The sequence below is a fragment of the Schistocerca piceifrons genome, chromosome 2 (genome assembly GCF_021461385.2).
Source record: "Schistocerca piceifrons isolate TAMUIC-IGC-003096 chromosome 2, iqSchPice1.1, whole genome shotgun sequence".
NCBI lineage: Eukaryota > Metazoa > Arthropoda > Insecta > Orthoptera > Acrididae > Schistocerca > Schistocerca piceifrons.
Window position 1 is genome coordinate 480,052,313 of NC_060139.1, and position 568,120 is coordinate 480,620,432.

Here is a 568,120-nt window from a genome sequence, read left to right on the forward strand (position 1 = left end):
TACGGATCTTCCTGGCAGGCAAAAGTCCCGATTTCGAGTCTAGTTTCGACACACAGTTTTAATCTGCCAGGAAGTTTTAATAGCAGCGCACCCTCCGCTGCAGAGTGAAAATTTCATTCTGTAAACATCCCCGAGGCTGTGGCTAAGCCATGCCTTTGCATTATCCTTTCTTGCAGGCGTGCTAGTTCTGCAAGGTCTGCAGGACGGCTTCTGTGATGTTTGGAATGTAGGAGACGACGTACTGACAGAATTAAAGCTGTGAGGAAGGGTCGTGAGTCGTGCTTGGATAGCTCAGTTGGTAGAGCACTTACCTGTGAAAGGCAAAGGTCACAAGTTCGAGTCTTGGTGTGGTACACATTTTCAGTCCGACAGGAAGTTTCATATCAGTGCACACTCCATTGCAGAGTGAAAATTTCATTCTGGATGTGAAAAGGCACTTTTACGTTCATGTAAAAAGCCAAAAGACGCCAAATGAATTTTCAAAACTAAAAAGGATCTCCAAGAATACATTTTGAGATACAAAGCATGGCTTGTAGTTAAAGGCTGCAAACAAAGATTTTAAACTACAAAGAGACATATCTCAATTAATCATCTACATTTCATTAAGATACATGTTTGGTTTAGCTATTAAACATAACCTAGAAATAGATCACTTAGACAGTGTTACTGGTGATTTGAAAGAGGAGATTTATGTCACAATCCCAGAGACATGTACTGGCACTAGGAGTGCTAAGGACAATTTTATCATGAGACTTAAGAAAGCAGTTAATTGATCAAAACAAGATAATCACAACTGTAATATTGAGCTAAATGAAATACTCTTAAACTTTAACTTTAAAAGAAGTGCAACAGATCCATGCGTTTATCAGAAGAATGATGGAAATAACATATTATTGCAATTATAACATGTTGTTACAATTTATGTTGGTGATATATTAATTTTCAATAATAAGCTACAAGAAAGGAAAGCTTCAAAGTCTGTCAAAGGACAGTTTAAAATGAAAGAGCTAGGAGAAGTCTCATTATATAGAACAAATCTTAAACAAACACAAAGTGAAAGCTGACATCGACACCTTTGGACAACAGTCAAGTACTTGCACACATTGTAATTCCCAAGAAAGAGGAAGAGAAAGTACCCATGAGAAATATTCCCTGCAGAGAAGCTGTAGGCAGTTTTATGTATACAGAACTGGGAACAAGAACTGATCTCACAAATGCAATCACAGTTGTAATTCGCTTCAGTAGTGATCCAGGCATGCCTTAATGGCAGGTAATTAAGAGAATCCTGAGATACCGGAAAGAAATCCAGGATGTGAAGCTGATGTTTCCTAGGGGAGAGAACCACAATGTCACTAGATATGGTGATGCACACTGGACAGGGGACAAAGAGGACAGGAGGCCAGTCACTAGTTTTCTGTTTAAATCACAAGTAGCTGTAATTTACTAGTGCAGGGAGAAACAGCCCACAGTAGGTCTATCAACTACTGAATCAGAGTACACAACCATGACCTTAGCTTGTCAAAAGCACTCTCACCACAGAGGATAGAAAAAAATTCTCTCCAGGGCATGAAAGTGGCCCAATTAAACCTTAGTGTGATAACAAAGATGTTGCTCAAAAATTGTTCAGATTGCTCTGATCACTATGGGACTTAACTTCTGAGGTCATCAGTCCCCTAGAACTTAGAACTATTTAAACCTAACTAACTTAAGGATATCACACACATCCATGCCCGAGGCAAGAATCGAACGTGCGACCGTAGTGGTCGCGCGGTTCCAGACTGTAGCGCCTAGAAACCGCTCGGCCACCCCTGCCAGCAAAGATGTTGCTGACTTAACTAATGTTGCTGACTTAACTAAAACAATGTTACAAACATATCGAATCAGTCGCCATATTGTTAAAGAAAAGTAGGCCGCACTCAGGTTATAGTAAAACAAATCCCAGCAGAGGAGCTGCTCATTGATATGTTGACTAATTCACAAATAATTAAGAAATTTGACTGATAGTATCAATGTTCTATAGGCACTGACTCTAATGGGAATGTTATAAAAAAGAATACATGCCTAAGATGATATTTATAATCCTTATGGTTGATTCTACCAATGGTTCTTATTCTTGTTTCAGATGCGTATGTTGTGTATATTCTTGTATGTTACTGCAAACCGTGGTTGCTTTACAGAACTTAAAGTAACAAAAAGGTCCATGTATATGGAGTTGCACTCTAGCAGTGGGGATGTGTGTGCATCACTGGTCGTGTGTGCTACCTGAGCTTGACCAGAAGAGGAGCTGTGATGCTGTGCTCGAGCTGTGGCATGACGCAAAGCGAACTGTCGTGCGTTGTCATTACGACATAGCATGAGCAAAACGTCCAGAAGAAGAAAGCAGATACTAAGAAGAAGCTTTCGACATGGCACGCCACTAGGAATGTGGTATGGAAGTGCTACGATCCTCATGCGCCAGTCCCACCTCTGTATATCCAGTGCAGTAGAGTGTCGTGGACAGAACAGTATGATGTTATAGCCGACTGCTGCAGAGAAGAAGTCGGTGTGGAGTCTGTCGACTCAGACGTCATCGTTGAGCTGCAGGCAGCGAACGTGGCCGACCTCAGCACGCTGAAGAGCGCTGTGGCCGCCCACATCGTTGATCCACCTACTGGGAAGAAGACGACCCCGCCAAAACAACGCGAGAAGCCATCGAAGGCTCTGCTCACAGGGCTGCCTTGGATCTGCGACGAGAAGACGGTCCAAGAGGGGCTGTTGCGTGCCTGATTCCGGGATGCAACTGCAAAATTACACAATCGGACGAACAAAAAGCGACCGCCGCTATACGTCGTCGTCGTGCAAACTGCGACGTATGGCAGCGACATCTTTTGGTTAAGGAAACTCTTAGGCTTTCCTGTGACCATTGAAGCTCTCCTCGGCACGGACCCTGAGCGCCAGTGCTTTAGGTGCCAGGCTGAGGGGCACGTGGCTAAATACTGCTGCAACTCACCGCGGTGTGGCAAGTGGGACATCCGAGTCTGCGACACACGACGAGAAGCGATGCAAAGTTGTGCTCACTGCAGCAGGCCACATGTGGCCAAGTGGCGTGGCTGCCCGGCCTCTGCCAACGACAGCTGCACTGGGGACAAAACACAAGCCAAGATGAGACGACGATGGCGCCTTAAGCGCTGCCGAATGAAGACGAAACTGACAGGCGAAAAGACAGCTTCCAGTGCCCACAGGGGGTCGGAATACCGCGCAAGCGAGAGTAACGCTGGGGACTGGCCGCCGGCGGTAAAATAGGAGGCGCCACAAGTGCAGGAGGTGCGCGCCATGCTGGGGGCCACTACAGAGGAGACGATTGCGGCCTTCAAAGCCGCCATGGATACAGAGAGCTCTTAAGGCCACCCTGTCTGCAGAGAGGCAGGAGGCATGCAGCCAGCTACGACAACTGCACTTGCAGCTGGCATACGACCTCCATGCAGACGCCACAGGAGGAGAGACAACATCTGCCACCGCTACACCCACGGAGCAGCTAGTGAAGAAACACAGTGCGACAGACGGATCAAAAGAGAACACGTGTGCTGGCACAAAAGCACTGAAACCCATCGGCTCCAAGCAACTCTGCTCTGATGAGTGGGTTGCTGCAGCGATCAGGACTCTCAAGGGTGTCAGCTGCACCGTCCACTACACAGGGGAGACACAGCGGCGATCCTCATTGAGCCTGTCAATGCATCCGATAGAGGAGGAGTGGTGCCACTATATGGCCATACATATCTAGTCACTTGGCTACAAAGCACGTCCACCAGTCACCGATGGCCGCTCTGGGCCTTCCCCCATGCCCAGTTACTACTGATGTTGTGCAGCAGGGGGCCTACACAGCTCAAACAGCAGCACACTGTGCGACTGCACTGTAACTGATTGATCTCTTATGATGAACAGGTGACCCTGACACAGTATCCGCTTGCGTGATACCTGCTATTAACTTAACCTATCCTTGCTTGACATGTTGCAGTCAGCAAGATATCCACTACTGCTCTTACTACCCAACCCAACTATCGCAAAGGTTTTTTTCCCTTGGCACTTGCCTTGGCACTTCACTCCTTCTGCCCTTTAAACCACTATCCTTCTTTCAATTTTCGACCCAATCTATCTCCAGATGATCATGTATTAATGGTTAACCTTCACCAGGTGTACACAACCATCACAATACCCACATCCTGCGAAACAGCACTTTAGTGAAAACTAACCATTATGCAAAGATGACAGTAGACCTTTTGTGTTGGCCATTATGCCAGGGTGGACGTAGAGGGGTCCACCTCTTAAAAAGAAAGTATATGGACTTATTAGAAGTAAATCGAAATAGTTATCACAAGAAGAACTTCGACTACTTAACATCAAGAAATTCAAACTAGTTTCCAAAAATACTCTTCAGCTAGTTATCTCACATGGAAACTGCGATACACAGTTACGAATTCACGTGTGTATCTTGAGTAAACCAAAACATTTACCATAAAAATAACTTTAACGAAAAAAAGACTAAAGTATCTTGAAAAACACTACTTTGATCTTGGCCATACAAGGGGACTTCATAAACAGGCCCCCTTCACTTTACTTCACACTTACAAAATTCCGAGGTCAGTGTCCTGACATCTATTTTCTAAAGCAGTATAATGCAGTACCGAAAAAAAGTCGAAGAAATCAGCTTTGAAGTTTAGAGTTCCAAGTGCTGCTATGTACAAAGATTTGGAAAAATGTTAATAATTTGGTCAGTAGCTTATCGTCTAGCATAACTGAACTGTAGTCATGAAATCACTGGTCTGAATTTTGCTAGCAGCATACTTTTTAAATTACATATTTATTAACATGGAATCATAATTTGGTAATAACAATAACATCTTTTTTGTCATATGAAAATAAATTAAAATTGATCAAGACATGCAAAATGCCTTTCTGATAAATGAAAAAATGAGACACACCAGTAACACTAGAAATAAAAATTTATTTGGTTCTCTGTTTGATGTTTTGCATTTTTGTATCAAATTCCACTTTATTGTGAATACTCTCATACCAATAACAACTAAAAATAAACGATTTTTTAAAATGTTATTCCATATTTTGTTAATTATCATTTGCATTCAATAATAAATATGGAATTCTATAAATCCGATTTAACTACATGTTTGGCTTCCAATCATTTCTTTATGCACTTTCAATTTTTTTGTACTTAAAAGGCTCAGATATCATCTGAAGTTATTTTTTTCGATTTTCTATTTGAGAACTGTGTTGTACTGCTTTATGAAAATGTTATGTGGGCGCTAGCGTTCAAAGCCTGCAAGTGTCGTTGCATACTTGTGCTATATTAGGACTGTAGTACTCATAACGCTATGTATCCAGATATCATACAACCTTTATTATTGAAGATCAAGGAATAACTACTACAAATCTAAAGAGTAAACGTATATCACTGACCTTATCAATGAATATAAATACTTATGGCAGCATATGCTTCACAAAACTCACGATAATATGTGGACTAGACTTATTGTACTGGTGGAAGCTTTGTGGTTGAAAACACAGGAGGTGCCAAGACTGGTCTATTTGTTGCTGTAGTACAGCACATACCGCTACTGCTGACACATCATCAGCAAGGGGGACCTAAGCGACCAGGTTCACTAACATCAGCTTCAGCGATTTCGATTCTGTTTTGCGAAAGTTGGTACAGTCTGAATGGTCCACAAGATTTCATCCTTCAGTTTCGGAACACCTCTCAACAAGTCGTTTAATGGAGCTGCCAACTGTGTGTGGTTATATGTGAAATAGCAGTAGAAATATATAGTGCTTGAAACCAATTCTTGGACTGTGCCCAGATGGCATTTGAGTATGGCTTCCACTTCCTCATATCTGAGGAACTGTGCTTTCGTTGCTCCAAATACAGACTTTGAAGGGTTAATAAACAGTCCCTGTTAACGAAGGCGGTTAAAGACTTCGTACAAACCCTCCACATGCTCTGATTTCGAAACAGACATCACCAAAAGTGGTCAGCATAAACGTAGGAGAAATCAAGACCATATTTTATTTCATCCATGAAATGTTGGAATGTTGTGCAGTGTTGGATGGTCCAAATGGTATTTTTATAAACTCAAAGAGGCTGAACAGAGTAATATCAGTAATTTTGTCTACATCTCTGAGTATAATGTGTATGTAATGATACGCATACACTATATCATCAGTGGTAAAGATGCATTTGCCATGTATGCTGTGCAAAGTTCTCAGTGTGTGGTACTAAATTCCTCTCTGGAATTTTCCTCAAATTGAGTTGTCGTTAGTCACTGCATGGACGCCAGCCATTTTTCTTCTTTGCTACGGCGAGTAATGACATGGCCAAGCTACTGCTTGAGTGTCAACTAATTCCTCGTGCCAATATGGATGAAAACTCTTGGTTCGTTAACTTTAATTTCTCAGATGTTAATCGATGAGGCTGAGTTCTAGTCTTGGGGTAGTGATTACATAGTGCAACGTGTTACGTTGTACAAGCATTAGCATGGGCTTATGTCAAGTAAGTTCTGGGAACTGCTTGTGAAGCACTACATAAAGCTATTCACCTGTGGTAGCACGTACAGTCGGACTCGTGATACAGTATAATCTTCCATGGCTGGTTAAACTGGTAGTAGTGTCGAGGAGATAGTGATGCTTGAGGTCTTGTGAAAGACTATCAAATGACAAGAAAATGGACCTGAGAAATGCGTGTTCCATGTCTGCCGCTATGAACTGTCAATCGAACTTTTGTCATAGATCTAAAATGAAAATCAATGCATACTGTAATGTTTCCTGCACCTCAGGTGGTTGGCGCAAAACCGAGTGTTCCATAGTAGACCATCGCTAATGGCATTACTCGCAAGCATCTTCAGGCGACGAAGCCACTGCGAGAGTGTGCGATTTCGCAGCTCCTCTGTACACAACAATTTCTCAAGCCTTTTTGCCTTGGATTGTGGCAGGTGGGTGTCTAGAGCAGAAGACTGTCACATATCAAACAGTGCTCGGCGGCACAGTCAGAATGTCTCGCACCACCATAGCCATTTCCTCGATCAGTGCTGCAACGACATAGCTGTACTTAGTCTCGTCCACTGTGAGCTGCGCCGACACAAACTTACTTTTAAACAGCGTAAACCATAAAACAGGGCTTTGCTGCCAGAACTGTGGGGGTTTAATAGAGACTATGCTGATTATTGTGTCTGCAGACGGCTCCATGTTAGGTGGTATGTCCGTCATGGGGATATGACAATGGGACCTGTAACAGACATGTAGCATGATGCAGTTGGCATGGTTGGCATGGCGGTCGAAACGGCGTGATGTGGTTGCTTCCGATCATGTTACGTATTTCGATCACACTGGGGTTATTGGTGACCCCAAAGTGTATTTGTGAACTACTGCAGTCCCAAAGAGTAAACATATACTAGTGAACTTACCACTAACATAAAAACTTTGAGCACTGTATATTGTCAGTAATATCATTACTACAGTGCCTGATCACGACAGTATAAAGAAAATCGGAGGGAGCTACTCTAAAAGTTATATAGTTAGCCTCAAGTCAACGATTGTTAAGGAAGGTACTATACTCAAATAATCTAGTCATTTAGTAAATATAAAAATGTTATTTCATGACATCGGCATTTTCTCTCTCTGCAAATCTTCAAATACCTTCTCATTATGAATTCCTTTGTAAATATAAAAATGTTATTTCATGACATTGGCATCTTCTCACTCTGCAAATCTTCAAATACCTTCTCATTATGAATTCCTTTTACTTAGCTGCTGTGCAATTTTATTATTGTAGACTATGCAGTTGCATTCCTGCTAATTCATTAGATTTCAGCTGGTGGCATTTTCAAAGTTGTGCCAACAGAAATTTGACTTTAGTGTATCAAAGTCAATACATATGCAACATTCTGTCTGTGAATATATCTGCACAAATGTTTGTCCATAAAATAAATCACCGCAAATTTCGTGGATTTACGTCTGGTAGTTTCAGTCTGCATTTACCCACCATGCCTTGGACTATAAGCAGCTACATTCTAGTAAAGGACATTTCAGTTCGGTACACTGACCTGTAATGGATAAAACTGTTCTGTGACCAGTGTTTGCAATTTTTTTTAAATGTGAAAGATCTCACAGGCAGAAAGAATTACCTAAATGCTCAAAATAGTGGTTTCTTAATAGAAGCCAGTTTTTACATATTATTTTATTTTTGTATGTTGTTGGGCAAACCCAACGACTGGCAGAATCATTTGTTAATATACATGGAGATGGTCAAATATCTACTGACACTTGTAGCTACTCACACAATGCTGCAAAATATAATAGTAGATTCACCAACTGATTGGCTGCAAATGAACAGTTCCTGCCAATTGAATGAAATTTTAAAGCTTTTGACTATTTGATTGTAACGTGTATGTAAGCAGTGACGAAAATAACACCTAACATACGAAACTGTATACACTTTTCTGAAGAAGCATTTCATTATGTCAACTAAAGTAATTCATTTATATGATCTATCGAGTGTGACAAGTCACTGATAATATTTTTAAAATTTAGGAGTGTTTGGAACTCCAAATACTCAAATCAATTATTGGAATGGCCCGTGAGTCATATTTTACTTTGTTTATGAGTATCTGGATATTTTCAGTTCCCTGTCTCAAAATTTGCCACAAAATCTTTAAAGACTTCTAAAATTATAACAAGCCACCTCCTTGTGCTGATCAATATATTCACTTTTTCTTAACTTTCAACAAACATTTGTGATTTCAATATATCTTGATAAATTCAGCAATGAACTTTCTAGAGAACTCATGCACATCAATCATTTTAGGACTCAGTGTGCTTACAAAGAGGAGAAATATTAGACCAAGTAAACAGTTATATGTTTCACATTTCAAATTTTTGGTGTTTTCTGATCCACATGCAATAATGTGCCTAAGCAGATGCGATCTACACCTACAGATTTTATAATTTTGCTCAAACTCCAGCTCCAAGTTTTAAGCAAGTGGCTGCTCACGACACCATTGCAGTTTGTAGGTCTATTTATCCTTTACAGAACGAAATCTCAAAACATTCCAGAATGCATTTCAAATCGTGGCATTCACTCAGGCTCTCAAAGGAACAAAACGGCACGAGACCATCACAGTTTCTTGAGAAGAAAGTTTTGACGGTGGTGGAAGGGAGCAGTAGCTTTGTCTGCTAATATCCTATTAATGCCACGCTCGTTCATTTTATGGTAGTGAATTTCGTACTTAGTGGTCTTTTTAGGCTTTATTTTATGAAGATTCAGAAACGCACAATGGTACAAGAAGCTCGCTGAGCTGTGTACCATGTGCTCAGGTGTGTGGAACCCAGCTCAACACTTCATCGCGGACATACACTACACACCGACGCTATAAGAGCATGGACCTACCTGATCTACTAAGCAGAAGGCGAAAATAATGGCCAGAACACTAGCAGCGTTTTTCATGCTGATCCTTAATCCCTCAGATTCTGTATTCACATTTGAAATGGACCGTGATATGTCATGAATTCCAGCTCAGCCAGCGGACAACAAAATTGGATGTGCTACCATACACAAGAGAACATGGGCTATTGAGCTCACCTCACATATGAAAGCTCTTGGTCCAGATGGCATAAAAAACCCTGTCATCAAGGAGTCCACGAATAAAGCTGTCGAATACTTAACACATATTGCGAATATCATCCTCTGAAACCAACACTTGCCTGCCCTTTGGAAGGAGAGCAATGTCACTGTTGTTTAGGCAGCCAGAGGAAAACCACTACCCCCCACAAATTATCGACCATTAGCTTTCTCAGATTGCTGAGCTAAATTCTTGAGAAGGTGATTCTAAAATGACTAGGCATTGCACTAACAATGACACACTGATGCCAGAGCAATTCGGCTTCAGAAATCACAACTCGATAACACAACAACCCCTCAGTGTAGTTGAACGTATAACAGATGGCTACAACATTATCGAGACAATGGAGGCTGTGTTCCTGCACGTCGAAAAGGCCTTCAACCATTTCAGGTGGAATGGCCTCATCAGTAAACTGAGAGAGACTGGTTTCTAGTATGGACTCGTTTATTTCATCCACTGTTTGTCCTAAAAGTTACGAGACTGATTTTATTCATGATGTTTAAGCTGTTTCAGTGCAGTAACTATGCTGGCAGCTTGAACTACTAACTGCAAACAACAGATGTGCATTTGATTTGTTGGCTGTGGGTAGGCAGTGTTATGTAGTGACCTTGTGGCGATGACATGTCAATGTTGGGATGTCACAAATCTCAATGCAGTTGACAGGACCAGTGACCTCTTGTGGTGACCACACTGCCACCTGCTGGCTCAGCAGGTGTGTAAAACCTTCTGAGCTAAGTTTTACAACCTGATGAAGAGAGCTTTGTCTCTTTAAACGCACTGTTGAGCTGTGTTTAGGATTGCAATACAATGGAATGTTATGACCTACTACTGCAAAAACCTTATGGCTGTAGTCTGCTGGAGTGGCCCCTGTAATTTTGCTATGTAGGTCACCCACTTGACGCTGATGTATAACTGACTATTATGTAAAGAGGCGTACAGCCCCGACACAGGGAAGTATTTTGGTGTGTGGCTGGATCGGAAAATGGCTTGAATGGACCACATAAAATATGTTGCCAACAGAGCACTTGTAGGGCTTAACCAATTCTGTACAACGCTTAACAGCAAAAGTACACTAAACAGAAGGGTATCACGGGCCATGTACATTACCCCTATTAAACCAATGATGACATTCGCAGCTCCAGTCTGAAGTTATGCATCTCCAACACATCTGCGCCATCTAGAGGTCATATGGAACCAAGGTTCGACGAATCATAAACACTGCTTCTTCATACACACGCCATGGAAATGCACAATGACTTCTTACTTGAGACCCTGATGGAGATATTCAAGAAATTCGCCACACAATTGTACAGGAACTAGAGACATTCAAACAATCCCTTACTCACAGATGTGGGTAACTGTGGTCATAACCATAATTGGAAGCATAATTGCCCAAAACCACTATGCCTTAGTGATTCTTAACAACTGTAGCAGGTCAGGGTTAAGTGACACTAGATATTGAGCGTCAGTGACAGATGGGAACAAAGGTCATTATTTTGTCAGGGATGGCAGGTAGGAAAGCGACACATTGTGGGCGGCGGAGTGGGCTCGTTTGGTGAGGTGTGAGTAAAACATTGGTGGTTCCAATAACAGTCATTTATTGAGATATAAGTCCCTTTATACAAACAGACTAATACATTGTATTTTAACTCGCTCAGTTCCTCATGGTGGCCGAGCGGCGTGACATGCAGACTTTGGTAACAGCTGATGCTGTGACAGCTCGTGTTGCAGTGGCACGCCAACGGTGACAGTGTATTCCACCATTCAGTAGAGTGCCTATGACTCACAGCAGCGGTGGCTGCCTTCTTGTGAATTCGCTCGTTGCGTTATTAACAAGTGGCTACAGGATGGCGTGGGGTGCTCCAACCCGGTATCAAACCAGTGTCCCACAGGTTCGGCGTCTTCTGGCGGAGTTCATCAATCTTTAAGTTCACAGGTGACCCATTTGTTGAGGCCGCAGTCCCTTCGCCCTCACCACCTACCTGGGTAGGTACCACAGGAACTTATTTCTGGTAACATCTGGAATGGCATTATCTGCGTTGACTTATTGGTGCAGCATAGCAACTAAGTCGTTGTAGCGAAGTACGACGTTCGCTGACTAGCCATTTCTTTGAGTCTTCTTTCTCCCATCGAAGGACTTCTTCAAAGCACCACCTCAAGCCCATTTGTTGGAGGTATTTATTTGGTGTTTTTGCCAGTGTCGCCAAGTTTCTAGGGTGGCGACTGACTTTTTGGTCGTTGATCTACGCTTCTCACATTGGGCAGAAACATGATCGATGTCGACACACATGCTGGCTTTCCATTGTCTTACCTCTATGTCGGTGTGGTCGGGCATCGCCCTGTAATCTCCTCTGCATCGCCAGATATGTCATGCACGTGTGTTCATTAAGCTGGCAGTTCCTGGAGCATTGACCATCAATATGCAAACAGCGCTGGCCGTTGTTCTCCAAGGAAGCATTGCCCATCTGCTCGGTCTTTGATCTGTCGAAGTGCTGACAGCTGCTGTGCAAAATCCACTGGTTATCGGCCTTCTCACGCTGAGCAGAAACGTGACCAATGTCACACACATGTCGGCCTTCCTTGTTCGGCTGCTGCCGCTTCCGAATACTGTGGCTTAAAGTATTAAAGTCTCTAAAATGTTCACTTAACCTATTATAAGTCTTTCTCCTTTGAACAACAATAAATAACACCTAATTATTATACACCCTACAACACCTATGGCAAGCTTAAACTAAGCACACAGACAATACATCAGCGATCTCATATATCGCAGTAAATCTGAATGGCACGCCAGTTGTGCTCATGCAGCCCACAAACTGACAACAGCAAGGAAGCTGCACACACACACACACACACACACACACACACACACACACACACACACACATATATATATATATATATATATATATATATATATATATATATATATATATATATATATACACTTACTTATCGCGAATGGACCCCGAAGGATCACGCAAAGCTTTCTGACGTCGTTTCTTCCATACTTCTTTCATTCGTTCTCCATGTTTTCTTTTTCTTTCTTCTGTCCATTTTGTTCCTGGTCCCTTTAGTGCTTCCTTCTCCGACAATACAATCCACTTTTCCACCTTATTTCTAAAAGTTTTTCTATCTTTGACATCTTTAAGTTCAATATTTACTTTTTGTAAATCTAATTTTACTTGGCTAATCCATGGTGTTGTTGATTTGACTTTTTCTATGTAAGTGAGAATTCTGTTGGTGAGTCGTGTGGGGGGAAGTCTAGTGACATGTCCATAAAATTTTAATCTTCGCCTTCTTATGTCTGCTGCCAGGTTTGATATAGTTTCTGTGGTTCTTCTTGATTGTATCCGGTATCCTTCTTCTGTTAATTTTGGACCTAAAATCTTTCTCATAATTTTGCGTTCTTCTTTTAGTATTTTTTCTAAATCACATTTTGTGTGGAGTGTGAGCGTTTCACTAGCATATAGTGCTGCTGGCTTAATTACTGCGCAGTAGTGTCTGATTTTTGTGTTCGAGGAGATGCATTTTTTATTGTATATTTCATACCATATGCTCTCTTCATTTTCTGTTGTCTGATCTTCTGTGCAACTTTCTCTCCTCCGGTTGGCTCAAAAATTTCACCTAGGTATTTAAAATGTTTTACTCTATTTATTTTTCCATATTTTGTGTTCAAACTGTGTATATGGAATTTCGTACAGAAAAATTCTGTCTTTTGAAACGAAATTTGTAAACCTACTTTATCCGCACATTCCTTAAGGATCTCTATTTGTTTGGTGGCGATTTCTTTATCATCTGCAAGTATGGCCAAGTCGTCCGCGAATGCTAAACAAGATATCTCCACGTTGTCTTTGGTTCTACCAAGATGGATTGGTTTCCAGTAGGATTGATTTTTTAATTCTTTTTCCCATTCCTTAATGACTTTATCCAGGACTATATTAAACAGAAGTGGAGATAGCCCGTCACCTTGACGTACTCCAGTTTTTATGAGAAAAGGTTCAGAGCTTTCTCCCCTGAATTTAACTTTAGATACAGTGTCTGTCAGTGATTCTTTGATAAGCCTTAGTGTTTTGGAGTCAAGTCCAAGTTCCTCTAAAATGTTAAACAAAGATTGCCAGTCAATTGAGCCATAGGCTTTCTTAAAATCTACAAATGTACAAATTATGGGGGCATTTCTAATTGCTTTGTGTATTAATATTGTCTTTAAATTATATATTTGTTCTATGCATGAGCGACCGGGGCGGAAGCCTGCTTGATAATCACCAATTTGGCGTTCCAGCTGCTCTTGTGTTCTTTTCAGAAGGCATATTGAGAGAATTTTGTAGGTGACTTGTAAAAGTGAGATTCCCCTGTAGTTATTGACATTTGTTCTGTCTCCTTTTTTATGTAACGGGTGGATAAAGGCACATTTCCAATCCTCTGGTAATTTTTCTGTTTCCCATATTTTTGTTATTATTTTTGTGAGCTCTTGCAACGTCTTTGGTCCTAGGTTTTTTAATAGCTCTGCAACAATGCCATCTTCGCCAGATGTTCTATTATTTTTTAAGTTTTTAATGCGACATTTGATTTCTTCCTGTGTTGGTGGTAATGAATCCGGTTGAGCGTTGGCACTGATTTCTTTGGGAAACCTTAAACTAGGTTCTGGGCAATTTAGTAGGTTAGAAAAATATTGAGCCAATACTTGACAGTTTTCCTGGTTTGTTAGGGGTAATTTACCATCTGGTTTTCTGAAACATAAATTTTGAGGGATATATACTCGTATTTTATCTGCGAAAGTTCTGTAGAAGTCTCTTGTATTATAGTTTTGGAAATGTTCTTCTATGGCATCCAGTTGTGCCTTTGTGTACTTCCTTTTTGCTTGCCTAATAGATTTTGAAACCTGTTTTCTAACCTCGTTAAATAAATGTAGACTTTCTTGTGATTTTTTACTGTTATATTCTTGAAATGCCTTTTTTCTCCTTTCCAATGCATTTTCACAGTCTGAATCCCACCAAGGGTGTTTGAATATCTTTTTCAAGGGAATAGTTTCCTTAGCTATTCGCGTGATTTTAGAATGAAATTCTTCCCATGTGTTTGCCTTTTCCTTCTCCCATTCTTCTTTTACTTTAGATTCTTTAATCTTCTTGGTGTCATATTTCTGTATTTCTGTTTTCTTCTGATGACTTCTTCGTGCTGTAAACTTGATTTTAATTCTAGTTAGGTAATGGTCTGAATCAATGTTTGCTCCTCTGCGTACTTGGACGTCGTAAATTTCTTTTTGTACTGGGTATGAAATCGCCACATGATCTATTTGAAACTCGCCAATTTGTTGTATAGGAGATCTCCATGTCTTTTGTTTTCTTGGACATTTTCTTAGAGATGTTGACATTATCTTCAGGTTATTCTGCTTACATAGTTCGACGAGCCTTGTACCATTTTTATTGGTAAATTTATGTGCAGGATATTTGCCTACGGTTTTTTGGTGGATTTTCTCTCTACCAATTTGGGCATTAAAATCGCCGAGTAGAACTTTTGTATCATCTTTTGGAATCTTGGCCATTATATTCTCCAAATTTTCCCAGAACTTTTCTGTTTCTATGGGGTTTTTCTTGTTGTCTCCGTTTGTGGGAGCATGAACATTAACCATTGTGTATGTTTTGTTGGCACATTGTAAGCGCATCGTCATTATCCTATTATTTACGGGAGCAACTTCCTTGATGGAGCTGAGCACGCTCTTGTGTATGATAAACGCCATCCCGAGATGGGGGGCTCCTCTTCCGATTCGTTTATCCATCTTGCTCTTAAAGATGCGATAGTTGCCATAATCTGATGTTTCTTCATCTGTAAAACGTGTCTCCTGTAAAGCTAGTATTACTATCTTTTGCTTTTCAAGTTCTGTTGTAAGGTTTAGAAGTTTTCCTGGTTGGATTAATGTATTTATGTTAAAGGTTCCAATGTATGTAGGTGTTTTAAGTGGAAGTTTGCCAGAGAGCTCCGACTTTCTCTGATGTAATCGTGTAAGTCCAGGTTCCGCAGAATCCGAATTCCTGGTTGCCATCTGTTGATGGGTGGATTGGTTACCACCTGGGGTAATGTTGTTATTACTTGCACGAGTCATACTTGCTTGTAATCAAGTTGGTCCAGTGTTTCCACTGGGTTTTTAGAACCAGGGATTGTTAGTTCCTGGCGCATTATGACCAGCCGCACATTGTGTGAACAGACGCTGACCAGGATGCCGATGGTTCCCACTTCAGACGCGTCCTGGATTTGGGTGTTGACAGTGCTTATTGTAATGGCGGCACTTACTCGCCATGACACAGCAACGTCTTCGGGTTCTGTGGTTTTTGAATGAGTGTGACCCTTGCCAAAAGTCACCCTCCCACACCCTCGTGATGCTGCCGCCTCGGTCCGGGACAGCTTATTTGGGTTTCCCCTTATTCGCAGCTGTCCACCATATCTGATGGATCGTTCGCTATCCGCCACCTGCGACCCGCCCTGTACCTGAGGCTCGGCTATATATATATATATATATATATATATATATATATATATGTGTGTGTGTGTGTGTGTGTGTGTGTGTGTGTGTGTGTGTGTGTGTGTGTGTGTGTGTGTGTGCGTGCGTGTGTGTGTGTGTGTGTGTGTGTGTGTGTGTGTGCGTGCGTGTGTGTGTGTACAACTGGGGAATCAAACTCATCTTTCTATAACACTCTCTTTGTAGCACTTCTTCTGTCTGAAACACTAGCGTAAGGTGATTACATTCTGGCTTTCGTACTTAGATTAATATTATGAACTTGATGGAGATGATGTTTTTATTTACTAGTATCATAATTCCTTGTCCTAACATTGATTTTTAAATAATTTTGCAGCTTCTTGCGATAGTGAGCAACGAGTTAAGCTGGATGTTGCTGATATGGTGATGCTATTAACTGGCTGCCACTGCAGCAGCCTTAAGTATATATCACATCGTCAATAATAGAACCTGCATTTATCCTAAATTTATCACACAAAATCCGATGCCTTATAAAGGATCATTGCATTGCAAAGCCCATACATGCATGGAAATATCGATTCATAGTCATGCACGATCCTGTAAGCAACGAGTCGGTGGTCCTGATTGTGCCGATTTCTCCCTTTGCTCACATTATTATGATGATTCCGCTGTCTCTTCTTGCTACAAATGAAATATAATCAACCTTTAGTCCTCTAATGATAGAGAAAGATGAATTATACCCATGAGATATCGTCAGTGCCCAGCAACAACGGTAATCTGCCCAGTATGAACATACTCTTACACCCGTGCATGAACTATTGCTGCTGGGAGCATAAACCAGCCATTAGCTCTACATACTATCCGTACAGACTGTCGCAGAGGTTTTCTCCCCGACGATACTTGCAGTGCCGCTTTTTCCCTCTGACCAACAACCACTTTCTTTAATCGCTTTCTATTACCTTGGCGATGGAGCCACACTAGTTGGTGATCGCAACAAGACGTCCAGACAACACCGAAGTCCTGCATCTTGTGATATTCCTCGTTAGAGATACTAACCACCTCTCATAGGTGACAGTAGAACTCTCTGTAGTGTTCACAATGCAACAAGTATGGTGTATTGGCATGGAGGGTCTCTATTTCTTTCTTTTAATGCATATAAAAGAGAAGTGGCTGTGAAATAGCTGGTTGTCAGGACGAGGAATACATATTTAGAAGGAATCCAAAGTATGCCAGTAGCGTCTAAAAGCAGTTAGAATAAATCACCTCGCATAGGTGGCAGTTGAACTTTCTGTGATTTTCACCATGCAAGTGCGGCGTACAGGCATGGAGGGTCTCCTTTTTGTATGTGGATGTCAAGTCGTTAATTGTCAGGATGACGAGTACATATTTCAGAAAGAAGCCAAAGTATGTCAATTGCGCCTAAAAGCAATTAGAATAAATAAGCAGCACCGAGTATGTATCGACATTTATGATGCTCGTACAAGGTCACGTGTTACATCAGCGATTGTTTTTGCGTCTTTCAAAATACCCGCGCTACTGTAAGCAGCTGATTCAGTTGTCATGTGCCGTCAACTTGTAGGCAAGGTGGTGAGCTAGATGTAGACACCACAGTAAATTGTGGCAGTGGCTGGAAATACAATGGAACGAAGAAGGTTATTGTGTGACAATGGATCAGCGTCTTACGGTGCAGTCGCCGAAAGTAGCGAGGTTAGTTATGCGTGTGATATACGTTCATCAATGTCTGTACTCATTCATAACTTAACGTAAATATGTAAGACAATTTAAGAAGAAGAAATCGATTGTACGTAAACTTCATCAATTACAGTTATGAAAATCTGTTTTTCTCGTGACTTTCCCATTAATAATAGAAACGCAGTAGTTACATTGCCAGAATGCTTTTAATGTTACTAAGAGACAGACAATAATTCATTTATGGAAGATCTTAAAGAATAATACATATACTTCATTAACATTATGCGCTTTGCCGTTGTAACAAACAATCTGTTTGTGTACCAAATGAGCTCGAAATTTTAGATCTTAGTGTAGCTACTGTTATCTATCGAGCATTCCTTAGTTGCCATGTATGCAGGTTAAACATTAAAATGTTATACCTGTTGTAGCTCTCTGTGTGGTGTTATTTTTACCTGACTTGCTGGATTGGCCTCAGGCAATGTGAAGATGCTCATCCTCAAGCTGCTGCGCAGAAAATTGTCGCAGCAGGACTGGCCTGTGGTGATGTGAAGGCCAGTTTTCCTCAGGCTGCTGTGGGGAGAAACTATTCTCGCAGCAGGCCAGGACAAAGTAGTGTTGACTTGTGGTGTGGTTGGTGACTCAGTTCTGTGATGTGCTGATTGTGGAATTGACTAACTTTTCCTAGATGTCTTACAGTAGCAAATTATATGTACATATTAAACATCTACAGGACTTGTACAAATATATGAAAATACTGCAAGACATACATTCTTGAACATAAATGCAGTTGCTAGCCAAGCCTGTGGGTCACACTGTTGTATTTGACCACAAACACTAGCTGTGCAATGTTCCCAGTATGTTGCAAGTGTCAGTCATGGTTAGAGCAGTGTTATCTGTAGCAGTGAGTGCATTATTCCAGAGCTAAGTGAATTAGAACATGGGCAACTGTTTGGTACATGTATTGTAATCAAAGTATCCCAAGTGTTTGGTAATAACAGAGGCTGTATATAGAAGATATGAACTGTACACAGGGAAAGCAGGAAAACATCATCCACTGTGTTACAAGGTGAACTCAATGAAGAAAGTGTATTTGTGTTTGTGACCGCCATTGAAGAGGAAAAACTAAAATATTGACAGTTGGAAAAGTCATTGCATGAGTAAATATCAACTTGTGAACTCACTAGCAAAAAAAAAAAAAAAGGCTGTGTGTGCACGCAAAGGGTGTTCAGTAAGCAGAGAATTGCAGGTGAGCTGGAATTCCAGAACCACTGGTCAACAACGCATATTCCCGTAAAGGGAAATCGTAGTGCTGAAGCCATAAAATCAGGATTATGGGGGCAATGGAAGATTGTCACATGGTCAGATGAGTCTTGTCACACTGTTCTCAACTTCTGGTCAAGTTTACGTCCCAAGACTGAAGCGAGAGGACGGCGTTGGTGATTTGGGCAGCCATATCACCATGGCCCCCATGGTTACTCTGCAAGGACACTTTATTGTCAAGGATTGTGTGATCATTGTAACTGATCAGATCCATCCTGGGGTAAAATGTTTGTTTCACATATGTTCAAAGACGACAGGGCCCCTGTTCACACAGCTCACATCAAGGACTGGTTTTTTGAGCATGAGGATGAGTCACCATGACTATCACTAGATCTCAAGATTATTGAGCCTTTGTGGTCTCTGTGTAGAGAATAGTGCATGATCGCTTTAGACCTCCATCTTTGTTACCTGGAGTTGCCATTGTTTTTGCAGGAAGAATGGTATAAGATTCACTAGAGAACCATAAAGGATCTGTATTGTCCTGAGGTGACTGGAAGCTGTTTGATTTTCATTGCAACAGCGGAGTTTTCAAACCAGCTGTAGAACAGCAGTGCAGTAAAAATAAGCCTAAATTATTGTAACACAAGAAAAAAAGGTGCAACAAAGGAGAAACAAAAACTGACAGCACTTAGGCTGAAAGTTAGGAATGAAGGATGGGAAATGTAGAAAAAAAATTTTTTTTTCACTGGCTTATAAAATAACACATATATACCTTTTCTTACTACCTTCATATACTAGGACTAGTGACAAACACTAATACTAGAATCACCAAAAAATGTTGCACCATGGGTCTCAACAATGATTGTTTTGCCACAATAGACCAAGAGGACTAAGAGGAAAAATTCTAGATACAATAACACTTGGAAATCATTTACAAGTAATCATGTAAAAACTGTGACATTATTTCCAGTGACAAGAAGAAGAAATGCTACAGATAATAAAAACTTAAAACAAAATGTAATACTATATCTGGAAATTATGTATTTTATGCAGGAATTCAAGAAACCTCATATGCAACTAATCGAACATCATTCACAGAATCAGTACTTCCAGATTGCTTTAAGATAGCCCTCATGAAGCAAATATATAAAGAAGGAAAATTATAGACGCTCATAGCCATTCTATCAGTCACGTGATATATATTTAAATGAGATTATGCATTTCTGATGAAATATGAGGTAACTAATAGAGAGCAGTTTGGCTTCCAGGAAGATGAATATATGCTTACTATAGATGCAGTCATATATATGATTGAGAATGTAATAAACAACTTACTCTAAAAATAAATGTGTAAACATAAAGACTTTTGACTGTTGACACCATAACAGTTTCAATGTTAGATGTACATGATACAAGAGGGCAGGCAGGAGATTAGATCCAGTCATATACAAAAACAGAAGACTATGTGTAAAAGTTACAGAAATGATAGGAAAGAATAAAATCTGAAATAGAATTAAACTTTGTCCCACAGGGACCCATACTTGGCCCATTGGTCTTATTTTTATACCTATCCACATCCCAAACTTTCTCAGTTATGGCAATATAGTTAGTTACGCAGATGTGCAACCCAACTACTCAAGGACAATGACACAGGAAATCTAGAAATAAAAGCAGACTTGGGAGTAAATAAAACTATCTTAAGGTTTGCTGAAATTAATTTGTGTAACAACATTGTCAAAACACTTCATTCAAATTTCATACTAAATAACTAATGCAGTTTAACTATAAATGTGTACATAGATGGATTTATAGCAGAAACCTCCATATGCAAAAAAATTCTTGGGATTATAATAGTTGATGAAAACGTAAATTGAAATAGCCAGCTAGAATATATAAAATGGAAGACTAAAGTCTGTATGTCCTGCTCAGATTGAACTATCTGAAACACAGGGATATTGTCAGAATGATTTACCGTGCATTAATTCATTCCACATTAAGGTGTGCCATAATTCTGTGGGGAGACACTTCCAAATGAAAATACAGAAAAGAGGCATAAGAATGATAGGCAGCCTTAAATGTAGAGAATCATGTTGGCCCACATTTACAGCACTTAAAATATTAACACTTTGAAATGTATACCTAAATGAACTATGCCACACATAATTCAAATATGTACTCGATACTCAAGGTATCGAGACGAGGTTGAACCACAACATAAGGAAAGAGAACTTCTAATGTGAGTTCACACAACAGCATGAAATTCAAATAAATGCCATCATACATAGGGCCGTGACCTCTAGGAAAAACACTTTACAAACTTTACAGAGAAGCAATAAAAAGATTTTTAAAAAACCTTAAATTTTTGATTTAAAACTTTCTATAGTATAAATGATTTTATGTCTACTGCAGTGTAAGGCAAGTTGCAATGGAATACTGCGTACACAATGAGATTTAGCATATGTAAGCCACAAAGTATGTTCTTGAAGAAGAGAGAAATGAACTCTGAAATCGTAATTTAATGTGGCAAAGACCAACAATACTGAAATATAAAATTATAATTTGCTAAATTCTATTTGTTATACATAGGTATAGTTTTCCATGTTTGTGATATAAATTTGACTCCACTCATGTGCTGTACCATTGTCTATGGATCCAATAAACAGTATGTTACTTAGTGATGGGACACAATGTGACTTGGAAACAATAACAGTAATCAGTGTGTGCATGGAATCACAGAACTGGAATCACTGTTACTTTTAAGTATGGTTGGATTCATGAAATTTCAATACAAGAAAATGTCTTCGTATTCAATCTTCTTCTTATTCTTCTTCTCTCTTTTTTGTTTAAAGGTACATTAGCTTTATTGGCCACCAGGGGGGCCGGGGCCTCTAGTTTTTCTTGTCCCCGGCCGTGCTATAACATGGACATGATGTCAGCGATAAGGACTCGGGAGCGCCTGTGGCTCGGTGGAGGGGAGCGATAAGCGTCACACTTCCAGCCTGCCAGGAGTGACCTGCGCCGCAGCGCGGAGCGTCATTCATTCTGCGAATGTCGATGAGTGCGGATGCTGGGTGTTTGTTTGCTATGTTCACTTGTGTTAACATGCTTCTGCAATGCCTGTGTGATGTGCATATCGTCGCCATTTGTGGTGCAGTGTTCCTCTGTACAAGTCATTGAGAGCAATAGAGATTGACTTGGTTGGTCAGTTTAATAAGCAGCAGCTAATGGGTGGTCCAAATGTTTTTCGTGGACTACGAATGCAGTTCATGTGTGATGTACAAGCTGTGTTTGGAGGCAGTATGTGGCTGACCTTGGCTGTAATATGGGGGAACCATGCTGACTATGGTGGCCTTGAAGCTTTCCCTAATGGCAGAACCGACAAGGACCATGAAAAAATCTAGAAGGAAACAAGGTAGGTGGCTGTGGAAGCTCCACTTGTATAGAGTACGGAGGACACCAGTCCGGCAGGCTTTCTCCAGATCACAGGCTTTCTCCAAATCTAATAGCACAGCCTTAGTCTGGAATTTCTGCAGAAAATCATTCGTGACATGGGATAATAATTTGACAAGATGGTAAACTGCAGAATGGTGCTCTCTGAATCTTCATTGTGCAGCGGTTAGTAAATTGCGGAACTTGAGCCACCATACCAACCGGGCATGAATCATATGTTCCATCACCATGTAATTGCAGCTGTTGAGAGAAATGGGGCATTAGCTGGAAGTAAGGTGCTTGTCCTTACTGGGCTTACGTATGGGTATAACAGTGGCTTCTTGCCAGCATCTGGGAAACGTGCCATCTGCCCAGATAAGATTGTATGTATGAAGCAGAAAGTGCTTGCCTGCAAGAGAAATGTGCTGCAACATCTGAATGACATCATTGTCCAGCCCTGGGGTGGAAAATCAGAATGAAGTGAGAGCGTGACCTAGCTCCCTCATAGTAAATGCGACATTGTAGAATTCATGATTCTCAGGGGAGAAGGATGTCACCAAAGCCACCCCCACTTGTTTCCAATGGAGGAAGGCAGGGTGATAGTGGGTAGAGATCAAAATCTATGCAAAATAGTGGCCTAATGTGTTGGAGATTGCAATGAGCTCCACAGTGACACGTTGACATGGTCCACTACAGTCAGGCCAGAAATTGGAGAATGGACCTTGGTCCCAGAGAGTGCATCTGCCCATCTTGTGCTATCTAAATACAATCCACCAACATGGAATCCATTTGACAATTGGTGTTTTTTACGCCAGCCCGGTTGAGAGTGTCTAGGCAGAAGCTGCTGAACTACTGCTGTCATACTGGTGTGATATTCTACTCAGCAGATACGCATGCTGTTTGTCTGCTATGCCTGGCCAATCGTCCTATGCCTCCCTCTTCAGTGACTCCCTTGACCACCAATATAGGGCATGTCACTCTTCTCCGTTACCTTGTGGAGTTCACTTTCGGCTATTGCTCCGGCAAATTAACTTCATGCTATCTGCCACTTTCACAATTGGTGTGAACCCTTCACCACCTTGGCTTCGTGCAGTTGCCTGTGTTCACCTAGGACTTTATTCACTTCCTAAGGAACCTACTCCAGATAAGATCTATCACTGCAAGTTTCTCAACCTTTCCACAGAACATAGTGATAGTACCGTTGTGGGCACTGATGGCTCTCAGACTGTGGTAGTGGTATGCCTTCGCCATTGGCACAGATGATTTTTGGTATCAGCTTCTGGAACACTGCTCTATATTTACAGCAGAGCTCTTCACCCTGTATCAGGCCACGCAGTACAGCCAGTGACACAGGCTTTTCAGTTGTGTTATCGGCTCCAGCTCCGACTCTCTCAGTACCCTTCAGAGCCTCTGAGTGCTATACACATTCCATCCATTTGTGCAACGGCTCCAAGAAAGCTTCCACTTGCTCCATCTTAAGGGAATCACTGTGACATTTATGTGGGATCCTGGCTAGTTTGATCTGACAGGAAATGAGGCTGCTGATGGTGCTGTCAAGGTTGCTAGTTCTTCCATTGCTTCTGATATCTGTGTTGCTGTCTGTCAGCAGATGGTGTCACTTTGGCATAACCACTGGTCTTCCCCTCTCAGAAACAAGCTCCGGGGAATTAAACCTCTCCCAGCAGTTTGGCCATCCTCCTCTCGGCTCTCTCACTGCAAGAAGACCATTTTAGCTAGGTTGCATATTGGGCACTGTTTTAGCCATCACCATTTGTTAGGTGGTAACTCCCCACCACTTTGTGTTAATTGTCATCAACCTTTGACAGTTCACCATTTCCTGATCAAATGCCTCTTTTTTTTAACCATTTATGTTCTAATGTATGTTTGCTGTCTGAGGTATTGTACATTTTAGCAAACCTGTATTTTACTATTTATCTGTTGTAACAATATGGTGAAAGGAGTTTAATCTTTAGTTTGGAACCTCTGTTGTCTCCACGGCTTATTTTATGGACCTTTTTCCAAGAGGAAGTCCTTGTTCTTAGCTCTCTTTCCGCCCATTGATTAGGCTTAATATGTAGTCATTTTTTAACTCTTTTTTCATATTAGTGTTCTAAGATTCTGACATGGGTGCATACGACGTTAGTTATTTTTGTGTCCTAAAACAAAACAAAAAAAATTGGCTAAAGATGGAGGTAGGCCTTTAGAACTGTATTTTCTAATATTTATTTGTTGGTGCCGTGTGTGCCAAGGTTACTCAACCGTGGAACAAGTCAATACTGTTTACAAAATGCTGATTTAGAGAAGTTATGAACAAAAGAAAGTAAATAATCAATAAAACAGGAAAAATTGAGAGTATATGAATAAATAATATGTTACAGAGAGAAGTTCTCAACTATTGTGAGAAATTATCGTACTGGACAGAAGTGTACCACAAGGAAACCACTCAACTTACATTTGAAGACTTGGTGTTTATCAGTCTTCGTCTCCATCGTCTTCTTCTTCTTATTCTTCTCCTTTCCCAGTTTTGCTGAGAGCCTATTGAAAATGAAATCTGTTAACAGTGCACAGTTTCCTGTGCAATGGTTAGGGAAGTATTGTCAACATGTCAATTGTTTTTGCTGATGCATTGAAGTTTATAGAAACTTGCAGATTCCTCATCCAAAAGTAAGTTTTATACATACATAGTGAGAAATTAAACATTTGCAGGTACGTCAAAATGGAGATTGGATGTGTAACAGTCATTTGAAAGAGCGGAACTTATGAGTGATGCTGTACCACTGGCAGATTACTGTTTAATTTCCACAATCGTCTAAAACAGTCGTTGACAAACTTACGAAGCTTCTGAGCTATCCTACTGTGTTTAAACCCTACTGTGAATTTCCAAAAGAAACTAGGAAAGAAATAAGAACTTGTAGTGCTTCGAGAACTTGGGATAAGTTCTAGAAACACTAGGCTCTCCGTCTCGAACAACCGATATTTTAATGACGAAGGTGAGAGCGTTGTTTTACTGTGCCACACACATTTGTGTGCACAGGAGGGACAGCTGTCATGAGAAGCCAGGAGCTGCGCCAGATGAGCAGCGCCTTGGAATTTATATAAAAAAGTCAGAGACAGATGAAGCATATATTGAGATTCTTACTTCATGTCTTGGCTCTGCATGGGGCAACACATATGCAATTGTATGGGTGTTTTGTCGATTCTGACATTTATCTTGGAACCAGTTGTCTAGCTGGAGCTTGTATAGAATAATTGTTACTTTGGGGATGAGAGCTAAAAATATATTGTTGTTGAACTGAAAAGATTCGACGAGAACATGATTTATTTCAAGAATAGAGAGTTGGTTAATATTATTCCCTTTAACCTGATAAAGTATTCGGAGAAGAATTAAATGGTGAGAGCGACGTAGCTGATGACCCAAAGAAGAGAATCGGCTGCACGCACAACGTATGAGTCAACTGGAAGAGACATGCGAGACGTGCAACCCAACTCAGCACTGTCTCTTGTCGTCCAAGAAAGCGTTAGAATGTGGCAACCATGACAGGACTCAAAGAAAAAGGGAAATTGTAAGCCAAAAATGGGAAGAAGGTATTGGAGTTGCCATAGCAACCAGGCATAACAAGATTGAGAAACTGTTTCTAGTAATTGCATTGTATCTACTGAACCAAAGAAGAAAGTTGTGAACGCAACACAATGTAAGAGGGGAGAAGGTAATAACGTCAAAAGAACGTAGGGAAGATCTCAACTTTTCAATTAAGATGATTTATGTGTGAGGAGGAAGCAATTCTCACACACACAGTAACAAGCCGCCGATGCCGATGCAGTAACCCGCCACCATTGCTGACTGCAACGGCTGATGTTCACTGCTGCTGACTTCACGTCCGCATGCTGATGCCGCAACCAGTGTTCAATGCTGCTGGCACCTGTGCTATTCACCGGTGCTGATTCTACACTTGCTCACTGACACAGCATAAAACTCTACGCCGGGTGAGCGAACAACAATAATTGTTCGAGTAGAAAATAAAAAGAAAGAGGAAACTGTTCAAAGACTATAGTACTGTAGTTAGTACATTTAGAGGTGAAGTTGTATTAGACGATCACTAGGTCGAAAATCAATAGGGATAGCATTAAAAAATCAGGGGAAACTTCAGAACCAGCCATGGCTATGACAGTGTGTAAGGAGGTGTCAGACTGGTCTGAGGTAGTGAATTTACTTAAAGCCCAGAGAGCAGATTCAACGGCTTTAAGAAAAGAACTAAGTGATCAAAATGCTTCTTTAAGAAAAGAACTAAATGTTAAGTTAGATGCTCAAAGAACAGATTTAAACACTCGAAATGCCTCTTTAAGACAAGAACTAAGTGATGAAAGTCTTAAGTTAGATTCAGTAAATACACAATTGAACATCAAATTAAATGCTCAGAGTGAGGTTTTAAGTGGCCAAATCGAAACCTTGAACAGTCAAGCAGCTAATGTAGTTTTGTTAAAGACTGAATTTGACTCTTTAAGTAATAAGGTAGAAAATGTGAAATTAGATTTAAAGAGTGAACTCACCAGTTCTTTGAATATTCATGTTGGAACAACTATTTACTGAGTTTGACCAAAGACAGAATGAGCGATTTCAGGATTTAACTAAAAAATTAGAATTTGACATTGGAGATAAATGTACTAATGTAGAAATGGGACTTGTCGAAAAAGCCAACATAGAGAAACAGGATAAGATGATCCCTATTGTCCGATTGCAAATTGCAGACATCAACACTCGTGTGGATAACATAGAAAGAAATGTTAAAGAAAAACTAGACACATCAGATATAATAAATATCGGTGATCTGGAGGAATAGGTAGAGGAGATAATAGACAGAAAAGTTGCCGCGAAAGTAAACTCTGACAACGTGTCTACAAAGCTATCCTATGAACTTGATGACACTAAGAGAAATGTTGATGAGTTATGGAAAGAATTCAAACTTATGCAGGACCGAGTAGGGAACAGAGGTACTTCCGCTAATGTAGTGTTAACCTGTGAAGTCATGACTGATTTAGAGTGGGGAATGAATTCTGGGTTATCAAGGCAGTTCTCTAAGTTTAAGTCGGATGGGGAGGTACACCCATCTCACTTCCTGAAGTGATTTAACCAAGCATTACCCAAGTCTTGGGAAGACACAAAAAATATTGAATTTGCAGTGGGGTATCTTTTGGGGGAAGCCTCAGAGTGGGGTACCGTAAACATTGAAAACATTTCTTCTTGGGCAGACTTTCAGAAGTAGTTCAAAGAAAAGTATTGGTCAGCCAAGGCCCAGGAGAAACTACTATAGAATTTTTGGGACCCAAAATATTACAATAATTCCTGGGGTACAATGAGAAGATATTTTGATTGGCATTGAATGAGGGAAGAAGAAGGGTTGGTTAGGATTCTTAGAAGAAGTTTAACCATTTATGCCAGAAAGGATATATTGTGTAGTGGATGGAAAATGGTAGAAGAATTATTACCCTTTGCAGATGCACTTGATGCCATAAATAGGGTCTGAAATATATGTCTATACAGATCACCGAGCTCTGTCATTTTTAATGAATAGTAGATTACTACATAGTAGATGGGGTGGATGTTGTTTCTTCAAGAACATGACATTAAAATCCAGTATATAATGGGTTTGGAGAATATTGTACCCGACACTTTGCCTCTGCTACCAGTAGGCATGAAAGAACTAAAGCATATGGAAGGACCTGGCGTAATTTTTGCAACTAATTTTTTAACACTAGAATATCCACTTAACAAGGTTCAAGAATTGGCTCAGAAAATAACAAATAACATCCAACATGATCCTAATTTTACAGAAATATTCACTATATGTGTTAGGAAGTCGTTGCTCATAATCAAGATGGAAAGTGGAAGATTATAGGACATCATTTGTTCTGGAGAGATGGTAAGACAACCCAACATTGCCATTTATGCATACTGAATTTAGTAGAAGACGAGTTAGTGTGGTACATTCATAAGGGGTATGGACACTTCAGAATAAAGAAATGTATTGCTCACATGAATAAGTTCTATTGCTTTAAAAAGCTGGGACATAGAATAACATCTATCATTAAAACTTGTGAAATTTGTCAAAAGGTGAAAGAGAGTAACACTGACGTTAAGTACAAAATGTATCCAATTATTCCTGAAGTGTTACACGATCTAACAGCTGCAGATTTATTTGGATCAGTTCCAAAAGGAAAAGGAGGAGTGGCCCATATTTTTGTCCTCATAAAGTGTTGGTCTAAGTATGTTAAGTTATACCATATTAAGAAAGCAAATACACCAACTGTAACTCAGCGTATGCAACAATATTTTGTGGAAGTACAAAAACCGAGGCAGTTCTTCACCGATAATGATCCTCAATTTATTAATAAAGAGTTTAAGCAATTTTTAGTTTGGGAAGGTATTCGTCAAATATTAATATCGAACTATAACCTATCTTCAAATCTGTGTGAGAGGATTGTGAAAGAAACTGGAAAACTATGCTACACCTACTGCCACGAAAAACATATGTCATGGGCGACGAAAGTTAAACTTTGAATTTATTTTAAATGAATTACCACATCTATCAACTGGACTAACACCTTTGGAGGAAATAGGTAAACCCTTTTTAGGGAAACACCTTATTAGATGTTTCGTGTGGCTGGAGCAACCTATAGACAACTTCCTTCTTAAACAAGAAATGGTCTGCAAGAACATACTTAACAGAGCACAACAACAAGTGAGCAAATATAATGAGAAGGCTATCAAACCACAATATAAATTTGATGATCTAGTTATTGTAAAGCAGCATCTTCAGAGCTCGGCCCTGAAGAAAGAGTTACATAAATTTTTTCGGAAATATGATGGACCTTTCTGGGTACAAACAGTAATCCATCCCAAGACACTATTTTTAGTGGATCCTATAACTGGATCGGAAAAGGGAAAATAAGACATAAAGGACCTAAAGTTGTATATTCCCCAGGGACGTTAACATTCTGTGTTAACGGGTGAAGTGATGACCATTGGTTCCCGAGTTATTTTCAGTGTTACTTCCACATTAGTTTTTCTACACCAAATTCCCTTCAAATCTTCAGCTATTCTGTAATCTATTTGTAACCTCTTAAACTATCCTATCATGTTAGTATTTAAGTGGCTAAATATGACTAAAAGTTTGTGACTAATTTAAGAGAATCATGAATAAACAGTGATCTCTAAACATAAAATGGAACGTACAGAGTAATATTCTGATAGAAGGTATAATATGATGGTACTATGTAAACACACTGACTTTAAGATGGAATGAACAGAACAGAATAGAATATTATATTTAAGAATAATATAATATGGGGTGACTAATGAAATAATTATCTTATTGTAGTGTATAATTTTCTATTTTTAAAGAACGTTTATATCTTTTATGAGATGTGATGTAGTTGGGAGCATTTGTATTGATCTTGAAAGGGGTGGGTAGTGTAGGTAAAGACATGACTAACACTACACGTACACACACGCCTTTCAGACAATCCTCGCAAACAAGTGTGACTGATTCTTCACCATTTGCCGTTCCATACGTGTTGCTAAGATTTTTCTTCGGGGTCTTCAAAGGTGAAGGTGAGAATGTCTGTTCTGCAGGAGACGTTTAACATCATACGTCCTCTGGCTTCGCACTAAAGTACCGGCGAGGTAGGGATCCTGGGGAAGGGAGTTGGGAAGGGTTTTTCCGTCTTTGGGGCTGTCTTCTTTTTCTCTTTCAATCTTAGCAACCATCTCTATTTTTTTCCTTTCTTACTTCCCATCTGAGTACCAGTCTATCTTTCCCTCTTTCCATATGCATATACTTATATCGCTGAAGTCCTTCTCATTCTCCCTGGTTTCCTGTAACCTTCAACTTATTTCAAATAAGTAGGCCGAAGAATCAGGCTGCACGAACACACAGACATACACAAAAAATTACATTTAGACACAAACATGAAAATTATGTGCTAGAAACCTAAAGCGATGTCAGAACTGCCAAGGGTTGAAGGGAATAAAGACGTGTACATCTGGGTAGATGCACATATTGTATGGTTGGTATATGACAGTTCTGCATCGTCCCTTTTTTTTTCTTTTCTCGCTTCTTATATACACTCCTGGAAATTGAAATAAGAACGCCGTGAATTCATTGTCCCAGGAAGGGGAAACTTTATTGACACATTCCTGGGGTCAGATACATCACATGATCACACTGACAGAACCACAGGCACATAGACACAGGCAACAGAGCATGCACAATGTCGGCACTAGTACAGTGTATATCCACCTTTCGCAGCAATGCAGGCTGCTATTCTCCCATGGAGACGATCGTAGAGATGCTGGATGTAGTCCTGTGGAACGGCTTGCCATGCCATTTCCACCTGGCGCCTCAGTTGGACCAGCGTTCGTGCTGGACATGCAGACCGCATGAGACGACGCTTCATCCAGTCCCAAACATGCTCAATGGGGGACAGATCTGGAGATCTTGCTGGCCAGGGTAGTTGACTTACACCTTCTAGAGCACGTTGGGTGGCACGGGATACACGCGGACGTGCATTGTCCTGTTGGAACAGCAAGTTCCCTTGCCGGTCTAGGAATGGTAGAACGATGGGTTCGATGACGATTTGGATGTACCGTGCACTATTCAGTGTCCCCTCGACGATCACCAGTGGTGTACGGCCAGTGTAGGAGATCGCTCCCCACACCATGGTGCCGGGTGTTGGCCCTGTTTGCCTCGGTCATATGCAGTCCTGATTGTGGCACTCACCTGCACGGCGCCAAACACGCATACGACCATCATTGGCACCAAGGCAGAAGCAACTCTCATCACTGAAGGCGACACGTCTCCATTCGTCCCTCCATTCACGCCTGTCGCGACACCACTGGAGGCGGGCTGCACGATGTTGGGGCGTGAGCGGAAGACGGCCTAACGGTGTGCGGGACCGTAGCCCAGCTTCATGGAGACGGTTGCGAATGGTCCTCGCCGATACCCCAGGAGCAACAGTGTCCCTAATTTGCTGGGAAGTGGCGGTGCGGTCCCCTACGGCACTGCATAGGATCCTACGGTCTTGGCGTGCATCCGTGCGTCGCTGCGGTCCGGTCCCAGGTCGACGGGCACGTGCACCTTCCGCCGACCACTGGCGACAACATCGATGTACTGTGGAGACCTCACACCCCACGTGTTGAGCAATTCGGCGGTACGTCCACCCGGCCTCCCGCATGCCCACTATACGCCCTCGCTCAAAGTCCGTCAACTGCACATACGGTTCACGTCCACGCTGTCGCGGCATCCTACCAGTGTTAAAGACTGCAATGGAGCTCCATATGCCACGGCAAACTGGCTGACACTGACGGCGGCGGTGCATAAATGCTGCGCAGCTAGCGCCATTCGACGGCCAACACCGCGGTTCCTGGTGTGTCCGCTGTGCCGTGCGTGTGATCATTGCTTGTACAGCCCTCACGCAGTGTCCGGAGCAAGTATGGTGGGTCTGACACACCGGTGTCAATGTGTTCTTTTTTCCATTTCCAGGAGTGTATTTATACGTAGGTATAAGAACAGAGATGGTTCTATATCGCACAAGGAAGTGTGAGAAATGAAGGAGAGTAGAAACTATGGAAGAACTATTGAGCATAAGCCAGGGAGGAACTGTTGTTGTTGTTGTTGTTGTGGTCTTCAATCCTGACACTGGTTTGATGCAGCTCTCCATTCTACTCTATCCTGTGCAAGCTTCTTCATCTCCCAGTACTTACACCGAGCGAGGTGGCGCAGTGGTTAGCACACTGGACTCGCATTCGGGAGGACGACGGTTCAATCCCGTCTCCGGCCATCCTGATTTAGGTTTTCCGTGATTTCCCTAAATCGCTTCAGGCAAATGCCGGGATGGTTCCTTTGAAAGGGCACGGCCGATTTCCTTCCCCATCCTTCCCTCACCCGAGCTTGCGCTCCGTCTCTAATGACCTCGTTGTCGACGGGACGTTAAACACTAATATCCTCCTCCTCCTCCAGTACTTACTGCAACTGATGTCCTTCTGAATCTGCTTAGTGTATTCATTTCTTGGTCTCCCTCTATGATTTTTACCCTCCACACTTCCCTCCAATGCTAAATTTGTGATCCGTTGATGCCTCAGAACATGTCCTACCAACCGGTCCCTTCTTCTTGTCAGGTTATGCCACAAACTCGTCTTCTCCCCAATTCTATTCAATACCTCCTCATTAGTTATGTGATCTACCCATCTAATCTTCAACATTCTTCTGTAGCACCACATTTCGAAAGCTTCTATTCTCTTCTTGTCCAAACTATTTATTGTCCATGTTTCACTTCCATACATGGCTACACTGCATACAAATACTTTCAGAAACGACTTCCAGACACTTAAATTTATACTCAATGTTAACAAATTTCTCTTCTTCAGAAACACTTTCCTCGCCATAGCCAGTCTACATTTTATATCCTCTCTACTTCGACCATCATCACTTATGTTGCTCCCCAAATAGCAAAACTCCTTTACTACTTTGTGTCTCATTTCCTAATCTAATTCCCTCAGCATCACCCGACTTAATTCGACTACATTCCATTATCCTTGTTTTGCTTTTGTTGATGTTCATCTTATATCCTTCTTTCAAGACACTGACCATTCCGTTCAACTGCTCTTCCAAGTCCTTTGCTGTCTCTGACAGAATTACAGTGTCATCGGCGAACCTCGAAGTTTTTATTTTTTCTCCATGGATTTTAATACCTATTCCGAATTTTTCTTTCGTTTCCTTCACTGCTTGCTCAATATACAGATTGAATAACATCGGAGAGAAGCTACAGCCCTGTCTCACTCCCTTCCCAACCGCTGCTTCCCTTTCGTGTCACTCGACTCTTATAACTGCCATCTGGTTTCTGTACAAATTGTAAATAGCCTTTCGCTCCCTGTATTTTACCCCTGCCACCTTTAGAATTTGAAAGAGAGTATTCCAGTCAACATTGTCAAAAGCTTTCTCTAAGTCTACAAATGCTAGAAACATAGGTTTGCCTTTCCTTAATCTTTCTTCTAAGATACGTCGTAAGGTCAGTATTGCCTCACATGTTCCAACATTTCTACGGAATCCAAACTGATCTTCCCCAAGGTTGGCTTCTACTAGTTTTTCCATTCGTCTGTAAAAAATTCGCGTTAGTATTTTGCAGCTGTGGCTTATTAAACTGATTGTTCGGTAATTTTCACATCTGTCAACAGCTGCTTTCTTTGGGATTGGAATTATTATATTCTTTTTGAAGTCTGAGGGTATTTTGCCTGTCTCATACATCTTGCTCACCAGATGGTAGAGTTTTGTCAGGACTGGCTCTCCCAAGGCCGTCAGTAGTTCTAATGGAATGTTGTCTACTCCCGTGACCTTGTTTCGACTCAGGTCTTTCAGTGCTCTGTCAAACTCTTCACGCAGTATTGTATCTCCCATATCGTCTTCATCTACATTCTGTTCCATTTCCATAATATTGTATAGACCCTCTATATACTCCTTCCACCTTTCTGCTTTCCCTTCTTTGCTTAGAACTGGGTTTCCATCTGAGCTCTTGATATTCATACAAGTGGTTCTCTTTTCTCCAAAGGTCTCTCTAATTTTCCTGTAGGCAGTATCTATCTTACCCCTCTTGAGATAAGCGTCTACATCCTTACATTTGTCCTCTAGCCATCCCTGCTTAGCCATTTTGCACTTCCTGTCGATCTCATTTTTGAGAAGTTTGTATTCCTTTTTGCCTGCTTCATTTACTGCATTTTTATATTTTCTCCTTTCATCAATTAAATTCAATTATTCTTCTGTTACCCAAGAATTTCTTCTAGCCCTCGTCTTTTTACCTATTTGATCCTCTGCTGCCTTCACTATTTCATCCCTCATAGCTACCCATTCTTCTTCTACTGTATTTCTTTCCCCCATTTGTGACAATTGTTCCCTTATGCTCTCCATGGAACTCTGTACAACCTCTGGTTTAGTCAGTTTATCCAGGTCCCTCTCCTTAAATTCCCACCTTTTTGTAGTTTCTTCAGTTTTAATCCAAATTTCATAACCAATAGATTGTGGGCAGAGTCCACATCTGCCCCTGGAAATGTCTTACAATTTAGAACCTGGTTCCTGAATCTCTGTCTTGCCATTATACAATCTATCTGATACCTTTTAGTATCTTCAGGTTTCTTCCATGTATACAACCTTCTTTTATGATTCTTGAACCAAGTGTTAGCTATGATTAAGTTATGCTCTGTGCAAAATTCTACCAGACGGCTTCCCCTTTCATTTCTTACGCCCAATCCATATTCACCTACTACGTTTCCTTCTCTCCCTTTTCCTACTATCGAATTCCAGTCACCCATGACTATTAAATTTTCGTATCCCTTCACTACCTGAATAATTTCTTTTGTCTCATCATACATTTCATCAATTTCTTCATCATCTGCAGAGCTAATTGGCATATAAACTTGTACTATTGTAATAGGTATGGGCTTCGTGTCTATCTTGGCCACAATAATACGTTCACTATGCTGTTTGTAGTTGCTTACCCGCACTCCTATTTTTTTATTCATTATTAAACCTACTCCTGTATTACCCCTATTTGATTTCGTGTTTATAACCCTGTATTCACCTGACCAAAAGTCTTGTTCCTCCTGCCACCGAACTTCACTAATTCCCACTATATCTAACTGTAACCTATCCATTTCCCTTTTTAAATTTTCTAATCTACCTGCCTGATTAAGGGATCTGACATTTCACACTCCGATCCGCAGAATGCCAGTTTTCTTTCTCCTGATAACGACGTCCTCTTGAGTAGTCCCCACCCGGAGATCCGAATGGGGGACTATTTTACCTCCAGAGTATTTTACCCAAGAGGACGTCGTCATCTTTTGACCATACAGTAAAGCTGCATGCCCTCGGGAAAAATTACGGCTGTAGTTTCCCCTTGCTTTCAGCCGTTTGCAGTACCAGCACAGCAAGGCCGTTTTGGTTAGGGTTACAAGGCCAGATCAGTCAATCATCGAGACTGTTGCCCCTGCAACTACTGAAAAGGCTGCTGCCCCTCTTCAGGAACCGCACATTTGTCTGGCCTCTCAACAGATACCCCTCCGTTGTGGTTGCACCTACGGTACGGCCATCTGTATCGCTGAGGCATTCAAGCCTCCCCACCAACAGCAAGGTCCATGGTTCCTTGGGGGGGGGGCACTTGTCTTACTACCTTTAAGTGTTTTTGCGTCAAAGCCCATGCAGGTGCGTTGGAAACGCTTTGTCTCCTCCCTAGATTCTTCTGTCCTTTTGTCATGGGTGTGCGCTATTCCCCACTCTCCATCGTTGTTATCAGCAGTCCTCCATTTCCATCCATCCCCTACCAGGTGGCCTATGTATGGATCTGTCAGTTCTTGCAGAATGCCCCATGACCCATTTTGCTACGGCATCAGTGTCAGTCTCCTATCCAGCTGCTTTCCTCTTTCAGAAACAGCAGGCTGAAGCTTCTCACTCAAGTTTTACTCTTTTTTTAGGCGGAATCCTACAATGAATCATTTATTGAATGGAAACATTTTTGGCTCTTCCTCGTACCAAGATTATGCCCCTGGCCCTAATGTCATTCGTAACCAACTGTGTGGCCCCTAACTCCTCCATAACGACAAAATATACTTCAGGTGTTATGCTGTATTTGACTCAAAGGCATTTTCCCCTCTCACTGGTGATACACTATTGTGGTTCCTGTCCTTAAACCATTTGAGAATCTGTCATCCCTTGGTAGTTACTGGCCAATGAATCTGACCACTGTCCTCTGCAAGTTATTTGAAAGGATGGTGGCTCTTTGGCTCAGTTAGGTCCTTGAATCCCGGGATCTTGCATCTCCGTACCAAATAGGTTCCTCTTGGAACTGGTTCACCATCATGGTATTCTTTTAGCCACCCATGCCTTTCGCACTAGCCCTGTCAATAGACTCCTGGTTGATGTTGGGATCCGTCCACTTTTGGTTCAGAGGTCTCAGCTCCTGGTTTCCTCTGCTTTCACTATCTGCTGACCCTTCCTATTCTATTCTTTTTGTAGCCTCAGGACATTGCCCACCTGCTGCCCATCCCTGGGTGAGTGTACTGGTTGGGCTGTGTCTCACTTCTGTCCACCACGATCTGCATCTCCCCTCCTTGTCCTCTTCTCCATGTTCTCTCCTGATCACCTTCCCTCCCCCCTTCCCTTAGTTCCTCAGTTCTGGATTCAGATGGATTTTCTTCAGAAGTCTGATGCCTCCCTAACTCCAATGGTGTTCCATTGTTTGTTCTGCCTACTCTTAAGAGTGTTTCAGGATGCTGTTTTTTAACATTGCTGAGGCTAAATTCACTGTTCCTCTGGGATATGCTTTCATGTCTTCTGTTGACATGGAACACCATCTCTTGCGTGCCATGTGTGAGGTGCTCACTTTGGAACTGATGGCCATCTGTTGGTTCCTGTGCTTTATTAAACAGTCCTCCCTCACCCGAGTTTTATTATGTGTAGACTCTGGGTGGCTTTCAGGCTATCATTTAGCATTTCTGCCGCCACCCCTCTGTATCTGCCATTCACAACTTTCTTGTCAATCTTTGTGCTGCTGCTTGTTCGGTTGATTTCCTTTGGGTTCCTGGAACTTGCTGATCTGGCTGGGGAGGGGGGGCAGCCATCTAACCCCGTTCTACATGAATTCTCTGGGGTTGGATATGCGGCTTTACATCAAATCCCTTTTTGCTCGACCGTGGGCCAAATCTTGGGGGAGCTACCCCCACTGTCTAATAAACATTGTTCTTTCCTCCGCCTCTCCCGGTAGGAATCTACCATTCTCTGCCATCATTGTATTGGCCATACTAAGTTGACCCATGGGTTTGTACTCCTCGAGGAACTTCCTCCCCTCCCCCCCTCCCCCCCCCTCCTCTTGCAGTTGTGGGATTCCCCTCACAGTGTTCCATATTTTGCTGGACTGCCCCCACCCCCCCTTTTCATCCTGAGCACTAAATATGTCCTCCCACCTTTCGTGTTCCAGGTGTTTGTGGACAACACTTGCATAGTTACATCTGTCCTTGGTTTTCTTCATGAAAGTGGTCTGTCCTTCCTGGTTTAAGTACCTGAATTTCTCTCTAGGATTGTAGTCGCTCGGTTAGCGATGGTGCTGGTTAGGAGGTCTTGGCCTCACCTCCACACCAGCTAGATACTCCCCCCCCCTCCCCCCCTCAATCTTTCCCTACATTTTGTCTGGTCTTTTGTACCTTTGTGTCTTCTTCCTCTGGTGTTATTCCTGTTGTCTTGATCGTGGTGGCTGGGAAGGTTCAGTGACAATGCTGGTGCCCCAATGCACATAGTACAGGGCTATTATAAATGATTGAAGCGATTTCATAAATTCACTGTAGCTCCATTCATTGACATATGGTCATGACACACTACAGATACGTAGAAAAACTCATAAAGTTTTGTTCGGCTGAAGCCGCACTTCATGTTTCTGCTGCCAGAGCGCTCGAGAGCGCAGTGAGACAAAATGGCGACAGGAGCCGAGAAAGTGTATGTCGTGCTTGAAATGCACTCACATCAGTCAGTCATAAAAGTGCAACGACACTTCAGGACGAAGTTCAACAAAGATCCACCAACTGCTAACTCCATTCGGCGATGGTATGCGCAGTTTAAAGCTTCTGGATGCCTCTGTAAGGGGAAATCAATGGGTCAGCCTGCAGTGAGTGAAGAAAAGGTTGAACGCGTGCGGGCAAGTTTCACGCGTAGCCCACGGAAGTTGACGAATAAAGCAAGCAGGGAGCTAAACGTGCCACAGCCGACGGTTTGGAAAATCTTACGGAAAAGGCTAAAACAGAAGCCTCACCGTTTACAATTGCTACAAGCCCTGACACCCGATGACAAAGTCAAACGCTTTGAATTTGCGGCACGGTAGCAACAGCTCATGGAAGAGGATGCGTTCAGTGCGAAACTTGTTTTCAGTGATGAAGCAACATTTTTTCTTAATGGTGAAGTGAACAGACACAATGTGCGAATCTGGGCGGTAGAGAATCCTCACGCATTCGTGCAGCAAATTCGCAATTCACCAAAAGTTAATGTGTTTTGTGCAATCTCACGGTTTAAAGTTTACGGCCCCTTTTTCTTCTGCGAAAAAAACGTTACAGGACACGTGTATCTGGACATGCTGGAAAATTGGCTCATGCCACAACTGGAGACCGACAGCGCCGACTTCATCGTTCAACAGGATTGTGCTCCACTGCACTTCCATCATGATGTTCGGCATTTCTTAAACAGGAGATTGGAAAACCGATGGATCGGTCGTGGTGGAAATCATGATCAGCAATTCATGTCATGGCCTCCACACTGTCCCGACTTAACCCCATGTGATTTCTTTCTGTGGGGTTATGTGAAAGATTCAGTGTTTAAACCTCCTCTACCAAGAAACGTGCCAGAACTGCGATCTCGCATCAACGATGCTTTCGAACTCATTGATGGGGACATGCTGCGCCGAGTGTGGGAGGAACTTGATTATCGGCTTGATGTCTGCCGAATCACTAAACGGGCACATATCGAACATTTGTGAATGCCTAAAAAAACTTTTTGAGTTTTTGTATGTGTGTGCAAAGCATTGTGAAAATATCTCAAATAATAGAGTTATTGTAGAGCTGTGAAATCGCTTCAATCATTTGTAATAACCCTGTATGTCTGGGGCACCCATGCTCCTCCCCCCCCCCCTCCCCCCCCCCCCCCTCTCCCCCCTGTTCATTATTCTTCGTCCTGCCCCCAGTGTTCCTTTTCTCTCTTTGTTTGCCCATTCCCCCTTCTCCTTGACTGGACTGTGATGTTTGTGCAGTTTCTGCCACCTTAGATCATGGGACCAGTGCCCTCACTGTTCGGTCCCCTCCAACCAACCAACCATCTTTTTCAAGTTTGATTTTATAGCCCAGATAAATATATTCATTAAGGAACCAGCAGAGGAATAAATGTATTAATTGTTGAGAAAGGATAGGATTAAATACAGTTGGTGGTGGAGTATTTATAGCTGTCTGAGGTAGTTTGCCTTGTAGCGAAATTGAAGTAGGTAGTTCATGTGAAATAGTGTGGGTAGAGGTTATACCTGACAATCAGACTAAACTATTAATTGAATCGTTCTACCGTCCCCCTGACTCAGAAGAAATAGTTGCTGAGCAGTTCAAAGAAAACTTGAAGTCTTATTTCAAATAAGTACCCTGCTCATACAATTATAGTTGATGGTGACTTCAATTTACCCTCGATATGCTGGAAAAATTACACGTTTAAGGCTGACAGCAGGCATAAAATGTCATCTGAAATTGTACTAAATTCTTTCTCAGAAAATTATTTTGAACAATTAGTTCATGAGCCCACTCGAAGCGTAAATGGCTGCGAAAGCATACTTTACCTTTTAGCAACAAATAATCCTGGACAAATAGTGAGTGTTGTGACGAATACAGGGATCAGCGACCCACAAGACAGTTGCTGCTAGAGTTGAATACTGTAACACCTACAACCATAAAAAAGAAACACGAAGTATATCTAATTAAAAAAGCTGATAAAAAATGCTGGTAATGCCCTTTTAAGAGACAGTCTTCACTCCTTCCGATCTGATCATGTAAGTGTAGAAAAGTTGTGGAATGTTTTCAAAGAGATAGTATCGACAGCAATTGAGAGATATATACCACATAAATTAATAAGTGATGGTACTGATCCCCCATGGTACACAAAATGGGTCAGATAGTTGTTGCAGAAGCAAAGAAAAAAGCATGCCAAATTTAAAAGAACACAAAATCTCCAAGATTGGCAAAGTTTTACAGAAGTTTGAAATATAGTGGTGCTTCAATGCAAAATGATTTTAATAATTCCCACAGCGAAATTCTGTCTCGAAATCTGGCAGAAAACCCAAAGAGATTCTGGTCATACATAAAGCACACCAGTGGCAAGACGCAATCAATACCTTCACTGTGCGATAACAACGGTGAAGTCACTGATGACAGTGCCACTAAAGCAGAGTTATTAAACAGGGTTTCTCAAACTCCTTCACCAAAGAAGATGAAGTAAATATTCCTGAATTCCAATCAAGAACAGCTGCCAAGATGAGAAACATAGAAGTAGATATCCTCGGTGTAACAAAGCAGCTTAAATCACTTAATAAAGGCAAGGCCTCTGGTCCAGATTGTTTACCAGTCAGGTTCCTCTCAGTCTGGTGATAAAATAGCTCCATATTTAGCAATTATATACAACCACTCGCTCACAGAAAGATCCGTACCTAAAGACTGGATATACAGGTGCCATGTTGTGCATGCAGTCCACTACAGCTACAGCAAGTGTGTACATTTCTCTAGCCACATGGTGCACTAAAAATTTGGCAGTTTTCAATACTTAAAACTTGCAGTGTGCCTTTACAGCTAAAATTTTGACGCTGTTTCTTTGTGTGTATTCTTCCTACATAAAAAACCTCAGGGCAGGTTTTGACGTATCAGATTGGGTAGTTCCCTTGTTAGATCTGTAATTGGGTGTCTTGGAGACAAATCTATTACTTGCACTTCCAGTAACTATGGCAGATTTATCAGAGACCCTTCTAGGAGCTTAAATCAGTGGCATCATCCTTGGTTTTGTATTCAGAGTGCTAGTTATTCAACAATCACAGTGTGTAATTCTTTGAAACATTTCTTTACTGTGAGCAATACATATTATAATTATTATTGTTATTATTATTTATTATTATTATTTATTATTATTATTATTTTCATAGCTATTTCCTTCCTTTAACTTTAGTGTATGTGTAGCCCATTGGGAGTTGCGTTTGTGTGTTTGAAGTATGTTGGAACCTAGTCCACAATAGAATATTGAAGATAATAATTTTTATATCAGAAGAAGTTACATTTTAGAATGATTAAAAGAGTAATAACAACCACATGTTACAAGAATAAAATTTGTAACTTATTATTTTTTGAGAAAAAGATCAGCTGTCATTTAGAGATTATTTTTGCACCATGTACTTGCCATAAGAAACACTAACACTAAAACTGCATAGAGAGCTGTAATGTGCGTCCTGATAAATGTATTAAAATTTAAGAGGTACGAGACTTGAAGAGACTTAATATTGTCAGTATAAAAATTTATATCTTGGCAGATGACATGTAGTGTTTGTACAGAAACTTAAATGACAGTTTTAATTTGTATGCATATTGTGTGATGAGCTGCATTAAATTTGCAGTCTATACACAGGACAAGTGTGTAAAATAATTTTTTTTTTTTTTAAAGGAGCCTCTATCGATTAATGCTGATATTTCTGAATCACGTGAAACTGAAGGGCGGACATGTTGGAGGAAATGTCGTCCAACTGGGGGGCTGGAGATTGGAACATTGAAAGTGCTGTCAGCGAAATTTGAGGTGAGATACCTGATTGGTAATGCTTATTAATTTAGCAAATTGAATGTATCCTCATTAAATCAAAAATATTTGTTTTACTTTCTACTATTTCAGTGCTGTAAATTTGTAAACTTTCATGGTCAGTAGGATATTAGTGTCGGGGGGGGGGGGGGGGGGGGGGGGGGGGCAGCAAAATGTCTGAGGAACACAGACTGCTGAGGAGCAGAGATTAGATTAGATTCAGTTTTTGTTCCATAGACCCAAAAAATGAGAGGATTTTCGTAGGTGTGGAACAATGAATAAAGTGTGCAATCCTGTGATAGTGCCGATGCTACATTACTTTCGTTGCATAATGGATAATACAGTGCTACACCCAGCAGTGTTAGGTTACTAAGGTTCCCATTAGTGGCTCAGTCTTCTGACTGATTGCACTTCAGAGCTATGGACTTCAGTGATAAAAAAACAAGTTTTGCATCTTCATAGATAAAATTTTCCATTATTGTGCATCACATTGTGCTTAAGTTTGTGATATTCTCTACACAGTGACTGGAACCAGCACATTGTTGAAAGTATTTTACCACCTACTGTCTTAAAAGTTTAAACATCTTCTTCATATTTCTGTTCATCAGGCAACACAGAACACCCTGATAAACATGAAAAGTGTTATTTGTAATACAAACTCTTTGATGCACAAAGTAAGTGCTGTTATATGGGAACTGGTACCAGGTAAAAGGCTCCAATTGCTACCGGTACATATGTTGTGGTCTATTCATCTGAGAGTGGCTGACAGTGTATTAATTTTAGCATAACTCACACTGTTCAAAGACTTACAATGTACCAGTTGTGTATCAACTGACAAAACCCAATGTGAAAGAAAGCCTCATATTGCTGTTGTAGATGTGCTGGAGCTGGTGCTCTTGATGTTATACCGCATAAAATAATTGTAGGTACTTTAGTTGTTATTTCTCTGAGAAAAGGTTGCAGTGTATTGTTTTCATATGTCAGATCTCAGATTGGTTGAGAAAGTTGGCCCAGTAATTCATGTTGCACTAATTGCGCATCACACACCTGTTTCCATGCCGTGCATAGGCACTCATGACACTTCCCATAACTCCAGTGTTGATTGTTCTGCGAGTTCATAAATGCAGTTTTGCGTGATCGAGAAGAGCATTTCAGATCAAACTCTACATCTTGCACAGACTACAGAGCTGGGAAATTACTGATGTTGAGCAACAGCATCTGAATTAGATGATACACTAATGTTACTTTAAAGGTTTCAGTTGGAGTTTGTGTATAGCTCTGTCAACAAGTGTGACTGACACAATAGTTGCTAAATTTAGCAAGCGCAAGCATTTTCCTGCAGGGAAACTGTTATAAATTAAAGTAAGAGAGACACCACAAGTCCCATGTAACTTTCTCTTTATTTTACAGGTTTCATTTGACCAACACAAACATCTTCAGAAATTTCATACAGCTGAGGGCCACATGTTACAAATTTCAGGCTGTGAGTAGCGTCACAGCCATAAATGTGTGATGGCGATGCTATATACAGCCCCATATTTGTAATGTGTGGCCTCAGCTATGTAATATCTGAATGTACTCGCATTGGTCAAGTGAAACATGTGAAATAAAGAAAAAGTTACATGCAACTTGTGGCAGCTCTAGAATTTAAATTTAAAATTCTTTTATTTCCCTCTGATGACAAAACTGTTAGGTCCCTAGTCTACCAGTTTTGGTCAGCGAAGGCCTTCTTCAGATGACAGTAAAACATGATAGAAACCAAATACAACTAGTGGACCTCTAAATCTTAAAACAATAAAATAGGGCATAGTGAAAAATCTTACTGACATGCATGTGGAAAACAACTGCTTAGAGACATACCTCTTTTAAAACATGTCATAATATAATGAAGCCATAGTGGTATCATCAAAAGGTATACACAAATCGGCATAGCATTGTCACACACTTAAAATATTGTGTATACTAGGCCACAGTGCTGGCGGAGTCATCTTGTCAACAGTGCTATTGTTCATAACAAAATGCTCTACAATAACCACTATATGTTTGTGCCATAGGGTCACTAGATGTCGCTATTATAAGCCTACAAATACTCCTCAGTTATATAATTGGGCAAATGTATAAGGGCATTCAAATGAAACCTGGTCACTAGTGTAAAGTAATGGTGACGATTTTATTAACTGAAAAATGTAGTTATACACAATTAACATACTTGAAAATAGTTGTCAAAACTGTTGGCACATTTACCCCATTGCGACACTAGCTGGTAGATTCCATCCTTGAAGAAGCTAGTAGGTTGCTGCCAGATCCAGACCTGAACCCAGTCACAGACTTCGTCGTCCATTGTGAATTGATGTCTGTTAATAGCTTCTTTTAGAGGTACAAACACGTGAAAGTCACATGGTGAAAGGTCGGGACTGTATGGTGGATGTTCCAGCATTTCCCATCGAAACTGCTGCTATGTCGTGTTCACTGCATTGGCTGTGTGTGGGTGGGCATTATCATGCAGGAGGATACTGCCATTGGGCAACATGCCCCAGCGTGATGGCTCGTCTAAGGTTCTGTAAAGCAGCTTGATAACGCTGGGGGTTGATGGTGGTTCCCCATTCCAGGAACTCAACAAGCAGAGGGCCCTTGTGATCAAAAAAGGACATCATGACCTTACCAGAACTGGTGTGCATGGCCTTTGATTTCTTTAGAGGTGGTGAAGTTGCATGTTTCCAGTGATTGTTCTGATGCTTGCTTTCCGGTTCAAAATGGTGGCACTGTTTTGTCACCTCTGACAATATGCAACAAAAAGTCATATTCCTCCTCATGATAACACTTCAGATGACTAAAAGACAGTGCCGTTTAAGTATTGTGTTGTTCGGCGGTCAGTTGGTGGGGAACCCACTGCGCACAGATTTTTTGAAAGTTAAAGTGTTGTTGATGCATTATGGTGTGGGTGGTGCCCTCGCTAATACCCAGTAACCGACGGATCTCGTCTATGATGATTCTGCGGTTGTCCAAGACTAAAACATTCACTTCTGCAAACCATTTCCGGTGTGAAGACATGTTGAGCATGTCCAGGACGAGCATCATATTCCAGTGACTCACACCCCTCAAGGAATAATTTGTGCCATTACACAACACTTGATCGACTCAGACTGTATCCCCTTCAACTCCCTCCACTGTCAAAAATAGAATCACTTCTTGTTATTCCTGCTTACTTGTCTGCATGTTTGGTAGTGGCAATAACTTGTGAGACCACGTTCTCTTTGGCATGAAACCGCACTGGAGCTGCGCAACATCAAACTGTGTGCACGTGTCAGTCTCTCTGCCAATAGCTGTCGCCACCATACCCGCAGTTATGTGGTGCCACCTTATGTGTAAGGCAAAGCTACACACACTGACCAGGTTTTAATTGAATGAACCTCATAATAAAAGAAGAATACAGTAGTTGTAGTGTGTGTTGGTCTTACCAAGTGTTTGTCATTACAGTGATAAAATGCAATAAATAAATGACTCAAGATATGAATTTAGATTGTTAAAAGGCAATAGTGATATGACAGATACATAATTCTGAGCTTCTCTTGAGGAGATTTAGATAAAAATATGACAACAAACATAAGGACAAATTTGCAGAACTAACAGAACAATATAAAAATGGAAAAAAATAAGTAGAGGAAGAGGCCAAATGAATGAAATGACTCTGTAGCAAGCAGTCACTGCCCTTTGTTGGAGTTACTGCCAGAATACCGCATAGGCAAGAAATTGTCAGAGGTACTTAACGGTAGAGGTTTCTTAGTATCGTGATCAGCTACCCAAGCCATCTTCTCTATTGTTTTAACATCTGCTACCACTTTTTTTCCTTTTGGTTAATGTTTTCACTTTTGGCTTGGTACTTTCGTTTTGCACTTGTTTCGTTCCACATACAGTTTTATGCATTGTGTTCTTTCTCTGGATTTCGGGCGATAAGATTCTTTTGGTGTATGGTTTTAATCGGAGAGCTGCGAGACTAAGGGCAAAGGGACTGATAACCTTGCAATTTAGTCCTTTCAGTCTCCAAACCAACCAACTGCTACAGGACGTCTCATACCTTGCGACGTGCTGTTGCAGGAAAAGAATGATAAAACACTGTATCAGTCAATTAATAAGAATACCTAGTTAATGAAATGTGTTATAAAACTGAGAGGGGCCAGTCAACACGAGAGTAATATGCCTAACGTACATTAGGAGATGTTTTAAAACTGGTACATCTTGTCATGTTTCAAGCATGTTTTCCGCATGTATGTCAGTAGTAATTTTTATTGAGGCCTATTTTATTGTTTTAAGGAGGAGACAGTCCACCAGTTGCATTTAGTATCTTCTCGTATTTTACTGGAGATCTGAAGATGATCATTGCTGAGCGAAACTGGTGTCTAAGGGCCTATCAATCTAGTGACAATAGACGAAAATTAAGAGAAATTTATTCTACACTCTCTGGCTCACTAGTCTATTCATGACAATGTTGCTTTGTGTAAATATTAATTTAATTCAGCTAAATGCTGCAAGGATGATCAGTTGTAGCTTTCCAAGGCTACTTCTAATCCATTTAGTTAATTCTGAGACCAATATACCACCTGCCAGTGTCTAGGGAATGGATTGGGGTGTATGTGATGATTAGAGCTTGCCATCCTACTATTGATTCCTACAAAAGTCTGGACCAATGTTTGTGTCATGTGTGAAAGGCCTTGTATTTCCAACACAATTCGTCTTGCATAGCCACTAGTGATGCTTACTACTTTCTATTGGTGCCTCATATTGGCCAAGTAATGTGGCGGTTGCTGCACATAGCAGACATCTCTGCTATCATTACTAAGTGGTGTTTTCAGATACAAAGACGCACCACGTCATTTGCAGCAAATGATGAAAGCTATTCTATTTCCTTTCCAGACAGTTTTTGACTGTCGTTTGTTGGTGAATAGAGGTGCTTGCGTATAGCTAATTCATCATGAGGAACATATTGATACTTTGGACAATGATTGATAACTGTTTTGCAGCGATAATATGTGAAGATTTCTTAGAAGTTTCAGGAAGAAACTACAAAACAAATCTCTTTGGATGTCAATAAACTATTGGCATCTGGAAGAATCTGCAGTATCTGTCACTATTAAAGACAATGATGGAAAGTGTAATGGATTTTCTTGGATTATTAGTAGGGAATGAAACTGGAAAACAGTTTCTGAAAATTACACTGAAAATATCAAGCAGTTTCAGTTGTGTTGATATCTGTTATTGGAAACAAAATGTGTAACTAATATTGATTAAAATCACTACACTTTAACTGGTGACTGTACGTGTACGGCACACACATTGCACAGAATTTCTCCCTCTGTCCTCCTCCTCCTCCTCCTCCTCCTCCTCCTACCTCTTCCTCCTCCCCCTCCTCCTACCTCTTCCTCCTCCCCCTCTCTCTCTTCTTTTTCCTCCTCTTCTTCCGCTTCCTCCTCAAGCCTCTTCAGCTTCCTCCTCCTCCTCCGGCCTGTCTTCATCATCGTCGTCGTCGTCGTCCTCCTCCTCCTCCTCCTCCTCCTCCTCCTCCTCCTCCTGTGCCCCGTCGTCGTCCTCCCCCTCTTCCTTCTGCCCCCCCCTCCTTCTCTCTCTCTCTCTCTCTCTCTCTCTCTCTCTCTCTCTCTCTCCCCCCCCCCCAATCCCATCCCTCTCCCTTCCTCGCCCCCTCCCTCTCCCCTCCTGAATTGAAGCATTTGAGGTGTGAGTGGTTCTGAGTGTTGATGTGCTTCTGACTATTTTGGATGTGGGAACTGCCCTGTACCAGAGGGTGAGAGCAAGGGATTGCTGGGGGTATATGTTTCTGGAAAAGGACAGGATATCTGAGGTGGTTATGAGAGAGCAAAACCTGGGAGAAATTGTTGGTGTAGGCATCTAGAGATTCGGTGATTAAACAAATAAACTTACCTCGAATGTTCAGGCTGTAAATGGAGGAGTGTTTTATGTGGGAGTGGAGACAGCCATCTGGTGTGGAGGTTTTATCTATCATTTGGTTTTATGTGGACTAAATTTTGAATGTGAGCATCAATGATTTGGATGTCCGTATCAAGGAAGGTGTCTTCAGATTTGGAAAAGGACCAGGTCTTCTAGAATGTGGAAGAGAGTTTAGTTATTTTAAGTAGGGGACAATTTCTTTTTCATTATAAATCTCAACCATGAAAAGTCATTAGTAAATCTGTACCAGTGCAGGGAGCCAGGTTGTGCATTGATGAATGCCTCTTCCATGTGACTGGTGAAAAGGTTAGCTTAGGTTGGGGCCATCTTGGTTTCCAAATCAGTCCCCTGATTTTTTTGGAGGTCTGGTGTTCAAAAATAAACAGCTCTGCCTCTATTATGGAACAGAAGCCAATGTTATAGAGCTTCCATGAGACAATATTGTGCGTGATGGAGGTAGTTCTCTGTTAAATACTTTGTGTTATTTAAAATGAGGTTGATGTTTATATTGATATGTCCAATAACTATCTCAACACTCATTTTTGGAACAATACCGATCAGTATAACACAACAGTACACAACACAGCGATAGCACAGCTCAATGACAGTGCAAATAGTATCTGTACAGTTGACCTAGAACATCTGCAGACCACTAGGGCATGTCGTCTCCTGACTGCTGCCACGTGCTACCAATCAGAACTAGACAGTCAACATGCCAAGTTATAATTCTCACTTAGTAACATGTTTGTGAAAACTGAAAAATGAGTGCAGCTAAACACAGGAAAACATACTGGTTCCATGGTGAGTGGGAAGAACAGTTTTGTGTTTAATGCTTAAAGATAGGTGTATATTTTTGATGTGTAATGGTACTTTAGCCATATCTGAAAAGGGAAATATTGAATACCGTTTTAGAACAGTTACGAAGACTTTGAATTGGAAGAAACTGTAGTCTTTCATCAAACGTAGCATCGTTTCGTGTACCAGAAATACTGATGACGTGCAAAACCATTTGATGATAGCACTGTTATAGAGGAGTGCTTTCTGGCAGCTAGTGAGTCCTTATTTTCCATGTTTAGAAACAAGTCTGAGATAATACAGCCCTTAGAGACATGCCTCTGTCAAGACCTACAATAACAAGGAAATTGGAATTAATGGCAGAAAATATAAAAGGTCAACTGGTAATAGACTTGCAGTTCTACTTATGGTTCTCATTGCAGTTAGATGAGTCAGTAGATGTAGCTGATTCACCTCAAGTTATGATTTTTGAGAGATTGATATTTTCTGATTTCATTGTAAAAGATGACTTACTTAGAATTTTGACCTTAAAAGACACTAGATGAGGAGAAGATTTTTACAATGAATTTGAATCCCCCATTTCTGAATATGATTTGCCAATTCAGGAGCTTGTGTCTATTACTACTGATGGAGCACATTGCATGGTAGGTGAACACAAAGGGTTTATTATCTTGTGTGCGAGTGACAAATCTCTTTCCGCCTTCCTTTAAGTATCATTTTATTTATCATGAACAAATGCTTTGTGGCTGTATTTTCAAAATGACCCATGTTAAGAGTATTGTCACAAAAATGTGAATTCAGTTTGCTCACAGTCACAACAGAGAATAAAGTGTAGAGTGCTATTAGAATAATTGGATAGCCAATATGGATACTTGCTGTTCCACACCAAAGTTCAATGGCTCAGTAGGGGATGGTTATAAAAAGATTTAGGAAACTTCTGCAAGTGATAAAATTTTTTGTGTCAAAATGGAGGAAGATCACTCACAACTGTATGATTTGAGCTAGTTTTTGGATTTGGCATTTGTAATTGATGTGACAGTTAACTACATGAGTTGAACAAAAAAGTTGAAGGAAAAAATCAAACTGTCATAAGTCTTAAATCTTCTGTTAAGTGTTAATCAAAAAACTTGATCTTTGAATACCACAATAACAGAAATCCAACATGAAACACTTTCCTCAAATACAGTCAGAACTGTCAGATCAGCAAACATCATTGGATCAAGAAGCTGCAAGGAAGTATATGACCAACCTGACAGCACTGAAGACAATGTTTGAAAACCAGTTTTCAGATTTCAGTTCAGTGGAACCTGTTGTAGCTTTCGTAGCTCAGCCTTTCCATAAATTGAATGTGGAAGGTATTTAAAGTAAAATGAGTACTGTTTTCTCTTGTAGTGAGGCTGAACTTGAAATAATTAATATCAAAATGACATTTCAATAAGTCAGAAAACAATGAAGACAACTTTTGGAAATCAGTGTGTGTAAAAATTTACTCTAAAATTGTAAAAGTGTCATCATATGTTTTATCATCTGTGGATCACCTTATCTATTTTGAGACAGTGATTTCGATGGTGAAATCTAAGTGTAGAAATAGTTACGTGATCCTCGTCTTTGTCTTTGTATGGTTGGCTCTGACAAACTATTCACTAGATTATAAAAGCTTGTCAAAGATATGCAAAGCCATGTAGCTCACTAAACTTTTTTTAGTGTTTATGGTACTGTATATTTTAATTTTTTTCATGTTTGTAATATCCTAAAAATTGAATAGTACGCCTACAAGTCTTATGGAGAGAAAATTACATTTTATGTATTCTGTGTAATAAAAAAGATTAATTTTGGCTACAGTGTTGTTTTGTGATTAAAATTTTATGAATTTTTAAGTCTGTAGATCTGTAAATTGAATAAACTGCATATAATTGATCTCAAGCCTAAAAAGATTGAGCATCCCTGAATTGGGTTGTGGGGGGTTTTCTGCAGACCAGTCTGAATAGGATTGGGTCATTAAAGTAGTTTTGTGTGTTGATGTATAAAAGAACTGACGAAGTCCCTCTGCCACGTACCCTCTGTGGTAAAGCGCAACAGTAATAGAACATTTGTCCACAGAGAGGTTCATGATTGAGCAGCCTACCTTCAGGTCACAGGTAGATAGCGACTTAGTTTGAGTAAGGTTTGGAGTTTTGGTAGTGCTTCCAAGGGAGATTTGGTAAGGGTGCCATAAGTGAGGAATTCCTAATGGGCCTATTGTGTCCAGTCTTGGGGAAAGATAGAGGTTGAGATTTGTGTTAGAACAGTTCTAGGCTGGGTGTGATGCTTGCTCTGTTGGTTGTGATTTTCAGATGGGCAGCTAAATTGTATTTCGAATTTAGGTTACAGGTGAGTGAAAGATTTTTTATTATGGCATTGTGATTGAATTTGGATATAGGGACTGAAGGCTACGTCTTTTGAAGGAATGGCGGTCTCCGGATCAGTGAGGGAAGTGGATGAGAGATTTAGGACAGGATGGAGACTGGGATTGTGAGTTGCTGGAGTCTGATAGTGTCTACTGTTTGGTTTGAATAGGAAATATGCTGGAAGTGGGAAACAAAGTGTGAAAAACAGGTTCGTAGAGGTGGGTTTCTGGTTGTGTGACAGGATGTGAAGGACATCAGGTTTGAGGTCTTTAACCAGCAAGATGGATAATTTGCCCAGTTGGTGTGAAGTGTTTTGTTCAGTTTAATGTCTGGCAAGCAGAGAAAGGTGGTGGAGAGTGGGAGGGACTGTTGGGGAAGGGGGGGGGGGGGAGGGGGGGGGGAGGAGGAGGAGGAGGAGGAGGAGGAGGAGGAGTCAGTAGGTGTATGGGATAGGAATGCGATGCTGTTAACGTTTTATCAGGACTTTTCATTATTGAAGTTTGATCAGTGTATGTTCAACAATTAATTTGAAAATTAAATGACAGTTGGTTGATTTTTATGAATACGTTTCATAAGACATATTTGGTTTCACAATTAGATATAAAATCTGTGTGCACCATAATGTTTAAAACAGTTATTTCTCAGTCCTAGTAGCCATAAATGGCATTGTAAGATGCTCACTAGATCTTGTCTTGATATTTCATTTATCATATGATTAAAGAGATTCTAACATCCACAAATAATCCTAAATATTTTGACCTTCTGTCTGTCTGTGTGTAAACAATCCCTGATGTTTGTGTTCTAGTTACTTATGTTATTCATTTATTTTTAGAGTCTTGACTATGATATCTGTGAAAACTATCTGCTTCTTGATGAAGAAAGAAGAAAAGGATATAAGTTTGTTGTGAAAAAAAATGTGGCTAGATGGATAATATTCTTTCTAATTGGCATACTTACAGCTTTTATTGGTTGTTCAGTTGATGTTGCAGTTGAAGAACTTTCAGACATAAAATACAGCTACATGAAGTCCTGTATCCTTTTCTGATGCTAATTATATTCATTTGGAAAACTATTAAACTTTTGAGTAGGAATGTATTAATACACTGTGCTTTCCCTGTTGTTGGTGCACATGGTTTTGGATAAAACTGTTGGAGTTCATTGATTTATGAACAAATCTGATATGGGATAACTAATAAAATGATAAATCATTTTATTGCTTTAGATGGATCTTAGTTCATCACTAATATAGAAAACTGTTATGAGTAAAGTTAAACTGGAAGTAATTTTTCGTCATGCTGGTAGAGTTGTTAGCTCTGCTTTTTAAATTTCCACACAAATAATGGGAGGAGGGGGGGGGGGGGGGGTGGTAGAGGAGATCATTCACATACTCTCACTGTTATGATCTTGAGAGCTGCAGTGTACTGTGGTTCTCTCTCTTTTATTGAACATCAAAGTAACATTAGTAGGAGCCTAATATAGTATTGCTATCTTGTGTAGTTCTGATAGTTCCCTGCTTCGGTTACTGTTGCTGTTTAGACAAAATAAGAATATAAAGGGTGCTAATTGAGGAAGAACAGAATGATAAGCTAATGTATGTTAAGTTCAGGAGGATGATGGAGAGCGAACACAAATTAACCGGTAAAACACTTGAGTAGTTTTTGGAAAGCAACATACCATAAAGAGAGCCATAGCCACGCAGTGATCTTCCCTTTGCCCTTCTCAGTGGGAATACATCATGTTTGCTGATTATGTATCAGCCATAAGTGGTTGAATCATGGTCACATCCTCAGGCAAGAGATTGCACTCCATTGTCTAGTTACACTCCTCTATTGGTGGCCCATGTCCTGGTAGTCCCAATTTCACTGCTTGGCAGCAAACACTGAAGCTTGGCAACCCTTTCTACACTGTTACGCTGCAGAGTCCAAGTGGTAAATATGGTCTTAAGTTTTATTAGAGAGAGTGGTCTGTAGACAGTACTTTTAAACTTGTTACCATAGTCCTACCTCCTTTTTCCATATTCTGTGACATGCACCTTCAGCCAATATGTGTGCCGCACGTGACAAAAAACATAAAATCGGCAGGCCATTCTTTTTCTTTCCCTCTCTGGAAATGTTCAGGCTTTGATTATTAAAGGAAGAAAAAAGGATGATGGCCTCAATGGTTAGTCCCTTTCCCCACTCCAAAAATTCATCCATTTTTGCATTTAGCCATACCTTCAATACAGTATGAATTAGCAGAAGTTAGGTGGGGGTAGGTGGTCATAGGTGGTTACACTGGACAGAGATTACAACAAGAACTGTAGTTGATGTACAAACCTTGAGATTTGGAAATTTCATAGAGTTTGACTTTGGTTTAAATTTAAAAAATTATGTCAGGTTCCTAAGACTCATATTTGTTGAAAAATTATGCTGGTTGGAACACTGGAGGAATCCGATGTGTCTCTCAAAGCACTCAGTATTTTGAAAGTATAAGCCACCAAGCATGTGGAGAAGACAGTATGTCTGCTCCAATTTTATGGAGCATTTTTTCAACTGTAGCTTGCTTGTTAAATAGTGTGTGTCTGCTCGACCTCCATACTTACAGATTCTCGATGTGATTCACCATTAGAGAATCAGGCTGGGCAGTGGAGCCTTTAGGATCAGTCCATTCACAGAATCTGTGCTAAAGCTCGGGAACCGCTACTCTGTCAGATGGCAAATCCTCATGGTGTGGCAAGCATAAAAGACTTTACAGTTCCGCAGTTACTTGTACACCATACTACTGCTCACTCACCTATGGAACAAATCTCTAATTACTAATTGAGAGCAACGAGGCCCATTGTGATTTGTGTAAAGGGCTGTCTTTTAGAAACTGGTGTTGAAAATGTGGTGCTGGCCTTTAAAATGCATCACCATGAAGATGACAGTCAAATTGGCAAGAAATTTACTGCATGTTTGGATAGGCAGATTATCAGGATTTCAGTGCAACCATGTAAGTTAGGTAGGAAAGTTGGTTGTTTTTGAGAAGCTCATGTTAGATCTCGTGTAAGAAGGAGAAACATAAAAATGTTTCAGAACTATATTGCTGTAGGATTGTGACATCTTGAGAATGTTGTTTGACACTCAGTGATATTACTGCTTGGTATATTAAAAATCGTGTGTCTGTTATGTGAATATGGAATCAATGGGTTCAGGAGGGCCATACTCAGCATCATCTAGTATCTCGAAGACCCCATGCACCTAGCGCCCAGAGTGACAGACATATTGTGCACTCGGCTGAGCAGGAGTATACGGCCATGGCATATGCTTTGCTCGAATCACAAACTGGGCCTGTTTGGAGCAAGACAGACATCCACACGGACGGTGGTGAAGTCTGGAGTATTGTGGACTGTAAGCACAGCCACCATTTCACAGCTTCCCTTCAGACAACAGTAGTGTTAGGGGTGTAAACAGTGGCATACCCATAAGACAACAACAACAACGACAACAACAAAACTGGTCACAGCAATGGCACCATGTAGTCTTTTTAGAGGTGAGTTCAGATTCTGCGACCGAGCGAGGTGGGCGCAGTGGTTAGCACACTGGACTCGCATTCGGGAGGACGACGGCTCAATCCCGTCTCCGGCCATCCTGATTTAGGTTTTCCGTGATTTCCCTAAATCGTTTCAGGCAAATGCCGGATGGTTCCTTTGAGAGGGCACGGCTGCTTTCCTTCCCCATCCTTCCCTCACCCGAGCTTGCGCTCCGTCTCTAATGACCACGTTGTCGACGGGACGTTAAACACTAATCTCCTCCTCCTCCTCAGATTCTGCGTACAGCATCATGATGATGAATCAGTGTATAGAGGTTCTGAGGAGAACCTACATGTCAAGGTTACAGTTTATTGCTGTACATTGTACACCCAGGTACCTTTGAGGCTATTTTTGGTATTTGTGTTTCGGGCACATGTCTCCCTGTTGTACAATGTCCTGTGAATGTGGATGCCCAGTCCATGAGGTGAACCTCTGTGTTCTGCAGCCCATGTACATTAATCACCACCACCATCACTCCCCACACTTGCCGGATTGCCCAGTTTATACGAAGGAAAAGAGCACAAAGGAGTATAAGTCCCTTGATCATTTATCCTACATCGAGGCCTGTCAGAAATGACTGTCTTCACCCTGTGTCTATGATGTTTGACTTTGTCTCTATTATGTCCTTCCTCTCCTCCTTCCCTACAGTCCCACATCCTCTCCTCTGTGTGCCGCTCCCCCTACCTGGTCAGGAAGTGTCCTCCTCCTAAGCATTTGTCAATGATGGAACCCTCCTCCCACAGTCTGTGCCCCCCCCCCCCCCCCCCAAAGTCACCAGCTTTCTCTGTTCCAGATCTTGCTGAAGCCTGCTCTCTCTCTCTCTCTCTCTCTCTCTCTCTCTCTCTCTCTCTCTCTCTCTCTCTCTCTCTCTCTCTCTCTCTCTCTCTCTCTCTCTCCCTCCCCATCTCTCTCTCCCCCTCCCCCCCACCCCCTTCCACACATAACCTGATTTTGACCTCTCATTTTTGGGTGATGCTCTGACCTTGGCGATTGATAGTGACCTGCCGGCAGGACTGACTTTGGCCCATTCGCCTTCCATTTCGATCCCCATTCCGTGCTTATGCAATAGAATTGTAACAGATACTACCATTCTACCAGTACCTTCTGGAGTAGCAGTCTTTTGTTTCTGCAGCTTGTATCATTCTACAGGGATCTCGTTTTACTGATGCTCTCTCACTGACCCTTTGTGGGTTTAGAGCTTTCTGTCAGAACCTAGGGCTCCTGGTGGCATTTGCATGTTTGTCCATACAGATGTTGTTAGTGCATGGATCCCCCTTTTGTAACATGTTGAAGTGGTTGCTGTCAGAGTCCACTTGGACTCTGCAATCATGGTTTGCAATCTGTCTCCCTCCTGAGAAGCCACCTAAGCCCACTGCACCGACTGCCTTCTTTCAGGAACTCGCCGCTCCCTCCCTTCCTCCTCTTGCAGATTTTAATGCCCTTCACCCTATGTGGGTTGTATGCCATTAATCTTTCACTCACTTGCCCTCCCCTTCTCCATTCATTACACTGGTCACTGCATGATGAACTCTGCAATAGGGACCACTTCCCATCGTTTCTCTCATTCCCTACCCATCTCCCGATAGCCAAGTCGCCCCACTAGGCTTCCCATTGTGCCGATTGGCCCCTATATACCACTCAGTTCATGTTCACACCTTCTTTGTCAGGTTGTATTGAACTCATTTGTGATGGGTGCAATAAGATTGTTCATGCTGCTGGCATTGCTGTCTGCCACTCAGTTGGCCCCTTTCGCCCCCTCCCAGTTTCGTGGTAGTGCATGGAAATTGCCATCACCATCTGTGATGGCTGTCGAGCCTTGCAATGCCTTTAGTCTTACCTGTCCTTGGCTGGTCATATTACCTTTAACAGAGCAATGCTTTGTCTCCTCACTAAGTTTTTCTGTCCCCTTGTCATGGGCGTGAGCCATGCTGCATGCCCTCTGAGGTTGCCAGTGTCTGTCCTCCATCCTGGGCCCCCAGGTTGGCCTTTGTGCAGATCAATTGGTTCTCACAGAACACTTTGCAACCCATTTTGTGATGACATCTGTATCATCCTCTTTACTGGCCAGCTTCCTCCTCTGGAAACAGTGGGCTAAAGCTTCCATTTATGTTTTTACACTTGTTATGTGGAATCCTACAATAAACTTTCTACCGAATGTGAACTACCTCTGACCCTACCCTCTTCTCATAGTTCAACCCATGGCCCTGATCATATTCATAATCAGTTGCTTCAACATCACAATCCTCCATGACAACAGTACCTCCTCTGGGTGTTTAACTATGGCTCCTAGGTGTTTTTCCCTCTCAATGGAGAGTAAATATTGTGGTACCTGTCCGTAAGCCCGGTTAAAGTCTGTTGTCCCTTGATAATTATCGACCAGTTAGTCTGTTCAATGTGCCCTGCAAGTTATTTGAAGGGTTGGTGGCTTCAGGGCTCTTGTTCGGTCCTCAAATTACCGGACCTGTTGTCCTGCCAGTGTGGCTTTCCTGAAGGATGGTCTCTGATTGATCATCTGCTTCAGGTGGAAATCACTGTTCAGCAGGTCTTTATTTAGTGCAATCATCTCGTTGCAGCTTTCTTCGAGCTTTGTACAGCCGAAGACAGAGCTTAATGCCATCACGTCTTCCTTACACTCCACAAGTGACGTGTTTGGGGCCACCTCCCAATTTTCATTCCCCAGTTCCTGTATCCATGGTCATTACAAGTTCAGACTGGGACCATTGTGAGCTCTCCACAGACCAGGAGAATGGCATTCCACAGGGTTTCATATTAAGTGTCCTGTCGTTTTCCTCATCTCTATTGGTCACCCTGGCTCTGTATGTGGGTGATATGTGTCTAGGCTAGTCCCCACTTCGTGGCCTCTGCAGAGCAACAGCTCCAGGGTGCCATCCAGCTTGCTTCTGCATGGATTCGATCACACGGTTTTCAGTTCTCTCTTAAATTGCAGGTGGTGCATGTGTCGCTGCAGTATGGTTCATCCTGACCTGGAGCTCTATCTCTATGCCCAACACCTGACCATGGCCCCCCCAGTCTCATTTCTTGGGTCTCCTTTTTGACAACAAGCTTACTTGATTGCCCCATATCTGCTTTATGAAGAATGGCTGTTTGCATAAACTCTGTCCTTTACTTCCTTGACCACACCTCTTGGGACGCAGATCGTTCAACTCTTCTCTGCCTAGCCCTAGGACTGGACCACATCCCCAACCAAATGACCAAGCACCTACCGGTGGATTGTCAGTCCTATCCTTGCCATCTTTAACTGCATTTGGAGTGAGGGTGAGTTCCCATGGTAATGGTGATAAAGCATCATTGTCCCAGTACTGAAACCAGGTAAGCACTCTCTAGAGGTGGACAATTATCACTCAGTAAGTCACACCATTTTTCTCTGTTAACCCTAGGACACCTAAGGGGGGGGGGGGGGGGAGGTTCGTTGAACCCACAATTTTTTTATGTCCCCTGATTTTGCCCAAGTAACTTTCAAACTACATATTCCTTTTGAGTTGTTATCTGTAGGCTATTTTATGAAATGTTAGTGTCAATATATTTTATAGAAAATTCCTGCTTTGAAAGAAAAAATAAATAAACTTATTATGGGTCCAACACCCCCCCCCCCCCTCCCCTTAGGCTTCCAAGCTATACAAAATTTCCCTTGGTAGGATTTCGTATTTCTCATCTCTACAACAATGCAAGATTGTTTCTTGTTGGTTGGTACTCTTGATATTCACAACAACCAGTTTACTTTTGCAAGGAAGCTACCGTCCTTCGCCAGCTCCACATTGGTCATACCTGGCTGACTCATGGTCATCTGCTCTGTCACAAGGACTCACCCCATTGTCATTGGTAGATCACTTTTGTTGCATCCTCTGCCCAGATTGGACTGTAGCTGTCTGAGCTTGGTGGTCCAGCCCAGTCGTCACCTTATCTGTGCTTTTACTCTTCTTATTTTCTCTTGCATTATTTGTTAGTCTTCTTTATCTTCTCTCTCTCTGTGTGCTTCTCATGCCCAGTCTGTGTTGCTAGTCTACCCTATGCAATTTCTGAGTGGAATACCTCTGGTAAGCGGTGGGGTTAGGAGTGTATGTCCCCTCACTGCACCCTGCTTTCAGTGGCTCCCTCTTGCTTCCTAGATTGGGCACCTTGCCTGACTTTCATCCTCTGTCTCTTTTTCTTCTTTTTGTCCTGTATCTCAGCTTTGTTGACCTTTGATATAGACCTTGGGGTTTTCTTCTCCTGGTTTTCGTGTGGCAGACTATCTATATTATACAGTCATATAGACATGCCTGTCTGAGAAAAAAGGGACTGGTGATGTAGTAGTTAGGTCCCTTTAACCATCCAACCACCCATCCGTCTATTCCCCAAACCCCTTCCTCGGTTCTCTGTGACCCCTCCAGGTGTGGATTTGTGTCTGTTTCAAATTCCTTTTGCTGAGTCATCGGCTGACTCTTCAAAGGTGGGGTGTACAATGAATTTTGTGCAATTAAGGGGACTCTCAGCACATGGCATTCTTCCTTCCACCTCTACCAGTGGGAAACTGCCATCCTCTGCCGTCTTTGTATCAGCCATACCAGATTGGCCCATGGCTTTTTACTACAGAATGAGCTGCCCCCCACCCGCCTATGTATTTGCGAGGCCCCCACTCACAATGATCCATATTTTGTTGGACTGCCATTAAAACTAAATATGTGCTCTCACTCTCCTTGTCACTCTTCACGAAAGTGGTTTGTTCTCCCAGATTTAGGGGTTTTGGAGGCTTTCAGCCTTGCCTCCATGCTGGCCAGGTCCCCCCCGCCCCCCCCCCCCCTTCCTCTCTACATTTTGTCCTTTTTTGTGACATTTTATTTCCTCTTTCCTTGTGCCTTCTTCCTCCAGTGTTGTCCCTGTTGTGCCTGAGTAAGGTACAGTGTGGGCACTGGGATGGGTCGGGAACAGTGCTGGTGCCTTGTCAGCGTATGCTCTGAGAACCCCCCCCCCCCCCCCCACCTCCCACCCTTACTCTCATCTCTCCCCCACCCTTCGTCGTCGCATTGCAGTCCCACTCATTCTTCATCTGTTGTGTGAGGACATCTTCCTAGGTGCGATTTCCACCATGCACTGTGCAGTGCCGCTTTCTGCACCGATGATGACTGTGTGGTGGGGCCGTCATGTACCCAGTTGGTTGTAGGCCCCTGACAACACTGGGATTGCTCTGCTGATGCCTGCGACGTTGACGCCCCACATATGCCAAGGAGTAGATGCCCATCTCCCTGGGGCATCGGGACTCCCGGCAATGGCCATCCTGCCAGGTGGCCCTTGCTGAGGCTGGGTGGCGCCTGTGGGGAGTGCCCCTAGTCGGAGTGGGTGGTACCAGGGCGGATGACATGCCTTGAAGCATAGTACGTCATCTCTTGCTGGTGGTCTGTCCCCAGCACTCTAAGTGGGCAAAGTCTAACTTCAATGCTAAGAAATGACCCCAAATCATTCCCCTCCCTGGCCACACCATGGGAGGAATGCCAGGCTAAGGATGACAGTGAAGCTTATTCGCCCCGGTACCTTGTTTGTACGAGAGTTGATGGGGAATCTTTCATGTCCATGAAGTCTCAGTTTTTTGTGGAGCATGTGGAGGACAAGTTTGGGGAGGTGAAAGACTTTTCCAAAATGCGCTCTGGGTCAGTCTTGATAAAAACAGCATCCTCCGCCCAGTGATGGGCATCACTCACTTGTGACAAGTTGGGGGATGTTTGTTATCATCACGCCCCATAAGAGCTTAAATATGGTACAGGGTGTCATATTCCACAGGGACCTTCTTTTGCAGTCTGATGACGAGCTGCACGCCAGTTTAGAGTGATGAGGAGTTTATTTCGTCCGGCATGTCCATCGCAGTCAGAGGGATAATTAAGTTGCCACTGGTGCTTTCGTCTTGGCTTTCGAGGGTGACACATTACCCGACAAGGTCAAGGTGATGGTATACCGCTGTGATGTAAAGCCATATATCCGTCCCCTGATGCAGTGCTTTAAGTGCTGGAAGTTCGGCCATATGTCTTCCCGCTGTACTTCCAGTGTTACATGTCAAAATTGTGGACGTCCATCACATCCCAATACTCCATGTACTCTGCTTCCCATCTGTGTCAACTGCAGAGAGCACAATTAGCCTTGCTCGCCTGACTGTAGGATTCTCCAGAAAGAAAGGAAAATCATGGAGTACAAGACACTGGACCGACAGACCTATGCTGAGGCTAAGAGGAAATTTGAGCACTGACATCCTGTGGCTACGAGCTCTTATGCCGCAGCTACGAGAGCAGTTGTCGCCCCATCAGTTCCTCACATTCCTGTCACCTATCAGAACCAGAAGACTACAGCTGCCCTCTTGATGGTGGGGGGGGGGGGGCACTTCCCTCCATGTTGCTTCTGCATCACCTACTTCAGGAGCAACTCTCCCCCGAACCATTGGGGATATCAGTCCCCCCCCCCCCCCCCTTCTGAGCTGGAGAAACGTAAGTCTTCTTCAGCTCCTCTGTCTAGGAAGGGGTCCCTTGGATCACTCCCTTCTCTGTTTTCTGCTAGTGGGAAAGACGACACCCCGAGTGGCTGAAGAGCCCAAGAGCAGCTGGTCGTACAGCTTCACGCTCATTGTCAGTCCGAGAGACTGAATCAGTGAAGTCCTCCCATCCAGGGAAACCCAAGGACCAGTGAGAGAAATCCAAAAAGAAGGTTGCAAAGACCAAGGGAGTTGTGGTGGCCCCCACATTACCGCTACCTACAACCTCTGTCTCTGCAGATGAGGTGGAGATTCTGGCGTCCGCTGAGGACTTAGATCTCACTGGACCTTCAGACATAATGGATATATACTGCTCAGGCAAAAAGCCAGTGGCTGCAGGTGACCGTGCGGTGTAAACTGCCTCATTGAATGTTCCATGTCTTCCCAGTCTCATGATGACATCATCCTCCAGTGGATTTGCGGCAGTTTTTTCCACTGCGTGGCTGAGCTATGTCATGTGTTAAGCTGTACACCTGCTTTCTGCATTGCTCTCCAGGTAACCTGGTTCGTGGCAATGTGGGCCCTTGCCCTCCACGGCTATAGGTGATATTACAAGAACCGTAGTGACTATAATAGTGTGTCAGGTGGAGTTTGTATCTATGTTCTGAACTCAGTATGCAGTGTACCTGTGCCCCTTCAAACTCCTATTGAAGTTGTGGCTGTCGGAATAAGCCTGATGCAGGAAATAACTGTCTGCAATGTATATCTTCCTCCAGATGGTGCAGTACCTGTGATTGTATTAATTGCACTGATTGATCAACTCCCTAAACCTTTCCTACGTTTGGGAAATTTTAACTCCCATAACCCCTTGTGGGGTGGCACCGTGCTTGCTGGCAGAGGCAGAGATGTCGAAACCTTACTGTCTCAGTTGGACCTCTGCCTCTTAAATACTGGAGCCGCCACACATTTCAGTGTGGCTCATGGTAGTGACTTGGCCATTGATTTATTAATCTGCAGCTCAGGACTTCTCCCTCTATCTACTGCAGAGCACATGATGACCTGTGTGGGAGTGACCATCTTCCTGTCACTGCCCTGGCATCAGGTCCACGGACATCTGACCAGATGGGATATAAACAAGGCGGACAAGGGAACTTTCACCTCTTCTGTCACCACTGAATCTCCCCCACACGGTAACATCGATTGATGGTTGAGCAGGTTACCAGCACAATTGTTTCTGCAGCAGAAAATGCGATCCCTCACTATTTAGGGTGCCCAAGAGGTAAGGCAGTCCCTTGGTGGTCACTGGAAGTCGCTGAAGCAATTAAGGAGCGTCGGCGAGCTCTACAGTGGCATAAGCAGCACCCTTCCCTAGAGCACCTCATAGCCTTTAAACGGTTCTGTGCCCATGTTCGCCAGCTTATCAGACAATGGAAGAAGGCATGTTGGGAGAGATAATCTCCACCATTGGTTGCCACACGTCACCTTCCCAAGTCTGGGCAAAGGTTAAATGTCTTTTCGGGTACCAGGCCCCAACAGCTGTCCCCGGTGTTACCATAAATGGCGTGTTATCTACCGACGCAAACGCGATTGCCGAGCACTTCTGAGCACTATGTTCGAGCCTCTGTGTCGGAGAATTACCCCCCAGCCTTTCGCACTCTAAAACAGCGGATGGAAGGGAAAGTCCTCTAATTCACTACATGGCACAGTGAGCCCTATAACGCCCCATTCATAGAGTAGGACCTCCTCAGTGCCCTTGCACGTTGCCCCGACACGGCTCCTGGGCCAGATCGGATCCACAGTCAGATGATTAAACATCTCTCATCTGACTGCAAGCGATGTCTCCTCGTCATCTTCAACCAGATCTGCTGCGATGGCGTATTTACATCGCAGTGGCGGGAGAACACAGTCATTCCGGTGCTCAAACCCAGTAAAAACCCACTTAATGGGGATAGCTATCGGCCCGTCAGCTTCACCAACGTTGTTTGTAAGCTGCTGGAACATATGGTGTGTTGGTGGTTGGGTTGGATCCTGGAGTCACGTGGCCTACTGGCTCCATGTCAGGGCAGCTTTTGCCAGGGTCGCTCTACCACTGATAATATTTTGTCCCTAGTGTCTCATCTGAACAGCGTTTTCAAGACGCCAACACCTGGTTGTTGTCTTTTTTTATTTGCGAAAAACGTATGACATGACCTGGCGGCATCATATCCTTGCCACATTATATGAGTGGGGTCTCCACGGCCGACTCCTGATTTTTATCCAGCATTTCCTCTTGCTTCATACTTCGTGCATCTAAGTTGGTGCTTCCTATAGTTCCCCTATATCCAGGAGAATGGGGTCCCGCAGGCTCTGTATTGAGTGTGTCTCTACTTTTAGTGGCCATTAATGGTCTAACAGCAGCTGTAGGGCTGCCTGTCTCACCTTCTATGTATGCAGACGACTTCTGCATTTTGTACTGCTCCACCAGTACTGGTGTTGCTGAGCAGCACCTACAGGGTGCCATCCACAAGTTGCAGTCATGGGCTCTAGCCCACGTTTTCCAGTTTTTGGCCACAAATTGTGTGTTATGCACTTCCGTCAGCATCGTACCGTTCGTCCAGAACCATAACTTTACCTCAATGATGATCCACTCAAGACATACCGATTCTTAGTACTGGTTTTCAATGCCTAATTGACTTGGCTTCCTCACCTTCGTCAGCTTAAGTGGAAATGCTTGCAGCATCTCAATGCCCTCCACTGCCTGAGCAACACCACTGGGTTGCAGGTCACTCTACGCTGCTGTAATTCTACAGAGCCCTTGTTCAATCCCACCTTGACTATGGGAGTCTGGTTTATGGTTCGGCGGCACCCTCAGAGTTGCGTTTACTCGACCCAGTGCACCGCTGTGGTGTTCACCTAGCGACAGGAGCTTTTAGGAAGAGTCCAGTGACCAGCATCCTTGTGGAGGCTGGAGTTCCTCCACTGCATGTTAGGCATGCACAAGTGCTGGCCAGTTATGTTGCACACGTTCGTAGTTCTCCTACACATCCGAATCACCGTCTCCTTTTCCACCCATGGCGGTTCATCTTCCACATTGGCAGCCCCGGTCAGAGCTTCCAATTGCAATTCATGTCCGATCCCTTCTTTCCGAACTAGAGTCCTTGCCTTTACCACCCATACTAGAAGTCCATTCACATACACCTCCATGGTGTACACCCAGGCTGCAGCTTTGCCTGGACCTTTCACGTGGCCCTAAGGACTCAGTTAATCCCGTGGCTCTCTGCTGCCACTTCCTCTTGATTCTTGACATGTACCGAGGCCACGAAGTGGTTTACACCGACAGCTCGATGGCTGATGGTCATGTTGGCTTCTCATATGTTCACGGAGGATGTATTGAACAGCATTCCTTGTCTGATGGCTGCAGTTTTTTCACTGCAGAGCTGGTGGCTATATCTCGTGCTCTTGAGAACATCCATTCATGCCCTGGGGAGTCATTTCCTCTGTGTACTGACTCCATGAGCAGCCTACAAGCTATTGACCAGTGCTAACCTCATCGTTCTTTGGTAGCGACCATCCAGGAGTCCATCTATGCCCTGGAACAGTCCAGTCTTTCAGTGGTGTCTGTCTGGACCCCAGGTCATGTCAGAATCTCAGTCAACAAACTTGCCGACAGGCTGGCCAAACAGGCTATGCGGAAACCGCTTATGGAGATCAGCTTCTGTGCAGCTGACCTGCGTTCAGTACTACGCTGCAAGGTTTTGTGGTTTTGGGAGATGAAATGGCATTACTTCAGCTTGCACAACAAACTGCGTGCCATTAAGGAGACTATGAATGTGTGACAGTCCTCCATGCGGGCCTGTCGCAGGGACTCTGTGGTCCTCTGCCAGCTCTGCATCAGCGACACTTGGGTGTCACGTGGCTACCTCCTGCGCATTGATGACCCACCTCAGTGTCAGTGTGGCGCCCGGATGACGGTGGCCCATATCTTGGTGAGCTGTCCTTCTTTGACTGCCCTGCGATAGACTCTTGAGTTACCAGACTCGTTGCCATTAATTTTTAGCTGACAATGCCTCATCGGCTAATTTAGCTTTACATTTTATACGTGACTGTGGGTTTTATCATTCTGTATAAGTTTTAGTGCTTGTCCTTTGTCCCTTTGTGTTCTCCACTCTAATGTTTTTAGGGTGGGTGTTTTAATATGTCGCAGAGTGGCTGGCTTTTCCATTTTATTCTCGTGGTCAGCCAGCCATGATCATCAATCTGCTCTCTTGTTTTTACCCCTTCTACCTGTTTTTTACTTCTCTCTGTGGGTTTCTTTTTCTGTTTTGTCCATGGTAGTGTTGGTCGTCCTTCTGTCATTCTTCTGGTTCCTTCTTTCTCCTGTTGTTGTGCTGTATGTCTCCTTTCTTTTCTTCTTTCCCTTGTGTAATTATTTTACAGGGAACAAGGGACCGATGACCTCACAGTTTGGTCCCTTCTCCCCTCCCCTCCCCCCCCCCCTCTCATTTAAATCAATCAACCAACCAACCCATTTTCCTTTCCCAGTGACAGAGTTGTGCTGCTGCTGCTGCTGCTGCTGTTGTTGTTGTTGTTGTTGTTGTTGTTGTTGTTCCCTTAGTTTCTGCTACCTAGGATCATGGGACCAATGACCTCACTGTTTGGCCCCCCTCTCATCCCTCCCCTCCCCCCACTCACCCACCCACCCACCCACCCACCCACCCACCCACTGATATCCTTTTGAAACTGCTTATTGTATTCATCTCTTGATCTTCCTCTACAATTTTTACTCCAACACTCCCATGCAGTACTAAAGTTGTAATCCCTTGATGTCTCCGAATGTGCTCTATAAACAAAATACCTATTTTGGCCAGCTTGCACCACAAATTTCTTTGCTCCCCAATTATATTTGGCGTCTCCTCAATAGTTAAATTATCTACCATATGGTCTTCTCTGTACTACTACTACGTCTTGAAAGCTTCTGTTCTCTTCTGGTCTGAATCTTTTGTTGCCCACATTTCACTTGCATACAAAGCTATATTCCAGACAAATTCAGAAAAGACTTCCTAACACTTAAATCTATATTTGATGTCAGCAAATTTGTCTCGGAAATACTTTCCTTGACATTGTCAGTGCACATTTTATATCCTCTACTTCAGACATTGTCAGTTGTGCTGCTGCCCAATTAACAAAATTTTACTACTTTGTCTCATTTTCAAGCCTAATTCCCACAGCATCATCTGATGTAACTCTAGTCCACTTCATTATCCTTGCTTTCCTTTTGTTTATGTTAACCTTATAACCTTCTTACAAGGCACTGTCCATCCCGTTCAGGTGCTCTTCCAAATTGCTGTCTCTGATGGAGTTATGATGTCATCGACAAACCTCAAAATGTTTGTTTCTTCTCCTTGTACTGTAATTCCTACTCAGAATTTTCCTTTGCTTCTCTTTACTGCTTGATCAGTGTACAGATTGAGTAACATCAGGGATAGGCTATAACCATGTCTCACCCTCCTCTTAACCATTGCTTCCTTTTCATGTCTTTTTACTGTTATAACTACTGCCTGGTTTTTGTAAAAGTTATAATTAATCATGTGTTCCCTGCTACCTTCAACATTTCAAAGAGTGTATTGTAAAAAGGTTTCTCCAAATATACTAATGCATAAATGTAGGTATGCTTTCTCTTAACCTGTCTTCTAAGATAAGTCATAGGGTCAGTATTGCCTCATGTGATCCTACATTTCTCCGAAATCAAAACTGAACTTCTCGGAGATCAGCATGTACCATGCTTTCCATCCTTATGTAAGGAATTCGTATTAGTATTTTGCAAACATGACCTATTAAACTAATAGTTATTCACACCTGTCGGCAACTACTTTCTTTGGAATTACACTCTATTTGAAGTCTGAGGGTAGTTTGTCTGTCTCACACGGCTTGCGCACTAGATAGAATTGTTTTGTCATGGCTGGCTGTCCTAAGGACATCAATAGTTCTGAAGGAATATCGTCTACTCCAGGGGCCTCATTTTGAATTACTTCTTTCGATTCTGTCAAATTCTTCTCACATTATAATCTGTCATCTCAGCTTCATCTACTTCATATTTCCTTTCTATAGTTTTACCTTCAAATTTATTTCCCGTATATGGTTGCTCTACATCCTCCTTTCAGCTTTCTCTTCTTCGCTTGGTTCTGGTTTTTCATGTCACTGCTTCTCTTTTCTAGAAAGGCCTCTTTAATTTTGCTGTAGGTGGTATCTATCTTTTCCTTAGTTATGTGTGGTTCTACATCCTTCCATTTGTCCTTTAGTCATTCCTGCTAAGCTATTTTTCATTTTCTGTCAGTATCATTTTTAGATGCTTATATTTCCTTTCACCTGCTTCATTTGCTACATTTTTATATTTTCTCCTTTCACCAGTTAAATTCAGTGTCTCCTGTGTTGCTACCTAATCTTGGTTTTGTTTTTTTACCTATTTGATGCCTTCACTCTTTCATTTCTAAAAGCTACCCATTTGTCTTCTACTGTATTCCTTCCCTCTGTTTCAGTCAGCCGTTGCCTAATGTTCCCGCTAAAATTCTCAAACACCTCTGGTTCTTTCATCTTACCCAGGCTTTGTCTCTTAAATTTCTTACCTTTCTGCAATTTCTGTAGTTTTAATCTGCAGTTCATGACACAATAAATTGTGGTCCACATCTGCCCCTGAAAATGTCTTACAGCTTAAAATGTTTCCAAAATCTGTCTTACAATTATATAATCACGCAGAAACCTTCCAATGTCTCCAGGTCTTTTCCACCTCAAGAGTCATCCATAACAGGCTTTTACTGCTGGGTAGGAGTGGGTGAGTGGTTCTGTATGGAGGTTGGGGAGAGAATGGGCAAAGAAGGCAGTCAGGTAATAGAACATTTTTTTGATGAAAATGAACAGACATGGTTCAGCACATCTGAAACAGCCAGGCTGTAGGCCAGGACAGGAAGTGATACTCAGGCCCCATCACACTGATACGGCCATGCTGATGCAGGCGATTTCCACAGGTGGCAGCGGCAGCCCGGCTACCACAACACACAGGCAGCTTGTGGCTGTGTTGTGGTGGTGTGGCAGCGAGGCAGAGTTACGGTGCCCTGGTTGGACACTCAGGCAGCAGTCATTGGTTCACAGCCCAGTGGAGGCAGAGTCATAGATGAGACAATGATCAACTCAGATATGCATTACTGGATGGCCCAGCTGTGACAATTTACTGACGGGCTGGTCCTGCTGGTTTAAATCCTGTTTCCACTTGCTGACAGCTGCAGAAGGCCCCCTGTATCGAGGACTCATCGAAACGTCTGGAGCGCGGTGATGGTCTGGTGTGGCATAATAGGTAGGTCGGTCAGTCGGTCGCTCATGCAACAGAAGTCAATGTGATATTCCTAATGCGGAAGTGCCAGTTGTAAGAGCCATGTTTGCTGATGCTGCTGAGCTGGCAGGGCATTGGCCAGTAGTTGTGGTCTGATTTTGGTTGCAGGGCTGAAAAGTACATACAAATTTAATAATATATTCTTCTGATTGTACTGAATACACACAATAAATAAAATTTCATTGCTGTTCTTGCTGTGTGGAGGTGCTGGGGCAGATAAGGTAGAAGGAAGAATTTTCTCATCTATTCCAGTGCCCTCAATTATTTTACAGATGTAGCTATAAAATGATACAGATGCTTCAGGACCCCCTTTATGCATGTTGGTGACCAAGCCGAGGAAGTAGTATTCTGTAGGATACTAAGACGACAATGATTCCAGGGATAGGAGAAAGCTGTCTCTGCAGCCAAGGGAACATGTCGAGGACATATTGCCATAACATATGCTGTAACCCTGTGAGCCATTCTTTTGCTGTTTAACTGAGATGTAAATTATTGGGAGGACGAGTGGCTGGAAGTGTCAGGAAATAAGCTGTCATCTGTGAAACCAGCTGTTCGGTTGTGACACTCCTCTTTCCAGTCATGGAGAGAGGATGAAGTGGTATCACTGTACAAGCCATTGTCCTCTAAAACATGCTTTTTACTCCATTGAGAGGGCTTATCAGTATATGGAACTTGTGAAGTATGTATTTCAATACATCAAATTTTAACTGAGTGTGTGTTACATTCTGAGAGACAGACTGTTAATTTCAGTGGAGACCTGCCCTCTAGTAGCTGCTGACAAGTTTGGTATGCATTTTAAAAGTCTGCCAGTTGTCAAAACTCCATCTTAAACAAGTCATTGGAGGGTTTACAGTGTTTGAGAGAAGCTGGCACATCCATTTTTAGTTCTATTTTTCTAAGAGCTGATATGGGGCAAACTTTTATTGCACATCACTTCATGTGCATGCATGTGAATGTCTCCTTCACGTCTTTTATTTTAGTGCAATTTTTAATGTATTTACTCGACTGAACCACAATAATTTAACCAGGCTTCAGTATGACCCTAAAGTCATCTATGTTGTGTGCCCCAAATAATTCAGAGTTTCATAATAATCACAATCCCCACATGTAAGCACAATCTCCATACATGAGTGTCAAAGCTTCTCATCTTCACTAAAGTCAAATAGTTACATTACAAAAATACAGTTTAATGTCTCTTATCACTGGTTCATCATTATACAGGGTGAACCAGTAGCATTATAATGACTTGAGCCAGTTCCAACTTTAATGTAGTCTCTGGAAATTATCTCACGTCTCAGAATATTTTGTTGTTGTTTTAGTTATAGAATTTGACTAAGAAGAAATTTAAACATTTTTGTCTGAGCAGCCATCCTATTGGCTTACAACTCCATTTATTGCTGGGATCATGTAGTGTGTTCACAGCAGAGCTTCTAGCCATTCACAGAGCCCTCCTTTTTGTTGCTCAGGCCACCATCCACAGTGTTCTAATTTGTTCATACTTAATGAGCAGCCTGCAGGCTATCGACTATTGCTACTCTCGCCTTCCTTTGATCTCTGCTATCCATGGCCTTCTCGCTGCCCTTGGCCGTGCTACCTGTTCTGTTGTCTTTCTCTAGGTCCCAAGTGGGCATCCTAGGGAATGAACTGGCTGACCATTTCCCTTTCATGATTCCAGCTGCAGATATGAGAATCTTTGCCCAAAACTGGAATGACGTATGGTGTGCTACTGCTCATAATAATAAACTCCACACAATCAAGGAATCTACTGCAGTTTGCTGCTCTTCCTTCTGCTCCTCCCAGATGGAGTCCACTGTTCTATGCCATCCATGCATTGGTCATACCAGGCTTGCCCATGGTTTCCTCCTACATAACGACCGTCTCCCAGTGTGGTTGTGGAGCCAGACTGATGGTATCCCACATATTGGTGGAATGTCCCCTTCTTTGGCCCTTTATTCTAAGTATAGTCTCCCTGATTCTTTAAATTTACTATTAGTAGACAATTTAGGGATGCTTGAACTGGTCCTCAGTTTCCTCCGTGAAAGTGGTTTTTACTTCCAGATATGAGGCTTTGCTTTACTCTTGGAGCAGGGGCAGTGTGGTTGTGGTTGGGACCTCCTACATGTCTTCTCGGTCTGGGACCCCATGACCACTCCTCCATGGGAAGACTGCCCTTTATCCAGTTTTTAGACTTGGTCTCACCTTTTATGCCTTTTATTGTGTGTGTTTAATCATCATTATTTTATAATTTGACTCCTCTGGCTGGATCCGTCCATTTATAGCGGACCCTCTTTCTTTGGTGAGTAACTGTGGAATCACTGGAATGATGACCTCGCTGTTTGGTCCCATAACCCATCTCAATTACTTAATCAGTCAGTCAGAAAATCACATGTTTTTAAGAAAATGTGCTAAACACAGTTCAGAAATTCTCAAGTGAATTTGTTTCTCATCCTTTGTGAGCAAGCAATACAACAATCTTTCACAAAGCTTTCTGTTTGCAAATCTTCATGCAAATTGTAGTACACACATTCTTCTACAGTCTCACATGGAGCCTGTTGAAGCCAGGGGAAAAAAATTGTTTATGTGATGCTGCTGTCTTTGAGTGAAGCTGAGAAATTTTCAAGCCGTGCTTGTCAGTCGTAAGATGCATTTAAGCTCAGAAACGATCATGGAATGAGTTGCTGGACTTCATAAACAATTGTCTCAGCTTTAAAAAGGTCTGAGACGCACAAAGAGAATGTATGATAAGTGTTCGGTTGGGAAAGCTGCTGTACGGCTGCTGGGGCATCTCCAATCTACACTGGGGACACTGCCCACACATTGTGGGCGTACTATGCTTCAGTGAACAATGCCGATTATAAAGCTGTAGTCTTGGCACCAACAATTCAGATGTGAGTTTACTTTTGTCTACAATTGAGAGATGAAGATCCTTCACTGTGCCTCTCGTTAGGACCCTGTTCTATGATGTGAGAAAACAGGACTATTCAGTTTACAGCTGCTCTCTATTTTAGGCGACTATGAGACATATGTGGCATTGGTTACATCAGTTTGTTATATGATAAAATTATTTCAGTGCTCACACAACATCACATTTAAGTATAAACTGTCCTTTCAAAGATTTGCACCAACTTCAATGAGAGAGGTATCCATATGTAACTTATTTAGTGTTTTGTGGCTCACTACAGCACATTGATCTCCACAGTTACTCATCTGATTATGTGGTACAAGCTTTGAAAGGTTGAGTTTCTACCTAAATGTTGTACAGTGGAACACCAAGAGAATACTGTGAAACTATGCCTCTATGAAATCTTTGGGGCTATTTTGTTTGTGTATGTGAATGAGTATGGAATTGTAGAGATTAGAGTGAAAAGGTAATGATTGGTGGAGGCTTGAGGCTTGAACTTCCTCTTGGCACACAAGGACATACATTGCCACTCCATAAATGGCGTTTTGTTTTCTGTAGCGTAATGTTGCAACCAGGTTCAATTTCATGGAATAAAACACGGAAGATAACTGTACATTTCAATGTTATGTCATGCCTAAATGGATGTGCTAGTCTGTATGCACAACTTGTCATTGAGCTTACTAGACATCCGTCAGCCCCCATCCAAGTTGTTACTCTTGAGAACCTCTGGAACCATAGCGTAAGTGTATCTAATACTAACAAAAATTTTAAGAAATGTGCCAGTTGTCACAAGTCTTAATATCAGTTCTTATCAGTAACGTCTATTACTTTGGAAAATCCAGGATGGAATGTAACAATATTATGAGAAGGAAAGTTGCTACTCACCATATACCCCCCCCCCCCCCACCTACACACACACACACACACACACACACACACACACACACACACACACAGAGTCCCAGGCAACTGCAACCACTGGTTTCAATTGCCTGAGACTGTGTGCATGGGTGCACATGTCTATCTATTGTTAACGAAGGCCTCTTAATGGCTGAAAGCTACAGTTGTGAGAGTCTTTTTGTTGTGCCTATCTGCAACTCAGCATCTCTGCTGTAAGGTGAGTAGCAACTTTCCTTCTCATAATAATGTGTCTTACTTTTTTAAATGAATGTATTCACTTGTCCATTAGTCTTTCACTAATACAGCAACTATCATACATTTGAAATGTTTCAAAATAAATGTTCTTGAAGTGCTGTTTGTTAATATTTATTATATCTGTTGAAAGAATTTAGGTTTCTTGTTTTGTGATTTGAAATTCCTGGTATATTATTGTATCTTATTTATTTATTTTGTGTAATGTTATGGTTTTACTGCCACTTTCTGAAACTCTTGAATAATTTGTTCTTAGTTGGAGAATTGGTTAAATTAAAGTACTTTTCTTAACTTTTGTGTCAGATGTTGACAAATGTGTGTGGAACTATTGTCTCTACATACCATTCTTGATTTGGATAGCGTCAAACATAATACCAGTTGTTATTGGATCAATCTTAGTAGCGTATGTAGAGGTAAGTTAAGACATATCATTCTTAGATTCCTTTTATTATGAATAGGAGCTATTCTGCACATTTATAATAATTTCTCTAGATTCCAGTAAATGACTAAAATGTCTCAGGTGTCTCCTCAAGTGGACATTACCTTAGTCAGTTAAATCTTAATTTTTCTCTTCATTTGTACGTATCAATTGATAAGAGACAAGTTATGGTACTACACACACTTTAGATAAGGAGTCATGGTGCAGAGAAGAAATGATGTCCATTAGAGGCTTCACAGTTCCTGTATACTGAAATAAGAATACATAATTATTTTAGTTGTATTCATCTAGTGCATCTTCCAGTATTTAAATCTGTTTTTGGCCTATTGGTGAGGCTGTCTTCTCTAGTGACATATGTCAAATTTCTTTATTTACTGTGTTATAATATTCAGTGCTCTATGAATGCTCTGATTTATAGGTCACATTATTTATGCAAGGGATTTTTTTAAACATCTTGAATTCTGATGTTCATATAACTTTTACAGAGTATGGCTTGTCGCTTATTTTATGTGAGACTACAGAAAATGATACATACTGTAGCATCCTAGTTATCTGCCCCTCCAAGCAGCTTGTCAATGTACTAAAGCAGTGAAACATCCCTACTCGGGCATGTGGGAGGTATATTTGAGATGTTTCCTCAAAACATTCTGTAAATTAATCTTGAAGGGTTTTGTCACTAAATGCTTTAAAATGCCATTTCTCATCTAGTCATATTTTGCAACACACAGGAAATGTTTTCTTGGGTGTGTTAGTATGGATCTGGTGTTTCTAGATCCGAAATTATGCAAGTTTGTTGTTTTGTTTTCTTCTTCTTCTCTCTCTCTCTCTCTCTCTCTCTCTCTCTCTCTCTCTCTCTCTCTCTCTAAGGTCCTAATCTGATTCCCTCTGCATCAGCTGCTTTGCTTTTGTCCCTGTTAATCTTATGACCAATTTGCAAGTCTCTGTTCATTTTGTTTAACTGGTCTCCCAATTCATTGTCCATCTCTCACAAAACTAGAATGTCATTGTCATTTGTATTTCTTTCCCTTGAACATATATTGTTTCTTGATTTCTCCTTGTTTCTTTTACTACCTGCTGTACATGCATATGGAACGGGGAATAGGTTACAACCTGTTAGTTGTATAATAAACAAGGTGTGAAGGACACTAAGGACAAATTTGAAAAGAAAATTAAAGTTAAAGGGGAAGAAATAAAAACTGGGAGATTTGCTGATCTTATTGTGATTCTGTCAGAGATGACAATGGTCTTGAGATGAACAATATCTTGAAAGGAGGTTGTATGATGAATATCATCAAATCTAAAACAATGGTAGTGTATGTAATCCAATGAAATCAAGTACTGCCGAGGGAATTAAATTGGGAAATGAGACATTAAAAGTAGTAGAGAAGTTTTAGTATTTGGGCAGCAAAATAACTAACTATGTCCAAAATAAAGGGGATGGGAAATTGCAAACTAGCAATAGCAAAAAAGCATTTCTGAAAAAGAGAAAATAGGTCCCTGTGTTTTATCCTTGATAACCTCAGAATTTCAAAGAGGGAACTATCTCACAACATTTACAGTATCTTCAGTGCCTTCCTCTGACCTTCTGAACTGACGTACTCAGCCAATTATAGTGAGACGTATAGTTTGACATGGAATCTGAGCAATGATGCTGCTTGGTGCTCATACTGAAGGAATAGCAGATTGTAGAAACTGTGAATAATTGTATCAAGGTGTTAAGGAATGGTTGTTGAGACTTTGCCAGATATGATACGTGAATCGGGGTGTCAATGTTTAAAACAGAGGCATTTTTCATTTCATCAGGATCTCCTCATGAAATTTTGATCACAAACTTTCATAGTCATAATAAAATAAGAGAAATCAGAGGTTGCACAGAAAGATTTAAGTGTTCGTTTTTCCACTCCTTGTTCGAGGGTATAACGGTAGAGAAATAGCATGAAGTGGTTTGATGAACCCTGTCCCAGGTACTTGGTTGCAAATTGTAGGGTAGTCATGTAGATGCAGACAGTGAGGTGATTCATGGATGGATGGACAGTTGAGTAAACTACTTAAATTTTCAATGATCCATCACATTTGATAACCTGTCAAAGTAAGTGTACATTTACATTCCATGCTCAGTATTAGTATCACTGCTGATGTCATAAACTGTAAATGATAGATGCCATTGTGCTTAGTCAGATATGGCTAAATCTGAATGAGGACATGTGGAACATTTGAATTTTCACATATTTGCTGTCCATATCAGGAGATAATGAATGACACAGAATACTGTAATGTACATTTAAGTGCCCATTTAGTTCCAACAGTGTGAAAGGAAAGGCAGCTGAGTATTTATCAATTTACTTTGTTCAAGATTCCTATAATATTAACAAATAGACTAGTCTTTATTTTCCATTTTTTAACAAATAAACCACGTGTGCATCACATATTCAGTATTGCTACAGAATTATGAGAGACTCCAGACACATTAATATTGTGTAACTGCTAATACATGTGTCCTATATGTAGTTGTTAGCATACAGCAAAAACATTCTTCAGAGAACTAAAACACAATCTTTACCTGCCAATGGCTTTATCCACTTATGAGCTTGCATGATTGGTTCAGCTTGCAATGCCACATGTTTTTACTTTTCAGTAAGATATGAGATGCTTTAGTTGGGACTTAATACTACAATCAAAGCATTTCTTTTGGGCATTTATTGATGTGCAGAGCTTTGTTTTTCCATACGTACAATGAATTGAGAATGTGGACATCAGATCAATATCCTATGGTGTGGTGGCCCAAGTGGTGTTGCCCAGTAGATCTATGAGGCAGATTGTAAATGACATTCTTACTGCCTCGTGCATAGACACCCGTGAAATTACCTTCTGCACTGGTAGTTCTTGATTTGTGGTACTATTCTAGGGGAAAACAGTGTTTGGCTAAATAAATTGCTGGAGAAAAGTCAGCGACTCAAGAATTTTTAATTAAATTCTTTACTTCTGAGATACCACATATAAAGAATGCAGGTCCAGTTTCATGTAACTATTGTTTTCAGAATCAAAGCTCATTTCTGTCTTCATCAGACAGACAGGGAGGTGATTTTATTTTATTTTATTTTTTACTGGTGCTGTTGATTTGCAGATATTCCACATTTCCCCCTGTGGGTCCGGGGATAAGAATAGGCCCGAGGTATTCCTACCTGTCGTAAGAGGTGACGAACAGGAGTTTCATATGTCTCGGCCTTTGTGTTGGTCCCCTGTAGGGTTTGACCTATATTCTTCAAAATTTTTCCAAAGAGTGGGCCAATTGGGGTAGGGCACCTTACATAGTGCATTGTGTCCATCGTGCATTGAGATCAGCAGCCCACTTTCTCGTCGTTGCACTGCAGTCCCACTCATTCTCCATCTTTTGAGTGTTTTCCACCATGCACTATGCAGTGCCGCTTTCTGTGCCGACAATGACCATGAACTTCTTTGCACCTATCCAGCACGGTAGACAGTCCATTGTGGTGGGGCTGCAATGTACCCTGTTGGTTGTAGCCCTCTGAGAACACAGGGATCGCTTTGCTGATGCCTGCACCGTTAACTCACCACGTATGCCAAGGAGTAGCTGCCTGTCTCCCTGGGGCATCGGGACTCCCGGCAATGGCCATCCTGCCAGTTGGCTCTTGCTGAGGCTGGGTAGCGCCCGTGGGGAGGGCACCTGGTCGGAGTGGGTGGCATCAGGGCGGATGACATGCCTTGAAGCATAGTACGTCACCTCTTGCTGGTGGTCTGCCCCCAGCACTCTAAGTGGGCAAAGTCTAACTTCAATGCAAAGAAATGACCCCAAATCATTCCCCTCCCTGGCCACACCATGGGTGGAATGCCAGGCTAAGGATGGCAGTGAAGCTTATTCGCCCCGGTACCTCGTTTGTATGAGAGTTGATGGGGAATCTTTCATGTCCATGAAGTCTCAGTTTTTTGTGGAACATTTAGAGGACAAGTTTGGGGAGGTGGAGGTCTTTCCGAAGCTCGCACTGGGTCAGTCTTAATAAAAACAGCATCTTCTGCCCAGTCAAGGGCATTACTTGCCTGTGACAAGCTGGGGGATGTTTCTGTTTCCATCACACTCCGTAAGAGCTTAAATATGGTCCAGGGTATTATATTCCATAGGGACCTTCTTTTATAGTCTGATGATGAGCTGCACACCAATTTAGAACTGCGAGGTGTGTACTTTGTCCGGCGTGTCTATTGGGGTCAGAGGGATAATCAGGTTTCCACCAGTGCCTTCATCTTGGCCTTCGAGGGTGACACATTACCCAAGAAGGTCAAGGTGATAGTCTACTGCTGTGATGTCAAGCCATATATCCCTTCCCTGATGCGGTGCTTTAAGTGCTGGAAATTCGGTCATATGTCTTCCCACTGTACTTCCAGTGTTAAATCCCCCCTGCAGGTCCGGGGGTTAGAATAGGCCCGGGGTATTCCTGCCTGTCGTAAGAGGCGACTAAAAGGAGTCCCTCCCCCTCAAGGGGATAGTTTGCGCCTGCATCTGGAGACGGATGGTTCCACGACTTATATTTGTGGTCATTTTGGTTTTTCACTTATTCTGGTTTCTTCCTTCCTTTGTTTGGTTCCTTTCTTTGTCCTTCTCCCTCTCACTGTCTTCCTTACTTTTTACCTTGCCTTCTTCTCCTTGCCTTCTTCTCCTTGCCTTCTTCTCCTTGCCTTCTTCTCCTTGCCTTCTTCTCCTTGCCTTCTTGTCCACCCTCTGGTCTCGGCCTCGGCGTTTGAGACAGTCTGTCCTTTCTCTCCCTCTCTCCCTTTTTTTTCCTCTTCTTCTTTCCTCCCTGTGTGTGCCTGAAGGCCGACCCACGGGTTGGCATGCGTAGCCAGTGACGGGGCAACGCGTAATTCCCACGTAATTCCCTGCCCTGGGTAGACAAGTAAGGCACGCAAGTACCCCCTGCTAAAGGCCAGGCCCAGGGAGGGGTGACTGCCTGAGCTGACACCTTCCGATCATGCCGATTGGTCCTTCCGTCTGTTTCTTGGGAGGTGTGACCTGAGGTGTAAACATTCACCTAAGGCGGGAGTGCCCTCTGAGAGGGTCCCCACAAGGAAGGAGCGCACCATCGGAGCCGCTGGCAATCATGGGGGATTCCTCCGCAATGGATTTCTCTTTCGACTTCTGACCAAAAACAGAAACTTGACCAGTCACCAGTGACAAAAGTACTACCGCCTGCCCCAAAGTTCCTCGTAGTTTCTCGATTTGAGGACGGAAAGGATTTTTCATCTGTCAACCCTTTTGTTATCCAGAAGGGCGTAGATGCCATAGCCGGATCTGTCAAGTCTTGTACCAGGATGCGTAACGGTGCATTGTTAGTAACTGAGAACGCCTTTCAGGCAAAAAAACTGCTTCGGGCCACACTCCTGTACACATTCCCTGTCCGGGTGGAGGCTCACCGCACTTTGAATTCGTCGCGTGGTGTGGTATATACTAGATCACTCGATGGATGGACTGACGAGGAGATTCAGTCTTTCCTCGCTGAGCAGGGCGTGACGGCTGTCCATAGGGTCATGAAAAAGGTCAACAATGACCTTGTACCGTCCCGGACACTTTTCTTGACCTTTGATAGTTTTCAGCTGCTGTCGCACATCAAAGCGGGCAAAGAGTTTATTTCTGTTCGCCCCTATGTCCGGACACCTACGCGCTGCTACCAGTGTCAGCATTTTAATCACACTCGCCAGTCTTGTTCTAATGCGGCTAAATGTGTCACTTGTGGCAGGGACGCCCATGAGGGTGACTGTCCACCTCCGTCTCCTCGTTGCGTGAACTGTCAGGGTGACCATGCAACGTCCTCCCGCGACTGTCCCATCTACAAGGATGAACGCTGTATACAGGAAATTCAGGTCAAAGAGAAAGTGTCCGCCTCAGCTGCTCGCAAGCTATTTGCTAGTAGGAAGCCCATGCTGCTCCCAGCAGGGAAATACAGTACTGTCCTCGCCTCTTCTCGGACTACCAGGGAGGTGGCGACGCAGACATGCAATCTGACCTTCAGCACTACGGTCGTCCGTTCGGCCAGTGCAAAGATCGCCCGGTCAACGTCTCCTCTTCCTCCCGTCACGCCTAAGACACAAGCGCCTTCATCAGCTTCTGCCAAGACTAAGACCCAGAAGTCAGATGCATGGGCCTTCAAGAAGGAACCGTCCTGTGCAGACTTCCTACGTACCTCGAACTCCCAGCCATCGACCTGTAGTTCCACTAAACGACCTTCGAAGAAGGCTTATAAGAAGCAGTGTTCTCCTTCTCCGCCACGGCGTGTTTCTTCTCCTCTGCCACCCAGCGGTTGCCGCCCCAGGCCGTCATTCGTTTCGCCTGGCCGCACCCCTGGTAGCCGAACATCTGGCCGTTCATGGGTGGAGGAAGCTCCCTCTCCCGTCCCTCTTAACAAGATGGCCGACGAACCTATTGGACGATGACTCTCCGCCCATTGATAGCGGCGGCAGTGCTCACTCGAAGCCAGGCCCTCAGCGGCCTTCGAGGTGACCCCTTCTTGCTTCTCCTTTTTCTTTTTCTTCTCACGATGGCGCTTCTTCATTGGACTATTCGCGGCATTCGCTCGAACCGAGAGGACTTAAAGTTGCTGCTACGCTTGCACTGTCTGCTCGTCGTAGCTCTCCAGGAAATGAAGCTACGCCCATGCGATCGAATTGACTTGGCACACTACACCTCTGTGACCTATCCCCTGTGGCAGGTATTCTGGCTCATGGACGGGTTATGTTGCTGGTCCGGTATGATATTTACTACGATCCCATCACATTGCACACCGGCCTGCAGGCAGTTGCCGTCCGAATTACTCTCCCCACTTTTACATTTTACATTTGTACTGTTTACACTCCATTGTCGTCTGCCATTACCAGGGCAGACATGATGCAAATTATTGCTCAGCTACCTGCGCCATTTTTGTTAACTGGAGACTTCAATGCCCACCATCCCCTTTGGGGCTCTCCAGCATCCTGCCCGAGAGGCTCCCTGTTACCAGACCTTTTCAACCACCTCAATCTTGTCTGCCTCAATACTGGCGCCCCTACTTTTCTTTCGGTCAGAACTCACATCTATTCCCATTTAGACCTCTCTATATGTACTACCCAACTTGCACCCTGGTTTGAGTGGTTCGCACTTTCTGATACATATTCGAGCGACCACTTCCCTTGCGTTATCCATCTCCTGCATCACGCCCCCTCTCCGTGCTCAACTAGTTGGAACATCTCCAAAGCAGACTGGGGGCTCTTCTCTTCCAGGGCGACCTTTCAGGATCAAACCTTCGCAAGCTGCGATAGTCAGGTCGCACACCTCACGGAAGTGATTCTCACTGCTGCTGAATATTCCATCCCTCACACTACTTCTTCTCCACGTCGCGTACCGGTCCCCTGGTGGACCGCAGCATGTAGAGACGCTTTACGTACTCGTTGACGTGCTTTACCCGCTTTTAAACGCCACCCTGCGATGGCGAATTGTATCAATTATAAACGATTACGTGCTCAGTGTCGTCGTGTTATTAAAGAAAGCAAGAAAGCCAGCTGGGCTGCTTCAAAGCACCTTCAACAGTTTTACTCCTTCTGTTGTCTGGGGTAGCCTGCGCCGGCTATCTGGCACTAAGGTCCACTCACCAGTTTCTGGCTTGATGGTCGCGAATGACGTCCTTGTGGCCCCTGAGGATGTCTCCAATGCCTTCGGCCGCTTTTTTGCAGAGGTTTCGAGCTCCGCTCATTACCACCCTGCCTTCCTCCCCCGCAAACAGGCAGAGGAGGCAAGGCCACCTACCTTCTGCTCCTCGAATGGTGAAAGTTATAACTCGAAAATGCACTTGCCCGGTCACGGTCCTCCGCTCCAGGGCCTGATTCTATTCATATTCAGTTGCTGAAGAACCTTTCTCCTGCGGGTAAAGGTTTTCTTCTTCGTACTTATAATCGCATCTGGATTGAGGGTCTTGTTCCCATATGCTGGCATGAGTCTATTATTGTCCCGATTCCTAAGCCGGGGAAGGACAAGCACTTGCCTTCCAGTTATCGATCAGTCTCCCTTACCAGCTGTGTCTGTAAGGTGATGGAGCGAATGGTTAACTCTCGTTTGGTTTGGCTGCTCGAATCTCGACGCCTACTTACCAATGTACAATGTGGATTTCGTAGGCGCCGCTTTGCTGTTGAGCATCTGGTTACCTTGTCGACCTCCATTATGAATAACTTGTTGCGGAAGCGCCCGACCGCAGCTGTATTCTTTGATTTGGAGAAGGCTTAAGACACCTGTTGGAGGGCGGGCATTCTCCGCACCATTCATACATGGGGCCTTCGCGGTTGCCTCCCTCTTTTTATTCGTGCCTTTTTAATGGATCGACAGTTCAGGGTACGTGTGGATTCTGTCCTGTCAGACGCCTTTTGCCAGGAGAATGGGGTGCCACAGGGCTCAGTTTTGAGAGTCGCTCTCTTCGCCATAGTGATCAATCCAATAATGGATGGCCTCCCAGCTGATGTATCAGGCTCCCTTTTCGTGGACGATTTTACCACCTATTGCAGCGTGCAGCGTACTTGTTTCCTGGAGCGCTGTCTTCAGCGTTGTCTTGACCGTCTTTACTCCTGGAGTGTCGCCAATGGCTTCCGTTTTTCTGCCGAGAAGACGGTCTGTGTTAACTTCTGGCACTACAAAGAGTTTCTCCCACCGTCCTTACGACTCAGTCCCATTGCTCTCCCATTCGTGGAGACAACAAAATTTTTAGGTCATACATTTGACAGGAAACTTAGCTGGTCTCCACATGTGTCATATTTGGCTGCCCGTTGTACCCGTTCCCTAAATGTCCTCCGTGTTCTCAGCGGTATGTCGTGGAGAGCGGATCGAACCGTCCTACTTCGCCTATATCAGTCGATCGTCAGCTCAAAGCTGGATTATGGGAGCTTCGTATACTGCTCTGCATGGCCGTCCATCTTACGCCGCCTCAACTCTATACAACATCGGGGTTTACGTCTTGTGATTGGAGCGTTCTATACTAGTCCCGTGGAGAGTCTTCATGCTGAAGCCGATGAATTGCCACTAACTTACCGGCGCGATATACTGCTTTGTCGGTATGCCTGTCGGCTATTGTCAATGCCCGAACACCCGTCTTATCGTTCCTTTTTTGACGACTCTCTCTACCGTCAATACGGGTTGTATGTCTCTGCCCTGCTACCCCCTGGAGTTCGCTTTCGTCACCTCCTTCAGCACCTTAATTTTTCACTCCCTACAAGCTTTCGAGTGGGCAAGAGCCAAACGCCACCTTGGCTTCAGGCTCAGGTTCGCGTTCACCTTGACCTCCCATAGGAGGTTACCCCAGCTTCAGTATACCGCTCCTGTTTTGTCGAACTTCGTTCGAAGTCCATTAATGTGATCTTCATTTATACAGATGGCTCTAAGACCAATGACGGTGTCGGGTGTTCTTTTATTGTCGGGGCACACAGTTTCAAATACCGGTTCCATGGCCATAGTTCGGTCTTCACAGCTGAGCTATTTGCCCTCTAACAGGCTGTTCTTTACATCTGCTGCCACCGACATTCTGCTTATGTCATCTGCTCAGATTCCCTGAGTGCTATCCAGAGCCTCAGTGATCTGTATCCGGTTCACCCTTTCGTGCACGGGATCCAACGCTCTCTTCAGCAGCTGGCGGACGACTTGGTTCTCCGGTTACCTTTATGTGGGTTCCTGGCCATGTTGGTATCCCTGGGAACGAAGCTGCAGATGCCGCGGCCAAGGCTGCGGTCCTCCAGCCTCGGACAGCTTCTTGTTGTGTCCCTTCATCACATTGGAGCAGGGTCATTTGTCAGCACATTTTATCGCTGTGGCATGCCGATTGGGCTACACTTACGGACAACAAGCTTTGGGCCTTGAAACCTCTTCCCACAGCTTGGACGACCTCTTCATGCCCTTCTTGGAGGGAGGAGGTCGTTTTGGCCCGGTTACGAATTGGACACTTCCAGTTCAGCCATCGCCATCTGCTGATGGCTGCGCCGGTGCCGTTCTGCCCATGTGGGCAATTGCTGACAGTACGCCACATTTTAACGTCCTGTCCGAATTTTAATACACTGCGCGTTGATCTTCGCCTGCCATGTACTCTGGATGCCATTTTAGCGGATGACCCAGGAGCAGCTGCTCGTGTTCCTCGCTTTATCCACTTGACAAACCTGTCTAAGGACATTTAATTATGCTGTTTTTTAATCCTAAGCCTGTTAATGTCTTTTATAGTGTTGTCCCTTTTAGCTACTGTTTTAATCTTGTGCCTCGCAGTGCATTCTTAACTTAGTCTGGGTGCTAATGACCACTGTAGTTGTGCGCCCTAAAACCACAAAAAAAAAGCAACGTGTTACATGTCGAGATTGTGGGGAGAGCACCATTACCCTTGCTTGCTAGACTGTAGGATTCTACAGAAAGAACAGAAGATAATGGAATAAGACCATGGTCCGACTGACCTATGCTGAGGCTAAGCGAAAATACGAGAGGCTCCGTCCTGTGTGTATGACATCAACCTACGCCGCTGCTACGACAACGGTTCTACCATCTCCTGTTTCACAGTTGGCTCTCAGAGCCGTCAGACTTCACCTGTTCCCTTGATTTTGGGGGGCACTTCCCTCCCTGTTGCTCCTGCACCACCTACTTCGGGAGCAATACCACCCCCTCTTCCCCCCAAACCATCGGGGACATGAGTCCCCACTTCTCAGCCGGAGAAGCGTAAGTGTTCTTTGGCTCCTCTTGCCAGGAAGTGGTCCCTTGGGTCACTCCCTTCCCAGGTTCCGACCAGTGGAAAAGTAGATACCCGCCAGTAGCGGAAGCAACCACAGGTAGCCGGTCGTAGGGCTTCACGGTCCTCCTCAGTCTCTGAGACTGACCCACTGAAGCCCTCCCAGCCAGAAATACCAAAGGAACAGCGAGACAAACCAAAAAAGAAGGCGGCACCCAAGAATCCAGACCTTGCGGTGGCACCCGTACAACCACTTCCTACAAGCTCTGCATCTGAGGATGTGATGGAGATTTTGGCATCCGCTGAGGACCTAGATCTCGCCGGACCCTCAGACACAATGGGTGTCGATCGCACAGGTACTGAATCAGTGGCAGCAGGTGACCCTGAGGCATAAACCCTTGAGCGCTTCATGCCTACCTAGCCTAACAATGACGTCATCCTCCAGTGGAATTGTGGTGTTTTTTTCCACTACCTGGCTGAGCTATGGCAGTTGTTAGGCCGTATACCTGCTTTCTGCATTGCTCTCCAGAAAACCTGGTTCCTGGCAATGCGAACCCTTGTCCTCCGCAGCTATAGGGGATATTACAAGAACTGTAGTGAATATAATAGGGAGTCAGGTGGAGTTTGTGTCTATGTCCTGAACTCAGTGTGTAGTGAACCTGTATCCCTTCAAACTCCTCTTGAAGTTCTGGCTGTCAGTATAAGGACGATGCAGGAAATAACTGTCTGCAACCTATATCTTCCTCCAGATGGTGTGGTACCCCTGAACATCTTGGCTGCCCTGCTTGATCAACTCCCTAAACTTTTCCTATTTCTGGGAGATTTTAACGCCCATAACCCCTTGTGGGGTAGTCCCATGCTTACTTCCCGAGGCAGAGGAGTCAAAAATTTACTGTCCCAACTCGACCTCTGCCTCTTAAATACTAGGGCCGTAAAACATTTCAATATGGCCCATGGTAGTTACTCGGTCCTTGATTTATCAATCTCCAGCCCAGGACTCCTACCACATATATCCACAGGGGAGCACATGACAACCTGTGTGATAGTGACTGCTTACCCATCTTCCCGTTACTCCCCCGGCATCATGCCCATGGACGTCTACCCAGATGGGCTTGAGATAGGCAGATGGGGAAGCCTTCACCTCTGCCGTCACTGTAGAATCTTCCCCACATGGTGCCATTGATGTTGTAGCTGACCAGGTCACCACAATGGTCGTTTCTGTAGTGGAAAACGCAATCCCTCATTCTCAAGGGTGCCCCCAGCGAAAGACAGTCCCATGGTGATCGACAGTAGTCGCTGAGGCCATTAAAGTGCGTCAGAGAGCTCTAGAGTGACATAAACGGCACCCTTACCTACAGCAGCTCATAGTCATTAAACGGCTCCGTGCCTGGGTTTGCAAGCTTATACAAAGACAAAAGCAGGAGTGCTGGAAGAGAAATGTCTCAACCATTGGGTGCTATGCGTCACCTTCCCAAGTCTGGACCAAGATCAAATGTCTTTTAGGGTACAAGACCCCAAGGGTGTCCCTGGTGTTCACACCAATTGCGTGTTGTCTACCGACGCAAATGCAATTGCTGAGCACTTTGCTGTGCACTTTGCCCGTACCTCTGAGTCAGAGAATTATCTCCAAGCCTTTCACGTCCCCAAACGGCAGATGGAAGGGAGGATTCTCTCGTTAACTACACGCCACAGTGAACCCTATAATGCCACATTTACAGAGTGGAAGTTCCTCAGCGCCCTTGTATTTTGCCCCGACACAGCTCCTGGGCCATATCGGATCCACAGTCAGATAATTAAACCTCTCTTGACTGACTACAAGCGACATCTCCTCATCGCCTTCAACCGGATGTGGTGCGATGTCATCGTCTTTCCATCCCAGTGGCCTGAGAGCACCGTCATTCCGGTGCTCAAACCTGGTAACAACCCGCTTGACTTGGATAGCTATCAGCCCATTAGCCTCACCAACATTGTTTGTAAGCTTCTGAAACATATGGTGTGTCGGCGGTTGAGTTGGGTCCTGGAGTCAGGTAGCCTCCACTGATAATCTGGAATCCCTCGAGTCTGCCATCTGAACAGCCTTTTTGAGGTACCAACACCTGGTTGCCGTCTTTTTTGACTTACATAAAGCATGCAACACAACCTGGTGACATCATATCCTTGCTACACTGTACGAGCGGGGTCTCTGGGGACCGCTCCCAAATTTTATCCAAAACTTCCTGTCGCTTCATACTTTCCGTCTCCAAGTTGGTGCCTCCCATAGTCCTCCCACCCCCCCACCCCCCCACCCCCTCTCCTCCAAATAAGCAGGAGAATGGCATCCTGCAGGGCTCTGTATTGAGTGTCTATTTCTTTTTAGTGGCCATTAACGGTCTAGCAGCAGCTGTAGGGGCTTCAGTCTCACCATCTCTGTATGCAGACGATTTCTGCATTTCGTACTGGTGCTCCAGTACAGGTGTTGGTGAGCGGCACCTATAGGGAGCCATCCACAAGGTGCAGTCATGGGTTCTAGCCCATGGTTTACAGTTTTCAACCACAAAGTCGTATGTCGTGCACTTCTGTCAGCGTCATACCGTTCATCCGGACCCAGAACTTTACCTTCCTGACGATCCACTCACTGTAGTGGAGATATATCGATTCCTAGGACTCCATTGACTTTGCTTCCTCGTCTTCGTCAGCTTAATTGGAAGTGCTGGCAGCACCTCAATGCCCTCTGTTGCCTGAGCAACACCAATTGGGGTGTAGATCGCTCTACGCTTCTGCAGCTCTACAGAGCCCTGGTCCAATCCCGAATTGACTATGGGAGTGTGGTTTATTGTTCGGCAGTGCCCTCAGCATTGCGTTTACTCGACTTTGTGCACCACTGCAGGGTTCGACTAGAGACAGGAGGTTTTAGGACAAGTCCGGTGACCAGTGTACTGATGGAGGCTGGTGTCTCTCCACTGCAGATCAGACGTGCGCAACTGCTCGCCAGTTACGCAGCACACATTCATAGTTCCTCTGAGCATCTGAGTTACAGTCTCCGTTTCCCTGCCCGCAGAAGTCCATCTCCAGGATTGACGGCCCATGTCGGGGCTAACGACTGCAGTTCCTTCCCTCCGAACTGGAGTCCTTCCCTTTACCACCTCTACTTGCAGTCCGTTCATGTACGCCTTCATGGTGTACACCTCGGCTACAGCTTCGTCTCGACCTTTTGCATGGCCCTAAGGACTCTGTTAACCCCGCCGCTCTCCGCTGTCACTTCCTCTAGATTGTTGTCATGTTCCGGGTCTCTGACGTGGTTTACACAGACGGCTTGATGGCTTATGGTCACATAGGCTTTGCGTATGTTCATGGAGGACATACTGAACAGCACTCCTTACCAGATGGCTGCAGTGTTTTCACTGCAAAGCTGGCGGCCATATCTCATGCTCTTGAGCACATCCACTCGTGCTCTAGCATGTCATTCCTCCTGTGTACTGACTCATTGAGTAGTCTACAAGCTACCGACCAGTGCTACCCTCGCCATCCTCTGGTAGCGTCCATCCAGAAGTGCATCTATGCCCTGGAACAGTCTCGTCATTCAGTGGCGTTTGTGTGGACCCCAGGACACGTTGGAGTCCCAGGCTACAAACTTGCCGACAGGCTGTCCAAATAGGAGACGCGGAAACCGCTTCTGGAGATAGGCATGTCTGAAGCTGACCTGCTTCTTACGCCGCAGGGTTTTCTGGCTTTGGGAGACGAAATGTCGTAACAGTATGCACAACAAACTGTGTGTCATTAAGGAGACTATGAATGCGTGGAAGTCTTCCATGTGGTTCTCTTGCAGGGAATCAGTTGTCCTCTGCCGGCTCCGCATTGGCCATACATGGCTAACGCATGGTTACCTACTCTTTCGTGAGGACCAACCTGTGTGTCGCTGTGGCTCCCAAATGACAGTTGTTCACCTCTTGCTGGACTGCCCACTTTTAGCTCCTCTTCGTCGGACTTTTAATTTTCCCAGTTTCCTACCTTTGGTGTTGGGCTTCGATGCCTCAGCAGCATCTGTAGTTTTGCGTTTAATCGTGAGAGTGGGTTTTATACTTCTATATAGGTTTTAGTGAATGTACTTTGTCCCTCTGTGTCCTCCACCGTAGTGCTTTTAGGGTCTTTCTAGCATCTCTCTGTTGTTTTCTAGTCCTCTTGTTCCTTTTAGTGTTCGTTACCTTTCCTTTGTTTTGTGGTTTTTCCTCTCTTTCCGTTTTGTGTTATATGTCTCCTCCGTTTTTTTTTTCTTCCTCACACTTGTGACATTTTTTTAAATTAGGAACAAGGGAATGATGACCTCGTAGTTTGGTCCCTTCCACCCTCTTTTAAACCAACCAATCAATCCACGTTTGCATGAACATTGAGCATTGGGACTGTATGCGTTGTGAAACACCAAATAAGAGTCCGTGAACATTTCTCTTAAAAATCTCTAGAATTCTGATTTCAGCAATACGTATTGAAAATTAACATTTGTCATTTTAATGTCTATGATGTACAACTACGAGAACATTCCACTTGCTTTAGAAATTTCTTCTTAAATGTATAAAACTGACAATGTATCAAGTTTTATACAAGTGAGCCAAGTTGATATTTCCCTAAATAGAAACTACTAGATATCCATATATTCTATTAGATTTCATGTTCTTTATTTTGTACTGTCAAAACTTACATTAATATGGATTATTGGGTAGGAAAAGTAGTTCTAATTAAATTAATATGCAAAAAATAATAATTATGCATGCAATGATATGTGTGCAAGAGATGAATTCTAATGTGAAATGACTTGCAAGGAAATTGCTTTTCATTGTCATATGTACTGAAATATAAACTTATGCTTTGCAGCCCACAGCTGCAGGGAGTGGGATACCCCAAGTGAAATGTTATTTAAATGGCATAAAGATTCCTCGAGTGGTACGCATAAAGACACTACTAGTAAAGGTGATAGGTGTAGTGTGCTCTGTTGTTGGAGGCTTGGCTGCTGGTAAGGTATGTATGGCTCTCATGGTATTTTGAATTAGAATGGGACTAGTGCATGTGGTGTTCCTTACTGCTAAAAATGAAGTTATAACCTAGTGGATTACAAAATATACTTGGGTGAGCGAGGTAGAAATACAACAGAAATTTCTGTATTCCACACACACCTCACTCCCCCCCCCCACACACACACACCTCACTCCCCCCCCCCCCCCCCCACACACACACCTCACTCCCCCCCACACACACACACCTCACTCCCCCCCCCCCACACACACCTCACTCCCCCCCCCCACACACACCTCACTCCCCCCCCCCCACACACACACCTCCCCCCCCCCCCCCCCACACACACACACACACACACACACACCTCACTCCCCCCCCCACACACACACACACACCTCACTCCCCCCCACACACACACACACACCTCACTCCCCCCCCCCCCCCACACACACACCTCACTACCCCCCCACACACACACACCTCACTCCCCCCCCACACACACCTCACTCCCCCCCCCCACACACACACCTCACTCCCCCCCCACACACACACACCTCACTCCCCCCCCCACACACACACACACACACCTCACTCCCCCCCCACACACCCACCTCAATCCCCCCCTCCACACCCACCAACCCCCCCCCCCCCCCCACCTCACCCCACCCCCCCCCACACACACACACACCTCCCCCCCCACACACACACACACTCCTCACTCACCCTCCCTCCCCCCCCCCCCCACACACACACACACTCTCCTCACTCACCCTCCCCCCCCCCCCCACACACACACACACACTCGTAACTACCCCCACCCCACTCCCTTCATCCTCCCAACTCCCCCCCCCCCCCCCCCCACCACCACCACCACCACCACCACACTCCCTTCAATCCTCCCAACTTCCCCCACCCCCACCTACTCTCCCAAGGTGCTCTCACCCATCTTTTTGCAAGCGTCAGTACTTTCACACTGTATCCTTATAATAAAATACTCAGTCAATCCTTGTACATTTTCTATCTGTGAAGAAGTCAGTTGTTTTCATTTGTCTAATTTTACACATTAATTAGGAAGGTCCCATGATACACTCGGGAGCTGTTGTGGCTGCAGGCATTTCACAAGGAAAGAGCACAACATTGCGTCAAGACTTCAACATATTACAGTACTTCAGGGAGGACCATGAGAAACGAGACTTTGTCTGTGGAGGTGCAGCAGCAGGTGTTGCTGCAGCCTTTGGTGCACCTGTTGGTAAGTTTACACCTCTGATAATCTTTCACACTTTATTAGGTTGATGCTTTTTCCCCTTCTCATTTGGCCTCCTTGTAAGAGTCTCTTTCTGTGATCGAAAATAACTAAAAGTCCTATGGGGAGCAGAATGTCACCAGCTTTATGATGAAAAGATCGCCTGCTTTCATTTGTGCAGACAGTGCCCCCTATGGCAGTCCATCTCGTTGAAGACTACCATTGTATGCTACTTCAATTTGGTTTTGTTGTTACTTTCAATATAGTTTCCAACTTCTTGATTCATTAATTTTTGATATGTAACAAGCTGTAAATAATGTGTTGCTGTGATGAAGTTTTTTGTGACTTAAATTTAAATCATTCTACTTTCACGTAGTCATCTCGTGTGACTGAGTGTCCTGCAAAACGTTAGTGGTACGTTATGAGTATAATTATTTGAGTCTTCATCAGGTATGTGTAATACAGACATGAACAGTAAAAAGTTCACAACTTTTCAACAATTCTTGTTTATTGCATTCTATTGTCTTCTGTGTCCTGTGTTTTGTCCCTTCTGATGCTTCTTAAAAAAATTTCTTGTTGTCTAATGACAATTTTCTTCTTCTACTTTTTGTTGGATTTTCTCTCATCTATTTGTTCTTTTTCTTTACACTACATATGTATGTTAGTTTCATGTAATAGATCACTTCAAGGAGAACCTTCAGGGATGTGGAACGAGTCAAGGTATACACGAACATAACAGACAACACAGAGACATAATTTACATGCTGTATTAACTATAAATTATTATTGTCCTGCTTAATGCTATCTACCCTTGTTCTTATTGTTATCGTTGTTGTAGTTTTGTTGTTGTTGTGGTCATGGTCATCTTCAGTCCCAAGACTGGTTTGTTGCAGCTCACCATGCCAGTGTATTCTGTAAGTTTTCATCTCTGAATAAATACTGCTTGGTGCTTACATCTCTTGGTGTCCCTCTATAAGTTCTACCACCCTACACTTCCCTCCAATGCCAAATTGACAATTTCTTGTTGCTTCAGGATGTTTCCTATCAACTGAGACCTCTTTCAGTGGGCTGTGCCATAATTTTTTTTCTTTAAGTAGACTCATTGTCTTTCCTCATTAGTTCTTTGATCTACCCATCAAGTCTACAGTATTCTTCTGTAGCAATATGTTTCAAAAGCTTCACTTCTCTTCTTGTCTGAACTGTTTGGTGCCCATTTCACAACATAAAAGGCTGCATTCCAGACAATAATACCTTCAGAAAAGACTTATTAATGTTCAAATTTGTATTTGATGTTATTTCTTTTCAGAAATGGTTTTCTTGCTTTTGTCATTTGCATGTTCCTCCCCCAATAAGTGTGTGGTGTGCACTGGTGCCCGAGTTATTGCAGTCTTTCTTCTTTTCCAGGTTGCTTTATCTTCCACTTCCTTTTTCCTCCCAGTCATTATTCCTCTCCCATTACCCCTACCTTTCCCTCTCTTGGTGTTCTTATTTATGTAGGCCCAGGTATCCTACTGACTTAAATTTGTCTTGCTGTTTTGGTTTCTTTGCTTTTGCTCCTGATTTTTCGCTTTTCTTTTTTGGGGCCCCTTAGGGATTTGACCTCCATATCTAAATTTGACATCTGTAGTGTAAGCCAGATGCGGAAGAACTCCCTCCCTAGCATCTTTGGTGAGGGTTCTTCCCCCCCCTCCACCATTTTGTTGCATGGTGGAACTCTTGTGCACCCATTTGGCTGTGCCCCCTGACACTACAGGGATCTCACTGCTGGTACTTTCGCTGTGAACACCTTGAAAGCCTAAGAGTGGTTGCCCTGCAGGGATGGGTGATACCCTTGATGTGAACCTCTGATTGGAGTGGATGGTACCAGGGTGGATGATTGGCACATGGAACATGTTATATTCTCTGGCTGCTCTTCCGGTGGCCGTGTCTCTTCCTAGGAATAGTTCTGTCTCAGTTCCTGATTCTGCCTTCTCAGGCTTTCTCTCCTTGGCTTCCCTCTGGGAGGAGGGCCAAGCCTGCCAGTGTAGGTGAACCCTTTCCATGGTTCCTGGTCTGTTTCAGGAGTGACGGGGAGACTTCGGTGGCCACCAGACTCCCTTTCTTTTGTGGATCACAATGAGTACAAGTTTGGTGAAACAGAGTCCTTAATCAAGATGAGATCTGGTCCCCTCCGTATAAAGTCAACTTTTGCCAGCAAGTCGGCCTTCCTCCATGCCTGCAAACATTTTGGAGGCATCCCAGTGAATATCACTCCTCACGAATCTCTCAATATGACACAGGGTGTAATTTTTCACCTTCTCCTCCAGTCCAGGGATGAACTTAGGGCCAATCTGGAATGATGAAGCCTTCATTTCGTCCAGCATGTCCTGAGATGCTCTAAAGCCAATCATGTAGACACTAAACTGCTCTGGTCTACATTCTTCCCACTCACTGGAATGTCCAGTGTATACAAAGGAAAAAAGAATCCAGGAAATAAATATCCTTGACTGTCTCAGCTACTTTGAGGCCCAGAAGAAGTTTGACAGACTTCACCCTGTGAATCTCTAATCTATCCTTGCCTCAGTTACATCTTCGCCTCCTTCCCCCCTCCCCCCTCCCCCCCCACCTTATTCCCTCTCCTGGCCCTCTTCCCTGCCCCTCCCCCCCCCCCCCCCCCCTCACCCCATGGAATCTCCCGCACTTTCTCCTCAAGGAATTGCTGTTGCTCCTCTTCCTCTTCAGCCAGAGAAGAAATCCTCCTCTCTGGCTACTGCTGGGATGGAGCTCCCTCTCAGAACACGTTTCCACGACATTCTCAAGATAGGAAGTCTGCTACGTCGGGTCGGATGATGGCTCCACACTCCGAGGACCCCAAGGCCACTTGCTCTCTGTCCAATCTGGACATCGCTACCGTTTGTTCCCTTTCTGATAACACATCCTCTCTCCTTCCAAGGAAGAAGAAGCAGCAGCATAAGTCCAAGGACGAGGCTTCCCAGCCATCCTGGAGGGGCTTCACCCCTTCCTTCTCACTTTGAATCAGCTCCAGTTTTTATGGATGTCAATTCGTCCTCATCAGTTACGACCACTGTCCCAGTGACATGACCTGCTGTTGGTTTCTTTATGTCTAACCTGGAATCTCGCCACATGATAATCCAGTGGAATTGCAAAGGATATTACCATCACCTACCAGTGATAGAACAACTTACTTCCTCTTATTCTGCAGTCTGTCTTCCTCTTCAAGAAACACACTCTCTAATGCTTTAGATGACAAGAATTGATGTGGGGCTGATTTGCCAACTGCACACCTCTCTCACATCAGTTGACTTACTTGGTAAGCACTGCCAAGCTTCTTCTCTGGATAGTCGGCCACGTCGATCTCCTAAAACTTCTTCTCCGAAGAATACTGCTGGTTAACGGAATTTATCAAAGTCAGTCTCTCTCTCTCTCTCTCTCTCTCTCTCTCTCTCTCTCTCTCTCTCTCTCTCTCTCTCTCCCTCCTCCCGCCCCCCCCCTCCCAGAAATAAGTGGATACTTGCAGAACACTTTTAGTTTAGTCTTGGTATATTTCAACTTCCACAAAGAACAAATTCACGTTTCTCACATAAATATTCGGAAGTAAGTTGACCGATTTGTCTCACATTAGACTCGATTAAATACATTTACAATAGCGTTGGTCTAACAACCATATAATTTATGAAAATGTCTTGCGTCTAGCAAGTCCAACACATGAATTACTTGAAAGTCTAACCTCATTTCTTCCTTTGTCCTTAAAAATCATCACAGTCACTAAAAGCACAGAATAATGCATAAACACTCCTTGTTCTTCTCTACACATACACTGAAACTGTATGGATTGTACAACAGGTACTTGGTGTCCACCATTCGGCCGCTGCGTCTGAAATTCGCTCGTGACTGTTTTTAGACCTACACACACAAACATGCAATGCGCAGTAGGTCGGATTCATCTCTCTCACACTTATATTTAAAATATTGTGTGTTCGAGATGGAGGAAGGCCAAGTGGTTCTAGAATTCTTGAAGCACTACATATCCCCCCCCCAGATTGGACACGCAATATTTTATGTACATCTATATCACATATAACAATAATTCATATTTCAGCAGTATACCTTGTTCTTTTCATAACCGGGAATATTCTTTTTCTTATTATTTAGCTCTTATTTTTTTCATTTTACTTTAATTATAAAATGTGAATATTTCAATCAATGTTGGAGTTCGTTTTCGTATGTCTAGGAATTGTGAGGAATAAACCTTTAGTTTCCATTGTAAGCTCCAGGTGTTCATGACACTTGAGTACTTTATTCTTTATTCTAATTCCTTGTACTATTTTTCCCTTAGTACGTACTAGTATCATTATTTATAGTAATTTGTAGTCCGGAGGAACTCTGGGCAACTGAATTTTTCGACACTTGTAAACTCGCATAAAACATAATAAAGCTAGTGGTGTATAGAATTCAAACTTACCAGAATAATTCCTATTAAATGTGTGACTTCTGTCAGGATACTATCCTTTCCCCTAGGATCAGTGCCTATACCTTACATGTGTGTGGACCCTATGAGTTCACTTCCTCCTTCTGTTCTGGTAGGTACGCACCTTTATAAAACATTCCTATTCATGAGGCCACAGGTCGTCCTCTCTCTATGTAGGTACACCTGCCCTATATCCTTAGCAAATTCCGGGTACGCCCCCCTTATCCTCTGAGTAGGCCTCACTGTTCATTGCCCTAGTATACATCTTTAGGTACACTATAATTAAATATTTCCTGGTAAAATAAAAATCTATTTTACACTTCACTCTCTCTGCTTAGTACCTTATTTACCCTAGAGTTCTCCTCTACTTTTCAACTTCTATGGTCTTAGTAGATACTATGTCTACACACATTATTCGACTCATGGTAGATACTACGTCTACCTATTCTGTTCAAGCCGCACTAGCCTACTATTCATTAATTTATATGAGTATTCGCTACACTGACTTACATTACTCATGCTTCCTGCTTATGCATACTCGTTGTTAAGATCATCATAGTTTTTCTATACTTATGGACATATGCAATATGGAATCTTCGTTGTTCTTATATGATACCTTTTCATGTAAATAGGCAATGTAGAACCATCATAATAAAAACAATGTGTGCGTCTTTCTAGATGTACGTATATCTTCTCCCCTACAACCCTTGGCGGTTCTTACATCCTTCTAATCTGTAACTTCATTGTTTGTGTATTCGTATTTCTTTGTGGGTATGTGTAAGTTTGTTTGTGTGTTCTGATTCTTCAGCCTTCTTATGTGAAAATAAGTTGTAGGTTATAGGAAACCACGGAGACTATGGAGGACTTCTGCGATAGAAGTATATGAATATGGAAAGAGGGGAAAAAAGTTAGGTCCTTCAAAGACAAGTAAGAAAGGAAAAAATAGAAATGGTTGCTAAGATCGAAGAAGTGAAAGAAGATAGCCCCAAAGACAGGAAGAAACCCTTCCAAACACTCCCCTCCCCCCCCCCCCCTCCCATTCACCTTCCTCAGGATCCCTACCTTGCCAGTACTTGAGTGGGAAGCCAGAGGAGGTGTGGTGTTAAATCGTCTCCTACAGAACAGACATTCCCACCTTCACCCTTGAGGTCCCCGAAGAAAATCTTAGCAACCCTATGGAAATGGCAAATGGTGAAGAACCAGTTACACTTGTTTGTGAGGGTTGTTTGGAAAGTGTGATGTGTGTTCTGTTTTAGCCATGATTTATCTGTTGGTGTAAATCATGCTCTTATTTACACTGTCCACCCCTTTCAAAATCAATACAAATATTCCCATCTACATCACATCTCATAAAAGGCACAAAATATAAAATCCATACACTGCAGTATAACGATTGTTCAATTAGTTATATGATATTACCTTTTTCCACAAATATAATATTCTATTCTGTTCATTTCGTCTAGAGATCACTGTTTATGTGTGATTCTCTTAAATTGTTTTCTATTTTGTTGTCATATCCAGTTTTCTCAGTACTAAAATTATAGGCTAGTTTAAAAATTCAAGAATAGATTACAGAATAGTTCAAGATTTGAAGGGAATTCGGTGCAGTAAACTATTTTGGAAGAAACACCGAAAACCACTCTCGGGATCAGACGGTCGTCACTCCGCCCGTTAACACAGAACGTTAACGTCCCTGGGGGATATGTGACTTCGCCCGGGTCCCATGGATCTGATATTAACTTCACTTGAGCAAGTGCAGACCAGTACTTCTCATTAAATTTTGTTTGAAAGTATCTCCACTGTAAAACAATCACCACTTCCCTAGGTAACACAATCACCACTTCCCTAGGTAACACAATCACCACTTCCCTAGGTAACACAATCACCACTTCCGTAGGTAACACAATCACCACTTCCGTAGGTAACACAACATTAGGTGATGATACATTGTTTTTCTACTTTGTTTTGGATAAGCTTGAATTCTTTCCACATGTCATCTATAACCTTGCTAGTATAAGTTTGGAAGAAGCAATAATAAAAATGTTTCTGGAGGTTATACTCTTGGTAACTTTTCAATCTAAAATTTGTTCAAATGGTTCCTACAAACTACATACATTTATAATATCAAAGTTAGATATGGTCTCTTTGAAGTATTTATTGACATCATCCACTCGTGCACTGACAACTGTAATTTGCAATTGAATAATCGACATCAATTCCTTAGGCTGATCTACACTCCAAAGTATTCATTCCCTGTCTCACATTATTGTACTCACTATTGTACCCGTCTTCCAAAGATGCTAAGTTTTCAATAGGTTCTGATTCTACATTATTACATTTATCTTCAATATCAAACTCTAACTTCTTTACCAAAGCCTGAATTTGATCATTCTGTTTCTGATTAAAGTCAGTGAACATTTGATTTACATGGAAGCTTAAAGAGTTAGTTACTTCATTCTTTAAATCTAATTTCTAATCCTCTACCCAGTTCTAAGCAAAAAAGGGAAAGCAGAAAGGTGGAAGGAGTATATAGAGGGTCTATACAGGGGCTGTGTTTTTGAGGACAATATTATGGAAATGGAAGAGGAGGTAGATGATGATGATGAAATGGAGATATGATACTGCGTGAAGAGTTTCACAGAGCACTGGAAGACCTAAGTCGAAACAAGGCCCCGGGAGTAGACAACATTCCATTAGAACTACTGACAGCCTTGGGAGAGCCAGTCCTGACAAAACTCGACCATCTGGTGAGCAATTCCCTCAGACTTCAAGAAGAATATAATAATTCCAATCCCAAAGAAAGCAGGTGTTCACAGATGTGAAAATTACTGAACATCAGTTTAATAAATCACAGCTGCAAAATACTAACGCGTATTCTTTACAGACGAATGGAAAAGCTAGTAGAAGCCGACCTTGGGGAAGATCGGTTTGGATTCCGTAGAAATGTTGGAACACGTGAGGCAATACTGACCCTACGACTTATCTTAGAAGATAGATTAAGGAAAGGCAAACCTACATTTCTAGCATTTGTAGACTTACAGAAAGCTTTTGACGATATTGACTGAAATACTCTCTTTCAAATTCTGAAGGTGGCAGGGGTAAAATACAGGGATTGAAAGGCTATTTACAACTTGTCCAGAAACCAGGTGGCAGTTATAATAGTCGAGGGGTACGATAGGGAAGCAGTGGTTGGGAAGGGAGTGAGACAGGGTTGTAGCTTCTCTCCGATGTTATTCAATCTGTATATTGAGCAAGCAGTGAAGGAAACGAAAGAAAAATTCGGAGTAGGTATTAAAATCCATGGAGAAAAAATAAAAACTTCGAGGTTCGCCGATGACACTGTAATTCTGTCAGAGACAGCAAAGGACTTGGAAGAGCAGTTGAACGGAATGGACAGTATCTTGAAAGAAGGATATAAGATGAACATCAACAAAAGCAAAACAAGGATAATGGAATGTAGTCGAATTAAGTCGGGTGATGCTGAGGGAATTAGATTAGGAAATGAGACACAAAGTAGTAAAGGAGTTTTGATATTTGGGGAGCAACATAAGTGATAATGGTCAAAGTAGAGAGGATACAAAATGTAGACTGGCAATGGCGAGGAAAGCGTTTCTGAAGAAGAGAAATTTGTTAACATCGAGTATAGATTTAAGTGTCAGGAAGTCGTTTCTGAAAGTATTTGTATGGAGTTTAGCCATGTATGAAAGTGAAACATGGACGATAAATAGTTTAGACAAGAAGAGAATAGAAGCTTTCGAAATGTGGTGCTACAGAAGAATGCTGAAGATTAGATGGGTAGATCACATCACTAATGAGGAGGTATTGAATAGAATTGGGGAGAAGAGAAGTTTGTGGCACAGCTTGACTAGAAGAAGGGATCGGAAGCAGCTTGCAGAGGATAGAGTAGCATGGAGAGCTGCATCAAACCAGTCTCAGGACTGAAGACCACAGCAACAACAACACTTTATTATTTAAATCACCAAATCCAATCTTAAAAGCCCCCCACGATTTCGCATGCACTACCAAATTCTTTGCTTTGCGATTCTACTTTGGCATTTAACAAATTTAATTGAGAATTTACTGAGTGTAGTTCTTTACTTAAAGTAGCATTTTGAGCAGTTGAAGCTGCACTCAAGGCATTTTGAGCTTTTAAAGTTTCATTTAACTGTAAACCCTGGGCTTCTACCTTTCTTAAAGCCGCTGAATCTGCACTTTGGGCTTTGATTAAATTTACTAATTCGGATCATTCTGGTACTTCCTTACTCACTTTCGTAGCTATGGCTGGTTCTAATGTTTCCCCAATTCTCTGTGTATTATCCATATTCCTATTAGTTGTTGTTCTAGTAATCATTTAACGAATTAACTCTAAGTATAGTAACTATGCCAATAAAGGTCACTCTACTGTTTGTATCACTTCTTGCTAAGGTACTGAAGTTCTATTTTGCGCTCACCCGACGTAGAATTCTCGCAATGTGAGTAAGTGGATGTGACGGCAAGTCATCAGTGGTGAACAGCAACCTGGCGGTGTCAAATGTTTCTGTCGACGTCGGCATCAGTAGGCAGCTGTGGAAGCAGATCAGCACCGGCAAACCGCAACCGGTGCTGGTGGCATTGGGTGTTGTTTCCGCATCAGTGTCGCCATGATGTGTGCGAGAGCTGTATGCTCTCTCCACTGCACCTTCATAGTTGAATTATTCTCGTTATATCTGTTCTTAGTCTAATACATCGAGGTCTTCTTTCTGTTCTTTTAATGTTATTGTTATTACTTCCGTACATCTTCCCTTTTGTTGCATCTGCAAATTTTTCCATTTGATTTTTGGACTTAATCCAATTACACGAAACAGTTCTCTTGTCTTGTTATATCTGGTTGCTATGGCAACACATCATAACTACTTCTTCGATTTCTTCTCAAAATTCCAGTTTTTCGAGTCCTTTCCACTGGTTGCCATGCTCTAACGCTGTAGACGGTAGAACGTGTGGAGTAAATGTACAAACTTTATGGTTCCACTAATTCACAATGTATTGGATTATGCAGAATAACATTCTCGCATTTCACATGTAAATATCTCATGTATTTCACTCATATTTGGATCTTCAGAAATGCATTAAATTAACATTCGTAAGCGAGTTGGTTTAAGAACCACTCATAATTTATGAATATGTATTGCTTCTAGAAAGTCCAACACATGGATTACTTGAAAGTCTAACCTCATTTCTTCATCACAGTCACAGTCACTAAAAGCAAAGAATAATTCTTAAAAACTCTTTGTTCCTCTCTACACATACACTGAAACTGTATGGATTGTACAGAAGGTACTTGTCGGCTGCCGTTTGGCCGCCGCGTCCAACACGCGCGCGCGCGCGCGCGCGCCACACACACACACACACACACACACACACACACACACACACACACACACACACACACACAGTGCGCAGTAGGTCAGATTAGTCTCCCTCACACTTCTATTTAAAATATCGTGAGTTCGAGATGGAGGAAGGCAAAGTGGTTCTAGAATTTATGCAGAAATCTCGAAGCACTACAATTCCTATGATGAGCACTCTCTAATGATTCTTGGCTGTCGGGGAAACTGTAGGAACTATGCAGGCCCTGAGATAGCATCTACAGGGGTCTGCAGTTTAGTTCACACAGATGTCATTAGATGTCATTAGTGACTGGATCCCCCTTCATACCACCCTGGAAGCAATAGCAGTAAGAGTGCAAATGACCCCAGCAATCACCGTTTGCAATGTCCACCTCTCTCCAGGTAGGCCACTTCCTTATGCTGAACTGCCTACCTTAATAAAGTGAAGTTCTACCACTGTATTGACCAACTTTTTACGGACATTTATTTGTATGTTCTCAATCACGGGTCCCCTACCCACTTCAGTGCTGCTTATGGCACCTTTTCTGCTATTGATCTCATGACCTCCTCTCATGGCTTCACTACATTGGTCACCCCAGGATGATCTTTGTGACAGTGACAACTTTCCAGTGATGCTAGCCTTCCGCTGCCACAAACAAGCAGACAGCCCCCACAAAGGACAGTCTACATGGCCAGTTGGCCTTTATATACATCTGTTGTGCACTTCGACACCTCTCTCTCAGACCGCATTGATGCGGTTATGCAAGACATCTCTGACACTGTTCTTCATGCCGCTGGCACTGCTATCCCCCTATCCACAGGTTCTCCTAGTCGTTGACCAGTACTGTGGTGGACATAGCAGTCACTATGCAGGACTACAGACAAGCATTGCAGTGATGTAAACAACACCCTTCACAGATCAACCTTATCACTTTTAACCATCTCCATGCTAAGGCTCAAGGAGAGCAAAAAGGAATGCTGGGAGTGCTATGTTTCCTCCTTGGGGACATATGCCTCTTTATCTTAGGTTTGATCTAAGATTCCTAGCTTTCTGGGCTGTCAGTGACAATCAACTGTCCAGGGTCTTGTCCTACAGAGTGCTCTGTGTTGTCTACATCCATCCGTCCTTGCAGAACACTTCATGACACACTTTGCGACAGCATCGGTGTCATCTTTGTACCCTACTACCTTCCTCTGGCAGAAACGAGGAGTTGAAGAAATCCCCCATTTCAAGCCCCACCAAGCTGAAGCCTAAAATGAAACCTTCACTGAATGGGGTTTCTTGCAGACTCTTACCTCTTCATATGACAAGTCCCCAGGCCTGGATTCAATCCACAACCAGATGATTCAGCACCTAAACATTACCCAGAGGCAACATCTACTCAGGGTCTTCAACCACATTTTGCTCACAGCAATGGCGTGACAGCATAGTTATCCCCTCCTTAAACCCGAGAAGAACCAACATATCTTGACCAACATACTTTGTAAACTGCTCCGGAGGATGGTTATCTTCAGTTCATGCTGGTACTCAAATCTCAGGGCTTTTTCCCCCATAGTAGTGTGGCTTCTGGGAAGGGTGATCTAAAACTGATCATTTACTCAGATTGGAAACAACAGTCTTGACAGGCTTTTACTAACTGCCTGCACCTTGTCACTGTCTTCTTTGACCTACATTTGGCATACGACATAGTGTGGTGCATATGATTGGCACACCAGTGTCTTGGCAGTTGTCAGCTTGGGAGGCTGGAACTGCCCTTCTCAATCAAGTAGCTTATCAGTTGGCCTCACAAGGGCTGAGGGCACCCTTGCTTGCCAGCATCCCTTGGCAGACTTGGTCACCCATCCAAGTGCTAACCAAGCCCAACAGTGCTTAACTTTGGTGATCTGACGGGAACCAGAACCAGTGTTGCCATTTCCATTGCCATTGCCTCTAACCACTCCTACTTTAACCATTTCTGTAACTTCATTGATTTCAGGAAACCCTTTCAGTTGCCTGTTTACTGGAAAAATTAAAACTTGTTCTATGCGAACATTACTGTTAATTGGAAATTTTCATCTTCCAGTTTAAATAATCTGATCAGTCATAAAAGTAATGTTAAATAAAGTACTCTCTTCAATCTTTTTGAATATTTTGAGGTTTCCTGATTCTTCCAGAATGAAAAACAAATAGTCAAAATAATTGACTCACAACATTGATATCAAAAGGAAAATACGTAATAGCAGCAATACTGAATAACATCACTTGTCCGTAAATGGAAAAGTATTTTGCATTAGTCAGTAATAACCTCGTATGTATTTAGGTTATATGATTCTCATAATCATAATTACATCCCTGCACAAACTGGGTAGCATAGATCGAATGAGATGTCTACATGTCGATAGAGAGAAGTTGAAGAGATGACGTAGTGCAGAAGAGTGAAAACTGGGAAATAAACTATTTACATAGCTCACAGATAGTCATTGCCTTGAAGGTTATCATCTTTACTAATTCAAATTTATAATCCTACATATCAGTTCATTGTACTACAAAATCCTATGAAAATAAAACACCATATAACCACAAAAACTTGCTGGTGGTGTAACCCAAATTCAAGTGTAAGACTCAAAACAACATAATTAACAAATTATACGGTCGGAAAGTCTCTTACATAACAAAAGTTTACTTCATTTTTGTTATTAACTGCCTTAGTCTAATTTTTCACATGGTATTTTGACCTCTGGTCTAAAATGTGTTGTGGTACCTTTTCTTCTAAGCCTAGCACATAATGCAGTCTCTCTGGTCCTCTTTGTAATAGAAAAATTAAAATTAAGAATAATCATATAGAACATCGACCGGTCGCACACTTTCTTACTGTAAAATTGCTTTCACCTGTGAGATAAGAGTATAATCACATAATTATTGGACTGTTGGCATCATGTTAGAGGTTTAATAGTACTGTTCAGTTTAAAATTACCATTTACTACAACAGTAAAGCACAGTGGTATGTCACCAAGGCAACAATTATGTAATTTGAAGGCTGACTATGAGAAAACAAAGGAAGTGAATCAAGGAAGTTTGTGTTGTGTAAATGTTGGAGGAGAGAAGATAGACCATTTAGAAATGCTATCCACATTATTTTTCATGACTGTTATGGATGAGGTAACGGCAGAAGTGGTGGCATGAATAGAAGATGAAAATATTGAAGCAGTGGTATTTGAAAATGATTTAATGGTCTGGCAGAATTAAGGAGGAGAGACAAAAGAAGGGCTCAATGTATGGAAGTAAATGGTGGGACCATATGGATTGAAACTTAATGATTATGACAATGAGGAGTAAGAGGGGAGTAGCAATGGATCTACATCTGCATCTACAGAGATACTCCGCAAGCCACCGTAAGGTACGTGGTAGATGGTACCCTGTACCACTACTTGTCATTTCCTTTCCTGTTCCACTTGCAAATACAGTGAGGGAAAAACGACTGCCTGTATGCCTCCATATGAGCCCTAATTTCTCGTGTCTTATCTTTGTTGTCCTCAGCACAATGTATGGTGGCAGCAACAGAATCGCGTGGGAGTCAGCTGAAAATGCCAGTTCTCTAAATTTTCTCAATACTATTTCTCGAAAAGAATGTGTCCTTCACACCATGAGTCCCATTTGAGTTCCTAGAACATCTCCGTAAATCTTACATGTTGTTCGAAAATATCAGTAATGAATCTAGCAGCCTGCCTCTGAATTGCTTCGATGTCTTCCTTCAATCTGACCTGGTACGGATCCCAAACACTCGAGCAGTACTCAAGAATAAGTCACACCAGCACCCTACATGTGGTCTCCTTTACAGGCGAACCATTCTTTCTTAAAATTCTCCCAATAAACCAAAGTCGACCATTCGCCCTCCCTACACAGTTCTCACATGCTCGTTCCACCTCCTATCGCTTTGCAGCATTATGCCCATATATTTAAATGACTTGACCATGTCAAACAGGACATTACAGGTTTGACCATCCTACTCATCAGCATTACCTTACATTTTTCCACATTTAGGGCTAGCTGCCATTCATCACACCAACTGGAAATTTTGTTTAAGACGTCTTGTGTCTTTCAACTTTCACTCACATTACCATACACCATGGCATCATCAGCAAACCACCTCATATTGCTGTCCACTCTGTCTGCTAAATCATTTATTTATATAGAGAACAACAGTGGTTCTATCACACTTCCCTGGGGCACTGCTGATGATACCCTTGTATATGATGAAACAGGCCATAGAGGACAAGATACTGGGTTCTATTAGCTAAGAAGTCTTCAAGCCACTCACGCCCATGAACCACTCCATACACTCATACCTTCGTTAAAAGCGTGCAATGGGGCACCTTGTCAAATGATTCCTGGAAATCTAGAAATATGGAATCTGCGTGTTGCCCTTCATCCACTGTTTGCAATGTATTATGTGAAAAGGACAAGCTGAGTTTTGTGCGAGTGATGCTTTCTAAAACCATGCCGATTCATGCACATAAGCTTCTCAGTCTCAAGAAAGTTTGTTATTTCAAACTTGGAATATGTTCAGGGACTCTGCAGCGAACAGAAGTGAGGTATATAGGTCTGTAATTTTGTGGGTCCATTACTTTACCCTTCTTATATATTCAGTTGCTTGTGACTTCTTGCTGAGTGAGAGATTCATGTTAAATGCAAGCTAGGTAAGGGGCTGGTGCCGTAGAGTACTCTTTGTAAAACTGAACTAGGATTCCATTGGGACCTGGTGATTTATTTGCTTTCAAATCTTTCAGTTGTTTCCCTAAGCCAGGTATGCTTATTACTATGTTGTCCATACGGGAGTCTGTCTGATGGTCAAATGATGGTATGTTTGTACTATTCTTCTGGGTGAACGATTTCTTGAATGTGAAATTTAAAACTTTGGCTTTCATTTTGCTATCTTCAACTGCCACACCAGACTGGTCAATAAGTGACTGAATGAAAGCTTTAGACCCGCTTGGCAATTCTACGTAAGACCAGAATTTTCTTGGGTTCTTTGCCAGATCTTTTGATAAGGTGTGACAGTGATACTAATATGGTTCGTGCAGAGATCTTTTCACTGACACACAACGCACAAATCTCTACTAACCTTCAGTTGTTGTCATTTGTGCATTCCCTTTTGAACCTAGAGATCAACAGCCTGTGCTTCCGCAGCATCTGCCAAATTTGGTTATCAAACCATGGTGGGTCTTTTCCATTCTTTATCAACTTACTAGGCACATAACTCTCCAGACCACGATTAACAGTCTGCTTAAAATTTGCCCATAAGTAATGTACATCCATCTTACAGGAACTAAGTGATGCCGATTCACTGCCTAAGTGAGATAAAAGTTTATGGGGCAAGTACTGAAGAAAGTGAGAAATTTCAAGTAATTAGGTGCACAATGTAAGACAGCAGGAGGAATGATTGAGATTAATGAAAGGGAAAGCAAGCCTGTGGATTCCTGCAAAGTGTAAGAAGCCTGATATGGATTACGGATGTACCACCAAAAAGTAAGCAAATGTTGTATCAAGCATATTATGTTTTAGTACTTACATATATATCAGAAACTTGGGAAATGAAGAACAGGCAGGTGAGAAGGGCACAAGCGTGCAAGAAAAAATTTCAGGGAAGCAGGATGGGACTTATTGAATGGAATGAGAAGAAACAAGATGTTAGAGAAATTGTAAAAGACAAGCCCACACAAGAGACCATAGATAAGAAAAGATTAAAATGGTATGAGCAAGTTAAAAGAATGAGAGTTGTCTGGATACTGAGACAGGCTCGTGAAATTACAGTAGGAGGTAAGATACGTAGAGGAAGACAGATAGAGGATCGTTTGAGTGAAGGAACGTGTGAAGAAGAGAGGAAAATACTGGAACAGAGAGGGGAGAGAAATGTTGTGGGAGGACAGGAAAAGATGGGGAGACTTACATTCCAAACAGACCTAACCCAGGTATAAAATTAAGTCACGTGTGGCCTGTGGGTGTTTTATCTGGACAATATTTACAGGACTCTTGTGTATGGGGCAGCCGTGCTAAAATTTACAAATGTTAAGAATCTTTACAACAAAATCAAAGATTTTAGTTAATCAATAATCTTTAAATTGTTTACTGAATTTACTCATATACTTCTTCCACCACTCTATATATAGTTGTTTGCAAAATTTAGCTTATCTGTCACACTGATTCCTCTGATAAAACACATTTTCAGTTACTTTCAGACCTCCAGTTTGGAAACCCATTCACTTCTGACAGCTTCATATCATTATCTCCTTTTTATGACAAAACCTCTCTGCCAAATCAACAAACCATGTTACATCTATATAAAAATTCTGTACTTTAATCGTAGTTTCCTCTTTATAATTACACAATTTTTACCATAATTACTTGCTTCCTTTTTTTATTGTGTCCACATAGGAGACATCAAGGTTTCTGACATGAGATACTGTATTCAACTCACCTTTCCAACCAAATTGTACTTCGGTCACCTTCTGATCCAAATGGATTCTATGTTGGCCACTCTGTCATTTCTATCACTTACTTTATCTATTTAATTTTCTGGATTATTATTCTCCAAAGCAGTTTATCAACTTTACTCATTTTTCCATTTCTTCAATGTCAGCTCAGTTGTGTTACCTTGTCATTTAATTCTTCTTTGTTTCTGCTGTCTGACTAAACAGTTTACTTTTTGATTCTACTTTATATATCTCTAAACATTTGTTCCACTACAGAATTTCCTGCTGAATACAAATTAATTTTATCTTATCATGAATCATCACCAACTCCAATTGTTTATGGTCCCAGGTCAGATTTTAAATCAGTAGTTATCAGGTTAAAAAGTCAAAGTTCAATGTTTTGCCAAAACACCTTGTACTTGCCGATACTAAGTTGCAGTAATCTTGTCATTTGGATATGAATTGCCCTTTTAATATATACAAGATTGTATCCAAAAGTTTGTGAAATACATTGCTGGACAAAAAAGTGAAGCACCCAGAAGACAGTCAGATGTTAATGTAACGTCTTCTGCATCTACATACAAGCCATTGTACGGTGCCTCTGTACAAACCCTAATCTCCCTAATCTTATCTTCATGGTCCTTACAGGCAAAGTACTTGGCAGCTGTAGAATCATTCTACACTCAGCATCAAATTCCAGTTCTCTAAATTGTCTCAGTAATGCTCCTCGAAAAGAATGTCATCTCCCTCCACTGAGCCTCATTTGAGTTCCTGAAGCATCTCCATAATACTCACGTGTTGTTCGAATCTACCAGTAACAAATCGAGCAGCTTGTGTCTGAATTGCTTTGATGTCTTTCTTTAATCCGACCTGGTGCAGATCCCAAACACACTAACAGTACTCAACAATGGGTTGCGCTAGTGTCCTACATGCAGTCCCCTGTACTGATGAACAGCACTTTACTAAAAATTTTCCCAATAAACCAAAGTCTTCCCTGTTACAATCCTTACATGCTCATGCATACTCGTATGCACCATTGGCATGTTTGTAAAATTGTTGTTTGTTTTCAGTGTTTTACCAGGACTGGTAAGGGTATATAAGGGGTGTGAACTGCACCACATGTTGAATTATCACTGTGCGGCGTGTTCTTGTACTTGTCTAAGTCAATGTTATCAACATGTGTCAGAGTTTGAAAGGGGGCTTCATTGTGTGTCTCCATTTGGCCAGTGATCAAATCACACTATATCCAAATTTGTGGGGATCTTGTATGTGACAGTGCAGTGGTGTTGGACTTCATGGGAGCATGAGGGCAGGTTACTTGTTGTCAAGGTTTTGGTGCAGCGTGTTCTTGTACTTGTCTAAGTCAATGTTATCAACATGTGTCAGAGTTTGAAAGGGGGCTTCATTGTGTGTCTCCATTTGGCCAGTGATCAAATCACACTATATCCAAATTTGTGGGGATCTTGTATGTGACAGTGCAGTGGTGTTGGACTTCATGGGAGCATGAGGGCAGGTTACTTGTTGTCAAGGTTTTGGTGAACCATGTCTAAGGACCTCAAGGAAGGATCACACCAAGCACATCGTAACCACCTCACCTTTGTGCCAGCCACTGGAGACAAGTAATTGACTCCCTGCAACATTCTGTGCCATGCTGCACATTGATTGTTGACTGACAGCTGCCAGGCTATGGAATTACATCTGTTTAATGCTAAAACACAAATGGTTGAATTGGGAGTGTTGCCCTGACCGAGAAGAATTTACTGATTGTGTTCAGTGATGAATTGCAGTACTATGCTACCCGGATGACCATTGTTAGTGAGCATGATGACGACCTGGGGAGTGGTTCCACTCTTCCAATGCTTTGGAGAGTGTTTGGGTTGATTTGGGAGAAGAGAACAAACTGAGAGGTCAACAGTCACATCGGATTAGGGAAGGATGGGGAAGGAAGTCGTCCGTGCCCTTTCAAAGGAACCATCCCAGCATTTGCCTGAAATGATTTAGGGAAATCACGGAAAACCTAAATCAGGATGGCTGGACGCGGGATTGAACCATTGTCCTCCTGAATGTGGTTCCAGTGTGCTAACCACTGTGCCACCTCATTTGGTCTTTGGAGAGGTACAGCAATCTTACTCCTGTTGTCATGGTGTGAGAAGCCATTAGATATGACTTCGGGTCATGGCTGACAATGAGCAAGGAATCTCTGACGGCACAACAGGATGTCATGGACAACCTATGCCCTCGTGTGTTATATCTCTTATGACACTATCGTAGTGTCATTTTTCAGCAGAGCAGTGCTCATTCACATATGCTGCATGTGTGTGAGCTGTGTGTGTAATGTTGGGGTATCCTGTGGCCAGAAAGATCTCCAGATTTGTCCTGCTACACATGTAGGACCAGCTTAGAAGTCAACTGTGTCCCGGGGCCAGTATCCAGGATATCAAGGACCAGTTAAATCAGTTGTGGACCAACATATTTAAAGAGAGGACGCAATGGCTTTTGATGTCATTTCCAACTAAATTAGTGCATATGTCTAGGCCAGAGGGAGTGCAACGCCACTCGTATTAGAAAGTTCTTAGCAAGTTTCACTCATTGTAATTGCTGGAATAACATCACTTGTGCTCTCATTCTGTGAAGATTAATTTTGTTTGCTCTTCAGCTTCTGGGTGCTTAATTTGCTTGATTTTTATTGTCAGGCAGTGTCGTGTCTATTAATTAAAGATGTTGTACCTAGATCTTATTCTGTGCCATCGCCTCCATAGTAGTAGTCCATTTAGAAGCAGATACATTGTCCTCAGTATTTTCACAACTTTCTAAATGTGTCTTGAAACACTTTCTTTCTTAGGTTGTTTAGTAATCTCTGCGATTCTGATTGAATATCCTCCACTATGTCAATTCTTTACCCCAACAACTTGATTTTGAGTTTGGAAAAAAAGGAAGTCACACTCAGCTAAGTCTGGTGAGTGTGGTGGCTGGGGAATAAATGTCATGGTGGGAACACTGTCATGTTGTTTTTAGTAAAATCTCTTAATCATGTAGGCTGAATACTTTCATGCTTTTTCGTAGGTGAGTGTCAAATTGTTCATTCACCACTTTCGTGCACTTTTCTCATGTCCTTCTTCAAACACTGTAAAGTATTGCAATAGAATTGATTATCAACCCATCTTGTGAGGAGGAACAAATTCTTTCAATCAATAAGGAGTTAATGTTGTTTTTGGCTTCTTAAACTTTTTTGACTGAAGTGAAGGACTATTCCATTATTATAAATGTCTCTTGGTTTCGGGACCATGGCCATAAACCCAAGTTCATCTTCTGTCATCATTTACAACCTTTGAAACTAAATTTATATTGCCTCGAAGTAGTTAAGTTCCCTTCTGACTTCCATGTGAAGCTGCCTCTGACTTGAAGTAGTTGTGGCTAAATCTTTGCTGCAGTCCATCTCATGTTCAGTTCTTTTGACAAAATACAAGAGGTGTTCAGTAAGTAATGCAACACTTTGTTTATCCCATTTCGGTTAAAAGAATGCAGAATTTGTTGTGGAATGTGATAGAATATTCCCACTTCATTTCGTATAGTTTCATGAAGTTCAGACAGGTGATGGTACTATACATAGCCTTCAAAATGGTGTTTGTAACCGAGGTTGAATGAGACGGGACAAAACGATAATGTGTTTATCAATGTTAAGACTGATCATGTGTACATATTCTGTAAACTGACTCATTCCACATCATTTTGATAGAAGAAGCCTTCAAATGATCTTTGGAACATATAAATAATTAACTAACCAAGTTACATATCAACATACACTCTGCTACGGAGTGAAAATTTCATTGTGGAAGCAGAGAGTTGTCAATGAGTTTCTTTTGGCAGAAAACCAGGGCATCGCAGATATTCATAGGTGCTTGCAGAATGTCTATGGAGGCCTGGCAGTGAAAAAAAGCATGGTGAGTCATTTGGTGAGGCGTCTGTCATCATCGCAACAAAGTCAAACAAACCTGTCCAGGGTTCCTTTGAATAACTGCCATGGCTGATTTCCTTCCCTATCGTTTCGTGATAAGAGCTAGTGCTCCAATGAACTTGAATGACCTTGCTGTTGATGGAATACGTAACTCGACACTTCCTTACTTTTATTCCAAACATGTTCCAACGTTCTTGGATGGCCTTCTTACAATCTTGTAAAATCAGATTCCACTTTGCTGAAGATTTTATGGCGTGTTACCAGTTGACAGCTGACTGGAATGGTCAGAAGTTGAAGTTTGTCCATTTTGGAAATGCTTATATGAGTCATCTTTGTCTGACCTCAAGCTTAGTCTCCAAAATTTTACTTTTACATCTAAAGCGTGTCTAACAAGATGTTTCCAAATTTAAAACAAAATATATACAAACACACTGCTCTTTCAGCCAACCATTGCAAAATCATCAAATCATAGAAAAGCAGTAACTACTAACCAACCCACTCAACTCGCAGCCACTTGACACACTGATTCGGGAAGGATGTATGAGGAGACACCTTGGGATATTTCAGTGTACTTACAACAATTTACATGTAAAATCCAAATTTGGGAACTTTTGGATGCCACCCTCATATTATTTGTTCGCTAGTCAATAACTTCATTACAACAATGACTAATTTGAAAAATATTAAAACCAAAATCAGTGCTTGAAAATTATAAAAATATTCTGACTTACAGCACGCAGCTTGTAACTCCTCTGTTCTCTGAGTGTGTAAATAGCAAATTCATTGCATTATTGCAAACTTTAGCAGATTTGATGCAGTTTACGTAAAAAAATTTGTACTTTAGAATGGAAAGCAGAACAAAATTCATAAAACACGTACCTTGCATGATTGATTACGTCAAACTTCATTGTTCATGATCCATCACTGATTTCTCCTGGGTCCTTAATTTAGAGATTTAAATTTATGCAGCCACCCTCAATACAATCCTATTATTATGTTACAGCAAATTATTATTTTTAGTTAGTCTGTCTGGTTTTGCAAATTATTCATATTCCTTTATATAACATGTATGTGTTTACTCTGAAATTAAAATGGATTATTTGCAATTGAGCAAAGCTGAACAACAGTACCGATGTGAAGTTTTGTAGACAGATCCACATCCCGCCACCCATGGATCCTTTACTCAAATCGTCAGAACATCATTGCTACTTGATCAAGTGTGCTGCATCACAAATGGCACCATCTGCAGACCTGCTGCAGCATCTACTACTACTAATCATGATGTTGTTATAATAACTGCTTGTTTTTCTCGTAGTCCAGTGAGCATCTGAGAGACAAAATAAATCTTTTGCATTTTTCTGTTGACTCGCCAGTGTGCAGCTTCTGCCCAGTGGTGTATTTTTGTATTTTCAGAATTTGGAATACTATGGTATTTTTGTTTTCCCTTTGTATATTTGTTTACAATGTGTGGTCACCTCTCATCAGATGTTGTTTATGTATTGCTGTTTTATTTCCATGATAGGTCGTGTAAATTTATTGTGACTAACAAAAATACATTTGTCTTATGTAATAAATATGCTATAATTCATACTGAATTCAGCACAAAAACTACTAAAGTAGTGCAAAGTGTACAATGTTGTAATTGATTTGGTGGAAACACACTAAAATATTTTAAAAGAAGCATTCATCTTTTAAGTGTGGTAATTATTTTTTCTGATTTTTAATAAAGTTTCTGAGTAGTTTTTAAAAGTTGAAATATTTTATGTCACTAGTCTATATGCAATTTGATTTCCTAATTGAGATACTTTACAGGTGGTGTGCTCTTCAGTTTAGAGGAAGGAAGCAGTTTCTGGAATCAGAGCCTTACATGGAGAATTTTTTTTGCTTCAATGGTGTCTGCATTTACTCTCAATGTTGTGTTGAGTACATATCATGGGCACCCAGGTAAATAGTAGTGAAAATCTCTGGGAATGAATGTAATTAGTCTTTCATAAGCTTATTAAAAGTAAATAATAATAATAATAATAATAATAATAATAATAATAATAATAATAATAATAATAATAATAATAATCAAGGTCTGCGTCACTCCATTTTTAACCGGACTTAATGTCTGAGAAAGTGAAGATAATAATAATAATAATAATTCCCGTGGAGGCCCGGGAAAAGAATAGGCCTCCGGTATGTTCTGCCAGTCGTAAAAGGCGACGAAAAGAACAAACCACTAATAGGGCTAACCCCCCTTTTAGTGTGATTAGTTGGTTCAGGACAGAACTAAAGAAGCCTCGGACAAGCGCCATCATGGTCGGGGACGACGCTTGAACGCTATCCCCGCCCACAATGGTAACGACACTGCTAGCCAACTGGAAAATGATTCAAATCCAAATAGAGGTGTTTTGCAGGATATGCTTCCTGCAACCACCCTAGAAGGAAAACAAAGACAGAGGATGAGATGGTCAGATGAAGTTAATCGGCACCTCATGTTCTGTTATTACCAAGCAACAAACCTAGGAACCAACACAACTGGATATACAGATCACAAGTATACACAACATTTATTACCAGATACCCAGAATTAAAATTTTTAACAGAACAACGACTAGCTGATCAGATCCGTGTAATAATCAAAAATAACAGGATACCCCAGTCAGAATTAGAAAACATCAAACAACAAGTACAACAAATACTGGAACAAAATAATGTGCAATCAGAAGAAGAAGAAAATACAGTAATGGACTCAAACATCCCAGAGCAAACAAACAAAGAACAACACGCATCAATTAAACAGTCAGAGGAAAACAAAATCTTAAGACAGCCACCAGAACAAGCACAAATAGAACACGAAGTGACACGCATGTTAGATATAGAAGAAAAATTTCAACTGACATATATATAGAATACAAAGACACAAATACAGACATTAGACCATTCTTGCATAGACCACCAAATAACCCACAAGTCGAAACAACAACAACAACAACAACAACAACAACAACTATCAACACAATCATACACAACAAAATAAATGAAAATACAACTATGGAAGAGTTACAACTACTGGTTTATATAGGAGGACTCACTACACCAAATATACACACTAGGCAGAGATCAGAACAAACCAACACACAGAACAAACCCACAAAACCAGCATGGCAACACAGGCTACAGATCAGAATAGAAAAACTGAGAAAAGACATCGGACAGCTAACACAATTTATAACAAATGAAATATCAGACAAAAAACGAAAAAGGTTAGGTAAAATCTCACAAGAAGAAGCGATAGAGCAATTAGATGAAAAGAAGCAGAAATTACAAGCATTGGCCAAACGACTTAGAAGATGCAAAAAAAGTGAAAATAGAAGGAAACAAAACCAAACATTCAACACAAACCAAAAGAAATTTTATCAGACAATAGATAACACACACATTAAAATAGACAATACACCAAACATAACAGACATGGAACACTTATGGAGCAACATCTGGTCAAACCCGGTACAACATAACAGGCATGCACGGTGGATACAAGCAGAAACAGACCCATACAAGATGATACCACAAATGCTCGAAGTGATAATTTTGCAACATGAAGTCACCCAAGCAATTAATTCTACGCACAATTGGAAAGCCCCTGGTAAAGATAAAATAGCAAATTTCTGGCTAAAGAAGTTCACCTCAACACATTCACATCTAACTAAATTATTTAACAATTACATTGCAGACCCATACACATTCCCTGATACACTTACACATGGAAAACTTATTTGAAACCTAAAGATCAAGCAGACACAGCAAGCCCAGCAAAATATCGCCCCATAACATGCCTACCAACAATATACAAAATATTAACATCAGTCATTACACAGAAATTGACACATACAACACAGAACAAAATTATAAATGAAGAACAAAAAGGCTGTTGCAAAGGAGCACGAGGATGTAAAGAGCAACTGATAATAGATGCAGAGGTGACATATCAAGCTAAAACTAAACAAAGGTCACTACACTACGCATACATTGATTACCAAAAAGCTTTTGATAGTGTACCCCACTCATGGTTACTACAAATATTGGAAATATACAAAGTAGATCCTAAAGTGATACAGTTCCTAAACATAGTAATGAAAAACTGGAAAACCACACTTAATATCCAAGCAAATTCAAATAATATCACATCACAGCCAATACAGATTAAGCATGGAATATACCAAGGAGACTCATTAAGTCCTTTCTGGTTCTGTCTTGCTCTGAACCCACTGTCCAACATGCTAAATAATACAAATTATGGATATAATATTACTGGAACATACCCACACAAAATCACACATTTGCTATACATGGATGATCTAAAACTACTGGCAGCAACAAATCAACAACTCAACCAATTACTGAAGATAACAGAAGTATTCAGCAATGATATAAATATGGCTTTTGGAACAGACAAATGTAAGAAAAGTAGCATATTCAAGGGAAAAATAAACTAAACAAGAAGATTGCATATTGGATAACCACAGCAACTGCATAGAAGCGATGGAAAAAACAGATGCCTATAAATATCTAGGATACAGACAAAAAATAGGAATAGATAATACAAATATTAAAGAAGAACTAAAAGAAAAATATAGACAAAGACTAACAAAAATACTGAAAACAGAACTGACAGCAAGAAACAAGACAAAAGCTATAAATACTTATGCCTTACCAATATTGACCTACTCATTTGGAGTAGTGAAATGGAGTAACAAAGACCTAGAAGCACTCAATACACTTACACGATCACAATGCCACAAATATAGAATGCATCACATACATTCAGCAACAGAAAGATTCACATTAAGCAGAAAGGAAGGAGGAAGAGGATTTATCGACATAAAAAACCTACATTATGGACAGGTAGACAATTTAAGAAAATTCTTTCTAGAACGAGCAGAAACTAGCAAAATACACAAAGCAATCACTCATATAAATACATCGGCTACACCATTGCAATTTCATAACCACTTCTACAACCCTTTAGATCACACAACATCAACAGATACGAAGAAAGTAAATTCGAAAATGAAAACACTACATGGCAAGCACCCGTATCATCTAACACAGCCACACATCGATCAAGACGCATCCAACACATGGCTAAGAAAAGGCAAGATATACAGTGAGACGGAAGGATTCATGATTGCAATACAGGATCAAACAATAAACACCAGATATTACAGCAAGCATATTATTAAAGATCCCAATACCACAACAGATAAATGCAGACTTTGCAGACAACAAATAGAAACAGTAGATCACATCACAAGCGGATGTGCAATACTAACAAATGCAGAATACCCCAAAAGACATGACAATGTAGCAAAAATAATACATCAACAACTTGCCATACAACATAAACTAATAAAACAACACTTTCCCACATACAAGTATGCACCACAAAATGTACTGGAGAATAATGAATACAAATTATACTGGAACAGAACCATTATAACAGATAAAACAACACCACATAACAAACCTGACATCATACTCACCAATAAAAAGAAGAAATTAACACAACTAATCGAAATATCCATACCCAATACAACAAATATACAGAAGAAAACAGGAGAAAAAATTGAAAAATACATCCAACTGGCTGAGGAAGTCAAGGACATGTGGCATCAGGATAAAGTTGACATTATACTGATTATACTATCAACTACAGGAGTCATACCACACAATATCCACCAGTATATCAAAGCAATACAACTACATCCAAACTTATATATACAGCTACAGAAATCTGTAATCATTGATACTTGTCCAATTACCCGAAAGTTCCTAAATGTTGTAACATATACCATACAGTTAAAAGGAAGTCACGCTTGATCAAGGTCCGCGTCACTTTCCATTTTTAACCAGACATAACATCTGAGAAATAATAATAATAATAATAATGTACACTAAAATAGCTGGATCCCATTATGATGAAACTTAGTGAATATGATGGACTCAAGTTCTAATGATGACAAAAGATCAATTCTACCTTGGTCTTCAAGAAGGCTTCTCACTTCAAGTTACGGCATATCAGTACTTAACTGTCTAATAAACTGATGAATGTTGTTAAATACACCCATTAGTTTGACATTAATAGTGAGCACCAGATTGCAGTAATAGAACTAGAGATGAATAATTAATGATGTGAATATAATAGAGGGAAACATTCCACATAGGAGAATTATATCTAAAGTCACAGATGATGTGACTTACCGAACGAAAGTGCTGGCAGGTCGATAGACACACAAACAAACAGAAACATACACATGAAATTCAAGCTTTCGCAACAAACTGTTGCCTCATCAGGAAAGGGGGAAGGAGAGGGAAAGACGAAAGGATGTAGAGGGTAAGGAGTCATTCCAATCCCGGGAGCGGAAAGACTTACCTTAGGGGGAAAGAAGGGGTATACACTCGCGCGCACACACACACACATCCATCCGCACATGCACAGACACAAGCAGACATTTGTAAAGGCAAAGAGTTTGGGCAGAGATGTCAGTCAAGGCGGAAGTACAGAGGCAAAGATGTTGTTGAAAGACAGGTGAGGTATGAGCGGCGGCAAATTGAAATTAGCGGAGATTGAGGCCTGGCGGGTAACAAGAAGAGAGGATATACTGAAGGGCAAGTTCCCATCTCCGGAGTTCTGACAGGTTGGTGTTAGTGGGAAGTATCCAGATAACCCGGACGGTGTAACACTGTGCCAAGATGTGCTGGCCGTGCACCACGGCATGTTTAGCCACAGGGTGATCCTCATTACCAACAAACACTGTCTGCCTGTGTCCATTCTTGCGAATGGACAGTTTGTTGCTGGTCATTCCCACATAGAATGCGTCACAGTGTAGGCAGGTCAGTTGGTAAATCACGTGGGTGCTTTCACACGTGGCTCTGCCTTTGATTGTGTACACCTTCCAGGTTACAGGACTGGAGTAGGTGGTGGTGGGAGGGTGCATGGGACAGGTTTTACACCAGGGGCAGTTACAAGGGTAGGAGCCAGAGGGTAGGGAAGGTGGTTTGGGGATTTCATAGGGATGAACCAAGAGGTTACGAAGGTTAGGTGGACGGCGGAAAGACACTCTTGGTGGAATGGGGAGGATTTCATGAAGGATGGATCTCATTTCAGGGCAGGATTTGAGGAAGTTGTATCCCTGCTGGAGAGCCACATTCAGAGTCTGATCCAGTCCCGGAAAGTATCCTGTCACAAGTGGGGCACTTTTGTGGTTCTTCTGTGGGAGGTTCTGGGTTTGAGGAGATGAGGAAGTGGCTCTGGTTATTTGCTTCTGTACCAGGTCGGGAGGGTAGTTACGGGATGCGAAAGCTGTTTTCAGGTTGTTGGCGTAATGGTTCAGGGATTCCGGACTGGAGCAGATTCGTTTGCCACGAAGACCTAGGTTGTAGGGAAGGGACCGTTTGATGTGGAATGGGTGGCAGCTGTCATAATGGAGGTACTGTTGCTTGTTGGTGGGTTTGATGTGGACGGACATGTGAAGCTGGCCATTGGACAGGTGGAGGTCAACGTCAAGGAAAGTGGCATGGGATTTGGACTAGGACCAGGTGAATCTGATGGAACCAAAGGAGTTGAGGTTGGAGAGGAAATTCTGGAGTTCTTCTCCACTGTGAGTCCAGATCATGGAGATGTCATCAATAAATCTGTACCAAATTTTCTCAGGCTTGTCTGACATTTGGCATTACCCCCAAAGGCCTCACACTTAAAGTTCCCATCTCTGGTTGTAATCCTTCTTTCCATCAGTCCCTATACCAGTTCCAAACTGAACAATCCATTGCCCTCACCCACCTAATCCTTCACCTACACATCAACTCAGCCAATGAACACACCCGTCAACTCCTGTCCTTATTAAAAGTCCTCAATCTTTTCTCTCCCACATCCACACCAGCTGTTCAGAGCATCCTCCTACAGGCCAATCGCAAATTAGAACAGCATGCCACCCTCCACCTCAAAAAACTATCCAATCTCCTGGTTTCCCACCTCCGGAAAGGCAACTCACTCACCCTTCGCAACCTTTCCAGCAAACCTCAACCTCCTCCTCATTGCACACCGACCCAGTCTCTCCCATCTACTCAATCTCCCACTTCCAGTTCCACTTCCCCCAAAACCTCAAAATTCCAATCAACACAATCTGGAACCACAACACCCTAATTCAGTAGTTAACCTTTCCTCCAAACCTCTTTCCCAATCCGAAACCTCTGTCCTATCCAAAGGCCTCACCTTCAGCCCCACTCCCAGATTCAACCAAACAGCCCTTGTCAAAGATTTACTGTCCTACACCCGTACTCTCTGCTGGAAATATCACTTTGCCGCGAAGAAAAATGATCCTAATCCTACTCCTAATGGTCCAACTCCCCAAGACACTATCCAGATTGAACCCTGTCTAGAACAGTTCCGTCCTCTGTCACAGCGGGACCCACCTCCTCTTCCTCAAAATCACCCTCTCCAAACTTTCCAGGAATTTCTGACTTCCAGCCTTGCCTCTCAATCCTTCTTAAAAAACCTTAATCCTACTCCCAACGTCACCACTGCTGAAGCCCAGGCTATCTGTGATCTGAAGGCTGACCGATCCATTGTCATTCTTCCGGCGGACAAGGGTTCCACAACCGTGGTACTTGATCGTCGGGAGTATGTGGCTGAGGGACTGCGTCAGCTTTCAGACAACACTACATACAAAGTTTGCCAAGGTAATCCCATTCCTGATGTCCAGGCGGAGCTTCAAGGAATCCTCAGAACCTTAGGCCCCCTACAAAACCTTTCACCTGACTCCATCAACCTCCTGACCCCACCAACACCCCGCACCCCTACCTTCTTCCTAAAATTCACAAACCCAATCATCCCGGCCGTCCCATTGTAGCTGGCTACCAAGCCCCCACAGAACGTATCTCTGCCTACGTAGATCAACACCTTCAACCCATTACATGCAGTCTCCCATCCTTCATCAAAGACACCAACCACTTTCTCGAATGCATGGAATCCCTACCCAGTCTGTTACCCCCCGGAAACCATCCTTGTAACCATTGATGCCACTTCCTTATACACAAATATTCCGCACGTACAGGGCCTCACTGCGATGGAGCACTTCCTTTCACGCCGATCACCTGCCACCCTACCTAAAACCCCTTTCCTCATTACCCTAGCCAGCTTCATCCTGACCCACAACTTCTTCACTTTTGAAGGCCAGACATACCAACAATTAAAGGGAACAGCCATGGGTACCAGGATGGCCCCCTCGTACGCCAACCTATTCGTGGGTCGCTTAGGGGAAGCCTTCTTGGTTACCCAGGCCTGCCAACCCAAAGTTTGGTACAGGTTTATAGATGACATCTCACAGTGAAGAACAACTCCAGAATTTCCTCTCCAACCTCAACTCCTTTGGTTCCATCAGATTCACCTGGTCCTAATCCAAATCCCATGCCACTTTCCTTGACGTTGAACTCCATCTGTCCAATGGCCAGCTTCACACGTCCGTCCACATCAAACCCACCAACAAGCAACAGTACCTCCATTATGACAGCTGCCACCCATTCCACATCAAACGGTCCATTCCCTACAACCTAGGTCTTCGTGGCAAACGAATCTGCTCCAGTCCAGAATCCCTGAACCATTACACCAACAACCTGAAAACAGCTTTCGCATCCCGTAACTACCCTCCCGACCTGGTACAGAAGCAAATAACAAGAGCCACTTCCTCATCTCCTCAAACCCAGAACCTCCCACAGAAGAACCACAAAAGTGCCCCACTTGTGACAGTATACTTTCCGGGACTGGATCAGACTCTGAATGTGGCTCTCCAGCAGGGATACAACTTCCTCAAATCCTGCCCTGAAATGAGATCCATCCTTCATGAAATCCTCCCCACTCCATCACAGGTGTCTTTCCGCCGTCCACCTAACCTTCGTAACTTCTTAGTTCATCCCTATGAAATCCCCAAACCACCTTCCCTACCCTCTGGCTCCTACCCTTGTGACCGCCCCCGGTGTAAAACCTGTCCTATGCACCCTCCCACCACCACCTACTCCAGTCCTGTAACCCAGAAGGTGTACACGATCAAAGGCAGAGCCACGTGTGAAAGCACCCACGTGATTTACCAACTGACCTGCCTACACTGTGATGCATTCTATGTGGGAATGACCAGCAACAAACTGTCCATTCGCATGAATTGGCACAGGCAGACAGTGTTTGTTGGTAATGAGGATCACCCTGTGGCTAAACATGCCGTGGTGCACGGCCAGCACATCTTGGCACAGTGTTACACCGTCCGGGTTATCTGGATACTTCCCACTAACACCAACCTGTCATAACTCCGGAGATGGGAACTTGGCCTTCATTATATCCTCTCTTCTCATTACCCGCCAGGCCTCAATCTCCACTAATTTCAATTTGCCGCCGCTCATACCTCACCTGTCTTTCAACGACATCTTTGCCTCTGTGCTTCCGCCTCGACTGACGTCTCTGCCCAAACTCTTTGCCTTTACAAATGTCTGCTTGTGTCTGTGTCTGTGTGTGTGTGTGTGTGTGTGTGTGTGCGTGTGTGTGCGCGCGTGCGCGCGTGCGAGTGTATACCCCTTCTTTCCCCCTAAGGTAAGTCTTTTCGCTCCCGGGATTGGAATGACTCCTTACCCTCTACACCCTTTCGTCTTTCCCTCTCCTTCCCTCTTTCCTGATGAGGCAACAGTTTGTTGCGAAAGCTTGAATTTCATGTGTATGTTTCTGTCTGTTTGTGTGTCTATCGATCTGCCAGCACTTTCGTTCGGTAAGTCACATCATCTGTGTTTTTAGATGAATAATTAAGTTATTTTCAGAGTAAGTCCATGAATACTCAGTGTATGGTGTCATTATGTAATAGCTCCTAAAACAAGTGTTCAGCCCCCTTTTACAAAGCAACAAATGTAAGCAAACACAAGCGAATGCACATTTGCAGACAATTTACGTGTTCACTACCATTTACTTGTATCTGTGAGCTAGCGGTTACACTTGAGGAAATGAAAGAGAACAACAGGTAACAAACGCAGCCTATGAATGCTACTTTATTGTTGTTTGGTGCTAATGATCGGCACATGGGATGCAACACTATATCCTTAGAGCAACGATACAAAGCTCTGAGATTCAGAGAGGATTATTTTGCAAAGTGAGACACTGTTTTTGACATAGTAAGCAAAACAACATAGGAAAGAAAGAATTTAGCTGCTTCAATCTGTAATAAATGTGAAATGCATGGAGGTTGTGCATTTGACACTGAATTGTGGCTACAATGTTCCTTAGCATTAGTCCAAAACTTTCCACATATGTAGGCTGATGCTTTTCACTGCCTTCTCATGACAACTGAGGAGGGAATTTAAAAGCCCAACATTAATTACTGACAACCAACATAACCTGAAAAAAGACCAGCAATTACACTCCGGCTTTTAGTAACTGGTGGCATTTATGTTGGTGATTGTTTAATTTTAAATAGTTGCTATATAACAGATAGTTTATGATGTCTGCAGTGACATATCCAAAGCACTTCCAGAATATTATTGAAGTATGCAGAAGGAAGATAATGCTAGTAAAATATGGCTGATATATGAACTACACATACTACCTGTAACTTGCACTATTGATAAAATCTGCCATTTAATTTCTTAGAGGACAACTAATGTACTCTCAGGTAAATCATTTTTATTTATCATCAGAAATCTCTAACATAACCGTGGTGTATCAGCTATGTCATTACAGATGCTGTCAATGCAGGCAACAAGAATGGTCAGGTCTTTTGTATAGTTTTAATTTTTATCAGCGTAATAGGTACATATATGCACGAAGACAAAGGAATTACTGACATTGGGTGTGAGAGGGCATTGGTTGAAATCAATGGGGAAGTTGAAAATTTGTGTTGGACTGGTATTCGAACCTGGGCCTGCTGCTTACTAGGCAGATACTCTGACCATTTAGCCACCCCAACACAGTGGTCATTGCAACTGCAAGGATTATCCTAGCACGCCTCCTGTCAGACAAAAGTTCTCAACCTATTCACACACCACTAATGTAATGCCGTTTACCCATTATCCTCATTACTCATGGCATTTTGCGCATTCCTGTAACAGTTCTAGCCTGTTGTGCATCTGCACTGAAGAGATCATTGTTCGTCTCACCTTATATATTCATTCTCTGTATTAGTAGAGAATGGATAAGTTGGGAATTTGCATCTGACTAGAGGTGTGCTAGGGTAGTCCATGCAGTAGCAATGACCACTGTATCTGGATCACTCAGTGGTCAGGGCATCAGCCTAGTAAGCACGATTCTGGGGTTCGAATCCCAGTCCAGCACAGATTTTCACCTTTCCCCAATGGTTTCAATCAATGCTCACTTGCAGCCAATATCTGTAATTCCTGTGTGTCTTAATTCCTAATGACTACTGGATGAAAATGGTGGCTGCCCTTTATGACATGTCCAAAAGAACAGGACATCACATATATGCGCTGTTTACTTTAGGGGAAATCAGTTGTGCTTTTTCTTTTTTAATAAAAGGAATTACAAAGCCCGTGCTTATTCACTCTTTTCCCACCTTATGCAAGCATAAAATGAATTCGTCTTTCTCGTGTCACCAATAGGACCTTTGAGTGCTTCAACCATTTTCTGCCAGTCATATTTATTTTCCTTCAGCATTTGTGCTATGGATCTCTTGGATCCTAGAAGCACAATCGTATCTATTTTTTTCTTCAGCTACATTAAATTCTCTTTGGACCATCCATCATCACACAACTTGATGACAATGACAACGAAAGTAGGCAAGATAGCAGACTAAAGCTTTCTGTACTACTAGCACTGAAGTGGAGAAGAGTCAAACTTTTTCAGTGTTTGATTGGTTTACTGAAAGACAGACAACCAGCAGAGCATGAGCAAACACAAGCAAATACGAACCGAATATAATGAATGTTATTCACTCATGAGCATCTAGCTTTACACCAGAGAGAATTCTCATTTGCTGTTGCATATATGCTATTGTCCTCTTCATTGTAAAGGGGGTTTAAAGTGATCATTAAAATCAGGAAGAAAGTAGCTTCAAAGAAACCTCTCCGATATTTGGTATTACTACTGCTCTTTCACCCCAATCCCCTCCCCCCTGCAAATCTTTAAGCAGTAGTACCTTATATACATTTAATATCAGTATAACAAGGTTCAAGATGAAAATCAAACAATCAAAAATCCAGGATAGAATGTAACAATATTATGAAAAGGGAAGTTGCTACTCACCATATAGCAGAGATGCTGAGTTGCAGATAGGCACAATGAAGAGAAATTCACACTTAAAGCTTTCGGCTAATGGCCTTCGTCAACAATAAACACACATATGCGTGCGCACACACTCACTCACTTACCCACACAAATGCAACTCACACACACAACTGCAACTCACACACACAACTGCAACTCACACACACAACTGCAGTCTCAGGCATCTGAAACCCCACTGGTCAGATGTGTATAATGATCAGAAAGAGATAAGCGGGTATGAAACTGAATGACCTTACACTTGACAGGACAAGTGTAGAATATGGTTTATTGCTTGTTTCTCTGTAGCTCTCGGGGGAAAAGACAACTCATTTATGTCGTTCATCCCTGGTTATGAAACTACAGATACCATATGATGCGATGCAGTACTCTTGTTTCACTGCAATTAAAAATTAATTTGAGAAAATGAATATTTATGTTCTGATTTGACATTGTTTTTAACTTACCCAAAGGACACTATCATTACTGAAAATGATTTTGGGTATTACAAGAGAGTTTGCTAATATGAGAAAGCTAGACTCTGACTAAAGTAAATGCTCAGTTCTGTTGGCAAGTCTAAGAACTTTGTTCTCGCATTGTCTAAGCCATAGAGCAGCAACAATAAGACCATTACAGTGCTGGATTAGGTCCAGAATCCTTGATTCATTTAAAAGTGTTGAATTTAAAGTTTTTGGAGTGTATGTGCTTGTAGGGCTTTAATGTTGATTTTCATGTAATCTCCCCCCCCCCCCCCCCCCCCCTGCCCTCTCTCTCTCTCTCTCTCTCTCTCTCTCTCTCTCTCTCTCTCTCTCTCTCTCTCTCTCTCCCTCTGAACCGCGTAACTATGAGGTTGGTTAGTATTTTAGAGTAAGATGGTTTGTTCCTGTTTTGCGACAACCATGGGTATCCTAATAAGTGACAATTCTGAACTTTGGGACACTGTATCTCATATTGGAGGGAGGGGGTCATTTCATATTTCCACACTAACTGCTGGATTCAGGCTCATATTTTTACTAAGTGGTTTGACAATTTTGTGAAGCCATCTGGTGGTGATCTTGTTGTGCTAACACTTGATGAGCATGATATTACATTTGTGCAACACAGAAAGCAAGAGATACCCCTGTCCACACATCACATCTTTATCGACCCATCCCATGCATAAAATACAGCCTTTTGTGTGGAGTTCATGAGACATTTAAAACACATTATCTCAAAGAAATGGAAACCTGGTGGGCAAATAAACCAGGGCGGCAAATAATCCAGGTCAAGTATCAACCTCATTTTTTATTATGAGGTTATTTAGAGTGCCTATTTGAGAGCAATAACAGTGCAAAATGTTATAAGTGGCCTCCAGGAAATGACTTCCTATTTAACAGGCATTTACTTAGATTCAATGAATTTGCAATACACCAGGAGTTTGACATGCAAGATGCAAACAATGCAGTAAATGTAAGCCCTGATGGTATATGACCAGCTGTCAAAATCAGCAAGCCACATAAAAAGCCACTAGATCTAGTAAAATCAGCATGTTTTGAATCTGTTAAGTAGGTAACATTGTCTCCATACAGGGAACATTTGAAGCAATTGAAAGAGGAGAAAACTGCAGCAGAATCAAAGGAAACAGAAGCGGAAGTTTTGTTCTTGAAAAAGACAAGACATAAGAACACTCTTCCAGTTATGCAAATTTAATTGAGGACAGAGCTTCAGATGTGCAGTCTGAAGAAGAAGAAGAAGAAGAAGAAGAAGAAGAAGAAGAAGAAGAAGAAGAAGAAGAAGAAGAAGAAGAAGAAGAAGAAGATGATGATGATGATGATGATGATGATAATGGATACATATTCTACAGGGGTCGTTTACGTGAAGACTAACATAGAAAAATAGAGTGCACAGAATGCTATTCTTGAAGAATTTGAACCTCCCCCCCTTCCCCCCCTTCTCTCTCTCTCTCTCTCTCTCTCTCTCTCTCTCTCTCCATCTTTTGTGTGCTCTGACTGCATTTATTTTGCACAATGAATATGGGAAATGTTGGAGAGGTAGTAAGGAAATGAATAATCTTATTTTGGGGTTTACCTGTGTGATTTTGGTTGATATCAAGTGTTTCCTCTTACTATCGCCTATTAAGACACCATTCCTATTTCAATTCAAAATTATTTGTTTATGATTTTTTTTTCAGATTTGCACATGTTAAGTAGCATGAATTTAATAAATAAAATTGTTAAGTACAGTGATGATATGAAGATTTACAATTAACAAACGTACAGTATTACCAAATGTTGTAACGTAAAATGGATTAGTGAGATGAAAGTTTCACATCATGGATGAGACTATTATGAGGTCTATGCACCACTAGCATCAGTTACCTGCCTCATCCAATGAGACGTGGAGGAGGTCAGCCTCTGAAAATGTGCTTCATCATTTGTGAGACCCTCCCATGTATCAAACAATAGGACCAGGGCCACTATAAGCTCAAGGGACACTTCATTTTGGTCCACAGATTTTCAATGGGATAAAGTCTGACACTTGATCAGGTAAATGTCAGACTGTTGATTACTGTTGCTGAATGATTAGACTTGTGTGAACCGGTGAGTGGTCCTGCTGGAACTTGATCATTTCACTGGGACAGTGCACTGAAACCATTATGCTGGACAAGTGCCAGGACGCTCTCTCTTGGGACCTTTGTATGATGAAACATACATTTTGGCATACCTCGGCTATCTTCATGTTATTCTTGCAGCTGATCAACAGTGCAGTGTAAAAAATAAAATGGTATTGAGATGACACAAACCTTAATTGTGTCCAAGGAAATCCAGATCTTCAAACACTGGCACCCGACCACAACATAACTGTAAAGCTCTGCTCTTATTTGTATATTCAAGGCAGAAATGTCTTGGCATTTCAAACAGTTTACAGTGTGATGGTGTAGGTATAAAAATGTGGTAATTATATTACAGTACAGAAAATAAAAAAAAGTCTATAAGCCAAATCATTGCAGTAAGAAGGGAACAAATACTGTGAAATGCTGCTGCTGTTGCCAGTGTGCATTGCATTCCCACTGGTGCAAGCTGTACACAGCTGAAGGACCCGAGCATATTTAGATGTGCCGAACAGTTTTGTTTTGTCAACTGCACCTTTTTAGAAGTGAAAAGGCTTATCCAGTAAGTGAACCCTCTTCGTCCTTAGATACCTTCAGTGTCTGTCAGATCTGTCATTTATAAGGAACTGTTATATTACTGTGACAGAATCTGAGATTGCACTGTAGTATACTAATATTAAGAATCACATTGAACCGTGCACACATTTTCAAGCATAAACCAAACTTGACATATAACCCCCCCCCCCCCCCCCCCACACACACACACACACACACACACACACACACACACACACACACACAAAGATGATGATGATGATGATGATGATGTCTCATACTCCGAGGAGTGTAGGAGATGATGCTGGAAACGCGCACCGCCGTCTAGGCGAGGTGCTAGTGGAGGTGGTTTGCCATTGCCTTATTGGGCATTCAGGAATTTTGTAGCTCCAGCACAATTTTCAAATGCCTTGAACAATTATCCAATTACCCATTGCTAAATCAATGGTTCTTTACTCTATCATTATCCTCCCAACAAAGGTGGGTCCTCTTCTGTAGGACTTGACTGGCAGGAGTAAGTGAAAGGAGTCTCTCAGCTCTTGGACATATCTGCTCATGCCTGTCACCATCACTACATCTCCACCATTCAAAGAAATGAGAAAAAAGTTGAAAATATTAGTCGCCTTCAAAGGTATTACACATGCAGCTCTACAATGTTTTTACTCCATCCAAACAGTAAGCATCACAAATATGTAGGGCTCCATTGCTGTTGACAGTCCCGATTCCTCGACTGCTTACCTCTATCACTTTTTTGTACGTGTGTGTGTCTTATGGGGCATATTGTAGTTTCATTCAGAGAATAGTTTCATTCTAAGTAAATAAGTAACTGTAATTTGTATGAGAGGAGGGAGGTAAAAATATAGCAGTCAAGATTTAGATTTTTTTGTGATTTGCATAAATATTTTACAGCAAATGTTAGAATGATTCCTGACAGAGAATAGTTCCTTCCACATTGTTAATGGATAATTCAGTCTTTTTCTTCTAATCTGGAAATTCATATTTATGCCAAAATTGTTGAAGTTTTGCTTATTGACACAGCTTAATATGACAGAGACTCAGAAAATGTAAAATTCTTGTGCTGTTACTAATTGTAAACTTTGTTACAGGTGAACTGACATATTCTGGTCTTCTGAATTTTGGGAAGTTTGAAAATATTTCGTATGAAATGACTGAACTACTGATTTTTGTTGTTATGGGAATTATTGGTGGTTTGCTGGGATCTCTCTTCAACCACATCAATTACAAACTCACAGTTTTTCGCATGAGGTAAATGTGTCTGTAATCAGTTGTGTAGAGCTTGTTATCTATTACGAACTAACTGGGAGAAAGGCAACCACTGACGTAGTGATGATTGATATATGGTGCTTATTAACAAATATCACCACACACACACACACACACACACACACACACACACACACACACACACACACTACTTGCTTTCTAGCTACTGCTGTGTGTGTGTGTGTGTGTGTGTGTGTGTGTGTGTGTGTGTGTGTGTGTGTGTGTGTGTGTATTTTCCAATCACTGAAATAGTTTTACGTATCCTCTGAACGCAGGGAATCCCCAACAATCAGTCTTTCCTTCTCATCCCGTATGGTAAGTACGGTAAGTCTCCCCTGACCTGCAGTTCCGGGTGACTTTATCAACATCTACCTCTTTTCGTAGACCTCTCCAGTCCTTTTGCTTCACCCTTCTTCCTTCCTCTTCAGCCCTTCTGCCTGAAGGAGGAGCCACTTGGTGAGGACGTGTAGGTGAAGGGTAGATAATAATTACCAGGATGGTTTGAGCGGGGGACTGGTGATATGGAAAATGACAGGAGAGCAACAAAAGTGAGAGTAAGTCTACAGAAGTGGGAAAGGGTCTAGTGGAGGTTTCGGCAAGGACAATTGCAGGAATAGATTATCTGCTGGAGAACTCCTGCAGCATATATAGAGGATTCATCTGGAAATCTTTCACCTCTGAAAGATTCGTTCATATACAAAAAAACACAGACTGACAAAAAGAATAGAGCACTGAGTAGGGAAGGAGGAAACAAAATTAAAACGTCCGGGGTTGAGAGGATATGTAACATTATTTCAGTGATTGGAAAATTGAGTGAAATTTACAAAGAACTTACCAGTATGTGCCCACTTATCAGTATAATGTTACCTCACCTCTGGCCTGAACACTTGCACTGATTCAGTTGGAGAGGTTATCATAAATCCATTGTATCCACTCCTGAAGCAAGTCTGTTGTAACTGGTGCTGGATATCCAAGATACTGACACTGAGACAGAGTTGACACTGAGCTGGTCTCACACATGTTCTGTCGGGACAGATCTGCAGATATTGCTAACTGTGGAAGTATCTCAGTATCATATACACAGTTTGTAGAGATATGGGTCATATGTGGACAGGCACTGTCCATATGATAAGTGGTACCATTATATTGTTGTATGATGGGTAACATATGAGGACACAGTACCTCTGTAACATAGAAACCTACCATTGTGCCATCAGCGCTCCCTCTGTAACTACCAGTTGCCACCTGAAGTTGTATCTGATGGCTCCTCATACCATGATGCCAGCAGTAACACCACTATGCCTCTCAAAAACATTAGAAGAGGGGGATTTCTCCCTAGGTCATTGCCATACTCGTTGCTATGGTCATCTGAGGTAATGCAAAACTCTGATTCATCGCTGAATACAGTGCAACACCACTCAGCAGTATGTGTGTCCTAGTCATGGCACTGTTCCAGATGCAGCCATCTGTGTTGTGTTAATGGCAGGCTATGCATAGGACGGTAGTCTGACTGCTGCTAGTGTGAGGTGACTCAGAATATTGCATGGAGCTCATTGGTTGTTTTCAGATGGCAGGTGCAGATGTGAAGATGTTACAGTGTGCTTTCTGCCCAATATAGTAGTCAGACATGATCGACCAAAACATTGATGGCAAGTATGCCTGCCCTGACATTCCCAAGCAGTCCAACATGGGGCCACTGTTACTTACTAATGCCCAACAACTCTGGATATTGCATGATTTGACCAACCAGGCAAATGAAGACCCTTTTCAAGAGGCCAACTTCAAACTCTGTAAGCTGTTGATGACACTATCTCACAAGAGTACACAGCACCTCCGTGTTCTTCAGTGATCACTCATCTGACACTGTTCACACCCCTTATATACCCTACCAGACCTAGCAACAGTATTGAACACGAACACCTTCGGTGCACTCGTTGACTGTTCCACCTGTTAAAGAGAATTGCAACTCAACTGGCTATATATTCACTAATGGTGTGGGTACCTGCATGAAATTACACTGATCAACAGTGGAACAAGGGTAACTAAAACTACAGCATTGATAATGGCTGTGTAGCAACAAAGACAGAGATAAACTTAACAGTAAAAAAATCTTGGACCTGTAGATCATTTATGCCAAACAACAGTAAAATTAGACATGGAAAATAAATCCCCAAACTACAGACCTGAAAATGGCTTTTATTAAAAGTCAGATGCAAAATTTAAGTAATTCCAACATTGTGTTAGTATCAGGGGCAGCAACTCAATATATTTGAAATTTATTAATTAGGATTTCCATCAGAGTTGCATATAATATTTTTATTTGTGACTAGTTTCAAACACTTTCTTTCATTTTCAAACCCTTACCTATATTTGTAAAGTTCACCCTTCAGATTACATATTTTTCTACATCAGATCAATATAACAAAAGTTATTTGTGTGTCTTGCGATTGTCTTGGTACATTAAAAATTCAGTAGGCATGTTTAATTGTTTGTCTATGAAATAACTTACTTGGAAGACTGTGTAAAGAAAGTAATATTGTACACTATGGATAAATAATGAGGTTGAACTGTTTTAAGGAGACTGACTGCGGGAGCATCTGTCATCCTGATGTTTTATGTGGTTTCCCCAAATTACCTTGGGCAAATACTGGACAAATACTGGTATTGTTCCTATTGTAAGGCTATAGCTTACTACCTATTTCACTCATTTCATACTGGACATGTAAGAGTGCAGGTAAATTAAAATAATTGTTTCTCTTTTCTTGAAGTGCAATACCACAATATGTCCAATATCCTTGTAAAGGTAACCAACAGATGAATACTGCTCTTACTACTACCCCTCACTGAAGTAGTGGATGATGCAAATATTTATGATAACATAATTCTAGCTTATATAACAGCATATTTTCTACTGAATTTAAACTGCATAGGAAATGGTAAAGACTGAATGAAGGAATGTAATGTTCCAATAATCTTTATAGCTCTAGCTAAAGTGGATCAATATTTTCATTCTGCAATAACAATTTTTGAATATGAAATGTATTTAAAAAACAATTTTTAAAAATTATTTGTGTTTATTTGTTATGTTCCAAATGTCCTCATTAAAACAAAACCTGCAAAAATTTACAGGTACTTACCATACAGATCACTGAAGGTCGTAGAAGCAGCAATAGTTGCCATGTTCACTGCAACTGTGGGCTTCTTAATGATTTATCTTATAAATGATTGCAAACCATTGGGTCAAGATCCTACAAAACATCCAATGACGGTATGTAACTGATAAAGTGGATAAGTGACTGGATAAACTTGGTTTCATTACATAGTAGTTGTCTGCAAATGATACCATTACCAGAAGATGAAAATGTTAACTGGCATATTGTGAATCAGGAATATTGGAAACAATTGTTCAGCTAATGAGCTTGGCCTCTGTTCTGCCTGTGGGTGAGTTGCTTCTCACATCTAGAGAATAGTCACTGAATTTCTATTGCCCCCCTGTTAGTTTCTCCATCCAGTTCTCTTGCACATCCCCCCGTCAGGCACACATCACACCAGTAGAAACACATTCCTTTTTGATTTAGAGGCTTCACACCTTCCCGATTTCAATTATTGCTTTGTGATAACTGCTAGAAAATTTGAGCAAATTCTCCAAGTTAAATAATGCCAGCAGTTTTCTTAAAAAATGTATCAGTTTGTCATTCACACTTACTGCCAAAGAATAGACCACTCCTGAATTTTATTGTATATCAATGCAAATAAACGTGTAGTTTTGAGAATTTTCAGAAGTTGTCATTGTTCTGTGCATAATCTAATTTTTAGCAAATTCATATTTGTAATTTAGTTACTGTAGCAGATATTACATCTAGCTTTCCCTTAAAGAGGGGTATATAATGTTTACATTTATCATAAATTAAATCTATTTTCGAGTTTGCTAATAACTATAATTAACCTCTAGCTTTCCGGTAAAGAGGGGTATATAATGTTTACATTTATCATAAATTAAATCTATTTTCGAGTTTGCTAATAACTATAATTAACCTCTCCCCCAGGGGGCTCACGGTTCTTTTGTGAGTTTGTGTATGGCACACAAGGGGCCTCCAAGCGATTGCAGCACATTCATTGCTCCTGGGCTGCATTTCCTTCCCTGTGCCTCTCCCTCTTTGTCCTCATTCCTCCCCCTCCGACACCTCCTTTCCCTCTCTTGGTGTTCCTTGGCTATCTGCCTCGTTTCCTTTATTCCTTATGGATTTGTTCCCCTTGCTTTTTCTCTGGCATCCTTCCTTTTTGGCATTTTTGGTCCCCCTGGGGATTTGACCTTCACTTCTAAATTCTCTCACTGTAGTGTGAGACACTTCGGAAAGAATTCCCTCCCTAGCATCTAGGCATGGCTTCCTCATCCCCCTTCCTTCGCCTCTTCCTTGCCTGCCATAGCCCCCTCTGCCCTGCTAAGTCACCAGCACATGGAGCCAGTCCGTTTGGTGAGGCCATTATATACCCATCTGGCTGAGCCCTCTGACAGCACAGGGATCACCCTTCTGATACGTGAGCTGTTGCCTCCCCCTGTATACCTAGGAGAGGTTGCTTGTGATTCTGGAGCATTGGAACTACCCTCTGTTACCTGTGACCCCTCTGGGGACAGGTTTGAGGTTTTACGTCAATCCCTTTTTGCTCAATTGTGGGCTGACTCATGGAAGGCTACCCCCTGTCTAATGAAGCTATCAAGGAGACTCTTGCCATTCTTCTCTCTGTTTCTCCTGATGGGAATCTACCATCCTGTGCCATTTTAGTATTGACCATACTAGGTTGACCAAAGGGGTTATAAGCTGCAATGAGCCAAGCCTCGTCACCCCCTCCCACCCCTCACCCCCCTTCATCACTCAAGGTGATCTTTATTTTGCTGGACTGCCCCTGCGTTTTGGTTCTTCACACTACACAATTAATATGCCCTCACACCTTCCCTGTCTTGAGTGGTATTGGACGACTCTCACATGGTTACACCTCTCCTCAGTTTTCTTCTTGAAAGTGGTTTGTACTCTCAGGAATTTTCCTCTGGCATTTGAGATCCTCAGTTAGTGTAGGTGTTGGTTATTGAGGCCTTGATCCTGCCTTCACACCGGCCAGGTTCTCCCCATCTTTCCCCTACATTTTGTTTATTCTGCTGTGCTATTTTGTTTCCCCTTTCCTTGTAGCTTCTTCCTCTGTTGTTGTCCCCATTGTATCTTAATAATGGTATGGCATAATGTGGGTGTTACGACAGTTTGGTAGCTGTGCTGGTGCCCCACTGCACCTCTGCTCTCCCTGTTTCCAACCACTCCTCTCCTGTTCTCTCTCCTCTTCCTTCTACACTGATGTCCTGTTTTCTCTCTCTGTTTGCACATTATCTTTTGTGGTGGCGTTCATAGCGACAAACAATTCGCTGTAGAAACGGCTTACGAAGTCACCGCCACACTTTTAATAGCGGGCCGACCGGTCCGCTGGAACAGTGAACAGAAAGATGAAAACCCAAACACTCTGATTAAATAAAAGTTGGTACTTATCTTTATTAACGAAGATACAGAAACAGTAGTGAACTCCGTGTCTACAGAATTCTGTCTCGTTCGAGTCGGAGCGGCTAGGTCAGCGTCGGTTGACGACAAACAACAACTCTGCTGCGATGAACACACAACTGACTAGCAAGTACACAATTCGGTGGCGAGTATACAACTGAGCGGCGCATACAGAACTGTCCTAGCGCTCGCGACTGCAGCGCTTAAGAACCCAGAAGCCAGCGGTGGCGCGCGCAGACTTGCGGCGATTTCCTGTCTCGCTGGCGCTGCTTATGCGGACGGCGTCCGGACTTTGATGCTGCCAACCTTTTGGCAGCGGGCTCGGGTGGCATTACTGGCTAGGATATAACACTCCTCCCCCCCAAATTGCTGCACCGTCGTTGAATAATGACGTGGCGAGCGTCGACGGCGGGGGAGGGGTCTGGCCGCTGGCGTAGCAGACGAGAGCGGGGCGGAGATTGTTGTCGGTGGCAGTCCCCGGTCCGCACCCCAGCATTGGCTGCGCGGGGCCTCGGGAAACACCGACTGAAAACCGAGGTCAGGGTGCACACCTGTGACCACGGGCGCAGCTTCTGGTACTGGACGCGACGGGGCGTCGGGACCCACGAAGAGAGGCAGTGTCTCCTGACGCTGCGTCGACGGCTGCTGAGTGGGCGCCGGACAAGGCGCTGCGGTGTCAGACTCCTTGGGGGAGCCCAAGGAAAGCGGCGGCAGGACAGGCTGCACAGCCACCGCTTGGGAAGGCGGCCCGGCTGAGGGGTCGACGTCCATCAGCTCCGAAGGCGGTGGCGACTGAAGAGGGACCGCAGGCGCCGGAGCGACCACCTGGGGCGCTCCCGGATGAAGCTGCGCGGGAGGCATCAACGGGACGGGCTGTCGGCGTGGTAGCGGCGACGGCTGCTGCTGCTGCCCTGGGGGCGGCAGCGAAGTCGGAAGGCGCAGCTGGAACCCACCGCGGACCAAATCTGTGGACAAAGAACGAGCGGCAGAATCCGGGCGGCCAGCGCGTCGCAACTGGTTCTGATGCCTCCTGTGCACCCCAGTAGCACCTTGAACAGTATAAAAACCGCGACCCTGGACACTTATCACGGTACCACGTTCCCAACGACGGCGACCGTGATAAACTCTGAAAAAAAACGGCGTCGTTGCACTGAAAACGCGTGCGATGCTCAGAAGCGGCGGGTCGATCCGGGGGGTGCAACAACCGTAGGAGGGTGCGATGACGACGGCCGTGGAGAAGCTCCGCAGGCGAAGGGCCGTCGCGTGGCGTGGTCCGGTAAGATGACAGGAACGTGATGAGGGCCTGCTGACGAGAGTGCGTAGCACGAAGGCGGTCCGTATGATCCTTGAATGTGCGTACAAAACGTTCCGCTGCACCATTCGATTGAGGGTGGAACGGCGGAGTAAGAACATGGCGAATGCCATTGGCAGAACAAAAACTTTCAAATTCAGCAGAGGTAAATTGTGGACCATTGACAGACACTAAAACTTCTGGAAGACCCTCAATACAAAAAATGGAAGTCAACGCCTGTATAGTTCGTGCAGACATTGTAGACTGCATGGGCACAACAAACGGAAAATTACTAAATGCATCTATCACGATGAGCCAACGAGAATTCCAATATGGACCAGCGAAATCAATATGTACTCGCTGCCAGGGACTGGCAGGGCGTGCCCACTCAAAATAGCGTTGAGGCGGAGCAGCTTGGTGTTCGGTACACGTCGAACAATCTGTAGACATCTGCGTAATCTGCTTATCAATGCCGATCCATGTACAATGACGGCGGGCAAGCTGCTTGGTGCGGACCACTCCCCAATGACCTTGATGCAACAAGTCGAGGACCTTGGATTGGAGCACTTGGGGAACCACTACACGAAGCTGGTCATTCTCGGTGCGTAACAGCAAAACTCCGTGCGAAACAGACAACAGATGACGTTGCGGATAATAGCGACGAACCACAGGATCCGATATGTCCTTTGCCTTGGACGGCCAACCACGTTGAACAAAACGTAATAGTAAACTCAGATGAGGATCCGTAGCTGTCTCACGTGCCACCTGACGATAATCAATCAGAAAATCCCGGAGGGATTGATGCTCATCGGCGTCAATCTGATGGCAAGAGTCGTCAGAGGAATCGAAGACATCATCCGCAGCAATCGGCAATCTAGAAAGCGCGTCAGCGTTTGCATGCTGAGCTGTAGGGCGATACAGTATCTCATACTGGTATTGTGATAACAAAAGAGCCCAACGTTGTAGTCTCTGAGCTGTCCGCTGAGGAACTGGTTTAGACGGATGAAACAGTGACGTCAGGGGCTTGTGATCTGTTACTAAATAGAATGGTCTACCATAGAGGTAGTGATGGAATTTTGTGACACCGAACACAATAGCCAACGCTTCCTTGTCCAATTGGCTATAATTACACTGAGCTTTGTTTAGCAATTTAGATGCGAACGCAATAGGACGTTCGGTGTTACCGACTCGGTGAGACAACACAGCACCGAGGCCGAAAGAAGAGGCATCACAAGCTAACACCAGAGGCTTGTTAGGGTCGTAATGGACCAGACAACGATAATTCAATAAAGCCTCTTTAAGCTGCTGAAAGGCTGATTGGCAATCAGCTGACCACACAAACGGAACATTCTTACGGCGGAGACGATGCAACGGTGCAGCAATCTGTGATGCATTAGGTATAAACCTAATATAATATGTCAATTTGCCAAGAACTGCTTGCAATTCATGCAGATTGCGAGGGGCGGGCAAATCACGAATAGCTGCTAAATGTGACTGGGAGGGATGAATGCCTTGAGCATTAATAACATGTCCCAGATACTCCAGCTCCGTAAGGAAAAATGAACATTTATCAATGTTGCAACGTAGGCCTGCCTGAGACAACACTGTAAACAAACACTCCAAATTACGGAAATGTTCAGCAGGCGTCCGACCGGACACAACAATATCGTCTAAATAGTTGCAACACGATGGCACATTAGCCAGAAGTTGTGACAAAAAACGCTGAAAAACAGCTGGAGCTGACGCACAACCAAAAGGCAAACGCAGAAAACGGAACAACCCCAACGACGTGTTTATGACAAAATACTGTTGTGATTGCTCGTCGAGGGGCAATTGCAAATATGCTTCACGGAGATCAATTTTGGAGAAGAAACGAGCTTCCCCTAACTTATCCATCAGCTCGTCCGGTCTAGGCAAAGGAAAAGAATCAATGACAGTCTGAGGATTAACTGTCGACTCAAAATCAGCACACAAATGTAACTTGCCAGACGGTTTCTTTATAATAACTAAGGGAGAAGCCCACTGGCTCGCTGAAACGGGTTGAATAACACCGTTGTTTTGCCAATGACGAAGTTCAGCTGCTACAAGTGCCCAGAGGGCGTGAGGCACTGGACGAGCACGAAAAAATCAAATCGAGGCTGAGCATTATCTTTTAACGTAATATGAGCGGCAAAGTTCGCAGCACAACCTAGTTCGTCTTTAAATATGTCACTGTATTGTTTACACAAATCGGTTTTGCTGTCTTGAGGAACAACAACAGAATTAATTTGCAACACATTGTCTTGGATAGACAGGCCAAACAAGTCAAAACAGTCTAATCCGAAAATGTTTACACTGTCTGTAGCGCGGAGCACTGTGAATGAAACTGTTTTTGTATTGCCACGGAATGTGGCTGGCACGCTACATACACCTAACACAGGAATTTGTTCTCCACTATAAGTAGCCAAAGAATGTTTTGCCGCTGAAAGTGTAGGGCGGCCGATAGCCGCATACGTAGCACTATTTATGAGAGTCACAGACGCACCAGTGTCTAATTGAAAATTGAAGGTCTTATCCTGGATGCGTAGCTTCACAAATAGTTTATTACACTGTCTCTGGATCGGTGCAGTGGAGGGGGAAGACACAAAATCAGCGCGTTTAGCGCGTGTTCGCTGCTTACGACAACTCGTGGGTTGGGCGGGTGGAACAACAACTCCCGCTTCACTTGCAGTCTGTACATTACTTTTTACAGCGTTTGAATTACGCCTGGGTCGCATAGCAGAGGGCTGGGTGGGTGGCTTATTGTGAACAAGTTTATTACCCACACGAACCCTGGAAGAGTCTTTAAACGCGACCTTCTGGGCGGGCTGGCTTTGAAGAACATGAATATCCACGGGCTGGGCAGCACTAGAATTGTTCTTGCGTTTACGCAAACAAACAGTATGGATGTGTCCTTTCCTTTGACAAAAGTGACAAACCGCGTTTCTCAACGGGCAACGTTCACGAGGATGAGCAAGAACACACTTAGGGCAAGACTTAACTCTATCATTTTGCACACGCAGCTGACGAATGTGTTTAACATGACGCGGCCAGCTAGTGTTTACAGTCTGACTCTGCCGGTGGGGCCGCGGGCGTGACATAACTTGCTTAGCACAGGCAATTTGAGAAATACATGGCTGATCTAACTCACACTCAGCATAGTCAAAAGTACCTTGGGCTTCAATGATGTTCATCAGTCTCTAATGACGGGTCAGGCAACTTTAAGATAGCAGCACGAATACGAGAATCTCCAATGTTTTGAGTAATAGCGTCTCGTAACATGACATCACTGTAGGAAGCTCCACACACACAATTAAATCGGCACTGACGGGTGAGGCCCCATAAATCTGTTAACCACTGTTTATTAGATTGATGTGGCAGTTTCTTTAATCTGAAGAACTTGAATCTGGGTGCTGCCACATGAACTCGCGACTCGAAATACTCAGCGAGCTTGTTAACAACAACGTCATAGTCTAAAGCTTCTGGCTTGGATTCCGGGAACAACTTACAAAGTAGTCGATAGACTTCCACGCCTGCAGTGGAAATTAAATAAAGCTGCCGCTCAGTACCTGTGAGTTTGTAGACTGTCATGTGCGCCTGCAACTGCGCGAAATATTCTCGCCATTCTTCTCGTGATACATCAAAAGCACGGAAAGGTGGTGCTGCCTGTGCTTGTTCCTTTTGTGTTGGAGGATTAGCCGCTTGTTTGGCGATTGCTTCCACCAGACTTTGTATTTGCTGACTCTGTAACAAGATCAACTGTTGTAATTCGGCAGACATAGTGAACACAAATTAAACCAGCCCCCAAAATTTTATCTCTATAATTAGTATAACCAGAAACAAGTTGAACCAGCCCTGCACACGAGTTCGGAAGTCCTCGTCGCCAGGTTTTGTGGCGGCGTTCGTAGCGACAAACAATTCGCTGTAGAAACGGCTTACGAAGTCACCGCCACACTTTTAATAGCGGGCCGACCGGTCCGCTGGAACAGTGAACAGAAAGATGAAAACCCAAACACTCTGATTAAATAAAAGTCGGTACTTATCTTTATTAACGAAGATACAGAAACAGTAGTGAACTCCGTGTCTACAGAATTCTGTCTAGTTTGAGTCGGAGCGGCTAGGTCAGCGTCGGCTGACGACAAACAACAACTCTGCTGCGATGAACACACAACTGACTAGCAAGTACACAATTCGGTGGCGAGTATACAACTGAGCGGCGAATACAGATCTGTCCTAGCACTCGCGACTGCAGCGCTTAAGAACCCAGAAGCCAGCGGTGGCGCGCGCAGACTTGCGGCGATTTCCTGTCTCGCTGGCGCTGCTTATGCGGACGGCGTCCGGACTTTGATGCTGCCAACCTTTTGGCAGCGGGCTCGGGTGGCATTACTGGCTAGGATATAACATTATCCCTTCCCCTTCACTGGACTGTGCTGTTTGTATTGTTCTTCCCTTGATTTCTGCCAGCCTGGATCATGGGAACGATGGCCTTGCTGTTTGGTCCCCTCCTCCAAATTAATTAACCAACGAACTATAATTAACCTCAAAAAGTTTTAGGAAATTAGTAGTTTTTACTACAGGTTTTTCTGTTGCTTTGATATAAATCTCATTTTGTGTATTTGCATCAATTCTTGTAGGAAATTAACAACTTCAAACCCTCTGAAATTGTACGATAATCAGAGGACTTAACTTAAAGTAGTTTGTTCACTGTGCTGCAATACCTCACACAATCTAAAATGCAGCCACACTGAATGCTCTTCTTGAATACGAAATGAATTGGTTGACATTTGTAAGCAGCTGTAAATCGCCTTGTCTACTGTCAAACAGTTGGCAGCTGCTGTGAGTTGTTGTGTTGGAAGTACTCCTGATAGCTGCGTACCTGTGGTACCGATACCAGAGGTAAAGTACCTCAAGTATTATCCACTCCTGTGGAACATTGGTCCTCTGCAAAAAGTAAGGGATATGTCACTGCTTCTCCACTTGACTGCAAGTGTCATGTCAGTGGTAAATGGTGGCTGGGGATCAGGGAGGACTCATAGAAGACTAGGTGTTGTACTGATCCCCCTAACCAACAAGTTTGAGGTACTGTCATCCAATGAAACTGAAACTGAGCCAATGGGGCTCATTTTGCTTGTTTTGGGGAAACCTGTTTTAGCAGTGTTGAGAGGAGGCAAACTCAAAAGGGTAGGGGTCTATTAATCATCAGCAATTCAAACATACAGCACATGATAGTACCCCTTAGGGAAATGTCCGCAAGGGACATGAAAGGACACCAGGTGCACTCAATGTGTATGACTGGGAGGCTCACTCAGCATGTTGAAGAGGCTATTTCAGCAGCCATCGAGGCCCATTGAGGGAACAGGTTCAACCAACTGCATTTTGTGGCACATGTTGTAACAAATGATGCCTGTGATCTGGGATCAGAGATCATAGTTGGGTCATTCCAGTGACAGGCAGAGAAGGTTGAGGAGATCGGCCTTGTGCATGGAGTCTCAACGAAGCTTACAATTGCAGCAGCATTGCCAGAATTGCTCGTGGCCCTTCGGTTCTGAGTTGAGTGGAAGGACTGAACCAGAGACTTAAGATTCTGTGAGAAACTAGGTGCAACTTCCTGAACTTGCACCCTAGGGCTGAAAATTGTAGGGTTCCACTAAATGGGTCAGGTGTGCGCTACACATCAGAGGCTGCTACTTTGGTAGCTGACTGTGTGGAGTGCGCACAAGGGCTTTATAGAGTAGACAACTCTTCCTCCAATGCTGATAATGATAGCTGTAGGAAATCCAGAAGTATCACTGTAAGAGGGAAAGAAATGCCTCCCATAAGTGGTAGGATTAAAACCCTAATTGTTAGCTGTTGGAGCATAAGCAACAGAGTGCCATATTTAGAAGTACTTCTGAGAAGCAATGAAACACCCTGAAATTGATAGCAGTGGGATTTTTGGGGAAAATTTAAGTGTATATAGTAAGAATAGGTGAATGGGAAATGAAAGTGGTGTATTTGTCACAGTAGACAAGAAACTCAAATCCACAGAGAGGATTATTTTGGCAAGAATTAGTATCAGGGGTGGGCATAAAATTATAATTTGATCCTTCTGTTTCCCACCAGACTCATCTCCTAATGTAACTGAAAACTTAAGAGAAAACCTCAGTTCACTTGTACACAAGTTCCCAAGTCATACTGTAATCATTGGTGGAGACTTTAATCATCCAACGATCAATTGGGAAAATTACAGTTTTGTCAGTCAAGGCCATGATAAGACATTCTGTGAAATAGTACTAAATGCCTTCCCTGAAAACTACCTAGAACAAATAGTTCGGAACCCCACTCATGATGGAAATAATTGGATCTAATGGCTACAAATAGGCCTGACCTATTTGATTGTGTCTGCATCAAAACTGGTATCAGTGAACATGATGCGGTTGTGGCAAGGAAATAAAAAAAAAGTCCGCAGGGGTCGGGTCTGGAGAGTACAGAGGATGAGCTAGCACAGAGATTTCATTTTTTGAGCAATGGTCATGCACCAACAGGGATGAATGTGTGAGTGCACTTTTGTAATGCAAGAGCCATATTTCAGTCCATTTCTTCCTCACGAGATCCAGCTGAAATGTTACACTCTTTTGCAATCTCCCTGACAGTCAGTCTTTGATTGGCATGCATAACTTCATTGATGTTCCTGACATGAGTGTCATTGGTAGACAAAGGGCATCTTTAACTTCAGTCCAGCCATTTTTAAACCATGTGAAGCATTCATAACACTGAGTACAGCTAAAGCACTCATCAGCATAGGCTTCCTACACATTTGTAAGATATTCTTTTGTTTCACACACAATTTAATGCAGACGCATTGCTCCTCTAACTCTGTCATCTCAAAATTCGCAACCTGAGTGACACAATATTCTACTTAGTAAAGCCTAGCAACGACTAACACACATACAACAATGAAACTTCTGGCAGTTACACATTAAACCCAGGCATCTGCAGGAATGCCAAACTCATTTTCATCCAACACACTACTGATGCAAAATTATGAATGTTCCGGAATTTTTTGAAGAAACCTCGCAAGTCTTCAGTAAACTAGATAAAAAAATTGGTAGTGTCATATCTCAATAAGGAACTGCAAGTTTCAGCACAGGGCAAGAGTAGTTGTCCATGCACTGGATAGACATATACCCAGTAGAATAGCTCATAATGGGAGGAACCCCTCCATGGTATAGAGTCACTATAAAGAATGAAATGCGTTGGCTGTCAAGAGAATAATGCACGAAGCCTTCATTGACTATCACAGCAAAATATTATTCAATGACCTTCCATAATACCCAGAGTTAGTGTCGAGTCCCTAGTGAATGAGATAGGACTTGAAATTGAGGTTAGCATAGCAAAAGTTGAGACACTTAACTCAGTTTTCAAATGTTTCTTTAAAAAGGAACACCTGGGATACTTGCCTCAATTTAAGCCTTGTATCACCAAAGAGATGAATAAAATTAGTGTTAATGTCAGTGTTGTTGAGAAATAGCTGAAATTGTTAAAAGTGAAGGTACAGACCCCACTAGAATCCCTATCAGATTCTATAGTGTATTTGTGGCTTAGGTAGTCCCTCCTCTAACTATAATATATCATAAATCCATTGAACAAAAATCTGTGCCCAGTTGGAAAACAGCACAAGTCAGACCCATCTACAAGAAGGGTAGTACAAGTGATCTGCAAAACTATTGATTTGTTGTAAGATCTTAGAGCTTATTCTGAGCTCAAAGATAATGAGATGTCTTGAACAGAATGACCTCCTCCATGCCAACCAATATGGATTCCAGAAACATCGATCATGTGAAACGTAACTCCAGATGTGCCCTGGGGAAGTGTTGGAAACCTTGTTGTTCATGTTGTATATGGAGGACCTTGCAGACAATATTAATAGTAACCTCAGGCTTTTTGCATCTGATACATGTATCTATAATGAAGTACTATCTGAAAGAAGCTGCATAAATATTCAGTCAGATCTTGATAAGATTTCAAAGTGGTACAAAGATTGGCAGCTTGCTTTAATTGTTCAGAAATGTAAAATTGTGCACTTCACAAAATAGAAAAAATAGTATTCTATGACCATAACATAGAAACTATGCATTATGTGACTTGAGCTTGATAGGAGAATATCTAACATTCATTTCTGACACAGCCACTGCTTTAATTTGCATTCCCTGGATGGAATAAGAAATATAACAGGCACCATTACGGTACTTTGTCTTCTAATTTAATTCTGTTCAACAGTGGTCAGGTGTGGTCATTTCTGAAATATGAGTAAATCAAGTAAACACATTCTACTGCTAATGAATTTCCAGAATCGTGTTTCTTCAGTGATCCAGGATGGTGCCGGTAAAAATAGCCCATGCATAAAGGCGATGCAGTGAAATTACGGAAATGAAGAGCTGAAATTGACTTACCATTTATTTACAATAAAAAAAAAGAAAAATATATTTATAGATGATGCCAAAAGTGACCTCTTGTCACAGCAGTACACACTGTGCACGTCTAAGCATGTTCAAATACAATCGGTGTAAAGTTTTGATATCAATGGTGGTAACTTCATGGATGATGCTGTCTTTCAGTTCCTGTATTGTGTGTGAATTTTTCATAGACCTTGTTCTTAGTGTGTCCCCACAGGAATAAATTGCATATTGTTAGAGCTGGTGAAAGTGGCCATTACTGTTCGCTGACAGGTCGTTCCTCGGTGAAGACTTCATGGACACATTCCATGAATACTTAAGGTGTGTGGCATGTTGCTCCATCTTGCTGAAAGAAGTAATATTGTGTTTCATATTCAATGAGTTGAGCTCAAAATATATCAGAAATTTACATATACTGAAACCGTATTGAGGGTAGTGTCAAAAAATATCGATCCAAGATGCACACTGCGGTAACACTGCAGCAAGTGCTCATGTTTTGCTCATGTTTACATCATGGAGTGGTTGCTGGCACAATGTTAGGGTTCTCCATTGTCCAGTACCTGGTGTTCTCTGAATTAACATGACCGGAAAGATGAAACCATGCTTCATCTTTCATGATGTAATGGAAAGGTCCTAACAGACCATCATTTCATGTTATTCAGAAGCAATGTGCAGTAACCTACATGTTACTGTCCGTCATCCTCCTGTAATTCTGCACAGATTACACACGAATAGCTTCCACTGGCAACTTCTCTTCCTTACATATGCTTGTTGGGCCATTTTACATGTAGACTTTTTTGGGCTCTGAATAATTCTTTGGCGAATGTCGGCAATAACTTCTGGTGTGCAAACTGAAGGAATTCATTGTTGTTTTACATTTTGCACAGATCCGTTGGTGCACCAGTTTTTATACAATCTCTGTATTGCTCTTTTTGCTGATAGTCCCCTATCTGGATGCTTGACTTCAAAAATTTCCTGAGTAGTTTCCTTAATTGAATGTGTTTTCATGTATACTTCCACAATTTAAATTCTTTCTTCCATCGAGAAAGTCGTTTTGCAGAGCGAAAACAGAAGTGTCTAACTTCACTGATGAAATAAACTGAAATGCTGACAGAAGAATGCTAACAATTGATTATTGCACAAAACTGTCCATTGTTGTAGCTGTTTACTCTTTCAGAAGTTGAAATATTGCATTTGCATTTAAAAGGGAGGCAGACTACTTTTATCTGTGCCACCTTGTACTATCATAATAGTTTTTCTCTTCACAAGTATATAATTTGTATGTGGGCTTGGAACCAACTTGTCAATGTATAAACTGATGCAGCCAAACAGCGTGACTGCTCTCATGTGACACCCCACAGTTAATTTCTCACGTAGAAACTGACTAGTTCAGCAATGCCCTACATCAAATGAACATTCACCTCTCTTAAAGCCATAGCAGTACAGGCTAAGGAATTATTTTTAATTATTTCGTTGTAGCTTCCTCCCTATAGTTCAATCTCAATATGTATTCATTATTACTAAAAATTACTGTTCTCAAGTCCAAGTCAGTTTATTTTTTTCCCTATACATTAGCAACTAATGATGAAACTAAAAAACTTTAATGTAACAGATATTGCTCTCTTACATCCCCTGATAGTTTCTTCTTTGAAGATGAGATGATGGAAAAAAAGAACCCTGCACCACATCACTTTTACTAGCAAAATACAAATTCAACACTCTGCATTACCAGCACTATAAGCACTATGGCATACCCATGTTGTTAATTGCTGGTACTTTTATAGGGTTGTAAAACCTGGGTGACATAAACAACAACTAAAGAAGCAATATTTACCTTCATGGGAAAGTTACTTCAAAAGATCTATGGACCTGTCTACAGAAGTGTGGGAGGTAAATGGGAATGAAGAATGAAAGAAAACCTATACCAACAGTCTGGAAAGCTAAATATTAGGCAAATGTTAGGGCAGGACAAGCAAGAGTGGTTTGGACATGTCTTTCAAGCTGATGAATCCTTCCCGGACAGTTCCCCAGTTTCAACCTACTGTAAAATGTCCAAGGAAGTGATATGAAATTGAATGAGCATGTCAGGATGGCATTGAGAGGACAAATGGTCGACTTTGGTTTATTGGGAGAATTTTAGAGAATTGTAGTTAATTGGTAAAGGAGACAGCGTATATAACACCACTGTGACCCACTGCTGCTGAGTACTGCTAGATTGTGTAATTCAAAGGCATGCTCCAAGGTTTGTTAGCAGAATGTTCAGTAAGTACACAAGTATTATGGAGATCATTGGTAAACTCAAATGGGGATCCCTGTAAGGAAGATGACATTCATTTTGCAAGATACTATTGGGAAAATTTAGAGAACCAGCATTTAAAGCTGGCTGCAGAACAGTTCTACTGCCATCAAGATGCATCTTGCATAAGGACCTTGAAAATAAGAGGCAGTAGGGCTTGCACGGAGTCAAATAAATAGTAATTTTTCCCTCGCTTCATTAGTGAATGGAACATAAAAGGAAATGGCTAGTAGTGGCCAAGATACCCTCCGCCATGACCATATGGTGGCTTCCGGAGTATGTATCTAGATATAGGACATAGTACTAACAACACTTAAACTAGTAGAGCCAACAGCAGTGGAAGATGAAGCCAGAGACTGGCAAGGATGGATTACCATCTGCAGTAGACCATTGTAACTGATTAACTTCTCTTTCTTATTGTGATTTTTGTATTGTGTTCCTTATTAATTTTTTTATTGTCTGCAATTTTTTACTTTCTTCTTGTAGCATTGTTTTCTGCTATGGGCCCAAAAGGCCTGTTAATGTGGTGGTGGTGGAGAATATTTTGTTACAAAGGTAGTTGAATTATAAGTATTTGAAATGTATTCACATTTGCAAGTATGGACAACCATCAGTTATATAATGGAATGACAACAATGAAAATTCGTGCCGCACGTGGATGTCCTGCTTATCACGAGCAATCGCCGTACCATTACTCTATCACAGCACGACTCATAGCGAGAGCCAAAGTTCCATATGTTGTCAATCATGTGTTTACAGCCTGCACTCGTACGTTCATTGTATATATTTCCATACAGGGGAGACATTTTAATTGAAAATCACTTGCCCAGTGTCAGCAGATAAATACAATATGGCATACCTAATGGATTTCTAAAGTTTCTTTGGTTTGGTGTTGTACCTGAGAGCACTTGTACCAATGCATAATGCGGATGGTGCATGTGGCTAGGGCTCCAAACATTCAGGCAAGAAACAGCTAGCAAGCAATTTGATTCCTCCTACTCAGAGCTTATTTGTTCGGATTCTGATCTGGCTGTTACCTGCTACCATAAACCTGGATACAGCATGTATTCTAGGAAACTGGCATTGTTTGTAGTGTTAAGCATCAGTGCCCATAACAGGCGCATATTTACCAGGCTGGGCTTGCAGACTCGAGTCGCTAACCACTGACTTGGTAGACATAGTTTTGTGTTCACTTTCATTCTTGTTTCTTACTCTGACTTTCATTATAATTTTCATCCAAATTGCACCTCTTGATGTTTCTAACATGCTTGTTCTGTATACTGTGTCTGCAAACTGAAGAGCAAGCAGGTGCGCAGTCTCCCTCTCGCCCCCGCCCTCTCCCTCTCGCCCCCGCCCTCTCCCTCTCGCCCCCGCCCTCTCCCTCTCGCCCCCGCCCTCTCCCTCTCGCCCCCGCCCTCTCCCTCTCGCCCTCGCCCTCTCCCTCTCGCCCCCGCCCTCTCCCTCTCGCCCCCGCCCTCTCCCTCTCGCCCCCGCCCTCTCCCTCTCGCCCCCGCCCTCTCCCTCTCGCCCCCGCCCTCTCCCTCTCGCCCCCGCCCTCTCCCTCTCGCCCCCGCCCTCTCCCTCTCGCCCCCGCCCTCTCCCTCTCCCTCTCGCCCCCGCCCTCTCCCTCTCCCTCTTGCCCCCGCCCTCTCCCTCTCCCTCTCGCCCCCGCCCTCTCCCTCTCCCTCTCGCCCCCGCCCTCTCCCTCTCCCTCTCGCCCCCGCCCTCTCCCTCTCCCTCTCGCCCCCGCCCTCTCCCTCTCGCCCCCGCCCTCTCCCTCTCCCTCTCCCTCTCGCCCCCGCCCTCTCCCTCTCCCTCTCCCTCTCGCCCCCGCCCTCTCCCTCTCCCTCTCGCCCCCGCCCTCTCCCTCTCCCTCTCCCTCTCGCCCCCGCCCTCTCCCTCTCCCTCTCCCTCTCGCCCCCGCCCTCTCCCTCTCCCTCTCCCTCTCGCCCCCGCCCTCTCCCTCTCCCTCTCCCTCTCGCCCCCGCCCTCTCCCTCTCCCTCTCCCTCTCCCTCTCGCCCCCGCCCTCTCCCTCTCCCTCTCCCTCTCCCTCTCGCCCCCGCCCTCTCCCTCTCCCTCTCCCTCTCCCTCTCGCCCCCGCCCTCTCCCTCTCCCTCTCCCTCTCCCTCTCGCCCCCGCCCTCTCCCTCTCCCTCTCGCCCCCGCCCTCTCCCTCTCCCTCTCGCCCCCGCCCTCTCCCTCTCCCTCTCGCCCCCGCCCTCTCCCTCTCCCTCTCGCCCCCGCCCTCTCCCTCTCCCTCTCGCCCCCGCCCTCTCCCTCTCCCTCTCGCCCCCGCCCTCTCCCTCTCCCTCTCCCTCTCGCCCCCGCCCTCTCCCTCTCCCTCTCCCTCTCGCCCCCGCCCTCTCCCTCTCCCTCTCCCTCTCGCCCCCGCCCTCTCCCTCTCCCTCTCGCCCCCGCCCTCTCCCTCTCCCTCTCGCCCCCGCCCTCTCCCTCTCCCTCTCGCCCCCGCCCTCTCCCTCTCCCTCTCGCCCCCGCCCTCTCCCTCTCCCTCTCGCCCCCGCCCTCTCCCTCTCCCTCTCGCCCCCGCCCTCTCCCTCTCCCTCTCGCCCCCGCCCTCTCCCTCTCCCTCTCGCCCCCGCCCTCTCCCTCTCCCTCTCGCCCCCGCCCTCTCCCTCTCCCTCTCGCCCCCGCCCTCTCCCTCTCCCTCTCGCCCCCGCCCTCTCCCTCTCCCTCTCGCCCCCGCCCTCTCCCTCTCCCTCTCGCCCCCGCCCTCTCCCTCTCCCTCTCGCCCCCGCCCTCTCCCTCTCCCTCTCGCCCCCGCCCTCTCCCTCTCCCTCTCGCCCCCGCCCTCTCCCTCTCCCTCTCGCCCCCGCCCTCTCCCTCTCCCTCTCGCCCCCGCCCTCTCCCTCTCCTTCTAGCCCCCGCCCTCTCCCTCTCCCTCTAGCCCCCGCCCTCTCCCTCTCCCTCTAGCCCCCGCCCTCTCCCTCTCCCTCTCGCCCCCGCCCTCTCCCTCTCGCCCCCGCCCCCGCCCCCTCGCTCTCGCCGCCGCCCCCGCCCCCTCGCTCTCGCCGCCGCCCCCGCCCCCTCGCTCTCGCCGCCGCCCCCGCCCCCTCGCTCTCGCCGCCGCCCCCGCCCCCTCGCTCTCGCCGCCGCCCCCGCCCCTCGCTCTCGCCGCCGCCCCCGCCCCCTCGCTCTCGCCGCCGCCCCCGCCCCCTCGCTCTCGCCGCCGCCCCCGCCCCCACCCCCTCGCTCTCGCCGCCGCCCCCGCCCCCACCCCCTCGCTCTCGCCGCCGCCCCCGCCCCCACCCCCTCGCTCTCGCGCGCTTTCTACGTCATAAGTGACTCCTGCAGGTTGTTAATAAGATAATACCAGCCCTTCTACTATGTGCATTTTAAATCAGTAGTAACACAGTGTGCAGAGATGGTTCGGAGTGTGTATGTTTCGCAAAATATATGAATGCTGTATGGAATACATAAAACAGTATTTCATGTAAAAAAAAAAAAAAAAAAAAAAAAAGAATAAAAAAAAAATACAAGGACACATCAACAGTCTCCATAGACCACCACACTTTGCTCTTCTGTACTTTGCTAGATGGGAAACAAATTTTTAGTCATCCTGTATGTCAGTTGCCATATTCTCCCAGGAAAGGCCTATTTCCCTGCCACAAATGCTGCTCATTCTTCAGTTTACAGACACATGCACTGTCTTCACCATTGTTGATTTTTGTCTTGGATACCTCTTCTCCTCATAGTAAATATACAGTTTGTCTTCCCCTTGTAGTCACCCTTTATTCTCTTGTAATTGTTAATCTACTTCCTACAATTAGCGTAGAGTCTTCTGTTTCTTTTCCGTCTGCTGTCCTTTAGTCGCACGTTTTGGTAAAGCTCCTTTCCAAAAAACTGTGACTCCAATACAATTTTTTTCATATGCTAGCCATGGCTTTAAAAAATTAATTCTGCTGGCCTTGGACTAATATGTACTAATGAATGCTGTTTCAAACTCCAAACAGCTCATATTGCTTCTCAGTAAATTGTTACACCATCTGTCCATGTTGTCCTCCATCCATCCATCCAACCATCTATTCAGCCATCTACAAATGATAATTGTATCTAGACCTGGCCACACATTTGGCAATAGGCCCTTAAAACTTACTGAGTGCAATTTTTCACCGGGACTGTACTTATTAAATAGTATCTGTTAATGAATTCTACTTCCACAACAAGCTGCATTGTGTGTTGTTCCATCTGCTATACCACTTGTTTCTTTCTTCGAACATTTGTGCATGACAGTCTTCACATTTTCTTGGGTAATCACTATTCATTTGTGTCGTATGAAAGCTCAGTGCCAATACGGTTATGTGGTTTTAGAAGTTTTGTGCAGTGTATCTATTGCTCAAAAGATCAGAAAGACAACTTGTGGAGTCTATAGTTGCCGCCCCCCCCTGCGCCCCTCCCCAAAGGAAGCTTTTGTTAGAATTTCTCTCAAGCTTTTAAGATATTCATGGTCTCCAAGAAATTTATGTGCACTGTATCCAGCAGCTATTGGGTGTAGGACTCCAAGTTTTTGTATACATACTGTGACGGACAGGAGAAAGCCACACACCCCAGCCCATGAGCACAGGACACTGCAAATGTTAGGCTGCCGATTGAAACATGAGATGAACTAGGAGAGTGAGTAAACAAGTGGAAGGGCTACTTTGAAGCTACCCCCTCAGAACATAATGTATAGAATGGGCACTGAGAGTGAGTTGGCACAGCTGAGGATCCCTGTTTAATGTTCAAATAGCCGTTAATTCCTATTTCCTTGGGCCCCTGCATCTTTGCAGGTTGGAATCAGTTTTAATCAGCTGCCAATCTCTGTTCGCAAACCACCAGGAGACTAGTCACATATTTAGCTTTTTTCTGTGTATTTTCGTAGTTTAGTTTTCTAGTAGTAGTAGTACAGGGTGGCGCACGATTTAAGTCACCCGATAGAATTTTGATCCTACAAGTATACTATTGGGGCAATAGCTTTCAAATTGTGCGCTCAGCTTCATGCTGTTCATGGCAGTTACACCAGATATTGTTGAGAGTTCATTGCTTCCGTTGAGTCTGCTATTTCAGTTTGCTGCAATGGCAGACAAAGGGCAGTTAACCATCGCACAAAAGGCAAAGATTGTGTTACTGTTTGCGGTGACGAACAGTGTTACATTGAGACAGTGAAGGCTTCAAGCTCATTTTGGCAGCCCACAGACAATACGCAGATTACAGCAAAAATTTGAAGGTACTGGACCTGTTTTGGAGTGTCAACGGCCACATGCACATACTGTATATTCGCCGCTAAACACTGAACCAGTTAGAAGCACTGGTAGTCTGAGTAAATCAACAAGAAGAGCCAGTACCAAGTTGGGAATTTCACGCCGATCTGTACAAGGAATTATTCAATCCAACCTTCGCTTGTGTCCATACAAGATGACAGTAGTGCGTAAGCTTACTGCGAGAGATAAGGAGCGGAGACTGCAGTTTGGAAGGTGGGCAACTGAGCAAGACAAAGAGGCAGTGCTGCACAACACATGGTTTTCTGATGAAGCTTATTTTTATGTGATTGGTGCTATGAACAAACAGAACATTTGACTCTGGGCACGTGAACCTCCGCGTATAATCCCCACGAAAGACACCTACAGGGAGAAAGTGTGTGTGGGGGGTCGCGATGTCAAGCCATGGAATCATCGGTCCATTCTCTGTTTTTAGTGGCCATTAACGGTCTAGCAGCAGCTGTAGGGCCATCCACTGCACCTTCTCTGTTTGCAGACGACTTCTGTATTTCGTACTGCTCCATCAGTACTGTGGTTGCTGAGTGGCACCCACAGGGAGCCATCCACAAGGTACAGTCATGGGCTCTAGCCCACAGTTTCCAGTTTTCAGCCGCAAAGTCGTGCGTTATGCACTTCTGTCGGCATCGTACTGTTCATCCAGAACCAGAACTTTACCTTAATGATGATCCACTCACTGTAGTGGAGACATATAGATTCTTAGGACTTGTTTTTGATGCCCGATTGACTGGGCTTCCTCACCTTTGTCAGCTTAAGCGGAAGTGTTGGCAGCACTTAAATGCTCTCTGCTGCCTGATCAACACCAACTGGGGTGGAGATCACTCTACGTTACTGCAGTTCTACAGAGCCCTTGTTCAGTTCCACCTTGACTATGGGAGTGTGGTATATGGTTTGGCGGTGCCCTCAGCATTGCATTTACTCGACCCAGTGCACCACTGTGGCGTTAGACTAGCAACAGGAGTTTTTAGGACGAGTCCGGTGACCAGTGTCCTGGTGGAGGCTGGGGTCCCTCCATTGAAGGTTAGGCATGCACAACTGCTCGCCAGTTACGTTGCGCATGTTCGTAGTTCTCCTGCGCATCTGAATTGCAATCTCCTTTTCCCACCCACGGTGGTTCATCTTCCACATCAGTGGCCCAGGTCAAAGCTTAAAATTGCAGTTCACATCCGATCCCTTCTATTCGAACTGGAGTCTTTGCCTTTACCACCAGTCATATTGAACATGTGATTCAGTAGGTTGTATTTCCAAGCTATATTCTTTACTTCTACATCAATAAATTTCAAATCTTGTCAACAACAAATGTGTTATTCATAAAACAAATCAGGAGACTTATTGTGCACCACTCTGTAGTAGTATGATGGATCCAAGAGGAGCTTGTGGCAGTTTGAAAACAGCTGAAGATGCTTATGGCCGTGGTCAGCCATCTGCAGGCTGCTGCCTGATGGTGTGGTGGTAGTGGAATAATTGGGGTGTCACATGCAACACCTCAGGTGTTGCTTGTTTTGTCCAAAGGTTCTGCTTTCGAGGCACCTTCCACCACACCTGATGCGGGTGATTCATGCTCACTGTAAGGTGAGTGGCAAGTTTTTACATAGTCATGGCCTCAAGGTGGGGAGTCAGTCTGGAGGCTGGCCATTTGACCTTACCCATTCACTTCGTGAATGGACAGATGGCTGCTCCTTTAGCAGGGTCTGAACAGGCCCATGAAAGGGTGGGCTTATTAGTTATTGGGAGCACCAGTGTTAGGCACTATTTGTAGCTCTTTACAGAAAAAGCATCCAGGTCTGAAAATAACTCCAATGTGCACCCAGTGTGTCTGCCATGGGGGCCTTATCAGGGATGTGGATGCAGCACTGCATGCAGCTATTGAGGGTGAGTGTGCTGTAGTCTGCAAGTTGTTGCTCATGTTGGCACCAGTGACACCTGTTGCTTGGGTTCTGAGGACATCCTCAGCTCCTTTGGGTGGCTGGTGGAAGTGGTGAAGACTGACCTCCCTTGTGGGATGCAATCAGGGCTCACAATTTTCAGTATTGTACCCTAAGTCGATCAGGATCCTTTGGTAGGAAGTCAAGTGAAGGGTCTTAGCCAGAGGCTCCATCGATTCTGTGACAGTCAAGGTTGCAGATTTCTGGACCTGTATTATACGGTGGAGATTTGTAGGTCGGCCCTAGATAGGTGGTAGTGTGGAGTACTTGTAGAGTGAGCATGGGTTTTTGTTTTTTTACACTAGGTGGTAGTTTGACGTCACCTGAATGATCTCTCGATACGCAGTGTGTGAAATCAGATTGCCTGCAAAGTAAAGACATTTTGACTGTCGAAATTTTAACAGTGAATTGTTGAAGTATTCAAAACAATATTCTGAATTTACCACCCTCCAGGAAAGTTATTGCACTCAACCTATTCTCAGAAAGCGCCAAAGGATTTAGCGAGGCATGGACTGTATATCAAAAAAGACTTATTTAGATGCCATGGGAGGGGGTGTGTTCATCGCCGTCAACAAAAAATTTTGTCTGTATCAAGGTCAAAATTGTGTCAGACTTGAAGTTTTACGTGACATTTTATGATGGCACGTCTCACTTCCAAGCAAGCTCCTGTGATGATGAAAAATGCTGTGATATTTAATAGTGAGTGAGGATCGGGCCATCCCACTGCAGGAGATATTATTAAGATATATCTGGATTGGAGAACTGCTTGAACCTATCACTTCTGCAAAGGAAGATGGTGAGTGAGCGTCTCCACCTGCTGTGTGGGGCTGCTGGGTGCCTTGGCATCAGGCTTTGAAATTTTTTTAGAAGACAATGATAAAAAGAAAAAGATCCTGACAAAAAATGGATTACATGACAAGTGACAGTAGAATTGGTTTACGTTAAAATATACTTCTCGTCTTTATCTAACACAAGCTCCACCTGTTTAAGGTGATCTGTCAACCCGCCTAGTATACAAGGTTATTTTGAAAGATGCTACTGTTGTAAAAACGTGTTTAAAGTGCAGTTGCGTACATATTCAAGTAGCTTGGAAGAAAATCAATGCTCTTTCAGCATCCATCCATGCGTAAGGTGAAGTATTTCTGTGAAGACTGCAGAAACATGGTTAGGTGGCACTGAATAGCAGGACCACATCAGTGAACATCGAGAAAGGCGACCTAAAGAAACTTTATTAAATAAATCTACTGGCACCAGACATGAATTGCGCAGAGTGGCCGCGCGATTTGAGTCACCATGTCACGGATTGCGCGGCCCCTCCCATCAGAGATCTGAGTCCTCCTTCGGGCATGGGTGTGTGTGTTGTTCTTAGCATAAGTTAGTTTAAGTAGTGTTTAAGTTTAGGGACGATGACCTGCACAGTTTAGCCCCTTAGGAATTCACACACATTTGAACCAAACATAAGAGAGTTACAGATTGCACACAGAAAGTGTAACACTGATGCCATACAAAAAACCATTGCAGTTCCATTACAGACAGAGAAGTTATCTGGACATGAGTAGCAGGCCTAGGTGAACTCGAGTTAATTATTGTATGATTTTGCTGGTCACCTGTTTCTGCTGAAACAGTTGTAGACTCATTCAAGGAACTTCTCTGATCAGTAGTGCAGAAATACCCAGATCATGCAGTATTAATTGGAGCCAACTTCAATCTACTGAGTATGGGCTGGCACATCAATGGATTCACTGCAGGTGGTACAGACAGTCAGTCTTTTCCGAAAACTGCCTTGAGCAACTAGTTAACCAATGCACACACATTAGAAATATTGTAGACTTTGCAGCTAAAAACAGGCCTGGCCATATTGACATTGACATGATGATGTCATAGTGACAGTGGTCACTAAAGCAAATAAATTGGTCATGACGGCTAGGAGAGTATTTGTGTTGGAAAAAGCAGAGAAGCAGTTGTTAATATCCCACATAGACAACGAATAGATATCATTTAGCCCCAATATGAATTATGGGCATAGTTTAAACTGATTGCAGATCATGCTCTGGAGATGTATGTGCCAAGTAAGTGTATTAGGAATGAAAAGGATCTACCATGGTTTAACAGTCAAATTTGGAAAATGCTGAGGAAACAAATTAAAATGCAAATGTTGACAGGCAAAAGCAAGTAGAAATTTGTGTGTCCATAAGAAGATCAGTGCATGAAACAAACAACTACTCCCACCATCATATGCTAGTAAAAGTTCTCGAGAACCCAAGAAAATTCTGGTCATGTGTAAAATCACAAAGCATTTCAAAGGTTTCGATCCAGTCATTCGTCGACCAGTCTCGGGTGGCAACAGAAGATAGCAGAAGTAAAGCTGAGGTTTTTAAATGTCACGTTTAAGAAATCATTCAAACATGAGGATCATAAAGAGCTTTGTTTAACTGTCGTACAGACTCCTGCAAAGAGGATGTAGAAATATGCATACATGCCATAGAAAAGCAACTGAGAGAGTTGAAAATAAGTCGCCAGGTCTAGACAAAATTCCAGTTCGGTTTTATAGTGTGTACTCTGCAGCACTGGTCCCTTACTTTAGCTTGCATTTCTCGTAAATCTCTTACCCAGCACGAAGTTCCAAGCAACTCGAAAAGTTCGCAGATGACTCCTGTGTACAAGAAATTCCTGTATATAAGAAAAGTAAAAGAATGGACCCACATAATAACAGATCAGTATCTGGGAACTTCTTTAATGGATGCCGAGTTCTCTGAGACAGAAAAGCTTACGTCTACAAATCGGCACTGATTTAGAAAGTGTATCTTGTGTGAAAATCAGCTTGCTCTTTTCTTACATGATATTCTACACATCATGGATGAAAGGCAACAGGCAGATTCCATATTCCTTGATTTACGGAAAGCAGTTGACGAAGTGCCTTGATGCAGACCGCTGACGAAGATCTGAGCATATGATTGAGTTTCACGATGTGTGTGCAGCTTGAAGACATCTTAAGTAATAGAACCCAGTATTTTGTCCTCCATGGTGAGTTCAGAGTATCCCAGGGAAGTGTGATAGGACCACTCTTATTCTCTATATGCATAAATGTTCTGATGGACAGAGTGAGCACCAATTTATAGCTGTTTGGCGATGACACTGTAGTGTATGGGAAGATGTTGTCGTCAAGTGACAGTAGGATGATACAGGATGGCTTTGACAGAATATATATTTGGTATGATGAATAGCAACTGGTTCTAAATGTAGAAATAATTTTAAGTTAATATGGATGGGTAGTGCAAAAATAATGTAACATTCAAGTACAGTATTTGAAGGGCGCTGCTTGACAGTCATATTGATTAAATATCCAGGCATAATGTTGCAAGTGATATGAAATCAAATGAGCACATCAGATTGGTAGTATGGAACGCAAATGCTAGACTTTGTTTTATTGGGAGAATTTTTGGAAAATGCAGATCATCCATAAAGGAGACAGCATATAGAATGCTAGGGCAACTCATTCTTGAGTACTGTTAGGTTGTGGGATCCCCATGAGGTAAATTAAAGGAAGACATCGAAGCAATTCAGAGGTGTGCAGTCAGATTTGTTACTAGTAGATTCAATCAGCATGCAAATATTGCAGAGATTCTTTGTGAACTCAAATGGGAATCAGTGTAGGGAAGATGACATTATTTTCACAAGGCACTATTGCAAAACTATAGAGAACCGGCATTTGAGGCTGACTGCAGATAGATTCTACTGCCATCAATGTACATTTCATGTAAGGACCACGAGGATAATATGAGAGAAATGTGGGCTCTTACAGAGGATTAAGGATGGCTTTTTTTCTCTCTGGGAAAGAGCTGTATAAAGCGACATTATAGTGAATGCCAATAAAATGTTGCTTTATTTTCATTATTGTAGGCTATTTCCCGTAAGTGTGTTGCATCCATTATTTAACAGGCATGGTATACAAATTATGGGGGAGGATTGGAAAATAATCCACAATAATTTTTTCTCCCCTGATATTGCAGTTGGAATGTTGAAATTTTATGACAGTATATTATGAAGTTTGCACTACAGAGGGTATTTTGTTTTCATGAGCAGCTCTGGCGAGAGACGTCTGAACTAAAAAACAAGCATGGCACGCTTGTTACTGTCATTGGCTTTGAAGAGCAGCAAAGTCTAGTTCAGTATCTGTGGGCCAAGGGGCATAAACTGAGTGAAATACACAAGGACATGCATGGCATGTATGGGCCATAGCAACATCTCTAGATGGTGTGCATTCTTCTATGTGAATCCACAGCCATGCTCCGGGCAGCTGGTAACAGCTGCAACACCGTACAACGTTGGAGCCATTGAGGCAGCAACTTTGAATGACGGGGTGTGCGACTCGAAACCTCATCGCAGCAGTTCAACATTTCCTATGGTGCAGTGGACAATATTTTTCATGAAACATAGAAATTTCGTAAAGTTAGTGCTCGCTGAGTGCCTAAGAATCTGACAGACAGCCACAAAAGCCAGCAAATGATGATAAGCATGGATCACTTGATACATTACACTGCAGAAATGCGTGACTTCCTGACAGGGATGTCACTGGTGATAAGTTGTGGGCATACCACTACATGCCCTAAACAAACCAGGCCCTATGGAATGGAAACATGCTGGTTTCCCAGTACAAACAAAACTCAAGGTGACTCAGTCTGCTAGGAAAGGGCTTGTGACAGTGTTCTGGGATACGCGTGGTGTATTACCGGTGGACTTTGCTGAACACTGGACCACTGTGAAGGCTGCAGCCGAAATTAAAACTTTGGATAAGTTGTATCGTGCCCTTCATGACAAATCATCATCATCATCATCATCATCATCATCAATTATCTGCTATATTAGCAGGTCCTTTGCCTCTCCATTTTCTGTGATCCATTGCTTCCTTCTTAAGGCTGCTGTATGTTGTACCGTCCATCATGTCATCCAGTATCTGGAATCTCCTCCTTCCTCGCTTCCTTTTCCCTTCTACATAACCTAAAACTGTTTTTATCAGTCCATCATTCTTTCTTAATATATGCCCAATCCAATTGGCAGTAGCTACAAGCAAAAGCCATGGACACTTAAAGGTTGTTGGAATGTGAAGAGTCAAAGCTAATGCTTCCTATGGGCCTCCTAGTAAATTGTGACTCATTTCAAATGCCACAACATTAATGCTGATGGTATCAAACTTCATGACAATGCTCACCTCATCTTGCTGTTCCTGTTCGTGAGAAAATTGTCAAATTTGGGTGGGAGGTACTCCAGCATTCACCATACGGTCCAGACATTGCACCATTGGACTTTCATCTATTTGTTCACATGAAGAAACTTCTGGCTGGCCAATGCTTTGTGGCAGACGCAGAAGTGAAATCAGCAGTCCGCAAATGGCTATACTCCAGCCAAACAGATTTCTTCGAACAAGGCATATAGAAACTGGTACCGCGATAGGAGAAGTGTGTTGAGAACAATGGTAGCTCTATAGAAAAGTAGGTAAAAGATGTAAGCTCATTGTGATTTCTTTTTGTTTTGTTACCTATTAAACTTTTCGGTAATAAAATTATTGTGCATTACTTTCCACTCTTCCCTTGTACTATACTCTACAAAGGCTCGAACAACCAGCAACTGCCACAGTTTTCTTGCTAGCAGTGCCCACACTTTCTCTCAAAGATACAAACTACTTTCAAAATATGAAAATGTGCTACAATAAATAAAATGCCTATAAAATGTCATACTGTACAACATACTTACCATGAGATACAGTCACAACTCCTGAAATCTATCATCCATGGCCTCTGGCCTGTTGTGCATGCATGGCAATCCTGGGTCCATGACAAGTCGTGAAAACCCACTGATTTGCCCCAACACATGAATGGACGTGGCCTGTGGGCAGAGCAGAGTGCTAGATCTGACAGTAGGATCTGTTAGTAGGAAATAATGGACCTCAGATTGGAAGGCCAGCTCCATCAGAGATACCTGCAGAGCTGACCCATGGTTCTGGCTCATTACAGAAATCCACTCATGTAAGGCCAGCTTACAACAGTCTCTGAATTATTAAACAAACTCCTGGACAAGAAATCTACATAAATTCTGGTACATTTTCTGACTTGTAATTTGTACTATACTGTCTTCAGTGCATTTCCCTGTATTGGTGGACATAGGTCTTGCTGCTTTCAAACTCACCACAAATTTACTTAAAATGGCTTACAATAAGCTTCTTATGTAGATTTACAATAATTAGAATTGAATTTAGCTATTGTTGTGTTGCTGGAGTTTTGTAAATTGCAATTAAAGATTTATGTTTCCAAGTAACTTAATAGTTAAGTGACATTCGTTTTGAAAAGGACTTTTAGATGCAATGTTAATTTCTATTGAGCACCACTGACTAGTTTGCCAAAATATCGTATTCTGTTTCTGTAACTATGTTTTAAATAATGATCTTAATTACTCCAGAATTAAATGAGTACAAATGACTGACATCATTTTGTCATTAGCTGTAGGGATACTTCTCTTATTTATATATATTTTTCATCTATTGTCTACTTTATCAGGAGGTCAGTAATTAGATATGTGCTTACAAGTGAACAGTGACAACGAAATATGATATTACTGGTGTTTGTAATTAGCATGGTTTTTAGGTAAGCTAATTATACTAAATAACCAAGACTAATAGATATTAAATTTAGGTTGGCTAAGTCCTGAGTTAAGAGTCAAGATTTTGGGTACTGTGTATATCATGTAAATGATATTGAAGATATCTGAAAAAAATAATAATTTTGGGAAGGAAAGAAACATAATGGGTGTCGAAGGATGCTGCTTGCTTTGTTACAGTGGCATCAGGTTACAAATATCCTGTGTAAGAAGAAAATGTCTCTATATGAATCCTAAATACTACCTAACAGCAATAACATACTTTATTAACAGAAGCATAATCCATTTCTGTAGAAATTACATTTACTAGACATTCTGTTTTTGTATCTTTTGATTAATGGATTGACACTTTAATCATTTGGAAAAAGGATTTCTTTCTTCGTCAGTTTATAGTATTAATAGAAAAATACAATTTGTATAATAAGAGTAGCAGTGGTCCTTGTGCAGTGCTGGTGACATGTTTTCCATGTTGTAAGATGTTCCCTTGTGTAAACTAATGACCACACTTGTGTTTTTTCTGATAGCACATTTTGTTTTTGGTGGGAACAAACTCTGTGTTCTTCTTGTGTTGTTTTACACATTTGCTTTGTACTGAAATACTGAAAGCAGTAGCTACAAGCAAAAGCCATGGACATTTAAAGGTTTTTGGAATGTGAAGAGTCAAAGCCAATGCTTCCTATGGGCCTCCTAGTAAATTGTGACTCATTTCAAAACCAGCACGCTGACAGCATAAATTGGTATCCACTATGTAATGGCTTCTACAATGGTGCTAGTAATGTTAGCTACCTAACTACTGACTCAGAAAACCAGTGCTCAAAGAAAATTATGAGGATAAGACAATTATTATCCACAAATTAGTTATAAAATTTTTTTGTAATCAAATAGGAAACTTACAAGAACATCATTTTTTGATGTAGTCTCCTTGTGTTTCAACACACTTGGTCCATCATTGTACAAGTTTCCTGATGCCCTCACAAAAGGAGGTTCTCGGTTGAGCTGCGAGCCAGGAATGTACCGCTTCTTTCACTCCTTCATGTGAAGCAAATTGACGGCCCCTTAATGCGTGTTTGAGTGGACCAAACAAGTAATAGTCAGAAGGGGCAAGATTGGGACTATATGGAGGATGATCCAGTACTTCAAATTTGAGTTTCTGGAGCATTTCAGCAGTGTGGGCAGCAGTATGTGGACGGGCATTGTCGTGTAACAGCACAACACCTTTTGACAGCATTCCTCGGTGTTTTCTTCGAATTGCAGGCTTTAGCCTGGCAGTAAGCATCTCACATAATGCACACTGTTTATTGTTGTGCCCTTTCCCCATAGTGTTTCAGTACTGGACCTCGTGCGTCTCAAAAAAACTGTAAGCATCAGTTTTCCTGCGGACAGTTGGGTCTTGAACTTTTTCTGGCACGGTGAATTTGAATGTTTCCGTTCCATGCTCTGCCATTTACTCTCCGGCTCGTAATGGTGGATCCATGTTTCGTCACCAGTAATGATCCTGTCTAAGAAGTCCCCTTCATTACCATAGCGATCCAAATATTTTTTGCATATGTCCAAGTGTGTTTGTTTATGCAACTGTGTGAGTTGTTTTGGGACCCATCTTGCACAAACTTTATGAAATCAAAGTCTGTTGTGGGTGATTTTTGTAGGCAGAACCATGACTAATTTGCCAACGATTGCCACTTCGTCAATAGTAAATTGTCTTTCTAAGAGAATCATTACATGTGAATGCTCAGTGGTTTCTTCATTTGTGGTGGTTAACGGTCGTCTGGCTCCTTCATCATGCATAACACTTCTGCGACCATTTCAGAATTTTTCAATCCATTTGTAGATACTCTGTTGTGGCAAAACAGTGTTCCCGTACTGTACCAAAAGTCTTCAATGAATTTCAGCCCCTGATACGCCTTCCGACCACAAAAAAACGGATCATTGGAAGTTGCTCTTCTTTGGTGCAAATAGTCAGCGGAGCAACCATGATTAACAGCATGGCAGCGATAATGAAACTAACCTAGCAGCTTGAAAATTGCAAAGATATAACAACAAATAAACAAAGCCTGTGTCATCAACGTAAAATGATAGTGCTACGAAAATAAACAAAAATATAACTAAATCGTGGATAATAATTGCCTTACCCTTATATAGTGGCTGCAATAAAGAATAAAGAAAACTGGTGAGTAATCTCATTGGAAGATTTATCATGTATATTACTGCTATTGAAGTAACAGGTTAAAATTTTATTTCAGGTTGAAGATTAATGGTAACATATCTTAAAAACTTTTTTGACAAATTAATATTTTAGTTTTGCTTACAGATGTACTGTGGAGATGGAGAATACAATGCACTAGCAGCCATCTGGTTTCAAACTCCAGAAGCAAGTGTACGTTCATTTTTTCATGATCCACCAGGTGAGATAATGTCCCAGAACTAGTGATCATATGTAATTGCACAATGAATTTCTACACTGCTCTTCATTATCAACAATTCATAGTATGTTATGAGGTCTTGCATTTTTCTAAAACAGATACGTAACTGTTTCTGTTGGATTTATAAAAAAATGTATAAAATGAGCAGAAGTATTTAAATATAAACGATCAGAATTCAATAATATTGCAACACATGGTATAAAACAGATACTAAACAAGAATACTCATACTGCTGTGAAATAAATACTAACAAAGAGATAGAGGGGCTGGCCAGTACTTACCTCAGCTCAGTACAGCCGATAGATACACAAAACAGAACAGAAACTTTACATTCCTAGCTTTCGGAACTTTGTTCCTTCATCAGGGAGGAGGGGGGGGGGGGGGGGGGGGAGAAGGGAAGAAGGGAGAGTGGGATTCAGTTACTCACAACCCAGGTTATGAAGCAATAGGGAAAGGTAAACAGTCAGGGTAGTAAGGATGGAGGCATGGTCATTAGAGGGAGGCCAAAGATATTCTACTGTAAGTACTGTGCCAGCTTCAAACCAAAGAGGATGCATACAGAAGTAAAGAGGTATATAATGTAAAGATAAACACAACTATGTAGGAGAAAAGATGCGTGAATGGCTAAAGAGGAGAGGGAAAATGGAGAAGACTGAAGAGTAAATGGGAGTGAGGTTGGTTAACGAGGGTTCAGTCCAGGGGGATGGCGGGATGAAAGGATGCGTTGGAGTGCAAGTTCCCATCTCCGCAGTTCCGAGGGACTGGTGTTGAGTGGGAGAAGCCAAATGGCACGTACGGTGTAGCTGGTTCCTAGGTCCCTAGAATTATGCTGTGGAGCATGCTCTGTTACTGGGTATTGGACACCTCCTAGGCAGACAGTTCATCTGTGCCCGTTCATGCACTCAGCCGGTTTAGTTGTCGTCATACCGATGTAAAAGGCTGTGCAGTGCAGGCATGTCAGCTGATAAATGACATGTGTTGTTTCACATGTGGCCCTGCCTTGAATTGTGTATGTTTTACCAGTAGCGGGGCTGGAGTAGGTGGTTGTGGGGGGGGGGGGGGGGGGGATGCATGGGGCAGGTTTTGCAGTGGGGTCGGTTACAGGGGTAGGAACCGCTGGGTAGAGAAGGTGGTCTGGGAATATTGTAGGGTTTGACAAGGATGTTACGGAGGTTAGGGTGGCGACAAATGGCAACTCTGGGTGGTGTGAGGAGAGTATTGTTATGGGATGATCTCATTTCAGGGCTTGACTTGAGAAAGTCATATCCCTGGTGGAGTAATTTGTTGATGTATTCGAGGCCAGGATAATATTGGGTGACAAGGGGGATGCTTCTGTGTGGTCTGGGTGTAGGAACATTGTTGTTGGACGGGGAGGAATGTATTGCTGAGGAGATCTGTTTGTGGACAAGGTCTGCAGGATAGTTGCAAGGGGGGGGGGGGGGGGGGAAGCACTGGTCAGGTTACTGGTGTAATTGTTCAGGGATTTGTCACTGGAGCAGATACGTTTGCCACGAATACCTAGGCTGTAGGGAATGGAGTGTTTGATGTGGAATGGATGGCTGCTGTCAAAGTGAAGGTACTGTTGTTTGTTCGTGGGTTTGATGTGGACAGAGGTGTGGATGTGAGCTTCAACAAGATGAAGGTCAACATCCGGGAAGGTGGCTTGGGTTTTGGAGAAGGACCAGGTGAAATTCAGATTCACAAAGTCCCTGTTTACCTTTCCCTATTGCTTCAGAACCTGGGTTGTGAGTAACTGAATCCACTCTCCCTTCTTCCCTTTTTTCCCCCCTCTCTCCTCCCTGATGGAGGAACAAAGTTCCGAAAGCTAGGAATGTAAATTTTCTGTTCTGTTTTGTGTATCTATCGGCTGTACTGAGCTGAGGTAAGTACTGGCCAGCCCCTCTTTCTCTTTGTTAGTATTTGTTTCACATCTTTATATGAGATTTTCCATTAATCAATACTCATACTGCATCACTCCTGTTGTTGAATGTAACTATGTGACACCTAATATATAAATGAATCTGTATGTTTAATATTGCAGAACCGAACAAGAATGAAATTAAAATCCTTGTAAGCAATGATCACCATGTTTTGTGGCTACACTGCATATCAAAAGTCGTTCACTCTCTCGTCATTCATTAATTTTCCCATTAACACTTTTGTAATAATTTATATTGCTCACTAGGAAGTATGATGTAAACTGATAACTTTTAGTTGGACATCATCAGCATTGAGGTTTTCTATATCACTTTACATCCCTCACAGATGATTTCCCCAAAAATAACTAAGAATAATAAGCTTAAATGCACACAAACTGTGAATTGTGCCACAGATGTAATTATTTTCATCGTCTAAGGCATGAACCATGGACCTTGCCGTTGGTGGGGAGGCTTGCATGCCTCAGTGATACAGATGGCCGTACCGTAGGTGCAACCACAATGGAGGGGTATCTGTTGAGAGGCCAGACAAACATGTGGTTCCTGAAGAGGGGCAGCAGCCTTTTCAGTAGTTGCAGGGGCAACAGTCTGGATGATTGACTGATCTTGCCTTGTAACACTAACCAAAACGGCCTTGCTGTGCTGGTACTGCAAATGGCTGAAAGCAAGGGGAAACTACAGCTGTAATTTTTCCCGAGGGCATGCAGCTTTACTGTATGTTTAAATGATGATGGCGTCCTCTTGGGTAAAATATTCCGGAGGTAAAATAGTCCCCCATTCGGATCTCCGGGCGGGGACTACTCAAGAGGACGTTGTTATCAGGAAAAAGAAAACTGGCGTTCTACGGATCGGAGCGTGGAATGTCAGATCCCTTAACCGGGCAGGTAGATTAGAAAATTTAAAAAGGGAAATGGATAGGTTAAAGTTAGATGTAGTGGGAATTAGTGAAGTTCGATGGCAGGAGGAACAGGACTTTTGGTCTGGTGAATACAGGATTATAAAACAAAATCAAATAGGGGTAATGCAGGAGTGGGTTTAATAATGAATAAAAAAATAGGAGTGTGGGTTAGCTACTACAAACAGCATAGTGAACGCATTATTGTGGCCAAGATAGACACGAAGCCCACACCTACTACAATAGTACAAGTTTATATCCCAACTAGCTCTGCAGATGATGAAGAAATTGATGAAATGTATGATGAGATAAGAAATTATTCAGGTAGTGGAGGGAGATGAAAATTTAATAGTCATGGGTGACTGGAATTCGAGAGTAGGAAAAGAGAGAGAAGGAAACATAGTAGGTGAACATGGATTGGAGCTAGGAAATGAAAGAGGAAGCTGCCTGGAAGAGTTTTGCACAGAGCATAACTTAATCATAGCTAACACTTGGTTCTAGAATCGTGAAAGAAGTTTGTATACATGGAAGAATCCTGGAGATACTAGAAGGTATCAGATAGATTATATAATGGTAAGACAGAGATTTAGGAACCAGGTTTTAAATTGTAAGACATTTCCAGGGGCAGATGTGGACCCTGACCGCAATCTATTGGTTATGAACTGTAGATTAAAACTGAAGAAACTGCAAAAAGGTGGGAATTTAAGAAGATGGGACCTGGATAAACTGAAAGAACCAGAGGTTGTACAGAGTTTCAGAGAGAGCATAAGGGAACAATTGACAGGAATGGGGGGAAAGAAGTACAGTGGAAGAAGAATGGGTAGCTCTGAGGGATGAAGTAGTGAAGGCAGCAGAGGATCAAGTAGGTAAAAAGATGAGGGCTAGTAGAACTCCTTGGGTAACAGAAGAAATATTGAACTTTAGTGATGAAAGGAGAAAATATAAATATGCAGTAAATGAAGCAGGCAAAAAGGAATACAGACGTCTCAAAAATGAGATCGACAGGAAGTGCAAAATGGCTAAGCAGGGATGGCTAGAGGACAAATGTAAGGATGTAGAGGCTTATCTCACTAGGGGCAAGATAGATACTGCCTACAGGAAAATTAAAGAGACCTTAGGAGACAAGAGAACCACTTGTATGAATATCAAGAGCTCAGATGGAAACCCAGTTCTAAGCAAAGAAGGGAAAGCAGAAAGGTGGAAGGGGTATATAGAGGGTCTATACAAGGGCGATGTACTTGAGGACAATATTATGGAAATGGAAGAGGATGTAGATGAAGATGAAATGAGAGATAAGATACTGCATGAAGAGTTTGACAGAGCACTGAAAGACCTGAGTCGAAACAAGGCCCCAGGAGTAGACAACATTCCATTAGAACTACTGATGGCCTTGGGAGAGCCAGTCCTAACAAAACTCTACCATCTGGTGAGCAAGATGTATGAGACAGGCGAAATACCCTCAGACTTAAAGAAGAATACAATAATTCCAATCCCAAAGAAAGCAGGTGTTGACAGATGTGAAAATTACCGAACTATCAGTTTAATTATTCACGGCTGCAAAATACTAACGCGAATACTTTAGTGACGAATGGAAAAACTGGTAGAAGCTGACCTTGGGGAAGATCAGTTTGGATTCCATAGAAATATTGGAACACATGAGGCAATACTGACCTTACGACTTATCTTAGAAGAAAGATTAAGGAAAGGCAAACCTACATTTCCAGCATTTGTAGACTTAGAGAAAGCTTTTGACAATGTTGACTGGAATACTCTCTTTCAAATTCTAAAGGTGGCAGGGGTAAAAAACAGGGAGCAAAAGGCTATTTACCATTTGTACAGAAACCAGACGGCAGTTATAAGAGTCGAGGGGCATGAAAGGGAAGCAGTGGTTGGGAAGAGAGTGAGACAGGGTTGTAGCCTCTCCCCGATGTTTTTCAATCTGTATATTGAGCAAGCAGTAAAGGAAACAAAAGAAAAATTTGGAGTAGGTATTAAAATCCATGGAGAAGAAATAAAAACTTTGAGGTTCGCCGATGACATTGTAATTCTATCAGAGACAGCAAAGGACTTGGAAGAGCAGTTGAACGGAATGGACAGTGTCTTGAAAGGAGGATATAAGATGAACATCAACAAAAGCAAAACGAGGATAATGGAATGTAGTCGAATTAAGTCGGGTGATGCTGAGGGAATTATATTAGGAAATGAGGCACTTAAAGTAGTAAAGGAGTTTTGCTATTTGGGGAGCAAAATAACTGATGATGGTCGAAGTATAGAAGATATAAAATGTAGACTGGCAACGGCAAGGAAAGCGTTTCTGAAGAAGAGAAATTTGTTAACATCGAGTATAGATTTAAGTGTCAGGAAGTCGTTTCTGAAAGTATTTGTATGGAGTGTAGCCATGTATGGAAGTGAAACATGGACGATAAATAGTTCAGACAACAAGAGAATAGAAGCTTTCAAAATGTGGTGCTACAGAAGAATGCTGAAGATTAGATGGGTAGATCACATCACTAATGAGGAGGTATTGAATAGAATTGGGGAGAAGAGGAGTAAGTGGCACAACTTGACAAAAAGAAGGGACCAGTTAGTAGGACATGTTCTGAGGCATCAAGGGATCACAAATTTAGCATTGGAGGGCAGCGTGGAGGGTAAAAATCGTAGAGGGAGACCAAGAGATGAATACACTAAGCAGATTCAGATGGATATGGGTTGCTGTAAGTACTGGGAGATGAAGCTTGCACAGGATAGAGTAGCATGGAGAGCTGCATCAAACCAGTCTCAGGACTGAAGACCACAACAACAACGAGGCGTGAAAAATTTATTTTTGCAATAGTATTAAAGTTTTTTACCAGACCAACTTTAGAATTGGATCTGTCTCGTAATTTTAATGGCACACACCATACAAAAGGGAGGCTTTGTGATCTACAGTAATTCTTATTGCCAGCTGGCTTTTGTCTCAGGATCTTTGCAACTGGTAGAGGAGGGTGAACCTTTGACTAGCAGGCGCTCATGCTGATGAAATGTCAGGAAAAGCATTAACCAAACATGTGCTACAGACGCCGATAAAAAAGCCAGCAAGCAATACATCAGTAAATGATTGGGGGTGGAAGCCTAAACAGTTTTGTAGTGATGTGTGTCCTTCGTAAGTCTGTAATGAGCTGGCTTCTTCACAATGTAACCGTATCGCAGAGCTTAAGAACCAGAACAGAAATAGCCTGTTTACCCACACGTTCTTCTCCATGTATGCCTTCCACATCCATACACGTTTTTGTAGCAATATTGCTGTGAAAACAATGCAAACAACTGTGATGCAAAGTGGCAGTCATAATCAGACCTACACAATTTAAACTGAGATGCTTAGGTACAAAATGCAGCTAAAATGTAGTTGAAATTTGTGTATAGATTCACAGTGGGATGTGCTGGTAGTTACTTTTATTGGTTTTTCTGGACTAGTACATTCAGTATTACTACCTGATCCAACTGAGAAGAAATTGAATGATGTACTATATGTACCCAGACAGTTTTAAAATTCACTGGGGTAGCTGCACAATCAAAATCCTGTATTTATACATCTGAGCAGCACCTAGGAATGGGTATATTATACAGACAACCTTTAAGGACATTGTTTCACAAGTGAGGAATGCGACCCAGCAACCAGGGGCAGATATGTTGCCCTGCAGCGTCAAATGGTGACCATCTGCTGAGAACCCCCATGTATTTCAAATATCAGGGATCACACATTGCTGTCATGAAGGAGAGTAATAAGGGTACAAGAAACAAATCTGTGACATCTGTAACTCATTCCACAAAATCTGCAATAGTGTTGTAAGCCATCAAATGAATGTGTGTGACAGGAACTACTCAGTTTGTGGTGTAATGTGTTGGGGTTGTATTCGGATTTACATACACAGTAAAGGCAATGATGGGACATATCACTGTAGTTTGTCACCACCAACCAGGGATCTAGTCTTCTGGTACCTCAGAGCCATTGCTCAGAGGATCAGCTGGATTATAGTTCACACACTAAGTGGTTATTGTTTTGTGGCCCTTGCCAACTGCTTAGATATTGGAGAAATTGATAAAGCACTGTTCCTTCCATTTTCTCTAATTCGTGTAACTCCTAAATAACTTTCCTGTAATGGACCACAAGGTATCATTTCACAATTGATAATCTGGTTCTGCTTGAGTGGTTAAGGCTTTCTTGCGTAAGTAAGACCTCAATGGTACCATTTTAAAATAACAAGAACTTTTATTCCATGTTGAGGCATAAATGCTACTGGACAGGTTCACCATTGGGCCTATGAGTACATACTCTTATCTTCATAATGCCCCATTTTTCTTACTGACTCTTTCTAACAGTTCTGAGTAGGAGGCAGTCTCCTTCAAGGAACCGTGCTAAGTATTCCCACTTTCGGTGTCAAAGTATCATGTTCATTAACAAGGTCAGATTAAGCCTTTCTGTTTGTGGACCGTTTTGATCTACCAATGTTTTGCTCTTTCTTCAATACTACATCTATAACAATGTGCAACCTGGAGGTAGTTTTTTCCCTTCTTTGGAAAGAGAAATAATTCATATGAATTGGATATACATTGTAATCTGAATGTAGCAGCTTTAGGAATTGTAATTTCATTGAGTTAGGTACCACAGTGGTTAAGCAATTAAACTCGGATTCAGAGTAGGATTTAAATCCTACCATCCATATGTAGCTTATTTGTGGTTACCTTAAACCACTTTAACAGAAAACTGAGCTGGTTCCTTTAACATCTACAGCTACATAAATTGTTTTGAGACCACTGAAATGCATGTGCCAATCACATGTGGAGCCCCAGGCACCTTTTGGTCCCCTTGTCCAGGCAGAGACACTAATCTGCTGCTGATAACTGTAATGCCATTAAGGTATTGATCTACACCTTTGGGGTGGAGCCAGTTCTCAATTAATCCAGAGAATAAACACTTCTTTCAATTATTTTTTTAAAACTTTATTTTGCGAAATTTAAGAAGTTGTTCTCAATCAAACTAATCTATGATGCCTGCCCATATTTGAGATGTCCCCTCACAATGCAGCATCATGTATGTAAGTGTAGCCTTTCATCTCATTACACTTCTCTTGTCTGAGGGTAACTTTAACTAATACCCACTTCCTAAAGTAGAATTACGTACAGAAAGTTATCATTGTTTCAAGTAAAAGTCTTTTCCATTCCTATCTCCTCTGTAAATTGTGACCGTTACTCACAGCCTGACTTTCCACTTCAGAAATTAAAGCATGCAGTTTTAACCTTCCCACAAGACTGACAACAACAATCCCTTAGCTTTTCAACCTTCTTTCCTTTATTAGCGTCATCCAGATCTACTTAATCATGGACGTCATTGTAGCAGCATTAATTTTGCTTTAATCCTGTGTTGCTCTTGTTCTTATAATTACAGTTTGATTAAATATGGCTCACAGGTGAACAAACTGATATTTGTTCTTGATCATCTTCAGTTCGCTTCCTCTCATATCCCTCCTGTGGTTCAGTGTCTATCTCCTTGAGAAATTTTCTCAGCCTTCAAGATTTTTACAATATAAGTTATATATTGCTGCTGACAGCTGTTCCTCATATGGGTAGTGAAATAAGAAATAACATATGCTGTGTAATGTAATAAACCGTGAGAAAAATGGGCAAAACTTGTAGCATCCTTCCCTCCCACAATAAGTTTCGTTAAAATGTGATTCTGTCTTTCACCTTCGCCCTTTTACCATCCTGTTCAGCAATGTATGTTTCAGGTTCCCACAAGCCACTTTCCGTTGCAGTGTTCTTCACATGCTACTTTTTCCTGTCATGCTGGACATATGGGCTGAGCGTTTCCAGTGGCCTGTTTATTCCCTCTCTCCTGACAGGAGCAGCATGGGGTCGACTAATGGGCATGGCTTTAGAAGCTATGTGGCCAGAATGGGTGAGTCTGTCTTCATTTCTTCCCCCGCTACTCCTCCTCCTCCTCCACTCTTTTTAACAATTTATAGTTCATTCTCTTCATGATCTGTAGAACATTTGTGTAATTTTTATCACAATGATACAGAATGAGTCAGTTTACAGGTTACATGTACATGATTTGTTTGTGAATTTGGCTGCTTGCTAGACATTTACAGATTACTAAATAGCACACTGGTCACCTGTGATAAGAATTACCATACCAATCTCTGACACAGATCTTGTAACTAGTAATACATTATGGGACAGTAGTAGTTTCCCAGGAGAAGTTGGGTCAGTCTAGGTTTAAAATTTGCTTTCTTACTTGGCAGACATTTTACGTCACCTGGTAAAAGATCAAAGATTTTTGTGGCTGCTTCTTGAACTCCTTTCAGAGCCACTGACAGGTTTAGTAACAAGTAATAGTCATATTTTCTTCTACTGTTGTAGCTGCGGACATCTAATCATCTTCAGTTGTGAATTTATTTATGGTGAATGTCATTAGAGCATGTGTGGATGTACTTTTTAATAAATTCTTCTGGTGCTGTCTAAAAATTAAAAAAAAAGCTAGTAGTTAAGGAAAGAAGTAATCGTATGCAAAATAACAAATTTGACATTTTTTTCCCCTGGATATGATCTAACCAGATATCTGAACCTCTATATGGATCTTGTCATCCGTCCACATTTGCTGCTGAATGTTCAATTGTTGTAAACACTGCTTTCAGTATAACTAAAATTGACAAATTCTCTGGTCAAAAAATAGAACTAATTATCCAGTGAGAGACAGTTCATAAAAAAAATGAAACAAATTGTGTGTGGCTGAGCAGAAAAGAAGTAAAAGACAGCTCTTCATCTGATATAAGAGAATGGTCTTGAAAATTAGATGCAAATGCAAAATAATATTTGATCGCAAAATGAAGTAATCACTTAGAATAATAACTGTGAGTTAACTAACTGTACCTCCAGAAGGTACTGGATAAATGAAAATAAAACGGGCATTGTAACAAATCTTACTTTACCAAGAGTAACAAACAGGTACAGAGTTGGCTCTGATATTCGCAAAGTAAGTCATCTAATTTCGATCTTGAATACCAGAGTATTTTTGGAGCACGTTTCAACAACTGTAAGAATAGTAAATTGGTTTAACTTGATGATAGTATTGAGAGAAGAAAAACGAGTTTGTATTGTCATCTCTGAACAAGAAAGGTGGACAAATCATTCTAAAATTGTCAGATAGGTGGATAGAAAAAACAACACCAGTAAAAAGTTCTTGAGTGTCTAGTAGAAGTTATTAAATTTATGCTAGGACATTGTCTTCTTTGAATAGAAGAGATGAAACTTGTTATCTATAAAATAGTAAGGAACTTGTACTTCTAGAACTATTTACAAATTTGATCCTTTATTAGTGGATGATATAAGCATTCATAGGGACCCATCCAGATAGCTGTGCATGTTAGCAATCTGCTTCTGTGGTTGTGATGGTGACCAGTCCTGGATCAAATCTGCCTGGTGGAGTAGCAAAGAGGGCTGGTGTGCTAGCCATCCTAGATTTTTTTAGATGGTTTCAATTGAGTGAGTACTGAGCTGGTACTCATGTTCCATCTCAGTTAAGTGTTTCACAAGCACTTGAAAAATGTTCTCACACTTTCACATGGGATAACACTAGCTGTAGACAGAAGAGACACAAATTCGGTCCCAGGGAAGAAAGGGAGATAACAAGAATGGTGTCCAGCTACCCTCTACCAATAACATTGCCAGCTCCCAATTAGTACGCTAACCGCGTGCAGATACTGGATAAGGCCAAGAAAAAGAAGACATAAATAAGCATTTACAGAAACAAAGGAGAAAAGTTTCATTTCAAATCTGTCCACAAGTGTGCACTTGAATTTATCCCACTTATTGGGGCCAACATGAGTAACAGAATAATGGATTAAATTGAAAAGTGTAAATATTTTTAAATCCCATTAAACTCAGCACTGGGTATAACAACTAACTTTGAATGTGCAACATGTTTTACTTCTTTCTTAGACATGGAAGAACACATTCTGTCCAATTTGCCCACTGGGTGCTAGAGTTTTAAAAAAGAAAGTGTGTCATCATAATAGATTGTAGAGGTAAGAATGATGATAATGCCAGTAAAATTGGTGGTGAATATAATGTTTGGGCCGTAATCCAAGACAAATGATAATGTACTGAATCATACCCTCCCTTTGCACTTTCTTTGAATTTGATGAGAAAATGCATAGTCAAATATATGCTGTCTGCTTTTTTTTATGTATAGTCTTTATACAGTTTTCTGTTTCCACCCACTAGTGAGTAAGCAAACTGTCAAATTGTGAATATCACCTTTGTGTGGCCAAAAAATTCTCACATGCAGGATGTTACAAAAATGTCCAGTAAACATGATCTCTAAAATGAATACCTTAAGAGCTGTGAGTGTCTGTTCATCTTCACTACTGTGTAACACTTCTCATGTACTGCAAGCTCTTTGTTGTTACGAATGACGTACACAGTGTGTTAAACAAATGACGCATTCATCTGTTATTGCCTATGGATACAGCATTAAGTAAACATCTGTAAGTGTTTGTACTGTAAATATTAATCACAGTTCAGTTCTGTTCAGTGCAGTGCACACATTAGTGCTAATTGAACCAATTTATGTTTTGAATAGTTTCTGGAATGCTTTCGCATCGTTTTATTTTTGCATTTACCAGCATAATAGAAGCCTATTATTCCACACTGAAAATGAAGATGATATCTTCTGTTATGGTCTGGTAAATGCAAGCAGCCTTCAAGCCCATTTCCTGTATGCTGAAGAATACCCAGCCATTTGCACAATTATTCAGCAGTTATAAGCATTTTACCCTCATTTAACTTTCTTCTATCACTATAACCAACCTGCCCAAAACTTCCTGTTTACCAAAATAGCATCCATATTACAAATTGTTTCTTCCCTCTGCTCTTTACTGTTGTCTCTATAAAACAGCAGTTATTATTCCCATTAATATAGCATATCATGGTCCTATTCATTTCATAATTCACTGTTTCAAATCAAACCCATCTTTGTTTCCTAAATTACAGAAGGAAGCTCTTCTGTTTCATAGTGACAGAATAGTGTTTTCGTCTATTTGCTGCATTCTGCAAGCCATTCTTAATAGCAAAGAGCATGCAGTAGGAGAGATGGGTTTCACAGTAGTGAAGATGAAAGTGTTCATAGCTCTTAAGGCATGCATTTGAGAGCCCATGTTTACTGGACACTTTTTGCTGTTTTGGACCATTCCATCACGTCTCAAAATATGGTACTTTTTTTAACACCGTGTAGATGGAGTGCTCAAGGGGAAGTGTCTTCAGCCTCAGCAAGAGATATTCTGTCAAGATCAATTTTTGGAAGAAATTTCCATGAACACTGATTTTATAGCAAAGATCAGACAACAGACTAAATGACCTTTCCACTTATTGAAAACATTATGCTGGAACTTACAATATTACAGTTGGATAAGATAGTAAACAGATATAAGGCCACCAGTGTTTCATTACAGTTTGTAAAGAAAGACCTGAATTGTGAAAGTTTATTATATGAATGTTTGCATGGAGACACTGAAGCACTCAGACCAAAGTTTCTTAATTTTCAGGATAAGGTGAAAGACATTACTTACTATCATCACTGTCATGAGGAGTTTTTAAGCCAGAAGCATAAAAATTGGAAACATGATAATTCTTAAGAGATTACTGCCTGTCTGATGGTTGCTAATGGTGGTGGTAAATGTTCTTTTTTGAATTTAATGAAAAAAGTGAACATCACAGTGTGTCACACACGTTACTTTAACAGTCTGTTTTAAAAAGGGCTGTACAACTAATTTAGTATGACATGTGCAAATGTCGTACATATTTTAGAATCAAGTGAATGCAAATTACTTTAGTGTTCCTACATTCTTGGGATTATGTACTAATTTTCCTTCGTGGTACCTGTACTCATGGTATGGTATTGTCAGTGTCTTATTTGAGTTAATGATGATGACGATTATGATGATGGCATAAGAGAAACATGGAAGAAAAGTCGATACTGAAAACATTTAAAAATATGGTTCTACCTCTCAAATTTGGCAAACTGGATAATGATGGTAACAGTAAGAAAATTGTATGCATAGATGATGGAAAAGTTGCTCTAACCCAGGATCAGTAGGCACACACAGTACAGAAAAAAATAGCAAGTAACAAATGACAGCTTTATATAGACACCCTTTGTCACATAAAGATTGCACAATATTCTACAGTGTCTACCAGTCATTTACTTGGTTTAAATTTACATCCAACATTTGATAGATGATCCATGTCATGTAACTGTATGCAGTCACTTGGCCAACATTTCTCAGTATATATGGGAAAACAGAAAAGCAAAGCCAAAGGCAGAAGTGATGAAGTCCACATACCATCACATACTTCTTTGGTCATGGTCACTGGTAACTTTGCCCTGGAGCAAGCCAGTACTAGTGTCAGTGGAGGAAGGGGTCTTTATCAGCAAATAGAGAGAACAAAGAAGAGAATGTGGGCATTATACAAGCACTGTACACCACATAATGCACCAGTTTCCCGAATTAAATTTCAAACTTCAGAACAGTGTCTTGTGAAGAGGCAGCATAAGATATTATTACAGGGTCCCATCAATCAGACTGAAAAATGCACAATGCCCTCATTAGAGCTTTCCAAGAGCTGTCAGTTAATTTCACTAAAAGGGAAGGTTGCATATTACCACACTCATGAGAAGGCAGTTGAGTTATGACTCCTAGAAGCAATGGAGTTTTTATGTAACCATTGATTCCATTTTTCTGGCAAGAACTCCTCCAATTGTTAATTAATTGAAACCAGTTATGCTAATAAAGTTACAACAATAAAGTTAAAATTTAAGTTATGAATCATTCTCAAGTGTGGTAAATAGTTATACAAAGGGCAGAACAATCACATAGTAGAAGGCACAAAACTGGATGACATGGGCCAATGTGTGTCATTCGATTTTATATATTATATTATGTGATCATGCTGCCCTCAGTATAAACCCTTAACATGCCTGAGAACTATTACTAACTGAATTGAAACTAGATGGTGAGCTATCCTGTGGATACCACAGCCTCAACTAGTTCCTGTGGAGTGTCAGGTGTGCATGTGGAGTGTCAGGTATGCATTTTGAGCTGTGACTGAGAACATTTGCCATCCTTGATGACCTATAATTGTGCCCAGTATGCAGCCGGGGGTACACATGAATATGTGGGCCCACAGTCGAGCCCTACGAAGTACAGATGCTGCCCTTGTGCTGCTGCTGAAGGTGACCAATTAGGATCATGGTTTGGCTGTGTCTGTTGACTGATCTGGACAAATATGTAATCAGGACATTTGTTCAAGCATTATCCCATGATGTGGTGTAGAGTGCCTTCTGTATCTGCAGTGACAGTGACTGTTGTTCCCGGCAGGTGCAGCATTGCCAGATGATGATCTTTATTTCCATTTAGATACTGTCCTTGGTGTAGCAGTTTGGTCAGCAGATGAAGTGCTTTTGGAAATATAACCCTCAACTGCAATGGCTCAGTGGCCAGCAGCAGAATGTGTTGCAGAGTGTTGAGGTCCTTGGGCACTGTATAAAAAGTGCATAATGCAGAAGAGGTGTCTGCAAGCAGTCAGTGTGACCACCCCTGTTGTGACAGAGGACAGTGCCAACTACTGGTATTGGTATTGCTGCTGCTGCTGCTGCTACTGCTACTACTACTACTACTACTGTATTGTTTTCTGCTAACTATGATCTTGTTGGGAAAAAAAGTTTCTTTTAAGTCAAACTTCACATCCAGGGCCAATGAAAGATGTGGAAGAGCATCACTGTTCCTGTGCTGTGCCATGGGGCTGTAATGTATTGAAAATTGCTAAGGTGTAGTGCCCCTCTCTGCAGTTGCTGAGCTGTTTTGTCAGGGGAGACAAGTGCAAAGACCGAGGAGTGAGGTCTGTAACCGGATAAAACTTATTTTTTCTATACATGGAGACTAAATTTTTGATCTCTGTAAATATCATACAATGCTTCCTTCTTTATATGTAAATAGCTTCTATGGGCTGACTTTAAGGTATTTGATGCAAAAGTGGTGGGTTGCTGTGAACCATAATTGTTTATGGGATAGCATTGCTCCTATGCCAATAAATGGTTATTTAGATTGAATATAGCCAAGCAGATGGGGCAGATTCTAGACAGGCTCTTAAGATTAAAAAGGGTTAAAAAAGTAGAACTCAAACCAAACTAACTTCACACATTTTCTTTTTAATTAGTTTACCAGATGCCAACTATTTCTGGAATAAATCTTCCATAATACAGTGCTGACCATTAAAAATTGAAACACTGGAAAGAATTAAAATACAACAAAATTTTGCTTACTGTGTGTACACAGTATAGTTGGGATAATACGTGATTCAAGTTATACACTATCTTAACAAAAGTATCCAAACACCTATTAGTCAACTGTAAAATTTGGTGTGGGCACACTTTGCCTTTATGATGGCTTGAACTTTGCTGGGGAGACTTTCAGTGGTGTGTCTGAAAGTCTGTGGAGGAATAGTGACCCATTCTTCAAGAGCTGAAACCAGACAAGGTAATGATGTTGGATGCTGGACTAAAGTCGACATTCCAGCTCATCCCAAAGGTGTTAACATTGGGTTCAGTTTGTGACTCTGGGCAGACCAGTCCATTTCAAGAATGTCACTGGCCATAAACCTTTGCCTTACATATTTTGCTTTGTGGCAGGGTTCATTGTCATGCTGATTAGCATCAGCTCTGAACTGTTTCTCTAGTGTATTCCGTACACAATGCTGCAAAATGTGCTCATATCCTCGCACATTTAGCATTTTCCTAATTGCAGTAAGGAACCATGCCCTAACCAGGAAAAACACCCCATATCTTAACACAATCTCCTCTGTACTTCAGTGTTAACAATACACGTGATGGCAGGTAATGTTTTGGCATTCACCAAATTCACTGATCAATCTAGTTGTCACAATGTGTAACATGATCAATCACTCCAAACCACTCATTTCCAGTTACCCACTGTGCAGTGGCATTGCTGTTTACATCATCTTGTGCATCATGTACCACTGTCTACTGAAATGGATGCCTCATGTAGAGCTACACAACCATTGTACCCCATTCTTTTTAACTCACCGTGCACAGTCACTGTGAAGCTGGACAACAGGTAGCACTCTGGAACTCATGAGTGACTCCTTTTTCTTATTTCATGCTGTTTTCTGCAACCACCATCTGCAGTGCTAAATAGTCCATGTCCGTGATTACAGGACTGCCTGGTCTTGGTTTAGCTGTGGTTGTTCCTTTGCATTTCCACTTCATAATCACATCATCAACAGCTTTAGAAGGGTTGAAATGTCCCTGATGGATTGATTACTGGGGTGACATCCAATGTCTAGTCTACATTCGAAGTCACTGAGCTGCTCTCCGACTAACCCGTCCTGTTACTGCTGCTTTTTTAGTCACCTCCTCCTACACTGGTGGGTTTGCTTCTGTCACTATCTAGTGATCAATTTTGTATTACACAAGGTGCTCCGATACTTTTAATTACATAGCATAGGTTATCTGTGGGTATACTGCATGTGAAATTTAGTACACAGAGCTGCCACATCAGGCAGAAATAACAGCTCTAACCTGGCTGGACATCAATTCAAATAGAGTTTAAATGACAGATGCGAGTATTCCCTCCTCAGCTGCCTCAGGTCTATATCATAGTTCATTAGTTGTAGTGGCTGGTGAGTGATGGCAAGCCATTAACTTGACAAGATGTAGCTAGATGTTTCCAGTAGTTGAGAGATCTGGATAAAGTATTAGCATGGCATCAGTTGAACATTCTGTGCATTGAGGTAGGTCAGGATAGCATAGGAAATGTTTGATCAAAACCACTGGCTTTAACGTGTCAGAAATGCAACAGCTGCTACTCAAATTACTGGTTATGTGATCAGACTTGTCTTACTGAAAACAAGCCCATTTATTGACTCATGGTATGTTGCACAGCTGTACAACCCTGCATAGCTGAGTGAACAATTTCTGTCCTCTCTGACACTAATTGCATCCGACAGTTGATATCTGGCATGGCATTTAGCATGCTCATCTTGAAGACAGCATATTCACGTGACAGTCATGGGATCCCAACTGATGTGCCCAGCAATATTGCAAAACAATAAATCAAAGTCTTGATAAGCCACGATCCTGCTGTTGTCAAATTCTGAGACATGCTAACGGATGTTTTTCCTTCCTACAAGAAGCATAACCCGATCTCTCTAAAAAAACTAAAATTCGAATGTGATATCTGTATATGCCACTACTACTTGATTTTTATGGCTGTGCTGAAATGCTAATCATTTGATTATTCAAGCATGAATTACACTTCATGCCAATCTGATCTTTGTTCCATGTCACCCTTACAGAGGGTTTTAACCCTTTTAGTGCCAAATACGATCTGATCGTGATCCAGATTTTCGGCGAAAAATGCCAGTAACGATCTGATCGTGATGCCTTTCTCATTCATTTTTTCCGCGCTTGAAGGCAAAGTTGTTAGTATTTCCTAGCGAATGAGAAAGGCATCACGATCAGATCTTTACTGGCATTTTTCGCCGAAAATCTGGATCACGATCAGATCGTATTTGGCACTAAAAGGGTTAAGAGCCAACAGTGTAGTTCACTTTCTCAAAATGATTACAGCTATTTGTGTTTTTATGGAGGAGTGAGTTTAATTTCTGCCAAAACATGCTTTTGAGTTGGATTAAGCCTACGTTTGCTCAGGATGTGGCCTTGAGTATTCCAGCATTGGTAGAAAGATTGTACATCTGTAGATCACTTTAAAGACTGATCTATTGTTGGGTGCTGAATGATTTTCATAGGGTAGCCATGTGATATTCACAAGTTATCCATAATGTGACAATCTTATCCAGATAGTCTTCTGTATTAACTGTTCCAAACATCATTAAAAATTGTTAGTTTTGCAGTTGTTACACCAACAGAAGTCCTAAAACATTTGCTGTTGCAATGGACTTTCCTGCCATAATTTCCATGCTGAATTTTGACCTGTCTGTGAATGCAACCCACATATCACAGTTTGTGCATAGTAGTCCTTGTTGCTACTTTGAGTTCACACAGACCCTACTTTATTACAGTGAACAGACAGAGACTCTACCTAGTGAATATTTATTCACAAAGCCACTCCCAAGTTTTGTGTCTATAACTGAAAATGGAACACACAATATCATAAGCAGTCTGTAGTGCAAGCCGAACAGAAGCTGTGATCTGATAAGCAGAAGCCGATGTGTGTGGAAACAAAATGATGATCAGAAATGAAAAGTAAACACTACATTGATGCAATTAGATGATGGTGGCCCCTGTTATTTTGACTGCCCACCAAACATGTCACTTGCAGTGCTGGTGGCAATTGGTGGAGTTAGGTGCAAGTACAGCCTCAACCTTGAGACTCAACGTTCAAAGTCAATTTGACCCATCTCCTCTTCCCTTTAAATGCTATGTATTTCTGCTATATTTACAATGACTAATACGTGAATATTATTGGGCTATCGGTTTACTAAGTCATTATTGCAAAATACTGACATGAATAATGTACAGAAGAATGGAAAAGTTGGTAGCTAACATCAGGTGAGATCAGATTGAGTTCGATAGAAATGTAGGAACACGAGGCAGCACTGACCTTACCATTTATCTTAAAAGATATACTAAACAATCTGTGGATATATAACATTTGTTCATTCAGAGAAAGCTTTCAGCAATGTTGAACAGATTTCACTCTCTGAAATTCTGAAGGTAACAGAGATTAAATACAGGGAGCAAAATGTTACTTACAACTTGTACAGAAGCTAGACTGCAGTTAAGAATGAACAGACATGAAAGGGAGCAGTAGTTGAGAAAGTTGAGAGACAGGGCTGCGGCCTATCCCTGATGTTATTCGATCTGTACATTGAGCAAGCAGTAAAGGAAACAAAGGAGAAATTTGAGAAGATAATTAAATGGAAAGGAGAAGAAGTAAAAACTCTTCGTGGTTTGCCCGTGACATTTTAATTCTGTAACAAACAGAAATGGGCTTGGAGGAGCAGTTGAATGGAATGGATAGTGTCTTGAAAAGAAGTTATAAAATGAATACCTTCTAAAGTGAATAAATGTTGTCAAATTGCATTGATTAATGCGAAGGAATTACTTTAGGAAATGATACACTGCTAGTAGTAAATGGAGTTTTGCAATGGGGCACAACATAATTGGCAATGGCTGAAATAGAGAGGATATAAAAGACAGTCACGCTATAACAGGAAAAGTGTTTCTGAAAAACAAACATTTTAATAGCTGATATAAATTTAAGTCATAGGAAGTCTTTTATGAAGGTCTCGGAAGGAGTGCAGCCTTGTACAGACATGAAATGTGGACGATAATCGGTTAATACAGGAAGAGAGAAGAAACTTTTGAAACGAAATGTGGCACTACAGTAGAATGCTGAAAGTTAGTTAGGTAGATTAACTAATGAGGTGGAATTGTATTGAATTGGAGAAAAAGAAAATTGTGGCACAACTTAGTTATAAGAATAGATGGTTTGAGGAAACACAAGAGCACAAGAGCGAACCAGTTCGTGGGCCGAAGAAGAAGAAGAAGAAGAAGAAGAAGAAGGAGAAGAAGAAGAAGGTGGTGGTGATGGTGATGATGCAATTATCTAAACCAGGGTGGTGACAATGAGGACATCTAGCCACCCATTAAATGAACCATGCTAATGCTGTGTATATGCAGCACAAAGACACAAGAAAAAGAAGAGGTCCAGCATAAAACTGTACCTGCTGTTTGATCATAGTTGAATGTCAGTCTTTTACCTGGAAACCATGAGCTAATGTTGTCCACTACACTATTTGCCAAATAATGCCCATCTGCAAATAGGAAAAAAATTTCTGACACTTGCCATGTTTAGTGGCAGGTCATCATTATACATTAAAAATTCAATGTATGTAGAACAGAATCCCTATTCCTCTTGCACTTTACAGCACTCCAGGCAAACCAGATGTGTTACTTGTTTTGAGGCACAGGGGACAACCTTCTGTTTGCTGTTTTCTAGGTATAAAGCGAACTATCGTTCAGCTTTTTCTCAAATTCTGTAATTTTGCAACTTGTGCAGAAGCAGAGCATGGTTCACATGATCAAAACCTTTTTTTCAATCAAAGGAGCTACCTGATATCATTTAGCACTGCAAGTACCTCTCACATAAAAAATAAACTGCTTTCTCTGTTGATGCTCCTTTCCTGAAGCCAGACTGCAAGTCTGAAAACAAGTTCCGTGTACTGAGATGTGTTACTCAAAAACTTTCGAAAATACTGACAGCAAGGGTACTGGCCTCTAATTTTCTACATTTGTCTTCCTTTTGATAAAATTGTTTTATAAATATTATAATCTGTTTGGTAACCTACTGCACTTGCCTCGCCAGTGATTTAATTTTTTTCCTTCCTTGTCTCCTGTAGTTGCAATGCTTTTCATACTGAATAACTAGGGCTTTGGTAATATGAAAAGCAGTTTCAACTTCAAAATACTGTTAGACTTTTGTTTGAAATCATACATATTCCATTCATCTAGCAATATTCTGATCTCACCACTGTTTCTAAGGATGCCATGCTACAGCTTACATGATGTAATTTCTTCTTTATCGATCTACTTTTTTGCACATTACTGAACACCCAATCAGGAGGTATATAGCTGTGTTCCCATACTGGAAAGTAATGGTCAGTACTCATAAAAACTTTGGACTTTTCCAAGCATCTCTATAAAGTTGCCATTAAAATACTTTTCTTGTTTTGCGAAATGCATAAATCAGAGAAAATTCATGGAGCTCTAATTGAAAATAGCATTATTAAAATCAAAAGACTATTCACCCAACAAAAATCAAGTGCAGAAAGTGAATGTTGCTGAATCAGTTTTGTGGCAGAAAGAGTGTTTTGGAATAACAGAGGACATTTTGGTAGCTTCTAACCATTGAAGTAATTGGTTTTTGAAAAAAACATTTGCCTTTCTTACTCAGAAAACAATGTCAAATAGTATATGCCACAAAAAACTTGTTTTGGCCATTTTTACAGAAATCAAGTTTTGGAAAAAAGACCATCTTTTATTGGAAATTACACTGTCTGCATCAGGTTGTATCAGAATCACTCAAAAAGTAAATATTGATATTCCCACTCAAAACTGACTTCCTTTCTTAAGGACAGAGAGCTTCGTAGAGTGTGAAGCCTGGAGAAGAAAAGTTTTAATATGTAATCTGTGGAAAATTATAATTAAAAGTGAATTTGAGGAAAACCACTGCTTCACAACCTAGAAATATGTATTCTATTCAGTGGTTTGATATGGCAGCACTTTTGACTGAAACATTACATTAGATATTAGTGCTCACTTCTCATATAGCCATCAGACAAGATTTACCCCTTGAAAAGAAACCACATAACTTCTCAGTGTAAATGATTCAGAGAGATAAAATTATGTCATAGTTAAGATGTATTTGCAGTTCATTTACTTTTCTGTTAATTCCCCTCATTTGACATAACAAGATCACCAAACTTTCTGATCTGTATTCCCCATTTGTTAATGAACTGCAGTTCTGGGTGACTTTTCCAAAATCTACCCTTCGTCCTAGACGTCTTCAGTGTTTTTCCTTCACCCGTCTTCCTTCCCCTTTGACCCTTCTGCCTGGAGTAGGAGCCACTGGCTCCGAAAAGTTGCCTACTTATAACATTCTTTTATGTGAGTGTTCTGCCACCTCTTGGTGAGTAGATTTCTTATCTGTGCAACTACATTATATTGTCAAAAATTGATTTTCATTGTCATTTAATTTTAAGATTTACCATACTTAGGCCCTTTATAAATGCTTATTGGTATGTCTATTTATCATTACTCATATTATCACTGTTCTCTCACTGCTAGATTCTCAGAGTTGAGGGAGAGTGATGTGGAATGACCCAAACTTTCAGCAGTGTTTGACAAGTCCACTATGCCTGTAAATGCAGCTCATAGGAGGAGCGATGATAACTTTCCTGTCAGCATTAAGTTTTCTGAAATAAATACTGCAACATGAAAGCTGTTTCATATTATGGTAGCTTGCACTGTTCTTCTCTCTTTGTCATTAACCCATCACTGTGGACACTGTAGTGGGAATGTATTATGTTCTCAAACTGAGACAACTTTAGCACATGCACGTTTAGAGTATTTACAATGGCAGGGCATTCTAAGGAAAGAAAGCAAAAGATTCTTTGTTTATTTCACTAAATGCACCTGCTGTTATGTAGGACTCTTGCTGATGACCAAGCTTTTGAGAAACTTAATATAATTTTTTTCAATCTCTTGTACTAATACTGCCCATCACCTGTAGAATTTCTTCATTTATTGCTCCAGTTTTCTCTTTTAAATCTGTCATTGTCATCTCTCCCTCATAATTTTTAATTTATTGCAGGTTTTTGTAAATTATTTGGCAAGATGTTTGCTCTATTATGTTTTTTGTTCTAATCTTGAAATATACTGTCACAGTGTTTCAGATCTTTATGAGCAGTCAGTGACTTATTTTAGACTTATTTATTAAAGAACATTTCTGTTCATCCCCCGTGTTTATCATTCAGTTGTTCTCCAGTGCAGAACATGTGTTTTTTCAGCTTACCAAATGCTTGTTACTGGACTTCACATGATCCTAGATCAGGAGTTGCCAACCTTGTAGCTTACTTGGACCAAAATGGAAGAAGACAAATATTTTTGGGCCGCACAGAGTTTACTTAATGCTAACAATCTAACAATAACCATTCAGGAGGGAAGGAAAAACGGAATGGTCCAATTAGAGAAAAGTGTCATGTGGCAAGAGTTTCAAATAATAACTTCACATAAACGGAATTTCATGGATTTTTTTTAACCTTTCTTGTAAAATATGCTCTCTTCTTAGGCCACATTGATACTTTCTTTGGACTTCATGTGGTGCGTGGGCTTGGTTTGACATCCCTGCCCTACATCTTCCTTTTTTCCACTTGTCTAAATTTGATAGGATTATGCAGTGTCCTTACACTAAAAGAAATGACAAATCATTAAGATTTCTAAAAGTAGAGATACACACAATTATAACAACTGGAAATGTGCCACAGTGTTTTTTAGGTCCATGTAAAGAACCAGCAATAGCCCTTAGTTTGACTGGACTCCGTGAAGCAGAAAATTCACAAACAAGTGATGTAAATGTTCTGTAGACCCCAGAAGCAGAGGCATTTTGTTCACGTAGCACAAGATACAGGTTGTGTAGCTACACTTCTAGGTTATCAGGATAAAATTAATGGTTAGCCATTCTCAGTCAAAAATTATAATGAAACGGCATTTCATTATCATCTAAAAATGATGATGATTCTAGACATGGCATAATTATCCAGAGACTATCAATTCAAAAAACGTATTAATTAATCATATATAGCAATGGCGAGACACACATATTGTATTTCTTATATGAACAAGAATAGAAACAGTTTTTCATCCTATATAGGAAAATGACTTTCATAATGAAATTAAAATGCTAAACATTATTGGATTGTGAAAGAAAGTTGTGACAGTCAGAACATTAATAATGAATTCATTTCCAGCAAAATGTACTACAAAAATGAAAATCAAACAGGTTCAGCGTCAGAATTCCTATTTTATTAAGCCTAATTGAATTTACAAATGCGAAACAGGAAAGTAGTTGGCTTTGGTATTCACAAAATAAAGATCATGTACTAATCTATGCTTCCTTGCAAAGTTATGGGTCTATAAGAGACATGTGTCTTTGTCAAAGAAAGTTTGAAGGGCTCAGAGACCAATAATGTTTGTCTGCATTGTAAAGGCTTAAGTAACGGTAATGTCAGTAATATAAGTGAATATAATAGGGTTTAGATGGTTGTTAAAAAGAAGTGTCGGTTTGCTGAATATGCACCTAACTTTGTAGATGCACTTTCAAATACTGCTGAGAAATCTGTGGAAAATCTTCATACATTCTTCTCTGCTTCCATCCATCAATGAGGGCTTCCCCCAAACAAACTGTCATAGTGTGAATATTACCTACCTCTGCTGAAAAGATTGTCTGATAGTAGCTGGAGCACTCGCACAGAAGTGTCTTCAGCCTTAGACAAGGAATATCATGCCATAATAAATGTTTTGGAAGATATTTCTGTGGATACTGGTTTAAGTATTAGAAGTGGCCATATAATTCCCTGAGACAGCAAGGAGTGAAAACATGCAAAATTATCCCACACTCTTGTCTGCAGACCAACAAAATTAGAGATTTTTCTAAGGACAAAACATGAATTGAGCTTCATGATTAGATTATCAGTGTTGACTCATTCTAACTTGTTATCCAGCTGGATCACAAGGCATTTTACGTACAGTCTTTCTTAACATATGACCATTAATGCCAGGCCATTTCTGCTTGTTTGAAACAGCATAATACGAGTCTTAACCTAAGACTTAAACTGTTTGGTGTCAGCCAATTATAGGCTACTGCCTGATCTATCTCTGCTTTAATTGAGTTTGGACCATTGATATGCCATAATCAAGCATTAGCTTTTCAACCACCCTTTAAAGTCTAAGGGAGGTCATCTATGTGGTTGAATCAAATTAAATCCTTTTATATGTCTGAGGACAACGATGCTATTGCATGAGACATTGTCTGGTACAAGTTATTTCTTTACACAATATAATGTTACAACATAATATAGTATTACATATTTAATTCATATAAATGTCAGTACACACTTTTATATTACACAGAATATAATGTACAGCGTTAAGCTCACATTATAATTAAATTGTTTAGACTATCACCTATGAATTCCTCAACATTATAGAAGGCCTTTCATTTTACCCATGATTCTATAACCTTTTAAAATTTATTGTGTGGCAGTTCCTTAACACTTTGAGGTATCTTATTCAGGAACATCATGCCAATGTGTGCATGATTATTTTCAGCCTTGGATAATTTAGTCCAGGGAACTTTTATCAGGTTTCTGTTCCTGGTTTAGTAAGTATGGACATTAGCCCTGGTTTTATGGATATATGTGCATACACAAGAACTTGTAGTATGTACAAACTGGGAACAGTGTTTTGCATACGGTGAAGTATCTTTTTGCAAGAAGTTGTTTCATTCACCAAAAATGCGTCTTATTGCTTTCTTCTGCCACAGGAAGACATTTTTAGCCCCATCAGTGCTTCCCCTGAGCATTAGCCCATAGTTAAAGTGTGCATGGAAAAATTCATAATAGGTCCATCAGGAGATTGTCTTGATTGACACAGCTTTTTAATTTTCTTATCAGGTACACTACCCTAGATAACTCTTTGAAAACTTTTGCTTTCTGGATATTCCAGCATAACTTACAGTCAAGATGGATGCCTCACAATTTCACTGACCTTTCCTTGTCATTGTTTCATTTAACTGTATTCTGTTATCCTTCAACCACTGAATTGTCTCTTTCATCAAGAAGTAATTTATTTTTACTGTAATATTTTCATCTGCATGAGATGCGATGAAAGTGGTGTCATCTGCTTTACATGGTGAAAGACTTGGCAAGTCATTTACACATAACAAACAAGGTAGGTCCCAGCACAGTGTGTTGTGGAGCTTCATAACTTACATTCAGTCTTTGCTTGGATTTATGATCTTGAAAATGCTAATTCATTGCCTTTTATTCCACAACACTCTATTTTGTTTGTTAAGCTATTATGTGAAACAGTGTCGAAGGTCTTGCTAAGCTCCATTAGAGTGACATTGTGTGTTGTCTATTTTAAAAGCCATGTAAGGCACAGAACACATCATCTTGAACTGCCTTAATTGGATGCAGTCCATTTAGACTCCTTTAACAGATGTTTAATTTCAAATCAATCATTCAGTTGGCTTTTACTATTGCTTCAGTAATTTTGGTACTATTGGCATTATTGTGATAGGCTTATAATTTTCAAGTGAATTTGTCTCCTTTTTTTTTATAAAGAGGCAAACTGATCAAACAGTAGTGTACAGGAATACAAGAATCACTTGGGGACAAAAAGTGGAAACCGGCAGGGCTCAGGAGACTATTTAAAGACACGTACTGGAAGAATGGAGTCAGTCTATAAAAGAGATCATTTAAAAAAAAACTCATATGCTCCATCCGAGAATATGTTAGTTTGGGATACACCAGATAATACTAACAGTTGACACTGAACATGTACTAAATAGGACAGCGTAAATGGTCACAGACTTCTTTGATCCACCAGGACCCACAAAAGCCCACTTGCAGAGTTTAAAGGAAGAGTATTAAGTCAGGAAAATAGAAATATACAACCATCCAGTAAGTATTACTCCTAAGCGATCATAAAGATAAGATTACACTAATTACAGCATGCAAAGAGACATTTAAGTAGTTACCCTTCTCACATTAAATACTCGGATCTAAGAAAGAGAAACTGTAACATGGTACTAAAGGTAAGTACCCTGTGCCATCACTTCATAATGGTTTCTAGCATATACATGGTGAATTGCCTAAAACTTGTACCACAAATATATTGTGGAAATGGAATGTGCTATTGATGTATGGTTTTCACATAATGGATTGATAGTCAGCGTCTCATATTTTTAGCAAATAAACATATTGTAATAATACTTACAAAATGTATTTTTATGTGCAAACAAGCACTTTTTAAATGGAACAATGCTTATTGACATTGACAGACTAAAAGTAGGGTAAATTGGAATGTCAGTGATGTTTGTTGCAGGATTCTAGTGCGAGTTGTTTAAGAGTTATAGTATTTTGAAAAGTTCTCACACTGACACTTGTTTGCACCATTCAGCCTGCTTAGTTGTTAGGTACCATGTAGTTATGTGTGCTTACAGTGTGCTTGTGTGTTCCTTGAGTCCATTGCAACTTGCTAGTCATTCAGTGTTTGACAGTCCAAGCAGCAGTTGTCAATGGACAGTAGGTTTTTTACCACTGCAGAAAAACCCAATATGCTCATGCAGGGTGTATACATGGACAAGGAAAAGAAATCCCCGGATTGCCCAGTTGAAAATACACTTTCTCCCGGGTGAAAATACTGTTTTTCCGTGTTAAGCGACAGTATACTTTTCCTCAGCACTGTAAAACTTATCAATCCTTTGAATGTTTATGGTTTTATACACCGACATGGAATTACCGAGCACTTTAGAAAACTAAACTCAGGGGGGATAAAACACGCCTTGGAAAGATCTTTGATGTGCAGCAGCATGTGTGCTGCTTATTTTCGGTTTCGAAGGTATAAATTCGAATTCCACTAAACGCCGCATGTTACATAGAAATTGAGATTGCAATGAGCTTTTGTAAGCCAGTCAAAGCTCATGTCACGTGATCTCGCCAGCTCATGACAGCATAGGACACATGGTGTAGTCAGCCAATAGTAAGATCACTCTTAAGAAGCGCGAACACACAAATAAGAAAAGTTAATGGTTTAAATTAATATACATAGTGTTGCTACAAGAAAAACAAAGCTTTCACATATAATATTGGTCTCTAAGATTAATACGCTGCAAAAGAAGCTAAGCTTCCATATGTAATGTTGATCTTTTTTGCGCGTGTTACACTTTAAGGTACATCACACAAATGTGCCAGTAAAATTTTTAATAGCGACGTAAATGTCTAATCTTCTGGGCTCGAAACTCTTCTAGATGGTCGTCCTCAAAGAGTTATTTTTAAATGAGAGTCAAACGCTCTGTGATTTAAGAAATTGATCGTACATTCTCGCACATGGTTCATCTTGCGTAAAAGGAAATTTACTTTGAAAGTAACGCTTTTCAAACAACCATTCGCAATATTTTCCCCGTAACCTTTTAGAAATAGGTTCATTTCAGCAGTTGCCAGAGAGCATCAGGTAACAGGCGTCACCGTGCTTACGCAGGTACAATGACACAGGAAGCCCGCATGTTCATACTTGTACAACATTAAAAGATCTTGCATTATGTCATAAAAGAAACAAGACTGAGAGGATATTTCAAGAGCATCGGAATTTCATGAACCATACTAAAATGCATAATTCGGCTTAAAGTGCACATTCGTATATCCAGAATCGGGTGTACATTTTCTCGAGTACCAGTACTGTATTATCTCATGATTGGTTCTTTATTATGGCATAATGCCATATGAGCTAGAAGATGGAAAACGTGCAATTGAAATGCAGCAAACAGTTGAAACTAGCCAACAGTGTGAAATTAAACACTTCATTTCAGATAAATTAACTGCCTCAGCCCAAAAAGATTGATAAAAGCCAAATCTTTTTAGCAAATCGACAAAAATAACTTCATTGTTTTGCAAGGTGATTAATGCTTGACTGTCAGAAAGGTGGAAATAAAACCTGAAACTAATAACATATTTTAGCCTTCTGTAATTATGTGAAAGTATTTTAATTCATTTGATGGCTCCCGGCCACAGAAATCCGTTTTGTTTTCATTTAATGTGAGAGCAATAAATTAAGAGGAAACAGCAAAATCACTAAACGTAAACACAGGTCACGTGGAGACTACCCACCTTCCCACTAAAACTCTGACTGCTCTGTGGATCACCCCCAGATCTCCGATATTTCCGAACGGGGGCAATACTAGCCCAGCCACACATCTGTAGCCAGAAGCGGGAGAAGGTCCTAGTCATATGCGACTCAACTGCACATGCTCAAGAGCCCGCCAGCAACTGCTCAAACTAATCTAATATAAACAGCTATCACGTCAGGATCATCGGAGGCAATTTGTTGTTAGGAAGTATTGCATAGTCTTCCTAAAGCCTTTGACACACTTTGCTGTTGGCAGACGCTGTTTTGTTGCTGCAGCATTATTCTGCAGAAGTGGGATACAGTAATATCCTTTGTTAGAGTATTGGTTCTTACCAGCCAAAATCACAAAAATTTAACTGAAAACTAAAACAATGAAAAATTCCCAGAATTCTAAAAAAATCCTGGGTTTTTCCCGGTTTTCTCCCAGATGAAAAAATTCCCGGATCTCCCGGTTGTCCCGGGTCGTATACACCCTGTCATGATGTAGGGAGAGAGTAGGAAGAATGGAGTTCATTCATGTATCTTGTATGTGGCAAGATATCCTAATAGATGTCAACCATCTCAGCAATTATTTATCAATCTGTTCAACTAGTTACACAAAAGTAGTAGTGTAACACACAGACAATGTAACAGAAACAAACAAGTGATGACAGAAGAGGGAAAAATTAATGTTCCTGCTGTTGTTGCAGTGGATCTACACGTCAGATCATGCACAGTTGCACGAGGAAGTGGCATGAGTCAAGTAAGTGACCTGCACATTCTCAGTTGACAAAAGTTCCATCCCTGTCACATCGCTCTCCATCAAAAGCTGTATGGAAATGATTGAGAATTGTGTTAACTTCTCTACATGGGCATTAAGACAGAACACTCCAGGTGTATCATGTATCTTGTTTAGTGATAAAGCCACATTTATTAATTGTGGCCAGGCAAACCACGGAAATGTGCCCATTGACAATCCACATTGGCTTCGTCGAGTGGAAGGTCAGTGTCCAAGGAGTGTAAATGTGTGGTGTAGGATAGCGAACTATCAGCTCATATGCCCATTTTTCATAGACTGAACACTGAACACGCACAACTATCACAGTCTCCTGGAAAACTGTTAAAAATAACTGGAGCAGATGGCCATTGTTAATGATGGATGCATTTTTGAACTGGAGCAGATGGCCATTGTTAATGATGGATGCATTTTTGTTAGTGGCCAAATTGACTCCTAGAGAAATGCTGTAAATTTAAAGAAGATTACACCTTATAATACCACCGTCAATTTTGCAGGGCCAATATCTGTTATTTAGGGCAAAATGGAATCGTAGCTTGGAGACGGTGGCCAGATCATTTAAGGTTCCGTGCTTGCATTCAAGTTTGCAAAATGCTTCGTGATGATCAGCAGTTAATCTCAGGGACACTGTAGGGAGTTGCAGATGAGAAAGTGGCAGAATATTGGATCTGTCTATATGAAAGAAAGATTAGATGCTGGTATGCAAGGAATGCGGTTATAGTGCATTCTATCAGTACAAAGGTTAACAGACAAGAGAGAGAGATCTGAGCAGGAACGCTCTTTGCTTATTTTCTAAAACAAAAACAAGTGTCATAATCAGTTGCAATCAGCCACAAACTGACTGCTGCTCTCTCTCTGAAATGTTAATTGCAGAATTATAATTAAATTTCACAAGATTAATTGACATAAGTTATTTAGATTTGAAGTTATTTAACAAATAAATGCACTTTTTTGTGCTTTCCTTGGGTTTTGTGATGTTAAATTTACATAAAATTGAGTGAGTTGTCCATGTAATGTTTCACACGGGTGCTAGAAGACGTTCCTCTGCAGACTAGGAGGAACCCGTGGTACCAACATAATGAATGTCCAGTGTACAAAGTACTACAGCATGTGTTCATGAATTGTTTCCAAATCATTGGATAGGACACGGGACCTGTATCTTGGCCAGCCCATTCCCAGATTTGACTCCTGTGGACTTTGATTCTGTGCGGAAAGCTGAAAGATGCTGTCTACAAGGACACACCAACTGCACCCAATGATATGCGGCCTGCTGAAATGCTAACACATGTGCAGCAATTGTTCCATACCAGATTGGAAGTCTGTATTGCCGGTGCCGGTAGTCATTTTGAACACAACCTGCGATGGTCAATAGTACCATCACTGGTTAGAATCCACATAACTAGTGTATGCACTTGTGTTGTTCTTTAGTGTGTAGTACCATAGGTACTGTGCAAGTGTTGGTGTGGGAACTTTCCAAAATACGGTATCTCGTAACTTGCACTAGAATCCTGTAATAAACGTCACTGACATCCTAATTTTCTCCGCTTTTAGTTTGATGATGTCAATTAGTGTTGCTCCATTTTAAAAAGTGTATATTTGCACAGAAAATACACTTTCTAAACATTAGTACAACCTGTTTATTGGCTAACAATATGAGCCCCTGACTACCAATGCATACAGTGGAAACCACACAGCAATAGCATTTTCTATTTGTGTAATATTTGTGGTGCAAATTTTAGGTGAGACCCTCTGTAGATGCAGATGTAGAATCAATCTTTACATTCATTTTCATCATCATTATTCAGAACGAGATCCTACCACTAGTTAACGCAAGATTACCTGCCACTGAGCAGTTTGTAGTTGTGCACAGCTAGTTAGTTAAATGTTGAATGGATCTCTCTCTGTGGTGTGGTACACGCCAGTTTACAGTTATCATAATACACTTTGACAATGAAAAACTTGACAATATGCTGACCATTTACCTGGCTGTATTTTCCACTCTAGAGAATAATTTTTAAATGTGTAAGAGTTGTCAAAATTGTGTGTTTTCAGTTTGTGTTTGAGATTAATTTTATTTTCTATTAGATTCTGGACATTTGTGGGTAAATCTAAAGACAAGTTTCCAAGAGTGGGTATCCATACATTTATACTTGTAAAATTATTTTTTAGTCAATTGATTACAATAAAAATCCCCAACTGAAACAACATTGTCATACTGAAAGTATGTGTAAATGCAGTTTCCCTTCAAAGCTTCTGCAAGTCAGTAACAGTCACAAGTTCAGAAATGCCGCTGCACTAATCATTTAATTTTGCTTTCTTATGAATTTCATATGTTTAAACTTTCTACCATTCACTAGCTGTGATTTATCTTCTGAAGGGCACCATTGACCCTGGAAAGTATGCTGTAATAGGGGCTGCAGCTCAGCTTGGTGGAGTTGTGCGAATGACAATCAGCTTGACAGTCATATTAATCGAAGCTACAGGAAATATCACATTTGGCCTACCTCTGATGCTGACATTAATTACTGCAAAATGGTTTGGAGACTTCTTCAATGAGGTAATAGACGAGAAGTACTGTATTTCTAACACTTTTGTGTAGGTTATCTATATAGGAAATAATCTGCCTAGCCTTTAGTAAACTTTTAATCATTAATACTGTGCTGCATCTATATATATTTTTAGGGAATTTATGACATACATATTCAGATCTGTGGAGTGCCTATTTTGCCTTGGGAACCACCTCCTTTATCTAACAACATTTATGCCAGTGAAGTTATGAGTCACCCTGTTGTAACACTCAAGACCATTGAAAATGTGGGTCATATAGTTGATGTATTAAAATTGGAAGAACATAATGGTTTTCCTGTTGTGGATCCAGAGTTCAGCAAAGAAGTTAGTAAACATAATGCTTTCCATATATCTTAATGACATTTACTCACTTGATTATACTAGTTAAAAATCTGTATTTTTCAACTTTAATGAGAATTTTTTTCACAGGGAAACTCAAGATCGTGTGGCACACTCAGAGGGATGATCCTGAGGTCTCAGTTAATAGTCATTTTAAAAAATAAGCTTTTTAATGAATCTAGTGAAATATGGAATTTTAAAGAGCTTCCAATTAAACTATTTAGAGATGCTTATCCACGTTATGAAAGTATTGATGTAAGTCAGAGCTCCACATCATATTTATACACATATAATGCCTCATGCAATAATTTATTAAACAAATAAATCTTTTATGAATTGCAGGAGGTTTCGTTATCAGAAACAGAAAGGACATACAGTGTGGATTTGCGGCCATTTATGAATCAGTCACCTTACACTGTTCAGCATGTAAGTGATAAACACTTCTTATACTCTGTTTGAATTATTGTAAACTACATAAAATGGCTTCCACTGAGAGTGTGCAGAGCTGGAGCAGTGTGTTGAGTAAAGAAAGCAGCTAACTGCTTCCAAGTTAAAGTCTTGGAAATAAGTTTTTTATACTTTGGTTTACGTAAATAGTGCACTGCTGTGAAAGTCTGAGTCACATTAACACAACCTAGAGCACAATATTGTTTGTTTTCAATGACCAATGTCAGCCAGTTTAGGTTGTCTTCAGATGTGGTTACCTAAAAAAGTTAATGTGCAACAGTTGCAGTAAAGAGCTTTTAGGCAACTAGATCTGAAGATGGCCTATACAGCTAAAACTGATCTTCGAAAATAAATAACATTAATATTACTTAAATGCTATCCCAGAACCTGATGCCAGATGCAGTGTAGGGGCAACGAAAATTCAATATTCAGAATTTCACACAATTATTGACCACATTTAAAATGCTGTCACAGTGTACTCACATTAAGAGGTATGTTAAAAGTATAACACAATAAGAAAGGTATTACGGTCAGAGAATGTGAGTTTGTCTCGAGGCAGCATAAGTTACGGTACACAAATAAATGGACTTCATTAATCCAGTATTTGAGAAAATGAGAGCAACATAGTTTACACACAGCCACAAAAAGTTTCATAAAAGGTTTGAAACTAACACTCTACACAAAATGATGAAAGGAAAAAGTTTAACGCTTACTACATTTTCATTGTTCATGCTGTCAAATGTCAGCATCAGGTGTGACAATTTATTTGTTCTTTACTACTAACTCTATTTGCAAAACTTCTCACAAATAGTTTCCACATATATCACTGAAGGTACATACAAAATTCTGTCACTTTATGATGAATAGTTGAGGACATATGATGTCATAAATGTTGAGATGCATGAAAAACTAGGTTTTGCTTAAACTGGAGTACAAATTACCCAGTTTATATTCATCCACTGTTTCACAATGAAAGCACTTTGTGGCTTCCAACATACCTTAAGCATTATTCTAAATCTTTCCTGAAGTTTTTCTCATTTAACATTCTTAAAGGCAAATATTTAAGAAAGTAACTCATTTGTAATCAGAGATTTGAGGTTATTTTATACATGGGAGTTAGAATCTTTAAATGATCTGGGGTTGTCTGATTGTGATCTAGACAGTATTTACTCAGACCATTTGAATATACAGATCACTGCACTTTTACTGAAAACACTTTTACTAAAAACAAATGTGAATACCCACACACCATGTAATGCAATACCATGATGGGAGTTAGTCGTGTGGAGTCAAGATAACTGAGCCATCAGGAATCTAGGGAACATTGTCATGCCAAACAAGTCACCTCTCTGATAATAGTCTATACTTTACACACATGACTACATGTAAAAGCATGTTATTTAATCACACAGCAGAAGTGAGACTGTTCGTATGTTGCTTCAGTTATACATGTATAATAGAAGGCAAAGTGTGGGTCAAACTGTAAAACATAAACAACCAGTCTTTGTTGACTGGAATACCTGCAATTTTAAACAAAGGTCTTAACAATGATATTTTCAATGTAGCCAAATTACTGGTGACACATTATGCTGGAATGCTGGCCTCAAATAATTTTTTCTCTGATTGTATTCAGCACCAAACTTTAAAATGTTGTATCCTATGTCCCTTTTACAGATTCATAATTCAACATTGCACTAGTGCAATGCTAAGATAATTCCCCAGGAACAGATGTCGCGCACAGTCAAATGCTGAATCACCTTACTGGGAATACCAAACAGAGTATCCTGATGATTAACAGGATCTGGCAAAAGGAGTCTCTTCAATACAAAAGACAGAAAGTATCATATTACCATTTCTGAAACCTGGTAAAAACCCCAGGCAGCAGACTGACATGTTTAACAATGAACCTAAACAAATTCTTGGAACAGATAGCCTATAAGAGTTTCCAGGTTCTGGAAACATGAAATGTGCTTCCACTGTTTAACTGCAGATTTTAAAAGCCTACATTGACAAGAAAGCACCCTCTGCTATTGGAGTCACTGTCAAGAACCTTTACACATTGACATAGAAAGAGCATGTGATGCAATGTGGCAACACCACACCTCCTTGGGGCAGATTGACAGGTTCCAACTAAGTTTTTCCATTCACTGGTTTTAACTCTATTAGAATACCAATGCATCAGTCCATCTGTTACAGGCCTACTGGACTCTGGCCTGCCTTTTGGCTAGAGCTTTCCGCACTAGTAGCACAGTTGATAGTCTCCTTGTGTAAGCAGAAGGTATTCATCTTTTAAAATAAATTAGCTGAACAGCAGATCAGGGTCCAATTATGCCTAGGTAACATTTTCAAATATTTATGTGCGGCGGGGTTGGAAAGTTTCTAGCCTAACAAATAAAGAGTGACAGAAATTTCATAATACCAATTGTATTTTTCAATATAATACCCGTGTACTTGCGGGCACACTCGGATAACTTCTACAAACCATTCAAATAAAAGGTCTTAGATTTCGAGTCCAACCAAGCATTTACGGCATCAATCACTGTATCATCATCGCTCTTTGAGGTCATTTTTTTAATTTTTTTTTTTAGAAAAGAAAAAAGTCTGATGGAGCCAAATCTGGATCATACGGCAGATGACATTACAATTCGAACCCACGGCCAGACAGTGTTTTCAGTGCTGTGAGGGCTTTGTGCACCAGTGTGTTGCTCTGATGCAAAAGAACTCTGTGTACCAGTTTTCCGCACCTTTTTTTCTTTATCTCTTCTCTCAAACAGTGCAGGAAGGTGCAAAGTGTAATGCATTGATAGTTATGCCCTTTTGCAAGTAATCCCCCATCATTACCCCTTCTGCATCCCAGAAGACTAATGCCATCACCTTAGCGGCTGATTTTTTGCACCCAAAATTTTTTTTGGGGTAGGGGATGAAGGATGTTTCCATTGTTGTGACTTGTTTTGTCTCACGATCAAAGTGGTGAACCCACATATCGTCCATTGTAACATACCTTGCAAGAAAGCCATTTTCATGTGCTTCAAATTGGCAGATGATTTCTTCACAACACTGTACACGCTCCTATTTCTGATCTGCAGTCAAAACTTTTGAGACCCACTGAGATTAAACTTTTCGCATTCCCAAAATATCTACAACACTGTGATGAGCACGTCCATTGGAGATTCCAAATGTGGTTTCAATACAACATTGTTCGACGATCCTGCAAAATCATATCATGAATTGCAGTCACTGTTTCATCAATGGGGACAGGCCTTCTGCTCCTTGCCACATCTTCCACACTCCTTCCACGTTTGAAGTTGGATACCCAGTTTTTCACTGTTGCATACGACAGACCAGTGTCCTTAAGTGTATTCTGCATGTCCTCTGCAATTTTCGTGGCCGTAATTCCCTCCAATTGAAGATATTTAATCACAGCACGGTTCCTGGTTCTCTCGATATACACCATTTTGCGTACACTATGGTATACAATGCATCTTAGCAGCAAAATTAATGAAGCTGGAGCCACGAAATTTGATTCGCACACCCACAAAGGGTCACTATAAAAGTAGGTGGTGGCGTTTGTGCGAGACATTACGGTAATTGTCTCAGGTAAGAAACTTTACGACTGCCCCTCATACATACCACATATGATAACTGTATCAAGGTACACTAAAGATCAGAGAAAGAGAAAAAAGTTATCAGGAGTTTTAATCATAGCAGATGGAGTAATTCCAGCTTGCTGTATTTTACACTCTACTGGTATAACCTTGTTAAGAGTTATATTTTGGGGCAACTCTGTGCATGTGCAAGAATATTCTTAGCTTAGAAAATGGTGGCCAGATTGATATGGGTGTCTGTCTGAGAACTTTGCGTAGGCCATTGTCGAGGTGCCTTGGAATTCTGACTCTGCTGTCCTTGTACATATAATTCATGATGGGATTTGTTGACAGTATTGACTCCTCCTCACAGTGAACATTTGATGGAAAAAAGATCTGCACTCAGTAACTCTTCCTTGAGCATTGTCCAGAAATGTGTGAATTGTTCACCAAGTTTCAGTTTTAATAGGCTTCCAGCAAAGGGGGAGGGGTGGGAAGAGAGACCTGAGTGATAAACCCTATGTATTTAAATCCAAGTTGCAAAGTTTCCTTGTGGCACACCACTCCTACTCTGCAAAAAAAATTCCTTTCAGTGTTGAGAATGTTTCTCTGTATTGTATTATTTATTTGTATACTTCTCAAATTTGTGTTTTTATTAATTCTTTTATTTTACAAATTTTCTAATTGGCATTCTGTATACTGTCTACTAACTTGTTCCATGACCAAGTAGCTCTGCCATAGGTAGACAGACAGACAGACAGAAAGCAGATAATAAATAACTGAAAAAGAGTAAATTCAGAGATACGACAGATAACCATGTTCAGAATCACATTCCACATTCAGATGAGGCTGTATTCTGCTTGCTTCTGAAAAGTTCCACAGTGATAGTAGCATTCTTCAAGTCCTGGAGCTGTAACAAAGCAGACAAGAATCTAGAACTTCAACGAGGAACAGTTACAATTAAGTGTCTCAAGAGCCAATTATTAAATACAGAAGTATGATCTTTAAGTTAAATTTTTCAGTCTCACAGAAAAACCAAAATGGGTTTGTTTTTCCATCCAGTATCAGTGGTATATGCATTCTTTACTTTGTTATAAAATTTCTCAAAGATATGAAATAGAGAGTATGACATGAAAGGAGAGAGAGGGACTGGGATGAGTGAACAAGAAGGTTGAAATACTTTATAAAACAGAAAAACCATTTAGTTGAAGCACTGAGCAGCCACACTACTCATAAAACTGCAGGGGATACTTGGTCAGTCAGTTTTCACAAATCCCATTTACATTGTTCAGATAAAACTTGTAACTTGATTTTATGACCTCCAATTCCTCATTCACAAAATCTGCATTGTACCAAGTCTGGGTTAACATTTCTTGTAGGACTTTTTTTGTGACTATTACTCCCATTTTTGACTAACATTGATGAATACTCTATACAATTAATATCTACATATAAGGACCAGTCAAGTAAAAGACAAACAGAAAAAAGTAAACTAGTTATTATTTCAAAATTAATTGCCACAGCTGTTAATGCATTTATCCCACTGAGACAAGACACCCAGCACCTTCATGGAAAAAGTTTGCCATTGCCTATGAAACAAAGATTGTACCCATGCATACACCTCTTTGTCCGAAGCAAACCAGTGGCCATGAACGTCTTTCTCCAGAGCTCAGTAAATACAAAATTGCATGGGGAAAATCAGGACTGTATGGAGGATGTGTAATGGCTTCCCAGCGAAACTTCTGCAGCATACTTTAAACAAACTTGCATCATTCATTTTGTTGCAGGATAATGCCCACCCACATGTTGCCAAGGTAGTTTAGAGTTTGCTGAAAACAGCGCGACCGCTACGGTCGCAGGTTCGAATCCTGCCTCGGGCATGGATGTGTGTGATGTCCTTAGGTTAGTTAGGTTTAAGTAGTTCTAAGTTCTAGGGGACTCATGACCTTAGAAGTTAAGTCCCATAGTGCTCAGAGCCAGTTCACTGGAAAGCCCATACAGTCAGATCTCTCCCCACATGATTCTCATATTTTTGGAGGCCTGAGGAAAGATACTGATGGCCACCAATTTGCTGTGGACGAAGTAGTGCATGCCTGGGTACAATTATGGTCCCATAGGCGACTGCAAACATTTTTCCATGAAGGCAATAACAGTCTTGCCTCACTGTGGGATAAATGTAAGAACAATAATGGTGATTACTTTTGAAACAAATAATTTACTTACTTCCCCCCCCCCAATCTGTCTTTTTCATTTGATTGCCCCCTTATACAACAATGGTTACAGTTTGACTTCCTGGCACATTGAAGCTTGCACATCACAAAATCCTAGGCATCTATCTGTTTTTAACATACCATTTTCATCATCATTCTTGCAGATTAAAGCATATTTTGGAAAAGAAAATTTCTTCTTCACCCTGATAGCAAAATAACACACTTGACTGCACATACCTGGACAAAACTGAAATTGTTACTAGTATTTCATTATAAAACTTCCTTGCAGTTAGAATGTCCTGTTGATTCATATACCAGCTTGTCAAAGCTTTTAACATATTCAAATAAACTTAATTACTAGGCACCATAGTCGTGCTCTTCGCTTCGAAGAATGGTGTGATGCAGCTCCCCCGTTACTCTATCCTGTACAAGTCACCTTATCTCTGAATAGCTGCTGCAACCTGCATCCATTTGAAGTTGCTTGTTGTTGTCATCCCTCTACAATTTTACCTCCCCCCCCCCCCCCCCCCCCCCAACCAGACTGTTACCTCAGGGTTTATCTTAACAGTCAATCGCTTCTTTTAGTCAAGTTGTGCCATAAATTTCTTTTTCCCTAGTTCAATACAGTACCTCTTCATCAGTTTCTCAATGTACCAATTTAATCTTCAGTATTTTTCTGTAGCACCACATTTCAAAAGCTTTTCTATCTTCTGACCTGTCTGTTGTCCACATTTTATATCCATACAAATCTACGCCCCCTGACAAATACCTTCAGAAAAAACTTTCCAACAATTTATATTGGATGTTAACAAACTCCTGTTTTTCAAGACAGCTTTTTGTGCCATAGCCGATTTGTGGAGACATAATTAGAAACAATAAAACTAGTTTAGCTGCAGGATTTTTAAACATTTGTTCTTTGTTAGTAGTTCATATAGTTAATAACAATGGGAGAGCTAGGATAACTAAAGTATACAGTATGGGTCAAATGAATGTAAAATGAGTTGAGCTTTCTTGTAGGTCACAGGCAGTGCTGTGATTGCCTGAGCCCAGCTTGAAATGGTTAAAACACATTTTCCTGTATTTGGCTCTGCTCCACAGTTCATTGTTTAGTCGAGTGGTGTACAGTTTCAAATCACCTGCTGTTCGTGCTTAAGCACTATGCATTAACTGTCTGGAACAACGAGAATTAAAAAAGGAAGCCTGGTGTAAATTCTGTTACTGATAATTCTGTCAACCTGGTTGGCTCATCATCGTTTATATAACCATATATTACTGCTATGTTGTGTGCAACAGTACAGCAACTCTTAAAATGTGTGCATCTCATACTACATAATAAAATAATGACAAATATGAACAGTTGCTACAAATTGTATAACTCAGAATTTCTACCTCTTGCAGTCAGCTTCACTCCCTCGCGTCTTCAGACTCTTTCGTGCTCTGGGGCTCAGACATTTGCCTGTTGTTAATGATGCCAATGAAGTAAGTTGTTGTTTTAAGTTGGATCTATCTCTCTCTCTCTCTCTCTCTCTCTCTCTCTCTCTCTCTGTCACATGCTACTCTACTACAGTAATACACTTCATATAATATAAAACTGCATCTTCTAGGGTCACAAGTGAAACTTTTGTTTGCACATTAGTTGTATCTGTTCATAAATCTAAGTTGAAAAATTATCTGTATTTGATACTATAATGAGTAGGATCATTATCTGGACTTAATATGGAATGATTTCAGGTGGTTGGTATGGTTACACGGAAAGACTTGGCGCGATACAGAGTCTGGAAGCACAGAGGAAATATGGGACTTGATGAACTAGTAATATCGGAAAAAATTTGAATGGCATGATAGTTTTATTTCAATGTAGCCCTAATTATTTTTAAAAAGCTCCCATCCAAGCCAAGCCCACAGACAGAAAAACAAATTGACAGGAAGTGTAATCAGCAGTACCAGGAAGTAATATTCTCCATCTGTTAATGTTTGCTCCATCGCTTTCCATCACCTATATGTCTGTGTGAATACTGCACCTGTAAAACAAAAATAAGATACCAGTATGAAGCATTTTTATAGTAACAACTTTGTAAAACAATGGAAGCAAAATTTGCTGTTGCTGCATGAAACTAAAAGACAATAACAATTCTTACCAGCCACGTTCTCAACCTGAGTGTGGTCTTTTATCTATACCATTTAATGCACTATACTGTATGTTTCGATGCACAAGTATTTTTATGGCGTTTATGCTACGTACAATGATGCATTGACATATTGTGAATTTCTTAATCTTTGAGTGGTAATGTGTGTTTATGGCTGTGAAGTATATTTAAATATATTTTATATACTTTTTTAAACAAGCATTGTATGACCAATAAATTATCTAATATTAAAATAAATATGCAATTTTTCACTAAAACCCTGTCATGCAAACACCCCAGCTGTGTAGCAGTCTTATTAGATATACAAAACCCTAGTGTGTAAGTGTCACACTAGGTGACTTACTCTACATCAAAAAGTATTATGACAAGGCAGCCAGCCTTATTCCTTTCAGGTATATGTGTGGTCTCGGCATGACACTACATGAAAGGGAAGTACAAAAATTGTATCACATATATTGCTTTGAATAATCTTCATAAAATTTCTTTTTGCCATGTTAACTGTGAAAAATATTCATAAAATGTGGCACCACACTAAACTTGAGCCTTAATGGCCACACTATTTACTGTCTGTCTGTCGTACATACATTCCATACTGGCTTATGCCATCTGTAAGCAGCCACAAATGACAAACGTCAAGTGACAGTTTAAATTCCTGGAATCTGGATATGGGTCAGAAAATATGAGAACAATTCAGTTCTTCCAGCGTAGAATGTTTGAAGGTGGATGTTATAATCTCCGTGTGTTGTTGTTTAAGAAAGTAATTGGTCTTCAAATAGGTTAATGTGTTTGGCACACAAGACACCACTAAAAAAGCTGTCAATTCCCTGAAATTTCGACTAAAGAGTATCATGGGATCAGGCAACAGCCAAATAAAAAAGTTTTCATTTGTATTTCCTGGATATCTTGATAATAGGAAACAGCTTATCTGTAAGGAAAACCATCTGTAAGTCTAAAATAACTCCAGCAGCAAAATTCTAATGATTGCCAACAAACTATGATCATTTTAAAGGCAGTGAAGACGTATAAGAATTAACATTTGCAATGCTGTGAACTCCACATGAGTTAATAAGGCTACAGTACTCTTACATACGAGGGTAGTATTATGGCTGAAGCCAACAATGCTTTTTGGAGGGCTTGAAAAACGAAGGGGGCCAAACGGCCACTTCTGTATGTGTGTCACAGACCAGTTAGGACGCAAAGACAGCTCCACTTTTACAGAGGGGGGGGGGGGGGGGGATGAGATAGTCTGAAATGTTGGTACGGTAGACAATTAAGTTATATTAATAAAGCAGTAACCTCTTGATTCTTTTGATTCTTTAAGGAATCAAACTCTGCGAATGAAACAGCTTCAAATGTCTGGTTTCTTTATAAATGAGTTAATGTCTTAAATATTTGACAGTAAGCATGTAAGTGACAAAAGTTTCAAATAGGTTTGAAATTATGTTTAAAATTTTTGGAAGTTACTAATTGCTCTCATTCTCAAATACTGGATAATTTGTGTACCATGAGCTATACTCCCTCAAGAGACACAATTTCTAACTCTAATATTAGACTTACTGTGTTGGACCTTAAACATAATATTAAACTTCTTAATGATTAGCATTTTTAAATCTAGCAATTAAATGAAATATTGAAATTCAAATTTGTTGCCACTGAAAGCCATTAGATAGGTGACCTGTAGCCAGGACTGTGCATCGTGAACTGGATTAGCCTTATCTTTTGTCGAACAAACAACATGCCGCTGATCTGGTTTAAATTTTGCCCGATGTCAGTGTTAACGCCAGAAGTGGTCGACAACAATGAAAACGATGTCACATTTTCAGCACTGTCTGAAATGATTGTCGCACTTCGAGTGACTTCTTTCCACCTAGGAACAAAGCCTGTACGCACAAGCTGAGTAGGCTTTGTTCCTAGGTGGCGTTGCTTCCTTCAATAGTCGGCGGAACACCCTTTGTCTCCTGTGCAGTGCAAAGTTTGGCTCATGTATCTCAAAGCACCCTTATAGTGGCGACTATAATTATAGTCTATAATAATAAGACTTTGCGAGGAAGACTTGACTGCAGTATGAAGCAGTTCCTGATTAGTGACAAACATCAAGACAGCAGTGGTCTGTCAACTGGCGGAAGAGAGGGAGATACCCCAAAGGCGACAATGAGGAGGTATAATGAGAACTATTTATTGCTAGATTTTACTAAAACTACAATCAATGAAGAAGAGCGTTGGCAGTGTACAGTTGTTTAACTATTTTAACTGCTGATAGCATGAAACCTGACAAGTTAAAGAGACATCTTGAAGCCAAACATCCTGAATTAACAGAAAAACCAAAACATTTTTTGTCTGGAAACTAAATGTTTTATTATCTACCCAGAAGAACTTTGTCATAACGACGAATGTAACATCTAAAGCCCTTCTAACCTCTTACCAAATTTCTCGTAGAATTGCTAAATGCAAGAAACCATATACAGTTGCAGAAACTCGGGTTTTACCAGCAGCAATTGATATAGTATCAACAATTTTTGGCAACTCATTTGCTCAACAGTTGGAAACTATTCCTGTCTCAAATGGCACAGTGCATAGAAGAATTTTAGGCATTTCTGACGATTTACTCAAGCAGTTAATCTGTAAATTGCACAAAACTATTTGAACTTCAAGTGGGCGAAGCAACTGGCATTTATAAAGATGCTCATTTGACTACTTATGTTTGTTTCGTTCATGAATTTAACATTAGAGTGGAATTTATTTTCTGTGAGCTGTTACTGAAAACAGCTACAGCTGAAACCTTTTTGACATGCTCAATACTTTCTTAAATCAAAACAGTATATCATGAAATAGGTGCATTGGAGTATGCACATATGGAGTTCGCTCAATGTCCGGAATTCATGGTGGATTGCCAGCAAAGTTAAAGCTGTAGCTCCTGCTGCTATATGGACTCACTGCATGATACATTGGGAGGCTGTGGCCACTAAAAAACTTAGTCCAAATCTTCATGAAGTCCTCAAAACCATTATACAAACAGTTAATATTATTAAGGCAAAATCTGTAAATGTGAGGAGATGGGTGCTGAACAAATTCAGTTGCTCTTTTTTTAGTAATGCTCGATGGCTTTCAAGGGCCAAAGTACTGAAAAGAAGGTTTGAACTGAGGAACGAGGTATTCTGTTTTTTATAGGAGAGAAGCCACTCTTTGGCCGACTGTTTCAACAATGGAGATTCTTTATGTAAAATGGCTTACCTCACTGATATTTTTGAGAAACCAAATATTCTTAACACTTCACTTCCAGGTAATCAGGCAACTGTACTGTCTTGGAATGAAAAGGTGAAGGCATTCAAATAGAAATTAGAGCTGTCGCAAAAACCGAATGGAGATTAGCGTACTACATATGTTCCCTACTAAGTCACTGGTAGAGGATACAGATAATCCGATACTTCCAATGGCGATAAAAGCTTGCTTTCATCATCATCATCTTGCAACATTAAAAGTTCACTTCGAGAAATATTTCAGCAACAATTTCGATAAATTTAATTGGATTAAAAACCCATTCATAAATGCTCCTGGGTCATCATTTCTAAACACAGAAGAGCAAGAACAATTATTGAACTCATTTGTGATACTTCACTGAAGAGTAAATTTAATTAAATGGCTTTGTTGGTGTTTTGGATACATGTTAGAAAGAACTTCCCAACGCTAAACCAAAATGCAATAAAGATTCTGATTCCTTTTGCAGCAATGTACTTGTGCAAGACTGGATTTTCAGTTTTGTCAGCTATGAATTCGAACTACCAATCAAAGCTAAATGCAAACAAAGAACTTCCAGTGGCTCTTTCTGCTAATCCTCCACATCTTGAGAAAGCTTATTCTCAAAAGCAAGCTCATCCATCACTATGAACTTTTTAATTTAAATTTTTATTTCTCTTGTAATTCTTGTTTGCTGAAGTGTCAATAATATTCATTTCATAGTTTATGAATAAATGAAAATGTGGTAGATAAAAAATTGTTCCATATTTTTGTTATAATGAGTCATTTTTGGTTTCTGCTGCATAATATCCTTTTAAATTGAGTTTAGTAAACAGAATAAGGAAAAAATATAACATGACTATTTTTCTTAATAACAATAGGCTGGGGGGGGGGGGGGGGGGGCTGATACTGTTTTTCCTAGTGAAAAGGGGGGGGGGAGGAAAAACGTTGTGAGAACCACGGATATAGATAGCATTCAAAATTTACTTCAAGTTTGATTGACGTAAACTATCAGTGGAAGAAACCTCACTCACCTCTCATTTCACCTTCATTTGTGGACAAGCCAAAATACAACACTCAGAGAGATGCAATTTTCTGCATTAGGAAAATGAAAGAAAAGTGTGACATTTTACAGACAAAGAGATGTCGCCTCCACATACATTTTTCAATCTCTACAGGCTGTGACACAGTCCAACATGCAGTCAAAGAGATGTAAATTCACTGATCATGGCTTCATAATATGGTGTAAAGCAGGGAGGCAAATACAGTTTTCGCTCAGTCCTAAGCTTTTATAACCTGATTCTACATGCCCATGTGAAAGTGATTTTGGAAGGTTTACCACTTTCTTCTAATTGTATGTTGGGCCTGGCATGCAGTTCTACATCTACATCAATGTCTAAACATTCTTGTTAACCACTGTGAGATGCGGGGGAAGATGGTACCTCCTATTGTACCAGTCATTAGGGTTTCTTCCCGTTCCATTCATGTATGGAGCGTGGAATGAATGTGTCTGTGCATGCTGTAATTATTCTAATCTTGTCCTCACAGTGTGAGTGATACAAAGGGGATTGTAGTACACTCCTAGAGTGACCACTTAAAGCCTGTTCTGAAAGCTTGTTAGTAGACTATCTCAGGATAGTTTACATCTATCTTCAAAGAGTCTGCCAATGCAATTTCTTTAGCATCCCAGTGACACACTCCTATGGGTCAAGCAACTCAAAAAATACTGTTTCCAAGACACATTTGTTTAAGCTTTAATGAAGTCAGACCATTAAGAAACAGAATACATCAAAATAAGCAAAAACCCAACTAACTTGATCAGATGAGAAGTTATGTAAACAAACGGTGTTGTAGATAGCATCAGAATTAAATCAGTTTTTTTTTTTTTTTTTTTTATTTATTTATTTCTGTATCTCCATTTTGAGGAATATTGCTCAATGGTAGCTTTTGTTAGTAATACCTGTTAATATTCAACATAAATTTCTCAGTCTCCCCCCCCCCCCCTCCTTTCAAAAATATCTTTTTTAAATGTTCAGTGTCAACTTAATGTTACTAGTAAATAAAGGTAATATCTTTTGTGACTGCCTTCTAGCTTTATTTCCTAACTCGTTGGATATTTTTTATTTAGTCATGAATAGATGTCATTCAGGATCAGCATTTTCAAAAAAGTGGCAACCAGAATCTATAATGAAATATGTTCACCATTAGGTATCAAAGTAACCTACCTCCAAAAAAATATTGACTAGACGTCTGTCACTCCTTGGAAATACAATAAGTTTAGTTTCTTGCTGATTTTAGTTGTTAGGTCATGGTCTAAGGGATGTTTCTGTGCCTAATATTTAGTCTCCCAATGATTGCCACACTTTCAGAGGCCGCATGAGTTGTTACTGAAACTCAAGTAGGCTTAGCATTACGAGACAAAACATTAGACACAGACACATACCTTAGACCATGGCCTAATCCTGTACAACTAAACTCACCAATAATGTAAATACTGGCTGTGAAGGCCTTCATTGTATGAATAAGTTTAGTATTTCTCTTGTACTATTTAGTTCCTGGGATAGGACATGTCTTCAGACTCACCAAATCAACTATAACAATAATCACAGTTTTAGAATCTTGCCCCCTCTTAGTTTAATTTCTGTGGTTGCCCACATTTGAAATGATTTCACTCATGGCAAGGGTAAACATGAACAGTAATTCTGTTGGCACACAACTTTGCCTCAGCATTTAATTATATACCTGTATGTAATATGATCTTACTAGGAGGAACTGCAGTGCTGTTGTGATACATAAATCAAGGATTCAAAGTTAATCATTGCACAGACAGTGAAGACAACAAATGAACAGTTACACTTTTCAACTCCAAACCATTTAATTATTTATTTTGCAAAACCGTTTTCATGATATATTGCTTTTAAAAATATATATCAAAACAACATGCTTTATATACAGTGCACGCAAATTTAGAATTACAAATAATCAACTATTCAACAAGTCAGCTGGCAACTATGGACAAGTGGGAGGATGTATGGGATAGCTTTTGCATCTAGGTCCATTGCAGGGATACGAGTTACAAGGCAAGGGGTGTTTCGAGTAATGGTGGAATAGGGATACACAAGGATATTGTGTAGATTCGGTGGGCAGCAGAATACTCCTTTGGGATGGGTGGGAAGGAAAAAGTTCTCATTTCCAGGCATGAGAAGTAGTAGTCGAAACCCTGGCAGAGAATGTGATTCAGCTGCTTCAGTCATAGGTGGAACTGTGTGGTATGTGATGAGAGAGAAGGCACGGGTGATCTGTTTCTGGACAAGGTTGTGAAGGTAATTTCACTCTTTCGAGACCCCAGTGAAATCCTTGCTATATTTTTAGTGTGACTGCTCATCACTGCAGATGCAAAAGACTTTTTGATATGGAATGTGTGGCAGTTGTCAAAGTGGAAATATTGTTGGTGGTTAGTACATTTGATGTGGACATGGCTTGTTGCATTGAGGAAGACCAGCTGAAGCAAATGGGGAAGATGATGATGACCTGGAGAAATGTTAATAGGGTGTCCTCATTCTCAGACCAGATCAGAAAGATGTCATGTTTTTCCACACACAACAGATAGCTAGCATGGATTGCTGGTGCAGTGTCTCATGCCATATATTCTTCCTGCTGATAGAATTATTGTGGACCTACAAACTGATCACACTTCCTCCCTCTTCCTCATATATTTTCATGTGTTTTTTCTGTACCTTCCTGTGCCACATGTATTTCATTGAACCCCATACCTAACAAACACCCCCCTCCCCCCTTTTTCCCTTATTCGAACACGCATGTACTGATGTCACGGAAGCCAGTTACACTGCCTCCTCTCTTCATCCACCCACTGACCTGCATCTCACTATTATTGTCTTCTTATTTATTTTTCTCCTTGATATTGTGCCGTCACATTGATTTTAGTTCACTTTAATCTTTCAGTATAGGCCCTACTCCCTCAGTTCTCAGCTCTTTCCCTTCACTTCATGTGTTTTGTCATTTCCGTTTCTTTCCCACATATTTTTATGCATCTTTTTACTCTTCACTATGGTCCTTGCCCCTTTCATCTGTGCTAGTACAGGGAAGTTTTCCTATCCTTGGCCAGAATCCAGTCCCACATACTGTTTCTCCTGTGTTGCCTGTCTCCTAGAATCTCTCAAAATGGATTCATCAAATTATGCATCTCCAACTGATCTCCTACAATGACCTCTGTCCATTCAGATTTTGTCAGTACATAGCCCTCACCATCTTAGCCCTGGAAACCCCTAAAAATCAGGACCAAACCACCGTGCAATACATTATCTCCATCCATAAAATTCTCCTCTCTGCAATCCCAAATTTCTGCATCCAATTTCCCAGATTGAAACTCTTTCCTCCAGGATCTAGAGCAGCATGCACAACACAACCTCAAAAGCTCTACTACCTGTTTACCTTCTACTCCCACCTTGACCACCACTATCCACAATCACTACAAGAACTTCCATCAAACCTCTCTTGTATTCTCTAATAGCTGCCAAACCCTGCCTTGCAGATCTACTACATTTGCCATCTCAGAAACTCCCTACCAAAACCATACACTATCCAGAACTTAAACAGACCGGAAACACAGTCCTGAAACTGTCATCCAAAAGCCTCAGTTCCACAGAAGTGTCAGTTCTTTCCAAAGGCCTTACCTTTTGCCCCAGCCCAAATTCAATCACACTGAGCTAAATAGGCACATTCTCTCCTCCTCCTTTCTTGCCACCAATCGTACCAATCACTGACTCAGTTCATTCCTCCCTCGCTGCCCCTAAATCACTCCTTGTTAATCCAGCAGGACTTCCTGTCACTTCCCAAATCCTTAGGCCCATCCCAGAACATAGAACATCTGCTGCAATAAGCATCTCCCCCCCCCCCCCCTCTCTCTCTCTCTCTCTCTCTCTCTCTCTCTCTCCCCCCCCCCTCCCCCCCACCCATTATCTTCACATTCCCTGCTCTCCTACCTTCAGCATGCTTCCTAAGTCCATAAACCCAACCATCCAGACACCCCATTGTGGTTGGTTACTGTGCCCGCACAGTGAAAATCACTGTTCTCATGGTCCAACACATTCAGCCTATTACCCTTACCCTACCCTCGAATATAAATTAACACTAACCATTCCCTCCAATGACTCTCCACTGCCCCTGTTGGTTTACCACCCAGCACCCTGTTCACTACTGTCGATACCACCTCCCTCTACATTAAAATCCCCAATGCCCATGGCCTTGTTGCTTTCTTCCAATGCTCAACTTACTCCAAACCTTTATGCTTGTTCCTGGTCACCAAGACTAACTATATCCTCACCCACAGTTACTTCTGCTTCGAAATCATCACATACAAACAAATCCATGATAAAACAAAGGACACCCACATGGTACCCTTCAATGTCAATCTACTCACGGGCCATCTAGAAGAATACTTCATAATCACTCAGAATCCCAAACCTCTCACATGGTCCAGATTCACTGTTGACACCTTCATGATCTGAACCTAGGATTGCGGAGACTCAATCCACATTCCTCCAGAACATCAACATCTGACCCATTCATTTCAAATGGTCTTCCTCAACCAACAAACCATTTTCTTTGATGTTGACCTCCATGTCTAGAATGGCTACAGCATTACCTCCATCCACATCACACCTACCAACCATCAACAATACCCATAATTCAACTGCTGCCATCCCTTTGGTACAGACCAGCCACCTGTGGTCATTGCATCTTGGTGATGAGCAATCCTCTCCAAATTGGCCAAGTATCTCACTGAGACCCTCACAGGCCTCCCAACCTTGTCCAGAAATAGATCCCCATTGCTTTGTCTCTCCAGTAACTTATTACATACCCAATGTCCACCCATAATGGAGCGTTCCTCTGATGATTCAGTACCACTCAAGACTGGAGCAACTGAATTATCTTCTCTGTTGGGGTTTTGATACCTCTCATGCCCCGAAATGAGGAATATCCTTCCCACTATTCTCCCCACCACTCCAAAAGTGCTATTTCACCAACCACGAAACCTACATGATATCCTTGTCCATTCCTACTCCACCATTTCTCCCAACCCCCTTGCCTTATGGCTCATGTAATATCTCTCTATATTTGATGAATTATTCTGATACACTTCTACCTTCGAATGACATTTACTAATTTTCTATCTTCATACTCGCAGAATCCATGCCCAAAGTAGTTTCATGCAATAGCTATGCCATGAGCGCATAATTATTTTTTGTAGTCCTCTCTCTGATGGTTGTTAGAAAAAAGCTTCCGAGATTGTCTTTGTGCCGATTAGCCTGAGCATTGTTTGAAGAACTGTAATCTGAATATTGAGATTTATGACAAAATATAACTGATACGAAATTGTACGATTAAAAGGGAAAAATATATATATATATATATATATATATATATATATATATATATATATATATAGCTCCTTCATACAAAAGGTGTGTAACAATTTACATTATTTGACATTTGAGAATTAGTGCTATTCATCGATTATATTGCGTAGTTGTTAATCAGAAGGGAACTTCCGAAAGACTGGATACGAACCTGGATTTAATAATCCAAGACCTCCATTACATCTTCGGAAGGTTAAACTTCATCAAAGCCAAATATCCACTGGATCTGAGGTTTCCCGACTGATTGTACAATGCTCCCAAAATACGAGCCATTTTATTTGTACAGATTAGCAGACTGCTGCACAGCACGAGCCTGCAGAGAAGAAGAATCATTGCCTGATTTCATTCTAACAAGTAAAATTTCTGAATCATTTTGACTGACTGAGTTATGACTGTGTTTCCTATTATGAATGATTGAGAACTACATAATTACATAGATAGGAGGAAAACTTACACTCATCAGGGTATATAAAACGACAAAAAAGAAATACTCCTGGGTGGAAGAACCTTTTTTTTCCCCATGTTAAGTGACAATATACTTTCCATTAGAGCAGTAAAACTTAGCCACCTTTCGAATGGTAAATTCAAACAATGGAAAATCCTAAATGGAATGTAATAACATAATGAAAAGGATAGTTGCTACTCACCATATAGCAGAGATGCTCAGTCACAGATAGGCACAACAAAAAGACTGTCACAAAATAAGCTTTTAGCCAACAACGTAGTGTGGCTTCAGCTGCCACAGACTGTGGTCATTGGTCATATATGTGTGAGTTGCACTTGGTTGGTTGGTTGGTTTAAAGGCGGGAAAAGGGACCAAACCACGAGGTCATCGGTTCCTTGTTCCTAATAAAACAATGCCACAAGTCTGAGAATAAAACAGACAAAACATATAACACAAAACAGAAAGAAAGGAAAAGCCACAACAATGAAGGGAAGACAAAGAACAGTAAAAGGAACAAAAGAGTACAAGAAAACAACAGAGATGCTAGAAAGAGAAGAGAGTTAAACATGAAAGCAGATTACAGTGGCTGGCCAACCACAAGACTCTGCAACACTTTAAAACCTCCACCCTAAAAGCACTAGGGTGGAGAACACAGAGGGACAAAGGACATGCGCTAAAACCTACATAGAAGTATACAACCCACTCTCACGGATAAAACGTAAAACTAAAGCTGTTGTGGAGGTATTGTCGCCCAACGCTGAAGGCAGGGTGCTAGGAAAGTTTGTTGCAGAGCAGCAAAAAGTGGGCAGTCCAGCAAGAGATGGACGACTGTCATTTGGGAGCCACAGCGACACTGAGGTGGATCCTTGCAATGGAGTAGGTAATCATGCATTAGCCACGTATGGCCAATGTGGAGCCGGCAGAGGACAACTGATTCCCTGCGAGAGGCCTGCATGGAAGACTTCCACACATACATAGTCTCCTTAATGGCACACATTTTGTTGTGCGTGCTGTTATGCCATTCTGTCTCCCAAAGCCGGAAAACCTTGTGGTGTAAGACAGAACGCAGGTCAGCTTCGGAGATGCCTACCTCCAGAAGTGGTTTCCGCGTCACCTGTTTGGCCAGCTTATCGGCAAGTTCGTTGCCGGGGATTCCGATGTGTCTTGGGTTCCACACAAACACCACGGAATGGCGGGACTGTTCCAGCGCATAGGTGGACTCCTAAATGGACGCTACCATAGGGTGGCGAGGGTAGCACTAGTCAATAGCTTGTAGGCTGCTCGATGAGTCAGTACACAGGAGAAATAGCTCCCCAGGGCATGAGCGGATGTACTCGAGAGCACGAAATATGGCCACCAGCTCTGCAGTGAAAACACTGCGGCTGACTGCCAAGGAGTGCTGCTCAATGTGTCCTCCATGAACATATGCAAAGCCTATGTGACCATCAGCCATTGAGCCGTCAGCGTAAACCACTTCAGAGCCCCAGAACACGACAAGAATCGAGAGGAAGTGACAGCAGACAGCAGCGGGGCTAACGGAGTCCTTAAGGCCATGCAAGAGGTCCAGACAAAGCTGTGGCCGAGGCGTACACCATGGAGGCGTACGTGAATGGACTGCAAGTAGAGGTGGTAAAGGCAAGGACTACAGTTTGGAGAGAAGGGACCTCATGCGAACTGCAATCGTTAGCCCCGATCTGCGAACTGCAATCGTTAGCCCCGATCTGGGCCGCAGATGCAGAGATGGACTGCCGCGGGCGGGAAAAGGAGACTGTAATTCGAATGCTCAGGGGAACTATGAATGTGTGCTGCGTAGCGGGCGAGTAATTGCGCACGTCTGATATGCAGTGGAGGGACACCACCCTCCACCAGTATGCTGGTCACCGGACTCATCCTAAAAGCTCCTGTCGACAATCAAGCCCCACAGTGGTGCGCAGGGTCGAGTAAATGCAATGCTGAAGGTGCTGCCGAAACATAAACCACACTCCCGTAGGCAATTAGGGTTTGCACAAGGGCTCTGTAGAGCTGCAGCAGGATAGAGCGATTTGAACCCCAATTGGTGTTACTCAGAGAAAGGAGGGAATTGAGGTGCTGCCAGCACTTCTGCTTAAGCTGACGAAGATGAGGGAGCCAACTCAATTGTGTGTCGAAAACCAGCCCTAGAAACTGACATGTCTCCACTACAGTGAATGGATCGTTATTAAGGTAAAGTGCGGGTTGCGGATGAATGGTATGATGTCAACAGAAGTGCACGACACATGACTTTGTGGCTGAAAACTGGAAGCAGTGGGCTAGAGCCCATGACTGTGCCTTGTGGATGGCTCCCTCTAGGTGCTGCTCAGCAACAACAGTACTGGAGCAGCAGTATGAAATGCAGAAGTCGTCTGCATACAGAGAAGGTGAGACGGAGGGCCCGACAGCTGCTGCTAGACCGTCAATGGCCACTAAAAACAGAAATACCCTCAATACAGAGCCCTGCGGGACTCCATTCTCCTAGATATGGATGGAAGTATGGGAATCACCAACTTGGACATGGAAAGTACGGAGTTTTGGATAAAAATTGGGAGTGGTCCCCGGAGACACCACTCATACAATGTGGCAAGGATATGATGTCACTAAGTGGTGTCGTATGCTTTACATAAGACAAAAAAGACAGCAGTCAGGTGTTGCTGTCTGTAAGCGGCTGTTCAGATGGCAGACTCGATGGACACAAGAATGTCAGTGGTAGAGTGACCCTGGCGGAAGCTGCCCTGACATGGAGCCAGCAAGCCTTGTGACTCCAGGACACAACCCAACTGCCGACATACTATACGTTCCAGCAGCTTACAAAGAATGTTGGTGAGGCTGATGGGCTGACAGGTATCCAAATCAAGCAGGTTTTTACCAGGTTTGAGCACTGGAATGATGGTGCTCTTCCGTCATTGCGATGGAAAGACGCCATCGCACCAAATCTGGTTGAAGATGACGAGAAGATGTCACTTGTAGTCAGATGAGAGATGTTTAATCATTTGGCTGTGGATGTGATCAAGCCCCGGAGCCGTGTCGGGGCAATGTACAAGGGCACTGAGGAGCTCCCACTCTGTAAATGGGGCATTATATGATTCATTGCAGTGTGTAGTGAATAAGAGGATGTTCCCTTCCAGCCGCTGTTTGAATGTGTGAAAGGCTTGGGGGGTAATTCTCCGACGCAGAGGCTCGAGCAAAGTGCTCAGCAAAGGGACCAGCAGTCGCGTTTGCGTCGGTACATAACTCACCATTTATGGTAACACCGGGGACAGCTGTTGGGACTTGGTACCCAAAAAGAAGTTTAATCTTTGCCCAGGCTTGGGAAGGTGACGTTTCGCAACCAATGGTGGAGATTTATCTCTCCCAACACGCCTTCTTCCGTTGTCTGATAAGCTAGTGAACACGGACACAGAGCCATTTAAAGGCTATGAGGTGCTCCAGGGAAGGGTGCCGCTTATGCTACTGTAGAGCTCGCCGATGCTCCTTAATTGCTTCAGCGACTTCCGGCGACCACCAAGGGACTGCCTTACCTCTCTGGCACCATAAAGAGCGTGGGATAGTATTTTATGCTGCAGAAACATTTGTGCTAGTCACCTGCTCAACCATCAATCGATATTACTGCGTGGGGGAGATTCAGTGGTGACAGCAAAGGTGAAAGTTCCCTAGTCTGCCTTGTTCAAAGCCCATCTGGCCAGGCGTCCGTGTGCCTGACGCTGGGGCAGTGACAGGAAGATGGGGAAGTGGTCACTACCACACAGGTCATCAGGTGCTCTCCAGTGGATAGATGGGAGAAGTCCTGGGCTGCAAACCAATAAATCAATGGCCGAGTAACTACCATGAGCCACACTGAAATGTGTGGCGGTCCCAGTATTTAAGAGGCAGAGGACGAATTGCAACAGTAAAGTTCTGACATGGGTGTCACTGGCCAGTAAGCATGGTACCACCCCACAAGGGGCTATGCACATTAAAACCTCCCAGAAGTAGGAAAGTTTTAGGGAGTTGATCAATCGGTGCAGCTAATAACATTCAGGGGTACTGCACCATTTGGAGGAAAATATACATTGCAGGCAGTTACTTCCTGTGTCATCCTTATTCTGACAGCCACAGCTTCAAGAGGGGTTTGAAGGGCCACATGTTCACTACAGACCGATTTTAGGACATATATGCAAACTTCATCTGACACTCGATTATAGTCACTATGGTTCCTGTAATATCCCTTACAGCCGTGGAGGACAGCATTCTGCATTGTTGGGAAGCAGGTTTCCTGGAGGGCAATGCAGATGGTAAGTGTAATGCTTAACAGTTGCCGTAGCTCAGCCAGGCGGTGGAAAAAACCGCCACAAATTCCACAGGAGGATGACATCATGAGACTGCGAAGGCATGGAACATTCAATGAGGCAGTTTACACCTAAGAGTCACATGTTGCCACCAAATTATTGCCTGAGCACTCTATATCCATTGTGTGTGAGGGTCTTGCGAGATTTTGGTCCTTAGTGGACGCCAAAATCTCCACCCCATCCTCAGCTGCAGAGTTTGTAGGTAGCAGCTGTGTGGGTGTCACCACAATTTCCTTGGTCTTAGGGTTTTCTTTTTGGATTTCTCTCACTGCTCCTTGAGTTTCCCTGGCCGGGAGGACTTCACTGGCTCAGGCTCCGGGACTGAGGATGAGTGTTAAGCCCTACGACCAGCTGCTTTTGGGCTCTTCAGCCACTGGCGGGTGTCATCTTTCACACTAGAAAGAAACTGGCAGGTGTCGTCTTTCCCAGTAGAAGAAACCTGAGAAGGGAGTGACCCAAGCGATCCCTTCCTATCAAGAGAGGCTGAAGAAGACCTTACAGGTGGGGACGGACATCCCCGATGGGGGTGGGGGGCGTGTCGCTCCCGAAGCAGGTGGTGCAGGAGTAACAGGGAGGGAAATTCCCCACTGTCAAAGGGGCATGTGTAGTCTTCCAGCTCAGAGGTGACCTGGGTTGGCGGAGTTGACGGCGCTATAACTGTTGTAGCAGCGGCATAAGACGATGCCATGCGCACAGGATGCCGGCGTTCAAATTTTCTCTTAGCCTCCGTGTAGGTCAGTCGGTCCAGGATCTTGTACTCCATGATTTTCCTTTCTTTCTGGAGAATCCTGCAGTCAGGCTAGCAAGGCGAATGGTGCTCTCCGCAGTTGACACAGATGGGAGGCTGGGCACATGGAGTATTGGGATGTGATAGGTGTCCGCAGTCTCGGCATGTGCCGGTGGAAGTACAGCGGGAAGACATATGGCTGAACTTCCAGCACTTTAAGCACCGCATCGGGGGAGGGATATAGGGCTTTACATCACACCGGTAGACCATCACCTTCACATTCTTGAGCAATGTATCACTCTTGAAGGCACCGGTAGCAACCTGATTATCCTTTGGACCCCGGTGCATACCAGGCCATATGAGAATTAGGGGAAATAAACTGGCAGATGCAGCAACCAGACACGATTGCTGTTGAGCAAACATGTCAAAAATATTCAGCTGCTGCAATTTAAGCTGTGCTGTTAGGATCCGGTGTAACCACATGCCGAGAGAAACAGCAAAAAATTTTTGAAGACCAATATTATATGCAAAAGCTTCACTTTTTTGCAACTATAGGGTGTGCATATTAATTGAAAACATTAACTTTTTGTATTTGTGAGTTTGTGCTACTGAACAGTGTTACTGTTGGCTGACTATATCACATGTCTTCTGCTCCACTTATCTGCTGCCATTGGCTGGTGAGATCACGTGGCATGAGTTATGATCGATTCACAAAAGTGCATTGCGCAATGTAACTTCGACTTCAGTGCTTCAGAAGCTGTATTTGATGGAATTCGTATTTATACTTTTATATAATGAAAATATGCAGTTAACTAAGTGAACATTGGGCAGTCTGGGGCAGCTCGACTCCATAAAGGATGGCTCTCAGAGCAGCTGATGCATACAGCTGGAGATGGGCAGTTAGTGCTAAGTTGAGGGGTACCATTCTGCTTGTTGCTTCTCCTTTACAACTAATTGTTCATAGGGCCAAAACAGCACTTAAAACACCTCAAAGAGTTAGGGATGAAAAACATAATCTTGATGCTCCAGGAAGCCTGTCGTGATGTATTCAGGTAGCAATAGACTACTGAAAGTCACAATGAGGTGGCAGTTTTTGCCAGCTTTCTGTTATTTTATTGTGTTATTTGTTTCACACGAACTATTCCCTTTGATGTCAATTCTTGTTTAATAAGCAAGATATCTATTTCCATTACATCACAGCCTGTTTCTACACAGCTGCACGAGTTGAGAAAGTTGTGCATTTCAATTAATACGTGAAATTCATATTATTTTACTGATTTTCTAAGTAATTCCACCAGCCCTGATCCATAAGCTCCAATTTGGAAGGTAGCATTTTGAAGTCAGTTGACAGATTTTGGGGTACCAGAAAGCCTCTGTGAATTTAACTTGGGGACCAGGCCAGTATTCACCTAGCGGGATGTGGAAAACCGCCTAAAAACCACATCCAAACTCGGCGGCACACCATCCCTCGTTAATCCACTGGGTGGATTCGATCCGAGGCTGGTGCACCTCCCTGAATCCACGAAGCAGCGCATTAGCGTTCTCAGCTACCCTGGTGGGTTGAATCTGCTATGCTTCAAACTAGGATATTCATGAACCTTCAAAATTGCTCGTTATAGGTCAATAAACTATTGTATAAAATGAACCACGAGACCCTTGCACCTTGCTACTTTGTTGGATCTGATGGAGGTGACTGTCATAAGTCTTACCATTCCTCTATGGCAAAAGTCAACTACAATCAGTTACAGGAATGTCACCAGTGAACAAGGAGCTTCTCTGATGTAGGTCTGTGCTTGGTTTTACTGAAGATGCCCAAATTTGTTCATACCATAATGCCTTGTTGATGACACAATTTCAATTCCTGCAGAAGACTTGCTGCAACCCCTTTTAGTAAAGAAAAAAAAGTAATCAGTAAGGCTTTAACACCAGTAACCATTGCAATATTTGAGAGGTTGAATTTACTGACTAATGAAGTTTTTAAACCTGGTCAGAAAATTTGTACCAAATGTAGACGTGAAGCGGCCCATAAAGAATCATTGCACCTTGATAAGCAAGAATTACCACCTACTGAAGACACTGATGTTGCTGATGCTTACTGCTAATACTTCATTATCATCATTTGGAGAGTCACCATTAAAGCTTCAACAGATCAGCAAAAGGGATTCAATGGGATGCATAAAGTGCAAAGTTCTAAGAGCCCAAGGCAGTATTACTAAGGTAACTCCCACAGCTGCTGGAACGCGCCAAGTAGATATTACTGAAACACAAACAGAAGAGTGCCAAAAATGTAAAGATAAGGACATATTAATTGAAGAACTTCAGATTAAGATTCAGACTTCAAGCAACTGCAGTAAAATTTAAATTTTGACCCTAGCCCAAAACAGTTGGACTACTGAAAAAACAGATAAAGAATTTGCTGTTTCAGCTAAAATGGTGAAGAAGGCTAGGAAACTAAAGAACTGTAAACTGAAAAGGGGAAAAGCTCAATGATGTTAATTAAAACAAAATGTCCTCACATTTTTGAAGATGGTGAGTTTTCTTGTTTATGCCCAGGTAAAAAGGATTGTGTTACAGTAAGAACAAAAGGGAAAAAAATCACAAGCAAAAAATGCCTGCTACTTTGTAACCTGAAAGAGCGTTCATTGCTTATTGTAAGCAATAGGGAAATCAACTGTGCTTGTGAGTTCAGGCTGAAATAGTGTACTACAGTTGATGCTTCTGGATCACATTCAGTATGTGTATGTGCAATTCATCAAAATGACAAATTAATGCTGGCTTCAGCAACATCCATCCAAGATGACTACAAGGTTTTGATGGGAAAAAAAAAACCGCATGCAGTTTGAAAACAATAGATTGTATACTGCAACATTGTGAGGAACATCCAGGAAAAATGCAACAACAGGCTTTTCTTGGAGAGGCTTTTAAAGACTATGACCCCAAAGAAACAATGGAATACAAGCAATGGGTCCATACTGACAGACACATTAGAGACATGTCAGACAACTGTTGAAAATTTCATGGACACACTGATGCTGAAAATTACATGTTTAAGAAGCCATCACATTCTGTCAGAACACCAAAGTTTATACCCTAAGCAGCTAAAAAGAAACCTTGCATAAAATGAATTAATTATATTTATGGACTTTGCTGAGAATTATTCATTTGATGTTCATGATGCTGTGCAAGGATTTGAGTGGAGGAATAGTCGGGTCACATTACATCCATTTGTTGTTTATTCTGGTCGCAAAGAATGTCAAAGTATTAGCATTTGTACGATAGCAACTGTCTCTGTCACGATACCATTGCTGTCCATGCTTTTCAAATAAATTTAATAGCTTATTTAAAGACAAAGATTGAAAACAGTATGAACATTTCTTACTTTAATAATGGTACAGCTACTCAATATAAGAATTTCCAAAATTTCATCGATTTGTCTGCTCGAAAAGGATTTTGGCATCACTGCCGTATGGAATTTTTTTTGGAACAAGCCACAGTAAATCGCCTTGTGATAGCATTGGGGAACAGCAAAAAGACTAGCAGCCCATGCTAGTCTGCTGAGGCACTAAGATAACCAAATAGTGACTCCATATGATTTGTTCAAATTCTGTGATGATAGTATTCCAGGCATAAAGTTCTTTTATGTAGCAATAGAAGAAATTGAACAAATTCAGCCTGATCATGAAACAAGGTTTGCCATGGGACATACAATATCCGCAACAAGAGAAAATCATCAATTCAAGCCAATTAATTGTAATCAGCTCAGAGTAAGCAGATTTTACAATGATGCTACAGTTTACAATCAGGACAATATGTTGCATGTATATATGACAATTTTTGGTGGGCTGCAAACGTGTGATGTTTCACATGAAAAACTAGATGTCCTCTTCAGCTGTATGCACCTACACGTTTCTGCTCGTTCCTTCCACTGGCCAACTGCTAAAGATACCTGCTGGACTCCTGAGCAACATATTTTCACGACTTCAGAAGAACCATCAACATCATCATCAGGAAGACAATACAGCTATCCACAATCTGCCTTCATAAATTTGTAGAACTGTTTAATCAAAACTGGAACTGACAATTTAGTATTTTTGTTTTGTAAATTTGCTGTGTCATGTATTATACTTGTTTTTATGGCATGTGTTAAATTAATGCTTGAAACTGATTTATATACTTAAATAAAAAATTAATTATGTGATTTAATGAGTAAAATATTTCACTTTTCAATCTTCTCGAAGTGCTAAAATAATAACTTTTGAAACGTATTCCTGCTCATCAAAATGCGAGATACAGATATTAAATAGGTCTAATATAGCTCTGAAAATCTTAAAGCATGTTCTTCCTAGCTGTGGCAAGAAAAAAGGATTGAACAAGACACAGTTGAGATACTGCCCCCTAAAAATTGCACATAGGAAGTTTTGGCCAACTTTGCAGATGTATATCTTTTCATCTAGGCATCCAGTGTTAATTAAATTTGAACCATATGTAGGCATCACAGGTAGGAAGCATCCTCTGAAGTTTTGGTGTGATTGGTTCATATGAAAAGTAGCAGTAGTCGGTCACCCTTTGGCTCTCAGAATAGTGCAATGAATTTTTTAGCTTTGGCATGGTGTGATTCAGCTTAAAAAGTTGTCTATATATATTACAGCAAATGACAAAATGTATTCTAGAACTTTTAAGACAGACTAGCAAATTTGGCATATATGCACCTTTGTATGTGATGCAAAGATGAAAAGCCTCTCTTTAAAAGCCCCTAAAAATTCAACCACAGAAGATACTGGACTGAAATTTCATATTTAACCATCAGAGACCATGTAGATTCACACTAAATTTCATTGCGTTTGGGGGTGGTCAACTGGGGACACCTAGTTCCCCTGACATGGTTGGTTTAAAAGAGGGGGGGGGGGGGGGGGGGGAATGGACCAAACTGCTAGGTCATCGGTCCCTTGTTCCAAATAAAACAATGCCACAAGGATGAGAAAAAAAAAAAAAAAAAAAAAAAAAAAAAAAAAAGTTAGACTGAAGACACAAAACGGAAGGAAAGAAAAAACCACAAGAATGACGAAAAGGCAACATACACTTAAATGAACAAAAGGGAAGAAGAAACGCAAGAAACAGGTAGAAGAGATTAAAGTGACAAAACAGATTACCATGGCTGGCTGACCATGAGAATAAAAGGGAGAAGCCAGCCACTCTCCAACACATTAAAACCTCCACCCTACCGAGCGGGGTGGCGCAGTGGTTAGACACTGGACTCGCATTCGGGAGGACGACGGTTCAATCCCGCGTCCGGCCATCCTGATTTAGGTTTTCCGTGATTTCCCTAAATCGCTCCAGGCAAATGCCGGGATGGTTCCTCTGAAAGGGCACGGCCGACTTCCTTCCCCATCCTTCCCTAATCCGATGAGACCGATGACCACGCTGTCTGGTCTCCTTCCCCAAACCAACCAACCAACCAACCTCCACCCTAAAAGCACTAGGGTGGCGGACACTGTGGGACATAGGACATGTGCTAAAACCTAGATCAAATGATAAAACCCACCCTCACGAACAAAACGTAAAACTAAATCAGCCGATGAGGTGTTGTCAGATAAAACAGTGGCAACGAAACCAGTCCAGTAATCGAAGATTTCATCACAGGGCAGTCAAAGTGGGACAGTGCATCAGAATATGGGCCACTGTCAACCAGGGGGGGGGGGGGGGGGGGGGGAAAAACCACGCAGGTCAGTTATTGGAATGCCAATCTTCATAAGTGGTTTCAATGTAGCCTGTTTGGACAGCCTGTCAGCAAGTTCATTGGCTGGGATTCTGACGTATCCTAGGGTCCACAGAAACACCACTTAATGACCGGACCGTTCCAGGGCATAGATGGACTCCTGGACGGTCGCTACCAAAGGATGAAAAGGGTAGCACTGATTGATAGCTTGTAGGCTGCTCCCCATGGCATGAACGGATGTGCTCAAGGGCATGAGATACAGCCATCAGACAAGGAATGGTGTTCAATATGTACTCCATGGACATCTGAGAAGCCAATGTGAGCATCAGCCATAGAGCCGTCGGTGTAAACCACTTCATGGCCTCAGTACATGTCACGGATTGAGAGGAAGTGGCAGCGGAGAGCCACAGCGTTAACTGAGTCCTTTGGGCCATGTGGAAGGTCCAGGCGAAGCCGTAGCATAGGTGCACACCATGAAGTTGTATGCAAATGGACTTAGAGGATAGGTAGTAAAGGCAAGGTCTCCAGTTCAGATAGAAGGGATCGGACGCAAACTGCAACTGTAAGCCCTGACCTGGGCCACCGATGCGGGAGATGAGCTGCCATGGGTGAGAAAAGGAGACGGTAGCTTGGATGTGCAGGAGAACTACGAACATGTGCAACGTAACTGGCGAGCAGTTGCGCATGCCTGACCTGCAATGGAGGGACTCCAGCCTCTGCCAGGACGCTAGTCAACGCACTCGTCCTAAAAGCTCTCGTCGCTAGTCAAAGGCCACAGTGGTGTGCTGGGTCGAGTAAATGCAACACTGAGGGTGCCGCCGAACCATAAACCAGACTCCCATAGCCAAGGCAGGATTGAACAAGGGCTATGTAGAGCTGCAGCAGCGTATAGCGATCTACACCCCAGTTGGTGTTGATCAGGCAGCGGAGGGCATTGAGGTGCTGCCAGCACTTCCGCTTAAGCTGGTGAAGGTGAGGAAGCCAAGTCAATTGGGCTTCAAAAACCAGTCCTAAAAATGGATATGTCTCCACTACAGTGAGGGGATCGACAGTAAGGTAAAGTTCTGGTTCCGGATGAACAGTACGATGCCGACAAAAGTGCACGACACACGACTGAGGGCGAAAACAGGAAGCAGTGGGCTAGAGCCCATGACTGCGCCTTGTGTATGGCTCCCTGTACGTGCCGCTCAGCAATATCAGTACTGCTGGGGCAGTACAAAATGCAGATGTGTCTGCATACAGAGAGGATGAGATGGACGGCCCAACAGCTGCTGCTAGACAGTTAACGGCCTCTAAAAACAGAGATACACTCAATACAGAGCCCTGTGGGACCCCATTCTCCTGGATATGGGGGAACTATGAGAAGCAACAAGAAATGCTAGATAAAAATCTGGAGCGAGCCTCTGAGACCCCACTCGTACAATGTGGCAAGGATATGATGTGGCCAGGTGGTGTCACACGCTTTTCGTCAGTCAAAAAAGACAGCAGCAAGGTGTTGGCATCTGGAAAAAGCTGTTCAGATGCCAGACTCGAGGGACACAAGATTATCTGCGGTAGAGCAACCCAGGCGGAAATCGCCCAGGCACAGAGCCTGTAGGCCACGACTCCATGACCCAACCCTACAGCCGACAGACCATACGTTCCAGCAGCTTACAAAGAATGTTGGTGAGGCTGATGGGCCGATAGGTATCCACATCAAGTGGGTTTTTGGCAGGTTTGAGCACAGGTACGACGGTGCTCTTCCATCACTGCGATGGAAAGAAGCCATTGTACCATATCCGATTGAAGATCATGAGGAGATGTCGCTTGTAGTCAGATGAAAGATGTTTTATCATCTGACTGTGGATCCGATCTGGCCCAGGTGCTGTGTTGGGGCAATGTGCAAGGGCACTGAGGAGCTTCCACTCTGTGAATGGGGCGTTAAAGGATTCACTGTGGTATGTAGTGAGCATGAACAAGAAGACTTTCCCTTCCATCCGATTTGTGAGAGTGTGAAAGACTGGGGGGGGGGGGGGGGGGTTAATTGTCCGATGCAGAGGCACGAGCATAGTGCTCAGCAAACTGCTCGGCAATCGTGTTTGCGGCAGTAGATAACACGCCATTTATGTTAACACCGGGAACACCTGTCGGGGTCTGGTACCTAAAAACTCATTTGAGCTTTGCCCAGACTTGCGAAGGTGACATATGGCACCCAATGGTCGAGACTTATCTCTTCCAACACTCCTGTTTCAGTCTTTTGGTAAGCTGGCGAACGCAGGCACAGAGCTGTTTAAAAGATATGAGGTGCTCTACGGAAGGGTGCCACTGTAGAGCTCAACGACAATCCTTAATTGCCTCAGCAACTTCCGGCGACCACGAAGAGACTATTGCCGGGGGCAGCGTAAAGAACGAGGGATCGCGTTTTCCACTGCAGATATGATCGTTGTAGTTACCTGCTCAGCCACCACATTGATGTAACCATGTGGGGGGGATTCAACAGTGACGGCATAGGTGGAGGCTTCCCAGTCTGCCTTGTTTAAAGCCCGTCTGGACAAGCGTCCATGGGACAGATACCGGGGCAGTGGCAGGAAGATGGAGAAGGGGTCACTACCACACAGGTCGTCATGTATTCTCCAGTGGATAGATGGGAGAAGGCCAGGACTGCAAACTGAGAGATCAATGGCCAAATATGTGCCATGTGCCACACTGAAATGTTTGGGGGCACCTGTATTTAAGACGCAGAGGTAGAGTTGTGACAGTAAATTTTCAACATCTCTGCCTCGACCAGTAAGCACGGTGTCACCCCCCAAGGGGTTATGAGCATTAAAATCTCACAAAAGTAGGAAAGGTTTAGGCTATTGATCAATCAGTGCAGCCAATGTGTTCAGGGGTACTGCACCATCTGGAGGAAGATATACGTTGCAGACAGATATTTCCTGGATCGTCCTTATTCTGCCAGTCACAACTTCAATAGGGGATTGAAGGGGCACAGGTTCAGGACATAGACACTAACTCCACCTGACACTCTATTATAGTCACTATGATTCTTGTAATATCCCCTATAACCCCGGAGGGCAGGGGTCCGCATATCCGCGAACCAGGTTTCCTGAAGGCCAATGCAGAAAGCAGTTGCTGTAGCTCAGCCAAGTGGTGGAAAAATTCACCGCAACTCCACTGGAGGATGACATTATCATGAGGCTGCGAATGCATGAAGCGCGCAAAGAGGCAAGTTATGTCTCCGGGTCACCTGCTGCCACCGATTAAGTATTTGTAGCCATTTCTATGGTGGATGAGGCATCAGTAAGATCCAGGTCCACAGGGGATGCTAAGATCTCCACCACATCCTCAGATGCAGAATTGATAGGGAGTGGTGGTGTTGGGGCCACCAGAGGGTCCTGTTTCTTAGCAGACTACTTCTTAGTTTGCTTGCTCGCTCGCTTCACTTGGGGGCTTGCTCGGAAGACTACTCCGAAGCAGCTTCAGGCACAGACGAAGACCATAAAGCTCTTCATCCAGCAGCTTTTGGCTCTATGAGCCACTGGTGAGTGTCCGCCATGGCATCAGTGGAGACCTTGGGAGAGAGGACCTCAAGGGACCCCTTCCGCAAGAGAGGAGCTGGAGGAGGCAGTTGCTTCTCCAGCAGTGGGGAGGGGACCGATGTGCCCTATGTTTGGGGGCGCCTTGCTCCCAAAGTAGGTGCTTTGGGAACAACGGAGGAAGATTTGCCCCCTACCACCAAGGAAGCGATTGTATTCTGGTGGCTTGGAGGGCCCACTATCCGTGGCACAGAGTGAGGAACCACTGGCAGTTGGGACGGAGATGGTGATGTAGCTGCAGCATATGTCGACCTCAACCAAATGGGGTGTAATCTTTCAAATTTACGTTTAGCCTCTGTGTAAGTCAACCGGTCCAGGGTCTTGTACTCCATGACATTCCACTCCTTTTGGAATACTGGGCATTCTGACGAGAAGGGGGAGTGGTTGGTTGGTTTAAAGGTGGAAGAAGGGACCAATCTACAAGGTCATCGATCCCTTGTTCCTAATAAAACAATGCCACAAGTGTGAGAATAAAACGGAAAGAAAGAAAAAGCCACAACAACGAAGGGAAGGCAAAGAACACTAAAACAAACAAGAGAGGACAAGACAACAAGAGAGAGACGCAAGAAACAGAAGAGAGTAAAACATGAAAGCAGATTACAGCGGCTGGCCAACCACGAGAATAAAAAGGGAAAGCCAGCCACTCTGCTACACATTAAAACCTCCACCCTAAAAGCACTAGGGTGGAGGACACAGAGGGACAAAGAACATGCGCTAAAACCTGCATAGAAGTATAAAATCCACTCTCGCGGATAAAACATAAAACTAAAGATGCTGTGAGGGTATTGCTGCGCAACGCCGAAGGCAGGGTGCTGGGAAAGTTAAAAGTCTGCCGCAGAGCGGCTAAAAGTAGGCAGTCCAGCAAGAGGTGGAAGACTGTCATTTGGAAGCTACAGAAACACGGAGGTGGTACTCGCGACGGAGTAGGTAACCATGCGTTAGCCACGTATGACCTATGCCGAACCCGCAGAGGACAACTGATTCCCTGCGAGAGGCCTGCATGGAAGACTTCCACACATTCATAGTCTCCTTAATGACACGCATGCTCAGAGCCATTTGAACCTTAATGACACGCAGCTTGTTGTGTGTGCTGTTATGCCATTCTGTCTCCCAAAGCCGGAAAACCATGCGTTGCAAGACAGAATACAGGTCACCTTCGGAGATGCCTATCTCCAGAAGCAGTTTCCGCGTCACCTGTTTGTCCAGCTTATCGGCAAGTTCGTTGCTGGGGACTCTGACGTATCCTGGGGTCCTTGTAAGCTGCTCAATGAGTCAGTACACAGGAGAAATAACTCGCCAGGGCAGGAGCGGATGTACACAAGAGCACGAGATACGGCCACCAGCTCTGCAGTGAAAACACTGTGGCCAACTGCCAAGGAGTGCTGCTCAGTATGCCCTCCATGAACATATGCAAAGCCTATGTGACCATAAGCCATTGAGCCATTGGTGTAAACAACTAAAGATCCCCAGAACACGTCAAGAATCGAGAGGAAGTGACAGCGGAGAGTAGGGGGGTTAATGGAGTCCTTAAGGCCATGCAAAAGGTCCAGATGAAGCTGCGGCCGAAGCGTTCACCATGGAGGCGTATGTGAATGCACCGCAAATAGAGATGATAAAGGGAAGGACTGCAGTTCGGAGAGAAGGGACCGCACGTGAACCGCAATCGTTAGCCCCAATCTGGGCTGCCAATGCGGGAGACGGTAATTTGGATGCTCAGGGGAACTACAAAAGTGTGCTGCGTAACTGGCGAGCAGTTGCTCACATCTGATCTGCAGTGGAGGTACACCAGCCCCCACCAGTACGCTGGTCACTGGACTCGTCCTAAAAGCTCCTGTCGCTAATCAGACACCACAGTGGAGCACAGGGTTGAGTAAATGCAATGCTGAAGGTGCTGCCGAACCATAAACCACACTCCCGTAGGCAATTAGGGTTTGCACAAGGGCTCTGTAGAGCTGCAGCAGCATAGAGCAATTTGCACCCCAATTGGTGTTACTCAGGGAATGGAGGGAATTGAGGTGCCGCCAGCACTTCTGCTTAAGCTGACGAAGATGAGGGAGCCAACTCAATTGTGTGTCGAAAACCAGCCCTAGGAACTGACATGTCTCCACTACAGTGAATGGATCGTTATTAAGGTAAAGTGCGGGTTGCGGATGAATGGTATGATGTCAACAGAAGTGCACAACACATGACTTTGTGGCTGAAAACTGGAAGCCGTGGGCTAGAGCCCATGACTGTGCCTTGTGGATGGCTCCCTCTAGGTGCTGCTCAGCAACAACAGTACTGGAGCAGCAGTATGAAATGCAGAAGTTGTCTGCATACAGAGAAGGTGAGACGGAGGGCCCGACAGCTGCTACTAGACCGTTAATGGCCATTAAAAATAAGAGCGACACTCAATACAGAGCCCTGTGGGACTCCATTCTCCTGGATATGAATGGAACTATGGGAGCGACCAACTTGGACACGGAAAGTACGGAGTGACTGGAAGTTTTGGATCAAAATCGGGAGTGATTCCCAGCTCATACAATGTGGCAAGGATACGAAGTCGCCAAGTTGTGTCGTATGCTTTACATAAGTCAAAAAAGATGGCAATCCAGTGTCGCCGTATGGAAACAGCTGTTCAGATGGCAGACTCGATGGACACAAGGTTATCAGTGGTAGAGCGACCCTGGTGGAAGCCGCCCTGACATGAAGCCAGCAAGCCTTGTGACTCCAGGACACAACCCAACCGTCAACATACTATATGTTCCAGCAGCTTACAAAGAATGTTGGTGAGGCTGATGGGCTGACAGGTATCCAAATCAAGCAGGTTTTTACCAGGTTTGAGCACTGGAATGATGGTGCTCTTCCGCCATTGCGATGGAAAGACGCCATCGCACCAGATCCGGCTGAAGACGACGAGAATATGTCGCTTGTAGTCAGATGAGAGATGTTTAATCATTTGGCTGTGGATGCGATCAAGCCCAGGAGCTGTGCCGGGGCAATGTACAAGGGCAATGAGGAGCTCCCACTCTGTAAATGGGGTGTTATAGGATTCATTGCAGCATGTAGTGAATGAGAGGACGTTCCCTTCCAGCCGCCGTTTGAGTGTGCGAAAGGCGGGGGGTAATTCTCTGACGCAGAGGCTCGAGCAAAGTGCTCAGCAAAGGGCTCGGCAATGGCATTTGCCTCGGTATATAACTCGCCATTTATGGTAACACCGGGGACACCTGTTGGGGCCTGGTACCAGAAAACATGTTTAATCTTTGCCCAGACTTGGGAAGGTGACGTGTGGCAAACAATGGTGAAGATGTATCTCTCCCAACACGTCTCCTTCCATTGGCTGACATGCTAGCGAACACGGGCACGGAGCCATTTAAAGGCTATGAGGTACTCCAGGAAGGGTGCTGCTTATGCCACTGTAGAGCTTGCCAACACTCTTTAATTGCTTCAGTGACTTCCGGCGACCACCAAGGGACTGCCTTACCCCTCGGGCACCCTAAAGAGCGAGGGATCGTGTATTCTGCTGCAGAAACGATTGTGCTGGTCACCTGCTCAACCATCAATCGATGTTACTGCGTGAGGGAAATTCCGCGGTGACAGCAAAGGTGAAAGTTCCCCAGTCTGTCTTGTTCAAAGCCCATCTGAGCAGGCGTCCATGTGCCTGATGCTGGGGCAGTGACAGGAAGATGGGGAAGTGGTCACTACCACACAGGTCATCAGGTGCTCTCCAGTGGATAGATGAGAGAAGTCCTGGGCTGCAAATTGATAAATCAATGGCCGAGTAACTACCATGAGCCACGCTGAAATGTGTGGCGGCCCCAGTATTTAAGAGGCAGAGGTCGAATTGCGACAGTAAAGTTCTGACGTCTCTGCCTCGGCCAGTAAGCATGGTACCACCCCACAAGGGGTTAGGCACATTAAAACCTCCCAGAAGTAGGAAAGTTTTAGGGAGTTGATCAATCGGTGCAGCTAATACATTCAGGGGTACTGCACAATCTGGAGGAAAATATTCATTGCAGACAAATATTTCCTGTGTCATCCTTATTCTGACAGCCACATCTTCAAGAGGGGTATGAAGGGGCACATGTTCACTACAGACTGCATTTAGGACATAAATGCAAACTTCATCTGACACTCGATTATAGTCACTACGGTTCCTGTGATATCTCTTATAGCTGTGGTGGGCAGCTTTCTGCATTGCTGGGAACCAGGTTTCCTGGAGGGCAATGCAGATAGTAGTTGTAAAGCTTAGCAGTTGCCGTAGCTCAGCCAGGTGGTGGAAAAAACCGCCGCAACTGCACTGCAGGACGACGTTGAGAGACTGGGAAGCCGTGGAACATTAAATGAGGCAGTTTACACCTTGGAGTCACATGTTGCCACCAGTTTATTGCCTGAGCACTCTATATCCATTATGTCTGAGGGTTTGGCAAGATCTTGGTCCTCAGCGGACGCCAAAATCTCCACACCATCCTCAGCTGCAGAGCTTGTAAGTAGCAGTGGTGTGGGTGCCACCACAATTTCCTTGGCCTTGAGGTTTTCTTTTTGGATTTCTCTCGCTGCTCCTTGAGTTTCCCTGGCCTGGGGGACTTCATTGGCTCAGGCTCCGAGACTGAGAATAACCGTGAAGCCCTACGACCAGCTGCTTTTGGGCTCTTCAGCCACTGGCGGGTGTGTCGTCTTTCCCACTAGAAAGAACCTGGGAAGGGAGTGACCCAAGGGACCCCTTTCTAGCAAGAGAAGCCGATGAAGACTTAAGAGGGGACGGACATCTACGATGGTTGAAGGGGGCGCGGGGGCGGGGGGGGGCGGGGGGGGGGGGGGGAGGTGCTTCCGAAGTAGGTGGCTCAGGAGCAACAGGGAGGGAAATGCCCCCCCTTTGTCAAAGGAGCAAGTGTTGTCTTCCGGCTCTGAGAGGTGACCTGGGTTGGCAGAGCTGATGGTGCCAGAACTGTAGTAGTGACGGCGTAAGACAATATCACACACACAGGATGCAGGTGTCCATATTTTCTCTTAGCCTCCGTGTATGTCAGTTGGTCCAGGGTCTTGGGCTCCATGACTTTCCTTTCTTTCTGGAGAATCCTGCAATCAGGCGAGCAAGGCGAATGGTGCTCTCTGCAGTTGACACAGATGGGAGTCGGGGCACATTGAGTATTGGGATGTGATGGGTGTCTGCAATCTCAGCATGTGACGCTGGAAGTACAGCGCGAAGACATATGGCCGAACTTCCACCACTTAAAGCACCGTATCGGGGGAGAGATATAGGGCTTTACATCAGACCAGTAGACCATCACCTTGATCTTCTCAGGCAATTTATCACCCTCAAAGGCCAAGATGAAGGCACTGGTGGCAACCTGATTACCCTCGGACCCTGGTGGACACCCCAAACGATATGTAAACCTCCCCGCTCTAAACTGGCACACAGTTCATCGTCGGACTGCAAAAGAAGGTCTCTGTGAAATATGATACCCTGGACCATATTTAAGCTCTTATAGGGCATGGTGGTTACAGAAACATTCCCCAGCTTGTCACAAGCGAGTGACTCCCATGACTGGGCAGAGGATGCTGTTTTGATCAAGACTGACACAGATCTCATTTTGGACAAGCCCTCCATCTCCCCGAACTTTTCCTCTAAATGCTCAAAAAAAAAAAAACTGAGGCTTCATCATCATGAAAGATTCCCCATCAGCTCTCAAACATACAAGGTACTGGGGCGAATAAGATCCGCTGGCATTCTTAGCCTGATGTTCCGCCCATGGTGTGGCCAGGGAGGGGATCGATTTGGGGTTGTACTTCTGTACGTTGAATTGAGCTCGTGATCACTTAGAGACTGCTGGTGTTTCACCACCAGCAAGAATGATGGACTATGCTTCATCGCGTGTCATCCACCCTGATGCCACCCACTCCGACCAGGGGCCCTCCCCACGGGCACCACCTAGCCACAGCAAAGGCCACCTGGCAGGATGGCCACTGCCAGGAGTCCCGATGTCCCAGGGGGATGGGCATCTACCCCTTGGCATACGTCGGGAGTTAATGGCGCAGGCATCAGCAGAGCGATCCCTGTGTGGTCAGGGGGCTAAAACCAACAGGGTACATGGTGGCTCCACCACAACAGACTGGCTACCGTGCTGGATATCAGGTGCAAAGAAGTCCATGGTCATTGTCGACGCAGAAATCGACACTGCATAGTGCATGGTGGAAAACACACCCAGGAAGGTGTCCTCGCCCAAGAGATGGAGAATGGGCAGTACTGCAATGCGACAACGAGAAAGTAGGCATAAGATCTCAATGCACAATGGACATGACACACCTTGTAATGCACTCTTCCCCAATTGGCTCGCTCTTGGGGAAAATTTTGAAGAATGGAAGTCAAACCCTACAGGGGACCATCAAATAAAGGCCAAAACGTGTAAAACTCGTTTTAGTCGCCTTGTATGACAGGCAGGAATACCTTGGGCCTATTATAACCCCTAGACCCGCAGGGGGGAAGGAGGAGTGGTGCTCTCCACAGTTGATGCAAGTCAGAGAAGGTGCACATGGAGTATATGGGTGCAGTGAACATTCGCAGTCTCAACATGCGGCGTTGGAAGTGCCAGCACTTACAGCATGTATGGTTTAACGTTACAGTGGTAAACCATCATCTTGACTTTTCTGGCAATGAATCTCCCTCAAAGGCCAAGATGAAGGCAGCGGTAGCAACCCTGTTGTCTTTGGGTCCACTGTAAATGCGCCAGACGAAATGAACAGCCCGCCATTCTAAGTTGACACAAAGCTCGTCATCAGACTGCAAGAGGAGCTTGCGATGGAAAATGACGCCCCAGAACATGTTGAGGCTTTTATGGGGAGTGACGGAAACAGGAGTATCACCCAGCTTGTCACAGGCAAGTAACACTTGGTATTGGGCTGCGAATGCTGTCTGAATCATGACTGCGCCATTTAGCATCTTGGACAGTGCTGTCACTTCTCCAAACTTATCCTCAAGGTGTTCAACAAAAAACTGAGGCTTCATAGGTAGAAAGGAGTCACCATCAGTTCTGCTACATTCTAAAAACTGAGGCAAATATGTTCTCTAGACTACAGTTGGGTGTTTTGTCAATCATAATGGTTGTGTCATCAGCAAACAGGATGAAGTGCATTTTTGTGTCATACAGCATGGAAGATCATTACTAAAGATGCGGAAAAGTAAGGGACCAAGCACCAAGCTCTGTGGCACCCCACGTTTTCTTGTGCCTCTGACAGAGCAGGCAGATGCCATTGCAGAATAGTTCAGTACTACCTTCTGCCTTCTAGATATGACTCGAGTCACATCCTTACCATTTAATCCGCAGTGCTCAGCCTTCGTAAGTAGAATTTTGTGATCTACACAGCTGAATGCTTTAGACAGGCCAAAGAAGATTCCAGCTGCAGACATTTTATTGTTTAGATTCAAGGAGCTGGTTAACAAATGAGAAAATGGCAAGTTCAGTTGAAGTACCGTTTTTGGAATCCAAACTGATTTTTATTACGGATTATATTTTTATTCAGATGGTCCATGATTCTCTTGAACAGTAGTTTCTGAGGGCTTTAGAGATACTTATTAACAATGGAATTGGCCAGTAGTTGCAAAAATCAGCTTTATCACCTTTTTGAACAGTGGTTTCGCAATTACATATTTGAGTCTATTAGGGCCAGTTCCGGTACCTTGATTTATGGACTCGTTAAATATGTGACAGAGAACTTCAAGAATAAATTTGCAGCAGTGCTATACTACTTTGATAGATATATTATCCACACCTGTAGAATTTTTATTTTTCATTTGCCTTATTACCTTCACAATCTCTTCAGTTGTAATACAGGGTACAGGCATCTGACTAATTTTGTTCTGCATTGCTTTTTGTAGAAGATTCGTGGCTTGAACTCTACACCCTTTACAACCAATTTGATCTGCTATTGTCAAAAAATTGTTGTTGAAGATATTGGCAACTATAATGCCTTCACCTACCAAGCTTCCATTACGACACACATCGATACTGTCTGTATCTTCTGCAGTTTTTCCTGTCTCCCTTTTGACCACCTTCCAAATATTTTTATTGTTAACTTCAGAATTAATAAACATGCTCTTGGATTTTTATTAGGCTACACTTTTTAGGATGCTACAGTATAATTTGTAGTGCTCCCTATCCTGAGGTTTGTTACAATTTCTGAGTGAGACATATAAAGCATTCTCTTTGTTTTACTGGCTGTTTTGATTCCCTTAGCGATGCATTGTCTCCTGTAAACACTCAGATTGGTGCTTTCTGAAATTCTCTTGGGAAATACAGCTTCAATAATGGTAACAAATTCATTCAGGAATATGTTAAATTTATCACTGGCGTCTTTAGCCTGATATAGTGTGTCTCATTCCAACTGCTGCCAATGTCTGCTGAAGGTTTCCAGGTTCTCACTATTGATTAGTATAAAAGCTCAATTGGTAAAACTACTCTTGTCTGCCGGAGTATTGCATCATGCATTTTTAACAAGTGCCCATCATGGTTGAAAAGGTCATTTCAGATTTTTGTTACACATATGTTATCAAGTGTGTTATTGTCTACAAAAATATTGTCAATCAGATTTGTGCAGTACTTGTGGGAAAGCCAACAACTGCCCTCAGACAAACAACTCACTACATTCTCAAAATCTGTTCTATCATTATTACAAGTAAAAAAATGTACATTAAAATCGCCAATCATTATTATTTCTTTGTTTTCTGAGAACAGGCGAGTTAAAAGTGATTCTATTTGCTTGAGGAATAGACTAAGCTCTCCTGAGGGTGCTCTGTAAACAGTAATCACATAACAGGCAGATTTTTTTACACCTACAGACTTGTACATTATATTATTTTTAACATGCATTATTACTCCACCTTTATCTATTGTATTTCTAGTAAAATAAATCGCTGGCTGGGTTGTACGTATATAGTTGCACCATTTCAATCCTTTCCGTCAAATGATGTTCAGTCAAACATAATATATGGGCATTGTATATTGCATCAGTGTCATTAATGCAGACAGACAACTGGTCCAGTTTGTTACTTAGATCCATTACATACATTCTGATGAAAAATATAAAGTTTGTCATTGCCTAAACTATTTGGTCTGATGTCACTGTTTGTTGTAAATTGAAGTTAGAGATCATAGTCAATGTACCTGCAGATTTTTCACTCAAGTCAGTCCTGCAACTGAAACTGTGTACCAAAAATCCTGTGCAGCTGTGCATTTCCTGGTTCTTAATCTTCAATTGTTCTGTCATTAATCACATTCGCTGATTCCTTTTAATGTTTCTGAACCATACAGTGAACTAAGTTATTTAATGTAGCTGTGCATCTTGATTAACAGGAGAGGCATGGGGTTCCTTAACTTCCTCTTGTTATATAAATATAAGGGTACTATCTTGAGCAACTTTGCTAGAAAAATTCACGAATACGTCAGACTCCTTTACGAAATTTACACTAAAATCGACAAAAATTAATAATTCCTTCCTTCTGTGAGGTAGACATCACAATCACCCACCGAAAGTTTTCATGACAATTTTCCAATTACCTGTATATTGTTAAAAATCAACTATTACTGTACGGTTGTCACTATTAACTCAAAACTACATACTCGTACATCCTTACGTGTAAATGTGTCTCATGAATCACGTGCGTAATACTACTGTTAAGATGGTCCAAGAGAAAATTAAATGTTTTCTGTAGTGAACCAAAAGCCCTTCGCAAACTAACCACTTGACGGTTTGTCGCAAGAGTGGATGTGCAGCTACTAATAATTCACTGCCAGTTATTCAATAAAGGCTCTTTCAGCGACTGTCTTAGTTGTTTTTTTTTAAAAAAAAAAAAAAAAAAAAAAAAAAAAAAAAAAAAAAAAAAAAAACCGAGAGAGAGAAAGTATTTCATTGGATTAGACAAAAGATTTGAGGGCATTACATAGCTGAACCGATGCAAAAACGAGCGCGCGCAGGTATTACCTGAGACTATAGAACAGCACGTTTTGTCAATCTGAAGTGTTGTCGGACGCTTAATTTCCTAAGTGCGGTACATCACTTACGTAATCAAACATACACCTGGCTACAGCTCTTTACAACGACAAGTCTTTCCCCTGTCATTGTTTCTTCTTAGCCTTTGCAGATTGCAGAACTTATCCATTCACAGTTTCGAACTGTTGTTATTTTGTTTGAACGCCAAGAGCCTCCCATCGAGAGAGAGAGAGATTTATGATTGTAGTACAAAATAATATCTTATTACTTCGATCATACACGGCAGTTAAAATGCTTCAATGCAATCTATGGCGCAGTACCAAAATATGACAAATCAAGTATACCGACCTAATAGATTTCTGTCTAAAAATATTATATATTACTCACAGCATTGCTAAATTAATTAATTCTAAATATTAATAAAAACTATGGTTCATGCAATTTCAGTTTACAAAAGTAATCCAGAAAAATAGAAACAACTAAAAAGGATGTGCTTACACGACGACCGTAGTCTTACGACGCTGTACATCACCATAGCAACTGACGTCATACGTATTCTAACGGAGGCCATTTTGTAAAGCGAGTGATTATCTACTGCGTTTGAGACAATATCTGTGTGTTTAAGTTGATATCAATGTTGTTAGCACCCACGCGAATAAGAAACAGGTAATATTTGTTTCCTGAAACGGCTGTTGTTACGATTAAGCATCAAAATGAGTTACGGGAGGCCGCCACCAAGAATAGATGGCATGATTTCGTTGAAAGTGGGCAATTTAACCTATAGAACGACACCTGAAGATTTAAGGCGAGTTTTTGAAAAATTTGGAACGCTCGGGGATATTTATATCCCAAAAGACAGATTTTCTAGAGAAAGTCGAGGTTTTGCATTTGTGAGGTGAGTAAATTTTATTTTCGTTTTGACTATCGTAGTGTCTCAAGACATGCAATCGTAGTTGTAAAAAGTAAATAAAATGTTGAGAGTACTTCTTACATTTAAAGTTTTTTTTTCGTATATTAATCATAAGGAAACGGCTTTTCTTGCTTTCAATTTTTAAATATTGTGTCTCAGGCGACCTCTTCTAATGGAAACAACATAGTAAGTTGTTGTGTTGACTAGTCGCCATATTTGTTACTTCCGGTATCTGGATCTTGCTAGAGGGTTCGCCATTGTGGAGATTGATCTGTTGCGGGCAGTAGGGCTGGTAGGAGGAAAAGGCTTGTAGCCGTTGTTGCTGCAGGAGTTTGCTGTGAGGTAGACTTGTCAGTAATAGTGATTGCTCTTTGCAAGAGAAAAATAAAATGAGTTACGGTAGGCCGCCCCCTCGTATAGAGGGAATGGTTTCTTTGAAAGTAGACAATCTCACTTACCGAACAACACCTGAAGATTTGCGTCGCGTATTTGAAAGATGTGGAGAAGTGGGTGATATTTACATACCGCGTGATAGATTTTCAAGAGAGAGCAGAGGTTTCGCATTTGTAAGGTAAGAGAGATGAAATTGAATACTAATCAAAGTGTGATATTCCTGAAAGCAATATGGCGTCAGAAGGACCCCTTTTGTGCACTTCGGCCATCTTGCAGATAACACATTTCATTTACAAGTTTATGATACTTTTGAAGAGTTATACTGTTCATCACTGTTGAATCTATGTTTTATCGTCTGGCGGTTGAAATTGAAACATTAAACAGTCGTGAGCTATTTGACATAAATACTACGCAGTTTCTCTCGTTTTCACTGAGTTGGTCGTGGAAAGTCCTTTGCATGTACCTTAGCCACGCATATAAAATGTTATCAAATTCCCTTTCTTATATAAACGTTATATGAATTTTATGTGGATTTATGAGTAGTTTTAAGTATTTTCCTCAGTTGTATAATTACATCATTCAGCTGAATTCTTGATTCTAGGACTAGTACAGTTACGCGAAGGTAATATTTTGAAGTGTTGTGAATTTCAGTTTTTTCCCCTTGGGAAATTCTCGATGTTAGTAATGTAATCAGGGTATATAACGTTCTAGAATTTCCAGACCTCCTTTTCAACGTTTTGTTTTTATGGGAATAATCTATTTGCCTTTGGATTAAATTTTTGTAAAAATTGTTGTTCGGCCTTTAGTTCATGGCTTATCCGGAAATGATGTATTAAATACCTGGGAGTAAGCTCAATTGCTAGCTATTAAGTGTGATATGGAAATACGCTAAGTTACGGCCTTCCTCCTATTGTGTGTTGTTGAGTTGATTTGACATGTGGAGGTACACTTTCTTGTGAAAAGCCTTCTTAACAGAAGTCTTAAATTACCATTTCCAGAATGTCAGCTAAATCTGATTGCGATTGTGAGGAAAGAAGTACATTTGATTTTTTGTTGTTTTTTGTATTCCTTTTTTAGTTCTGCGTCGTTCTGAACTTATAGAGCACTGCAGTATAAATTTTTCGTATTGGCACACATTTTCAGTGTAAGTTTATTCAGAGATTCCAGAATATCTGCTGTAACTTTGTCGGTAGGCCGTGCATGTGACTGAACTTCTAATGTACTCAGCATTTTAACTACACCAATGTTTGTAAAATAGATCACTTGGTGTGATTGCACCTTCTAGCTTATGGTGACAATGCCATTGCAATTTGTCAGTTACATTTTGTCCAAATGTATAAAAAAAATCGATACAAACTTTAATGCTATCCTTGTGAGATGAAGTCATTAGAATTGTGTTCTAGACTCTAGAAGTATCAAATTTCTTAGTTAATTGTGGTTTCATTACCCTTAGATTAATTCTGACTTCACCTTCCTCTTGCCTGTTCAGTTTTTGGGCTTTGTGCAGTATCCAGCAGCAGTGTGTTTTCAGTTAACACATTGCTGCTGGAAACACAGGCTTAGATGTTAATTGCAGCCCTGAGGGTTCTTGACGTGTGTGGTGTACCTCTTTATTTCAAACATGGTGCAATAATAAGCAGCGTTTTAGTGGCAGTGTAACTTAACTTTTGAAGTTATAAGTGTGCCTATTGCTAACTGAAGTTTTTGCTTTCTCAGATTCTATGACAAGAGAGATGCAGAGGATGCACTTGATGCCATGGATGGACGTCTCTTGGATGGTAGGGAGCTCAGAGTGCAGATGGCACGTTATGGAAGACCATCATCGCCATATCGTCGGCATAGTCGCCGTAGCAGGAGGTAAGTATAGATCAGTACACCACTTGCTGATTTATTCCAAAACTGTTTCATTGTTGACACATGGCTATCACTTTCCTTAACTGCTTTCTGTGATAAATCAGGAAGTGATTCATTTCATGTGGGCATTGGTTATAGCTCACATATGAGATCTTTATGATTCGTTTATGCTTTTTATTTTGTTTGTGCCCTTCTTCCGTATTATGCAGGTCGAGATCACGCTCCAGGCGCCGATCCCGCTCAAGGAGCCGTTCGCGCTCACGATCACGTTACTCTCGCTCAAGATCCCGCCGTCGTTCATACACAAGATCTCGATCACGCTCCAGATCACGTTCTGATAGCAAGAGTTCACGTGGCAAATCACGCTCACGTAGCAAATCTGCTCGCGACAGCAGGAGCAAATCTCGATCAAGATCAAAGTGAATAATAGGTAAGTTTTGATGAACCTTGCATTTTTTACTTTCCCGCTTCCCTGTTGCAAATTGTATTTCATATTTTCCTTCACTGCTTCTGCTTCCAGGTTACTTGCTGCAGTTGGATTGTTTCTGCACATTTTAGTGGATTAGTGGTGGAAGCAGTCTTCTGCAAGGAAAGGTATTGATGATTTGTCATGATGAAAGCGTTAAGTGTTTGTAACTGAAACTTTGAGTTTTCATCTTCAAAAGAACTACATAGATATAAAAAAGTTGACTGGACATGACTTTCTTTTTCTGGCTGAAGTTGTGGTGGTTATTTGCTTGTCATGGACAGAAATGCTACATATGCATTGATTGTTGAGGCCCCCTTCAATATTTTATATGCCAGAGCTGAAACTTTTGTTTTTATCAATTGGGAAACAGTTAAATCACGAGAAGTTTTTCTGGTTAAATCACAAGAAAAGTTTTTCTTATAGGTTTCATACATATTGTTAAAATTTTTTATTGTTCTGAGTAGGAATGAAATCTGAATTGCCTGTAGTAATGTATCTCCTGTAGCATTTTTAAAAATGTTTTGAATTTCTTATTTGTAACAATCTCACAGGAATTGTGAATTTATTTGTGTAACTGGTAAATGTTTGTGCATTAAACATTAAGCTACTTTGATCAGTTAACAAATTTTCCACTATTGTCCCACCCTTTGTGTAAATTATAGGAAGTGAGTGTTGTTGTGTAAAAGTGCTTCATTTCGTAAATTTTCAGATGGTAGGTGCTTAAGGAAAATTCATATTTCCAAGGAAACATTAAGGAATATCTTATTTTTCAGATTACTTCTAGTGCTTTTAGGAATTGCAAAACATTTGTGTTCAGTGTAACAAAACATGCTATTTAAATGTAGGTCTGAGTGACAGTATATATATACATACAGTAGTTTTCTCAAGTTTTTCATTTTTCATTATACAGCGTACTATTCTGTAATTTTTGTAACGTCCTGTAATAACAGCATAAGAGTTTTCAATATCACATAATCTGGAATGTCAGTGTTAGTCTGATTGTCACCTCTGTGTATCACATAACTTGAATTTTTGTTTAAGGCAAGAGCATGGATTTGGAGGTTAATACCTTACTGCATTAATACACTCATTGTATAAGAAGTGTAGTTCCATATGCTTCATAATGACTCCTTGTCTCCCTTTCTACTTAACCTCACAGTATTTCATCTTGTGTACTCCTTCCAGTATTTATAAACATTAATTTGAGTTTTATCATGAGGGAGTTTATTAGTTACGAGACTAAATTTTGGACATATCACTGATGAAATACTGTTTGGTGACTAAAAGTTGCCACAGAGCTCAGATATGAGATCTAACGATGTTTTTCCGCTACCGCAGGGCGGGTGGCTGAGAGTGCTGCCAAGCCAGTGAGAGTGGCAGAGGCTGTGTTGGGGTCGTTCGGTGGCTGAGTAAGCGGTGTTGCGGGTTAGCTGTTGCGGGTAGCTGATGGCAGTGTTGCAGTTAAACCTTCCATCCTTTTTTTCCTCTCCGGACTTGAACCATTCCTACACTGATGCTGATTTATTACTCCACCAAATTACACTGGCGACAAGCTGAAATATTTGGTGGAATGTTGTTGCCAGACTTTCACTTTGCTGGATCTCAAATTTTTTAAGAAGCATCACTCCTAACTGCCCCATTTACCTGACACCTGGAGCGTGCTGTACTGGGATTGGCAGCTGCAGCCGCCGCACGTGTTGTCTGCAGAAGCTGAGCCATGTGGTACACTTGCTGCTGATACAGCAATTTTGGCGAGCATCGAAAGTATGGTATATACTATTTTTGTTCAGAAAATATTTCTTACTTAAGGAGATGAGCGTAAATTTATGTTAGTCTGTTGAGGAGGGTGGGTGTGAAATGAATTTTTCTGCTTATCGGGAATAAAGTTAACATTTAAGAAAATAAGTTTGAAAAGGTAGGTTTCCAAACTGCTGGTTTTTATACAATATTTTGATTTGTCTGCAGAGATCAGTTACATTACGAAGCTGTTTACTATATTATTAAGTAAGAAACATGTATGTCTCGATAGAGAATTTGTTATGCGTAGGTAGTTAAACTTACAGGTTATGTAGTTAATGATTCGAGTTAATATGTTCGTAAAGGTGTTGATCTAATGGCAGGAGATTAGGACTTCCTGTGGTTTCTCATAGTTCAATTGTTCTGTGTAGGATTTCATAGAAATGTGCAAATTTTTGCAGGTGGGCAATGAAGGACCAAACCTTTTACTGGTGTTGTGAAGTATTGAAAATGTGACCAGTTTCACTTGTTGTACCATTTTATTCTGTTAAAGTGCAAGACATGAAACTGTGTTTTGTTCATTCTGGTTTCATTTAGAGGTGAGGTTCTGCTGCACAGCTCTTTCATGTGAAGTTCTGGATGCTGCAGTTACTAAAATAATTTTCAAAGCGAAAATTCTCTGTATTGCCACTTATAAACTATTGAACGTGCCGAATGTGTAATAGTAGTGGTGATAGTGCCTTCCTCCATTTCTAACTGTTCATTTCACTCTCTTCTTTTGAAGTATTGTCCAGTGGATTTTGCTTCATTTGTACTTTCTACTCAAGAGTTCTAGTTCAAAATCACTGCTAACAAGTGATACATTTAATTCAGCTGCATAACTCCAGTTACTGATTTCATACGTATTACATTTATTTTTTAATAATGATCCAGTACGTGCAAGTAGTGGTTCATTGGTGTATACCAGAAGTACTATATTCCAGGTGTACCACTTCCTTTCACACAAATCAATAGCGAACTCAGTGGTGTTGAATGTGTAAAATATTTTTCTGTTTTGAAATTAGGTGTTCACTTGATATTTGGGATGCCATTATTACCCTGATAGATTCTATATAATTAGTATGTGTATTAGTTCGTATGGTGGTCTAATGTGACATGGGGATGTTAATAACAATTACTGCAATTTTTATCAGAGGGATATTATAGCATCGATAAGTAATTGATCTGTGAATTTTTGGGCATGTGAGCCACGAACGCATTTATTACTTCAGTAGCGAAATATGTTATGGAACTCTTCAGGCTTTCATCCTGTTGGTTGTGAAATGGAAGAAAGTTGTAGTAGAAACAATTTTACGTGTAGCGTGTGTTACATGTTGCAAATTAGGGTCCATCACTTGGACTGCTACATTTTTTCCCTAGTACATGTTATTTATTTAGTTAGTGGAAGGTAAGTTTCTTTCGCCAATCTACAATTGCTAGTTCTTTATACCACCACTTAATACTGGCAGGTTGTTCATACGGCTATTCACCGTTGAATCTGCGTGATGACACTTTTTGAAGATGAAGTGTAATGCAAGTTCCTTGGTGCCACTGCCAGTATGGGATCAGTTTATATCAAGTGAAGTCTCTGGTTTCTGAGAAATACAAGATATCGAAATTTTGATTTACTTAGACGGCATAAGTAGGTAGCAAATACCAATAAATGGTGTCTCATTGTTGAACGAGTTCAAAATGTTACAGATTGTCCTGCCGTATTGTGACAGATACTATCCGTAGGAGTGTAAAATTGCTCTGGTAGCTCCACAGAATCTTTAAATAAGGTATTGTGTTAATTAAAAGTAGGTAAGATATTCTACACTGCTTACTAGCTTTCAAAAGGTTTGTTAAGCAACATGAACAGATACTAACATTGTTATTATCCATGTGTCCTGAATATATAATGGGAAGTTTTCAGGTAAGTTTAATCTCTCTCTCTCTCTCTCTCTCTCTCTCTCTCTCTCTCTCTCTCTCTCTCTCTCTCTCTCTCTCTGCCTTCCTGTGTGGTATTCTGGTGGCAGGTAAGTAAAGTTCCGTTATTAGTGTAATACTTTAGGGTTAAAATGTTGAGTACTAGTAACAGAATTTTTGGCAAACTCTGTAACTTGGTTTAACCCTCTCTGGGGTGAATTTATTGGAACAATGAAAAATTTTTCTTACATTATAATTACTTCAAATCACATCAAAGAATTGTAAATATATTTTTGAAAAATGCTGTAGTGTATGCTAATTAGAATCATGGGAATACCAGTGTGGCAGGTTTAAACAAAAATAAAAATTTTGTCTTAATTTTATTTAAATCAAGAGCATATTTTACTGAATACACATTAAATTGCGGAAATTTTTTGTAGTTAACACATGGTAATAGGCATTTTATATGAACGTAAAAATCCTGAACAGTTTTACCATAAATTCAACACATTAACCTGCCAAAATAGTAACCAATAATAAAGATTTTATCCACGTGATCATTTTGTAATAATGTGGATAAGTAAACTTGATGATAGAAACACATTCTTTCATACACTTCATTCTAGAACAACTTTCTATCCACAATTAGTATCTCGCAATGTCAGAGGTGTGTTCTAGGCAATGGCCTGTACCATTGTAGTGTAAATCAGCAACTGAACAAGAGTTTTCCCCCTCTTCAAAGTACATCCTGCAATGGACAAAATCAAGTAGTGGTCTGTATTTTTGCATTATGTTTTTCTGGAAGTCTTCCTATACAGTAGCCAGGTGTTGATACACAAGGCATGTTGGCTGAATGAAGTATTGTTCTGAGATACAACTGACGCCTTTAAATGCAAACATTTGATATTTGTTCCATAGGTGGACTACCATGTCATGCACATCTCGTAAGTGTTGCACCCCTTTGCTATGCAGGCTAAGGGACTTCATTTATTGCCTAGCAGCAGATGACCCTTGTCTGATTTTCAATAAGCTTTTGACTTTTAAGAAATTAGATGCAGTCCTGTATTGTCAAACAAATTTAACACCATGATAGATCCTTCATCACTTTAAATGGACCATATGTCTGCAAAGAGCACTGTGTCAGTCAGGTGTTTCTCAGGGTTCCCATCATATATATCAACTTTTTAGGTCTGGAACCAGATTGTAGAAGCAAACCAAATTTCAACAAATATCTTATTCTGATGTCAGGCAAATCTGCAAGCCTCGAGATGACATTGCCACTCATATTTAAAGGGCCATCGTTTTCATCGCTTTATACACACAAATTTTGATATCATACTTAACAGCAGATGCTCAGTGTTGTGTAAATACCTTCACTCTAAATTGATAGGGCGTACTCTAGATACTGCAAAAACAAAAAATTCTTTGAGGATCAAAAATATTTGATTTTGAGCAGTGGTTGTAGTCTATAGGAACCATGTTATTGTTTGGCTACGAATAAATCCCTGTGTAAAATCACTTGTGTAACATAGTTCATTTTGTAGCCTCACAGTGGCATTGGAGCAGCTATCTTCAAAGTCAGATATGTCACCTAAAATTGTAACAATTTGTCAGTGGCCATGACTTCTATAAATAAATAAAATCAAACTAATTCTTATATTGTGACCGATAAGCTGCAAATTTTAATCCATTACCTTACAAAAAAAAAAGCAGTATCTATTCAAATGATACATACTTTATATTACACTTATGATTGTTACTGCATTTGAAAGTGAAATGTGGATATTAGGAACTAATTATGCACATGGAAAAGAACTACAGAGAGACTCACTGTTTGATAATGATGAAAATTCTAATTTAGGAAATATATTCTAAAAATATGTAAGTCTTTCTCCACTCCTGTAAACAGTGGAAACAAGTTAAAGCAATTTTCTTGTTTATAATAAAGTTGAAGGTGTTCAAAATAGGAACAGAACAACCACCCTAACAGTCAATCACTATTGACCAGTGAGGTGCTGTTGCAATCCATTAGCAGAAGACAGAATACATTGTAAGATTCCATTTGAGAATACTCACCATCTGATATTGGCTGCTAAAGCCACATTGGAATCATACGGTTAGAAAGTTTTAATGTTACTTGTCAATCTAAGTATGTTCAAACGTAGTGGGTGTTACGGGATTTTACTCTTCAGTTAATTTGTGGTGTTTGGCTACTTTAAATGAAATTTGAACTACATGTAACACCTGGTGTTCGCAATAGTCGTCCAACTCTGAACTTGCATCTTAGCAATTTTTTAATCATTGTGAATGATAACAATTTTACAGTCACTGGAATTGTATTTTGGAGGACAAAGGTACAAGTCCATGGGAACATCCTTCAGTTCAAAGTGTGTATCTAGCAAGGGGCAAGAGAGGCGAAGTATGTCCCTTCATCTTCTAACAAGAGTTTTGAGACTTCTGCAGAATGTGCACACAACCATTATTATGAAATCCATTGTGTATCTATTGCAAATTGTGCCTCGTATCCTGGTTGTGGGAGTGCTCTTGATCATTTGTAGTTCAGAGTTTAATGGTGGTATTGAAAAAACATTTTTATAGTACAATCAGCAAAGGAGAATTATGAGGAAAGATTGTGTATTTGCATATTTTTGCAGTTATGGGGGAGTGTCATTAACAACATATAAAGCCTGACGTGTGCATGTTTGCATTCAAGTAGGGAGAGGGTAAGGTAATTTTTCAGTTTTTAGCGAATAACTCTAAAAATTGCTTTTCTTAATGAAAATGTTTACCCAGTCCAAACATTAACATAAATTTTCTGCAAAAAAGTCCTTTTCATGTAGAACTAATAGTTTGTGTTCAGGAGGTGGAAAAATCAGATTATTAAAAATTGTGGTGATGGCATAAAATTGTTTATTTTTGAATGAATTGGGTTAAAACTAATTAGTACCTCATTGAAGTGCAGTAGAGCCATATTGAGTAATAAATTGTTCCAGAGATGTAACAGGGTGAAGGGGAGATGCATATGGTAGTGACGGACATTCAGTTAATGCCTTGGGCCCTGAGCCATAGCGCCTTATGCTCTATCACAAGGCTTAGCTGTTTTTTAGTGTTTCTTAATTTACAACAACTCTAAATGATTTTTGTTATAGTAATGAGATTACCCTTATTGAAAAGCCTGAACTTTCTAGTTTGAGGCTGTGTATAATACTTTCTTTTAATTAATATTTGCTTTCATGAACCTTTTGATCATAGCATTGTTTTTGAAAAGAAGAAAAATTGGTCAAGGATATATGCACTTCATGCTCAGAAGGAATACTAGATTATTTTAAACAAGAATTTTAATAATCTGTACTGCTTGTTTTATATACAGTAACCTCCTTTAGCTTTATTTTAAGAGCCAGGTTTGGTCTTTGTATGACAAATTTTGAAACAGTAGTTTGCACAGTGCCACTTTGCATTCACTACACCGGTAGCTTGTCTTTGGCCACACTTTCCCAGTAAGCTTTTTGCCCTTCAGAGAACACACTACACATTGTTTTTCCTTCTGTTTCTTGCCTATTTCTGTCTCAATCTTTTCCAGAAAATGGTTTCCAGTTGATAGTCTGGGGAGTCCCAGTGTACCAGGTTGTGGTTCGGATCTCAGCTGTCTGAAAGACCTGCACAGATAGTTGTCATAACCTGTGATGTTTTGAGGCATTTTCCGATTACCTTGTTGTACAACATACTTAAATTTATCACCACCATTAGTATTATGTGGAATGACAACTTTCTCCACCACTTCACAGTTCGATGCTCCAAAGCCTCGTATGATAGTTGTTGGTCTGAAAGTCAACACCCAACTTGTTTTTATTATAGCCCACCACACAGGCTGGTTTTGATTTCTGCCTGACTCTCTTACCAATATACATCACAATCTCAGCAGTTTGCCTTGTACTTATCATGTGCACATTTCTTTTGTCCTTCCAACAGAATGCCAAGATATCTTCTTTACACCTGAAAGTTAGTTCACCTCGCTGAAGTTTCAGACGTTTTATAGCAAAGGTAATCCCTGTCTAGATTTTCTTGTTGTTCCCATAAGAGCAGTTTTTGCAGCTTCCAGTTCTGAAGCAAGGACTGGACTGGTGTAGAAACTGTCTGTAAACAAAGTGTAACCTTTTCCTGACAGATTTCCAAGCAATGTCTTTGAGTGTCACTGTGTCAGACTTCTCACCTGCATAGACAGAAAAATTCCAGACATAACCTGCCTCTGATATGTACAGTTTTATACCATATTTATTTGGCTTCTGTGGCATGTACTGCTTGAAATACAAATTGCCACGAAATTTGCGCCTTCATTAATTGTTTTGAGAGGGTGTATATGCTCGCTAGAAATTAGCAGACACTATCTAGGAGGGGTCTCATCTTGTGCAGTGGGTCATAGCCAGCTTTTCCTTTTTTCTTAGCAACTGAATTATCACTGATGTGAAAGTTTCTCAAAATAGAAAGAAACCTGTCGTGGCTCAGGATGTATGGACAGAAATTACATGACACAACAGGATTCTAGGACCAGTGCTCCTGTATATGGGGCCTCACACTTAACACACACATGGACTACAATTGCCAGAAACTTTCTTATTTCTATGAGAGTTACTCCTTTCCACTTTTGATAGTGAGCAGGTAGGGGAAAGGGAATTTGTGCTTCGTAGTTTCCTTATGCTTTGTTGTGCACACTGATTTGTTTGTTTGCTTGTTTATATGATTCACCGTACTGTCTGTAAGTAAACACACAAAGTCTAGAGGTGTGCTATTCTAGTCTAAACTGGTAAGGTTGCGCTTTCCAGAGTGTCCTGAGAATGGATAGATATTTGTCAGATGATCAGCAATCGTCCAGCCTTCCTCAGAATCGGTACGGTGCGAAGCTCTTGGTCTCGCACTCTCTCTTGGTCGCCCACGCACTTAAAGTGTGGTATCAACAGGAACAACGGCAATACATGCTTCTGAAGAACTTGGACACTCGCTCTCCTCGTCTGAATCTACCATAAAAGTAATATTTGCAAATAAAATCTCTTACTACAGTAGTTACGTATTGAAAGCTCTTTCAGTTGAAACCTGAATGAAAATATTGTGTATTGTATCTGCATTCCTTTCCTGAAGACTCGAAATCTTCTTGAATATAGTCTGCATCAACAGAATCAAGCAACTCATCATTCTCAGAAAAGTAAACATCACTTCTTTCAAATTTGCGCGATAAGTCGAGCGATTTCATCATCTGTCAAACCACGCTTTACCATGATGATGCACTTGAGCTAGTGCGTGGCAGAATATTCCTTCTTGCAAAGCCTCACAAAGAGTGGTTCTCCCTTGTCCAGCATGCCGCACCATGTAGTGTCCGATACTTCAACTATAGCCTCTGCCGTGGTTCCCAGACCATTGGGAGCCCTTTGGACACACAAAGGAACGAAATGGAAGATCAAGCGCGCACACCAATAAAATTACGGGTGTTGGATTTTCGGGCTGGTCTGGTGCTCCTGTATTTTTCCAGGCTTCGAGAGTTCTTGCACTTGCTATCAAAGGTCTGCAGACTGAAGGTCAGGCAGGTGATTTCTTTACATATGCCCCACTGTGTTGTGAGAAGCAGCAACAGGTTGTCCCACGAAGTTGAGAGATGTCCACTGGTGATGCACTGTGTAAACATGCCAGGGAAGTGCTCATTTTGCACAAAATGCTTATCATTGTATTGAATGCAGATAAAAGTTGTTAACACACACAGGTTATACATGTAGGCACAATTTATGTAAATTTCAATAATGTTCTACACTGTTAGAGGGAAAATTGTTTCTTAGTCATTTTGTATTACAAATTTAGTATTCTTCTGGGAAATAAAACTTCCTCCACCATATGTTGCTTATCAGTTCTCAAGTTGTACATCCCCAGCATTTTTTGAACAGTTCTCTTCCTGTGAGCAGATAACTTAACTTCACTGAGGTGTGTGTGTGTGTGTGTGTGTGTTATTAAATGAACTATTGGAATGTAACTTGCTGTTATTATGTATTGAATAATTTCGTTCCATTGTCTCCACTACAGCTGTCTAGAATACTTTCCACAGCATAAGGATAGAACAAATGCAGCACCTCAGCTCTCCCATAATCTGAAAACGAATTGGGTCATCAAGGTGTTAAAGAACTTTCAACATTAATCAAACAATGCATTACAACAGATTACTGTTCATGTCTTGAACGTGATCAGTCCCATTGCATTAGATATATTCACTGCCATCTTGGAAAATGTATTACTAACATTGCCAGCAATTCCTGAATAGGAGAGGTTTGTGCAGTTTCCTTTTAACAATATTTAGAAGTTCAGTGTCTTTCTGAGCAATCATTATTTTATGAGCCAAAGGACAAAAACAATTACACAGCTTTAGACTATGGTGTCAACATTAGGAAGCAGCAAAGTGCCACCACAATATCAATATTTTTCCCAACAGCACTATAAGTAGATCACTGACAATGCCACACAGACATACAGGAACAAATTTTACCTAAACATTCACGTAACAACTGCAAGTCATCATTTAATGAACAGAAAATAACTCCCCCAATATGAACATGCACTGTGAAATTACTTTTCTATTTGTGTTAGAGAACTGGACAGGAAATGCTGTGGGAGCTATGGTTTGTACACTGAAAATTTAGTGGTGCACATGGAGGAAGCCATCTACCCCCACACATCTGCCTCCACGCTGGGAACTTACTTCATCCCTTAAAACAATTCTACTGCACTTAAATGTGGTAACAGATTTAGTATTTGAGATACCTTAGTTTCTATTGACGTATACAGTGTTCAAATAACGTACAGGAATGCAGCTGGGTGGTAATGTCGACAACTGTCAATCTTTCAGGAGCAGCACACTCCACCATTTTCAAGGCAACACTGCAGCAACTAAGCTTAATTTTCCCTTGAAAATGGCAGGGTTTGCTCCTGCCAAAATATTTGGTGCAATTGTTGGCAATGTAAATCAGCTGGATTCCCTGCAAGTTATTTGAACATTTAATATTGTTTCTAATCCACTTCATTTAAAGGTAAACAATAATTTTACGCTGTTAGAACAATAATTTTAATAATCTGCAATTTTTAGTATGTTTAGGCCACTCCCTGGCACAATGCAAAAATTTGAGAGCACATTCTTGTGTTTCACTACTAACATATTGGATTTTCTGAATAATGTTTAAATTCTGTTTTAAGGACTGCTATTTGCTTTGCATTTTTGACATTGCATGGAGTGAGATGGAAGGTGATGTAGTATCCACACTTGCTGTTACTGTAGAACTACTACTTTGTGATTAGTGGCAATAATGATTTCCATTTAAATTGATGACAGTCCAATATTTTCAAAAAAAAAAGTAAAAGTTCTGGTGCATCACCTAATTGTTTAAATTCATTAGTATTTTATTGTAGAATCTATAAATTTCTATGAATGACGAGTCACCATACATCCACTTTGTTTCATGCTTTAGGAAAGTTACATTTAAGTGTTGAGGGTATGAGTGAAAAAAACTGTCATTGTGTACTTGGAAAGCATTACAGGTCCAGTAATTTAATGTCTGTGCACCAACAGACTTCTCCCTGTTCTGTATTTTAACTTTGGATGTAGTTTCAGGTTTAAGAACCATTTTCCTTTTTAAATTTATGGAGAAAAATTGTGAAATTATCATTTGATGGCTCCATAGAGGCTCAACACACTTTTAAGAACTAACACTTAACTGGGATTTTGAACAACTATTTTCCCATCCAAACTGCATGTTTGTTCCACACTTTTCATTATGGTTTGAACGCATTTAAAAACAAATTTCTTACAACTGACCAAAGTTACTCAGTTTGTGAAAAGTGGTATTAAATTTCTTGTGTTGTGGCATGTCTGTTAAGTTTGAGATTCATTTATTTGGAATAATATCAACATGAACACAGTATTCCAGTCCATTGAAGTTTAACTTTGGCCCATTACGGGAATTGTGTAGATGGGTGAAACAGAAAAAGTCTAATGTTGCAAGGTCTGTATTGCACAATTAATTGTACTCCTGGCAGCAATATTTGTAAGATAAGCTTTGCACTTCTGCAAGTGTGCTAACAATGTGATTTAACAAGACGTTGACACATTTTCTAACTTTCAGTTAAACAACAGTTTCGATCCTTTTTCACGAAACTTTGACTTGACAATACACTGTACTGATTTTAAACTATTTCATTATGTACAGAAACAGGGTGTCTAAGCACCTAGACAATGGGGAAAACTGGGAATTTTTTCATCTGGGAGAAAACGGGATTTTTGTAATTTCGGGAATTTTTCTAATTTTGAATGGTATGGACTGATATGCTAAAAAAGAATTTTACTTTGTCCTGCGTAATAATACTGGAGCAATAAAACATAAGTGAAAGAATAACAGTAAGATATAAATTTAATTGCCAAGAAAATGTGCCATTTACAACAAAGGATCTGCCAACAGCAAAGTGTATCAGAGGCTTTAAGATGGACACTACGCAGTACTTCATACCTACAAACTACTTTTGATAAGCTTGACAACACAACTGTTTACATCGGGTATGTTTGAGCAATTGGCAGTGGGCTCTTGGACAGAGCTGAAGTTAATGAGTGTTTGGCACCTTTTCCCTCTTTCGGCTGCTTGAAGTGTGTGTGTGTTAGCTGTATAAGTAGCCAGATGCTCCCTAGAAAATTTTTTCTTGTGTCGAAGCAGCTAGACTCGCGTATGTGCAGAACATTCTCAATTGGAGGAGGAGGGGTAGTGAGGTTAGTGTCCACATGTCCGTAGTTTCAATTTCATGATTCTGCTGTCCTAGTTTATAGCTCTCATGCCAAATGAAAACTAAACTGATTTCTGTGGTGGGTGGGAGCTATCAAGTGAATCGGAATGTATTCAGATGAATACACATCCGTCCCTCTGTGAACCTTGCCAGTGGTGGGGTGGCTGAGACAGTGATACAGATAGCCATACCACAAGTGCAATCACATTGGAGGGGTGCCTGTTGAGAAGCAAGACAAATGTGGTTACTGAGGAGAGGCAGCAGCCTTCTCAGTAGTTTCAGAGCCAACAGTGTGTGTGATTGATCTGATCTGATCCTGTAATGTCAAGCAGAATGGCCTTGCTGTGCTGGTACTGCAAATGGCCGAAATCAAGAGGAAACTACAGCTGACATTTTTCCCGAGGGCTTGCAGCTCTGTTACATGCTTAAATCTATGGTGTCCCATTGCGTAAAATAGTGCCGCATTCGGATCTCTGGGTGTGGACTACGTAGGAGGATGTTGTCTTTGAGAGAAACAAAAATGGCATTCCCATAATATGGTGGAAAGGTTAGAAATTTTGAAAAGGGAAATGGATCAGTTGAAGTTAGATATAGTGGAAATTAGTGAAGTGGCAGGAGGAATAAGACTTCTGTTGGCAAATGCAAGCTTATAAATATAAAGTCAAATAGGGGTTATGCAGGAGGAGATTTAATAACTAATCAGAAAATAGGAATGCAAGGTAATTACTATGAACAACAAGTGAACACATTACCATAGCCAAGGAGTCCTCTCTCTCCACAATAGTAAAAGTTTTTATAACAATTTGCTCCGCAGTTGAGGTGGTAGAAGAAATGTATGATCAGATAATATAAATTATTCAGGTAGTTACGGAAGATGAAAATTTGTGATGGACTGGAATTTGATTGAAAGTAGAGAAGGAAAAATATGAACTGGGGGGGAAAGGAATGAAAGGAGAAGAGAATTTTGCACAGAGCACAATTTAAATTGCTGACACTTGGTTCAGCAATCGTGAAAGAAAGTTTTATTTGTTCCGTGTCCTGGTGACAGTGGATGATTCTGCATGGATTATATGAGGGTAATATATTAAAATTTAAAACAGTTCCAGGAGCACATGAAAACAGTTCATTGGTTATGAATTGTAGATCAGAACTAAAGAAACTGCACAAAGATTGGAAATTAAGGAGATGGAACCTAGATAATTTGAAAGAACCGGAGGTTGTTTAGAGTTTCAGAGGGAGCATTAGGGAACAACTGACTAGGAATGAATGGGAAAGGAATACAGTAGTAGACGAATGGGTAGCTTTGAGAGATGAAATAGAAGGCAGCAGAACAAGTAGGTAAAAAGATGATGGGTAGTAAAAATTCATGGGTAATACAATATACGTTGAATTTCAGTTAAAGGAGAAAATATAATAAATTAATGAAGCAGCTGAAAGGGAATACAAATTTATAAATGAGACTGATAGGAATTGCAAAATGGCCAAGAGGGAATGGCTAGATCGCAAATGTTATGACGCTAAATACGGTTTAAAAATAATTTCCTTGTGTGATGCAAGGACCAGTTGCATTTGTAATGGGTGTATGTACACTGGAAAGGGCTCTGATGGCGATACTTTTCCAGATAATGATAAGAAACTGATATAGCAACATTACTGCTGACAGTTGGTTCAGCTCAATACAGGCTGTAGAAGAGTTAAGGAAAACAGGATTTTTTTTGTTGGAACTCGTAAAAAGAATGAGATTCCTCAAGCCTTCCAACCAAATAAGCATAGTCCAGTTGGTTAGTCTTTGTACGGTTTTGCGCAAGGCACCACTCTGTTGCCACAAGTGGCAGACAGACAGACAAACAAAGCAGTTCTCTCTTCCCTGCTTCATAGCCCCACTGAGTACTTGACTTCTCAGAAACCAGAAATAATATCATACTACAACGGCACTAAAGGAGGTGTTGAACTGGACAAAAAGTGCTCCATATACTCCTGCAGTCAAAGAACTCGACTTTGGTCGATGTGTTTATTCTACTGTTTATTGGACACCAGCACAGTAAATGCATATGTTCTTCAGAAGAGTGGATCAGATGAAGCTCCTGTCGACAGAGGTATTATCCTGAAAGAGCTGGCCCGTAGTCTTGTGCGGAAACATACGCAAAAACGAGCTCAGAACCCACAACTTCCACAGGAGTTAAGACTAATGACCCGTTGGATTTTAGGCCCTGATGCTCCAACAGAAGAAGCAGAATGACCTAGGAATAGGAAAACTTGCAGAATCTGCCCAGCCAGCAAGAAAAGGAAGACTTCACATATTTGCTACATCTATTCCCAGCCCTGCAAGCACTGTTGTGATATGGAAGGCTCTGATTTTTCATGAGGTATTTTTTCAGGTAAAAAAGTTACTTTTTTTGTTCCATTAGTTCAAGGAATACAAAATCTATTGAAGCATTAATTTCATTAATAGCTTATGAAAATCACATAAATGTATTAGTTTACGAGATGTGGAGTAAACATATCTGAATGCCAGTTTATCAATAATTATTTGATGTTAATGTATTGTATTTTCATGTTTATTTACATTGTATTAAAGACTCTGCCATATGCAAAACAGAATTTCAAAGAGATTCAAATTGTTAACATTACACCCACCTATAATAAAGAGGTCAGATGGACTGCACTATGGTGTTATAGTGTCCCATGTTTGTCACTATGTTAGGTAAAGGTTAAGAAGCAAATATCACTTGGGAAAGATAGATAAAGCCTATAGGAAAATTAGAGGCATTTAGAGAAAAAAAGAAGTGGTGTCGTGAATATCAAGAGCTAAGATAGAAAACCAATCCTGTGCAAAGAGGGGGAAAGGGAAGGAATATATAGAAGGATCTGAAGAAGGGGGAGGTGAACTCGCAGTCAGTGTTACAGAAATGGAACAGTATGTAGATGAGACGGGAGAGACACTGAGAGAATAATTTGTCAGAGCATTGAGACATATGTTGAAACAAGGCCCTGGGAGTAGATGACATTCTGCCAGAACTACTGATAGCTTTGGGAGAGCCAGCCATAACAAAACCTGTCCATCTGGTGCTCAAGATGTATGAGGCAGACAAAATACCCTAAGACTTCGACGAATGTAGTAATTCCAGTTCCAAAGAAAGTAGTTGCTGGCAGGTGCAAATATCGCTGAACTATCGGTTTACATCATGGTTCCAAAAATGCTCCCAAGTTCTTTACAGAAGAATGCAAACACTGATAGCTGACTGCAGGGAAGATAAATTTGGAATCTGGAGAGATGTGGGAACACACGAAGCATTGCTTACCGTACGACTTATAGTAGATATGTAAAGGAAAGGTAAACTTCACATTTAAAGTACTTGCAGACTTAGAGAAAGCTTTTGATATTGTTGACTTGCATAATCTCTGAAGTTTTGGAGGTAGCAGGGGTAAAATACTGTGAGGGAAAGGTTATTTACAACTTGTACAGAAGCCAGATGACAATTGCAAGAGTAGATGAACATGAAAGGGAAGTGGGGGTTGACAAGGGGTTGAAGCCTATCCCCAATGTTAAATTTATGCATTGAGCAATCAATAAAGAAACCAAAGAAAAATTTTTGAGAAGGAAACTTGAGGGAGAAGAATTAAAAGCTTTGGGGTATGCCAGTGACATTGTAATTCTGTCAGATAGCAAAGCACTTGGAAAAGCAGTGGCAATGGAATGGGTAGGTGCTGAAAGGTAATATAAGATTTAACATAAACAAAAGCTAAACAAGGCTAATGGAATGTAGTTGAATCAAATCAAATGAAGCTGAGGGAATTAGATTAGGAAATGACACTTAAAGCAGTAGATGAATTTTGCTATTTGGCTGGTAAAATAAGGATGATGGTCAAATTAGAGAGGATATAAAATATAGATTGGCAAAGGCAAGAAAAGCATTTGAGAGGAGAGAAAGTTAACATCAAGTACAGATTTAAGTGTCAGGAAGTCTTTCCTGAAGGTATTTGTATGGAATGTAGCCATGTGTGGAAGTGAGGCATGGGCGATAAACAGTTTAGACAAGAAGAGAATAGCAAGTTTGAAATGTGGTCCCGCAGATGAATGCTGAAGATTAGATAGGTAGATAATGTAACTATTGAGGAGGTACTGAACGGAATTGGAGTGATGGGGGTTGGGGGAGAGAAATTGTGGCAAAACCTGAATAAGGGTTCAGTTGATAAGACACACTGAGACATCACAGGATTGCCAATTTAGTGTTGAAGGGAAGTGTGGGAGATCAAAAACAACTACTACTATTACTAAAGACAAATGTTGCTAGTTTGTTTTCTTGTTTTATTTCCACATTATTGGCAATCGAGCATTAATTGTGTTGCAGAAAAGTTATTTTATTTTAGCCAGTCGCTAAAGAAATATGGCTTTTATTAATCTTTTCTGCTGAGGCTGTCAATGTATGGTTTATGAAATTCCATTGCTTTTGGGGAGTATTCATTGATGACCTGGTTTGTCTCTTTTAATGCCGTATATTTACAAACTAGTAAATTTTCACTTGAAGATGACAAAGCTGGCAAATTTGGTCAGTAGTATGGAATAAGATGTTTCATTTCAAATATACTAACAGTTTCAGCAGAATTTTACAAAAGTGTCGTACCTGAAACACAATGTTTTTGTTCTCAAGACATGTTTCAACACTAGTTAGATACTTCCATTAGGCTTGACACTGTCATAATTTCTGTTGTTTGCCCCCATATATTTACAGAATGCCATTTTTCAGTAAATTATAAGCTGGCAGCATACCATGTTTTATTATTGTATCTGCCCACAAGGCGTTGTATTTACTTGTCAAGTCGAATAAGAGCTGTCAGTTTCTTGGCTCCACAGATAACCTTGTTAATTCTTTATACTGTTTGAACAAGTCATGAAAAACTTACTGTTTTTAGTTCTGGTTTATACAAATGTCTGTCTTTATTTTTGCAAAAGTTTTGTATTACTTATTACTAGCTTTCTGCAACGCTTTGTGGATGTAAACCTGATTGGAAAAGCTACATAAGAGTATTGCATGAATTTAAAAAAAAAAAAAAAAAAAATCTATGATAAAGGCACCACTTGGCAAAATATTAGGGTACTTGTGAGTCGTAGAGTCTAGTTTTGAAATGAATGTTATGCCAAGGACTCTTCTTATTTTGCATTCCTTATCTGAGTAGGATATGATAAATTCCCCAAGTAAAAACAATTGCCATTCAATACAATGACTGTGTGTATGTCCCCTCAGAACAACATGAGACAGTGCTGCACACAACATGACGACACACGAAATTCCAAACAGGAACGCAACAAAAGGTGTTAGGAGCAGAGGACATCGTTATAGATGCCATTATGCAGTAACACTTGTTTTCTGGTGCTCTCTAGTAGCTGCTCAAATGAACCTATATTGCGAGTGGTGGTTTGGAGTGTTACTTTAAAAGTAAATTTTCTTTCATGCAAGATTAATTATGATACATGTGAGAATGTGTGATGGATTTCTTACATCACAGAATGTTTTAACTCAACATAGCACTTTGAGGACCAGCCACTTGGAACAATTTTGGACCGAGGAGACCAGCCATATGTCATTAAAATTTTACTGGCACGTTTGTGTTTGACATATCTTAAAGGACAACACACAAAGAAGACCAATATTACATGTGAAACATTAGCCTTTCTTGTAGCTGTACTATTTGTATATTGATTTAAAGCATGAATTTTTCCTATTGTTGTTCATGTTACTTAAGTGATGTTGCTATTGGCTGACTACAACACGTGCCCTATGCTCTGAATATCTGCTCTCATGGGCTGGCAAGGTCATGTGATCCGCTATGATTGACAAACGTGCATCACAAGTGCATGAAACTTTTACCATTTAAAGGATTGATAAATTTTACAGCTCCGAGGAAAATATAGTGTTATTTAACAAGGAAGAAGTGTGTGTTTAACTGGAAAGTCTGGGAACTTTTATTTCTTCTCTATGTATACACCCTGACGTAGAATAGGAGGGTCAGTTGACCCCCGACGGCTCCCTCCCCGTCCGTCCATCCATCCATCCATCCCTCCCTCCCTCCCTCCCTCCCTCCCTCCCCTCCCTCCCCCCCTCCCTCCCTCCCTCCCTCCCTCCCCTCCCTCCCCTCCCTCCCCCCCTCCCTCCCCCCCCTCCCTCCCTCCCTCCCTCCCCCCATCCCTCCCTCCCCCCATCCCTCCCTCCCTCCCCCCATCCCTCCCTCCCTCCCCCCATCCCTCCCTCCCTCCCCCCCATCCCTCCCTCCCTCCCCCCCCATCCATCCCTCCCTCCCTCCCCCCCATCCATCCCTCCCTCCCTCCCACCCCATCCATCCCTCCCTCCCTCCCACCCCATCCATCCCTCCCTCCCTCCCTCCCCATCCATCCCTCCCTCCCTCCCTCCCCATCCATCCCTCCCTCCCTCCCCATCCATCCCTCCCTCCCCATCCATCCCTCCATCCATCCCCCATCCATCCCTCCATCCATCCCCCCCTCCCTCCCTCCCTCCAAGTATTGTTCTCAGAATTAGAGGTGCTTGCACTACATTTTGCTAAGGTTAGGTCTGTGCCTCAAATGATAGGCACTTTGTTGGAAAGGTGTCCACACTGGACTGCATGGTGTTTAATGAAGGGATTTTGTGTACTCTGAAGAAGAATGGAAATTAAATTAAAAAGTGGTTTCCTGAATTCAGATGATTGTACTTGTCAACTGACAGTAAAAGTAGTGAGGCTGAAGAGCAGTTACTGTGTGTAGGGTTCTCTCCATCTCAGCTATCATATGGAAGGAGGGCGACTTAATTTCTGGAAGGGGGAGCAGGCCAATAGTGTATGCCTGCAACTGTGTGGATGACTCGCCAACACCTGACTTTAATGAACATATGTTCTGTAAAGTATGAGCACACAGAATCAAAGGCTTGGAATGAAATTAATGCTAGTTGGACTTCAATTTTGATAGATTTGCTAAAGGTTTTTCTTTTTGTTGCCTTAGTTTCTTTCTTTGGGGCCTAATTTTACGAGGGATGAAATTAAACAGTTGAAATGAACAGAAAAGATTCCTCCACTTTGATGAGCAGTCATCCTGAGCTCTGTATGCACTCTAGCTAACAAGTTCCACTTATTTCTGAGACATGCATCCAATTTGTTCAAAATTTCCCCTGCTGGTACACCCTGGTGAAAATATTGCTGTTCATGGGCAGTTACTTGAAAGAAAAACAAGGCATAGGTTTACTCAGTTTATACCAAACCAACCTGATGCACTCTAAAGTTTTGGATAGCTGCAGACATATATTTGTAATACTTCCTGTAACTTCTTGAGGAGGAAGGCTGAGCAGTCATTGGGATAGTTATTCATCACCTCGTGGAACCATTTCTAAACCAAGGACAGAATGTGGAGATAATCATCTTCACATTCCTTCAGCTTGCCAAGGAACTTAAGTAGAGGAAAATGTTGGTTGTGAGAACAGTGAACAAAATCTCACAAATTCCATCTGCACAAACAAAAATTCTGATATTCCATCTTGAAAAAGACTGGGAACCCATCATTGGATAATGTACCAAGGGACTAAGCATAAGTCATTCTCAGCACACTACTACTCAGTGTAACAGTGAAGAAGAAATTAGAAATTCTTACCTTCTACAAAGTCCCAAAGTGTGATATAGACATTGATCAAATTATTTGTTAATATGCAACTATGGACGCTTGCAGGAGGTGGCTGATGCATGTCGTTTACAGTATCCTAGACGTGACAGCAATAAATGACTGGCTCATCTATAATCAGCCTGATGAGGAAAGCATTCATTCTTCAGGTGATTAAGTGGACTGACGAACAGGTAACAACAAGAGTTACATTCCATCCTGGATTTTCCATTGTTTGAAAGTGGCTGCTTTGGTTTGATTTGGTGAGGAGAGAAGCACATTATTGGATACCATAAGTTTTTAAATGCTTCAGATACAACTTCTAATCCATGTGTTGGTAATGGTGTGGAAATATTCCATATAGTTTTCAGGAACACAAACACACACAGGCAGAATTTTTCATTGATCATTAATAAACCAAAATTGTTGCTAGTATTTTGATTATGGTGGTGCAAATGGGCAGGTGGAACGGCACATGTGCAGGAAAGCTGTTTTCTACTTTGTTCATTCATTCATGTTCCATAGATCCAGTATACAAGATAACTATGGATCTGGTGCGAGTCATAATTATACTACCCCAGCATTTAGTGAGAATATTTTTCTGCTACTGGCTTGAAAAATTTATGCACTCTAAAAGCTACAGCTGTTGCTTACTAATGTAATGCTTATCCTTTTCTTTACACTATGAGCACTTCAATTGCTGAACACCGTACCTACAGTAAAATGGAAATAAACCCCTAGTGCACTTTGCCCCCCACCCTCACCCACCCAAGTGTGTGCTGTAGGTAACACTTGCATTGGAGTGTGACTTGGTACACTGCCCCATGCGCTAAAAGCCATTACCCCAAGTCCTGTCTTGTGTGCATTACTCATAGAATACATCTTGGTGGGAACATAATGTATGTAGTAGAATTTGAGGTGGGGGCACCTGTTAAGTGTTGCTTTAAACTTGAGTGATTGTGACATCAAGCAAGGTGTCAAGTCATGTTGTGGAAGATCAACACAGATGTATGTCCAGAGAATATTGGATTGTCCTGCACTATTGTGCTAATGCCAGACACTGACATGCAATGCACCTTCCCTGCTCATGACGTACTGTCAGTAGGTGGTTCCATGACATACCAACATTTTGAGTGACTGTGCCTACTACTACCATCATATGTTGTAACGGTATCACATTCTGGAGTTGTGCTGTAAGCAAGATGACTTATTAGTGATTAATATCAAGTGAAATCTTCTAGAAAATTATAACTTTTAATCATGTCATAATTTCGCAGCGGTGTCTAGTGTCTTGTGTAATGAAGTGGTTTGTTTACAATGGAATGAGTCCTCACAGAACGCCATCACTTACGACATGGACCCACAAATAATTTGGATTATTCTATTACAAATATCAGTAATTATTTAGAAATTGGGTAGTCTTCAAAATAGTGCCAATTGAGCCCAGTGAACTTGGCTGAAAATGGTCGAAAATGAGCAGTGCATCACCCTTTTATCCTCTCCCCCCCCCCCCCCCCCCCCCCCATGTGCCTCTGTTTTGTTATATGGAACAAGAAATCTGTTCATTTCCACTGGCCAAAAGATGCTGCTGGTCAGTATTTACTAACTGGGAGTGTTACTGGTTTCTGGGTCATAACCAAGTCGGAGCTTGTTGCCTGTATTTATTGCTAGTTCTTTAAGCCAATTATCAATGGAGCTCTGTTCTATTGTAAACTCGTGCAGAACAAATGGTATCGTTTCTTGTTTCGTCTTTACATCTAAATACTTGTTTGATGTTTTGCCATTGATAGTAACAAGTATTTCAGCTGCAAAACAATAGACAAATATATAGTGTAGAGGATCAGTTACTCAAAAAATGCTGTATTTAACTTATTAAATATTGTTAATATAGTAGGATTAGGGTAAGTTGAAGTCGGGGATTGACAGTTGCGGTAGGCAGGTTGTGACAAATGCGCACGCCGACCACAACCAATCAGGTAACTTGATTTTTTAAAAGTTTGTACGGTAGTGCATCAGTACTGGGACAGCTCTACAGAGAGCTATGGTATTTCCCTGCAGCTGCTTCCATTTAGCAGTTGCAAGCTGGCAGCATTACTGCCAGCTATTTGAGATAATCTTACACTGACTAGACTAGGTGGAAAATATGGTGACGAATTTCACTTCGCAGTTACATTTGATTTCGGAGGAGATTTGTATTCTGCTGGTCACTGATTGTTGTTTTGAGAAAAATTTGTTGATAACTGATTCTCTGACGTTTTACACAATGCATCTGTAGAGGATATCAGGACATATCCGTGAGATTGAGCCATATGGTATGATTTTTGGCCTCAAAACATGCTGGCAGTATTGTTGGCTCACTGCAGTGCTCATTCTCAAGTTGTGTTCAGTGCATTGAACAACGTAAATGAGAGGCAGATTGCACTATATTCTTTGTGTTTCCAAATGAACTATTTTTATTGGAGGAAAATAGCAACAAGCTGTTTTGGACTTACACACTTGTCAAATCCTCTCACTAAAACAGCTAACCTATTTGTAGCAAGAGTACAAGCTTGTACTCTTACTACAAATAGGTTAGCTGTTTTAGTGAGAGGATTTGGTTAAAAAAGGGAAAAAATGTTTGCTTTTGTAAATAACTAACCTTACTTCTTGACAGTCTTCTTTGAGGGATATACACTTGGTCCAGTGCTCCTCCGGCATCCCATCGAAAAATAGGGTCTGTCCAACTTTGCAAAATACTCATTGACTGCAACTATCACTTCATCTCCCAGCAATCTTAAGTTTCAAGTTCAGGAACCGCGACAAGACACTTGGGGCTAAATTTGATGAATAGTATGGATGAGTAACCAATTCATGTACTTTTGTTATTGTTATCGCGGATGTGCAGAATGGTGCATTGTCCTTTTGAAAGAGCACTTTTTCCGTGCCAACCTTCGTCTTTTTCCAGCTAATGCAAGTTCCAAACAATTCAGCAATGAAGCATAATAAAAAAAAGAAACATGTGCAGACAGGCCTTGAAGGCCCAACAGTACTAACCGGCCACTGTGTCATCATAAGCTCTAAGGCATCACTGGAAATGGATATGGAAGGGCATGTGGTCAGCACACCACTGATCCCACAGTGGTCAGATATCGTGACCGGCAATGAAGCATAGTACAGTCAAGTTGTGGTTGTGTGTTTTTCGAAGTGGTCTGTGAGGATTGTTCCTTGGGAATCCCAAAAAACATTGGCCATCATGTCACCATCTGACAAAATGGTCTTTACCTTCCTCAGTGTACTTTCACCAGCCTTTGACTATCATTTTTTCCTCTGGTGTGTAATGATGGATCCATGTTTTATCAACAGTCACAAATTGGTGCAAAAAGTCTCATGTATTGTATTTGAACATTGCCAGATAGTTTGTTGAAGTGTTGTTCTGGATGTGCTTTTGGTCAACTGAGCAATTGCAGCACCCACCTTATACACACCTTCATAGCCAATTCTCCACGCTGGATATTACGCACTCACTAATAGAGATACCTAAAGTCTCTGCAATTTCTGAAATTTTTATTTGGCCGCGTTGCATTACCGAAGCATGGTGGTTTCTTTTGTGATGATCACAGTTGGTCGACCACGTCTGACCATGTTTAGATTTGTTAATCCAAGAGTAAGTGGTCTTCAATGATGGTGCAGACACCCTGTGAACTTTATCCAATTGTGTGCGGATTTGTGTGGCAGTCCAGCCTCAAATGAAAATGTATAATATCAGTACGAAACTCGGTTCTCTCAATTTTCAATCACAATCGATACACTGACCAATTCAGGTGCCTGTCAACAGTGATTGTAAGTTGTACATTGTTGCAATTCTTTATACAGGCATTGCAATAATCAAGCCTACCACCCATGAAGGTGCAATTTCTATTCTTTCACTGCTTGTCAAGTATTTTTATACATTGAAGGAGTTATTTGTATACCAAATTTGGATGAAAATGCTGCAGGTTGTGCTTTTGTATATAGCTTTCATCGCTCGTTGTCCCCACAAACCCTCAGTCGTAGGGATGTTTTACTGTCAGTAAATGTTTCCAGGCAGCAAGTAATAACATGTGCTAATGGTTGTAGAAATTCCTTTCAAGTTTGTGGTATTCCACTGTCTTTGCAGCACCACCCCATTTCTATGTGATGAAATGGTGTCTGGTCTGTCACGCAGAAGTTTTAATCACCCCAAAAACGGCGGATTCGATATTATCGGTATTTATCGAATTTATTTATTTAATTTTTTTTTTAAATATCACGTCTTCTCATCCTTAATACTAATGCTGGGTGGGATATATTACACTCCAAAAAAAAATTTATACAAATGTCGTATGTGAAAAATGTGATTGAAATTGCTGCAGATGTTCCTGAGTTAAAGTTCGTATTCACTCCATTTTTTACCCGCACCCCTATGGGAGTTCGGCAGTGCTTGATTTCTTGATTTGTAAGAAAAAGTTCTGGTACTGTAACTTTCTTAGGAGCGGGGGGGGGGGGGGGGGGGGGGGGGGGGGGAGAAACGTTATGCTTCTTAAAACATTTTAACACTTTCGTCGTTGAAATATGTTTTCGTCAGAGGTACTGGTACATAGAAATTAACATACAATCACAAATAAAGCGCTGGTGGGTAGGTGGTTCTTATATCCACAGAAAACTTCATGTCTGTATTCACATCTCACACCAAAGTTTCGTCGCAATTTGGTTAGTGGTATAGGAATGCATTGAAGGCGAATACACAAATACAAATTTTTATCATTAATATTCAGTACATGAAAATAGGCGGCATTAAATTTACATACTTGTGACTGAAAATTCTGAAGTGTTCGTCAGATTTCATTTTAAGGGTGTCAGTTATATGTTTAACATCATCTACATTTAGTTAATTTATCATCAACATCTTTGGGAAGTAAAAACCTTTCACTGTAACTTTGAAGATGTGTTGGCATGAACTCTGTCTCCGTAGAGCTGAAAAGATTGAGTCTCATGTCGTCATTGCTCAGTGTAGTCTGGCAACTTGGTGGCTTTGAAGGGAGGCATTTTTATTTGCAAAGGTTCTTAAGTGGAATATTATGCCTTTCAGGTGCTTGCTCCCCCCCCCCCCCCCACACACACACACACACACACACACACACACACACACACACACACACACTCACTCTCTGACCACAGCAGAACAGTATTGCAGTAATTTTGTTACATGTTGTTTCCCAGCTTGGCCCTAGGGTGTTTTGGCATTTATAACATTTGAACACAATTCTATAAAGATGAGAAGATTCAATAAGTTTGACGCTGGAAAAGTGTCCTGTTTTGATAGTTTACGCGACATTTCCAAGTGGTGATAAACGTAAATGCAATAATATTTAAATCTGAAAGTATATGCTATTAATACGAGGGTTGGAACTTTAATAGTGACGACTATTTATTTACAGCTTGTACAAAATAGATGCGTTTTTCCAAGTTTTATTGACCTTCAAAGTAGTCACAAGCATTGTTTATGCTTTTCATTTTTGGAACACAATGAGTGTGTTTGGAACACAACCTACGACCAGCTTAGAGACAGAAGTGATGACACTTTCTGCAGGACTTGACCATCATTTTGCAGGACAGTGCTCAAACACATACAGTGCAAGCTGTTACTGATTTGTTTGACTGATTGGGCTGCTAAGTGCTATGCCACCTACAAAACAACTCAGTTTCTAAACTGAAGAAAACACTTCACAGCATTCGCTTCAGAACTGCTATAATTTTGTCAAGCAATAGGCTGCACCACTCGAACTGTCAACACAACTGGCACTGCTAAGAGTGCCCTACGACTTCCTCATCGCTGGCAACGGGTTATACACAATGCTGCCGGCCGGCGGGGCCAAACGGTTCTAGGCACTACAGTCTGGAACCACGCGACTGCTACGGTCGCAGGTTCAAATCCTGCCTCGGGCATGGATGTGTGTGATGTCCTTAGGTTAGTTAGGTTTAAGTCACATAGTGCTCAGAACCATTTGAACCACTTTTGTGGTCAGCAATCGGAGACATTACGGAAGGAATGTATAGAAATCATTAAACGAAGTGTGTCAGATTCTATAATCATTGGGGTGTGCAACCAGACGTGTTATTTCTTAAGACATTTCAGCAGATAATCATGCGACAGTCAAGGTTAGACAGGCGACAGAATTAAAACAGTTTGCTACAATACTATGAAGTAAATGTGTGTACATCGCACATAACACAGTCAGCGTAAACAGCGTCAGTCATAGATTAAACTTTGCGTCTGTGGATCAGTTGACTGCTTGCTATGTTTTATTCTTAGATGCTTAAAGTTCTCTGATGCGTATGCATTTACGTCACTGATGATAATGACAACACCCAGTCACATGGGATAAAATCTCCAGCCTAGCCAGAAACTGGACCCAATTCTCTCTTCCCCCCCCCCCCCCCCCCCCATGAAGTAATTGGCTGTGCTTATGATTCAGCTGAGAAAGAGAGAATGTATTATTAAACAAGTGCTATATATTATTTTGTAAATAGCATTTGATGAGATTGTATGTTTATAGAGGGTGGTATGAAAAACCTTGTACTAGGGTTGTAGGGTAATTTGTGCTGAGAAAAATTCTGTATGTTGCACCATTTCCAAGTTAATTAGCATTGAAATTAACCAATCTGGCTGTTGCGTCTACAAATTAAAGTGGCTCAGCAAATATGATGTCAAGTGTTTCTCATAGTGTAAATAATAGCACATTAGAACTGCCAAGCCTTTGGCTCGGGTACCATCATTACTACTGTCTCAATTTTTGTATCGATTTTAGGAAGCCGAACTAAGAACATGTTTGGCAATGCATCTATGGTGGTAATGGCCTGATTGGTTAACAGAAATGCTAATTAAGTCTGAAACCACTGCAACATATCTATTTTTTTTTTTCTTATTAGTTATTTCTTAGCACATCCTTACAAGCTTTTCAAGTTGTTTCTGACCACCTTGCATATTGCGTTGAGCAGATCAGTACTTGGATGACACTTTTCCTTCTATAGTGTGGAAAATTAAACATTCTGACTTTTTGTGTCATGGATGATGTGCCATAACCTCACTTCCATTGTGTTGACTATCTAGTGCCGGCCGCGGTGGTCTAGCGGTTCTAGGCACTCAGTCCGGAACCCGCGCAACTGCTACAGTCGCAGGTTGGAATCCTGCCTCGGGCATGGATGTGTGTGATGTCCTTAGGTTTAAGTAGTTCTAAGTTCTAGGGGAGTGATGACCAGAGATGTTAAGTCCCATAGTGCTCAGAGCCTTTTGAACCATTTTTGACTATGTAGTGTGAACACACCTGTGTTTGACATTGTGTTCTGTTGATGTGCAGTATTAGTCTGCCATAATTGTTTTTCCATATGAAAGCTTGTATAATGCAAAAAATTGTAGAAATGAACATAATGGTGATCATTTTTGTGTTTCCTAAAGTGGTCACCAGCTTTAGGGTGGTACGTAATCATTATCAGCAGAACCCAATAGCTGCATATACATAAAAATCCATTATGATGTGCAAAAACAAAGTTGCAACTGTTTATCCAGGAATACAGACCTGCTATTCATACTGGCATAAAAACAAACAACTCTGTCCATTTGTCAACACTTTCAGTTTTAATTTAGCAGGGCATGTAGAGCTAGTTACATTCACCATAGGTTCCAGGCGACGTTTAGAAGCACAGTAAGAACACAAATCTTATAACAGTACTTTGTTTACTCTTATGGTAATAATCTGTCATTTGTTGTACTTATTTATCGCAAAAACTAGATATTGTCATTTTATAGATCTCGTTTTGGCCTAACCCCATACTTCATTGACAACTGCTGAATAACCTTATCTTGTATTTTAATTTAATATTTTTGTTATTGTGATCACAATGGCATCTGTCTTTAACTGGTTTCAGCTTTCACATACATTCTTCTTGTCCCCAACAGCTGATTTATATATCTTGAAATTGGTTCGCTTTTAGGAATGGACACTACTAATGCATATAAATGTCTATTGATAGATTTTGGTTTACTAATTTGATTATATTGCTTGGTACATTTTCAGTGACATAGTAATTGTTGAGAATCTTTGTCATGTGCAGTTAAGTGAAATGTAATGTAATCTGCATACTATAATAAAATTTTACAATCACATTTCTACCATTAATTTGAAGCACCTCACACCTCAATAATGTACTAATAAAGATGAAAGTTGTAGTTCTGTAATAATGAAACAGAACAAAATCAGTATGGTGTCATTATTTATTACACACGGAGGGGCATGTCAATGCTTGCTGCATATAAAGTATTGTGTTTATATTCTTTTTGTTCGAACAGAGTATCTCACAGTTACTGTGGATTTTGTGTTTTTTCCCTAAGGAATATAAAGTCATTTGCTTCCAGAGCTTTTGCTCTATGTACAGTTATCTACAATCATTCGGGGTGCCTAAAATGTAAGACAGGTGCCTTAGAGGTAAAAATATAACAGCTGTTTTGTAAATTGCTCAGGAATAGAACAAGAAACCAACACTTATCACAGTGGTACTTCAACACACTGCTCGGAGTGCTGCACCAGCTGTCTGAGACATACCCAGTGGCTGTCAGGAAAGTGAATTTAATAGTCCTTAGTTTAAAATACAATACATAACAATATAGTTTATTTTCAATTGTATAAACATTTTAAAACTTTGGGAAACAAGGTAGTGTTTTAGTTTAACTGATGTACGACCTTTCACCGCATATTAACCAATTAAAATATAATAGTATAATCAATTAAAACACGCCTCACAGCATGCTGGGTTCTCGTTTGAGAGTCATAAACAAAAACGTCGGAATTCTGCGTGACGCTCGACGGCATTAAAAAGAGCAGAATTTCATTGACTGGTTAAGGGTATAATGGATAGGGCAAGACCTTCACGTTCAAAAGTCCGTGAGTTCATATTCAATTAATTGGTGTAAAAGATATTTTTTTTATTTCTGTTCCTTTGTCACATCATTTTAATCACCATATAAACTTCATTTGCTCTCGTTTTTCATCCTGTCAGTCTTTTACGCTTGAAATCTTTGTTCATGTGATTTTAATTTTGATTTAATTTCTTTCGTTTCATCGTGCTGTTTTTTTCGTCCATGTTACTGTATTCGCTATTTGTATTCATTTTGCTTGAATTTCGTTTTAATTATAGCCCCCACCTTTTGTTTACATCTCACAACGTTACTTTGTTAATAGTACAGTTGGATTTTAGGATATGTTTGAAGTGTTTGTAGTGCGATTGTAGTAAAAAATGCGCATTTTGTATTGAAAAAGAAGTTTCTGGCGCCATTATACAGTTAATGTAAATAGATTATTTCGTCTTTAAAACGATAGTGAGACCTCATTTAAGTATTGTAATAGATAAATATTATTAAGTTCATTCACAAAAATTCCGAGTAAGAAAAGAATTATATAAAGAAGGAATGAGAACAAATGAAGATGTTCATACGGTAATTAAAACAGGGTGCATACGACCCGAGGATTTTTTCATCCGGGAAAAGCGCGGGAATTTTTCATTGTTTTAGTTTTCATTAAATTTTTGTAATTTTGACTGGTAAGAACAGTTATTCTAACAATTAATTCTGCTAATTAATACTTCAACAATTAAACATAAACGAGAGGAAAAAAAGTAAAATAAATTAAGTTGTAAAGGAAATGTGGCATATACAACGACACACAGTCCTCATGCAAGTGTCTGCCAACAGCAAATGTGTCAAAGGCTTTAGGAAGACTATGCAATACTTCATAACAACAAATTCCCTCCGATTAGCGTGAAGTGAGGTCACAGCTGTTTACATTTGAATCGTGTTAGCAGTTACGAGCGGGCTCACGCGCATGCAGTGTTCAGTCGCGTTTGAGTAGTAGATTCTTCCGCTTCTGGCTGCTACAGGAATGTGGCTGTTGGCTGTGCAAGCAGTCGCAGCTAGATGCTACCGGGAAAAGGGGGCGCCAAATTCATATTCTCGAGGGAAAAAAACTTGTTTCACAAAGTGCCTAGCACAGTCTAATATAACAGTCGCGACACTTCGCCTCGATTTTGTTGCCTACAGCGCCAGCATCGCCCCAAGCGACTGGTAGGTTACACTGTGAGTTCGGCGCGATCGTGAAGGAGAATAGTGGTTGTTTATTTTGATTTTTACAATGGCTTTTGCTGGCGGGAGCGTTTGTAGCGCAATAAATTGCACCAACAACAGAAAGAAGACACCAAAGCTGTCTTTTTTTAGGTTTCCTAAGGATCCTGAGAGGTATAACCATCATGTTACTAAACTGTATCGTCAGGATTCACTTGCAAACTATATGTGTATAAATGATGAATGTTTCGTTTTAGGAGCAGAAAATGGCTTGTTAATAGCAGGCGAGAAGACCTCATGAAGAAAGACCCAGTGTACCTGTATAGTAATATTAGGTTTTGTTCGCTACGAACAAAACCAGTTCATGAACGCAGACAACAACAAACTCGTGTGGAATGCAGTACCCACCCTGTTTGACATTCCAAATAAGCCACCTCAGCTGACGATGAAGAGGAAACTGCCACAAAGATTCGACAGTCAATCTAAAGCAGTAAAACAGTCCTATGACACAGAAGCAGCTGGTTCAGCTCACCATGTATCAGTGCCAGATTCGTGTGAATCGTCAACACAGACCTGCTTTGACGATGAAGTGGTTAGATTAAGTGCAGCTGTTCGTGTCTTGCAAAAGCGTGTGAAGTGTCAGAATGTGCAAATCGCTAGACTTCGAGCGAAACTGCTGTTAATCAAGTTATTTGTTAAAGTGAGACTCGTTTACAGGCTGAAATATTGGAATCAAGACGTAGTTTCTAACAACAAGAAAGCAAATAAGAAACTGAAGAAGTTGGCTCATTTGGGCTGCTGATTTCTTTGGTATGTATTTCGTTCACTTCTGTTGTTAGTCACTTAATTTCCCTTGCTTCTTTCGTGTGATGACATTATTTTGTCAGCACCTTCTTCACTGACAGATTGTTTGAAAATTATACAAATATTTGGTTTTTCGTGAAATGTAGTGTAATCAGCTCATTATAGTGTTTTCAGCATATTCTTCCCACTATTTGGCAGTTGCTTGTCCCACTTAGAATAATAAAAAGATGAAGGTCGTACTTGTGGCAACAGGCGAAAATGACAAACAAACGCAGTAGGCCTACAGAACGATAAACGAGCTGTCGATCGTTTTTGCAAGTAGAGGTACATGTCTGTGCTTCTGACATGTGAATCTGTGTGTTTATATTCTTTTGATATGAACGTGGTAAGCTGCAATTCTGTCCAATGTCACAAGTGTTTCTTCACGAATGTGTTGTAGCTTGCCACTCTATTCATGATTTTTGTCCGTGCTGGCGCTTATTTTAGAATCATTTTTAGAAACATATATGCCTTCTGATACCACACAAACCCTTGGAGGCAAGAAAATAACTCAAATAATGCGGAAATTACGTAGGAAATGGATGTAAACAAACATTATGCTTACGACGCGTCTGACGTTCACCTTACCTACCGCTTGGAGCGCTAGTGTCGCTCCATCTGTCAAACGGCAACAACTTTTACAGCAGTGAGTGTCGCGACTGTTATATTAGACTGTGGTGCCTAGCATCCAGCGCACTTTGATCTATCGATCATTTATATGATTTTGAAACGCATCCCTGTTGGTTCTTGAACACGTTTTAAGTTCACTTTTGAATGAATTAAAGTTGATTTTTGAATGCGTGCATAGTGTACGTGATATCTCTGTCAGGAGAATCCTCGTCGCATCTAGAAATAAATTTTCCGCAGACAAAAGGGGATGGGGCTATACGAGCTGAGCGGAGTAAAGCCAAACGGATGAATGGTGATCGCTGTCGTATTATGTGGTTGATTGGGTTTCCGAATGATCAGCGTTGTTATAATTACTAGCAAAATCCATAGGTTCAGTCTACCAGAATGGAAATAAACGACTACAGGAATAACAAGTGAGAAAGATTACTATTATCGTCTCGTTGTATCCAAGAAAATGAAATTTTGACAGAATTTTTGGCCAGATCGCTACACTAGTTAAGGACCAGTTGTATAGTCCCCCGACCAGCAGCCGCTTAAGTTCTATTTCGGAAGTAACGCAGAAAACGTTTTGTACGAATATGTAACAACGCCTAACTGCAGAATAATCGCGGCGTAACTAAACCGAAGCTTCTGGCGGGTTAGTGTAGTTAATCGGCGAACAAATTTTGACAATGGCAGGAATAGCTACAGAACATCACCAGATGACAAGATTGTTAGAACGAGGAAGCAGTAGAAACGGGGACATCACACAAATTATGGAAGAATAAGACGATTCCAAATTTATATAAAAAATTCTTAATACTACTTTTCGATCTCATGCTTGAGAAACTCGTGCGTATGAATGAAATGTGAAACTGCTTGTAGTAGGCCTAATAGGCATTTGGTATTGGTAGTTCGTGTTATAAAAATGACCATTTGTGCCAAAACAGTCTCGCTTATTTGGTGTGTGTTACAAAATTGCTGCAATATTAGAAAGGCCTATTTTGTTTTATCTAGCATACAGTGACGAAATAGACTTAATCAGATCGAGAAACCACACCAGTCTTGGGTAGTATTTGTATTAACAGCTTTTCCAATATTAGATAACGAAATTTCGATTATTCATGTGGCAAAACGTTTGACGAAATTTGGTGGGGTAATAGATTCTTGCGCAGAAAGGAAAGCACGCCATGTAAAGCTGTAGCAAGATTAGAGAGGAAAAGGTTAGGAGGTATTATATCTCTTTAAAAAAATGATGTAACTATTTATTTAGAGGAAACACTCTTCTAGTAAATTTGTTTGTCCTTTGATTTATCGTGATCTGTTACTGATTTTTAGTTAAGTTAGTTTTTACGTTTAGCTTTCAAAAAAAAAATTACAAAAGAGATATAATAAGCAAAATAATGAATTTCGTAGGTTGCCAATTACGTATTGTATCTGGTTTTACCGAGCGCCAGGCTCCCTACAAATCACTGCAAATGCAGTAGCGTAGTATTACTCAGCTGTGAAATTATTACTATCACAGAAAATAGACATGTTATAATAAAATTATTTCACTGGATTCCTTCAATTAATCTCACTGAATATTTTAACATAATTTCTTCCGCTCCGGCTATCAGACATTGTGCTGGTGAAAAAATATTTTTAAATGTACCGCGTAATGGCGGCTAATTGTTAAGTCGGAGATCACTGTTACTCGCTCTGCAGCAGCTGGAAACATGCTAAATAATTTTCATTAAATATTCTTTTTCATAAGATAAATGTGGCGTAGGTTCTTGACATAACACACGGAGATCACTTTATACTAATATATTCTTACTAGGACACAGTTTACACCATTAAATATTTGCAATTACGTTACGACAAAAAGAAATGCTAGCGCAGCACAATAGCTTGCGTAGCTTATTCCAGTTAACACCAGAATGAACAAAACAAAACAGACTAGACAGAAGAATGAATATTGCATTGTGTTTTATACTCTTACAAAGATGATAACACTTCTTTTAATTAGTTACACATTACAATCTCATACAATACAAATAATGTATTTTCTGCATCTATCGATCTATATTGTATATTTTTACAGTTAGTGTTATTACCTTTCGCAGATAAATCGATGTTTGCAGTTCATTTTGAGTCACATACAGTCATTTTTATTTATGTTTCACCTCGATAATGGTGAATATTGCAAAAGGGACACTACACGGCCCCCTGGGCCTACTTAATGTTTGTTCCTTGTAGACCACGAGTGTCACTTTCCTTTCGTTCGTTGGTCACTTTCCGTTCACTTTACCATCTATTAGGTCATGGGTACAGATTCATTTTGAGTCTTTTTACATAACATGGCTGGGGACAGTTACAATATAACAAGCTCTTCCATTTGGACGAGGGCCGCAGGAAAACCCCAGAAATACCTCGGCAGAGCTGATAGATTTAATCCTTTGTGTTACTTACATAAGTTGGTTCTACATGTTTTGGTATTACAAGTATTTACATAAAATATAAAATTTTCTGAAAAAGAAACAAACATATAGTTTTTATATGAAAGTGTTCATCAAATTTTTTATATTGTGTTGGTAATATTTTGAGTTTTTTTTTTTAATTTTTGTCGGCGCATTTCTCGTTGTGTGGTGTGGATGACGCTGTATGTCGCTACCTCGATGCCTTGTGCCCGTTGCCATGGAGCGTCGGCTGGAAACTGTTCTCTTCTTTCTTGTCCGTAGCCGGCCGTCAGGATGTGGATCACGGATCGACGTTATTTTGTCTGCTTGGTGCGTCTGCATTGTTGCGTACCGCTCGTTAAAGTTTTCAGCACGGGAGAGGATGTTGACTCGTGCAAATCATGAAACAAATGCACATATGCTATAGACGGATATTGTAAGATCTTAGGCCTTTGGGTAAGAATTGATTAGTGAACATTATTGCATCATTGAGGCACAGGCTCAGTTACTTGGTATTTTCGTGTTCGTTTGCACTTACTGGTGCTGAATGATGCAGGAGATATGATGCTGAAGTAAGCACTGCACATCCCTGTTGTCATCACTTCGTATGGAATATTTATGTTTCACAGTTTTTGTTTTACAGCGTTCCACCGTAGTTGCCGTTGCAGTAACGTCCTACTACGTGGTCCGTGACGTTATATTAATTGTTAGCGCACAGGAGGTAGCGTCCAAACTAAAAACGTTGTCTGTACAGTTTCGAACACACACTGATCACAGTTTTGTGTTTTCGGTCACTGCACACAGATATGTTTTGTTAATGTTTGTACCTCGCGTTTTTTCAGTTGTACAGCACATAAGTGTTCACTGTCCAAGTTTATCACTAATACAGTTCTCAAAGTTCACACTTCCTCCACGAATACCAACACACTATTATAGTTCCTGTTAGTATTGCTTACAGCATGACTTTCATACAATTGTATTACACGATTAGTGGTTTTTTATATTGCATAGTGACACAGAAGTCTGTTCGTTTACACAATATGTTACAATAAAATTTCACAGATCAAAAGCACTTTTGTTCTGTTATTGCATACAATTGTTACATCATACATGCAACGGATTCTGGCCTGACTTGCAATACTTTTATATTTGTGCATTAATAAATTTGTCATAGGGTATATTCATTCGGGGATTAGGACCGCTGCGCATGTGCTTGCTCCATAAGCTGTTAGCGTAATCGCGTATCCTATAAAAGGTTTGCAATTGTCAAAAACAGGCTCTAAAGTGGAGCTCTCATTTAATCTCAAATATTGTGGCTAGATGCTTATACTTTCTCATTTATGGTCAAAGCACAGCATCACAGATGTCACATGGTATGTGCACAGTATTTTGCATACACCTTTCTGTTCATTTTTCATGTGACAGATTAGAATATTTAGTGCATTCTTTAAATAAACATTTATCACACAGCATAATAAAATTTATAGTTACTAACTCCAATAACCACTGAAAAACATCTTACACTTACTGATTATGTTTCTAAACAAATTCTATCATTGGACTGATGGTCCTTTAGCTTCTTTTTACTCATTTTTGAAGGCTGATGTGTAAATCATTCCTTGACATAAAGACAAAACATCTTACATACTAAGCACAAAAAAACGTCAGATTCTTACAACTACACAAAAATATATATTGAAGTCTGCGCAAAACCTACATATTACACAAAAATACGGTAAACCATTCACATCCTATTGTCAGGTACCACAAATTTCTTCAAGTCCTTATAGGGCTACAATCCTTTTATCTTCCCGCTTATCACCTCAGCTATAAGGTAGCTACAACCATGTGGTATTTGTACAATTTTAAAAGGTCCATTATACAGCATTTGCCATTTCTTGTTCTTCTTTGTTATGAGTGATGATTTAGGATGGTTTCTTATCAAAACTAAGTCGTTTATCTGATATGGAACTGTCCGTTTTATTGACTTGTCATATCGACTCTTTCGCTGACTAGCGCAGCTCGTCATGTTGCTGATGGCGTCCTTCATTTTATCCTCTTGCCTTTTATCTGTGCGTGGCAATTTTGGTAGCTGCATGATCCATTCATTTAGTTCTGCAGTACTATATAATAACTCATTGGGTGTGTATCCGGTAGCTGGATGAGGTGGATTGTTGTGTATATTTTCAAAGATGGGTAACAATTCCGGCCACTTTGTATGTTGCTGATGAGTATATGTTCGGATAAATCTGTTGAGTTCCCAAAAAATTCTCTCTACGGGACTTGCTTCCGGATGGAAATGTGCAACTAATATATGCTTTATGTTTTGGTTACGTAGAAACTCCTTCCACAGTTGACCAGTGAATTATCAAGCATTGTCTGTTAGAACGTTTAGTGGTTTTCCTGTTTTCGGTATGAATTCTTTTGATATGCGTTGTATCATCTGTTTGGCAGTAGTGGTTTTCATTGGAAACAATTTCACATACTTAGTAAAGGTATCGTAAACAGCTAATATATATTTCATTCCACTGCGAGCCGTAGGTAACGGTCCTGCGATGTCCATTGACACAATTTGAAGTGGCTGTATCGGAATAATTGGATGCAGTTCTGTTTTGTTGCTTCTATTGTTGGCTTTAGCTTTCTGACAAACGTCACACGTTCGTAATATCTTGTGGACCACACGTTTACTATTCGGGATGTAACAATACCTTTGTATTATTGCTACACACTTCTGTATTCCTACATGTCCCCACGCGTAATGCGTGTACCAGATAAAATTTTGTATGTATTTGTACGGGATACACACGCACCAGTTTTCTGAGGCAGTGTCATTTCTGTGGTTCAATATGTTGTTCTCCACTTTGTACCGCGAATTTTCGCTGTTAGCTTGCTCTAATATTAGTGATCGTTTCACTTTCATCCAGGTATGATCTTCGTCTTGCAGCTGTCCTACATTCTTGCACAGGTGCAAATATTCGCGACGGCATGGTTGCGACGTCATTAATAAAACTTTATATTCTGATGCTCGCTCGATCATTTCATCTAGCTGTGACATGCCTACTGGTAGACGTGATAAAGCGTCTGCAATGACATTATCTTTCCCCTTTTATGTACATAATTTTTAAATTATATTCCTATAGTGCTAATGCCCAACGGGCTAGTCTGGCATGTAATAGTTTTCAGGTTAATAGGAAGCTTAAGGCTTGGTGATCATAGAACAATTTAATTGATTTGCCATAAACATAATAATTAAATTTTTGCAGAGCCCATACAACACTGAGTGCTTCCATTTCGGTCACCGAATATGCTCTTTCACATTGAGTAAGCACTCGGCTGGCAAAAGCTATTCCCATTGGTTTCTTCTACTTGAAACAGACATGCTCCTAAACCATAGGATGAAGAGTCGGTGGCTATACAAAAATACCGGGTCATATCCGGATGATAGAGCATTTGTGCGTTCACTAAGGCTCCTTTGATCTCTTCATAAGCTTGCTGACACTCTGCAGACCAGTTCCATGTGACATTTTTTCGCAATAAGGTGAGCAAGGCTTCATTGTTGAGCAGCTGATTCGGCACATAACGTCGGAAAAAGGAGACTAGTCCGATAAATGATTTTAACTGTTTTTTGTTTGTGGGCTGTGGGAATTCTTTGATCGCTTGTATCTTCTTGGTATGAGGCATTATTCCGGAAGGTGATGTGTTCAAGGAATTTAAGCTGAGCCCTCCCAAATTTTGATTTTTCAAGATTTGCAGTTATTCCTGCTTCTGCTAGCTTTTTTTAACACTCTTTCCAGGATTTCTATATGTTGTTCCCATGTGCTTGTGGCGACTAGGTCATCCACGTAAAGAGTAACTTTTTCTAATAAGTCTGCACCTAGCGCTTGGTCCAATGCCGTAATGAATACGCCTGCGCTTACGTTGAGTCCAAAAGGTAACACTTTGAATTGATAACTCCTTCTATTGAAAATGAAGGCGGTGAATTTTCTAGGTTCCTTGGTTAGCGGGATTTGCCAGTAACCACTTCGCATATCTATCGAGGTGAGATATTTGACTCCATAGAATTTCTGTATTTGTTCTTCTAAATTCACCGGTCTCGTCCTAACGGGTACTATAAATTTATTAATGTTCCTGGCGTCTAGGACAAGTCTGGTTTTTCCATCTGGCTTGGCAACAACTACCAGCGGACTGCTGTACGGCGAAAAGGATGGTTCTATTACACCCCATTGCAGCATTTTTTATATTTCTTTGTTAACTGCCTCCCTTTGTCCACGGTACTGAATATGATGCTTGGCAGAATATCGCATGGGTAAACACATCTATATTGTACATATACCCTTTGATGATTCCAGGTTTTTCAGAGAAAACATCACTGTAGTTATTCAATAACTGTGTGAGCTGCTTTCGTTGGGATTCAGTTAGATAACATGATTCTTGTGCTTTGTTGTTAAGGGTTTCGGTCCAGCGAAGCGTTTCGTTGTGAGCTACGTCCGAATAATATTCTCCCTGGCCCCTTAAATTGCTGCTTAATTGAAATATGGGCATCTCTTCGCTTTTTACTCGTACACTCAGGTAATCTTTACCGGGTGTACTTACTGTTCATATTAAATCCAGTAAAATCTGCTTATTTTCATTCAGTAGGAAGATCTTCCCGCTGGAGAACTCAATTTTTGCTTTCTTCTCGCTCAGGAAACCTCCCCCCAGGATGCAGGTTACTCTCAAACCTTTGACTACGAGAAAGATACATTTTACGTTATCTTCCCCTAGGCATAAATCTACCAGCACCTGATACTGAACGTTTTGTGCTTATGCTGCCATGGCTCCAATGACACAGCAGTTTTGTACAGGAAATGTCGGTAAGTTGTGGTTTTGGCTCAAGGTTTTGAATAGATCATAGCTCATAACATTAGTAGTGGCACCTGTATCTATGTATATTTCTACTGGCAATTCATTAATTCTAGCTTTTATGATGGTTTGTACTTCAGTTATTTCTTTTTTGTAACATTGTTTTGGTTCCATAAGTAAACCATGTTGTGTACTGTTTCCATCTTGGTACCTCAGTAATAATATATTATCGTGGGTATTGTTTATAAGTGTGCCCCCCGTTTTTTCGCCGACCATCAATTGGGAGCTTATTGTGGCCGTTGTTCATTTGACAGTCTTGCACTATGGTGGTTTCCATCAGTGGGCATTTCTACTATCCTTAAGCTGCTATTAGAGTCTGTCCATGTTTGTGGTATTGCATTAGTATTCTGCATAGAATTCCTATAGTCACACTGGTACTGGTTACCGTTAGGAGGCGGTGGTGGTGGCATAGAAGTTTGCATCCACTGCACCGGGTAAGTGCGGTTGGCACTTCTGCTTTCTTGCGGCCATTGACCTTCATTTCGACGTTTGTTATTGTAGTTATTATTACTGTTACTGTAGCCGGGATGTCCTCTATCTTCCCACCTACGTTTTTGATTGTAAGATGGTTGACGTTTCCGTTCTTCCTGTTTTGTTCTGCGGATTGATCTTCCTTTCCATTTCCGTGACTTCCAAAATTGGAATTGTTGTTGCCATTTTTAAACTTGCGTGGTGAACCATTACTGTTCTCCCGATCTTCATTTATCCTATTTTCTTCCTGGGAGAGATCGATTTCGTCCAGCACAGACAAGTACCGTTCCAGATCATTTTCGGGTACATTTATTAATTTGTCTCGTATATAACAGGGCAATCGTAATTTTAAGATTCTGATCACATCACGGGCTGATATAGGGTCATCCCAATATCTAGTTTTGTTGATATATTTTTCATAATATTTACGGAGTGTACCTTGTTTGTGATTGTACATTTGCGGGCTGTATACTTCAGTCCTCAGGCGTTCTTGAATAGCCTTAGACCAGTATCTGTCTACAAAAGATTTTTCAAATTGTGCCAGGCTATGGCAATTTTCTATGACTGCATTTGCCCATAAGGCAGCGTCGCCTTGTATGTGTACGATTATGAACTGAATTTTTTGGCGTTCATTCCAGGCACTCGGTAATACATTTCGGAATCCTTTTATGAAGATTACCGGATGTACTGTCTTCTTTTCCGCATTAAATACTTGGAATTGTCTGTGTTTTATTAAGCTTTCATCAATGTTATTGCTTGTGGAAGTAGGAGCTGCCCCCACGGGGTTATGAATAGGAATGCTTCCCGTAAATTGTATGTTTTCTCTTTCCGAATCGCTGTTTTGTTGGTATGAACTAAACGTAATGTTCTCATTACCGTACACGTTCCTAACAGGCGTGCCACAGTTGTTGTGAAGCATTTGCAAATGTGCACGCTCGAGTTCCGCAATTCTGTGTGTCATTTCTTGCTGCTACAGCGATACCACAGTCTAACATAACAGTCGCGACACTCACTGCTGTAAAAGTTGTTGCCGTATGACAGATGGAGCGACACTAGCGCTCCAAGCGGCAGGTAACGTGAACGTCAGACGCGTCGTAAGCATAATATTTGTTTGCATCCATTTCCTACGTAATTTCCGAATTATTTGAGTTATTTTCTTCCCTCCAAGGGTTTGTGTAGTATCAGCAGGCATATATGTTTCTAAAAATGATTCTAAAATAAGCGCAAGTGTGGATAAAAACCATGAATGGAGTGGCAAGCTACAACACATTCGTGAAGAAACACTTGTGACATTGGACAGAATTGCAGCTTACCACGTTGATATCAAAAGAATATAAACACACAGATTCACATGTAAGAAGCACAGACATGCACCTCTACATGCAAAAGCTATCGACAGCTCGTTTATCGTTCTGTGGACCTACTGTGTTTGTCATTGTCGCCTGTTCCACAAGTACGAGCTTCATCTTTATATTATTCTATGTGGGACAAGCAGCTGCCAAATAGTGGGAGAAATATGCTGAAAAATTAATGAGCTGATTACATTAAATTTCATGAAAAACCAAATATTTGAATAATTTTCAAACAAGCTGTCAGCGAACAAGATGCTAACAAAATAGTGTCATCAGACGAAAGAAGCAAGGACAATTAAGTGACTAACAAGAGAAGTGAATGAAATACATACCAAAGAAATCAGCAGCCCAAATGAGCCAACTTCTTCAGTTTCTTATTTGCTTTCTTGTTGTTAGAAAAAAAGTCTTGATTCCAATATTTGAGCCGGTAAACGAGTCTCACTTTAACCAATATCTTGATCAACAGCAGCTTAGTTTCTTTAGAACATCCAGGAGGAAGACTTGGGATAGCCATCAACAAGTCCACATATAATTCATCATAGTTTTTCTTGTGAGAATGTTCATCAAAATCTGAAGCCAACTGATTTTCACAATCCCTTTAAATAAACAAACATTTTCACGGCAAATAACCAAGCTTCCAAATTTTTCTTCATAACTTTTGAAATGGCAATAAAAACTGTCGAATCTTTGTGGCAGTTTCCTCTTCATCGTCGGTTGAGGTGGCTTATTTGGAATGCCAATCAGTGTGGGTGCTGCATTCCACATGAGTTTGTTGTTGTCTGCGTTCATGTTTGTTCGAAATGTAGCGAACAAAACCTGATATTATTATACAGGTAATCTGGGTCTTTCTTCATAAGGTCTGCTCGTCTGCTATTAACATGTCATTTTCTGCTCCTAAAACGAAACATTCATCATTTATACACATATAGTTTGCAAGTGAACCCTGACGATACAGTTTAGTAACATCATGGTATGTGCCTCTCAGGATCCTTAGGAAACCTAAAAAAAAAGACAGTTGTGGTGTCGTCTTCCTGTTGTTGCTGCAATTTATTGCGCTATAAACGCTCCTGATGGTAAAAACCATTGTATAAATCAAAATAAACAATCACTATTCGCTTTCACGATCGCTCTGAACTCAAAGTTTAACCTACCGGCCGCTTGGGGCGCTGCTGGCGCTGTAGGCAACAAAATCGAGGCGAAATCTCGCGACTGTAATGTTCGGCCGCTTGGGGCGCTGCTGGCGCTGTAGGCAACAAAATTGAGGCGAAATCTCGCGACTGTAATGTTAGACTGTGGCGATACTGGCAATTTGTATGTCGCTTCGCTTTTTTCACCTGCGAGTGGTAGCGTGTCTACTGTGGGTTGTTTACATACAGCTGCTCTGTTAGTTACTTTTTGCAGAGCAGACTGTATTTTGCTTCCTACACGTTCTGTGATCTGGCTTTCTTTTTCAGTGAGCCAGTCATGGAACTCTTTTTCTACTTTCTGGGCTTGATCATTTAAAGCGTTTCTATGGTTTCTTTTTGTATCATTTCTAAATTGTCCATTCGGTTTGCAAGCTGTTCTACTTCCTCCCGGATGACTGTGTGTGCCGTCTGAAGCGTTTGCACATCTTGTGCTATGTTGCTTAGAATGTTAGGCAGTTCGGCATGTGCTTTCTTTATTTCTGTCATTTCTGAATGTATCTTTTCGAACATTGTACCCATACTTTCTATTAAGACCTTTTCTCTTTCTTCATTTTGTTCCCTTATCTGATTGACTAGCTGTTCGTTCTTTTTCTCTAATTTCCGTAAAAATTCAGCAAATGGATCCAATATTGGTGAGGCTACCGGTGTGGTAGTTGTTCTAATCATTGGAAAATTATCACTAGCCCTACTAGTAGCACCTATCGGTTTTACTGTTATCGTCTGCTGGCTACTTCCTGGCATATCACCGGAAACTACATTGTTTACATTTTCTCCCCCCCCCCCCAATCACTATTAATATTTAGTAAGTCAGTGTCACTATCCATATTGCTCAATAATTGCACATTATTTGTAACATTGGACACATTATCTGGTTGCAAATCTAACACATGTCCAACTTTTCCCATAATGACGATAACTTTCACCGGGCTAACTACAAATGCGGACTAAGATCACAAGTCAAACTGCTTATTGTTTCCAAAATCACAAAATATTAATATCTACACCACTGTGTAACATCTATGATACTATACTTTGATGATACGGGCCTATGTAGCAAGCTTTTATGCATAGTGGTCCTTACCTTGATTTCTTTTTTCTTTTCTTTTCTTTTCTTTTTGCTATCTCGTCCTCTCAGGGTCTATACAGCTCTTCTCCTCTTTCCTCGTTCAAGTTTATACATGAAATGTAATTTGATAGACATTAGAATACATACAATAGATGTTAACAATTACATAATACGAACCCTAAAAAAAAAATTTATCTCTTCGGGCCCCACGTAACAGGGTGCTATTTATTATATCTCTTAAAAAAAATAATGTAACTATTTATTTAGAGAAAACACTCTTTTAGTAAATTTGTTTGTCCTTTGATTTATCGTGATCTGTTACTGATTTTTAGTTAAGTTAGTTTTTACGTTTAGCTTTCAAAAAAAAAAAATTACAAAAGAGATATAATAAGCAAAATAATGAATTTCGTAGGTTGCCAATTACGTATTGTATCTGGTTTTACAGAGTGCCAGGCTCCCTACAAATCACTGCAAATGCAGTAGCGTAGTATTACTCAGCTCTGAAATTATTACTATCACAGAAAATAGACATGTTATAATAAAATTATTTCACTGGATTCCTTCAATTAATCTCACTGAATATTTTAACATAATTTCTTCCGCTCCGGCTATCAGACATTGTGCTATGAAAAAATATTTATAAATGTACCACGTAATGGCGGCTAATTGTTATCAGTCAGAGATCACTGTTACTCGTTCCACAGCAGCTGGAAACATGCTAAATAATTTTCATTAAATATTCTTTCCATGTTGAAAGGAAAGTGCGAGTATTAGTTGAGGACCAATTGGATGAAAATCAGTGTGGGTTTAGGCCTCTTAGAGGCTGTCAGGACCAGATCTTTAGCTTACGGCAAATAATGGAGAAGTGTTATGAGTGGAACAGGGAATTGTATCTATGCTTTATAGATCTAGAAAAGGCATATGACCGGGTTCCTAGGAGGAAGTTATTGTCTGTTCTACAAGATTATGGAATAGGAGGCAAACTTTTGCAAGCAATTAAAGGTCTTTACATGGATAGTCAGGCAGCAGTTAGAGTTGACGGTAAATTGAGTTCATGGTTCAGAGTAGTTTCAGGGGTTAGACAAGGCTGCAACCTGTCTCCACTGTTGTTCATATTATTTATGGATCATATGTTGAAAACAATAGACTGGCTGGGTGAGATTAAGATATGTGAACACAAAATAAGCAGTCTTGCATATGCGGATGACTTAGTTGTGATGGCAGATTCGATTGAAAGTTTGCAAAGTAATATTTCAGAGCTAGATCAGAAATGTAAGGACTATGGTATGAAGATTAGCATCTCCAAAACGAAAGTAATGTCAGTGGGAAAGAAATATAAACGGATTGAGTGCCAAATAGGAGGAACAAAGTTAGAACAGGTGGACGGTTTCAAGTACTTAGGATGCATATTCTCACAGGATGGCAACATAGTGAAGGAAGTGGAAGCGAGGTGTAGCAAAGCTAATGCAGTGAGCGCTCAGCTACGATCTACTCTCTTCTGCAAGAAGGAAGTCAGTACCAAGACTAAGTTATCTGTGCACCGTTCAATCTTTCGACCAACTTTGTTGTATGGGAGCGAAAGCTGGGTGGATTCAGGTTACCTTATCAACAAGGTTGAGGTTACGGATATGAAAGTAGCTAGGATGATTGCAGGTACTAGTAGATGGGAACAATGGCAGGAGGGTGTCCACATTGAGGAAATCAAAGAAAAACTGGGAATGAACTCTATAGGTGTAGCAGTCAGGGCGAACAGACTTAGATGGTGGAGTCATGTGACATGCATGGGAGAAGCAAGGTTACCCAAGAGACTCATGGGTTCAGCAGTAGAGGGTTGGAGGAGTCAGGGTAGACCAAGGAGAAGGTACCTGGATTCGTTTAAGAACGATTTTGAAGTAATAGGCTTAACATCAGAAGAGGCACCAATGTTAGCACTGAATAGGGGATCATGGAGGAATTTTATAAGGGTGACTATGCTCCAGACTGAACGCTGAAAGGCATAATCAGTCTTAAATGATGATGATGATGATGATTCTTTCCATAAGATAAATGTGGCGTGGGTTCTTGAAATAACACACGGAGATCACTTTATACTAATATATTCTTACTGGGACACAGTTTACACCATTAAATATTAGCAATTACATTACGAGAGAAACAAATGCTAGCGCAGTACAATAGCTTGCGTAGCTTATTCCAGTTAACACCAGAATGAACAAAACAAAAGAGACTAGACAGAAGAATGAACATTGCATTGTGTTTTATACTCTTACAAAGATGATAATACTTCTTTTAATTAGTTACACATTATAATCTCATACAATAAAAATAATGTATTTTCTGCATCTATTGATCTATATTGTATATTTTTACAGTTAGTGTTATTACCTTTCGCAGATAAATCGATGTTTGCAGTTCATTTTGAGTCACATACAGTCATTTTTATTTATGTTTCACCTCGATAATGGTGAATATTGCAGAAGGGACACTACAGAGGTAAAGATTGAAGAAATGTGTATTTTCTTGCTTGTCTCTTGTCTATATTGGTTTTATGTATCCTATATTTAATTTTATGTCACACAAAATGGCAAGTTATTAGCTAATAGACAGTAAAGAGTGCAACTTTTCTGAAGCGTTCTTGTTCTCCCAATTACAAATAATCCCATCCGCTATTAATGGCGAGTTTTTTAAAAAAAATAAAAATGAGTGCCAGGGTCATTCTATGTCAGATCAACAAATGAAACCATCGTTTTCAACCTTACCCACTTGGATTTAAATGGAATTAAGTAAGCCTATAATATTCATAAATACTACCACAAATTAATTTTTTCACATTTTTCTGATAAAAAGTTACCGAGTAATGGACTTTCAAAAATTGAAAAAATGGCAAATTTTAAACTCGTGGAACAATGTTCTTTTCTTTATAACTCGTGTTCTAATTAAGCTAGAACAATAAATTTTACTTCATTGGAAATCTCTTTTAAAGGCCTTTTATATGATACCAAACATCATTAGTTTAATATAATATACACATTGTTTATAAAAACAACATTGTTCAATTTATCGAATTTGGAAAAACTGTATTTTTAAAATTCTCAAAAAAATATAGGTGAAAGATACACTTTACATCTACATATTCTGAAAGTTTCAACTTGGGATGAGCATGAGATCACTTTCAAAAGCAATTTTATGTTTACCACAATTCTCCAAAATCACAATCAGATAGGTGACTATTTTGCTACACATAAAAATATTACAGTGTTAGATTTTGTTACATGGTCCACAAATTGTACTTTTGAAATGAATAACTGCTTATTACACTTTAGTGCTAACTATTTATTAATAGCTGTAATACCACGGGAAAAAAGGAATAAAGGAAGCTATCTCTCATTATATATAAAATGATTCTTTGGTGTTACTATCTGCAATCTAATCAGTATTTTATCTCTGGTTAATATTGTCATCAATTTTCACCTATTGTTGAAAGTGACCCACACATTCTTTTGTTGTGAGGCAGCTGTAGTGAAAGTATGTGATTAACTCTGAAATGTGCTTTGAATTCAGCTTAAAGGTACTTTTGTACAAACATCACAAGAGTGTGTAAGTTTGTATGCTTACAACCAGTTAATGTTTGCATACTGTTAACATAGTGAAATATTTTTTTACAGGAAGTAAAAGAATAGAGAAGTAATATTGTGTAGTACTGAATATAGAAAGCTGGAGCATTCAACTTCAAAAACATTTTTTTAAATTAGTTTGTTCACTTGAGAAATATAAAAAGCCTAAAATTTTAGCTTTGTGCTGTAATCCATTTGATGAAAAGGGCCACAATAAACACAAGAAAAACTTACGACCTGTTTCACAATGGATGATACCAAAAAGTGTGTGACAACTGCCGTAAAAAAATTCCACTAGTAGAAATTTGTGATACGTCTAGCACAGAAAATGATGATGATCTACTGTATTCTGTGGTGAAACAAGTAAGTGAAAAGGTTTCATGTAGTAGTGACGTACAATACATTGCAGCAAGTGAGGCCTCAGAAAGGTTGAATGCTTCTTTGCAGTCCATTGGTGAATCGTCAATTAAGAAGAAACGACTGTGTGAAGCAAAATATCCTAAGGAAAAACTAATTAAATTAACTTCAACAATTCAAACAATGGTATTACAGCTTCCTTCCGAAATAGAAGAAGAGGTACATGATCATGCAGAATCTGAGATGATCGGTCAGCTAAAAGATAAATTTCATACATGTACATCTCAAAGTAAACAGATGGAAATTCTTACCATTTTACCTAAAAGCTGGAGTGTTAAGAAGCTTCAAGATGGCTCTAAGAGTAAAAGGTTTGGTGAAGGCCAAGGGAATTTTGTCTTCACCTAACTCAAAACCTGGCAAAATTCTTGATCAAACAACTGCTGATTTTGTTAGAAACTTTTATTGACCTGATGAGATAAGCAGTACAATGCCTCAGAAAAAAAAGATTTTGTGCTTGTGAAAGATAACAGAGGAAAACTGCATTTACAAAAACGGCTTGTTTTAAGTAATTTGAAAGAAATTTACCTGAACTTTAAAGACAACCATCCAGAGCTCCACATTGGATTTTCGAAGTTTGCAGACCTACGTCCCAAAAATTGTGTTTTAGCTGGAAGTAGTGGTACACATAGTGTCTGTGTGTGTACTACCCATCAAAACTTCAAACTCATGCTGACTGGATGTAACATTCCACAGCTGACAAAGGATGAAGATAATCCAATAAAAACTTACAAAGACTGCATTGCAAGAGTTGTACGTAATCTGTCATTACCTGCTTGTCATTTTGGTGAATGTAAATTTTGCCCTGGCCCAGAAACATTTAAGACATATTTACAAGATTTGTTGAATACTAATGATATTGATAATATAACTTATCAGCAATGGGTTTCTGTTGATCACACATCTCTAGAAACAATCATAAAATCATCTGACAACTTTATTGATGGATTTTTGATAAATTAAAATTCCTTACACGAGATTCATTTGTTGCTAGTCAACAATCAACCTTCCAAAAGAGACTAAGAAATGAACTTAAAGAAGGCGAGGTCTTAGTGATCTGTGACTTTTCTGAGAATTACTCCTTTGTCATCCAGGAGGAAGTTCAAGGCTATCACTGGACAAACATGCAAGCAACGATTCATCCCATTGTTGCTTATTACAAGGATGGGAACAAACTCGAGCACAAAAGTCTTGTAATCATATCAGAATGCTAACACATGACACTGTTGCTGTGCATTTGTTCCAATCGTACTTTATGGACTTCCTGACTGTTAAATTCTGTAAAAAAAACAAGAAAAATATATTATTTCTCTGATGGAGCAGCAGCTCATTATAAAAATAGGAAGAACTTCATCAACCTGTGTCATCATGAATATGATTTCCAAACTGAAGCTGAATGGCATTTTTCAGCCATCTCACATGGGAAGGGAGCTAGTGATGGTGTTGGTGGAACAGTTAAACGACTTGCAGCTCGAGCAAGTCTGCAACGGCCATACAGTGATCAAATAATGACATCAAAACAACTTTATATGTTTGTCAAGGATGACATAGAAGGGATGAACTTCAAGGATGCTACTAAAGAAGATCACAAAAATGAAGAAATGAAACTTATGGAGAGATTTGAGAAATGCCGCAAAATTTTAGGGACACAAAAACTTAACACTTTTATTCCTTTTAACAAGGACAAAATAATAACAAAAGTGTATTCAAACTCTGATGATAGTAAAATTGAACTGGTGACAGTTTCTGACAGTGATACAATACCGTTCAAAGACATAAAAGGATATGTTGCTTGTGATTATAATGGACACTGGTGGTTAACCTGTGTACTTGAAAAAAATCAGGAGAAGGATGAAATCACAGTTAGTTTCTTACATCCACATGGACCATGATGGTCTTTCCATAAGCAGTAGGGAAGTAGTGGCAATCGTGAACCCTCAAACTGCTATTTGGTGAACATATAACTTCTCCAGTGCAAAAATGTTGATGTGCAACAGACTGATCAGTTCGAAGCATGAAGAAGTGCACTAATAGGACGCCTATTTGTAAATAATAGTAATTACTAACTGAATTTAGGTCTGATCTCAGGTATTCATCTTTCTGTGTTTTTTTTTTTAAGTTTTCATTTTGTATTTATTAATTACAGAAGCATAAAAAAACGTTGTTTTGTCAATTATAAGTTATTTATAATTTCCACATTTTACAACAACATACAGCTGGTGAGAAGTAGGCCTAATATCTAAAATAAATTAGTTTTTACGAATTTTTAAAGCACCACCCTTATCGTAAAATTGCTTTTGATTGTGATCCCATGCTCATCCCAAGTTGAAACTTTCAGAATATGTAGATGTAAAGTGTATCTTTCACATATATTTTTTTGAGAATTTTAAAAATACAGTTTTTCAAAATTCGGGAAATTTCAAGAACGTTTTTTTTAACATTTTGTGTATATGTATTAAACTAATGATATTTGGTATCATACAAAAGCTCTTTAAAAGAACTTTCCAATGAAGTAAATTTTATTGTTCTAGCTTATTTAGAACACGAGTTGTAAAGAAAACAACAACAAAAATTTGTCATCTTTTCAATTTTTGAAGGTCCATTACTCAGGAACTTTTCGTCAGAAAAATGTGAAAAAATTAATTTGTGTCATGATTTATGAGTAATATATGCATACTTAATTTCAAAAATATCTGAGAGGATCCGGTTTTAGCAATCGTTGATTTGACATGGAATTGCCCGCCAGGCTGTCAAACCGGCCGACTGGAAGCAGGAGAGGCACCAAAGAACATTTCAATTTCCACTGTCCTGAATATAGTTTGATGGCATCGCTTACAAAATATACACGTTTCAATTCAACAGAGCAAAATATGGTGACGTGCGATAGAATAATACTGCGTGAAGAGGTGTGGCACTGCACTTTGGCACACTTAAGACCAAATAACATGTCTTACATTTTCTCTAACACATATGTTTTATGTTTCAAACCTTTCAGAATGATGTGCCCTACAAGGTGGACATAGTTTTTTGAAAATTCGACTTTGTTTAGTATTGACCCGGTTTGCAAATATCGTAGATCCGGGGCTGATGTGCAGAGCAGCCTGAGTATAACTCAGGGTAGTTTCCACGTGACCCATTTTTCGTTTAGTGATTTTGCTGTTTCCCCATCGTTTACTTTCACGCAAATGAAAACAAAATGGATATCTGTGGCCGAGAGGTACAAGTGAATTAAAATACATCCACATAATTACGGAAGGCTAAAATACATTATTAGTTTCAGATTTTATTTTATTTCCACTTTTCTGACAGTCAAGCATTAATCGCCTTCCAGAACAATGAAGTTATTTTTGTCTGTTTGCTAAACAAATTTGGCTTTTATTAACCTTTTTCACAGAGGCAGTCAATGTCTTTGAAACGAAATTTTAAATTCCACAGTACTGGCTAGTTTCAGCTGTTCGCTGCGTTTTATGTGACGTTTTCATCTTCTAACACGTATTGCATTATGCCATAATAAAGAACCAAACATGATGTAATACAGTACTGGTGCTCCATGAAAATGTACACCCCGAAAACCACACCAAAAAGCTTAATATCAGGTCGAGGTCTACTTCATTGGAAATCTGGACATACGAATGTGTACCTTAAGTTGCAGTTTAAATGTGCATATTTTAGTATGGTTCACGAAATTCTGATGCTCTTAGAGTACTTTATGATGTCTTCCTTCTTTTACAACATAATGTAAGATCTTTTAATGTTTTACATGTACATACATACGGGCTTCCTACGTCATGGTAGCTGCGCAAGTGTTGTGTTGCCTGTTACCTGGCGCTCTCTGGCAACTGCTGAAACGAACCTATTCCTAACAGGTCGTGGAAAAATATTGCGAATGCTGGTGTGAAAAGCCTTACTTTGAAAGTAAATATCCTTTAACTTAAGTTAGACTATGTGCGAGAATGTACCATGAATTTCTCTCATTTAAAAATCAACTCTTGATGACGAGCCATTTAGAAGAATTTTGAACCCTGAAGATCAGACATTTATGTCATTATTAAAAATTTTACTGGCACATTTGTGTGATATATATTAGTGTAACACACGCAAAAAAATCAACATCATATGTGAAAGATTAGCTTCTCTTGAAGCTTATTAACCTTAGAGGACAATATTATATGTGAAAGCTTTGCCTTTCTTGTAGCAACACTGTGTATATTTAAACCATTAACTTGTATGTTTCTGCTACTTAACAATGATGTTGCTATTGGCTGACTCATCACGCGTCCTATGCTCTAAATATTCACTGTCATCGGCTGACGAGATCACGTGACATGAGCTATGGCTGGCTTACAAAAGCGCATCGCAATCTCGATTTCAGTGATTTGAAAAGTAACATGCAGTGTTTGGTGGAATTCCAATGTGTACTTTCGTAATATGAAAATACGCAGCGTACATGTTGCTGCATATCAAAGATATTTCCAAAACGTTTTTTCCCCTGAGTTACGTTTTCTAAAGTGCCGGGAAATTCTACACCCATGTCCAAAACCATAACCATTCAAAGGAGTGATAAGTTTTGCAGTTCCGGGGAAAAATATACTGCCACTTAAGATGGAAGAAGTGTGTTTTCAGCCGGGAGAAAGTTATTTTTAACCAGGAAAAACCCGGGAATTTTTTTTACTTGTCCGCTTATACACCCTGTAAAACGATGTGAAAGGAATAGAAATAGAACATTACATTTAAGCCAGTCAATCGAATAGAATTAATGATCAAACCCATTTCGGTACACTTTAAAAAATTAATGCACCTGACAAGATCCGAACCCACAAGCTAATGCACGGGAAGGTCTTACTGTATCTCTTGCAACACGCAAACAGTCTAGAAAATTCTACTTCCTTAAAGCTATTGAGCATCACGTAAAATACCGAATTTTGTTGGTCTATTACTCGCAAACAAGGGACCAATGGGATGAATGGCTGCAAGGTATCTTAACCAATATCACCTATATATAGGTGGGTTTCAAATGTCGAACCCATCGCTGGGGACCTCTCCTTGAAAGCACCAAGATTAATCAAGAGTGGAACACCACCATAGTTTACCGGGTCCACCTAGAAAACTTTGAAACGAATTTCTTCACAGCTTAGGAACTCAAACTGAGTCCAATAATGCCTTTACCACATAATTTCTGGCCTACCAAGGATCCGTTAGGTTGTAGTCAGAGTGGCTCTGATATCGGTGTATTCCGGAGATGGCCGATCTTTTTAAATCCCACTAAGTGTGCGATCACACTCTAGCTGATCGTATCTCCCAAGTGTGCAAACATCGGCCAACAGTCGATGAAATTCAGATCAGTTTGTTTTCTTCAGTCAAATCGACCGACGTTCTCGAACACAAAATATTTAGCGTGAGAAACTGGTAAGTATAGTCCAAGAAAGGGAGCTCGTGGCATCCTGAGTGTGAAAATATAGTTTGGGATCCATGGACTGATATCGCAGGTTTATTCGAAGCTTCAAATAGACAAAATCTTTATTGGAAATTTTAGGCATAAATTATAATGTCAAAAATAAATTTGTTCAAGTGAAACAGGTGGCCTATCTTATAGGCTTATAGCTACTGTACTGGAGCTTTTATGTGGTAGGTTGTTATTAGTTGTCTACAAATTATTATTACTGCATAAAGGCGTTTTAGGCCAGTAGGGTTGTAATTCTGTCAATATGAAGTGGTGTACAAATGTGGCATACGGTATGTACGAGAGTCGACTGAAAAGTAATGCCTCCACCTTCGTTAACTCTTCAACAATTGGTATGCAGCAGGTATTGGCTTGTTCTGTAGCCTCTTCTCTACAACTCCAGTTGGTGGGAACCCTTAGCATTGAACGGTTGTGTTGTTATTGTGTAAAGTATGGAACCCTGCACAGACGGTCGGTCAGTGCGATTTAAGCAACGTGGGGTCATTGAATTCTTGGCAGTAGAAGGTGTCACCCCAAAGGAGATTCATCAAAGAGTGAAAGCAGAATGGAGAAAGGCGTCACCTTAGTTCTCGGCACGCGAGAACAATTCCAAATTTCAAGTCTGTGCGCTTTCATTTCAGGAGTCAACAAAAAAAAATGGTTCAAATTGCTCTGAGCACTATGGAACTTAACTTCTGAGGTCATCAGTCCCCTAGAACTTAGAACTACTTAAACCTAACTAACCTAAGGACATCTCACACATCCATGCCCGAGGCAGGATTCGAACCTGCGACTGTAGCAGTCGCGCGGTTCCAGACTGAAGCGCCTAGAACCGCTCAGTCACCCCGGCCGGCCAGGAGTCAACATCTGGGATACCCATCGTGCACAGATCTTCCGATAGGCAAGCAAAGCAATAATGTGACCCAAACGTTCTTGTGAAATGCTCGAGTGTGCTTTCAGTTTCTCTCTGAGTGATATGACGATCGTCCTGAATCAATCTGTCAACATTTTGCTTGTGAAAGTTGGTGGTTGCTGTCACAGGACGTCCAATTCTTTGTTTGTCACGCAGGTCAGATGTTCCCGCCTCAACACCTTTAAACTTACTCTCCCAACGACGCACAGTCTCAGATCAACACAATCACCATACACTGCTTTCATTCCTGGATGAATCTTCTTTGGGGTGACACCTTCTGCTGTCAAGTATTCAATAACTGCACGTTGCTCAAAACGCACTGACTGACGGTTAGCACAGGGTTCCGTACTTTACACTGTAACGACGCAACCGTTCGATGCTAAGGCTTCTCGCCAACTGTAGAGGTGGCAAAAAATAACGTAACTGATATAAATAACCGGTTACTGAGAAGTAACGGTTACTGCGATAACCGTTCCTCTGATACAGGCAGTTATTTCAATAACTGTCTAATGTCAACAGTGCCTCGCGCCATCTGTTGACCGAAGATCGTACTACGCTTTCCCGTCAACTCATCGGAGATCTGGCTAGGAACTAGGGAGAGGGTAGACCATTTGGAAGGCGTTCTATAGGCCATGGGAATAACTGTGAGGCTGGGCGCCATCTGTTGATAAGAACTGTGTACTATATAGTGCGTCTTCGTTATTTTTAGCACAAACAATTAAATAAAGTTAATGACCGAGCGGTGGCTGATAGGAGCTGCAGTACAGGCATTAACAAGTGCGGTCGTTCCCTTAAGCCACCGCCTCATATGTCAATTTAGCTTGGACGGGTAGTATAAAGAGAGGTACCATAAGGAATTCGAGCGACTATGGAAATAACTGTCAGAGATTGGTATTTTCCTCTGGCAGTTACCGTTATTGGCTCACAGTTCTCGCTCTCTGGCAGTTATCGGGCTACCATTATAGGTAACCTGGAAGTTGGTAACGGAAGAACTGTGTGGTTGTGTTCCTGACACAGTGACTCCAGTCTTAGACCCCGGTGATATTTCAGAGACGATAGTTACTGGAGCGAACAAATATTTACGTACTTCTTCGGAAATAGCCGCTGGTCATTGCGAATGACAAATAACATGTCAGGAAGAATAACATAATACAGCTGAATATAATAATTGTTATCCTCATGATTTGTCAGGAGATTGTCAAAATATGTGAATATATTACAGTAACTGCTAATATTTACAGAATTGATACACTGTCAGAATAAAACACAGTTACGTACTTTTAATAAATTATCATACACAGAATACCCGATCTTGACTGTTGCAACCAAGTGCTGTCAAAACTGAAATATAGCAAAATTTTTTACCTAAGCTGGTCTATCAGTCTGTGTTACGATATTCATCTACAGAGTAGAAGGAGGGGTCAGTGGAAGCGTCCGATTCCACCCGTCTGCTTTGAAGTAAAAACGTGTTGTGGTGTGTGAATGTCATTACGGCACGGTGTTTATGAGTTGGTTTTTGTGTGTGTGTGTGTGGGGGGGGGGGGGGGAGGGAGGGGGGGCTGGCCGATCTAGTTTGCAGTGCCGGAATTTGCTGGTGGTAATTAATTTTTTTTTTTTTTTTAGCTGTGATGTTTTGTGTATTTATGGAGTATTGAATGTGATTTAATTTATGTAGGGATGATTGATTTGTGGACTTTTGGGATTGTGGATTTATTTTTCGCAGTTGTAGGTGTTGGTTTTTTGGCACCAGTAGCTGTGGTGGACCTATATAGGTCACCGGAAATGACCGATTCCCATTTTCATAGTTGTACATGTTGATGTTTTGCTATCGTCATCTGGGGTTTACCTATGTAGGTCAAGGGAAATGTCAGATTCCAATTTTCGTTCTTTTAGTTGTGGGCATTGGTGTTTTGGTATGGTCACCTATGGTTGACCTATAGTGTTCAAGGGAAGTGTCTGATTCCTGCAAATTTTTGTTGGTGTAGCAGAATGCTGTATTTTTTTTCTTCATTTTGTGTTTTGGGATCATGGTTTTTTTTTTTTTTTTTTTTTTTTTTTTTTTTTTTTTTTTTTTTTTTTTTTTTTTTTTTTTTTGCTAGCCTGTCCTCACCCTAAAACCCCCAACTTCCCGCAGTTGTCCCGTTGGTTTGATTGTATCTTTGTTGGTTGATGTTATTGTATTATTTATATGTATCTTCGTGTTTGTTGCCATGTGTGTGTGTGTGTGTGTGTGTAGTGACGTCATGGACACACTTAAAATAGCCATTTCCGGCATATTGATGATGGGTGGAATCAGACACTTGTGTATCAAAAAGTCTTTCAAACACACTAAAACCGTGCTTTATCTGAAACCAAGTTTTTAATGGTTGCTGACTCTGGCAGTTTATTGAAAATGCATGTTCCTGAATATTGGACCCCTTTTGGACCAAGGTAAGTGATTTTAGGTCTTTATGTAGATTGCTGTTCCTATTTCTAGTACTGACATTATGTATTGAGCTATTGGTTGGAAATACTTGCAACAAATTTCATTAAGGAATAAATATACTAGGAAGCAGTGGTTAGAATACAAAGTTCCTTGAACAGGTTCCTACATGATGTTCTTGAATTTATACCACAAACGATTTTTACATGCAAAATACTTTTGCTACGTTTGATGAGTTACCACAGAATATGCTGCATTATGAAATAATAGAGTGAAAAAATGTGGTATGCCCTTTCCAACTGAATTTATTATCGAGTTGTAGTCCCAGAAATGTAACACTGTAAACCTTTTCGATCTGCATGTCTTCATATGTTATAAACGTGCTGTAGCTGGAGAAATCGAGCAGTTTCCAAATCTCACATAAAACTTGGATTAGCGTACTCACACTTTCTCCAATAGGACTATCTTTTACATCACAGGAGTAAACGAATCTGTCACATTACGTAGATTTTTTGTTGTATTACAAGGCTGTACACTTTATTCTATTATGTGAGCAGCACAAGAAATTAAGCTTCGAATTTAACCCACAGTACTCAGTTTACATATTACTTCATACTTAGAAACGCACGTTGTTAACATTTTACTTAAACAGTGCTGTGGCGAAGTTCCGCGTACCTTCTGATGCAGCTGCGAAGATAATATTTCTAATAGCGACCGATAACCTACAAACATATAACATGAAACACTAATAATCGTTCTAACACCAACTAAAATGTACCCGGAGTTAATAAGCTAACGTTATGACACGATTCATACGACATTCCTGCCATTTCACACTACTCGCAGTTATACTGATAACTAAACTGATGGATTCCAACTATGTCGTTATTTAACTCTCGGAGTATTCGGTATTCGCTAGCGTAAAATAACTTGGCAGTTATTAATAACCGTTAACAATAACGGTTATCAGAGAATAACTGGAACTGTGATAACGGTTACTCCAGAATAACCGTTTGGCCCACCTCTAGCCAACTGGAGCTGTAGAGAAGAGGCTACGGAACACTCCACTACCTGCCGCATACCAATGCTGCCAACTGTTGAAAAGGTACGAAGGTGGAGGCATTACTTATCAGTCAACGCTCGTATTTTCACTTTTAAGTGATTGCGTTTTCAGAATTCTTATGCTACACTTCATGCTTGTCTTTCACTCGTGTGCTAAAGGACAGTCATTGAAGGTTAACTGACCACATCTGCACAACTTTAAATAAATACGCCGAAACAGTGTGCTTATAACTTGCTTTTCAGAGTCACCACGAATTATCCCAAGTATATAACAGAACGTTTCTGCCGTCATATCATATATTCGTAAGACTTGTCTAGTTAATCCGATAACTGAGGACAGTGTATGTAATACTCGCCACGTTCTTTATGAGACAGGAAAGCTCACTCACATGCATACGGCTTCTCTTTAATAACAGAAGACGCTTTGCTGCACTCGTATCCAAGCACAGAGGCGTTCTGGTATCCACCCCACCCTAAGAGGTTAAAATCTAACCTGCTTCATATATGGAATAGATTCTGACCTAACCTCCTTGACCCTACCAAACTGACGAGAGAGATCAGACGCTCTATGACCAAACTGACGGCCGATGTTATTGGGCGATTCTGGCGATGGTGTCAGCCGACCGTTGTCGGTGCCACCGTGGGTCACCAACCAATATATTGGCACAATTGTCTAAGAAATTACAACACATTTTAGGAAAGACCCACTCTTGAAGGACTGTGCACAATTTATGGAACTTTTCCAAATATAATAATTTCTTCAACAGATCTATTGGCGACTTTTGATATCTTATTATTTCGCTATACAGAAATTGCGGCTCTAGAATAGCAGTTACCACCAGACAGCAGAGTTGTGAGACAATTTCAACAGCTGAATTTGTTTCAATTGAAAGAAAGCTATGGTAAAGAGGCGGAGTAAATGGATTATTCTTTGGCTTCAAATATCTTAATGGAGGCTTGCGAAAGGTCTCAGAGGAATGTTTTGCAGAATTGTCAAATAGCCTTCGTGGTGTGGGTAATACTCACATTGTCTGGCAACATGAGGAGAGCTGTTGGATTTCCCCTTGTATCTCAACTGTCGTCCTAAAATATTCGCTGTGGAAGGAGTGAATACTTGATGTTTGACTTTCCTCAGTGTCCTGATTTATAGACAAACGATGTACACAGGTAACCTACTGATTCCAGAAGATACCTAAATGCGGATTTCCACCATCATCCTGCACAAAGCAGGCAGTTTTTAGTGTGCTGGCAACAAGTGTAACAAATGAGTGATAATTTATAAGAAGAGCGAGATAGTTATGTGGAATGGCTATGATGTCAATCTATAGTCAGACCTCTGATACATGATAGATCAGCAAAAAAAAAAAAAAACTGGATGTGGGATGGACACAACTTACAGGGGATAGGCAAAATAATGTTAATGCCTTTACTTAGTTGGGATTGGAGTAAGGGGTTGGACTCTCATTTGCCCATAATAGAGCTGTGATTCTTCTTGGAATACTGGCATGTAGCGATTGTATAGTCTCCAGTGGAATGTTATGCCACTCTTCGATCAGAACCTCTACTAACTCCTGTAGTGACAGGGGGGGGGGGGGGGGGCGGAAATCTGTTCCAGTGTCTGCACTCCAATACTGCCCAAAGGGTTCGATAATGTTCAAGTCCGGTGACTATGCTGGCCAGCGAAGATGCTGAACTTCAATTGGATGCTCCTCATTCCATGATTGTACTGTCCTGGCTGTATGAATGGTTGCATTATCGTCCTGAAATATGGCATCATTGCTGGGAGACAACATTTGAATCATGGGGTGCACGTGATCACCTCAAATGTTCACATAATTGTGGGCTATAACACGGCCCTTGAGAGTAATGATGTGATCAGTTGAATACCGTGATATGGCTGCCCACACCGTCACACATCCACGTCTTTGCTTAACCGCTGGAATCAAGCAATCAGGATTGTAGGCTTCTTTTGGCGTTCTCCAGACTAAACCCGGCTCGACGTTAGAAATAATGAAAACGTTGACTCGTCGGTCGAAATGACGTGTTTCCACTGAACAGCGTTCCACGATTTATGCTTCTGACACCATGATTTACTCTTCTTTGCGTTGTTTGTCGTTACTAATGGTTTCGGTGTAGCAGTTCGACTATGAGTATTCGCTTTATGAAGTTCTCAGCAGACAGTGTCGATGGATACAGGGTCTCGAAGATGGCTATTGAGCTCTGCAGTCATTTTAGCCGCCATTGTTTTGTGTTAGTTTGACACAATTCGTGTTAGTGTACAATGACGTCCGTCATTTAGTTTTGATTTGTGCCCGCCATTGCGTTTACACAATGATGTCTTTCCATGTTTTGTGTAGGCTGTCATGACAGTTGAAACAGTTGCTCTTGAAACATTCAATAAGTTGGCTGTCTCGGTTACTGGTGCCCCAACTACTCGGGCCCCCACAATCTCCCCTCTTTGGAACTATGTTGATCTTTCAATGCACGTTGACCTCGGCCACCGAATGCAAATACAAAGTGTGCCTTACTCGTAAACAACCTGCACTGATGCCTGGTCCATACTAAACATGCACAGTCCAACGGGACACGTGCCTTACCTGCATTGTTGACCGTCAAACACAACCATCCCATTACTACCACTGTCCAAATTATTTGCCTATCCCTTGTATGTTCCTACCATAACTGCTGACAGCAGCGGCAAAATTCTGCATCGCGAAAGTATAAATGTTTGTTTATCAAACATTCAGAAAATAAGATCACCGGAAAACCAATCGTATTTCTGAAGTTTGCGAAATTGGATCTAGTGGTCGTCAGACTTCATTGCTCAAGAACCAATATTGATATTGTGGGAGTCACTTCCGGCAGCGTATGTAACGATCTTATGATTAATTGGTAACCTACGTAAATTAGTATGTTATGAGCCCTAATAGACTAACTACAGTAAAGGCGCGAAAAGTTGGCGCCGGCCCCGAAGTACTTGTTGAATATTGGCACCATTCGGAATACTTCGTGTCGAGTGTTCTCTGCTTGATATTGCTGCCACACTCAGTTTTTTCTGTTCATAAATTATACCTTAGCACTTGATCGCTAAGAGTCGCGCATGCCCTAGAATTGTCAAAAGTGTAAGACAATAAAACATTCCACTGCACATCTCTAATGCCGCAGTGGCCGTGCTACTTCTCCCTCTGCGCCTGAGGTAAACAGCCAACTTGCTCATGGCCGAATTCGCCGACGTCAATTAAAATTAAGCGCATCTTAAAATATTACTGTCGCTATAATAAGGGAATGACCCAACCCAACAAGACATGTCGAAACCTACACTGAAATTTTTTATACAGGAAGAAGACATTGAAAGAAATGCACTGTCAAAATTTTAGCTATTAAGAGGCACTACAAGTGTTACAAAGAAAAATAGCTGAAAATTGCCAAATTCGTAGCGCACCAGGCGGCTGTAGAAATGTACACCCCTAGTGGCGGTTTAGCAACTGCGCATGCGCATCAAGGCGCGCGCGCGGGCGCATGTTTCACCGTTCGTTGATAGTATCTGAGACTACAGGACACATTAGTATTCTCTCGAATTAGCCACTCAAGTACCATATATTACAAATTATCAGTTGCTTTTTGCAGAACTGGTAAGTACTGACAATACAGATAAAGCTGAATTAATATTTATTGTGCTCTCGTAAGGCATGCCTGTAAGTAGCACCTTTTTTTTCTTCCAGTTTCACAGTAATGTGGAATCCAATTAACGTTCTCAATTTAGCAATGATGAAATATGAAGAGCGTGGTTTCCTGCCGAAGTCACCTACTTATCCTGAGAACATACATATGTGTCAATTGTTAGTTGATTTGCTTTACATTCATTCGAATGATATCGACATTTCGTTTAAAATTGTGAATACATTAGAAGGAATAGGAAATAACTGTGAGGATTCCATGAGTTGTGGTTAGAAGAAAAGAAAATCACGCACTGCAACAGCTTTCAGCGACAAAGAAGAGGCAGTGAAATATTGGTTAAACGAAGGCAGGAAAAATCGCTTGACGTTGCGCAGTGTGCAAAGGCGTTTTTGTTTCGTAAAATCGGAGCGTGAACTATACTAATGGAAAAATGAGATACACAAACTAAGAATATGCGCCAAACGGAAACTCGAAACCATCTGAATGAAAAACTGTTCGAAAGATTTAAAACTGCTTGTGAGAGGCTATGCACCGTTACCGAGATCTACGAGAGGGGCCCCTCTGAATTGCATCTGACATGAACATTGGCAGTTTCCAAGCATCGTCAACCTGACTATATAGGTTCAAGAAATCGTACAGAATAGGAAGTCGCAAAATTACCACGTTTACGTCACGTAAACTTGTAGAGCAGCTGCCAGTGATACACAATGCTATAGAGAAGTTCATAGCTGACATAAAGACGAAACTTCTTGCTGTTATACCCGCAACTGCTGTTTATAATGCTGATCAGTCAGGTTTCTTGAAAGAACTGCATGCACACCGCACTTTATCAATGCGGGGTGAAAAATGACGGAGTCGGTTGCCCAATCAATGAATGGAATGACACATTCATAGACGAGAATGCCGTCCGCTCCGATAGTTGAGTGGTCAGCGCGACGGAATGCGTGCAAAATGGCCCGATTCCCGGCTGGGTCGTAGATTTTCTCCGCTCCGGAGCTGGGTGCTGTGTTGTCCTCCTCATCCGACATCACATCCACATCGACACGCAAGTCACCGACGTGGCGTCAACTAGAGGCTTACCCCAGGCGACCAGTCTACACGACGGGAGGCCCTAGTCACACGACATTTCAATTTTACGAGAATGCTAGTGATTAGTGGTTCACTTTTTCAGCAGCTGTATATCTGTCTTCAAGATCCGCAAGGCAGATTAGGCCCAAAAATAAAAATAATGGGGAGCTTAGTTGCAAAAGTCTTGTAATTGAAATATCAAAATCTGGAAAAATGGGAAAGAATAATAACGTTTCGTTCGAAACGTTTTCCTACCAGCTGCAGAAACTAATTCATTGCTTCTGCTGGATTCATGGTCCGGGCATAGAGACGTCTTTGTTTTTGTGGAGGACGACAAAAAGTCTGTAGATGTAATGTGGATTCCGCCTGGAACCTCTCGATAAAGAATTTTTTCGATAGTGGATAGCATGTTTCAGGAAATTATCAGGTTTATCAGCGGAACAGTATTCTTAAGCTCAAGTCATTTGTGCGTTACTAGTTTTCTTCGCCACATTTCACGAATTTGATCAAGTATGCCTGGTATGCTGGACAACGGCCGGGGTCATTTCTGACTCCATCCCAGTTCTGCCTAAATAAAACTAATGGTTACTGTGAAGTGCCTAGCGGCATCGATTTTTCCTTTGCCCAGTGTGCCTGGTACAAGAAAAATGTTAGCTTTTGTCCTTCAATAGCCACTTCGCATTTTTGTGACGATTATAGGGAATAAACAAAGACCGATAGTCAAATGTACGACATTAAAATATTACTATAAAGAATGGCTTGCAGGAATTGTTAGTAAGTCTAGTGCTCCAAGACACATTTCATTTCAACAAATTACAAGTCCTCATTGATGGAAGTCGTCTGTGACATCAAACACTAGCATGATTTTATTCTCTCTGCTAGCCACTTTTATTAGAATTACATGTGCAAGGATTGAACTGTCGATATGAAGTTATTCAAAAACATGTTTGTATAGTTCAAGCAAGGTTTTCACTGGAGAAAGCAGGCCAACAAGCAAGAGCAAAAGAGAATTCTGTCTGATGTACCTGGTAGGCCTCTTGCAGGTCTTTCAATTGGATGCCACTGCAGCTACTTACATGCCACTAACCTTTCCCAATTGCCTAATCGGGAAACGGAGACCTGCAGTTTAATGCAGAATCCGAAGCACAGGTTTTTCGTCCCCACTCCAACATCTGTGAGAAGTGAATGCTTGGTTAAAAACCATAGTGAAAAAGTTATGGTCTGAACAGGATATGGTCCTGCACTCTCTGTATCATTAAGTGCGCGATTTGCCATTAGACCTTACACGAGTAGTTGGTAATTAGTGTTCTGTTTATAAATTTCCCCTCAGTGGTAATGAGAAGCCAGGAAAAAATGGCAGCCAACATACAAGGAAAATTTTGCACCAGTACTAAGGAGAGATGGAGATCCAATTCCATGGAAAGTGCACGATTTCCGCATGTGTCACACTTCTATACAAATTGAGACACTTAAATTCTTCCGTCCCTGCGCCATTTTGCATACTCTGTCAAGTACAGTGCACTCGCCATGAAAAATAATCCTCACTGAATAGCAAAGTTCCACACTGTGGCTCTAACAAGATAGAGCTGTATATCAAATATTAGCTCCAAAAGCTAAAAACTAATAACACTGTGCTCATAGGCAATGTTTGCTACCTCATGTTCTTTTCTGTTCCCTCTAGTATAAACGATTCTACCCATATGCAAGTGAATGGTAGTGAATTTTCTGCAAATGCTCATTCGCACATGTTCCCTTCCATTCGCTCCATTGTAAACCAGGCTTTAGGTGCTTAAAAATGGTATCTGTGAACTCTGGATAATTCCACTACGGGGCGCTGCGTGAGTGATTCGTTGTGTCGCGCTCGGCGGGCAGGGCTGTGCAAACCGCTATTATAAGCTCTTCTTTGTGCTGCAAAAAGTGTTAACTTCAACATTTTTTACAAAATACTTGCAGTGCCTATTAGCAGCTAAAATTTTGGCAGTGCATTTCTTTCGTTGTGCTCTTCCTGTGTAGGCTTCGACATGTCGTATTGGACCATTCTCTTGTAAGTACTGGTATATTTTTTTGTTGGTGAGCAGGAAAACTACACTCTTAAGAAGCTCCTGACTTTAGTTCACGTTTTTTTTAATTCGGTTATTACTTGCTAAATACACATTATTATAAAATAACACCGAGAGAACTGCAGCCTGCATAATACTTCATTCCTCTCCAAAAGGAAATAAGCTAAATGTGTGCACAAACAGAGATGAAATCAAATGTGGTACTATTTTGCGATAATAATACTCTGTACGGTATTTAAGGAGAAGGTCGTATACGAAAATGCAGCAAGGTACAATTGTTACACAACTCCAACTGTATCAAGAACAAGTTGATCAAATTTTATAAAGCCAAAATATAATCTACCCTGACATTATATTGATGGAATTCTATTTTTACGTTGGAATCAAGTCCTCAAGAAATAATTTTCTCAGATTTACTCACATCAGCATTGTTATTCAGTTTAAGACAACTTCAGTAAATAATTCTTCCATAGGATTTTGCATCATAAGTGCACACTCAGCGTTTCAATTTAATGGATTTAGTAACTGGAGAGAAAATGTAAGTAGTAAGGCAACAAGAACGCCAGCACATTTTGTTAGTGTGGGTTGTCTACATCAAGGGGTAGGTATGCACTCGGGGCAAACTTACTGTTCTCCTTTTATTGACAGGTCCTTAACCTATTGTTCTGCTGAAAGGATCCTTCCTTTTGATTGACAGGTCCTTAATCTATTGTTCCCCCTCCCACCCTCCTCCCCTCACGAAAACTCCCCCTCGCTGCTACTGGTACACTTTCAGGTCTGAGTTATAGGAATAGCCCCTCTCACTCTTATCAATGTGATTGACTGTTGATTAAATTGAGCAATTATTTAACACCTCCCAGACTGGTAAACACCCTCCCACCCGGAAATTGGCGGGAAAAAGACTCAGGGTGATTGGTCATTTGGAGGGAATTCGATTGCAATGTGTGGAATATTGTGTAATCAATTTAGACAATTTATGGGATATTGTTAAATTATTTATGGCAGTATATGGAATATAGTTTATTTATTTAGTTAAAGAATTTGTCCAGAAATCGATTGCAGTGTATGGAATATTCTTTAAACAATTTAGACAATGTGTGGAATAATGTTTCTTTAAACGATTTACAGGATTCAAGGTAGTGTATGGAATATAGTTTATTTATTTATTTTTAAAAAATTTCAGAAAATCGACAACCCTCCCCTCTCCCCCTCTCTTCTCAACCTGGAGATTGGGGGCTCTGCTGTTGTGAGGATGGATCTCACAAAGGGAAATTCAAAGGTATATTGTTTATTAGTAAAAAGTCAGTTTTCGGCGGTTGGATTTCTCTTGCTCATCATTCTCTGCTGTTTGGAAAGATGCAAGACTTGTAAGAAGTAATTAAATCGATCGCCTTTCTTTTTTTTTCAATCATGCAAGGAATACTGTCATGAAACACATATCACACATAATTACACAGTTAAAAATCTTTCGGTCAGAAAGCACGCACCACGCACTGTCCCCTGCCCACTGGACCACAGAGAAAGCCACCGCACATGCTGCCAGAAGTTGGGATGTACCAGCGGCCCGAGTGAAGTAACGACGCGGCAGTCAGCTGCCGAACCATGCACAAGTGTCAGTTCACTTCCCGCAAGGATGAGATGGCTGCATCCCTTTCATACTTGACACCTGAGAAATATCAGTCGAAACACGTGTTCACCTAGGCACCGTTGCTGGTGTGATGACGCATAGCCTTTGTACGTGCAGTCCACTGAGATGTTTGGATAACGGATCACTCTCAGTGAGATGTTTGCATAGTGGCTGACACTCGCAGGTGCAGCCAAAAGGTTGTCAGTGTTGTACTGATGTCACACCTCTATGTAAATAACAGTGAAGACTCCCTGTGGATGCACTATAAAAACCTTTTGCAATGCTCCCCAGAGTAATACAGGATGCCTTCTTCCTGGTGACTCTAATAGGACAGCCAGTCCATTACATATCAGTCCCTTCCAGAAATTTTAAAGTGTTATAGAAATACACTCCTGGAAATTGAAATAAGAACACCGTGAATTCATTGTCCCAGGAAGGGGAAACTTTATTGACACATTCCTGGGGTCAGATACATCACATGATCACACTGACAGAACCACAGGCACATAGACACAGGCAACAGAGCATGCACAATGTCGGCACTAGTACAGTGTATATCCACCTTTCGCAGCAATGCAGGCTGCTATTCTCCCATGGAGACGATCGTAGAGATGCTGGATGTAGTCCTGTGGAACGGCTTGCCATGCCATTTCCACCTGGCGCCTCAGTTGGACCAGCGTTCGTGCTGGACGTGCAGACCGCGTGAGACGACGCTTCATCCAGTCCCAAACATGCTCAATGGGGGACAGATCCGGAGATCTTGCTGCCCAGGGTAGTTGACTTACACCTTCTAGAGCACGTTGGGTGGCATGGGATACATGCGGACGTGCATTGTCCTGTTGGAACAGCAAGTTCCCTTGCCGGTCTAGGAATGGTAGAACGATGGGTTCGATGACGGTTTGGATGTACCGTGCACTATTCAGTGTCCCCTCGACGATCACCAGTGGTGTACGGCCAGTGTAGGAGATCGCTCCCCACACCATGATGCCGGGTGTTGGCCCTGTGTGCCTCGGTCGTATGCAGTCCTGATTGTGGCGCTCACCTGCACGGCGCCAAACACGCATACGACCATCATTGGCACCAAGGCAGAAGCGACTCTCATCGCTGAAGACGACACGTCTCCATTCGTCCCTCCATTCACGCCTGTCGCGACACCACTGGAGGCGGGCTGCACGATGTTGGGGCGTGAGCGGAAGACGGCCTAACAGTGTGCGGGACCGTAGCCCAGCTTCATGGAGACGGTTGCGAATGGTCCTCGCCGATACCCCAGGAGCAACAGTGTCCCTAATTTGCTGGGAAGTGGCGGTGCGGTCCCCTATGGCACTGCGTAGGATCCTACGGTCTTGGCGTGCATCCGTGCGTCGCTGCGGTCCGGTCCCTGGTCGACGGGCACGTGCACCTTCCTCCGACCACTGGCGGCAACATCGATGTACTGTGGAGACCTCACGCCCCACGTGTTGAGCAATTCGGCGGTACGTCCACCCGGCCTCCCGCATGCCCACTATACCCTCTCGCTCAAAGTCCGTCAACTGCACATACGGTTCACGTCCACGCTGTCGCGGCATGCTACCAGTGTTAAAGACTGCGATGGAGCTCCGTATGCCACGGCAAACTGGCTGACACTGACGGCGGCGGTGCACAAATGCTGCGCAGCTAGCGCCATTCGACGGCCAACACCGCGGTTCCTGGTGTGTCCGCTGTGCCGTGCGTGTGATCATTGCTTGTACAGCCCTCTCGCAGTGTCCGGAGCAAGTATGGTGGGTCTGACACACCGGTGTCAATGTGTCCTTTTTTCCATTTCCAGGAGTGTAGTTAACGGTCGTTTTTGTTGTTGTTCTAGGAGCTTTCGTGATGTCTCAGCTTGTCTGCATGGAAATTATTCTCTTAACAGGATCTGTTTACGAAAATAGCCCAGAATAACACCAATTGCAATATTCCAGATGGTCCTAACGAGACATCACGTGTTCCCTTCGTGGAAATCTTGACGTCTTTCTTTCAACAAATGCCTCAGAAACGGTAAACATTCTCACAGCTAAAAGCCTCCATCATGTCGGTGCACGCTCGTGAAAACACTGTCAACCATAAAAGCATTCTGCTGTTTGGATAGAGAGCATGTCTAAGCACAGATGGGGGAAATCACAACAATTACACAAACAGAATTCGAAGCACTGTCCTACAGAAGAGAAAAATGGCGGGAATTTTCGATATCCTACAATTACTGTTCTGGAAATGTCCTAATGCCACAGGGGGCGGGGGGGGGGGGGGGGATGGATGAGTGACAGCATCCCAGAACTTTCCATAGAGAAAAATGGCGGGAAGGACACACTGTAGCGACCACCTGACACTTGTACATACACTGCGAAGACTGTTCTACAAAGGCTGGGTCGGTTCCCCTCAGCAAAAAGGTGTCACTGTTTCTGGCTACCGTGAGAACACACAGGATCACGAAGGATATCCAACACATACTGAGTATTAGTTTGCTATTCAGCCTTCTGGAGGGTGACACGGTTAGATCAGCTACATTCCTGTGCCCCAATCAGTGTTTCCATTAGGATGGCTCCTGCCGTTATCGAGAAACGTGAATCATTGCTCCCACAGGCCACTGCCACTGCCAATAACTTATTTCTGGCGAAACGAAATAATCCTGAGCGAAAATGAGCGACTGGTGGACATGTGTCATAAGTTTTTCCTGCAAGTGGTACCACTGTGTCTTAGAAAGAGAGGCGTAATCCCGAATGAGATTTTCACTCTGCAGCGGAGTGTGCGCTGATATGAAACTTCCTGGCAGATTAAAAATGCGTGCCTGACCGAGACTCGAACTCGGGACCTTTGCCTTTCGCGGGCAAGTGCTCTACCGTCTGAGCTACCGAAGCACGACTCACGGCCGGTCCTCACAGCTTTACTTCTGCTAGTATCTCGTCTCCTACCTTCCAAACCTTACAGAAGCTCTCCTGGCAGAAGTAAAGCTGTGAGGACCGGCCGTGAGTCGTGCTTCGGTAGCTCAGATGGTAGAGCACTTGCTTGCGAAAGGCAAAGGTCCCGAGTTCGAGTCTCGGTCGGGCACACAGTTTTAATCTGCCAGGAAGTTTCATATCAGCGCACACTCCACTGCAGAGTGAAAATCTCATTCTGGAAACATCCCCCAGCCTGTGGCTAAGCCATGTCTCCGCAGTATCCTTTCTTTCAGGAGTGCTAGTTCTGCAAGGTTCGCAGGAGAGCTTCTGTAAGGTTTGGAAGGTAGGAGACGAGATACTGGCAGAAGTAAAGCTGCGAGGACCGGCTGTGAGTCGTGCTACGGTAGCTCAGATGGTAGAGCACTTGCTCGCGAAAGGCAAAGGTCCCGAGTTCGAGTCTCGGTCGGGCACGCAGTTTTAATCTGCCAGGAAGTTTCAGAGGCGTAATCGTCTTACAAGCCGCCAGATGTTAAAAACATAATTGTCAGGTCCTTAACTTATTGTTCTGTTAAGTGGTTTTCCATGTCACTGCACTTAATCCAGTGTTCTCCCACCGCCTCTCACTCCCTTCCCCCTCAGGAAACCCCCCCTCCTCACTGCTACAGGTACACTTTCAGGTCTGAGTTAACCTATTGTTCTGTTAAGTGCTTTTCCATGTCACCCCCATTTCCCTTTGATTGACAGGCACTTAACCTATTGTTCCCCCTCCCCCCACCCTCACCCCTCCTCAGTGCTACAGGTTACACTTTCAGGTGTGAGTTATGGGAATAGCCACTGTCACTATTATTAATCTGATTGACTACTTAAATAACCTCTCCCCCTCTGGTAAACCCCTCCCCTCCCACCTTCTCCTCCTCCCCCAGAAAATGGCGGGGAAATTACTCAATTGATTGGTTATTTGGAGGGAAATCGATTGCTGTGTATGGAATATTGTTTTAGGGGATTCAAGGCTTTTCAGGTCTGAGTTATTGGAATACATCCTGCCACTACTATCAGTTGATTGACTACTTAATTAAAATGATCAATTAAATAACCTCTCCCCCTCCAGTAAACACACCTCCCCTCTAGATTTATCCTCAGACTGCGAGAATGCCCTGCGACTCCCATCTCCATAGAGACTGACCATACATTATGCACTATGCTCGAGTTGCTAGAAATATGTAGATCACTGTCTGGTATACTTTGATGATGTATATATTCGAGAATTAACAATGAATGGACATACTGCACAGTTATCTATCTACATTTGCAATGACAATCGCAAAGTAGAGAAGGAGGATTTCCAATGATACTGAAATTGGGAAGCATGCTGTCGCATCATTGGTCGGTCTTGAAATTACTGTAAAATTGCTAAAATTTTACTCACTATCAACTGTGATGCTTTTTATTACAGTACATCAATGGTGTCCTTTCCATCCCATCCGTCCACTGGTACGCTGTTGGTTACCTCATAATGATTGACTGACATCACTTATTTGAGATGGAGAAGGAGTTTTGGTGGAGGGGCAACACCTTCCAGGGATGGCTAGCACAAAGGGAGTGATTGTGTACATGACTACAAATGGCTCTGAGCACTATGGGACTCAACTTCTGAGGCCATTAGTCCCCTAGAACTTAGAACTAGTTAAACCTAACTAACCTAAGGACATCACAAACATCCATGCCCGAGGCAGGATTCGAACCTGCGACCGTAGCGGTCTTGCGGTTCCAGACTGCAGCGCCTTTAACCGCACAGCCACTTCGGCCGGCTACATGACTGCAATATGAGGAATCAATCGAAATGGAACACTGAGTCATCAGCTATACCATCACTGTGACAGATGAGTTTAAATGTAGAGGTCATCAATCACCTTCGGACAGCAGTTTGGGAACGCTCCAGAACCCCACCATACTTTTCGTGTTTGCTTATGTTGTACTGTCTTTTATTTAAAATCATCCAGTGTGTGTGGTGTGTTATGGTAACAGCAACAACAACATGATTTATGCCGACTGATGTCTAGTTTTCTGTGAGAGGCAATGTTAATGTCAGTTTAGAACCTGACACAGACCTCAAGGTCATGGCAGTAAAAACAAAATGTATGGCAGTGTACAAAGCGTGTTACAGCAGAAAAAAACAATGTTTCAAACAATAACACAGGTTTGCAGGGAGCATCTCTTGCGATTTATGGTACAGTTTGTGGGATATGGTCATCCTCCTACAGTACAGGCAATGCAACTTTACTCTGGTCTGTGCAATAGGTCAAGACCTGCATATTTAATAGGATCATCACTTGTGCTCGATGCTGGCACACAGACGGTATTTGTTTTTGATACATGGGAGGAGAGAGATCCAGTAAAAATCTTACTGAATCTTCTGTCAGATGAAGTTAGTGGAGCTCTTATATTTTGTAATTTTTCTCTGTTCGATGGTACAGAATAATGATGATAACATGTTGGGGTGATAGAAGTGAATGGGCCCTGAGGGACGTGGATCTGCTTTGGACTGCGGAACCTGTATGTAGTTTGGGAGTGCACCATGATGCAGTAGCAAAGTACTCATACTTCACTCAGTTCCGTACTGTCTTTTACACTACCTCGTGTTGCAGAAGTGGACTTTGTTTGGTGCTGACCTTACACATCGTGCACTGTTGGCAGTGCTACGACAACATGTTCGCATTTCCAACGAATGGTCAAAATACGGTCCTGTCACACTAACCCAGGTCACTCTGTTTCTACACAGTTTGCAGAAGGTGGTAGATATAGCTCTCTCTGACTTCTGAGTTCTGACTTAAATTGGAACGATCACATGTGCAAAGGTGCAGAAATAGCAGCAGTTGCAAGAGGCATAGGGGCCGTCTAAAACTTTACTGTAGCAGATAGGTACGAAAAGGGTGACTAGTTTCGAGACATGAGAGTGCCAGAACTATGATATACTAGTGGCTGTAATCATTAAAAGACTTCTCCATTGGATATAATGTAGATATGTGGTTGAATGGAAAGACTTGATTCCAAATCACAGATATCATTTCTACAAGAAAATGTAGCACTAGAGATCTGAAAAGCTAGTGTACATTTCTTACGACCTCAATCAGCACACCATTTACTGCTTGTGATCCTTCTCAGCCAACCATCGCCTATAATCCAGTGGATATCTCACTGAACCTCTGATGTGGCATAGAGACAGAATACATTACAAATAGCCGGCTGGTGTGGCAGAGCAGTTCTAGGCGCTTCAGTCTGGAATCGCGTAAGCGCTATGGTCGTAGGTTCGAATCCTGCCTCGGGCATGGATGTGTGTGATGTCCTTAGGTTAGTTAGGCTTAAGTAGTTCTAAGTTCTAGTGGACTGATGACCTCAGATGCTAAGTCCCATAGTGCTCAGATCCATTTGAACCATTTTTTTCGTTACAAAAAAAAATGGTTCAAATGGCTCTGAGCACTATGGGACTTAACATCTGTGGTCATCAGTCCCCTAGAACTTAGAACTACTTAAACCTAACTAACCTAAGGACATCACACACATCCATGCCCGAGGCAGGATTCGAACCTGCGACTGTAGCAGTTTTCGTTACAAATACTGGAGAAATATCCAGTGGTAGCATGAGGAAGTTGCAAATACCGGCTTCATACAACATTCCTTAGCCAAATTACTTTCTACATTCGGTAATTTTATTATGAAGTTGCACCGTTGGTCTGATAATATATACTCCGGCGCTCACTGTCTGTGTTCAGTGTCTCGGTATTTGTCTGCAAACACCACTTCATTTGGAGGTATTGCAATACCTCCATTTATGAAGCAAGTACAGCTTTTAACATGGATAATGGTGAGCAGCTGTAGATTAAGGACCACTTGTGACAGTAACATGGTCGTCGCGATCGTGTTTTTAACATCTGGCGGCTTGTAAGACGATTACACCTCACTTTGTAAGACACAGTGGTACCACTTGCAGGAAAAACTTATGAGACATGTCCACCCATCGCTGATTTTCTCTCAGCATTGTTTCGTATCGCCAGCAATCAATTATTGGCGAAGTGTTATAATTAGTAGTATTTGTTTATTTATTTATTTTATTTAGCTTATGGCATATAACACATCATATAGAAAAGACATAAAAATCATAAGACACAGAAATAAAGAGTAGTCACAGTGTGTAACATATAGTTGTAGATATAAAAGTGTTTAAAAATAGTGTATATAACAAACAAAAGCTCACAAACAAACATCCAGATTTGTGACATAGTCTATTGCACTTTCAGTCGCGGCCAGAAACTCATTGGGGTCTCCTGCAAAACGTCTCAGAGGGCAATCTTCCATGATGTGACGAATCGTCTGCCGGTCCGCACTGCAGTCACATCTCGGGATAGTGATTTTACCCCACCTGTGGAGGCTGTCTGCACATCTGCCGTTATTTGTCCGAATTCGATTCAGGGTCGTCCAAGTTTTCCTTGGCAAATTGAATCCTGGTGGTTGGACATTGATGCATGGCATATTCTGCAGGTTTTGGGGCACAGATTCTCTCCACCGCATTTTCCAGAGGTTGCCATAATCCGGGTTGAGAGGATGCATATTTTTTTCCTTTTTTAAAGAGGGGTGTCTTGAGCGCAATCTGTTCATCTCCAGGGCAGGAACATCCTTATGGATTGGCAGTTTCTCGTTGTTCAGCACTTTTCCATACTCGCGTAAGAGAGCATTCTCTCTGCGCAGGTCCGGTGGGGGAATGTTGCTCAGTATAGGTAGCCAGTGTAAAGGCGTTGGCTTTATTGTTCCTGATATCATCCTCATTGTGTAGTTTAGTTGAGCATCGATCAAGCCTGTGTGTTTACTGTTTAGCCATACCGGTGTGGCGTATTCTGCTGTTGTGTAGACAAGTCCCAGAGCCGAAGATCTCAGTACAGCCGCGGAAGAGCCCCACGTGGTCCCACATAGCTTCTGTATGATATTATTTCGAGTTTTAAGTTTTGCGGCTGTATTACGTAGGTGTTCCTTGAATGTTAGGGTTCTGTCAAAGGTGACGCCTAGATATCTGGGGTAATTATTATGGTTTAGCTGCCTGTTTTCGAAATGAACGTTGAACTTTCTTTTTGCTTGGGCATTGTCGAGGTGAAAGCATGTCACCTCCGTTTTTGTCGCGTTTGGCTGTAATCTCCACCTTCGGAAGTAATCTCCCAGCTTTGTTAGATCCGCAGTTAATGTGTTTTCCGTTGCCTCCATTGATCTGCCTCTTGCAGCTATTGCCCAGTCGTCGACATATCCGAATTTTTGAAAAGTGGTTTCAGGTAAGTCAGATATGTAGAGGTTAAACATCAATGGCGCCAGAACGGAGCCCTGTGGTAAACCATTGTTGAGCTTCATTTGGTCACTTTTTAAGTCGCCCATTATGACTCTGAAACTTCTATCTGTGAGCATGTTATCAATGAGGTTGGCCAGCTTATTACATGGTATGACCCGCAGCAACTTAAATATCAGGCCTTGTCGCCAAACGGTATCATAAGCGGCTGATAGGTCAATAAAGGCTACTGATGTTTTGAGTTTTTTCTGAAAGCTCGCCTCTATATGAGTTGCTAGGGAGAGGATCTGGTCGGTGCAACTGCAGTTGGGTCGAAAACCTGCCTGTTCAATCGGTACCACTTCAAGAATTTTTCCGCTTATTCTATTGTAGATGATACGTTCCAACAGCTTATAGACACAGTTCAGCAGAGCGATAGGGCGGTAGTTTTGGGGCATGTCATTAGGTTTGCCTGGCTTTAGTATCGCTATAATCTTTGCTCGTTTAAGCTGGTGTGGGATATTACCCAATTCTAAAATATCTGTTAAGAAGTTTGCGAGCCATGTTCTAGTATATTTTCCACAGTGAAGTAGGAATTCCGGGTGGATGCCATCGAAGCCGGGAGCCTTGCCACTTTTGATTTTTGACAAGGCTGCTGCAACTTCTTCCGCTGTGATAGGCTGGCAAAATTCGGAGGTAGGCGATGCCCTTTGTTTTAAGGATCTTAATTCACATTTGACGGTCGTGGTGTGTGTTCTGTCCCTTGGTGCTCTTGAGGTTCTAACTATGTGTGCGGCCACATTGTTAGGGGTTATCGGGTGGGTGTCTTTTATTTTACGTTTACTGCCTCCCAGGTTACGGAGTAGGGTCCATGCTTGCCTACTGGATTTAGTGAAATCTAGATTCTCCATGGTGTCCATCCATTTTTCCCGTCGAGCTGCGTCTAAGCTGTGCAACAGTTCGTCCACGATTTCTTGGTTGTTGGTTTCGGTAAATTCCTGGTACAGGTCTTCGCATCTCTCATTCCAGCCAGGGATGTACTCTTTCCGGTAGCCTCTCGGTACATTCCTCTTAGCCGTGGCGATGACTGCTCCCACAAATCTGTCATAGTTGTCCCTAGTTGGGGGTATCCAACCTAGACACTTGTCAAGGTTTTCTGCAAAGGTGGCCCAGTCTGCTCTCTGGAAATTCCATTGTGGGCGAGGAAAGGATTTCATGATTGGGATGTTAATTCCGACTTTTAAGATAACAGGGCGATGCTGGCTATGTGGGAAATCAGACAGGACTTCACGAGTTACGGCTAGCGGTTGGTTGTTTTTGTTTTTAGTGACAAAACATAAATCCCTGATGAGCTGGAGTGAGGAGACTAACACCCACCTGATTTTCGATGCCAAGGACCGCGGAACATTTCGATCAGCAGCATGGAGATGAGATTATAATTAGTAGTAGGGGATGCATGATAGGTTCGCCTTGAGCATCAGGATGTGTGTTCGGACATGTGCAAAGGAAATGACTATGTCCAGTTATAAGGAAGGTTTGGATGTGATATGGTATAGTGTGATAGCAAAGGGAATGAAAGATTTTTTTTTTTTAGTTGGAAAAGTATGACAAGCCACAACAGTAGCACAGATATCTCTGTCTCCAGAGCCACTGCCAGCAGCAGGGGGTATTTCTGATACTTTGCTCATTGTCAAATGTAATATAAGAGACTGGGATCGTAATATTTAATTGTAAGTACAGTGTTCAAATATATACGTAGCCAGTTTCCTTGGACGATTCTGTCTGGGGGTGCATGGTGTGCGGAGTTGGTGGCCTGTGGTGGGAAGAATTCACCTTTCCCACTAACAGCAGGAGCCATCCTAATGGAAAGACCGGATGGGGTACGGTAATGTAGCTGACCTAACCGTGTCGCCCTCCAGGCGGCGAACTAATACTCAGTATCCTTCGTGATCGCGTGTGTTCTCCATGGATATTTGAGAAGATTCAGTACGGATGTTTGTTTGCGCTGGACCATTATTCCCTCTCATGTAAATTGTCTGACTAACTGCTTCTGCACATTTCCTGCCTTTATTTGGTTGAAAAAACGTCGATTGTGGTGTGTGCATCTAACAGGGAAAGACAGGTGGAAGACACGTTTGCTGGTTCTCTAGACATGAGGAACATCTTAGTTAACTTTGTAAATTATAAGGATGATTTGGAATCTGCTATATCACTGACACCGATATTTGCTAGTGGAAAAATCAGTTCGCTCTATTGCTTTCGAGTTTTCACAAGATCTTCGCAGATGGGATAAGTTTCCAAATACTCAGTTGTTTACAGCATGCAGCACCTTGATAAAGTTTCGGATTTCTAGATAAATAATTTCCAGTCTATATCTTACGGCGGCAGTTTCCTCCGTCGGCGCTGGACAGCAGGATGGTGAGTATGTGAGATGTATTTAACAATCTCTAGACCACTTTTGCGAGGTTTAACTGTCAGTGCAATATGGCTATCTGTACAAAATAGTTTTGTCGCTGAAAGTATCGTCTGCAGAAAAAAGTGGCGGACAGTGCTCCCACACAAGCAGCATCAGTAAATTCAGTAAGAGCCAATCAGAATACTCCAGTGATTCACAAGACGTCCTTTGTGCTGGGGCATAGCAGCCTCTACAAACTGGTTCGAACAAGATGGAGGCAAGGTATCTATGGAAAGTTCTGGGATGACGTAACTCATCCGCCACTGTGATATTAGGACATCTCCAGAACAGTAGCTGTAGGACATCGAAAATTCCCGCCATTTTTCTCTTCTGTAGGACAGTGCTTCGAATTATTTTTGTGTAATCGTTTTGATTTCCCCCGACTGTGCTTACACAGTGCTCTCTTTCCAAACAACAAGACTGCTTTTATGATTAACAGTGTTTTTATGAGTGTGCACAAACATGATGAAGGCTTTTAGTGGTAAGAACGTTTACCGTTTCTGAAACGTATGTTGAAAGTATGGATGTCACGATTTCCACGAAGGGAACACGTGAGGTTCATTAGGACCATCAGGAAGAAAGTAATTGGTGTTATTCTGGGCTATTTTCGTAAACAGGTCCTGTTAGAACAAGAATTTCCACACAGGCAAGCTGAGACGTACAAAAGCTCCTAAAACAACAACAAAAGCGATCATTAACTATTTCTGTGACACTTTAAGACTTCCAGGAAGTGACTGATATGTAATGGATTGGCTGTCCCGTTAGGATTGCTAGGAAGAATGCATCCTGTTTTATTCTAGGGAGCTAGGGAGCATTGTAAAAGGTTTCTACAGTACAGCCAGAGGGAGACTTAGCTATTAGTTACATAGACGTGTGGTGTCAGTACAACAGTGATGGCCTTTTAGCTGCACCTGCAAGGGTCAGCTGCTATGCAGACATTTCGCTGAGAGTAATCCGCTATGCAAACATTTCGATGGACTGCAGGTACAAAGGCTATGCGTCATCGCGCCAGCAACGGTGCCTAGGTGAACACGTGTTACAACAGGTATTTCGAGGTGTCAAGTATGAAACGGATGCAGCTGTCTCATCCTTGCGAGACCCGAACTGACGGCTATGCGTGATTCGGCAGCTGATGGCCGCGCCGTCACTTCGTGGGGGCCATCGGTGCATTCTGACTCCTGGCAGCGTGTGCGGTGGCATTCTGTGCAGTTCAGTGAACAGGGGATGACGGGTGGCGCGTGCTTCGTGTACGAAATGTTTTTAACTGTGTAATTACGTGTGATGTGTGTTTCATGATTGTATTCCTTGTGAGGTCGGAATAAAAAGAAAGGCGATCGATTTTATTACTTCTTACAAGACCTGCATCTTTCCAAACTGCAGTGAATGACGAGTATGAGAAATCCAACCCCCACAAACTAATTCGAATCCCATAAATCGTTTAAATAAACTATATTCCATACACTGCAACCGATTTCCAGACAAATTCTTTAACTAAATAAACTGTATTCCATACACTGCCATAAATAATTAAACAATATTCCATAAATTGTTTAAACAATATTCCATACACTGTAATCGAATTCCCTCCAAATGTCCGATCAACTGAGTCTTTTTCCCGCCAATTTCCGGGTGGGAAGGTGGGAGGAATCTTACAAGAGGGGGAGGGGTTAATTAATTGATCAGTTTAATTAAGCAGTCAATCAAATTGATAAGAGTGAGAGGGGCTGTTTCAATAACTCAGAACTGAAAGTGTACCAGTAGCAGCGAGGGGGAGGGGTTGGTTTGGAGGTTTCCTGAGGTGGGAGTGGGAGGGGGCAGGGGCACAATAGATTAAGGACCTATCAATCAAAAGGAAGGATCCTTTTAGCAGAACAATATTTTAAAGACCTGTCAATCAAAGATAAACAGTAGGTTACTAACCTGTCAATCAAAGGAGAATAATAGGTTTGCCCCTGGGTGCACACCTGCCCCTGATGTAGGCAACCCACAGTAACAAAACGCGCTGGCCTCCTCGTTGCCTTATGGCTAATGTACAGATATTTAAAAACGCAGTGCTTTTGGAAAGCACAAAAGAATAAAAATTCACCTGTGTGCCTTGTGCATCTCACTAGAGAAAGGATTTCTGGATGAAAATGGAGATATAACATTCTGACATTTTATTTCTATATGCATTAAAAATATTATCCTATTTTTAAAACCTTACGAATTTTGATGCAAAAATGTGTTTAAATAAACACAGTCATACTGGTTTCTTTCATATAGCTTTTTTCTCACAGTAAAAATGCAAATAATGCTTCTGCTAGGGACTTACAGGACAAACTTCATAATATCTGCACTGTAATATTAGATTATTTCATGCACTTATCTAACTATATTGCACTGAATAGAAGTTCAATATTCTTCTCCAGTTCAGTCGCTAGAACATCGTTTATTGTAGCTGTGAAGAGTGTAGAGGCTCCTAGACCTGCAGTAATAATGTGCAATTATATTGCTGAATGTTATTAAAATTCTCTCTAGAGTGCACAGTAATGTTGTACAATAACATTGAGTCTGTGCAGCACCGATTTATAGAGCTCTATGCATTCTAATAAAAATGTTCTCCCCCCTTGTTTTGCAGTCATTTTAAATTTCCCACACTCAGCGCCAAAGACTAGCACGCAAGACAGTGTCAAGGACATTGTCAATGCTGTCCACAGACAGCACAATATCTCTGGGTTGCGCAGAGTCTTTCTAAAGTTTTTGATGTTGTCAATATTATGGCACAATCTTTCAATTTTTTCCCCAGACACTCAATATTAGGGTTACTACGCTTCAGGAAAAATTGTGCAATATTATTAACGGTCTAGGGGGTTCCTTATCACTTCTGATTCATTCTGTATAAATCAAATTCTACTTTGCTTAGAACAACTTATTTCATTATTGTGAAGTTGGGAAATTTTGCTAACGACATTAGTAGTGCAACAGCATTTCCAAAATGGCTATCAGATGTTTGTATTTCATAGTTACGTGTCTGGTCTTATGTATGTGTATGCTGACATGCCCACAACACATATCAACACAGTCTTAGTTTGCTTTGTTATGCTTTTTAATTCAACATCGTAATAAATTTTCATGAGATACTGAAGCATATTTTGAAATCTCAGTTCAGTGCCAATAAATTTTCTTTAATCAATATGAATTTCAGTGCTTTCCTATAGTCAAAGAAGAGAAAGCTAGAAAATTGATTGTGAAAAACGCCAATTTTCTGGACCCCAGATAAATCACTCACTTGCCTGCTGAAGAAATAAAGAGCCACAATTAGCACCGAAAATTGATTTAGCAGCACTGCTACCATCTAAATGGCGCCAGTACATGGTTTTGTCGGGAGGTACATTGTATGAGACATTTCAGTCTTGCCTGGTGCCGGCTAAATGGCACACAGTTGCCGTGCTGCTGCTACAGAGCATTATTGGCGTTCGCAACCGTTGAAGTTTGTTGTCGTAGTCTTCACAATCTGAGTGTACTTTCGTGTGAAGTTATACTTGTTACACGGTTTTGACGTAATGGATCTAGATACATTTAAGAAATCAAAATTACTTAAAACGAAAGGAAGCAAACTCGACCCAGTTGAACTTGAATTAATTAAGATGTTGATGAAAAATCCAGATCGGCATACTTTTTTCAGCGAGATTATTCCGTCATTAGACGGCTCTGCCGACGATGAAGTAGTAACATTCCACCTGATGGTGTTACAAATCGTTCCCGACATTAAACACAAAGCCAGTAAATGCACATCGCATGGACACCACCAGCACAGGGAGGCCACCGCCATACACTACAGTCCATTACAATGTCCTCGCAGGAACATTTTACATGTCGTCTGCTGTTTCATACCACTCAGAAACCTCATCACTTAATTCATTCAATACCTAAAAAGTTATTTCAAGTTTTTTCTTCAAAGTTGTTTTGTATTTACTAATTTTGGCTATTACAATATTAGTCTATATTTTAATGCATATGTCTTTCATTCTTAAATATCTTTGAGCTACATGATCCTTTCTAATATAATAAAGTCCTTTGGAATGTGAATAGAAATTACAATAAAATTTAAAATGATTCGTTTTCTCTGATTGTGACTGCCAAAATGTGTATAGATAACATTTTCTGAATGTGTTGTGCCTTTGGATTGAATCCTTTAATTTTACGCGCAGAGATTGAACAGTTTCCATAGTCTTCTTAAGATAGTTGAAAAATTTATCACCACATTTTCTCATGTCCTCAAAAAGAATAAAGAATGTCCCAGTATCGTGTTGGGTGAAGCCTCTGCATTATATTTCTTCTTTTCTTCGGGCGTCTATAAAGGAATACCCACGCAACTAATTTGTTTAGCACTGTCAAATTTGGGGATGTCTGCTGCTGTCGGTACACCCTGTCATGTTGCGTTGGGACATGCTACGGCGCGTTGATGTGAACACTGGCTACTTGGTAGCTGGACCATGTGAAATGACCTTACGAGCGTGTCGGAGCAGGTGCTCATCGAGGGTACGGTTGGAGTTGCAGTTTCTCCCATTTTTAAAGTGTCACAGAGGCCTGTGATTTTAATAACAATAAAATACCTAATAGTTTAGACATTTAGACCATTGCTTAGTATATGGCATTAATCCCAAGAAATTACACTACAGGGAGACAATTTGAAAAGCAATTGTACGAAAAATTTAAGTGTACATGTGTCATGCAATTGATTTACGAATTCTAACAAGAAAAAACATAACATTGATGGTGTCATAACTTTATGCTACTGCAGAATAATATAGTAGGCTTTGGACAAGTAATCTGCCTCCAGTGATATCCTACACACTTTCCACAATATATGTACTGGCATGTGTGTAACATTAATCACTGCAGCCGTTAGAACTCTGTGTAGTCTCCCACAATGCTATCACAGATGTAGTCTGTCAACATTGATTTATAAAAATCACCTAAAACTCTGCAAATATTGTACCGAAACTCAACAGAAGTATAAACAGGTTTTTGAGCGTGCTTAGCTGGGTGGTAACGTCATGGTCTCCCATGGAAGCGGCCCCGGGTCAGATTCCCGTCCGTGTTAGAGATTTTCTCCGCTCGGCGACTGGGTGTTCTGTTGTTCTCATCATCATTGCATCCTCATCACTGGCGCGCAAGTCACCCAATGTGGCGTCGAATGAAGCAAGACTTGCACTTGGCAACCGAACTTCCCAGAATGGGGCCTCCTGGCCAACGATGCCATACGCTCATTTCCATTTTTTGAGCTGTCAATCGATGCTAGCGTTCGTAAATGGCACCGATTTTCTGACGCTAGTAGAAAATTTATTTTCCACTCTTTTAATAAAACGCCTCCAGTTCGAACGACACTACGAAAGCACTCAACATAAAATTTTCTTTCCTGAAGTTAAAAATCTTTGACCTTGTCAGGGAGAAGTCAGTTTTGTAAATATGGATTGTTCAGATTATAACTGAAACCAAACCTTACACAGCAAATGACAAAGGACGGTCAGCTGTCGATGCAGAAGTAAATATTGGATCAAGGTCTTACGTAGTGAATGGCTCTTTCCTCAGTAGTTGAAGTGGAGGTGAATAGAAAAACAAAAGGAAAAAGTAGATCCAACTGATAATGCCTTAAAGCGCAAAAAATGCGAAACGTGTCTGGGAAAATAAAATACAGTGCAGCAAGAGAAGGCGTTTTTCGTTTACAAAACAAACGCCTTGCTATTGTCGTGAGTAATTGGGTAGAGTGGTAAACCTGCTGATATGTGTACTCCAACAGAGCAAGTCAATAGGAAAACTGCTTGTCTCTACCCATTATTATTAAACTAAAAGGTACGAAATTATTTTAATGGGGCTGTACTTATGTTTATATCTTGATATACACACGGGTATATTGTTCTTTCCACCGTTAAAGAAATCAGTTTTCCTATAGTAGATCACAAGAAAATAGGCCCCTCAGGTTTATATCCTCTCATTTGGCGAACACTCCTAGCGACAGGGCTGAACTAACTACCATTTGACAGAGATCTGTTGTCTGGGGCAGTGTTGATTCATCAGACCATCTGCTTATCACGGTGCATTCTCACTTTAGTGACATCTTACTACTAATATAAAATACATTTTAAGAAAACGCTGGAATGAGTTACTGCACAGACAGAAGGAAAAAAAAAAATCGCGGCAGCAAGACACTGCGCCATAAACGAAAGTCGGTAGGCATGTTTCTAAATCTGAAAGATGTTGTCTATTCCAATTTTATACCAGTCACACATGACTAGCGTCACTATGAAGATGCAACTCAGGTTTGCTTCAAGTACACGCTGTAACGGTCGTGAGCGCATCAGTCAGGTTGTAGTCCTGCCAGCACATAGAGCAGCACATACAGCACAACTGTCGTGATTCTACTTTTACGACGTGTTGTAGAACGTTAGGATGTGACAAACGAGAGATTTTTCCTGATTAGCTAGAAATTAGTCACGTAGTTACGGGGAAAGCTCAGGTCCAGGGCCCCTGCTATGGCGGGGTTAGTCCGTGGCCTGTAGGTGAAACTATGTCAAAGACCATTAGGGACTAACACCTACACAAGGAAAAAAACAAACCTGAAGCAGAAGAAGCGAGAAGGCGACGAATAAAAACTGCCTTAGAAGAAATTAGAAGAATCCAATAAGACCTTCTACAGGACAAAAGCAGTTCAGGGGAAAGCAGCGAAAGAAAGTTGAGCGACGTTTCACACTCACATGAATAAATGGAAGAGCAAGAAGATGCCAACCAAATTCATCAAAGTTTCTCCTCGGAGAGCCATATATCGCAAGACAGCACGAAGGACACAAAAATCGGAAAAAAGGAAGATAAACAGCGAATCAACGAACAAATACGACGCCTTGGCAACAGTCTCAAACGAGCCAACTGCACCACAGAGCCACAAGACAGCGCTGAGAAGAAACAATGCGTACCGCCACTGGTCATCCACTACGACGCAAACCATACAAAACTTTCAAAGGCCATCAAAAACGTGATGGAAGGGAACCACAGAGCGATGTTCAGAGGAGACAACATATCGTACAATTTCGATAGCATGGAAGACTATGCAGGAGGATTCAATTTTTGCCGAGTCAATAAAATACCATTCTGTACCCATCAACAACCATACAAAAGGGAATTGAAAGTGGTCATTAAATAACTGCTACCAGATACAGAAGAAACATGAACCCTACAGGAAGTAGTAAACAAAGGTTACATGGTTCTAGAAGTGCACCAGTATCACAAAAAGGATTCCAAAGCTGGACAACTGGTTCCGCAACCTGTATTTACGGCTATTCTACAAAAATGTCAGAAACTAGATGTCACGCACGATGTCAAATACGTAAGTTGCATGAAAGTCACAATAGAGAGATCCTCTTTCAGTGTAAAAATTGCCAGAGATAGACGGACGCAGGAAACTACTGCTGAGGATCACATAATAGTGAATCTTGTACCCAACCAATGGATAAACAAGCCAAATGCGCAAAGTGCAAAGAGGATGGTCATCTAAGAAATTGGAAAGGATGGAAGAAAGCTCAGGAAGGCATCCGAGGCGACAAGGCATGACCCAATTTAAACCAAAAGCTATAACTTCGCCTGCAGTGAAAATAATGATACCAACAAAGGCGACAGAACCTACTGTGACAACACACGCCAGCACATCGATAATGAGTGAAACCGAACACCAAGATACATCAAGGAGAAAGCTCTCTAGAGGAAGATTGTATTCAAGTGTACTTAGCAACTGGGAAGACGAGATGGCAACAGCTCCAGACAACAACACAGAAAAAATGGAAGTTGGTGAAGCCCTATCAGAGGTAAACTGTTAAGCTCGCTTAAAAAAGGCATCTTGTTCCAAAAATCGATCAACAGGAGGCTGAGGAAAGCAGCTGCCACTATTATCTTAGTTGAAGAACTAGTGAACATTGGTGACTAAAAGTACCACACGCCACGGAATGAAGATGAATGGAGGATTTAAGATCTGCATCTGGAATGCGAGTGGAGCTAGAAACGAGAAAGGAGAACTACAGGGCTTGCTCTCCACTAACAATGTTGACGCTCTGTTATTAACAGAAACACATCTCTGCATGTATGAAACTTCCCGACTACCGAAAATGACAGTTATAGAACGGTAAACAAAATGCAAGAGGAAGTGGAACGGCAGTTTTACTTTGCAACAACATAAAGCATCAGGAAAAAAGGCTGCAACCATTGCAACAACTTGAGGTAATGGCAACAACCACATGGACAACAACAGGACAAGTAACATTGGTAGTAGCTTCTTTAAGACAAAATGCCCAGCTAATCAGAAGGAAAAACCTTGACGCCATTGTATGGGGACCTCTCAAGCCTATCAATAGTCCAATGCAACCAGTCATCGACCTGATGTACTGGACTAGCGATACTTAAAGGCTTAGACGGTGACCTCGAGTGATGACAGTGGTGGACATTATTTCTGATCACCACACAGCAATTGGGAGAATCCAATGACCTCTAAATCACCCAGAGCGCTGGAAGGCGACTGATAGTGATTCGAATAGACTCAGCAGATACATGAACAACAACTTCAGACCATCTGTAAACGTTGCATCTAAAGAAGATATAGGTATGGCTATCGACTACCTCACCAAAAAGACATTAAAGGCGACCAAGGAGGCCAATACTACGATTATACGCGAGAGATTGCGAGAAGAGGCTTGCTTCCATTACTACAAGAATTCAGATACTGGGAAAATAGAATCAGGAAGAGGTGACAATAATTTCGAGACCCGGGTGTCAGATGGAACATCAGTAGATTACAACATGAACTACAGGAGGGACTGTTGGAATTGAAAACTGAGAAATAGGAAGACAAGATGTCGAACTATCTGCCACAAACCAGATGTGAGTGGCAGCTTGTCAGAAGACTGACGGAGAAAAAACCCAAAACATCCGCTGGAGACTGGAAACAGACTCACGAATGGCCCATTCAAAAAAGCACAAACCTTTGCTAACGCTTTTGCAACACAAAATCGACTGATACAGGAAGACCTGGACATCCGGGAAAGAGAGTACGAAACAATAACTAACCGAACAGCACAATCGAAAGCCATACAATAGACCAGGAACGCACCTCGACTAACAACATCCAGCAACCAAATTAAAGAATCTTGCGAAAAACAAAGCATTTGGTCTGGAGGCAATATCAAATGAACAAATGAAGAGACTGCCGGGGACAGCTGCTGGCTCAACTGCACCTTTTCGGAAAAAAGGGGGCTGGCACACGTCATTCCTATTCCAAATCTAATGATAGACTTAACTCAACCTACCAATCACAGACTGCCAGTTTACTGACCAGCTCTGGAAAAACTTTCGAAAGAATCATTAAGGACAGACTACAGGACACTTTAACAGAAGATGAGACGATCTGACAAGAGCAACATGCGTTCCAGCGAAGGATTTCAGCGGAGCTCCAACTGTTAAGAATTATGGAACATGTCATGCTGAATTTCAATACGACAAGCTCGACCAATTCTGTTTTTCTAGACGTGGCACAGACCTATTATAAGGTATGGCTTGAGAACTTGTTACGTAAGATGAGACCAAACAACGTTCCTAGACAACTATATTAAACTTATAGCGAGATTTCTCCCCAACAAAAAAATGCGAGTGCAAACTGAAGGCATCAGATCGAACGTCGGACTCGTAGAGTCCAGGATCCCACAAGGCTCGGTCTTACGACCACTCGTTTACAATCTACGTCAACGACATGCCAACGACTGCAAACGTTCGACTGGTAAGTTCGCTGATGACGTTGCGTACTACATGAGTGGAAACCCACATAATGTCAATAACAAGAGACTACAGACACAGTTAAACTTCAATGCAGAGTGCTGCAGACAAGAACAAAATTAACCCAATCAAAACAATGGCAATATACTTCAGCGAACTAGACAGAAACCTTACTATCCAGGAACATGAGGTGCCATGGAACTCAGTTGCCAAGTATCTGGGAGTCACAATGGACTGGGAGGCACAATGGACCTAAAGCTTAAAGCTTCTGGCACGGCGAGGTAACTAATGCCACTGTTCCGCAGCAGGTAGCTCAACATCTTAACGAAAGTTATGCTCTGTAAGGCAATGTACTATCAAAAATCCCATATGGGAGCAAGTCATGGGGCCTCGCTAGCAAGAACCAAATACAACAATCCAGATACTACAAAATAAAGTCCCTTAGTGGATACTTAGGGCTTCACAGTACAAGCGTTTTCAGACACTGCATGATTAGCTCAATGTGGATCCTCCTGTAGAAATAAACTCAGGTCTAAAAAAAATTATGAAAAATTAGACCAACTCCAACATGTCACGTGTCATGTGCGAGAAGTAGGTACTACCAGAGCAAAACCCCAGCATGGATGAGGGGTCCCTAGGGGATTAGCTGAACAGGAAATTAGAAATGAAACACTACAAACAAAGAAACAAACTCTTGCAGGAGAGACTTGCGGACCTGTAGCACTCACAAGTGTGATAAAGTGGTGAAAACTAACCTTACCCCACCACCGAGATGTGGAGATCCTGCAGATGCAATGAGTGTTCAAAAAAACTTTGAGATAGGAATTGCTGAGTTGATGTTAGTCAATGACTTTAAGGCGACAAAGGTGCCATTGTCAACACCTCACTGAGTTTCAACAAGGTCTTTAGGACTGCAAGAAGGTGGCTGTTCCTCCTGCAACGTTGCAGAAAGACTTGGGAGGAATGTAGCCACTGCACATGATTGCTGGCAGTGGTGGTCACAAGGATGTACATTCGCAAGAAGACTGGGCTCCATATAGGCATATGGTACTATTGAGAGGGAAGACCATCGTGTTCGGTGTGTGGCTCCAGTGCAGCTTACTGCATCTGCAGCAGCAATTTTAGCAGCAGTTGGCACCACAGTGACACAACGAACTGTTACAAATCGATTACTTCAAGGACAGATCCAAGCCTGACGCTCTGTAGCTTGCATATCACTGGCTCCAAACAACCGCCATTTTCGACATCAATAGTGTCAAATGAAAGCTTATTGGACGTCAGGGTGGATGTCTGTTGTGTTTTCTGATCAGGAACTTTTAGTGCGGAATATTTTTCCAGTAGCGTTCGAAGTGCTACATTATTTAATTTATTCAAAGGGATGTTGGCTGAAACTATGCTTTTCAGACATCTTTCGAGAAATTATCATTGCCGTCATTTCCACTTCCGCTTACAGAGAATGCTAATAGAGAAGTTGTTTCTATCTTTGAGACACTTTTAGACACTTTTATATTTCTAGGAGCAAATGCTTGTAAATGTTGTGTGATCTGAACTTTTTGTTGCAGGCACCTATAACAGTGGAATAAAAATAGCCTGACATTATTTTAGTTAAATAAAAATAACACTTGCTAAGTCGAAAATCACATTATTTTCTAAAATACTATGAAAATAAATAATAAAACTACGTGTTTTTCACACCCTTACTCACTGTCATATTTCCATTTGTTGTTAGAGTAGGATTTCATCATCCTACTGTCGAAGCAAATAAGCTTCGTTGTTCTTCTCCTTACAAGGCGTTAAACTTACAACACAAATCTGCTCTAAATGAAAGTTACGTAAGAAGCACCTCACCTTGCACATGTGTGAAGCCTGTTCCATCCTCCTCTTCTCAAACACAGTGGCGAATTTGCAAATAGGCCCACTAGGCATAGGCCTAGGGCCAACACCTTAAGGGGGCGGCATTTTTTGCTTTGTACTCATTTTAACCTATTACGTTTTAAAATAACTGAGCTTACAAACGACAAAAATTTTTAATATTGTTAAACAACTTGCTAGTTTAAATAAGTCTTTTGAACGAAATTCCACAATACAAACTTGGAAATATACATAGTTCATTTGGTGACTGAATTGAAATTTAATACTGGGTTTCTGTCTGGTATCATCTTCATGATTGTTCAAAGTATTTTGAAGTAAGCTGTCAGGATGGTAATCTGCGATACAATGTTTGAAAAGTTATTATTCCGAGAATGTTGTTGGCTTCTACTTAACCCTACCATATTTTCCCCATGAAAATATCAGGACCCCTGAAAAGCTGTGATAAACTAATCAGCAGTTTCTTTAATACTATAACATGTGTGGGCCTCTGTAAGTAAACCCCAACTGTACTTAAATTTCTTGTAGAAATTACAGGGAAGTATCAAGTCAACCCTCCATTATTGTAATTAATGTGAAAGCTCTGTGGTCTTCAGTATCTGAGCTTTGATTTAATAACATCCGTTTAAAAAAACATGTTGGTACTGGGAATGTTTTATATTTTTAAACACATGTTTATACAGAAAGAACATAAGCAGAATGTCTAATAATGTGTCAAATACACTTCACAACAGTTTAAAAATTTTATTTATTTATTTACTTAGTTTGCTTTTTTTGGCGAAAAAGGAAGAAGAAACCAACTTTCGTATGTCTCATTTATTGTGCTGCAGCCTGCACAGTACCTCCATTCTTTCACTTTTGACATGTGTCATTAATTTTCCTACTCGGGTATTAAAGGACAGCAGCACATCGATAGATAACACTTTTATAGACCAAGATAAGTTTAAAAACATAAATTCTTGTCCTGTTGAGAAAGGCCTTTCTGATCATGGTGCTGAACTAGTTGTAGTATGTGACATAGCTCCATTCAGTAATTCAAAACTACCCTCCAAAGTCGTGCATTCTATTCATGACTCAACAATTAGAAATTTCAGGGAAAATCTTCAGCAGTTAGACTGGGATGAGGTGTACAAGGAACCCAATGCTAATTTAAAATATAACTTATTTCATGATACACTTGTAAGAGAATTTGAAAACTGTTTCCCCAGGAAAGTAGTTAAATCTAATTATAAGAAACCATGCAAAAAGCCTTGGCTTACTAAAGGAATAAAAATATCTTGTAACTACGAAAGGGAACTGTATCTAACAAAAAGAAAGAGTAATGACTCAGAAACAGCCAAATATTATAAAAACTACTGCACTACATTAAGAAAGGTTATTAAAAAGTCCAGAAACATGTGCATCATGTCTGAGATTAATACCTCTGATAAGAAAATCAAAATAATTTGGAATATTATTACAAGGGAGACAGGGCAACCAAGAGTACAGGATGACAGCATTACCATCAAAACGAATGGAAAGCTGACAAACTACAAACCGGAAGTCGAAAACATTTTGAATAATCATTTTTTAAACATTGTAGAGAAAATAGGATCTAAATGTTCATTAGAAGAAGCAAGGCAGTTAATGGAAGTGGCCTTATCCACACAATTTGATACAATTGAAATTCCACCTACCTCTCCTTCTGAAATTAGGAAGATAATAAACTCTCTCAAGAATATAAGCTCACATGGAATTGATGGCATTTCCACCAGGATAATAAAAGCTTGTTCCGAAGAGATAAGTGGGATTCTTAGCAACATATGTAATAGATCAGATTAGATTAGATTAGATTAATACTAGTTCCATGGATCACGAATACGATATTTCGTAATGATGTGAAGTGAGTCAAATTTTCCAACACATGACATAATTAAGTTAATTTAACAACATAATTAAGTTAATATAACAACTTTTTTATTTTTTTAAATGTTCTTTCTTAATTTATATCTAAAAATTCCTCTATGGAGTAGAAGGAGGTTTCATTCAGAAATTCTTTTAATTTCTTCTTAAATACTTGTTGGTTATCTGTCAGACTTTTGATACTGTTTGGTAAGTGACCAAAGACTTTAGTGGCAGTATAATTCACCCCTTTCTGTGCCAAAGTTAGGTTTAATCTTGAATAGTGAAGATCATCCTTTCTCCTAGTATTGTAGTTATGCACACTGCTATTATTTTTGAATTGGGTTTGGTTGTTAATAACAAATTTCATAAGAGAGTATATATACTGAGAAGCTACTGTGAATATCCCTAGATCCTTAAATAAATGTCTGCAGGATGATCTTGGGTGGACCCCAGCTATTATTCTGATTACACGCTTTTGTGCAATAAATACTTTATTCCTCAGTGATGAATTACCCAAAAATATGATGCCATATGCAAGCAATGAGTGAAAACAGGCGTAGTAAGCTAATTTACTAAGATGTTTATCACCAAAAATTTGCAATGATCCTTTTTGCATAAGTAGCTGAACTCAGATTAAGGTCTATATTTATTAATGGCGTCATACCATTTACTGTACAGAACTGTATGTACTGTGTCTTATCAAAATTCAGTGAGAGTCCGTTTACAAGGAACCACTTAGTAATTTTCTGAAAGACATTATTGACAATTACATCAGTTAATTCTTGTTTGTCAGGTGTGATTACTATACTTGTATCATCAGCAAAGAGAACTAACTTTGCCTCTTCATGAGTATAGAATGGCAAGTCATTAATGTATATAAAGAACAACAAAGGACCCAAGACAAACCCTTGTGGAACCGCATTCTTGATAGTTCCCCAGTTTGACGAATGTGCTGATCTTTGCATATTATGAGAACTGCTTATTTCAACTTTCTGCACTCTTCCGGCTAGGTGCGAATTACACCATTTGTGCACTGTCCCACTGATGCCACAATACTTGAGCTTGTCTAACAGAATTTCATGATTTACACAATCAAAAGCCTTTGAGAGATCACAAAAAATCCCAATGGGTGGTGTTCGGTTATTCAGATCATTCAAAATTTGATTGGTGAAAGCATATATGGCATTTTCTGTTGAAAAACCTTTCTGGAAAGCAAACTGACATTTTGTTAGTACTTCATTTTTACAGATATGCGAAGCTACTCTTGAATACAGTACTTTCTCAAAAATTTTGGATAAAGCTATTAGAAGGGAGATTGGACGGTAATTGTCGACATCAGATCTATCCCCTTTTTTATGCAAAGGTACAACAATAGCATATTTCAGTCTATCAGGGAAAATGCCCTGTTCCAGAGAGCTATTACACATGAAGCTGAGAATCTTACTTATCTGTTGAGAACAAGCTTTTAGTATTTTGCTGGAAATGCCATCAATTCCATGTGAGTTTTTGCTTTTAAGCAAGTTTATTATTTTCCTAATTTCAGAGGGAGAAGTGGGTGAGATTTCAATTGTATCAAATTGCATAGGTATGGCCTCTTCCATTAACAGCCTAGCATCTTCTAAGGAATACCTGGATCCTACTATATCCACAACATTTAGAAAATGATTATTAAAAATATTTTCAACTTCTGACTGTTTGTTCTTAAAGTTTTCATTCAATTTGATGGTAATACTGTCTTCCTGTGCTCTTGGTTGACCTGTTTCTCTTTTAATAATATTCCAAATTGTTTTAATTTTATTATCAGAGTTGCTGATTTCAGACATGGTACACATACTTCTGGATTTTTTAATAACTTTTCTTAATATAGCACAGTAGTTTTTACACTCCTGGAAATTGAAATAAGAACACCGTGAATTCATTATCCCAGGAAGGGGAAACTTTATTGACACATTCCTGGGGTCAGATACATCACATGATCACACTGACAGAACCACAGGCACATAGACACAGGCAACAGAGCATGCACAATGTCGGCACTAGTACAGTGTATATCCACCTTTCGCAGCAATGCAGGCTGCTATTCTCCCATGGAGACGATCGTAGAGATGCTGGATGTAGTCCTGTGGAACGGCTTGCCATGCCATTTCCACCTGGCGCCTCACTTGGACCAGCGTTCGTGCTGGACGTGCAGACCGCGTGAGACGACGCTTCATCCAGTCCCAAACATGCTCAATGGGGGACAGATCCGGAGATATTGCTGGCCAGGGTAGTTGACTTACACCTTCTAGAGCACGTTGGGTGGCACGGGATACATGCGGACGTGCATTGTCCTGTTGGAACAGCAAGTTCCCTTGCCGGTCTAGGAATGGTAGAACGATGGGTTCGATGACGGTTTGGATGTACCGTGCACTATTCAGTGTCCCCTCGACGATCACCAGTGGTGTACGGCCAGTGTAGGAGATCGCTCCCCACACCATGATGCCGGGTGTTGGCCCTGTGTGCCTCAGTCGTATGCAGTCCTGATTGTGGCGCTCACCTGCACGGCGCCAAACACGCATACGACCATCATTGGCACCAAGGCAGAAGCGACTCTCATCGCTGAAGACGACACGTCTCCATTCGTCCCTCCATTCACGCCTGTCGCGACACCACTGGAGGCGGGCTTCACGATGTTGGGGCGTGAGCGGAAGACGGCCTAACGGTGTGCGGGACCGTAGCCCAGCTTCATGGAGACGGTTGCGAATGGTCCTCGCCGATACCCCAGGAGCAACAGTGTCCCTAATTTGCTGGGAAGTGGCGGTGCGGTCCCCTACGGCACTGCGTAGGATCCTACGGTCTTGGCGTGCATCCGTGCGTCGCTGTGGTCCGGTCCCAGGTCGACGGGCACGTGCACCTTCCGCCGACCACTGGCGACAACATCGATGTACTGTGGAGACCTCACGCCCCATGTGTTGAGCAATTCGGCGGTACGTCCACCCGGCCTCCCGCATGCCCACTGTACGCCCTCGCTCAAAGTCCGTCAACTGCACATACGGTTCACGTCCACGCTGTCGCGGCATGCTACCAGTGTTAAAGACTGCGATGGAGCTCCGTACGCCACGGCAAACTGGCTGACATTGACGGCGGCGGTGCACAAATGCTGCGCAGCTAGCGCCATTTGACGGCCAACACCGCGGTTCCTGGTGTGTCCGCTGTGCCGTGCGTGTGATCATTGCTTGTACAGCCCTCTCGCAGTGTCCGGAGCAAGTATGGTGGGTCTGACACACCGGTGTCAATGTGTTCTTTTTTCCATTTCCAGGAGTGTATTATGTTTGATAGTTTCTGGGTCACTACTCCTTCTTGCTGTCAGATACATTTCCCTTTTCTGGTTACAAGATATTTTTATACCCTTAGTAAGCCATGGTTTGTTACATGGTTTGTTACAAGTATATTTAACTATTTTCTTGGGGAAGCAGTTTTCAAATGCATTTACAAAAGTGTCATGAAATAAATTATATTTTAAATTGGCATCAGGTTCACGGTACACCTCATCCCAGTCTAACTGCTGTAGGCTTTCCCTGAAATTTACAACTGTTAAATCGTTGACTGAACGTACTACTTTGGAGGACTGTTTGGTACTGCTGAATGGAGCTATGTCATATATTGTAACTAGCTGTGCACCATGATCAGAAAGACCATTCTCAATGGGCTGAGCATTTATCTGGTTAATCTTATCTTGGTCTATAAGGAAGTTATCTATCAGTGAGCTGCTATCCTTTACCACCCGAGTAGGAAAATCAATAACAGGTGTCAAATTGAAAGAACCGAGTAATACTTCAAGGTCATTTTTCCTATTACCCTCTTTCAGAGAATCTACGTTGAAGTTCCCACAAATAATAATTTGCTTCCCCCTGTCTGACAGATAGCACAACAAGGAGTCCAAATTTTTCAGAAATAGATAAAAATTTCCTGATGGGGACCTATATACAGTTACAATTATAAATGCGCTTTTATTTAATTTAAGCTCACAGGAACATGCTTCTATATGTTTTTTACAGCTTTCTTTGTTAACTTAGACACTAACCTGAAATTGCATCTACTGTCACTGTCATACAGCAAAAGTATGTCTTCCCAAAAAACTGTACCAAGGTTGCCATTATCCATTTCATGGAAAATATTGTACTCAAATAAGTTATTTCTGCCACTCATCAAGAAACGAGGAGTGTCATAACAGAATTAAATATTTTCTGCCTCGTAAGTAACAAAGGTCACACCCAGACATTTTCTCCACTCAATGAAATTTGACTCTTGGGTCAGTCACACAGCTTTTAACTGTAATACCAACCTCTCTTAAACTAGATACAATTGTAAAAAATATTTTACTTAATACATCAGCTGTCACACATTCATTAAAAAATAATATGACAGCGGCTGCCTAAATTTAGAAAACAAACCATTTATCACGACAACTAAAACAATGTTGGCAATTTGTGGGGTTTGTGTGTCACCAAAGTCTTCAAACTAAGTGACAACATTTGATGAAATGTTGTATGATAAATTTGACATTAATGTCATTTTGTACATACATAGATTTACAAGTTTTTCACTTTCAGAAAAGTGCTTAACTTTCTCCTTTAATAAACGAAAAATTTTTTCATTACTTCCACATTTTAGTTTTATACTTTCCACGTATTTCTGCAGAGATCTAACTGATAGAAGATGAAAATATCCTGACACCTTAATAGGCACCCTAACTTGGTTTAAAACAAGATGAAGGCTTTCTTTGTGAGATATCGATAGCCTATGGTTTCAAGTATCTCCCTGTCTTTACCCACATTTGCTGCTTTCACATTTCTTCTTGTTGTTCTTGGGTGGTACATGTACTTTTTAAACTGTGTGCATGATCAGTCTCAGCAGCTTTAATTTGCTTCTTCAGCTGATCAATTGTTGCATTTAATTTATCTACTGCTTCTTCTCATGAACTTACTGGCATACTTGAAACAACTAGTGCAGCCTCTCTATTGTAGTCTGACGCCACTCGCGATGCAATTGATTCACCTTCGTTACTGGCATCTGCAGAGCATGTGGCTTTTTGCTCTTTCTGCACTGACACAGTAAATCTATTTGGCAATTTACACTTGAGTGAAACAGCTGGGGGCTGGTTTGGAACATCAAACAATGTTGGTACTGCATTCCACACTAATTTCTTCTTGTGTGAATTCATGAACTGGCTTGCCTCAAAATGAAGAGCACAAGTCTAATGTTCTTGTACAGATATTGTGTATCCTTCTTCATAAGATCGGCCTTTCTCGTATTAATTAGCCACCTCTTGCTCCTGTGCAGTGAAAATAAAAGATTACTTTATGAAATAAAATACAGGGTTATTACAAATGATTGAAGTGATTTCACAGCTCTACAATAACTTTATTATTTGAGATATTTTCACAATGCTTTGCACACACATACAAAAACTCAAAATGTTTTTTTAGGCATTCACAAATGTTCGATATGTGCCCCTTTAGTGATTCGGCAGACATCAAGCCGATAATGAAGTTCCTCCTACACTCGGCGCAGCATGTCCCCATCAATGAGTTCGAAAGACCACAGAAAGAAATCGCATGGGGTTAAGTCAGGAGAGCGTGGAGGCCATGACATGAATTGCTGATCATGATCTCCACCACGACCGATCCATCGGTTTTCCAGTCTCATGTTTAAGAAATGCCGAACATCATGATGGAAGTGCGGTGGAGCACCATCCTGTTGAAAGATGAAGTCGGCGCTGTCGGTCTCCAGTTGTGGCATGAGCCAATTTTCCAGCATTTCCAGATACACGTGTCCTGTAACGTTTTTTTCGCAGAAGAAAAAGGGGTCGTAAAGTTTAAACCGTGAGATTGCATAAAACACGTTAACTTTTGGTGAATTGCGAATTTGCTGCACGAATGCGTGAGGATTCTCTACCGCCCAGATTCGCACATTGTGTCTGTTCACTTCACCATTAAGAAAAAATGTTGCTTCATCACTGAAAACAAGTTTCGCACTGAACGCATCCTCTTCCATGAGCTGTTGCAACCGCGCCGAAAATTCAAAGCGTTTGACTTTGTCATCGGGTGTCAGGGCTTCTAGCAATTGTAAACGGTAAGGCTTCTGCTTTAGCCTTTTCCGTAAGATTTTCCAAACCGTCGGCTGTGGTACGTTTAGCTCCCTGCTTGCTTTATTCGTCGACTTCCGCGCGCTACGCGTGAAACTTGCCCGCACGCGTTCAAACGTTTCTTCGCTCACTGCAGGCTGACCCGTTGATTTCCCCTTACAGAGGCATCCAGAAGCTTTAAACTGCGCATACCATCGCCGAATGGAGTTAGCAGTTGGTGGATCTTTGTTGAACTTCGTCCTGAAGTGTCGTTGCACTGTTATGACTGATTGTTGTGAGTGCATTTCAAGCACGATATACGCTTTCTCGTCTCCTGTCGCCATTTTGTCTCACTGCGCTCTCGAGCGCTCTGACGGCAGAAACCTGATGTGCGGCTTCAGCCGAACAAAACTTTATGAGTTTTTCTACGTATCTGTAGTGTGTCGTGACCATATGTCATGAATGGAGCTACAGTGAATTTATGAAATCGCTTCAATCATTTGTAATAGCCCTGTATACCACTTACATTAATTACTTGCAACGAAACGTTTCCGTACTTAACCTGATATATAACCTGAAAATAGACCGATATGTAGGCCTAAAAATTTTGTCTAAAATTGAAGTACGAAACTAAGCAGGCTCTACTGAAAAGTTGCCAATTGCTTACCTCTAATGGGAAAACTTACAGGTATTATTTTTATACCATAATGACATCACGTAGCGGCGGTAAAGATTTCCCAATTCTTATAAGAGCCGAAGTTCTGATTATGAGTGAATGGAAATGTTAAACATTTTCTCCCATGCTTAAAAGTATAACTCATCATCATCAGTTATCTGCTATATTAGCAGGTCCTTTGCCTCTCCATTTTCTGCGATCCATTGCTTCCTTCTTAAGGCTGCTGTATGTTGTACCGTCCATCATGTCATCCAGTATCTGGAATCTCTTCCTTCCTCGCTTCCTTTTCCCTTCTACATAACCTTCTAAAACTGTTTTTATCAGTCCGTCATTCTTTCTTAATATATGCCCAATCCAATTTCTTTTTCTTCTCTTTATTACATCTAGTAACTGCCTTTTCTCTCCCACTCTTCTCAGTACCTCTTCATTTTTTACTCTGTCCATCCAACTTATTCCTTCCATCTTCCGCCATGTCCAGATCTCAAAAGCCTCCAGCATTTCTCTGTCTTTTTTCCTCATAGTCCATGTTTCAGCGCCGTATAGAAGAACACTCCATACAAGACATTTTATGAGTCTCTTTCTGAGTTCTCTGTCCATACCGCTGCAGAAGATTCTCCTTTTCATATAAAACGCCTCTTTTGCCATTGCTATCCTTGTTTTAATTTCTGTGGTGCACTTCCAGTCGGTGTCTGTCCTGCTTCCAAGATACTTAAAATTTTGCACCTGTTCTAGTTTTTCTCCATTCAGCACAATTTTTAGTTCCTTATTTCCTCCTATTGCCAATACTTTTGTTTTATTTGTGTTAATTTTCATTCCATATTTTTTTCCGTTAGTTGCAGTGGTGTCCACCAAATCCTGTAATTCTTTTTCCCCTGTGGCTAGAAGGACCATGTCATCAGCAAATCTCAAGCACCCTACTCTTCTTCCTCCAATTTCTGCTCCTTTGTCATCTAATGAGCATTGGTCAATCATATTTTCCAAGTACAGGTTGAAAAGAGTAGGTGATAAACAGCATCCTTGTCTTACTCCTTTCCCTAGTCTGATCCAGTTTGTACTTTCTCCTCTCACTTTAACTGAAACTTTTTGATTAAGGTACAATGAGTTTATAAGTCTTCTGGTTTTCCAGTCCACTCTCTTTTCCCCCATAATAGTCGCCAGCTTGTCCCAAACCACATTGTCAAATGCCTTTTCTAAATCGATGAAGCACATATATAGGTCTCTTCCTTTTTCAATAAACCTTTCTCCTAAGATTCGTAGGAGCCCTATTGCATCTCTGGTGCCCATATTCCGTCTAAAGCCAAACTGCTCCTCGCCGAGATTCTCCTCTATTACTTTTTCAAGTCTTTTATTAATTATTCTTAACATCACTTTGGCTGCATGTGAAATGAGGCTGATTGTCCTGTGCTCACTGCATTTCTTGGTTCCTTGTTTTTTCGGCAATGGAATCATTACTGTTGTCAAAAAGGCCTCAGGCCATTCACCACTGTCATATATTTTATTACATAACCTCAATATTTCTCTTATTCCATTGTGGTTCAAGCATTTTAGTATTTCTCCCGGTATTGTATCTGTACCTACTGCTTTGCCATTTTTCACTGCAGCAATAGCAGACTTTACTTCTTCCATTATGATGGTCGGTCCTTCCTCTTCATCACTTACACTGTTGTGTGATTCAAGTTCCAGAGTTTCTGGTTTGCTATTTGTGTCATATAGCTCTTTTATATATTCTTCCCATCTCTGGAGGACATCGTCACGATCTTTATACACTACCTCTTCGTCTTTACTCAAAATTTCCATAGTAGCACTTCCTGCTCTGTTTTGTTCCCATGTCATAGTCTTTACTCTGTTGTATAGTAAGTCGTATCTTCCTTTCCTGTCCAGTTGTTCAATTTCATCACATTCCTCTTTTAGCCATTTTTTCCTAGTCTGCTCTGTTTCTCTTCGCAGTTCGTTATTTAACCTTCGGTATATCTTTCTTGCATCTTCAGTGTTCTTGTTTTTCAATTTTCTTCTCTCCTCCACCTTGGAAATCATTTCTTGTGTGACCCATGGTTTTTTTGACCTTTTCCCTTTTACATATCCTATATTTTGCTGTCCTGCTTTAATGATTCCTTCTTTCAGCATATTCCAGTACTCGTTGGCATTATCAGGTGCTTCTTTGTCTCGTAATGTGTTTAGAAAGTCCCGAGACAGCATTTCTGTAATTTGTTCTTTGTTGGACCTTATCTTCTCTAGATCCCATTTCTTCACCATTGTCGCCTTTTTCAGCTTTTTCATTCTTATTTCTATTTCTGCCATAAGTAAGTTGTGGTCACTATTAATATCTGCACCTGGTAATGTGTGCACCTTCTTGATTCCATTCCTGTATCTTTCTTCTACCAGTATAAAATCGATTTGGTTTCTATATTTATCCCCTGGTGATTTCCAAGTGTAGAGCCTCCTCTTATGGTTCTTGAACCATGTGTTTGCCACTATCAGCTGCCTTTCCCTGCAGAAGTCAATTAACCATTCACCTCTGTCATTTCTCTTTCCAAGACCATGACTGCCTACTATGTTTCCCTCTTTCCCTTCTCCCACAATGGTGTTCCAGTCTCCCATTACTATTTTGCAGCATTTTTTATTTTCGTCCATTATTCTCTCTATTACATTGTACGTTTCCTCTAAAATTTGGTCATCATGTTCTGAAGTTGGCATATACACCTGGACAATCAGTAAATCTTTTTGTGCTCCTTTCAGCCTTACACCAATAACCCGGTCATTTGCATAGTCTACATATTCCACACATTTAGCCAATTCCTTTGTCATAATCATTCCTACTCCATTAATTCCTTTTACTTCTCCTCCTGAGTAGTAGAATACATATTCATCTGACTGCAACTCTCCATGTCCATTCCATCTTACTTCAGCAACTCCTACGAGGTCCATATGATTCTTTTCCATCTCTCTTTTAAGGTTTTCTAGTTTTCCTGCTTGTAGCAGAGTTCTGACATTCCAGGTACCAATTCTCGTTTTGATTTTTTGCCTCCTTTCAAGTTGTCCCCCCCGGAGATCCGAATGGGGGACTATTTTATCTCCGGACACTGATTTAACATGAGAGGAAGCCATTTTTTGTGCATAAAATGGAGACTGCATTATGCAGGGAAGATAATCTGCGGTGGTATTCCGTTGTCTTCCGCAGTTCTGGAGGCCGCCCCTAACATGGGATACAGACGCCTTTTGCAGCCGCCCACTCCGGGTCAGACGCTGCATGAGAAGTATAGGTTGGAAAATGAAAGACCCCTAGCCCTCGAAACCTAATAGCGTCAGGGTCGGAAAAGAACAAGAGCTGGCCGAGGGTGGCCAGATAGGAAAGATAAGAGTGAGGAGCCTGGCATAAGTAAGTGGAAGCAATGCCAGGACTCAGCTCGGGGCCCCGTGGTCGCCAGCCACTTATCACTAGGTGTGACTCCCTGAGGTGAAAAGTATAACTAGCCATCCTAAAATGAGTATATTATTCGTAACATTATTTACTTACCTCTCAGCATCCTCTAGAAATAGGAAGAGAGAGAGATATTCGCATTATATTTTTTGTTGATGTTACAATATACGACCGCATTTTGAACACCCTTTTTAAGTCCATATACACACAAAATACACAAATCATTTCGCAGTACCAGAGCCTAAGACTGTGACCTGTGCTAGAATGCTATACTCTGCTGTGGCAATACTTTGTTTATACAGCTTTGCCACTTGGAGGCACTGCAGTAGTGAAGTTGCAGAAAATCTCTCCGAGTTTCGTGACCCATACGTTAGACTCTGTCTGTAGTCTGTCTTCTCTGTCCACAGAAACCACTAAAATGTTATAAGAATAAGTGGGATAAGAGTCGATCCAGAACACCGCACTGTAAGAAACTGCAAAAATTACTTGCTTTTTAAATTAGAAAGACAGTATCAAGAATATTCAGAACATATTTGCGTCCCTGCTAACGTTCCGGCGACGCCGGAAACAGAAGTCAAAAGAGGGACTGTCCTGTTTTCTTTACAGGACGAATTCCAGCCAACAGGTGTGCTTGTACTGTTAACTGACAAGAGAGAAACAGGCGACAATGAAAATAAATAATTCTGCATTGCCGTTCTTTCATAGCACAGTTATGTCGAGTGATCTGAGTTGTTCATTTCATCGCTGTGTGTTTACAGGAAAAGTCTTTGTGCTTGTGTGCCGTGTTTAAAGTAAAAAGCTTTGTGTTCATGTGTGGTGTAGTACGATTGGAACTGGATACAGTCTTTCTTTCTTGCCTTTTACAGTTTTTTTCCTTTGTTTTGACTGTTGGTTTACAATTTTGTAAGTACATGAATAACAATGAAAAAAGCAAACATTCAAAATTAAGTGGGGCGGCATTTCAGAGTTTAGCGAAGGAAAGGCTGGAACGAGAAGCCAACGTTCTAAAAACGCTTAGCTGAGCAGATAAATTTTTCGCAAAAAATGTTGCTAGTTCGACGTCGAGTTCAAGTAATATGAATGATGCATCTGGCACTGCAGCTGTTGCAAAAGAAAAAAAAAACAGACGAAACAAAAGTTAAAAATAAAGAAAAGCAAACCGTTCCCGAAAAACTAAGTGCCGAGTCATATATCACAAACAGAAATAACCTCGTTGATGGCGATCGTGCAGAATGGTGTGTCAATGAATCAAAAATCGACATTCTCTTAAAACGTGGCATTAATCAAAATTGTAACACTGATTTTATTAATTCAAGAAGTTCAATAGGAGATAAAACCGGTTACTTGAACAAAAATGTATTTTACCATAAACTTTTAAATGGTGAATCAACTTTGGATGGTTTTCCAGGACACACCTTCAGCACTGGTGCTATTTTTTTTTTTTTTGTACCATGTAAATTGCGTGGAGGTAAGGCCGCAATTGCTACTAATGTTATAGCAAATTGGACAAATATTTCTAGTATTTATCTCATTATGAGAATTCGCTTGAAGACAAAAAAACTGTTTTATCACTCTTAACGAGAAAAAATCACTTGGGACAATAGATAACCATTTCGAGTAATCTATTGAGACATAAGAAAATGTACTGGCGCAGTGTGTTGAAAAGTGTGCTTGCAGTAGTGAAGAAGCGAACAAGTCATGGAGTTCCCCTACATGGACACACTGAAAAATTACAATAATTACATATTGGTCAATTTATGATGTGTCTTGAACTTATAGCCGAGTTTGATCCTTTTCTCGCAGAGCACATTGAATGATGTGGAAATCAAGGGCAGAGACATACAAGTTATCTTTCTTCAACAATCTGTGATGAAATAATGGAGCTTCTTTCTGAACGAATAAAAAAAATTATCATAAGTGAAATAAAACAGGCCAAATATTTCTCTATAATAATACATTCTACTGCAGGCATTTCACATCTTGATCAATTCTCTTTCATATTAAGATATGTGAACGAGAATGGTGAACCTGTTGAACGTTTTCTTCTGTTTTTACCAAACCCATGACACAAGTCCAAAAACTTAGCTGAGGCCGTACTAAAAGTCCTGTCTACAAATTCCATTGATATTACTGACTGTAGAGGCTAGTCATATGACACGCAAGTAATATGTAAGGCACCTACACTGGTTTTGTAGGCACACATTAAAGAACGAAATCCGAAAGCATATTTTGTGGCTTGTGCAGCACATTCTTTGAATTTAGTCGGCACTAGTGCTGCAAGCTGTTGTCAGGAAGCATGTTAATTTGTCAATTTATGAAAAACTTTCATAATTCTTTCTCTGCTTCTATACAGTGCTGGGATAAACTTCTTTCTTTCATAAAACCAGGAAGCAAAACGGTAAAAAGTTTATCAAAAACACGTTGGTCAGCAAGAGAGGAAACGTGTGTAAGTCTGTATGAAAACTGGGAGGGCGTTATCGATGCCCTTACACATATTGCCAATAATGCGTTTTAAAAACCACTTGAGTGAAATGAGGCTTCAGCTTTATTGACTCAACTCAGCAGACTAGAAACAGTATTCATGATGACAGTTTGGAAGAACATGCTCCAGAGATTTAATAGTGTAAATTTTGATGCTAAAATAGTGCACAAATTATATCAATCACTTGTAGAATTTATTGCATCTATTCACGGCATATTCGACTATAGTGAAAATAAATCCATGGAGATTGTGGCTGATATAGAGTATGAATGCACATATAAAAGATCACGAAAACGCAAATTTCATGATGATGAAGAAGCGGACTCTGAAGATGTTTTTCTGACTGGAAGGGAAAAATTTCGATTCGAAACATTTCTCCCAGTACTCGACAACTTGTACACTGAATTAGTGAGTAGGAAGGAAAGCTATAGATCACTGTTGGACTCCTTCACAGTTTTTAGTAACCTTAAGAACGGTTCACCTGACGATTTTGCTGAACGTGCAGCAAAACTCCAAGCGTCATATGACACAAATTTAGAGCCTTCCTTACCTAGCGAATATGTACATTTCGTGGAACTTTTGAAATCTTCTGAGGTTACTGATATACTTGTCGAAATGAGCAAAACTTTTTGCGGAGAGAGAGGTTACAGTCCGTGTTTCCGAATGTTGACATTGTTCTCAGAATATTTCTATGAAAGGCTCTTACAAATTGTTCAACAGAACGCTCATTTTCGGCTCTTAAAAGACTGAAATCGTACTTACCTACGTTGTCTGAGGAGAGATGGAGCGCCTTGTCCATTCCACACATTGAAGCCGACCTCCTAACTGAAGCCATCGAAAATATGAAGATATGATCAATGAGTTTTCTGCCCTCGAAGCCAGGAGCAAACATTGCTGACTGATGAGTCTGTTTATTTATTAATATTAGATATTAGTTTAAAAAATTTAAGATTACAATGTGATTTTTATTATAACTTAGAGCACATTCATTGGATTTACAAACTGCGTATTACCTGTTTATTTTACAACTGCTGATGGCAAAATGTGGAACTAAACCTCGTTTACATGGACACGTAACCGAAGGCGTCCGACAATACTAAACAATACCCAAGTGGCGCTGTACAGTCAAGTCATACTGATATTGCAGTGTATTACAACAGATGTGTATTCTCGGAGTCTGCTGAAATGTATAGTTATCGTGGAAGTATACTTTAACGGAGAGAATGCTCAGATGAAAAAGTGTTAATGTGTAACGTAGTTCAGTTCTGTCGATAAATACGTAAAGATTTTGCTAATGACATTAGAAAGAGCTATGGTGAGAGCAGTAGCTGCGGTACAAAATTGTTCAGCCCTTACATGGATTAAATGTGTTGTGTTTACATAAGTCATCCAGTTTCTTACACTTTGCATTTGGCTATGAAACTGAACAAAAAACTGGAGTGGTACATTTGAAAAATTTCTCCACGGTCTAAAATTTATAGTACAGGTACTGGTACCTCGAACAGAAAAAACAGAGGTGGCTTATCTATTATATCCAATGGTCATGTTTATCTGTGCAAAATGGGCCAGAAAGTATTAGACAAATGTCCATTCTAAACGTAAAAAATCCTTTTTAAGAAATTAGTTACATCAGTTTTACAGAACATAAGGGTTGATGTTTACCTTGAGCTGAATAAACACGTGTCAAACAGTCCTCCACTTTATAATCATGTACTCAACTGAACAAAAATGTACTGATTGAGTATTGTAAAATAAAGCTACACGATGAAGTGAGACTCCACAGCAAGAAGCTTCGTCATGCTCTGGTTAGAAATATCCATGAAAAATTGTTTTGTTTAATAATCAATGTTTTTGTGGTTGTTTTAAAAATAGAATTACATACACATGTGGCAGCACTTACAACTGCAGAAATAGTCACCTCCAGTCGAACTGTAAGTTTTGAGTTTGTTCATGTGAAATACATTAATGAATTGGAGTCCCATTCTGTAAAGGTTCTATGTATTTGTTTTAAATTCTGTTGCAGACTGGTGAGAAAATAATGCCCTATATTTGTTCCAGTGTGTAGTTAAGAATATCAGTTTCCAATTTTCTATGCCTTAAAACCGTGCTATCATCCTAATTTTGAAGATGACTGACTGTTTTTCTGCTCCTTTCCCTCCATACAGAGTTTCCAATGCAGCAAAAACTGGATTAAATAAAGTTGTTCTGAAAGACATGTGTTAAGTGATACAGTAACAAATTTTCACAGTACAAGGATATAAATTCTGCATAAGCGCTGTTTTTCTCTAATAAATTAAGAATTTGTACTATTACCATCAGTACCATCATTTTTATTTTGTGTTAACTGCTGATTTTAGACTTCTGTTGAAATTTTTGACGCCAGGTCAGGAAGTGAAACTGTTGTCATTATAAATTACTGCTCCCTGTTAAAAAAGGCTTTTTACCTCATTCTTCTGAGAGAGCTGTTCATGTAAAAGAAATATGGAATAATATCAATACAAATAGTGGCATCAAGCTTGATTAATATCTGTGTACAGTGTTTAGGGTGTATGTTGCTGATCATGTAAATAATGTTCTCTTTGGGGGGGGGGGGGGGAGAGAGTATGTTGAACATTGGTGTTGGCATATTTTCACTCAGCTGTAAATGAATCCTTTGGGGCAGGGCGCTTTAAGTAAATACAGTGATTTGGCATATGTAGTAAATAGTGTCTATTCACCAGAAGTGTATTTATTGTGTAAAGCAGACAACCCCAAATTCTGCAGAATGCTTTTTAAGGCTCTTGGAATTCTTACTAACCAATACTTGTACTCCTTAATGGTTTTTCTTACTAACAAAAACTGAACTATGATATACTTTACACAATACAAGGCAATCAAAATCATTTTCATGTGCACTTTCCATTCTTGCCCAGTGATCTTAGAGGAGTAATGGATTCTGCCATAAAGATAAGGTATTCACCAAGCTCCCATTTAACAAAGCAAGAAATTGGGAATTTCTAGTAACTGAAAAGAAAACTATATTTAAATTAGCCACTTTTTTATTATTTGAAGATCTAGAGTTTTGTTGATTACTTGGAGGTACAAATGTGTATTGTAAAGCTATGTGTTAAATAGTAATGCACTACATGCAAGACTCAGTTTTTGCAGATGTAAGTGACTATTTTGTTTGAAAAATTCAAGTGCAACCAAGTTAGTATTAAGCTACCAGTGGGTGGCAAACAGCAAGTATTTAGTGTAACTGTGGATGCAGCATATTTTTTCAAAGTAGTAACTTCCTTTTTGCTTTATTAATTAACTGCTCTAGTTAAGAATATAACTAAGCAGATGAGATAGATTAATGTTAATATAGATTGCCTACAATTTGCTTGTTACTGTAGATCTTGACCTATTCCACGTCCATGAGGGTTCTCCATCGACAGTGTAATTTTGTTGCAGATCAGATTTTCTGATTTATATCAGCAGCATAAGTAATGACCTTCATATATGCCCAGAGAAGTCTTCTTTTGGCCCTACACACTTCACAATCGGATAGAAATCTCAATTGTGAAAGAGAACGGTTTCAAAATCCATACAGAGGAATTTTCATGAGTTGAAAGTTAGGATGGATATTGGTCCGTGTATGTAAAACTTGATAAGTGATTAAGATTTTGAGATGACATACTGTTAGCACCTAGCTTACTACACAAGTATAATCAATATACACTGCTGGCCACCGTAAATGCAACACTCTGAAGGAAGCATCCGAATCAAGTGAAATTTACACCATGGGTTTGCAGCGATGAGATATGCAACTGATTAGAATTTCAGCGCAGACGCACATCACGCGCGACTGTGGCGCCACCTCATAGCGCCATTTAAGGCTTGGCGATTTCGACGAGTGTACGTTCGGCACGTGTGTTTACCTTGTGGTTGTTTCACAAGACGATCAGTTATGCCTCGTAGACAACAGCGAACATCGTTTGATCACGTATCCGAGTTCGACAGAGGAAGGATAGTGGCTTACCGAGATTGTGGATTATCATACAGAGAAATCGCTAGTCGTGTTGGACGAAACCAAACAACTGTAATGCGGATATGTGACCGTTGGATGCAGGAGGGTACGACGGAACGACGTGGTCGATCGCATTCACCTCGGTGCACCACTGCACGTGCTGATAGGCAGATTGTGCGCATGGCAGTGACGGATCGCTCAGTGACATCCCGAACCATAGCACAGCACATTGCGTCTGTAACGCATCATCCAGTTTCTGCGCGTACCATTCGACTCCATTTACAGCAGAGTGGTCTGTCCGCAAGACGTCCATTGCTTCGTCTACCATTGACGCAGAACCACAGACGTCTCCGTCGCCAATGGTGTGATGACAGACGGATGTGGACGGCAGAATGGAATGACGTTGTCTTTACTGACGAGGCACGCTTCTGTCTGCAGCACCACGATGGTCGGATTCGAGTGTGGAGACATCGTGGAGAGAGGATGCTGGACAGCTGCATTATGCACCGCCACACTGGTCTTGCACCGGGTATTATGGTATGGGGCGGTATTGGATATTACTCTCGCACGCTTCTAGTACGCATTGCCGGCACTTTAAATAGCTGGCGCTACATATCCGAGGCGCTGGAGCCAGTTGTCCTTCCTTACCTTCAGGGCTCGGCCACAGCCATATTTCAACAGGATAATGGGCGACCACATGTGGCACGTATTGTCCAAAAGTTCTTCGTCAATAACCAGATTGAAGTGCTTCCCTGGCCGGCTCGCTCTCCGGATCTTTCGCCGATAGAAAACATGTGGTCCATGGTTGCTCAACAAGTGGCCCAGATTACATCCCCAGCTGCCACACCAGGTGATCTTTGGCAACGTGTGGAAGCTGCTTGGGCTGCTGTACCCCAGGAACACATCCAACGTCTCTTTGACTCAATGCCGAGACGTGTGGCAGCGGTGATCTCCAACAATGGCGGCTACTCTGGCTTCTGATTCTGGCAGGAACCACATGTCACAGACGTCTGTAAACGTAATCATTTGATACTTGGTCAACATGTTATCTACAAAATAAATTTTGTTGTGCTACCTCTTGTCTTTCTTGGTGTTGCATTTATGGTGGCCAGCAGTGTATTATGCTTCCTGTCTTGATATCGGTTTGGTATTTGTACTGCATGAAGCAAAAGGCAGAAAATACGTGCACTTATTTTGTGCAAATTCCTGACATTAGGCACAAAAATGAATTTCCTTTCTTACAGAACCATACTAAAACATTTCACACATATTCTTGTTGAATCATCCGAAAACTAATACTGCATGCAAAATTATTATCTTGTCTTCCACTCCTGTGGAAGCAGTGAACTACAAGAACTCACAGTATTCCCTAAAGAACAGTGATTCAGTCGCTTGTTAAAAAGAACTGCCAGAATGTTTCAACTTGATCACACGTTGCTTTATTATCCAGAATTTAGGAGAAACTAGGTTAACTACACGACTACAGCAACACTAGAGTTCATTCAGTTGTCAAAATCATTGCCTAATTTCAGAAAAAAAGTTAAATGAGAGAAACTGTAACTGCCAGCACCATTTCGGCCATAGACAGAGACTCAGCTTTCTGCCCCAAGTCACGTGACTTAGATTTTGGTTTCAAGCCTTCCACTGCAGAGGTAGTGACACGTGCTGTCTATGTTATAGATCAGTGGTCGTCAAACTTGTTTGCTCAAGGGCCAAAACTAACAATATGATGTGACACCTTGGGCCGCAGATTTCCAGGTCTTTTCATTAACTGGCAAAGCACGTAAATGGCGTGATATAAATCTCCAATAGACTAGCTATAGTAAAGAGGCGAGGGGTTTACCACTGACGTTCTAGCACTTATCGTTAAAGTCGATGCCATTCTGACCACTATGTGTAAAATTTTCTCTGTTTCATATTGTTGCCATCCTCAATACCCGTAAATTGTAACAATGTAATTGCCCAACGAAATGTTGCTACATTGTCTTTGTGAACAGATGGTTAATAACACCAAATGGACTTAAATGCATTATGTAACATGAGACACGATCACAGCTGTTTTCTACATGTTTTGAAAGGCATTTTTTTTCAACTCACTTGACTGAACTGTTGTTGTTGTTGTGGTCTTCAGTCCAGAGACTGGTTTGATGCAATCTCCATGCTACTCTATCCTGTGCAAGCTTCTTCATCTCCCAGTACTTACTGCAACCTACATCCTTCTGAATCTGCTTAGTGTATGCATCTCTTGGTCTCCCTCTACGATTTTTACCCTCCACACTGCCCTCCAATACTAAACTAGTGATTCCTTGATGCCTCAGAACATGTCATACCAACCGATCCCTTCTTCTGTCAAGTTGTGTCACAAATTTCTCTTCTCCCTAGTTCAATTCAATACATCCTCATTAGTTATGTGATCTACCCATCTAATCTTCAGCATTCTTCTGTAGCACCACATTTCGAAAGCTTCTATTCTCTTCTTGTCTAAACTATTTATCGTCCATGTTTCACTTCCATACATGGCAACACTCCATACAAATACTTTCAGAAACGATTTCCTGACACTTAAATCAATACTCGATGTTAACAAATTTCTGTTGTTCAGAAACACTTTCCTTGCCAGTGCCAGTCTACATTTTATACCCTCTCTACTTCGACCATCATCGGTTATTTTGCTTCCCAAATAGCAAAACTCCTTTACTACTTTAAGCATCTCATTTCCTAATCTAATTACCTCAGCATGAACCGGCTTAATTCGACTACATTCCATTATCCTCGTTCTGTTTTTGTTGGTGTTCATCTTATACCCTCCTTTCAAAACATTGTCTATTCCGTTCAACTGCTCTTCCAAGTCCTTTGCTGTCTCTGACAGAATTACAATGTCATCGGCAAACCTCAAAGTTTTTATTTCTTCTCCATGGATTTTAATACCTACTCGAAACTTTTCTTTTGTTTCCTTTACTGCTTGCTCAATATACAGATTGAATAACAACGGGGAGAGGCTACAACCCTGTCTCACTCCCTTCCCAATCACTGCTTCCCTTTCATGTCCCTCGACTCTTATAACTGCCATCTGGTTTCTGTACAAGTTGTAAATAGCCTTTCGGTCCCTGTATTTTACCCCTGCCACCTTTAGAATTTGAAAGAGAGTATTCCAGTCAACATTGTCAAAAGCTTTCTCTAAGTCTACAAATGCTAGAAACGTAGGTTTGCCTTTCCTTAATCTTTCTTCTAAGATAGGTCATAGGGTCAGTACTGCCTTACATGTTCCAACATTTCTACGGAATTCAAACTGATCTTCCCTGAGATCAGGTTCTACCAGTTTTTCCATTCGTCTGTAACGAATTCACATTAGTATTTTGCAGCTGTAACGTATTAAACTGATAGATCGGTAATTTACAAATCTGTCAGCACCTGCATTCTTTGGGATTGGAATTATTGTAGTCTTCTTGAAGTCTGAGGGAATTTCGCCCGCCTCATACATCTTGCTCACCAGATGGTAGAGTTTTGTCAGGACTGGCTCTCTCAAGGCTGTCTGTAGTTCTAATGGAATGTTGTCTACTCCTGGGGCCTTGTTTCAACTTAGGTCTTTCAGTGCTCTGTCTAACTCTTCACGCAGTATCATATCTCCCATTTCATCTTCATCTACCTCCTCTTCCATATCCATAATATTGTCCTCAAGAACATCGCCCCTGTATAGGCCCTCTATATACTCCTTCCACCTTTCTACTTTTCCTTCTTTGCTTATAACTGGGTTTCCATCTGAGCTCTTGATATTCATACAAGTGGTTCTCTTTTCTCCAAAGGTCTCTTTAATTTTCCTGTACAGAGTATCTATCTTACCCCTCGTGAGATAAGCCTCTACATCCTTACATTTGTTCTCTAGCCATCCTTGCTTAGCCATTTTGCACTTCCTGTCGATCTCATTTTTGAGACGTTTGTATTCCTTTTTGCCTGTTTCACTTACTGCATTTTTATATTTTCTCCTTTCATCAATTAAATTCAATATTTCTTCTGTTACCCAAGGTTTTCTACTAGCCCTCGTCTTTTTACCTACTTTATCCTCTGCTGCCTTCACAACTTCATCCCTCAAAGCTACCGATTCTTCTTCTACTGTATTTCTTTCCCCATTCTTGTCAATTGTTCCCTTATGCTCTCCCTGAAACTCTGTACAACCTCTGGTTTAGTCAGTATATCCAGGTCCCATCTCCTTAAATTGCCACCTTTTTGCAGTTTCTTCAGTTTTAATCTACAGTTCATAACGAATAGATTGTGGTCGGAGTCCACATCTGCCCCTGGAAATGTCTGACAATTTAAAATCTGGTTCCTAAATCTCTGTCTTACCGTTATAAAATCTATCTGAAACCTTCTAGTATCTTCAGGGTTCTTCCATGTATACCACCTTCTTTCATGATTCTTGAACCAAGTGTTAGCTGTGATTAAGTTATGCTCTGTGCAAAATTCTATCAGGTGGCTTCTTCCTTCATTTCTTAGCCCCAATCCATATTCACCTACTACGTTTCCTTCTCTTCCTTTTCCCACTGTCGAATTCCAGTCACCCATGACTATTAAATTTTCGTCTCCCTTCACTACCTGAATAATTTCTTTTATATCATCATACATTTCATCAATTTCTTCATCATCTGCAGAGCTAGTTGGCATATAAACTTGTACTACTGTAGTCAGTGTGGGCTTCGTGTCTAACTTGGCCACAATAATGCTTTCACTATGCTGTTTGCAGTAGCTTACCTGCACTCCTATTTTTTATTCATTATTAAACCTACTCCTGCATTACCCCTATTTGATTTTGTATTTATAACCCTGTATTCACCTGACCAAAAGTCTTGTTCCTCCTGCCACCGAACTTCACTAATTTCCACTGTATCTAACTTTAACCTATCCATTTCCCTTCTTAAATTTTCTAACCTACATGCCCGATTAAGGGATATGACATTCCACGCTCTGATCCATAGAACGCCAGGTTTCTTTCTCCTGATAACGACGTCCTCTTGAGTAGTCCCCGCCTGGAGATCCGAATGGGGGACTATTTTACCTCCGGAATATTTTACCCAAGAGGACGCCATCATCATTTAATCATATAGTAAAGCTGCATGCCCTCGGGAAAAATTATGGCTGTAGTTTCCCCTTGCTTTCAGCCGTTCACAGTACCACAACAGCAAGGCCGTTTTGGTTAATGTTACAGGGCCAGATCAGTCAATCATCCAGACTGTTGCCCCTGCAACTAATGAAAAGGCTGCTGCCCCTCTTCAGGAACTACACGTTTGTCTGGCCTCTCAACAGATACCACTCCATTGTGGTTGCACCTGTATCATTGAGGCATGCAAGCCTCCCCTCCAATGGCAAGGTCCATGGTTCATGGGGGGGGGGGGGATTTGTTCTGAATGAAAATATATGAATGATAAGTGGGAATGACACGTTGGCTGACCCTGGAACATATATGTACTTAGTTTATAAATTAATATTAAGTATTTTACAGGGAACAATGCACAGATACGTTCCAGTAATGAGAAGAAAGAGAGTTTAGGTAGCTGCTACCTAAAAGAAATGGGCCACAGGTGCAATATTGGTAATTATTTATGTGTAACTTATTTATGGATGTGATAGTGTGAATGGCCATATGGGAATATAAAGAAGTTACAGTAAGTAAAACGTTTGAAAATAAGTTGAGGACCTGTACTACCAAAGGATTTAAAAAAGAAGGGTGTCAGATCATACATTGAAGAATGCAAGTAACAGATATGAACGCCAAATTCAAGTGTTAAAGACACAGTTACACATGATCAGAGCTTATCTGAATGTCCTAGCTTGAAGATACCTTTTGACAACTTTTGCAGCAAATTATTTACATATATATATATATATATATATATATTAAATTGTAAGCCCACAGTGAACAGTATAAATTAAGTAAACTGAAGTATAATCATTACAGGTATTTTTAAGCAAATAACATTAATAAACTTCTATGACACAATCATGTTAGAACTTTACCTATAGTGCTGCAAACACTGAGTAAATAATTTGTTGGAAAACCAAAGGAAGCATTCAAAAAAGAATTTGCGCAATTATTGTATGATGTGTAGAAGTAAAATATAACTTACTATTTATATTTTATAACTTACTATTTATATTTTACTTGAAAGAACGTTAAATCCTGTTTAATAGAGAGAATATTTTACAGTTGAGACGACTTGTATTGAGAGTAAATAGTAACTTTTATAAGTTAAGTTGGTAACACGAAATTTACCTTTTGTAGTTCCGGTAGCGAAGTTCTGGAAGAAGTCATTCAGTGGTAAATATATTGTTTTTTTGGCTGGTATACCGGCTAGCTTTTAAAGAGTAGGGTAAAACTTTACTAAGAAAAATATGTTTTCTTATTAGTGTCCAGAAGTGGGGTCGACTAACGATGAAATATAGAATATCTGAGACTCTGGAAATCTAACTAATAAATAATTTTGTGAAAACCATCCCATTTTTATTCTACAATAAAACAGATTATTATTTAGAAAAACTGTTTTGTACATTTACAAGTTTCATGGCAGACATCTTCTGCAAAGAAAACACAATGGAATTTACCAACTTATGGGGAAAATTAGTTATCGTTTACAAAGTTTAGTCCTGTTTAGAAATTAGAATGCTCATTAGCAGAGGAAATCATTGTGGAAAATAATAATGTCACAGTAATTGCGATGCATGATATGTTATAAGACACAAGGAATGATTACAATATTAAGAAATAGAACTCACTAGTACTAGAATGTCTGACAAGATAGAATCTGATGGTTTGAGAGGCTAACAGAAAGGCGCTAGAACAATAGACAGCGCAAAATAGGTCACACATCGTAATTTATAGTAGTAACAGAGATGTTAATGCCGCACCGATCATAGTAAGTTTGGGATTAACACTCAGACAATCAGCGTTACATGATCACTGCAGTTAACGCAAAATATATGTTTTCTTAGACATAAATAATTAATTATTTCTACCAGGTCATGGGACGCGTTATTTCACATTGCTCCCCGGACTGGTATTTTAAAATTATATTTGTAATTGAAATTTTAAAATAACATTTCCTAGTGTAGACGATTACAAATCCTTTTCGGGTTTACATGTCTTTAGTCAGTTATTCGTAGAAGCCTTCATTGGCTGCTCATTCCTACTATGTGCGTCCTCATATTAACTTGCCGATTTTGTTATCAGGATGGGCTCACTCATTTTGCAGAGGGGGAACCGGGAAAAACAAAACCGAATATGAGAGAAAAAAACCGTCCCTGTGAGCTGAGGAACACACATCTCACAAAGATAGTTTACATATTTTATTATGGATTCCATCTTGGTTAAAAATTATATAAACCAATAATTTACTTAGTTATTTCAAAGAAAATCAACAGGTTCTCTAGTACAGTAGTTATAATAGTTACATAATATTTTGGAAGCATAGGTGTCATATACAACATTATTCTTTCTCAACAAATTTAAACATTTTCCCATCGCTTAATGATACAACATTCTTAGTTTGGTTATAGCTGTAAATGCGAGTGAGTTAAATAATTCAAGTATTTTGTATCTTATAGATGAATCATATACACTTCACATTAGGATAATCGAATTGTTATTGCAAAAGAGAAAATCTTTATAGTAAATATTTCATTACGATAAAACTGTATAAGATGTGAAATACATTTTTGCCCTCGAAACATATCTCGGTTAAATTTGAAGATAACTTAGGTAAACTCCTTAAGTATTTCAATTTAGTACTGTGAAATAGTAATATATGTGATAGTTTATTATGGCTCAAGAAAGAAAATTTAAATATTTCAGGTATTTTATACAATGCAAAAACATTATTAGAAGCGATGTTACTGTTACACAAGATACTTGCTACAGAATATTTTTTTGTCAAATAAATGCGTTCGTGAATTTTACTGCGAGTGTACTGCATAATTTGAGTTAGGTGTTAGTTTACTTTATAGACAGATTTTTGGTCAGATGTAGTCTGATTTTTAGAATGACTCTATATAGTGCAAAGCATACTCGATGTCTTCATGTCGTTGCTTAATTGTAGGATGTTGATTGCAGTGCTGATACAAAGGTTATGAAGTGTAGAATCGTCGTCCAGATGCCTACATATAAAGGTACTAAAGATGCTGAGTATGTGGTGATGAATCGGCTGCAATCTACCCTTGGCCCCCGGCTGCAACTTTCCTTCCTTCCTTCCTTCGGAATGGACTGGAACTCTTGCACTTCCCTGCGTCGCGGCCCATTAAGGAGGGATGTCAGCTCGGTGGCGATGTACATGAAATAGGTCGGGTACATATTATAAAAACTGTATTTTCAGATGTTTGTGTCCTGTAAGGTAAGTCAGGTGGTTAAACAAATCCAGAATCCTAAAGTTTGCCATCCTTGCGGTGCATTTTAAGTTATGCGGGGCGCGACAGACTACCGTTAACGCACGGAGCTGCACTATAAGTGGTTCGGCGAATATTGGGTTGCTCCGCCCACCGGTGAGGTAAGTTGTCAATAATGGTTATCCCGACGCAGACCGCGGCTGATATTTGAACGTTCATGCCGAAGCAAAAAAGTCGACTCAGTGTTCCGATGCACTTACGAAGCAGTCTTTCACAAGTAGATCGAAATTGCAGTTCCGGTACGGATTCTGTCCAATGATCATACTTGTCTTCGGTTCACCAGACTAACGTACATGATTCAGAGATGAATATCTGGTTTTCACGCAGTCCTTGCTCGCTGAAACAAGCACTTCATACAGTTTACACGTAGCAAAGTATGGAGAAATGTCACCACACAAATCCAAACATGATTACACTGTTTGCAAGTCCTAAACTTTTATAACACAACACACAGTTAGTTGTGATACACTATGCCTTATTGTAAAGTTCTCATGGAATTACAACATTTGTCCATAGGAAAATACACCAACATGCTTTATGGTGGAAGTCTCTATTGACGCATTCATCGTGAATTGTCCCATATAAGTTCCACTGAAAGTTTAGTTAACACAGTCCATGTGGAAGTCCCTTGCTGTGCACAATATTTACCCACACGATGGAGGTCTCATCGTTAAGTTTCACAATAACAAATGCTGATCATTAGACCATCATTACCGTCCAGAACTAACACGAATTTCACACAAGAGGTTTACAACATTCAGTCATTTGAGGATTACACTCATTTTCATATTTACGCAAAAAGCATAACTGTACTCACACAAAGGAGGCCTTGCTCAGCCAAGAGATAAAAAACTCGCTGCTTTATACCTACTGGTGGAAAGCAAAAGCAAAGAAAGGAAAAGCCAATTGGCTATCGCTTACACATATGAAGAATGTATATTCTGATAGGTAAAAAAAAGGAAGTCATTTCCTTTGATTCTCCTTAGAGACTTTCCTACGCTAAGACAAATATAAAACATACGTAGAACTATACATCATCATAAATTGAGAATCTACTGTTAAATGACTATAGAAAATGAAAACGTTCATCAGAACCATCAAAACTCTTTAAGTACTAATAATTGATTTTAAAAGAAGAGCAGAAGATCTATGTATTTCTTTCTGTAATTTCTAAGTTTATCTTATTGAAAAACAAACAAGTAATGCCTACGCAAATCTCGCCAAGAAATTGAATAAAATGACTTGGCTTGTTAAATGATTAATCACTTCTCTAAGTAGTACATATTTCACTCTATTCAAAAAATACAAACTTAAAACTAAGTACTGAGAAATAGAATGCATTAGTAACATACTGTTCGTTAGCTATGTACACTATATACACATCAAAACTGAATCACATTTCAGTATTGAAGTTCACTTCAAGAAGTGTAGGACGTGTTTGTTTTCCTATGTACACCTCATCAGTGCGTCTAGTGCTAATCTTATTTTGCTCCCCGGTATAGAAACCGCTAAAATGGGACTGCTGTATGGTGAGTATGAGGGTTTATGATTCCCCATTCTAACATTTGACGAATTTCCGTCTTTACAGTCTACTATATTCTGCAAAATGTCTGATGTGGGGCAACTTCCTTGTCATACTAAAAGTTTTTTTATTACACCGGGTATCTCCGCAAAAATACTAGCGTACTCCTGAATTGAGATTGGCCAACTCTTCCTTCTGTAGGTTTTCCAGATAGGATGATTCTGATACTTTCGCTTTGATAGTGGCAAGATTACTGCGTATGGCTGCTTCTGAATCATTCGAGTGCAGGAATTCTGTCTTCTCAAATTCTTCCGCAAAATGTAGTATGCGTGGACCTACTAATTTTACAGCAAAGTTACGGCAGTATCTGTCGTCCACGCTCGGAGTTTTGATGAGCTTCAGTGCAATTCTTTTACCATTATTTGTAACTACACATTTTCCCGCCCGTAGGTGGATCATTGCGTCCCTACTGCGCAGAAAATCCCAGCCAAGAATGCAGGAAACCGACAAATTTTTTAATGAGTGTGGCATTGTATGTGCTCGTCTTCTACTACCAAATCGGCCTGCACCTGTTGCTTCACACACTGTATAGATGCGCCTAATGCCCCCGAAACGCGGCAGTATTGCACAGGCAGAACGGGAAGTCTCCTTATGCGATTTACTCCGTTGTATAATGCGTAATTCATGACACTGGTTGTTGCTCATGTGTCTATTATAGCTTCCACACTGATGCCATTTATTGAAACTTCCGCTGCAGCTTGCACAGCATAATCTTCCGTATGTTTGCATGCGTTCGGCTCGTGTAAAAGTTTTCCCCTGATATCCACACCGTCGTTGTGCCTCAATGTGTTCAGGTCAGATTTGAAGTTGCCTCCACATTAGAATACGACCACACTAGGAAGGCTGTTTAGAACGGTCGGTTATAGTTTAACTGTTGTGGATTGGTATCCTGCTCTACGACTTCGCATACGCGATTCGTTGTAGGGCAGCTGTTGTCACGGTTATTGCAGCTATTCGGGTTCGGAATAACAGGCATGGGTTGCATCACGTTTTGCGTTGGATTCCCAAACCATAAAATTGGCTGTTAGTTAGGCCAACCATTTCCATGATTAGGATTTCGCTGACTACGTTTGTTCCTGTCATCTGCCCCTTGCTGGAGCGGTACATTACTGCTGTTATTACAGGAATTTCCCGATTGTTTTGTCCATGGTGTTTTCCTTTTGTGGTTGGGATCATTGTAACCGATTCCGTTACCATTCTTCCGTTTGCCGGATTACCGTTGTTATGATTCCAATTATTATTTTCGTAATTTGTGTTTGGTTCATTTGCTTGGTGGTTATTTTAATTATAGGCAGCTGCGTTCACTTTTGCGTACTGGTTCTTTCCACTCTGGTGTTGCTTGTTACCGCCATTGACGTTAGTGTTATCACTATTGTGATAGCTATTGCAGTTGTTGGTATAAGCCTGATACGACTTAACGTCTTCTTGGATGAGATCGAGCGAGTCGATCACGGGCAGAAACTGTTCCAAGTCCTCATTCGGTACATTAAACAACTTTTCCCTTAGGTGGATAGGGAGTTTTGCCTTTAGTATGCTGAGCACTTCTTTGTGAGAAATTGGCTCCGACCAATACCTCGCCTTCGCAATATATCTTTCAAAGTATTTCCGCAAACTTCCCTTCCGCGGCTTGTATAATTCGGGCGAATACACTTCTTTGTGCAATCGCTCCTGAATATCTGCGGACCAGTATTTAGAAAGAAACGCTCTTTCAGAGTCTGCTAATGTGTGACATACTTCTGACGTTTCGCTCGCCCACAGAGTTGCATCACGTGTGATGTGCGACATAACGAACTGTATCTTCTGATACTCCGTCCAACATCGGGGTAAAATGTTCTTGAACGCTCGTATGAAGACAATGGGGTGGACTGACTTCTTGTCTTCGGAAAAAGTTTGGAAATGACGATGTTTCAACAAACTTTGTTCTATCTTGGTGATTCTAGCAGACGGTTTATCTTCGTTTTTAGCTTGGACGGGCGTTATATCGGGTGATTGAAATACTTTTTATTCCCATAAGTGGGTTTAATGTTAATGATAGGATTTTCACAATGTGATGGAAAATTATTTTCCGATCTGGTATCATTTGACATAACCCTTTCCAGGATCCTTTTGCGGGTGTTTATCTCTTGCTTCCACGTAGGATTTTCTTCGTTGGTGTCTTTTTTATCGGAATGTACATTACGTACTTCATCGTAATTTGCTTCCGCGCCGGAACACATCTCTGCGCGTACACGCTGCACAGCATTGTTGACTGCTACAGTTATTTTAGAATCAATTTCAGATTCCTTGTCCGCTATCCAACTGGATATACCTCTATTTACTTGTTTTCTGTGACTATCTAATTGTTCGTCCAGGATTTTCTGGTTGTTGAGCTTAATGTTGACGACTGTAGAAGTTAAGTTTCCACATTCGTCTTCACTTCATTGTGAGAGGTTTTCAACTCGCTAACATCAGTTTCAAGTTTCTTGACTTGATTTAAAATTGGAGCGTAAGATGCCTTCATTGTAATTAGCTCGCATTTAATTGTGCCTAGTTCGACTCTAATTTCGCGAACGCATTTTTCCTGCTTGCGATCGCGCTCCTCCTGCTTGCGATCACGCTGTCGATCGCGTATTTCAGGTTTCTGTAAGAAAGCGGTAAGCGGGTCTAGCGAAATGCTTGCATCCGTTACGGCTGAGATTGCGTCTTTTCTGTCTCTCGTTCGCTCTGCTCGGCGCCTATATTAGCGTCGGCATTTGGCTGTGCGTTTTCTAAATTCGCTGCCACGTTCGAATCAAGTAGTGGGTTTTCTAATGGGTCAAAGATCATATCTATTAAAGAATCATTATTATTTTCTGCTTCGCTATCAATATTAACCGACGGAAAGTTATCTGTCTTTCCTACTTTTACCATGACTAAAAATTGTTCAAAGTCAAAAAAATCTTCACGCGGAAATTTGCTCTTAAAATTAACACAAAATAATCACAGCAATAATAATTCACAAGAATGAATAAATCAATTTTCCTGGATGCGACGTTCATTTATCAGTGCTCGGCCAAGTCGGCCATTTTGCGTTCCCTTTTGCACACGAAAAAACAATCTTGTGTCGCTTTTGACAATTTTGATTTTCCGTAGCACTCCCTTCCAAAATTCACTGATTAATACTACTTCTAACTACGATTTCACTTCTGAGAATGAGAAGAAATTTTTTCTGGAGAAAAAACTACGAACTTGACAGAGCAAAAAATAAAAAATTCATTTGTGTGACTTTACCTTATTAGTTGCTTTTTGGTTTCGAATACATGGAGTTGATGATTGCAGCAGCTCATAATGGAGTACATCAAATTGTAGTATGGAAAAGAATAAAATTTTCATATGAGATCTAGAGAAATCTGGTTTTCACAAAATTGCAAGATATACTAAATCATGGCCACTCAGTTGTGCACCAATAAAATATAACTTGCTATTTATATTTTACTTAAAAGAATGTTAAATCTTGTTAAATAGAGAGAATATTTTACAATTGAGACGACTTGTATTGAGAGTAAATAGTAACTTTTATAAGTTAAGTTAGTAACATATAATTTACCTTTTGTAATTTCTGTAGCGAAGTTCTGGAAGAAGTCATTCAGCGGTAAATATATTGTTTTTTGGCTGGTATACCGGCTAGCTTTTAAAGAGCAGGGTAGAACTTTGCTAAGAAAAATATTTTTTCTTATTAGTGTCCAGAAGTGGGGTCGACTAACGATGAAATATAGAATATCTGAAACTCTGGAAATCTAACTAATAAATAATTTTGTGAAAACCATCCCTGTTTTATTATACAAGAATTCAGATTATTATTTAGAAAAACTGTTTCGTACATTTACAAGTTTCATGGGAGACATTTTCTGTAAAGAAAACACAATGGAATTTAACAACTTATGGCGAAAATTAGTTATCGTTTACAAAGTTTAGTCCTGTTTAGAAATTAGAATGCTCATCAGCAGAGGAAATCATCGTGGAAAATAATAATATCGCAGTAATTGCGATGCACGATATGTCATAAGACACAAGGAATAATTACAATATTAAGAAATAGAACCCACCAGAACTAAAATGTCTGACAAGATAGAATCTGATAGTTCGAGAGGCTAACAGAAAGGCGCTAGAACAATAGAGAGCACAAAATTGGTCACGCATCGTAATTTATAGTAGTAACAGAGATGTTAATACCGCGCCGATCACAGCAAGCTTGGCATTAACACTAAGACAATCAGCGTTACACGATCACTGCAGTTAATGCAAAATATATTTTTCCTTTAGACATAAGTAATTAATTATTTCTACCGGGTCACGGGAGGCGTTATTTGACAAACGAAGGATTTCGACAGATGTTAAATGCTTCTTTCCATTCCTTTTCACAACTCCCTGTAGATTTGTAGACCACCATCAGGTAAATTTGTTAGAGGTGTAGCTAACAGTTATGTTTCTTCTGCTGGAAACATGAGAGTGAAGTTCTCTATTTCATTTGTTAGCAATCTGGAATTACAAACGGTTGAGTTAATTGAGGTTACGATAGTAGTTCATGGATAGCATCAGATTGCATATCTCTATATTGTTTTTTCAGTCCTGACATGTAACATGTTTTGCAAATTAGTTGTGTAAACAAATATTACATCATGAGCTTAAGAGTTAAAGGGAGTACTAGCTCATCATAAAACTCATAAAAGTAAATGGGTAATTAATTAATTAATCTGAAATAGCTAGTCACAGAAATATTGCCTCAGTAATTTTGAAGGCGAAAACGACTTCTTAAATGTTATGCAGTTGTATTTTAGTATTTTTGTGCAAACATCGAAAATGATGTGACAGATGCATGTGTAAACCTGTATAGAAGAAAATGTATTGGATCCTGCATGTCAGCTAATATTAAAATGACATTTGTGTAGTTATAAGAAGCAGATTTAAGTCATGTTTTAATTTCTTTATGTCAGTCAAAAAAATGTTACAGACTTGGCCAAATACATATAAAGAAAACTGTATAAGAAAGGTTGTTTAACATATGTGAACTGAAAAGGGACTTCAAGAAAAACTGTCCATATATCATATGTTTAGCATGTGTTGAATGAGGGATACGCTCTCGCCTGAAGTAGCGATCAAACTTGCGTGTGCCTACAATGTCAAAAACGTTCTAAGTCCCTTTGTAGTGGCGTTGGATGCCCAACTTCACTATGTAGGAGGCGTTAAAGCAGGTACTTTATGGAATTTACCTGGAATATGTTGAGCTTTCGACTTGATGCCAAAGATATGGGATGGTCTTTTGGACACTGAAATACGTAATGGACCATGTAGTCTACATAACCATGGTCAGAACCTTATGGCTTCTCCACTGTGGCATCGAACTTTTCAGCCAAACACACATCAATGTGTACTTATCCTACTCGGCAACCCCTCTGCACTCTGTAATGATGTGCAGTTTGTCATCATCTACAAAGTTATAGACCCAAAACTGAACTGTTATCCATAGTTGCACCTATGATACCACAAGGCACATACACAATGAACACCGCTTAACATGTGGAGATTTAGCCATACAAACTAGGGTTGGCGATTAAACCTTAATAACAGAGCAAAGAGGACTAATTCAGTCATGCCCTTAGTCGAGACATGATCTCTCAGAATCTGAATAATGTAAATTTCATGTAAATGAATTCTAATATAATAAAGCCGACGGATTCAAAGAATAAGTAAGATATAAACTTGGCCACATAAAGAAATTTGATTCCCAACTATGCCAAATAGTGGTTTAGGTGGTACTTCCATGTCAAATTTGATTATTTATGTTATGTATATTTGTAAAATGCATCATTACTATATACTATTGTCCACTAATCATGGACAATGCCAGTAAACAGTGGAGAGCAGTAGTGATAAATCTTATTTTGGTTTAACATAGTATTTGTCATTCAATAAGTATTGGAACACTGTGTGAGGCAAAAATGCAATATAAACATGCATGCACCAAAAAGAGATATGTACAAAAAGAAGGATGAACATATATCTGTATTCTACTGTTTCCCTAAGCTGATATCAGATTTTCCATTCCTGAACTATCTGTCTTTTCCCGTCCTTGATTTTGGATGGACATATTGCATGTATGTCATACAACAACACATAATTGTTTAAAATGTTTACAATATGACTTCTGTGAAGAGAGGCTGTTTCTTTCATTTCTTAATTGCTTCATCCAGAAAATGATAACCCACTAATTTTGGAACAAACAGTGACATTATTTATGATTATATTTATACTGCATTCTTTATCACAGAACTGGATGCTGCATCTTCTCTTTGAAGAAAGAAGAGTTAAATATCACTCTGTTCAAAGGAGAGTTAATACATCAATCAATTAATATAGATACAGTGGTAATTATAGTGAGAGACTGCAGGGACGAACTTAGATGAGCGAATCGCTGCTGGTTAAAGTATCCACCGCCACTCATCTTGAAATAATCCACATGATTCGCATCTCCTTACGGCACCAGCACTCATAATACCAGCATAGTGTCCTTGGTACAATGCTGTACACTAGGTCACGACTATTTTGCTGCTAAATCGTCAGGGACATCCAGATACTGCTCCTGCTGTCAGTTCTCTGCTACCAGAGGCGTCGCCCGGCCCCCACACTGGATCCACAGGTAGCACCAATGAGAGCACCGCAACTGTGCAGCACTCACAAGCAGGGCTGCTCTTGATGGCTCATGATATGTCAGCGGATTGAATTTTGATCATACAAGTATACTATTGGGGCAATAGCTTTCCAATTGTGCGTTCAACTTCTTGCAGTTCATGGAAATTACGCCAGAAGTCGTTGCTAGTTCATCACTTCAGTTGTTAATCCGCCATTTCAGTATGCCGCGATGGTGGACGAAGGACGATTTACCCTTGCACAAAAGATGAAGATTGTGTTACTGTTCACAGCAACGAACAGCTTCACATTGACACAGAGAAGGTTTCATGCTCATTTTGGCACACAGTGGGCTCCCAGCCCACAGACAATACGCAGATTACACCAAAAATTTGAAGGTACTGGATCTGTTTTGGAGTGTCAGTGGCCACATGCAAGTACCATACATTAGCCGTGAAACACTGAAGCAGTTCGAATGGCTCTGACTCGTAGTCCGAGTAAATAAACAAGAAGAGCCAGTGCCGAGTTGGGAATTTCACGCCGATCTGTACAAAAAAATTATTCAATCCAACCTTCGCTTGTAGAGCAAAGTGGGGAAAGATTGCGCAGTTAAGGTTTAAATAGCGATATACTGAAGGAAACGTCACAAATTACAATTATATTTTAACTGGCATTTCACCTGAAGTTTTCTTGTTATATGACAGAGTCCGAAAGTCATAGAAACAATTTAAACTGCAATTCGCACTTAGTAAAAAAAGTAATGCAAATGCGCAATCTTACCCGACCGTGGGGTAAAAGTGCGTTTCTAGTGGGGTAAATTTGCGCATTATTATCAAATGAGAAAAACATATGTGTCATGTAGTTCTTCGTCTTTTATTTAATTTATAGCGTACATAAACGTAATATACCTTGTTTCTCAGCATATAACAGTTACTGTTGATACAATATTTGACCTATTGAACAAATCTAGGCCTGTCATCAAAAACAGGCAAAAATATTCCCATCGGACGAAAACCTTTTTAACAGAGATCACAAATGAAGTGTCCAGAATCTTCATAACAAGAGCAGGATTCATACCACCACTCCTCGCACTTGAGACATTGAATGCAGTCTTCTGTTGGTGGATTATTGTATTTTTCAGTACAGCCTGGACAGTGAAAAGTTTGTGAATTTTCCCTAGACGTATTTAAGTTTTGCTTTGCTTTCTTTTTGTTTGCTTGATCAGAAGCAAACAGTTTCCTCTTTGGTTCCTTTATTTCTTGTTCTGTTGACTGGGATTCCAGTTGCTTCTTGAATGGGGTCCCAGATACTATTTCTGACTTCTTTCCTTACTTCTGTCTTTTTTGGCACTCTTTTCTTCTTGGCAAAGGAATTGTTTCTTTCGGGGGAACGTAGGTACTTGGTCCTGGTTGTGGTTCATTTGTAGATGTCTCTGAACTTTGGCTCTGGAGAGATGCAGTTTCAACTGTGGATGCATCATTAAACTTGTCACTTTGGTCTGTAACAGTCGAAGGCAGGAAATCTTCCTCGGTGAATATGTAACGATCGATTGGATAAATGCCACATATCTTGAACGCCTTTGTTGCCTTCGTCATTGTGGCCGTCCTTTGATAAGCGTTTCCAAACAATTCAGTGATACATTCTTGCGTCATTACATATCCAGGGTGGTTAATGAGCCACTGGTCGCAGTCCTGTGAATAAAAGTCCTTCAGTGGCTTGAAAAAGCAGCGTTCCAGTGGCTGCATTTTGTGGCTGCTGTGTGCAGGAATGGTAAGCACGTGAATGTCATGGTCCCTACGGTAAAGAACGGCGTTCAGACTCAAATGTGACGAGTGATTGTCCAAAATTAACAAGACTGGATTATCTTCTGTTGGCTGTGTGTGTTTTTCAAAATGTTGTAGCCATGTGAGATACAAATAAGAGTTGATGTTTCCAGTGTCCGAATACATCATTAGTGACCCAGGAAGGGCACCGTTCTTCGAACTCTCCTTCATCCTTTTCCGAGGAAATATTATTTCTGGAGGGATGTAACTCCCCCCAGCTCCCATACAACATACAATCGTTATCAGCTGACCTCCTTCTGCAGATGCTATTTTGCCTATGTGCTTCTTGCCGCATGTTGCAATCACTTTCGGAACTTCGTTAGGAACAGTTGTAATTCCTGACTCATCCATGTTATATATGCGACGAGGTTCAAATTTATATCTCCCCATCAGCGACGAAAGATTATCAAAGAAGATGCTCGTTTGCTGTTTGTTGAACCCCATCACACGTCCGAGACTAATTTTCTGTGGGATCCGAAGGCTAAGCCCAGTCTTTCCGGCCATCTTAGTGTTTTTGTCAAATTTTGTTTTTATGTTATTCCTCTCAGAGTAGTCATGAACTAATCTTCTGAAATCTTTCAGAGTCATACCATAATAACATTTGTCCAAAGATCTGCAGTGTTCGGCAAGTTCCAGTTCCTGTTCATAATTAAAAGTTCTTCTGAATCTTCCCAGTTTATTTACCCCAAAACCCTGAAAAAGGTGAGGGTGGGAGTATTAATTTTAAGCTTATCCCTACGTAGGCAAAAGTTTCCAAAATAAAAAAACATAGAGATAAAAGTATATTTGCAAGGGCCTCGTCCCTCTTTAAGGCGATTTCTGGGGGCAGCTTCACTTATTCCAAGTTTCCTCGCTATTTGTCGTATAGACTTGTCATTTTTCAAGCCCTCTTTTGCAGTTTCCAGCATTTCTGGAGAGCATAGTTTCCATTCGGTTTTCCTTTTGTAGACGCTAAAATATAAAAAAGGATTCTTAGAGGACTACTTTCGATGTACAATATGCACCTCAACGTGCATAAATATTTCTAGGTCTATGAAAAAGCTGATAATTATAATGCATGGGGTAAGATTACGCACTGCGCAGTTTTGCCCCACCTGTAACGCGTAAACTTGCCCCGCACTGCGACACTGCAGCTTTTGACTGCACATGGAAACGCTTTGTAGGAATATAGATGTGTTAATATACCACAAGACTGACAATGCATCGTAGTACACAATGGAATAAAGTTAAAATTGATAATCCCATTATTGCCTGAGTTATAGCTTATTTCCGGAACATGAAATGTTATATGAAAATAACGTAAAACAGTTCTTACCGCATTGCGCAGCCGTTAACACCAGGACAAAAATCAAACTACGGCAATAAAGGGTCAGCCACAGAGGCTATTTCGTGCCCTGCATAGTAGCTAACTGCTGCATTACTAAAACTGAGATACAAGCCTTGCGCAATCTTACCCGCAGCACAATCTTACCCCACTCTACTCTATCCATACAAGTTGACCATGGCGCGTAAGCTAACTGTGAGAGATAAGGAGCAGAGATTGCAGTTTGCAAGGTGGGCAATCGAGCAAGCCCTAGAGGCATTGTTACACAACACATAGTTTTCTGACGAAGCTTATTTTTACGTGAATGGTGTTGTGAACAAACAGAACGTTAGATTCTGGGCAGGTGAACCTCCGCGAGTAATGCATACAGAAGACACCTATGGGGAGAAAGTGTGCGTGTGGTTCACGATATCAAGCCATGGAATCATCGGTCCATTCTTCTTTGATGCTAAAGTAACTGGTGAAGCTATTTACACATGCGCCGGAACCAGTTCACTCCCCAACTCATGGCCTCATGTCTTCCATTGGACACACAATAGTTCATGCAAGATGGAGCACGTCCCCATACTGTCAACGTTGTGCTTGATTTCCTACATGGAAGACTTGGCCTTAGGGTATTGTAAAACAGATTTCCAGAACGTTATGCAAGAGGAGGAATGTGGCCGCTCCACAGCCCAGACATTTACCCTCTAACGTCTTCCCTTGGGGGTTCCTTAAAGAGAAGGTGTACCACAGAGAACCCGAAAATGCAGTGCACCTTAGGGCCATCTTTGTGGAGTTATGCCGCGCCATTCCAGAAGATCTGTGTCAGGGAGTCGTCGCAGATGCACTTGTATGACTTGAAGAAGTTGTAAACCAAAATGGCAGTCATGCTGAACATGTGATTCATTAGGTTGTATTTCCAAGCTGTATTCTTTACTTCTTCATCAATAAAATACAAATGCTGCCAACAACAAGTGTGGTATTCATGAAACGAATCAGGTGACTTATCATGCGCCACCCTGTAGTTATATCTGCCTGCCTGCAAACTTTTGTACCCATCTGCTGTTATGTATTTTACTGTCATATATTATTATTTAAAACTTTCGGCAATTATTCTGTTGCTATAAATGGTAAAGTGTCTTTTAATGGTATTCCTTCCATTAGCAAGCTCTCATCCGTGCAGAAAATAAAATTGCATCCACACTACCACTGGTATTGTGCTGTTCACATAAAAGGCTGTAATAGCAACCACACTTAGAGGTTATGACCGAAAGTGCGGTCATCTGGAGTGTTTAATCACATGTTTTTGTTATCAATATGGATAATCAACTGATGGTGTTCTACGTCTACATCTACATACATACTCCGCAATCCACCATACGGCGTGTGGCGGTGGGTACCACAACTAGCATCTTCTCTCCCTGTTCCACTCCCAAACAGAACGAGGGAAAAATGACTGCCTATATGCCTCTGTACTAGGCCTAACCTCTCTTATCTTATCTTTGTGGTCTTTCCGCGAAATATAAGTTGGCGGCAGTAAAACTGTACTGCAGTTAGCCACAAATGCTGGTTCTCTAAATTTCCTCAGTAGCGATTCACGAAAAGAACGCCTCCTTTCCTACAGAGACTCCCATCCGAGTTCCTGAAGCATTTCCGTTAACACTGGCGTGATGATCAAACCTAACAGTAACAAATCTAGCAGCCCGCCTCTGAATTGCTTCTATGTCCTCCCTCAATCCGACCTGATAGGGATCCCAAATGCTCGAGCAGTTCTCAAGAATGGGTCCTATTAGTGTTTTATAAGCGGTCCCCTTTACAGATGAACCACACTTCCCAAAATTCTACTAATGAACCGAAGACGACTATCCGCCATCCCCACAACTGCCATTAGATGCTTGTCCCACTTCATATCGCTCTGCAATGTTACGCCCAAATATTTAATCGGCGTGACTGTGTCAAGCGCTACACTACTAATGGAGTATTCAAACATTAGGGGATTCTTTTCCCTATTCATCTGCATTAAGTTACATTTATCTATATTTAGAGTTAGCTGCCATTCTTTACACCAATCACAAATCCTGTCCAAGTCATCTTGTATCCTCTTACAGTCACTCAACGACGACACCTTCCTGTACACCACAGCAACACCAGCAAACAGCCGCACATTGCTATCCATCCTATCCAAAAGATCATTTATGTAGATAGAAAACAACAGCGGACCTACCACACTCCCCTGGGGCACTCCAGATGATACCCTCACCTCCGATGAACACTCACCATCGAGGACAACGTACTGGGTTCTATTGCTTAAGAAGTCTTCGAGCCACTCACATATTTGGGAACCAATCCCATATGCTCTTACCTTAGTTAGGAGTCTGCAGTGGGGCACCGAGTCAAACGCTTTCCAGAAGTCAAGGAATATGGCATCCGTCTGATACCCTTCATCCATGGTTCGCAAGATATCATGTGAAAAAAGGGCGAGTTGCGTTTCGCAGGAACAATGCTTTCTAAAGCCGTGCTGATGCATGGACAGCAACTTCTCTGTCTCAAGGAAATTCATTATATTCGAACCTGCAACAAACCGATGTTAAGGATATTGGTCTGTAATTTTGAAGATCCGTCCTTCTACCCTTCTTATATACAGGCGTCAACTGCGCTTTTTTCCAGTCGCTCGGGACTTTACGTTGGGCAAGAGATTCGCGATAAATGCAAGCTAAGTAAGGAGCCAATGCAGTAGAGTACTCTCTGTAAAATCGAATTGGAATCCCATCAGGACCTGGTGATTTATTTATTTTCAACTCATTCAGCTGCTTCACAACCCCAGGGATGTCTATCACTATGTCCTCCATACGGGAATCTGTACGAGACTCAAACGGCGGTATGTTTGTACGATCCTCCTGCGTGAAAGATTTCTCAAATGCTAAATTTAAAATTTCAGCTTTCGTTTTGCTGTCTTCCGTTGCCAGGCCAGACTGATCAGTGAGTGACTGGATGGAAGCCTTCGACCCGCTTACCGATTTTACGTAAGACCAGGATTTCCTTGGGTTTTCAGCAGGATCTTTCGCTAAGGTATGACGGTGGTAGTGGTTATATGCCTCGCGCATCGCTTTTTCTACACCAGCACGAATCTCTACTAACTTTTCCCTGCCCTCATTCTCCCGATCTTTCTTGTACCGCGAGTGCAACTGTCTTTGCTTCCTGAGCATTCTCCGAATTGCGCTGTTAAACCACGGTGGGTCTTTTCCGTCCGCAACCCACTTTTTCGGCACATACTTCTCCAATGCGTGATTTACAATGTGTTTAAAATTTGCCCATAATTTTTTCACGTCCATCGTACCGGAAGTAAATGAAGTCGATTCACTTACTAAGTGGGATGCAAACAACTGCTTATCTGCTCTTTCTAGTAAGAATACTCTCCTAGCCTTCTTCACCGACTTTTTAACTTTCGTAACCATAGTCGTCATGACAACATCATGATCACTAATCCCTGTATCAACACTGACACTGTCGATGAGGTCTGGTCTGTTCGTGGCTACCAGGTCTACAATATTTCCATTACGCGTTGGCTGTCGATTTAGCTGCTCAAGACAGTTTTCGGATAATGTGTTCAAAAGTAATTCACACGACAGCTTGTCTGTACCACCTGTAATGAATCCATAGACATCCCAGTCTATACTAGGTAAGTTGAAGTCGCCTCCGACTAATATAGCATGCGATACGCAGTGTAGACTCCCTTTGAATGATTCTAGAACTGTCGTGGTGGAACCTGGTGGCCGGTAATAACACCCAACAATTAACTTTATTTCTCCTAACCCTGTTAAACGTGTCCAGATAACTTCACAATCACACTCTACTTCGACCTCAGTAGACACAATATTTTAGTCAACTGCAATGAAGACACCATCTCCTCCGGTGTCTAATCTGTCTTTCCGATACACGTTCCAACCCTCACTAAATATTTCAGAACTTTGTATCTCAGGGTTCAGCCAGGTCTCAGTCCCGAGAATAATTTGCGCGCCACACGCTTCCTGGAGGGCAGTAAATTCAGGAACATTATTGCGAACACTCTGAAAATTTACTGCTAATATCTTGATAGCTGAAGTGTCATTACACTGAGCGTGTCCTGATTTCCCTCCCTGCACGTCGACTGATGAGTGTTCATCGGGACACCTCGTACTACTGGCTATCCTAAAAAAAAACTCATGTGCACGCCACAAGTACTCTGCTACTCGAGTAGCTGCTTCCTTTGTGTAGTGCACCCCTGACCTATCTAGGGGCGTCCTACAATTCCCCACCCAATAGTGCAAGTCTAGAAATCTGCAGCCAAGACCGTCACAGAGTCGACGAAGCCTCTGGTTGAGACCCTCCACTCGGCTCCAAACCAAAGGACCCCGATCCACTCTGGGAACGATGCCGCAAATAGAGAGCTCTGCTTGCACCCCGCATGCGAGGCCAACCGTCTTCACCAAATCAGCCAGCCACCCATACGAACTGAGGATCGCCTCAGAACCCAAGCGACAAGCATCACTGGCACCGACGTGAGCAACTACTTGCAGACGACTGCACCCCATACACTCGATAGCCGCAGGCAAGGCCACCTCCACATCGTGGATGAGGCCCCCCGGCAGACATACTGAGTGCACATTGGAATTCTTTCGAGTCTTGTACACTATTTCCCTTAGGGGCTCCATCACCCACCTAACGTTGGAGCTCCCAATAACCAGCAAACCTTTGCCCCCGTGTGCCTGCTCGGGCCCTACTGAAGGAGCAGCCACCTGCCCACTGACAGGATGAACGCGCGGGGCCAGCTGGCCAGCCTCCACATCGACCCTCCGCCTCGAGTGTCGTGAACGCGTTGCAATCCGCCACTCACCTTGAGGTGAGGGCGGCCCCAACGCGCCGGGTACACTGGAAGGTGCCTCGGCGGCTGAGTCAGCGGACGCAGAAAGCCACACCTGGGGTGTCTCAAGTGACGCGCCAGACCCTCCGCCGTCGCTGCACCTCGAGGCAGCAGCCTGAAGGCCGCTGACCGTGGCCAACATCACGCTCAGCTGCTCGCGAACCGCGGCCAGTTCCTCCTGCGCCCGCACACAGCACGCACACACCCTATCCATCCTACTGCTAATATCTGGACGTATAGTTGTGACAAATAAAACAACAATATGCGACTGCACAGTTGCGTCACCAGCGCCAGATTGAGCTGCAATATATGAACAATTACTTACGAACTAAGCAATCGAATGACCATGACTACGCCACTATACAGATATTACAATGCGATCCTACCCTTGTCTTAGTACAAATGACAACCGCCTACGCTATGTTACACTACCGTTATTAAAATTTCATACTACCCCTTTCTAATTCGGAAATACGCAAAGATCCGAAAAATTTCACCACGCAAGCACACAAACACACACAGTAATTTGAATTAAACCTGCGGAACTAATAGGAAAAACTGAATATACGACTAGTTTCTGCTACTGCTGCTCGCACACGTCACTCTGCAAGCACAGATGAAACTGCACGGCCGGCCGAAGTGGCCGTGCGGTTAAAGGCGCTGCAGTCTGGAACCGCAAGACCGCTACGGTCGCAGGTTCGAATCCTGCCTCGGGCATGGATGTTTGTGATGTCCTTAGGTTAGTTAGGTTTAACTAGTTCTAAGTTCTAGGGGACTAATGACCTCAGCAGTTGAGTCCCATAGTGCTCAGAGCCATTTTTTTTGAAACTGCACTGGCCTCTGTCTGCTGCTAACTGACCCTACGAAATAAACAGAAAGCACTGGCTGTCCAAAACAATCAACTGACTAACGACTCCGCGAATTTATACTTTACAGCTATCAATAAGCAATATTACTCTTCTCAAATACGAGAATACGCAAGGATTTTATGTAATTAAATATGCAAGCCCATAAACACTCGGAAAGAAATTAAGAATCAAACTACAAAACAAATATGAAAGCTAAATATGCGACTCCCTACTGCACTGCAGCTGCATTACTGCTGCACTGATACTTCACCACTGGCTGCTCAAGGCAATTATGTTTGACATATCTAGAATATTATCCACCTGTCTATAATTTCAGTTGTTTAATATTGGAATCAATTATCTAAACTCGCACTGTTGGTGAGTGCTCACATAAATAATAATGTATTCTGAGCTATTTACTACTGTTACAATGGATGCATAAGAGTGGCAGTGAGGACTTAGGTGTTGATTACATGTATTAATTTATCAACACACACATTTTAGTTCCACTTAAAATGGTATCAAAGTCTTTCATTTATTACGATGCCCCTCCATTCGAGGATGCAAGGCCTCAATCTTCCATATCAGCTTTGGGAGCTGCATCTCACATCAGGGTTGATACGTTAACAAACATACACGGCTAAGTATGGTTTTTTGGCGTGCAGTCTAACACTATGCATGTTGCTTGTCATTTCTGGAACGCACCCCCCGCCCTCCTCCTACCCCATGAAGCTTTGGCATCCACATCACAGGGCACACAACGTGGTGCAATACCTATCACACTTCAAAGATCACGTGAATGGAAGTATTGCCATCATGGTCTTTGTCTGATGGTTTTTTGCTACTACACTGAGGGAGTAATACTAGTGCAGTTGTTGCTGATCATGATGTCTTTTCTGGTTGGCTCCAAAAATTCGAATACTAAGATATATTTTTTAGCTAGATGTGTACATGTTGTGAAAGACGGAAGTTTTAATGGATTATTTAGTAATGGTAGGATGCAAGGAAATGTGCCATATACAACAACAAAACACAGTACTCATATAAGCTGTTTGCCAACAGCAAAATGTGTCAAAGGCTTTAGGAAGACTATGCAATGCTTCCTAACAACAAATTGCTTCTGATGAGCGTGACTTCACAACTGTTTACATTAGATGCATTTTAGCAGTTACAAGTGGGCTTATGCGCATGTGCAGTTGAGTGCATATGAGGTTCAGTTGTACCTTCTCCCCCTTCTGGCTACAGAAATGTGGCTGTTGGCTGTGTAAGCAGTCGCAGCAGGCAGCTAGATGCAACTGGGAAAAATTTTACTGCCGTGCCCAAGCTGTCAGATTCACATATGCGCATCAGGCACGGATCTATGAGAGGACAGAAGGGGGGGCGGCGGCGGCGGTGGCTAACCAATGTCTCTGACCCGTGAGACAATTGCGGGGTGGGGGAGCCCCAGGTTCATATTCTTCGGGAGAAATAACCTTGTTTCACAAAGCGCCTAGCATCCAGCCCACGTTGGACTATTGATTACTCATATGATTTTGAAACGCATTCCTGTTGGTTTCTGAACACACTCTGTACGTTGATTACTGAATGAATCATAAGTTGATTTTTTAATGTGTGCATAGTGTACGTGATGTCTGCCAGGGAAATCCTCGTCGCATCTAGAAATAAACTTTCCTGCAGGCAAAAGGGGACCGGGCTATACGAGCCGAGCGGAGTAAAGCCGAACGAGTGAAGGCCAATCGCTGTCTGATTATGTTGTTGATTGGGTTTGCGAATGATAAGCGTTGTTATAATTACTAGCGAAATCCATAGAGTCAGACTACCAGAGTGGAAATAAACGACTAACAGGAATAACAGGTAAGAAAGTTTACATACTATCTTCTCGGTGTATCCAAGAAAATGTAATTTTGTCAGAAAAATTTTGTCCAGATCGCTACACTAGTAAAGGCCAGTTGTACAGTCCCCGTCTAGCAGCCGCTTAAGTTCTATTCTGGAAGTAGGTCTGTACGATTCTGTCAGGGTTAGTGGAGTTAATCGGCATATAAGTTTTGACAAAGGCAAGAATAGTTCCAGAATTAGACATGACAAAATTGTTTGTTAGAAAGAGGAAGGAGAAGAAACAGGGACGCCACACAAATTAGGGAAGATAATGACGATTCCAAATTTACATAAAAATGTCATACTACTGCTTTTTGATCTCATGCTTGAGAAACTGGGGCGTATGCATGAAATGTGTAACTATTTTCTAATATAAAGCTTTTTGCATGTAGTAGGCCTAATAGGCATTTTATGCTGGTCTTCATGAATTACAGTCTGTCGTGTTATAAAAATGACCGTTTGCGCAAAAACAGTCTCATTTATTTGGTGTGTGATACAATTTCTGCAGTCTTAGAAAGGCCGATTTTGTTTTATCAAGCAGACACTGACAAAATAGACTTAATCAGATAGAGAAACCACACGAGTCTTGGATACTACTTGTATTAATAGCTTACTCAGTATTAGAGAACGATATTTCAATTTTTCATGTAGCTAAACGTTGCTGAACTTTGATGAGGTAATAGATTCTTTCAATATTAGAGAGAAAACAATGCTAGAAGCTAAGGATTGAAGAAATGTGAACTGTCTTGTGCGTCCCTTGTCTTTACTGGTTTTATGTATCCTATATTTAATTTTATGTCACTTAAAACAGAAAGTTCTTAGCTAACAGGCAATAAAGACTGCAAATTTTCTGAAGAGTTCTTGTTCTCCCGATTACAAACAATTCCATCCAGTATTAATTGCGATTTTTTTTTTTTTAAATAAGAGGGCAGGATGTCAAACTGCACGACTGGGAGCAGGAGAGGCACCGCAGGACATTTTCATTTCTGCTGTCCTGATTATAGTTTGATGGCATCAGTACAAAAAATACATGCTTCAATTCCAGGGAGCGAAATACAGTGATGTGCAATAGAAGAATGCTGTATAAAGAGAGGTGGCACTGTGCTCTGGCACATTTAAGACCAAATAACGTGTCTTACATTTCCTCGGACATATGTATCAGACTCTTCAGAAAGATGTCCGCTACAAAATGAACATATTTTTTGAAAATTCAATTTTTTTAAAGTTTCGACGTGGTATCTCAAGCGCTTGAGGGAGGGGGCAGGGGTCTCAGTAATGCCCTGGTTCGGAAATATCGTAGATCGGGGGCTGGTGCGCTGAGCAGATGGAGTTACAGTGAGGAATTGTGTAGTCTCCATGTGACCCGTGTTTACATTTAGTGATTTTGCTGTTTCCTCTTCGTTTACTACTCTTACATCAAATGAAAACAAAACGGATTTCTGTGGCCAGGAGCTATCAAGTGAATTAAAATACGTTCACATAATTACGGAAGGCAAATATATGTTATTAGTTTCAGATTTTATTTTTATCCACTTTTCTGACAGTCATGCATTAATCGCCGTGTAGAACAATGTAGTTATTTTTGTCGGTTTGCTATAGAAATTTAGTTTTTATCAACCTTTTACGTTGAAGCAGTCAATGTGTTTGAAACGAAGTGTTTGGTTCCACACTATTGGCTAATATCAACTGCTCGCTCCATTTCAAGTGCACATTTTCATCTTCTAGCACGTGTGGCATTACGCCATAACAAAGAATCAAAAATGAGTTAATACAGTATTGGTACTCCAAGAACATTTACATGACGGAACCCACTCTGAAAAGCTTAATATCAGGTCGAGGCCTACTTCATTGAGAATCTGGATATACGAATGTGCACCTTAAGTATGCACTTTAAATGTGCCATTTTAGTATGGTTCACGAAATTCCAATGCTTTTGGAGTATTCTCTGATGTCTTTTTTCTTTTATGACATAATGTAACCTCTTTTAATGATTTACACGTAAGAACATATGGGCTTCCTGCGTCATAGCAGCTGCCAAAGCGCGGTGGCGCCTGTCATCGGCCGCTCTCAGACAACTACTGAAACGGACCTATTTCTAACAGGTCGCGGGAAAATACTGCGAATGATGGTTTGAAAAAAGTAAATTTCCTTTTACGCAAGATGAACTATGTGTGAGAATGTACGATGAATTTCTTAAATCATAGAGCGTTTGATGACGAACCATTTAGAAGTATTTCGAGCCCAGAAGATCAGACATTCATGTCGTTATTATGAGCAAATTGATGTAGTGGTATGGGAATCTCTCTCTCCTCTGCGGTAGCAAATTTATTTGTGGAAAACTTTAAGGACAATTCACTGGACTCTGTTAAAAATGTTACTGGCACATTTGTGTGATATATCTTAAACTGTAACATGCGCAAAAAAGATCAATATTGTATGTGAAAGCTTAGCTTCTCTTGCAGCTTATTAACCTTAGAGACCAATGTTATGTGTGAAAGCTTTGCTTTTCTTGTAGCAACACTATGCATATTAATTTAAAACATTAACTTTTCCTGTTTCAACACGCTATTTAACAATGTTGTTATTATTAGCTGACTACATCACGTGTGCTGGAGTCTGAATATCTGCTGCATGGGCTGGCGAGATCACGTGACATGAGCTATGACTGGCTTACAAAAGCGATTACAATGGTTCGGAAAGTAACATGCGGTGTTTGGTGGAATTCGAATTTATACTTTCGTAATATGAAAATATGCAGCGTACATGTTGCTGCACATCAAAAATCTTACCAAAAGGGGTTTTCTTCCCTGAGTTTCATTTTCTAAAGTGCCGGAAAATTCTTTGCCTGTGTATAAAAACATAACCATTCAAAGGGATTGATAAGTTTTACAGTTCCGAAGGAAAATATACTGTCAATAACACGGAAAAAGTGTGTTTTCATCCAGGAGAAACTGTGTTTTTAGATGGGGAATCTGGGAATTTTTTTTCCTTGTTAGCGTAGGCACCCTGTGTATGTTTATCACTACTTATCTGCTGGGGAAGTAATACTAACTTAGATGTTGTTGATCATGACGTCCTTTTACTGTCACAACTCCTAAAAATTAAAATACTTCAGTGTTATATTTTTAGCTCGATGTGTACATGTTATGGAAGATTCGTTTTAATCAATTATTTGGCAATGTCAGGACAAAATATGTCGTTACTTTTCTATTTACACAATGTAAAAAGTTTTGATTTTTTATATATTGATTGTTCTTCAAGAGTTAATGGTTTAATTTCTTCAATTTCAGAATAAATCCTTCCAATTTCTTGAACCCCTTTTTTATACATTCAATAAAATTTTTATGACATTTTGGCCCCTTATAAACAACAGGATATTAATCTGGATCTGTCCATTTACATATTTAATATAATAAGAGAATCCGCTTGGTTCATGTTTTTGATATTTCATTACAAATGAATTTTCAGGATTCGGTTGACAGTTATCCACCTTCAATAGTAAACTTTCAAAATCAGCATAAATAACGAATGAAAGTTTCTGTGTATGTCGATAATTTTTAAAACTTACATAGGAACCTTTCCTTGGTATTTTTCCTTTTAACAGTTCGTTAACTAAGCAGCTTGATGTGTGATTATCTAATTTTTATTTGCTAGTGAATATCACAAATTTTACTTACTTCTTCATGATTGTTAATTTGACTCAAAAGAAGCCTACATAAATTTTTTATACCACAGTAGTATGAGTTATGTACTTTCTTGAAATAAAGAAAGTTATTTGTATCCCACCCTTACATTTCCTAATTTTTAATGAATACATTTGATATTTTTCATCAAACAAACAGACATTTATATATAAGTTAATTTTATTTTCAATGTTTGCAATATGATGAACCACTACAGGAAACTCAAAATTTTCATGTTTCTGATCAAGATCAAGACCAACATTTTATGTTTCGTGACTTTCTGAATTTTTATTTACAGGATGCAATGCACATTTCATACCACACAGAAAAAATTTTTTGGTCTGTATATTTTTTTCTTTTTACTTTTTTATGTTTTATTTTGCTGATAATTTGATGCACAATAATCCTCTCAGTGGAACATATCTGTTAATGCCTAGTTGTAAATCAATAGTTCTATTTAATGTCCAGCCTGATCCACCTGCTTGAAAATCGTCCGTTTTTGATAAAATATTTTGTTTACCAATCATAAATTTTGTATTTAACTCTCTTTTATTTGTAATCCTATAGTTTTCTGTCAGGAACTGAAATTCCATAGTATTTCTGCATTTGGTACTCACAAAAAAGCTTTAAAAATATTTTCAATCCATGATGTATTTTAGATTGTCCATTACAACTTTCATAATTTCTGCTAATTTACTGAAGTCAAGAAATGATTAGTTTCAATAGAGTTTATATTATTTTCAAAATTTACAGTTTGTAATCTGTTTGCACATTCAGTATAAACTACATAATATCGAACTTTATTTCTGTCTCTCAAATAAATTAGTATAAAAAGGAAACAATATTTCATTAGTAGTTTCAATTTTTGTTTCTCAAAGATGTCATTAAATGCAAATATTTGTTAATGCTTTATCTTCATTGTTAGTTCTAATTTTTTTCTCAAAGCTGTCATAAGAAAGTGAAAATTTTTTTTTCAGTACTTTACCTTCATTATTTTTGAAAATAACATTATCATTTTTAATGTTACAATAAGGTGACTTGAAGTCTTTTAATAAATCTAATTAGATAGGCTTTATTTAATTTGCTATATCCATTCAAATTATTTCTTCTACAATAATCACAAAGTTGAACAACCATGTATTGCTCCATTTTGGTCCTCCTATTTATAGAAAACAAAAATTAATTGGTTTGCAAAAAATAAGAGATCAAATTTTTTATAGTTCTGAAATTTCCTATTTAATATATATTCAAATATTACATACAAGATGAATGTCCTGTCTCATTTTTAATATATTCTTAAGTACATTTTTATATTTATTATTATACTTATCTTTATGTGGAGGGTTTACATAAAAACTACTTAAATTTCAAATTTCTTGAAAATCATTACATTTTTCATTGGCAACCATACTTTTGAATGTTTTTCACTTGGAATTTGTTGAAAATGATTTTTATAATTATATTTAGAAATATTATTTTCACATTCACGAGAAATTCGATTATTGTTGCAATTTTTTACATGGTATTCATTTACAAAATGTCTACACATCGTTCTATATCCATCGTTTGTGTATTTCTGTGAAGTAAAATTATTAATTGATTTCTCAGCAGTAAAATATTTAAAAAAACTTTGATTTGAACATGCTCCAGTTATATAGAAGAAATTTATTAGATTTCTGAGAAAGTAAAATGTTATAAGACTAATTTAATCCCAAATATCATCATCACCATCTCCATAAACATCAACAACATTTAATAAATCTTCATCAATTTGAATTTTAATAAACTTTTCATTATCTCTTTTAATAAAATTTCTACACATTGGAGTTTAATTTGTTCTTTTAACTATTCATCAATAGACTCTTTATGAAAAAACTGATTGCAGCCTGTTTTTACAAATTGATGATTTTCATTACTTGAGCATATAGAACACTTGTAATCTTCGGATTGTTCCATCGGCCTTTAATATGATTTCAATATTTTTTGTTTAAAAGATTCAGATAGTCTTTGATATTTTAAAATATATACCCGGTTAACTTTATCTTTAAATTCAATTATAAAATCGTCTGATAAATTTAGTAAATGTGATATATCATCCCAATTTAATCTGTTTGAAATTCTCTCATAAAAACATCAGATAATATTTGACTCACTGGTACATAATCCCCATCTACATTATCTTGAAAATCTCAAATAAAATCTTCAGAAAATTTTTGTTTACATGATATTTCATCCCTATTTAATCTTGAAAATGTGTCATAAATTTGTCAGATAATTTTTGTCAGCTTGATATTTCTTCTCAGTTTACATTATTCTGGTATTCTTTTATAAATTTTTAAGATAAGTTTTCTTTTCTTTATGTAATAGTCCAATCAAATTTATTTTGAAATACTCTGGTAAAATTTTTAATCAATTTACATTATGATATTACCTCCCAATCTATTCTATCTCGAAATACTCTTACAAAATCTAGAGACAGTTTTTGTTTATCTGAGATAACTACACAAACTAATTTGTCTTGAAATTTTCTCATGAAATAAATGTGTAAACTACAATATGATATTAAAGTCCAGTTTAATCTGTCTTTAAATAATCTCATAAATTTTCAAATAATGTTGTATATCTTGATAATAGATCCTAATTAACCCTTTGAGTACTGCAGACGTGATATGCCGCTGTACTCCACCTTGCCGTGGGGCCTGCGGACGTTGTTTGCAGCTGAAGTGGGCTTTCTCGTGGGCCCTGCAGATGGCATTCGCTGCGCGGCCTGGCCCTTACTTGAGTCCTAATGTGGCTTATACCACAGCCAGTTCCACTGCCTGTGGACCTGTGGACGTCAATAGCCGCTCATGGCTGCATTCCAGCCTGTTGCAAGTTCTTTTTCCCGTGCACTACCTGGGATGGATGTACCCTATTTATTGTTCTCTGCCACTGTCCCTGCTATCTGGGAAACACTCTGCTACGGATTTTGCAGTTGCTGTTAGACATTTGTGCTAGGTGGTTCGTGTGATCTTCTGTAGTCTGCTTGTGTGGTGTCATTTAGCTATCTGCTGTTTCATCAGGATTTTTAGAGTGCTGTCACTTTTGAGTTCCACAGACAAATGGCACATCGGCGTCGTTGCACTGACGAAGAGATACTGGAGATACTGACAAGGAGTGACAGTTTCAGTGTGTGTGGTATCTTCAATGAATGTAGTGACGACAAAGATTCATCAGAAGAATGTCGTAGTAGAACACCTCTATGTACTTCACCTAGTAGAGCTCGCCAGGACAGTTCTTCTTCAGATTCTGAAAGTGAAGACAAATCGATTCGTAAAAGGCCACGCCATAGTGAGAATGAGAAATCTGATGGGCAAAGACGTGATTTCAGTCCAGCACTACATGCATTTGATGACTCATATTCAGGACATAATTGCCAACTAGCGCCTGATTCAAGCTTTCTGTCTTTTTTCATGCTACCTCTATCAGAAGATCTGTTGAAATTTATAGCACTTGAAACAAACCGATGTTTTATTTTCACCATGGCAAATACGTCGCAATCAGTTCGTTCTCGACTATCCACCTGGAAAGATACAGGTTTTGAGGAAATGTATAGCTTCATTGGTATTTGGCTTCTCATGGCTTGTGTTCAAAAGTTGAGAATAAAGAACTATTGGTCCATCGATGTACTTCTGAGTACTCCAATTTTTGGCGAAGTTATGTCCTGTGACCGTTTTATGTTACTTTTGAGAATGTTCCATGTTAGTGACAACTCAGCCAATTGTGGAGATGACATTTTGTTTAGAATTAGGAAAATAATTGATACAGTTCGTGTGGCGTTCCACAGTGCATTTAATCCATACAGAAAGCTCTGTGTCGATGAGAGACTATTATTGTTCAAACGTCGCTTATCTTTTAAACAATACATTCCTTCGAAACGAAGTAGATTTGGAATCAAAACATTCGTGTTGTGTAACTGTAAAACTGCGTACGTTTTGGGTTTCATTATATACACAGGCACAACAACAGAAATTGAAGTCCATAATTTGGGGAAATCTGGTGATATTGTGGCAACACTAATGAAGCCATACCTTGAACGTGGACATACTCTGTATGTCGACAATTGGTATACAAGTCCAGCCTTTTTCCTCTGACTTCACAACCAGAGAACAGCAGCATGCGGTACTGTATGTAGGAACAGGTGCAATTTTCCGAAGCTACAAAAGAAACTGAAACAGGGAGAAGTTGAGTTCATGTCAACTGATACAACGCTTGCCATCAAGTGGTGCGACAGAAGAGAAGTGTTCATGCTGACTACCTGCAACACTTCAGAAATGCGTGACATGGGAAAGACAAACAGAACGACTGGCAAAAAAGTAATGAAGCCGCAATGTGTTGTTGATTACAATGCAAATATGGAAGCAGTAGACCGCTCCGATATGCTATTAAGCTCTGTTGCGTCTGTGCATAAATATGTTAAATGTTACAAAAAAAATTTGTTCATGTTGTGGACCTTTGTATTTTGAATGCTCACACTCTTCACAGATCGGTGACAGGGAGCAAAACATCATTAGCAGATTTTCATTTATGTCTGGTACGCGAACTTGTGGAAAAATTTGCTACAGAACGGAGAAGAGGTAGGAAAGGAATATCCTCTGATGACGAGAATCCTCTTCACTTTGCTGGGAAGCACTTTCCACATGTCATTCCAAGTGACCAGCCCAAGAAACGCGGGCTATGGCGTATATGTGCAGTCTGCTCGAAACACAATGTACGCTGAGAATCGAAATATGATTGCAAAACATGCAACATTGACCCATGTGTTGAAAGATGCCACACAAAGATGAACTTTTAGCCAAGTTCCTACAGCTGGAAGATGAAATGAAGCCCTTACTTCTGAAAAAATTACTTAAAAATTAAAAAAATAAAAAAGTAACAAAAATTAAAAAAAGTATTTTTAACTGCGCCATTGCCGGTCCAAAGCCCAGATGAGAAAGGAGGATGGGAAATATAAGTGTGCAAAAAAAAAGTCAGCGAATTATCTGAGCTTGAAGAGCCTCTCCAGATGAAATACCTTGCTGACAAACAACTTATGTACGAACATGTGAAACATTCAGTCTGTGCTGACAAACACAGACTGGATGCTTCAAACGTTCACACAGAAGGTGCAAAAATAAAAACTAAGTACAAATTTATGGATTCTTTCATAACTCCTAGGTAGAAGTTAAACCTTAAACTTACTGCAAATATCATTGATTAAACAAAAACTTCTATCATTATTATTACTACAAAATTGTAGCCTGGGTTGTGGTAAAAGATATTTATTTAAGCAGCGACTAGTTTCGAGTGAATCCCATTTTCAAACCACCATCTGAAACAAAGACTGTGACAACCACATTGTAGCTGATAATAAAACCATAGAAGATGGATAGCTATCGATATTATATGGTTTTATTAACAGCTATAATGAAGAAATTGCAAAAAGGTGGGAATTTAAGGAGATGGGACCTGGATAAACTGACTAAACCAGAGGTTGTACAGAGTTTCACGGACAGCATAAGGGAACAATTGACAGGAATGGGGGAAAGAAATACAGTAGAAGCGAATGGGTAGCTCTGAGGGATGAGGTAGTGAAGGCAGCAGAGGATCAAGCAGGTAAAAAGACGAGGGCTAGTAGAAATCCTTGGGTAACACAAGAAATATTGAATTTAATTGATGAAAGGAGAAAACATAAAAATGCAGTAAATGGAGCACGGAAAAAGGAATACAAATGTCTCAAAAATGAGATCTACAGGAAGTGCAAAATGGCTAAGCAGGGATGGCTAGAGGACAAATGCAAGGATGTAGAGGCTTATTTCACTAGGAGTAAGATAGATACAGCCTACAGGAAAATTAAGGAGACCTTTGGAGAAAAGAGAGCCACTTGTATGAATATCAAGAGCTCAGATGGAAACCCAGTTCTAAGCAAAGAGAGGAAAGCAGAAAGGTGGAAGGAGTATATAGAGGGTCTATACAAGGGCGATGTACTTGAGGACAATATTATGGAAATGGAAGAGGAGGTAGATGACGATGAAATGGGAGATACGATTCTGCGCGAAGAGTTTGACAGAGCACTGAAAGACCTAAGTTGAAACAAGGCCCTGGGAGCAGACATCATTCCATTAGAACTACTGACAGCCTTGGGAGGACCAGTCCTGACAAACCTCTACCATCTGGTGAGCAAGATGTATGAGACAGGCGAAATTCCCTCAGACTTCAAGAAGAATATAATAATTCCAATCCCAAAGAAAGCAGGTGTTCACAGATGTGAAAATTACCGATCTATCAGTTTAATAAGTCACAGCTGCAAAATACTAACGCGAATTATTTACAGACGAATAGAAAAACTGGTAGAAGCCGACCATGGGGAAGATCAGTTTGGATTCCGTAGAAATATTGGAACACATGAGGCAATACTGACCCTACCACTTATCTTAGAAAATAGATTAAGGAAAGGCAAAACTACGTTTCTTGCATTTGTAGACTTAGAGAAACCTTTTGACAATGTTGACTGGAATACTCTCTTTCAAATTCTGAAGGGTCCAGGGGTAAGATACAGGGAGCGAAAGGCTATTTACAATTTGTACAGAAACCAGATGGTAGCTATAAGAGTCGAGGGGCGTGAAAGGGAAGCAGTGGTTGGGAAGGGAGTGAGACAGGGTTGTAGCCTCTCCCCAATGTTATTCAATCTGTATATTGAACAAGCAGTAAAGGAAACAAAAGAGAAATTTGGAGTAGGTTTTAAAATCCAGGGAGAAGAAATAAAAACTTTGAGATTCGCCAATGACATTGTAATTCTGTCAGAGACAGCAAAGGACTTGGAAGAGCAGTTGAACGGAATGGACAGTGTCTTGAAAGGAGGATATAAGATGAACATCAACAAAAGCAAAATGAGGATAATGGAATGTAGTCGAATTAAGTCGGGTGATGCTGAGGGAATTAGATTAGGAAATAAGTCACTTAAAGTAGTAAAGGAGTTTTGCTATTTGGGGACCAAAATAACTGATGACGGTCGAAGTAGAGAGGATGTAAAATGTAGACAGGCACTGGCAACGAAAGCGTTACTGAAGAACACAAATTTGTTAACATCGAGTATAGATTTAAGTGTCAGGAAGTCGTTTCTGAAAGTATTTGTATGGAGTGTAGCCATGTATGGAAGTGAAACATGGACAGTAAATAGTTTGGACAAGAAGAGAGTAGAAGCTTTCGAAATGTGGCGCTACAGAAGAATGTTGAAGATTAGGTGGGTAGATCTCATAACTAATGAGGAGGTATTGAATAGGATTGGGGAGAAGAGAAGTTTGTGGCACAACTTGACTAGAAGAAGGGATCGGTTGGTAGGACATATCCTGAGGCATCAAGGGATCACAAATTTAGTACTGGAGGGCAATGTGGAGGGTAAAAATCGTAGAGGGAGACCAAGAGATGAATACACTAAGCAGATTCAGAAGGGTGTAGGTTGCAGTAGGTACTGGGAGATGAAGGAGCTTGCACAGCATAGATTAGTATGGAGAGCTGCATCAAACCAGTCTCAGGACTGAAGATCACAACAGCAACAACATAATGTGTTTATCACATTCGTTTTTGACATGGTTGTTCGAAAATGGGCTTCACCCAAAACTAGTCGCCAGTTAAATGAATGTCTTTTATCGTAACCCAGTCTACAATTTTCTAGTAATATTCAGTAACAGATTGCTGTCCTATTTTTCCAGGAGACTGGATATGTGAAAAAATTCTAGGCCTACACTTGGAAAGGCCATCTCAGCACATGTTGATCAGTTGCACACACTCACCTGTTTCTGAAGCACAAAAGGTCATTAGGAATTAAAGGTAACATTTAATTAGGTAGTTTAGGAATTTGAGTATTTCCTTATCTAATTTCTAAACAAAAGTTATAAATCATTGTTTATTTCTACTGTACGATAACAATTGCGACCCATATAAAAAGAATTCAGAATTGAATTTTTGATTTTGAAGTTTCCTTGGGGATAATTTATTTGGTTAATGCTCTCAGAATATAGTGATTAGCTTCAAAAGTATGTCTCGGCATCCAGACACTTCACTCAAAGGTTGTTTGTAGGCGAATTATTGCGCTAGTACAAAAAATGGTTCAAATGGCTCTGAGCACTATGGGACTCAACATCTGAGGTCATAAGTCCCCTAGAACTTAGAACTACTTAAACCTAACTAACCTAAGGACATCACACACATCCATGCCCGAGGCAGGATTCGAACCTGCGACCGTAGCAGTCACACGGTTCCGGACTGAAATGCGCTAGTACAGAAGAATGTCAATGTTAGGTCGTTACAGATTCTACAGCGTTTACATCGTAAGTTGCGTACAAAAATCCGATAATTAAGTATCAATATGCCAAATAAAACACAGATGTGTAGTGAGACCTTATAACGATTCTCAAGAACTAATTGCAAAGGAAAGAAAGCCCCTGATGTGGAGTTACATGTTAGCAGCATAAGCAGTTTCAGTGTACATTATGTCTGTCAAGCAATTCATATCCAGATTCAAAGCTATGGAATAAGTATCGAGATATCCTGCATTTATTTGTTATGTCGGTTATCACACTAACTGCAAGACTGTCACGACCGCTGTGGTTTCGGAAATACTCAGGCCAGAGCGAAGACAGCCGAGTAAAGAGCTCAGGCAGACACAGTAGTATGTGTAAGTGGCTACCAGTGCAGGTACACAAATTAGAGGGCCCCAAGGGCAGGCTTGACACGGCCAACCACACACGCCGGTGCAGCACTCAAAGGGTTAATTTTATCTCGAATTTCACTAGTAAAATCTTCAAGTAAATTATGTTGTAGTGCTAATATAAGGTTCAAATCTAATTTATCTTGAAATTCTCTCATAAAATCTACAGATAATTCATAATGTCCTGATATATACTTTGATCCAAATTCACCAAATGGATCATATATTTTAATAAACTCATCAAATTTACTTTTATATCTTTCAGTTGTTGTTGAATGCATTTCATACAATTCCTTAAGATGTAAATTTTCAAAATTATAATTAATCAATGCAATACTTTTTCATTTCACATATTAGAATATCTTTTAATTTCTTATTCTTTTGCTTTATCTTTTAATTCTTTTACAGTATCATTTTTCACTTCACTGCTATTGTTATATATTTCAATAAGATCATGCACCAAAGTTGCATTAGTCTCAGAGAGGCGATCAATAAGTTGTTGTTTCCTCGTTTGTGAATAAGCTTACAATACTAATTGATCCGCTTGAGCTTTAAATTCGTATACTTTAAGACCATTTAGACTCAAGATTCATTAGAAATAATTTTTATTCATCTTCCCATGATGTAGATTTTATAATACATCAGATGCGCATAAACTCCAGGCCTATAATTATATAAAACTTAACATAGTGTTTTTTAAATTTTCACAGGGAAAATTATTGACCTGTCGGAAGTTGGATAAAATACGTTAACTACAAATAATATTTTGATTTTTCTGTATGGAATTCCAGGTTCTAAACATTTAGCCCCTGAAAAATTTAAACAAATTGAAAAACATTATATTGTTTACTAATGTTATTTTATCTCGTCTGTATGGAATTCAAGGTGGTAAATATTTACCATGTGTAAATTTTGAACATATGATATTTTATATTTCATTAAACGAAAATAAAAAAGATTATATTAAATACAAATGTCATTTTATATTTTCTGTATGTAATTCCAAATAGGAAAAATTTCCTGCCAGATTGTGATTATGTTGATTACTTAGCCAGCAACTATACTTACATTCAGATATGAGTTTTATTAATGAACCACAATTGTATTCATTAATTTGTAAATCTAAAAAATTAAAAATTTAATACAAAATTTTTCTCTTAAATTGAGTGGATTGTAGATCAAATCAGCAACAAGCTTACATATAATAATAAGCAAGTGTTTATGATTACTGATGAATACAGTAATCTATGGTTTTATGCCAGTCAAGTTGCTGATCCTTTAGGATATAATCGACCTCGAAAAGCAATTAAAACAATTAAAGAAAAGTATTGTAAAAAATAAAAAATTCAGTCGTGGTGAAACAACGCTACCTAAATATTTACAAATTCTACAAAATTTATCACTGAGCCAGGTCTATATTCTTTAGTTACGAAATCCAAGATGCTCTTTGCAGATAATTTCCAGGATACAAAAAGCCAAACTCCGAAAAATCGAGAAATACAGGACTAATTTCATATAATCCTTATTGTATGGTAGTCTGGAGGGGGAAAATTTCCCCTCTCGAAATTTTAAACATTATTTATAAAGATTTTCAGTATGTAAAGATTTACAGCCCAGGAAGGATATTGATTCCCAGTTTGTCAAAAGTTTGACAATCTAAAAAAAAATAACACAAAATAATTTACATAAAATGTGAAGTATCGAATATTATGACAACTTAAAGAAGAATGAGAAAAACCAAAATTTGTATTAGAAAAAATTAAAAAGCTTATAAATATTATTTTTCTTAAATGACTGCTGTTCCAAGTACATGTAATGCAGCTGTCACTAGTTCAGGAAGATATATAATGAATGTATTTGAATTTATTCAGAAAGAGAATTATGAGTGAAATTCAGGTAGTTGGTTTAAATATATTTAGGTTCCATTGTTAGAGAAAAAGAATCTGTTAATAACTAATGATACTGTGTGTTTTATTTATTATGGAATTGCAGCCAGGATGAGCATCCTTGCTGAAAATTATAGGAGTTTTGGAAGATATTTCGTAAAAAATACTTAAAAATTATAATATTGATTATACTGAAATAAAATATAATGCCCAATTAGCTTTGGAGTTTGAATATATTCAAAACGAAGCTAAACAAAAAAAATCAAATAATTTACACAAAAACTCTGGATTTTGTTACCTGTTAAAAACTTCAAGACTCTTATAATGAGTTTAAGAACTAAAGTAGCCAAGGAAATTAGTTATCATCACCATCTTCCTGAGGAAATATTTCTTGATTATTCTAACTATACAAAAAAATATAAAGTCTTTCAATCTTAACAACTAGCTACAGAATTTGAAAATAAATAAAAAAAGAAGAACAACAAAATTAACAACTAAAACTGCAAATTAATGAGGAAAATTAAATAATTAGAGAAATACAACCACATGTAGTTACACCAACTCAAGATATTAATTTGTGACATTTGTTTGTTCCTCTAAAATTATTCAACAGTTATAGTGAATATGATTATTATGTCATTAGAATAGAAAGGAGAAGACAGTTACATAGAACTGGAGACAAACATCTATACTGTGAAGAATTGTTAAGACTTGAATATTATCTTAACTCAATAAATTTATACCAAAGAATGAAAGAAAATTTGAGGATTATTTACCGTCTGAAATATTTTAGTATTATGGATGAATATACGCAAAAAGAATTGGTCAATGACACTAGAAATCTTCATCAAATTGAGTTGTACTTTTAAACCTGTCTATTTGTCTACCTCACAAAATTCAACTTTTTAATAAATAAGAATAGTGGTACCCCAATTCAGTACTCCCACTTAAATTCAATTTTTAATTAAAATTTATTAATATAAATGGGCAACAATTTAACAGAATTAGCAGATAGTTATAACAAATTCTCCAAGACACATAAACAATACGAAGTACAGAATAAAGAACTTTTAAAGATATAATGTTTATTATTATGTGAAATAGCAATAGATTTAAACATAAGAGGTTATTCTTACTCTAGATTTAATAGAATGTATTGGTAAAATATAAAACAATCATATCGATTTGAAGAAACTCGTGTATCCCAAACATTCGGAAATAGAATCGTAAAATGTAAAACATCTGGCTATCACAAAGACTTTAAAGATAGAAAAATACTATAACTATCATAGAGAGGAAGTAATAGATTTAATAAAAAACTATAAACTGGCATTACGAAAACTATTTCCGAAAGATTTAGAGTAAGACAAAGTTGTTGAATTAAAACAAATAGCAAAATGATATAAAATTCGTGCATATTCTTATATTAATGATAGTAAGAGTTTTCGATATATAGAATTAACAAAATTAATATTGCAACAAGAGGAAAGGCTTAAGAGATTACGGTACTTTAACTTCGTTAATGCATCATTTAAGAAACAAACACCTTCTGTTTGTGCCCTTTACAAAAAGTCAAATTTTTTGTAGTTGTTATTATAAGGAATGACAGAACTGAATTTTTAAATAATTTTAATGATTGATAATTAGCACCAGCTAAAGCAGGCTTCAGCCTGCTATTAGTTTTCTAAAGCATTCATGTTCAATAAAATTTCATTACCTTTCATATAATATAAATAATACAAGTTCTGAACAGCTAAATGATTCATAAATATTGTTGTATCTGCATTAGGATAACATATAGTGAGAAACAATGAAAGTGCACCTTTTGTCATTCTTAGTGTAGCCATTTATACAAAAATTTTTATAAGATAATACTGCTTTTATTTGCTCAGCTATTAGTCAACCATCAAAACACGCCCATTTAACATATACTTTGTGTGCTTTCTTTTTCAATACTTATTCAACAAGAGATAAATTAGGATATTTCGTTTCCTGTAATTCATATACATAAAAATTTCCTTTTACTTCTTAAGCATTCAAATCTCTTAATTTATATATTACAGGATTAGAATGAAAAACATATTCAGTTTCAAAAATCTCTCTTCACCAATTCGCTGTATATTTTATTCAAAAAGTCCTTTAAGTTTATGGGTTCTAACTTTATCTTCTTTTTTAAATTTAATTTTATCTTTTGCTACAACAACAGTTGTATTATAATTCTTTTCATTAACTTCTGTTGGTTTCATTTTTATAGTTGAATGTTTTGTGTTTTTGTATTGATTAAGTAATTTCGAAACTAGTTCAATCCTAGGAAGTCAAAATTTTTCCACATCTCTTTATGTGTTCTGTTAAGTCTTTCAAGAACAGATGCTTATATTTCCATAAAAGTTGAATACTGATAATTATTTTATTTTTTCATCACTCCTTTAAAATCTTTGTTATAAAAATTCTTTACCATTACCTGTTTGTAAATTTTTTAGTTTCCTAGACATCAATATTTTTCCAAAAGCATCAAAAACATTCTGACCAGTTGTATCTGTAACTGGAATAGCGCAAACAAATTCTGAAAAAAAAAATCTGTAACAGTTAATAAATATTTATATCGTTTATTTATTTTTGGAATTCCTTTCCAATTATCTGAATCCATTTCGACTAGACCTACTCACTATAAATTGTCTATAACGGATACATTACGTTTCTCCTTTCAAGATATTTTCTCCATCTGTTATGTAATTCATTAATAATTTCTTCACAAATACCTGAATGGGCCGTCTCAGAGAAAACTACTTCATCTACTAATTTTTTAATGAATGTACTCTCTTTAATTTTACACACTGTACTAAGACTTTCGATTCTTTATCTTCCATTTTTAGTTGTAACTCTGTGAGGATTATGTGTTTCACTAAATCTTTTACACTTTGAACAGTGGATATCGTTTTCCGTTTATACAGAAGAAAAATTTAATTAAATGTAAAATAATTCACCAAATACAATTAACATTACATCAACTGCAACAGTGTCTACTTTATACTTAAATATTACAGCTAGATAGTGTACCATTAATGACTAATAATTACTACTTATTTGACATAGTTTATCAGATTCACTTACTGTAATATTAAAATCATCAAATTCCGAATGTCTGGTTGTAGTCTTACCAATAACACTAATTCTTTTAAGCATGAAATCATATTAAAAATTGTGTATGGCTTGTAAATTTCTAGTCATAAAAGTAAATTCAGTTATTTATCTAACATATACTTTATTTTCTATTCTATTACACCTATCTAAATCAAATGTAACATCTGTATGCGTGTATTACATTTTTTCATCAATGATTCGAATATTGGTAAAATTATCTTGATGAATCTGGGTAATTTTTGATTAATATGTGTTTAAGTGACATATTTTTCGAAATGCGTTAGAATACATATATATTCAGCTTCTATAACATGTTCTGTTTCTAAGCATTATTCAGCAACAGCATTCTAACCATTTACTGGAAATTTTATACCTACAATTCCACTACCTTTAGAATCAATAAAACCTTTAGTTGCTCTAAAAACGTTACGTTAAACATCATGACATTGTTCCATTAAATTTTCAATTTTTGGTTCTAATTCATTGTTTATGTTCTTTTAATATAAGTGACAATTAATCATGTTACCCTTAGGCTGTGCCTTATTTAAAAAAATGTCCATTTATTAAATTTAAATACCATTAAACTTATAATTACTGGACAGCAATTTTAAGACAACTAGACGCAAATGACCACATATTACTTCATCAAAATTTAGAATTCATTGTCCATTCCAGCACAGCTTACTTGTATCGAAATATTTAATCAATTCTTTCAGAATATTTCCACAAAATGAATCAAATAAAATTTTTTTATAATTATTTTTACAGTAACAAATAACTATTCCGCATTCTAAATTTTTTGCTTTATTAGGAAATTCATCAATCATAATAAAACCTCTTCAATATTTAATTTTTAATTCCTTAGCAAATATTCTTATATAGAAATTAGATAAAGAATTATTATATTTTTTTGAAATTTTTTTCTACATCCAACACCTTTGTTTTCCACTGCAAGATTATGCCTTTATTCTTCTAATTCTTCACCAGCTTGTATTTATTTATTACCTGCATTTGCGTTTGCTGCAGAACCATTACCAAGTGAACCAAATGTTGCTAGTATGGTAATGCAGCTAATAGTAATGGAAGAAATCCTCCTCCATGTTGTGTTAGTCCAGAACACTCGTTCTTTTTTGTTAGATATTAGATAATCTTTTTCACAACAGGAATTCCTAATGTAACACATTAATTTCCAACAGTTTTTTTCTCTTTCTTTCTTTATTGAACATCAGGTAAAAATGGTTCAATACTATTTCATCGTTCATTATTCAGTTTAAATTTAATTGACTTTGGTTTAGTTTTGTCATTTGCTAGCAGAGTATAATGACTGAAAACTTATTCATTTATGTGGATAAACAATTTATAAGGATGAACAATTTTTGTACTTTTATTCTACATAGCTGAAGAAAAAGTTCTTTCAGTAGGTTTACTTAGTACAGTATATTCTCATTCTCAGTTATTTTTATTTTCTTCATTTTCATACCATTCTGAATCTTGCATATGTCTATGATGATAATCTCTTCTAAATTTACGACTTTTCTCTAGGTCTTGTTTCTTCTGACAGTTGTAAGAATATGCCAAAAGTACATTCAATAAAGTTGAATTATCATACTTTTCCATCTCATTATGATCTTTAGTTCTAAGTTCTTTCCTTGATGAAACAACAACATACCTTAGGGATTCATTTATAGAATTCTCAATTCTCAAATTTCTCCTACGGGCGAAAATAGGTTATCTATTCCTTGTCTCGATAAATAGCCTTTCTTCTGTATAACATCGTAGCTGTACTTCCAATATATATTTTATTGTCAATGTTAATGTAATTGTGCCATTTATTACATTCATTTAAAATACAATAAATTTTATTACAAGAAATAAATATTAATTTTATAATCCTCAACCATTTTCATCGACACCTAAGCCCATACCTAATTTTCTCTTACCATAAATTATTCCTCTAATTGCAGTTGCAGCTATTTTTTCTCCTACTGACACATTGCTTGCATGCATTCTTTCTTTTGCAGCTAACTGAAGTTCTTCATATGCTTGAATTCTTTTTTCTAAATCTTTATTATCTCTATAGGCAATATAATGTTTTTACAAGTGTTGTCATCTAATAGATTAATTCGTGGATCCCCACTTGCTAGTCTTTCTTTTAATTTGGTCTCAGGTCCACAGTATGAGTAGCCTGGAAGATGAAAAATCTAATCAAATATAAAATTCCTTTTGCATTATTAATAATAAAATCTGTGTTATTCCAATTTTTTCTTTATGATAATTTTTATTACCAGGTAATTCTTCTTCATGAATTACTGTTAATCTAACGATTAAATGTCTAACCTTATTCTTTGAAACATATATGATGGGTTCTTCTGAAAAATTTTTTACTAGTCATTTACCCTTTTTGTCAGGTGAACTAATTTCTGAATAATCTGAAGAATTAATAGTTGATCTTCTTTAGTTTGACATAAAGCCATCAACAATTCTTTTTATCAAATATTTGTATTTATTACTGCTACTCGATTTTATTTTATTTGGGTTACTGTCAGAATATAATGCCTCTGAATATTATATCTGCATAGTTAGCCAAATCTAATTTTTCACCTTATCATCTTATCATCTGTTTTTCAGTTAAAAGATTCAATGATATGTCTGTTCCTTCATATATGTTTTTGGCAATAATTAATTTATCTCCATTGAATTCAACTGGTAATTTACCAACATATTTAAATATACCAACAGGTTTCAATCTGGAATCTTCATCTTTACTACAATTTATATAATTTAATATTCTTCAACAAACATTTATTTTTATAGTATCATTATCCATTATTATTTTAACAGTACCTGTCTTTCTTGTACTTTTAGTCTCTTCTTCATATTTCTCCAACAGTTCCTGTATTTCAGATTCACTTAGTGTATAATCATCTCGTGAACTTTCATAAGATATAATTTCTGGTATGTTTCCAAAATCTTCTATATGATGATGGTATGGATTCTGTTCCTCAGCTTGTCTGTTTTCTTCAATAGCTCTTAACATATTATCACCTAGTCCTTCGATTCCTTGTTTTACTTTTCAATAGCATCAATAACTGATTGATCTTCTTTCTTACATTTTTCATACTCTGTTGATGGTTTTTTTCTCCAAAGTTTCTTTCAGTTCTTCAGCATTCTTTATCTTTCGTTTAGATTTTCTAACAAATTCTGTGTCGTATTTTGCATACATTTAATACAGATGAAAAAACATTAATTCAACATTTTAAATGTTTAAGTTTATTTTTAATTTTCGTACACCAGCAAGAGCTGGCTTTAGCCAATGGCTTTTTTTGTTTATATTGTTATGAAATTCTGTATCTTATTTCTTAACTTAACTTCATTCGGTTTGATAGTCATGTCAATCATAAAAAATATGAATTGATCATTCTAACATTTACTACATATTTCTTTAAAATCATCAAATTTTAAATCACCTCCAATGAACTCATGACAAGTATGGTTTAAATTTGTGTCATCTACTAAAATTATGACATCTACTAGGAGTATCTCTAATTGCTTTGGTATTGTTGAATATGTTTGGGCTAAATGATGACAATCACTTCCTTTATGCCTTCCTCTAGTAAAATATTCTCTAACTATATCCTAAGTTTCAAGAATGAATTCATCAAATTCTGCTACTGAATTATGAAGACATTGATCTAAAGGAATACTTTCATCATTATAGTAGTAATTTTTTCATTAATTTTATTTTCAAATTTTTCACATCTGTTTATAAATTCTTGGTATTTTCACTGATCCACTGATCTAAACTTTTTTGAATAAATATACAAGTGATAAATTTTATTTCTGTTCAACCATCCTGGAGCTAGAATATAGCTGTGGATAAATAATGTATTTTTTCAACAACCACTTGGTCCTATGACTGCACATCGAATAGAATTTGGTAAAATTTTACCATGTTCATTTTTCAATTTCTTCTCTGAAATTCTTATTTTTGGTTCCCAATCTGTCATTTATTTAAGTAAATTTTTATTGTTAAAAATTAGTAAATTATTTCAATAAAGTGGTAAGTCATCAATTCTCAAAAAAAGATTAACCACTCCAAGAAGAGAAACATATAAAATGTTACATTGGTTGGCTTTTATTCAACTTTCTTAGCTCCAAATATTACACTGAAAAATAATACAATGAAAAAGACAGAAATTCCTATAGGCAGTATAGTTTAAAAAAGTTTAGAAAAATTTATTCATTCGAAAAATCCCAATATTCATATTAAAGCAGATGAAATTTTAAATGGAACTGTTATCGAAAATGATGTAAAATTATACATGGATATCAAAGATAGTATTGGTAGAATAGTAGGATTTAGTTATCAGGTTGTTGAAGCTAAGAAAACACTGTTGCTGAAGATGTTGCTAAAATTATTCCATTTGAACTAATTAACATAATTTTAATTTTGCTAATGGATTGTCTATTAAACAAACTGATCATTTTCTTAGAGAAACTAATATTGTTGTTTCTTTTAAACCACATGCTGAATGTGGAAGACCAATAATTTATGAACCACATTATCCCATAGATATTTCTATTTTTTATCCTATTCAGTATTTAGAGATTACTATAACTGCTGAAAATGACAATCTGGTTGACTCTAATGGTGCTTGTGTAAGAAATGTTTTATAAATGTTTTAATAAATTTAATAAATTTATCTTTCATAAATAATGACCAAAATCGAGAGTTATCAATTTTACTCATTCCCTATGCATGAGACACCAAAAAATAATTTAAATGATCACAATAAGGACAGAGAGATTGAAATAAATATTTGTGATAGATGGCTTAGAATTATTGTAGCTAATCCAAATGGATCAGAATCAGATTATTCAATGTATGAGTTAAAATCCAACAAAAACATTAGTCAGTAATAATGTTTCAAAGTGTTTTGTTTTCTGACTATAAAGATAGGAAATAATATTTTATCTGGGATCGAACATTCTTGCATTTCATCAAGAGCTATGTCATATTTGACTTCATCTCTTACTGGTAAAATAAGCTTGGAAGGGCATATTCTTAGTAATGGAAAAATTAGGAGTAAGAAAAACGAAGTACTTTATGCACTTTGACTACTTGGCGGATTTTTAGAGGTTATGAAGCAATTATATGGGAAGCAGATTTTTGCTAGGTCTTCTAGTTCTGGAGATGCAATGCTGGTGTTGAAATTGAAGATACATTTCCTAGGGAAGGAAAACTTGTAATAGAATAGATGGAAATTTATGTACAAGATGTTCAATATGGATCACCTTACGAGTTAAAAAAACGAGAAAATATTATAAATAATTCAAACGTCCGATATCTTTTTATGAACTACAAACTGTGGAAGTTGCAGGATTGAATGGGAAGACTAATTTCGAACTTGATATCAAACAAATTATATAACTCTGCAGAATTTGATATACCAATTTCATATTTGTCACATTTCAGAAAAATCTTAAAAATAGAAGTTACTTGAGTCATCATTATTCGACTAAGTTAATCTACATAATATATATTTGAAAACTGGAAGAAATGAAATTTTCCCATTAGAGATGTGGAATATTAATCCACCAAATAATTTTTTCAAATCATACTATGCATTTCTCGATTTTAAACGAGAGCCACTACTCAAATCAGACACTTACATAACTTTACATAATTTCATAACGAAATAGCCTATCTATTTGAATAACATAACTCGTAGAAAGAATATTGTATCTTCATAAAAAAGACTATGAAATTTTGTGGAACTTTTAATGAAACAATTCCCACAGATACTTTAGCGTATGTAACAATGTATGGTAAGGAAAATTTAACTTACAATGCACAACACAGAACACTTATTGAAAATTTTTAACTATATAAATGACTAAAAAATTGGAAAAAGTTATAGAAATCTTAACTTCATGTTTGCAATTCATTTTGCAATATTTTCATAAAGATAGAAAAAATACAAACTGAAAAAATATAGCACATCAATTAGAGTATGTTAGCATTCTGAATTTTCAAAAAGGGTTAATATTTGCATGAGATCGATGCTTGTCCTCCATGCAACCATACAAAACAATATACGTCTTGCCTGTGTGAGTCTTCTCAGGCAACTGACAGCTCTGAGAGTTTAGAGCACATTTTTGACTGGTAGTAAGGTAATACAGACCTAGTGCAATGCTTCCATCAGTGCTGGCATCAGAGATAAGGCCGCTTGCTAACTGACTTGTCTTAATCTTGCATACACATTGTCTCGCACTGTTACCTAAGCAGTTCATAACTTCATTCAGAGCACTCGCCCTTTAAAAAAATATGGGAATATATTTCAATTTTAACATATAATATTCTTTTTAGATCTTATTTTGAGGAGCTTTACATATTATTTCAATTTCACCACTTCAAATAAAATACGAAAGTGTAAAGAAAATAATTTATTTACATCTGCAGTAAACTGATGAAAGTAGCGTTTATTCGAATGTACTTTGTCACTCGAATCTTCAAGCTTCTATACTCTGTCAAACCTCTTAACCAAGTATGTAGACTGAAGGATTTTGGACATTATCTCACGAAGTAATCAGTGTGTCAGTGGTGTGGGGCGAACTAGTCATATGACAAAACGTTTTCCATTCTTGCTTCTTTATGATTCATCACCATCCCATGGGCTGGTTTAAGGTATGTCCTAAAGAGTGGATGGTGTGTTTCAGCCCAGGATAAAGGAGCACTCTGTTAACACAGAGTCAGGTCTCCATGATGGGCTGACGTGCAGAAGGTCAGAGACTGGACGCTCGGTCTATAGGAATAACCAAGTGAAAGGTGTTCAACAGAAAACGTTTTGCACTTTTTGAGAATGAATTTTTTAATGAATTTCATGATCTGGAATTCCTTCTGTGAAAATTTTGGTCCTTTTGATAATGAATTTATTTATTTGTTTACTTATTTACATTCACCAAAATTCGTTTTATTTATTTTCTTATGCTTACATTTTATAAAAATAATATTATAATTTGTGAATGTGATATGAAAAAATATAAATTGTTACTAATTTTTCTAGGTAATTTAATATAAAATAGGCTTTTTTAAATGAAATTATGTGAGTTAGACCTGAAGATTGAATTATAGTAGATAAATTCAGTAGGTTCTGGGTAAGCTTTTGTTAGCTAGTGAAGGAGTGAGTGAAATGTGTGAGTGAGCTAGTTTATGCAAAACTGAGCTAGTACCTACTGAATTTATCTACTAGTTTCCATGTTCACCATGGGCAGAACAGTATTGAGGGAGCCACTTGGTGGTGTCGTCCCTCTGCCTGTTGAGTTTTTTGGAAGTCTTAGACTCTCAAAAGAATTTTAGACTGGAATGTAACATTTATGGTGGCTATGAGATGGTCTGTGTTAGGATACAAAAGCACTTCACTTAGTTTAACTGAGGACTTGTATTCAGTGTTACATAATTTCAGATTGCGTTATCCATATTTTGCGCCAGAGTAAATAGTTTAATCAGGAAAACCTTAGTCTTTGTCAACCAATCACCACCCAATGGAGTGTTAACTATTTGTTGCAACCACACTGAAGTGTCAAGGAAACTGGTATAAGTATGCATGTTCAAATTCAGAGATATGTAAGCAGGCAGAATACAGCACTGTGATCAGCAATACCTATATAAGACAACAAGTGTCTGGTGCAGTTGTTAGAATGGGTCTGCTGCTACAGTGGTAGGTTATCAAGATTTAAGTGAGTTTGAATGTGGTGTTATAGTCGGTGTATGAGCGATGGGGACAGCTTCTCCAATGTAGCGATGAAGTGGGGATTTTCCCACATGACCTGTTCACAAGTGTACCGTGAATATAAGGAATCTGGCAAAACATCAAATCTCCGATTTTGCTGCGGCTGGAAAAAGATTATGCAAGAATGATACCAATGACGGCTGAAGAGAATCATTCAACGTGACAGAAGTGTAACCCTTCTGCAAATTGCTGCGGATTTCAATGCTAAGTGTCAGGAAACATCATCGATATGCAGAAGGCCCACTTGTGTACCCTTGCTGAGTGCACAAAACAAAGCTTTACACCTCGCCTGGGCCTGTCAACAGCGACATTGGACTGTTGATGACTGTAAACATGTTGCCTCGTCAGATGAGACAACCTCATGATTCCATGGACCCTGCATGCCAGCAGGGGACTGTTCAAGCTAGTGGACGGTCTGTAATGGTGTGGGGTGTGTGCAGTTCGAGTAATATGGGGGACCCCCAATACGTCTAGATACGACTCTGACAGGTGACACATACGTAAGCATCCTGTGTGATCACCTGCATCCATTCATGTCGATTGTGCATTTAGACGGACTTGGGCAATTCCAGCAGGACAATGTGACACCCCACACGTCCAGAATCGCTACACAGTTGCTCCAGGAACACTCTTCTGACTCGGAACTCTTCTGCTGGCCACCAAAGTCTCCAGACATGAACATTACTGAACATATCTGGGATGTCTTGCGATGTGCTGTTCAGAAGAGATCTCCACCCCCTCGTACTGTTACAGACTTATGGACAGCTCTGCAGGATTCATTGTGCCATTTCCCCCCAGCACTGCTTCAGACATTAATCGAGTCCATGCCCTGTTGTGTTGCCACACTTCTGTGTGCTCGCAGAGGTCCTACACAATATTTGGCAGATGTAGCAGTTTCTTTGGCTCTTCAGTGTATTTGTGTTGCCAACAGATCATGATTTATTTGTCATCATGCTTTACTTGTGTTGTTAGTCCTATTTATGCTCGATAAACTTGTGCCACAATTTTTATAAAAGATCAATTCAACGATGATATAATAATCACCCATCAACAATTGTCTACAATAACGACAGGGCCAACATTTAATTAATTATTGGAGCATTCAAGTCCATTTAGATTCTGATAAATGTGTTAACTTCTAAGCCACACTAACCAAAAACACAGTGAAGGGCAAAATCAATTTAGCAGTCCAGCAAGTCCAGTGAAGTCCTACTATACAATGTTCTGAATAACTCTTCTATTAGTATGCCGTCATATCTGTGTTAAGATGATACTGTCGTAGTAAGTGAAGATTACAAGTGGTTGCTGATTACACAGAGACTGTAGCTGCATGGCGCTGAGCTCATACGTAAATAGCGTTACAACTGCAATGGTATAACGAAACATAAAGTGGCATGCCCACACCAACATCCCTGATTTATTGATGTTTCTGGCAACAACTTGTCGTGCCATTGTGAGATGCCAACTACTGCATGAGCCCTCACTCTGCGGATGATACCAAATGTATATTTTATTTTGCACTGAATGTAAGCCTAAATAAATACACTACAATTTGTCTTACCTGAAGTATCAGCAGTGTCTCAATAGTTCATATATATTTCAAAAAATTCTAAAAATCTAGTATTAACAAATGTCACTTAGTGATGTGTTTTTAACCAATGGTACCTTGCTAATAATTATGTTATTATTGATTCTTATCTCTCAATTGCTAAGATATTTCAGATTTCAAAAAGGAAATCTCTGAAGGTTACCTGGGTAAAAACAGTTTGGGGGCCAGCTGGTCACTTACAAATGCTTCAGATGGTTTGTTACAGCACTTTCGTCCAGAAGACTTGGATATAACTGGACAGACAAGGAGACTTCAAGAAGGAGCTGTCCCTCTGTACTTTCTTAGTATCTGTTATATTTTCAGAAAATGGTCACCTCAAGGTAACCTGCTGTTCATGAAGGTGCTGGTTACAAAACTTTACAATTCATTATGAAGTTGTGATGGGCCTGATGTAGCAGGTCCATCACCACGCAAAAGGGGGGGGGGGGGGGGGGGAGAGCACAGAGTTAGTGGGTGCAAAGAAAAAAAAAGTGTTACAGCAGAAGGTTAGGCGAAATGGCAAGTGAATACAGGCGGACAAGGTAATTATTGATGTACTTGTCGAAGATAAGGTCCTTAACGGAAATAGTCCTGAAACGTCAAAAATTCTTTATTGTCATATGTTTATTTTTGCTCGAAAAATCAGCACATGCTGTTGATAACCATGTAAGCAAGCGGTGTGTGAGACACGATTCCGATTTGAGTTCATTTGCTGTAATTTACATTACCAGTCCGCTAAGACATATGACTTTGTTAGATTGAAGTTTAATAATGATTTACCATCTCCTAGAACAATCAGATCTTGGTACACGAAAGTAAATTATGAATCTGGATTTAGGCAGTTATTTTTTTATATAAATAAGGAGAAAACAAGAGTGTTGAGTGTTCTTATGAAAACTACAGTCTGCTCTAGAAGTGTCTGTGTGTAACTTGATGCTCTTCTCATAACATAATTGTACAATTTACATGTTAAACTTAACTAGTATGCAAATATTACTTCAAGTACAGAACTTCTTTAGATCACCTTGTAAAGCTTACAATGTCATTTCGTTTTCAGAAAATAGTTGTGCTACCAGACACAAACTTCTTGGCAATTTTTGAGATAATATGGGGTCATCAGATGTCAGATGCGCCTTTGCCAGCACAGTACTGTATGTCTGTGGAAGAGTCTTGTACCAGTAAAACACCTGGCTATGCAGACATCTCGGTCCAGTAATTGACATCACGTGACCATACCCAGCCAGCTTCAGAGAACACCCGGCTGCTCATGCTGTACCATTCTGAAGGTACCTGCTAATATGTGTGCTACACTTGCATACTCCCGTATTACTTGCGTATTCTCATTTTGCTTGCTTTCTTTGTTATTTTGTGTTTGTTGTTTTATATTACCTGTTGGAATTTACTTATTTTTATATAGTTTATGCTAGATGAATACAGTAAGCAGATTCAGAATGGTATAGCTTGCAGTAGTTATTCGGAGATGAAGAGTTTTGCACAAAATAGAATCGTGTGGACACATGCATCAAATCAGCCTTTGGACTGAATATCATAGTAACTAGAACAATAACAGCAAAATTGCTGGGGTGATGGCTGTCACTGTTTAAATAGTCTGCTATTCTTTGCCTAGTATTAAAGTTTTAAGAAACGAGAGTTACACGGTAATTGTAGAATATTCAAACAGGAGCCTACACTAGTTTCTAGGTTTACATCCTTTATGATTCTAATGGCATGTTTTTGTATTCTGAAAACTAGCTTAACTGTTGCCAAACTACCCCAGAATATGTGACCATATTTGAGGTGGGAAAGAAAGTATGCATAATGGGTACTTTTAATGTTTTTTCACATGACATCCATATTTTAAATATCTTTGAAGCTGATGCTATATTTTCTATCACATACTCAGTGATGTACTTGTGCCGACTACCAATATCAAACACATGGTTATCGACTTTGACATGAGCTACTGTGGCGTATGATTTGATGATCTTTGACTCTTTCTGGCCTCACTCGCTATTGCATGAGTACCTGCTGTAGTTGTATGGTGTTTTGTGAATAAAGTGCTTCATTTGTATGTACAATTGTGTATTCGTGATCTCCACCCAGTGTTTCCGAAAGTGGGAAAACGACGATGTGGACACCTCCAGTGCCAGCTGTATGCCTAATTCGATATCTGATAAGATGCAGCATCATCACGTGACAATCCCAATTTATTCCACAAACGGAAAGCCGCCGCCTTCTTAGCTCAGTGATTCTCTGCATACTTTCTCACACAGCTCGTCATACAGCTAGATCTCAAACTGTCATGGTAGCCACACACTCAGCAGGTATATAGCAAGCTATTAAAAGTGGTTTCATCATTCACAAATTAGGAATCATTGTAAGTGAGAAACAGTTGCTTATGTGCTACTGTTTTTCTGGTACAATTTCGTTCTTTGTATTAGTCTCTGTGGAAACTATACTTCACACTAATAATATGTCTGTGACAAAAGGAGACAACCAGAGCTAACAATGGAGTATTGAGAATAATACGAATCATATTGGCCACCCTTCTCAGTGACTTACAACATTATGCTAAAAAAATGCCCTATTCCCTATTCCAAAATCAAACAAACGGTTGGTGATTCATTATCACAAAGACGTGATGTACACAGACAAGACCCCACACATGGTAGTAATTTAGATTTCTCTTTTATGGAATAAATCTTAATACAAATATCAAAAAAAGTGTTGAATCACCTCGGTTCCGAGAGTTCCGGAACCTGCACAGAAAATTGAAATAGAGATCAACTTAGACATCATTTCCGCCCATTTTATTGCTCATGAAAACAACATAATGCATGTTGTAAAACCACACAGTGTGACCTTCAGAGGTGGTGGTCCAGATTGCTATACACACCGGTAACCCCTAATACCTAGTAGAACGTCCTCTTGCATTGATGCATGCCTATATTCGTCATGGCATACTATCCACAAGTTCATCAAGGCACTGTTGGTCGAGATTGTCCCACTCCTCAACGGCGATTCGGCGTAGATCCCTCAGAGTGGTTGGTGGGTCACATCGTCCATAAACAGCCCTTTTCAGTCTATCCCAGTCGTGTTGGAACGCCGGAAATGCATATCCTCCTATTTCCATCTATTGTGCTATAAATTTTATCCTTATTTTGTTATCTGTAGATATGACATTTCTGTGTCTTTATATATTGTAATTGTTTTACAATTTGTATATATATATTTATGCATTTATGTCGATGTATAATTGGTTTGTTTTCTAAATATTATTTGTATTTTTACGCTGGGTCTTGCCTAGGGAAAACTATGCTAACGAACGATAACATCGATAGGTCGTGTGGAGAACCAAAGTGTTTAGGATCTTCGATGGTGTTAACTCTGCCGCGTGGAGCGCGGGCAGAGCAGACTAGCAGAGTCTGGCTGGAGTAGGGCGGTGGAGCAGGTGTGTTGAGTGACACTCCCGCGAGTTGCCGCACTTTCTGGGTTTGGCAGCATGTAGTTGTGCTCTACTTGCTATGATAGTTTCTGGCACGGTGTCGCAGACGGGAAACATTAGCTGGCACACATCAAGAGCCCATTTTGCCTGGTGACTGTGTTGAGAAGAAAGCATGCCAACATCCAGCTTTTGCAACAGCGACGGCCGACAATAAGTGATTGTCGCCACCTCCTCGATCGACGACTTCAAACCTCCAATCAACCAACAAGGAAGACTGAAAGCACATAAAGTTTCAGAACTGTATGGCAGACCTCAGCTTTTCAAACTGTTCCATTTGCATCACTAAAATACAGCAACTTAGCATGAACCTTTGTTGCTCATTGTCCCAATTGCATTACCAAGCAGGGTCCCTTCCTTTTCCGAAATGAACCCAAGTGTTGTTGAAATTCAAACGCCAGCATTAAAGTAATATCATTCCATTTCACTGCTTTAATTTCCAAGTTCAGTTAAAGTATTCATAGCTGGCTACAATAAACAAACAGAACTATATTTAGATTACACAAGCAAAAATTGAGAGTGCGAGTTTTGTTACCATATTTTAGCTTACCTGTGACTGCAGCTCAGCTTGGTATGTACTAAATTTTACTATTCTTAATTGTTCAAAATCATTTAATTCAAGTTCAAAGTTAAATCTCTTATTTCTAAATTGCATAGATTCAATGAGTCAATGAGCCATTCGTGCCTTTGAGCACATCTGACAACACAGTGTCACTTGTTTGTACACACACTAGTTCTTCCATCTCAATACGAGATATAATAATGTTGAGATGATTGTTGAGGTAGCCCAAGACTAACCTTATTTTATTTAATTTCGTAGTGCTTCAGAAACAAAGTTCACTATTAATTTCTTTCACTAAATTACCTTTCAATTTTCTGGTTTTATTAATTCTTTTGTTAAATTAAATCAGAGTTAGCGAAATTTATTACTTCTGAGAAACATTCAGTTTTCACACAACATGTGTCAACCTTCAGTTGCCACGCTTTTAGTGCTAATTCTATGTGCATTAACCTTTCTTTTTCAGTTATTATAGCAGTTGTCCATAAGACTGGCGACCATAATTTTCCCCAAATCTCAAATATCTAATCAACGCCAGTTAATTGTTAATGTAACGACTGCACATTTACTTTCTTTATTAACTTTACCCTTTTTCAAAATTAATTTCCATCAATTTCATTTGCATTTTTCCTTTCATTTAGATGTAACCCTTCCTCCCTCTTTACCGACAGATTAACTTCGGTGGCGATCGCTTTTCCCAAATTTCCGTTAGGTACACGCGGTTTAATTTTTCACTGTCATTAAGGTCGATAAGTGAGGGGGAGGTTACAATGTTCGATAGGGTTCATGTCTGGAGAACATGCTGGCCACTCAGGTCGAGTGATGTCGTTATATTGAAAGAGGTCATTCACAATCGGAGCGCGAATTGTCGTCCATGAAGACGAATGCCTCGTCAATATGCTGCCGATATGGTTGCTCTATTGGTTGGAGGATGGCATTCACGTATCGTACAGCCATTACGGCGTCTTCCATGTCCACCAGTGGCCCCATATAATGCCACCCCAAAACAGCAGGAAACCTCCACCTTGCTGCAATCGCTGGACAGTGCATCTAAGGCGTTCAGCCTGACCGGATTGCCTCCAAACACGTCTCTGACCATTGTCTGGTTGAAGGCATATGCGACACTCATTGGTGAAGAGAATGTGATACCAATCCGTGTTGTTGGGCCCATCTATACTGCGCTACATGGTGTCGTGGTTGCGAAGATGGATCTCGCCATGGACGTCAGGAGTGAAGTTGTGCATCACGCAGCCTATTGTGCACAGTTTTAGTCGCACCAAGACGTCCTGTGGCTGCACGAAAAGCATTATTCAACATGGTGGCGTTGCTGTCAGGGTTCGTCCGACCCATAATCCGTAGGTAGCGGTAATCCACTGCAGTAGTAGCCCTTGGGCAGCTTCAGCGAGGCTGCCATTGACAGTTCTTGTCTCTCTGTATCTCCTCCATATCTGAACAACATCGTTTTGGTTCACTCCGAGATGCCTGGACACTTCCCTTATTGAGAGCCCTTCCTGACACAAAGTAACAATGTGGACGTGATCAAGCCGCGGTATTAACCGTCTAGGCATGGTTGAACTCCAGAAAACACGAGCCGTGTATCTCCTTCCTGGTGGAATGATTGGAACTGATCGGCTGTCAAGCACCCCTCTGTTGGGCGCTGCTCATTCATGGTTGTTTACATGTTTGGGCGGGTTTAGTGACATCTTTGAACAGTGTGTGATACAATATCCACAGTCAACGTCTGTCTTCATGAGTTCTGGGATTTGAGGTGATGCAAAACTTTTTTTGATTTGTGTAGGTTTAACTTCAATGGGATAAAGATGTCAATGAACTACATTTACCTGTCGTACAGATACCTAGAAAAATATGAGAGTTTAATGTCATACACCAAGTGCTAACAGAGAAGTTGTGGCAAGTTCAGTCCCTTAGTCATCTGATGAGGGAGTCAGAAATCACCAACACTCGATTAAGCATAGAAAACTTTTATTCACCAAAAGCAATAACACAATCAACAAATATGTGAAAATCTGTGAACAGAAGTGAAGCAAAGAACATTGGTAAAAGAGCATATGAGTCAAACAACAGAGTTAATCTTCTTATGATCGATAGTCACCATAGAGCCCCCCACCTTCCTTCCAGTAGTGAAGGATCAGAAGAGAAGATCAGAAACAGCCATCAGTGGGCGATGGTGACTGAGAGTGTTCCATTTCCTGAGGCCTTTGCTGCAAGGAGGTCAAGGTCAGCATCTGCAGGGAGCTTGAAGCAGCGCAATAGCCACCAATTGGTTGTTGCTTAGGCATCTTGATGCACTGATGAAGGTACAGCGAAAATGAAGATAGCATGGTCTTGAACCTCAACAGAGAGGTAATCCAGACTGATGTCAGTGATGTTGATGGTAAACACAATGGGATTAGGAGTAGGTGACCTGGAGAGCAAGGAATCACATGGAGGTGCAAGATCGTAGTATATCTGTGATGCTGTATTTTGTAGAGAGGTAATGATGGAATCGTCAGAGGGAAGAGAGTCCTTGACTGTGGCAGATGCCTCTGTACGTATTTTTAGGAGGGGGCATCCATCCCAATGATGAGGGGAATTTCAATCTATTCACAGAAACTGTTTGACATTTGTCATTGAAGCAAATGTCAAACGTATTCTGACCTCAGCTGAGAACCTTGTGAGCACACGAGTATGAGGGCTGGAGAGAGACACATAGTCATCACATAGCCTGACAAAGTCACAGTGTGCGGGATATTTCTGTATGAAGACTCATGGTATGGAATAAGATCTTGGTGGAAGGGTGTGGATATGGGAAATATGATCATGTACACACTCAAGCAGTGTGAGGAGCACGTCTTCATTTTGGAGGTGAGTGTGATCAACAAACTCAGTGGGAATGATTAGGGGCTCACCATAGAATATGTTGGCAAGTGAAGCTTGTAAATCTTCTTTGTGGGCGGCATCCATACTCTGAGGAGGATCTATGGAAGTGCCTCTGACCAGAACTACCATGGGACATGAGTGCCGCTTTGAGGATGCAGTGCCAATGCTCTGGTCAGTGGCTGATAGGAAGTGGTGTGTAATTTGTCAATATCAGAAAGTCCCCGAAGTTTGGCAAACAGTGAAGACTAAAATTGACAGCCCTGGTCAGTGGTAATGGAGGAGAAATCCAGAAATTGACGAAAGCATGGGTGGCTGTGTCAGCTGTGGTATCAGTTAGTGTGATGGCTTCAATCCATCTCGTAACTCGGTCGATTATGGAGACTATATAGCAGAAGCCTTCAGAAGGAAGAAGTGGGCCAATCATGTCGATGCGTACATGGTGCAGGTACCCTTTTGGGATTTCAGATGTCCCAAGACGAGGCTGTGCATGTCTGCTGACTTTAGTCCACTGGTAAGGGATGCAAGCACGCTTTCATTTGCGGCAGGAATTCTTGGCTCCTGGCCAGACGAATCGTTCAGTGAGCAGTTTGGTAGTGGCTTTGATGCCATGAGGTGCCAGACTGTGTAGTTTTGTAAATGCTGCCTGCCAAAGAGGTGGGGGTACTAGTAGACAGAGGCTACATATCGAGGTGTTACACATGATAGGAATGGGGGAACTGGGTAGGGGGCGAGGATCAAGAGTCAATGAGCCATTCGTGCCTTTGAGCACATCTGACAACACAGTGTCACTTGTTTGTACACACACTAGTTCTTCCATCTCAATACGAGATATAATAACGTTCATCCTGGATGGATAGTGTGTGAACACGTTGTCAGAGCCTAGTATGTAGCTAATGTCCATAGAATACTGGCATTGGGCCTGCAGCGAGTTCATGGCCAAACATTGACCATTTACACTGGGCAGGTGAGAGTCTTTTAGGAAAGAAGCTGAAAGATTCAGTGGTGACACAGACACTGTTGCAGCATCATGCTTATTGATATATCACTCATGTGGGCAGTGACTGAGATGTGGGCATCAGGTATTGGGTGAGCTATGGTGATTGGTATGGGCAAGGGAGGTCTTAAGGTTGTTGAAGACTTGAAGCATCTTGTCTGTCCATAATATTTTCCTTACACGCAATGTGTTTTTCCCTTATCAGAGTGTCAATGAGTGGGTTTGCATGGAGGCAGCAAGGGGGGTGGGCCTCAATGGTAGATGTTTTTAATGCTTAGGAATCTGCACAGCTTGCGGTAGTCCATGGGTAGAGAGAGGTTACAAATAAATTCAGCGTGGTTGGATGTTGGTCGAATATCTTTGGCTTATATTCTATAATAGACTACTTAGCTGGAATTTACCATGGCTGATTTCAACACTGTTATGAAGTATGTCCATGATGTGAGTCATGTACTGTTCATATTCCTCAACAGCAGAGGAAAAAATTAGAATGCTGTCCAGACATGCATATGCAAATGGAAGCGTAAACAATATCTAACTGATGAAGCATTGCCATATCTATGCCGCATTTTTGAGGTCATGTGGCATGTAACAGCACTCAAACAGTCCGAAAGGATTGATTGTAGCAGTTTCAGGAATGTCGTCTTTCAAAATAAGTGTTTGAGGGCACATCTTTTGGCAACTGAGTATGCTAAACACTCATGCACCATTGAGGTGTTGACCAAAGTCCTAAATGTTAGGTATTGGATAATTGTCAATGACAGTGTGGGCGTTGAGGACTCTTTAATCCCTTCAGAGGGGGAACGACTTGCGTTTCTTTTGGACAAAGTGTATGGGAGAAGACCAATTACTAGCTGATAGTCGAATGATGCCTTTATTTGATAGCTCGCTGACATTAGCTTTAGCATGGCTCTGTTTGCTTGGGTTGAGGCACCGAGCCTTGTGTTGGTGCTTGGGTTGAGGCACAGAGCCTTGTGTTGAAAGAAGTGACCCTCTGTAGTGTTGATGTTGTGACCAGTACCATCACTAATGACAGCTACCAGGGCATCATTCGAGACTGTGGTAGGAACGATACTGTCCATTAGCAAAGCAGGAGGCACAATGTCAATGACCTGAGACAGCTGTGTAGATGACAATGCCACACGGGGTGAGGGGTGAGCTGTTGAAGCATTGCTGGGTTGCTGAAACTGCATTGAGCAACTGGCAAAATATCAGATGAACCTGTGCCAATTTCATGGATGCTACATCAATCCACTGGCAAAGAGCGTCATTAAGAACTCGTAAATCACGACAAGCAGAATGCTCAAGTGTAAGCTCGACTAGTGCAGTGGTGGATTTGGCCATTAGCATACATGATGCCTGTCGTCTGGGCTCCAAGGTCATTCTTGGGTCATGCCTAGAGAGGAGCACTCAGGAAGAGAGCTGAGAAGAGAGTCGTTTAAGGGGGAAAATGGTGTAGAAGGGCAGAATGAGTGTAGGATCAGGAAGCTGGTAGCGTGACGTAGTAATGCTGCATCATAGATGTTAGGGGAAAATCCAAAATGTTTAAAGAAATCAATATCTAACAGGGGTTCATCGACTTCTGCGCTGTGGAAGCTCCATGTAAAACTGAGGCCAGGTATGAGTTGAACTTGAATGCCTATAGAGCCCTGAATGTTGGTACTGAAGTTGTTCACAGCATATAAAGTCAGTTTGGTCAGCGATATGTGCAAAGGGCCAATGCAATGGAAATGATACTGGCCTTTGCGTCAGTGTCAGATATTTAAGGCCTGAGGTACAGTCCCCAACACACAGACAACCACATGACACAGCTGTTGCATACACTGACTGTTGCTTTGTGAGGCCTGATGAGGAGGCAGCATGGGCCAGTGCACCTAAAACAGTCCATGGGAAGAGTTTTGGAAATTTGCATGGAGGTCAGCAGTTTTTTGCTGCATTGTCAACCAGCACATTGAACACACAGGATGAGGTATATTCTGTGCTGCCTGTATGCCATCTGTTGGAGTATGAGTGGACTCTGCCATGTGGCCAGAAGAAACTTTGACCAAGGTCAATGGGGGTCAGGTGCTCAGTGCAGGTAGTGCGCAGAGGCTGCCACCAAGTGGCTATATGTCATCTTGAAGTTGAATGTGTGTTCTCACATGACCTTTGTTGGCCAGTTGAAATGGAGGTGGCAGGGAGGGGTAGTCACCAGTATCAACCCTACTCTACCCACTGGCGCCCTTGTTTGTGAGTAGGTGTAGTGCCAAAGAATGCTCTAAGCTTGGCTGGTGAGCCACAGCTTAGCCTCCAATGGATCTGAGGCATGAGATAGCAATTGCTGTTGTAGTTAGTATGAAAGTTTGACAAGCCACGAGGTCCACAGTATAATGTCTGGCATGAATTCTAGATCGAAAAATGCACATAAGCATCGACATAACTGAGATAGGTTCCATGATACCAAGTTCTCTTCATGTATGATGTTATGTAACACCTCAGATGGAGGGTGTGATAAACGTTCAGTGATGGTGGAGTTTGCAATACAGTAGTTGCACTGAGTGAGTGGGGACAGAACTAAATCACTGATCAAGTCCATATGTCATTGTTCATAATATTGTGAAGGTTGAAGAGGTTGTCAGTGGGGGCGACCTGGGTCTGAGGGTTTTCTTTCGACAGTGGGGGTAATTTAGGGAACCTACCAATAGGCACCTGTTGGGTGGGAGAAAACTTAAATTGAAGGCCTGGAGCATGTGTACATGGCCGTCCATGATGAGAGGCGAAATCTTGATTGAGTACCGACGGATGTCTCACAGTGTTGATGTGGTGAATACTGGCAGAACATGAAGCCGCAGACGCGGGAATGCGTTTGACCGGCGCTGTAGAGACGAACAATGCCACTAGTTGTGGCCGTGAAGTGCGTACAAACTTAGTGAACACACTGTGTGATGCACTATCCATATCCATATTGTGACTTAAGAGACCTGAAAGTGTGGTCGACCATCACAGATGGAACAACTGTGGCTGTGACAGCCAGTAATGCAAGCTGAATAGAATACATGATCAGAGGGTGTACAGTCTCTTGTGAATAGTGATGAGCGAAACAGTTCACTGTTCCACTGTCCACTGGAGTCCGACAACGAAGTATGAAATGCACTTGTACCATACTGAGCAATGGGATCTAGTTTGAAACACATGTGAGCAGCAGATTGTGGAACTTGTGTGGTGCCAATGTCAGTATGATGTGGCTTAAGCACAGAAGACAAAGCACTGGGTATGCTCCATTGTGAGCTCGAAGAGGTTAGAGAGCTTAGTTGTGTTGTATGAAGAGGTACATAGATGTAACATTTAGTAAAAAGCAATGTTACTTATAGTAAATGCCTATTACTATTAATCAAATAACACTTATCAGATGTCGTACAAATATCTTGAATCAGGATATGCAAATAGTTGTTACAGTGGCGGTAAAAGCTACTCTGTAACAATCTGTTTCTCAACAGATCTGGATGCGCACAGAGCAATTCCATGGAAAAGCTGGATATATTTATGAGCTCTGTGAAACTGGCCTGCATCAATGTGATTAAAAGCTTTAATGAAGTGTATGAAAATGTAGACGTATGTAATATTGTAGAAAGTGACACTTGACTGCAAGTGACTTGTCAATGGCAGGTCTAGGCGTCCTTTACAGGATGGATGGGGACCAGGGATGATACAAGGTGTTGTACCAGTCCTCGTAGCCAACAAAGGTGTTGCATTTCCCTGAAATTGAAACTGAGCCAGTGGGACTCAATTCATCTGTTTTGGGGAAACCTGTTTTGTCTGTTGTCAGGAGGAAGCAAATGCAAAAGGGTAGGGGTCTATTAATCGTTGACAGTTCTAACATGCAGCGAATGTTAGTTGGTACCCCTTAGGGAAATGGCAGCAAGAGACAGGGAAGGACACCATGTGCTCTCAGTGTATGTCTCAGTGCCTCAGTCAACATGTTGAAGAGATTGTGGCACATGTTCGAATAGATGATGCCTGTCGTCTGGGCTCCAAGGTCATTCTTGGGTCATTCCATAGACTGGCAGAGAAGGTTGAGAAGACCAGCGTTATGCATGAAGATTCAACAAAGCTCACTATTTGCAGCAGAACTGTTCGTGGCCCTTCGGTTCTGAGATGAATGGAAGAACTGAAGTAGAGACTTCAAAGGTTCTGTGACAAGCTAGACTGCAACTTCCTGGACTTGCGCCATAGGCTTGAGAACTGTAAGGGCCACCTAAATATGTCAGTTGTTCATGACACATTAGAGGCTGCTACTCAGGAAGCTGACTGTGTGTAGGGTGCACACAAGGCTTTTTTATATTAGGCGACTCTGCATCCAATCCTGATACCAATAGCTGTAGGAAACCCAGAAGTATCAGAGTAGGATCGAAAGAAATGCCTTCCATGGGTGAGAGTATTAAAACCCTAATTGTAAACTGCCAAAGCATTTGCAACAAAGTTTCAGAGTTTGATGTGCTTATGAAAAACAATGAAATTCCCATAATACTAGGTACAGAAATCTGGTTGAAACCTGAAACTGAAAGCAGTGACATTCTCAGGGTACATTAAAGTGTATATCGAAAGGATAGGCAAATGGGAAATGGAACTGGTGTATTTGTCGCAGTAGACAAGATACTCAAGTCCACTGAGATAGAAATTAAAGCTACATGTGAGATTGTCTGGCCAGGACTCAGTATCAGGCGTGGGCATAAAATGATAACTGCATCCTTCTATTACCCTCCAGACTCATCTACTGATGTAACTGAGAACTTTAAAGAAAACCTCAGGTCTCTTATACAAAAGTTCCCCAATCGTACCAGAATCATCGGTGGGAACTTTAATCATACAACAGTTAACTGGAAAAATTACAATTTTGTTAGTGGTGGGTGTGATAAGACATCCTGCAAAACTTTATTGAATGCCTTCTCTGAAGACTGTCTGGAACAGATAGTTAGGAACCCCACTTACGACGAAAATATATTGTATCTAATGACAACAGGTAGGCCTGACCTCTCTGAAGATATCCACATCGAAACTGGTATCATGAACTGGTATCAGTATTGTGATACTATAGTGGCAAGAATGATAACGAAACTACAAAGGGCAACTAAAATAAGCAGAAAGATATACATGTTCAGTAAACTAGATATAAAAATCAGTAATGTCATAACTCAATGAGGAATTTGAAACTTTCAGCACAGGGCAGAAGCTTCTAGAGGAACTCTGTCTTAAGTTTAAAAGAATAGTTGATCATGCACTGGATAGATATGTACCCAATAGAACAGTTCATAATGGGAGGGAACCTCCATGGTATACAGAGTCACTATAAAGAAACTTCTAAGAATATAGAGATTACCGCATAATAGGTGCAAAACAGTGCTTGGGGCTATAGATAGAGAGACACTGAATGAAATGCGCTTGGCTGTCAAGAGAGCAATGTGAGACATCTTCCGTGACTACTGTAGCAGTATATTGTCAAGTGCTCTTTCATAGATCCCATAGAAATTCTGGTCAAAGCAAAAGCTGAAATGCTTAATCCCATTTTCAAAAGTTCCTTTATAAAGGAAAACCAAGCATAAATAATCCTTATGCCACTGAAAAGATGTATGAAATAAGTATTACTGTCGGTGATATCATTGAAATAGAACAAAGCTACAGGCCCCAATGGAATCTTTGTCAGATTCTGTCCGCGGCTCGTGGTCTTGCAGTAGTATTCTCGCTTGCCGCGCACGGGGTCCTGGGTTCGATATCCGCCGGGGTCAGGGATTTTTCCTGCCTTGAGATGACTGGGTGTTATTGTGTCGTCTTCATCATCATCATCATTCATCCTCATTACGGTTGGAGAAACGCAATGGCAAACCACCTCCGCTAGGACCTTGCCACGTACGTTGGTGTGGGTCTCCCACATCGTCCCCTACATTCCTCGGAGTATGGGACCTCATCATCATCATACTGAATTTGTGGCTGAGTTAGCCCCTATTCTAACTGTCGTCTGTCATAGATCCCTGGAACAAAAAATTGAGTCCAGTACTTGGAAAAAGGCAAAGGTCACACTCATCTGCAATAAGGGTAGTAGAAGTGATACACGAAACTACCATTGAATATCCTTGACATCGATTTGTTATAGAATCTTAGAATACATTCTGAGCTGTGGATAAAGCAGGTGGTACACTTTGGTTTATTGGCAGAATACTGGAGAAGTGCCATTAGTCTACAAAGCAGATTCTCACAAATCACTTGTGCAACCGGTTCTAGAATATTGCTCAAGTGTGTGGGAACCATACCAGATAGGACTAAGAGGGATACTGAATGCATACAGTGAAGGGGAGCGCGAATGGTCACAGGTTTGTCTAATCTGTGGGAGAGTTCACAGAAATATTGAAGGAACTGAATTGGAAGACTCTTGATGATAAATGTAAACTTTCCTGAGAAAGCCTATTAATGAAGTACCAAGAACTGGCTTTAAATGATTACTCTAGGAATACAGCCGACTACATATCACTCACATGGGGGTCATGAGGATAAGATTAGAATAATTACTGCACACGCAGACGCATTCAAACAATCATTATTCCCTCACTCCATGCGTAAATGAAACAGGAAGAAACCCTGGTACAATGGGGCCTACTCCTTGCCATGCTCATCACGATACTTTGCGATGTATAAAGGTGGATGTACAAGTGACAACTTGTACCAACTGTAATAAATGATTCATTATGTTTCCATGGATTATCAGTTGTAGGAATTTCAAAACGTCTAACTAGTGTAAAAATTCAAATCAGTTCAGTTAAAAATAAGTATTACTTGTTTTCATGTATCTTAATCTAATTTTTACCTGTTGGTGTTTCTGATGAAGAAGCTGAGGCAATGAAACAGCATAGAGTGAAGTATATATGTCTGCCCTACAAATTTCAAAAAACATCACACGAGCCATATCCTACAACAAAATATTTAAAACAGTTATGTAAATGGAAATTGTGTTCATATTGTGCACGTTTAGCATAAGTTTTTAGATTTCACATTGAATAACTGCTGCTGGATATACAAACACCTAGAATGAATCTTCCAAAATAGCTCTTTAGAAGGGTATAGTTTGTCAAATCAGACACTTCACTGCATCTTACTGTTTACACTGAGAAAGGTGATTATGAAATTCCACTGAATTAAGCAGTTGTATTATAACATACTAACCACTTTGCGAGTTTTAGTATTAATACATGATAAAAATTTAAATAATCTTTTACAGTTATTACCATGGAAAGAAAGTTTTTGACGTGTTAGTGTTTATCACACATTTTGCAATATACTTAACAGCTGTATAGTGTTTAGTTTTCGTGATCATATATTAAAAATTCTATTCTGCTCATTTAAGTGGGAATAATACAGTATTACTGATTCTTGTGCACATTTGTTAATCATAGCATTGTAGCTATTTGTGTATGAACATATGACATGTTCTGTTACACACTATACTTGATTTCTGCCCTGTGCATAATGCTCCGGTTTCGTATTTCACAATATCCGAGACCTGTTAAAAGTTTTATCAGTGCTTCTTTGTTTTGTGCATGTGTTAAATGCACCTTTGCATGTATTAGAGAGTAAAACAGCGTAATTTTTTAATGTGCACTGATACCTGAGACATTCATTCTGCGAGTCCGGCCCCCTTATTTGACAGCTGCATGGTGTTGTTATATTGATTGCTCCGGCTTGTGCGGTGTAGGCTATGATTTGTAGAATATTTTCACGTCCCGTTTCGTTCCGTAACGTCCAGTTTGGCTCGACTTTAAGTACGCAATACAATAGGGATTGAAAAAGCAGTGACTTGACCATGGAATGACGATTTTATATCGATATTATTTATATTCTCAGTTGCAGGATCAAATTTACATTAAAAAGAGAAAAAGAAGCAATATCTCTGAACTCCGTAGCAGCTATAGATAAACATAAACATAGGATGTCCCATCTTTGCTGAATATTTGCATCAGAGATTTTAATGTCATGCCATGTTGGTTAAAAATGGCTTCTGTCAGAGGCTTCACGAAAAATATTCCCTTTATACGTCAGCAATTTGTCGCTCTTTTGGGAAATACGAGTCTGTCTGTTAAGTTTATATGTGTGGTGGTTTTGTGTTGTTACTTTTTCTCTTTTTCGGAAGAAGCTGTTCGTGTACTAAGTGTGACACCAGGCTACCTCCTGCCACCTGTGTTCTGGATATGGACAGCATTTACGTATTGTTTCCTTGAACTTCATTTCTGGGAAGTGTGTGTTGATATTATCACAGTAGGGTTGTGTGGAAAACTAATTGAACCGTTATGGGGTGCGTTTGAGATGATGACATTTTTTGCAATTACAAATATTGGTGTTGCCTTGTTAAGTGCTCTGTTTTATTTAATACTTTATATGTGTACATTTAATCCAGACCTGTTGTTTACCGTCCATATACATGGTTTGGCTGGTTATATTGCTGGTGTGTCAGTAGCCGTAAAGCAAATAATGCCTGATCACATTATTCTTAAGACACCTCTAGGAAAACTAACGAACAGGAACGTTCCTCTCAGTGTTTTATTCATGTCACTAGTGTTGTGGTTAATTGGACTACTGGAAGGCACATATCCGACTATGTTTATGTCTGGTTTGCTAGTAAGCTGGACATACCTAAGGTTTTACCAGTATCACACTAATGGAACGAGAGGAGATATTGCTGACAATTTCACCTTTGCAAGGTAAGCATCTGTGGCGTATCTATTATTTTGATTCTGCAGATACTGTAATGACTTGTTTAACTTGATGGAATACGTAAAAAAGTTAACATAACTAGGTGGCTATAGTTGTAGCCTGAATATTGTGAACATGCAGTGAGCTTATTTGTAAACAAACTGATTTAACTGAGACATCTAGATAGAAGTCTTGGCACCACTCACTTCATGCCAGAGACTAGCACTGATGTGGGTTTTTCCTGAACTAGATGTACACAAATTTTTATTTCTTCCATGAGAAGTGTCATTCTACAAATTGTGAGATAGGGCATTTTGGTCTTTATTTGGGCCATGCACTTAGCATCCAGTCAGTGAATAATTTGCCTGTTGTTAAGTGGAAATTTTAAAACTCTGTTAAAAAATATAACTGTTGGTGGGAAATTTTTCTTGTGGATCATATGTGGAAATTTGTGTGTGGTTCTACGTGACACCATGTATGATGCTATTAAGTGTTCGATATCACTTTGCCAAGTTATAAGCAAACTGTCACTTTTCATCCCAACCTTTACCTTGGAATAAGCCATAGATCAATCTGTCACACCCACCTTCATTCCAAAAATTAATACAGAGAAGCAAAAGAAATATAGCTAGTACTCTGTTCTCTTACTGTCTTTGCACGTATGATGTCAAAAACCATACCATCATTATGTACACGACAAAGATGCCCAATATCAGTAGGGTCAGTTGACCTGTGACTGGGCCTTATGCTTGAAAAGTAAATTGCATTGAGGATACACATTCCATGTCAAGTCAACCAAGCCATCTCACCAATCATCTTAGAGTTGAATGTAACTTTAAATATTTGTTCTCCCTACAGAGACAAGTAAACAAGTCATATTCTAACATTTCATCTCTCTTGATTTTCATTTTATGTGATTAAATGCATTAGGGCTTGTACTTGGATACATGAAAGAGATATTCTTTTACAATAAAAAAATTCAAGAACATGTGAAATGAGAAGTGAAGAATTAAAACTGTAAGTTAAAGAATTGTATTTGAGAGATGATACAAGTTGGAAAGCGCCTGGGAATTAAGGGACCAAAGACACAACTCGCACACACATATGGCCTCAGTCTCAGGCAGCTGAAGCCAGACTATGAGCAGCAGTGCATGATGGGAAAGGCAAGTGGGTGTTGGGGAGTAGGGAGGTGGCTGGGGCAGGGAGGGGGAGAGATAGCAGGGTCGAGGTTGGGGCCCATAAAGTGCTGCTTGAGGGAGCATACAGGGATGAGGTGGAGAGAGGGTAGAGCAGCTAGTTGCAGTTGGGAGGTCACAGTGGGAAGGGGGAGGGAAGATGGGGGGGGGGGGAGGAGTGTGTGGTAGCAGAATAGGAGAGATGTAAAAAGACTGAGGGTGTGTTGGTGGAATAGCGGGCTGTGTAGTGCTGGAATAGAACTGGGAAGGGGTAGATGGATAATACAGTGAATAACGAAGGTTAAGGCCAGGAGGGTTATGCAAGAGGAAAGAAAAGTCATTATTGTTGTGAGATGCTTTCCCTCTCCCCCCCCCCCCTCCACCTGCTCGTCATTTATTATCAGGAACTTCTTATGACACCATCTTGCTCCTTATTCCTGGAATTCACAGGTGTGGTTTTTTTTCTCAAGTTTGAGTAGCCACCCTTAAACTGGACCCTAGAACTTTTTCACTGGCCTATTTTCCTCTCTGTTTTCCTATGTCCTTGATTTTGTTCTTCCATTGATTACTAACATTCTGAGGTGTACAAGGCCTCTGGTATGACTAGTGTATTAATTTGGCATTGATGGAGATGTTTCTTTTGTTGCTGTGGTTCCATGTGAGTCTGTATGCTTTCTTCATTGGATGATAAGTTCAGTCCTGTTTTCTATGTAATCTCTCTCGGGTATTTAAAGCTTTCTGCTTGTAGAATTGGAGACAAGGACAACGAAAAGACTGTTACACATCGAGCTTTCAGCCAGAACCTTCTTCAGAAAAGAAAACACACACGCATTCACACAAGGAGGCATGCCTAACTTGCACATGACTTCTATTTCCGGGTACTGTGGCAAGAATGCAACTCTCATGTTGAACGAAAGCAGCAATCCCGGGTGGCAAAGCGAAAGGGGGTATGGGTCGAGGCAGAGAAGAGTGCTGTCTGGTGGAGTGTGCAGGGACTAGAGACAGCCAGGTGTAGTGTTGGGAAGCTGTGAGGGATGGGAACCAAAAAGGAGAGGAGCAAAGAAGGCGAAAAAATCAGTGGGTGCATTGGCAGTGAGTGGTACACAATGAGGGTGAGGGATATGAATTGGGAGGAGATGGCAGGACATAGGGGATAGGAAGTGGTGGGTGGAGGGTGTGGGCACAGTAGGTTACTATAGGTTGAGGCCAGGATAGTTTTAGGGGTGGAAGGTGTGATTTACAACTCCCATCAGCACATTTCAGAAAAGCTGGTGGTGGAGGGGAGGATCCAGATGGCCTGGGTTGTGAAGCAGCTATTGGAAGCTAGCATGATATGTTCAGCGGCATGTTGTGCCACAGGGTGCTCCACTTTGCTCTTGGTAACAGTTTGTCAGTGGCTAGTTATGATGGTGGACTGCTTGTTGGCAGGCATAACAGTGTAAAAGGATGAGCAGTGATTGCAGCAGAGCTGGTATAGTATAAGGATGCTTTCACAGGTCCCCTGTCTCTGCTGGATAGGATATGTCTGTGACAGAACTAGAACAGGAAGATCTTCGTGGATTGGGCAGGTCTGCACCTGAATCATCCATAAGGATATGCTCCTTGTTGCAAGAGGTTGGGATTGGAAGTGGCATAGGGATGGACCAGGATATTGTGGACCTTGTGTGGGTGATGTAGCGCCTCGTAGACAACTGCCATTCCTTCCACACCAAAAAATTGGTTCCACATAGCCTGGCCACCAGGGGACAGTGTATCTGAAGTGACGAGAACTCTTGTCCAGTATGCTGAGGGTCTCACAAAGGTCTTGACAGATTGGTACTATCCCACAGAGACAGTTCACAAACAGATTTCCTGTGCCATATCCTTGCATGACCCCCAAGAACCAGCTACGTGGGACCACTCCCTTTATGACCCACTGCTGCCTCAGGCAGGATCAGTTTAACCACATCCTTTGTGAGGGCTTTGTCTATCATCCTACTCAGATAAAATGGACATCCTACCCAAGATTCTTCCTACCCTCCTAAAATGATGTTCTGTCACCCACCCAACCTCCACAACATCCTTGTTCATCCCTACACCACTCCCAGTTCCAACCCCCTTGCAAAAGGGATCATGTCCCTGTGGAAGACCCAGATGCAGGACCTACCCAATCTACCCATCCGGCACTTCCTATTCCAGTCCTGCCACATGCTTGGTCAACCCCATCAGAGGCAGCCATGTCATACACCAGCTCGATTGCAATCATTGCATAACCTTTTATATTGGTGTGGATACCAAACAACTCCATCAGCATGAATGGCCACCCCCCCCCACCCCCCCCCCCCCCCCCCAAATGTGGACAAGAGCAAATTGGATCACCCTGTGGCACAACTTGCAGCTGAGCACAACATACTTCCTTTCAGTGGCTGTGCACAATCCAGGTCATCTGGATCGTCTCCTCTGCAACCAGCTTTTCTGAACTGCACAGTTAGGAGTCATTCTTACAACACATTATCCACCCCCAAAATTATCCCAGCCTCAACCTATGGAAACCTACTGTTCCCAGACCCTCTACCCAACTCTTTCCACCCCATATACCTTATCATCTCCTCCCACTTGTGAGTGTTGATATTTTTTTCTGATTTTAAGGTGAAATGTGTTACAGAGTCCAGTATTGATCTGTATAGTACAGATTCAGTTTCGAAGAGTTTGAGATATTTTTCTGGAATTATTATAGCTGGTTTGCTCTTGTACAGTATATAGTTTTCCAATTAACAGTTGTTCTCGTTATTATGTTTCCTGAATTGCTAGTATTTTGATATTGTATTTATCCCTGGTATTTATCAGTTGTTTAAATTTACCTAGTTTCTGTAATGTGTTCCTGTTGAGCATTCCCGTGTAAAATATACTCTTAGTCTTGAGAGTTTTTGAGAAGCTCTGATTCTTTTCTTCATGACATTTTGGATCCCCCTAAATCTGATGATCAGGTGAGTTACCCAGTCTTATTGACTGGGGCCCAGAGTAGTGGATTTTTTTCCATTTTTCTGTATTGTAACTTAGTGCAATGCCTTGTGATTATTCAGTGTCACAGAAAACTGAAGTTCATGTCAACTACTAACAAAGTAAGATCCATTTTTGTCACACCTCTAATAAAGAGATGTAATCTGATTATCTCTGTAGCCATCATACATTTGTGCTTGCTGTGTTGTGTTTGGAAATACCTATTCATTGTTCATCTCTCTTGAGTACTAATAAATGTACCAGTACATAAGATTCCCTACTCTAACTACCTCATTGCAAATCTATCCACATGTCACAACCTGAAGTAGGGGAATGTACCCATGGATATTAAGGGGTTTTGTTGGATCATCATGTAACACCTTTAATACAGAACATAGAAGAGAATCAAATTTTAATGTGATAATATCCAATATAAGATGGCATAATTGGAAGAATTTCCAGGAACAAACTGTTTTTCTCAACATCAGGGTGTTAATATAGCTAAAGGAAGGTACTCCTGGTGACTGCCAGGCAGGTCTTGACTGCACTGATACCGTTCATAAACACTTTTACAATAAAAAATACAAAATAATATATTGATCAACATTAATTTAGCACAGATAATATGCAGCTTTATCAAAAGAAGTCGAGACAAAAAGGAAAGAAGAAAAGATATAACCACAAACAAAACAGAAAAAAATACTAAAACTTAAAAATCAATTCAAAAATTACATAAAAACAAAAAATGAAACCCTATCCAACAAAGTTTGACACTGTGCACAGAAATAAAATTAGGCCCTACCACACCTGTCAACACAATTTTAAAAAAATCCTTAAACCCACCATCACAACCAATGTTATCCTCCATTCCAAAAGCCAATGAATCCATTTCCTGTCAACAAACCAAACGGAAAACAAAATCTTAAAAGGAAAAAAACACACAATAAAATTAAAATAAAAAACTTAATATAAAGCTTTGAGAGATGAAATAGTGAAGGCAGCAGAGGATCAAGTAGGTAAAAAGACGAGGGCTGGTAGAAGTCCTTGGGTAACAGAAGATATATTGAATGTAATTGATGAAAGGAGAAAATATAAAATGCAGTAAATGAAGCAGGCAAAAAGGAATACAAACGTCTCAAAAATGAGATTGACAGGAGGAGCAAACTGGCTAAGGAGGGATGGCTAGAGGACAAATGTAAGGATGTAGAGGCATACATCTACATCTACATTTATACTCCGCAAGCCACCCAACGGTGTGTGGCGGAGGGCACTTTACGTGCCACTGTCATTACCTCTCTTTCCTGTTCCAGTCGCGTATGGTTCGCGGGAAGAACGACTGCACGCGATGCAAAGCGCCTCTCTTGCAGAGTCTGCCACTTGAGTTTGTTAAACATCTCCGTAATGCTATCACGGTTACCAAATAACCCTGTGACGAAACGCGCCTCTCTTCTTTGGATCTTCACTATCTCCTCCGTCAACCCGATCTGGTACAGATCCCACACTGATGAGCAATACTCAAGTATAGGTCGAACGAGTGTTTTGTATAAGCCACCTCCTTTGTTGATGGACAACATTTTCTAAGGACTCTCCCAATGAATCTCAACCTGGTACCCCGCCTTACCAACAATTAATTTTATATGATCATTCCACTTCAAATCGTTCCGCACGCATACTCCCAGGTATTTTACAGAAGTAACTGCTACCTGTGTTTGTTCCGCTATCATACAATAAAGGATCCTTCTTTCTATGTATTCGCAATACATTACATTTGTCTATGTTAAGGGTCAGTTCCAACTCCCTGCACCAAGTGCCTATCTGCTGCAGATCTTCCTGCACTTCGCTACAATTTTCTAATGCTCCAACTTCTCTGTATACTACAGCATCATCCGCGAAAAGCCGCATGGAACTTCTGACACTATCTACTAGGTCATTTATATATATTGTGAAAAGCAATGATCCCATAACACTCCCCTGTGGCACGCCAGAGGTTACTTTAACGTCTGTAGATGTCTCTCCATTGATAACAACATGCTGTGTTCTGTTTGCTAAAAACTCTTCAATCCAGCCACACAGCTGGTCTGATATTCCGTAGGCTCTTACTTTGTTTATCAGGCGACAGTGCGGAACTGTATCGAATGCCTTCCGGAAGTCAAGAAAAATAGCATCTACCTGGGAGCCTGTATCTAATATTTTCTGGGTCTCATGAACAAATAAAGCGAGTTGGGTCTCACACGATCGCTGTTTCTGGAATCCATGTTGATTCCTACATAGTAGATTCTGGGTTTCCAAAAACAACATGATACTCAAGCAAAAATCCTGTTCCAAAATTCTACAACAGATCGACGTCAGAGATATAGGTCTATAGTTTTGCGCATCTGCTCGATGACCCTTCTTGAAGACTGGGACTACCTGTGCTCTTTTCCAATCATTTGGAACCTTCCGTTCCTCTAGAGACTTGCGGTACACGGCTGTTAGGAGGGGGGCAAGTTCTTTCGTGTACTCTGTGTAGAATCGAATTGGTATCCTGTCAGGTCCAGTGGACTTTCATCTGTTGAGTGATTCCAGTTGCTTGTCTATTCCTTGGACACTTATTTCGATGTCAGCCATTTTTTCGTTTGTGCGAGGATTTAGAGAAGGAACTGCAGTGCGGTCTTCCTCTGTGAAACAGCTTTGGAAAAAGGTGTTTAGTATTTCAGCTTTACATACATCACTAGGGGTGAGATAGATACTGCCTACAGGAAAATTAAGAGAACTACTTGTATGAAGATTGAGAGCTCAGATGGAAAACCAGTTCTAAGCAAAGAAGGGGAAGCAGAAAGGTGGAAGGAGTACATAGAGGGTCTATACAAGGGCATGCACTGGAAAGCAATATTATGGAAATGAAAGAGGACATAGATGAAGATGAAATAGGGGATATGATACGGCGTGACGAGTTTGACAGAGCACTGAAAGACCTGAATCGAAACAGGGCCCCGGGAGTAGACAACATTCCATTACAACTACTGATAGCCTTGGGAGAGCCAGCCCTGACAAAACTCTACCATCAGGTGAGCAAGATGTATGAGACAGACAAAATACCCTCAGTCTTCGAGAAGAATATAATATTTCCAAACCCAAAGAAAGCAGGTGTTGACAGGTGTGAAAATTACCGAACTACCAATTTAATAAGTTGCAACTGCAAAATACTAACACGAATTCTTTACAGATGAATGGAAAAGCTGGTACAAGCTGACCTTGGGGAAGATCAGTTTGGATTCCATAGAAATGTTGGAACATGAGAGGCAATACTGACCCTACGTCTTATCTTAGAAGATAGATTAAGGAAAGGCAAACCTACCTTTCTAGCATTTGTAGAGTTAGAGAAAGCTTTTGTCAGTGTTGACTGGAATACTCTCCTTCAAATTCTGAAGCTGGCCGGGGTAAAATACAGGGAGCGAAAGGCTATTTACAATTTGTACAGAAACCAGATGGCAGTTATAAGAGTCGAGGGGCATGAAAGGGAAGCAGTGGTTGGGAAGGGAGTGAGACAGGGTTGTAGCATATACCCGGTGTTATTCAAGCAGTTAAGGAAACAAAAGAAAAATTAATTAAAACCCATGGAGAAGAAATTAAAACTTTGAAGTTTGCCAATGAAGTTGTAATTCTGTCAGAAATGGCAAAGAACCTGGAAGAACAGTTAAACAGAATGGACAATCTCTTGAGACTAGGATATGAGATCAGCATCAACAAAAGCAAAATGAGGATAATGGAATATAGTCTAATTAAATCAGGTGATGCTGAGGGAATTAGATTAGGAAATGACACACTTAAAGTAGTAGATGTGTTTTTCTGTGTGGGGAGCAAAATAACTGATGCTGGTTGAAGTAGAGAGGATATAAAATGTAGCCTGGTAATGGTGAGGAAAGAATTTCTGAAGAAGAGAAATTTGTTAACATCGAGTACAGATTTAAGTGCCAGGAAGTCTTTTCTGAAAGTATTTGTATGGAGCGTAGCCATGTATGGAAGTGGAACATGGATGATAAATAGTTGAAACAAGAAGAGAATAGAAGCTTTTGAAATGTGGTGCTACAGAAGAATGCTGAAGATTAGGTGGATAGATCATGTAACTAATGAGGAGGTACTGAACTGGGGAGAAGAGGAATTTATGGCACAACTTGACTAGAAGAAGGGATCGATTGGTAGGACATGTTCTGAGGCATCAAGGGATCACCTATTTAGTATTGGAGGGCAGCGTGGAGGGTAAAAATTGTAGAGGGAGACCAAGAGCTAAATACACTAAGCAGATTCAGAAGGATGTAGGTTGTAGTAGGTACTTCGAGATGAAGAAGCTTGCACAGCATAGGGTAGCATGGAAAGCTGCAACAGACCAGTTTCTGGACTGAAGACCACAATAACAACAGCAATATAAAAATTACAGAAATAAGGAAAACTAATAATCTAAACTACCCCCTACCATTCAACTAATACCCTCAGCCTATGTGTTCTCCCTATTAATTTAAATACATAACTTTTTGGATGAATGAGTAACAAATAGGGACACACTTCCACCAGCAATACTCATAAAGAAGTGTTGGGAAAATGTGAGTGTGCCCCCCCCCCCCCATTAAAAAATAAAAAATAAAATAAAAAAAAAAACAGTGTTCGCAGCTCTCCCAGTACATTTCCATCATATTCTTGCAAGCCCTCTTCTCATAATTCTTGAACTCAACCCTATGATTAGCAGCTAAATGATAAAATGACTGTAATCTCTCCTTCCCAACCTCTCAAATGAAACAAGCCCATCTGACACTAGTGTACACTCCCCACCCACCCCTTCTCCTCAGAGATGTGTTGGTTAGCACACTGTATTCACATTCAGGAGAGTGACAGTTGAAATCCTTGTCCAACCATCCAGATTTAGATTTTGTGTGACTTCCTTAGTCTCTTAAGTCACATAGTGTTTGGTCTGGACTTTTTGCTGGCCACTCATGAGGTCTGTATCTTTCCAACCATTATCTTCTCATCCAATCACACATGCATATTATTTTCAAAGTGGCGTGGTGTGCCATCTTTCATAAAAGTAATGTCTTTGATGTTATTCAATGCAGGTACTGTGGGCCACACATAATTTTCGAGCAGCTGTGTTTAGCACTCTGCCTTCATTGTGTCACACAGGATAAATGGCATGATAACATGTGTGGCAGTCATTCCACACCACCCGGTCACTTTTGCGTGTGATGGCATCTTCTCCACCATAATACCAGGATCCTGTTCTGCTCAATAATGGCAACTCTGTCAATTGATGAAACATCCCATGTGGGATATGGTCTTGTCACTCCAGATGATTTAGTTAAACAGTTGAGGCCAATCTTCATGACAACTCAGTATTAACTCAATTAGGTTTTCATGTTTGATAATTCAATTCTGTACGCAAGATCTGACATACCACATACTTTGTGAGTCCACTTTCACTTGCTGCCTGACGTGTTAATTTTGAAGAGCTGTGGATACAAATACTTCCTTCACATTTGCCACTTTATCATCAGACTGAGACATGGATGGATGACCAGTTTTTATTGCACCTTTTACTGAGCCTACGGTCATTACGTTTCTGTGACAATTCTTTGTTATCTCTGGATAAATTGTGGCATTGACGCCATTCACAGTACACCACCATCTCTGCACCACGACAACAGAATTGCACACTTCATAATATGCAGCAGTCTATGCCCTCTGTTGAACAGTGAGGCGAACAAGGAACATTTTTAATTGCTATGTGCAGCTCCTTTCATGGCCACCAGCTGATGTATGCCTGCACAGTGACTGCAGAAATCCAAACCTTATGTAATAACCTTTATGTGCACACTATTTCCATGTACACACTATTTCAGTTACAATATCAAAACTCTACAGGTGTTTTATAATTTGTAATTATGTCCCAAACACCCAGTGTGTAAAGCAGCTTGTGTCTGTCTGTGTGTGTGTGTGTGTGTGTGTGTGTGTGTGTGTGTGTGTGGACGCCAAGCATTTTCTCCAAAAGTCTTTGATCAATTTAACTGAAATTGTGTACAAACAGCACACCCAATGAGTATCATCACTGTGGGGGATAGAAGCTCCTAGCTCTAACAGGAGCAGAGATATGGGCAAAAAATTGATTTTCGGGCCCTGATGTGAAGGCCCTGCTGTGCAGGAATAGTATTGGCCTACCTTATCGACCTGTTTGCCTGGGCAGCCTACACATTAGAGGCAGAAAACTGTTTTCAAGTACCTGATGCATAGACTGCTCTGAATGACATGCATATTGAGAGAGTAGTATCAACGTGGTTTATTGACCTTTTGCAGGGCACAGCTGGTAGAAGTTTGAGATGGAGAGAGTAGGGGATGGGCAGAGAGAGGTACAGGAGGAAATGGATAGGGAGAAAGGACAGCGGGGGAGGGGGGGGGGACACATATAGGGAAGGACAGGAGGGTCAGAGGGAGGGGGAAGAGGAGATGGAGGAGATGAATAAAGGGAGGTGGGAGGATGAAGGAGGGAGAGAGAGAGAGAGAGAGAGAGAGAGAGAGAGAGAGAGAGAGAGAGAGAGAGAGGGAGGAAGAGGTGGACACAGAGAGGGGACTGGAACAACTCTGAAAACTACCTCTGAACATCCCCCATTACAAAACAGCTGCCTGGGCAACTATACTTAACAGACTCCCCACAAACAGTCTGCTCACTCCATCCTGTTTCATGCACTACAAAAGAAATGGATGATTTGTAACAAAAATGAAAAGTTAATGTAATAATGGATGGAATTGAAAGTCTCGACTTCTCATATCACGTGTCACTTTGAAGAGACCATCACACACAATCTCTGTGACACATCCACTTGTATTCTCCAAATGGCATTTTTGGCAAGACTTTTGTCAGCTGAATAACTCAACCACCTATATGGTATTTATAGTACCCTCCAGGGTAGCCGAGAGCACTAACGCGCTGCTTCCTGGACTCGGGTAGGCGCGCCGGCCCAAGATCGAATCGGCCCGGGGGATTAACGACGAGGGCCGATGTGCCGGCCAGCCTGGGTGTGGTTTTTATGCGGTTTTCCACATCCCACTAGGTGAATACTGGGCTGGCTCCTATGTTCCTCCTCCGTTACACGGCTGGCAGACATCTGCACACTTTCGTACTATTCCATGGATTACACTCGATGCAGACAGTTGGGGTACACTAATTCCGTCCCAGGGGGCACGGGGTGGCGGCAGGAAGGGCATCCAACCACCCCTTAAACTTTAACATGCCAAATCCGAATAACGATGGCTGAGCCTGCGTAATTGCGGGACGAGGCTCAAGTGATAGAATAGATATATAGTATTTACAGTACTCAGGTATTACACCACATTTTTGCAGGAAGTCAATGGCCGTAGCCATATTTGCTGTCCTCTCCCACTATGTGCAGCTATTGATCTTCACATTCAAGCCCATAACCAAAATAACACAGTGTTCCAACATGAGTGTAATCACCATGGTACTCATAACAAGACTAAGTTCTAATGTAACACACCCATAGGCCACAAATCAAAGTGCCTTCTGCTAAGAGAGCACAAACTAACACAACAAGTGCCCCATACAAACCATGCAAAAGCTAGCACTACAAGTGCTACCCAACAAGACAAACATTTGAATGCAACATACAAGCTTGTCGTCATCAAACACAATCACATTATACATAGAAGAGCCAAAGAAACTATTACACTTGCCTAATATCATGTAGGATCCCCCATGAGCACGCAGAAGTGCCGCAACACAACATGGCATCTGATGTAGTGCTGGAGAGAACTGACGCAATGAATCCTGCAGGGCTGTCCGTAAATCCATAAGCGTACGAGGGGGGTTGGGGGGGAACTCTTCTGAACATTGCAAGGCATCCCACGTATGCTCAATAATGTTCATGTTTGGAGAGTTTGGCGGCCATCGGAAGTGTTTAAGAAGTCAGAAGAGTGTTCCTGGAGCCACTCAGTAGCAATTCTGGACGTATGGGGTGTCATATTGTCCTGCTGGAATTGCCCAAGTCCGTCGGAATGCACAAAGCACATGAATGGATGCAGGTGATCAAATAGGATGCTTACATACATGTCACCTATCAGTGCCGTGTCTAGACGCATCAGGGGTCCCATATCACCCCATCTGCACACACTCTACACCATTACAGAGCCTCCACCAGCTTGAACAATTCCCTGCTGACATGCAGGATCCATGGATTCATGAGGTTGTCTCCATCCCCGTACACATCCATCCACTTGATACAATTTGAAAAGAGACTTGTTCAACCAGGCAACATATTTCCAGTCATCAACGGTCCGATGTCAGTGTTGACAGGCCCTGGCAGGCATAATGCTTTGTGTCGTACAGTCGTCAAGGGTACACGAGTGGGCCTTCAGCTCCGAAAGCCCTTATCAATGATGTTTCATTGAGTCGTTTGCATGCTGACACTTGTTGATAGCCCAGCATTGAAAACTGCAGCAATTTGCAGAAGAGTTGCGCTTCTGTCATGTTGAATGATTCTCTTAATTGTTGTGGGTCCGTTCTTGTGGGATCTTTTCTGGCCACAGCGATGTTGGGGTTTGATGTTTTACCAGATTCCTGATATTCCTGATATATCACTTGTGAAATGGTCATATGGGAAAATCCCCACTTCATTGCTACCTTGGAGATGCTGTGTTCCATTGCTTGTGCGCTGACTATAACACCACATTCAGACTCACTTAAATCTTGATAACCTGCCATTTTAGCAGCAGTAATCGATCTAACAACTGCTCCAGATACTTGTTGTCTTCTGTAGGCATTGCTGACTGCAGCACCATATTCTGCCTGTTTACATATCTCTGTATTTGAATATGCATGCCTGTACCAGTTTTCTTGGTGCTTCAGTGTATTATGACTCAAAGCTGACAGGTGGTATTGAATGCTAGAATTCATACGAATCTTCTAAAATTTTAATTTTATATTTTTTAAATTTTGCTCGTTGATGTGAGGAAAAGCAAGGTTGAGTGTTACACCTACAACATACTTCAATTTCCTTAAGCAGCAGTACATTTTGTCACTAAGCATGCAAGGGATGGGGATCATATGGTCCTTGCATTCGTGGCTTTATGGACAATGAAAGCTGACACTTTATCATGCTTGACAACATTCCAACTAACGAACAGAATGGAGTCAATACAGTGATCAGATATGAATGGTTTATTATGGTCATATTGTCAAGATGACAGATGTCCCATGCCATGATTACTTTACTCAATTCAATAATTGCTTGTGGCTTCATTTGTTTATCTTCAAGCGATTGGTTTTGCAAACCTATCACTGTTGCAGCAGCTTGTTCAGTACTAGCTGAAATGCCACACCATGACATCTGTTTTCATGAGAGTAATCATTCTGCTCCTTTGAATTCGTTTGTATGCTGATAGTGTGTCTGTTGACCTCAAAGTATAGCCTATACTGTCACTGACTTTCACATTTTCACTTCCTTTGACAGTTTATTGCTGAATGAGTTTGATATGACACTGACCTTTTCTGTCACACGCGAAAGCGTACTGCTAGGCATACATCTAGACTGCCTCCCCTGCAACCTGAATTGCTAATTATAGATACACTGTTCTAAGCAACCTTCTTTGTGAATGTAGCTAGCAATTTTCAAATACTCTGATGTATAGACATCCCTTGAAACCCAATGCACAAGGACTAATAGGTATTGAGGTGAAAAGTCTGCACGCTTTGTGACATGGTTGCTTTACAACTGAATCAAGGTTACTGAGGCAATTGGTGCTCTGCTTAAGTGAACTGTCATGTCATTAGTATATAATCCAGTGATTGGCTGAAATAAGATATGTTGTCTGAGGTCATAGTCACTGCTTTGAATACTGTATAATGAAGAGAGAGAGACCATGTCTTTGTCAATTTTTATGTTTATTCAAACTATTGATTTTCACATTCATTACAGGTCATTAGCATCTAATTACTGCAAATCACAGTTCATCAATATAGCAGATATACACATAAAACACTAAATTGTAAGTGTGTACTGATACCAAGCAAGCTGAGAGAGTTGATGTGCGAGTTCTCGCTATTGGCCTTTAAAAAAATTGAAATGGAGAATTGCAACATCATTTGATTGTGCCAAAACCAGTACAATGTTACAAAAAGAGAAGTGAGAGGGTCTTGTTATGGCTTACAAGATACTGAATGCAGTGATAAAGCTGTATTTGGGCAATCTTAATGACTGCCTCATACCAACAAATAGCAACATTGTTCAGAACAGATATGAATACATGTAGCCTAATGTCTGTGGCCTCAGCTTAAGTAGATGTGTTATAGACTTTCATCAGCTAAAGCCATCAAAGAATTGTGGGCATAATGGATGGATACTACTGTCACAGAAGTAGAAAATATCATGAAATAGTAAATAGTCTATCAGAAAAAGTTAGAGCATCTGTGCATTTGTTAGATGAGCCTTTAATGACTGGATACATCTGACTTACGACTGCTCTTTTTATACCAAACTCAGTGAGTTGTGCCAAACACCAGGTGTCAGTGCTTTTTTTGTATGTAAAGATGAGTACACCTACTGTAGATATTGGTCACCAGCTTACTAAGCAGTAACAATGTATATCCATACCAACAAAGACAAGAAAAAGATCTAGCCTGTTTGTGAAACTGAGTTTTATTCTGTCATAACATATGAATTTATTTTTCAACACTGAACTTTGTTCATTATTTTCAAGTAAATCCGTACCCTGTTGTGCAATTCTGGGAAGTCTATATGAAATATTGGTACCCATCTATTACTGTCATAACTTCTTATTTGATCAGAATGTTTTGTAGCCACAAATTCACTTTTCAAATCCTGTAGCTTGTAGCTTTACCATTGCTAAAAGACCTTTGTGGATATCATATGAGACATCCAGAGATTTGAGTGGTCTGCCCTCCTCCCCAGTCTGTTGAAAACTATTCTTCTTCCCTCCCTCACAAAGGAAACAGCAGTTCCAAGAACTAGGAATTGGATCTTGAAATTTTCGCTATGTAATGCCTATTTGATGATGGTTCTGGAGTACAGCCAGTCATTGTTCTCAACCACACACAGTATTTTGTTTGGCTACCTGCAAGATATCTTCAGCTGAGCCATTGAAGATTGATATCAGTAATCCACATTTATTAGTGCCACATACACATTTAGCACATGCGCTATGATCTTAATGATTAAACCAACCTCACTTCCAGCAGACAGCTCTCTTGATGTTGCAGCTACGAACCTCCCACGTCTGACAGGGTGCTGCTTACTGAGAGCGAATTGTGGAATTAATTCAGTTTACTGCAAGCTCGCTCACAGAGATTTATGTGTGTAGTCTTTAAAATTTCATCATCCATCGTAAACTGCGAGTGTACTTAAGACACTTGTATGTGGAGCATACACATTTACCGATTCTGAGTATGTGACTGAGCAGCTCTCCTATTAAAAAGCAGTCTTCAGGAAAATAGATATTCCATTCAACAGGTCAACAGAACCTTATCAGTTAAAGCAAAAAAATCATCCCTTGTACATTCCAGAATACTGTGGTCATAACCTCCTTGCAAAATGAATCAAGTTTCATCATTTTTGTGCAAGGCTAGCAGCTTTCATGAACTGCTTTGATCACTGTTTCATTTCTGACATGGCATGGTTTACTCATATCACAAATACAGTAATAAAATCTGTTAGGTTCTTACCATAATGGTGCAGCCATTGTTGGGAATCTTTTTCTACATTTCCTTTGGATTAGCATTCAACACATGTGACACATGTCTTGCAGAAACCTTTCTAGTTAATTGTATGTGTAAAATGTACCATACTCTCTGATGTGCCTATCGATTAGTATGTCACAGTAAGTTTCTTTGTTTTGGATAGTCTACCACGAGCTTCGAATTAGTTGCTGTTGGTGGTAGACTATCTGCAACAAAGAAATTTATTGTGGTATACTAATCCGTTACAATAAAAAAACGCACAATGCAAGTACTTTGGAAATATATATAACATTAACACATTGCTTATGTTGTTTACAATGTAAAAACAAAATTTCATTGATGTCATTGCAATCTTTATGCTGAGAACTTTGACCTAATTATTAGGCAGTTAAATTGCTTAGATAATTAATGTAAATCTCTCTGGTTTCCAGCTGAATGAGTTCGTCATAAAGGTGCTTATCAGTCCCATGAATTTCAGGTGAAGTGTCGAAACAACACCTTTGTTGAACTCATATAGGCACTATAGCACCACAGGCTGCGCCCTCCCCCACCTGCCATCATCTCAGGGCGCTATTGATATTAAGGGAACATTAATTTGTAACCTTGTTTCATTTGTGTCACCTACTTCTTTTCACTATAACTTTCATTTTAATTATGTGGTAGGCGGTCCTCTTGCAGTTATCATTTTACTTCATAGGAGTGTACAACCATCTAATAGATTCTAAATTAAACACATTTGATAATCAGAAGGGCAACATTTGAAGCCTTCAGTGACTACCATATCAAATCTTATCAAAAACCTCTCACAAAAATCAAAGAAATTCCAGTCATATGTAAAGAAAGTGAGTGTCTTCGTAATTAGTGTCCAGACACTCTTGGACAGTGAGGAGCTGAAGTTGAGGGCAGTTATGCAGAAGCAGAAGTGCTGAATTTTGCTTTCAAGTGTTCTCTTATGAAGGAAGATACAGGATCTTGTCCCTGTTTAATTCTTGCTCTGTTCCAAAGATGAGTGTTACTGCACCATCAATGTTGATAAACAGCTCGTCACAAAAATTGAACAACGCCCTAGGACCCAATGGAATGTGTCAGATTCTATATCTTGTGACTGAGTTAGGCCCCTTTTCAACCATAAAGTACTAAGATACTTCAAGCAAAAAGAAAGAAAGCAAGCTTACATCACACCCTTTTACAAGAAAGATAGAAGTGATCGACAAAATTTTTAAAAGATTTCATGATGCCTTCAGCTGCCATTTTTTTTTTTTTTTTTTTTTTTTTTTTTAATTTCAAGTACGATTGTACAATTTCAGCCTTAGGCCATTTTCAGTTATCTGAAACGGAAGCATTATACATTAGTGACACTTGTGATTTTGATATAGGAACAAGTAATATCTGTAGACGTACTCGGCACATTTAACTTAGGATGATTTTTAGTAGTAAATTATGCCATGTATGTCGTTGCTCTGATGACTCCATGTTATGCTCATAAAATAAATTAGAGATGTTTTACACTATTTTAGGAGCATATTACTTTCGAGCAGTTGTTGCAAAGCTCTTATATGTAAGGCTTCTGTTTTAAATACTTGAAAATGGCCTAAGGCTGAAATTGTACAATCGTATATGAAATAAAGAGAATGGCAGCTGAAAGCATCATGAAATCTTTTTAAAAATTCATCGCAGCTGCAGACACTGATGCTTTGAAAATTGTTGTACACTCTTAAAACATATTCTAAACTCAAATGTGATAGGGTATCTCAAAAGAGTGATCTCCTCCATGACAACCAGCATGAATTCTGAAAACATGGATTGTGTGAAATCCAACTTGCATTTTTATCACAAGACGTCCTGAAAGCCATGGATCGAGACAGTCAGGGAGATGCAGTATTACTCAGTTGTTGAAAAGCATTTGATTCAGCAGTACACCTAAGCTTATTATCAAAAGTACGATCGTATGAGGTATCAAACGAAATTTGTGACTGGATTGAGGATTTCTTGTTTGGAAGACACAGTGTGTTATCTTGGATGGAGATGCATTGGTAGGTGTAGCAGTAACTTCAGGCACATCACAGGGAAGTGTGTTGAGGCCCTTGCTGCTCATGTTGTATAGTAACGAGGTGGGAGGCAATACTAGTAGTAACCTCAGATTTTTTTTTACAAATTATGTGGTGCTATTTGAAATAGGCTCCACAAATACCATGCCAAGATTTGAGAGCAGTATCCTATGACTACAGTGTTACCCATGATCTGTGGCGCATGTAATGCAGCGAAGAGATTAACATCGTTGGCTGCCACACTGTGGATTGCCAGTTAAACCCAACCAGTAGCAGTTATTTTTTGTTTAGTATTTATCATTTGTGGAAGGTTCTTGAAATATCTTATGTTTGAGATGTTTGTGTATTTTGCAACATTGAGTATTTGAATAAATACCAGCACTCTGCAATATTTGATGTTTGTATAGGTAACACACTCCGTTTGGGAGTTATGTTCTCTCTGTATATTGGTGTTTGTAATATACATGCTTTCAGTGTTAAATGCTATACTTTACTAGTGACCATGCTTTTGGATTTGGACTTGATTGTGATTATGACATGACATTATTTGGTGGAGATACTGGATAGTTCAAAACAGCACTGTGACTCCAATTAGACAATGTAAAAGCTGTCACCTAAATGGACAGCAACCAGAATATGAGCTGTACATTGTTCCCAGAGTCTGTATATTCAAGGCACCAATGAATTCCAAGCCAGCAGTAAGTCAGCTGCACATGAGGAATCCATCATTTTTTTACAGAGACACTGACCACGACCCAACAAAATGGCTGAAAGGATTCAACCAAGATGCCAGATATAACAGGAGGGATGATATGATGTGTTTGGCAAATGTTTACTTTTACTTGGACAGCATAGCTCAGCATTGATTCGACAGAAACGAAAGAAGCTCAATAGTGGGGATAAATTACAGGGAGAACTGAAGAAAATATTTGCAACAAGCAGCAGCAATTCTGCTCGTGGAAGAACAGTTATACAACAGGGCCTTAGCCCTATGCCACGTTGTGAATCCAAATATGACAGTAGCTGACAAAGTCTCACATTTTATGAAAGGAGGTGCAGAAGACATGTATGGAGCTTTTCTGGTAAAAGATGTCACGACAGCTGAGGAAATCGTTAAGTGGTGCCAGTGCATCGAGGAGAAGGAATAGAAAGAATTGGATGAAACAAGTAGTATGTTTCCTTTGGCAGTTGTGGGATATCAGTACGGCCTCGCCTTTCGTATATGGCAGGCAGTGCGAGAAGAGATACAACATTTTATGGCAACCAGAGCTGTTGGACCAGGTAAGCAAGAGATAGCGGCCATGAATATCAATCCTGTACATCGGAGGTAATTTCACATTGCAACATCACCCACAAGACGACAACTGGCTATCATCCACAGAAGAATGGCCTCACAGAGTGCTTAATAAGATAGTGGAAGATATACTCTTGATGTACGTTAATGTTGAACGGAGAGACTGGGATACAGTATTGCCTGTAGTGACATTCGCACACTCCATGACGAAGCAAGACGCTACAGGCTGTACGCCATTCTTTCTGCTCCACAATTATGAGACTGAATTGTCAATGGATACAGTGTTCTCATTTTAAGCAGATGATACTCAGGATGACTACAGGAGCTCATCACCACCAGGACTGAAGAAGCGAGACAGATGCCTTGCATATGGCACTGAACACCCAGGAGGAAGCGCGAGAGCACTATAACACCAAGCACATACAGCCTAGAAGACTAGGTATGGATTTTTACGCCTGTGTAAAAAGTGGGACTATCAGAAAAGTTACTAGAGTGCTACTTTGGGCTGGATTGAAGCCTTTGTTGCTTGTTAGACATCACATATGAAGTCAAGGATTATGATCCGTCATCAAGAAGATAAAAGCACAGAGATGTCACTGTGTCCTTCTTACGAAGCTGTGTTACAACCAGAGGTGCAGATCGGCCGTTGGAGATTCAAGGAAGCTGAAGACCCCCACCTCCTCTCATTGCTCATGAAGCATCGACATTAGGGGCTACCATAGTGAAGAGGATGTAACACTACACCAGAATATGAGGACCTGCCAGTGCTTTCTGAAGATCTCAATCCAGGGTGGTGTTTTGGCTACAGTGAGAACTTCTGAAAGAGTGGGTCACAGTTTCACTAGTATGTGGGGGCAGTGCTAGAACCAGAATGAAATTTTCACTCGGCAGTAGAGTGTGCGCTGATATGAAACTTCCTGGCAGATTAAAACTCTGTGCCAAACCGAGACTCGAACTCAGGACCTTTGCCTTTCGCGGGCACGTGGTAGAGCGCTTGCCCGCGAAAGGCAAAGGTCCCGAGTTCGAGGCTTGGTCTGGCACGCAGTTTTAATCTTCCAGGAAGTTTCTGTGCTGGAACCACTTCAAACCCAACTGCTAGCAATCATTTGTTATTTAGTATTTATCATTTCTGGAAGGTTCTTAAAATATCTTAAGTTTGTAATGTTTGTGTATACTATGAATAGGCCAATTAACTGGTATGCTTGTGCAAACTGGCTCGCTAATGATAGTTCTATGGAGATGTATCACTTCACGGTGACTAATTAATACCTACATAAACTAGTATTTTGTGATTATTTTATTCACATGTTGAACATAAATACTCTCAATGTCAGTTAACACTATTTATTTTGCTTTTCACTGAAACACCAATGTCTGGTAGCACCTTCTAAGCACTGTTAATTCACAGGTGAGCTTTTAAGTTACAGTTTGTGAATGAGCTTCTGTGGATATATTTTGTTCTCTCCACTGCGGAAAAATGTTGCCCACACAAGTATGTAGGTCCAGACATTGACGTAATCGTAGCAGCAAACCTGTTATGTCATTGAAATTTTTGCTGAGTGAAATTTCATTATGAACTTTATCATGCAACTGCCTGTACCACTGCAGGTCTGACTGTAGCTAGGTATCCTGCACTGAAATCGTGTAAACTGATATTGGTGTGTTTGATCTTCACATCGCACTTTCTAACACGGCCATAAACTTACTTTTCATTGATTTAAAAAGAGCTACTTACCACTTTAAGCACTGTGCCAGTAAGTATATGTGCCTCGTCTAAGGGTGTATTTATGCTGCCACCTTGCTGGCATGGCCTGATGATGATGAATCAAACCCACTGCAGCTTATCAGTTCATTTAATGTGCACCACCGCTGCTCACTGTGATCGTGCCAGGAGATGATATCAAGTTGGTTTGTGTTTCACATTGTGGTGGTCACCAAATGTCCAGAAACTTGAGCTATGATTGGCTGCTTCAAGGTCACTTCAGCAGTGCCATGTTCGACTCTGCTTGATAAATGAATAGATACAGAGTAATTGCTCCCGACGAGCAGCGAGGCTGCAGTGTAAAAGCAACAAGGCACCTGACTGGCAGTGAGGTGCTATGTGTTAGCAGTGAGGATGCAGCATAAATACAAACTAAGGCTATGGTGACCTTAACACACAGTTATTCCTCTGAAGAGAGTGTACAATGTGCACTGCCGCTGTGATGCATTATGACGTCTGACTGAGACATTCTACCACAAACTCTCACTACACGGGCAGTGAGTGAGTGTGAGCAGTCGTGGTCACCTAGCCGCCTCCTGAACAGGCCTGTTCTAGAATTTCTGATGTTTGTATAAATCCCAGCATTTGGAACATACGGTGTTAACATAAATAACTTCAGTCTCCATCCAGGAGGTCAGTTCCATAAATGTGCTCTCCGTGCCAAGTATTGTATTTCATTGATCACCCTGCTTTCAGGTTTGGGCTTGAGTGTGGATATGTCTTGACAATATCAGTGAGTCACAGTTGGAATCAGTCAATTCTTACAAACACTTGGGTGTATGAATTTGTATGGCCAGGAAATGGAACAATCACATAATCTGAATCATAGGTAAAGCAGGTGGACTCCTTCAGTTCATTGGTAGGATACTGGGAAAATAGTCACTCTGTTAAGGAGATTTCTGACAACACACTAGTGTGAACCATACCGAATAGGTTTAACTGTAAATATTCAGTATACACAAAGAAGGGCAGCATGAATGTTTGTTTGGCCCATGTGAGAATGCCATGGAATTGCCAAAAAACTGAACTGGCAGACACTTGAAGATAGACACCATCTATCCCATGGAAACCTACTTACAAAGTTTCATGAACTAGTATTAAGTGAGGGATATGGGAATATACTGTAACCTCTTCATACGAATTGTCGCAAAGATATGAATAGACTAGTTACAGCACTTACAGAAGCATTTAAGCACACATTCTTCTAGTGCTTTGGTTGCAAATGGAATGGGAAAAAATTATAGTGTGTGGTACATTGGGAAATAACCTCTGCATTTCACTTCACAGCAATTTGCAGAGGATGAATGTAGATGTAAATCAGTAACCCAAAGCATTTATGGCATAGAAATAAGACTAGTTTGGTTTCAGTTTCTACAATGTAAGGAAAACGTAGCTGATACTTACCATTAAGATTACAAGTTAAGCTGCAGACAGGCACAATTAAAAACTTACACGTTAGCTTTTAGCAACAGTCTTCATTAGAAAAGAAACATACACACATTCACTCACAGAAGTAAGCACACCTTATGCACACATGACTGCCATCTCTGCCAACTCGGACCAGAATGCAACTGTCACATGGAATGGAAGCAGCAGTCTGGAGAGGGCAGAGAGGGGGGGGGGGGGGAGGGGGAAGGATAGCAGTGTACTGGTGGGGGAAGAGAGGAGCACTGTCTGGCAGAGTGTCCAGGCACTAGACAGCCAACAGGTGCGGTGTCGGGAGGCTGTGGGGCTGGGAGATGGGGAGAGGGGGGGGAAGAAGCAGAAAAGGAGAAGAGCCGGGAAGAATGGGCAGGTGCATTGACAGAGGGTGGCAAACAAAGAGGGTGGGAGACGAGGATAGGGAGAATGCGGTAGGACAGAGGGGGGTGGAAACTGTTGGGTGGAGATCGGGTGGAGACTGGGATAATTTCAGGAGGATAATTTCAGGAGTGAAGAGTGTTTTTGAAGGATAACTTCCATCTACAAAGTTCAGAAAACTGGTGGTTGAGTTGAGGCTCCAAATGGCATGGATAGTGAAGCAGCCATAGAAATCCAGCATGTTGTGCCACAGACTGAGCGATAAGCAAAGAATCATGACAGAGGTAGATAGCTGAATTAGATTCAGCGTCATAACCAAAGAGTAGTCTCAGCAGTCTTTGTTGATCAGATTGAAATTCTGGCGACTAGAGTCCTTTCTTTCAGTTACTAAAAAGTTTTGATGATACCCTCAGTTGTGTAACCAACACCCGGAACCATCTGTTTTACACAAAATAATTTTAAGTAGACGCTCTTCTGCTAGAGGGGCTTGAAGCAAAGGTATCTAGTAAGCAAAACAAATCAATTTATTCTGCTTATTGCTGCAGAAGTTTTCATTTTTGCTATTGAAAATTTGACATTATGCTGTTGTGAAGCACATACAAACATATAAGACATGTGTATAAGGAAAATATAATGGGGAGACTACAATAGTGCAGACAGTTACTATGTACACTGATTTGCTTACAAATAATTGGTGCCATGTTCAAGGCATGTAACGTGTATGAACAGTAACACAGGTGAAGCCATTATGTTACTTCTGTCAGTGTTATCTCCATTGTAAGTATTACCTCTGCCATTCCAATTACAACTTCCATGCTTGCATGCATTTTGAATTTGGCATTATGTTGTAGTATAAATACCTGTGATTCCTTAACAAGTTGTAAAAAGGGGTACAGTCCTACAAGGGCACCATTGCTTGTAACTCATGTCTGTGCCATGTCATGACTCCAGTTATTTGTAAGTATGTATGTGTTAGCAGATTCCCAAGTTTGCAGCTGAAGCTACTGTTCTCATCTCATTATGTTTTCCTGATAAGTTTATAGACGATTGTTAGTGGTATAACATTGAAATTCTTGTACAAAACAGACTGTGGGCCTAAGTTACAAGAAGTTAATTCTGGCTTTACTGCCAGCTTGACAACTAAGTTGAGAACAAATTTCTCCGTGTATATTTGGACTCAAAAGTGACTAGTTTCATTGTTATATTTCATAAAGGACAGACTACCACTTACCTATAGGTGAAGGTACAAATGTACTTTTCTAGGTACTACACACATCCGCATGCAGCTGTTTCCAGACATTATGGCAAATGCATATTATGTTGTGATTTTTGGTAGCTGCCACCAGCAATTATTACTTTAATGAACATGCTGTGTTTTCAAAACGCGTGTGCGTGGATGTGTGTCTAGTACTTGATGGTGTTCATTTATATGATCGTAAATGAGTGAGTGGCAGCCTGTTCTCCAATTTGAGTTAATTCCATTGTGGATTTCAATTATTGTAATTTCTTGAATATGTTCAGATATAGATACAAAAATATTGGCCAATATACTAAATTTCAGCACTTAATAATAACACAAATTTATTAAACATTAAATATAGTAACAGTTAACAAATGTTTGACAACTGTTTTAAACTCATCTTTTAAACCTTATTCAGAGGATATCCAGTAAAAACTAAGCCAATTCTAGTACAAAACCACCTGCTCTTTCAAATGAAATAAGAATAAAGAAAATAGGATGTGATAATATGTAGCAATACATCATCAGGGTATTACACAAATGTGGTTCAAAAATTTTGATATGTTTACATAATAATTACTTCCAAAATACTCACAGATAACTGTTGTAGCTCAGTAGAATGGCTAACAAGTAACTGTGAAGGTTCTAAAGAGCACTTTGTATACTGCATCTATTCAAAAATTGTCACAGGCAAAACATGACTGAAAAATTTCTGTGATTTACATTTTCTGCAACTCCGACATCATGTTGTACGAAAATGGTTAATTACAAAGCCTTAAATTTTAAATATGTTGTTATGGTATTCAGTCTGAAGACTAGTTTGATGGAGCTCTCCATGCTACTCTATCCTGTGTGAGCCTCATCATCTCTTAATAATTATTGCAACTTACAATCTTCTGTTTCTGCATACTCCATTCATCTCTTGGACTCCCTCTCTGATTTTTACCCCCCCCCCCCCCCTTCCACACACACACACACACACACACACACGTATGCACACAAACTGACAAATTGGTGATCCCTTGATGTCCTAGAATGTGTCCTACCAACTGATCCTGTCTTCTGATCAGGTTATGTCACAAGTTTCTTTTCTCTACCCAATTGTGTTCAGTACTTCTTCATTACTTAGATGATCTACCCATCTAATCCTCAGCATTCTTCTGTAGCACCATATTTCAAAAGTTTCTATCTCTTCTTATCGAAACTGTTTATCATCCATGTTTCAGTTCCATATATGGCTACATTCAGTTCAAATACTTTCGGAAAAGACTTCCTAACACTTAAATCTAATTTCGATGTTAACAAATTTCTCTTCTTCAGGAACGCTTTCCTTGTCATTGCCAGTCTATATTTTTTGTCCTCCCTACTTTGGCCATCATCAGTTATTTTGCCACGCAAATAGCAAACCTCATATACTACTTTCAGTGTCTCATTTCCTAATCTAATTCTCTCAGCACCACCTGAGTTAACTAGACTACATTCCATTATCTTTGTTTTGCATTTGTTGATGTTTGTCCTGTATTCTGCCTTCAAGACAGTGCCCATTCTGTTCAGCAGCTCTTCCAAGTCATTTACCGTCTCTGGCAGAATTACAATGTCATTGACAAACCTCAAAGTTTTTATTTCATCTCCCTGCACTTAAATCCCTACTCCAAATTTTTCATTGGTTTTCTTTACTGCTTGCTCAGTGCACAAATTGAATAACATCGGGGATAGTCTACAAACTTGTCCCAACCCCCGTCTCAATCACTGCTTCCCTTTCATGCCGCTTGATTCTTACAGTGGCTGTCTGGTTTCTGTACAGGTTTTAAATGGCCTTTCGCTCCCTGTATTTTACCCCTACTACCTTCAGAATTTTAAAGAGAGTATCCCAGTCAACATCGCCAAAAGCTTGCTGTAAGTTTACGAATGCTATAAACATAGGTTTGCCTTTCCTTGACTTATCTTCTAAGATAAGTCATAGGGTCAGTTGCCTCTGGTATTCCAACATTTCTATAGAATCCATACTGATCTTCACCGAGATTGTCTTCCAACAGTTTTTCCATTCGTCTGTAAAGAATTTGTGTTAGTATTTTGCAACCATAACTATTAAACTGATAGCTCGGTAATTTTAACACCTGTCAACACCTGCTTTCTTTGGGATTGGAATTATTATATTATTCTTGAAGTCTGAGGGTATTTCACCTGTCTCATACATCTTGCTCACTAGATGAAAGAGTTTTGTCGTGGCTTGCTATCCCAAGACTATCAGTATTCTGACAGAATGTTGTCTAATACAGGCTTTGTTTCAACTTTGGTCTTTCAGTACTGTGTCAAATTCTTCTCACAGTATATCTCCCATCTCGTTTTCATTTGTGTCTTATTTCATTCTATAATATTGTCTTGAAGTTCATCTCTCTTGTATAGATACACTATATACTCCTTTCAGTTTTCCCTTCTTTGTGTAGGTCTAGTTTTCCATCTGACCTCTTGATATTCAGACAGCTGCTTCTCTTTTCTCTAGGCCTCTGTAATTTTCCTGTAGGTGATATATAACTTTCCCTAGTGATATATGCCTTTAAATCCTTACATTTGTCCTCTAGCCATCCGAGGTTAGCCATTTTGCAGTTCCTGTCACACTCATTTTTTAGGTGTTTGTATTCCCTTGTGCCTTCTTCATTTGCTACATTTTTATATTTTCTCCTTTCACAATTAAATTCAGTGTCTCCTGTGTTAGCCAAGGCTTTCTACTAGACTTTGTATTTTATCTATTTGATCCTCTGCTGCCTTCATTATTTGTCTTTGAGAGCCACCCATTTGTCTTTTACTGTATTCTTTCCTCACATTCCAGTCAGTCATTGCCTAACACTCCCCCCCCCCCCCCCCCCCCCTGAAGTTCTCAACAGTCTTTGGTTGTTTTAACTAATCCATGTCCTGTCTCCATAATTTTCTACCTTTTAGCAATTTCTTCAATTTTAATTTGCTGTTCATAACCAATAATTTGTGGTCAGAGTCCATGTCAGCCCCTGGTAATGTCTTAAAATAGGGCCAATCCAAATGAAGTGGTCCAATACAAATTAAGTTGGTTGCTTGACCATTTTTAAATATTTTAATTTTTTTATATGTGATTACCCTATAATTGAGAAGTTCAAAACAGATTTTTTTTTTAAAAAATTTACCTTTCACCTGTACTGAATGGCGGCCATTTTCGTTTGTAAGTGCAAAAATAAGAATATCTCTGCACTGGGTTAAGTTACAACATTGCAATTGACATGATTGTTTTTAGAAAAATGTCCTCTCCAACATTGTCTCTTACACCAAATATCCTAAATTCAAAAATAACCAGTCAAAATGACCTCCAAAGTTTGGTATCCAAATTTTCAAAAATCCACTTTTTAGCCCAAAAATAATAAACAAGGAGTGATTTATGAGAGTCTGTTTTTTTTTCCTTATAGTTAGATATCATACACTACTAGCCTCATATAGAGCAAGAACACTTACAAATGTTTCCTTAATTTTTTATGAATTTTTGAAATTTGAAAATTTTAATTTTTTGTAAAGCTTGGGGTTAGTTATCTCAAGTGAGACTGAATATAAAAATATTATTTTTGCTGTTGCCTATTCATGTGTGGTATCGATGGGATATAATCAATTATTATTGAAGTAAGGTACTGAATTATATACAAAAGTGGAAACATCACTGAAATTAACATTTATATTTTGACATACTTAAAATAGATATTCTCAATTAACATCCTTCAAGATACGACTGTTCCTAAACCTGGTGGTGAATTTTCTTTTTATTTCTTCAGACAGCTTCTGTGTTATGGAATAAGACCCCCCCCCCCCCCCCCCCCAGTTGCTGTGGTAAGTTCAAGCACTGAAAGTTTCTTTAAAACGTTTTTCATTGGTATCCAAACTTTGTCACTAGTCGAGTTCTTGGATTATGTTCCTGGGCCAGCAGGGTGGTAAAAAAGCACAAAAACATCATTGTTTTCCAAACTTATTCTTTCAGCCTCTGCAAGCCACCACTGTTCATCATAAACACACACACCACTATACCATTCATTGTTAAAGACAGAGATGTAATTTTACTGACACAATGATCCTCATAAATTTCGATTTCTGATGTTTCATAGCATCGAACTAAGTTTTCTGCAATGCCCAGGAATTTGTGGAAATGCCTTGTTCCTTCTATTGCTATACAGTTTTCAAATGTGATTTGAAGTGTTGTTCCTTGCAAAAGACATACATGTCCTGTACTGTTAGAATTTGGTCTGTGGTTGGTCTTTATAGGCTGGCTTAACTTACTTCACATTTTGTTGTACGTCCTACCCCATCACATGCATTTGTACCATGGCAAGATGCAAAAAAGTGCCATTCAGCCTCCAACCCCCAAAGTCTACTTTGTGCTTGCACAGATTTGAAAAATTATTTTTGTTCTTATACTGACTACCACTTCCATCTGAAAAGTATATCAGCATCTCAACTGTGGGAAAATGTTTGTTTATGTAATTTATTACATATTTTTGAAACACATGTACAGCCAAAGTGTTGTGCTCCAAGTAGTCACTTAGAATGCAAATTGAAGAACTGCAAACTTTATCTTTCTCATTTTTAAAGTAGAGAATAAATGGATGCACTGTTGCATGGTTGTTGACCCAGTGGTATCCTTGTGTTGCATCCTGAATTACAAACATAAAATTTTCTGCAAAATCAGCTAGCACTATGCATTCAGTTTCATGAAGTTGTGCTATTTTGCCCTTCAAAAACTTACTTTGGATTTTAGGAACATAGTGGTGACTTTTGAGTTTTTGTAAGTTATCAATTAAAGATTCCAAGTTCTCTTCCTGAGATTCAACCACTGTTATCATTTCTGCCCTGTCAGTTGTGACCCACTTTTTGAAGGTAATACTGTTTGGCATTTCCTCGCCATATTCGTGAAACAATTCGATAATGGTTTTCTTACCAGGGCATTTATTACACAAACTCATTATGCAGTCATAACTGTTAGTGTCACAGACCCATTGACTCTAGTAACTCTTTGTAGTTAAGATCACTGAGTTTTGCACCCACAGTCATCATCATGACATTTTGATGATATAAACAAACACACACGGAGTGTGTCCATGAGGATCCAGCCAAAATACATCACTTAGGGCAGAGGTCACAAAATTATGACCTTCCAATTTTGCATTCAGGATGAGAATTTTTGAAAGCTACATGAAGTTCATTTAAGCTTTACAGCACTAGTCATTTCTGCTTTGTTACTTTATTTATAACAACTCTTTTGCTATCTTTGCAACCTGGGCACATTCTACTGTTTTCATCATCTTTAAAAAAACTGCTGGAGCTTTTTAATTGTTTCTTCACTTATACCTACTCATTTCTTCTTTCCTAAAACTGGAAGAATGCCTTGCTCTTCCACTAATTTTCGGGTTAGTTTAACCAAATGATGAGAAACGTTGAATTCATGAAGAATTTTTTTTTCTCTTCACCATGGGTCAGGGAGGAAACTTAAAATTTTAACTTTTTCCTCTTTAGCTGTCACTGAACATTTAATTTTTAATTTCTCTATTAAGCTCAAGTATTCAGTGTCAGATGATGCTTGTGGTAGGTTTTCTTCTTCTTTAGAAATAATGTTGGTATCTGTATTATTAAAGCATGACTCCACATCTTGTGTAATTTTGGCTGAAATTTGTTGTACCTTATTTTCAATAGGTGCTTTTCTTTTTCTGCTACTTAATTTTATTATTTTTGAAGTAGGAGATACATTTAACTTAGAACAAGCAAAATTCAGTATGCTAACTGCTTCCACATTAGGAACAAGGTTACATGATTCTGGTTCTGGATCCACAACAAATATTTTTGAGTAACAATTTGGGCACAGGGAATTTCCAGGAATCACATTACATTTCACTTGGGAAGTAGTTTCACATAACAAGGACAGATGTTCAAGTTTTATTTCCCTCAATTCTTTAGTAATAGGTTTTTTATGAACTTGGGAAAGTGGATCACAGCACTTTCTTCCAAAAATGTGATTGTACTTCAGAATATATTTTTTCTCACCATACTCACACACTGATATTACAAAAGAACTTACTTGAAATTTAAACAAAGTTTGTCTAACTTCATCAAAGTCATTGAAATTTTTCAACTTTTTTGAAACTGAACCATAAACTGTTTTATGATACACTTCACTCACTATCTGTCCATAGGAGCACTGTTCATCCATGTTCTTGCATTCCATTTAATCTCTCAAAATTAATTACAAATTACACACAGAACAAAGCACATAACACATTCTACACTCTTGACGAAGTATGTACATCCACTCTAACAGACTCAGAACAGACTGACTACATCAATGCCACACCCAGCAATAATGTACTTCTTTATTGACAATAAACCTAAACATAAATGGGCATTTTTATTAACATAGAACAAAAGCGAAAGTCCCTATTGTTTAATATTGCATTATTAAAAATAAGTAAACTAAATGAAAATTGGGTGATAGTGCTAACTAAATATATGTCACAATTAAATTTTATTACAATGAAATAATAAACCATTTAGATAGGCAACAGCCATAAGATCAGTTGTAGAGTAAATGTGAATTATCTCCTCATTTTCAAAAATTCAGATCTTTGTTCACACTCAGATATCAATGTTGAAATATTTACAGTTTGCTCCCATCATTTAGGTGTACAAACTGTGCAAAAATAATATTTTTATATTCAGTCCCACTTGAGATAACTAACCCCAAGCTTTACAAAAAATGAAAATTTTCAAATTTCAAAAATTCGTAAAAAATTAAGGAAACATTTGTAAGTGTTCTTGCTCTATATGAGGCTAGTAGTGCATGATATCTAACTATAGGAAAAAAAATAGACTCTCATATCGCTCCTTGTTTGTTATTTTTGGGCCGGAAAAGTGGATTTTTGAAAATGTGGATACCAATCTTTGGAGGTCATTTTGACTAGTTATTTTTGAATTTAGGGTATTTTGTGTAAAAGACAATGTTGTAGAGGACATTTTTCTAAAAACAATCATGTCAATTGCAATGTTTTTACTTAAACCAATGCTGAGATATTCCAATTTTTGCTGATGTCTCCAGACTGAAAAATCGCCACGTGCCTACAAATAAAAATGGCCACCATCCAGTAAAGGTTCAAGATAAATTATTTTCAAAAACTGTTTTGAACTTGTCAAATATAGGGCCATCACATATAAAGAAATTAAAATATTTAAAAATGGTCAAACAACCATCACTGAACCACTTCATATGGATTGACCCAATATGAAATTTGGTTACTATTATATAATATCAGTCTGAGGCCTTCCAGCGTCTCCAGGTCGCTCTTTAAGAGCGTCAAGAGCATAAAAAGTTGTGTTTCTGATCCAAATATTTCCACTGTGTTAGTAGTATTAGTTTCAATTTTAAGCCTTCTTAAATTTGGCCAAAAGTGTTGTAGAGCTAGCATGACGTTATACATCCATCAACTGAAAGCCTCCTGGAACCTTGAAACTTTCATATCTTGACCTCAGATTTTGCGGGGCTTAATTTTTTTCAACTGGGAACATTTTTGCAAAATTTATTTTAAATTGGAGATGTTCAGGTAGCGATGATTCCTAAAACTCATCCACTTGATATCGAATGACACTATACCTAAAGTGCTTTGTTGTTGATAAACCATGATGCAAATATTGAGCAGGGCCCATAAGTTGTTACACTAGCAGGTAATGTAATATTTGGAAGATCTACAGTGGGTGTCAGAGTAAGTGTTAAAAGGTAGTTAAATTAAAAAACAAATGGATGATTGTATACCAGTGGTTTCCAACCTGGAGCTAATTATTCCTTGAGGGGTACAATGCTTCATTCCCATTTTCAGAGGAGTAAAAACAAAAGGGTTCAGTTGTATTTCAGTCAAGAAACTAAAGATCTTTACTATATCACTGTTGTGTAATGCATAATTTACCAATAATTACATTTATCATAAAGAAGACATGTTAAATTGCAGATGGGCACAATAGACACTTACACAAAGCTTTTGGCCACAGCCTTCGTCAGCAAACGACGGGAGGGGGGGGGGGCAAAAAAAAAGACCACACACACACACACACACACACACACACACACACACACACACACACACACACGACCACCAACAGTTGGCAGTCAGTTGCATGTGTGAGGTGTGTGTACATGTGTGTATGAATGGTTGTGTGTGTGTGTGTGTGTGTGTGTGTGTGTGTGTGTGTGTGTGTGTGTGTGTGTCTCTTTTGCTGATGAAAGCAGTGGCCGAAAGCTTGGTGTAAGTCTCTTTTAATTGTGCTGTCTGCAGCTGAACATGTCTTATTTACAGTAAGTAGCAATCTACTTTTTCCTACATTGTTGATATTCCTGCATGGATTTTCTGTTGTTCAGTAATTACATTTTTTATTTGAACACTACTGTTAATGTGTGGCACAATGTGATAGAGGCTACAGCTTGTGATGTGAATTCATGATAATCATCTTGCTCACATAGTCCACCCACTACATACATACTTTGTACCATGCCTCTATGACAGAAAAGTTGAGACATATACATCACATATGATGTATGCTTAAATATCTCATAAAAATGACCTCCAGGTTATAGGTAGTTCCCACAGTAGATCAGAAATTCCTTCATTATTCACTTTGGAACAATAAAAGAACTAATTGACAGCACACCATAACAGTAACTATATAATGGCTGCTCACTGCTGTAGTTCCTACACTCTTCCTCTTAGTGTTTATCCAATGTTAGCAGAGTCTACTTGTTGACACATTTGGCTCCATTTGGGTCTGTCAATGGCATCTTCATAGGTGGCATTGATTAATCCTGTATCCTTCTTGATGTGGTCCACACATCATGTTTTGGGTCTGCCACGAGGTCGTCGGCCATTTGTGTCCAGGTGCATAGCTGTTATTGCCATCAAGTCTGTTTTACTGTGCTTGATGTGTCCATGCCATCTTAACCTGCTTTCCTGTAGTTTGTGTGAGATGGGTGCAAGTCCAAGTCACCATCGAGCATCGACGTTTGTTGCATGGACAAAACTGTTAAGCATAAGGGACCATTGAAGCATGCGCATTTCCATCATGTGGAGAGCCTGCTCGTGCTTTGTCATCATTGGCCAACACTCCGACCCATAAAGTGCAACTAGGCATACTACAGTCCTATAAACCTTAGACTTAAGACATAAGGGCATATGGTGATCACACAAGACACTGGTCACCTGGCATTATATCTTCCAGCCTGTGTTAACATGGCCATGGACATCCAGTAGACTTTCGCCATCACTGCATATGAGTAAGCCAAGATATTTGAATTGCTCTACGCTCTTCAGATCTCCTCCCCCGACTTTGATGGTCCCCAGTGGTTTGAATACCACACTCCATGTGTTCTGCCTTCTTGCTATTCAGTTGCAGGACAAATTTACCTACTCATTGATTCTATTACTGTGAGTTCCTGGAGGTCTTCACTGTGTTTGCTTGCCAGTAAAACATCATCAGCATATAGAAGTGACCAAGGGTGGGATGACTGTAGGTCGTATGTCACAGTGTCCATATGGAGGATGAACAGTAGGTGAGGCAGTGGTGAACCTGGATGTACTCTGACATTGATAGTAAAAGGGGATGATGTTCCCACAGCACATTGGACATTGCTGGAGACATTTCGATATAGCAGTTGTACCCATCGGATGTAAGCTTGTGAGATCGTAATGCATGCCAAATAAGCTGATGTGGGACATTTCAGAGGCCTTTTCCAGGTCTAGGAATGACATATGAATATCCTTGTTCTTTTCAAAGTGTTTCTCAATAAATATCTGAGCAGCATGAATGGCACCTTTGGTTCTACTTCCTTTGATAAACCCACATTGATTCGGGGTGATAGAAACAGTTGCTCGGAGCCTGGTGTCTATAAGCCACTCAAAGATCTTCATGATTTGACAGAGCAGTCAAATTGGTTGATACTGTGAGCATTCTGTCATATCACCTTTTCCCTGTAGGACTATTGATAGCCTGAAGTCTTCCAGTTTTTGCCAGTCCGAAGTAAGTAGTCCAGCAATCTAGTAATTAACAAACAATAGGCCTAAGGTTTTCTTTTTAATTTGGTTTATTTTAAATGGAGTTGCAGACTGTAGGTTGCTGGGGAGAGGAGTGATGCAGAGGAAACATGTTGTGTAACAACTGGCTACCCTCAATATGGATAGCTAATTTCCTTTTTCTGAGAAGAATATGTTAAAAATAAACAGAACCAGTTGTCTCATTGATTCATTAGTTCATGATTTAATGAAACATCTGAATGAAATATCATATATCTTTTGTCATTTAAAAAATAAGCATTCAAAGAAAATTCTTTTTCATTTTAAAGTTTAGTTAGGCGATGGAAGAAGAGGGGGGGGGGGGGGGGGGGCAGGGAGATTGCTATCTGAAATCTGATTGCACTAAGGGTGGTCTCAGAAAGATTGGAAACCACTGTTATGTACCAACCAGTACTGAATCAAATGAATATAGTTGTGATGTTGAAGTATAAACTTATTTACATGTGCTAACCTGCCCCCATTGGCTTTGCCTCAGTCAAATCTGGCTGAAAATTGCCAGAAGTAAGCTGTTTCAAATGATATGGTTTACCTCAGGTTTACGGTTCAGACACTTTAACTGCACTCTGATGTTGAATAACCTATGGTTTGTCAGTAATTATTATGATGCACAGATAATTGGTTACCCACATACCGCACTCAGTTGGTGTCCTATAATGTGATTGTTCGAGTGCAGTAACCGAACACTGAAGTGACACAAAAGTTCATGTGTGGCAAACAGATTTTTAACCCAGTCATTGAATAAAGTTCTCAAATCGCTGTCCTTAAAATCTAGCGGTCAAATTAATACAATGAACAATGCAAACAGTAAGCAACTATTTGAGATAACACTGTTCATATTCTGATCTTGTTATCAGGTGGAGCATTGTTGAAGTCTAGCACAGTCCATAATAATAATTACATGCTCCCTGTCCAGTAATTCATTGAAAACAATCACTAAATTACAGAATGATCTGGATGTGAAATTTAGATAAAACTTAATACACAGTAGTCATTGCAGTTTGTGCTAACTTGTCTGCAATACATTTTCCCTTAAAGGTAGATGTAGGTCTTGCAAATTTCATGACCTTCTGCATACTGACTAAAAAGGCCTCCAACAGCCTCTCTTTTATAAAATCATAATAATTAGAACTACATTTATCTATTGTTGTTCACTGGCTTTTTACATATTTTAATTAAATATTTATGTTCTCGAATTGAACAGTGGAGGAAGATTCTTCTGAATGTGAACCTTTAGATAAAACACTAATTGATGAAGTCTTCTTGGATTATCAGCCAAGTCAAGGCGTTGTTCCGCGGCAATGTTTCAACGAGTTTCCCATTTGTCGTCTTCAGGCAAAGTGACTTCACGTGAAGATAACAAGTATGAAACTTGTTCAAACGTTGCTGCAGAACATGCCTTGACCCGGCTGATAATCCGTGAAGACTTCACTTGAAGATAAGAAGTAGGAAACTTCTTGAAATGTTGCTGCTGAATGATGCCTTGACTTGACTGATAACCTGAGAAGACATCATCATCGAGATTCACAGAGAAAGTCTAAATTCGCTCAAAACAGTATTTACTATTGAATTATGCTGCCTAGTTTGCCAAAATACAATGTTCTATTTCAGCAACAATGTTTTAGGTATGAATGCTAATTACTCTGAAACTAAATAAGACTAGAAGTTGCTAACATATTTTCAACATTAGCTGTATAAATGCTGCTGTCCTTTACATGGCTTTTTCATCTAAATTATCAGAAAGTTGGCTATCAGGTACATGTTTACATGTGAAAATGATAACAAATTTTTATATTACTGATATTTGTAATTAGCACAGGTTCTAGGGAAATTGATTACACTTGTTAGTTCCAGTTAACAAAAGTAAGGGCATGGATAATAAAGCCTTGAGTTAATTTTCAAGGTTTTTGTTCTGTGCACGTCATAAAAGGGGGGGGGGGGTTGGTGGAGTGAAACATTCACCTGCCATGTTCCAAGGTGTCTGGAGAAATTACACCAATGAATGTTACTGCAACAAGACAAACATTATCGTTAAAACCAGCATATCATTCAGAAAGAGAAGATATTCTAACCAGCAGAGGGAGACAAGGAAGGCGAGAGAGGTTTCAGTTACCTTCACCAGCTTTATGTGCCATTCAGAAAAGACAGGACAGAGTTGGAGGTTCGTATTGTCTTGAATGCAACTGTAAGACTATAAAAGAAATGTTTTACACCAGTCTGAAGGACAAACATTACTTGTGGAGAGAAACATCAAACTTTACACTGCTGATAGTTTGTAGGTGACGTAATGCTATAACGTTTAAAAATGTGTGTAGAGACAGGATGTCATAGACAACTTGGAAACAACAAATAGTATGTTTCTCTTTGTGAGCTAGAAGCATAAATTGCAGTTTTGTATGCCGGAGGCTTTCTTGGCCCATGGGAATTGGTCAGAAAACTTGGGATCACATTTCTTTTGCAAAACTTCAAGAGACAGATTTAAAGAGAATATGAAATTTTTAGACTTAAGTATCAGACAATTTTCTTGTATCAGAAGTTTGTAATCGGTTTGTTGAAGATTGTTCCCCACTTTACCGGGTGGGTCAAAACATCACACGTTATGAACAGTTCTTTTCCAACAACATGAGATAAATTTGACATTTAAATTCTGTTAGCGGTGAATGCGCACATTAAATATACATGCAGCTGGGAAAGAAAGAGCATCAGTCAGAGAAATAAGCCCTTTTTGAATAACGTGTCACGGAACTTATGGTGCATTAGAATCGGAAGGAATGTAACCACAGATAATATTTTTCCAAATCATTACATCTGATGACCAGAATATTTAAGAGCAGGGGTTAAGCCAACTGGGTACAGTGAACAATCCAAGAAAAGAGAATAATATCAAAAGCACCATTGTATGAAACTAGTATTATGACACATGGAAATACAGCCTTGTCTGATTATTAAGGCAAGAAATATAAAAATGTTCTTGTTCTCAGTGTTTTCCAAAAGCCTTTAAATATTACAATAAAATGAAATATGGAATGGATACACTGGACTATATAGCTAGAGAATATATGGTAAAGCAGCTTTGTTGGATTGGTCAGTAGATCTACAAATGTTGTACCATGCATTTAATTTTTCCATAATAAATGCACAAATTCTGTAAGGGTCAGCTAAAGGAACATTATCTGCCTTAAGCTGTTTCTGCAGCATCTGAACAGCGAGTAAAAACATTGACAGCAGAGCAATGTGCCAAAATTCAGGAACAAGACAACTGACAGACGTGACTCCTTATACCATAAAGAATCCAGTCACAAATAAAAATGATAATTAGTAATGAAAAATGTTGAGTTTCAGTTTGTGTGTTATTTTCACAAACAGTTTTTTTGTTGCAATTAATAATTTCTTAAAATAGCTCTGACACTGTGATCAGTTTGGCCACTGTCACAGTTTCAAGTATGTAAAATGTCCTTCAGTTCTAGTTAAAATGTTTTATGCCAGCTTATGTATTGTTTTTTTGTTAGTCACTAGTAGCAATATATTACCAACAATTCTTCTCATGGAACGCTTCATGCAGGCTTAAATTTTGCAGTAACTAGGACTAATTGCAGTAAGTTGAGATTGTGACATGCTGAACTGACATCTGCAACGTATACAGACCTTACTTATTGCTCGTAGTGTCTGACATCCCTACTCTCATGCTCTTACCAGATCTTGCATTTACTTCCTACTGTTGTGATAAGTAGGGGTTTATCAGATGAGTGCTATACAGGGTGTCTTATGAGAAATGGTCGTATTGAGGGATATGACTGGAACAATCATTTGAAGCAAAAAACTTCATGTGGACATACACTCTATTCTGAGTGGTTTATGTGATAGAACACATTTACATACACCCTATTTTGAGTGGTTTCTGAGATAGAACACATTTAATGTACATTTTTATTAATTTTCTGTATTATTGAATGTAAGTTCACACATGTACAACAATTAATAAACTTTACAACATGTATTATGCAAAGTGTCATTTGAAAAATATGAATTTTAAAGGCATTCACCTCTAAGGATCATCATACATTTCACATTACAGTTGTTGTACAGCTCACAATCTGACTTCATCCAACCCCATAAACAAAAATCTAATGGCATAAGGTATGGCAATCTTTGTGAGCAGTTAATTGTACTACCACTACAATTCCAGCAATAATTGTAAGTGCGGTTGAGATGTTCCCTCACACGTCAGGTAAAATTTGGAGGGGCTTCGTCATGCTAGACGTACATTGCAGTTCATGTGGCCAAAGACATGGTCTCAAGGCGTCCAACAAACAAATTTAGGATGGGCTAGAAGGAAAGATAATAGAGGCTGAATGCGTGAGACATACATGTGCATAACACTAGCCAAAAACAAATGTACGGAATATGTGGGCTCTTTCTTGAAAACCATTCAGAGTAGGGCATATATCCGTATGAAGTTTTGAAGTTTTTTGCTTCAAATAAGCATTCTTGATATATCACTGAATATGGGGGACACCATGTATATTAGTTGAATTCCATTCCTCCTGGGACATTAGTTGAATTGTATCTACTCATTGCTTTGTCTATTCAGTTCATGTTATAATTTCTAACTTGTTTTGTTTTTTTGTGATTCCTAAAACACCAGTGTTGTGTGCCAGTGGCATTTATTGTACTGCAGTGGAATATTGCACTTAATGCATATCTCTTTGTATCTAAATTCCCCAGATTTTACCAACAGTGGCCTCCATGTGATTCCAGTTTGCCATAGATGTGCAATTAAAACTTTATTTCTCCAAAAAGTTACTAACTTATGACTGTACTGGTACTATTTATTGTTACCCATGTAGTGGAAATACATACAGGGTGATTCACAAAGATATGCAAATAATTTAATATGTGATTCTACAAGCAAAACTAAAGAGAAAAGTTCATATAAACACAGATCTGCAAATGCTTAGTTACGGAGTTATGGTTAATAAAAGATTTTGCATGATATTTAGCAACTTCGCTAATATGAAGCCATCACAAAACTATAAGAGATTAAAGTAAAGCATGATTTCCATTTATTTTGTTGTTATTGATGTGGCGAATCTAATAAAACATGTCCCAGATGTGAATCCCGGATGTGTATCTGCAGTAGTTTTCCAGAACATCCAGAGAAGCAAAGATGTAATTTCATAAAATTTTTAATTTATTAACTACTTGGCCCAATTTTTTCTAAATTCCAAACAATTGCATAAAGTTTTCAACAGAAGTTGTAGAGAATTTAATTTTGGAAAATGATGCTAATAATGTTAACAGAAACTGTTTGAATGTGTCAGATAATCTGCTTTTATTAATACCATAGCACACGTGAATTTATGTTAAACCGGAAAAAATAAAGCTCAGTATTAAGGAAGTTGTACAGTGTATGTACAATTTCACAATATGTTCACAATAAATCTTCAAAAATGTCTCCACCAAGTTCAATGCATTTAGCTGCACGTGTATGAACAGATTATGTTGCTCTTTTCTGTTTCACAGGGGTGTTCTTAATTTCGTCTATTGCATTCATAATGCGAGCAAGTAATGCCTCATGTGTGTTAACTTTGCCCTCGTAAACAAAACTAACTTGTTTCAAGGTTAGGAAATGGCTGAAACAACTCACTAACGGTTGCCAACAATGACATAAATGTTTCTCCATTCTTAATGGAAAATACACAAATTTATTTGTATAATAATCTTTGCTTCTCTGGATGTTCTGGAAAACTACTGCAGATACACATTTGGGATATGTTTTTTTAGATTCAGCAGACCAATAACAACAAAATAAATGGAAATTGTACTTTACTTTAACCTTGTACAGTTTTGCAATGGCTTCATATTAGCGAAGTTGCTAAATTTCAGGCAAAATCTTTTATTAGCAGTAACTCTGTAACTAAACATTTGCAGACCAATGTTTATATCGACTATTTTCTTTAGTTTTTCTTGTGGAATAACATTAAAATATTTGCATACCTTCGTGAATCACCCTGTATATCTAATGATTGTGTTTAATGCTTTGTATCTGTTTTTGCAGTTTCTTCCCAAATGTACTGCAACCACCCATTGCAGTTCTGAGCAACACTGTGCATGGATTTCTTGTGCGTATGGGAATATGCAGGCGAATGGTACGGCGGTATGATATGTCTGCTCCTGCAGGTATCACTATTAGCTTGCCTGGCATTGACCCACAGGATATGGAAAGACGCAGGTAAATGTTATAAATTATGAAAGTCCTACCCCCTAGAAATTCAATAAATCCAAGGATAGAACTGTTGTGTATTATCTCAGTCAGTAATAAACAGCACAGTTGCAGTAACAAGAAATATAAGGAAAAATGGTTGAATCCTAAGTAGGCATGGAAATTTGTTTGTGAAGGAAGGGAATTTTTGAATAATATTAGTTTCTCCCCCGAAAGAATAATGTCAACGTGTACATCAGTTGTTGTATGTACATGCTACGATCTTCTTCGATACCTCCAAAATAGTGAATTGAGTTAAACAATGTGCGCTGTTGGAGATTTACTTCCCACCCCCCCTTCAGTCCCCCTCCCCCTCCTCATTAACTGTACATTATTTATTTTCATTTGTTTGCATATAGATTTGTTCAGGATTGTAATTATTTATGTTCAATCCTATTTATTTCATGGTGATGAAGATTTATTTTCTTTCTTGGCCTTCCTGTGGTTTTCTGTCCCACGTATTTTCTTAATCCAATATGTCTGGTAAAATCTTATTAGGTTGTATGCATAAAACGGAGAATATACTTCATACTTGGAATTTCGGAGAATATTATCTGGTTCACATGATTATAGCAAGTTGGAGAATATACTTAATCCAAGAATATTCGCAGTATGAATAAAAGGGTGGGGGATGTTGCTCAAAACAAAGAACTTTTTCCGATATTGTGTGAATAAAACCAGAGACGTTTCTCACAAGATGGGAACATTCTCAGTTTTTTTGAAGAGAGCTTTGTAGCATACTTTGAGTGGAGTATGTTCTGTTGTGGTTAAGTTTTACCAAGTGCTTTTAGTGAAAATGGCGGAATGTATGGTGCTTGAAAGTAAAAAAAAAAAAAAAAAAAAGATTCACATAGCATGGAAAAACACAGAAGAAAGAAACAGTAGAAGTTTATATAAATTTAACAGTGAAAACCTTATTTGGCTGGCAAATAATTTTCTTACTGAAAATCAAGAAAGAAGAGGCAGCGCCCTTTCCCAAATATGTAAAATGGAAACATTTTTGCACTATTTAGTGGTGCAGAAGAAGATTTAGGAATATACCATGCAGTCGTGTCACTGACATTTTCATGTGTTTTTTCTACAGGTTACCAGAAAAAGCACTGTTGTGGATCTGATTTCTGAGAAACGTAAATGAACTAGAAACAGCAAAAGTTTGTGGCTGTCAGGATATCGGTTTTGTTGTGCATTGGGATTCCTCGATTGTACCTGCTGCACATGGAGACATATATATTAATCAAAAGGGCTTTCCTTCTGTAAATGTGCAAACAACATGTGATTAAAATGAAATTTCACTAGTTTTGATGCTTCATGGCCTGCGTCTGTACATGATGCTAGGATATGGAGAAACTCGGATGCATGCCCTATATTATAAGAGAACCAGTGCAGTGCTTTAATTTTTGGAGATCAAGGAAATAGTATTGCACCATGGTTAATGACAACGTTCCGAAATCCCGAAATACCTGATGAGAGGACATACAGCTGACTTTGCTGTAAGGAAAGGTTGATAATCGAACGATGCTTGGGATAGGTGAAAAGATATTTCCGAATTCTGCAAGACAAAGTAAGGCTTGCCCAGACGAAAACCCTAGTGTGATCATAGCCTGTTTTATTTTGTACAATCTAGCAAAGCAAATAGGATATGAGGATTTTGAGGCACCTAGTGATAACGACTATAATCTTCCAGCATTGGGAGAAGAGGAACCAGCAGACATCTGTATACCTAGTATAAACAGGAGATGGGGAATTGTTAAAATGTAATATATCAGCTGTAATGTGTGGGTTTGTTCCTAATATTTTATAAATAAACTAACTTGCATTTTTTTGTAATTTTACAATTTTTACTTCTTCAGTTATAATGAAATACCATTTTGATGAAAATAAAAAGTAGTGTTCTGCTGTCACATCACAAAATGAAATTTAGTGTTTTTCTTCCTCCGCTCTAATCTATTTTACTTTTACCTAATAACTGTTTCATGGCTGTAGTGAAGGTATTTGTCAGATACTACAGTAAATGATTGCACACATTTTTTAACCTTTAACTTTTCAGATTGGGACTTGTTACTCTTATTATTTCACTGAAAGGAAATTTATACTGAATCATTTCTTTAAGAGGATATGGCATTAGGAAAATGAAGATTGTAAATGAACATTCAATTTAAAAAAAAATTGTTAATTAAAAAAAGACAGTGTTATACTGTGACATCACAAAATTCAGTCTATCTTTATCTTACCAATTTCTGCTGCTTCCTCTTCAGGACATTCGGCATTAGAAAAATTCATAGTCTCATCTGTCTCCATGCTTAATCTTTGTCATTTTGGCACTCTCTCAGGCCCCAGAATGGGTGAGTATGAGGTATTGTTATTTCTGGACCCAGTGGATATGGGGAGTTTCTATTACAATTTGTATTTGTTGTAAAATTGCTTGTGCTCAAGGTAATACAGTTGGAATCGGTGAACTCTGAACTAGCCCCCGAGGAAGAGACACTAGCACAGGTGGAACCTCCTATGGCAGAAGCTTCCAAAACAAATTAAAAAGCAGTAATCCTAGAGTGTGTCACGACTCACTTTTTTGAAGTGAGTATATGTAGCAAGACAGTTTATATGAAAATGTGTGAGAGGTTTGTCCAATTTTATGCATGCCACACTGTGATAATTTTACAGAAAAGTGGTCTAATATCAAACAGATTTTTCCAAAAATTGTTTCAGTTTCACAGAATAAAAAAACAGATGTTTTACTAATTCACAATTTCAAAATGTTAAGAACATAAAAAATGGAGAGAATGGTATTTACCAGGTATTTTGGCAATCATAGGTTGCATTTATCCCCATCTAAAAATTTCAAAGACATATGTTCTCACCTTTTTAGAATGATCTCAATGTTCCTCATCTTATTTACATGTCTTACACTTTGTTTAAATCATATTGTGAAGTTTTTTCATTATCTGCTCATCTGAAATTCCTTTCCCAAAATTTGCCCTGTAATGGTGTCGAATTTCCTTTATACTATCTGCGTTTTCCTTCCTTGAGGCTGGAGTTTGTGATTTGCTAATAACAGAAGAATAATCTTTTACAGTATTCACAAAAGCTAATTGTAAATCTTCCATTTCGGTACAGAAATAATGCAGTAAACATTTCTCAGCATCTCTCTCTCTCTCTCTCTCTCTCTCTCTCTCTCTCTCTCTGGAACGCAAACAAAAACAAACTGAGAACCAGAGATGTCAGATTTTAACCTTTTTCCTGAGAACTTAATCAAGGAGGAGGGGAGGTAGTGAGATAGTACTCTGTGATCAGAGAATATGCTTCATAGTTTTTATTCCTATGAAACTGAGAACTTTGTTTCAGAATGCTCTTTTGCACTGAGAATCTTCTCCAGAGAATGTTCTTGTTTTTATTCTTATGATCCGTTATGTCTAAATAAATGTCCAAAAACGTTTTTTATCTTTTGGGATAGCTGCAATAATAATAAAGATAATATCATTAATTTATCATGTTATTGCCATATTTTGTTTTAAATATGTAGACTGTCCCAGTTATGCTAGCCCGTATCTCCTCCTATACAACCTTCCACTGCCTTGCAATACCTGAGTGTAAGGTCTGTCTAAAACAAAAGGAACAAATTTGTTCTTAAACTTTAATTAAGCAGTGTTTAACTGAGAAATTATATTTTGAACATTTTGCCACCATGGTTGTTTCCTGCAAATGACGGATCTTAGGGCAAACATGTTAAGAAATATCCAAGTTACGTTTTCACATAACCAATAAATGTTATAGTGTGGGATGGTGCAAACAAAGTCATTTCAGAGGCCTTTTGCATTATGCATTTAATACAGCCTTGTATTTTTATTTCTTTATTTAAATTTCTGTACATCCCTTAAAATCCAGTCAATTGGACACCCATTAGCAGTCATGAAACATGGATACTGTTTCCCTTTTTCAAACTGTGCCAAATTGGTACAAAATCAGGCTGTTTTTCACTGTCTAATAGAAATGAAACTGCTTGCCATCAGCTAGATAAGGTGAAAAATTGATCAACTGTGTCATCTATTCCATATTATTTCTACTTTTCCTCAATAGTACCAAAATTCAGGCAACTGAAATGATTAGCCAAATTACAAAATATTCCCATTGGTAATAATTTTTATATGTAAGTTCATATGTACCTTTTGTCAAAACAAATATAAATTATTTAGTGATTTCCTTTTTTGAACTCTTGTGTTTTCTCACAAAGAATTTTGTATACTATGTGTTAATAAATTTTGTTGTACTGAAAACTTATCAGAAAGTTTTAAAAATATTAGTCGGCAGTATTAGGTGATAATTTTTTTTCCTTTTTATTTAATTTTTGTGAAGAAGCATATTTAAAAATGTGTGAAACTTTCCACCCCCCCCCCCCCCCCCCCCTGCCAATTAGAAAAATTATTTATGATAGAATTGCTAGTAAGAAATGTGTATCTTGGGGTGAAGTTGTGTGTGTGTGTGTGTGTGTGTGTGTGTGTGTGTGTGAGAGAGAGAGAGACTTTTTTTTTGGGGGGGGGGGGGGGGGGGGTCCTAAGAAACTAAATTCGTGATGTTTTATGTTTTGCAGGCAAATAGCACTAAAGGCTCTTAGTGAGCGTTTAAGTAAAGTGGAGCCTCTGCCTGCACCTGCCTCTGCTGCGTGGGAGCAGCAGCAGCAGCAGCAGCAGCAGCAGCAACAACAACAACAACAGAAACAGCAGCAGAAGCAACAAGACCAACAGAAGCAGCAACAACAGGTGGTGTCAGATAGCGCCAGTGTGTCTATCAACATAAGTGACAGTAAAACGACAGAACCACCACAAACTACTTTACCCCCACAAACGTGACCTGTGCCTCCTTGAGGCAAAAGTATTCGCTCTTCATTTTCTTATCTGAATACTGTCCATAGAAGTGGTTACATACAAAAACACTTCTGTACGTGGGATTCCAGATTTTTTAAAATTAAACTTTTAAGTGGTATGGCACATCTGTGGAATATTCTGTCAATATTTTTGCAGAAGTAATAACTCTAGTTCATATAATGTTGATCTGCAGAGTTGTGGCTTTGTAAAGTGCAGTTGTGTTATTGCACTTTGCAGCAGTGATCAAAAATTGTGAACTCATAGTATTTATTATTTCTTCTTGTTTGAACTGACAGTAGCTATAGGCCACTGGTTTTGTGTCACTGCTATTCACATTGGGAAGGCTGCGTGCAACCCATTGTGGGGCACCAGGAAGATGACAAAATCCTGCTCATAGTGAAAAAAATCTTATTTTTCTAAAAGTTTTCCTTTATTCAGTGTGTGAAGTGTCACAGAGCCTCACGTGATGATTTTTGGTACTGCATAGATAAATGTTTTTGAATGTAAATATTCAAACATAAAAATAAGATATCAGAAGAAGAGATATTATAAGTAAACTTTTTAGAAGTCTTCTAAAAATCGTGTTTATGTGTACTGACTCTTTAAAATAGCAGTGTCAACTGAGAGACTGATTGTTATTGGTTATTACTGTTAAGAGTTGAATGGCAATTATTCTGCACCTTGTGCTGTGCTAGTCCTTATAACTGTTATGTCACAAAGAATGGAACCTTAGAGGTGAATGAGAGTTGCCAAAAGTGAATAACTTTATTTTTGTTTGTGCAAAGTCACACTGTTTATTATGTACATGCATACTTATGAAGTGAATGTATATAAAGAGAGGAGACTATGTTGATTTTGTGTAACAAAATATTTTTAATATTTTTTCTATAAAATTTTCTAATTACTGAAGCTTTCCCAGATAACCTTTTTCCATTGGTTTCATTTTTGTAATCTCTTTCTTCCATGGAAAATGAATGAACCTAGGTTTATATCTTGGAATGCAAGGCTTTTGGACTCTAATCCACTATATTCATAAAAAGAACAAGAAGCAGAAGGAAGGGAAGGGAAAAAAATAAAATAAGATTAAGAAAAATTTGCATTTTTGGCAGTTATGGAGTTCAAATTTCTGCCCAGTCATTTTTGTTTAATTAGCCTGTGGCTTCTCTAAGTCAATTTAGATAAAACTTTGGTGGTGCCATTAAAACGGCCATGACTAGTTCTGCTTATAATTTTCGTTTAATAGAATAATTGTTTATTCTCGTCCATTTGATAATTAATTCCAAACAGCTGTATTTGATGATGATAATTTATTATGACCGACCTTAAAGCTCTGATGGCTTCATCATTTGGACCATTCTGTCACGTATAGCTTCATGTTACCTGGCAGCATCAATCAAACCGCTAAGTTGAACACAGATTACCATGGGTAGTGATAAGCCAAATTTATGCGTAACCCCCAATTTAACTGACAACATTAACCAAAATTTGTTCAAGGTAAATTTATAGCATTGCTTGAGTACGAAAATATGTACTTTGCTGATGTGCTGCAATGTGACTGTCACATGCAACTGATGCTGAAGCCATAAGAGTTTCAGAATTGATAGTAATAAATGGTCATTATCAACTACAGGTGTTCGAAATTAATTTCAAAATAGAGTGAATAGTTATTCTACGAAACAGTATTATGTAAAGGGTAGTTCCTGCTCACCAAATAGCGGAGATGCTGAGTCGCAGATAGGCACAACAGAAAGACTATCAGAAAGTGAGCTTTTGGCCAACAAGGCCTTTGTTAAAAATAGACAAAAAAACCACACACACACACACACACACAGAAAACACACACACGACCACAGTCTCTGGCAGCTGGAGCTAGACTGTGAGAGCAGTGTGTGATGGGAGAGGGCAACTGGGTGGGTTAAAGAGGCAGCTGAGGAGGGATAGCTGGTTAGGGGTGGGGGATAGTAAAGTGCTGCCAGGAGTGTGCAGGGGATGAGGTGGAGAGTAGGGCAGCTAGGTGCAGTTGGTGTTAGATGGAGGCAGAGGAGAGAAAAGGGGGCGTGGGGTAGCGGAAAAGAAGAGTGTGAAAAGGACTGTACATTGGTGGAATAGAGGGCTGTGTAGTGCTGGAATGGAAACAGGGAAGGGGTTAGATGGGTAAGGACAATGACTAACGGAGATTGAGGCCAAGACGGTTACAAGAATGTAGGATATATTTCAGGGAGAGTTCCCAGCTGTGCAGTTCAGAAAAGCTGGTGTTGTTGGGAAGGACCCAGATGGCATAGGCCGTGAAGCAGCCATTGAAATGAAGAATGTCGGGTTGGGCGACTTGGCTCAGCAACAGGTGGTCCGGTTGTTTGTTGGCCACAGTTTGTTGCTGACCATGTCCTGCAGACAGACAGCTTGTTGATTGTCATGCCGAAGTAGCATGCATCACAGTGTTTGCAGCTTAACTTGTCGATCATGTATGTGGTTTCACAGCTAGCCCTGCGTTTGATGGGATAGGTGATGTTTGTGACCAGACTGTAGTAGGTGGTGGTGGGAGGATGTATGGGACAGGTCTTGCACCTAGACCTATTACAGGGATATGAGGCAAGAGGTTGGAAACAGGCTGTGTAGGGATGGATGAGGATATTGTGTATGTTAAAAGGGAGATGGAATACCACTGTGGGAGGGGTGAGGAGGATAGTAGGTGGGACATTTCTCATTTCAGTTCATGACAAGATGTAATTGAAACTCTGGGGGAGAATGTAATTCAGTTGCTCCAGTCGTGGATGGTACTGAGACACAAAGGAAGTGCTCTTCTGTGTCCGGATGGTAGGACTTTGGGAGGTGGTGGGTGGCTTGAAAGGGTAAGGCACGGGGAGACCTAAGTTTTGTACGAGGTTGGGAGGGTAATTACGATCGGTAAAGGCCTCAGTCAGACCCTCTCTGTATTTCAAGAGGGACTGCTTGTCACTACAGATGCCATGGCTATGGGTGGTTGGGCTGCATGGCAGGGACTTCTTGGTATGGAATGGGTGGCAGCTGTCGAAGTGGAGATATTATTGTTGGTTGATAGGTTTGATATCAACAGAGGTATTGATGTAGCCATCTTTAAGGTGGTCAACATAGAGGAAGGTGGCTTATTGGGTTGAGTAGGACTAGGTGAAGCTAATGGAGAAGAGGGTGTTGAGGTTGTGGAAGAATGTGGATAGTGTGTCCTTGCCCTTGATCCAGATCACAAAGATATCATCAGTGAATCTGAAACAGGTGAGGGGTTTGGGATTCTGGGTATTTAGGAAGGATTTCTTTAGATGGCCAATGAAGAGGTTGGCATAGGTTGATGCCATGCAGATTCCCATAGCCATACTCTGGATTTGTTTGTAGGTAGTAATTGTTAGTAAGGACATAGATGGTCATGGCAATTAGGAAGGAGGATGTTGGTATGGAATCTGTCAGGCATTGGGGAAGGTATTGTTCAATAGCAGTAAGGCCATGGGCGTTATGGAAGTTAGTGTAAAGGGAGGTAGCATTGATAGTGGTGAGCAGGGCACTGTGTGGTGAAGGAACAGGAACTGTGGAGTCAGTGGAGTGAATGGTCGTATCTTTTATATAGGAGGGTAGGTTGTGAATAATAGGTTAAAGGTTTCGGTCTATGAGAGCAGAGATACTCTCAGTGGGGGCGCAGTAACCACCTGAAATGGTGCGCCTGGGTGGTTGGGTTTATGGACATTAGGAAGTGTATAGAAGTTAGGAGTATAGGGAATGGTAGGGATGAGGAGAGAGATGGATTTTGGGGAGAGGTTCTTGGATGGGCCTTAAGGATATGAGGAGAAACTGGAGGTCCGATCCTGCTTCTGGAATGGGGTCACTGTGGCAGCTTTTTTTAATTTTATTTATTTATTTATTTATGGGTGGATGAATCTAACAGCAGTTGGAGTCCTGTCAGGTAATGCGTGCGGTTCAAAACAACAATGGTGGAACCTTTGTCAGCAGGTAGGATTGCAAGGTTGGGATCAGTTTTTAGGTTGTGGATTGCGGTTATTTGTGTGGATGTAGGGTTAGTTTGTATGTTGAGGGATTTGAGGAATGATGGTGAGGCAAGGTTCGAGGTTAAAAAATTCTGGAAAGTTAACAGGGTGTGATTTGGGGACAGTGGGGGTGGATCACAGTTGGATGGTGGAGTGAACTGAGCAAGAAAGGATTCAACATTGGTCTTTGTTTTAGTCTGATTGGTAGAGTTAATGGTGAATAAGTGTTTCCACTGTAGGGACGGGGGAAGGAGAGAAGGTCTTCTTTAACAAGTCCTGCATGACTGAATTTGGGAGTGGGGAAAAAGGTGAGACCTTTGTAAAGGACTGATACTTTTTTGGGGCCAAGGCTTTTGTAGGAAAGGTTCATGACTGTGTTTTAGGTCTGTTTAGGTTCTAGATTCTGTTTGGTGGTGGGAAGGAGTTTTGGAGGGTGGGGTAAATGTAGTAGGTCTGCGAGACAGGGTTTGTCATCTATGAGGGACGTGGGGGAGGTTTGGAGATTGTTGTACAGGTGGTGGATGGTGGTAGACCAAGGTGGGAGCTGGAAGTGAGTAGGGTGGACGGTTTTTTTGAGGTGGCGTTTATGCTGTAGTTCCTGGAGGGCAAGATTTTCTTCATGTGTTATGGATACAGGAATTAGGGATTGCATAGCAGGAGGATTTTGCAGCTCATATACCTGTAATAGACCTAGATGCAAGACCTGTTCCATACATCCTCCCACCACCATCTAAATCAGTCTGGTCACAGCCCCCATCAAAGGCAGGGATATCTTTGAAACAAGCTGTGTGATCTATAAGCTAAGTTGCAACCACTGTGCTGCATTCTATATGGGCATGACAACCAACAAGAGCCTGTCTGCATGAATGGCCACCGACAAACTGTGGCAAAGAATCAACTGGACCACCCTGTTGCTGAGCATGCCACCCAACATGATGTTTCTCATTTCAATGACTGCTTCACAGTCTGTGCCATCTGGATCCTTACCAGCAACACCAGCTTTTCTGAATTGCACAGGTGGGAACTCTCCCCCGCAATATACCCTACATTCTTGTAACTGTCTTGGCCTGAAGCTCCATTAGTCATTGTCCTTACCCATCTAACCCCTTCCCTGTTTCCATTCCAGCACTATACAGCCCTCTATTCCACCACCGCACCCAGTATTCTTAGTTCTCTCCTTTTCCGCTAGCCCCCCTTCTCTGCCTCACCCTCCGTCTAGCCTCTCCACCTTGTCCCTGCGTGCTCCCAGCAGCACCTTACTGTCCTCCGCATTCCTGCCCCAGGCTCCTCCTCACCCCCATTCAGTTGCCTCTCCCTTCATGCGCTGCTGCTTGAAGTCTGGCCACAGCTTCCAGAGACTGGTCATTTGTGTGTGAGTTGCATTTGCGTGAGTGTGCGGTGTGTTTATGTTGTCTATTTTCAACAAAGGCCTTTCCAAAGTCTTTTTGTTGTGCCTAGATAGGTGACTCAGCAAAACGGGGCATGAAATATTTTCTTATCATTGTATAATTATTACTCTCTTGACAGGACTTTACATCATAGTGTTCTGTCCTTTGCTGTATTTGGTTAGTGTCTGTATTATTGACATGTGGTGTGTTAACTCAAGTGAAAGATTCACAGATTTGCTGTTTCATATTTAGAGGAGCTCGTCATCATTCTTATCTTCGGCTGAAATTTTGATATGTTTAATTTTGGGAATAATGTCAGCCATTTAGTGTTTGGCACAATATTTTGTTGATGTTTGTTTCGTTTAATAAGTGGCAGGAATTTTTGGGAATGCTGACTGTATTTTTAACCTTTTCTGTGTACCAATACATATCATTTATTTGTTGAAGTGATAATGAAAGATAATCAGCCCTCATTGATGTCAGCCACAACTTCAGTATTGTATCCTTAAAACACAGTTCAGGCACCTGATATGCATTTAATCACAACTGTGAATTACAATAGAAATTGTATTTTAGTTCTCTGCCATTTCGTTTCAGTGATCTGTATTGTATTGTGTTAGCCATAATCAGAGTCTGGAGAATTTATTTTTTATTTATTTATTTTATTTTTTTTGAGTTATGAAGGATAATAAGGCACCCTAGCCTCTGTATGCTTGAGCTTCACCTCTTGACTTTGATCTTATCACTAATAGTCCTAAAAGATTTCTCAGTATATAATTTAAGGACTAAAGGAACTATTTATTGAAAGTAGAGGCACTGAGCCATCAAAAGGCACAAAATAAGACTAAGGATTTTGTTAGATTTTGGGTGAATCCTTTTTCTAACTATTGAGTAAACCCCCCCCCCCCCACCTACACTGTTAATGTGTCCAGCAGAAATCTGTGTGTGTTACTGCGCCACTGAACAGTATTTGGGGAGGTGCTGGCCCATGATCAGATTCACATGAGAGATTAATGATGAGGGTCACTGTGCCAGTCAGCCTGGATGTGGTTTTTAGGCAGATTCTTATATCCAACTAGGTAAGTACTGGGCTAGAACCCACATCCCACCTCAGTTACATGATATGTGAACATTTGCAAAATGTTCACACCCTTTCACCTGGGATAACACTAGATTCAGAGAGTTGGGCTACACAGTTCTGTCGAGGTGGGGGGAGGGGGGGGGGGGGGGGTTAGTGACACGAAGGGTATCTAGCCACCCTCTACTACTAATATTGCTACATCCAAAAATTAATATGCCTATACTGTGAAAATGCAGCATAAAGGCCAGAAGAAAGAAGAAGAAGAAGAATGCCTGTGCTGTTAGGTGAGTTGTTATGTCTACTCCTTAAATTACGTGGGGCACAGCAGGAGTTTCTGTTACGAGATTTGTCAGCATCATTCTTTTACTTCTGTGTCAGTCTTATTATATTGTGTCTTATTTGCTTGAGACTACTTCTTTTCTTGACGTGATAAACATACTTTTATTTTGATCAGGTATTAATGGAAGTTTCTTCTGTTGTAATTTCTTCCTTCTTTCACATGGAGATGACCATATAATCAGTTTGGAGTTCTCCAACAAATAGTGTTCTTAATTCTCTTTGAGTAAACATTGTGATATATTCTTAAACTCTTACTTTTTGCCTGACCGAGCGAGTTGGCACAGTGGGTAGCACTGTGGACTCACGTTGGGAGGATGAAGGTTCAAACCCATCTCAGGCCATTTTGATTTAGGTTCTCAATGAATTCCTTAAATCACCTCGGGCAAATGCCGGGATGGTTCCTTTGAAAGAGCACAACTGACTTCATCTCCCAGCCTTCCCTACTCCAATGGGACTGATGACCTTGCTGTTTGGTCCACTCCCCTGAATCAACCAACTTTTTGCCTTCATCCTCTTCCATATGAACTAGTACTGTACTGCTTGTGAAATCACTGTCTATAGGACATTAATTTCTAATATTCCTTCCGGCCATCATTCCTTCCTTTACAGATTGTATTGAAAGATGTGATTCTTGAGTTTCTCCCGGCGTATTTGATAGTCAAAATATCCACGGGTGTGCTGCCGGTCTATAGTGTCCAACGGGCACAATATTTCGGCGATCATACATGTCGCCATCATCAGGTGAACTGACGGACTGAGCTCCTGTGAACGTGCCGGCACGGAGATCCGTACGCTATGGCTGCTCAGAGGGAACTGGGTTCGGTCGCGGCGGCGGCCGATTTAAATACCCTCCGCCCGCGGCGCGCTCCCTCCGCCGTCCGCGCCCCGCGTCACGGTCGCGCGGTGGAACAGATTGCGACGGCGTCTGAGATGACGTCGGAGTGATGGCTCTGTCCGCCGTGGTCGTCACAACTATACGTTTGCTCGATTTACTCTTTATTAACCTGATCGCTGGTTCCCAAGCCTTGCTAAGATTATAGCCACAGTCACGGTTTATGAGGTCGTCATTGGTGCGAATTTTGATGGCCTCTCTAACAACGCTGTCCCAGTATCTCGACGTCTGTACCAGATCCTCGTGCGGTCATATTCCATGGCGTGATTTTCCGACAAACAATGTTCAGCGACCGCCGACTTGCTCGGATACATCAGGCGAGTGTGCCTCTGGTGTTCACGGCATCGATCCTCAACGGTACGCATCGTCTGACCAATATACGACTTGCCACATTGACACGGAATCTGGTACACGCCGGCCTTCCTCAAACCGAGGTCATCTTTGGCGCTCCCCACCAGTGCACGAGTTTTATTTGGAGGACAAAACACAGTTCCGACCCGGTGTTTCTTCAGAATGCGAGCGATTTTCCCCGAGAGTGCGCCTGTGTATGGAATAAATGCAGTGCCTACCTCCTCCCTCGTGACTTCAGCCATCTCAAGAGGTTGTGCTGCAGTGGTTGGGCGGAGAGCACGTTGAATCTGCCACTCTGAGTACCCATTTTTTCGAAATACAGTTCTCAGATGTTCCAATTCCTGGGGTAGACTCTCTGCGTCAGAGATAGTGCGCGCCCTATGTACTAGAGTTTTAAGTACCCCATTCCTCTGTGAAGGGTGGTGGCAGCTGTCTGCGTGCAAATACAGATCAGTGTGCGTAGTCTTCCGATACACCCCATGACCTAGGGTGCCGTCAGCCCTTCTCTTGACCAAGACGTCAAGGAAAGGTAATTTACCCTCCGTTTCAGTCTCCATAGTGAATTTGATGTTGGGGTGTATGGAGTTTAGATGTGTAAGGAAGTCAAGGAGTTTATCCATACCATGTGGCCAGATGACGAACGTGTCGTCCACGTAACGGAAAAAGCAAGTAGGTTTCCATACGGATGACGACAGGGCTTCCTCCTCGAAGTTCTCCATGTACAAATTCGCTACCACCGGTGAGAGTGGGCTACCCATGGCGACTCCCTCCGTTTGTTCGTAGTATTCTCCATTAAAAAGAAAATACGTGGAAGTCAAGACATGCCTAAAAAGTTCAGTGGTCTTCTCGTCAAACTTCTGACTAATCAATTCTAGTGATTCTCGTAGGGGTACCCTCGTAAACAAGGAAACGACGTCAAAACTCACCATGATATCTGACTCATCCAACCTGAAGCTGTCAAGGCGTTTAACAAAATCCACGGAATTACGGATGTGATGAGGGCATTTACCCACATAAGGACTTAATATTCCCGTCAGGTATTTGGCCAACAAATATGTATGTGCCCTGATGTTGCTGACAATGGGGCGTAATGGTATCCCCTCTTTGTGAACCTTCGGGAGTCCATATAGTCTAGGCGGTACCGGACCTTGGGGTAACAATTTCTTAGCGCCACCCTCAGGTAAATCTGCGTCCTTGAGAAGCGCCCTCGTCTTGTTCTCCACCTTCTTTGTAGGGTCAACGCTGATCTTCCGGTAGGAATCGTCATTTAGCAGGCTCTGCATCTTATCAGTGTAGTCCTTATGGGAGACAACAACTGTAGCATTGCCTTTGTCAGCCGGTAAGACAACAATTTCAGAGCGCTCCCTCAGATCACGAGTGGCCGCCCTCTCTTTACTGCTGATATTTGACTTCATCGGCTTGGATTTCGTCAACGCACGACAAGTTTCACGACGTATTTCCTCAGCTGATTCTGGCGGAAGTCGAGCTGCAACCTGTTCAACAGCACTAACAATTTCTGCGACTGGAGTAAACTTGGGGGTGGGAGCGAAATTGAGGCCTTTCTGCAAAACCGAGACTGCATCATCACTCAACACCATGCCACTCATATTGATGACAGTCTTGCACGGAACCTGCAGAGATGGTTTGTCAAGGAGACGTGAGAACTTAGCTGTTTGACGTCCCGTAGCCTTCTTATGGGCGGAATCAGCTGACACCCAGGTGACACCATCAATCCAATCCCAGGAACAAGAAGTAAACTTACTAGCCAGTTGCAAATGTAGTTTGAGTAATTCCTGTGAGATAAACTCAAGGCTCCGGCGGATGAATTGCACTCTCTCACGTACCAATGCGAGGCTGGCTCGTTTCTTGATTCTCTTAGCTGCTGCAGAATCGATGTGATGCATAACCTTAGCAAAATTTGGAACAACATTCTCGGAACGACATCTCTTTAGAAAGGCAAGAGTACTTAGCAAACGACATCTACGGTGGCGCAACTTTTCAAATTTCTTCATGCTGCATTTATTCCATACACAGGCGCACTCTCGGGGAAAATCGCTCGCATTCTGAAGAAACACCGGGTCGGAACTGTGTTTTGTCCTCCAAATAAAACTCGTGCACTGGTGGGGAGCGCCAAAGATGACCTCGGTTTGAGGAAGGCCGGCGTGTACCAGATTCCGTGTCAATGTGGCAAGTCGTATATTGGTCAGACGATGCGTACCGTTGAGGATCGATGCCGTGAACACCAGAGGCACACTCGCCTGATGTATCCGAGCAAGTCGGCGGTCGCTGAACATTGTTTATCGGAAAATCACGCCATGGAATATGACCGCACGAGGATTCTGGTACAGACGTCGAGATACTGGGACAGCGTTGTTAGAGAGGCCATCGAAATTCGCACCAATGACGACCTCATAAACCGTGACTGTGGCTATAATCTTAGCAAGGCTTGGGAACCAGCGATCGGGTTAATAAAGAGTAAATCGAGCAAACGTATAGTTGTGACGACCACGGCGGACAGAGCCATCACTCCGACGTCATCTCAGGCGCCGTCGCAATCTGTTCCACCGCGCGACCGTGGCGCGGGGCGCGGACAGCGGAGGGAGCGCGCCGCGGGCGGAAGGTATTTAAATCGGCCGCCGCCGCGACCGAACCCAGTTCCCTCTGAGCAGCTATAGCGTACGGATCTCCGTGCCGGCACGTTCACAGGAGCTCAGTCCGTCAGTTCACCTGATGATGGCGACATGTATGATCGCCGAAATATTGTGCCCGTTGGACACTATAGACCGGCAGCACACCCGTGGATATTTTGACTGTATTGAAAGAGCTCCACATCTTCTGTTATCTTGATAACAAAATGTGGAGAGCAAAATTTATGTGCTGTTGAGTAAACCTTTTCTGTCATTATTTTTGCATTTGTATGCTGGATATTTGAATTTGCTTCCTCTCCTTACCTGTATGTTACAGTTACATTGGGAACTTCATGTTATTATCAAGACTTTTGAAAACCCAGATGTCCAACTATTCCCAAAACACTTTCACAATACTTGGCTTCTTGTGATGCCTTGATTAATCAATTAATATGGGTTAAAGTGTGTCTTTTCATACCCTAAAAAAAGGAATCTTTCTGAATTTCTTGCAAATCTTCGACAAGAACACATTTATCTGTAATTACAATGAACTCTGTATGGAGTAGTAGGAGTGACTCTCCCTTACGTGCCACGTATTTCCAAAACGAATCTTATATCCTCACTTCCATGCAATGCAACGGGATCCTCTGCTCCATTCTGTCTTCTGTATTTGTTAACTTTTTTTTGTATTTTCCAACCTTTAAGAAGAGAAACCTATTGTTATTTGTTCCTAGGGGTGATCATATTGTCTTATACTTGGGCGCTCAGGGGTCTACTAGCATTGTAGTGTTGCCTTTCAAGAACTCATAGACCAGCTTGTGCTATTAGCCATGATGGGAGATTTCCATTAGAGTTAGTGTGGACATTGAATATTGTCATATATAATCTGTTAATTCGCTGTCTCAATTAATAATGCATCACAAAATTAGAACTAGCTTTTTAAACCCCAAAGCTTTAAAGCTTTTGATAAACTGGGCACAGAGCTTTATAAACTGCTATTACCAAGAGCGTATATATCATTCTTCTTCTTCTTCTTCTCCTCCACCTCCTCCTCCTCCTCATCATCCTAAACCAACCCCCCCCCCCCCCCACTCTCTCTCTCTCTCTCTCTCTCTCTCTCTCTCTCTCTCTCTCTCTCTCTCTCTCACACACACACACACACACACACACACACACACACACACACACACACACACACACACACACCTTTAAAAGAGTGTTTCTCCTTTAATTCCTCCATCATGATTTACACATCGAAACACTGAGCATCCAGTTGCCAGTATTAAACAATACCGATGTTTTCTAATGTGTTTGGTAGATCAATAATGTTGTTCTTTATAGGTAATGCTTGCAACTGAACTCTATTTAGGCATGACTCATGAACCATACTCAGAACTTCTATTCTGCAAATACCTCACTTCCATTTTTCTAACTTCACAGGAGCTCTTCTATGTATGTGTAGGAACACAAAGCAAGCTTGTAGTGATACATCTCATTCCTTGAATGAGATATATCGCATCCTTAAATACATGTCAGAGAAAAGATGTTTGTGACTGAGAGTAGTCGACAAGTGGTGAGCACTTCACTGTTGGGAGGTATTTTAAATTGTAGGTACTGATACCAAAGCTAACGATCCAGTGACCATACAGAAGTGGGTAGCAGTCAGATGACCCTACCTGCTGAGGTGGAGATAGTTCCATGGAGAGGGCGGTGCGGAAGAAAGAGCTCCATGTAATCCAAGAATGCGAAATGTCAAAGATAATAAATGTATTGTTATAGTTAACTATCAAGTTGAATATCAGATCTGTTATGTATGCAGTACAGAGAGGCATTATACGAGTTGGTAGCTGTCCTCATTTATCATACATTGAGTTGTTGTGTTGAAGATAATATAAGAAGGTGAACTGAATCTCACTTCTTATTTATGTGGCGGAGTGAATGAGAATGAGAAATTAATTTTCAGCAGCTTTATCTGCAGCCTGTAAGGAGGCAAAGTCTGAGCCAAGTTGGCAGAAGAAGGCACACACATTCAGGGCACAGACTAGGTGGACCCCGATTATTAATATTAAACGGCAACTGAATATTCAGTAAGCAACATTCGTTGCATATAAAAGGAGTGTTCAAGTGGCAACTGATTTAAGTGTTTGTTGCATGAGGTGAAATGTAACAAACCACCAAGCAGCTCAAGCCAACCTGCAACACTTCAAGCTGGCAGTCAGTGTGCTGACTGACAGCACTGTCCAGTGCACTTATATGCACCTAAAGGTGCACACTGAGAATGCTGGTTGACCCACCAGTCGGTGCAGCAGTATTATAACACCAGCAGTGTCTCACGTATATGCCAGCTGCTGTGCATTCTTTCTTGAACCATTTTGCAGAAAGTATTAAAAAAAATTGGATTCTTTCATTACTGATGGCCTTATATGTCATCTTCATGGTGAACTGCTCATCTTCTTGTTAATGGTCATAGTTATTGTGATGCTTCCAAATTAATTAACCCACAGCATGAAATTTGAATAGTTTGCAATGAAACATAAGGGTCACTAAGAATTTGCATTTGCTGCATGTTAGGTCACACATTGCACCATGTGAAATGTAACTATCATATTGAATTTTTCTTTAGATTTAGGAGGACATCTGTACCTGCCCTAGTCTCAAGAAAATATGTTTTACATATCACATTCACTCCATCCAGTACTACAAACAATACAGCTGTAGTTAATTATACATAACATCCGCCATATTTAATAAATGATATAAGATTTTGAAACAGATATGTGGCAAATGATAGCACCCTAGTAGGATACCATTTTGCTGGGTTAATATGCAAAATGTTAGTGTATATAGGTAGAAGTAACTACAAATTTTTCCATCCGAATAATGTAATATTTTGAGGGTCACTTATAGCTGCTGAAAGGAGAATTTGTATGGGTGTGCAACCATACAAGCGAAGAAATTTGATTTTTAAAAAATGTTTTTAACTGACATTGAGCTATGAGTGTTTTATAAGCAGAGGTTAGTGCAGATAAGAAAAATGCTATCCACATCCACAAGACCATTATTTACATCTGCAAGTTCCTTTCCTGCATCCACAGACATTAAAGTTTTGTAGAGCAATTTAACCCATCACTGTTCTGATGAAAGGCTTGTGCCTGGCTGGAATTCTAGCGTGCTGAAATCTGCATTTGTCTGATGCGAATTAAGGCTGGACATTTTCAGTGGCAGTCAGATCAAATTTAAATTCATTTTTGCATATAAGAGTGGCACAAAATGTATTTGTTCCTTATTTATGTAAAAAGTCATTTGATGAGCAGAATTTTCATACCTGATTTTTAACATTTTATGCACAAGATTTGTGATTATTCAGGCATTGTGATACTACATGGCCTCCCATATTCTCTGTAAGGTTGACAAAAAATACTCTGTGATAATTACTGTACTAGATTTTGTGAATTTTTCTGTGGATTGTTTTCACTGCAATGGGAAGCCAAATGAAGTCGTGGCACAAATTGTCACATGTTGCTTATTGTTAAATGATAGTCCCATAGTATATCATATGTACATCAATTACCATGATGCTCAATTTTATCAACTTGTTACTCATAATGTACCAATAACAGAGCATTGCATCATGTACTTGTTAAGTATACGATGTCTGCTTGTGTCTGTATGTGTGGATGGATATGTGCGTGTGTGCGAGTGTATACCTGTCCTTTTTTCCCCCCTAAGGTAAGTCTTTCGGCTCCCGGGATTGGAATGACTCCTTACCCTCTCCCTTAAAACCCACTTCCTTTCGTCTTCCCCTCTCCTTCCCTCTTTCCTGATGAGGCAACAGTTTGTTGCGAAAGCTTGAATTTTGTGTGTATGTTTGTGTTTGTTTGTGTGTCTATCGACCTGCCAGCGCTTTTGTTCGGTAAGTCACCTCATCTTTGTTTTTATATATAATTTTTCCCACGTGGAATGTTTCCTTCCATTATATTAACGTAAACATAGATAGATTCACCAATTTTATACCAAACATTATGTATGGCATACAGTATGTAATTAACGAACATAAGTTTAAATTTATTAAATGAAAATTCCAAAGAATGGCTTGTCTTAGGAGAGCGTATTTAGCTTCTTGTGGTTGCTTTTCAATATTGCGTAATTGAGCTCGGTGACTGCAAAAGAAACAGGAATTACGAATTACTCAGACGTAAGGCAGCTGCTAATAGGATGGGAACAGAACACATACTTAAAAGTGTGGAAAACAAATAAGAAGAAAATGTCACATTCTTTAGTCTTTGACATATTGTTATCCAGGGCACTGCACATTCAAACCTTTACATTGGTACTCGTTCTGAATGTGTAATAGTAATAAAGTAGTGCCTAAAATCATATTATAATATATGTGGTGTCTGTTCCTTCAGACATGTTTGAAAGAACACACATTTTGATCCTGCAGACATTATGAATCAATACACAAAGAAATGACTGACCTTAGCTACTAGTAGGCATTGATTTAAATCAGTGGGGAAAGTTGAGAATTTGTGCTGGACCAGTATTCAAACACAGGTCTTCTGCTTACAAGGCAGATGGACTGAACACTGCGCCATCCAGACACAGTGGTCATTGTTATTGCACAGAGTACCCTAGCAAACATACTGTCAGACACAAATTCTCAATTTATCCACACGCTAATGGGAGGCACACTAGGGTAGTCCGTGCAGTTGTGATGACCACTGTGTCTGGATGATGCAGTGGTCAGCACATCTATCTAGTAAGCAGGCTACCTGGGTTCAAATCCTGGTCCAGCACAAATTTTCAATTTTCCCCATTGACTTAAACCAATACCCACTAGCAGCTAGTGCCAGTCATTTCTTTGTGTCTTGATTCATAATGGTTGCAGGATCAGAATGTGTCTGTTCTTTCAGACATGCCCAAAGGAACAGGCACCACATGTATAATTATGGTGAGGACGACCAATTGATCACTTTAGTAGAGAAGCACATCATGCTCGAACTCCTGCGGGATCGGCAAGATACCGTGAGTAATCAGGATAGCGGGTGAGGAGCACAACATCAGTAGTGTGTGAACAAGTTGAGAGGTTGGCCCTGATGAAAGATGTGTTAGGGTAGTCTGGGGATTTTTGATGACCACTGTCTCTGGATGTCACAGTGTCAGCGCCTGTGCCTTCCAAGCAGGAGACCTGAGTTTGAATCCTGGTCCAGCACAAATTTTCAACTTTCCCCATTGATTTAAATCTGTGCCCACTACCGGCTAATGCGTATCTCTTATTTGTGTCTTGATAATTGTAATAGGTATGAAAATGTCGTTCTTGCAGCGATTTTTGTCATTTGGCATATTAAATTATGCAAACTGACGGGCTATTCCAATGGTGTCCTTGCCATGGAGAAGGAACGTTCAGTGCAGTGGCTTGGAGCCTGTGTGGTATGGGATCGTGTAAGATGAGACAGACAGATCACAAGGATCCACTGTACGGGCACATTTGATTGTTTGCAGCAAGCGATAATGTTCCGCAGTATGCCTGCCCTTTGCTTACTCATAGAGAGCTCCATGAGCTGGAACAGCATGTTCTAGATTAATATTACTGTTATTTAATTTCATAATGCTTCACAATTCTGATTTTCAAGTTAAATGTTGTAGTTGGAAATAGGAAACACAAAAATATCTTGAGGGAGGTCTTTAATATATAAATTAAAAGAAAAACTTAAAAATTTCAGATTAAATGGTTCCTTCTTCTGTCTAGTGTGCTTCAAACTCTGTTGGAAAAAAAGGGGGGGGGGGTTAAAAATAATTCTGGCAAATTGGAGAGTGACTGTAGAATATGAGAAGCTGCACAGATACCTGTTTAGTTTGTGAGATAACTATTCAGAAACATAATATCGCCAATCACCTGTGGCTTTAGAGATTTGCATCAGTCCTGCATTATTCGACCCACAGTAGAGAAGCTGCTCTTGCAAAGTGTGCTGGATGCAGTGTATAAAGTGTGCCAATTTGGAAAGATACATGCTTTTACGTACATGCCACAAGGCCATCAGGTCGCTGGTTTCAGAAACTTTGATTTTACTGTTGATATGTTTCGAAATTTCATTTGTGGCAATTCTGATGCCTCTTGCAGATTTATCTTCTGGCGAATCTTCAAATTCATTGGAAACTCAATCGGGTTTCTGTTTCTATGCAGGAACCTCAGGTGTGACCTCATTACCTTTTAAGTGTGTATACTTCCTTGCAAAGAAATTTTAAACTCTTATAATTGGGATGTGAAAAGGTTGCGAGTTTGTTTGTTTGTTTTTATTTTGCACTTACTGAGTAAAGGAGAGTTTGCTTTAGTCTTTAAATCTGTTAAAATGGATATTTGCCCTTGTTCTCTCTCTCTCTCTCTCTCTCTCTCTCTCTCTCTCTCTCTCTCTCTCTCTCCCTCTCCCTCTCTCCCTCTCTCACTCCCTCCCTCCCTCCCTCCCTCCCTCCCTCCCTCCCTCCCTCCCTCCCTCCCACCCTCCCCCCCCCCCCCCCCCTTTTGAGATAAGAGCAGTTTCAACCGCGACAATACATAGAGTGTTGGTGTTCTGGTGGCTTTGAGGTCACAGGAAGCATTTTAAATTTTTTTTTGTCAACAAAGTCAATTAAATTGTCTAGGTTTTTCTTGGCCAGAATTGCAAGAACTTCGGACCACTGTGAGTTAATTGACTCAATCATGTCTTTGCCTTTCCATTGTGTGTCCACATCCCTTTTCCGTAACTTCTCCAGATGGTTCAGAAAGCCAGATATCTCTCTCTCTCTCTCTCTCTCTCTCTCTCTTTCTTTTTCTCTCTCTGTTTTTTTTAAAAAAATGTTGTGACAGCTTGACAAGAATTTATTAATTGCCGTATATTACTTTTTATTCTCATGGATATCTCTTCGAGTCATGTACTACAGCGCAGTATTGACGATGTGCACTGAGCATGAGTGGCTTTTGCGTTGGCGAAGTGCTGGTGTAGTGTTTGCTCTTCTGTCGGTAACACACACATATTGCTCAGTGCTGAGGAAACTGAATGACTGTAATATTTTTATCAATTCGTGTTTAATATTTTCTGCAGCTATTTTAATCTCTCACTCAAATTATGTGGTGTACAACTCTCAATTGCCAAGTTTTCCTCCTTCACTGTATTTTGCACTCACAGCCATGTAGTTTATCTTGCAATGTGAATTACACTATAGATTGATCATTAGTGCCTCCCCTACATCACTTAAAGCATTCTTTGCCCCTGTAGAAGTAGATTTATGCAGACGATCAGTGGCTTCTGTAAATTTCTTGAAATAGTTCGATGTGATAGCACTTACTTGGTAATCAATGCCCCGTATTCTGCCCCCACATCAACAAGGGACTGTGCTGTCTCGAGAAATTCATTTCTCTGTGCACCTTTGAAAGATAAAGTGTGTTGCTTGGCAATATTAATCAAGATTAACGTGGGTGCCCCCTGCCCCCGCGGACACCTCCAAATTTGTCGAGACTTAAAAAATTTTTGCATCTCTCATACTAACTAAAAAAGTAATTATACTACTTTGCCCAGCCTCATTCGCCTGTTCTAACAAATTTGAAGTCCCAGTTTTGAGTCTGGGTGTTGAGTACACTTCTTTACATGTAAAGCAAGCCACTATATCTCTGACTTTTCTCCTTGCCATCACATACATAACCAAATTTCTTTCATATTGACGACTTCAATTTGGTTTTTCACAGTAATGTGAAATCAGCTTGTTTCACCATACCAGTACATGAAATATATCCACAGTGTTAATATTTCTTCAAAGCACACCAATGTTTACATCAACTCACTCATTACACGGTCACTCAAATCACTACAGAGCGTTAACTGAAGATAGCAGAAACTTGGCAAATTTCACCTCTCACGTAGACAGAAGCCAGGCTTGTTATCCAGAACACGCTTCTCAGACTGCACAAAAGTTAAGGTTGCTGCAGTGCATAATACTAGGCGCAGGTCCCATGGCAACAGCGAATGCATCCATAATCAGATGGTAAGGATGGAAACACTTCTGCTGTATCTGCGCTGTTCAAACATTCCAAGAATGACCACGGGTTTCAAATTTTCAGCTAACGTCACAACAGACGTGCTGATGCAAGCGATCTTGGTTGCTGACCACAGGAAACACAGTTTGATGAAAAGCATATAATAAGCTGGATGTTGTCCTTTAATTTTTAGCTAGAAAGAAGTTCTTGTGTGGAATACCTGCCTTACACTTGAATGGTCTGAGAAGTATAAAACAGATTCAGCAAGTTATGTATCATCGTTCTGTTCCTATTCCCATTCAAAATGAAGAGCTGAGGTTTTCCCACCAAATAGAACTATGCCGCTTTTTTGCTCCAGAATAGTAATTCTTGCTCAGACAATATAATGATTTCATAGATTTAAAGGTCAGAAAATGCTGATGACTCGCAGAATCTAGCTGTCAGTTTGTCTGGGTGGAAATAGTTTATTAGTATCTTTGATGAACTATTAAATATTTGAAGTGAAAAAGTCCAGTCCTCTGATGTGCACAGCGATATGAACAAAAAGTTAGTATTCTATTTGCTGTGAACTTTTTTTACCATTTCACAGAGTGTTGGGTAGGAAGAAAATCCTTCATGAAAAGTTTCATGTCCAGGTTTTCATCAGTTACAGGATTCCTCTGCAGTTGCACCAGACATGAATACATATTTTCACCAGATTTACCTTTTTTCCTTCAGAGATGTCATCAGTGGCGAATTTTGAGTAAGACTTATATTGTTTTTCCCAAAGAGACACCACCTCACCCCCTGCCCACCTTGCCTGGTGGGGGAAAGGGGGGGGGTAGCACATTGGTAAGCTGACAGCTGGGGAGGCATTACCAACAAGTAGTAGATTTATGGCATAATGCATAGAGTTACACTCGTGCAGATTTGCTGGCAAATGAATAATTCAGCCTAAATGAGTAAGTGCAGTGGCTAGTGGGGAAAAGGGAGTGTTGGTGTGCACGTCAAGGCCTGCTGGTGCTGAGGTGAGCTCACGGCCCAGGGGCGGCAGGTGTTACATGGTAGCTGAGGTATGACTGTCATCGCTTAAGCGAGTAGAGAGGGTTGAAGCATCTGTGACTGCAAGCAGTGTGAATGTCTCACAGAAACAATGTTTGTCTGTGTTGTCTGAAGCCTTGCAGCTTGCAAGTGTTCCTTCAACATTTAAATTGGCACCAGCAACAGTGAGCTGGAGATCCTCAGGATGGAAATATTGCACATCCAGGCACACTGCGTCCAGGGGGGTGGGGGACCTTAGTTGAGGGGGGGGAAAGGGGGGGGGGGTGGAGTAGGTGATGAGGTGTCAGTAGCTGTAAGATCATCATTGAGTGTTCAGGCTTATTAGAGTTTGCGGAGGGAGACAGTGACAGGGTTGCCATGCAGCAAAATATCGTGAGCAACCCGTCGAAGCAGTTTCTGCAGACTCAAGTAAGGGAGTTGGAGGGCTGCACATGTCGTGTTGCCACAAAGCACAACAAATTGGCAGTTCACAAGCTCCTTGAACAGGAAGATCTTTGGAGTAGATTGAGGGGAGTGGGGAGTCAGGAGACATATGCTTTTTCTCAGTAGACAAAGGTGGCTGTAGGAGTTGTCACAGAGGGAGGTTTGTGCAAAAAACAACCACCTGGGAGGGACAACGTCTTCACTATAAAGCAGCTTGCCAACTGAAGCATCTGGTTCACATTTATGAGATGTGTGTACACCAAGAAGTATCTGGTCAGTCCACTTACCTCCTGACACATTAGGACCACCATGAGAGTAATGTGCCACCTCTCAACGATCTTGTTGCTTTACAGATGATATGCAGTTATTCTTTTGTGAGTGATTCCACACAAGTTGCAAAGTTCAAGGAATAAGAAAGGTTCTTTGTTGATGGATGAAAGGCATCCAAAATGAGCAAACCAAGTAGACATCAGAGCCTGGGCAACAATTTCTGCTGTAATGTCTGCAAGATGGATTGCCTCGGCCCATTGTGTCATGTGGTCAGTGACCAACAGGATATATTGGCAAACAGCTGAGAGAGATGCAGGGGGCCAACAAGGTCAACATGTACATGCTGGAAATGATCCTTCAGTATTTCAAAGTGGCCTAGAGGTGGCTGATTTTAATTTGTTGATAGGGACCAGACACTCTGGTCCATGGCCAAACAAAACACTTGGTGATAGGGCATATCGTTAGTCACGCTCCAGGATGTGCAAGATTGTGATATTGCTCAAATATCAGGTGAGGGAAATTTTGAGGGACAAGGAATCGTTTCTGGTTCTGTGAGTTGTCACAGAGCACCAGATGAGTCGAAAACGTTATGAGCCAAAGATTGATGTGAAGGTTCATTGTGGGATTGTTAAGCAGATCTTGGAGCTGCTTGTTGCTATGTTGTGCTTGTGGAAATTCATGGTATACAATGTGCGGAGAAATTGCACCAATTCATGACAAGTAATAAGCTACAATGTTGTCTGCACTTTCTATGTGCCAGACATTGGTTGTGTATTGTGCAGTATGCTCTAAGATTCTGTATCATCTAAAACACTCATCTTTGGGAGGGTAATGGATAGAATCCGCAAATGAACAGTCGATGAAAAGTGTACCCAACCAGGGAGGGGCCTCAGTGTCTTCTCAAAAGTAGCACATGGCATCATAAACTGCTAAGAGCTCTCTATAAGCAGACCATTTGCATTGCAGTTGAGTAAGCTTTTGGGAAAAGAAGCATAAGGGCTGTTGGGAGCTTTGTACTTCCTGTTGCAGTACAATACAAGTATCCAGGTTGCTAGCATCTGTGGTAATTGAGAATTGAATGTCTGGATGTGGATGTGTCCTGGTGATGGCTTGCACAAGGGCTTCCTTGATGTGTTCAAAGGCCCATTGCATATCTGGTATTCACATAAGTTTGTGTCAGCCAGAGATGTTCTTTCCCCTTAGCACTTGGTAAGGGATGCTGCATGGAGTAGGTGGTGGCAATAGCAATTTATGATTCCTACAAAATGATGAAGTTCGTGATTGGTGCTAGATGGAGGTAAGTAGCAAATGAGCTCTGTGCATTTGGCGGTGGGTCAAATATGTAGTCTGTTATTTAGAGAAGCATCATGTGTCGAGGAGCAGGAAGTATTCTCATGATGATCGAGGTGACTTATGCACCTGACACGGCCCAGGACACCTCTCGCAGGCTGTGCTTCAAGTTTGGGTGTTGACAGGACAGACGACTGTGCATGTGCGGCAGGGTCCAGCACTTGGGGCAACAGGATTGGCAATGTATGTTTTAACAATATTCAGAGTGTTGACCATGCTGCCTGCATTGACATCGGTGTCGGGCAGTGTTGGGAGTGCTCGGCTGTGGTCAAAGGCAGCAGGTGGACGGGTCTGTGGCCGTACTATGGTGCACCCGGCACCATTTTTGTTGGCATTATTGATTCGTGTTGATGTTGAATAAGTGCAAAAATTTGATCAACCATGTGAAACAGGCATCCAGGTTGTTGGTCTCCTGCTAGTATTGCGATTTGTACTAGCATAGGGAGTTTAAGCTCCCAAAGCATCCATAGGACCTCATCAGGCATGAGATACAAGTCGATCTTTATGCGGAGGCAGTACCACAATTGGGATGGGGTCCCATATAGTAAAAGTTCGTATACATCACATTGATGAAAGGAGAAAATATAAAAATGCAGTAAATGAAGCAGGCAAAAAGGAATACAAACGTCTCAAAAATGAGATCGACAGGAAGTGCAAAATGGCTAAGCAGGGATGGCTAGAGGACAAATGTAAGGATGTAGAGGCCTATCTCACTAGGGGTAAGATAGATACTGCCTACAGGAAAATTAGAGAGGCCTTTGGAGATAAGAGAGCGACTTGTATGAATATCAAGAGCTCAGATGGAAACCCAGTTCTAAGCAAAGAAGGGAAAGCAGAAAGGTGGAAGGAGTATATAGAGGGTCTATACAAGGGCAATGTACTTGAGGACAATATTATGGAAATGGAAAAGGATGTAGATGAAGATGAAATGGGAGATATGATACTGCGTGAAGAGTTTGACAGAGCACCTGAGTCGAAACAAGGCCCCCGGAGTAGACAACATTCCACTGGAACTACTGACATTCTTGGGAGAGCCAGTCCTGGCAAAACTCTACCATCTGGTGAGCAAGATGTATGAAACAGGCGAAATACCCTCAGACTTCAAAAAGAATATAATAATTCCAATCCCAAAGAAAGCAGGTGTTGACAGATGTGAAAATTACCGAACTATCAGTTTAATAAGTCACAGCTGCAAAATACTAACACGAATTCTTTACAGACGAATGGAAAAACTAGTAGAAGCCGACCTCGGGGAAGATCAGTTTGGATTCCGTAGAAACACTGGAACACGTGAGGCAATACTGACCTTACGACTAATCTTAGAAGAAAGATTAAGGAAAGGCAAACCTACTTTTCTAGCATTTGTAGACTTAGAGAAAGCTTTTGACAATGTTGACTGGAATACTCTCTTTCAAATTCTAAAGGTGGCAGGGGTAAAATACAGGGAGCAAAAGGCTATTTACAATTTGTACAGAAACCAGATGGCAGTTATAAGAGTCGAGGGACATGAAAGGGAAGCAGTGGTTGGGAAGGGAGTAAGACAGGGTTGTAGCCTCTCCCCGATGTTGTTCAATCTGTATATTGAGCAAGCAGTAAAGGAAACAAAAGAAAAATTCGGAGTAGGTATTAAAATTCATGGAGAAGAAATAAAAACTTTGAGGTTCGCCGATGACATTGTAATTCTGTCAGAGACAGCAAAGGACTTGGAAGAGCAGTTGAATGGAATGGACAGTGTCTTGAAAGGAGGATATAAGATGAACATCAACAAAAGCAAAACAAGGATAATGGAATGTAATCTAATTAAGTCGGGTGATGCTGAGGGAATTAGTTTAGGAAATGAGACACTTAAAGTAGTAAAGGAGTTTTGCTATTTGGGGAGCAAAATAACTGATGATGGTCGAAGCAGAGAGGATGTAAAATGTAGACTGGCAATGGCAAGGAAAGCGTTTCTGAAGAAGAGAAATTTGTTAACATCGAGTATAGATTTAAGTGTCAGGAAGTCATTTCTGAAAGTATTTGTATGGAGTGTAGCCATGTATGGAAGTGAAACATGGACAGTAAATAGTTTGGACAAGAAGAGAGTAGAAGCTTTCGAAATGTGGCGCTACAGAAGAATGTTGAAGATTAGGTGGGTAGATCTCATAACTAATGAGGAGGTATTGAATAGGTGATGATGAGGGTAGCACATCACCCAGTCTCGGGGGGGGGGGGGGGGGGGGGGGGAGGGAGGGAGGGAGGGAAATACCCAGACCCAAGCGGAAATCGAACCCGGACCCAGAGGACTGACAATCTGTCACACTGACCATTCAGCTACTGGGGGTGGTAATCAGTTACTATTAAAACTGATATGAAACTAATACTGAGTTGATAAAAATCTATAACTTGCCAACAGTGAAATGATTGAAAATATGATGTGCTATCAGTGTGTTCAGTTGAGGACTTAAATGTTCAAAGTTGACCATCATGATTGTTTGTGAATCTAATAAATGTGGAGAACTGTGCTTTCAAATTAACTCATCTACATACGAGTCATTTGATGTTTCTATTTTTCATATACACTAACAGGAATTGCAGCTACCAAGAGGCTACAAGGAGAGAGTATAAGATCAGGTCAGTTCAAGTTCAGTACACTTACAAGATTTCCTTCCAAGTTTAAAGAAAACTTTATTATGTTAGCTACATTTCATATGCAGCAATGTATGCCCAAAAACAGCCAAATGCAAACTCATAGTGATCCTTGTTTTTCACTGCAAACTATTTGAATTTTGTTGCATGGGTCACTTAATTTGGAAATATCACAATAACTTTGACTATGAACAAAAAGATAGGCAGTTCACCATGTAGCAAAAGAATGAAGTGTTATTACTAAATAATTTCTGCAAAACCATTTTATAAAGATTGCAGAGCAGCAGGCACGCGTGGGCTGCCATTCCTGCAGTGTAGTGCATGTGTCACTTGCCATGCCGAAGTGAGCAAAGAATGTTTTGTTCATTCTGGCTATGTGGCCACCACGTGACTGCTGCAGTCAGTTCTGCCACTTGACTGGCACTGTGTGCTGCCCAACTAAATAACACAGGCATATTCTTTGCACTGCATCAAGCAGCCTCACACTGGCCTATGCTCTGCAGATAATTGGTCTTCTTTTGTGCACACTGTCTTATTAACTAAGCACACCTGGAAGCCCAGCATACAGTTTTAATCTGTCAGGAAATTTCAAAACTGCCCACACTTTGCTGTAGAGGGGCATTTATTCCAGATGTGGCTGATATTTCAATGTTCCTTCCATTTCATCCCATCCTACCATTTGCTCTGAATAGGAGTTATCTGTGACTGCCTAATCTTTAGAAGTCTCATTTCACCCAGTCATATCATCTTGCTTTTTTGTGATCAAGAAACCTGAGTTTCTGATAGCTTTCGAGTCTTTCACCTTTTGTGTATGTACTGAGTCATTATAATGAGAGGCCATTGTGGGCTGTTGTTATCATATGGAAACAAAAACTGGTAGATATCCGAATGTGTTAATGCAGAATTGATTTACACTGGAAAAAATTAGTTCCAATTTTGGCCACCAGCTGCAAATCTGGCACTATGAATGCAAGAAAGATGTATAGAAATGTTTCTATGTGTAATGGATTAGGAATGGGACATGGGCAGAAAAGGTCAAATAAGTGAGGAAGGCATAATTTTGATTTTATTATTAACTGCTGCCAGCACATTTCGTTCAATTTTAGCACCAGAGATGACAACGAAATGCTATACAGTGACAGAATTATACCTGATGGCAAAAATTGGATCTAATTTTATCCTGATGTAAATTGGTTCCATATTAACACATCAGCATATCTGCCATATGATAATTACAGTCCACAATTAAAGTGAGTAGCAAACTTTAATTACAACCATCCAGTATGGTAGTTTGATGTTGCCTGAAATGACTAATACCAAGTGAGCACACGTGGACCAGCCCACAGAAGGTCTACTATTACTTACACAATTACCACCCACCAAGGGAGTAGCATTAGGATTCATTATCAAAGCATGGAAAAGTCCAGGTACCAGCAAAGTTACCTTACTTTGCAGCAGGAGCCCTAGCTGCAGCTTAGAAGCGAGTTCTGAGAAGCCCAAAAATGAAGGTCCAGCTTTGTATACAGAATGGTAGGGATTCTGGGACCAGCTTAGTTATGAAGGGGTTAGTGTCTTTTGTAGCCTGTGGTGACTCCTGTTGTTGTATTCATGACATGCCTCTGTCACATGCTACAGTGGATCCGTATGGACTGGCCCTGTTTCATTTCCTTCACACTTATAGGATTTAAAGCTCTTTTCCAAAACATCAATTTCTTAAAGTATTATGATGTATTTCCAAAAAAGAGTCTTTGAAGCTAATAATGTTTCTGATCACTATTTGGTACAAAGCAGTTGACACAATTTAATGAAATCAGTGCTATTGGAGTTGGTAGCATGTTAGTCTAGTAATTATGAAATCACTGGTTCAGATTGCTAGTTGCAATTTTTTTTACTTTTTTTTAAACTCTATATTTATTTTAAAATAGGAATATTAATTAATAGGTGTTGGGTATATCAGTAATACTGTGCAATCTTGAGAAGTAAACAGCAATTTTCTTTTCTTTTTGTGATTCACATAGTTTTATCCAATTGTAATTTATCATGAATACTTGTGTTGTCTGCAACTATCAATTAAAAATAAAAGGCTGCAATGGTTACCAACAGGATGGTGTGGGCAAATGGCTCCCTGCTGGAGATGGATGGTGGTACAGATGATGTAGACAGCCAGCTTGCTGCCAAAACCCTTTATTAACCATCCTAAATAAATATAGGACACTGTCTGCAACAGGTGGCAGTTGATGACCACTGGACCAGAGTGTTCTGACTTGAGCATGTCGACGCAGATGTTCAAGAATGGCAGCATACAGCTTTCTGCTACCTCTGCGTTGCTGCAGAAGGTTCTGGCTATGTAGTGTTGGGTTGACCCAGGGATGAATGTCAAGGAATAGGTAGGTGCTCAGACAGAGAACAAAAGTAATGAGGAGCATACATAATAAGTACATAACTCTAGTTTACTTAACTTGACTTCAGAAAGTCTGAATTACTATTTAACAGTTCCATGAAACAGGCAGGTTCATTGTACACCATAACAACAGTGGCTAACTTGTAAGGCTTCGAATGCACTGACAGAACATGATGAACAGACTGGCTGGTGTCAATGTGTCATCTTCTTATTTGGCATGGCATTAACCATGTGTGCTGCAGAATGTGTGTCTCAGAGCCAGCAGTGAATTGGTGGCAGTCATATGAGCTACTGCCAACTTCTTGACATTAACTGGCAGGCATAGTATCAGTAGGATATGACATCTCATACCTCCCCCTCCCCCCCCCACCAAAATGCCTTACCATTGTTGTTACTGGTACTGCCGGAAACAACGGTGGGGGTGGTGAGTTGGCAGGAGCTGAAACTGCAGCCGGCAACAACTTCGGCCTGCACCCCACATTTGTCTTACGAATGGTTGGAAACATGGGCTGAAAAACCAAGCTAAGTCCTGTAATACACTGACAGAGTTCTTTGACAAATCTATCGTAAATGCTAGGACTGCACTCTAGCTTTTATGAGATATTATAAAAGTACACCATCACAGATTTTATAAAATGTCTTTCATAAAAGATATTTAACAAAGATTTTTTACAGTGTAATGTGGGGTGCAGGGTGTACATCCACACCCAGGATGGAACATAATCATCAGTGAAGGCACAGTGACAGTGTGGGGATCCATGTCAGCCAGTGGGGTGGAGGGAGCCCTCTGCACTGCTCATGGCTGGGTCTACAGGTGCTGCAGCGGTGACAACGGTGCTGTGTTGAGGTCCACTGGTTCCGTGTCTGGCACCGGTGGTGTTGCGTCCAAGGGCGGCAAAGGCGTATGAGGCTGTGGGGTCCTCCTGGGCACCAAATCTGCAAATAGAAAACCGGCAGCGGTATCACACAACCACACAAGGAAAGTTAATTCTGGTGGTTCTTTGGCAGCCCAGTGGGACCCTGTAACACAAAACTTTTGTGATAATCTTGTTTCCAGTGCCTGCATCTGCCAAAAACTCTGAAAAATACTAAATCATTCACCTTAAACTTGGGGTGCAGCAGCTGAAGCAGTGCCTTATGGCAATCTCCATGCAAAAGTTGTGCTGATGACTTGCCATTGTGTGGTTGGGAATGGTATGATGAGAGGAAGAGCACTAAAACTAGGTCCCATGTATGGGAAGTGTGAAACTTGTTCAGTTATTGCTTGAATGTTCTGATGAAGTATTTCACTTCACCATTAGATTGAGGCTGGAATGATGCTGTAGTCGTATGCTTGACGCCATCGACGTCACAAAGCTGCTGAAATTCTGTGATGTTAACTGGGGTCCATTGTCAAAACTCACTTGTGATAGACCTTCAATGCAAAAAATCAACAACAGCTTCCTGATAGTGCTAGTAGTTGTGGTGGACTTCTTGGGCACCACAAACAGAAACTTGCTAAAGGTGCCTACCACAATATGCCAATGGGGATTCCAGTAGGGAGCTGCAACGTGTATATGCAGATGATGCAAAGGGGTGCAGGGCTTGGGTCAACCAAAAAATTTTTCATGACAGAGCAGTTTTGTGTGTTGCATGTGCCAGACTTTGTGAAGTCAACTGTTCTATTTGCATGTCCACACCAACCCATGTGCTACGGCACTGTTCAAGCTTCTTAGTGTGTATAATGCCCCAATGGCCTTGATGGAGAGAGTGAAGAATTTCCTTCCAAAGCAAATGTAGCAGTTTGTCCCTATGTGACAGGACAACACCCAGTTGGACTGATAACCTGTGCCCAAGTGTAAGACAAAGGAATCCAACCAGATTTTAAATCTGCTTAATTGCCTGTGACCAGCCGGTGGAGAGGTACTGCAACAAAATCTTGATACTGGGCTCTGCAGTCATTTCCTGAACCATCCCTCTGCAGTCTATAGGAAAACCATCAAGTGTTTCATTGTCCTCAACATCAGTGTGAAAACAAGTATTCTCTGAGGTGCCAAACACTTAATCAGTGCTGACTAAAACTAAACTCCTCCCGAACAGGCCTTGAAGGCCCAATGGTACCAACTGGCCTGGTGGTGGGAAAGAGTGTCTGTATTCAAATGCTTAGCCACAGTTTAATACTCAAATTTAAAAGGAGCAGAGACCAACACTGCACCCTTTGTATGGTGTGTGGTGGGACTGGCTTTGAAGGGCTGAACAATGAGGTGAGAGGCTTGTGGTCTGTTACCAAGTACAATTTTCTACCATACACATATTGGTGGAATCTGGTCACCCCATATGTGTTAGCAAGAGCTTCCTTCTCTATCTGGTAGTACTTGAACTGTGCCTTCTTGATGTGTCTGGACGTGAAGGCAATTGGCCTGTCCAATGATCCAACTCTTTGTGTGGGAACAGTGCCAATTCTGTAAGAGGATGCATCAACCACAAGCACGACTGGCTTTGAAGGATCAAAATGGAACCAAACAAGGAGCCCTCAGTAAAGCATTTTTCAGTTTCTGAAGTGTGACTTGACACACTATAGTACACTCAAACAGAACATTCTTTCATTGAAGATGCAATGGAACTCCAATCTGTGCAGCATTTGGAATGAACCTAATATAATAAGGTAGTTTACCCAACACAGCTTGGAGTTCACTGACATTCATGGAAGCTGGGAGGTTCTGTGTGGCAGTCAAGTGTGACTGCAAAGGGTGATACCCTGATTGTTGAACATACATTCTAAATGTTTAGTCTATTTCTGGATGAAGGACTACTTGTCTTTATTACACTTTAACCCAGCATCTGAGAGCACTTGAAACAATTTCCTGAGATTGGAAAGATGTTCATCAGGAGTACAACCTGAGACTACTGTGTCATCCAAATACTTCACACAAGAAGGAACTGTAGTAGTGAACTGTGACATACAGTGTTGAAAAATTGCAGATGCAGCCACACTGCTGATGGCTGCGGCAGGGCGGGGTCGGTCTGTCATTCTTTTGTCTCCTTTGCTCTCTCTCTCTCTCTCTCTCTCTCTCTCTCTCTGTGTCACTTTCATCGAACAGTTCACCTACCTCTGTATTTCTTCTTTCCGACGTCCCTTCACTCTGCAGTAGTAGATACATACTAGGCAGTGTAAAGCAGTGTTGATGAAACAACTACCTAACACCTACCACACAGAGGCCAGTAACTTGAGTTGCAAATCAGTTCCTGTAAGTTCATTTTCACAAATTTTGGGCGGTAGGAAGCACATGAAACGGCTATCAAGTCTGTATTTAATAATGCAAATGCTCTGTCATTCCAAGTTCACTGTTTATCCGACATATTTCACACGTAAAAGCAGCCAGAATTCCTACAAGTCCGTCCTGATTGATTTTGCAGTCTAACAGTCACTGACCCACCACTATTAGCGAGTTGAACATTTGGTCATTTCAGTGGTCTTCTATGTTAGAAGTGCTTGCCAAAGTATTCCATAAAGAACACGGAATATGCCACGCAGAATTGTCTCTACAACCATAAGATCACACACTTATAAAACTTCAACCAATTAGTTCCAAAACATCACACTTTCCTCAAAATGTCCGTAAATTATATTGTTTTAGTCACAACATGTTCTAAATACAATGATCTCACTAGCTGCTCATTTTACATACTATTTTTGCGGAGACATCTAACATGGTGTTACTCAGAAGCAAGTTAGCAAGCAATTCTCTCACTGCTACTCTCCTCTCTGCCATCTAATTATCTGTGTGTGGGAACTGCTTAGTTCTGATTGGCTGTTGATCTGAATGACCAATCAGAATGATCCTTCCAGATCATTCTCACGGCAAAACTTGCCTTAGCCAACCGCTAATCAGATAGTCATTTCAATTTCTAATATATTGTTTAATAAAAAATAACGGAATGCAAAATATTCTTTAAATTAATATAGAAACTTATTCTGCTTCAGACTTTTATTCTGGCTGCACTCTTACAAAAGCAAGCACACGTCGACATATGTCATCAGGATTGTGGTTGCAACACAATTTTCCCACGGTTGTTTTATAAGGTTTTACCCAAAATATATAGTTAAGGCTAACTGGCTATTGACCTCCTCCTTCTGTGCTGGATGCACACACATTGCTTGAACTCTTATGGGACATGGTAAGATTGTTTGCCATGAGTAATGAGTGTAATGGGCAGGGATGCTACAAATGTAGTGTGTGGACATTAAGTTGGGAATGTGGGTCTCCTGAGGAGTGTGCAAGGGATAAATCCCTGCAGTTGCACTATCCTCTGTGCCCTCGGTGGCTCAGATGGATAGAGCGTCTGCCATGTAAGCAGGGAGAGCTGCTTGGTCACTGAAGATATCTATTCTTTCGGACATGTCTGAAAGAACAGATACCATCTTCATAAAAAGACAGAAGTTAAGTTGATGCCAGGCTGTTGTATGACGGATGGGAAGATGTAGACAAACACCTGTTGGAACAGCCTCGTCACCAGTTATTGGGTCGTCCCAGCGGTGGATGTCAATGAATAGGTGGGTGCTGAGAAAGAGAGCAAAAATAATGAGAAACACACAATATATACGTAACTCTGGTTTACGTAACTTGAGTTCAGCAAGTCTGAATTAAAGTCCAACAGTCTCGTGACACAGGCAGGTTTGTTGCATAAAGTAACAGAATAGGATAGCTAATAAGGCTTCAAATGCAACAATAGAATACTACAAACAGACTTGGCTGGTGTTGGTGTCATGTCTTTGCAAGCTGGCTGTATGGTGGTGCTAGCTTTTCAGCATGGTCTGCCTGGCATGGTATTGACAGGATGGCTGTTTGATGACTAGTGCACAGAAATAGGCAATCTTGCCCCAGTAGGACTAACACGGGTGGAACATGGGCCTTGCTGGCTGGGGAACAGTGGCACCAAGTTAGCTGAATCTCACTGCGTGTCTTGGGCTATGCAGTGTGTAATCTTACCCTCCCACACATCACCAGTAAGTTTTCAGTCTCTTCATAAAAATTGATTCTTTTCATATGCTTCAAGAAGAGTATGATGTACAAATAACTTTTTTTACTTATCATCATTTTCTCGTTGATGGCTGCAGTTCTCACATCCAGGGGTAGATTCTTGAGGCTGAAATTTTTTAACTTTGTGGGTTCCAGATGATACAATAAATAATAATTATGCCTGTTGCATAATTTCTGTTTGAACTTGTTTTTTTATTGTCACATTCTTCTATATCACACTGTCTTTACAATCTCCACTTCCATAAAACAAAAAATTACATTGTTATTGCCAAAATTAAAAACATGTCTGATTCCATCAGAGGCATGCACACCACTACTACATTCTGCAGTTCTAACAATATTCCAGGAGTTTACAAAACAAAAGAGTTTACAAACTTTTTATAAAAAGCCACATGAAATTATTTTAGTTAAACAGCTGAGATAATGTTCACCTGTACAAGATTCGAAAATATTCCTGGTATCGATTATTTCTATTAAAGAAAGGCAAATGTTAGAGGAGGGTGTCCCATTACAGGTGGTAGTCAATGTTTCACCTCCCAGAGACAGTGGGAGTCACTATATTATAAGTCTGGTGCTGGTTGATGCAGACTGGACATTGTATTACTGCCCAGCTCTTCGATGCTGATGGGATGATCATGGAAGGTTTAAATACCACTATCTGGTGCTGACTGTTGTGGAAGGAGCCAAGTTTCTGGGTTGCATCAACTTGGGCAGCTGTTCATCTAGGTGTCATCACTCAGAAGGAGGTTGATGTAAAGCAGTCCAACAGTCAACGATTGCTGTGTCAACAGGTCTTTGTCCACAGCTGCTAGCAGTAATGGTGGCCTAGTTATGTCTCTGGACTTTGGTGGATTATCATCCCATTACAGTTCTTCTCTGCTCCACCAGTTTCCTGCTTAAGAGTACAGCTGCAAAAGTGACGCTGATATGTCTCTCATTGTTTCTACACTTTATTCTACTGCATCAAGCTGGAGTAAACACTTTTTGTGTAACATTTCTCCTTCATGTGTCCTTCATCCCTTTTTCTATTACATGATGTACTCTATCTTACCCATTGGATGCTCAAGCAAGGAGTTTCTGTGTCACCTTTTTTTTTCCTTTTTGCACAACTTTATTTCACTGACTGATGGTGAGTCATTTCTTCACTGGCATCGATATGACTACTATGGACCCACTAGTTAAAGGTAGGTAAGGGTGGGATATGTGCAACTCTGTGTCTGAAGTGGTAGTACAAAATACCTATTATCATCATAACTATGCAGGCAGCTGATGTAGAAGTTCCTGTAGCAATGAATCAGTAGTAATATCATCAGAGTTATGCAGGCAGCTGATGTAGAGGTTCCTATGGTGATGAGTTGGTGACTATGTTTGTCAGATATATTTGCACATGGTTGAGCAGGTGTATCATCATCATACAACTACTCTGTGCAGCTATCATCTGGTGCAGGGAAGGAAGAATGGTAGGGTATATCATGTTACTTAAGTAATTTAAGTTTTTTTTTTGGGCGGGATCTAGAGGGTAGGTCTGGCAGGTAGATTACCGAGTTGTTGGTGTTTAGGGTTGTGGTTCTCTGGAGATGGTGGCTGGCAACCTGGAGGAGGTCCTGAGCTGTAGAATCATTTACCATTTATCAACAACTCTTGCTCCTGCAGTTGTATTTGTTGTGCACCATTGAAATGACCTTGTTCAAAGCTTGTGCAGATGATGACGGCTGATTTTGATATTGAGAATAGCTAATGTGTCCCTACCTTTTGAAAGAACTTAGTTTTACTTGTAATGACCTTCCTGGGATACTCGATCACAGGCTTCTTGCAGTGAAACGGAGTGTAGTCACATGATACAGGGACTGTGTGTATCTATTTTGTGGGGCAGATGTACAAAAACCTGGTTTGACCCTGCAGTAATTCTGCAATGAGTAGTACTTTTTCAAATTATCCATTAACTTAATACCTATAAACTGACCTAGGAAACATCCTTTACAAAGAGTCTTTATCCTTAAATATCAAATATGACACATGCACACAAACAGTTTCATACACTGAGAATCTATTTCCTGTTGCAAGACTGCACCACTACTTCTATAAAAACCACATACTTAACACATTCAGGACAGTGCCCAGATCTCCCTCATGTGCTGACATAGCTAGGACTTCACTGAGGCTCAGGCACTGTGTCGAAAGTGTTAACATTGTGACAAAACAAGTTGTCCACAAGAATAGAATCACCTTCATCATTATTTTCAGAATTACTTGAAAACACCACCACCTTATGCTCCTTTACAGGTTTAATGATATCTCTGTCACTGAACTCATCCTCAGAACTCTAAAAATATCCATTCACACAGTCATCTGGATCTTCAGCCTCACTAGGAACATCTGAATAATCATCGTCAAAAACCTCTAGAAGTATTTTAGATTTGTTAATTTCATTCCATTTTCTGAATGAACCCATATCTGAAAGCAGCATAAACTTCAAGACGAAAATAGTAACTATTTTAAATATCAAAATACAACCAAAATGCCAAATAAGAGAAAAGTACATGAAGGCAGTCAAGTTTTATACATTGACTACTGCTGTAAACACCTAAATATATGAAGTAATTAAAATTTATCATGGCAGATGACATCTACAGATAGCATGTAGAAAATGAGTTATCTCAAGGTCTGTCCATAAAAAGTGCCACATGAACATGAGTAGACTCAGAATCTGTCTGCACTGTGTTAACAAAATTATGAACATACTGCACTGCATAGGATCAATGTTTTCTTACCAAACTAAATTAGACATGCTAAGATTCCACTAACATGACAAACAAAATATCACCCTAAAATTCTTTTAACCTATCATCTAAACAGGAATGTTTTCTGTGAGCCTCTCTCATAAAAGCAGCCAAAACACAGACATAACCATAATGTACAATGTGTCCAGGAGGAATAGTTAATATTCAGGATATGAGAGGAGCAATCATTCAAAGCAAAAAAGTCTAGTAAACATGGGCTCTAAAATGCATACATGAGTGCTATGAGAACTTGTTCAGCTTTGCTGCTGTGAAATACACCTCTTTACTGAACAAGTGCTCAAAGCTTTTAAGGTATGCATATTAGAGCCCATGTTTAGTAGGCTCTTTTGCTTTGAATGATTTTTCCTGTTATTGCAGAATATTGACCATTCCTCCTGGGACACCATGTATACCCATAAATATCCCCAATAACTAATATGAAAACACAAAAAATTTCCTTGCAAGACAACTTCATGGTCTCATTGCTTATGGATGCTTCAGAGTACAGTAGGTACATTCTGATTATGTAGACTTTCCCAACATAATGACTGATGATACTCTTCTTGGATATGCACCCTGACAATGTAGTAATCTTGACACAATATTTCAGTGGATCAACTGGACACCATTTTTGAGGATGCTGATGCCCAGTCTTGCTGGGGCTGAGTTTCCCACAGAACTGGCAGCTCTTTTGTACATCGTGACTGGCCCACTGCATGTGCACAAGCAGCAGCATTGCTATGCTAAGTGCGAGTGAATTAGAAGTGCACCAGTGGAATAAATAGACAATATGATATATCACTAGCAGAACACTAACTAAAATAATCTGTTGGTCAAAATGAAGGAATATGAGAAAGAAAGGTAAAGTAACCAAGTGAAGCAGATGCACCTGCTGATGATACTCTTCTTAGGTATGCTGCTGCATAATGTAGTCATCTTGACACACACTTTTGATGGACCAACTGACCACAATCTTCAGATGAGAATGCTAATGCACAATCTTGCCAGAAATGAGTTTCAGGCACAATTGGTGGCTCCTTTAAACATTGTGGCCAGTCACTGCATCTATATGAGCAGCAGTGCTTCGGCCTTTAGGGACAAGTGAAACAGTAGTTCACCACTAGAAGAAATAAGCATAACAATATATCTGTAGCAGAAACTAATTAAAAGAATTTGTTGGTCAAAACGAAGACTGTTGTTGTTTAATTTCAGATAAAATTGAATTCTATGTATTGCTTAAAAGAAAGCCCTTTTCCCTACTAACAATATTATCAAATAATTGAATCTCAGTACATTTCCTTAGAACATATCGCTAGTAGTGGGAAGTAGGCAGGATCATTTGCATCTCATTATACAACATCTTATGTCCCTCATTAAGGACATTGTTCTGCCACTGCAGATTTCTCTGGCTGGAGCTAATGAGTGTGACTATGGTGTTCTACACATCTGTCCTGAATAGTAGGCTTAGTATGGCCAATATAAGCCATCTCACAATGAATTCTTTTAACCTAGGAATCTTGTGTACTCTGGGTATCCTCAGTCTGAAGGCATCCTTTACTGATTGAAGAAGGGTTCTAATCTTAGCTGATAGCATAAGTAAACTTTTAATTGTATATACTTTTAAAATTCTTGAAATTTTCGAGGATATACCCCCAGCAAAAGGTAAAAAAGCAGCAGATTTACTAGCATCCTCTGATGGTTTCCCCAGGGTCTGAACTGAAGAGCATGACATATTTGTTGGTCAGTATAGCCCCTCCACTTACAAACAACTGTAAGAGGGTCCAATTCCTGTATCAAATTTTCCCCATTGGAAATGGCATAGGCTCTCTTCACCAAAATCTGCAAGACCCTTGTGCACTGGTGTGGTGGATGACAGCTAGTTGCATGGATGTAATGATCAGTATATGTAGGTTAATTATATACACTATTCCCCAAAGTCCCATCATCATTTCTATGAACCAAAACACCAAGAAAGGAAGTTTGTCATCCTTTTCAACTTCTATCTTAAAAATACTAGAATGGAGAAATTATTATGATCTAAAAAAACAATTCAGAGCATCAATCCCATGAGGCCAAACAGTAAAAGTATCATCAATGTATCTCCAAAAAACAGTTAGGTTTAACAAATGAAGTCCTGAGCACCATGTCTTCAGAGTTTTCCATAGGAAGGTTTGTGACTATGAGGGAAGAGTGCTCCCCATAACCACTCTTTGAGTTTGCTCAAAATGTGCATCATTCAATAAGAAATACATCATTACCAATACTTAGTGACATAACTTATTGAATTTATCACCAGTTAACACCAGGGACACTCACAATGGAATACGGGTAAAAAGTAACATAATGTCAAAGCTAACAACTAAGTATGAGGAACAAAGGCACAAAGACTTCAACCATTGGATAAATACCACTGTATTGGAAATGTAGTGGTCACATTTTCCAGCATGGGACTGAGTGCAGAAGACAAATATTTGGCCAAATTGTAGATAGGAGTACCCAAATTTATTAGAATTGGATGAAGAGGGATCTCATGTTTGTGAACCTTAGGTAAACCATATACTCTTGGGGGAACAGCAGCTCCAGGTTAAAGTTTTTTTAGCACCTTATCAGGAAAAGAGCTCTTTTTAGGAAGTGAAAGAGTCTTCCATTTCATTCTTTCTGTAGGATCATTACATAGACTTCAGTATGCTGAGGCCTCCAATAAAAGATCCATTTTAGCCAAATAATCTACATGTAGGAGAAGAACTGTATCGTTGTGTTCATCTGCTAGGATAATAAGTAAATCCTGATCTTCTCTCATGGACCAGATGGTGCTCAATGAAGCTTGTGGTAGACCTTCTGCCTGATTTCCTCCACCCAGTCCTCAGGAAAGTGGGGCATGGCTAGCACAACTGTATAAATGAAATCAGTAATAGTAGAACTCCTTGGTGTGGGAGCAAAATTTAAACCCTTCACTAAGGGGGGGGGGGGGGGGGGGGGGGGAGGCTTCACCTTGGACTGCTGGTTATATGGTTGACAAGGATGGGATTCCTCTTCGTTCAGTTGTGAGCAACCTTGGTGCTCCTACCTACAATTGGCTAAATATTTGGCTTCTGTTCTTAGCACCCACATTGGAAAATATGAACACCACATTTCTAATTCAGTGGCATTTATCTGTTATTTTTGCTTTGATCCTTCAGATTTACTTGTTAGTGTTTGTGTTAGTGTTAGTGTTAGTGTTGGGTGTTGTGTCACTTTTTACTCAAGTTTTTTCTGGTAGAGTTCCTGTTGTTAATTGGTGAGAAACTCGATGATGAAACAATTAAGCTATGCCATCATATGCCGACATTGAAGTAATTCTTATTTAATGATACATATTTTGAGCAAACTTATAAAGCTGCTGGCAGCGTGTGCTACCTGTATCCTAGCAACTGAACTTCTAGTCCTGTCACAGGAAAGCCAAGTATAATGCTACTGCAGAATGTATAATGCCAAATATGACCTTAAAATGCAGTAAGCGTTACCCTCTGGGAGGAATTTTGCTATTTCACCATGCTTTAACCTAGTGGACAGAGGGAATCAAACCTAAATTTCACAAGGGTGGCAATTAGTAGAAAGCAGAAAGACTATAATTTAGAAAATAATGAAAGCAGTGAAAATTTACGTAAAAGAAACAAAAAATGCTCACCAGCCTAATTAGGCATAATAATGTGCAAACATTATTCTCAATGGATTTATATATACTCTTGAAAAAGGAACTTCCATTAATTCTTTCTTAGTTAAGTGTAATGAACACCTATAGTGACCAGACAAACTACACAGTGGGTAGCAGTAGTTATCAACAGCATAGGTTAGCAATCATAGAAATGTAATGGAAACGTTACCCCTGTTAACTACAATCATCACTTCAACCTTTGATCAATTCAGCACAAAAATTTTTTCCCAAAGACAACATGAGACTAAGTAGTACCTGACAAGAGTTCAAGTTTAACTAACATACATATACACATCACAAATGCAATAATACGACACTGAAATAACACATTTCATATCCACACCACAGTGGCAATGTTTCAGATTCATTTACAAAATCCAGATTCAATTTGACTTTCCCCTGCTAGTAAAGATTAAAGTGGGGGCCCCTAAACTGACTCTTTCTTTATAAGTAATTATGCTCACATTTCAGAAACACTTTGCATCACATAAATGCTGAACTACAACTCCACTTAAGATTACTTAGCCCTCAATGCTTTAAAAAATTTACGCTAGCATTATTTTTATTATGCTTTGAAAATAAATTCAAGTTAAGTTTCATACAGGATCCAATTTAAGTGCCTCATGACACCACTTGTGAAGCAAGTGATTCCAGCTAACCACATTTATGTTCATTAGTGCTAAACTTTGGCATTTTCAAATTAAAGCAGCTCATACCAAATTAAAACTTTTCATCAGTTAAATAGTATGTGCCTCTTTCTTTATCTGCGAAACAAATGATGTAACTACCAACATTTCTACGCTTTAAAACTTAACTTAGGCACATTTAAAGGGAAACAAAATTAACATTTCTTCATAATTAGGATACTCAGTTTTTAGCACTATTAGGATAGGACCCTACTTGGTATCATGAAGAGGGCAGTTTAAAGTTTAGACACTTATTTTGCAACACTGTTTATTATTGCAAAAGTACACACAAACAGACTGGTTCATACTGACATACATATCTGTTTTCCAAAGTTGTTGAAGCAGTTGCGCAATAGTGGTGGCAAGCACGTGGTGGCTATCCTGGCGGTTTTAAGCTCTATTTAAATCTTATCGGTGAAGTAATTATCATCTTTAGAGCCTTTCCAAATAAGAGAGCACCCTTTTACAGCTGAAACCATATCTGAGGCCATTCCATTATGGATTTAGTTACAGAACGCCTCACTTGGCACCTGCAGCGTTGACTATGTGACTGCTGGCCACTGACTGCCTAATGTGCTCTCTCTCTTGCCGCTCAGACAGACTGCCACTTCCACCTTTTCTTGTGAGCCAAGCGCCTTCCGTAATGGAGGGGGTTCCCTATGCCTTTTAAGTTACATCATATAATTTCCAAAAGTATGAACCAGTTTTTTACATACAATTTTGTTTTTACAAAGATACATATTTTATAAAATTCCATTATTTAAGCACACTATTAAGTTAAACAAATTATACATCATAAAGTTCCATTTACCTCCAACAATTCAAAGATCTTAACTCCTACAGAATAAACACTCCATAGTTATATACACTTGATTACACTATACTAACTACTCATAATCGATAATGGTGTTACAAACTGATGGAGTGACTACGGGGAACCCTCTTTCCCCTATAGTCTCTAGTTTTTTTATGGAAGACTTTGAAGACATGGCACTCCGGACATCAGTTCTTAAATGCATCTGTTTTTGGAGATGCATTGATGATACTTTTATGGTTTGGCCTCATGGGACTGATACTTTGAATCATTTTGTAGACCACTGCAATTGTCTCCAACCTAGTATCAAATTTGGCAGAACATTGTCTTAATGAGGATATAAGACACTGAGTAAATGAGATGCAAATGATCACTCGTGCTTCCCACTGCTGGGGATGTGTTCTAAAGTAATGTACTGAAATTTGATTCTCTGATAACATTATTAATAGGGATAAGGTTTCCCTTTAAGTAAGATTTGAAATCTATTTCTATCTGATATTAAACAACAAAAGTCTTCCTTTTGATCAACAGATTTTTTAAATTAGTCTTCCGCTAGTGATATAATGTTTTTCTTGTTTCTTCCACCTGTATGCAGCTAATTCACTTGCGCTTGAGGGCAGCAGTGCCACTGCTCATAAAGGTGTGGTCAGCTGGCCACAGTGTATAAAGGAGCCACTGATTCTGTTTGAAACTTAGTTCTAGCAAGATTGTGCATCAGCATACTCATCTGAAGCTGGTGGTCAGTTGGTCCATTAAAATATTATGTCAAGATGACTACATTGTCCAGCTACATATCTGAGAAAAGCATCATCAGTATGATTGTCCTGCTTCACTTGCTTGGTTTTACCTTTCTTTCTCATATTTCCTGCAACCACTTCCCTCCCCTTCTGGTAGGAGGTGCCAGTGTTTAAGACAGTGCTTCCAGTTCACCCTGAAATGGATGGATTTTTCCTAATTGCACCACTGTGCTTCAGATCAGTAACTGCAGTTTGAGGTTAACCAGGGGGATCATTTCAACTACCTGTTCATTTCATGTACCTGATAAGATCCTCCATAAAGCAAAATGAGCTTTTAAGTTTTTACTTTTGGCACATAAGGATATGATAACTTCACCCTCTGTCCGATGTGATTCTTGTGCAATTTTGCTTTTCTGTTATGGGTGCCTTCCTGCTGTTCTAGATGCTTTGTTTTTATCTTTTCAAAATGGCTCCAGATACTTTTTAATCTTTTAGTAAAATTTCACAGAGGATAAGTTTGCATGACTGGGAAAGGGGGGAGGGCATTTTTTGGTCAAAACAACCTCATACAGTGATAAGCCCATATTTTTGTGGATCTTTGAATGATATTCTGCTACTGCATATGGTAGAAGAGTGTCCAAAGCATCATAGCCACTATTTATGTAATAACATAGCATTTTTACTATCTTTCAGTGTACGCTTCCCATCCGTCAACTTGATTTCAGGTGTATGGCTTTAGTTTATAATTTCTTCATGTGTATTAGTTGAGACACTTGCTTGAACAAGTGAGTGCTGTGGTCAGTTATTCTGTTTCTGGTGTTACCAATTTCAATAACCATCACTTAACCATATCCTGTGTCACCGCTTCTGCCTGTTGATTTGGTATGGTGCTCATGGCCAAAAAATGCAATACATTGTGGCATCGATAGGTCACATCAACCACACAAATTACAATCTTTGGAATATTAACTGCTCTGACGAGCCGCCGTGTTTAATCCAGTCTGCCTTTTTACTTCATGCAGTGTTCATGTGTATCAGTCTTTATGGTAAAATAAATGTGTGTATAGAAAACTTGGGAGCTGTTTATTACATATATTATGATCTGCATCCAGAATCCCATAACATGATCAATTGTAGTTGACACACATTGATTCCTTGATGGCATTTGTGCAAAAGGACCAAGAATGTCGATTCTGATAATTTAGAGTGACCTGTCTGCCTCAGGTAACCTTTTTAATCAGATTCACTGACAACTCAGCTCTGTTCTTTGAGCACATGAAATGCAGTTCCTTGCATAACTATCTAAATCTTACTTCTTCAGCTGCCACTACATGGCAGTCTATGCCACATTGACCACTATGCTCTGCCAAATGGAAATGTGAGCTGTCTCAATACTTTTTTCTGCATACTTGCTGGCACAATTACGCAGTAGCCACACCCTCTTTGCTTTTACAAGACTTCTTTGTCAGAGTTGAATTGTGCTTGCCTCATGAACTGCTAACAAACTGGGTCAGCAGCCCAAGCTCTGTGCCATTCTTCCATGCTTACTCCTGTACATTCTATGTTGTGGGCTTTGTGACTAAGTCCGTCTACATTTCCTTGAGATTTCCCTGAATAATGTACAACATCAAAATCAAATTTTCTTAACCATGTAGCCCAGAGGATCAAATGACTCTTTGGATCTTTATAGTCCCAGATGCCATTTCAGTGCTGTGTGATAAACTACAACCTTACAACATTGCCCATACAGAGAAAAACAGAAACAGGCAGTGCTAAAAATTAGCATGAGCAGTTCCTTTTAGTAGTTGAATAGTTCTTCTCAACCTTATTGAGCAATCTAGAAGCATAGATTAGTGGATGGTCTTTCCTGTCTACCTGGAGCATGGTTATTAGAGTCACATGGCAATATAAACTGTTTTCGAATGCCAGGAAAAGTGAGGATGAGACTGGTGCTCAATAACTCTTTTAATCATCAAATGCTGCTTTGCAATTTGGAAGCTAGTGAAACTTTACCCATTTCTTTAATAAATGCATAAGGGACCTTGTTAAATAAGCAAATTTTGGAAAAACTATCTATAGAAATTAGTGACCCTGTGGTATGACTATTCCTGTGCTAAGCACTGGGAAACACCATAAGGATTGCACACGTGGGTTGGTTCATAAACCATGCTGGCTGATAATATAACCTAAGTAGTGGACCTTGTGTAATATGAAGCAACACTTTCCTAAACTAAAGGTCAGGCTTGACACATGCAACCAATGAAAGACCTCTCATAGATGCACTACATATTCCTGGATGCTCTTGGAGAATACAATGATATCATTGAGGTAGACCCTGTATTGTTTTGATTTTAGACCCCATAGCACCTTCTCTAATGATTACTGGAAAGCCGCTGGTGCATTTACAAATGAAGCGGTATCCAACAATACTTGCACTGACCAAATGGAACAGAAAACATTGTTTTATGTTGACCCTCTGGTGCTACTTCCAATTTGTGGTATCCACTTTGTAAATCCATGATGGTAAAACAATGGTATAACCCCTGACTCCAGCATCCATACCCATCTTTTGATTTAAAAATCTGTAGTCACAGCAGAATCTGTAGGACTGCTTACCATCTGAGGGCTTTTTTTTTGGAAAAATAACAACAGGTGTTGATCGCGGATTGGTGCTTTCTTCTGTAATTCTGTCAATGAATTGTTGATCAGTAAACTCCTCCTTCACTGCTTGTAGATGGAGCAGGTCTCTCTCTCTCTCTCTCTCTCTCTCTCTCTCTCTCTCTCTCTCTCTCTCTTTAAATACAAACAGCAAAACTCTACCATCTGGTGAGCAACATGTATGAGACAGGCAAAATACCCTCAGACTTCAAGAAGAATATAATAATTCCAATCCCAAAGAACACAGGTGTTGACAGATGTGAAAATTACCGAACTATCAGTTTAATCAGCCACAGCTGCAAAATACTAACGCAAATTCTTTACAGACGAATGGAAAAATTGATAGAAGCCAACCTCGGGGAAGATCAATGTGGATTCCGTAGAAATGTTGGAACACGTGAGGGAATACCGACCCTATGACTTATCTTAGAAGAAAGATTAAGGAAAGACAAACCTATGTTTCTAGCTTCTGTAGACTTAGAGAAAGCTTTTGACAATGTTGATTGGAATACTCTCATTAAAATTCTTAAGGTGGCAGGGGTAAAATACAGGGAGCGAAAGGCTATTTACAATTTGTACAGAAACCAGATGGTAGTTATAAGAGTCGAGGGACATGAAAGGGAAGCAGTGGTTGGGAAGGGAGTGAGACAGGGTTGTAGCCTATCCCCGATGTTATTCAATCTGTATATTGAGCAAGCAATAAAGGAAACAAAAGCAAAGTTTGGAGTAGGTATTAAAATCCATGGAGAGGAAATAAAAACTTTGAGGTTCGCCGATGACATTGTAATTCTGTCAGAGACAGCAAAGGACTTGGAAGAGCAGTTGAACGGAATGGACAGTGTCTTGAATAGAGGGTATAAGATGAACATCAACAAAAGCAAAACGAGGATAATGGAATGTAGTCAAATTAAGTCGGGTGATGCTGAGGGAATTAGATTAGGAAATGAGACACTTAAAGCAGTAAAGGAGTTTTGCTATTTGGGGAACAAAATAACTGATGATGGTCTAAATAGAAAGGATATAAAATGCAGACTGGCAATGGCAATAAAAACGTTTCTGAAGAAGAGAAATTTGTTAACATTGAGTATAGATTTAAATGTCAGGAAGTCGTTTCTGAAAGTATTTGTATGGAGTGTAGCCATGTATGGAAGTGAAACGTGGACGATAAATGGTTTAGACAAGAAGAGAATAGAAGCTTTCGAAATGTGGTGCTACAGAAGAATGCTGAAGATTAGATGGGTAGATCACATAACTAATGAGGAGGTATTGAATAGAATGGGGGAGAAGAGGAGCTTGTGGCACAACTTGACTAGAAGAAGGGATCGGTTGGTAGGACATGTCCTGAGACATCGAGGGATCACCAATTTAGTATTGGAGGGCAGCGGGGAGGGTAAAAATTGTAGAGGGAGACCAAGAGATGAATACATTAAGCAGATTCAGAAGGATGTAGGCTGCAGTAGGTACTGGGAGATGAAGAAGCTTGCACAGGATAGAGTAGCATAGAGAGCTGCATCAAACCAGTCTCAGGACTGAAGACCACAACAACAACAACAACATACAAGCAGCTTCTTCCCAGTGGGAATTCCATGCTGCACTAGTGGCATAGCTGGAAATGGTCCAGATGAGTTCACTGATTCCATGTATTCCTTCAATAACCTCTCCCTGTCTGTTCTACCACATCCTTACACATGTGATACTTTGACTGTAATTAAATCGACAGACTGTCACAGTTTGAAATCTCTAACACTTTTAAGTTAGTTATCAGGTCACCTTTTGATCAGGTCACCTCTTCCACACCAAAAGTGCCTCCCCTGACAGGCACCACTTGCATTCTGCCAGTCACCTGCACAAAGGATCAGAGTCATATGAAACAATGTGCCTGATGCAAAATCCTCATTTTGTTGGATAAATTATTCATCAGCAGATCTGCTCCCACATTTTTCCATAGCAGCCTCCCTGTACTATTTGGTATTGTGCCCCATAATTATAGTTTTAGAGACCATGTAGACAATTTAATTGTCTTACCTGATTTCCCAGGTTTTCCTTGCAACAATTCAGCTCTTTGAGCAGGAAAACTGAACTGGAATGATGTACCACCCAGCTCTACTATGTACTGTTGTAGATAGATTTTGATGTGATGTTTAACCAGGAAGTCTAGAGTAAGAATGATGTTGTAGCTTATGTTATGTTAGGGAGAACTTCCACACAAACCCAGAAACCTCTCGTTCCCACTCAGAAACACATCATTAATGAACCATGTGAGTTAACACTATTATCACCCACACCACTTAGGTTACAATAGAGTTGGTTCAAAAATTTATGGCACCAAATACACTCTGACTCACTATGGATACCTATGATCTTTTTAAACCGTCAGTTAGACAAATGTCTGCACTAATTTCACATAGTGTGTGATGTTCACCTGCTTTATTTCTTCATTGATAGTCCTTGGTGTTGATGTTCACAACCCCCCCCCCCCCCTCCATTATTACAGCCGGTTCACTATTGCTAAATGTTGATAAGCCTCATTAATAGGTTGCAGGCAACATCAGCATACTGCTACAATACTTTATGTTGAACATCTGTGAGCAGTAAAATCCTAAACACACGGTTCACAGTTCTTACAGGATAATATGGTACATGTGACACTATTTTTCAACTAAATTAAACAGACATTGTCATTAAATTTTCTAACACACAGCCTATTTGTGTTACACTTATTCCACTGTTAAGATGATGCATTGTTGTTAATCCAACCAATACATGTTCCACGCCTGAAAATCAGCCTTGGGACCAAAAATTGGTCATTTACATATCCTCACAATAACAGGCACTGAAACTATACATTGTTTGATGTTTAAGTTACAGAAATTAAAATTAAAACATAACCCATTTAATTAACTGAATACACAAAAAAATTCCTTCTTTTTAACAGTTCCTTCTACCACAAATATTAGGCGAAATTATTGGTTTAAATAATAAAATTAACAATATAGTCATACAAAGAATATGTTTGACAAACTTGGTAATTATTTTGAAATTATTTAAGGGCTAGCTTTGCTAATATGTTTTCGTATGGAGCCAAATAAATACTGTGAGAATCCTAGTAGTTCTTCTTCTAAATGTTTGTAATTAGTACAGAATTTATATTTGTTTATAAGTCAACAACAGAATCTGTCACAAAACATTTATTGATTTCGCCCTATAATGCTCTGTAGCAAAATATATTAACTAGGAATAGTCAAAATAAATTAGGAAACTAATTACATACACAAAAATAAGCACAAAATTAGACCTGGTGCTATATTCATTAAGATTGAGGGCCAACCTTTCTCTTTTATGGAGACGCAGATGATACTCATGAATGTTAATGGTAATTAGGCAAAAGTAAAAATAAAATGAATTTAAGGAGGCAGATGGCAAAACAAGAGAGGAAGTAAAGAGATCCCAGCTTGCTTTGTCACAAATGGTGTTCCTTAGTCACACTTACTAGGAGCCTTTTGCTGTGGACACACCACTCCCTGTCTCATTTAACATGGGGCATGAGTGTTACTCTGATTCCACCTTCCATGTGCTTGCAGACATTTTCAAACATAGTGCCCCACCTGTTTGCATCTGTGACACTTTGACTGGCTTCCCACAAAACCACTTATGTGGCTCAGAGAGCCACATGTATAACATATGACCTATATATTAAAAACTACTCATTTCTCTCCCAGCCTAGTCACTGATTCAATTTCAGCCAAAGCTGCCACGTTTGCTACTGCTTCATTCAATGTTTTCAAGAATTCCATTGCACACTTTTCATAACATGTCAGCCGATAGATCACACAAAAATGAATTATGTTCTTGTTCTGCTGCCTGCAAAATGGTCCTATAGGCATGATCATCATCTGTCTGTTTCATTCACATCAATATTGATTTTCCTGATATTGTCTACTAAACTTTCTACCAATTGCCCTTGTTTTTGAACTATACCATTTAATTGTTTCTAATAATACCTACAAGTATTATTTCTTCTGTGGCAACTCGCTAATCCTTCCTGAAAGTCCATAAAGGACTGAGTATCCTATAACTTCTCATTGTGAATTACATATGTTCTATTATCCTCTTCTAATTTTAAATTAGGAATGCTCAACAACTGTTCACTACTGTAGTTTCCTAACTCTGTGGCTGTATGCAGACTATCAAAGAAGACAAAATCATCTTTCTCAGATTTATCAGGAAATGGGGCTACCAGTGAGGCAGTACTAGCATCAAGGATGGGTAGAGACACTCTAATAGTTGACCATTCCCTTCTTTCATCATTTAAATGATTTATTTCGCTATTCAAAGCTTCATTATCAGCTTGAACTTAAGCTATGTCATCCAGCAAATGACGCATTGTTTCCTGGGTTGTCCCTCTAGTATTGACAGATGTTTTGTTTACTGCCACTATCACAAACATACTATAAACCCAAACAGAAAAGAAAGGAAAGGAAAGGAAAAGAAAGGAAAGGAAAGAATATAACCAGACAGGCCCAAAAATTTGAAGTCAGCACTTTCTTGAATTATTGTGCTAACTGTCACTGTTCGTGCAACCTTTTCATTCCTGCCCACCGTTGGTCCCCTGTTACAACCTCCAGCATTTCTTCTGACACTAAATGTAATGGGTACTAATTGCAAGTGTGGGTGAGTGGCTCCCTGTCAGAGGTGGGTGTAGGTGTAAGTTATGTAGACAGCTAACTTCTTGCTGAAGCCCATTATAAACGGTCATCAACCAATGCAGTGTGTCTGTAGCAGGCAATGACACTCAGACCCAAGTGATATTTACACACCAACACAGGTATTCTTTGAGGATGGCAATGCACAGCTTTCTGCTGCCTCTGTATTGTGGCAGATGATGCTGAATACGGTGGGGCAGCAGAATGATGACTGGCACCTGGAGAGAGGCAGGATTACCCCATGGGATTGATCCAGTTGTTGAACATGGATCTTGCAGGCTGGGGAGCTGTGGTGGCAAGGCAGCTGTTCTTGGACCATGTGGTGATGCCAGGACAGCTGGCTCCCAAGAGACCAGGCAGTCATTGGTCAGTGGTTCACATCCTGGAGATGGCAGTGATGGCCGCATCATGGGTACAATAATGGCTAGCGTAGACTGGACATTATATGACTGCCCAGCTGTTTGGTGCTGCTTTTGGGGAGGGGGGTAAATATTGCTGTCTAGTACTGACTATTGTGGAAGCAGTCGTGTTTCTTGGTTGTGTTGAAACATCTTGAACAAAGCCAGTATTCTATGTGTGGGTGACATCACTTGGAAAGAGGTAGGTGTGAAAGTGACCCATCCACAAAGGGTTGTTATGTCAACAGGCCTTCTTCTGTGAATGCTGGGGGCAATTATGGCCTGGTATGGAGATAGAAAACAGCTACAGAACCTCTGGATCTTCAGCAAATGCAGGTGTCTCACCCAGAGAGAAGCCAAACAAACTGCTAAAAAATAGTCTTAATGTGGCTTAGGGCTGCAGTGGTGGAGGTGGTCTTGGCAGGAAGACTTGTCAAGGCTACCCTTTCTGAGGATGCATGTGATGATGAGGGCAGAACTGGCTGTGGTGAGAAGTGGAGAAAAGATGAAGGCTGGTAAAAAGCTGGGGGCCGTAAAAGACCTTGGTGGGACTTCTTCCATTAATAGGCATTGTTCTGAGAGAACTTAAAAATATGATTAATGCAGCTTCTGTGGATGCTTCTGAGGCTTGAAGATGTGTACCAAACTCTTTTCCTTTCCATTATAAGCTCAATAGAGAGGTACAGAAGTGAAATAATGTTCCTGGTAGGAATCCTGGAATAGCTTGGATACAAATTGTGGACCATTATCAGAAACCAAAGTTCATAGTAATCTTTCAGTGGTGAAGATCTCTGAGAAGGGCCTGATAGTGCCATCCCTGTGAAGAGGGGATTTATGAAATACAGATAGTTATACCACATTGACAAAAATAAGCTACACTCCTGGAAATGGAAAAAAGAACACATTGACACCGGTGTGTCAGACCCACCATACTTGCTCCGGACACTGCGAGAGGGCTGTACAAGCAATGATCACACGCACAGCACAGCGGACACACCAGGAACCGCGGTGTTGGCCGTCGAATGGTGCTAGCTGCGCAGCATTTGTGCACCGCCGCCGTCAGTGTCAGCCAGTTTGCCGTGGCATACGGAGCTCCATCGCAGTCTTTAACACTGGTAGCATGCCACGACAGCGTGGACGTGAACCGTATGTGCAGTTGACGGACTTTGAGCGAGGGCGTATAGTGGGCATGCGGGAGGCCGGGTGGACGTACCGCCGAATTGCTCAACACATGGGGCGTGAGGTCTCCACAGTACATCGATGTTGTCGCCAGTGGTCGGCGGAAGGTGCACGTGCCCGTCGACCTGGGACCGGACCGCAGCGACGCACGGATGCACGCCAAGGCCGTAGGATCCTACGCAGTGCCGTAGGGGACCGCACCGCCACTTCCCAGCAAATTAGGGACACTGTTGCTCCTGGGGTATCGGCGAGGACCATTCGCAACCGTCTCCATGAAGCTGGGCTACGGTCCCGCACACCGTTAGGCCGTCTTCCGCTCACGCCCCAACATCGTGCAGCCCGCCTCCAGTGGTGTCGCGACAGGCGTGAATGGAGGGACGAATGGAGACGTGTCGTCTTCAGCGATGAGAGTCGCTTCTGCCTTGGTGCCAATGATGGTCGTATGAGTGTTTGGCGCCGTGCAGGTGAGCGCCACAATCAGGACTGCATACGACCGAGGCACACAGGGCCAACACCCGGCATCATGGTGTGGGGAGCGATCTCCTACACTGGCCGTACACCACTGGTGATCGTCGAGGGGACACTGAATAGTGCACGGTACATCCAAACCGTCATCTAACCCATCGTTCTACCATTCCTAGACCAGCAAGGGAACTTGCTGTTCCAACAGGGCAATGCACGTCCGCATGTATTCCGTGCCACCCAACGTGCTCTAGAAGGTGTAAGTCAACTACCCTGGCCAGCAAGATCTCCGGATCTGTCCCCCATTGAGCATGTTTGGGACTGGATGAAGCGTCGTCTCACGCGGTCTGCACGTCCAGCACGAACGCTGGTCCAACTGAGGCGCCAGGTGGAAATGGCATGGCAAGCCGTTCCACAGGACTACATCCAGCATCTCTACGATCGTCTCCATGGGAGAATAGCAGCCTGCTTTGCTGCGAAAGGTGGATATACACTGTACTAGTACCGACATTGTGCATGCTCTGTTGCCTGTGTCTATGTGCCTGTGGTTCTGTCAGTGTGATCATGTGATGTATCTGACCCCAGGAATGTGTCAATAAAGTTTCCCCTTCCTGGGACAATGAATTCACGGTGTTCTTATTTCAATTTCCAGGAGTGTATATGGAACAAAGGAAAAATTTTATGAAGTCAACATGGATGCACTGCCAAGGTTGCAGGGTTGTGGGATGTAGTGAAAGTGTGCAAGGGGAGGGGGAGGGGGGGGGTGTCAATCAAATGACAATGAGACAGTTGTTAAAAAAAGGAAGTAAACTGTTTGTTGTTTCAAAAGTAATCGCCATAACCTTAGTACATTTATCACACTGTGTGACAAAATGGTAAATGCCTTCATGGAAAAATGATTGCAGTTGCCTAGAAGGTCATGACCATAACCAGGCATGGATCTTTTTATCCATAGCAAATTGAGTCATTTATGTCTTTCCCCATAGCTCCAAAAATATGGAAGTGGTATGGAGAGAGATTGGGACTGTGTGGATGATGAGTAAGTGCTACCCATCAAAACTTCTGTAGCATAGTCAAAATAACCTTGCCAACAAGTGGGTAGGAATTATCCTGAAACAAAATGATGCTGTTCATCAGCATACCTGGGTGTTTGGACTCGATGGCACACTTCAATTTTTGCAAAGTTTCCATCTACTCATGTGCATTAATTCTAGTGTATTTTTCAGAAAGTTGATCAGTGGTAGTCTCTTGAGTCAAAGAAAAAGGTCATCATGTCTTTGCTGGAGCTGATGTGCACTGCTTTGGTTTTTTTCAGTAGGGGTGAGTCCATGTACTCCCATTTTGGTTCTGATGCTTGCTCTCTGCCTCAAAATGATGACACTATATTTCATCTTCCATGATAATAAAAGACAGGAAACAATATTCTCCATTACGATACCATTCCAAATGCTGCAGTGATGTCAAATTTCTGTTCAACTTCTGCAATTTCTTCATACTGGGGGGAACTCAATGTGCACAGATTTTCTGAAACTTCAGATGCTCTATAATAATGGCATTACTGGTACCATGACTCTTGCACAACATGAACTGAATATTTTCCACCATCAGTCATTGCTGATGGCAGCATCCACTGCAGTAGCGACAGACGTGTAATGACACAATGAGACTGTCCTGGGTGACTGCTGTCTTTCAATGACACCAGAGCTTCTCCAAATTGTTTATTCCATGCCAACATACTTGCACATGACATACTGTGTTCACCACACACGGCAAACACTGGGCATGAAGTTTACTTCCTGACACTCCTTCTGCAGTCAAAAACTGCACTACACCTTACCGTTCTTCTTCTCTAGCCTCCACAGTGAAGTTGGACACACAGGTGACTCACTGGACTCATAGCGAATATGTCTAACAGACAAATGGCACAGTGGTGAACATTTGTGCTGTTCCTTCCTGATTCCAAATAGAGAACACTTCTTTACACATACCTACCTGCATTACCAATGTCTGCACCATGCTTGTTATTATAGACTGTCTCATTTTCATTTAACTGCCTCTTATATGTCGTGCAGTGGCTTCGTGCTCTGCACAGGTTGTGCAGCTACAGACTGGGGCTTCTACATGTACACTGAATGCTGGCCAAGAGACATGCCAATGACTTCTTCTTTGTGTCATTACCCAGTGATTGTGATGTATTAATATCAGAAAATTCTGCTGATGCATGCCATTATTTTTGTATGGAGGATGATGGCATCTGTGTGTCCCAGTTGATGCTATAGGTTGTAATATTTGCATACTTATGCAGACAGTGATGCTTGCAAATGACCAGGCAGACTGTGCCATAAGTAGGTGTGGACTTGCTGGAGAAAAGGACACTTTTTGATGGCTTCCATGATTTGAGATTCTGTAATAAGGCAGTTTTTAGCCACATCTTGGATTGCTGTGACAGTGTGGAAACAAGCATTGGCAGTGTTACAATAATGTGGAGATCACTCAAAGGTTAACTGCAGTAAGGTGTCTATGTTAGTGTTAGGAGGCTGGCGTATCTACGTATATATATATTTTGTACTGCAGTGTGTGTTTAACATCTGTGCTCATACCCACATAAAAAGACTCCAAATACAGAACAGTACCCTGAAATTGGTTGCAGTAATATCTTGTATATGATTTTTCTTATTATGCTCTGCTGTTTCCCAGAACCATTCCAATAATTTTTTCCATTATACTTCCCTAATACTGATTTTATGTTTGTTCAACTTCATATACCTTCTTAGTTTTATCACCTAAATATTCACATAACCCAGCTGTTTATCATCAATCTTGTAATCAGATACAATTGGGCTCTTTCTCGTTTTCATAGGCATTATCTTCCATGTATCAACATTTAAAGAGAGCTGCCATTCATTAGAACATGTAGAAATATTGTCCAAATCATTCTCATTTCCTTATGAGTGCGATATGATAACACGTTCCTGTAGACAACAGCATCATCAACAAACAATTTGATAGAGCTGCTGACCTATGAATAAAGTTATGCTGTGATTTGTACATGTGGTTTTTTTTCTGAATCTACGCTGATTCCTTTAGAGTAGCTTTTCATCTTTCAGGGACATTGTAATATGTGAGCTTAGAATCTGCTCTAAGATCTTGGAATACATGGAAATCAGTGATATTGGTCTGTAGTTCTGTGCATCTGATTTTTTACCCTTCTTATAAAATGCAGTGACTTCCAGCCTTTTCCACTCATATGGAACTGTTCATTGTGCAAGAAATTGTTCAAAATATCAACTAGGAAAGGGAATAATTCTGCAGCATACGCCAGGTAAAACTAAATGATATTCCATTGGATCTTCAAGTACTCTTAATGGTTTTCTTTCAATATAGGAGGTGCTGATATCAGTATCTCTCCTTTGTCATTCTGCACTGTGGCCAAACATTAGTATGGTGACATTCTGATGCTCAAATAATTTTTAAATATAGAATTTAGTATTTCTGCCTGATGTCATCAGTTTCAACTTAAGACAGACCAGCAAGACACTGAATAGAAGACTGGGATCCAGTCATTGAATTAATTTATTACCATAATTATCTAGAATTTTCTGAAAGATCTTTCACTATGAACAGACTGTGAAAATTATTGTAAGCTTTACACACGAACATCTTATGGATTCACAGCTTGATATTATGTTTTGTCTGTCAGTTTCCCTGCTGTCTCATTTGCCAGAATGTATTAATCTCAGTTTCTGCACAATTTCTGAACTGGTATGATTAAGCAATGATAAACTGTTACAGTGGATCATACTCTCTGCCATGCACTTCATGGTGGTTTGCACAGTGTGCATGTAGATGCGGATATAGAACTGATTCCTTGCCCCCTTTTATTACTTACTTTACTGGATACATGTTTATCATGGTTTTAATGTCTTTCAACTCTAATCCCAATCATTCTGCATTCCCCATATGAATAAATGTTCTCACTTCATTCTTTAAGGTAGCTGATAGCGATTTTCAGTTTGACCAAACTCAAAAACTCACCTAGCTTTCTTGGTGACCTTACTGCCTTTGGTGCCACTTGTTCCAGTAACAGAATCAAGGTTACTAATCCTCCTCTCATTGGCAATAATGTTGAAAACCTTCCTGCCAGATTAGAACTGTGTGCCAGACTGAGACTCAAACTCAGAACCTTTGCCTTTCAGGGGCAAGTGCTCTACCATCTGAGCTACCCAAGCATGACTCTCACCCTGTCCTCACAGCTTTACTTCTGCCAGTACCTCGTCTCCTACCTTTCAAACTTTACAGAAGCTCTCCTGCAAAACTTGCAGAACCAGCACTCCTGAAAGAAAGAATATTGCGGAGACATGGCTTAGCCACAGCCTGGGGGATGTTTCCAGAATGGGATTTTCACTCTGCTGTGGAGTGTGCACTGATATGAAAACTGAGTGCTGGACCGAGACTCAAACTCAGGACCTTTGCCTTTCACGGGCAAGTGCTCTACCATCTGGAAGGTAGGAGACGAGGTACTGGCAGAAGTAAAGCTGTGAGGATGGGGCATGAGTCGTGCTTGGGTAGCTCAGTTGGTAGAACACTTGCCTGCGAAAGGCAAAGGTCCTGAGTTCGAGTCTTGGTCCGGCACACAGTTTTAATCTGCCAGGAAGTTTCATATCAGCGCACACTCTGCTGCAGTGTGAAAATCTCATTCTGGAATGTTGAAAAAGTTGGTTTTGTTTGTAGTCAGGAGATCTAAAATGTTACTTTTGCATATGTGTTACCAGACTACTTATTAGAGCCAGTTTTGAGACAATATATTCGCTATTACCTCAGAAGATTGTTTCTCATTACTGATGATAACATATGCTTAGTTTTTCCAGTTTTACTGGGAAGGCTAAAGTCACCACCACAACCTACTACTACTACTACTACTACTACTACCACCTCTACTACTACTGCTACAATGTGCTTAAAGAATTCCTATACTATTGAGTTTAGGTTATCTTTGAACAACTCTGTGGCCAGTGTATCTGAATCTGATGGTCAGGAGAAATGACAAATTATTTATCTAAGTCCTCTATCCCCCATTACTCTAGTCCATACTAGGTTACATTTGGATTCATTTTTTACCTTATTTGCCCTGCTATTTCTGCTTATTGCTCTAAACACTGTTACTTCTTGGGTTTCTAATCTGTGTTCCATATGAACTGATATGAAAACTTATTGATGAAAATAGCTTTCACGTGATGTATCACTGCCAATATACTGCTACATTACAGTATAGAAGATAACTTAAATAAATTTACCCAAAGAGACACATAGAAATGACACTTTTAATGAAAGACAATAATTTCACTGAAGTCACCATGATTCATGTTGATCCCTAGGACCTTACAACAGGTGAAACATGGTTCTTAACAAGATGTGCGATCACTATGGATAGCAATACATGCTGTGCAACATGCTCCCATACTGGCCACAAGGTTGGTAAGGACTTCTTGTGGTAAGGGATTTATTCCTCCACCAGTGAGGTAGACAACTACAGAATGGTCATTATTGCATGTATACATACTGCAGTGCACCTCATTAACATACACTCCGGGGGCTCATGGTTCTTTTGTGAGTTTGTGTGTGGCACACATGCAGCCCCAAGCTATTGTGGTCATTTCTTCCTTCCTGGGCTGCATTCCCTTCCCATGCCACTCCCTCCCTTTCTTTGTTCCTTCCACTTTGCCCCCTATGTCTGCTTTCTTGGTATCTTTGTTTACATCTGCCAGATATCCTCTTGGTTTCTGCTATCCCTTATGGTTTTTTTCCTCTTGTTTTTTTTATTTTTCACCTTTCCTTTTCAGCATTTATGGTCATCCTTTGGGATTTGACTTTCCCTTCTAAATTTTATCTCTGTAGTGTGAGCCAACTGTGGAAGGACACTTTACTCAGTATCTTTGGCAAGTGGCCTTACCACCTCTTCCATGTTTTACTTGTTGCCATTGTCCTTTTGACACTATGTAGCCAGTATGGTACTGTATGGTGGGATCAATATGCATGCTTTTGGTTGAGCCCCCTGCCAATACAGGGATCATACTTGTGATACTTTAGCCGCTACCTCCCTGTGAATTCCTAGAAGTGGTTACTCATCATTATGTAGCATCAGAACTCCCAGCTATGGCCACCATGCCAGATGATCCTTGCTGTGGCTGGGTAATGCACATGGAGAGAGCCCCTAATTGGAGTGGGTTGTATCAGGGTGGATGCTCTGTGTATGCAACTTACTGAACTCCAAAAACCTGGCCACTCTTTTAAGACCACCTCTTTACTTGGAAATGAATCTTTTAATGCTGCATCTTTTGACCCAGTGGCCTTCGCTTCCCTGGCTACACCCTGGGAGGAGGGCCTGTTTCACCAGCTTGGGGTGAAACCCTTTCCCTGCTACCTGGTCTGCACCAGAAATGATGGGGACACTTTTGCCGCTGCCAAACTGTTATTTTTCATAGAAACTATGAAAGACAAGTTTGGCAAAGTGGACTTTCTAAGTATGCTGTGGTCGAGTTTGTTGTTGGTAAAAGCTTTAGGTGCCCAATCTGCTATCCTTTGTACCTGTGACCATTTTGGCAATATCCCAGTCTTTGAATATGGTTTGGGGTCTCATTTTTCTAGGGACCTCATCCTGGAAACTGAGAAGAGCTCTAGGCCAATTGATGGCAGGGCATTCATTTTGTTTGACATGTTGAGAAAACCTGTAGGGTCAATCACACTGATACTGGCACCTTTATTCTGGCATTTGAGGAGGACACCCTCTGGAGAAGGATGAGGTTATGGTTTATTGGTTTGATGTGAAGCCATATGTCCTGCCACCTGTGAGGTGTTTTGGACACACATCTTCCTTCTGTACAGCAGACCCTCTATGGGGTGAATGTGGATGCCCACCCCATGAGGTTAGCTCCTATGTTTCATTGTGTGTGTGTTGACTGTCATGATCATCACTTTCTATGCTACCGGACTGTCCTGTTTCTAAAAAGAAAAAGAAGAGAAGTCTCTCGAACGTGACCATCTCATGTCTATGACATCTAACTTTGCCTCTATTGCATCCTTTCCTCCTCCCTCCTCCTTATCACAGTCCCTGTTCCCTCCCCTCCTCCCTCCCCCATGGTTCCCATGCTCTCCCCTCTGGTTGCTTCTCCCTCTATGCAGCTGGAGAAATGTTCCCCTTCTTCGGCATCTGCTGGTGATGAACCTCTGCATGGGAGCCTTACCTCCCCCCCCCCCCCCTTCCCCCCCTTCATCTATCAGACCAGGGGGCTGCTGTCATATGTTGGCCATAGTATCCACAGTCCATGCTCCCCAGGTCTCCTGCTCTCTTTTGGTTACAGATCTTGCTGAAGCCTGTGTTTTCTCGATTACAGATCTTGCTGGAGCCTGCTTTTTCTCCAGGCTCATGAAGCCTGTTCTTGCCCCAGGCTTGCTCCTTGACCTATGAAAGAGAAGGAAAATATATGTAAGTCCTAGGATATGGCTCCTCCAGTACCACCAGAGGGGCTGACAGCCCCCCACAACCTGAGTCTGACCTCTATTTTATGGATGTTGTGCCGCCCTTGTTGGTGACCTGGCAGTGTGACTGGTTTCAGCCCATACACCTCCTGTTTGGATCCACATTCGATGCTCATTCAATGGAACTGTAACAAATATTACTGTCACCTTCTGGAGCTGCAATCCCTTATTTCCTCTTACTCCACAGCTTGTGTCATTCTACAGGAATGTTATTTTACTGACCGTTTGTGGGTTTTGCGCTTTCTGTCAGACCCTGGTTGGTCATTTGAGGGCTTCCGGTGGCATCTGCACGTTGGTCCATATGGATGTTGTTAATACATGGATTCTCCTTCACACCACATTGGAAGCAGTTGCCATCATAGTCTACCTGGACTCTGCAGTCATGGTTTGCAATCTCTATCTCCCTCCTGACAGGCCACCTATACCTGCTGCCCTAACTGCCCTCCTTCAGCAACTCCCCCTCCCTTTGTCACCCTTGAGGATTTTAATGCCCATCACCTCTTGTTGGACAGTCATTTTTTGTCTAGTTGTCGTCTCCTCATAGATGAGTTTCTCATGGATCATGACCTGTGCCTTCTTAATGATGGTACCCCTACCCATTTGAGTGCCACTTATGGTACTTTATCTGCCATGATCTTTTGCTCTCTTCCCCTTCCTTTCTTGCTTCAAATGCTGATCGCCACATGATTACCTCTGCAATAGTTTTCAATTCCCATTGATTCTCTCATTCCCTTCCTTCTTGCCTCCCAATGGCCAGGTTGCCCTGCTGGGCTTAGCATCACACTAATTGGTCTCTATTTACTTCCCACATCATGTTTAGCCAGTTTTTGACAGGTTGTATTGATGAAGTCATCTGTGACATGTCTAGTATGATTATTCATACCCCCAGCATTGCCATCCCCTGCTTGACTGGCCCATTTTGCTGACGACTGGTCTCATGGTAGAGCGCGACCATTGCCATCATCATCCTGAACCACAGTCAGACTTTAAAATGCCTTAAGTGGCACCTGTCTTTCACTGGTCTGATTATCTTTAAACATCTTTATGCCAAAGCCCATTACTTAATCAGACATAACAAGCAGGTGTGTTGGGCACACATTGTATCCTTCCTAGGTTCTTCTGTCCTTTCAGCATTGATGTAGGCTGTGATCTGCTCCCTCCAAGGTTGCCATTGACCGTCTTCCATCCAGGCCTTATCCTCCTAGGTGGATTCTTTTCCCCTCTCAATGGAGGGTCAATATTGTGGTTCTTATCCTTAAAACCAATAAGGTTTCACATCCCTTGATAGTTACCAGCTGATCAGTCTGATCAATGTCCCCTGCAAGTTATTTGAATGGATGGTGACTCATCAGTTTCATTGGGTCCTTATATCTTGAAACCTGTGGTCTCATTACCAATGTGGCCCTTGGGAGGGTTATTCTCTGACAAATTATCTGCCTCAGTTGGATACAACACTTTGGCAGGTCTTTTCTCAGTGCTGCCTTCCTTTTGCAGTTTTCTCCAATCTTTGTAAGGTCTTTGACGTGGCTTGGCACCATCACATCTTAATTACACTCAATTTTCTTCACCAGTTCCTATCCCACTGGTCGTTCCAAGTTTGGGTTGACACTGTACAGCTCAAGGCATTCCATTTCAAGTGTCCTCCTTTTTCTCATTGCTATTAATGGTCTTGTGGCCTCCTTTGGACTACTGGTCACTCCTGCTCTCTATGTGAATGATTTCTGTACCTGGGCTAGTGGTTCCTACTCTGTGGCCTCTATAGAGTGCCAACTCCAGGGTGCCAACTCGCGTGCTTCCATCTTGACCCTCTCATGTGTCATTCAGTTCTCTCCCCTTAAATTGTGGTTGGTGCATTTCTGTTGCTGTATTGTGGTCCATCCTGATTCGGAGCTCTACTTTGACGCCCAATGCCTGACCATGGTTCCCCAGTTCCATCTTTTGAGCCTTCTTTTTGACAACAAGCTTACTTGATTGCCCCATGTCCGCCTTCTAAAGATTGCCTGTTTCCATAATCTCAATGTCTTTTGCTTCCTTGCCCACACCTCTTGGGGTACAGATCATTCAAATCTTCTCTACCTTTACTTGGTCTTAGTTCTGTCTCACCTGTATTGTGGTTGTTAAGTTTATGGCTCAGCTCCCTCTTCTAAGCTGCTCCTTTTGGACCTGGTCCATCGCTGTAGTATCAGTTTGGCCATGTTGATAGCCTTTTGATTGATGCTAGAATTCATCCCTTTCCCCCTTTTGGTTTGGCAGTTTCCAATACCATCACTATCTGCTCTTTCCCTGTTTACCCATCTGTCCACCCTAAGGTCAATTTAGTGATTGTGCTCCGTCTTACTTCTCTTTGCCATGATTTCCATCTTCCAGATTCAGATTGATCTCTTGTAGGTCCAAAAACCTCCATCTCTCCAGTGTTGTTCTGTTGTGTCTCTAAATCCATCAATCATGTGGGATATGCCTTGATGTCTTTTATTGTCATGCAACACTGTCTCTTTCCTGCCACATGTTGGGTCTTTACTGCGGAATGGATGGCCATTTAGCAGCTGCTCTGCTTTATTAAGCATTCATACCCCACCTGAGTTTTATTATGAGTAGCTACCACCCACTGTTTTTCAGACCACCTCTTGGTCTCTGCCATCCACAACCTTCTTGCTGATGTTGACTGTGCTGCTTATTTAGTTGATTTCCTTTGGGTTCCTGGCCATGAGTTTGCCAATCATCTGGCAGGGGGGCAGCCACCTACTCCCCATTCTCTATGATCCCTCCAGGGGCAGATTTACAGCTTCACATAAAATTCTTGTTTAATCATTCACAGACTGAATCTCAAAAAAGGGGGTGGGGGAAGGGGCACCTCCCTTGTCTAATAAACTTCATGTGATTAAGGGCTTCCTGGCATTAATGTTCTTCCCACTACCTCTCCCGGCAGGAATCTACCATCCTCTACTGTCTTTGTATCGGCCACACCAGGTTGACCCACGGTTTTTTACTCTGTAATGAACAACCACCCCGTTTGTAGTTATGAGGCACCCCTCACTGTGATACATATTTTGCTAGACTCTCTAACCTTTTGGCTCTTCACACTAAACATGCCCCCCACTCTCCTTGTCATCTGTGTCAGCAGTTGGACCTTGCATGTTTATGTCTGTCATCAGTTTTCTTCATGAAAGTGGCTTGTCCTACCAGATTTAAGTACCTGAATTTCATTCTGGAACTGAAGTCCCTCAGGACTGGCATTGGTTTGGGAGGCCTTTGGCCTTGCCTCCAAGCCAGCTAGGTTTTCACTTCTTTCCCCTATTTTGTCTGGTCTTTTGTGTCATTCTCCCCACCTCCCCTTTTTCTGTTTCTCCTTCTCCTGGTTTTGTCCGTGTTGTGTCGGGATCTTGGTGTAGTGTGTGGATCGGGAAGGTTTGGCAAAGTTACCAGCACCCAGCCATGCATAGCACCTCTGGGAGCCCCTACTCTCACATCTGCCCCCCCCCCCCCCCCACCTGCCCTCCCTTAGCTGTTCTTTACTCTTCCTGCTACTGTGATGTTCCTTCTGCCTCTTTGTTTGCTGTTTTTATTTTCCATCATTTGGACTGTGCCATTGGTGTTATTCCTCCATTAGTTTTTCTCACCTTGGATTGCAGGGTTGATGACCTCACTGTCTGGTACCTTTCTCCTTCCTCCCACCACCCCATTCACCCCCACCCAATCAAACAACCAACCATCCCTAATGCAGCCCATATGCTTTTGATGGGATTTAAGTTGGGCGATGGAGGGGGTTTGGGGGAGGACAAGTAAGGCAGTTCATTCGTCAAAAATCCTCTCATTCCAAGAAACAATCACCTATGCTGTTTGACAAAGTTGTGCGTTGTCATCTGTAAAAGTGAAGGCAGGGCCCAATGCATCCCTGCAAAGACACACTGTAACTGGGTAACCTCTTTTGATGCTAGTCAATTGTCAGGATGAGCATTACTGCAAAGGGCATTTGATTCTAAAGCATTATGTCAGGGTGAAAAACACTAAATAAATTACTTTTTCTCTCTTAACAACATATGAGCAGGGTGGGTTCTTCCTTGGCTTGGGTATGAGGTAGAATGAAACAACATTTTTGCATAAGATAACTTTTATTGAAAGATTTGTTCAATGGTTTCCTTACTGGATTGTTCTGGCTGGGAGAGCAGCAGCTGTGTTGTTTACGAAGCCTTCTGCTGCATGAGCGCCGGCGTCTGATTATGCCAGGCAGTGTGTATCTCCAAAATGTAAACTTTCACGGCCGGAAATATCATGTCCATTATAATTATCCGGGCTGTTATGCTGTGGTCGGTTGATGAATTCTGTGGTGATTCCCAACGTTTTGTCTCCGACTGCGGGAGACATCTTCAAGGGGGTCCGTAGCTTTATGGAAGGTCCAACACACACACTGGCTCGCTACTGACTGCCGCTAAATTCCGTGTCCGCGCGCCCCCGCGCCGCGGCGTGGCGTCACGTGTTTTGAAAACGTCAGTGCAATTGGCCGCTATCCGTCACCATCGATCGCCGTTGCCATCACCCAGTAGTGGACGAGTGGTACACATCTTCTTTAACACCGGCATCCATATACCATTTAATTTGATGCCCTCCTCCTTTCGGTTGAAATTATTTGGGTGTTTAGCGATTTCGATTGCCTCCCTGTAGAGCCTTTCGTAGTATCCGCTCGTGGCCGCTAGTACTTGCGTCTCCTCGAAACGAATATTGTGGTTCCCTGGCTGGAAAGCATGCTCCGCAACAGCTGATTGTTCCGTTTCTCCTCTTCTACAATTTCCCTTGTGCTCTTCCAAACGTTTAGAAACAGTTCTTTTGGTGGTACCCACATAAACATCACCACAGCTGCATGGGATCCTATACACTCTAGATTTTTCCAATGGTTTGCGAGCGTCCTTGGCAGGCCTAAGGTATTCCTGTATCTTTCTGGTGGGCTTGTAAATTACAGTAATATTCCGCTTCGTCAAGATCCTCCCTATTCTTTCCGTTACATTTTTAACAAACGGCAGGAAAACCTTAGATTTTGCAGTAGCCTATACGTCAGTATGATTTCTGCGTGACTGCCTCAACGCACGTTTTATTTCGGCGGACGAATATCCGTTCTTCGTTAGTGCATTGTGGAGATGTTCCATCTCAGCGTTGAGCAACTCAGGTTCACAAATATTTCTAGCTCTGTCCGCTAACGTCTTGATAACACCCCGCTTCTGTTGTGGGTGGTGGTTCGAATCCCGGTGCAAATAACGGTCCGTGTGGGTGGGTTTGCGGTACACTGAGTGGCCCAAACTACCATTCTGTAACAGCTGAAGAAATCCGTATAGAAACAGTGAGAATATTAGCCAATGCAAAACTGCCGAAAAGTAATATAACTGTGGGTGAGAGAAGAGCTTTAAAACTCCTGAATGACGATGATAGTATTTTGGTTCTCCCATCTGACAAAGGAAGCGCAACGGTGGTTATGGATGTGGCCGACTATCAGAGAAAAATTACGGATCTACTGGATCCGCAAGCATATAGGAAGCTGAATAAGGATCCCACTAACAACGTTCTCAGAACTGTGTCGCGGTTAATAAAAAAGTCCTCCATTGAAGAGAGTGTACAGAAAGGTCTCTGCAGTTCGGTTGCGCTACCACCGAGGCTTTATGGACTGCCCAAAATTCATAAAGAAAATGTTCCGTTAAGACCGATACTAAGTGCCATTGGGTCACCCAACTACTCGTTAGCCAAGTTTTTGGCTGTTAAAACCGCATGTGGGCCGTTCGGACTCATATATAAAGAATTCGACACATTTCATCAGCAGATTGAATGGCATAGTGGTCCAGCCGGAGGACATATTGGTCAGCTTCGATGTGGTATTGCTGTTTACCATGGTTCCACTTAATGATGTATTGGAACAGCTGGATCGAATTTTTCCTGCCGATATTTTAGAGCTGTTTAAGTGTTGTTTGACGACCACATACTTCAAGTGGAATGAACAGTTTTATGAGCAAACGGATGGCGGGGCTATGGGAAGCCCCCTAAGTCCTGTAATTGCAAACTTCTTTATGGAGAAATTCGAAGAACAGGACTTAGGTACTGCCAGCAAGAAACCAAATGTGTGGTTCTGATACGTGGATGACACGTTTGTGTTGTGGAGACATGGTAGGGAGGAACTAAGCCGGTTCCACGAACATCTGAACAGTATAAACTTAAGAATTCAGTTTACAATGGAGGAGGAGGTAGACGGCAAACTACATTTCCTCGATGTGGTTGTGTTTAGAAACGAAAATGGTAGTTTGGGCCACTCAGTGTACCGCAAACCCACCCACACGGACCGTTATTTGCACCGGGATTCGAACCACCACCCACAACAGAAGCGGGGTGTTATCAAGACGTTAGCGGACAGAGCTAGAAATATTTGTGAACCTGAGTTGCTCGACACTGAGATGGAACATCTCCACAATGCACTAACAAAGAACGGATATTCGTCCGCCGAAATAAAACGTGCGTTGAGGCAGCCCCGCAGAAATCATACTGACGTACAGGCTACTGCAAAATCTAAGGTTTTCCTGCCGTTTGTTAAAAATGTAACGGAAAGAAAAGGGAGGATCTTGACGAAGCGGAATATTACCGTAATTTACAAGCCCAACAGGAAGATACAGGAATACCTTAGGCCTGCCAAGGACGCTCGCAAACCATTGGAAAACTCTGGAGTGTATAGGATCCCATGCAGCTGTGGTGATGTTTATGTGGGTACCACCAAAAGAACTGTTTCTAAACGTTTGGAAGAGCACAAGGGAAATTGTAGAAGAGGAGAAACAGAACAATCAGCTGTTGCGGAGCATGCTTTCCAGCCAGGGAACCACAATATTCGTTTCGAGGAGACGCAAGTACTAGCGGCCACGAGCGGATACTACGAAAGGCTCTACAGGGAGGCAATCGAAATCGCTAAACACCCAAATAATTTCAACCGAAAGGAGGAGGGCGTCAAATTAAACGGTATATGGATGCCGGTGTTAAAGAAGATGTGTACCACTCGTCCACTACTGGGTGATGGCAACGGCGATCGACGGCGACGGACAGCGGCCAATTGCACTGACATTTTCAAAACACGTGACGTCACGCTGCGGCGCGGGGGCGCGCGGACACAGAATTTAGCGGCAGTCAGTAGCGAGCCAGTGTGTGTGTTGGACCTTCCATAAAGCTACGGACCCCCTTGAAGATGTCTCCCGCAGTCGGAGACGAAACGTTGGGAATCACCACAGAATTCATCAACCGACCACGGCATAACAGCCCGGATAATTATAATGGACAGTGTGTATCTCGTGTCGCTGTTTCGCCCAGTTGCCTGGAGATACGCATCATGAGGTGGCCCGTTTAATTATTGAGAACGAAGTCATGAATCGGATGGTGATACCTTGGATGTGGCGTCCCAGTGTTTCTCTTCTCTAGGCAGCTGCATGTGTCAGAGTTGTGCGTTGGCCAGCAGAGCAGGGGAAGGCCAGTGTCCCAGACTTGAACAACGGACTCCTGCTTGCCAGTCTTCGGCTGTCAGATCTTCATCACCAGCTCACAGGTGACTGCTGATGTGAGGCCGTCTCCTTCCCATCCTCACGAGTCACCCGGGTACACAAAAATCAGTCTTCAAATACCTTCTAACTTCTATCTTCTGGTGGAGAGGCTGCTGCTTACTATTCCATTCGGCGGACTTGGTGCTTCTGCGTACGATGTAGTCTCTTCCTGCATGATGGTCATCAGCACCGACTGAACTATACTGGAACTGAACTCTAACTGAAACTGAACTGAAATTACTGTTGGGCCCACTACGTCTCACGTATTTATTTACTTCAGTTCACTGGAGGTGAATGACTTCACGGTCATTGCCTCTTCTGTCATGTTGAAAAGCTTCTCAAAGAATCTTCTTAACGTCGATCATTGGCTCTTGGAATGTAGGCGAGGACCTTTGATCAGATGTGACAATTGAGAAACACTTGAGCCGGTTGGGTGATGCCCTGACGGCTGAATCGACAGCTTATGTGGGGAGGGTGATGGCTTCTCCTGAATGTGCAACTGCTGCTCTGCCCGCTGTTTGCCAGTGTGGAACTCTTCTAAACTAAACTAAGTTTTTCATTTATTTTCTAATTTCTACTTCACTTCACATTGATTTCACTAATTTATTTGCCTATCTTAAGTACCACTCAACATTCCTCCACTCTTCAGAGAAATTCGCCCTCGAATTTACCACTCGACATTCCTCCATTCTTCACATGGCAAAAGCACTAGCACAAGCAATGAAAACTCTTGAGTTAGACGATTACACACACTTTACTAAAGCACTGTACACTCATGAATCACGTAGTTTGCACATAAATCATTATAATAATTGTAACAAATCTTGATGACAATGAATAAACAAAAATAGATTTTTCACTTAGAAAATTACATAGCAATACCAGTTTAATCTACCATATATTAATTCAAGAATATCTATTCTACAGTATTGTTTATTTTAACATGAGACTTTTTAATAAAGACTGAAGTACAATAAACAAAATTAATACACTAATACTCAAAAGTAACCACTGAAGTACACCAGTTAAGAGTGTGGTATCCAGTTAACAGGGATTTGATGAAGTGGTATATTATTATTTGGCTTATTCTTTCGTCTTAAATAGAACAAAACTGTACAAAGCAGAAACACCATCACAAAGGTTCCAGATATACCCATTCCTAGCATTATAATTTTAGTTTTGTGTTCACTTTTTAACTTTAAGACTTTTGCATCATAACATTGGCATCAACTTTGCCTTGCTGTGAGTTTATGAACATATCTAATGACTTCAGAAGGGAACTGTCAAGGAAGTCACTGCGATAGGATAGCTTTTGTGTAGGAAATGCTTGCAAGACTTTTTATGGCCAATAAATTAGAGGGAAGGATGAATTAACATTAGTTGTACTAGCGATTGTTGCCGGTATATGAAAATTTGCTCCTGAGATGGAACAAAATGTGCCGTTAATTATTAGTTCACTTCCATGAAGTTCAAAATGTTGTAATGTTGTAGCTACACTTCTCATAACATTGCGCAAAAATATCAGCTGGTTTACTGACTGCATATAACCAGTGATTTTCTACTTGCTTGAAAAACCATGATTTAGAAGTTAATATATCGCGTGGGCAATTGGTGGCGTCAGATTGTTTGAAAAATAATTGAGATTCACAACTATTGGTATGTAATACGATTGCACAAGATGGACATATAATAACTTATTTGGATAGGCAACTATTTAATTCTGAAGTTGTCATTACCGTGCTGGTATTGGTTGTTTGGGAGATTAAAAATACTTGGTGTGTTCGGAACTGTACAAATTTATTTAGTTTGCCCCATTTTACTGGAAAGGAGTGTACTCTGTAACAGTCATATATACACATTTTATCTGTAACAGGGAAAGGTATACGAACTAGTATTCTTGCATTATCTGTATCCACTAGTACTGTAGCTAAGTGGTAATACTGCGGTAACCGACTTTTCCATTTTTCTGCCTGATTAAATCAAAAGGGGACGGCATTTTTTTCCCATAGATCATTTCATAAGGTGACATGCCAGTTGCTTCATGCGTTTTGGCGTTGTATACCGACACGATTATTGGTAAATACATATCACAATTAGAATGTTGTTCATTAATATAATAACTAAGCATCTTGCCAATTGTCCGATGAACTCTTTCTGTGCATCCATTGCCGTGAGGGTGTAACAGAGTTGTGCGTAATTTACGTATTTTTAGTAAGTGGTATAGCTGTTTCATTAATTCAGACATAAAATTAGATCCCTGATCTGTGATAATAGCTTTACGTACGCCAAATTTAAGTATCCAGTTGTTAACTAAAGCTTGGGCAACTGTATTTGCTTGCTGATCTGGGAGACTCACCATAGCTAGATAGCGTGAAAAGTGATCTATAATCATAAGAACATACTTATTACCAGCAGGTGTTTTATGGAATGGTCCGTAAATATCTAATCCACAGATTTGAAATGGGCATGAAGCCTCGAGGAGCCTCTGCAAGGGTATTTTTAAATGAGAAAGTTTAGCTCGTTGTGCACATGCAATGCAATTACGAACATACTGCGCAACATCTTGCTTTCTGGTTTGCCACCAAAATCACTCTGCTACGCATCTTTCGGTTGTTCACTGTCCTGCAAGGATATGATCGTGGGCCTCTGCCATTATTTCTTGTCTAAGGTGTTGGGGAACAACAATTCGTGGTCCAAGTTTTGTTTTACGGCATAATACACACCATCTTCAAAGCAAAATTGTTTTTGAGTTGCGTATTTTTTGCATTCTGTATCCTCATCTTGTGCCTTTCTCCAGTCCTCAGTATCTTGGCCTGTTGCTTCCAAAAGTGCTATTTTCTGACTTAGGCAATCTACATTCATGTGTTTTTTGCCTGGTTTATGGATAACTTCGAAATCCATTTCGGAAAGACATAGGGCCCAACGGGTGAGACGACTAGATGGATCCTTTAACCCAGGAAACCATTTTAAAGCTGCATGGTCTGTAATAACTTTGAATTTCCTACCATACAAGTAGCATTTAAAGTATTTGATGCCATAAATAATACTTAACAATTCTTTTTCCATTGTGGAATAATTTCTTTCTGCCGTTGTTACTTGTCTCGAAGCGTAGGCTATGGGGTGTTCCGCGCCATTAATATTCTGACTCAAAACAACTCCTACTGAATGATCACTTGCTTCACAGGATAAAATAAATTCTTTATTATAATCTGGGTAGGCTAATACTGGACTGTGTGTTAACTAATCTTTAAGGTTTGAAATGCTGATTCACAATCTTCAGACCAATGAAATTTTGCACCCTTTTTCAATAATTGGGTTAAGGGTCGGACAATTTCAGCAAAAATTTTGAACATAATTTGGTAATACAATGCGAGGTCAATGAAACTTTGTACTTCCTTAACACGTTGTGGTGTTGGGAAGTCCTTAACTACTGAAATTATCAAGGATCTGTTTAAATTCCTTTTTCACTAATGGCATGCCCTAGGTATGTAACCTCTGTCAATGCAAAACTACATTTTTCCATATTTAATGTTAATTTATCTTTTCTAAGTCTCTGAAAAACGTTACGCAGATGCACAGCATGTTCATTAATGTCTTTGGAGAATACATTAATATCGTCTAGAGATACACAACATTGCTGAGTTTTGAGTCCTCGCAATACTCCATCGAGTAGTCTTTGAAAAGTTGCTGGTGCGTTTTTCAAACCGAAAGGCATTCTTTTAAATTGCCAGTGGCCTCCAGGGGTAGAAAATGCTGTTTTATGCCTATCTTCAGGAGCAACTTCCGATTGATGCTATCCGCTATGTAAATCGATTATTGAAAAGTATTTACTGTTACCCAAACTATCAATGATATCTGTAATGTTTGGAAGAGGATAAACATCTGAGATAGTTTGTTTGTTAAGGTGTCTGTAGTCACAACAAAATCTATATCGTTTCGTACCGTCGGGAGACTGCTTTTGAATAATTACAATATTTGACTTATAAGGCGAATCAGAATATTCTATAATTACATCTTTTAGATGCTGTTCTAAAAATTCATCCAGTACTGGCTGTAAGTGATGCGGAACTTTATAAGGCTTCCTATAAGCTGGGGGGGGGGGGGGGGGGGGCTATTTCCTGTTGGGATCTTATGCTGTGTGATATCTGTTGCTGGCAGTGGATCTTCAGCATTAAATAAATCTTGGAACTCAACTAAAACTGCTTCTATCGTGTCTCTATCATTTCCTCTCAAATGCTCAATCTTCTGGCGTAATGCAGATTTACAGGTGTCTGGTTTCTCACCATCAGTAATATCTGACCAAATGAAATCTTCTTCTTCAAAAGTACTGACTGTAGCTACTAATATTCCCTTATGCAACTCTTTGTCCTCCACTCCGAAATTGTCAATATGTACCGGTACTTTTCTTTCTCCCTCAACGTCTTCAACCCGTACAGCACTTCTAGGTACAAAACAAGGTGATACATCTAATTCCTCATTTTCCTCTAATGGCTCTATTAGACACATTGTATCTGTAGGTACCTCGGGGTCGACGGTCATCCAGAAAAGTTTTCCTGAGCCAAATGGTATCTTATCCCGCGAATCAACCTTCGAGGACATTGCATGCAGTGTAGTTGATTTTGCCTTCCAGTTGGGGAAATCTTGCGGCAGTGGGCCCTTTGCAGCAGTGTTACCTAGCTGAAACACTATTCCGCTAAGTTCTACAATTTGCTGTCTGAGGTCGATTTTAGTGTGAGGTTTATTCATGAAATCCAGCCCTAGTATCGTGTTGTACATGTCATTTACCTTTGTTACCACTTCTACATCTTCTTGAAATTGTACACCGTGAATATAGAAAATCAATGATGTACATCCTAATGACTTCACTGTACTTCCTCCTACCCCACTCAGTCTACACCTTGGAGTGTCATATTTATTTTCTCCAATGCATTCATTACTCACTGTTGATACATTTCCGCCTGTATCCACCAGTATCCTTGCCTCTTTATGCTGTATGGTAGCAGATAACCAGCATTCCGCCTTCACATTCGCCTTAATGGCACGAAATTTTATTGGGAATGCCTGGCGGTGGCTCCGACATTCCTGTTTGAGTTTAACTGATTTCTATTTCCAAAAACTTTCTTAGACCTGCATTCCTTGAATGTGTGACCTATTCTTTGACAATTAGTGCATTAAGATTGTCTGCAGTTTATTGCTATATGTCCCTGTCGATCACACCTTAAACATCGTACTCCTGCTGAAAATACATTTTGCTTCTCCTTGTATCTGGTGGCAATGTCTATTTCTTCGAAAGCCATCACCATAGATACAGCTTCCGCTAAATTTTTAGGAAACTCTGCCTGGACACGACGGAATGTTTCATTCCTCAAATGTTGGAGCATTCCGTAGTTCTTCATGGTATAATACGTGTGCTTTAGCCTCTCCTATCAATCTTAACTTTATCATTTGTAAGATCTGTTCATCTGACCATGATTCTAACTTTGCAGCTGCTACTAAATCATCAAAAAAGGCTGTTATGTCCTCGCCAGGTTTACCTGAAAAAGGAATTACCAAGGCTGCTGCTGAGGAATCTAGGGTGGGAGGGATTGAACCAGTTTGCCTAACCTCACCCAACTGTTTAAATAATGTATTATTATCATTTTTAAGCTGTGCTATTTGATTAACTAAGCTCTGAATAGCTTCCTCAGTAGAAACCACTTGTGGTGCTGACTCTGACTTTGCATGATTTCGTGTCATCATTTTACAAACTATTAGTTACACAATCTTACTACACACAATTAAAAAGATGTTTGAATATTTTCAACAAACTCTTAAAATTATGAGAGAAAATACACTTCTAAATAAAGAAAATATTACAACTGCTATGCAAACCTCTGTCCTTTCACACATTAAACAATACTAATTACAGAGTGGGGTGGCGCAGTGGTTAGACACTGGACTCGAATTCGGGAGGACGATGGTTCAATCCCGCGTCCAGCCATCCTGATTTAGGTTTTCCATGATTTCCCTATATCGCTCCAGGCAAATGCTGGGATGGTTCCTTTGAAAGGGCAAGGCTGACTTCCTTCCCCGTCCTTCCCTAATCCGATGAGACCGATGACCTTGCTGTCTGGTCTCCTTCCCCAAACCAACCAACCAACCAATACTAACTGTGGACCTTTAGTGACTGTCATTCACACCTCATATTGGGCCAAGGGTTTTTTTCTCTGACACCAAATGTAACTGGGTAACCTCTTTTGATGCTAGTCAATTGTCAGGATGAGCATTACTGCAAAGGGCATTTGATTCTAAAGCATTATGTCAGGGTGAAAAACACTAAATAAACTACTTTTTCTCTCTTAACAACATGTGGGCAGGGTGGGTTCTTCCTTGGCTTGGGTATGAGGTAGAATGAAACAGCATTTTTGCATAAGATAACTTTTATTGAAAGATTTGTACAATGGTTTCTTTACTGGATTGTTCTGGCTGGGAGAGCAGCAGCTGTGTCATTTACGAAGCCTTCTGCTGTGGCAGCGGCGGCGTCTGATTATGCCAAGCAGTGTCTATCTTGTGTCGCTGTTTCGCCCAGTTGACTGGAGACATGCATCATGAGGTGGCCCATTTAATTATTGAAAATGAAGTCGTGAATCGGATGGTGATACCTTGGATGTGGTGTCCCAGTGTTTCTCTTCTCTAGGCAGCTGCATGTGTCAGAGTTGTGCGTTGGCCAGCAGAGCAGGGGAAGGCCAGTGTCCCAGACTTGAACAACGGACTCCCGATTGCCAGTCTTTGGCTGTCAGATCTTCATCACCAGCTCACAGGTGACTGCTGATGTGAGACCGTCTCTTCCCATCCTCACGAGGCACCCGGGTACACAAAAATCAGTCTTCAAATACCTTCTAACTTCTGTCTTGTGGTGGTGAGGCTGCTACTTGCTATTCCATTACAGTGGCGGACTTGGCGCTTCTGTGTACGATGTAGTCTCTTCCTGCATGACGGTCTTCAGCACCGACTGAACTGTACTTGAACTGAACTCGAACCGAAACTGAACTGAAACTACTGTTGGGCCCACTGTGTCTCGTGTATTTATTTACTTGAGTTCACTGGAGGTGAACGACTTCACGGTCATTTCCTCTTCTGTCATGTTGAAAAGCTTCTCGAAGAATCTTCTTAACGTCGGTCATTGGCTCTTGGAATGTAAGCGAGGGCCTTTGACCACGTGTGACAACTGAGAAACACTTGAGCCGGTTGGGTGATGCCCTGACGGCTGAATTGACAGCTTATGTGGGGAGGGTGATAGATTCTCCTGAACGTGCTATTCTGACTTGCAAGCACCGGCTGTTGCCACTGCTGCTCTGCCCACTGTTTGCCAGTGTGTAACTCTTCTAAACTAAACTAAATTTTTCATTTATTTTCTAATTTCTACTTCACTTCACATTGATTTCACTAATTTATTTACCTATCTTAAGTACCACTCAACAACACATGGGGATGGGGTGCAGTGTCACAATAATGTTGACAGGTGAGTGTACCATGTTCAAAGATGTAGGGATGAGTAAGCTCATGCAACATTATACCTTACCACAACCTGACCTGGACCACCAAAACAATCATGTTTGAGAATGCTGGATTTGCCCTCATATGGTAAGAGCTGGGAAAATGTAATGCATCCAGCACCTGAGATGACAACTACTTCCTAGATTTGGATCTAGTCAATGATCTTTTAAATAATGGCAATGGCGAAGCCTTGCATTTTGATCATGTTGTTATGTCTCATGCTGACTGATGATCCAATGAGGTATTATGATCACTGAGAATATCATCCTGCTCCTTCTACCAGCAACTCCTATCATTTATTTGTCCCCAGTACCATGATAGGATTTCATATGAAGGATGTAGACAACATCTCTGACTTTTGTCCCTTCTGTGTAGCTTCATCATCACTGTCTTTGTAGGTGAAGTCTGACAAGTGAAGTGGGTTTCAGTATGCAACAAATTAGTGCTTTAATAATGTTTCTGATACCTCATCCTTCCTCACAGGTGTAAACATCCATACCAGGTCACATTACTTGTACCTTACAAGTTGTGTTTGGTGTTATGAGTTTCATTCAAACGAAACATGGTAGGTTCACCTACCTTTGCCTTACACATAAGGTGGCTCCATGTAACTGTGGGTATGGCAGCACCATCTATTGGTAGAGAGACTGATTCGTGCACACCAATTGATGTTGCATAGTGGCAGTATGGTTTCATGCTGAAGAGAAGGTGGTCACACAAGTTATTGTCCACTACCGAACATGCAGGCGAATGAGGAGGAACAATGAGGAGTGATTCGATTTTTGGCACCAGAGGGAGCTGGAGGCCGTGAAATGTTTCAACAGATGAAGGCTGTGAGTACAGACTGAGTCATTCAAGTGTTGTGAAATGGCACAAACAATTCCTTGAGGGACGAGAGTCACTAGAAGACGATGGTCATCCTAGACAGGCTCATCATGTCATCACACCGAAAATGGTTGCGGAAGTGAATGTTTTAGTCTTGGACATCCGCAGAATCATCATGGATGAGATCCATCAGTTACTGGGTGTTAGCATGGGCACCGCCCACACCATAATGCACCAACACTTGAACTTTTGAAAACTCTGTGCGCAGTGGGTTCCCCACCAACTGACCACCAAACAGCAAAATACTTGTATGGCGCTATCTTTGACTCATTTACGACATTATCATGAAGAGGAATATGGCTTTTTGCTGCATATTGTTACACATGATGAAACATGGTGTCACCATTTTGAACTGGAAAGTGTGACTTCACCACCTCCAAAGAAATCAAAGACTGTGTACACCAGTTCTGGTAAGGTCATGATGTCCTTATTTTTTGACCACAAGGGGCCACTGCTTGTTGAGTTCATGGAACAGGGAACCAACATCAATACCCAGCATTATCAAGCCACTTTACAGAACCTTAGATGAGCCATCAAGTCAAAACACCAAGACATGTTGTCCAATGGTTTTATTCTCCTGCATGATAATGTCTGCCCACACATGGCCAATGCAATGAAGACAACATTGTAGCAGTTTCGGTGGGAAATGCTGGAACATCCACTGTGCAGTCCCAACCTTTCGCTGTGTGACTTTCATGTGTTTGGACCTCTAAAAGAAGCTATTCACGGACATTGATTCGCAATGGGTGACAAAGTGTGTGACTGGGTCCAGGCCTGGATCCGACAACAGCCTACTAGCTTCTTCATGGATGGAACTGATTGGCTAGTGTTACAATGGGATAAAAGTGTCAACAGTTTTGATGACTATTTTTGAGTATCTGTACTGTGTATAATTACATTTTTGGGTCAATAAAATCATTACTGTTACTATACACTAGTGGCCGGGTTCCATTTGAATGCCCCTTATAATATCATCAAAGGTCCATGTGCACATCTAGTGTCTTGTTTAGGCTGTTCGTGTGATAAGCTGTTTTATGCAATTTGTCATCTGGGAAATACTGGCAAGTCACCAATAGCAGATCTTCCACTAGGCTAAGAGGACTGCCAAATTTGTTTATCAAGGCCATTAATTACTATGCTAGGATGTACAGAGAGGCCTTAGAAATTCAGTAGCATAAAAACAGTTTTAACAGAAATGGAGGAGGATTGAAACTAGAAAAGTTGTGGCCCTTAGTGCTGACTAAAGCAAACGGCATCAACTCTTCCCCTTTACAAGCTCAATGACACACATCAGTGTGGATACACGATCTTAGGCAGTGATCTGACAATGTTGTGAACTTATTGTTACATGGAGACATATTAACAGTTTGGCTTGCTGAGACTGCTTAACCCTTGAGTGGGCACCCCTATGTATAAAGTGCACCAAACACAAATAAAATTGTTTTGCAGTGTTCCAATGTTGTTTCACAATTCTGAGTCCATACCTATTCCTTCAAAATTGCTTCAGCTAACACAATGATAAATTGTGTTGTCAAACATCCAAGTGAGAAACAGTAATATAAAATAAACTGTGGGCGCGGTCAGAAAAAATTTACAATCTGTCCAAGAAAGTGACCTATATTCTGAGTTAACACCACAGTCCCACAATAAGGCAGTTTTCTATGAGATAATGAGTAATGAAATGAGTGGTTGGCTGGGATCTGACATAAATGTGCTGTTTACTGCTTTGAGTGGATCATTACCATGGAGTAACACCTGTCTGTGGCAAAAAATGATATAATGAAAGTTTATTTAGTGATTGTTTAGTTAAACAGTGTTTTAGCACGTATTGATTGCACTTTTACATTTTTACTGTGGTAACATAGAGACAGCCAGTCTTCATAGGTGTTGAAAGTACACCACATGCCTACTCGTGTTGTGAAAATTGGTGTGCCCACTCAAAGGCTAAGTTTGAAACTGCTATCTGAGTATTTGTAGCCTCTGTGATGTCTCTACAATTTGGATGTGGAATTTTTAAGTAGGAAAATAAGACTTGGACCATGGCCTCATGCCCATGAAGGAGCTATTTGTAGTGATGGGGAATGACTTGAGGGTGTTGTAGAATGACCTAAGTCAGGGTTCAGCAATTGGCTTGATCCTGCAAGTCATCTGTAGTCATCTGAAATTGTGTGGCATACCAAAAGCTGTCATGTTGTGTGTCATTTTGCGACTTAATAGTTGTTGACTACACTTCTTGTTTCTTTAGAGTAGTGCACAACATATCCAGGTCTTCTGCGATGGAAAAATGAGGTGTGTTGTCCTCTCTGTATGTTCATTTTTCTGCTTGCCAGTCTGGTTGCAGCTATGTTGTTGAGAGCCTTGGATGTTGACTGGCAATTACAACAGTATTCTGCAGTTTCTGACACCACTTCAGAGTGTTGTTTTGTCCTGTAGAACTCAGTGTCAGTGACTGATGAACTTCTTCTTGAACTAATGATGCTACCTCAGCCTCATTGGTTTTGACGGTCAAAGCTGCTACTTTCAGCAGTGTGGATTTTATGTGAACAGATGTCCTAAAACCCTTCTTTGACTATTTAGTGTTTTGGTGATGGTGTGGTCCTGATGACCTTCCATGATTGCCAACAGTACGAGATTCAAAAGTATGGTTCACTGCCTCAGTGTGCTGGAACCACTTGATGAAATCCTCTGTTGTGGCGTGTGAAATTTGTCTCAGCTCTTGAGCTTTAATACATTCTCAAAATTCTGCTTGGCTTTCACATCTGTGTAAATGTAGACACTGGCTAGGTACTTCATTTCATCCTACCTGTTTTATTTAATCACTCAATGAAATTCCTGAGTCATGTATTTAAATCCTGACTAGCATCTGCCTAGAAAATTATTGGATGCCTGATGTGCATCTCAATCAGCAGTGCTTTCACATCCCTTAGTACCTAGGCAGTGTATACCACCAGAGAAACGTACTACTTTCATTTGGGTTCCTACCCATGAAAGCACTCATTTCTGCTTTGTCTTATAGATTATGTGGTGATGTTGATGTTGTAGATACCTGATGTCTCCACCAAACTATGCAACATTGAATCTGGAATCAAGTACCAACTGTAAGAGCCAGATCATCAACAAGAACTAACACTTCACACAGAAAGCATGTTTAGTGAGTACACATGTGGCTGAATTGCCTGTTTCAGCAGAGACTGCTCATATTCATATGTGGATTGAATCTTGTAGTAAATTACATTATTTCACAAACAAGTACATTCTAGAACCTCCTGTAATGTACAAATCTTAACCAATAAAGAGTAACAAAGTTGAGGATTGAACTGGCAGCCCATAGATCATCAGATGGTGACTGTAAATGCTACACCACAATAGCTGAAATGCGGCATGAGGTAGTTTCACACTTTGTGCACATATTTTGTCAGTACTGGAAGTCTCTTTGTGCTGGTTGACCTACTTTTATTTCTTCATTGATTATCCTTGGTGTTGACATACTGCATTGTGATACTGGCTGAAAACTGGAGTGTGGAAGTACAACACTGACTACTTTAAATAACGTAGCCAACAGGTGCAAAGTTGCATTTCACAGTAGTTTACTTTCACTGTTTACAACCCCCCCCCCCCCTCAATAATACCCAGGTAAATATACCCAGTGCACTATTGTTTAAACTTTCCATAAGCCTCATTAATAGATTGCAGGCGAACATCCACATACTGCTACAATAATTTCCTGTTGAACATGTTTGAGCAGTAAAAACTTAACCAAAAAGTTCTTCACAGTTCTTGAAGAATAGAAAGGTATGTATGGAGCAGGCGCTGTCATTGTTTTAACACATGGCCTAATTGTGTAACACATATTTCACAGATGCATTGTTGTTGTTCTAACCAACACAGGTTTCTCGTCTGAAACTCGGCCATGAACTGACTGTCTCATGACCAAAACTTGGGCCCTTATACATCATCAGAATAATAGGTGCTGAAACTAAACATTGTTCAAAGTTAAATTTACAGAAATTATAATTAAAACTTAACTCATTAAATTAACTGAATACATCAAAAAATGCCATCCTTTTTAGAGCTTCTTCTTCTACAAGAGTTAGGTTGAATTATTTGATTAAATGATGAAATTAACTTATATCACTACTTAAACAATACTTTTGATGAAACTGAAAATTACTTTGGAATTAATGAAGGACTGGGTTTGCTAACATGTTTTTGAATAGAGCCAAACAGACACTTTAAGATTACTAGTACTTCATCTTCCAAATGCTTATAATTAGTGCAGAATTTATATTTGTTTATACGTCAATGATAAAATTTAAGTTATGAAACAATTACTGATTTTACCCTATGACAAAAGATACTAACTAGGAATATTCAAAGTAAATTAGAAAACCAATTACATACATAAAACTAAGCACAAAATTAGATGTGGTGTTATAGTCTTTAAAACTGATGGCTAGTCTTTCTCTTTTATGAAAATGCAGATTATATTCAAAAGAAGAGGGGAAGTAAAAATATCCCAGCTTGCTTCATCACATCTTAAGTCGTGAGTTCTGAAGCAGACTTTGCAGACAGTAAAGTGTGTCATGCTTGTCTCATTGGAATAGGAAAAGTGGGACCCTTCATGATATGATGTCATTGTTTAGACTGGGGCCTTATGATCTAATGGGAAGGTTGTAACTTGAGCTAACATAGACTGATATAGGGAGCTGCCAGCTTGATTCTATTCTTCAAAATTGATTGGCAGCACTTGGTAAAATGTCAGACTGATTAGTTTTAATGCTTCTTGAACTAGTTATCTTGAGTACAATGACCAGAAGGGAACTGTCATATGCACATACAGTGTGATTCATGAAGATATGCAAATATTTTTATATGTTATTCTACAAGTAAAACTAAAGAAACAAGTTTATATAAATAGAAGTCCGCAAATGTTTGAACTGTAACTGCGTAAAGCATGATTTCCATTTATTTTGTTGTTATTGATCTGGTGAATCTAATAAAACATGCCCCAGATGTGTATCTGCAGTAGTTTTCCAGAACATCCAGAGAAGCAAAGAAGTAATTTCATAAATTTTTTAATTTATTAACTACTTGGCCCAGTTTGTTTTTTAAATATCAAACAATCAAAATTTTCAACAGAAGTTGTAGAGAATTTAATTTTGGATAAATGATGGTAATAACATTAACTGAAACTGTATGAATGTGTCAAATAATCTGCTTTTACTAATACCATAGCACACGTGAATTCATGTTAAACTGGAAAAAAAACAAAGCTCAGTGTTAAGGAAGTTGTACATGTACATAAAGTTTCACAATACGTTCAGAATAAATGTTCAAAAATATCTCCACTGAGTTCAATGCATTTAGCTGCACGTGTAAGAATAGAGTTTGTTGCTTGTTTCAGTACCACAGGATTGTTCTTAATTTCATTTATTGCATTCATAATGTGAGAAAGTAATGCCTCACGTGTATTGACTTTGTTCTCATAAACTATGTCTTTACTTTACTATATCTTCGTCATTTACCAGCCATGGCTGGACAGACTGCGTCACAAATACAATGTTTATCAACTAACATTTATACAACACCATATACAAAATTTATATTACAAATAAAAGAAAATATTTATGCAGTGCACAAAAACACATAGAACATAGCGGGAATGAAATATAACAAAACATGAAAGTAAAACTTCATAGCAGCAAATGAAAATACCATAAAGCAAAATGTCACACACACAAAGTTTCATTTTGGCAAAATATGTACTTTAAGTAAAACACAAAATTAAATGTATAGTTAACATAAGAAGAAGATTAAATTTAGGCAAAATTATATATAAAATATAACAAAATTTATTATTTTGTCCATTCAGTAGAACCGCTGTTGAAAAACTCTTCCAATGAATATAGTGGATGTTGTTTCAAGTCCTGAGCAATTTTTTTCCAAAATAATTCAGGTGGCAGGGATTTCACTTCTGGAGGCAGTTGATTGTACATTTTTAGGGCGACTATTGGAAAGCTGTCTTGTGTACTTGATAGGTGACACCTTGGCACTTCAATGTTCCTCTTACAGCGAGTGTCATGATTATGTATTTCTTGTCTTATGCTAAAATTCCCTTGATTTTCTTTTATATACATGAGGCAGAAATACACATACTGGCTAAAGACAGTCATTATGCCTAGCCTGGTGAAAATAGGCTTACAGTGGTCCAGTCTTTTGCTAGAGGATATGATCCTGATGGCTTTTTTTTTGTAATAGCAACACATCTTTGCTGCCTGAGGAGTGTCCCCACAACAATAGTCCATAGCTAATGTGGCTGTGGAAGAGTGCATGGTAGACTATTGTGAGAAACTGGTCAGTTATTACCCTCTTCAGCTTCCTCAGGAGGTATATCACATGAGAAAGTTTGGTGCATACATATGCAGTGTGATCATTCATGGAGAGTTTGCTGTCAATCTTGAAGCCCAGTAGTCTGACAGTCTCCATGTTTTCTTGGTCTTCAATGTTGGTTAGACTGCATATGAAATGTTGGGTTTTTTCTTCATTGATCTTCATTTTGTTTATTTCGAACCATTCTTTTATTTCTTCAAACATCAAATTTGATGCACCAAGAGCTTCTGCGGCTGTATGTCCTTTGGCAATAAGGGTAGTGTCATCTGCAAACTGCAACATTTGACTATTACAGCTCATATCATTGACATATATGAGGAATAGGAGAGGTCCTAAGACTGATCCTTGGGGCACTCCATGTTCCAGTTTTTGTTCAAGAGAAGTTGCTCCATGCACTGATACTACCTGCTTTCGGTTTTCCAAATAAGATTGGAGTGTTGATAGAACAACACCTCCTACACCATAGCATCTTAACTTGGCTGTTAGTGTTGTGTGTGAGATGCAGTCAAAGGCTTTGCTGAGGTCACAGAGTGTCAGTGCCACACACTCTCTCTCTTCAAAACTCTGTCGAATTGTTTTTAATAAGTCCAGTGTGGCTGTCACTGTTGATCTCCCTTTGCGGAATCCGTGCTGTGTGCTTTGGAATAAGTTGTTTTCCTCAAAGTAATTCAGTACCTGGCGGTGCATCACAGACTCAGTAACTTTGGCTAGTACTGGTACCACTGAGATTGGTCTGAAGCTGGACACCTCACAAGGATCCCCCTTCTTATGTATTGGTACTGTGTGCGCCAGTTTAAGGAAGTCTGGGAATACACCAGAAGATAGACATTTGTTTATTGCTATGGCTAGTGGCTGAGCTAATTCTGCAATAATTTTCTTTAGCAGTGTGCAGGACATGACATAGATGTCTACACTTTCTGAGTGTTTGTAGGAGTTCACAATTTTTATCATGTCTTCAGGGTGTACTTCCTTCCAGTTTTTAATACTGCAACTGTCTGCATTTCTTATGTTTGCAGTTGGATCTAGGTCAGAGTGTGGAATTTCACTCACTGTCTTTTCCACTATTCTGACAAAATATTCATTGAAGTCATCAGGGCTACACGAATTTAAGCAGGAGGTAGTCTTCTTTCTGTTCTCATTTACAAGATTCCAGGTAGCTTTACAAGGATTTTGGGCCTCTTTAATGTATGTATCATTATATTTCTTTTTTGCTTCCTCTACTGCCTTCCTGTAAGCTTTTTTGGCTTTTAGGTAGTTGCAGTGATGTAATTCTTTAGCTGGAATGTCTAAAGCTGATTTCATTCGGTCCTTGCACATTTTTACAATACACTTGAATTTATTGAGCTCGGCGATGTACCATTGTTTCACATTGATAACTTTCTGCCTGCCTTGTGATTTGTCCAGAGGATTCTTCACTGGTCTTACCGGAAACATGTCATCAAATATTGCTTTTAAGGTTTGGAACAGACATAAGAAAGAATCACTGCCTACTAACTCTGCAATTTTCTGCTGCCAGTTTACACAAGATAGAGCTGCTTTGAGATCATTTAGTCTCTCTTCTTTAACAAATCTTCTTTTGAATGTGTAATTTGAATGCCATGTGCTTATCTGCGGTTTGCTCCTCATACTGGTTTCCATTACTAGTGCACAGTGATCTGCTATCATAGGTTCAACTACACTGACTTTATAATCTCAGATGTTGAGGTTGGTGATTATGGTGCCCAGGCATGCACCACCCCTTGTTGGGAGCTGATTTGCAATAAACAACCCATAACTGGTAATTAATCTCATAAAGAGCCTCTCTCTGGCATCTCCATCACCTATGTGTATGTTAAAATCTCCACACAGTGCGATTTTTGACTTTAGGCGTGTTAGATAACACAAACAGTTCTCCATATGTCCAATAAAATTCTCAAAGTCACCATCTGGTGAATGGTACACAGAAACAACAACTAAATCAATATTTTTTAAAAACAGTGCAGATAATTCAAGATCAAAATCCACACAAAAACTGCTTAAATCAATTTCCTTGATGCTATGATCTCTGTTGGCTACACAGAGACCCCACCGTGGGTTGCAGTTCTTCGAAACCAAGCACTGGCCATGTCTAAGTATTCAACAGATTTATAGAAATCACCTTCTGCTTCAGCTAGCCAGTGTTCACAAATACATAAAACATCTGGTTTAATTTCTTCTATAAAAAATGATAGGAGATCCACTTTGGTTCTTATACACTGCACATTTACACTTGCAATGATTATAGGCATATTGTTTTCAGTACTAGAAACATTCTTGTGCAGTGATCCTTGATCCTTGTTTTTAACTTCATAATCTATTTTATTGGGATAACGGATGGTCTGCGGAACAAAAAACGCTTTTTTTGTTGCTTGTCTTTTAGATGGAAGTCTACACCAATCTTATAACTACTATTTACACCCTTAGATTCCAATTTTTCTACGTGAACGTTGCTATGACCTGGTAGGATTTTCTTCAAAAAGTTAATTACGTTTTCTGCTGTCGTTCCACTTTTCGCCTTTCCTAAATGAAACCAAGCTCTCTTTTCCCCATACAGCATTCCTTGGTCATCACCAGTGCCTATTATTTTATTTTTCCTGTCACTAACACTTGAATTTCCAACTACTGAGATGGCATTGGTTAGAGGAGTTGATCTGATAGTCACTGTCTGTGGCAGTTTGCATGGTATATCTGTATTTAGCGCTGTATTATTTGTTTGTTGTTCTGCAGAAGTTGTTGGGGTTTTCTTGTCCCTATGGCGAAAACTTCTTTTCCTAGAACTTACTACACGCCACTCTGTATTGGGTGAGAGTTTATTTTCTGAGGAATCTGCAGAGTTGTAGAGACTATTTTCGTCTTTATTAATGCAAGATCCTGTTTTGTTGACCGATACATTGTTTACATCAAAACACTCATTTGATTCCATGATATCAGTTTGATTACAATTTACGGTTGGAGATTTTTCGTCTGGAATGATCTGTTCTCCTTGTTGTAGAAAGGGATTTGAACAGTTTCTGTCACTACTTACATTATTACAGCATTCATCAGTGCCGTTTTCTCGATCACCAACAGTTGTTTTGGATGTGTGAGACGGGCTGCACAGCACATTAACCACAATATGGCGTTTATGTTTATCTGCCGCCAAATCCGTTTGTTTACCATTTGCAGTACCAATGTGTTCCTGCACAAATTCACTTACTTTGCTATAACCACTTTCCAAGGAGTCAGCACCGTGTACAAGTGGTTTTTCACATATGTTTACGTTATATTTTGGAGACTGCAATTCTTCAATCTTAGAATCAGCACTGATAATTGTATCCAGCTTTTTATTCATTGATATTTTATTTGTTAACTTGAGTATATTTTGCAAGTATTCTAATAATTTTACGTCACCGTTCACTTCAATAACACTTTTGTGTTTCTGCACTTCAGGTTCATGTAAATTTTCGCTACTTAACCTCTTTTCGCAGGACACACAGTGAAACTTAATTCGGTCTTTAGAACATGCTACTGTACGAGCTTCACTGTTACTAACGCCTACACACTCGTTGTGAAAGGATTTATTACACCATAATCCACAAACTAGCACTATATCTGTCGTTTTAATAACTTTTTTGCACGCTTCACGTGATCGAACAACATCACTTGCCGCCATCTTTCATCCATCCCCATGCCCAAAAATCCATTGGTGTTAAATCAGGTGATCTGGGTGGCCACAACTTCTTCTTTCTTGTTTGCCAAGGACTCTTCTGGATTTATTTGTACACTGACATTTTGATAAACCTCATATGAACACCTTTTTCAATAATATGTGGATTTTATGTACTTACTTCACATACTCTAGCAGAGTTAGCACCTCTCACAGCAGTCATCTTCTCAGTAATTTCTATAATCTTTTCATTATTTACTTTGATGGCTTCATTAGCAAAACTCAAACTCACTCCATGTTCTGACATCCATAATCATTGACTCACAAAGCTGTGGAATTACTATTGAATCATTATATTTTGACCCTTCCTCTATAGTTCCCAATATTACAGACTTCTTAACAGAGTTATTTTGTTTACCTATCTCTCCCATAACCTTAATTTGCTAACTGGTAATTCAGGAATACCTACACCCGTCTTCCAAATTTTTCATGAAAATTCTTTGAAGCCCCTGTGACTTGGCTTTCAGAATACAAAAGAATACAAATTTCTTCTCCATACACTTCTGCTTTAGTGATAGAAATAATAGCTTCCTTCTGAACTGTTCTTCAGTCTTCATAGAGTAATTCTTCCTGTTTCCTCACTCAAGCCTTCTGCTTCAGTCACAGTTATTTGTCTCTGTCCTGGTCCCAACTCTATTGTCTTTGTTAAATTTGCAGTCTACTGTCACCAAATTGTTCATACTCCAGATGTGATCATTGTCATATTCTCTCAAGGCTTACACTGAAATTCACCATCTCTGTGATTATTGATTCTTCATTCTTGGCAATGGGTAGTGATTATTCCATTGTGGTCTTTGGTTCTAACTATACATAAGTCTGTTGCCATCTCTGTGCATATTTTGTTCTGGTCCATTACTATTATTATTTCACCACAGTGAATCTTTAAAAGTCCTGTAATTTTCTCTTCTTCCTTCATTCTCTATCTGTCCAAAAAATTATCTCACCGGACCAGCTGTATTAATAATGGCTGCATATTTCAGAGGGTAACCACCTTGTGACCAATTTTACAGAATGCTCTTCCTCAAATTGTTTATCGAAGCACCAGTTGTTACCCAGTACCTTTTCCAAAAAATTTGTCAGTGCTCCACTGGTCTCTCTCAAGAATTCTTTATTATACAATCCATCTATAATGCAATCCTAGGTATGTTATGACCAGTACTTGTAAGGCAACAGGGGATAATATGGAACTCTTTCAAGTATGTAAGGTAACAGGGGATAATATGGCACTCTTTCAAGAAATTTAAAATTTAAAGCACGCAGCAGAGATAATATGCTGGGCAAAATAGACCAGAAAATACTTGTTTTGTGTTTTGATGGATGTTGTAGTTCCGTTGGATAGTGTTTTGGTTTTCTTTTAATTGCAACGAATTATATAAGTGTGGTGATAATTTGTAAAATTATATAATGTATTTAGATTTAAGTATTTAAATATTATAAAATATTGTAAACGAATTGTGGCCATGTTTAGCGATTATTTTGACTACTGTGGTGTCATGTGACCCGACTCAGGACTGTGGATATGAGCGGGAAAATCGTGGTCTTTTGCCGTTGGCCGTTGTGGTAGTGAGTTTGGAGCGGCAAAGTGCCGCGAGTGCAAGCATGGACGCCAGGGTATGCGAAGGAACAAAGTGAATGTGTGTGGGTGTGAGACAAACAGTGTACGAATTGCACCGATTATTATTTGTGAACTTAAAAAATGAATGGCCACAACGTTAAAGTGTTTCTTTTGAATAAATAAGTTTCAATCTGAATGTGTATAGTTCAATTCACTGCTCTTCAAAAGCCAGCCAAAATCAGACTCAATAATAGGGGCGCAAATGCAACCGTTTACTACCAACCCCCTTTACAGATGAGCCACGCGAAAAATAGGTAGTAAACGAGCCCGAGTTCAGTTGCAATTGGGGGCTCGTCCGGGATAGGACTTTCTTCCATATTCCATAGTATTTCGGAATTGAATGTCCGTCTGATGTTAGGCTTTTGAACAGTCAGTGTGGGGGCTCTGAGCTAAATCGGTGCATTCGCAGTACCGGAGTGTTTGTGCTGGACAAGATACGCGCTGCCCCGTGGTTACGCCGATATAAGGCCACCACGATTGTGAAGCAGTCAGTTACACAGTCTGATGAGTCGACCACGTGTTGCCGCTGGTAAAACCGCCGTGCTTGCCGTGTCCATGTGTTGCCACGGGTAAAACCGCCGTGATTGCTGTGTCCACGTGTTGCCGCGGGTAAAACAGTCGTCCGTGCTGCGACACATACTGCCGCGACAAGAAACCGTCGTCCGTGCCACGTCCATGTGTTTCTACGGGTAAAGCAGTCGAAGCTGTATCCACGTGCTGCCGATGATCAACGCCGTGATCTGTGCCACCGACCAACATGACTACATGCTGCCAGGGGCCTACGCAACGTGTTCTCGCTCCTGATTGAGTTTGCTGTGTGTCCACGCCGCCGAATACGATTCATTGCATAGCTGTGCTGCAGAGCTCACTGCAGACGTCGCGTCACTCGAGGATATAAAAGATAAGTACAGCCAGCAGCTACATTGCAAAATTGTGTCCTTTCATTAGCCATGGCCGATGAGACGCGTGAATCTCAAAGTGAAGGCGAATCAGTGGATGTTAGGAGTACCTGTAGTAGCCCTAGCATGCCAAAAGAAATAGGCTGGATACCAGGAAGTGACCTCAGCACATTTTTTGTAAAACTTAATAGTAAATTAGGAGAAATAGACTCGAAAATAGGGAATATAAAAACTGCAATAGTTGGAGAAATGGATTCGAAAATAGGGGATATGGAATTAAGGCTTAGTGATAAAATAAAGACAGTGAGTGAAAAATTTGATCAGCTAGATCTCAAATTCACTCAAATTACAGATAAAGTTGAAAAAACAGTTAAAATTGTTGAGGGAATTATCGAGAGAGTTGATGAGGTTGAAAGAGGCCTAGTAGCCAAGGTGGACACTGTGCAAAGTAATCTTGTGGGGCAGATTCAGGTACAGGAACAGAAATGCACATTGTTTCAAAGACAAACAGAGGCAGACATTGAATCCATTAAGATAGGAGTGTTGGATTGCCATAAAGGAATTACTGACAATAAGAAGGAATTAAAAGGGGAAATAAATGTCTTGAGGGAAACAGTTAATACTGTGGCAGCAGGGAATGGAACTTTATTGTTGGGATATCCTCTGGGGCATGGATTTCAGTCAAAACCTTTTAATGGGGAGAATAAATACCATGCAGTTGACTTTCTAGCTGCGTGTAAGGATAACTTTGTGACAGGGATGAGTGAGCAGGCAAAAATTAAATATGTTAAGAGGCAGTTGGAAGGGGGAGCTCAAACATGGGCAAACCAAAATGATGATAAATTTTGTGATTTTAAAACCTTCAAAAACCTGTTCTTGAACAAATACTGGGGCCAAGCAAAACAATTAAGATTGAAAAACGATTTTTTGAATGGATCCAGTTACAAGAGTGGAAAGGAAAGTATGAGAGAGTTCTGTGTTAGAGAACTGAATAAATTAAATCATCTGGATAGGCCACTGGGCGTATTAACAGAAATATCTACACTAAAGAGAAGATTACCAGAGCATTTGCAATGGGATTTGATTCACAGTGCAACAGATTCAGTGGAAGAATTTCTTAATTTTGTGGATAATATGGACAGGGCATTGTGTTACAGACCTAAATACATGGAACATAGGGAGAGTGGAAGGTATCATGAAAGGGGAAACAGTATTAATTATGAATACAGTAATAACCATAACAGGTGGAGAGAAGATAGAAGTGATCAGAATAATCAGGATAGAGATTGGAGAAGCAAGCCACAAAGGTATAACAGAAATTTTGGAGGGAGAAGAGACAATTTTGATCAGATGAGGAGTGATAGAGAAGGTATGAGAGTAGGAATGCCAGATGCAAATGGACAGGGTAGGCAATCAAAAAACTAATTGATGCCTCACTTAAGGTCCGCAGGGGGGCTGGTAATTATGTGAACAGGGCCAGACAAGGACATGATGAGATGAGTAATAAAGTCAGCAAGGAAAATTGGGATATGTCATATGGACGCTGTCTTAGGAAATGAAAATCTATGGGGGGGTTTTAACAATTATAGAAATACAGATAAAAGGTATAAGAGGAAAAAAGGGAAAAAGGCAAATATCAGCAATGAACAGTGTGAGTTTTACATTGATGACATGTTTAAAAGGGAAGGGAAATTACAAGCAGAGGAGGACAATATTGGTTTGTGTGCAGCAAAATTCATTGAAAGATCAGAGACAGAGGTAGTTTCATCAAAAGGGGGAACAGCAGTGGATATGGAATTAAGGGGCAATGTTCACAGTAATAATGGGTGTGATGAATGGGTAGAGATGTCTATTGGAAATAGTATGGAGAATTGTGGAAAAGGTGAGGAGAGGGTTATTCAGTGTGATGTAAAGGCTAATATGAGTGGTGTATTTGACAATGTGGAAAATGCTGGTAAATTACCTACTGATAAGGTTACTGTGCTTGTGGGTGCAGGTGTTAACTGTGGTAATGATAATGACTTCAGTGTGGATATGGAAATGCGTAATGATATGGAGAATGTTGCTGTAGGTTGCCCAGAAGATAAAATTGAAACCTATGTTTTCTTAACTGATGATGCAAGCCTCAAAGATGTTAATTGTGGATGGTTAGGAAAGGAGGAGGCTGATTATGATTTGAGTGATTGGGTGTCCTATGCAAAATTACATAAAGCTTTGATGCCTGAAGAATGGGGTAAAATAAAATTTAAAATTGCCAGAGAAATGGAAGAATTAAGTGAAGAAGAGAATGTTGAGTTTGCTATTAAGGATCTGTTTGAAGGGGATACTGATGTATGTTTTGGAGAAAGACCTAAAGATATTTGCATTATGCAAGAGGAAAGCAGGAGTGAAGTAGAAAGAGATTTATTACAGGAATCAGGGCTGAACAGAGTAGAAATAGAGGTGATACAGCCAATAATTGATATCAGTGTGGGAGGAGTTACAGATATAGCATTATTAGACTCTGGCTCAAGTTTATCTGCAATCTCTGAATCTTTCTGGCAGCAAATTAAAGGTTTAGGATTAATAGAATTACCAGTTACAGGAGTCAAAATTAAGACAGCAACTGGGACATGTAGCAAGCCCATCAGCAGGGAAGTATTACTGGAATTTAATAGTAATGAGTATTGTTTTGATATTAGTTGCTTTGTGGCGAAGGGTTTGGCATTGAATGTAATTTTGGGTATGGACTTCTTGTACAAGTATGACTGTAGCATTTTTGTAAAGGATAGAGTGGTAGAATTTGATGCTGGTGGAAATAGACAAAGAATAGAATTTAAAGGGGAATTAAAAGGAGGTGAGACAATTACTCATTTACAAAGGATAGAAGAGGTAGGTGATGAGATGTGCACTGAACAGCAGATGAAATGGGACATTTAAATGAGGAACAAAAGGTGCAGCTTACAGGTTTATTGTGTAAGCATAAGCATGTGTTCTCTGACAGACCTGGAAAAGTCATAGATTTCAGTTATGTTTTGAGGGTATTGCCACATGAAGTGATAAGGGCCAAACCTTATCCAATAGCAATAGCTAATAGAGAGGCTGTAAGGGCAAGGATACAGATGATGTTGAAGTGGGGCATACTGGAAATGGGGAGGAGTGAGTGTTGTAATCCAATAGTAGTGGTGAAAAAGAAGGATGGTTCTATTAGAATAGTATTGGATGCAAGAAAGCTAAATAAAAAAATAGTCAAAGAAAATGATCAGCCAGAGAACATGGATGAGCTGTTGCAAAAATTTTATAATGTTAAAATTCTGTCAAGTGTTGATTTGACTTCAGGGTTCTGGCAGGTGCAATTGGCTGAAGAGAGCAGAAAGTACACCTCTTTCTTATTTGAGGGCAGGACTTTTATGTTTACAGTTGTGCCATTTGGTTTATCAATATCTGTAGCAGTTTTTGTAAGGACTTTGTCATGTGTTGGGTGATGAACTAATGAGAAAATTGACAGTGTACGTAGATGACATTTTGATTACGAGTAGCAATTGGCAAGAGCACTGTCAGCTGTTGGAGGATGTATTCAAGGCTATATCTATAGGGGGGATGACCCTTAAGTTAAGTAAGTGTGAATTTTTTCAAGCAACATTACTATTTCTCGGTCATCAGTTAACTCCTGATGGCATTCTGCCCAACAAAGAGAAAATCAAGGCTATTGTTGACTGCAAGGTGCCAACGAACAGGAAACAATTGAAATCATTTATAGGACTATGTTCATTCTATAGGAAGTACATAAGTGATTATAGCCTGAATTCACCTAACTTATGTAGACCATTAAAGAAAAGTGTAACCTGGTGCTGGACATCTGAGTGTGACCGGGAATTTAAAGCCATCAAGAATAGCTTAAAAAACAGCAAAATTTTGTTCTATCCAGGTTTGTCTTTGCCTTTCTGTATTGGGGCAGACAGCTCAGATTATGGGATAGGGGCAGTGCTATTTCAGGAGATGGTAGTAGATGGGAAGACCGAGCACAGGGCAATCGCTTTTGCAAGCAGAATGCTGTCCAAACATGAATTAATGTATGGTATCTCAGAGAAGGAACTTTTAGCCATAGTTTTTGGATTTCAGAAGTTCAGGATATATGTGGAAGGTAGGAAAATGGTTGTTTACACAGACCATAAGGCTCTGAGCTATTTGCAAGAATGTAAGCTGTTAAATAATAGACTCATGAGATGGGCCATGTTTTTGCAGCAGTTTAACTATGAGATAAGATATATTAAGGGCACAGACAACAATGTGGCTGATTCCTTATCAAGATTACCTTTCATTGGAGAAGAACATGAAGCGAATGGAGACGAGAAAGAACTACAGATATTGTATATGAAAGGAGTGGGTGGAGAGAAGGAAATCAGATCCATCTGTAAGGACATGAGGAGACTTCAGAATGGGGACCAAACCTTGAAGTTTATCAAAACAAACTTTGGAAGTAAAGAACATGATAAAATAGCTAAATATTATAGAATTTATAAGGGTATTTTATTTAGACGCAGAAATTTGGACAAAGAGGAATGGAAGGTATGTTTTCCAGATGAGCATGTGGAAAAATTACTAAATTACATCCACCTTAGCCATGGGCATTATGGGGCTCAAAAATGTTTGGAAATACTGCAGGACTATGTTAGTTTTAACAACATGGCCAGGAGAGTAAAGAGACAGTTGGCTTCTTGTGGCAAATGTCAAAAACTGAAGTATTATACTATTGCAGTACAAGGAGAGATGCAGAATATTGTTCCTAAAAGAAATGGTGAACTGCTGGCTATTGATTTATTTGGGAGGCTGCCAACAGGTGGAGGGGGTGTAAAGTATGTTCTTTTAGCTGTTGATGTATTCTCAAAGTTTGTAAGGCTGTATCCACTGAAAAAGGCCACTAGCCAGAATATAATTAACAAGCTAGAGAAAGATTACTTTGTGAATGTTATAAAACCAGAGAATGTTCTGTCTGATAATGGAGCACAATTTGTATCTAGTGTGTGGGGGAAGTTTATGCAAAGATCTGGGATGAAGCATAGAAGGATTTCAGTGTATCATCCTGCGGGAAACCCTGCTAAGAGGCATATGAGGGAGCTGGGTAGGCTATGTAGGACATATTGCAGTAAAAAGCATAGTACTTGGGCAGAATATATAACTGTGTTTGAGGATCTTATGAACACAGTGAAGAGTTGTGCAACAGGATTCTCACCCTATGAGCTCATGAAAGATATCAAGCCAGACAATCTAATAGCAGAACACATAGATTTTCCTCCATCTCAAGACTTGACAAGTCAAGAGAAGATGCAGATGGCCAGACAGCAAATGTTAAAGAAAGGGCATGAGAGATAGAGGAGGCATGGAGAAGGGTATAAGACAACAAAGTTCAAGGAGGGAGATAAGGTGCTGGTGAGGAACAAGAAAAAATCCAGTGACATTGATGGCGAAATCAAAAAGTTATTTGAATTATACCATGGACCCTTTGAGATAACGGGTTGTCCACACCCTAATGCATATAGGTTGGTATATCCAGTGTCCAAAAAGCCATTTGGACTGAGAAATGTAACGGAGTTGAAAAAATACGTGGTAAAAGAATAAAGGTTAAGGAAGTGAGATTCCCACGTACACTATTGTCGAGTTAAAAAAAAAATTATTGGGGGCTATGTATACGTGTATTTATAATTGGAGTATTATTTGTGTTACTGTGTATGTTGCGATGCCATTGTTGGTGGTCAACAAACTTCATTATACTGTATGTATTTGCAATAAGGGAATCTGTTGTCCAATGGATTTGCACAACTGGTGTGGGTGTGATAGAAGCCTTGTTGAAAGTCATACGGGAACTGAAACCTACTGTACATATAGTATAAATGTGTGGAGAATATAGGAGGGAGGAAATCTGCAAATAGTTTGTTAAAAAAAAATAGTTGAGATTTTATTAAAATTTCTAATGTATCTGTGGCACCTGGAGTTGATACTGGTGCGTGGGGGTAGGATTGTTGCTGGGACAGTCATGTAGGGCAGTCACTAAATAGGCAAATTGTAGAGGCATATGTAAAATAATTAACTTGCTCATTATAAGATGTTCATGAGGGAAGTGAGGGAAAGAACACTAATGGCTAAGTGGATGCTTGTAAAAGTTTATGACCTTGGTGAGTTTGTTTGCCATTTATGATTGAATCTAGATAGCCATGGAAATGTCATAAAAGAATGGGTTTCAAGATATTGCCAAATATTACGTGAAAATTTATATAGGAATTAAAAAAAAATATTGAGTGTATTTATATACAGTGATATAGCTGTATGGATGCTTAAAAAAAAAAAAAAAAATAAGAATCAGCATCTGGGAATAAATTCTCTTGGTGCGGGGGGGGGGGGGGGGGGGGGGGTAGAAGTGTCGGAGGTCCTGATCTGGGAACATCTGAAGGGTGAAATAGAATATATTTAACTATGCCATGTTTGTGTTTGATTTGTGTGCATGTTTGTCATTTGTACAAACCTCAATAAGAACTGATCAGTGAAAACAGGATGTTCCAGGGAGGATTTGGATAGCCTGATTCCTGGGAAATGTGGGTCTGCATGTCTAGGCAAGATTTATGAGGATTTGATTAAATTTTGATAGGATGGCTTGGCTAATGAGAGGAAGCAGTGCTGCTGGCTGACAAGTTTGGAAAGACTGTATTCCAATGCATAAACCTGTGAACACAAGGATCTGGTTACAACAACTTCGTGCAACTTACAGAAACAACTGTGTAAAAAGTGGAAGTTTTAATGTGCAGTGAGTGTGCAACCTACATATAGACTAACATGGGCATTTATTTTGCCTGACCAATCAGACTCAATAGGATACTATCTAATTGTATATTTGAGTTGGATACATTGTTGGATTATTTATATATGTTTTCTAATGACAGTACTTACACTGATTAACTCACCACTATAACACTGTTCTACATGTTTTGGTGCCATTATAGTTATAATTAAAATGTTTCATATATAAAGTAATATGGGTTCACTCCATTTGGTGCTACTTCATGTTGCCGTTACTAAGGTAACGTCTCCATGAAGTGGGGGTATGTAAGGTAACAGGGGATAATATGGAACTCTTTCAAGTAATTTAAAATTTAAAGCACAGCAGCAGAGATAATATGCTGGGCAAAATAGACCAGAAAATACTTGTTTTGTGTTTTGATGGATGTTGTAGTTCCGTTGGATAGTGTTTTGGTTTTCTTTTAATTGCAACGAATTATATAAGTGTGGTGATAATTTGTAAAATTATATAATGTATTTAGATTTAAGTATTTAAATATTATAAAATATTGTAAACGAATTGTGGCCATGTTTAGCGATTATTTTGACTACTGTGGTGTCATGTGACCCGACTCAGGACTGTGGATATGAGCGGGTAAATCGTGGTCTTTTGTCGTTGGCCATTGTGGTAGTGAGTTTGGAGCAGCAAAGTGCCGTGAGTGCAAGCATGGACGCCAGGGTATGTGAAGGAACAAAGTGAAAGTGTGTGGGTGTGAGACAAACAGTGTAAGAATTGCACCGATTATTATTTGTGAACTTAAAAAATGCATGGCCACAATGTTAAAGTGTTTCTTTTGAATAAATAAGTTTCAATCTGAACGTGTATAGTTCAATTCACTGCTCTTCAAAAGCCAGCCAATATCAGACTCAATAATAGGGGCGCAAATGCAACCGTTTACTACCAACCCCCTTTACAGATGAGCCACGTGAAAAATAGGTAGTAAACGAGCCCGAGTTCAGTTGCATACTGTGCTGAAATGCCCACTTCAAATTCAGCATACATCATTCTTCCTTCATCTTGTTGTATTCCTCAATTGTAGACATCTCCATTCAAACGGTTAGCAGCAAAACAGATCTTTTCACCATTTGCCCATACTGACGGCACTATACCTCTAAAACTCTTACTAAAACCAACAGGATGTAAATCTCCCTTAGGTATGAATGCATTTAACTGAATACTCTGTGGAAAATGTTGTTTTTGCTCAGCATCACATACATCACCACCATGTATCCACAGCAAGCTGAAACTTCCAGAGTGATGCTATGGGCTCTTTGAATCAAGTTTCTTTTGTCATTTTATTTGATTTTTCTTTCTTGGTAATTTGCCATTGTTGAACTTCTAATGGAAAAATTTCCCCACTCTGCATATATGGTGGTGTAATATCTAGTAATGTTGGTAATTTATAATTTCCCCAATGTGTTTCATATCCATGATGCTCTCCTTACTCTAGTTTTTAAAAAATTCAGCTGTTTGTTCAATGGGTCTCTGCACTGTGAGATGACATTAAAGTCTCATGTAGACAACTGTTGCTTGTACAGTTTTGTTTTTCCTGACTGGCTGACTGTAAGTGAGCCTTGAACAATCAGCCACTAGATTAATATGAAAAATAAAATAGTGAGTTTCTGGCAGTTGTAGTGTTAAACTACAGAAACATTAAGTATAACTTTGTTGTACATGTAATTGGAAGTATATTGACCTAATAATGCAGATAATTTCAGTATATAAAGTGATACAAGATCTATCATTTCCTCCACATTTATATGTACTTTAACTTGTACAATACAGTTACTTTTCCCACATCTGTTATTGTAGTGTTGTGCATCTCCTGCATGACATGGGATTTTTGTAATGTCTTCATTAGAAACAGTATATATAGACATGTAAGTGTAAGAATGGCTTCTGTAAGAGGTATGGTTATCAAATTTACACAATATTCTTACAGAAAACTTATGTAGAATTAATACTTTTTTGACGTTGGCTGTACTGCCCCAGAAGATTATGCCATACCAAAGGACACACTGAGTGGTATTATGTTAACAATATTGTATGCAGATTGATGTGTGGTGTCGATAGGTCACATTGACCATGTAAAGCATGATCTTTGAACTCTAACTGTTCTGACGAGCTGCCATGTAAATGTTCCAGTCAGTCTTTGTACCTTGTACAGTGTACACGTGTATCTTCCTTTGTGCTGAAATATATGTACATATAAACGTTCATGGGAACAGTTTGTTGTGTATACAGTTATCCATATTCCCGTTTCCCTTAGATGAAATGAGAGAGGTTTCTAAATGCAAAGCAGGTAGAACTGAGCTTTTTGGTTAACTTATCCATTTACTGGTGCCATCTCAGATTATTATCCATCTGATTGCCTAAACGAGTCACACAAAGCCTCATCAGACATGTTCAATTGACCTCTATTTCTGGTGCTTGTAATAAGAACAGTATAAATTAGGACAGATTGCTGCTCATCACCTCCAGGAGGCGCAGAGTGGCAAACAGATATATTTAAAAGTAGTTTAAGCTATCAGAGATATTTCTTCTTCAGATTAGGAAAAACAGACATGTATTCACATATCACAATTCAAACACACATGGCCCCTGTCATTTCTGGGTACTGGTGCCTGTAAATAATTTTTAATTGTTTGCAATTGCAGAATATGTCTTTGTATGATAAAAGTCTGAGAGTCTTGGTATGAACCAGTTTAAAGTCTGCTCCATTATTCCCCTAGCTGAGGTTGTTACAGATCTGTATGGACCCTTCATTGGTATACTAGTATCATCAGCAGACATCACAGTTTTCTGAGTGATCCAGTGTCCCACAGAAATCATTTACTTAAGTCATGAATGGGAGTTGGTCAAACAATGAACCTAGTGAGACATGACATTTGATGTTCCCCACTCAGAATTTAATCTTATTTCTATTATATTATGTGATAAAGTTACCCTTTGTTTCTACTTTTATGATAAGATACTATCCATGCAAGGCAAATGCCTTTAATGTACTAGTAGGGATCTGCACAATCAAAGCCTTGGCAAGACCAAGGACATGCTGACAGTATAATTTTTATTGTTTAGTTCTACTGAAATGAAGTTCATGGAATCATATTCTGCTTTGTCAATAGAGAAGCCTTTATAGAACTGAAAATGAGCTATTGTATTTAAGGAAATACATCTTGGCTCAATATAATTTTTCAGAACACAGAAGCAGACGTCTGGTGGTCTAACGTTCTAACTTAAAAAATGAGTGTGAATCTGGATTATTTCGATTTATTCCCCCAAACCACTTTCCACTTCTTTATAAAGTGACTTACTTGGAATTTGCAGCCACTCTTATTTACTGACTGCCCAGCTGCTGCAAACCCTCTTAACTTCTTCTCCATCGAATAATGCTAGGTACTGGAATTTTTAGGCTCTTTATACTTATGTAATAAGTAGGCATACGAACTTTGCTTTTCATCAAATAACGATGTATTTGACTTTCATATACAATAAAGCTCTCACTTTCCACGTAAATATATAACTTTCAGTAAGTCTCTCATACAGCCAAATGTCAGACACTAATTGAGTTACAGTTAAAAGAAAGTTGGCTTAAATACCATAACTTTTCTTAACATGAATCAGAAAATAATCTTGCCTATAGCAAGCTTACACCAAGAGCTTTCAAGAGTTATTTTTCAACTGTCTTTGTTTTAATAACAATAGTCAATGACAAAATAAGCACATAACTGCATATAAACTCCATGGTTCTTCATTAAACACTCACTAAAACATCTATGGATTGCCTGACAGGTACTTGTTGGTGCCGTTTGTCTGCTGCGTCTACTTTCTTCCCGCAACTGATTTTAAGCCTGCACACACAAACATGTGACATGCAGTAGGTAGGAATCTACCATCCTATACTCATATACAGAATACCGTGTGTTCAAGATGGTAGAAGGCTGAGTGGCTGTAGAATTTACACAGAAATTCTTGAATCACTACAACGATATAAAGTCATATATCTTTTGATATGTAGTAATGCTGATAATCTGTTCCACTTGGACAAGTAGTTGCAAAGTGCCAATAAAATAATATAAAATGCATTTTTGTAATATTATTAACCTCAAAGTCACATAAATTAAATGAAAATACCATATTTAATTGGTTCCAGAACATTGAAACAAGACAATGGCTCAATCTACATGAGCAAACTGAAAAAGATGTGTATACGAATATTACAGTTTCCATTTTACATCAGGATAGTGATAAACTTAGAACTGTAAGAAGAGGAAGGAAGGAGATTACGTATCACTAAAGCTATCCTCAGCAATCCTAGAGGATATGTGCAGATCCCAGAACAGGAAAACAGATAAAGAATATATTTTAATGAAAAATAACTGAATCACCTTTGTTTTGCTAATGAGTTTTTACTGTTTGCCTCTAGTATAGCCAAAACATTTAATAGAATAAGGTTGTAAGCAGATGTGAAAGCCATTTACAATAACACTTCACAAATTTTTTACCAACATATTAAGACAGTACAAACTGGTCCCGAAGTTATATAATCAGTTAATGAGCCCTTTTTTATTATTCAGACCAGTGTAGAGTAACAAAAAACTTTAGTGAAGTGATGTGTTGCACAAGCATTTTTCAAACTGACCAATGATGATTGCCATTGATTGGAATGTTTGGCTGCATGTTTTACTTATACGCATGTAATGTGAGATGGGTGCAGCATATCTAGTCGGAATGATGATAAACTTTGTCCATGTTAATGATACTTGCTGGTCAGGTCATTTATACCATGTCGTTGGTTCCTGCATTGGATATATGGTGTGTGCCATAGAGGAAGAACGGCTATATTAATGCTTATATGCTTATGATGTATGGGGACAAGAGAAAATTTGTATAGATACATTCAATTGACATCTGTTAATTAAGACAGAATGTTTTTGGACTTTGCTCTTATCAATGTTTTTGCAATGTTCTGCATAATTTAATAACTTTGTGAAGCACTGTTATTGTAAACAAGAGTACATTATGTGAGACATTTGAATATTGGATGTTGGATTTGTACTCTTAATTTCCAGCAGTAACTGCAGCACTATGAGAAATGAAGTTTGATCAGGAGATGCTGACAGTTGTGCTGAAATAGTAAGGTGAGCATGATTAAAAAACAGGAAGTCTTAGCTCCTGATCAGACTTTACTTTGCCATCTGACATCACAATAAAGAACCAATGGAACATCACATGTGGTGACTGTTGACATCAACCCAGAACAAATACAGCTGGGAGTCAATAAAATTTGCATAGAACAAAAATAGTAAACAGCATTTTGAAATTTTAAAGAGAATTGGTGAGTTCTGAGTACACAGCTTTTTTATATCTGTTGTCAGTGGTAATGGAGATCAATAGCTGAGATTATGCTCCATGGCAAAATCAATGTCTAGCTCTGTGATCAGCAGTTACAGATTTCAGCTGCAGCACATCGATCTACAGTGGTGGCAGTATCTATGGCACATTCATAGTCAGCAATGCAGTGGCTTACATACTGATCCAGCTTCCCCTTCAGCATCTACGCACTGTAAGATTCTGGTGACTTATATACAATCTGAGGTAATTGGTTTGCAAAAGTTTTTATGTGTGCTGTGTGTGTGTGTGTGTGTGTGTGTGTGTGTGTGTGTGTGTGTGTGTGTGTGTGTGTGTGTGAGGGTTTTGTGGGGTAAATTGCAAGTGATTTTGAAACCGGGGTTTGTAGGTTTACTACAGCAGCACTTGTTACAATATTAAGTGTATTAAGCTAGGACCAACATGTTAGACATGTGTTATTGTAGATACTGTAAGCCAGTCGTGATGAGAATAGGGAATTCAGATGTCCTGCAGTGGTTTAAAGCATTTAGTGAACAAGTGGCCAATTATATAAAAAATGAAATAAAGAATACTAAAACAGAACTAAAAATTGAAATAAAAACAACAAACATGACACTAAAACACCATATATTTGAGTCACAGAAGGAAATGCAGGAGATACAGAACAGCATCTTCCAGATACAGATGATACTTTCCACCTTACCAGATAAATAAATTTGAAAACAATGAAACAATGTGATTTAGTTCAAAAGGAAATAAATGATCAACTTAGAGAGGCTAACACTGACTATAAACAACATGTGCAATGTGTACACAACCTCCAAGATGGTGTACCCTGGGCAACATACTGCTAAGGCAGGATGGCAAAAAGTCTGCACTCCAGTCAGCGATACTAGATCAGTCTCTCATGGCTATTCAAGACAACAGCACAAGAAAACAAACTACAACAAAGGCTCTTCTCAGAGCCATACAAAGAGTATGAAGAATTTTGGACGAAGTATAAGTATTTAACAAATCAATGTTGAAGGACTGACAAAAGACAAATGTGACTACTTGATCAAACTGGCCACAGACCATGAAGCTGATATCATATCCCTCCAGGAATCCCATCTAAACGAAGACAATATAGCAAAGGGAAAGGTTACAGGTCTAGAAATGGCTCCATCAATACAAGACGCAAAACAGCGTTTATGATATTAAACGAGTGTTAACTCTGGAGGTGAGTGGCTTAACTGTTGCCTCAGTCTAAAAACCACCGAACATCCAGTGGGGCCTTGCCATCTGTACCCCAGCCTTGCATATAACTAGGTGATTTCAACAGCTACCACACAACCTGGGGTTATACAAACCATGACATAAATGGAGAAAAATTAGTGGAATGGGCAGAAGGAGAAAAACTCTATCTCAGCTATGATGTCAAAGAACCGAAAACCTTTCGCTCTGTTTGGTGGCACACCAACACTAATCCTGACCTGCGTTTCCTCTCCACTGATGAAAACACACTCCCCTTGAGTCATACAAGGAAAGCCCTAAAGGATTCCCAAGAATCTAACACCACCCAACAATAATGAAAACAGGGCTGGAGATACCCATAATAAATTACATTAAGAAGCCAAGATGGAATTTCAAGAAAGCTAACTGGGATCAGTATACATGGGAAGTTGACAGCAACCTACGCTGGGTAGCCCCAAAAGCAGAAAACTACAAAAGATTCGTGGGGCTTATAATTGGTGCAGCCAAACCTAATATACCTCGAGGGCTCAAGAAACAATATATCCCTTGATGGGACGACACAGTAGAAAACTTTTATGAAGAATATCAACAAACTGAAAACCCTGATACTGGTAAAATAATACTAGAACAGCTGAACAAAGCAAGAAAGCAGAAATGGATGGACCTGATGTCTAATTTAAATTTCCCTCATTCAAGCAGAAAGGCGTGGTGATTATTAAGAAAACTTGACACTGCAGACAACGTCTGCAATCAACAGCTGAAGATAATGCCAACAGTACTGGCACTACACATAAAATCAAGAGCTGAGAAGGTCCCTGTAGACACAACCATGAAAAAAAAAAGTAAAGAATGAACTGAATGAAGTCAATAGACACCTCCATTATAACACTACACTATCAGACTCCTTTTCTTAAAGAGATGTAAATGGGGCCATCAAAACAATGAAAATGAGAAAAGCTGCAGGACTGGATGGCATATTCCCTGAATTTATAAAAAATATAGGGAAACATGGAAGAACTTGGCTGAAGAAGTTCTACAATGATATGCTCAAGACCGGAAGGGTGCCTCAACAGTTCAAGATCGCACACACATTAGCAATCCTCAAATCTGGAAAGCCAGTACATGACCCCCTCAATTTACCAGCCAAATGCACTGTTGAGCATGTGCTTCAAACTACTGGAACAACTCATCCATAACAGAACACAAGGAATAATAAATAACATAACCCCAACATATCAGGCTGGGTTCAGAAGCAAGTGGAGCTGATGTGAGCATGTCCTAGCCTTGACATCCTACATTGAGGCTGGATTCCAAAAGAAACTGAATACATCAGTGGCCTTTGTTGATCTGTCAGCAGCATATGACACTGTGTGGCTACATTAACTCTTGCTGAAGTTAAAAAAGCATGTCCCAAGTAACAAACTGATGACACTTATGGGAAATATGTTAAACAACTGTTTCTTCAAGGTTAGCATTGGACAAAAACAGAGCGAGTCATTTACCTTGAAAAATGGGCTCCTCCAAGGGTCCATCCGAGCATCACTACTTTTCAATCTGTACACTAGTGACATGCCAAACACTGCTAGCGAAAAGTTTTGCTATGCCGACGACCTCCATAGCCGTACAAACCAGCACACTTGAGGAAGGAGAAGCTATGTTATTTAGAGACTTAGAAACTCTCAACACATACTACAAAGCATGGAGACTCCAGCAAAATGCAGCAAAGACAGAAGTCTGTGCATTCCATCTAAACAACAGAATTGCAAACCAGCAGCTGAATGTGATTCTGCCAACAAAAGGTTACACCTAATGTCCAGCCTTAATAACTTGGTATCACACTAGATCTGTCTCTGACATTTGGAAAAAACAAGCCAAAAACTAAAGAGCTGTAACAACATCATAAAGAAACTAGCTGGTACAACATAGGGTGCAAATGCATTGACTCTACATACTGCAATATTTAGGCCTGTATACTCACAAGGGAACCTCCCCATTGCACCCCCCTCAGATTTAGTTATAAGTTGGCACAGTGGATAGGCCTTGAAAAACTGAACACAGATCAATTGAGGAAACAGGAAGAAGTTGTGTGGAACTATGAAAAAAATAAGCAAAATATACAAACTGCGCAAGATAGGCAACATCAAGGATAATGTGAGCTCAGGAGTGCCGTGGTACCGTGGTTAGCGTGAGCAGCTGCGGAACGAGAGGTCCTTGGTTCAAGTCTCCCCTCGAGTGAAAAGTTTAATTTTTTTATTTTCAGACAATTATTATTATCTGTCCGTCCGTTCGTCCAATGCGAGGTAACTGTGCCGTAGTATGGGGATGCTACACCTAAACAAGAAAACCAAAATCGGGCAAGGTAGAAGACTCTTTTTACCCATTTGCCAAGTGTACATGTTAGGTGGGTCGATAACATATTCCTGTCATGTGATGCACATGCCATCACCAGTTACGCATAGAATATATCAGACGTGTTCTCCTGTGGAGGAATCGGTTGACCTATGACCTTGCGATCAAATGTTTTCGGTTCCCATTGGAGAGCCTTTTGTCTACTAATCGCACGGTTTTGCGGTGCGGTCACAAAACACAGACACTAAACTTATTACAGTGAACAGAGACGTCAATGAACTAACAGACAGATCATAATTTTGCGAAAATAAAGTAAACTTTTCACTCGAGGGAAGACTTGAACCAAGGACCTCTCGTTCCGCAGCTACTCACGCTAACCACGAGACCACGGCGCTCCTGAGCTAACATGAACCTTTATGTTGCCTATCTTATTCATGGACTACTCAGTTTGTATATTTTGCTATTTTTTTCACAGTTCCACACAACTGCTTCCTGTTTTCTCGATCGATCTGTGTTCAGTTTTTCAAGGCCTATCCACTGTGCCAACTTATAACTAAATCTGAGGGGGTGCAATGGGGAGGTTCCCTTGTCAGTTGCTGAATACTGTGCTCCAGTATGGCAACACAGTGCCCACACGAGAAAGCTGGTCGTACACCTGAATGAGTCAATGAGGATTATTACAGGCACATTAAAATCCACCCTGATCCCCTGGCTGCACACCATCAGCAACATCCCACCACATGAATTACGGTGCCAAGAAGCAGTCAATTGAGAATGGAGGATACTACACCACCCTGACTACCCACAAGACCTCACAATTCGTACAGTCTTAAACAAACCTCCCACAGATCTTACAATCTTGCAATCCACTGTGGTGTAATGGAAGAAACAATAAGAAGTTAGACATTAAAGAAGAGTGGCGTGAGAGGCGGAATGCTGCAACAGTAACACATCACGGTGTCCAAGCTCCACTGCCAGCCTACCAGGATTTCATCTGCAGAGAAGTGTGTGAACAAGGCTGAACAGAATAAGAACTGACCATGCCAGGTGCAACACTATGATGCACAAATGGGGACTCCAAGATTCTCCAGCCTGTGATTGTGGGGCCCAAGAACAAACTGTTCAACATATTGTTAGAGACTGCCCTCAGAGGAAGTATCCTGGACTATTTAGTTACTTTATTAATGCCACTCACTCTGCTGTTAGTTGGCTGCAATCATTAGATATTGAACTATGATTAAATGTATTTGTCTTTTTTAAAACTTGCAATTGTATCAGTTAAAGTAGTCAGTAATATTAAGTTAGTAATTTTCACAATTTAAAAATGTGTGTAAAATTTACACCAAAGAGTAAAACTAAACTATTTGTAAATACTTAACTAGATATACATGTAAAATTAAAATTTATGTACCTGTCAATGATTGCTGTTGTTGCCATAGGACAAATAAAAAAAATATAAATACACTTTAAATAATTAAAAGATTTTAATGAGCAGGCATTTAAAACAATGCATGAACAAATCTCAGGCTTTGAAGTCAGATTCAGAGCACTGGAATGAAGCAAAGATTTGGATGTAGCCACAATTGCTATTTTGTAGGAGTCTGTAGTTGATTTAGTTGATAGTAAAGCATGAGAAAGGGCTGAATCATCTGTAGATACATGTTATTCTAATGTGGAAACAGATAGACCAGAGAATGAATGACAGAAAATTTGGGTCAACTTAACTAAGATTACAGAAGCACCTTTTTACCAAATATTTATGTATCAGTGGGAGTGTACTAAAGTTGGAAACCTAGCTTTGAATTGTACTTAAACTGTAATGATGCTGATTAGGATTTGAGACTTGAGTACAGTCTATGTAAGGGGAGGTCGAATATGTGTGGCAAAAAGTATCTGAATAGGAAGCTGTATTTGAATGGACCAATAAGTGTACTATTAAGTGAAAGAGTCAAGAGCCTAGATTTAAGGTATGTATATTGACCAGATCCTGGAGGTAGTTTGGTTATTTAATGCTGAGGATATCATAGTGCATGTTAGATATGATATACCTCTTGAAAACCAATATATGAACTGGAAGTGTTTTTAATTTAGAATGTTGGTTAAGATTTAATGATTTTATCTACTTATTCTCTTTAATTAGATGACACAATGAAATTTTTATCCAGTTATTTGTTTATTGTTGAAAGAAAAAACAGTGTTAAGATGAATTTGGGTCACTGCATAATGCATGTTAATACACATAATTACTAGATTGGGATTCAGTATTTAATTATACTTAATTATAGAAAAGGAATTTTTTAAATGTGTTAGCCAGTTGGCCACCTTAGTTTAAGTGTGCTTACATTAGATTGGTTATATAAAGGGAAATACTGTTACTTTGACCCAATTTTAAACTTAATAATGTGGTGCTAGTGAAAGCCTTTCATCACAGTTCACAGTTAGGGAAAGAAATGAGTACATTTTTACATTGTTATGAAAGTCCATACAAAATTACAGGGATTCCACATCCAAAGACTGTTTTCTTAGTAGAATCATCAAGTGGAAAAGAAATGTCTTTAAAATACAGGTATGATTAAAAGATAGGTATCATAAAAGGCATTTCTTATGGCTAACATTGTTGTACATTAGAATGTGGAGAAAATAGAAGTTAACAAACTTGAGACAACAAATATACTTCAGAACAAAGAAGAGTTATTTCTTTTTCTGGGTGAAGCTGGATGTTAGTTCCATTAGTTTTGACAGGGAGGGAATCGAGCAGGATATAACCTTAGTTATGAAGTGTAAACATTTTTTATTTTTGTTGGAGATGATCAGTGATAGGACTGGGTTTATAGGAATTGTCTGTGGGAAGTTCTGGGTAATATAGTCAATGGAATTGGTTTAATTTGAATGTATTGTAGCATGCATCCAGTGATTTCCAAAAGTTTTATGAGCATGGCTAGAAAAGCCTGAATTATGGAATAAATATACTCGATTAGATGGAATATGGATGATTCAACAATGAGTGGTACATGAGCAAAAACAACAAACTGTTCTATAAAACTGTTTAATGATCCTTATTGATAATAAATATCTGTTATTCAAACCCTCATGTCCATAGTAGCAGTGATTGCCTGGTAGAAATGTTACGAAACTTAATCAAAATGAAACATGCATTGTAGTCTAACATATCACTTTGGTGAAGAGATGTGTTGCACAAGCACTTTTTGAACCGATGAATGATAATCACCCCTATAGAAAGTTTATTTCTGTAATGTATTAGATAATCCACTGTTTGAATGCAGCCCCACATTGATTTTGAGAGTTGGATGTTGGTTTTTTACTCTTAACTTCCAGCAGCAACAGCAGCACTTGGGGGAAAAAAATCCCAATCAAACTTTAATTTCGCACCTGATAACATGGTAAAGAATCAGTGGAATGTGGCACTGCTTGAAGATGACAACTAAATGGAGCTTGAAAGAATTTAACAGAAGAAAGGGGCAGCCTTGAGTACTTTTGATAAAATAAGCAGAGGTTTCAAAACTCTGAGTGTCAGGAAGGGAAAGTTGATGCTCAGTGTGTTTCATCAGTTTTGACTTAAAGCAGTAAGAAATGGCTTTAATGAGAAAACCATTAAAAACTAGCCATGGAAAGACTGATGTGGTAACAGGAGAACAACCAACTGGATCACTGAGCAGACTTGTAATTACAACCATAAT

The 568,120-nt window shown here is 40.6% G+C and overlaps 4 protein-coding genes and 1 long non-coding RNA gene across 12 annotated transcripts; 4 read left to right on the forward strand and 1 right to left on the reverse strand.

The window, feature by feature from the left end:
• The first annotated feature begins 17,638 nt into the window (after positions 1–17,638).
• Positions 17,639–202,327, forward strand: LOC124774890 (H(+)/Cl(-) exchange transporter 7). 2 transcript variants are annotated; one of them, XM_047249546.1, is made up of 17 exons: positions 17,639–17,841; positions 41,775–41,903; positions 51,879–52,077; positions 72,771–72,880; positions 88,476–88,619; positions 89,688–89,865; positions 111,911–112,042; positions 127,644–127,803; positions 130,951–131,089; positions 161,562–161,655; positions 170,271–170,440; positions 193,204–193,383; positions 193,509–193,718; positions 193,824–193,988; positions 194,076–194,159; positions 201,373–201,453; positions 201,706–202,327. In XM_047249546.1, the coding sequence occupies exons 1-17, from the start codon at positions 17,773–17,775 to the stop codon at positions 201,805–201,807; spliced, it is 2,346 nt and encodes a 781-aa protein (XP_047105502.1). In that variant the 5' UTR covers positions 17,639–17,772; the 3' UTR covers positions 201,808–202,327. The 2 variants fall into 2 exon arrangements, with proteins under 2 accessions (XP_047105502.1, XP_047105503.1); XM_047249547.1 differs by lacking the exons at positions 51,879–52,077; positions 72,771–72,880.
• On the reverse strand, positions 201,803–237,098 carry LOC124774892. 5 transcript variants are annotated; one of them, XR_007015574.1, is made up of 4 exons: positions 237,063–237,098; positions 212,443–212,641; positions 211,947–212,108; positions 201,803–201,995 (listed from the first exon to the last, which is right to left on the reverse strand). It is a non-coding gene; the product is annotated as an uncharacterized LOC124774892 (long non-coding RNA). The 5 variants fall into 5 exon arrangements; XR_007015573.1 differs by lacking the exon at positions 237,063–237,098 and adding an exon at positions 236,636–236,888; XR_007015571.1 differs by lacking the exon at positions 237,063–237,098 and adding an exon at positions 236,556–236,888.
• Positions 237,099–237,100: 2 nt separating this feature from the next.
• On the forward strand, positions 237,101–241,291 carry LOC124774891 (serine/arginine-rich splicing factor 2). 3 transcript variants are annotated; one of them, XM_047249551.1, is made up of 4 exons: positions 237,101–237,459; positions 239,584–239,724; positions 239,931–240,151; positions 240,242–241,291. In XM_047249551.1, the coding sequence occupies exons 1-3, from the start codon at positions 237,278–237,280 to the stop codon at positions 240,142–240,144; spliced, it is 537 nt and encodes a 178-aa protein (XP_047105507.1). In that variant the 5' UTR covers positions 237,101–237,277; the 3' UTR covers positions 240,145–240,151; positions 240,242–241,291. The 3 variants fall into 3 exon arrangements, with proteins under 3 accessions (XP_047105507.1, XP_047105504.1, XP_047105505.1); XM_047249548.1 differs by lacking the exon at positions 237,101–237,459 and adding an exon at positions 237,712–238,045 and having other exon boundaries at positions 239,928–240,151; XM_047249549.1 differs by lacking the exon at positions 237,101–237,459 and adding an exon at positions 237,712–238,045.
• A 139,363-nt stretch (positions 241,292–380,654) lies between these two features.
• On the forward strand, positions 380,655–387,023 carry LOC124775506 (piggyBac transposable element-derived protein 4-like). Its single transcript, XM_047250339.1, has 5 exons — positions 380,655–380,913; positions 381,022–381,643; positions 386,076–386,248; positions 386,547–386,582; positions 386,992–387,023. The coding sequence occupies exons 1-5, from the start codon at positions 380,655–380,657 to the stop codon at positions 387,021–387,023; spliced, it is 1,122 nt and encodes a 373-aa protein (XP_047106295.1).
• Positions 387,024–416,522: 29,499 nt separating this feature from the next.
• On the forward strand, positions 416,523–463,464 carry LOC124776483 (transmembrane protein 115-like). Its single transcript, XM_047251497.1, has 3 exons — positions 416,523–417,347; positions 457,539–457,712; positions 462,328–463,464. The coding sequence occupies exons 1-3, from the start codon at positions 416,623–416,625 to the stop codon at positions 462,584–462,586; spliced, it is 1,158 nt and encodes a 385-aa protein (XP_047107453.1). The 5' UTR covers positions 416,523–416,622; the 3' UTR covers positions 462,587–463,464.
• The last annotated feature ends 104,656 nt before the right edge of the window (positions 463,465–568,120 follow it).

Bases quoted from the DNA above. Each gene is read 5' to 3' on its own strand.
- LOC124774890 (XM_047249546.1), top strand. From the start codon at position 17,773: ATGGAACGAAGAAGGTTATTGTGTGACAATGGATCAGCGTCTTACGGT. The intron at 52,078-72,770 runs GTATCCTTTTCT...CTTTTGTGTCAG, and splicing joins ATACAGCTACATGAAGTCCT to ATGTTGACAAATGTGTGTGG. The intron at 170,441-193,203 runs GTGAGTCTGTCT...TATCTTCTGAAG, and splicing joins AAGCTATGTGGCCAGAATGG to GGCACCATTGACCCTGGAAA.
- LOC124775506 (XM_047250339.1), top strand. From the start codon at position 380,655: ATGGCACATCGGCGTCGTTGCACTGACGAAGAGATACTGGAGATACTG. The intron at 380,914-381,021 runs GTGATTTCAGTC...TACCTCTATCAG, and splicing joins GAAATCTGATGGGCAAAGAC to AAGATCTGTTGAAATTTATA. The intron at 386,583-386,991 runs GTAAATTTTCAA...AAATTTTCACAG, and splicing joins TTCATACAATTCCTTAAGAT to GGAAAATTATTGACCTGTCG.
- LOC124776483 (XM_047251497.1), top strand. From the start codon at position 416,623: ATGCCATGTTGGTTAAAAATGGCTTCTGTCAGAGGCTTCACGAAAAAT. The intron at 417,348-457,538 runs GTAAGCATCTGT...CTGTTTTTGCAG, and splicing joins GACAATTTCACCTTTGCAAG to TTTCTTCCCAAATGTACTGC. The intron at 457,713-462,327 runs GTAAATGTTATA...TATGTTTTGCAG, and splicing joins CAGGATATGGAAAGACGCAG to GCAAATAGCACTAAAGGCTC.
- LOC124774891 (XM_047249548.1), top strand. From the start codon at position 237,864: ATGAGTTACGGTAGGCCGCCCCCTCGTATAGAGGGAATGGTTTCTTTG. The intron at 238,046-239,583 runs GTAAGAGAGATG...TTGCTTTCTCAG, and splicing joins AGAGGTTTCGCATTTGTAAG to ATTCTATGACAAGAGAGATG. The intron at 239,725-239,927 runs GTAAGTATAGAT...TTCCGTATTATG, and splicing joins CATAGTCGCCGTAGCAGGAG to CAGGTCGAGATCACGCTCCA.